At 43.0% G+C, this 515,000-nt stretch overlaps 12 protein-coding genes across 23 annotated transcripts in view; 6 read left to right on the forward strand and 6 right to left on the reverse strand.

Moving 5' to 3' along the window:
* Positions 1-6,140, forward strand: part of LOC138208295 (golgin subfamily A member 7-like) — a 23,737-nt gene extending 17,597 nt beyond the window's left edge. Inside the window, exon 6 of one of the 4 annotated variants that reach the window (XM_069166082.1) lies at positions 6,038-6,140. The gene's annotated coding sequence lies outside the window, so the exon portion shown is untranslated. Of the gene's footprint in view, positions 1-2,412; positions 2,934-3,000; positions 3,444-3,823; positions 4,730-6,037 lie in introns of those variants that run through there. The other 3 variants (XM_069166079.1, XM_069166080.1, XM_069166081.1) reach the window with 3 other exon arrangements.
* loxl2b (lysyl oxidase-like 2b) lies at positions 4,825-43,622 on the reverse strand. The gene is made up of 14 exons (XM_069166074.1): positions 43,562-43,622; positions 41,566-41,928; positions 41,127-41,302; positions 30,395-30,606; positions 26,964-27,180; positions 22,585-22,768; positions 19,577-19,728; positions 19,231-19,398; positions 17,388-17,553; positions 16,856-17,096; positions 15,453-15,568; positions 14,057-14,193; positions 13,854-13,965; positions 4,825-6,448 (listed from the first exon to the last, which is right to left on the reverse strand). The coding sequence occupies exons 2-14, from the start codon at positions 41,915-41,917 to the stop codon at positions 6,378-6,380; spliced, it is 2,304 nt and encodes a 767-aa protein (XP_069022175.1). The 5' UTR covers positions 41,918-41,928; positions 43,562-43,622; the 3' UTR covers positions 4,825-6,377.
* A 3,864-nt stretch (positions 43,623-47,486) lies between these two features.
* Positions 47,487-51,856, reverse strand: cyb561a3a (cytochrome b561 family, member A3a). 3 transcript variants are annotated; one of them, XM_069166122.1, is made up of 7 exons: positions 51,740-51,856; positions 50,706-50,844; positions 49,889-50,093; positions 48,346-48,554; positions 48,061-48,215; positions 47,794-47,950; positions 47,487-47,699 (listed from the first exon to the last, which is right to left on the reverse strand). In XM_069166122.1, exons 1-7 carry the CDS (start codon positions 51,742-51,744, stop codon positions 47,673-47,675), a joined length of 897 nt encoding a protein of 298 aa, XP_069022223.1. In that variant the 5' UTR covers positions 51,745-51,856; the 3' UTR covers positions 47,487-47,672. The 3 variants fall into 3 exon arrangements, with proteins under 3 accessions (XP_069022223.1, XP_069022224.1, XP_069022225.1); XM_069166123.1 differs by having other exon boundaries at positions 51,468-51,856; XM_069166124.1 differs by lacking the exons at positions 50,706-50,844; positions 51,740-51,856 and adding an exon at positions 50,581-50,667.
* Positions 51,857-58,486: 6,630 nt separating this feature from the next.
* Positions 58,487-68,291, reverse strand: hdr (hematopoietic death receptor). Its single transcript, XM_069166252.1, has 10 exons — positions 68,207-68,291; positions 65,774-65,927; positions 65,495-65,623; positions 65,241-65,352; positions 64,929-65,020; positions 64,533-64,628; positions 62,071-62,111; positions 61,745-61,891; positions 60,994-61,030; positions 58,487-60,232 (listed from the first exon to the last, which is right to left on the reverse strand). The coding sequence occupies exons 1-10, from the start codon at positions 68,228-68,230 to the stop codon at positions 59,943-59,945; spliced, it is 1,122 nt and encodes a 373-aa protein (XP_069022353.1). The 5' UTR covers positions 68,231-68,291; the 3' UTR covers positions 58,487-59,942.
* Positions 68,292-73,555: 5,264 nt separating this feature from the next.
* On the reverse strand, positions 73,556-374,898 carry unc5db (unc-5 netrin receptor Db). 4 transcript variants are annotated; one of them, XM_069166069.1, is made up of 18 exons: positions 374,866-374,898; positions 244,088-244,324; positions 167,903-168,118; positions 141,659-141,802; positions 139,693-139,796; positions 128,880-129,060; positions 127,746-127,913; positions 115,664-115,828; positions 114,191-114,223; positions 112,119-112,304; positions 108,008-108,370; positions 103,925-104,009; positions 95,075-95,246; positions 87,230-87,457; positions 83,289-83,438; positions 82,437-82,601; positions 80,862-81,040; positions 73,556-78,283 (listed from the first exon to the last, which is right to left on the reverse strand). In XM_069166069.1, exons 2-18 carry the CDS (start codon positions 244,170-244,172, stop codon positions 78,022-78,024), a joined length of 2,886 nt encoding a protein of 961 aa, XP_069022170.1. In that variant the 5' UTR covers positions 244,173-244,324; positions 374,866-374,898; the 3' UTR covers positions 73,556-78,021. The 4 variants fall into 4 exon arrangements, with proteins under 4 accessions (XP_069022170.1, XP_069022174.1, XP_069022172.1 ...); XM_069166073.1 differs by lacking the exon at positions 374,866-374,898 and adding an exon at positions 264,846-264,927; XM_069166071.1 differs by lacking the exons at positions 114,191-114,223; positions 374,866-374,898 and having other exon boundaries at positions 244,088-244,618.
* A 12,631-nt stretch (positions 374,899-387,529) lies between these two features.
* On the forward strand, positions 387,530-399,575 carry htra4 (HtrA serine peptidase 4). Its single transcript, XM_069166094.1, has 9 exons — positions 387,530-387,597; positions 393,833-393,932; positions 394,042-394,246; positions 395,656-395,850; positions 395,951-395,983; positions 396,558-396,672; positions 396,756-396,813; positions 397,548-397,643; positions 398,063-399,575. Exons 2-9 carry the CDS (start codon positions 393,853-393,855, stop codon positions 398,241-398,243), a joined length of 963 nt encoding a protein of 320 aa, XP_069022195.1. The 5' UTR covers positions 387,530-387,597; positions 393,833-393,852; the 3' UTR covers positions 398,244-399,575.
* A 157-nt stretch (positions 399,576-399,732) lies between these two features.
* tm2d2 (TM2 domain containing 2) lies at positions 399,733-408,441 on the reverse strand. Of its 2 annotated transcripts, none has more exons than XM_069166095.1 (4): positions 408,064-408,441; positions 406,230-406,317; positions 405,995-406,110; positions 399,733-402,911 (listed from the first exon to the last, which is right to left on the reverse strand). In XM_069166095.1, the coding sequence occupies exons 1-4, from the start codon at positions 408,312-408,314 to the stop codon at positions 402,698-402,700; spliced, it is 669 nt and encodes a 222-aa protein (XP_069022196.1). In that variant the 5' UTR covers positions 408,315-408,441; the 3' UTR covers positions 399,733-402,697. The 2 variants fall into 2 exon arrangements, with proteins under 2 accessions (XP_069022196.1, XP_069022198.1); XM_069166097.1 differs by having other exon boundaries at positions 402,689-402,964.
* Positions 408,442-409,490: 1,049 nt separating this feature from the next.
* Positions 409,491-415,579, reverse strand: tbx3b (T-box transcription factor 3b). Its single transcript, XM_069166030.1, has 7 exons — positions 415,058-415,579; positions 414,699-414,966; positions 414,329-414,475; positions 414,152-414,228; positions 412,496-412,605; positions 411,955-412,370; positions 409,491-409,772 (listed from the first exon to the last, which is right to left on the reverse strand). Exons 1-7 carry the CDS (start codon positions 415,393-415,395, stop codon positions 409,491-409,493), a joined length of 1,638 nt encoding a protein of 545 aa, XP_069022131.1. The 5' UTR covers positions 415,396-415,579.
* An 11,290-nt stretch (positions 415,580-426,869) lies between these two features.
* lman2lb (lectin, mannose-binding 2-like b) lies at positions 426,870-434,929 on the forward strand. Of its 2 annotated transcripts, XM_069166142.1 has the most exons (9): positions 426,870-427,082; positions 428,102-428,220; positions 428,391-428,508; positions 429,832-429,914; positions 430,126-430,146; positions 430,419-430,580; positions 430,745-430,859; positions 431,315-431,437; positions 432,133-434,929. In XM_069166142.1, the coding sequence occupies exons 1-9, from the start codon at positions 426,878-426,880 to the stop codon at positions 432,276-432,278; spliced, it is 1,092 nt and encodes a 363-aa protein (XP_069022243.1). In that variant the 5' UTR covers positions 426,870-426,877; the 3' UTR covers positions 432,279-434,929. The 2 variants fall into 2 exon arrangements, with proteins under 2 accessions (XP_069022243.1, XP_069022244.1); XM_069166143.1 differs by lacking the exon at positions 430,126-430,146.
* Positions 434,930-435,402: 473 nt separating this feature from the next.
* On the forward strand, positions 435,403-441,553 carry LOC138208325 (leukocyte surface antigen CD53-like). Of its 2 annotated transcripts, none has more exons than XM_069166145.1 (8): positions 435,403-435,588; positions 436,123-436,190; positions 438,260-438,448; positions 438,587-438,661; positions 439,314-439,424; positions 440,046-440,153; positions 440,405-440,488; positions 440,761-441,553. In XM_069166145.1, exons 2-8 carry the CDS (start codon positions 436,128-436,130, stop codon positions 440,827-440,829), a joined length of 699 nt encoding a protein of 232 aa, XP_069022246.1. In that variant the 5' UTR covers positions 435,403-435,588; positions 436,123-436,127; the 3' UTR covers positions 440,830-441,553. The 2 variants fall into 2 exon arrangements, with proteins under 2 accessions (XP_069022246.1, XP_069022245.1); XM_069166144.1 differs by having other exon boundaries at positions 435,404-435,588; positions 440,051-440,153.
* A 529-nt stretch (positions 441,554-442,082) lies between these two features.
* On the forward strand, positions 442,083-449,222 carry LOC138208267 (tropomyosin-2-like). The gene is made up of 13 exons (XM_069166031.1): positions 442,083-442,095; positions 442,364-442,440; positions 442,761-442,922; positions 443,445-443,549; positions 443,630-443,752; positions 444,355-444,507; positions 444,630-444,687; positions 445,266-445,354; positions 445,856-445,989; positions 446,622-446,781; positions 447,746-447,871; positions 448,116-448,185; positions 448,988-449,222. Exons 1-13 carry the CDS (start codon positions 442,083-442,085, stop codon positions 449,128-449,130), a joined length of 1,413 nt encoding a protein of 470 aa, XP_069022132.1. The 3' UTR covers positions 449,131-449,222.
* A 4,607-nt stretch (positions 449,223-453,829) lies between these two features.
* On the forward strand, positions 453,830-512,600 carry LOC138208353 (NMDA receptor synaptonuclear signaling and neuronal migration factor-like). The gene is made up of 15 exons (XM_069166185.1): positions 453,830-453,881; positions 469,675-469,794; positions 481,768-481,829; positions 483,311-484,090; positions 484,361-484,433; positions 493,150-493,202; positions 494,155-494,244; positions 494,856-494,983; positions 495,072-495,155; positions 496,629-496,662; positions 496,940-497,010; positions 498,047-498,126; positions 498,866-498,968; positions 504,555-504,630; positions 505,907-512,600. Exons 2-15 carry the CDS (start codon positions 469,724-469,726, stop codon positions 506,002-506,004), a joined length of 1,803 nt encoding a protein of 600 aa, XP_069022286.1. The 5' UTR covers positions 453,830-453,881; positions 469,675-469,723; the 3' UTR covers positions 506,005-512,600.
* Positions 512,601-515,000: the final 2,400 nt, after the last annotated feature.

Below are 515,000 nucleotides of genomic sequence, written 5' to 3' on the forward strand. Positions count from 1 at the left end.
AATTGCTCTCAGTGTTTTTTGGTTACGTTCAAGTGGAATAAAATAATAAATAAAAAGAAAGAGACTGATTTGATGCCAGAACAGTGTTTTTTTTCTCATTTTTAATCTGGTGCCAGCGAAGCTGTTTCTCAGAAACTCTTAATTCCTGCAGAATGAAAAAAAGGCTTCTTTTTACCTCATTTGCTTTGCAGAGACGAAGGAATGTGTTGGACGCTACGTCCAGTTTGTCTTCCACTCTTTCAACAACGACTTGTTTAGCCTGAAACAGTTTATTTTTTTGGTATTATTATAAATCATCTTTCTTGTGTAATACTGAAAGCACCGACCCGGAGAAGGAATTAGCTGCAGATAAATGACTTGGAGTTGATCCAACTTCTTTTTTTGTTTTTGTTTTTTGCCTCGCTCGTCGGAGTAACGTCTCGCGTCCGTCGTGGCGTCTCGTGCGAATAATCCCGGGAACGTTTGTCCGTTAATAAACGCCCGACGTCCGAGGGACGCGTGTGAAGTTTGAGTTTTGTCCATCGTGGTTCGCTTTGTTCTTGATTGTGATGGACGAGAAGGACGTCTTGACTCCTCCGAGACAAATTATTGACGTTTGTAATGTTTTCCACATTCTTGGTCTTTTCCTCATCGAGCAGCTGCCCTCTCCCTTTTTTTTATTTTTTTACTTTTTGGTGTTCAACAAAGCCGCTCTTCTTCCTGCGGTCGGGAGGATTTGCTGTCGTGTTTTCGAATGCTGAAGTCCAAAAGGAGACTTTTGGACTTCAGCCGTCTTTTGTCTCGCTGCATTCAGTCTCTGCGACAAAAAAAAGAAAAAAACGCGTCCTTACCGTAGCCAAAAGACACATGCCGAGAATCAAGAACAACGCCGCCTCCACTTCCTCCATTGTTTCGCGGTTCTTCTTCTTCTTCGTTTACGTCGCATTTGGATTTACGTCCTTTTTGGCGACACCGCTACGGCGAGGACGCTTTACGCAATAGAAGAAAAACTAAAATCCACAGAAGCGTCCGATTGCCGAGTCGAACCGAGCCGTTTGCCGCCGGCGGGGGAGCGTCTTTAGGTTTACGCACCAAGTTACGACTTCTTCGGGTTGAAGATCACGTGACACCGTCGCAATTCGGTTAAAGTGACGCACGGAAAACGACTCGCTCCAGGAAAAACGTCGTAGTTTGGTTCAAAAACGTCGTAGTTTGGTTCAAAAACATCAGTTTGGTTCAAAAACGTCGTAGTTTGGTTCAAAAACGTCAGTTTGGTTCAAAAACGTCATAGTTTGGTTCAAAAACGTAGTTTGGTTCAAAAACGTCAGTTTGGTTCAAAAACGTCGTAGTTTGGTTCAAAAACGTCATAGTTTGGTTCAAAAACGTCGTAGTTTGGTTCAAAAACGTCGTAGTTTGGTTCAAAAACGTCATAGTTTGGTTCAAAAACGTCAGTTTGGTTCAAAAACGTCGTAGTTTGGTTCAAAAACGTCAGTTTGGTTCAAAAACGTCGTAGTTTGGTTCAAAAACGTCGTAGTTTGGTTCAAAAACGTCAGTTTGGTTCAAAAACGTCGTAGTTTGGTGCGCGTGAGTACGTCAGGCCGAGTTGGTCCGTGTTACTCGCGTTAAGTACGTTATGTTTTGCGTAATTTAATTGAAACCCGCCCGACTTGACCGCCGGTTCATCCGGGTGAAATGGTCTTTTTGTTTGCTCCATCGAACCGAACCTTCTCGTTCTCCGTACCTCGTACCTCCTCCGTCGTCGCCGGTCGGTTCAGCAGGTTTCCGCACCCCCACGTTCACCCTGCGTCCGTCTCACAACGAATCTCCTGACTGCTCTTTCAGCAGCACGTCGCGGGTCATCATCGGTGGATCGACTCGCTCGGCTCCAAAGCCTCAAGTTGCTGGTTTTTTTTATTTTATTTTTTTTAAAGAATCTTACTGGCAGCGCCATTACAATTACTACATTCCTCCCGACCTTGGCGTTGCTGCGTCTTCTTTCACGAGGCTTTTACTCTCACATTTGGTGTGTGTGTTCCACCTCGTTACTGTCCTCGTTTTGTTTTTTTATTTGACTCAAAAAATTCCCCATAAAACCGCCTCTGAAACCCGGGTCTGCCAGGATCTTGACCTCTTGACAGTCAGCTGTTAAAGTTTCACATGTGGTTTTGTCTGATATAAAATCAAAGTCTCCGCCGGTGTGTGAACGCAGCCAAAACTACGGAACGGACATATTTCACATTTCCCTGCCAGGTTTTTTTGTTACCCGCGTCATTGTTCTTTTATTTGCCGCAGCGTTGTATTTATTTTTTTATCGAAAAAGATGCGAAGTGTGCGATAAATCATCCTGAAAGTGATTTATATCGGAGGAAATATATTGTATTTTACTGTTTACTCGTAGATTCGCTGCGATAAAACAAGTTTTTTTTTTTTTAGGTGTTTACAGCCACAGAAAGATTGAAGGAGGTGGAGGCCGGTTAAACTTTATGTTACTTCAAAACACACGTGTTTAGTTCAACTAAAACAACAACACAACTCATATCTTGATTAAAAAAATAAAAATAAAATAAAAAAGTAAGGCGAGAGAAGTTTATTTGTACAGCACATTACAACAACAACGAGGCAATTTAAAGTGCTTCATGCCAAACCAATAAAAGTGGGAACACATCAAGCAACAGAAAAAGACATTTAAAAAAAAAAAAAAAAGCGATTAAAACATTCAAATAAAAGAAACAAAAGCAAGCTAAGATAGAATAAGATAAAAGTCAGAGTGCAGTGTGAGACGTGAAAATACAGAAATATAATATATCTAATAATATTTATTCATTTGTTCAGTTGCTGCTCATCTCATCCAAAACTGTCTTTAGTAAATGTGGCATTCACTCACGGCTGGCTGCAGCAAAAAAAAGCTTGACATGACAACTGTAATTCTTCGGCTTTATGGTTTATTGTATGTACTCCGGCAGAAAAAAACAAAAAAGCATAGTTGGACTTTTTTTTTTTTTTTTTTCCTCTGCTGCAAAGGTGTAATGAGTTATTCCGGCCACAAGAGGACAGTGTTGCACCACTGACCAGGCTCTGAGCGCTTCAGAGGCCACGGCTGCAGTGTTACTGAGGACTTCAGAGGTCACGTCCTTCCTTTGTTTTCTTATTCTGAGACTTTTGGGAATCTATAAGTGCAGTTTTTTATCTTTTAGAATTTTAAGTCCTATAAAGTAAAGACAGTAATGTGTGTTTTTTTTTCTCGGACTCTTTAAATTGACCCGTTTTGATCTGCGGTTTCTGGCCCTCCTAACCTACCCGACTGTTTGCTGTGTCTCTATGCTGTTCTTTTCTGTCTCTGCTCTCCCTTCACCCTGATTGGTCGAGGCAGATGACCGTCCACCTTTCAGTCTGGTTCTGACGACGTTTTTTTATTGTTTTTTTTCCTGTTAAAAGGATGTTTTTCCTTCCGGCTGTCTCTCGTGTGAATTATTGAATTGTTGGGTTCTTCTCTAAAATTAGGGCTTAGAATATTAAACAAAATAAAAAATGGGACACCTCGTTGCGTCAACCGTACCCACAATTCTAATGAGTTAATCATTAAGTTTCTTCAGAATTTGATTGTTAAATTTATAGAAATATACATTACGATGGCAAAATGGTGTTTCTCATTGAATTTAGTTAACAAGCAAACAAGACTTCATTCAATCTGTTTGAACCAGAAATAGCTTCATTATCACAAAGCTGAACTTTCAGATTTGAAAAATATTCTTGAAAAAAACAAAAAAATCGATTCATTTTTTTTTTTTTAATGGACATTTGTAAAATGCTTTATTGAGAAGCGTTCTTTTGCCCGTCCGTTTAGAGTCTGCGTCCGAAAACACTCGGTTCGGAGGGCCGGTTGGAGGCGCTGCCTGGTCGCTCCACCTCGACCCCCTAAAAGAAACCAAGTGAAATCACAGCAGCAGCGTGGAGTTCAGAGCGAGTCCGGCGTTTCCTGGACCTCGGATGTTGAACCTACAACCTGCTGCAGCACCTTCTTTCAGTTCGGAAGTCGAAGCCCACCTAACGCTCCCGTTACCTCTCCGGTCACGCGGGACTCGACCTTCCACATCTGGTCCAGTGGTCCTTTCAGCCCCAGCTAACTTCTCAGTCTTCCTCCCGATGTTCCGGTCTTGCGCTTCTTCCTCAACCCGACCGCGGTCCGAGGTGGGTTCGTCAGCAGCCGCTCGCCAAGTCTGGATCTCGTCGTCCCACCTGGACCGTAAGCCGTCTGCCGGTCTCCGCTTCATTTGTGGGCGAGTCTTTTTTTTTTACGAAGCTGCGTGACCTCAATGTTAAGAAGCAAAGAGGGAAACTTTTTGCCAATTTTTTACCAAAAAATCAAAAGCTGAAATCGAATGTTTCTTTTTTAAATGACATTACGGCACCGACGGGGCTAAAAGTCACATCTGTTCCAGGGTGAACGCTGCCAGAAGATGGCTGTCTGATCAACATATGTGTGTGTAGATCTAAAATATCAGCAGCTTAAAAAAAAACAAGAAGAAAATGAAATGAATAGAAGTGAACAGCAAAGATTTAGTTGCTCCGTAACTCAGACCTTTATTGTAGTTAAACACACAAAAAGCACATGGTTTCTTACGCTCAGTTCAAGTATACTGTTAGTATACATAATGTAGCTGTTCCAACATGTCCTGCACCCTCAGAAAACAGAGGGTCAGTTTGATAGCACCATTACACAAAGTACAATAAAAAAAAACAAAAAAAAAAACAGGATTCACACTCATTATTGTACAAAAGTACGTTGTTGTTTTTTTTTAAACTGTAAAAAAACCTCAATTTAAAACGCAGGAATCGGCTTTTGAGAAGAAAAAAAAAAAAAAACGAGATATCCGCGACGGGAAGAAAATCTTGTGTGATGAGAGGATGGAAATCACTTCTGGTTTGTTTTTTTTCTGGTTGAAGGAAACACCGAGCGTTGAGAGGAAAAAAAACCAAAAAAAAAAACCAACAATAGGCTGAAACCTTCCTTTATCGGACAGCAAGTTTACTGTGGAGACGTCTTCGTCCTCCTCGGCTGACGAAGACTCACTTCACTAAAGTAGAAAGTTAAACGTTTTAAAGAGCAGCTTAAAAGTGTTTTTCTAAAAGTACCGCTAATATATATATATTTTTTTTACGATTTAAATAGAATAAAAAGGTAGTCGGAGAAACATCAGTAAAGGTCGACGTGTGGTACCCGGCGGTCGAATTGCACAGTGTGCTACAGCTCATGAGCTAATTACCTATTTACCCTAATAACCGGCTAAGTAGCAACGATAGCTTCCTCCATTTAGTTATTGGAGTTATTATGTAAATCAAAAAGTCAGAGGTTCTGATTAAAAATGAAATTAAAAAAAAGTATAAATTCAAATTAAGAAAAAAAAAATTGTGCATTATGTTTAAAAAGGGACTTAAAACCGTGTTTAACATTGTCTGTTTAATATTCGGTCGGGTCCGATCCGAAGTGTGCTCTGTTACACCTGAAAACCAAAAACTACTTCTCGGTTAGGTTAGGTAGTTACTTTATTAATCCCCAAGGTGCCAAGTTTAACCACCAGAGGGCAGCAAAAACTAACTTTTCACAGGTGTTTTAAAAGCTCTTTAAAGATGGTAGATGCAATGAATATAAAGGCAGAGATAAAAAAAAAACAAAAAAAAAAAACAAAGAAGAAACATGAGGTCCAACATTTAGCTTCCCAAGGAAATATTGCTACATAACATAAACAGTAAAGTTAAAAACATTTATTTCTAGTATTAAATGAGACTGATTCCAACACACTTCGAGTACCAACTTCCCCCTTAAAGGACTCGTAGTGCAACTCTTCTTTGAAATGTGATCGGTCCGTTCGATTTGCAACGCAGGTCAGAGAATAAAAATTCTAAATATTAAAAAAGAAAAAAAAAAAAAAAAAAAAAGGTCTTTGGACAATTTAAGTGCCGTTAATGTGGTTCGTCTGTCTGGACTTCAGTCTGGAAGAAAGGGCACTTTAAGAGAACTGTTAAAAATGTGGAATAAACCGGTTCGTACGTCCACCAGACACTCGACGACGTCTCTCAAGTCTTCGGGCGACCCGGCGCAGACGTCCGAACTCTCCGGGGAGAACACCACCACCCCCGCCATCACCGCCATCACCACCCCCCCACCGCCAAATATGTGTAAAATACCTGCCGCTAACCTGCAGGTTTATTTAATCTCTCATTTAAAAAAACAAACAAAAAAAAACAACAACAAAGAAGGTTAAAGAAAGCTGCTGCCTTCATGGACGAAGGGGGAACGTTAGAAGTGAGATGGTTTTGACCGCAGGGCGCGAGCTAGGCAGGAGGAATCCACCACAGGTAGGAGGGGGGGGGGGGGGTCGACTCCTCTGCTTCATCTTTTACCTGTGGGTCACCTGGTTGTTGAGGAGGCCCGGAAACGTCTGTTCCGTTTCAGTGCTTAACGAACCACCTGGGGAGCAAAGCAGCAGACACCCACGGTTACCGCCGACGACGACATTTTGACCTTCTGTCATGTGATGGTTTCACTTTACAACGCATGAGAAATGTAGGAGATGTGAAGGGAGGGAGGGAGGGAGGGGGGGGGTTAAATATCTATTAATATCTACAACAAACCCCCCCCCCCCTTGATTCCCAAAAACGACATCTGCAGTCAGTCAGTAACGGGGGATTACTGCGTGTCGTACAGGAGGCCACGTCAACGGTGGAAAGGAATAAATGCTTATCTGGAAGTTATTGATAAACAGTTCAATTAGTTTTCTTAAAGTAACACAAACAGTCGACATAGTTAGCTGAAAGTATGACTTATATCATATTTTAGACGACACGCTATAGTGTGACTTTTTTATGATATTTTGAACGACACGCTATAGTGTGACTTTTTTATGATATTTTGGACGACACGCTATAGTGTGACTTTTTTATGATATTTTGGACGACACGCTATAGTGTGACTTTTTTATGATATTTTGGACGACACGCTATAGTGTGACTTTTTTATGATATTTTAGACGACACGCTATAGTGTGACTTTTTTATGATATTTTAGACGACACGCTATAGTGTGACTTTTTTATGATATTTTAGACGACACGCTATAGTGTGACTTTTTTATGATATTTTAGACGACACGCTATAGTGTGACTTTTTTATGATATTTTGGACGACACGCTATAGTGTGACTTTTTTATGATATTTTGGACGACACGCTATAGTGTGACTTTTTTATGATATTTTAGACGACACGCTATAGTGTGACTTTTTTATGATATTTTGGACGACACGCTATAGTGTGACTTTTTTATGATATTTTGGACGACACGCTATAGTGTGACTTTTTTATGATATTTTGGACGACACGCTATAGTGTGACTTTTTTATGATATTTTGGACGACACGCTATAGTGTGACTTTTTATGATGTTTTAGACGACACGCTATAGTGTGACTTTTTTATGATATTTTGGACGACACGCTATAGTGTGACTTTTTTATGATATTTTGGACGACACGCTATAGTGTGACTTTTTTATGATATTTTGGACGACACGCTATAGTGTGACTTTTTTATGATATTTTGGACGACACGCTATAGTGTGACTTTTTTATGATATTTTGGACGACACGCTATAGTGTGACTTTTTTATGATATTTTAGACGACACGCTATAGTGTGACTTTTTTATGATATTTTAGACGACACGCTATAGTGTGACTTTTTTATGATATTTTAGACGACACGCTATAGTGTGACTTTTTTATGATATTTTAGACGACACGCTATAGTGTGACTTTTTTATGATATTTTAGACGACACGCTATAGTGTGACTTTTTTATGATATTTTGGACGACACGCTATAGTGTGACTTTTTTATGATATTTTAGACGACACGCTATAGTGTGACTTTTTTATGATATTTTAGACGACACGCTATAGTGTGACTTTTTTATGATATTTTAGACGACACGCTATAGTGTGACTTTTTTATGATATTTTAGACGACACGCTATAGTGTGACTTTTTTATGATATTTTAGACGACACGCTATAGTGTGACTTTTTTATGATATTTTAGACGACACGCTATAGTGTGACTTTTTTATGATATTTTGGACGACACGCTATAGTGTGACTTTTTTATGATATTTTAGACGACACGCTATAGTGTGACTTTTTTATGATATTTTAGACGACACGCTATAGTGTGACTTTTTTATGATATTTTGAACGACACGCTATAGTGTGACTTTTTTATGATATTTTAGACGACACGCTATAGTGTGACTTTTTTATGATATTTTGAACGACACGCTATAGTGTGACTTTTTTATGATATTTTGAACGACACGCTATAGTGTGACTTTTTTATGATATTTTAGACGACATGCTATAGTGTGACTTTTTTATGATATTTTAGACGACACGCTATAGTGTGACTTTTTTATGACATTTTAGACGACACGCTATAGTGTGACTTTTTTATGATATTTTGGACGACACGCTATAGTGTGACTTTTTTATGATATTTTGGACGACACGCTATAGTGTGACTTTTTTATGATATTTTGGACGACACGCTATAGTGTGACTTTTTTATGATATTTTAGACGACACGCTATAGTGTGACTTTTTTATGATATTTTAGACGACACGCTATAGTGTGACTTTTTTATGATATTTTAGACGACACGCTATAGTGTGACTTTTTTATGATATTTTGGACGACACGCTATAGTGTGACTTTTTTATGATATTTTGGACAACACGCTATAGTGTGACTTTTTTATGATATTTTAGACGACACGCTATAGTGTGACTTTTTTATGATATTTTAGACGACACGCTATAGTGTGACTTTTTTATGATATTTTAGACGACACGCTATAGTGTGACTTTTTTATGATATTTTAGACGACACGCTATAGTGTGACTTTTTTATGATATTTTAGACGACACGCTATAGTGTGACTTTTTTATGATATTTTAGACGACACGCTATAGTGTGACTTTTTTATGATATTTTGGACGACACGCTATAGTGTGACTTTTTTATGATATTTTAGACGACACGCTATAGTGTGACTTTTTTATGATATTTTGGACGACACGCTATAGTGTGACTTTTTTATGATATTTTAGACGACACGCTATAGTGTGACTTTTTTATGATATTTTAGACGACACGCTATAGTGTGACTTTTTTATGATATTTTGAACGACACGCTATAGTGTGACTTTTTTATGATATTTTGAACGACACGCTATAGTGTGACTTTTTTATGACATTTTAGACGACACGCTATAGTGTGACTTTTTTATGACATTTTAGACGACACGCTATAGTATGACTTTTTTATGACATTTTGGACGACACGCTATAGTGTGACTTTTTTATGATATTTTAGACGACACGCTATAGTGTGACTTTTTTATGACATTTTGGACGACACGCTATAGTGTGACTTTTTTATGATATTTTAGACGACACGCTATAGTGTGACTTTTTTATGATATTTTAGACGACACGCTATAGTGTGACTTTTTTATGATATTTTGGACGACACGCTATAGTGTGACTTTTTTATGATATTTTAGACGACACGCTATAGTGTGACTTTTTTATGATATTTTGGACGACACGCTATAGTGTGACTTTTTTATGATATTTTAGACGACACGCTATAGTGTGACTTTTTTATGATATTTTAGACGACACGCTATAGTGTGACTTTTTTATGATATTTTAGACGACACGCTATAGTGTGACTTTTTTATGATATTTTAGACGACACGCTATAGTGTGACTTTTTTATGATATTTTGGACGACACGCTATAGTGTGACTTTTTTATGATATTTTAGACGACACGCTATAGTGTGACTTTTTTATGATATTTTGGACGACACGCTATAGTGTGACTTTTTTATGATATTTTAGACGACACGCTATAGTGTGACTTTTTTATGATATTTTGAACGACACGCTATAGTGTGACTTTTTTATGATATTTTGAACGACACGCTATAGTGTGACTTTTTTTATGATATTTTGAACGACACGCTATAGTGTGACTTTTTTATGATATTTTGAACGACACGCTATAGTGTGACTTTTTTATGATATTTTAGACGACACGCTATAGTGTGACTTTTTTATGATATTTTAGACGACACGCTATAGTGTGACTTTTTTATGATATTTTGGACGACACGCTATAGTGTGACTTTTTTATGATATTTTAGACGACACGCTATAGTGTGACTTTTTTATGATATTTTGGACGACACGCTATAGTGTGACTTTTTTATGATATTTTAGACGACACGCTATAGTGTGACTTTTTTATGATATTTTGAACGACACGCTATAGTGTGACTTTTTTATGATATTTTAGACGACACGCTATAGTGTGACTTTTTTATGATATTTTGAACGACACGCTATAGTGTGACTTTTTTATGATATTTTGAACGACACGCTATAGTGTGACTTTTTTATGATATTTTAGACGACACGCTATAGTGTGACTTTTTTATGATATTTTAGACGACACGCTATAGTGTGACTTTTTTATGATATTTTAGACAACACGCTATAGTGTGACTTTTTTATGATATTTTGAACGACACGCTATAGTGTGACTTTTTTATGATATTTTAGACGACACGCTATAGTGTGACTTTTTTATGATATTTTGGACGACACGCTATAGTGTGACTTTTTTATGATATTTTGGACGACACGCTATAGTGTGACTTTTTTATGATATTTTAGACGACACGCTATAGTGTGACTTTTTTATGATATTTTAGACGACACGCTATAGTGTGACTTTTTAATGATATTTTAGACGACACGCTATAGTGTGACTTTTTTATGATATTTTAGACGACACGCTATAGTGTGACTTTTTTATGATATTTTAGACGACACGCTATAGTGTGACTTTTTTATGACATTTTAGACGACACGCTATAGTGTGACTTTTTTATGATATTTTGGACGACACGCTATAGTGTGACTTTTTTATGATATTTTAGACGACACGCTATAGTGTGACTTTTTTATGATATTTTGGACGACACGCTATAGTGTGACTTTTTTATGATATTTTGGACGACACGCTATAGTGTGACTTTTTTATGATATTTTGGACGACACGCTATAGTGTGACTTTTTTATGATATTTTAGACGATACGCTATAGTGTGACTTTTTTTATGATATTTTGGACGACACGCTATAGTGTGACTTTTTTATGATATTTTGGACGACACGCTATAGTGTGACTTTTTTTATGATATTTTGGACGACACGCTATAGTGTGACTTTTTTATGATATTTTGGACGACACGCTATAGTGTGACTTTTTTTATGATATTTTGGACGACACGCTATAGTGTGACTTTTTTATGATATTTTGGACGACACGCTATAGTATGACTTTTTTATGATATTTTGGACGACACGCTATAGTGTGACTTTTTTATGATATTTTGGACGACACGCTATAGTGTGACTTTTTTATGATATTTTGGACGACACGCTATAGTGTGACTTTTTTATGATATTTTAGACGACACGCTATAGTGTGACTTTTTTATGATATTTTGGACGACACGCTATAGTGTGACTTTTTTATGATATTTTAGACGACACGCTATAGTGTGACTTTTTTATGATATTTTGGACGACACGCTATAGTGTGACTTTTTTATGATATTTTAGACGACACGCTATAGTGTGACTTTTTTATGATATTTTGAACGACACGCTATAGTGTGACTTTTTTATGATATTTTGGACGACACGCTATAGTGTGACTTTTTTATGATATTTTAGACGACACGCTATAGTGTGACTTTTTTATGATATTTTGGACAACACGCTATAGTGTGACTTTTTTATGATATTTTGGACGACACGCTATAGTGTGACTTTTTTATGATATTTTGGACGACACGCTATAGTGTGACTTTTTTATGATATTTTAGACGACACGCTATAGTGTGACTTTTTTATGATATTTTGGACGACACGCTATAGTGTGACTTTTTTATAATATTTTAGACGACACGCTATAGTGTGACTTTTTTATGATATTTTGAACGACACGCTATAGTGTGACTTTTTTATGATATTTTAGACGACACGCTATAGTGTGACTTTTTTATGATATTTTAGACGACACGCTATAGTGTGACTTTTTTATGATATTTTAGACGACACGCTATAGTGTGACTTTTTTATGATATTTTGAACGACACGCTATAGTGTGACTTTTTTATGATATTTTAGACGACACGCTATAGTGTGACTTTTTTATGATATTTTAGACGACACGCTATAGTGTGACTTTTTTATGATATTTTAGACGACACGCTATAGTGTGACTTTTTTATGATATTTTGAACGACACGCTATAGTGTGACTTTTTTATGATATTTTAGACGACACGCTATAGTGTGACTTTTTTATGATATTTTGGACGACACGCTATAGTGTGACTTTTTTATGATATTTTAGACGACACGCTATAGTATGACTTTTTTTATGATATTTTGGACGACACGCTATAGTGTGACTTTTTTATGATATTTTAGACGACACGCTATAGTGTGACTTTTTTATGATATTTTGGACGACACGCTATAGTGTGACTTTTTTATGATATTTTGGACGACACGCTGTAGTGTGACGTTTTTATGATATTTTGGACGACACGCTATAGTGTGACTTTTTTTATGATATTTTGGACGACACGCTATAGTGTGACTTTTTTATGATATTTTGGACAACACGCTATAGTGTGACTTTTTTATGATATTTTGGACGACACGCTATAGTGTGACTTTTTTATGATATTTTGGACGACACGCTATAGTGTGACTTTTTTATGATATTTTAGACGACACGCTATAGTATGACTTTTTTTATGATATTTTGGACGACACGCTATAGTGTGACTTTTTTATGATATTTTAGACGACACGCTATAGTGTGACTTTTTTATGATATTTTGGACGACACGCTATAGTGTGACTTTTTTATGATATTTTAGACGACACGCTATAGTGTGACTTTTTTATGATATTTTGGACGACACGCTATAGTGTGACTTTTTTATGATATTTTGGACGACACGCTGTAGTGTGACGTTTTTATGATATTTTGGACGACACGCTATAGTGTGACTTTTTTTATGATATTTTGGACGACACGCTATAGTGTGACTTTTTTATGATATTTTGGACAACACGCTATAGTGTGACTTTTTTATGATATTTTGGACGACACGCTATAGTGTGACTTTTTTATGATATTTTGGACGACACGCTATAGTGTGACTTTTTTATGATATTTTGGACAACACGCTATAGTGTGACTTTTTTATGATATTTTGGACGACACGCTATAGTGTGACTTTTTTATGATATTTTGGACGACACGCTATAGTCTACCGTATTTGAAGGTAAAACAGAAAGTGAGCAGACGTCAAGACTCCGTAATCATTACTTATTACGCATAATCTTTGCCCGCAGAACTTTTGGTAAGTATAAAAGCAGAAGCAGATAAGGAGGTCTGAAAGTTATTTTTCTACTCAACATAAATTCTCATAATCTGGGGTTTTGTTCAGAACCTGTTTTATCACCACTTGTATTCCTTTTCAGTGATTTCAGCACGTTGTTCAACATCAGCTTCAAAATTGAACGTGCGATGTTTAAAAAAAAACAAAAAAAACAAATTGAAGTTAAATTTAAAGACACTGCCGATGAAATGAAATGTCTTTCACGGCCTTAAAAGTGTGACTGCTCTTCAGATTAAAGAGCAGGAGAGGTTACAGGTGTTGGGTCTTTACCGTTGTGGCAGCTGTACATCCACACGCGGTGGCCGTCGTATCGACATCTGCATTTCATGATGTTGTTGGAGTAGTCCGACTCGGGCACTTCGTACTTTGGATTAATTACGATCTGCAGGAAGGAGGAGAGGAGGAGTGAGATGACGGCCGCAGGAGTGAAGACGAAGAGGCGAGTCAGCGACGGGACGGGAGAGAAGCGTCACCTGGAAGATGTAATCGCCGGGTTTGATGTCGGTGATGTCGATCCACTGGCAGTCGATGTCGTGCCTGTAGGTATCCCAGCAGCCCACGGTGATGCCCTGCTCGCCGAAGTTGGCACATTCGTACCTCTTTTCGACACCTGCAACAACAGATAAAAAGGTTTATGAACTCTCCGAGAGCCTTCGATTAAATAATAAAACTGCATGATTTTATTTCGGCCACTTGGGGGCAGCAGAACGAGCCGCAAAAAAACCCCACTGATGTTGTCACCCTGCTTATACAGATGTTTGGAGTGTCGGCTCGCTTTTGCACCCTCAGCGGTGGAAAGTACATTTACTCAAGGACTGTACTCAAGTACAATTTTGAGGTATTTTAATTATGTAATTCCAGTTTTTGCAACTTTATCATTCCCCTCTCAACACATTTCACAGGGGGGGGGGGAATACTGTACGCTTTACTCCACTACATTTATCTGGCAGCTATAGTGACCTTTTCAGATGAAGATTTTGTCAAAATAGATTATTGCATTATTAAAGATTAAACCAGCGCTTCTCACGAGAAGCAGAGTTTGAGTTGTTAACGGCTCCACCGAACAGGCTTTCCCCCCTCTACTCTTCTCACATGGTTTCATTCCAATATAAGTTCAAATGATTCAGATATCTCAACAACAACAAAAAAATCAAAGATTAAAGAAAAAGTAAACACAAAGCTGGAAACAGATTTGTGGATCAGAACTCGGTTCAAATGGGTTCAAACCACATGCTGCTGCCACACGGATGATTCAGTATTCATAATCTAATGATGTCAGATTTAATAATATATCAGTCAGAGGGACCCAACCAGAACTTTTACTTTAACTCTTTAACTACATTTTGCTGCTAATACCTACGTTTCCTCACTAATGTACTTCTTTTTATTCAGGAATTCTACTTGAGTATTAATACTTTGTTGTATTTGTACTTTTACAGCATTAAAGGATCTGAATACTTCTTCCACCTGGGTGCACCCCGCAGACACAGAACAACTAACTACGTTCGTTGTTTGGTGCTGAGGAGGTGGCGATGACGAGAGCCGTGAGAGTCAACCAAAACAGCGATGTTTTGGCCCGTAAAACCAAAACAACGGGCTGAAAGACACTAAAAAAGCTCCTTAAATCTGAGGGGAGTTGGTTGGAGTGTTGGTTATTAATTCACGGTAAATTTCTTTACAAAAGTCATTCGACCTACAGTTTTACTAAAAAATGTTGTTTGGTGCTGTTTTAGAAGCTGATTGATTACTGACCGCGTCAAAAAAAAGAAAAAAAAGAAAAGAAAATCTTTGTGCCACATTTCTGAAAAGATTTATTTTTCTTTTTCCACATCTTGAAAATGAAGAAAGAATCTCATCTGTGTTTCTTACCTTCGTCGCACTCCGAGTCCTCGAGGCAGAAGCTTGCTTTGTGTCCTTCTGCTACTTTGGTTCCGTTGAGGCTGAACAGGTCGTAGAGCGTGAACACCTCCATGCTGTGATAATGCCTTCACACGCACACAAAAACACGTTTTTGGAAACTTTTCTCAGGCTGGAAAATAAAGTAACTCCAGTCTCAACGGGCACCAAAGTTCTCCAGATTCAAACAAATTTAGGGAACGCCCTCCAGCCGGTTTCGGTGCTTCTGCCCGTTCTTAACGTACTTGGAAAGCCGGTCGCCGACGGACAGCTTTTCCTCCGGGAACCACAAAAATGTGGGAATTGTTTTTGGCGCTGTGTCACCGTCAATTACAAGGCAGCAGAACATATGGAGGTCTAATTTTAGGGGCCGTCTTCTTCAATTATGAGGTGTAATTAAGTAATAACATCTTTCATGGTGATGGTAAAACTCATTCGTTTGAAACTGTATACGTATTTATGAAAAGAACCATACAAAAGGACTTAATGCTTGTGAGTTATGATTTACGTTTCGAGAATATAAAAATGTTTCAACAGTTTATTGTTTGTGTTTACTTGTGTCCTTCTCAATTTTATTTCCTCTATTTATGCTGACAATGTTACAGTTTGTGGTTACCTTAATTATCTTGAAATATTCCGAATTTTAAGAATTTAATTTCAGTATTTTATATCCCCCATCGCCATATTTTGTTGAATTTCTTTTCCATGAGTTACATAAAAAGATCAATACCAGTCCGGTGTTCGTGTGCTCAGTACCGGTTAGCAGCAGCTTAGCATAAACAAATACTCCTGGCTGTCATGACAACAGACTGGATATAAAAGTGTTCGAAGCGTCCAAGTCTGAAAATTGAGGCCGATGCGGAAGTCGCTTAAGCTGCAATACCACCGAGTGCCACTAGAGGCCGGCTCCAAAGACTCCCATTCAACTTCTCTCGTAAAAAAAAAGTCAATAAAATGTATTCCTGAGTAATTTCGGTGTTGGTAGCTAAAGTCGCTCCTTCTTATTAGTTTTCTGGAGGTCCATCTGAAAATAATCCCGAAATTAAATCGAAAATAAGCCTAAAAAAGACACGTTTTTGGCGGCGTATACGTTTGATTGACAGGCCTGTGGTGCAGTCAGTTTACGGCTATCGGTGGGCGGGACGTGGTATCGTCTGGTTTCCAATCAGATCGAATCAGATCCACCGCTAGCTCCTCCCCCTCAGCTCGTCCAAATACGGTCGCTTCTGGCTCCGAACTAGCAAAGACGGCATCGGCCAAAACCCGAACTCGAAGCTTCGTAACGGGCGTTCGACAAACCGACGGGTTGAGGTCGCCGCCGGTAAACGAGAGGCCATCGTACGACTGAAGTCGGGTGTAAACCCGGAGACACCGACCTGTGACAGTCGTGCCACACCCAGGAGTGGCGGTCGGCTTTGGGCCGGAAGTCGGACTGGCCGTTGTTGTGGATCTGGGAGGAGAAGCGCAGCAGGCGGCGGTACGAGTTGGCGGGCACCTGGCTGGAGGCGGAGGAGAGGCAGTTCTCCTCGTACGCGCACTGCAGCATGAACATGGGCCGGTCCTCCATGTAGGTGGTCTGCTCCACCACCTGAGGGTTCAACACCAGGTCAGGAGCCGCTGCGGGACGGTAAGCAAGAGAACAAAAAAATTAAAAATAAAAGCCACAGAGGAGCAGACGGAGACAAAAACATATTTAGAAACGCAGAAATGCCCCAAAAAAATATAATGAGCGGTTTCTGTTTTCAAACCGAGGGAAGGATACGGAGTCGCAGTTACGCGAAACATTTCTTCTGCCTGCAGAAGGCTTTTTAAAGTCGTTGAATTTTTAAATAAAAAAAAAAAAAAAAATGTCTTAGATGAGTTCAGGATTTTAAACTTTTACTGACGCAACACAGATCGGCGTCTTACTCTCGGAGCAGGAGACTCCGGCGGCGTTGCGTCCGCCTCCTTTGGGGCAGCTCAGGTGGGTTCCGTGGTGAAGGCAGTGGGACAGGGACATCTCGGTCCCGGAGCAGCGAACGCCGCTCATCGCCACGGCGTCCGCGCTCACCTCGCCCGGCCAGTACCACGTCTCCTGCGGGAGGAAGAAGAAGAAGAACATCATCATCATCATCATCATTAACGTCTGAGACACGACAAATTTAAAAAATACCAAATTTACGTATTATTTCACCAGCTGTGTTAAGCTGCGTCGACACTTTGGAGGATCACAAGCGTCATAAAAAAAAAAGAAGAAAAAAATGTAGTTTCATAGGTCTATTAATCCATAAACTGACTAAATCCAAATTTATTTGATGAATTGATATTTAAATTGGAAGTAAGAAGAGGAATTATCTAAAAACTAAAAAGGTAATTAAATGTTAATCCATGAGATACTAAATTTATCTTATTATTATTATTATGCATATAAAACACAAAATCAAGACGTGAATATCACGATATTTTTACCCCAAATCCTTTGTTGTAGAAATGACTATTGGTGCTTTTCACAAATTATTTACACAATGAGATTTTGAATGAATGTCATATCACAATATCCAAAATCTAAGATATCTCATCTCGTGATGTAATCGCATTGTCGATATATTTTAAATCTTTAACTTGAATTATAAAAAAAAAAAGGCCACCTAAATTTTTTTTATATCAGGTAACATATATATAGAATATTTTCACTGCTTTCACTAGATGTTAAGACACTGAAGCCTCAGGTGGTAAGTTGTCATGTTAAAGCACCAAAGTCCCATAATAACACATCATTTTCTACAGCGGTAGATTAGCAGCTTTCACGTTCTGTGAGGTAAAATTACTGTTTTTGTCAATGGAGTCTGGTGGCTTTGAAAAAAAAGCAAAGTTCGGTTCCCCGTTTAAAAAGAGCTGCCTAATGACATGGTGGTGAAAATATTGTAAATATAGCATACACTCTGTCAACTGCAGGTAATAACACAGGCTGGAAAAAGCTCACACAACTTCAAAGAACACAGACTATCCCTTTAAATGAATTAGATAAATAAACATGGGCTCTGCAAATTATAATCCCATATCTCTAGTAATGATGTACCGCAGCTGGCAGATGAAGATAAAAAAAGGTCCAACATTAGACAGGAACAAAGTGCGGTTCATGCCCAGGGCTCTTCTCTTTTCTTAACATCTTACATGTGTCGGCAGTTTGCAGCTGTCTGTCGCTCTTAGCAACGGCATAAACAGAGAAACACAGGATGGAGGGATGTACAGAAGCACTTGGATGCCAAAATTTAAAGGAAATATTTTTTTTATCAAAATTAGTTGTTTTTTTTAATTGTATTGAATGTTTTTGTAAGTGGATGATGAATTAGAAATGGAGAAATTAAAGTTTGAGATGCATAATTATTTTCCAAAATTTGAATTAAAATGAAAACTTTTAAATTAAGCAGTTCTGTCAATGGGATCAATAACTTAAAACACCAAACTAAACAAGAACTTTGCGTCTTTTTTTTCTTCTTAACAAATGATGTTTCCTGGATGTCTGCAGGGAACAACCTGGATGGAGATCATTATTTCGAAATTGTGGCCTCGTAAACTAAAAATTTGGAAATGGGAACTGCCGGGAGGAACCTGCACCGTCTGAGTGGAAGAACACAACATGAAATAAAATTAAATTAAAAAAAAAAGACTTTGTTTTGTTCGAAAACATTTTTTTTTTTTTAAAGGTTGAAACTGTTCTGTCGGGACAGCTCGGCTGATGTCCTCCACCGCTGGCTGCCGTGACTCGTACCTGGAACGCGTTGCTGGCGAAGCCCAGGCCCAGCTGTCTGCACACCACCATGGCCTCCATGGTCCCCCAGCCCTCGCTGCACACCGTGCCCCACACCAGGGAGCCGTTCCTCTCCACCAGCACCTCCACGCGGCCCTCGTAGGGGTTACGACCTCCATTCAGACGCAGCTACGGGCGTGAAAAACACAGCAGGGGGTAAATACGCGCCGTTACGTGTTCGATGTGACGCGTTTTAGGCGCAAGAAGCTGTTGAATGCAAAAGTAAAAGCAGAAATTAAAAAAAAAACTATTTAGTACTAATTAAATATTGAACAGGACGTAGGAAATATAAAACGGGAAGACCGACCCTCTCCTGGAAGCCCATCGCGGGGACGTTACATCTGACGGCAGCATCCTCCTCGTGGCTGCAGCCCACGGACTCCTTGTTGAAGAAACACTCCGTGATGGACTTCTCGAACCCCGAGCACTCCACCTCGTTCATGTGCACCGGACCCATACCTGCGGAGGACGTGAAAAGGTAAAGGGAATCAGATACACGGTTTTCATTTCATTTAAAAATAATAACATCATTGTACAACCCGCTGAACATCCCACTCATATGTAACTGCACAAGTCTTAGAAATCCCCCCCCGCCCCAAAAAAAGCACATGGAGATGCATTCAAAACTTTAAAAAAAAAAAGCAACTTTAACTGATCCAAACAACAACAACAACAACAACAAAAAGACACTGGACCGACCTGGATAAGACGACCCAAAAAATGTCTAAAGTCAAACTACAACACTATTAAGTGTTCAAAAAGCGAAGGGATCTGAACGCTTTCTGGAGCAACGGTAAGCAGATTTAGTGTTTTGGACTCGCTGTGCCTCACAGCTCTTAATGCTAAGCTAGGCTAACGAGCCGCTAGTTCCTACAGTATTTACAGTACAGAGCGACATCAATTTTCTCACCTCTCTAAAACAAGAAGTCATTCCCCAAAATGTCACATATGTACGGCGTTCCTTTCAAATCAGGAAATAAACACGAGGCGTATTTTGTACTCGGTGGAATTGAATGGGAAATAAGAGGCTAGTTGAAACAGCCAAATGAGCGAGGAAAGAAAAGTTTACACTTACAACAAGTGGTCAGTTAATCGTGTACAGTTATTCCACAACTGTACAACCACAACAATTGCTGAGCCCTTTTAAGCACCAACTTAAAGAGCACTTAACTTTTGGCATGTCTGTTATTGCAATAAGACCCCATTCATCTGTTATGATACTTTTGAGCACATCTCTCTCTCTCTGTTATTTTTCATGATTATTTCCACTTGTTTGTTTTTTTTTACGAAAAAACCAGTGATGAGAAATCATGATGGAAAAAGGAATTTGGGAAAAAGGAACATTTTCCAAGTCTAACATGACAGGAATGTGCAGCACGTCCCTGTTTATGAAAAAAACCACTCCTTCCTCTACCTTTTATGGGTTTTTTTTCCAGTTATTGCACCATGGAGAAACATTTGCTGTATATCCTGATAACAGGTGAGCAAGGGCTTTAAAACACAGAGCAACACAGGAGATAACCTGCTAAGTGTGTAATTTAGAAGTGGGTCATTTCTTTCAGTTAGGGGGGGGTGCCAACTTCAAAACCTGCCGCACGGGCTGTAAAAAGAACAACTCCATTGCAGCCGGTGACATAACCGAGCTTGGGGAAACCTGTGGAAACCATAAAGTGAGACTGCTCAGACTGAAGGCTTACTTTGGAAAATAACTAGTCAATAAACGGATGGTGTCTTTTTCTGAGCCCACAATGGGAGCTCAAGCTTCACCTTGTAAACTTCCAAATAAGATATATCATATGCCTGTTCCAAAAAGTTGACACCTAACGTGGCAAACAAGGATAAATCAGGCTTATTGAAGTTTGGGTATTAATCAGTTACGACTACACCGCACGGACCACGGTATCCGCTGAGGTAAAGACCAATGGGATCAAGGAAAGACTAGCCTAGTTACCAGACTGAAATTCGCTGCATTGGTGGGATCGTTTCCAGTACATCCGTCCTGATGGGCGTAGGACTCTGGTTAATTATGAAACTATTGGTGGCAGCTTTTAAACCAATCAACATTGACCACCATATGACGTATGTTGTGCGCCGAAACTCACCAAGCTGTAAAGAACAGAAACTCTACCACAATGTCGCCATGTTAGAAAATGTCCACTGCACAATTTAAAAAAAAACATATTCTAGGCATTGTTCTTGCTGCAGCTCCAATTCCTCAATATTTGCTGGCATTGCTCCAACTGTTTACATCGCCTCATCCAGCTCTGCCCCCGACGCCATCGTCGGAGTACAATTCGAATCAAATGGTTGACGTCAACGTTATTGCGCATCGCGACGCCCACTGGTCGCTGATTGGTCCGCCGTTCAGAGTGCCTGAGGGTTTACAGACTATAATCACAGCAAAGTCTGAAGCTGTGAACAATAGGTGGGCGGAGCCAGACTAAGGAACCACCGGCGGTCCACTAGAAGGAGTAACTGCTCAAATTTAGTCATATAATAGAAACCCATATGGAATAATCACCTGAATCTGCACTGTTTTAGCCTCTTTCAGTTCATTGTTTTGTTTTTCTTGCCTGCGACTTCATGTTTTCGGTAGTACTTTTGTTAATGCTGTCATTAACCCAAACACCAGACAAAGTTAGCACCCAGCTCGCCGACATAAAGCAGCAAAAAAAAAAAAAAAAAGCCAGAAACGCCAAAAGCGCTAAAAGGCGAATTAGTATTAGAACCACATTTGTCAGTGGGTGAATTAAAAAAAAAATAAAGGTGTTGCTAAACCGTTTGCAATAACAACTGTGTGATGTTGTAATGTCAGTATTGTTGTAAAATGTTTGCCGCACTGCCTCCTAGTGGCGGAGAAAAACGCAGCTTTTACGTTACAAATTGGCAATCGCTTTTACCATCATGATAGTCTCGTCCCAAAAGGGTGAAATGAGGAGGAAAGACCAGAATTACGGTCTGAAATATTTTCACAGTCGCAGTCTTCCATTTACAAAAGACACATGTTCAGTTGTTCCAGCAGTAAAGACTATCATTCTGAGGTCAGCGGCGTGGAACAGTTTCAGCTCTACTTTTTAATTAATTCAGGCAGTTTTTGCCTGAACTCTTTCTCCCTCTCTGTGCATACTGCTCATATTTCATGTTCTTTATGCTTTTCTCGTTGGTTGCGTGACACAGCTAAGGACAGAGGATCACTCTTTTGTGCATTAGTTTCACGTTCCCACTCGGAAACCCCCCAGTTCTGTGAAAGCATAAAGGAGCAGCTGGAAAAAAAGAGTCAGCTGATAAAAAAAGAAAATATCAAAAGCGGTGTACCTTGTCCCAGGCGGCCTCCGGACAGGGCCTCCTTCGCCGTGCCGAAGCCCAGCTCTCGACACACCACCGTGGCAGACAGCAGGTTCCAGTTGTCGTCGCATATGGTGCCCCACTCGCCGTTTTTCAACACCTCCACTCGGCCCTCGCCTACGATGGCCCCGCCGCGGAGACGGACCAACGGTTGCTAGAGAGGACAAACGGAGACACTGTAAAAGCGAAGTCGCCGTAAAACCAGAAAAGTCCAAACTCTCGAAGGACAAAACCCGGCCGCAAATTTTGGTTATTCCGTTTTTATCAAAAATAGCCGACTCAGCTGAAAGTTTGGAACTTTTCCTTTCTCTGTGATGAAAAAAAAAGCTAAAGGCAGCAGACTGGGTGGTTTCATGTTTATGGAAGTATGCAATTAATGCGGCTCTCCCTTTAACTGTTTGGATAAACTGGAAGTGTTTCATTTTACAAGTAAACACATTGGCAGCACAGTTTAATCTGATTTACTGCTATTCGTATTCCCAAAGGCGAGCCCAGACGTCTCGATATGTGGGCTCTGGAATACGTCTTAACACTCTCCTCAGACTGGCACCGACATTAAAATCCTAAAATATCCGTCATTCAAAGATGTGAGTGACGCCTAGTCCTGCAAAACAATGGACGGAAAAGAACGGTACACGTGTTTCAGACGGACACAGCTCGGCAAAATCGTGACCACTCACAGATGAGGTGGACATTGTTGATTGTTAGGTCTGGGGTAAGATGGTATTAGACGGTAAGTAAACACTCAGTTCTTCGTCCCAATGTGTTGGACCTGGGACAAACAGGTAGACGTACAGACCTTAGGCACCCTGAATCCTGACCGACTGGGACCTATCGACTGTGGTTCGAAGAGGGACAAGCAATGACCATGATGGTAACGGACTCCCAAGCCTCATCGATACACAAAGGCAACAAAGGCTACCCGATCAGGTTCGAGCGGACACAAGGACCACCGTGACACGAGTCCCATTTTAATGACGGTGAAGGATTGAAGGTGTCCCAACGAGCGGTGCTTCGAGTTCATTGGCCACGAACCACTCGGAGCGATAACGTTAAGTCTCGTCCACCTTCAAAAGCGCCTAGAATGGACTTTAAAGCAATGGAAGATGGTTCCATTTTCTTTTACATCACACGTGTGGTGGGGTACCAAAAGTAATGGGACCAGGATTAATTGTGGGAAGAAGACAAGCTGGCGGAGGCAGGGAAGGGATACCGTGGGTCCAGGCAGGCCTACATAAACATCGTCGCAGACCACGAACGGCCCTTGATGGCAGCGACTTTCCTCAGCAGGATAATCCGCCCTGCCACAATGCGCACATTGTTCAGCAACGGTTGGAGGACCGTGACAAATAGTTCAAGGTGTTGCCCCATCCTCCAGATTCCCCCAGATTTCAATCCGATCGAGCATCTCCAGCATGCGTTCGTCCAACAAGTTTGATCCACCTCGCAACTTACAGGACTTCAGGGATCTGCTGCGAAACATCTTGGCTTTTATTTTGATTAGTGAAACACAGAAATGAAGAAGTGGAAATAATAATATCAAGAATCTACAAGATAAATGTAACGGAATAAGGTTTTATTCAATGTGAAAGCCTTTAACACTATAAAGGTCATTTTATTTAACACGAGGTGTGAGCTTTTCTTAAAACATCTGGTTTTCGGATCGAGTTGCTTCGAAGTCAGATCTGCTGAGTGTGACGGAAGCTTTGGGACGTGACATCAGGCATGGCACTCCCAGCCCGGCACTCAGATGTGGAACATGACAGAGAGCACGTAAACCTCTCAGAAAAACCTCTCATCAGGACACGAATGAAGTCACACAGACGGAAATATGCGTCAGCTATAAGTAGCGCTGTAAGTATTGGTATTTGAAAGGCGCTGTGGTTGTTTGCAGACGGAGTTTGATGACCCCTGAAAACAACCTTCTGATGAGCGGGCAGCCAAATCTTATTAAAGACATAAAAACTTTCTGTGACGAAATCGAAAAGCTTCCGGTCCAAAACTGTTTCGGTCAAAGTCTATTTGAGCCTCGTGGCGTAATTCATACGTAATTATTTTTGCACACTTGCGCTACACGGCTTAAAGTGTGGAGCGTCACACCCTCACGAGACTGCTGAAAAATCCAAAAATCCCGGACACCGAATGTGCTGCTTTAACGGCCTCCACTCGTCTGGTGTTCAGGTTTTCCACCAGATGTCGAACATGCCGGCGCTGCAGGAATTCACTCCCACTCAAACACACGAGCGTGACCGCATCGACGTTGAGACAACACAGGCTTAAACGACTCCTGTCGGCGGTCGAGTTCATCGGAATGGTTGTTCAAGAAGAGGTCGAGGTCGAGGCACATCCCCAAGTGTGTTGGACGGACACACTTGTTTATTGTTCTTCCCCGATCTCTCAATAAGGTCTCTTTGTCCAAACCACGACCAAAACGACCAAACCTCTTTAAGAGATGAACCCCTTTTCCATTAATCTGACAGCAGTTTAACATATCAGTCTCTCGTCTGGATGAGGAAGATCGGACTGTTAGGCGCACACGAGATTACAATCTATCAACGCGTCATTTTGTTTTCGTAAAGTTTACCTACAAATCCTAAATGCTGAGGGACTAATAAACTACGACGTCATCCCAGACATCATCTGGAAACTGCAGGTTTGACTGCAAATAGTTATTGTCAAATAAAACTATTATTATTATTCTTTTAACAAGATAACCAGGCAGAAAAGCATCTCACATGTTATATGTAACTTCCTGTGCTGTCCTGTCTTGTCTATAGAAAAGCAAAAACCGTAAATGTGAAGATCTTCTATCCAGCTCATTTCCTAACCGTCACACTCGCCTTCAGGTGAGAGTTGTTCCCTTCCAAGAAATATCTCTAATCCACTAAAACAAATTCCACAGCTTGTTTAGAATAAAAACTATATACATATAAACTACTGTTATCTTATGTATGTCCAGTCTACAGTTGGTCGGGTAACCACGTAGTCTAAATCCCTGAAAGTATAGATGTTTTGTTCCTTTTCTTTAAAGAAAGTAAATTCTACAGTTGTTTGTGGCTCGTACTTTCCGTGTCCGAATAAAGCGGTAAGGTAAAGTCACTACAGTCTTGAAAGCCAGCAACGATACATACTGTATATTCCACGTTTGAAAGAGTTAACGCACCCAAAATCATCTCTGACAACAGCACAGGACTGAAAATGAATTAGGCGTCCACATACTTTTGGCCGCGGAGCGTATTTGCTCACGTGAAAATCCAAATCCCCAAATAACTGAGGCCCATTTGAAATCGTTACAAATGTAACGCTGAAGTGGAGTTTTGACCTCTATAGGGATGAGATAACGTGGCAGGAAAACAGAAAGGCAAAGATGATTACAAGCTGGCGAACACGGAGTTTTAAAAATCGGAATAATTCACGAGGAGGGAAACACGATCGTTTGATCTCGAGGAGTTTGTTTTTTTTGCTGAATAACTGTGACTGAAAAATGCAATTTTTGTTTGTTTACCAGAAAACTCTGCGGGGCATCTTTAAGCCGGTGAATGAATATGAGAATCCCTTTAGAGCTGCACTGCACCGCTTCGGGACCAAAAAAAAAATAAAAAAAAAATGGCATCGAGGCAAACATGTAAGCAAGAAAGAGAGAGAGAGAGAGAGAGAGAGAGAGAGAGAGATCACATTTTCCATCCTGGATTCTCAGATCTGAGCGAAGAATGAATCACCGCCTCCAGGAAAACAGTAATCAGCTTCTGTGAATGACATTTACAATTCATGCGGTCGGTCGGAGCTGAACGCAGCTGTTTGTGCCGTATCTTTATTTTCCCTCAATTTCCAAGTGAATAAAAATGAGCAGCTTTTCAGGGGAAGAAAAAACGAGTGTGCAGAATGTGTGAAAGCTGCCCCGACAGATTCTGGACGCTCCGCTCAGGGAACATCCGAGAATAATAATCATAATAATAATAATAATAATAATAATAATAATAATAATAATAATTTAAAACAAAGTTAGCTACTTTCCTTTTCCCTGCCCCAAGAATTTTACGACATCATGTCAACTTTTGAAACCCTCGAAATGATGGGAAGTCATTTTGACGACGATCTTTCTAAAGCAGCTGCAGTTCCACCGAGCGACACCGGAGCATCCGACGTCACCGTTGGCTCGACGTCCGAGCAAAACGTTTTTGTGCGCCCGCCGCCCCCTCCACGTCAGAGCCGGTGAACTGAAATGAACCCGTGCAGCTATTTCCTATATCGGCCTTGTTTACAACGTCCGTGCACTTATTGCGACGGCGCTCATTATACAAAGACTACGTGTTGGTTGTTTTTTTTTTGTTTGTTGTTTGTTTTTTTACCTCTTGTCGGAAGGCCTTCCTAAATCCCGTCATGGGCGTCGGGGCGAAGGCTCTGCCCGGCACGCAGCTCACCACCACGGGCAACCCTCCGGCGCAGGTCCCGTTGGACTTCAGCGTCGCGGCCCCGCCCAGTTTGCAGCTGGACAAATGGGCTTCGTTGCCGGTGCAGTTGACGGAGAAGTCCCAGTACGTGGGCTTTCTCCTGCGAGCAAACATCCTGGCAGAGCGGAGGGGAAGGAAAAGAGATTAGAGGTGATTTATTCTGAGCTGGATACATCAAAAACGTTACAACGGGGTGTTCGACTTCGCTGGTTCAAACTGTGAGAGGTTTAGTGGCGTCTGGTGTTGAGGTTGTGAGATTGATTGACCCTCCCCTTCCCCGGCGCGTAAGAGTATCGACGCTATCTGCGGCGCCGTGGAAAACACAACAATCCATAGTCCTGTAACGTATGTACCCGACACGCTGAACCTTTAAAGCTGCACGAATCAGTATTTGACCACGAGGTGTCGCTAGAACCCCCTTTTTTTTTTTTTTTTTTAGCATCTTTCAGCTCACTGTTTTGGTTTTGTCGACTGAAACAAGTGGTGGGTCCCGGCTGGCGTATTTCTGTTTTGTTTTAACAGAACGTGTTGTTTGTTTCATGAATAATTAGATCAGAAAAAAAAAGTCATTCGAGGACGTCGTGCAGCTCGGAGGCAGCTTCAGAGCTACCGTTTGCACACGAGCGGGTAATCTCCACAAAGCCACTTATAACAGCGTAAAAACCGCACAAGGGCGATGAGACGAGCGTATCGCGTGATGAACGCGAAACGGAGGAAGGTTAGCCAACAGCTGGAGAGTTCACCGCTTTCCACATGAACTCGAACAAACGGGGGTAACGACGCTCTTTCAGGCCCGCCGGGGTGCTAATCTCCTCCTCGACTCCCATTTAATGAGCCTCATTTGAGGAACACCACGTCCCGTCCTCGTGTCCCCACGCCGAGAGGCACTGCGCGAAGCAAAGTTGGAAATGGAAGCGGTGGTCGAATGGAGCGGTGAGGCTGTGAAAGCTGACTTCTCCCAAATTTGGAGCCCAAATTATTGATTATTGATGGTTATAAACTTTTTTTTTTTATTTTGTATAATGTCTTCAGAATTATAAAGGAACTTTTTTTTTAAAGTCTCATAAAAAACAACAACTCCTTTAAGTTTATGGAGCTGGAATCAGAGAAAACAAAGGCAGGTAGCTTAAAAAGGAGTTGCTCATGTTAGCTGGCAGTCAGGTTAACTTCTGGGCTGCTACATGAAGCCACCGGGTGCTAAGCTGGCAGCTTAACGGTCATTAAATCCCTCTGAACTGCAGTTTGGCTGCGTTTTAAATGGCAATTTTGTTTTATTTTCAGTTTCTACACAATTTAAAAACAGAAGGTAAGAAGTGTGCGAGCGTAGTTGACGCCGAGTAACATCTAAAGTTCATCAAAAGGTCCTCGGTCTTCAGTGAAAAGTTCTTTAAAAGCTTTCAAAACTACAAATCAGAATTCCATCATTTTATTAGTTATTTTCATCGGTTTTACCGTTTAAACTTGAATAACGTTCCGGGTTAAAACACCCGAAGCTGCACAGGAGCCCCGAGAGCACAGACAAACTCAAGATTACGAAACTGTGGCTGCTCCTGGCTCCAAGTCGCTGCTGTTTAAAAAAAAAAAGAAAAAGAAAAAGAAAAGCACACTGCACGGTTTCATGGAGCTGCAGCAGGCTGACACGTAGCTGGAAAGTTACGGAACCAACGTGCGCCGCTGTGGTTACCTAAAGCACAAAAAAAAAAAAAAAAAAAAAAACCTTCCAGCACGGGCCAGACAGTCAATTTCAAGGTTAACTCGAGTGCTGGAAGTTTTACGGGACGCCGCCATTAACCTGCGGCCCGGAGCTTCCTCGTGGAACCAGAGATTTGCACCCGTCGGCAGCTGCTCGCACGTTACGGCAGCTTCCTGGAATGCAGATTAAATGTCGGATGTGCGGGAGTCGGGTACGAGCGTTAACGTAAGAGGACCTGTGATGTCGAGCGTGTTGTGCACACGTTAAAGGATTCAGGCTTCTTCCGGTTGCAGCTGAACCTTTTATCATTCGGATGATAGTTGCAACAAATTAGCTTGAACGTGTTATTATTATTACTATTTTCTGTCGTCCACAGATCGTTTCAAATGGTTAAACTTCCTAAACTCGAGGCCTGAAAGTCAAGAGCTGCGGCTTCGGCCTCCGGACGCCTCGTTTGCAACGCTGCCGTTGGCACATGCTCACAAACTGGCCTCGGTCGCTAAGGTTGCCCGTTTGGGTTGTTGCGTCGTCCGTTCGCACGTTTCGGATTATTTTCCCGCTCAAATGTGTACGAATGCATTTCAGAAGTTGAGATTTTGAGTAAAGAACGACTAAAAGAGACGAAATCCGACTGACGTTGTTTGTTTCGTCGCCTCTGCGTCCAGTCTGCCTCGTCCGATTGGCTTCTGAAAGCTGGCCAATCAGACCGGAGAGGGCTGATGAAGGGGGAGGAGCCTTAAAGAGACAGGAGCTTAAAAAAAAAAAAAAAAAAGGCCCGTTTCTGTCAGAGGTTCAGTTTACTGTAAATTCAACCAGGAGGATTTTGAGTCATTTTTACGTCAATAAAATTTGATAACTATATTTTTTGTGAGAGTAGCAGCATTCTGTAAAAGTTCTGTGTTCTGCTGTCAGAACATTGTGTGGTGAAAAAAAACAATACATGCTATAGTAACATAATCAGGGTTTGGTCCCCGGAGAGCTGACTAAGACGTGTCAAGTTTTTGAAGCGTCAAGCTCGAGGTTGGAAAAAAAAACTAATAAGGAGCGACTTTAGCTAATAAAACCTAAATAACTCGTGAAAAAAAAAAAATGTATGGACTTAGAATTTCATGAGAGATGTTGAATGGGAGTCTATGGAGCCGGAGGCTTTTCGGAGCCGACCCCTAGCGGCACTCGGTGGTATTGCAGCTGAAGGCGCTTCCGCATCGGCCTGATTTTTCCGACCGCGAAAGCGACGTCCACTTCCGGACAGTCTATCTCTGTAACATGTAATTTATCAGTTGACGTGCCTCTTGCGCACATACATTTTATTCATTTAGGTCGGGTGCAGCTGACCGGTGGACTTCACGTCTTCGACCAGAACTTTCACGCGCTTGCGGTGACGTGCGAGCGCTCGTCAAGGTCCTCATGTTTTAGCATCCGCGTGAGGGCACCGGGCGAGGATGCTCAACGTGTAATTACCAATTTGTGGTAAAGAAACACGTCAGAGTTTACCATCTGCCAACTCCCCCCCCCCCCCCCCCGCTCACGCCGATTTTTGTTATTATCCAGGAAAAAAACAACAACACCCACCGAGTCACCGCGCTGCTCTAACATCCCCTACAACACCGGCAGTTTCCTGCATCAGCGTGCTCACTTGTAGACTCTGGCGTTGTACTTCCTCTCCCCGGGGAAGCCGAACATGCCGCAGATGACTCGGCCGTTGAACTGGCTCCACTCCGAGTTACAGATCTGCTTCCACTTGCCGCCGTCCTTCACCTCCACGTAGCCCTCCGTCACGGGGATCCGCTTGCGGTACGAGGACAGGATGGCTCGGATGCGCACGTCCTCCACTTGGATGTCGAGGTTCTGCGGAACGAGAAAAAAAAAACGTTGAGGAACGACGTCGCCGAGGAATAAGCCGGCTTTGACGGAGGAAGTAAAAAAACAACAACAACAACAACAACAACAACAACATACAAGGCATTCTGCTCGTTTCTCTCTTTTTATTTATTTATGTTCCTTTTGCGTGACTTATTTACAAGCACGTAGCTGGATGCTAAATCACCCCTCGTCGCAGATTTTGTTGCTTTTTGAGGTGAAAGGAGAAAATGCAGAAAAAGAAAAAAAAAAACTGCAGCGAAGAGACGTTTAAAAAAAAAAAGAGCATTTCTTCAAATGTTAATGTCACTTTTTATTTTATTAACTTAAAGCTATAGTGCAGGACTTTTTCATATAAATTCATTGAAGCCAAACGATTTCACAGTCTACAGAGTTGTTTTTTTTTTTTTACTTCTGGCGAGACATTCCCACCCAGTCTGGATGAATGTATACTCTATACTCTATCCTCTGCAGTTCTCTTTTACAGTTCTCATTAAAAAAAAAAAAATGTCTTAATAACATATCAGACAAGTGGAACTCACAAGCTGGAAGCACTATAATATCCGTCTTTGCCTGTGTCATTTAGCTCCATTTCCTCAGCCGGTTGCTCGGTTGCTGTGTCGCCACAAAGCTCGAAAGAGTCGGTGAGTTTTTTTCAGCTCTTGGGATCCCTCATTACATCACCTCACTGTGTCGACCTCATGAGCCAATTAAAGCCCAACAAGTACTTTAAGTAAACTTTTGCAAATGCCCTCCCCTCCATTACTGTTTATTTTCTTTCTCTCTGTTTTCTTATTTTGATGAAATAAAAGCAACTTTTGAGGTCAATTTCACTGTTAAAAAAAAAAAAATGCATGTAATTTGAGCTGTTCTGGTCCATTTATGTGTAATTGAGATTATCTGCCGAGATGTAAACACGCTGCTTCTGTCAAGAGGCCGCGCTTCCTGTGTTACGTAACGTGTAATCGAACACCGTCAAACACACCCCCCGCACCCCCACCCACCCAGCTCTGACTGCGCTTCTTGTAAATCTTGTCCAGATTGCTGGAATTTTTTTTTTTTAACAGTGAATTACCTTATTAATGCTAAACGCCACCACCAGCTGCTTTGCAACGGTTTCTGGCTTTAAGAGGCAAAGTTATCAGACGGTTTCCAGAGTAAAACGTGCAACAAGTTTTCAAGCTGCCCGCTGAAAAAAAAAAAAAAAAAAGCAACAAACACAGCGTTGTGAGGGCGCATGCTGCAAGAGGCAATTAAGAAACTGCCATTTCTTTCCAGACGCCTCAGTTCTGCATCGTCATCGACCGCAGACAGTCCCACGCTATTTAGATAGAACAACAATAGTGGTTTCTTTTATGAGCCTCGTTTCCTGTTCCTCGACTTCCCCTCTGAGTGATAATGATATCAAAACCCTAGATATATCTTTAGTAGGTTTGCCTTAAGTAAAAACAACACTCACTTAGTATGTAAAACACAACTGCTGCCTTTTACTGTTGTAATCACCATTATATCGCTTATAAAGCGATGCACCCGGGGTTATTTTAATAACCACTGACTGTCATTAAAGCGGCACTTGTCACTTTCTTTACGTTGACTGTCCATCATATTGTGAATGAGGGTGACTCGTAGCATTTTTCAGCTCACGGTTTTCATTTTACAGCCCCCAGTTTTTACTGATGTGTTCACTGTCATGGCTGTTATTACGATGTTTTCTGCAGCAGGCAGCTGTTTCCAGCTAAATAAAAAACAAAACCTCTGATTACTGTACACTACCTGCCCAGCACCAAACCCCCGACGCACAAAGTTAGCAATTAGCTTGTAAACATAGTGTATCGGGTTGCGAAGGAGCTAGACGTATTCATTGGTTGAGACCAAGCGGCGACCAACATTGACGTCGCCCGTTGGTTTGTGAACGTCCGTTATGAAGCCTCGAGTTCGTAATTTGGTCGTCGCCATTTTGGTAGTTCGGAGCGGTTCGGAGCTGGAAGTGACCGTATTTGGACGAGCTGGGGGAGGAGCAAGCGGTGGATGATCACTGATCTGATTGGAAACCCGATGAAAGTACGTCCCGCCCACCGATAGCTGTAACCTGACTGCACCACAGGCCTGTCAATCAAACAGACACGCCCCCCCAAAAACAGGTCTTCTTGAGGTTTATTTTCTAATGAATGAGGGATTATTTTCAGATGGACCTCCAGAAAACTAATAAGAAGGAGTGACTTTAGCTAACAACACCAAAATAACTCTAAAATAATTTCATGAGACCACTGCAATACCACTGCGGCCCACTAGGGGCTGGCTCCAAAATAACCCATCTGGCTCCATAGACTCCCATTCAAAAAAGCTTCAACTTGAAATACATTAAATATAAAGTTAATAAATGTCTTCTACAAGTCATTATGGCGTCATTAGCTAAACTCACTCCTTCTGATCAGTGGTGTGGTGGTCCTTCTAAAAAAAATAATTCCAGCATTAATTAGATATTAGGCCTCAAAAACAAGCTTTTTGGGGGTTGTATGATTTGATTGACATGCTCGGTGTGGCCTCGAGTTACCGGTCACATCCATCCCTCGCTTCTTTCCCGCTCGTCCAAATACGTTCACTTCTGGCTTCAAAAAAAAAATCCCCCCAAAGATGTGCGACAGCTGAATCGCCAGACTTTTGAGGCTTTAAAACATCCACTTCCGAGAGATGCTTGGGTGATTTTGCCGTCTGGCTTCTTATTGGTTACGCTGATCAATTCGGCAGCGGACCAGAACAATTGTTTTGTCAGTGTGAGCCTTGGAGAGTCCTCTGAGCATTTAAGGCAAAACTGAGCCGGTGGCCTCTCACCTCACGGCCGTCGAAAATCAAACCGGGGCTTTTCCTCTCAGACTTCTTCAGGGATTAAATAAACATCTTCCTCTCGCATAAACCAAAACCAACATTCTTTGTGCTTACGTGACAGAGCCGAGCGAGGCGGGGGGGGAGGGGGGGAGGGGGGGGAGGGGGGGGAGCTCAGTCTGGCTCGCTTCGCTCAACAGATGGGAAAAACCGAGACACCAAATAATGAGAAGGATGGGCTGCCCTCAATTGGCTTTTTTTTTTGCCTCCACGGGGAAGGACAGATGCCACCGGAGTGAAAACTACAAATCACCAGTCTCCTGTATCCTTGTGCTATTTTTTTCTACCACATTAATCACTCTGGGCAGAGAGGCTGGCGGGGTCTTGTGATGGCAGAAGAGGACATAAAACTGCATAAAAGGCTGAAATCATGGAACAAGATAATGACTGGAAATGCGGTGACCTTGTGTGGATCTACTGGATGTACAGTACATGACTGGATCGCAGACATGAAAGAAAAAAAGAAATCAACAATTTACGGACAAAATGTTTGCGAATTAACGTGAGCAAGTAAATGCAGCCCGACTAAACATGTGAACCAAACAAGAAACTTGAGGCCTCTGAAAAACCTTCAAAACCCTCGGCTATTTTGGATTTTGCTTTGAGGTCAGCATGACGGATCCGACTTGCTCCCGGTTTGGCTCACATGCGGCTGCTCCCTGCCTTTAATTTCTCCTGATTAATTTCCTGTTTAGCTTTCAGACGGTTCCTCACGTGGATGTTTTCAGGCACCCAAAAAAAAAAAAAAAAAAAAAAAACCTCGTCGGGCTGCGGAAAAGAAGAGATTTTGAAACATGTGTGTCTTGTTTCAGCTCACTCTGGGGAACGGGGGCTGAAGTCTTTGCTTCTCCAAGTGCGGTACAAGATGGAAAAGCCATTAAGTGGGATGACTTGTACAGAAAAAAGGTGGAAGGGGCCTCGATTTGTTGCAACACAGGTCTGATTCAGGCCGCTCTGAGCATGTACTGTGCTTCTTTTTTTCCTTTTAGGTCCTTTTACTGCTACAAAGATTAAGAATGCCAAAAATGCTGCTGCACACTGTTCGTCCATGTGTAGGAAGGAAACCCTTCGTCACTCTATTACTTTACGTCTGCAGCTGTCATTTAACATCAGTTTAAAAATGAAAAAACAACAAGGCCTCTGAATCTTTACTGATGTTAAAGCTGCTTTAATTGACTCTTTTCAAGAAGAACACGCTTAAATTGAACGTGTTAAAGTTGTTGTTTGTGTAATCACTCTCCTTTTAGCTCCATTTTGGGGCTCCACCGTCTTCAGAGAGAAATATCTCTCTCTTTAGTTACACTTTTTTACTCTCTTTACCAGCTTTGTCTGCTTTCTGGTGCCGGACAACTTAACACACAGTGAGAGATATATTTTTTTTTGCTTGGTTAGAAATGATACCGATGAGTTACTGAACTGAAACAGAAACTTTGCAGGTTTTTTCAAAACAAAATAAAACGCTGGGGAAAGACGAAACCACAGCTTCATGTCTGAAGCAGAAGATATTACACAGATGGAACGAATTGTGACGAGCGCTCGCAGATGAAACGGGTAACGCTGATGACGTGGAATATACGGCAGGAAACGGAGTTTCGCGCAGAACTTTTTGACGGGTGTCGTCGTCGGTAACGTAGCATCTAATCTTACAAATTTAACGTCTTCTTTCTTCCACTCCTGTTGTTATTGAACGGCTGTTGGCAAACAGCTTTCAGGTGCGTTACCGCCACCTTCTGGCCTCGGTAACACATTACCTCCAGACCGAGTGCAGAACGTACCCCGGTGAAGGAAAGACTACATTTGCCAACAGGAATAAAAGTGCACAGAGCTTCAGGAACATGTGGTTCCAATCGGGGGCGGCGGCGGGGGGGGGGGGGGGGGTCTTTCAACAACTCCAGCCGGCCGAAATCACCTCACGTCCACCGCAACATACCGAGGCGCTGGGTTCATATACAGTGTGGGATTTAGTTGCACGTTTCCTTCTGAGTATTTTAGCGCAGCCTACAGTCTTTTTTTTTTTCAGGCACGTCTTTTTACAAGTCGCTATCCGGATTTCAAGAAGCGAACTCGCGCCTAATTAACAGCCGGCTTTCGTTTGAGAATCGATATCCCACCAGCTGCTAGGTAAACGGAGGATTATATGTTGTTGTATTTTTGCAGTAAGTGTTTGCAGAATGCGGAGAATGTGGTGTCGCAGTGTGCAGTTCCTCCTTTAAAAGCCATCATGAGAACCCCCTTTTGTTTGGCAAACTGGAAACAGATGTTTCGCAAAGTCGTGACAACTGGGCAAAACCGGAGCGGTAAATTACGAAGACAATGATTGAATGGAAATTGAATCGCTTTTATACGGCGTTGAAAAGGCTGAAGTGACATTAAAACGTGCGGAGTGTAGAGACGCCCTTGGGATGGATTGCAGGGTACTGGGATCATCTTGTGTTTTCAATAGTTCTCAGCATTGTTGTATGTTGACAGCAAAGTAAATTAGAAACGTCGGAGCGGACGGAGAGATAAATCGACACTGCTGTTGTTTTCCTCACTTCCCTCTCTGCATCGTAAGTACAAGTACGTCAGGTTAGATAAGCCGTCGACATGCTGAAGGCTTTCTGTCCAGCGAACGCGAAGCTGTGCGCGCACACAGCTGGTGCTGAGGTAGGAAAACACGCTTTGAGCGAAATGCTAACATCCGTCCGGACCGTGGACTGTAAATAAAAGTTGCCGTAGCTTCTTGGTTTGAAAATTGAGGCCGATGCTTCAGCTGCGATACCACCGAGTGCCACTAGAGGTCGGCTCCAAAAAGCCTCCGGCTCCACAGACTCCCATTCAACTTCTCTCATCAAATACGAAGTCAATCAAATGTCTCCACGAGTTATCTCGGTGTTGTTAGCTAAAGTCGCTCCTTCTTATTAGTTTTCTGGAGGTCCATCTGAAAATAATCCCGAAATTAATAAGTAAAAAAGCTTCAAAAAGAAGTGTTTTTGGGGGGCGTGTCTGTGATTGACAGGCCCGCGGTGCAGTCGGGTTACTGCTGTCGGTGGGCGGGACGTGGTATCGTCGGGTTTCCAGTCAGATCCAGAGTCAGATCCAGAGTCAGATATTTTTCTGTCATGTTGCGAGGGAGTAAAAAAAAAAAAAGGAAAGAAGAAGAACAGCTGCGGAGAAAACTGGCAGAAATTAAATCGCTGCGTGCTGCCTCAACAACAGCATATTAAAATGTGATCAAATCTGTTGCGCACATGACTAGAAAAACATCAGCACAGTCAGAATAATCAAAGACGTTACATCTTTTCGACATCGATGAACGTCTGTCAGGCTCGACAGATCGGATTCTTAATGTCTTAACTCGACAAAACGATGCGGAAAACCACGTTTGTTTAACACAAAATCACTTCTTTTTTTTTTTGTGTGTGTGTGAAAGTAAAGTTTCTGCTCCCAAGTCAGATCCTCCGTTCACAACGGATGTCAGACGGAGCGCTTTAATTTGTAAAGTCTCCGGCGGCCAAACATCCGCTGTGGGAACGCGATGCCTCGGCGGAGGGGCGAGAACTAGTTCTTTTCTTTCTTTTTTTTTTTAAACGTAGCTGCAGAAACATCCAACGGCCGTGTGAGCGAACATAACGAAAACGGTTCCAATCACTTTGGGAGGCTGCGACATGAAAAGGGCAGCCGTGTTTTAATCCACAAAAACACGCCGAAGGGGCCGACGGGGTAATTTATATGGAGCCGAGTACCGCGACGTGGTTGGAGGTTTACAGGCGAGGAAAGTGGAAGATTTGACCTTCGGGGCCTCGGAGGGGAAAAAAAAAAAGAAAAAAAAAAAGAAAAAGAAAAGGAAAAAAGAACATTGACTAAAGAGGAAAAATGGGAGCGACAAACTCGGTTTGGGGCGACTTCACGGCTACTTGTAATCTCCTTACGAGAGGGAGAGAGAGAGGGGAGACGGGTAGAGCTGCGGCAGAAGAAGAAAAGAAACTGAGATAAAACAAAATAAAAAAAAAATGCAAATAGAGAAAGGAGCTTTTGGTTCTATTAATCCCCAGCGGTCCAGATTTTCATCGCTACCTGTCCTGGCGTGAAGCCCGAAGAAAGATTTGTGGGAACAAGAGAGCAGACGAACAGAAGAGGAAGGAAGCAGGACGGCCGCGTCGGCGCTTCGTCACCACGATCTTCCTCCTTCACCTGGAGTCTTCGCTGTGAAGCGCTCCGGTGCTGGATTTCGCCCAAAGTTCACTGACGTACAGCTTTATAAACCGAACACATAAATCTACAACAACATAATTCGAAATACGAACTCAAATTTGTTTTCCGCTGACAGAAAATGAAGCTAAAGATGTTTCATTTTCAACTATAGTCACAAATAAATATGCCATCAATCACTTATAAAGAGTTTTGAGACTGAATTATAAAAATAGCCTGGGCGAGAACCAAAACAAGGAGCCGAAAGGCGCTAAAACGCTCTTTAGAGTAGATAACGTAGCCGGTGATAAATAATCTGTGGGTTCGTCACTATGAGGAATTATTATAACACAAGATATTTAAACTATTTTTCGCATAAAAAAAAATAAAAAAAAATGCTGCTTTAACATCTTTATTCCAAAACAGGGTGAATGCTACGTTAGCCTGTAAGGCAAAACACAGGGCAAAAAAAACAAAAAAAAAAAGCAACGTCTATCGGTGTAACAAGGAAAGGCAAAATAAACACGCATATTAACATGTTCACCGCCTTCATTGCACTATTGAGGAATCTTGTGAATTCTAAACACGGTGAACAATGTCAATGTCACAGGGTGATGTCATCAAAGCCTTCAAAACCAACATGACCACCTATTTCCTCTCACTTTTTCAAAAGCTTTTGTTGACTTGTAATTGAGCACGCTCGCGCCAAGAATGTCTCCGCATCCGTTTCCCCCGGCGAAGAATATTCCTCTTTCACAGGCCGCACCTCGGATGTTTTCGTCCCTTTCGACTCGGGTGAAAAAGGTCGATAGAAACCTGAACGCGTCCCTGTTCGTCTAATTTGGATAAACGAGGCGGCGGCCAAACGTCGCAAGTTCATGAATCCCGGGAAATTCTTTAACGTTGAAAAGCGTTTTTTTTTGTTTTTTTTTAAAATGCAGTCAGGTGATCAAAGATTCAGACCTCAGGAAAAAAAAAAAAACACGTCTGGAGCCGTTTCTGCATTTTTAACCGTAAGAGGGAGCCGACTTCCTCAAAGCCAGACGGGACGGGGAAGCTATAAATAAACCCCTGGAGAGAAATATTCGGGAAGACGCGAAACCGAATCGGTGGAATCCGCACAAAAAACAAAAAACAAAAAAACAACAACAGCCGACCACAAAAGAACAAATTCATGGAATGACTTGTTTATGTCCAGCCTGAGTCTATAAAACGAAACCTGCCGAGGCTTTAAAATGTAACACCTCTTTGTTTTTTAATTATCCCCAAACCACAAAAAAAAAAAAGAAAAACCTCCAGCGACATGTCGTCATGGCGATGCCGTTACACTCAGGAGCATGCCTTGCCAGGGTAGAGCCACCACATGATAAGGTCTTGGGGCTGGAGGAGGCAGGTGGGGGGGGGGGGGGGGGACCACATGACTTCTTTTTTAGTGAATGGAAAAGCTGAGTCTAATTTTTTTGTTTTTCTGTTGCTACCCCCAGCCTTGACTCCAGACGTCTAGACCGCTCCAGCCGTGCAGCACAAATAATTTGTAAATTTACGTAAACTCAGATGCTGCTGTTGATTAAACTACGTAACCGGGGAAAGTTCCTCAGGACAGTTTTTCCTTTCCCTGCTCGATGCCATAGACGTGTATATAAAACGGGACGTGGCTTCTGATTCGGAAGAAACGCTAATGCCGATGCGGAAGCTGCAATACCACCGAGTGCCACTAGAGGCTGCCTCCAAAAAGCCTCCTGCTCCATAGACTCCCATTCAACTTCTGTCATGAAATAATAAGTCAATAACATTTCTCCACGAGTAACCTCTGTGTTCTTAGCTAAAGCCGCTCCTTCTTATTAGTTTTCTGGCCGTCCATCTGAAAATAATCCCGTCATTATTGAGGGGGGGGGTGGGGGGCGTGTCTGTTTGATTGACAGGCCTGTGGTGCAGTCAGGTTCAACCCTACAACAACCAATTTCTTTAGAGCTTCTCTTAGCTAACAGCTGAACATCTGCAACCACAACCAACACTACAATTACAACAGTAAAATCTTTGGCCGAAAACATGAATGCATTAAATTATAAGTTTTTGATTCATAACCCTATTATTTTTTTACATGTTGTCGTGAATAGTATGAATAATCAGCAAGTCATAACAACCTCTTGAATCCTGCCAGTTTCTTTAAAAAAAAAAAAAAAAGAAAAAGAAAATCCGTCGCTGAGCATTATGGAAAAAAAAAACCTGGCATATTAGTTTTCTGAAATCTGTGAAGGAGCCGAGGAGTGGGTCAGAAAACAGAGTCGGGGGGCGGGGGGGGGGGGGGGGGTTAGCTGTTAGCTCTGCCGTTTAGCTCATAACATTGGAATGCGGCTTCATGAGGCAGGAAAGATAACATTCTGCTTGTGGTGGCAAATTAGCTGCCAGCTCATTGGCCGGGGAGCCAGAGAGCGGCGCTCGGCAGAGGGGTGGGGTGGGAGGGGGGGGGTTCGTTAAAAGAGGTTTTGGAAACTAGACGGCTCTGGACAGGGCAAACACCTAATAATTACCAGTTTGACTTCACTTTCACCGACACGCTTGGACTGCAGGCATTTAGAGAGGACTGTCACCAACTGTTACCAACACCGGGACGGCTTGTTGACGTTTTACCGTACCGAGCTGTTTCCAGTCGACGCTGTTTCCCATTCCTATTGGAGCAGCCTTCAACCAATCGGCATTGACCACCGCCGCGACTATATTTTGGAGAAAATGCTTGACTTGCACGTAACTACCCCCACTGGCTGCTCACCGGTCCGCCCAGCAGACGTTAATGCGAGCAGGGTTTCCAGACGATATTAAGAATAGTCTGGCGAAACCGCGGAGGGCCTAAAAAAATGTTTTGTTTTTTTTAAATAGTTGCATCATGGGAAATGTACAATCCAGCATTTTTCTTCGGAGCTTAACTAGCCGCAAAAAAACAGGAAAATATAAACTTCAGTTTAACAGTTTGGCCATTTCTTTTTTTTTTTTTAAAAAGACAAACACTCTTCTCCAAGTCCTGCAGCTTAAAGTGGACATATAATGCTTTTTTTTTTAATGTGATTTTCTGCTATCTGTTTAATGTTATAAGTCTACGGAAAACATGGCCCAAAGTACCAAAACTTGAGAGGAATGTAAAACAAGTCAAAAGCCTGAAGTTCAGCCTCAGCATGACCCCGTTTCCTCTTCGAACTGACGTCAGATATTTTGGGTTCGTGCCCAAAAATAGCCGACTTCAGCCTTTTGTAAAGGCTCTTAGACTGTGTGTGACAAAAACCTCTTCCATTAACAGGCCTTTTGAGACTTAAAGTGGTGTCACCGTGACACCGAACAAGGTGCCGGCTAACGAAAACATCTGGCGGCGCCGACACTGAACAGAAACGGCATTTCAAAACAAAAAAAGTTTTGTTTTTTTTTGTCCTTTTTTTGAGGTGCGCTGCGTTTTTTTTTTTTACCTCCACGTGGTTGGGCAGCGTGTTGATGAATTTAAATCCCGGGATCCTCTTGTCGCTGCACACCACGCCGACGTCTTCGCTGTGTTTGCAGTCGGAGACGCCGATCCCGTTGGACGGACACAGCGCCAGCGTCTTCTCTTTGCCGGTGCAGTGGAGGTTGTCGAACCAGATGGGTCCTGGTGAGGCAAAAAAAAAAAGAAAAAAAGAGAGAGATTTAACAAAAGCATCAGTAAAAAATAAAATAAAAATGGAAGCCAATATTTCTTTTGTTGAGGCCATCCTCCCCTCCATCGCCCCCCCCACCTCAAAACCTCCGGAATATTTACCTCGAACCGTTTTCCGATCCCTACGGTGCCGCGTAAATGGAAAGGTCGCGTACTGGCGGTTGACATCGATAACGTTCTGCGATAAAACGACGGATGTAAAAATATGGAGGTACCTTGCCCTTTCCCGTATTTGGAGGACGGCGACCACGACATGGCCTCCAGGTAGCCCAGCTCCCGGCACACCACCTGGGCGGCGTGGATGGTGAAGTCGTCGTCGCACACCGTGCCCCACTCGCCGTTGTAGAAGACCTCCACGCGGCCCTCGTTGTGTTTCCTCTTGTCGCCCGCCAGGCGGAGCTGAATCCTGGGCGTGTCGGGCGCCAGCTGAGGGGCGGTGTACTGTTCCTGTTCCGGGTCGGGGTAGCCCGGCGGGTAGCCCAGGTGCTCGTACTGGCCGCGGGCCAGCTTCAGCAGCAGCACCAGCAGCGCGGCGGCGCAGCAGGGTCGGTTCCGGGCGGCCGGCATTTCGGTCGCAGCTGACGAGAAAAGATTGAAAAAGAGATCGTTAAAATTCCTCGGTTCATGTCGTTGTTTACTTCGGAGGAATCGAGCTGAAGGAAGAGCGAAGGGTGTTAAAGGGCCGTTTCACTGCTTCTTACACATTCAGGTCATTTTACGGTCTGAGAACTGCTGACGACGTCCACCGGGTAACCGCATTTTGTCGAAAGCGGCAGGAAGCATCTGACAAAAAGAGCTGATGAACTGCATCATGGGAAACGTAGGATTCAGTATTTTTAGAGCTTGACCCATTCTCAGGAAGCCAGGATATCTCGACTTTAGCTGCTTTTAATTGTGATTTGTGATTCCTCCAACTTTATAAAAGTGCAATTCTTATGTGTCGCGTATGTTTTTAAACAGGCTGCCATCAAATGTTGATTTATTTGCGATATTAAAGTTGCAGCAATATATAGTTTTATGTTCACATTAGATCGGCCGTTGTGACGAACCTGAAGAAAATAATCACCCGACTCTGCAGTTCCCTCCAGCCACTATGGAGCCTTTTAGCTTCTTTCAGCTCACTGTTTTGGTTTTTTAGGCCCACATATTTACTATTTTGGTTGGCCAGTGCCAAAAAAAACCAGCAAAGTTAGCAACCAGCAGGTGAAGCCTTTATCTTTTAAGTCAGCTATCTCCTTCAAGATCGGCGGAGACCAAAAACAGAGCTAAAAGACAAGCGATTGGATTTAAAATAAAAGCTAAAGTTGCTTTCCGCCTGTCAGCGGTGTGAAAAAGAAATTGCTTGATAACTCGTTTCCTCAACTTCGTAAGGTCAAGAATATGCTAACATTTTGTTGAAAGCTTTTTTCCACTGCCCCAAATAGGCCAAAACAATACTGAAAACTTTCTGAACCCCACAAACTGTCAGCAGGTTTAAAAGTCTTGTTTTTAAAAAGCAAAAAAGAAAGCCAAAATAACACCACTTATGAAAGCCAGAAAAAAAGAAAAAAAAACGATAGACCTATAGACGAAAGAGAAGTTTACAGAGGTTATAAAAAGGTAGACAGATCAATATGTGCATCACATGGAGCCTCTACTTTGATTTTTTTTTTTTTTTTTATATCGGTCACATTTGGAAAAATGCTGTCCATCTTTTTTCATTCAAAATCAACTTACATTTTTTCTTCTTTTTTTTTTTTTAAGATTTATGACATCATAACTGTGTTCAACTGCACAAAATGACCTTTTTGAGTTCTCGATACTTCCAGTCATGATTGGTGACGCTCAGGAACTGCTTTAATAAAAAAAAGGGTTCACGTAATAATCAGCATTTTCGCTTGTTTGTTTCTGTTTCTGCTTGATTTCTGTGACATCTCATGTCACGACTTATTTTTGCTGTCAATCAAAGGCACGGCTCCCAAACACGCGCTACGGTGGATTTACTCGACTTTTCTAGACAAACTTGCAGGATGTTCTCGCGTCAATAAAACAGACATAACTGTCCATGAAGCACAATATTTTTTAACCTCGTCAAAAATCAATTTCACAGTTATTTCCTGTTACTTGATCTTTGGGTAAAAAGCTGGAGCCAGAGCTGAACCAGACACCTGCTGGGTGACGTAATACCAAACTCCACATTGATATATGAGCAGGCTGCAGCTCCTTACATACCTTCCAAGACGACGAATAACTCGACAACTCCGAGGAAAAAGACGGACTCATCAACAGCTGTGTCTCCCCGCAAACTAAATCAAATGTTTAAAAAGCTACAAAACCGCTTTCGGTGTACAAAACAAAAACAAAAACATCTGGCGGGACGATCCATCAACTGCAGGCTTTTTCTTACTTCCCCCCACCACCCGGTTGTAACGTGGCAGCAGTTACACAAGCTTAAAACCAACAGGCGCGTTACAGAATGAGCAGATGGAATGAAGTCCGCTTCCACAGTCGGTCCAAACAGACGGGGTAAAAAAAAAAAACACAAGAACAATAAACACGGGTCGGCACGCCAACCGAGACGGCGCAAGTTTAACTGAGGGCGACACATATGAAACAAAAAGCAGCATCGTTCGCCCACTTCTTCATCATCCCCCCCCCCCCCCCCTTTGGTCGGATGAGGACTGGACGGGAAAAAGAAAACCAACGTCTAATCAGAGCGATAGATTCCAGGATTTTCTGGCTTCGTTTTTTTTTTGTTGCTTTCAAGTACAAAACAGAATGCGGAGAACTTCGGCGAAGCAGAAACCCTGAAATCCCCAAAACCTCGGCTGACTTTTAGCCTCAGAAACACTTTCTGGACTGAAGAAATCTCACTCCTATGAAGATATTTTTCAAAATAACTCTCCTCCTCTTTTCAAACTTTTAATCTCAGTACAATCAAGCTGCTAGGATGTTTTTTTTTTTACCCTATATATATATATATATAAATGTCACATACATACTGCTTTCTCCTTCCTGTCAGACTCATGAGTCCCACCTGCTGCTGCAGGGATCCATGCATCGGCTCAAAAGGTCAAAATGTCACTTCATAAGGTATGTGAACGGTTTCTCTAAAGAACTACTTCCCTGCAAGCAGACACACAGAAAAAGAAGCGTTCCTCCGCTCCACAATATATACATGGACTTTTAAGTAATACGCAAAAACACAAAGGACCTAAACGCACGTGACCACTTTCTTGAATTTAAAGCCTTTAAAAAAATATTGCACAAAAAAAAAAAAAAAAAAAAAAAAAAGCAGTTTGGATGCAACTTAATTATGAATTGAGGTTAATTTTCAGGTAAATTAAGTCACTTTTTTAGTCAGTAAAATGTGAGAAAACACCCCAAAAAAACCACAAGTGCCTAAAGTCCTTTAAATTCACTCAAACACTCTACTCTACTCTATTTTATTCTATTCTATTTTATGCTTTTCTATTCTATTAAGAACAAATCCAGCAAATTTTCACACAAGAAAATGAAACCTGAAAATGTTAATTGACTCATTATTTAAACTGTATGTGCTAAAGTATCACACATAGTTGCACAGCATAGACATGATTAAATGAAAAAAATTAAAAAATTAAAAAACAACCACAATCATATGTTATCACTTCAGGGCTTGACAAACTTCCTAAATCTAAAACAAAAAGTTTTAGAAAAAAAACAATTCGTTTTTTGGTTTTTTTTTTTTTAGGTAACGTGAAACCGTGAAGTAACCACTGAATGCATCCAACTACACCGGTGTAAACACCCTGCGGTAGCATTACAGTCCGAAACAACAACGTCTATAACTTCGTTTGAATTCTTTAAGGTGACTTCCAGACTTACTTTGTTCCCTCCTGAAGCTGCAGAAACAGCACACAGCAGTCCGCAGCGAACGGACCCGAGTATGAAGTCAGCTGCTGCTTTTTCTTCTTTCTTCTTCTGCTCTCTAAAAGTTTCCCTCCCTCTCGTGAAAATGTAAAAAAAAAAAAAAAAAAAGCCCGTCCCGGAGGACCGGTCCGAAGCGGCGGCGGCACCGCCCCACTCGACGCCCACCTTTCGCGATGACCTCAGCGGGGATTGTGATGCGATGCGTGACCCCCCGGACGCTGTAAACTGCGCGTGCCACCCTGAACGGGGCAGAGAGCTGATTAGTCGTCGTTGGAATGCTGCGTTCAAAGACTGTCGGACTTTTTTTTTTTATTATTTTTAAATACCCCAAAACATTCAAGACTTTCAATACCGTATAACGGACACAAAATCCTAACGTGAGTCAAGTAATGTCAAGGGAACAGAATTACAACATTGTAGAGACGAACCGAACCAACGATGTCCACATGTTTGACAGTTGGAAGGAAAAAAACTCTCTTTTAACAGGAGGAAACCTGAGAGGTAGCCGGTCATTTGTCACATCTGTAGACTGGATATAAAAGTGTTTGTAGCCTCCGGCTCTGAAAAACGAGGACAAATGCCGAAGTGCCTTAAGCTGCATTACCACCGACTGCCACTAGAGGTCGGCTCCAAAAAGCTTCGTCTCCGTAGACTCCCATTCAGCTTCTCTCGTAAACTACGAAGTCAATAAAAATTTATTTCAGTGTTGTCAGCTAAAGTCGCTCCTCCTTATTAGTTTTCTGGCGGTCCATTTGAAAAATAATCCCGTCATTAATTTGAAAATAAGCCTCAAAAAGACCTGTTTTTGGGGGCGTGTCGATTTGATTGACAGGCCTGTGGTGCGGTCAGGTTACGGCTATCAGTGGGCGGGACGTAGTATCGTCAGGTTTTCCGATCAGATAAAGTCAGATCCCCCCCCCATCTCTCCCAAATATGGTCATTTCCTGTTCGGGACTAGCAAAATTCCGCCGGGCAAATTCCGAACTCGAGGCTTCATAACGGCCGTTCACGAAAAAAAAAATGGGCGACGTCGCTGCCGGTTGCCGCTCGGTTCCAACTGGTTTGGATCAGGGGAGAGCAGAGACAGAAAAGAACAGCATAGAGAGACAACAAACAATAGACATTGGGTAAATTGTGGCGCCAGTAACCCGAGATCAGATACCTGCAAAAAAAAACAACATAAAAGCTGCAGGAGAGGAGGCACGACGATAATGAGCTGCGATGGTTGCACAATGCATGTCAAATCAAATGTTAAGGTAAAAGTGCGACGAGAGTTGCTCTTCGAATCTTCTGAGACTCATCAGCTGAATCTTGATATATAGTGCTTGTTAAAATATGACCTATTACCTTCCAATATTTACCTCATTCGACGCTCTTTGGTATCAAATTGTTTCATAAAGTATAATTTAACCTCGATTACGAGAGCGCAGATTTTATGAACTCCACTCTGCTGCCACCTTGTGTCAAAAAGGACGTACTGTTGGCTGACTTTTAACCAAGTATAATAAAGTCAGTTAATGTTCAGCTTAATTGAAAAAAATAAAATAAAAACGTGTTTAAAGTCTTAGATGTTTTTCCGCCACCTTCTTTTCCACGAGTATATTTTCACCTCCAACATAAACCAGACTGTTAATTAGTGGCGCAGCTTTTGGAGGCGTTTTTGGTTTTTTTTTGCGAACAGGAGGAAGTCGAGTGTGAAACGTCCTGAAGTCTTAGCGACTCGTGACTATTTGAGAAACCAGACGAAGGACGGGGAAGTCTTTGTTCGGCCTGACGCAGCAGCTTTGATAAGAGGTTTCGTTTGTGGCGTTTCACCGCTTCCCCTCTCGGGCCGTATTGCAGCATCGCTGTGGAGACTTTCGCTTTCACCGCCGCCGGACCTTTTGTGAGGACATTTTTTTTTTATAGCGATCGGCGTCGCGCGAACTCGCTTCATCTTCCCTTTTCTTTCATTTGTGGGTTGAAACCTCGGCTGTCCGAATTTTACTGCGGGGGACGGGGGGGACGGGGGGGGACGGGGGGACGTCCGACATGAAACGCCTTTCGCCGATTGTTGCATCAAGAACACCGTTGTTTAGTTTGATTTGATGTTATTCTATTTTTATTTGTATATAATGAAATGTTTAATGACGTACGGGACAAACAGATATTTTAAAGCCCACCGAATAGTTTTACAACCTCGAACACACTGACCCACTTAATGGCTTTGCAGCAGTGCATCATGGGACGGTTCACGTACAAGGTAAGAGAGGAAATGTCACAGCTTTGATGGATAATATTCTTTTATTCTTTGCTGCGAAAAAAGGAATCTTAAATACGATTTCAAAATAAATACGTACATTCACGTCGGTCGCTTCCTAAATTCAGAACAGAAATTCGTATGATCTTTGACGGTTGAACTGACTTTTCAGCGGCGAGTCGTTTCGAAGTTTCATTCGTTTTCTTCTTGAAGCAATGGCTGTGAGAAAAAAACATTAAATAGAAAAAGGATTGTTATTTATAATGCTTCATTAAATTATATCCGCTAATCGCTGTTCATTACTTATTTTCACCGTGTAAGTGGCGTCCTCAGGCCGGGACTCCGGTCTCTGCCATTCACGGTTGAACAAAATCACGAAGACGACCAAGCCGAAGGCCACGATCAAAACTCCTAAAGAATTTCCTAACAAGGCCTCGGGCGGGAGGGCAGCGTAGGGATTGTCTCCTTGCCTGTCGAAAACAAAAACGTTTTTGTTTAGACGAAGACGAATATTTAACATTCGATTCATTTTTGGGATTGAAAATAATTTGTATCTTTAAGAACGAGAATTGACGCTCACAGAACGAAGAAGAGTTTCTCGTTGATGCCGGAGATGCAGGCGGCGATGCTGAGCGACAGTATGAAGGCTCCCATCCACGCGTGGACGGGTTTCAGGGTTTTACGAAGCCAAACGGGGGAGCAGGGCAGGAGGAAGGTGGCCAAACCCACCGCCCACTGCACGACGGACAGAAACACGGGACGGACGAGACACACACACACACACAAAAATCAAAATCAAAATCACACCCGACCCCGTTGCGCGGTAAACAAAAACGCTCTTTCCGGCGTTTTAAAAGTGGCGTACCTGCAGGGCGAAGAGAGCCGTGGCGGCGATTCCGATCCAGCTGTGCAGGGAGTAGAGGTTGGGGATTCGCTTGGCGTTGTGGAAGTCGAAGACGGCGCAGAGTCCCACGACGGACAGGATCAGGGAGAGGAGCATGACGGCGGCGTGGAGCAGCTTCCAGGGGAGTTTGTTCTGACTCCAGGTCAGAGGGAGGCGGTACAACACGGCTCCTGGAGGACAGAGGCAGCAACAAAAACAAGACACCACGGTCAATTCATTTCATAAGTGAAGAACAAAGCGTTACGGGACGTCCCGGCACCTTTTGCACATATCTATGGAACTTTTTTTTTAGCGTTTTGGTATAAATTCTCCCTTTTTTTATGTCCCGTGCTTGTTTATTGTTGCGGCTTTTATTGCTATTTATTTGCTCGTGATCGGCGAAGCCTTCAAAATAAAAAGGTACAGGGTTCAAATAAAAGTCATGTGAACCCGATTTAAAAGTGACATCGAGGAGAGCGAAGAGGAAGTAGCCGAAAGTAAAACTCCTTTCTTCTATTCGGTTTTATTGAAGCCCGCGAGGCTTCTTGACCCGAGTTGCTGTTTTATTTGTTTTTATATCGTTTCGAAGGAGGCGTGTCGGGACAACGCGATAAGACTCCGGGCGTGTTGTTAATCCGACCTGGAGAACGCAGGTCACATGGGGCAACCGAGTCTCCGCCCCCTTTTGCGTTGGAAATTAAGTTAAGATGAAGTTTAAGAGGGTTGGGCTCTGCGCTGCGGTGGAAAAATGAACTGTGGTATCAATATCTTATAACAGCAACGTCTTTCTTTTATTTAACGTATGCGTCGTACCTTGTTTGTAGGTTTTTCTGACCGACTCTGACAATAAAATTGAACTGAGCTGTTAATTTACGATATTATATTCCAATATCCCTCCGCGTCACTTCTTTCTCTCCACATATTTCAATTATTTTTACCCACTCTTAATCTCCCCCGTCTCCGTCGAACCCACAGTCGCCGTGATATACCCGAACCGCACCTGAAGAGTTGAGGAATGAAGCTCATTCATGCATTAAAGACCAAATATAGCCCTTTTTTTTTTTTCTTCACACCTCAGGTTTCACACATTAATATGCAAATGTAGGCAGCAAAAATGTTCCAAAGCAGCAGCTTTAATCGCGACTGAGATCAGCTCAAAGGGGTAAATTATCAGCGGTGTGAAGTTCATACTATTTAGGAAATGAACGCGCGTGAACAAGAGAAGTAAACAGTGGCCATGGTTATAATATCACATCCAGAGTACGATGTAACTTAGAGGAAAGACATTATAGTTTCTGGCTGAAAGGCATCTTCTGTCATTCGATGGAAAACAGCGACTGCAGCCGTTCCATCAAATTATACGGCGAGTCTCCACAAAACCTGCAATGTATAATTACCTCCATGTAGATATATATAGATACATGTCTATCTATATATACATGTTTGACTGTCTGAGGGAGGAACAGAAGTGAGAAGCAGAAATGAAACTGACCCAGATGTGAAAAGATGCGAGAAAGTCGCTCACCGTTGCCGTACAGCACCACCAGGCCCGTCACCATCAGGACCGGGTGCCAGTTGAACTGGAGGGGCGAGCCGTTCCACGCGAAACCGCCCCGCCACCGGCTGTTCCACACGCACACGCACGCCACGCAGGCCACGCCCACAACCAGGCACAGCAGGTAGCACGCGTAGAAGACGACGACGGACCGCATCCTGGAGAGGGCTGAGGGCTGAATCAACAAACAAGTTCACTCGAAAAAATGGCCCAGAAACAATTGGGTCAAAATTTAAACAGATAACTCCTGAGAAATCAGATCTGAACACCTTTTCTCCACACAATTTGTAAGAATCAGCACCTAATTCATGTTATTTGAATTAAATGAATACTAGAAACAATAAAAATATTTTTTTTTTAAAAACATGTTCAAATTCATCAAAAATGTAATTAAACAATTACTATTTGTCATAAAAAAAACATCAGAAAAATACAATAGAAATGGTTGAATATATGCACAAAAAAAAGTCATATCTGGTCATCATCAGAACTAAAGACAATAAAAATATAAAAACGTGAAAATTCATCCAAATTTAATTCGACAGACATGATTTGTCGTCGGAAAAAAACCCGCCCGAAAAATACAACAGAAATGGTTGAATATATGCACACACAAAAAAAAAAAGTCATATTTGATCTTCATCATCAGAAATGTGCCTCACCTCGTCCACAGCTGCCGTGACACTGACAACACTTCCTACTGAACTTCGCGCCGCATCACACAGCGGTTATGACTCTCCGTCCCGTGATTTATTTTTATTTTGGTTAATATTTGACTGACACTCACAGAATTGCGTGCGACTTTCTGCGGTTCAGGCGAGATCTCACTTCCACGTGCAGCTGCGTCGCCGAGGCGAGTGAGGGGGAAGCGGTCGGAGGCGGAGGACCAGCTGGGAGACGGAGGGCCGCCCTGCTGCATCTGCTGCCTGCAGAGGAAATGATAAGAGGCCGTGGGACACATTTAGGTCATTCAAATCACCTGGACGGCAAAAAAACAAAAACAAAAACAAAATATATACGATTTTAGTGAATTTTAAAAAAAATAATCTCAGGCGTGATAAAAGTTAACGTCACAAAAAAAAAAAAAAAAAAAGACAAAATTTCAACATTAAAACTAGGATAGCTTGTGAGGAATATTTTTGCTCATTATGTTTAACAAATTGGATCTGAACACTTTTTATCCACACAATCTAAGTCGCAAAGCAGAGAATCAGCACCTAATTAATGTTATTTAAATCAAATGAATACTAGAAACAATAAAAATATAAAAACAAGGACAAAAAAAGGACATTACTGTACACAAAATATACAAAAAATATAAGATTTATTATTATAAAAGTGAAATTTTCTACTTTTTTTTTTTCCAAGTGTGATAAAGTTAATGTCACAAAAAAAAAAGACAGAATTTCAATATTAAAACTAGGATAACAAATCAGATGTGAACACCAAGGCAGAGAATTAGCACCTAATTAAGACAAAACGTCATTGGAAAAAAAACAACAACAACTATTTTCTGCAGGCTGCACGTTCACCCAGCTAATTACGTCACCTTGTCCAACTTCTTTAGCCAAATTAATTCCTCTTCTTACACCGCAATCGTGTTTTCACGTACACCGAATCAAACGGCGTCATTAAAAGAATATTTAAATGTCTTAAATATAACGCGACACGCGCGCGCCTCTTCTCTTTGAGCGAGGCGACTTTAAATTTGCTTGTTTTTCAAATGAAGTCTTGCAGAAAGACGTTACGCGTCGGCGCGAGCGCACGGGTTGAAAGCCCGGAAATACGACGGGTTCAAAACAAAAGCGTCTAGTTGTGTACCTCATTGACGAACACGCCACATATAATAATAAAAAATAAAAAAAACACGTCCACGACGAAAGCTCCGTTTACAAGTAAAACGACTTTCACTTCATGTTTACCTAACCGACTGCCCTGTTGCCACCGCACGGACTTGTGGGAAATGAGGTTTTATTTGTCGACGCCTTGTTCGGCAGCACAATCCTCTGTAATCACTGTTTATACAATCTCAATCAATAATTCCAGTTTAATAGAATACTTTAAAGAGTATAATTTTAATGCTGCACCCTCCAGTTATTCTGAGAAATCATGGAGATATAAATAAAATGAAAAAAAACCCAAAAAAAACATCGATTCACCTTGAGAATACGGTTGTTGCGCAATAAGACCCATTAGTGGGAAATAAAAAAAATAAAATAAATGTAACTTACAAACACATCAATAATAACATAGATGAAAATTAAAAAGAAAACAGTTAAACTATAAACTATACAGCCACTAAACCAAACCTGCGGTTGTATAAACATTTGATTGATGTTTGCTGTGAGCTCAGAGAACATGATGTGTGAGAATTGAAGAAGAGGAGTTCTCTTGAGGACGAAGAGGCCTGCAGCTGACCTGTAGAGATCTGCTGTCTTTCAGCTCCACCTGGAGGCAGCATTAGTCGGTGTGTTATCTGCAGTGCAGCAGTCTGTTCCCTGCATTTCATGAAGCTTTTTGCGCACGGCTGCAAACTTGTAAATTTGTTGATTTTGGCCATAAAAAAAAGTTTTTTTGTGTGTGTGTTTTTTTTTTAGAAGTAGTAATCATGTCAGCTTCAGAGAGACAAATAAAGAGAGTCATCAGGCATGAGTTGATTCACCAATGTGTAATCAAAAAAAAAAGAAAGTGAAAGAAAGTTAAAGAAAAAAAAAAAAGAAAAGTCAAACGACATTTCTGAATTGCTCATTTTGCCGAGTTCGAACTCGTGATGCAGCAGATGGCGTTCGCTTCAGGACGATAACGATGATGCTGTACTTTCCAATAAAAGCCAACCTGCCTCAAATTTGAGAGCAATTTACTGTGAAGCGGTGTGCAAAAAAAAAAATAAATAAATAAACAGTTTGGTTTCACCCTCACACACGAACAGATTTTAACGGTTCTACCTCAGGCAGCAGTCTGAGGTAGAAGGTGAATCGATGTATCTCAAACCCCCCCACCACCACCACCTCCCCCCTCCCTCCGGTCAACGTTTTTTTTTAGCCGACTTGATTAAATTATGGTAAGAAATTCCCTCCTCTTCTCATCGGGGTCCTTCAGTCACGTCGAGTTCATCTTCGTAACTTAGATGATAGCCGGCGTCTGACGAGAATGTTGAGCTTCTTTTTTTTTTTTTTTGCATTTCCTGCGTTACATAACGCTTGCTAAATTGTTAGCCTCGGTGGCTTCTAGACGCCGTCCGCGTTGACGTTGCCTAGCAACAGTGTTTTTTAACGACACGACCGCTCGAACGCGGTGCACACGGCTTTCCAATGTCGTAACTACGAGCTCACGAGTTCAATTTGAACGCAGCAATAGATTAATAAAGTCCAAGTCGGGGCTTTATCAGGATTCGACTTTTAAGTGTCGTAAGTAAGTTACATAGAACATTTCACATATGTCAAGTAACTTGTATGATGTAGCTACATAACGGTACTTATGCAAAACAATTTTTTTTTAAAAACCAAACCATGACCTTTTTCTTAACCAAGTAGTTTTTTTTCCCGAAGCTAACTATGCAGTTTTTTGTTGACTATAACAACGGCACCTTTAGCGTAGACGAGGCAAAAACGTGACACCGACACCCTCTAGTGGACTGACGGGCGCATTACACACTTTGACGTACTACCGCGTCGAAATGTTTAATGTTTATTGGCGTGGATTAATTTACAAAGATATGTTTTTATTTTCCGTCTCTCGTGTTTTTTTTTTTTTTTTAATTCTCTTCACGTCCGATAAGTTGACTCACACACACCCACATTTCAATTTGTAATTTAAAAAACTATTCATATATTTAAATTGGTGGCTGTTTATGTCCACGAGTGTCGCGGTCCGACCCAGCCGACCTACGCAGCAGCAGTTCAGGTCAGAGAAGCTCGCCGGTCCTTCATCAGAAATACGAACCCCCGCTGGGAACTCCCACCAAAGATGACATTCTTGGGGGTTATTATGCAGCAGGAATAAGCGGGAGTGAACGATTCTGTCCCGAAGCGAAAACTGTGGAGTGTAGACAAAAAAAAAAAAAAAAACTGTGATGTCATACTGATCTTCAGTGGGAGCCGCTCTTGTTGGCAGTGAATAGACGGCTGAATCAGAAGCTACTCCCTCCCTCTTCGTTCCGAGAAAAGTCATCCCCAATTTCTGTCACAGTGACCTTTCTACCTTTTTTACAATTTATTCTCTGCGGAGGTTTTAAATCAGCGTAACAAATTCAGATTAAGGAAACGCGGGCAAATCACGTATATTTGACACTTTCTCCTATAAATTCATATTTTAGAGCTCCATTTCACCGCTATTGTCCTTTAAGTTCTATCGAGGATCCCCGGAGGCCCAACAAAAGATTTTTTTTTTTTAAATTTTTTTATTCCCTTCTCATCAACTGATTAACACAGCTCTTGGCATGAAGACTGGCAAGCTGTTTTATCTCCTTCTAGCTCGGCCTGAATGGAGTGATCATCGTAGCTTTCATCAAAATCAGTCCCCTATTCACGGAGAACTTGCACAGGAGAAGTACTCTGGGAAACAGCACTTACGCTGGTGGGTGGCTGGTTGGAGGGGGGTTATTGTGCGGGATAATTTTGGAGCAAATGTAATTTATTCTTGCGTGCACAATGCTTATGAAAATGGGATTTCAAAATTGAGCGCTTGCTAATGGAGCTCTGGCGTGTGACGGGTTTTTGTGGGGAACGACTCGCTTCTCTTTCAAAGGGGGGGGGAACCGATGGTAATATCGCCACTGGATGTCGATGTGATCCCAAAAGGCCTTTTGGTTCGCGATCACACACACACACACACACACACTGGAGCCTTTGGGTCTCTGCCGTCAGCTCCGTGAAGTCCCTGGCAGCTGTGGAGAGCCAATGGAGCCGTTATCATAGAATGGGAATAAAATCTGTGGAGTGGCAGCTGGGCTTCTTGGGGTCTTACCAATAATCACAGGAAACCGCAGTCAAATTGCTCAAATCGGGACGGGAGGAAAACATGATAAAGGAGTCAAAAATTGCTGGGAACAAGAGCCTTGATAAAAAAAAAAACCCCTGATTTTAAAGCTGAATTAATGAGGTTTTTGACCACTTGGGGGCACCGCAACAAGCTCTAAACACCACCAGCATACCGTATTGTAACCATAGACTGTATATCGACGTGGACGTAGTTTGAAATATAAGGCCGATGCGGACGTTCCTTAAGCTGCAATACCACCGGGTGCCACTAGAGGTCGGCTCCAAAAAGCCCGCGGCTCCGTAGACTCCCATTCAACTTGTCTCATGAAACACAAAGCCAATAAATGTTTTCCACGAGTTATTACGGTGCTGTTAGCTAAAGTCGCTCCTTCTTCTTAGTTTTCTGGCCGTCCATCTCAAAATAATCCCTCATTAATTTCATAGTAAATTCAAAAAGATGAGTTTTTGTGGCCGTGTCTGTTTGATTGACAGGCCTGTGGTGCGGTCAGGTTACAGCTATCGGTGGGCGGGACGTAGCATCGTCAGGTTTCCAACCAGATTGAGTCAGATCCCCAGCTCGTCCAAATATGGTCACTTCCTGCTCCAAAACCAATCTGAACGAGCAAAGATGGCGCCGGCCAAAGTCCGAACTCGAGACTTCATAACGGCCGTTCACAAACCGACGAGTGACGTCGCTGTTGGTTGCCACTTGGCCGTTTGAGGTGCCAAATTTGTGTTTATTTTCAGACTCAAAAACAACACTTTGAAATTTGTTTTGAGAAGCCGCTAAAAGCTTTCGCTGGTCGCCCCCGATATACACCATTCACACACCGTTTAATGCGACTGCCCGTTTCCCCGAATCTCTATACGTTATATAGACATAAACTACGGTGCATAAGCTGTAAAAGTTGTGCTTTTGAGGTAGGACGTGGCTATTTCCTGGAGACCGTACGTACCGGTGCGAACTCGACTCGTATCAAATCATCAAAAATACACAGTGAAGTCACAGGAAGTCCTCGGCTGTTAAGATTTTTTTGGGCCGGCACGGTTACGGTCAAGTTAATGATTAAAAATGGTTCTCGTCCCGGACCCGAGCGAAGGCGAGAGGCGGTTACACTCGAGCAGACGAGCTTTGATCCTCGTCGCAACCGGTTTTCTGACATCATGAATCACATTAACGGCGGCTTTTGGGGGGGGGGGGGGGGGGGGGGGGAATTTCATGTCTCAGATTTAGGATGTGTGTGTGTGTGTGTGTGTGTGTGTGTGTGTGTGTGTGCGTGTACTGAATCTACGTTTCAAAAAAGCTGCGTTATCTGTACGAAATGTTTTTGAAGATATTTCTTTCATGCGGTTCGCTGGTTGGATTTCTTTACTTTTGATACCACACCCACTCACTGTGACTAGAAATAATAAGAGGAATGTGTTTTCCTTTTGCTGCGGTAATGGACTCCCACTTAGTAAGAAGTCATGCTGGCAAATAGTTTCCAAACGACACCCCCCCCCCCCCCCCCCCCCCCCCGCCACCTGTTTAAAAAAAAAAAAAAAAAACGGGACGATAAATCAACAGCATTTTACTTTTAATGCGCATTCATATTAGACTCGAAAAAATACAGCTGCAGCAAAACAGACTCGATTTTTCAAAGTCAAGCACAGTTTGTGTTTCCTGTAACAAAGTGTAACGCGGCGGCCGAGCTCTCGGATTCCCCTAATAGACACGGGCCTTTCGAAATCACCTTTTCCCCCCGAGTGGTAATTTGGCCGCTGAGCGAGACGGCCGCGACAGAATGCTTAATAAAATGTTCCCAGCGAGCGTTAGTTTGACGCACGAGAGTCAGAAAAAGGCGATTTGTCACGGCCGAGGCGTCATTTAGCCCCGAATGCTCCGTGACACCTCTATTAGGCGCAGAAACACCGTAGGGCTTCGCATCCGCAACCGACGGGACGCGATGGAAAAGCCCATCGACGCTCATGACGGTAACGTCGGGAAAAAGACACTTGTCGCGAGGGTAAATGAACGGCCGCGTCCGGCGAATGAAGAATGAAGCAGAAAATGAGGCGGCGAACCGCTGACATGATTGGCAAGTGATGGAGGAAGGGTGTGGGGGGTGTGGGGGGGAGAGTCGGGGGGCACCTCGCGACGGCCGGATTAATGCCTGCATGCGAGATTTATGTACGGCAATTTAGCTTCGCCTTTAGATGTGAAAAATGTACGTCGAGTGAAATGTCGAGCACCCCAAAGCTTTTCTGAAAAGGAAGCGTTCCACCCAATACTTGTCTTTCGGACGTTTACAGGAAGTGCCGATCGTCCCGTATAAGGCCAAGCAAGTCCGATTTAGTAGATCTTATATAGCAGGCTTATTTTCTTCAGAGATTCAACTCTGAAATGAGTGATCACCGAACCAGGCAGAGAATAATGGCTTTAAATCCACATTTCTCAGCAGCCATTGAATGGACACTCGTGCCCCTTTCAGATTAAACTGTACTAACTTTGGTCATTCTTAAATTTCTTTCCCTTTAAGCCATCGTGCCGCTTTCATGTTGGTTTGTTTTGGAGTTATTGTAATTGGGACGCCTCAACTCGTAAATACTGTTTAAATTCACAACCGACTTGTTGTTAGGACTTGGAAACTCTTGACTTTTCTAAATGCTCCAAAATATTTGAGGAGAGGAAGATTAAAGGTAAAAAAAAAAAAAAACCTTCACTGTAGAGAATAAATAATTGAGTACAGCTGCAATGATTACTGAATTTATCAATTCATTACACAAAAAGAAGAACGTTGCCTCTTAAAATTAGAACATTTTCTGACTTTTAAGTAAACCGAACACATTTAGACAGATGTTTCGAAAAAATGAAACTTTTGAAACATTTTTTAAGGAAAAAAAAAAAAAAAAAAATCACCTGATCTTGAACTTCACAACATTTGATAATAATGTTAACAGACTTTCATCTTGACAGATCTTTTGTCTTAGCAGGAGAACCGAAGTTAGAATTGACAACATCAATCGTCGGCTATAATCCATTTAATTTCACCAGCTTTGTGGCCCACGTACGCCAACTGCTTCTCGCTGGGACACTTTAATAAAATAAAACCTTAAAGTTAAAGGGGCTGGTGATACCGGTAGAACAAGCCATACATCCTGCCACAATTAAGGTCTCGGGCCTCATTGAAAGTTATGAACATCACCGATGCTATAAATAAACAATGATATTCAATCTGCCGACCGACGAGAACTTCAGGTTTTTTTTTTAAGCGTTACCAGTTAATCCTCAATCGCTCGTATTATTGTCGATATCATGATGACGCAGCAGTGGAGAATGTGTTGTTCACCTCCAGAGTCATCTTGCGTCATTGGAAGAGCATTTCAGAGTCCACGACCGAGGGAGCGGTCCGGGAATTTTATTCGTCACAGCACAGGAAGCGCCACGCTCACTTTTTATTTTTTCACTCCCGCTTTGCCCAAACCCAACTAAACACTCCAAAGGATACTTAAAAAAACAAAACAAATTAAAAACACACATTTTTTTCAGTGAAAACTGAAGAAAAACACAAGACGGGGAGACGCGTTTCTTTTTTTTTTTAAATTTTATTAAAGTTCATACACAGTTCAACAATCATAAGTCGAAAGCGTTTACTCATACGGCCTTTTGCAGTTGGGTCGGGAAGAAAAACTTCAAGGAAATGAAACGAGGACGCTGACAGACAGACAAACAGGAGGAACTGAGAAAAAGAACTGGAAGCAACAGACAAAAACTTAAAAAAGTAGGCGCTAATGTAAAGTGAAGCGCTCTACGACTCCGTAGTGTGAAGTCCGTACGGATCAACACAAATGATAAGGAGTGGGTGGGGGGAGGAGGAGAGGGAATCCCCTTCACCTCCTCTGAAGCGTTGAACCACACCAGCCCTTTTAAGGCGAGGCACGTATAGTGCAACAAGACAAGAGCGTTTTTGTGGTTTTGTAAACCTCTACAGTGTCGCTGCTGTGATCAGGATTACGACTGAATTGTAACAATAAGCCATAAAAACACAATGAAACACTGGAGGTAACAAAAAAAAACACGTCCCTTTTGACCAAAACAAGCCGTGATCAGGAGAACACTGAATTAACAAGTATATAATACAGTCAGGTAGACATCATTAACTAGAAAATCATGAACTACCAGCCACTTTAATAAGTTAATATACTCATAGTTACCCCATTGATGCCTCCAAGACATTATGTTGAATGCTTCACGTTGTTCAGTAATCAGTGCCACCATTAAGATGAATTCCTCAAAACAGATTATAATTTAAATAAATAAATCTTAAAAAAGGAACGTAATCATCATTAAGGTCAAAATGAACATCAATGTTGACTGTAAAACAACCCGTCTTGAGTTTTGGGGTTGAGTGAGCAGCAGTTTCTTTGTACACGAGCTGAAGACGAAATGAAATATTTCATGTAGCTTTCAGTCCGACACCAAAACGACAAGAAGTCGAGGTGTCGTTTTCGGAGTGCGAGCGAGGATACGAATTTTAAAGACGAGCCGCGTTTCGTACGGTGAGCACGACCCCGAAAGACCGAGCGGCCGGTCCATTAAAAAATACTCCACATTCAAGTGAACTATTTTTTATTCTTTGCTCATTCGTTGGCTTTCTGACTCCAACCGGCGCCAAATGACGTCGCGTAGGAGGCCCACGCCATACTCGATACCCGTGAGGCGGCAGTGACCGATGCCTCCGGTTTACGAGAACGTTTTGGCTCCTTATGGTAGAAAAATATTTACTACCAAAAGACCACCATGGACGGTAGTGTTGGGAGGTGCAAAGACAAAACTCAACACCACCACTCCACGTCTCTCAGGCTTTCTCCGGTACGAGGTTTTTATCTTTGAAAAGGCCCCCGAACCGAGAGTCTATTCACTCCCAATCACGGTTGGGAAACGGGTGCAATGTTACTGCAACCAAGTTTTGGATAGTGCAGAAGATTTAAGCAACAAAAAAATATTTTCGGTTGTTTTTTTCCTTTGGGGGGAGAGGAGGGGTTTCGAATCGATCCACCCCTCGTTAAGACTCGCGGCGGTAATGACCTTTGCCGATAGCCTTTTCCATGATCACCTCGGCGGTTCGTCTTTGGTTCAACTCGAGCAGAGCTGACAGCAGGTCGTTCAAGCTGGCGTCGCGGCCCTCTTGCTCCATCCAAATATTCAGCAGATCGTGGATCTTGTCCTCGTAGGAAGAGTGCTCTTCGCCTTTGATCACGTTGTCGTTGAGCCCGAGTAAACGGAAGAACCTCTTGTAGAAGGACGCGTCGAGCTCTTCGAAGAGCCAAAAGCATTGACGGAGAGAATCAAAGCCTGCGAACGAAGACAAAGACCCAAACTCATTTACTTGTTTTTTTATGAACAATCACAACCCGAGGCTTGTGCTTCGGCGTAACACAATTATGATCGGACCCTGGTTCGAATAGGTTCCTTGGGCTCTATCCTTTCCCCCCCACACACATACCATAATCAGGTAATCACCGCGCGCAAGGTCATTGGGAAAAACTAAGTTAGCATTTCCCAGCATGCCTTCTTCCTTAGAAACCAAAAGGGTCTAAATAACGGGAACAAACATTTGTTTTCAATAAAACATGCCGTTTTGGAACATTTCAATAAAGACAAATTAAGATACATGAAATAGGCTTTGACTCAAAACTATTAAGTAAGGAGGAGGTTTATATACTCGTCACAATCTACGGACTGAAGGTCGCACACTTCAAAGACTAAAATGGTTTCTATGTTTTGGTTGCGCAATTAATAATTTCCCCTTTGGACTTGAGTCATAAAGACACACCCCCCCCTCCTCAAACAAGCTAAGAGACTCTGACACATTCTCTCCGCCGTACAAATCGATCAACAGAGAATAACAAATGCGCCCAGATTGACGGCCGAAAGAGGCGACGCTCTAAACACGACTTGACAAACAGGTGACTCAGTTGATTTGAGTCAATCACAAACGGGACAGTTTAGACGGCTGCAACGTTTCCTGCAATGTACTAAAAAACAATTTTACGAATCGTCACGAATCTTTTAGTCGGAACTGGATTTATAGAGATGGAATAAAAATACTTTACCATTCACGGGTTCAAGCTTGGGGAATTGCTCTTCTTCCTAAATGAGAAAGGAGAGAGAAAACACCCTATTAATATCTAAAGAAATGTGTTGGAAATCACAAAGTGACAGATCCAGACTCGTCTCTTAATCAGTTACTGGGAAGGAGTGAGCTGAATAGAAAAAAAATAGTTTCGTTTGCCTAAAGGGATTTCTCAAATAGCAGCGATGAGTCTTCCCGAAGGTGAGCGAGGAAATAAAAAAAAATAAAAAAAGCAAGCAAGCAGGAGCTGTAATAAGCAGCTGATGTTAATCGTTTACAGGTGCGGCGAGGAAAATGTGACTCATCGACTTCTCGTCTCCGACAATGTAAACAAGTCTGGACCAAAAAACAACAGCAGAAGAAATGACCGAAGAACAAACGTTCTTGAAAGCTAAATACAAAACCAGTGCCGGTGGATTCCAGAAGCACGACTACAGTGGGAGGTTTTTGCTTTAAAAACAGGATGAAAAGACATAAAAAGATAAATCCTCAGCGAGGTCACCGGGGATTGGTCCCTAAACGGAGATTAAATGTGCGACTTCGAACACTGGAAATCTTCAATCTATCGGGGAAAGAACTTGCCGAGCCAAAAAAAAAAAAAAAAAAAAAAAAAAAAGGTGAGAAAGCAAGAAAGAGTTAGGGGTTTACTACTTTTGCCTCAAAAGCAGGTGGGAAGAAAAGCAGCGCGGGCGGAAGCCGGGGAAAAGGAGACGAGCCGTTTTTACTCTCACCCTCCTGGTGGTCGGCCGGGCGGCGGCGGCGGCGAGGGGGGCGCTTGCGGGGCAGGCGGGGGGCAGCAGGCCGGTTAGACTGTGCTGGCTGTTACTGGCTGAGCTGCTGAGGCTCTCGTCCTCCATGGGACGGGCGTCGATGTAACACTGGCGGGCAACGAAAGGGGGAAACGTGTTCAAAACAGTCGCTTCAAAAACGTCCGTTCCTTCTCGGTCGGCCATCGAGGTCGAGAAGTTTGCGTCCGTCTTCATCCTACAGCTCGGATTCTTAGTCGTTCAATTTTACGGTAATACAAAAAAAACCAAAAAAAAAACAAGCGACTCACCGGTCCCGCTTTCGTCCCGTCGGGTGGATTCCTCCGACCGTCTGCAGAAAAGACGTGAAGAGAGGATTATGCAACTTTAAGGAATCCCCCCCCCCCCCCCAAAAAAAAACACGGCACACTAGTTTAGCACCCCGGACTCTTCCATTAGAGAGCCGTGCATTTGAAATACGTGCACAATGTGGTTTGGTTTTGTTTTGCTGAAATGATCAAAGCCCTCCCTGAAAAGAGACGTCAACAAATGCTGGCTTTTCAACGGAGCGCTGATAACAACCTGGGTGATCCCTCTCCTCTTTAGCCCGAATCAACACGGAAAGGTATTTTTTAAATTGTAGTTGCCAACTGCGGCGCACTTTCACGTTTGGCCAGAACAATGAACAACATACGTCTCCGAAGGCCGTTGTTTCCTCAGTGAGCCGACCTGGTGATTCACTTTTCATCAAATACACCTGAAATCTGCTTGCGGTGAGATCAGCAGCTCGAGCCGTCGTAGTCATTCCGGTTAGGCAGGTTTCTGCTACGTACGAGGACCCGGTGAACCGGAGCCTCGTGTACCAGGGAAGAAGAATGAGTCATCGTCGCTCACCACTTTTAATTGAGAACCTTTCGGTGCCGAGCTTGTTTTCGTTAAACACTGCCAGATGAATTAAAGTAGTACCGTCCCGCTGCTCTAATCACAGTCCGTCTCTGGCTATCAAATTTCAATAACTTTATGGGCACTGGTGGTGTTGCTTCAATACATCTGGTATCAAAAAATGCCTCATTATTTGGTGTCAAATTACAGCACCCAGGTAACATCAACACTGGAACATTTCCTTTTACATTTTTTGTTTGTTTTGCTATGTCCACGTGGGAGAAAATCTTATCAAGATCAGTGAACCAGATCAGCATTTCCCCATACATGAACTCTACTTGAGCCGCCCACCAAAGTAAATAAACTCACAACGTTTCATCTTTGGTAAATATGAAAGTAGAATGTCTTATTTCATTCTTTCTTAACAAATTCTTTGGCTTCTCTGTGCACAGTTGGCTAGCTAGCTTCTACCGATAGCATGTGAGGCGTTTAGGGACAGTTTGTTAATTGTAATGTTTTGTAATTTGCACTGTAATGTGAAATGTAATTTTCTTTTTGTCAAACTAGTTTTAATAAAATTGGCATTGAAAAAGGGTATAGGTGCTGAATATTTGTCAACGATACTCAGCCCTATTAAAGTCAGTCATGGATAATGAAGGACATATTTGATTAAAGGTTTGTGATTGGTTGACCTAATGCTGCATCTTCCTGTATCTGTTTCAAATTAAAAGCCCTCGTTTCAAATTAAAAGCCCTCTCACGTTTAAGACACACACGAGGTTTTGACCGATTCTTGTCCGAAACCAAACTTTTAACTATTAGGATCTGAAATAGTTGGTTGATTTGGTCAGTTGACACGAAATAAATCAGCAACTAAAGTATTAGTCCGGCAATACAAAAAAATTCTCTAGTTCAAATTCTCAATTGTAATTCGAGATATTAGAGAGAGCATAACATTTGCTTCTTTACTTTATCTCATAGACAGAACACTTAAGGAGGTAAACAAATATTACAAATTCGTGTTTTTTTTTTTTAAAAGCTAAATAACTTAGGAAGGAAATAATAAACAGCTAATGAAAACAGCCTGTAGTTGCAGCTGTAACATTAAAGTAGAAATTGTGGTACTCTAAAAAAAAAAAAACACCATTAAGTCCTGCTAAAACAGGGCAACAGCTCGAGGCTGTTACAGGGCTGGCATTACACCAATACAGCTACCAGAAATGTTAAGTATTGAAACACACCTCATGACTCAAGCGCGTCTGCAGGTGTAGCAACAGCTTTCCTATCTTATTCAATGCTTTTTTTCTTTTTCCTTCAGTTTAAAAAAAATGAACAACAAAAGGCTTGGCTTGCATATTTAAAGTTATGACAAGAAGTGTCTTTGTGTTTCCAACACCACGTATTAATAGATGCAGCAGTAACCAAAGACAACTTGCCAAGAATGTCATTAAATTTAAAGCCTCATAATGACACTTCATTTCCTGCTGTGAAAGAAGTTGAGCTTATTCAGCCTTCAGCGAGACGAGCGATTCCACGGCGCTCCAGCGAGAGGTTGTCAGCGACGAAAATGTGTTGTGTCACATCATATTGCTAGAATTTCCCCTTTTACATTGTTTTTTTTATCCTTTTGTCAGGTTCTTAATTTCCTGACGGCACCTGTTGATGTTGTTGCCGTTCCACTCGAGTGTTTGTTGGTGGTGTCAGAAAAAAAAAAAAAAACATAAAAATTACGGTTTTAAAATGTTTTCAGAGATATTTAACCACGGAACGACCAGCGCTTTTTATTCATACTCATTTCACAAAAAATCCTGGTAAATGAAGATTTTAACCGTGTCTTAGCGCTTAAAAAGATGTTTTTGCGGTTTATATTTTTTTTTTGTATTTGCACCTACCTGTCCTTCGTCTCTTCTTCAACCAGAAACACATGATGAACGCGATGATGGACACAACGATCATGACAACGATCACGATCAGCGCGACGCTCCAACCTGGAGGAACAAACGCATGACTGACCGTCAGCAGCAGCACAGGATTTGTAAGAGACTGGGTTTTTTAAAAAAAATTTTTTTTATATAGTGCACTTTTTTATTGTATTAATGTATTGTCTGTCTATCAAATGTGATACTTGGTTTCTGCCTGTCTGTAAAATGTTATACTTTTCTTTTTAGATGTTGCAGCTTCATATATTTGTGAAGTTATACATAATGCTGAAAAGGTGCAGTATAAATATATATATAATTTTTTTTTTTTCCCCGGTGAGGTCACCGGGCCTCCACAGAGTACGGTACCTGGGTCAGAGTCAGATTTGGGCTTGGTCTTCTTGCACTCCGTGTTGGCAGTAGACGTGCAGTTCCTCACTATCTCTTCATCGCTTCCACACCTATCGGGAGGAGGCAGGCAGAAAAAAAAAAAAAAAAAAAAAAAGATTAATCGAAGGCGCGGAGAAAATGAAAACGAGCGAGGCCGTCGCGGGGAAGTGAGAAATGAGCGTCATAAAATTAAAGAAAAAAAGTTTTATTCTCCCATCGCTCACGCTGCATGAATGAAGCATCAGGTGTGTTCTTCCGTTCGTTTTTCTTTTTTTGCACACTCACACTCACCTCGAGCACTTCTTGCAGACTTCGCACGCCTGGTCGGGATCGCAAAATCTGCCCGTTTTGCAGCGACACTCGGTGTCCTGAGAGTGAGAGCACGGCCTTACAGTTTCCTGATCTGAGCGAGCAACACGGAGACAAAAAAAAACAAAACAAAGACCTTGTTAAAGTCGGACTTTACGCTCGGAGCACTCTGTAAATGATGAATATAGATCCCCCCCCCCCCGATCGATATCGCAAAAGCCGTCGAGCGGAATTACCCGAGCGACACTGCGTGCACTTGAAGCATTGCCTCAGCCCGTTGGCGTGCTCGGTGAACGTCCCGTAGTCGCATTCCTCACACGTCCCCCTTTCTCCAGCTCTGGTGCAGGGCGACTTCACATACGCACCTAAAAAAAAACAAACAAAGAAAACCACCAGAACGTCTTTACACGTCCGCTTAATTGAGGTCTCTCCGTTGAGCCCGTCGCTCCGGCCGAACGGTTTTTGGCTTCACGCCGGGCTCGTGACGGATTCTCCGGTTTTCGAGCGCGTCTTACCGGCCGGGCAGTTCAGACAGCAGATGTTGCTGTGAGGGTACTCCAGGTGATCTCTGCAGGGGACGTCCCGCCGCGTCCTGACGCCTCCCGAGGCGAGGCCGGGCAGCGGCTTCGCCCAGGCGGGGACGAGGAGGCAGATCGGTAGAAGAGAAACCTTTTGGAGGAAAGACGGCAGCGGTCAAAACGTGGCAGGATCGGTTTTAATAACGCAAGTTTTCGTAGAGCCGAAGTGATTCATCGTTTTAGCGGATTGACAAAAAAAAATAAAACAACAACTCAATTATCAACCATTTAATTAAGATTTTAAAACGACAACAAAAAAAAATACCAGCTTTCTTTGAACTCTTTAGGACTGTTAGTCATTAAAAAGAAGATATTTACTAGTAAATATGCTAACTTCTGCTCTGGTGACTTCAAATGGACTATTTTTCTTTATCTTATAGACATCAATGAAATATCCGGAAGTTAAAACGCCAACGAATTCATCGAGAAAAATCCTGGCAGCCCCATTGATAATGAAAATGATCATTAATTGCATTGCGTGAGGCATGTTTTGAGGCATCAGTTTCAGCTTCTAAAATGTGAATTTACAAAAATTAGAAAAACAATATCACCGATATGAAAAATACCATCGGTCTCCGCCGTCTAAAAGTTAATATTTTACATTTTATTAAAGCAGGTATGTAGTGTTCCTTCCTCTTGTACGTCAACCAGTTAAATTTCCATATTTGACAGCCGGTTCCCTTTGATGGCGGCAGAACGTGCTTTGTAAACACTTCAGTTGTGCTCACAGGAAATAACTTGTTTACACAGGAATGCTGTACATAAAACATACAGGAAAAAACAACAACATTTTCCTGTAAAATAAAAAATAAAAAAGAAGCCTCCTTGATTTAGATGATGCAACACAACACATGACGTCTCGTCACCAGTTAAAAAACACCTTCGATCAGCCCACTAACTAAAAAAGGTTGGAGCTGAGAAAAAAAAAAGAAAGGGGGGGGGGTGGATTCCTTAAAGTGAGTTTAAAGTCCATCTTCAAAGGGAACACAGAAGCAACTTAAAAAAATATATATTATCAGTGAAGAAGCACGGTCGATGTGCCGATGCCATCTTAAATTCGACGGGTTTTTAAAATGGATAGGAAAAAAAAAAAAAAAAAAGGTCAGCCTCGATCTCCTGCACTTGTCACCTGATCCACAAACAGCATTATATCCAAATAAGGCTCACGTGTGAGGGCATCTCCAAACAAGCATGAACACACACTAAACACACCAACCACACTCCTACTTTAGTGTGTCTGCCCCCATTAGAGGAATTTTAATCCTCCCCCCCTCCCCCTCCTCCACTGTTAAATAGCCCATTAAAAGCACAGTGGTAATAGTCTGTTAAGTTTGATCAAATCACAGAAACCTCCACTTAAAAAAAACAAAACGTTTTAAACACTTGCTTAAAGACCAAAAAAAAAAACGTATGCAGGTTAAGTTTAATTTCAACATTGACATTTTTTCTGAATCTTTAGAAGACAGTCTTAAAGTCGGCCTACAAACAGTCCACAAAACACCATGATGTTATTTATGAGGCAGCTTAAACTGTCACCCGGCTAAAAGTGCACGTCAGATGTTAAGGCTTTGACATTTGAATGAAGTAAAGCCGCTTGGCCCAACGACCGCCACGCCGAATTGAAGACAGATTACCAGAACGTATGAAACGGGTTTTGGTCCCGGAAATTTAAGATTAGGCACGTGTGAAAATATTAAAGAATCCGGTTAAATCGGCACATTTACAAATGGAGATTGGCGCGACGAAAACCAGGAAAGACGCGTGAGCGAGGAAAACAACACCGACGGCGTGAAGAGTTTCATTCAGTGTTTCATTCAAAGTCAGAAACCGTCAAGGAGCTCCGCTGCTTAAGAGGCGAAGAGGTTAATTAAATCAAACGAGTCGGGTTTCTTGTGACTTTTAGGAAGCCGACGATGAATTTCACACCTGCGCTCAGACGCAGCTGAAGGGACTTTTACACGTTATTGCGACATTTCTGCCTTAAAACCAGCAACCCGGAAAGTCTCAGATACACTTTCATTCACCAAAGAATAAACTTTACTTTGACATACTGTGGAAATAATCACCTTAAACGACTTTTTTTTTTTTTGGAGGGACGCCACTGCCTAACACAAACGGCAACCGGAGAGTTGAACTACTTAAAATAAATAAATACAGAAACTCGGATGTGGTTTTGATTCGCCACTTCTCACGTTCAGATAACACAATCTCCGTAAAAAAATAAATAAATATATATATATATTTATTATATACAAGCACTGTCCTGGAACCGCAGCAAACTTTTTTTCTGCCCATTTCTTTTCTTTTTTTTTGTGATATGCCTATTGAAAAAATAAATAAATATATATATACAAATAATTAAAAACTTACCAAAAGTCTCTCGAAGTTTTTCATTCTTTTTCAAATCCCCTCCCCAAAAAATTCAACGACGTAAATCGACTCTTTCCAAAGTGAGTTTGCGGCGGAGATGACCCTGACAGGCGTCACCACCCCGACGACTTCGTGACGTAAAAAAGGGGGCGGTTGGTGGGCGGGGCATGTGGCTGTCCCGAAGAAGCCAAATCGATTGGGCAACCATTAAAACACCAGATATATTCGGTGGAAAACGGAAACGCTCACACCGCTGACGCTATTGTTTTTGAGTTGTTGAGTTATTGTCACGAAAACAAGGCGTTGTCTGATAGATTATATTAGTGCGTGTGCTTTGTTACCTTATATAGTTGCAATTGAACACAGCCCATTGTAAATACAAATAAATACGAATAAGAAGTATTTAAATAAAGAAGTAACACAAAAGTTGTTTTTTTTGGTCTAGTCTTTGCTTTTTGTTGTGAAATATTTCATAATCGGGCTATAAACTGCCATTTAATTCAAATAATCAGAAATTACAGGGGCACAACTTTACACTACTTTTCCTGTAAGAAGCCAAACTCTGAGGAATGTTGGGAAACACTGATTTAACTTAAAGTAATTTTAATTTATGAGCATTAAAATGAGCTTTTATGAGCTAAAATGTAGCTCATAAATGTAGTAAATTGGACAATATTTTCTTCTGAATTGCACTGAATTGAGGTAGAAAGTAACATACAACAGGGGGTTAGTATTGAGCGCAACCCCCTTAAAAATATTTGTGAACAGTACTTAAAATTATGAATGATAATAATAAACTTTATTTGTACAGCATGAAAACGCAAGATCATAAAAGTAAGTCTTGAGCTGTTTCTTAAAACTGTCACCTTCTGTTACTGCCTGCGAGCATCTGTTTTGAAAATGATATTTAATTGGTATAAAAATAGTTCCATCTGGTGTAAATCTCAAATAAACGCACTAAGTTAATTATGACTTCAGACCGACTCGAAGAAGGAAACACGACTGAAGCCTCCTCGGGGCGACAGCTCATCACGCTGATGACAATTGTCTCCACAACTACAGAGATACACAACAAAACTTTGATAAAAAACATTAAAAACTGCGATTAAAATATTAAAAACTGCGATTAAAACATTAATCGAGCTAAAAAAAATAGGATAAAAGTAGTAGTAGCTTCGCTGTGGACCCTTAGTGTTGTTTCAACTACGCAAATAATGCTCATTTGTAGCTTACGTAAGGCGGTTAAGAAAATAAACGCGGATGAAGACGAGCCAGAAAGGTCGTGGGTCAGAAATTTGGACTTTAGGTTTATGTAAGCTGTTTTGCTCGATGGCTGTCGGACACGATGTGACGCAGTCGATTGACGACGTCTAAAAATTTCCCCGTGTGGGACGTTAGAAATCCAAATGATGAGATGTAAATATGACGCTAAAAATAAGTCCCCCCCAGTGCATGCTGGGATATTGGCCTCAGCCCAGTGCTACCTTGTCCAGGATTTCTAATGGTGCATTTAGCTCTCAATTAAAAAAAAAAAAAAAAAAAAACAGTAGCGCCGACTCTCCTTTAACAAATAGATGCCTATGGAAATTTTCATATGTCTTATTTAGACTTTAGACTTTATTAATCCCACAGTGGGCAAATTCGGTCGTCACGGCAGCAAGAAAAAAACAAAAAGTGCACACAATATGAAAAAATTCACAAATACGTTATAAGATATAAGAAATAAGAAAGATACAAAAAATATTATTTTAGAATAAATACACACGTAGACTATATACACAAAAAAATAAAAATAAATAAAAAAATAAAAAGTAAATAAATTTGACTATTAATCCCACAGAGGGGAACTTTAGTCGTCACAGAATTATAGAAACATAGTTAGGACAAAAAAAAAAAAACTTCCAAAAATTCACAAATACATTATGAGATATAAGAAATAAGAACGATACAAACATTATTATTTTAGAATAAATACACACAGACTATATACACAAAAATAAATAAATAATAATAAAAAAAAAAGTAAATAAATTTGACTATTAATCCCACAGAGGGGAACTTTAGTCGTCACAGAATTATAGAAACACAGTTAGGAAAAAAACAAAAAAACTTCCAAAAATTCACAAATACATAAGATATAAGAAATAAGAAAGATACAAAAATGATCATTTTAGAATAAATACACACACAGACTATACACAAAAAAAAAAGTTAAAAAAAAATTGATTATTAATCCCACACAGGGGAACTTTAGTCGTCACAGAATTATAGAAACACAGTTAGGAAAAAAAAAAAAAACAACTTCCAAAAATTCACAAATACATTGTAAGATATAAGAAATAAGAAAGATACAAAATTTATTATTTTAGAATAAATACACACACAGACTATATACACAATTTTTTTTTTTTAAATAAATTAAAAAAAAAAAAAAAGTAAAAAAATTAGACTATTAATCCCACAGAGGGGAACTTTAGTCGTCACAGAATTATAGAAACACAGTTAGGAAAAAAAAAAACCAACTTCCAAAAATTTACAAATACGTATACAATAAAATAAGATAGATAAAAAAAGATTTGTTTTGAAAAAGTATGACCAATAAATGATGTGGGGAGGGGGGGGCGGGGGTTCATTGTACAAAAAAAAAAAAAGCCTCTCATCACAAACCGCTTAGAGTCAGCCACCGTCACCGTGTTTAGCAAACCATCGCATGCCAGTTTTAACATTATCTCATGAGCAGTTGTCTGCAGCGAGCAGATATTGTCCTCCCCACCCTCCCTCCCTCCCCCCGACAGGAAGCAGAAACCGACATGTGGATTTTTTCTTTTTTTGTGTGTCGACATGGGCTGGAGAACACTGAAATTACAACAAAAAAAAAGACGGTTTGGCGCCGTTCTACACGACCCAAAGAACCGAGCGGTAGCCGGTCGACTGATGGTTTTTTTTTTCTGCGGGCCCGCTGGGCAACGAGACACAAACTCGGAACATTTTACATTTGGAGCACAACCATTTTTGGGGGTTTTTGGTTGGGTTTTGTTTGCCCAATCATTCAGAGTCTGTTGCCCTCTCTGCCTTTCTGCACCGTTTACCACCGCACGCTCCTGCAACTTGTGTTTTTGATGATAAGGCCGAGGGAGGAGGCTAAAAAACAACAACCTCTGGGACACTTCTTCTTCTTCTTTTTTTTTTCTTCTCCAAAGATTTTTCCATTCATCGCTCGGACGAGATCAATTCTAATGATATGGAAAATATAGTATTTACTTTTCATCTGTTGCGGTGGTCTACTGAGAGGAAGGTTGCATCAAACATAACGAAAAGACGTCGAGAAGCACGTGTGAAACTGAAAACAGAAGGTATTTAGAGGAACAGGAAAACGGGTTGAATACAAATGTCACAGTTTCATAGACGGTCACAGCAATAAAAACAAATGGAATAAATGCTCATCTAAAACAAAAAAGTACCGAGTGAACTCTAAAAGCACTAAGATTCATTGAGCGAGTGAGTCATCAAATGCAGTGATAACTTTATGCATATCCCTGCATATTTTTCTTATTTTCAGATGGACCGCCAGAAAACGAATAAAAAAAAAAAGGAGCGACTTTAGTTAACGACATCGAGATAACTCGTGGAGAAATTTCAGTTGATTTCGTATTTCATGAGAAGTTGAATGGGAGTCTACGGAGTCGGAGGCTTTACCTCTAGTGGCACTCGTAGGTATTGCAGCTTAAAGCACTTCCGCATTTGGCCTCATTTTGCAGACCCGGAAACTACGTCCACTTTTATAAACACAGTCTAATGGTTCCCACTCTAGGGCACCAAGGTGGTGGGAATAGTCTTTTAAATCTCTTCTTAAAACAAGACTTTTATCGGAGAATCTTTGCTGATTTCAGTTGATTTTAGTGATCAACTCATTTCTTTTATTCCCTGTTTTAATTTGTTTTTATGGCTGTTTTATACGGTCATTGTGTTGATAAGACTTGTTAGAATTCACTCGTTTTGTTTGATGGCTTATTTTATGCGAAGCACTTTGTAACTGAAGTTTAGAAAAGTGCCACACAAATAAAGCTTATTATTATTATTATGATTATTATTATTATCATTAATAGCATACAGCAGTCGCACCATCGGCCGTATCTCCATTGATTGCATGGATTGTGCTAAAGCAAGCTGAATCCCACGGCTGGGACATCAGGCCGAGCAGGTCTTATTATTGACGTACATGCCGATAACGTGGCTGACCGCGTTGCTAATGTCGGCGGTTGGAGCTGGATCGTACGATATTTTCGATGCCAAACAGCACACGAGCGGGAAAAAGAACAATTGATGACCCACGAGAGTTGTTGTGTCGATCTCGCTGCGTCTTGATTGATTTTTTTTAAATTTTTTTTTTAAAGGGTTTTAACGTGTAAGGTTGCAACATACAAACATGAGGGTTGAATAAATTTCACTCTTGTTTTTTTTTTAATCCACCCACACACACACACACACACACACGCACACACACACACACGCACACACACACACGCACACACACACACACGCACACACACACACACACACACACACAAACGCTTAAACTAAGACACACCCCGCAGTGCGGAAATGAAGCCGTCGCGCATGACTGAAACATTACTCACACAGTCAGGTTGATTAGAGAGAGAGAGCGCACAGAGCTTAGAGAATACAACCATGTTTGCAGTGTGACGAAACAGCAGGTCGATGTTTACAGGAAAAAAAATAAAATAAAATAAACAACGCAACCCTACGAAGCGTTTTCTTTTCGTTTCTTTTGAGTCACAAAACAAACGCAGCATGTAATCTTTCTGTACGCGCTTTAGTGCGAGTTCGTAGTGGTGATATTCTTGTTAAGAGAGATAAATGCCCCACTACCTGCCGAAAAGAGATTGACGGTGACCTTTGACCTTACTTGTCAAGTGATGTATGACCCCTAAAGCCCCGCCCCTTTTACGACCCCAGGAAGGTAAGGAAGTGAGCAATTTATGACCCTTAACATATACACAGCGATGAGTTCTTTTATTTTTCCGCTGACATTTTCACTTTTTGAACGAATTATCAAAAATGATAACATTATTTACGACACCGTGATTCTGAAAAAAAAAATGATGCAAATACTTTGAACATAGCCTCTCTTTTCACGCCTGCATCCACGCGTTACACAATCCTCTAGAGAGGAAGTTATTGTTGTAACTCCCTAATCCCCGCTGTGCTGGGCTTGTTTTTCCCTTTAGGAGAGTGACGAGATTAGACATAAAAATTCTACATTTAAATAAATAATCAACGTGAGTTGAGTTTCGATGGATGATGCAAAAAAAAATAACTTGCGACAAGTTGATCTTTCAACTGTACATTTATTTCCAAAAGGCTGCATATACATTTGCAAATTCTACTGTACAGAAAAACATCCAAAATGTCCATAATTATAGATACAATATACCACAAAGCTGCCCTGGCATTACCAAACATAGATGTTCAGCACTAGAAAAGCTCTGCAGCCTATTCAATATTATAATCTTAAATACTTTTTCAACTAATACCTTTAAATGTATGTCAGTATGATTAATTGCTCTTTTTTTTTTCATCCCCATCTGTACTTTACAACATTCACCATTTACAGTAGTTAAACAAGGCACAAGAATAGTGATATGAAGCCGAAGGCCATGCGTGAAGCAAAATAAATAAATTTAAAAAATTTAAAAAAAGAGAGCATGGGACCGACCAACTCGAGTGACGGAAAATGACGGTGAACTTTTTTTTTTATCTCGCGAAACAGGGTTAAATCTTACACCAAAGCATTATACATAGATGTTCGTGTATGCGTGTGTCTGAGCTCACTTTTAAAAGAACTGATTTTCAACACGTTAATGAGATTACAGAAGACGTGGCCGAAACACATCCAGGACGAAGGTTGAAACGTGGAGCGGGATGACGTGTACCGCGCAGACAGGATGCTCCGGATGCAAACATAAGCCACCGCAAAGCGTTACAAAAGCACACGTTTCCATTTTTTTTTTTTTTTTTTTTTTTTTGGACACTCTTTGCTTGCAGGGAATGAAAAGAAAAAAAAAAAAAAAAAAGAAAAAAAAAAATCCAGTTAGTCACAATTAAGGAAACAGTCACATTGGGAATAAAAATAAAAGATTACCTTTCTCATTCTTCACTTACCAGCTTCAATTACAGAAAAGATGAATGTAATTTGATCGGAAAGGCATAGAGATGATGCAGGAAACTAAAAATAAAAAAATAAAAGAAAAGGGATAAAACCATTCACATATACAGTGTCGGATCAGAAATATTCAGTGATGTATTCAAAGTCGTTATATAATCCCTGATGACGGGACATATCCAAAATACCTTTAGCTTTTTCTATCATAAAAATAGCCAACAGAATTGAAATTAGAGTAGAAACGTTCAAGAATTGGATTTGCAGACGAAGAAATGAGAATTGAGTTTATTTACCTTACAGTGAGGATTTTTTTAAACATCTTTTTTTAAGGTTAATTACGTAAGTTGATTATGCAAATGGTCCATCGGTTGAAGGTACAAATTTGAAAGAAAAAGAAATCGTCTTGTTGGATTTTTTTAAATTTTTTTTTATAGTACCCGATAGTGTGCCGAAAATCCCAGAGGTTCCTTTTAGTTCACTGCTTTTGAATTTTCAATAAAGCATCCACATCAGCGCAGATACTGGAGGAGAATTAGGATTCATGGGCCCCAAAGATGCGGAAAAAGCAAAAGATTGGCTCAACTTGGCGCTACAACGAAACAGGTAGCGTGTGCAAGCGGTCGCAATCACAAAATTTTAGCTGACGATTAATTGTCACGCAAATAAGCATAATTGACTGCCATTTTTTTTTTTTGTTGCTACAAATCCGACATGTCACCTCCTAGTTCATTTTCCACTCGTGCCATCAAACCACGGCAGATTAAAGGGGGCGCAACGAGATGACGTCAATCAAAAAAAAAAAGCGCCAGTCAAACCTCAAAGTGGAAAAAGACGTGGAAATGTGATATTTCTGTTAGTTTCATCCAGCTGTTTTTTATTTTTTTTAGACAGATGACTGGAAATATATCTAGTGATTGTGCAAAAACGCTTGCAATCAGCTCAAATAATTGGTATCAGGTGATGATGTCATAATTGAAACCAGGGACGGCGTGTTGTTTTCATGTGTTTGCAGTCATCGTCAAATAATAACTCATTAAAATGACATAATCATATCATAAACCTGTTTTTATGCACATTTTTAATTTGCGCCAAAAACAAAAAAACAAAAACAGGTGGACTTGCTGAGAATTATTGTTTTTAAATGGCAAAAAAAAAGAAGAAGTAAGAATTGCAAAAATTCCCCTTTAAGCTCTGCAAGAAAGTTTAAAAGCATATCTATAAAAGCAAAACGCAATATAGAACGTAGCTAAAACTTGTGGTGTTTTTATGGTACATCACTGTAATACTGAAAAAAAAAAATCCCACGTTGAAAAGTGCTCTACTTATCCTAAAGTAATACCGACAGACTTACATGTACGCCGAGCCCCGTTTGTGACCTCGGCGCTCCACGCGTCGGCTTGTCGTAGCCTGCTCGCAAGCTAAGGTAATTAAAAACCCGATAAATACAAATCCAGCAGCCGGTCCCGTCAGTTGTACCCGGAACGAGAAAACCCACGTTTAAATCCGACATATCCAACCGACAGTGTCTTCTAACGCTGCTGCTCTTCTTCTTTTATTCTCATAAATACGCGCCTTAAATGACAATTTCTTTCCATTTTTTTTTTGTTTGTTGCTGAGACTAAACCAACTTTTAAATCCGATAAATCTGCCAGCTGTGTTATTTTAGAGCAGGTGCATTTATGTTTTTATTTCAGGCAAACATTTTGTTGTTTTTGGTGCACGAGTCCACAGAAATAGCTTTTCCCTCTTAAGTCGGCACGACGCAACGCCACCGAACGAAGGAAACACCTGAAACTTCCAACGAAGCGGCAAAACCGATCGGCGGTCGGTCCATGTTAAAAACGAGACGCGACCCTTTCCGGCTGTCGGTGAAACACTTGGAACTTCTCGGCTTCGGCTTCGCACGCTCTCGTCTGTTCGACTGTAAATCGGCGAGTGTGATTCTCCCTTTTCCACGAGGACGTTTCACTCGCCGAGGTTTGGAGGCAGAAATCTCGGCGGCCCGTATCTCAAAACCTTGAAAGGAAGAAAAAAAAAAGAAAGAAAAGAAAAAAGAAAACTATTTCATGGTTAAATACCACAAAGAGTACGTGAGGGGGAGAAATATGCGGTTTCTTTTTTTTTTGCATAATTTCGGTTCCGTTCGCGCGGTGTGCACTTCAAGGCCGCTACGAGACCAACTGTTATTTTAAGATATATGAACCTGGGAGTTTTTTTTTTTTTTTTTTAATATATTTTGATGTTAAAATGATTAATTAAAGTGTGAATTAAGTGGAATGAACGCCGCTTCGGTCGGGTAGAATAACAACACCGGGTTGCATTAAGATTAAAAGCTTTTTCCTTTATCTTAATTAGCTCCTATGCTCTGCGACTAACCAGCTCTTCGTCGACCTGCCGAGGACACCTTTTAGAAAAATCCCCCCTCGGTGCGATTTTCCAAACGCCGTCGGTGCACGTGGAGTCTGCAGCCGCGAAATGTCGACAGTGTGAGTCCGCATGTGTGTGTGTTGAGGGTCGGGGGGGGGAGGAGGAGGAGGAGGATGTGGAGGGGGGGGGGGGCAGCCGGGTGTGTCGGAGTCAGATATGAGGTCTGCGTGACGGGTGTTAAACGGTGAGGAATTGGGACGACAGGACGCTCCGATTACGCTCCCCGCCGCGCCAGGAAACGATGACTTGCAGCTTCCTGCCTCCTCGATCGGCTCGGCGCAGGAAACCGGAGCGAAAGCCGTGACGCCGCGGTTTTGAAATCTCACTCTGCCACGTTAACGCCACGACCACGGCTTTCTTTTTGTTTTGTTTTTGCAAACGTGTGCGCCTTCAAAGTTACACTAGAGCTGATTTTTTTTTTTTTTTTGGCAAATATGTTTGTGTATCACGTCAACAACCGTCCTATCGATGTGTTCTTTTTTTTTTTGTTGTAGAGATGAAAATGGGTACATTTTGTGATACCTGGCTTTGAAAGTTCACAGTCACAAACATTTAAGCAATCGGCAGCTTCCTCCACCCCTTTTTGAAAATATAATATTGGACATCCAAAAAAAAAAAAAAAAAAAGTAAGCTGGTAAGTCCGCATTCGTTCGTGGAGACAGAGCGGGGGAGGATATCGGGTCAAATACGGGTGACTCTCAAAATGACGCCACAGTTAGATCACCTCATTTGCATATAAGAGCCTCTATGCAAAATGTGTCCAGCTACCGAGTGGACTGCTGGGAAAGAAAAGCAAAAGATTTCGGAAAATAGCAGACGGGAAAGAGAGAGAGAGAAAAAAAAGGAAAGGGTACGAACGAGTGAAGAATAAATGAACGTAAGAAGTGAGTGGAAAGGCAGAAAAAGAGATTTACAGTCCATCGTCAGACAGATTCCTAAAAGAGAGGTGGGGCGGATCCAGAGCGGGGCGCCGGCTCACCTCGACCCGGTTTGTGATCAGGTCGTCACCGTTTGGACCGCCGGCGCCTCCTGCTCACCGACGACCCCCCCCGCCAGACCTTTCCGAGCGCGCCGCCGCGGTGCGTCTGTCCATCGCCGGCCGCGTGACGCGGACGTACGCCTCAAGTCTGTCAGGTGGTTTTTTTTTTTGTCGTGTGTGTGTGCGCGGGGTTTTTTTTTATTTTCGTCTTTCCACCCTCCTCTCTCAGCCGGTGTATTCGGGAGCCGAGTCCTCCGCCTTCGGACGGGCCGGCTCGCCCGTCCCGCGCAGGCCGCTCGCTTCTATGTGATTGAAGTCCGACTCCGGCTCGTCCTGGTCCTTGGGGGAGCTTCTGGAGTGGATCTTGCCAATCTCCTCCAGGGCGCTGGCTAGGGAGTCGAGGTCGGCGGTGTCCTGGTGCCGAGCCTCCCACAGGCTCAGTATGACCGCCGAGGGACTCCGCTGCTTCGCAAAGTAGCCCAGGTTTCTGCGGAGGAAGAGCACAAACCGCAAATTACCAGCGATGCAACACCGCATTTCAACTACCTGTCAAAAAAACAAAACACATCGGGAGCTTCTCTGAAATGATCTGCCGACTAACGTGAGCGCGTGTTGTTGAGGGGGGAATAAATGACCCCGAAAGCAGCTCTCTGGATACACGTGTTGTTGGTTTTTTGCCACTGTAGAAAACGTTTTTCTTTTTTTTTTTTGGTGCATCAGCCAGAAAACAGACCTTCGTCGTCAGGTTATTTGATCCAGTACCCACACGGTATATACATCTACGCTGTGATTATCCACACCGCGTCCTGCGAGAGGTTTCGTGCTGCAGTTTGACAGCGACTCACTTCGCCGGGATCTAAAACTGACAGAAACGACTACTTTGCCACCTGACAGCGAATCAGTCTGTCAACGAATTACGTTCAAACGGCGGATTTCATTTTACACGAGATTTGATCCGTCGTTTTTTTTTAAACATTTTAACGATCAGATGGAAAAAAAAAACAACAACTCTACAACGGGAGTCTCCGACAAGTCGCTGGCAGAATGTGGACTTACTTCGCGTGGGCCGGCCAGGTGTATTTTGGTGATCCATTTCTGTATTTCTTTTATCGATTTAGTTTTTAATCTTTCCAAAGGAATTGACACAATCGAATAAAAGAAGGACACGATCGCCCCCCCCCCCCCCCTCCATCTCCCCCTCCCCCTCCCCACAAACTCCTCCCCTTCGGGAAACACAGAGATCAGAGGACGTAAACACAGCGAGAGACTCTCACGCCGAGCCGGAAAGAAAACGGCTGCTCGTGTATTATAAGTAAACAACATTAATGCGATATTTACGGCCGGACTGCAACAGAAAAGAGCGTTCGGTCGGCTGAATGCTGCGACTTTCCCAAATTGAAAAGAAAGGAAAGATCGAATGCGTAACGCTCGGCGTGTTAAGCGGACAAAAGGGAAGTTACTTTTTTTTTTTTAAATGGTATTCGGACAGACAGAAAAATGTACACGAGTGAGTAGATAAACGTTGTTTTTGTTGTCTTTGACAGATGTGACTAACTTCATCAACTGAAATCATAAAGAAATGCAGGCAGAAAAAAAGAAACATGCACATGCTGTTGAATCGAAGCTAGAAAATGCGTGTTGAGTATCAATTTGTTGTCGTTGACATAAAATAAGCTGACTCAGCTGGTTTGGGTGGAGCTCAGCTATGCGAGTAATATTGTTAATAAACACGAGTAGCTCTCGGACACTTTCATTTTGTCAAAGTAGCTCTGAGAGGAAAAAAAACCCAGATATAATATAGATAAATATAAAATAATCAGGTGTTGCGATCACACGTGTGATGTATGCCTCATTAAATGATGCATTACAGCGAATCAAAAATGTATTACCAACATGGTCCACAGCACTCCAACGTTTCAGCTAGAAAATCAAAAACCACAGAGCCCATATGGGTTCAGAAAATCCACTTATTATTTTCGTGACTGTAAATTAATTGAACTAAACGGAGCCTCACGGCGCAGCAAGCACAACCATCTGCTTTTTAACATCGAGCAAGGAAAAAAAATAAAAAAATAAAATAAAAGTATAACCTTACAGGACTATTAAAAAAAAAAATACAATCAGGAATAAATTAGCATCGCAATTGAGGAGTAATTACAGGCAATATGGAGTTTTTGGTTTTGGATTTCATTCTCAGGTTACTGCCGGAGTGAAGGAAGAGGAGCTTGTTGCCATGCCAATATACAGTTGCCCTGCGTTTCCACGGATCACTTCGGGGTGAGTCCAGCGGGGGGCAGTGTTTCACTGCTGCTGCCTCGCCAGAGAAATAACAGAGAGCAGCATCATGAAAGGCCGCAGCCATTTGGTCACATCAGGCTCGGTTCAAAGCCGCCACCGACTTGGAGAGCGAAAGCTTATCTGGATAATTTGGAATCCCAGCGGACTCTTAGATACCGGCGTCTCATGAATCAGGCACTTAACGGGAGATTACACCCGCCACAAACCGAGCAGACGCAACAACTGGGCCGAGTTCAAAAAAACATAAATTACAAAACAAATACCTGTGTAGAGTCTCATCGTAAATGCATATTTGCATTCGATGGGAGGAACAATCGGGTGATAAGAAAGCGATCGCAGCTTCACCAGAAGGGCAGAATCAACATTTCCGTATCACGCCGGTTGATCTCTTTTTCTATTTTTTGTTTTAAAAAAAAAAAAAAAGAAAAAAAAAAGGAAATTGGATAATGAGGTGAGAACGAACCCCGCAGCGGGCGCATGATGTTTTCACAGCGTCCGACAGACAACGCGCAGTCGCCTACGTGTCGCCAAGGTTACACGATTAGTCGGAAAGACGAAAAGCTTCTTCTTTTTTTTTTTTTTTAAGAGTCCAGCCACATTTTAGGAGGTCGTCGACCGTTGCAGGGAGCGTCGTCGTTCTCGTCGGCCAGTGTTCGAGGCCGAAAACACACACACACACACACACACACACACACACACACACACACACACACACACACACACACACACACATCACATCTCAGAGAGGATGCACATCACACACTCACCGATCTAAGTGGAGTTTCTGGGCTAAGAGCTGCCAGTCCTTGCCCTTGGCGTTGGCAGTGTCGAAGGTGGCGCAGATCCTCTGGCGGATGGACAGGGGGATTTTGAAGGCCTTGGGGCCCGTCTGGGACGTGACGGTGCAGTCTGTCTGCATAAAAAATGGAACCGACTCCTTTTCGGTCTGGGAAGGAAAAAAAACAAACAAAAAAAAGAACAGAAACGGGAACAGTCAGATCGAGAGGGTGGGGTTGGTCTACAATCAATTAATGACTTGATTATGACCCTCCGCCCTCCACTGTTTTAACTGTTTTATCTCGACGTGCCCAACTCCTCACGTCCAACTTGTAAGAAAAAATAAAAATAACAATCGAGCTCAATTTGGACGGAAGCTCGATTAACGGTCTCACGCTTGAGGGAATAAGCAGCTATGAAAGCGCTTCGCTGGTGTACGAGATATCGATCCAATCCGGTGACCAACAACGTAAAAATAAAAAAAAAATCATGGTTTCAGAAGCGGTCACGTCCGTTTGCTGTAAACGTGCCGATGATTTGATTTTTTTTTTTACACACGGCAACCCGTGAACTCATTTTTTTTATTTCCGTCAGACGAAGCCCGACTAATCATCGAGGAGGGACTTTAATCAAACGGTAAAAAAAAGTAGTTGTAAATACTATTTCACCCGTGTCTGACGGTGAGTTTAAATAGCGTCGCAGTGGCCTTGACGTGGGGACGAGCGTGTTCACGACCGGGTGTGGATAAAAACAGCAGTCGGGGTTAAAAATCAACGAGCGACACTCTCTTCCTCCTCGACGACGAATGTCAAGGTGCTCTCGGAGGGCGAATTTGTGCAAAAACTCCTCGCTGCTCCGGTGGAGCTGCTCAGCGGCTGACAGAAGACCGTTGTCTCAACCGGGAGCCGCTCTCGGGTGGCGTCGGTGCGGGCTATTTGCTGGAAACACGTGTCTCCCCGGACGAATTAAGTAAAAGAAATAAAAAACAAAAAGACATAGCCGCGGCGAACGGCTGGACGTCATGTCGTCGATGTTCAGCACCAATCTGTGAAAAAGGACAAAAAAAACAAAAAAAACAGAAAAAAGGAGCGTCCTCCTTGCTCGAGTGAAGAGGGGCTCGGCTCGGCGCCGCGGAAGGTCGCGGGTTCGATCCGGGAAACAGATTTGGACTTGCTGGTGCAGCGACGAGATGGGATACTGTGAGTAATACTACGTAGTATAACAGTACTACAGTACGCTACTAGCAGCAGGCTGAGTAAAGGTTAAAAAGAAACCAACACACATACGCGTGGGCGAACAGCTGCACGTCATAGGCACCAACCACGTTTAGCACCAATCTGCGAAAAAAAAAAGCACCAAAAAAAAAAAAAAGACAGAAAAGAGGAGCGTCCTCCTCGCTCTATTAATAACGCAGCGCGAGCTCAGGAGAGCTGGCCCCTGCTGTCAGTGGACACACTCCTGGAAGGTTACATAAAGGGTGAGTAGGGGTGGCGGGGGGGAGGGAGGGGGGGAGTGAGACGACACCACCACCACCACCACCCTCCCGCAGCTGCCGGCAGCCTCACCTCGGCCACGGCCGTGTAGACCTGCAGAATCTGCTCGTGACCTTTGACCTGGCGCACGCTGATCTTGCAGGAGAGCTGGGCGGTGGCGGGGCTGTATCTCTCCAGAGAGAAGGCACAGTGCAGAGGCTGCTGGTTGCTGCACCACACTTGGGGGAAGGAGAATTCCTGAAGGAAGGCAGAAGGTAAAAAGATAAAAGAAGAGGCACATCAGAGACAGCTATGTGAACACACGCTTGAAAAAAAAAACAACAACAAAACAAAAAACAAACGTGCACTTCGACGTAGGGACGGGGAAACACGAGTTTTTAAATATCCGTTATAATCTACGAAATCGATTCGTTTCCATAGTTTCATATATTTATGGGGTGGAAAATAACTGGCGAAAAGAGTCCCGGTGAGGTTTACGAATACAAATCCCGTTACCGGCGAAGCTCGCGGTCTAACTGTACTGTAACACAGCGAAGGGAGGAGGAGAAGGGACAAGAAAAGGGACAAGAAAAGGATCGGAGACGGAAACAACGGGGCGCCTTAAAGATCCTCTTTGACATACGGCCGTGTTGCACCGGAGGTTAGAAGAGTAAAAGTGCAGTGAAGTACAAGTCGGAGCCAATCAGAGGATGTCACGCTTAATTAACAGAAAAACAAGCGCAAACACATCCCGGCTCTCTTCACACCGTTCGATTGATCCGCTTTGGCGCCGAGGAACAACCAAAAAAAACCAGGATCTTGCAAATTAGCACCTACAAAAACAAACACATATATATATATATATAGAGAGAGAGAGAGAGAGAGAGGCTGTAGTATCCGCTGTGTGTTGTCGTTTGTGGCATTGTCGGTCGTCGCCGCGGTTACCTGACATGTGGTAAAGGGTTTAATGCTCCACAGGAACTGGGGGACGTCCTGGATGGACACCTGCAGGCTGAAGGTGTTCGCTCGGAAAGGCAACGTCTTTGGCTCCTCGAGGAGCCGACCGCCTCGGGTCCTCTCCGCGGCCACCACTCCCTGAAGAAGAAAGAAAGAAAGAAAGAAAGAAAGAAAGAAAGAAAGAAAGAAAGGGGAAGCAAACAGAAAAGGGGGATGAGGAAGAAAGAGGTAAAAAGAAATAAAAACAAATAAAAAGGAGAGATGAGGTTATTGCGAGAGGAAAAAACCCAACAACGGTCTCTTTCTCTTTTTGAAGGCCGGTAATGTTTTTATTTTTTTTTTTAATTTTGGTGCACGGTGAGCGACCGGACAACGCTTTACGTTGCAGCATATGCGGCTGCAGCTCGGACGTGTGACGACATCGTTCGAAACTGATCCGAAGCCGTACGAGACCGCCAGGATGGAAAGCCGTTCCCCGTGGATTCGCCGACGGTCAACCCGACACGCCGCGATTTTTGAGGCGTCTTGAGATCACGTTGTGGCGCCAAAAAAAAAAAAGAGACGTTAAAGTCGGAACATCCAAAATTCCTTTTTTCAAGCAAGAATCCAACCAGGAGACTTCAAATGGAAGTTATTTAGTTCGCGTACGTGAGACTTGATTTCCTTTACGCTGAGATTTTGCCAAAGAAAAGATCGTTTTCAGTCCAATCTGTTGCGTTTAATTGAGACATTAATGGACTCTGATTCAGGTTTTTTTTTTTTTTTTAATGGCTCATCAAGGTTTTTAAGTGTTAAAACTATTATACTGACCCCCCCCCCCCCAAAAAAAAACCCCAAACAAACAGACATAAATAATGAAATCTGAGGTATAAAATGAAGGAATTTAATCTCCACTTTTATTTCTGTGATGTCTTTTTTCAGTTTTTTTTTTCCTTTCGTACAGTTTTGTGAAATGATGCGATGAAACGAGCAACCTTCAAAATGAGATCATTTTCTCTCGCTGGTACCTTTTTTTTTTTTTTTTTTTGGGTAAGACAGTGTGGGCAGTACTTGCAATTCTCTTTTGTAAAAACCGACCACTTGAATATGACACGTGCGGTTCACTCATTTCAGGCAATTCTGAACGCCACTCGTCGGCAGCTTGTTTGACACGTTTTAAAGAGAAATTACATTTCCGAACAAACCGGCGACCAAAAATGAGACAAATCCTGGAGTCACGAATGACTGTGATGATAAAAAAAAAAAATAATAAAACAGCACTGTATTCACCATTGAAATGAAAAAAAAATAAAACCGCATTATTTCCAGTTGATGATGATGTCATTCGGGAGCGATCCTTTGCCGAAGGTTGAGGTGCCGGCAGAATATTAATGCGGGTGGTATTTGCAGGTATGAGCTCGTATCCACCGTCTCTCCGGCACCGCGCGGAAAGCTGCGACCTTGGAAATGGACTTACTAGTGGAGGGGAATTATTTCTGCCGGAGCAAATAACACGCCACCTTTTTTTGTCTCCGGTGTCGCAGGTGACACGGGAAAATAAAGACTTGGAAGTGAGTGTTTATATTTGGAAAATGAGGCGTTTCTGTAGCAGAAAAATCCAACCCGAAGCCTCTCTTACTCCCAGCTGAGGAACAAATATCTTCCCTCGCACCAGTGTTTGTGTTGCACCAGGCGTCCTGTTGATCCAGAATCCGGTCTGTGATTGACTTTGTGCCGGAGCTCGGAAAGACACACACACACACACACACACACACACACACACACACACACACACACACACACACACACACACACACACACACACACAGCGGCGGTGGTGCTAACAGACAAAGAGCCCGAGGGACGCGCTAAACCCCCCCCACCCACCCCCCCCAAAAAAAACTCCGGCATCTGCTCGGCAGGCTGGGAATTCGTAAAGCAAATCCAGAATGCGTTTTAAAGCCAGCTGCCGCTGACGGCTGCGTCATGACAGGGAAAGGCGGTCGGGAGTCAGTCACGGCGGCGGCGGCGGCGCTCCGTTGATGGCAGTATTGGGAAATACTATCCATATTTATGGAGAACATAGTTATTCTGGCAACTCATTGGATTTTCATTGGACCTATTTTCTGCTGAAAAAAACACGACCTAAAAAAAAAAATCTCTTGCCGTCGGTAGATTATCCAAATGGATACAGCATTAAATAAATAATAATTGCTGCAATTGAATTTTTGAAAATGTGATTTTAAATGCCGGAGGAGCCACCAATAAAAAAAAATAAAATCCATTCCCCATTCCATTTCAGAGCCAGATATCTCAAAAACTCAATCAAATAAAAGAAAACTAAGTTTGGTCTCGGTCCGATAACGCCGACTCGCGTAAGCTCTACCGAAACGTTCGATCGGTTCAATTCAACCCGAGTCCGACCTCTCGTTCGGCCTCTGGCCCGGCAGCATCGAGGCGCTGAGGGGAGAGTCCGTCCGACGGCAGGAATTCATCGGATACGAGTCGGCCGAACGGGAAGGCGTCAGCGTTCATAACTACGTGCGGATTTGTTGATTTTTATTGATTCGAAAGTGAAACCCAGAAAAACTGAAAACTAGTTGGAACGTATAAATAGCAGGAGATTTGTGCGACTCAAACAGCTGGCTGTGGAGATTACGCTTCACTGAGCGCAGCAGAGGAAGAAAAAAAAAAAGAGACTTGAAGCGTAAAAAATACACGAGGTCGTCGTGTGACACGTGGATGAGCCTCTCTGAATCTGTGAGGATCGACGCGTTTGAGGGAACGTGTCCAGTGACGGACATAAAAAAAATAAAAAATAATAAGTTTTCTCGACATTTCAACGAACTGATCTTTTAAATCTGGACGAGCATTCGACCACACGCGGAGAGTGCCATGGGCTGTAAACATTCGCTCGAGCCTCTTTTCCACTGCGCTACAAATTGCGGTTAGTACCTGGTGCTATTTTTTTTGGCGTTGGTATATTAACGGCGCCGTATTTAAGGGGTTGTTATCCGCAGCGGAGAACGAAGATACCTGGTATCAAAAACCAATTGAGTCAATTTTATGTCAAGCGGCAGCAGAAAACGCATCATTTTTATTTTGCTCTGTTTTTGTTCTCCACCAGCTGTTGAAGAAATGATCGGCCTCAAGCTGCTAAATGCTCTACTATCTTCACTTTCTAGTCGCTAACTTCATCTCCCTTTAGGTTCTTGGTAAGTAACATTCAGTGCGGTTATCAGGCCTTTTTTTTTTATTTTTTGTTGTTGTTTAAAACAGCTTCATGCCTCCTGAGAATGACCAAAAACAGTAAAGTTGAAAACTATTCAAAACACCCCAAAAAAACAAGCTAAAAGGAGTTAAAACGCTGCGAGGAGCCAAAGGAAAAATGGTCCGATGCATTTGGGTGATCAGTGAGCATACCTTTTCAAATTACACGAGATCCATAACTTTTAAGTAAAAGTATTGATCGGCGTCGCTTTAAGTCCGTGTGAATCATGTCAAAGGGACAATATGAATAATTAGTTCACACGTTCTTCTGCTGCAAAATGTGAAGAATAGCTCTTCGCTGTACATGTAAAACAAAACAAAAAACGAGAAGAAAAAAAAATCAAGAAAAATGAGTCAGAATTCTTGGCCACTGAAACGAGTCTATACGGAGCGAAGGTTCCACCTCAGCGGCCGTTTCTTATTACACCGACCGACCCGGCATTAAATTACCTTTGCTCGGGGAATTAGCAGCTTATAACCTCAGACTCGGCACAAGGAAGCCGAAGCCTAGTCGAGCCTATTATTACCGACCGCGTGCTCGTTATGAAGAAACGAAACGTCGTAAAACTTTAAAAAAAAAAACAAAAAAAACAATCACGGCTCAACTCGACCTTCGCTGGATATAAACAAAAGAGGGACCAAAACATGGAGCCGAGCACCTCGACCGCCCCGCCGCTCACCTGAAAGGCGTGCGGCGTGTCGTCCACGCAGTAGACCCGCAGGCTGTAGCTGGCGGAGCCGGCCTCCATGCTCCCGAACACGGCCAGCTTCAGCCTCTTGACGGCAGCCTGCGTCAGGGGCTCGCCCACCAGGGCGTACGAGCCCGGCTGGTCCAGCAGCAGGTGGCAGCTGGTCGAGTCCATCAGGCAGTAACAGGAAGTGGACTCCTCCTCCACGGACATCATTTCCTGGAACAAAACAACAGAGGCCGGACGTGAGGCGAGCGTCTCTCTCTTCAACTTTCGTCTAGACTGCACAGAACGCAATGTTTTTTTTTAATTTTTTTATTTATTCGCTTTTTCGTTAGGTTTCTCACGAAGGTCATCGATTACTGAAAGAGTTTTCATGAATGATTGTGAAGCGCTTATGATTGCACATTGTTGAGGAGTTTTTTTTTTTTTTTTTTAGACTCGGGTACATTCTTTTATTATGTGTTATGGAGGAGAAACTTGCGGAACAAAAGCATTAGACAGTCAAATTACAAAGAAAGATTGGTTCAACCTTCGAAAGCTCTCCGATGTCAATCATCTGACTAATGCTAAGGTTTACTGCTTAGAGGAAAATGAGGGGGAAAAAAAAAAAACTGATGTAAAATGAGTTCAACAGTAAAAACGGCTTCAGGTGTCCCATCGTGAATGTTGTGGGGGGAAAAAGCCCATTGACCGGGAAGTAGAGGTTCATGGCTTTTCACACGTCGTCTCCCAGACGCGTGTTTTCCGAGATCACAACACAGAGAACATCTGTTTAAACATATCGTTATGCCTAACCGCTGGATTCATTTTAGCTGAAATCAATTTTAAATTTGAGTGGTTTTTTTTGGATTAACCCTTTCCACGCCGGAAGTCCCCATCAGGCCACAACTGATGTTAAAACTTATTTTTCATCAAACATTTCCCGAAGGATTGGCCTGCATTTCTGTTGCGTCACATTTTGGTTGAGAAAGTTCAATAACATCAGTGTTTACTGAGTCATAGACAGAAGACTATTTACTCTCCAGCATAAGCAGGTTGACTACTGCCCATTTTCTGAGGAAAACTCATTACTGTGCGGTATGTTCTTGTGTATGACGCTGATGGTTTATGTTTTTCTATTCTCCCGACTCTCTTATATTCAGCGCAATTCACAGCTCTTCCCCGTGTCTGTAAAATCACCGCAACTCTTCGGGATGCCTTTATTAATCATTTCAAGTCCGTCGCGGAAATCAGAAATAAATCAGACTTTATGTCGCGCGCTTGTTTCGAGACGTTTTCGGGCGGCGGAGGAACCCTTCAGCCGAGATAACGCCGGGCTGCTCAAGTCCACGGAAGAGCTAAATATTCATGCCGAGAGCCGCAGACATATCATGACCAGAAAAAAAATGGGGCAAATGTATACAGTGGAATGGATTATGGATCGTGGTCCACTGCTGCTGAATAATGATGGGAGCGACGTAACACAGGTTTTGAATCACAGATGAAGAAAAAAAAAAAAAAAAGAAAAGAAAAGAAAAGAAAAGCCACCCAGGTTGTTAGCGGTCTCCGGAGAAATGTAGAGAAAACCATTTCCGACATGAGTGATGGCGTTAGTACACAGCAGAACACAAAATACTCATTATAAACAATACGGACTGTTTTATTTATGGTGTTTATGGCGGAAACAGCAGCTGGAAAGCACTTTATCATTTACAGCTGGAATGAGGGAATCCTTTTCTTTCCTTTGGTGCCCTTTCCTATCTTTTCTTTTCCTTTCCTTTCCTTGGATTTCCTTTCTTTGCCTTCATTTTCCTTTCCTCGAATGATGTTTCCTTTCCTGTCCTTGGATTTCCTTTTGTTTCCTTCCCTTAACTTTCCGTTCCTTTACCTTCCCTTACTTTAACCGTACCTTTCCTTTCCAATGACATACAGCACAATTTATGACCAGCAAACATTTGTAACGATCTACTTCCACGCCAGAAGGTGAGCTTCACCTGCATGAGAAGAACGAAGGAGGCGACGGGACGCCGTATTCACCTTCTGATATCTTGCGATTTTCCGAAGCGTCTCACAACATTGTCACGCAGTGTCCCGCGATCCCTAAACTTAGCGAGCAGTCAGGATCCATGAAATCCACGTGATTGTACGATTTAATGAGGAGCTGTGAGAGCAAACAGCGTGCTAAAACACAGCCCCGCGGAGCAGGAATTATTCCCCCCACAAATAATCACCAGTTAACCGGCAATATGCCAATTAAAAGTCACCTTATCGCGCTTTACAAGGCAGCAAAAATCTCCACATGCTGCTTTCATCAGCCGCATAACCGCATGCTTTTGTCATTTTGTAACATGCACCCGCAATTGTGTCGCAACAACGTGGAAAGTACTACCCCCATCAAACGTGCTGCTTGCTTTAGTGTTTTGCTTATTTTTTTTGTGTGTGTGGAAATTACCATTTAGAAAAAAAAACCTGTTTGACATTTTGTGAAACACATCCGATTACAACTTCGCATGAAAGTATACTACATCGGCTATTGGCGGTTCTCGTTGGCACCGTGTCCGTGAATGCGCGCCGGGTTACTGAATACGAACGCAAGCAGAAAGTTGCCGGGCGAGCGCTGCACTTCAAAGACGTCTCCTTCTTTTTCAGCGATTAGTTTTTGTCATTCGTGAATCGACGGTCACAACGGACATCGGGAGCAACAGAATCCTTTATGCACCTCCGCCTTAAACTCTCCTGCATCTCACAGGACGACAACCAACGAAAAGGAGTTCCTGATTCGGCCAGCGATGAAGATTCAGGGTACTCGGAGAGACCTGCTGACACACTCATGTTCTTTCTGGACTTTTCGCGGGGTTTGACGCCGTCCTCGTCCTTTCGACGCGCAACAACCAGAGCGAGCGCTATTGCACTATTCGGGTTCGGTGAATTCGCGAATCATCAACCCATGCTCCCCTGCATCCTCATAAGCGCAGCTTAACACAGCGCAACACGGCTTTGAATAATACGGCGCTGTGGCCGTGAAGTGCCGAGGAGTCTTCTGTGAGTCATGCGCATTTTAATGACAGCTGAAAATGAGGGTATTTTAATGGCACCGTGCATTCGCAGGTGTTACGCATCTCCCAGCCATTCTCTTCCTCTCTCTCTCTCTCTCTCCTTAGGTTAGACCCTCAGCCGGTAAGTCATTATTTCCAAGCGCCGAGCTCTAAGGATCTCGGCGCCCTTTTAATATTGGAGCGAAACCTCAAAGCGACGTGAAATCTCGTATTCATTCATATTCCCCGCCGCACTCTTTTCCCCTCTCTCGCTCGGAAACACTTAGAAAGATCCGGAGAAATTGGCCTCTTACGCTGAAAAGAAATCTTTTTCTCTTTTTTTTTTGTCACACAATAGCAAACGCAGAATGCTTATAAAAAAGAAAAAAAAAAAAGGGGCAAGGTTAGGTAAACACGAGCCTGAGCGCGGAGGCGGGAGAGTCGAGGAAAAAGAAAAACCGAAGGAGAGCAGCGGCACTTCTGCAAGCAAACAAGAACGGTAGTAAAAGAGTCCCTTCAAGAGCGACATAAATCTCCTCGAGTGACCCAAAGCGAGTCGGCGCGGTTCCTCATCTGCGGCGGCATCAGGTGGCTTTCCGAAGAGCGAGAGGCTCATAAAGACGGACGCGGAAGAAGACGGAACAAATGGGGTAAGAGAGGTCAACCCGGGATCGGTTTCTGTAATCTTTGGTTTCCGTTTATGTGTAATTTCCGTCTGCGTGTTGACCTCAGAGAAAAGGCCCTTTTCAGGCTGATTCGGGTGACCGGTTTCAGATCGCGCCGGCCTGTCGGGGAAAAAAAAAGAAAGAACAACAACCGCTTCCTGGAATATTGAGGAACCGTTACACTCCGAGTGAACTCTGCATTTACCGTCGTGGGCTGTAGACGGATGTGAGAAGGGTCTAATGTGACGTTTTGTGGATATTAGATAGGTACGTCTGGATTCAGTATCCCGACAACATCAAAAAGCTGACGGCGCGCTCGGAGCTTTTTTCGGACCGGATGGTGATCGATGAGGCCGGCACGGCGACATCCAGAGACGGGGAAATACGGAGGAAGTTGAGACTTTTCTCCAAACTTCTACTTTAAACTAACTGGATTAAATGATAAAGCCGTGACGTAAGGGAAGATAGTGTTGCTGTGTGGTCGGTTGCACCAACAATAATATGAAAAAAAGGCTCGTCTCCGATTCGTTTTCTTGCTACGCCCTAAAAAAAAAAGATCCTGACGGTTCGGATTTATGGCGTCAAGCTCTACGAAGAGAAGACAACGGGACGCTGTGGGTTGTAACGTCGCTCGGTCGTGGACATGTAATTACGATACATGCCGTATTTGGGTCATTTGTAAACTAAATGAACTGCGGCGGTGTTTTAATAGTTTGGTTTCGTAGAGCTATTTCGCAAAGAGGCAACCAACAGCGACGTCGCCCGTCGGTTTGTTGAACGGCCGTTAATGAAGCCTCGAGTTCGGATTTTGGCCGGCGCCATCTTCGCTGGTTCGGAGCAGGAAGTGACCGTACTTGGACGAGCTGGGGTGGGCACACGATCTGATTGGAAACCCGACGATACCGCGTCCCGCCCACCGATAGCTGTGACCTGACTGCAGCACAGGCCTGTCGATCAAACAGACACGCCCCCAAAAACAGCTCTTCTTGAAGAAGATTTTCGAATGAATGACGGGATTATTTTTAGATGGACCGCCAGAAAACGAATAAGAAGGAGCGACTTTAGCTAACAACACCGAGATAACTTGTAGAAAGAAATTCATTGAGTACGAATTTAATGAGAGAATTTGAATGGGAGTGTATGGAGCCGCAGGCCTTTTTGGAGCCTCTAGTGGCCCTCGGTGGTATCGCAGCTTAAGCCCACTTTTGCATCGGCCTAATTTTTCAGACCCGGCAGCCGGACTTTTAACTGAAGCTTTATACCTTGACTACAAACAAACCTGTAAACTTTCTAAACACCCTCTCGAGAGAAACTACCGTGAGATTGTGCGGATGACGGTTCATTGTGTTGCATCTTTGCTTTGAGGTGTGCGTGCGGAGGCTGCCGCAACAGCTCTTGAATATTCTTTATGGCAGCTTAGAAAAACATTATTCAGGACAAAAGCAGACAATGCGGAGAGCAGGCAAATCCGGCCTTAAATAACAAGCTCTTTTAAGCGCTGACAACCACAACAGCCGGGGGGCAAACCTGCGCTATTCATTATTCTGACCCATGCTCAGCTTGCCAAAACTTTACGTCAGCTTTACATTTACATTCCCGCCTGACTGAATATTCTCTTCATTACCCCCCCCCCCCCCGCCCACCCTCCGCCTCCCCCACACGTCTTGTTATCATTTCGCCGGTTGCTCGCTCAAAAAAAAAAAACACAAGCAAATAATGCAAAGTGACGACAGCGATCGGGGGCTTGTGATGCCTTTTGGGTTTGAGATTAAGCTCTTGGGACTTCATCCAGACCGGTAAAAAAAAAAAAAAACAACAAAAAAAAAACACACAAAACAATCTTCTTCGCTGGAGGGGAAGAAGAAGAAGAAAGAAAGAAAAAAAATAAATAAAATAAAAGGCTGACACTGCTGGAATGAAAAACACACACACAAAGAGCTTGGGAAAATACAATGCGTCCACTTACAGAGCATCGGAGCGGAGATAACAAGAAACGCAAAAATATCGGGTGAGTGTTTGCACCGCTCGGCTGTGAGTCGATGTGTGTGTTCAGTGTGTGTGTGTGTGTGTGTGTGTGTGTGTGTGTGTGTGTGTGTTGTGCGGAGGCAAAACGGAGAGTCGTGGTCAGCAGAGAAACAATCTCCGTGATTCTCCTCCTGATTGCTTCGCGTCTAAATTCACCGCGCCGTGTCGTTTCCTGATCTACTAATCAATACTTGCCTTGTCTAACTGCCCCCTGTTGTAACCCCACCACCACCACCACCACCACCGACAACACCTCCCCGCTAGTCAACCCCCCCCCCCCCCGCTCCCCCCACCAACTGACTGACAGCAGCCATGCATCTTCCCGGCCATTACGCGCCGTAATTGTTTCTTTATTTTCCTTCCCGCCGGCGTTACCCGTGTTACCCCTCCGGACCGACTGGAGAGCGCGAGGTCGGATCGATCGAGCTCGGCCGAAGCAAAAACAAGCCCTCGGCAGTCTTTCAAGGTTTCGCACGTAACTCACCGGTCACGTTTCACGCCGACTGCCTTCTTCGACGCGCCGAGCGAACGTCACGTGAAGGTCGGCGAACGGAAAAGGGAGACAGCCGAGGCAACAACCAGGCGGGCGATCGAATGTCCGAGGAGCGCGACGTCGACATCCATTTAAAAAAAAAAAAAGTGCCTCTGCTCTGCTCTGATGGACGGCGGAGTACCGACGACCTCGAGGTCAACAACCAGGTAAAACACCAACCGGTCACGACGCTGAACGGCAGCGAGAGTTGAGGTCACCGCTGGATTCACCGCCGGGCAGGAAATAAGCTGCGCGAGCGGTCTCCGCTAGCATGCCGGTGGGTTTACGCGTTAAGAGGCCAGATCATCACGCAATTTTGTAAATTAAAAAAACAAAACAACAATAACAACTAAAAACAACCCTATCAAGAAACAGGATCCACAAGATTACCAGCACCGGCGAGCAAAGTGGCGACGGCACCGAAAAAAGGAACCGCGGATGGGCGTTGATCAAAGGTCGCCGCGGTGACCGAACTTTTGCAGCAATCGCGCCGCGAACGGCGACTTTGGCGTTTGAAAGGTCGCCTGCGCGCACGTAAACCGCGAAACAACAACAGACGGAGCGACATATTACCAATCTTGTAAAAGCTTTGATGACGCGGAGTAACTTTAGCGTTTCATTTTTTTTTTTTTTCATTTTCCAGTCGTGTTTCTGGAATTAAAAACATTTATTTGGAACCGTGTGTCCGTTCGGATCAACGAAAGCACGCCAAAAGTATTCCCTCTCTTTTAGCTCTGGTTTTGGTCTCCACCAGAAACTTTCCTTTGGAGTGGTTTTTTTTTGTTTTTTTTTGGAGCTCCTGTCAAAATGTCCCGCCCGTTTCCGCTCGCAATTCAAGTCCGAATCCAGTTATCGCAAACCAACGTTAGCATCACGACGTCTCCCTATCTGGCACTGCGGATGCAAAAATGTTATTTCAAAAAAATATTCAAACGATGAACAACACATTTTTTCCACCATCGTAATGTGAGGTGTAGATTTAGTAACTGTTGTTAAACAACGTTTTACTTGTTGTTGTTTTTTGTGTTATCTTTAGAAAAAAAAAAAGGTTTCTGAAACCATAAAACTCCTCCAACACTCGACCAGAAATAAAGGAACTTGTCCGTTAGTGTGTTTTACGCTCCAGAGACGCTCTCACAAAAATTGTGGCAGCTCATCTGGAGTGAAACGAGGCGGTCAGCGGGTGAAAACTGGTTTCATTTCCGTACGACTGTAATTCGCGTAAATATAATTAATTAGCCACCGGTATTAATTTCAGACGTCAACATTTCAACGCCAGATGGCGACATCGCGACAGGAGAGCGCAGCAGTTTTTTGGACGTTTTGATTTCTACGCTTGTCTTCTTCAAGTGTTGCACCTGCAGATCAATACGATTTACGGTCAAGGGTTGAGGTTTTTTTTATTTTATTTTTTCATTTTACCGCAAACGTAAAGAGTGCTGCCTTTTTCCACCCGCCTTCAAACCTGCTGACATTTACCAACGAAAAGAAAAAAGAAGAGAGCCACCGAGGGAAAAAGAAACAACAGCCGAACGGCTGAGCACGAACCGAGAAGCGTGACGGGCCGCGACCCGACAGGTGTTTGCGTTGGCCTCACCTCCCATTTGCTGTCCGGTGTTTTCCTCTTCAGCTGGATGTTCCAGTTCTCGGAGTCCACCTCGGCGCAGTGGGCGATGGTGATGGCCACCGGGCTGAAGAGGTCGAGGCCGGGAGGACCGTAGGTCACCTCCGGGCCCAGGAGGATCTCACAACCTTCCAGTGTTTGGACACTAAAAGAAAACACACACGGGTAGTAAATGCAACACGGCGTCAAAAAAAAAAAAGAAGTCCTGCAGAGAACCGATAGCGCCGGCGTTTTACACGTGGAGGCGTCAGCAGAATGACTCCGTTAGATGTCCTGTAATTGTGCCTTTTGATGGTCGCTTCCACTTAGGCCGCATCGTAAATACACATTTACTGCGGTGAGCTCGCCCGCACAGCTGTTTTCCTACTTTTTAAGCATGTGTGCAATTAAATGCTTTGCTGCAAGGCAGGAAAAAAACAACAACACTTAAATAACTTCTTTTATTTGTGAATCTCGCCGGCGTTAGATTAGCTCACACTCTCAAACACACACACACACACACACACACACACAAAAAGGTGAGACGGCTCCAACACATTGCACCTGGTGTTGAAAGCGACGTCGAGACTCCAGGCTTCGATCTTCACACGGCTTTCCATATTTAAACATTTTCTATTTATTGTCTCGGAGCCGTTACGCGCGCTTAACATTTCTCTTTGAGACCGGTGGCTTCGTGGAAAAAAAACAAAAAACAACAAACTAATGAGAGGAGCTTCACGGAAAGAGGTGGGCCGCGAAAGTTAACATGCCCCCGGGGCTTGCAGCGGTTTGAGAGTGGCGTGGAGTCTTTGGGCTCATCGGAGTCGGGAAGTTATCGCTACAGCTGCGCCGCGCCGGCGGAATTAGTTCCAGCGCAGGTGAAAAAGTCACCGGCGAGTCGAAGTGTGCTCATTAAAAGCGGCTTACAACAAACGGGTCTCGCCGGTGGATTGCGGCGGCGGCGGCGGGGGTTTTTGGAGGCAGGAAAAAACAAAAGGGCTGGCGGGATCACGACGGAGAGAGAGAGAGAGCAAGGCCTCAAACAAAGCTGTCTAAGCTCCAATCAGCCATCGCAGGTCAGAGATATGAGACGGTTGATGTGTTGAGATTTCCTCCCTTCGGATGAGCTTTAATGTTCAGAGCTCTACAACACGACTTCAAACCGGCGGGCCGACGGTGGAGCGGAACACAGTGTTAAAGAAATATATATCATTTCATGTTTGTAAGTCTGACCGTCATTTTTCCCGCCCGTCGGGTTTGCGTCGTGGTGAGGATTATAAGCGGGCCCAACCTCATTCATTTCAATGAGACCAGCGTAGCGAAGTCCCAAAGCAGCGGACTTCTGTTTATCCAGCAAAAAAAAAGAAAAAAAAAAAAAGAAGCTGAACCTGGCTGAACTGAATGCAAAGCAGCGTCACCTGGAAAAGCCCCCGGGCCGGCCAATCGAAGTGCTCTCAGAATACTTGCAGCGTGATTGGTGAATTTACATTTTATTTTCCCCCTGTATTTAATAGCGGTAGCGGTGATGAAGAAAAGAAGGAAGGAAGACTCCAGACTTGACGTTGGGAACTCACAGTAGACAGTGATGGATATTGAGACGTATCTGCTTTGTTTTGCTCCCACAGTCACTTTTTTTTTAAATTTTTTTTATTGCCCACAAGGGTCATGTATGTGTCTTTCAGTTTGTTGGTCTGCGAAGCCCCCAAACAGCAGAATTGACATGAGGGTTAAAAGTTGGTCAATGCAGTTTGGACTATATCCTATGTATCCTATAGGACGTGATTTTATTCCCGATGTACTTGATTTAGCACCCTTCTACCGGAAATGATGGCCAACATTTTTTTGCCTGATTAAACCACGATAACAAAAGGAATCACTGCCTAGACTGTGATTAGAGGACATTTTTGTGAAAGAAGCACCATCTAATATGATCATGATGTTCCCAAGATCATGATCGTAATCATTTCCTTTTTCGGTTGCAAATCAACCCTTGATGTCAAATGCGAACATTGATTTCGACAAATTTGAAGCTGTCGGATGTCAGGTTCGCCTCAACGACAAAAATGTTTCCAAAAAAGTTGGGATGCTGTGGAAACTGTAAATCTAAAGAGAACTCTATGATTTGCAAATAAAATGAAATAAATAAAATTTTAAATCAAAGACATTTTTTTTAATTAAAGAATATGTATTCTCATTTTGAATAGGATGCCGGCAACACTTTTCAAAAAAAGTTGGGATGGGGGCGTGTTTACACCCTGTAAATGTCTGGGAACTCAGGAAACCGGTAGCTGCTGGAGTTTTGAAAGTAAAATGTGATCCCATTTTTGCCTGATGCTGGATTTGAGCTACGCGACAGTTCAACTTCAACAGCGTCCGTGTACTGCAAACATTTTCTGTCTACGTTTAATCAACTTGAGAGACATGTGGAGCTCTTTACATAAATTTAGATACCGAAAACATAAAAAAAAAAAACTAAATTAATTATTACTAATTTAATACTCAATTCAAAACTGGACATAAAATAATGGATAACTTTAATGTGCCAACAATTTTCTTTTCATGTTTTCAGTCTAAAAGACCGGTAAACCAAAAGGTTGGTAATAGTCCCCGATTTCTAAGAAGACTGTTACGCACAAACGTTTGAGTGGATGTTTACAATGAACAGGTCGGGTCATCATTTTATTTATAGCCCCCCCCCCCCCCACAGAAATTTGGCAAACTCGGAGGATCACTTGCATCCCTGGCCGTCTTGGGATTTCACCAGTGAAGTGGGGAATGGGTGTTTAAAAAGAGAAAAATTAAGATGCAAGACATTTATAAGTCCTTTCACATTGCAATGAATATGACTCCCCCCCCCCCCCCCCCCCCCCCCCCCCAAATTGTCAACAGCTAATAAAACCACCTAAAACCCCAAACACTCGACATCTTCTCATTTTCCTTCACGTTGTCAAAGTCATTTCATCCTCTGGAAGCCACAGATTGCTCATTACTTTTCTGTAATAAAAAAAAAACAAAAAAGAGCAGAAAGTTGACTCATGTTGCTGAGCAGCTGGCAGGATGCAGCACGCCACCAACACCACGGCGGTGAAGGGGGCTGTTACCCACTGAGAGCGAGCCGGCTCGTTCTACAAATGCCTGCTCTCGCTGTGCTGCTTCTGGATAAAAGCCGTCCTTTTTAAACGGCGTATGATTGAACTGATTGTTTCTTTTTCTTGTTTTCCTCGCAACGTAATGATTCATGCAGACTTAATTGTCTTAACAGCCTCCAAAATGATACTCCAAAACTTTATTTATTTTCTTTTTGACGGCCCGCCTCCACCCTCCTGGAAACTGTTTTTTTTTTCATAAAAAGATATGTTATGTAAGTTCTTTAGCTGAATTAAAAGGCTGCTTCTTTCTCTTGGAACACCTTCTCCTCTAAATTCCCTTTTTATTTTTTTTTTATTTATATAGCGCCATTTCACAACACGAGTTATTTCAAGTCACCTAACAAAGTTTTTACAACAGAACTTTTCAACCTAGACAGTTTTTCGTTTTTTCCCTGTAAATAACAAAACACCCTGTGTTCTAATTTTATTCATATTTTACTGTGTAGAGTTAAAAAGAGGGATCACTTTGAAAAACTGTCAATGACTGAAGAATGTCGCTGCTATATCACGTAGCAGTTCTAAATGAAGAATACAAAAATAAATAAAACAGAACTTTGCAACGTTATACAGAAGAATTAAAAATGTTTTTTTTTTTTTTTCGGAAGATAGGAGGGAAAAAAAAAGTCCCTTTAAGAGGCAATAAGCTCCGACAGAGAGAAAGGAAAAACTCCGACAGAACCAGGCTCATCAACCGTCGGTGAGGCCAGCAATCGCCGACTAGACACATCCACTCCAAACCCAATTACTGCCTCAACATGTGACCTGGGCGCCTATTTTCTCTGGTTTCTCTTTGCACAACCACCTCACCCTCTTCCCCTCATGTCTCCGAGCGCAATCCGCTTTTTTCTTTATTTTCTTTATTTTTTCTTTTCCGTTGTTGTGTCAACAGCTCCCGGGCTCTTGACCGGACCCTCGGAGAGGGCTCTCCGTCGCCTTCGGCCGACGGCGGCCGAGCCACTGATCACACATTTGAAATGCAAAGCGTAGGCAAAAGGGAAGCAGATTACTTCGCTCCTCGAGTAGCCTCGAAGCTCTCGGCGTGCCCCCCGGAGTCCGGCGAGCGAAACCTCAAAGAAGCGCCCCGAGGCCAGCCGTTCCCTTCCACTTGTCATCAGGATGAAGGGCTCTAATACGGCGAGCTTCTCCAGCTTCTAGATGAGGTGCGTTATTTTTAAGGTGAGCAATGAGGAGCGAGTCATTTCCTAAGTAACGGCTGAATTGGCTTCACCTCCCACCCGTTTCTCCCACGGTGTCCGTTTGTCCATTTTCGAAGTCGACGCAAAAAGCGCCCGACCGCCGGGCGCCGCGGACGCATTCGTCAAAACGCGACATCGGGAGGCGAAGCGTCGCGTGCGGTTTCGTTTCTATTTCACTTCATCGTCCTTTTTACGAGTCTTTACCGCGACGCGTCCGTCACGGCTGATCGAAGCGTCGTCGGAGTGAATACTTGATCTGGGGATAAAAAGGAGCTCGGCAAAGCGCGAACAACAACTTTTTAATCACTAATCGATTTATAACACCGTTCTAACGACCGTTCAACGACCGCTTCACCTCCGGGACCTTTGGCGCCGCTTTTATAGACACCTCAAAAATAACCTCAGCGAAGGCGCCGAATAAACGCTGGGAAAGCACTGGTGCGATACTGACGAAGGCACGTTTTTGCCGAGTTGACGCATTCCTGTGTGTTTTTTTTTCCCCCCGATCCTTCAAACATATCCGACATCGGACGTGACATAAAATGTCGGAGAGTTCATGTTACCGGAGGGCGCAGGCTGACGTCGAACAACCAATTGTGTATTTATTACTACTACTTGTAAAATATTACCGTTAACATTTATTTTTTTTCCATTGACAGGAAGAAGAATGTCTTGTAGATGTTTTTGGAGGCTTTTTCCATCCTCACTGGAAATATTCTCACATATTGCTGCATGCACGATGGTCTCTGCTCCTCATCGGGCTCGTAGTTGTTGGTATTGAGCCTTTAGAGGAACCTGAACGCCTCACCGGCAATTATTCATCGTCCGGCGTCTGTTCGTCTTGTTTTGATAAAAAAAAAACTAGAAAACATAGTGTGTGTGTAGCTTCGCTGAGTCATGGAGCTGTTTCAGCAGAAAATGGAATAAGTGATGATCAAACCGAAAGTCAATGCCCAGTTTAATCCTTTTAAAACACACTTTCTTAGCTTTTTTTTTTTAGCAGTACAGGTCAAGTCTGACTTAACAATCAACATAAGACCTTTTGGTGACTTTTTTTTTTATGACGCCATCAACAGAATAGGAGACGCGAAATATCAAGATATACATTTACAAAATGTTGACATTCGCCTAAATATAAATTAATCTATTTATTTTACCAGATTAAAAAAAAAAAAAAAAAAAAGCTAACATAAAGGAGGGGCATTTTTGGTTTCGCCTCAAAACAAATGAGAAACTTGTAACTGAAATATAAAACAAAATATATTTCTTACTTTACTTATGGGGGAAGTTAGAAATAAAGCCACGTTTGTGACTGTTTGGAATAAATCATAAAACAAATTACATTTGCTACTGAGCCAGTTCAACTCAGGCATTACGGGCTATTACATTTCATCTATTCACATAAGTACTGCTGTAATGAGCGGGCGACCTAGAACAGCGTTACACCCCATCAGCCCCTCTGAGCACAACCGGCGGGATTCAATGTCGTCGTCTCCGTCGACATTGAATCCCGCCTGCCTTCGGAGGAGTCGGACATTTTTCTGACCGAGATGGATCTCGGACTTTAAAGTTACCTCTGAAGTGAAATGTCACCTTGGCGCCGGAGTTGTGAGCTCGGGACTGAGAACCGCGAGCGATGACGTCCAACGAGACGGAGCTTGCGCCGCGAGATCTACGGACCGTGAGAGCCGACGGCTTAAAGCCCAAACCGGAGGCGCCGGGCATCCGAGCGGGGAAACCACGTCGCAGCCAATGCACTGGTGCACCTCGACTGACAGCCACGTATGATAGATTATCAGTTTCAGCCCTCCAACTCTATAAAAACGGATTCCTACAAGGCACCTTGTGATTTCTGAGAGGTTTCCTCTTCTTATTTATGAAATAAAAAAAAAAAAAACGTAACCGGGAGCGTCTGAGCAGCAGTAAACAACATACAATGCCAGGTCCCAAAACGCTCAACTGGGTCCTCCTTCACAGAACCCAACAACAAATGGAAACGAGTTTCTTCATTAAAAGTTATTTTCCTTCGAGGACAAAGCTGTTTGTGCCTCAATAGGTTGAAGGGATTTATCTTACAACACAAAGCGCTCTTAAAAAAAAAAAAACTCGAGGCGAAAGGGAATACGTCTGACCCAAGCAAAACCGCGCCTTCAAAAGATTTAGATGAGCCTTTGAAAAAGCTTCAAGAACACATCTTTAGAAAAAAAAAGAAAAAAAAAAGAAGAAGCTTTTAATGGGATTCGTCGAGGGTGTGGAGAAGTAGATTGGACAGGGATCGGGGCCCGGACGCAGCAACGGGAGGGGGGGGGGGGATACGGCTCTCTGCGTGTCCTCTGGCCCGCCAGGAACGTGAGACAAGTGATTGACAGCTGGCGAGATGACAAGCACAACAGACCACGGGGAGAAATATGGCCGTCGACAGTAAACAGCTCTCGGTTCACACAGAGCGAGGAAAAAAAAAAAAAAAAGAGCTTGAAAAGCACCGTTGTGGCCGAAACCCCCCTCCGAACACTGAGATTTCAGAGACTTGAAATCTTTTTTTTAAGTGTTTCAAAAATAAACAGGTGGAAAAAAAAACACAGACACTTTATTGCTGGCGGGTAGAAATAAAACAAAAAAATAATTAAAAAAAAGGAGACGAAGACCGCTGTAGACCGTGTTGTAAAGATTTCCGAAAGCGTGGTGGATTACACGCTGTACGCTTACCACTGTAGACCTGCATATTCTGTCGTAACCTCCGTCCATAAACGAAGAAAAGACGCTTTCTACTTTTTAAGGTCAGTAAAATACAATTTTTTTTAAATTGAGCGACTGTTTTTTTTTGTTTTTTGTTTTATCGAACCCTTAACGTCGGGCGTAACTCAGCTCTCCCCGTCGCTGTTTGCATCGTATTATTTCAGCGATCCAACACCCTTGTCCTTTTTTGTTTTTTTCCCCTTGCTAATGTGCGCCATTTTTCGTCGGATGGGTGGTGGTGAGGGGAGGTAGGGGAGGAGGAGGGAGGGAGGAGGGAGGGGAGGAGGGAGGGGAGGAGGGGTCCTCTTTTCCTTTCTTTTTTGTGACTTTGTTCAAGTGGAGCCGGTGTGAATAAACAGTGACACTTCAGAGGAAACGAAACACCAAAAAACTGGAAACCCTCGCGGCTCTAGGCGGGGGGGGGGGGCGTCCAAACGTCCTCTCTCTCTCTCAAACCACCCCCCCCACCTCCCTCAACGGGAGAGAGAGAGAGGCTAAGTCCATCCTAAAGGGTCATTACCGAAAGCAGTGATGGGAATACGTAATGCGGGGGCCGCGCCGCCCGAGATGAAAGGCCCCCTCGGGAGGCGTCCTCGCCCGTTCGTCAGCGCCGCCGCGCTCCATTCATCACCGCGCTCATCAGCGTTTAAACAAGCTTCCCGGGTCGGGACTCTCTCTCTCTCTCCCAGAGCGCCGCGTTGTTGACACCGAGTGGAGTACATAACTACATATTGACTCTCCGAGTGGCGGGGGGACGGGAGGGAGGGGACGGAGGGGGGGGAACAGAAAAAGAGATTGGAGGTTTGACTTTGCTTCCGACGAGTCAAGTTAGCTGAAATGAAGGACTCGATTGCGGAGACGCGAGCCCGCCCCGCCGGGGACGTCGCGGCTTGAACTCCAGCTTCTCCGCCAGCAGCTGGGACATCGAAAAGCCCAGACAACCACCTGTGTGTGTGTGTGTGTGTGTGTGTGTGTGTGTGTGTGTGTGTGTGTGTGTGTGTGTGCCACATCGTGACACCTAGAGGACTCCTATAGGGGGGCCGGGGGACGGTTTAGGCCGCCGCGCTCTCCGGGCACCATTTCCTGCTGTTTGAGTGACGTTTGTTATTCATCCGTTTTTTTTTTTTCATTAATTTAAGGTCAGTGTCCGACAGAGTCATTTTAAAATAGGTGATGCATGCGCGGCGGATGTTTTGTGTAAAATCTGTGCCGGTTCGACCACCTTGAAGCGACGACTCACTTTGCGTGAACCGTGCGAAAGAAAAACCCCACGAACGAAGGAAGAAGCGGACGCGTCCCGCTCTTCCCGTCACAGCGTCGAAACACAAGATACGATAAATCCTCGAATTGATCTCTTTGAGCCCGAAAATCTTTTTATGTCGCGCTTGGAAGACAGAATGAGAAAAACAAAAATAATTTTTAATAAAATAAATAAATAAAAAAAAGGCTCATTAAGCTCAACTCAAACAACAGGAAGTAAGGAAACATATTTTCTTTGACATCAGCGGGCTCGAATCTAATTCTGCGCTAATTAAGCCGCCGATGACGGAGCGCATCGAACTTGTAACTTCGTAATCCGCTTTTCGGCGAGCGTTTGAGAAGCGAAGGTCTTAAAAGGCGGCGGCTGTAATTAAAGTAGCGGAAGACGGCAAATAATTAGCCGACGGTGAGACCGGGGGGGGAGGGGGGGTGGGGGGGGGGGGGCTGACGGACGGATAGACAGACAGGCTCGAAAAGGATATTTGTGTAAACTCTGGCCTCACCTTGCCTCTCCCTGATTGATCACCATGTACATCTCCCAGGACATATTTTCATCCACGGCTCCGTGAGGCAGCAGCAGGCTGACCCCTGGAAACAACAACAAAACAACAAAACAACAAAAACAACACACACACACAAATGTGTCAGCAGCAGCAGCAACTGACAGCGGAGAGCAAAATGAGGGCTTGCGGCGCGTCGAACACGCTGAGGTTACGCCGATATTTATGAGGTGCTCGAGAGAATAAACCGACTCGCCGACTCCGAACACGCTAAATGAAACACGCCGGCGTGAATTTTCAGCAGCGATAAAACAAGCCCGTGTTTTTAAAAGGACGTGCGAAAGACTTACCGTGCATCGGGAGGAAATAAATATGGAGCTGTTGGTTTTGCTGTAGCAACGGCGATATAAAACAATCTCTTGATGGAAATGATGTTTTTCAAGAAAACTAAATTTGATTTATTGGGTACACCGTCGGGGAGGTTGTTGAAGAGGCGACCCATTGCGGCATCACTCTGGTTTGTGAACTGGCGTTTTGGCCGTCATCATCTTTTTGTTTGGAAATCAGAAGGGACCGTATTTTGAAGGGAATCTGGAATCTGACTGCACCCCGGTCATGTCAATCAAACCAGGCACGCCGCCAACAAAACATCGCTGTCTTTGAGGCGTAATATCTAGCTAATGCTGGAATTATTTTCAGAAGGACGACCAGACCACTGATCAGAAGAAGGGAGTTTTGCTCGTGACTCCATAATGACTTGTGGAAAACATTCATTGACTTCGTATTTCATGAGAGAAGATGACACTTTTTGAATTGGAGTCTATCGTAGATCATGTTTTTTTTTTTTTTTTTAAGGAGCCAGCCCCTAGTGGCCTCTGGTGGCGTCGCACTTTGATAAACTCCTGCAACAGCTTTGCTTTTCAGACTTTTATGGAGACTGCGTCTACTTTTTAAATTTGATTTACAGTCTATGGTTTTACTACTTCCAGGAAAATATCGAGCGTAAAACAAACCAAACATATTTATGTTGCTGTTCAGCGGATCAGCCTAAAAATACATAAACAGCGAGAGAAAATAAACACAGATGATTTGGAAGAACTTTACTCTTTACTCTGATCTTCAAACCAGCGCCGTTCACTAAACTTCTGATTATACAACACGTTTGAAGAAGCAAAATGGAGATTACTTTTTTTTTTTCCTCGGCGTGTCAACAGATCAGCACCGCCCCTCCGCTGTCGCCTGACGCCATTCATCCGCCGCTGTGTGAACGGCAAAAGCTCTCGCATTGAAGTGCGGGGAGCATATAAAGGCCCCGTTCTCCAAATAAAAGGTTCAGAGGAGCAGAGAAGCCGATGACGGATAGAGACGGAGGGTTTTGGCAGCTCTTTGGATCGGAATATTTTGGAGTAACTCGGCCGTGTCTGAAATGTGCATTCGAAGCAGTCTGGGGTTTTCTTCTTTTTTTTTATGAAATAAACATTCAGTGTAACATGTTAGTGAGATTTGCTCTGCTGCTACTCACAAAGGGAAAACGCGACGTGAAGAGATCGAGTTAAACACGACCGCATCGTGTACTGTGAGAAGAAGTTGTGGTTACACGCTACAAAATGTGTATTTGTGTTTGTTGAGGCAACAGTGACGCTGAGTGCATTTCAACCTCTGATTTTTTTTGGGGGGGAGGAGGATTATTCAGACGGACGGCCAGAAAACGAACAAGAAGGAGCGACTTTAGCTGAAAACACCGAGGTAACTCGCAGGGAAATGTTATTGACTGAGGATTTTGAGACTATTTGAATGGGAGTCTATGGAGGTTTTTTGGGGCCAACCTCTAGTGGCACTCGGTGGTATTGCAGCTTAAGGAACTAGTGCTAATGGCCTCATTTTTCAGCTGCGTCCACTTTTATATACAGTCTACGGTTGGTACAGTATTTACACTTTGTCACATACATGCTGTCAGATTAGTTGTACAGATTGTAATGTGCAGTTTTAATTAGTTGCTGCATTTTTTGTTTTTTTTTGTTTAAATGTCACATGTTGTCCAGGTCTCTTCTTCATGTGTTTATTTTTAATTCACGGAGAGTCTACGTAGTCAAAATGTTCAAAGTGATTTTTGTGGATTATTCCCAGTAATTGGGACATTGTTGCTGAAGAGAGATGCTGCAGTGGATTAATTTTTTTAATTTTAATTTTTTTTAATATTCTAATAAAATTCTAATGAAATCGTTCACCACAAACAGCTCAGCTCCGCTGCGTTGGGATGTGGCAGGACTCCACGCTCATTAACAGGCCGGACTTAAAAGTCTGCACAGATGAAAGGAACCGGTGCTATTTTGGAGCCGAGGTGACCGGAGAGCTCCGGTAATCTGCGGTTGAAGTGCTGCTCGCGGCCGCTGTTCAGGCTAATGACCCGGACGGGCGGCGTGAGTGGCTCCACTCGACTACAACGACTCCTCCACTCAGACTCTCGGCCTGAGAGGCGACCGCGGGAGGCTGATTTCACTTCACCTCTCCGCGGCCGGCCGAGCGGAGGCCGCCGCCGCCGCCGCGGTAACGAGAGGAACCGGCAGAAGAGGTTTCCGTTGAGTGCTCGCGGCTTCGTCCTCGGACTGTTGACCCCAACGACGGCCGCGGGTCGCTCCTCCAAAACCCCGTTTGTGTCGGCGGGGACGGGATGACGCCGTGACCCCTGTGTTTTATCCTGAGAGAGAGAGCCTTGTGAGGATGTGGAGGAATAACGAGCATCTACCCTCCTTGGCAACGGCGCCGATGGAGCTTAGCAACGCCTTGCAATGCACAGGCCGCAAGGACCGTGTTCGTACTCTGAGAGTTCTGACATAAAAAGAACACAAACTTTAACAAGCCGAGGTCCGCTTATTAAGAGTTTGTTTTCTTTCTACTTTCTCAGATTTGACCTGTTTTTCATTTGAGCGTAGTTTTGGTTTGAAGACTTCGCGGTAAAAATGCATGCTGCAAAAACCTTCAACAGAATTTGGAGCGATTGTTTGTAAAGGTGCAGGTTGGTTGTTTATGACGAGCACGTGGGTCGACTAGAAGAACCTCAATTTCTTGAAATATTTTCTTTTCAGAATTAAAGAGTTTTTCTGCTTCTTCTGCTGAAAGAAGCTGATTCAGCTGGTTTGGGACGAGCTCAGCTATGTGAAGAAATGCTGCTAAACACGAGTACACTTTCATCACACTTACGATTGGTCAACATATTAAAACACTGTTTTTGGTGAGCCAATAATAATTTTCCCACTTTGGTAGAAAACAAAAATTAGAGACGTTTTTCTGACCGCTGATTTCGAACGCCAATTTTTTTTTACGACAGATCTTTTGACGAGTTACAAGGCTTTCTGGGAAAATGCGGCATTGGGAAATTTTACTACCTTCAATTTGAAGCTCATATCTTGGTCATTGTTGCGGCTAACCATTCATGCTGTATCTTGTTTTTTTTCAGGACAGTCTGGGCTATTCAGATCTGTCATAATTTAATTTGATAATACTTACAGATGTTATATATTATCCTTTATATCTAGCAAATAAAATTCGGTCCCATGAAATTGTTATATTTTTAGCTGTATCCCTACACAACATATTGCCAGTAGAGATGTCATTTTATAGTTGAGTAGACGGGATTGTCTAGAATCTGTCAATATCCGAGTCATGTTTGTAGGACACTGTATGACTCAGCAATTTGAAAAAATATGTGCTTAGTGCCTGATGGAAAATAAATGTCACGAATGACTCCGGGTGGCCTGGGTGGCACTTCGGGAATTATTTAATGAAGAGTAACGGGTGTGGTCGATGGACACGGCGCTTTATGCAGCATGTGTAACAACGAATAAAAAAAACTAATAACGATTAAAAATGTTACCCAACTTCAACGTAGACGATCTCGGCAACGCTTCGTCACGCAGACGAGGCGCTGACATTTTCTGAAAGCTGCAGCGCAGTTTCATAGGATATCTCACGCATCTCCCTGCGATAAATACCGGCTGCACAATTCAACCGAGACAAAGGAGTGTTTTTTTCTTCCGGCTAACAAACCGAAGTCTGTTACTTTTATCCGCTTCCTGTTCAGCTCACCTGTGTTGGGCACCACCAGCCGCCCTCCCGGGTGGCCGAACACGCCGGTGGTCCTCAGCTGCTCCTGCCGGGCGCTGAAGGGCCCGTTGAGCGTGAGCAGGCCCTTCTTGCGTCTGTCCACGGTGCTGCAGTAGTCGCGGCTCAGGTCCCGCGGGAAGGTCTCGGCGACGGTTTTGGCGCGGAACTCCGCCCGCTCGGCCACGCCCAGCGAAACCATGAAGGAGCTCTGAACTTTGACCTTGATGTCCGGCAGCGGGTCGAAGAGCTCTTTGTCGGCGCCGTCCTGGAAGCAGAGCGGAGTGCTGTACGTCCGTCCCACCGTCAGGTCGGGCTGCATGGAGGAGTTGAGGAGCAGGGGGTTGCCTACGGAGACGAGAGAGACGGCACGGTCGTCTTAAAGCAACGCGCTCGCGTGGGACTCCTATTATACAGGGACCTTGTTTAATTAATGAATCAAAGCCCAACCTCTGTGTTTCCTGAACAGCACCCACACGGGATAATTAAATTCACTGGCGTCCCAGATTCAGCAAAAACAAGGTCAAGATTGTGTTATTTATTTTCATAGAAGTCGAAATTTAAAATGTTTAAAAGCTGAAAAAAAAGTGACGAAAAATTCTTTCATTTTTCATGGCAGGAAGGAGGTGAGAAAAAGCAGAAGGAGAATGTGCCACTCCGTCGGCACGGATTAAATATTATCAGAGGCTTTCTGTCTACAGTAGATTAAGCTCGACAGAGTTGTCGTTCTACGAAACGCCGACGTAGCGGATTTGAGATTAAAATCAGATCTAATCTGCAGAGTTCATACGAAAATCCCTGGCTGTCCCCAGGTGACACAAACCCAGGGTCCAATCGTTTGTAGTTTTTGAAGGGGGAGGGGGTGAGGGGGGGGGGGGGAACGACACATCTCTCTCGCCATCTTTCTCCTGAAATTTTTCTCCAGCTGACCAGCGCCAAATTAAAACAACTTGTCCGGGCAGGCGACCGTCGCGTCGGAGGTAAAGGGGAGCGCAACCTGGCCAGAAGGTCCGGGGCCGAGAGCCACGGTCGGAGCGTTAAGATTTAATTACTGAACGCACACACGCAGCTTGATCTCCATAATCCATCTGCTGGAGTCAGCTCCTCTGGACGCCCGGTCGCCCTCCTGAAGGACGGGGTGGGGGTGTGGGGGGGGAGTTGGTGCCAGGAAGGGGTCTAAGGTAGGTGACTGCTGCTCTGTAAATGAGAGGAGTCCTTTTAGCGCCCAGCAGTGGACCCCCCAGCAGCCTGCAGAGGGGTTGGGAGGGGGGGGGGGGGGGCCTTCATCTGTGGGCTGTTAGATGCGACGACGCTGCCAAACGGAGCGGGAATGCGCAAATCGATCTGGCAGACGCCCCCCCCCCCCCCCCACACACACACTTCCCCTCTCCGCCCCCGCCCTCCCCACCTCTGACGAGCCGTGCCAAGATGCAGGCGAAGTCACTGAGTCCTTGCTGCCCAGCTGTTGCCTGGCGTGGGGTGCGGAGCGGGAGGCTAATGTTGTTTTATTTTTAGAGGAAATCATTAATAACCAGGGGCGTGATTGGTGATGAGCGGGTTTTTTTTTTCTTCTTCCGAGCGTCTTGGTTTTTGACTCGATCTTTGAAAAAAAATTTGACTTCTTCGTCTCGGCCTTCACATCAAAATGTGGAATTTAAACAACGATTTATTCAGCTGGTTTTGTCGATGTGCCGCCGCTCGTATGCAGCGAACCACACTGAGTGGCGCTTCATCGTCATCACGGATTAACCTGTTGAATTTCTTTGGTTAATCAAACCGATAATCAAGTTAAATAATGCTGTGTTGTGCTCCAAGTGGCGCACTTGTACCGAGAGAACTGCCTCTCCATGTTGTCGTGACGCATTTAACATAATGTACATTTTCACAGCAATAATTCAATCAGAAGAGCAGGAGAACATACGGAATGAAAAACGTTTGTCCTTCCCTTTAATGATTATGCTTTTATTGTGAAAAAGATATTATCGTGTCAGTACACGATAATATCTTCAAGAGGTAGTTGTCTTTACAAGGCGAGAGAGGTTCCGATTTGACAGGCGAATCGTTTTCAAGAAAATTGAAGATATCACATCTTCAATTTAAAAAAAAAAAAATTGTTTTTTTGGACGATGGATTGGAAGAGGAATTTTAGTGTCGCTACAGTTTTGCAGATTGAAACTCTTATTCTTTTTGTGATTGTAAAAAAATCACAATCACAGGCTCCCAGGTTTCATCTTCAAATGTCTCGCTTTGTCTGGAAAAAAAAACAAAAACAAAATATAGTCCATTAACGGTGATACGAAGCGGTGAGCGCGCTCGGTTTACTGCATCGATACGTTCCCGGGCATTCGACCCGTAACAGATGTACTCTATCCCGCCGTGGCCACCGCGCCCCGATGATTGCACCTGCATTATAAATGATACAAAGTGCCAGCATCTATGAGCAGGAGGAACACTTCCTGGTTAATCGCCACTAAAAATGATGTTCCATAAAAAATGGATGGAAAGATGAATTTTTTATTTCCTCCGACAGGGACGACGGCAAAAAAAAAAAAAAAAAAAAAACCCTGCTGATACACTCCGGCTCTGCAGCCCGGCGGACATCGCGCCCACCTCCGCCCCCCCACCTCCATCCCATCCCCACTACTCCCGCAGCTGACATTCGATCACTGCTAAAAAAAAAAAAAAATAAAAAAAAATCTCACCCCCTCTGGTCGAGTGGAGAATGATCTGATTATCGCCTGAGTGTGCATCTTTAAGAACGGCGTGGCCCGAAAATGGAATCGGCGGCGGCGAGATGAGAGAAGTTAATGAAATGTACCTCAGGTTGAATACCTTGAGGGATCGGTTTGGAATTGGGCCTCTGATTAAAAATCACTCAGAAGGAGAAGTAATGCGCGGAGACAGGGGTCAGGTCCAGAGACTCGCTCTGCAGAGAGACACCGTCCGCAAAGAACTTCTTCAGAGTATTTAAATTGTTCCGTTTTTTTTTTCTTCTTCTTCTTCTCCTCCTCTCCCTGATCGCGATTATCGACGCGATGTTCCACGATAAGGATTTGATTGAGTCGCGCCCGCGACGACGTTAAAGCGCGATTATCGCAATCTCCGTTTCCACGGCAACGCGTCGGGGGTTTCGACTCGGAACGGGGAGACGATCAGTCGCGTCAGCGGGCTCTTTATGTAATAATGTGCCAATGTGTACCACGCCAGGACGTAGGCCGGCCCTTAGCGACGACCCTAGCAACGGAGAGGATTTCCAGTCCGTTTTTGTTGCTTCCGAGGGATTGGTTTCTCAAACTGAAGAAATACAGGACGTAGAAACACTAAACTGTTCAGCTAGCTGAGTCTCGTTGTGCGTTACGCAGCGAAGTGGGTCCAATTGAACCGACCTATAACAAGTACAAGCAACATCACATTACGTATTATGTGTGAAATTCAATTTCAATTATGTATTTGCCATCGAGAAGGCGGAGTGATATTTACCAGCGGGTCGGAGCTACTCGCATAAAAAAAACAAAAAACAAAAAAAACGTACTGACGTTCAATTAAACACGCTGGGAGAGCCGCTGTTTTTTTTTTTTTTTTTTTTGTCCCGCCGAGAGGAGGTCGTTTAACTTCCTGTTGTGTTTATGAAAAGGACGGTAAAAACGTTAACAATTATACAGGTAAAACGCCTCGACGACTTCCTCATTAAACAAACTAGGGGGGGAAAAAACAACAAATGGAAGAAGGAGTGATGGTGGCCGGCGGAGGGCACAGCAGGAAGGGCTGCGAGGAGCGCTGGCCTATTTAAATAAGGATTGATGATCTGCTGAATGTACGCTCCCCTCTCCTCCCCCCCCCTCCCCCCCTCCTCCTCATCCGTTTGTACAGTTTTTCCTCACATCTATCAGAGGTTGATTCTCTCAAGCTTCACAATAAAAGGTCTGTCAACGTAGAAGGACAGGTTCCTTTCACGGATGCCGGGAGGTGTAAGATGGAGGAAGCGGGTCGCGAGGCGGCCGGCCGCGTGGCGTTCCAACTCCACGCCAAACAAACGCTGTCAATCACGGGCGGCGGCGTCTCTCTCTCTCTCTCTCTCTCTCTCTCTCGGTCTCACCTTGTCTGGTGGTCTTGAAGTTGAAGGACTGGAAACCCCCCGTGAGGGCCGAGGAGTCGATGACGTCCACCCCGTACTCGCTGTGGTTCTTCCTGTACAGCATGACGGCCACCACCAGGATCGCCACGGCGATGACGCCGGCCCCGAGGCCCGAGTACAGCGCCACGTCGTTGGAGCTGTCCATGCCTGAAACGAGAGACGCAAAAAAGAAATAATATTGTTTGTATAAAGTCCGATATCCCGCGGCACGAATTTGATTTCGTTCGTAGTGTGATTATCACTGAATTCTGAAAATGAACGTAACTCCTGGTGAATATCGAAAGACAACGTCAGCGATTTTTACCCAACAAAATGTGTTTACGGGTGTCGGAGAGCACTACTGAATATTTCAAAACAACGCGTATAATCTTGTTGTGGCTCCGGAGGAAGCTGCGATGCCATAAAACGACTAAGTTTCAGCTGGCGCCGTAGCTACATTCGCTGCCAGCAGAACACACCTGAATCTCCAGCTGAATTGTGGGTAACGTAGTCGCTGGAATTCGAGCGAGACAAGAAAAGTTGTGGATCCGCTGCCTTTTAAATTTTGAAAACCCATCCGACGCCAAGCGCTGTTTGGAGTAATCGAAACTCTACGCTTCCTGATGTCCTTTCACAATAAAAGCATCGTTGTTTTTTTTGTTTTTTTTTAAAGGAAGGATGAAAGTATTAAAAGCTTAAAAACCATTGGTTGCTCTGCAGAAATGTACATCAACGTACATTTATCATGAAGACAACACGGAGAGGCATTATCTCGAAATAAAGTCCCGCCTCGCAGCCACTGTTTGAGAATTCAGAGCAATATAAATGTATTCTTCTGATATCCCTCCAGTACCACGGATCGAGGACTTTTTTAGTTCATATTTCTGTGATGAAGGCAGCTTTTTGCCCAAAACAGCGGAATAAGCGTCTTTTTAAAAAAAATTTTTTGTAAGTGTTGCACATAAAAGAGCATTGTCTTTGTTGTATTAATAAAGACCCACAGACAGCAGCGAGGGAGGAGGAGATGAAGAAAGAAAAGCGAGCGGAGACGTTATTATGTCGACATTCAAGGGCAAAAAAAACCCACAAAAAAAACACAGGCAAGAGATTTCACGAGGTGTTACACCGGGCTTCCAGCGATGGAAAATGAAAAACAAGAAGGGTGGGGATGGAGCATCGCCCCGCCCCCCCCGGTCCATCTTTTACCCTCTCGCCAAATGAGCGCATCCGGGCCGTTACTGTAAAACGGTTATCGGGGGGGCGATTAGCCTAAACTGCCTTCGGACCCACCGGACTACATCCAATAAGCGATGATAGATATGTCGCCGGCGAAGGCCATCAGAGGTGCGTAGCCGCGCTGCCACCAAAAAGATCGCCCGCCACGCGGCGCCCCCCCCCCCCCCCCCCCGCCACGCTCAATCAGTCGGGGCGGCTTTTGCTTTCCAGACAAGCAGCAGGGACGACTAATGAAAGCACTAAAGCTTATACAGTAGCACCTGACAATCACTTAGCCCCCTCGACGACTCCGGCGAGTGATTGAAAGGCGTCCCGCGGGAACCCGGCGAGGACGGACGGACGCTTATAAATAAATTGGGTCCGAAATTTAGCTCGTTTGCAACGATTACGAACCACATTAATCCTCCGCCGACGTAGCACATGTTCGCTTGTCACAACCGATATATCACCTGGCTCCGAGGAGCAGCTGTGATGTCATATTAAAAAAAGAAAGACAAAAAAAAATAAATAATAATGACATGAACGTGTAATGAGCGTTCTGCTGTGTTAAAAACAGGATGTTGCGCAAGATCAAAGGTGAATTTAAATGGCGGGAATTTCATGACGTTTCTATTCCTGGAGTGTTTTTTTGTTGTTGTTGTTGCATCTCTATTGTGCCCCCCCCCCCCCACCAAAAGAATTCAGGGCACATTAGTGGCAGGTGTGCATGCGGTGGCGGTGGCGGTGGAGGTGGTGGTGGAGGTGGAGGTGGGGGAGGGGCAAGGAGGGGTGTGGGGGGGGGGGGGGCGATGAAAAGAAATCCGCAGAGGAAGACTCACTTTGAGGTTTAACGTCATGTAGCAGCTTTCGATCTGCAAAGACAGAAAGATAGAAGGAGACAAAGAGGAGAGAAAGTGGTGATTAAAGTCCGAGCGGAGGCCTCTTGTGAAGCTGGCTAACAAAGTGCCGAGTCTCGGATCTGAGCAACCCTGAGAAGAAAGGTGGTGGCGGTGGCGGTGGTGGTGGTGGTGGGGAGGGAGGTGGGGGGGGTGGGGAGGGGGTAGGGTGGGGTGGGGGGGCTCTTATCGCTCACAAGACGATACGTCTGATAAATAGCCATCGTCACCGTCCCTTTCTACCGACCACAGTTTAAAGGCGACGAGGCGCTTAAAGGCGCCTTTGATCGAGCTAATGATCTCCAAGCACTCGTCGACAATACAAGTTGGATGTATTTTAGGAGGGATGGAGTAACGTACTTAGTTTTACTTTAACGAACTATCTCCTAATGTTTAATATAAAAAAACCCAAAAAAACAAGAGGACCTTTATAATCTAAAGGTTGAACCGTTTTTAACTGTGACTCTGAGTTACACCAGTCTACTGGTTCTACTTGAAAAAAAAAAAAAAATCGTATAAAATCGAAGGCTTTTGTGGAGAGCTTATTTCAAGTTTGCTTGAAAGCTCATTCAGAGATTTTTGCCGATAAGTGCGCGAACCCACAAATGATACATTTTGCTTAAAAGAAATGAATTTGTTTTATTAAAAAGTCTTCCCTCTTTTTCCACGATGCGTTCTGTGGCTGAGGATGAATGGAACGGACACAAACACAAAATAAAAAGCATGCAGGGAGCAGATGGCGGCCGGGACTTTTCCATTTGTAGTTTGCGTAACGCCCGGTTATCATTAACCGTGCCACACTCGCCCGGATCGTGGATGTTTCGACGTTCGCCGGCCGCGACCGACGTCCGTCGAACCCTCGCGGCTCATTTTCGGTTTCGAGGTCAACGACGACTGCCGCCGTGCCGCTTTGTGGAATTCGATAAATTCTCGCTCCGTCGTACCTGCGCTGCCGCCGGGCGAGTGAAACGTCGGACGTCTTTGCGTGTGCATGACCCCCGAAACAGCGCGATGACATTTCATTCTGAGGAAACATCAAGCGTCACTCAAGAGTGAACGTCTGCACCCCCCCCTCCCACCCGCCCCGACAGACTCGGCACCGACACGCAATATGTCAAGTGAGCAGTAGCGAACGAGAGAAGGAGCGCTGACATTGTCATGCTCTGGGAATCCGTGTCAATCCACAGTGATCCCCCCCCCCCCACCATCCCGCCACCCCCCCCCCCCCCCTCCCCCACTAACACATAACCCTCCTGTTCAAACATGCTGCCACGTTACAGCGAGCGCGTATATGTGGTGATGGTGATGACGGAGGGAGGCGGGTGAGGGGGGACGATGAGAGCGATGATAGGCGATAACCCCGGTGGTGAGAAAACAACAAAACTAAAAAAAAAAAAAGGAAGCCCTCCCACTCACTCTGGGTGCACAGTCCATCTGTGCAGTTCTCGGTGGCCTCGCCGTTCCCTTCGCACGTCTTGCCTCGGTGGCGCGGCGCCGGCGAGTTGCATTCGCGGCTCCGCTGCTTGTCGCACTGGCTGCCGCACACCGTCCACTCGCTCCACTCGTCCCAGCCGCCGTCGACTGTCAACGGGAGAGGACGGAGAGCGAGGTGAACGTTTACGAGGCCGGTTTATTCGCAGAGCGCGTTTCAACAACGAGGCAATTCAAAGTGCTTCGCGTACATTTTTTTTTTTTTTTTAAATTAAAAAAAACAAACATTAAAAGCGTCAAAACTTGAGGCAAAAGCAAAAGGACATTTAAAAAAAAAAAAGAATTAAGAACAAGTGATTAAAACATTGGAAACGGTCATTAAAACATTAAGCAAGCTAAAAAAAAAAAAAAGTCGATAAATGTTAAAGCGCAGTTTAACACATCCTCAAATCAAACCAGAGACATGAAAATTAGATTACAGCTCGATTAAGATTCAGATTACAGTGATTAAAAGAAATAGTTCACATTTGTTACATTCTTTTTTTTAATGACAACTATTTTCAGAAGCTAGTTGTAGCTACTTTTAGTTTGCGATGCTGCTTAGCGTTTACTGACACTCATTTATTTGGTATACTTTGTTTATTCGTCGTGATTAGACTTCGACGCTGCATTATTTATGTGATATAAAACTCCATTATGAGTACGAACCATTGTTTTTGTTTTTATTTTTTTGTTAATAAAGGTAAATGTGCCACATCGGAACGGTTTGGAGCAGGAAGTGACCATATTTGGGTGAGCGGTGGATCTCACTCGATCTGATTGGAAACCAGACGATACTACGTCCCGCCCACCGTCAGCTGTAACCTGCCTGCACAGGCCTGTCAATCAAACAGACACGCCCCCCCCAAAAACAGGTCTTTTTGATGCTTATTTTCTAAATAATGACGGGATTATTTTCAGACGGACCTCCAGGAAACGAATAAGAAAAAGTGACTTCAGTAAACTGAACTGAGATAAATCGTGGAGAAATTTTATTGACTGAGAACTTTACGAGACTAGTCGAATGGGAGTCTATGAAGGCTTTACCGAGTCGACCTCGAGTGGCGCCCGGTGGTATCGCAGCTTAAAGCGCTTCCGCATCGTCCTCGTTTTTCAAAGCTGCGTCCACTTTTACATACAGTCGTATGTTTCAGACACAACTTGACTTCCATAAAGTTAGTCTCTCTTCTCTGGAAAGAAAACAAATAAGTCCAATTCCCCAAAAATGTCAAACTGCCTCTTAAACATAAACTTTTTTTTTTTTTTTTTTTTTTACATCTGTGCAATATTTACCCAACATTTTTTTTTTTAACTGATTCTGTGTAGGGCACGCTCACATATTTAGTATGACACACGATACGCCGGGCGGTGTGTCGGTACAGCTTGAGAGACATTTTCTCCCCATTAACCCTCGGGCCTGTTTATATAATGGGATTTGATGCGAGGCTATGAAAACCAAGACAGCCTGGTGCATGCTAATAGCCGGGATTCTTCCGCCGTGTGCTGTCATCTGATCAAGGAAGAGCTCATCATGCTTAGCTTAACAAATATTGGGAGACCATATGGCGCCGGAAGATTTTCTGGCAGCAGTCGCCCATGATGCAGCGCAGTGGGTGGCGGAGAAGGTAATTTTTCCTTTGTGATGTTCCACGGTCCCTACCTACACTCCGCATTTGTTTTGCGGTTTCTTCTCACCTACTTGAAATGCAAATAAGGTAGGTGTGTGTGTGTGTGTGTGTGTGTGTGTGTGTGTGTGTGTGTGTGTGTGTGTGTTGCGTAGACAACGCCGAGTGCTTCTAACTTTGACCGCAGCCTGAGTGTTTGCATATTGTTTTTCCTGACTGTTCCCCTCTGACTTGTTGCTCTGATTCTGTTGAATAAGCTCATCTGTCTGCCGGTAAACAATAAATACATCGTGACAAGCTGGAACGGCTGCAAAACTCCGCATCGCTTTGGCTTTTTAATCTCAAACTTTTATTTCGTTTCGTTTCCTTTTTTTTTTTTTTTTTTTTTTCTGCCGCCGCAGCACTCGGCCGTGTCTCATTTCTTAAATTGGCTGCTTACCAGATTCTCATTAAATTGTTTTGGTGACATTTCTGAAGCCAAGCAGACTTCCACTTTATGATTTTGTGCCCTTTTCTTTTCTCGGCTCGGCCAATTTTTTTTTTCCGGTTGAACACAAAACACAACAGAGATTTCCTTTTCTCTAAAAAAAAAAAAACAACAACAACCTTGTGTGTGTGTGTGTGTGTGTGTGTGTGTGGTGGTGGGGGGGGGGATTAAAGCATCCTCCGGGCTCAGTCTGCTTGACCTCACTCTCATTCTGGTGCACCGGATTGAACGTATGATGACCAGTCGATGAGTCAGTTGTTTCTGTATGGCATAGCTCCAAATTAAAAAATAAAAAAAATAAAGCAGAGAAATGATTTCTTTTTTAAATCTTGTAATTGGTCCCTTTAATATGTTCTCTTCCCTCTTACAACACACAGCAGAGATAAATTAATATTAGCCAACACAACGCCCCCAGTCAAAATTCTCCCTCTGCCTTTTCCATGGCCCGTCTAATGGGAAAGCTTTATTGGACGTTTAAAAGAAAAAAAGAAAAATACTGATTTAAGGTGAAGACCTTAATATTAAACTCAGTTTATGTGCTCAAATGAAGAAAACCCCATTTGTACTGTAATTGCCTCTGTTGCTAATAGAAACACTGAAAATATTGTTCTTGTAATAATAATAATTTATGAAACGACAGCACATTTTTTTTGTAACGTCGAAATAATTGAAACAAACTGCTGAGCTGCAGAATCCAAACGTAGAAGCTGAGAAATGAAGAAAAACGCGATGAAACAATGTTGGAAATGGCTCAAGAAATGCAGAACAGTTTAAAAAAAAAAAAGTCTGTAACGTGAACACGACTTTGTGTCCGTGTCGGTTAAACGTGTTTAGAAGAAAAATTGTCAGATCAAAGCGGCTCTAATCAGTAAACCGCTTCCAGCTGTTTGAAGAGACACACGGGCGGTCACCGTGGAAACGACCCCCCGCCTCGGAGAAATGACCGCGTTTTAAGAATCCGCTAAAAGGAGATCAAAACGGCGGATGTGTGTGTGTGTGTGTGTTTTATTTTTTTATTTTATTTTTTTTATTTTTTTATTAAAGTCTAAGAGATAGGGACAGGAGAGGAAGTTTAGAAACGAGGAGGCGTCTGCTTCACTGCTCACATTTTTTAAGATTTGCAGTTAATTGGGAGTTGGGCAGAGTTTCTACCACAATGGTTCAAAGACCCGTTACCTAGCAACAGCGCATCTGGTTTCTCACATCCCAAACAAGTCCTCACTACGCCAAAAAAACAAAACAAAACAAAACAAAAACAAAAAACCTCCGGTCTTCGGGAGCAGCGGACGTCTTCGTCCCAAGTTAGAGACGCCAAACTTTTCAGATGTCGTACGGTTGAAGAAGAACAAAGTACGCTACGTGCTGCATCGACAGATGTGGAGGCGGGAGATTTTGGAGCAGCGCTAATGGTCTTGAGGTCAGTTTACTGTTACGCTTTTTAAGTTTGTTCCTCAAACAGCAATAAACTGTAATACTAAAGAGTATATTGTACTGTATATGTTCTTTTGTTCGTAAGCTATAGTACATACAGTATATTGTACCTGTGTATAGTAATGCCAAACATTGTATTTGTATGTGTAGTAATATATACTGTATAGTTACTGTAACCCCAAATATAAAAGCTCTTCTATGATGGAGCAAATGTTTGGTGATAAAGGAAAAGAAATATCCTAATAGCATTAATTCTTATTTTTCTTTACAGTCACCATCTTCAGCTTCCTTTTTAAATCATTTCTGTGAAGATGAACATTTCTTGACTGAAGGTCAATGAGACAGTGTCAACAGTGAGGAATATGTCCTCGAGGTTTGAGTGCGGTTTATGAATGCCGCCGTGACCCCGGTTTAAAGGACGGCGTCGGCTACATCGCTGGATTCAACCAGGTAGTCAGAAGTTAATTCTCTTCCATTCTGCTCATGAAGATCTTTGTTTTCCTCGTCTGAATTGGGAGAGAGGACCCACATTACTTTTTTCTTTTTCTTTTTCTTCTTCCTCTTCGTGCTTGCGTTCTGTTTTCTTGCCGAGCCCAAGCTGCGTGTAGGTTTGTTACTGCGGGGAAACATTTGACCTGCATGCAGCTGTGAGGACGAAGGTATCCACGCAATGCAGTTAATGAGGCTTCTTTCAGAATAGCTTCAGCTGAACTTTGAGAACGCGCGGCGGCCTTTGACCCCCGGATCTCTAACGGGGATTTCGCTCTGGAAAGATACGGCTTGACTGCCAGGAATTGTCGCAGCGATCAATAATGTGACTGCCGTATGTTACTGAAGTCTTCCTACAGTATTACCACATTCACAGCCTGAGAAATTAAGAGTGGTATAATTTGTTGACGTAAGGCCGCTTTGTTCTATGAGTAAGTTTGCATCTTATTTATTTTGGTCCACCCCCCCCTCCACGCCCCTAATTTCTTCCGTAAAAACAAATTATGATGTGTTTTATTAATCTGCTGACTGAACATTTGAATTTATAGGCATGTTTCGGAAATAGACTGCGGTACGGGACATCTGGTCGGGAATGTTTACTGACATTTAAGATCCAGGAAGTTCCGGCTGGGACTTTATTTATGCCTCGTCAGATATTAATTTGAGCCTCCGGGATTGTTTCTGAAGCCATTGCGTTGCCTCATATACGTGCTTTGTTAGAAGTTTGAAGATTCGAATTGAAATGTTAATACAGAAAGTTATCCAAATAAGAAATTAATAAGAAATTAGGGGAAAAGATACCAAAAAAAAAATCGTCACAATGAGCCATTTTAAATGGCCCGAGTGAGTTGACGAGTCTCGCCGTCGTCCAACGGATCCCTGAAGTCATTAAGACTCCAAAAGGCCCACATGTGTCCGCGAGTCAGAAAAACACAATCTGCTCGCCGACTGATTCTGCAGGAAATACTATTTTTTATTACTCTGAAACACAACTGTCGACTCATTAAAAGCAAGCGAGCGCTTCCATCTGCTCTCCCAAAACCGCCCGGAGAACCACCGCCACCTCGAAGTACGAACCGTCTCACAACACGACCTCGGCCGCAAAAAAACAAAAACACGCAACGGACCGCCGGGAAGCAGAAAACCCGGAGCTGCGTCCGTGAGCGGGAAGCCACTTTTTGCGACGCTGCAAGTAATACATATCTCCGCAAGTAATACAAAAGCCAAGTGAAACCCCTCCAAAAGTTGGCGAGCAATATTTTGCTGATATCACAAAAATCCCTCATTACATCCGTGTGCATTTGATCTCCTTTAAAATTTCAAATCGCAAGTCTGAAATGTCCTTTTACAGGCTTAAATCAGCTGATGCGTCGTGTCGTGCGAAGCGAGGAAGCGAGTGTCAGCTGTGAAATTGTAGCTTGTAAAGAGGTCACGAAAACGCTAACTGTGAAGCTCCTGAATGCAACAGGACTTTGCCATTTGGGTGTTCTTGACGTTTTTTTTTTTTTTTAAATATCACTGGTGTTTTAGCTGCGGTGTGCAGGGGTAACAGTAAAACAGTGGAGTGATTAGGCTGCCGACCTCTGGTGGCACTCGGTGGTATCGCAGCTTAAGACACTTCCGCGTCGGGCCTCCTTTTTTTTTTTTCAGAGCCAGAAGCTACGTTGAGTTTTACAAACGGTCTATGACGCGGTCATTGTTTTGTTCAAGTTCAAGTGTCATTTCTGAGCATCAAAATTCACCCGCACACATTTGACCTTTGACCTCCCTCACATTTCTGAGTGGCTATTGCTGTCAGAAGATCATTTTGATTCAGGTTGTTGTTTATTCGTCTGTAATTTTTAATGCCTCTGCTTTTGTGACATTATAAAAAAAAAAAAAAAAAAAAAAAGAAGCCGTGAACGAGATACAGATATTATGAATAACCAATTACCGAACTACTCGCTGCAGTTTCTGTCTCTCAGGGTTGTGCGTGCCGCATCATGAAATGTCAGGACTTTCTACTAATTACCAACCGGAGCAGGAGGACAAAACAGCAGCTCGGTCCGGACGCCGGGTCAGAGCACAATTCATTCTCAAAAAAGGTGTACACTGAATATTTTACTGAGGGTCAGTTCAGATCAAAGATTCACGTTGAGATGATTTGAAAATTGCAACTACCAGCAGTTCTCCAGTTTGTAACATCCTGAAACCCGCCAGACGGTGTAACATCTCCACGGCAACGACTGTCTGTATTTTCGGTTTGAACGGGTTTATTTGGGGTTTTTTTCACGTAGCGTATTAAAACATGAATGAGGATTGTAATAGTGAGTTATTTGCAACGGTTGCATTTTTAATGCCCGACGAAACAGCGAAACTTAAGAGTGTCGAGAATGTGTAGTCGCCCGCGGGCGCTTCAACAGGATACCCAGGAGACTTGCAAATTTATCCCGTGAAACTCGAGACGAGAGATTTCCTTTTTCATTTTGTTTTTCTTCCATTTTTTTTAACATCTTTTTCCAGAGCTGTTCCATCATTTAGAGGAGCTGGTGTCTCCTCTAACAATCGAGAAAACAAACATGAACTATTGTTCCTGACAGTCTAAAACTGTCCACTGTCCGGTTTGAGTCCAGATGCGACGGATTAGGTCACACAGCTGCAACTTTTCACTGCAACGCTCTAAAACACTGTCGCAATAAATAAATCATGATATAAAATATATGACATATAAATCATTTTAGCCGTTAATCTGTCTGCTTTATTTATTTATTTATTTTTTTTTATCTCTATCGTCTTGCGCGCATCGGTCTCAAACTGTTTTTTAAAATGTTCTTAATCGTGTTTTTAATGTTCTCAAATTACATTTTTTCCGGTATACAACTGTCTGTCTTGTTATTGGCCTGTCAATCATCCTGTAAAGCACTTTGAACTGCGCCAGAATGTACGAAAAGTGCTTTATAAATAAAGTTTGATTTATTGATTGAGTAATTACGTGGTCTGAACTGGGGGTTTTAGAAAATCCAAGTTGAAAGAGGAAGCAAATCTGTCTGCAGCGGAAGAGCGATCGAAGCTGCACGGAAAAACATCATCTGTGACGTTCTTAAGCCCGGACCGACTCCGCCTCGCCGCTCCAGTTAAATACACGACGGCGAAGAGGCAGTCGGCACCGAAACACCGTCCAGGACGTGGAAATCACACAGACGCCCAAGAATCTGTGATAGGTTTGGTGTCGTTTTATTTACATTTCATTGGATTTGAATCGTTAAATGCACTTAGTTTTGCTGTCATTTAATTTGCAAAAAAAAAAAAAATGTGGCACAAACCTGGAATCAATAATCAATAATCAATCTGATTACATTTTGTTTTGGTGCCGAAAGGTCAAAGGTCATGGCGAATTCACAAGACACTTTCCTGGCCAAAACTCAAGACCTCATCGGCTAACCGGGACAAAATTTGACACAAATGTCCGACAGGATAAAATGTGGAAGTGGTGCAATTTTATATCCAAAAGGTTAAAGGTCAACTTCGCAGCGACATAATGATGTTCCGCAAAAACACGTTTTATTTTCTGTGCTGTTGAAAGACAACAACAAAGAACAAGAATAATAAAGCCAAACAAAGTCAAGTCCACTTTCATTAATATATTACTAAAATACAAGTTTTTTTGATTCCTTCACTACTATTAAAGTCTTGACTACATATATTTTGAGTGTGAACAGATATGGATGGAAGCTGCAGCTTGACTGGTTGGTGGAGGGACACAACCACGGGGCGGTAATTCTAGTTAATCCTACTTTACTAAAGGAACTCCAGGATTTCAGAGTTCAAAGCTAAACAAAGAAATCTAAAATGAAATTGATGACTGTTATTAAGTCTTTTTTTTTTTACGGAGTTAAATATCGTTAAGCATTGAGAAAACTAGAACCCAGTATGACTTATGGATGATATACAGGTTTATCTCTTTACATTTTTGTTTAAAAGTACAAAAAAAAATGTTTTTGTCAAAATGTTGCTTCATTAAGCGCTTCATCACAGCATCAAACGTGTATTTAAGTGTTTATATTTTTAAGATTGAAATTCAAAAAGGGCATAATCATGTTCGCACAAGGTGATACGTTACCTGACTTTGTGTCTGACAGTAGAAATAAAAAAATGTAGATTTCTCGAGGACTCCAAATCGGAGTTTATTATTTCCTTTCATTATTTCCTTCCTTTTCTGAAGCCGTAATAAACTGCTCTTTTTTTTTTTCTCTCTCGTGTTCTTTAATTTCTTTCTGTCTTTCCTAGAAACCAGATTAAAAAGGAAACAAAAGAAAGTGCGACGGTTGGATATTTGGATGGAGAACAGAAGACTCTCGAGTCCTTTGGATGGGAACTTCTTCTCCTCGTGACAACTTACTACGACACTTTTATTATTATTTACAGTATGAATCGTAGACTGTAAGTAAAAGTGGATGTAGCTTCCGGGTCTAAAAAACGAGTACTGCGTGAAAGTGCCTTAAGTTGCGATACCACCAAGTGCCACTAGATTGAAGGTCAATGATTTTTTTTTTTCACTAGTTTTTTTGGTACTGTGAGCTAAAGTCGCTCCTACTTATTAGTGTTCTAATAATATCCCGTCATCAATTAGAAAATAAGCTTCAAAAAGCCGAGTGCCGCGGAAGGCTAACTGGCCTATCTTAGCAGCGTAGCAGCGAGTAGCTGCAGCTTCGACGGTGCAATCAACGGGTTGTTTTTTTTATTCAGCAAAATTTAAATCTTATTTTTACATCTATTTCAGTGAAGGTTTAATTAAAGTTACTCAGAAGTTCCAATGAAATGAATTGAAAAGCTGTTTAGGTATTCTAAACTTCATTCGTCTATTTGAAATTTAGATTTATGTAAAGTCAACATCAGTGATTTATACACAGCCTTAAAGAGCATAAAGTTTCTTTAAACAAATATGTATAACTCAGTTTGGCTCAGAGCTTTAAACTTCAAATAATTTTCTTTTGTAAACTTCGCTGCATCTTTATTTGCTGCTCTCTCGCTTTGTGCACATTGCGGATCACAACATATATTGACTCGGTTTTAATCGCTTCTCTCGGCGGCGGCAGCTTCATTTCTGCTCCTCTCGCTTCTCCATCCTCTTGTTAAGCGTCTCGGCCGCAGCCGCAGCCTCTGACCTCCTCCGTCCTCCGTGCTCCGCCCGGCGTTTCGCACCATCATTAAGGCGATGCTCTGGGCTGCCTCGTCAAAAAAACTGAGCCGACCTGTCAGTCGAGACGCTCAGACAGGTTTTCGTCGCGGCCTACGCTTCCTCGTCTGCATCTCCTTCCTCCCACGGAGACGCGGATCACCCCCGATAGATAACGGGGCAACAGCCGCCATCTCTCCCCCTCCCGCACACGGCTTCAGCCGAGCCCCACGCGAGGCCTTCGGGGCGGCGGCGGCGGCACAGGTCTGCTTATCTCTGCCTGAGTGGGAGATTCTTATTCCACTTAATTATTTCTTCAACCGAACACCGTGCCGCAAAAAAAAACAACAACCCGCCCTCCTCCCCAAGCTCTTGAGGGGCCGCATTTAAGGCTCACAGCTTTAATTGGCAGCGAGAGGCAGGTGGTGGGAAAACTTCGATACGCACACACACATCAGTCAGTGTCTAGAAATCCCAATTTTTGTTTGGCACCATAACTCAGAAAGTGACTTCTGAAAGCAAGAACTTAAAAAGCAAAACAACAAAAAAAAAGCTGAGTCACTGCTCTTGATCATCTACTTCATCAGTGAAGTTTTTTGTTTCTGCTCTAAAATCCAGGGTGTCATTTTATGTGCCACCATTGTCAGAAAAATAAAATTAAAAAGCATGTCAATTTGAACTGGATACTGTATGTACATAAATATAGAGCAAAAGCTAGATATGCAGAGGAGAATATCAATTAATGGAATGAAAGAACCAGATTTCAACATAATGCTTATTAAAAACGGAATTATTTACGTGATGTTATGGAGCATAGTTTGTAGACTTCAGTTTTGATGGAGAGATCGGAGCATTTTTCTTTAAATATGTGAGAAACGCAGCTGTGTTTGTGAAACAGAAGCTTCACAGTATTTCGATAAATCCTCAACAATAATAAAGTGTATTAAAAAAAAAAAAATCAATTTAACAGGTTTTCATTGTGATTTAGCACTTCGCTACATTTTCCCTTCAATGACTGTTAAATATTTGTATTTAACAGTTCATTTAAATTAAATGGTACTTTATATATACTGTAGGTCAGATTTCTAACCACAAATTGGGGCCAAAATGTTCCGACGCGATCTTGTCGGTAGTCGAAGGTACTTCGGACAGTTTTCTTGTAAATAATTCATGTTCATGTTTCTCTTCACGCCTGAAGGACATGCAAAAAAACGTATTTTGCATTGTTTCCGTCCATGTTTGCTACCCTGGCGATTTTCTTCTCTGCTGTTTGTTGGCACGTTGCTGCTTTTTGTTTTTACTGTTTCTGACTATTGGTCAATGGAATAATGTGAATCTGGCTGCAGGAAAGTGTATCGCGTGAACGCCCTGGAAGACGATATCAACACCAGCATCTCAAAAACACTTCAGTTCTCCTGGTGAAGTCTTCAACGGGTTACCTTTAAGTTACTGAGTCTACCCGATGCTTAAGTAGTAAAGTCGGGGTAGCTGTTTATTAGTTCTTGTCGTACTAATTCTTAGCGGTGGATAGTGGAAAATGTATTAAAGAAGCAGTGTGTGGGATTTAGTGGCATCTGTTGGTGAGGTTGCAGATTGCAAGTATTTGGTTTGTCACTTCTGGGCTCCAGCAGAAAAATGGCAGCCTCATTTCAAAGTAACTAAAACACAATGAGTCTCATTTCCAGGTGATTATATGCTAATAAAAGCATAATTATAAATATTACATTTTATTTCTGGAAGTGGATCTCACTACATCCATGTTTATGGGGGAAATAGGCCAAAAAAATTCACCCCATTTCCATGAAAGAATTTTAAGTTGCAAGATGTCGAAGTCTTTTTCCAGTTTTGTTTTTTTTGGATGTATTTCAAGTTCCCTCGCTGGCGCCCGATGTGGAAACCATGTTTCTAATTGTATGGATTTGAAGGTGCGGTTAATCCATTTGGCTGATCTGTTTATGCTGTGTCATTAGTTTGAGAAGACCACCTTTACCAATAAGCACCGTTTTGAAGAGGATTTGTTTGTTCAAATATGTTGCAAAAGTCAACAATTTCCATGACATGTACTTATTATTTATTTTTTTTGATTCACATATGTGTTGATAAAAAAAACCCCTCCATTTCCGGCTCTGTGCTGTCTGCATTGTCAATTTCTAAGTCTCCTTTTGGATTCTTCTTCATTGTTTCTGCTTCTACCTTTTCCTGGTTAACTCCAGCGATCCGACCGGTTTTGACAGTGCGGCCGCCGTTGATGCGCGACTCACCCTTTCGCCTCGGCGAGAACGAACATCAGCCTTCCCGTCGGAAAACAACAAAGTCCCTTCCTGTTTGCCCCCCCCACCCCCTCCCGCCCCCCTCACCCCAAATCACACAGTACACAAGAGTCACATCCCGCCGCCTCCTCCAGTCACTCTGTTTTTACATCATGAATCCTTTCTTCTTTCTTTTTAGTCTCTTGCAATCTGCATTATTTGCTGTCTGTAATGAGGCAGAAATTTAAGGTCATTCATTCGAGATATCAAGACGGATAAATGTCGAACTGTTCGGTGACGCGCTGTGATTGTGCGAAAGAAGGCCCGCCGATAAATATGTTGACTAAAAAACAAAAGTCAGAGAAAAATCCTGCCAGAAGTGTAAATAATTGATAGCTTGTCATCCGCTCATAGCATTAGAATCGAGACGATTGTTTTGTTTTTTTTCCGTCCGCCTGTCAAGATCAAGCGCCTTCCGCCACGTCCTAATAACTTTTGAAACCTCGAGAAAAGCAACTTTTGAGCGTACAGCTCTGTAAAAAGTTGCGCGTGAACTCTTGTGTGAGAAAAGAACTCAAGAAGTGGAACTGACTTGGGCAGAGCGCGTTGCAGGTGATCTTCTGGACGGACATGCCCTCGCAGAACGCCCCGCCGTTCAGGGGCGCCGGGTTCGTGCAGGTTCTGGACCGCTTCTGGACACCCCGCCCACACGGCACGTTGCAGGGAGACCACTCGGTCCACAGGGACCAGCCGCCGTTCACTGGAGAGAAGTTAGAGGAGAAGAAGAGGAGGCAGAGTGAGTGCACAAACATGTATTTTTCTTTTTTTTTTTTTGTTGTTGCTGTTGTTGCGAGAAGCCTGGCATAGTTAAATACTCTAACAAGAACCGGGGTTATTAATGATTATTCAGACTCTGAGGCGCCGCAAGGCAACAATGCAGAACGGCAAGCAGCAGATTGAGCACGGGCGCGTTCATTGTGGCGGATGCGCGGCTCCCTCTTTTCTAATTGCCAGTTCAATGTTCCTCTTCGCTCCTGGATTAAGATAAAGCCGTGTAACCGGGGCGAAAGCAAAGAAAACAGCCATTAAATGGAAATGCCGTTTCCTAAAAAAAAAAAAATAAATAAAATAAAATAAAAAAAAAAGGCGCCGCGGACTCGTACCGGTCGACAGGTTTCAGATTCGACCACTTAGCGCAGCGACTGAAGCACTTTACTCGATGATGTCTCTCTCTTTCGTCCGTGTTTGTGTGGAAGCTGAATGTTCGGCGGCGGCTCTTCCACGTTTTCTGGACGGCCTCCGGCGAATAAATACTTAATAAGCAACACTCCTTTTCAATGAGATTAAGACGCAGTGGCTTATTTTCCTTTCATAAAGTACACATTGATTTTAAATGAGAGGCAGTAAATTGAGTCTTTGAATAATACATTCATCGGGAATCAAAAAAAAAAAAAAAAAATGGGAAAAAAAAAAAAGGAAACATCGCTCTTCAGTTGGAAACACCGAGATGGGTCTCTTAATCACTGGTGTCGAGCGGGGAGGGGGAGGGAGGGAGGGGGGGGGGGGCGGGAAGCCAAACAAATCGATCTGAAGTGGCACGCAAACATCGTGTCAGAGCTCTGTAACGTGTCGTCAAAGGCAAATGAGAGAGCAGCTGCTGGGCGGGGGAGGCGGGGGAGGTGCGTGCGGGGTGGGGAGGCGGGTGGGTGTGGGGAGGGTGGGGTACCGAAGACGATGACGGTGGCTGTGGCGCTGCGGCGCTTCGCCACGATGTTGCTGGCCAGGCAGGTGTAGTTCCCCGAGTCGGACAGCCGCGCCTCGTTGATGATGAGGTTGTGGTCGGCTCGGGTGTCGATGTTGTCGTCGGTCAGCGAGCTCACCAGCTCCTCGTTTTTCAGCCACTCCACCTGCGTGAGGGAGGAAAAGCAAGGTGAATGCAACGGGACGTACCATCCACGGTTAGGACTTCAGACTTCTATTTTTTTATGATCAGATACTTGGAAGGAGTCGCAACTTCGGTCTGTTGGAACAAACACCAGCAGCTTCACTTTTACATCTTGATTGTTTGGGCAGATAAATAAAGATATCAAGGCCCAGTAGGAGGGAGGAGGGCGGAGGTGGAGGGGGGGGGTAGCCCGGTGTTTACCAGACCCAATTTCACTGTGTGAATATTTGGGTGTGGACCACAGATTGTTGGCTAAAGTCACTCCTTCTTATTAGTTTTCTGGCGGCCCGTCAGAAAATAATCGGGTCATTATTTAGAAAACAAGCTTTAAAAAGTTGTGTTTTCGGGGGCGTGTCTGTTTGATTGACAGGCCCTGTGGTGCAGTCAGATTACGGCCAGCGGTGGGCGGGACGTAGCGCCGCCGGGTTTCCAATCAGATCGAGTCAGATCCACGTGGGGTAAACATAAGGTGCAGAAGTCATGAGACGTAAGAGAAGAAGAGTTGGTTCCCAACACACCGAACCCTTCGACAATCTCAAGATGCAGATCTCTCTCGTGGAATCACTGCCTTTCACAACGGTCCAGCAACACTTAGAACCGGTCCTCATCTGCACCTTACGAGTCCCTCCATGCTGATTAGCCGAGACCGGGAGGCGCCGCCGCTGCCGCCGCCGAAGCATTTTGATAGTCCAAAGAAGCACCACAGCCAATTACCAACAACAGGGAGGAAAACTAATTATGAATTACAAACTTAGTGACGCTTTACTGCTTCTACCCTGGTAAGAGAGCTGCATCGCTGCGCTTTGCAAATTACATTCACGGCGTAGCAGAGTGGGCTGATGGATTTATAGGAAGCGTGCGAGGCGCGATTTATAATAAACAACAACTCTGCCTGGATGCAAATAGGAAGCGCCTGCGGGCGTGAAAACCGCTGGGTAAATAGAAATGACACGCCGACCAGAAGAACGATGGATGGCGGGTGTATATTGACACAAAATAAAAACGATAACGAAGCATCATTGCGCAGTAATCATTTCTCACGTTGGATTATTGCTTTTCCACACCTATTTGAGCCGATTGTACGGCTGCCAGCGGGGAGTCGGGGGACTCCTGGTTTTTTTTTCTTCGTGCGGTGCGGGCGAGCGGAGACTCTACTCCCCCCCACCCCCCTCCGCCTCCGCCTCCCCCCGCCCGCCCCCCCTTCACCCCCATCGGGGGGGACGGAATCTAATTTCTCACGATTGAAGTCGTCCGTCACTGAATGGGCGACGAGCACCGCGGCGTCTGCCTCACCGCCCCGGGCGACTTCTTACGTATTTATTTTACATTTTTATCCTGGGAAATGTGAGACTTGAAAGAGGCAATTAACGGGCGGCACGAGCCCGGACCCCCATCGCAGTGTTGTGCTGTGGGTGGGAGAGGGGGTGGGGGAGGTGGGCGGGTGAGGGAGGGGGGACGGGGGAGGGTGCACGCCACACATTAGCTTGTGTCTGTCTGTCGCTAACAGCCCCTGGGTAATGATGAAAAGATTCACCAGGCAGAAGAGAAAAGAGAGAGAGAGAGAGAGAGAGAGAGAGAGAGAGAGGGGTGTTGGTGTGTGTGTGTGGGGGGGGGGGGAGAGAGAGAGAGATGAAGGGACAAATACAAATTAGCCCGGCAAGTGTGTGGCAGCGGATGTGAGAAATGAATTGCCTAATTGGCACATTTGTTTCAATTAGGACGCGGTCATCAGTGTCAAGCCTTTGACGGAGGGGTTTCCAGGCGTGAGGCAGGAGGGGGGCGGCGGTGGGGGGAGGTGGAGGGAGGTGTGGGGCGCCTGCATCGGGGTGGGGGGGGGTTTCCTCCCTGTGATTTCATTACCCGGATTCCCCCCCCACCTCCCCCCTCCCCGAAGGTCACCCTCCTCCTCCTCCAGCTTCCTGCATGGAGGCCAGGTCATCTCATCTCCATAAATACACACACACACACACACACACACACACACACACACACACACACACACACACACACACACACAGCTCATCCGGATGACATTTGCTGATGATTAGATGCTGAGAAATGTGGCGGTTGAGGGGGCAATTAGAGGACAGAGGAGCTGTGTAAACGGTGACACCGGAGCCATCATGGAGACTTATGAGGGAGCGCTGATCAAGACCTTCGCTGGCTGATGCCTTTTCTATTTCTTCCCCCCCCCCCCCCACACACACACACCCCCAAGCTCCCGGTGGTCTAATGGTCATTCGATGTCAAGGTGACACGGGAATAAAAAATAAAAAAAAAAACACGAGGAAAAAAAAAGAAGAAGCTCCGTCTGCTGAGTCGTTGCTTCGGTATCAACATTTATGCACCATCTCTTTTTTTTTGTTTTTTTGGAGCAACTCGGCTTCCGGCGTCTTCGCCGAGTATCTCATTGACGCAATTACGCGGATTAAGCGTCTCCGTCAGGCGTCGCCCTCCGGGGAGCGAGGGTAGACGCCGGTGGCGGAGGGGGAGGTGGGGGGAGGGTGTGTGTGTGTGTGTGTGTGTGTGGGGGGGGGGGGGGGGTGCATATCAGAAGCGGCCGCCGGTGGACGACGGAGTTAAATCCACTCGACGGACGACTTCCCCACAACCAATCAGCGAGCACACCCGGAGGGACTTTGAGCTCGTGCGTTTTCGGGGTGGGGGGTGGGGGGTGGGGGAGCGCGAGCCGGAGGCGGGAGGAAGTTAAATGCTAACTTTTAAAAACAATTTTTTTTTTTTTTTTCCCGAGTAGCGTCGCGTTGTCTTTGTGCAGCTCAACAGAGAACAGCTTGTATCACAGCGCGGAAGCATTTAGCTGATTCCCCCTTTGTGCCGTAGCACCGGCCCGTCTACCTGAGCTACCGGAGATCAAGGGGATTCATCTCGGATTAAAGGCTTTCATTCGGGGGAACTCGAAATTGGCTTCCAGTTTGGCTGTTCATTTCACACTTTCTCTTGGAGTAACCTCTCAAAAGGAAACTCATTATACAGAGTTCTCATGGGCTCCTTTCTCCTCACAGTTAAAAAAGATCTGCTCTGCATTCACACCCGCTGATATCTGTGAACTAAAAGTAGGGGATTGTTTTGGGGTTTTTTTTGAAGGGGGGGGGGCACTGAAACGAAATTACAAATAAACCGCTTCGACGTTCTTGTGTATTTTTTTTTTTCTTTCGGCAAAACACTCGGGAACCTGCACGTTGCGACTTCCTCTCACACGGCGCCGTACCGAACTTTGAATTCGGTACTTCGCTGTTGAATAACCGCCGAGTGGATGTCTGAAGATGTCTGAAGATGTCTGAGCCTGACAAAGAAAATATTTTTGCACAGATTGGGAGACAACAAGACGATTGATTTAACGGCGTTTCAACTTCGGCCCGGACAGTTTGTACAATTGTGACGTAGATGTTACACTTTTCAACTACGTTCAATAAAGCTTCGTGGCATTTTTTTGGATGGAAATGTTCGACCCTGCGGCGTCGAGGATTTTACATTCTGTCTTCTCGCGAAAGTTGTAGAACTAAAACGGAAACAAAGGTTTTGGGGTTCGTTTTGTTTTTCTGGTGCATGCTGGGACTTCGGGTTTTCACACTGAAAGGATCTAGTGGGTCGAGTAAACATTACGGTTTTGGTCACATGTTACGTTGTTCTACAAAGAGGCTCGACTTCAACGGAAAGGTTCTAGTATTACATATTTTAAATGAACCACTTGGGATAGTTTCATCTGGCATTTTAACGTACTTAAAAAGCTGCGCCGGAAGAAGTTGCGATACGAAAACAAAATGAAATAACTAACATAAAAGCTGTCGTGGTTAAAATATTAGCGAACAATTTCCTTTTTACGCAGACGAGCAGCAGCATTAGCGTTTATGTGGAGTCATGTTTCTGGACATCTGAGCTACAGAGCTCGTACCGTATCGGAGTTCAAGTGGTTCAGACGTTAAAGACGCCGTTACTAGGCAACGCCAACGTGGACAGCGTCTAGAACCCACCGAGGCTAACACTTTAGCGAGCTAACAGGCAGGTAACATAATGCAGGAAATGCAAAGACACGGAGGGAAAAGACGGGAAGCTCCCGTTTCAGGTGAATTTAGCGTCGAGAGGAGCCAGTTTGTAAATCCAGAAAAAAACAACAACAACGTGCCCAAAGAGGCTAAAAAAAACGCTCCACAAAGCTGAAGAGTTGAGGTGATAATTCTCGGTTTTGTGATCACTTTCACTTCACATGAATCATTCGATCTTGCTGCTATAAGAAATATCGATTATGATATTTTAGGTGATGTATTAATACGAAATGCTTCATTTCTTTAACGTCGGGTCCAGTCAGACATCAGCACCGGTGCTTCATAGTTATTTTCCCGTCGGTATTGGGTTTCCCGCAACTGACCTTTTTATATTCTGCCTTTTTATGTCCTTCAGTGTGTTTTTGGAGGCTGTCACTTCGAGACTGTGGAAATGCCACCGTGCGCTTCACAAATGTCACTTCTACAGTAGACGCGCTCTCACTGCCGCTTCACCCGTCGCGGCACGTTGGTGCAGAAGGGATTTGGGAGAGCTCGCGACATCGTTGATACTGCAGACGGACCTCAGAAACACTTCATTCTCACAGCACCAACCTGTCAGTCAGCACCGAGACATCTTGTTATATTTGTTATCACGCCGGCTGCAGGATTTCCCACGGTGACCTCCGCCATCACGTCAAAAGGTCTTGTGTACCTTTTTTTTTTTTTTTCTCAAAGACACCGGGATGTGTTTCATGATTAATTACTGTGATACACTGTACACTGCAAACTAATTTACTAAAGGCCTGCAGTGTTGACATTAAAGGTTGAAAAATCATTAAAGTGGAAAAAAAAAGGAAACTATAATGTTAATGACTTCCATTTCTGCTCTGCTCAGGGAATATTTTTAATTGCGCAAATATGAAGCACTATTATCCGTGACATAACACTGCGTGAAAAGGTCTGGTTATCATTTATCTCTGGTTCTTTAACTCTAGAGGCTCAAAGGTAAATTACTTTGCAATTGCTGATGTTGCACTTAAAGAGCGAGAGGTTAAAATGTCAAATTCGACAGCAAGGCTTTAGTCCGTGTGTTTCGTTTCAGAAGGGTTTTTCAATCCAGAAAAAAAAAAAAAAAGTATAATTGGTCTTCATGCCTTCTAGAGGTAATGGTCCTAATTGACCTTGACTTTTAAAAAAATACAATAAGGCATTCACAGACTTTAAGAATTGCATTTTGGACAGAAAATGACAGTTTCCGCCACCGGGGGTGGAGGGGGAGGGGGGGGGGGGGGGCTAGCGGTGGATCCGACTCAATCTGATCGGAAACTCGACGATGCTACGTCCCGCCCACCGATAGCCGTAGCCTGACTGCACCACAGGCCTGTCAATCAAACAGACACGCCCCCAAGCACACTGCTTTTTGAAGCTCATTTTCGAATTAATAGCGGGATTATGACGGGACACATCTCCACCAGTCGAAAGTATCAGCAGGCATCGTGCGGCCCGACAGTCAAAACTCGGGCCCAGAAAAGCCCCGAAAGCTCCCCGCTGCTACTCACAAATCTCAGCTCAGTATTTATGTGGGAACTTTGCTCTCATCTGGCAGCTGGACAGTGAAGAGTAAATCTAACTAAGACTGCAGGAGGGCAGAGGCAGAATTGTAGAGAGTGAAGGAGCTCACGTCTCTCCCCACTGAAAAGCCCACCTCTGTACTGTAGAGCGTTTGCTGTCCGGGCCCGTCAGATGTCGAACTCCCTGCCAGGAAATCTCAGGCAACATTTTTTTTTTTAAGTCAGCGTCTTCCTTTAAATCTCTTCTTGAAAGCACACTTTTTTTTTTCTTCTTTTTTTTTTCCTGTCTTGGACACCAACATTCTTTTTCAAGATTCGATGCCTTTGGAATAAAAACGGGACGACCCCACCGCATCATGCTGAAAAAGTTTCCCAAAATTTGGTCTAACGTGAGTCTTTGCAGCGGCAGGTTGAAAATAAAACGGGGTGGTCAAAATATTGGGAACACTTTTCAGTACGGTGCAGTTTGGATTACGTCGCGTTGTATTTTGTTCCTAATAAAGTCATCCTTGAGCGTATAGAATAACTCTTCAAGCGCTCGCGTGACAGCTAAAGAAACGTTGAATGAATAACGGGACCAAATAATTGAAAGGTTGTATATTTAATGAGTCATTTCCCCATCGTTCAAATAAAAAAAAATGCTCACAGATGATCCTGCTCAGAGTCAGACTCTCTTAAACAAACTGAAATAACTAACGAGGATACATTATTCACTCCCATCTCCTCGTGGCCCGGCTCATTTGTGTTGTCAAAGGGACTCCAGGCGGGAGATTGCGATTCAGTCCGCGCCGCTCGGAACTCGACTATCTTTATCCCGATTTGCGGCTGGGATGACATCGCTCCCGCACACGTTAATTACACGTCCGTTCATGTTAAATATCACCGCGGCCACGTGCTGACGAAGAGCACCGGGGAGAGAAGACGTGTGCGCGGTGGCAGTTTGAAGTTCTATATTCGCCCGCACGAAGCGAGTCCTGTAGTTCGGATCGCGCTGCGAGAAACATCTGTCCTCCATCGCAGCGGGAGCCGCCGGTTTCCACCGGGGGAGGATTTAAAAAACATGAATGCAATCAGGTGAAAACGACGACAACAAATGCTGTTATATCTGCACATCTTTAAAAACAGTTATGGGACTGAAACTTCACTCTGAGCAAATCTAATATAAAATGTTTGAAATGCATATTGCAGTTTAAACAGTGACTAAACACCAAATCCACTCGCCTCAGTTCTTTAATTACACATACAGTCCCTTTATTACATTATCAACTGATCTTGGTCGTGAATTATTTTCTCCCGATAATTCATTCTGTCACTGGGCGCCAACCAACCGCGACGTCACCCGTTGGTTTGTGAACTGCCGCTCTGAAGCTTCGGCTTCGGTATTTCTTTGGTCGTCGCCACCTCGCTGTTTCGGAGCCAGAAGTGACCATATTTGGACAAGCTGGGGGAGGAGCGACAGTGGATCTGACACAACGTCCCGCGCACCTACGGTGGAAACCTGACTGCACCACAGGCCTGTCAATCAAACAGAAGTGCCCCTAAAAATACAGCTTTTTTTTTTTTTTTTTAAATCAATGATCTCGACTAGTTCTGCTGAAGCATGTGCGGGGTTAAACTAACGATTCAAATAGCTCTTCAGCAAAGTCTTGCTCCTTTGATATCTCGTCAAAAAACAAAGATTCGAAAAAGAAAAAGTCCTTGAAATGGAGTTTTATTACTTCAAACTTGTCATGTTTTGCTTTGTTGTAAAATGAGTGAAAATAATCTTTTTTTCCAGAAGGTGGAAACACAATTACCGCGCACCTTATATTAGCAACAGTTACCGTGTTGTCTAATTACTGTGTAATTACTGTTAATCGGATCTAATGGAACCACACCTACACAGTTCTGATGAGTTGTCAAGAGTTAAACTCCTGAAAACTTGGAACAACAGATTTTTTTTTCTTTTGACTATAATGTTGCTTATTTAGTCACGAATATTTAATGTTATTTAGTAAATACAAAAACAAAAAAAGGGGTTTTAACACCTGATTGTTTTCTGTAGTGTTAGCTGGTGTGTTCTCAGCTTCACTAAATTTATAGTTGATCAGAAAACAGCCTGATCTCACAAAAAAGACATGAAATAACCACGATTTCTTAACACCACATTACCACGGCAACTATGCTAATGTAAAGTCATTTAGGATCCTTTTGTCGTGGTAGCAACAAAAACACGGGACGGAGAAGTGACGCAGTTCAGATGACGTCTATATAGTGGAACTTTTTCCTTATTAGGAGGTGATGAGTTGGGTGGATGGGTAAATAGACTTGGATTTTATTAATCCCACAGTGGGGAAATTCAGTAGAAAAGTATACTCGGCTGCAGGAGACCGCAGTTCGCTTCTTGTTTAAGAACAAGTGTTATGTCGCGTTCAGACCAAACGCAAAGCGACTTTTTTTCCTTGCATTCCCGTGCAAGTACGGACACGCGAGTAAAACATTTTCAACTCGCCCGGAGCAAACTCGTGTCCTTTCGCGTTGGCTTGCGACAATTTGCAGAAATTCGCGGATTTGCATGAAATCTCTCCGCGGGAATAATTCGCTTTGCGTTTGGTTTTAAACTCTCTATAACACTTCCAACTGTAGTCAGAGAATTTCTTTTAAAAGCAGTTTACTGTACAAGTGTTGCGTAACTTTAAGACAGTCGTTACTTGACCACACCACACATTTCAAGTTAACCAAAACCATGAACTAGACCTCAACTACAGCGTTGTCACACCACAAAACATAAGCATATTCTTCACTGTGATTGTAGTGGATTGGGAAAGCATGAAATTACCTCACAGAAATATATAAAAAAACAACAACTCAACACTGCATTACAAGTGTGATGGTACTGAATTAAATAGTATGTGCCTCCACCGCTATGTATAAACACAACCTCTCTGTGTCAAGATTGTGGACACCTACAGTATGTGAGTTCACATTGTCAGGAAAACATGATAATAATGCTGAAATGAAAGTGAAAGTTTAATGACCAATGTAAAGGATCAGGAGTGGACAGCCAAATTAAAATTCTCTCATACAAATGTTAATGTAGTACGTTTCCTGGTTACCTAAGTGAGAAACCAATGGAAATCAATGGACAAAATAACCAGAAGAGTGCAATCTTGATCTGTTTTGGCTTTTAGGGAGTTACTGCGAAAAAAGAAACCAAGAAACCACCTTTAATTTAGAGGCAGTGCAGTAAATTTCTCTATCTTTATATTGTCTCAACATGTCTACCTTCATATCCCCCATACCTAACAAACGCTAAAATCTATTGTTGCTCTTATCTTCCATTCTTTTTGACGAGATTTCGTTAGTTAAATCCAGCTGAATATTGACAGCCACGACACCAGCCTATGTTTACTTTAACCTACTGTAACCCAGCTGGTGCCAACATGACAGATTTTCTGTTTTCAAGAGGAGTCAAACCTGCAGAGGATCAGAAAAACCTCGGATCATATCAGAGCCATAAATAATCACATTCCTCATGATCGGTGTAATATACGATCCACACCGACTCTGGAGGCAAACATTTTTTTTTTTTTTTAAATGGAACACGGGTGTGAATATAAATAAACTTCAGACTGCTGAAAAAATATCCGGCGTATTTTAGAGAGCGGTTTCTTCGATGCGGCGGATCCACAGAGCTGGAGGTCCGCGTTGCAACCGGCAGACACAAAGACGAGATTTCCTTTTCATGTCGACACACAGCAGCAGCTGTTGATGGATCAAACTGCAGAATCCAGGAGGATGGAGAGAGAGAGATAGAGAGAGAGAGAAACACCACCCTCCTCCTCCTCTACACTTCACTCCCCTTTTAAATCAGCTTTCCAAAACTGTAATTGGACCATTCACTTTGTGGCCTGACCCATTTCAAGCCAGATGTTTCCCCACCGTGCCGGGCTAATGGTGCTATAGATTTGGGAAGAGTAGAGCGTCTGATGTTTATACAGTGTTTTTATTGATGCATTATACATTTGTTGATGGAGGAGTTGGATCCTTTTTATCCTACCTTGCTGTGGAACCAGTGGCGGCTGGCAAAACAAATTATTTTGGAAAAGCCGGACTTCAGCTAAACCAAACCAAAAATCCCAAAACAAACCTATATGCGAGCCAGTAGCACTACTCAAACACAACTTTTACCCTCCTCTTCTTCTAGCCTGCAAATTTCTCGAGGACTATCTGAGTTAAAGTCATTCATCTCAGTCACCAGCTTCTTTCCTATCGACAGCACGGCCAGTGTCTCTCAGTCTGTGTAAACGAGGAGGCGGAGCTATGTGTGTAGCTGCTTTGATGTGTACACAACAGCTGGTGTCTGTTAGAAGCACGGATATTGATGCATTTACTCGGATTATACTCATCAAAAGTACATTATCCGTACCGGATACTCATTTCAGCCGAGTACTCGTCTCATCTATAGACTGTATATAAAAGTGGACGTAGCCTCCGGAATCGCAAAATGAGGCCGTTGCGGAAGTGCCGTAAACTGCAATACCACCGAGTGCCACTAGGGGTTGGCTTCAAAAAGCCTCTGTAGACTCCCATTCAATTTCTCTCATCAAATTCTCGGTCTATAAAAATGTTCTGTATGTCATTCGCTATTGGTGGGCGGGACGTAGGATTGCCAGGCTTCCAATCAGATTGAGTCAGATCCTTGTCACTGTGGGTTGCCGCTTGGTTTATAGTGTTTTATCGATACATTATACATTTGTGGATGGAGGAGTTAATTAAAATGTATGTTATGAATCTTTTTCATCCTGCCTCGCTCTGGAACCAACATTTTCCTGCGTTTATCGCCGGTATCTAAAGCACAACCTCCATCCTTCTCTTAAAGGTCAGAGGAAGCCGAGCCGAAAAGGTAGAATTGACTGTTTTGAGTGGCAGAGTTACTCTCACAGAATAAATAAGGATCGCTGCTCTGATGCGGATCTGCACAGTAGGACTTATGAGCCTCTCCTCTTTCAGCGGAGAGGAGGAGCCGCGGAGCCTTACCTCCGCCGCGGGCACTCCCTCCGGTGGGCGGCAGTGCAGGACGATCATCCCGTTGATTGGCACCTCCTTCCCCTGGGGGTCCTGCTCAAAGTTTTTCCTCAGGTCTGTGTGGGGAGATAAGAGGCAGCTGTCAGGTATCAAGTGTCACGGTCAGCCTGGCCTCAATCCCCTTCAGCGGCCACTCGGCACACCACGACCTTCAAAAAAATAAAAACCCGCTACAGCCTGTGCAGGATAGAGAGGATCCGATGGTCCCTGTGCGGGGGTAAATCTGTTGACAAGGTGGTTTGGAGGATACACTGGATGGATGGAGTGAGCAAGGATTGCTCTGATCATCCCGGGGCATTCATGTGCATACAATAGTGACGGATCCCATTCGGCCCCATTTCCCCCAAACTGCCTTTGATAGCTTAGTGTGCTGCAGTTATCCACTGAAAAACGTTTAACATGGCAGCTTCTTCTTTTTCTTTGGAAGAATAGAAATGTGCCTTTGAAATTGTAACACCGGTTCTGAATGGGTTTCATGTACCCCGAGGATCAGGAGAGGTTTTCTCGCATTTAAGAGATCTAAATACAGGAAAAGGAGACCGTGGAAGCCTCGGTTCAGCCGGTGTGCAAAAAGGAGTGCAAATTTGCACATCTCTTCATCTGTGAAGTCGAATTTCTTTTTCTTTCCTCAAAGGACAAAACTTATTTTGCTTTCTTGATGTTTAACAGTATTTGACTTCTCTCTGCTCTCAGATAACTTCAAACACCCTCCGGCAGCAGTATCGGTCCTAGACCACGATGTGTCTGACTTTATTAGACGGCATTAGTTTGTGGGGGATTGATTATTTCATCGCTGATAACTCTGATTCAGTTTCTGTGAAGATAATATCAGCTTGTTGGGCACGAACCAAAGCAGGAATGTAAAATAAGGTCCTGTTGTCTTTTAGCTTCAGTTTTTTTCAGAGGACAGACACTGTAAATCATTTGTCGAATAGTACTTAAACCTCTAAGGGGAAATTCAAGGTTTTGTCGAGCGGCTGAAAGACAGTTTTATTTTTTTCTCTGTCTTTTGTCGGACCAACAGAGAGCTGAATATCAGCAGCAAGGTCAAGTTTTCTATGTTTTTAATTCATACACGTCATATATGACTGTCACTTAGTCCTGGTTTAATTTGTGTTTTTACTGCCGACAAGTACCACAAATAGGTGTTTGTTTCAGGGTTTTAAACACAATTTTCTGACCAGTATAAAGGAACTTAAATAAATGGGTAAACCAAGCTAGTCTGCTGCCTCCAACTGAGCTGAAAATGTACAACAACAAAAAAAAAGATCCTGACCCAGTTTAATTTGAAAATAAATCAATCTTATTAGACCTTTTTTAATTACAGTGTCCTTTATTATTTAAAGAAAAAAAACTAAGAATTGATGCACCAGAAATATTGTGTGTTTTCTTCTTTTTCTAAACAGGAAGCCCATGTGTCCCACCAAGAAACTCTAGCACCAATAATTTGTTAACATTTTTCTTGTTATGCTTCGTTAGTAGCAGCTAATGCAGCCTCGTGCCTCTTGCCTCAAGCACAGATGAAGACTGGTGAGCTCAATCTTTTCCTGCTCCACACCCCCGGATTCTCTTTTATTTTTCAGACTTGCAGTCTTCCGACCCTACCAACACCGACTCAACTATCATCATGTTTATCAAACTTCACACCGCTCCCTCCGGAAACATAAAAAGGCGTTATACCACTCCCCTCCCCTAACACACCGAAACACACTGATGTGTAAAACTGGAGGAGTTCTCCTTAAAATAAAAGTATGAAATCATATTTATGAACCAAACACAATGTCACCTTCAATATTTACTGCCAGTGTTTGGACTATTTTTGACTGTTTCACTCCTACATGCACCCTGAAAGTAGGTGAGCCTGAAATTCCCTCGCTTTGAGCTTTGTGACAGAGTAATGAACGGTGTCGGTACTCACAGGCGATGCGGGCAGTCGCCTTCCGACTCTTGGAGGTGCCCAGGTGACTCCAGGCCACACAGAGACACCAGTAGTCCTCAGGCCCGTGGAAATCCTCCACCTGCTGGCGGGACACGTTGATCATCACCTCGCGCACCTTCAGCCCTGCAGAAACAGAGACAGTAAGATAGTTAGAAACGAGCAATTCGCAACTTCGAATTAATTCGATCGAATTATTGAAAAAAATCAATTAATCAATTTCTTTCTCTGACTGCCAATTATTTCCAATTATATCCATGTCATTTCTTGTGAGTTGATACAAAACTCCTATCTGAAGTCAGCAAGTGAGAGAGAGAGAGTTTAGCCAGTCCATTGCATTAGCTTTGAACAAAATTAAGCTAAAACATACTAGCAGGGCACTTCTCAAAAATGTGTAATGTTTCCTGCAGGATACATGAAGGTCTAAACAAAATTTCATGGCATCAAATCCATTCATGTTACGTTATGGCATGAGTGGAAAAGTAACTATTTGGCATCATTGTGACCGCCATAAACGTCTGTTCGAAGTGTTGAGTCAGTTCATTTGGTCGATGACAAAAAAGTTGGCATGCTGGTGTCGCTTTAGAAAAAGTCAGAGGATCACCCGACTCACAAAGGTTCATGTTCTGGGTACTGTGTACATGTTCACAAAATTTTGTGGCAATCTGTGAGATAGTTGTAGACATATTCCAGTATAAAAGCCAAAAGTGGAAACCTTTTTTTGCCGCAAGAGGAAAAGTCAGCGGGTCACCAAAGTCCAGAAGGTTTATCCTCCGGGAACCATGAAATTCTGTAAAAAATGTCTACTCGATACACACAGTAGTTGTTTGTCTGTTCCATTCGACTGACTGACTCGAGCCATGTCGCCAACTAAAAATATAGCCTCCGATTTTGGGTTGACGGTACCAGTTGGGTTCAGGCGGATCAGGTCTTAAGAGATGCATTTACAGACCAGATTCAGGTCTGTGCTTTAAGACACGTGCTGAGCTACAGCTAAGGGAGAAAACTGAATTCGGAAAGCCCTTAATGCTAAATAGGGCTCCTTAAAGAATCCGTAATCAATACCTCGATGCGTCTAAAGGCTTGCGTCAGGGATCAATGGGTTTTACAGGATTAGTTATGCACAAGTTCTTAGGAAGGGCTGACACACTTCCTAAATCAGTGCCTTCTCCCCCTCTCTGCTTAGCTCTTAGAGCATCACCAAAGAAATTGGCAGAAACACAGACCCCCCCCCCCCGGGGGGGAACCCCTGCTGTATCTTCTGAGCGCTCAATGCCGCTAACAAGAGTAAAGCTAAATCAGCTGTAGCGGAATTAGCATTAATAATTTGGACTACACTTAACGGCATATGTAGTCTCCCCCGTGCAAGCGACACCAGGGCAATACGCCCGCATTATGCAACACAAAACGGCATGAGAACACAGCATCCTGCACAATGCTCTTATTACATTGGATATATTAAAGACGATAAAGAGGGGGGGGAGAAAAAGAAACGCTCTGTGTTCGAAAATCCTCTTAGGCAACGCGCTTGCGAGCGTTCTCGGTTGGAGACGCTCGTCACCCTGTCATATAGCTTCAGACGGGTATACAGCACCCGTATTTTAATCTGAGTCATCGGCTTAGGGCCTGTCACATGTGGGGTTTCTTTCTGAGCCCTCCGCAGCCTCCGGGCCTCCTCATTTACCCACAGCTGTATTCGGGACAAGAGATGTGCGCCATGTGCCGGGGGAAGGGAGGTGGTGGTGGGGGGGGAAGAGCAAAAAGCCACCTGTCGGTCTTCATGTCCATCCACTGTCTCTGATAAATAACGCTTTCATCTGACACGCTCTTACTTAAGTCAAACAGTCTCGCGGACTTCCCGAAATGAATACCAAATTAAAAACCAGAGTGGACAACGTCGGCGGAGCGACGGCGATAAATCCACCGCTGGCATTTACTGGGAAAAAATTATGAAATGGAGAACATTTGGTGGCGGGCGGTCCCACGCTGCGCGGCAGTTATAAATGACAACGACAACAAGGAAAAAAAATAAAGCGGGTTTCCTTCCTGTTCGCCGCAACCGAAACGCGCCCGACAAAGTTGTGAAACAAACGAGGCGGTTCGTCTCAATACGGCGCGCGGCGGTGTAGCTCAGCGGTGACCGGCGGTTGGTTTAAATCGTGATTGACAGGCACGGCGAGGGGTAAAAAAAAAAAAAAGAAAAAAAGAAAGGACTTTTTTTTAATTTTTTTTTTTTTTTAAGAAGAGTAATAAACAAAGCAGCAGCTTCACGGGTTGGCGCTTCCCATTCGCGGCCCCTGCAGAGAGTGAGACGCAAACATAATTCATAATTTCTCGAGCAGGGGCAGAGAGCTGGCAAGTGACAGCGTATGTGTGGGAAGAGAGACAGCAGAGGAAAATAATGACTAATGACTCTCCCGTGATGCCCCTGAAAATGTGTGAGCCGGGTGTGTTTTCGGAGAAAGAGCGAGAAGACAGACGGACTTTAGTGACTGATGGAGAGGAGGAAGAAGAAGAAGAAGAAGAAGAAGAAGAAGAAGAAGAAGAAGAAGGCGGGAAGTTTCCCCGACAAAGCGGCGCATTTTACCGGAGTCCCAAAAAAAAAAAAAAAAACGATCGTCGACAGGTGGTTCGCCGGAGACGAGTTGCCGCCGCTGTGTCATCTGTCAGCCCGATTTGTTTATAGGCAGAACAGTGTCGACAGGGCTCATTAGAGGAAGCCACTTGATCCGCTCTCCTCCCCAATCCCCTCCTTGCTCTTCACAGTTTCCTGAGTCACTTGATAAATCCATCCAAAAAAAAAAAAGCGTCTGAATCACTCGGGGAGAGAGAGAGAGAGAGAGATGGAGAGAGAGAGACTGGTTGGCTTCAGGTTTCGGAGCTCCGGGGGAAGAGGAGAGTGTCGCCGCCGTCGTCTGAGCTCATTCATTCGGACGTGGATGATGAAAACTTCATTAAAATGTTGCATCGAGGTATCATTTCTGCCTAAAAATGTTTTTTTTTTTTAATCTTCAACAGGGTTTCACTGCAGCAGATAACTTTTGCCCCTCTTCATCTTTCTCATACTTCATCTGGTTCTCTTCTGTTAACCATCCAATCAAGGTGAAATGGGAATGGGGTACTGTTCCCATCGATCAATATTAGACTTTTCAGGAAAATGGCAATATCTGCTCAATGTACTGGCGAAACCCAAAATGCTGGTCCGCTGGCTGTGAAGCAAAGAGCGAGAGGGCAGCTCAAGATTAGACTTTTCCACCTTCACTTGAAAGGCACTGGCTCCATTTAAAGCCTGATGGTGTGTCATTACTGTTATTCTAATATTATTTTACTGACGTCATCAACGAATGCTTCACTATCGATATGTACGCTTTTGCGCCGGCGAAAGTCATAGCCGGTTGTCCATCCCGTTCTCGAGAATGCGATATCTCAAGAACGCCTCAAGGGAATTGGATCAAACTTGGCAAAGACATCCACTTCGTACCGAGGATGAACCGATTCGAAGGTCAAGGTCACAGTGACCCCAATTCGACACATTTTCACGAACGCGATATCTCAGGAACCCCTGGAGGCAATTTCTTCAAATGAGGCACAGTCGTTCACTTGGCCTGAAGGATGAACTGAGTAGAGTTTGGCGGCCAAAGGTCAAAGTTCAAAGTCACGTCCAGCTCCCGTTCTTGTGAACACAATATATCGAGAACGCCTCGAGAGAATTTGCTCAAATTTGGCAAAAAACATTCAGATAGTACCAATAATGACCTGATCAAATTTTGCTGTTTAAAGGTCAAAGGTCAAAGTTACTGTCACCCCACATTAACCCATGCCCGTGAACGCAACTTTTCAGGAACGCCTTGAGGGAATTTTTCTTTAAACTTGTCACAAATGTTCACTTTGGCTGAGAAATGAACTGTTTCGATTTTGGAGGTCAATTGTGAGTTCAATACCTATATGGGTTTGAACAGATACTACAACTTGAGTGGTTAGTAGAGGCATCCAACCACTGGGCAGTAATTCTAGTTTTATCTATATAAAGATAGTATTGTTGACTTGAAACGAGCTGTCCGTGCTTCCTCTGATGTGAATGATGAAGTTGTTTGGTCTGCATATATACATTTCTGCAACGGCTAAATTATTACCTACCCGTATATATTTGCTACACGGCTAGACAAACAACAATCACTGATCCTTCACTGTTAAAGGAAAAGACAGGAGTGTCTTTTGTTTGCTGATTCCTTTTTTTTTTAGGTTTCATGTACAACAGCTGAAGGAGCTGAAGGGAGGGAGAATAACCCCTCTGACAATAGGGAGCAAACTGTTGCTTTGATTGTGAGAAAAATCTGTGTTTACTCAGAAGAAGCCATTATCGGGGCATCTGTCGGTGCCGGGGGCGACTGTCAAAGCACCTGTACTGCGGGGGACGCTTTCACCCCATTGTGATGTCAGTCAATAACTCGCACAGAAAACTAAATATTTGTTGGCGGTTGTGAAATCATTTCATTTAAATGCTCACTTGGCTGCCGCTGCAGGCAGGGTAGGTGTTGCTCTAAACTCATGGAAGGGTTTCTTCAAATGTAACACCGGTTGATTTGAATTCGTCTGAGCTAATGTGGCTGTCGACGACTAACTGTACGTGGTTGTTTCTCAATGCTCATCTTTTGAAAGCCAGTCTGTCATTATTCCTGCGGCTCCAAATACTGACATTTTGACACAGCCGTTGACAGAGAGACGCAGACAAGGTGCCTTGTGTTTTATGCGGCAGGTCGAAAAAGGTCATGACGTACGAAGAAGGGTTTTACCCGGGAGACTGCAGTCAGAAGTTCATGACAAAGCAAAATAGATGAGACGCGAACGTCCTTGATAAAACACGATTTGACGTGGAGGGAACGACCGCACGCCCCGAGTCCGCTTCGTTCGGACGAGAGAGAAAAAAAAGAAAGAATCAAAATTGAAATCAAAGTAGATAAGACCAGCAACTCATGTATATCAATAAATGTATCATAAAAGTATGTTTCTTAGGAATAATAATAAGTGAATACTGAATTTGATCAATTCCAGGCAACACTTGCCTCGCGGCGCTCCCGTATCATATCGTCACGTATGATCACGTGACGCATCGTATCACTCGGATGCCATTTTTATCGGTCTGTTCCAGATGAGATCTCATTTGTGAATCAACACGGTTGGTTTGCAGAGCTTCGACTCTTTGCATCCGGGGTGTGAAGATGCTGCAAACCTCCAGCCAACGGCGACAAAACTCTGACGGTGGCTGTGTTTTTTCGACTCCATGAAGCTTCCTGTCTGGTTGAAAATAAAGACCAAAAAAAATGGAAAACTACCTTCGTTCATCACCCAGAAAAATCACATTCTGCTCCTACATCGAATGTTGAATGAGTTCTTATCAGCCGGTTTCTTTGATAAACGTCAACTGGGTGTCATCTCCCTTTTTTGGATGCCTCTCAGAAGTTGTGCAGATGTTTATTACTGCTGCGTACAACAGAAATGAAGAAGCGCTGGTTGTAGTGGTCGACCGCGCTGCGCCCGCATGCTAATAAAGCCAACCTGACTGAAAACACAACAGCTTTACTCACACAGACCTCAACACGTGGCTGCAGGTTTACATGATGTGCTCCTAGAGCTGATTTCCTGAACTGCATTTCCTGAACGCAGCTCACCGAGCGTGACGTGTGGGCTCTTTATCAGCACGGCTCCGATGGGTGCTCCTTCGTTATGTTTTCTATAATTGATATGCGTTCATTTTCTACAATCAAATTCCAGTCCACTTATTTATTTACTGATTTTAAGCTGCGTCCACGTTGAAAAAGCGGAGTGTGTTTGGAAAGCAGCGGTCACGTTGGCGATCTGCAAGTCAGCAACAACAGCTGATTGTTAACATTACGTTTCATTTAGCTGACGCTTTTATCCAAAGCATTTCAACCGTGAGGGTACAAAACCCAGAACAACAAGAATCAAGAAAATACAATTTCTTCCAGAAAGCCAAACTACAAAGTGCTAAAAGTAAGTGCCATTTTAAGTGCTGCTAAAGTTCTCCTATTCAAGGTAAAGCGTTAACGCGTATCGAGCGCTGCTTATTACAACACCGACGTTTCGACATCGAGGTAACATCTTTTCTACAGCAGCTGTTGTGGGCCGGTTTCCCCCGTTTTATGCAAACATCACACGACCCCGGCTTCCTGTTTAATATTTAATGCATTTTTTTTTTTTTTTGGGAGCCATATTCCAGGCGAAAGGTTCTTTCCTAGCCTGGCTGTCTCACCTGTCGCTCACAATGCTCAGTTCTCTTCACCGTGAGTGCAGTCTGGAAACTCTGCTCGCATGGGAATTACATCATAATATTCGTATCTTAATATCTGTACTATACTGCCGTCATCATTTCAATGGGTGCGATTCATTGAGTTTTACATCTGAAGTGAATCAACTCTGAAATGCCCCTGGCCACTTACAGTTAAAGTAAACCAGGTACTCTAACAGTAATTATCAACCTTACTTTCCTCCACAGGCTGCAAAGTTGTCATGGTTACCACACGAGAGACTGATGGGGATGTAAACAACTGTCACCTGAGCTCAAGTCTGTTTTATCCATTAAAGTGGCTGCAAACAACCCAAAGCCTGGAAGTACGTACGAGTGCTCGCTGAAAATGAATAAATCAACACCGATATGCTCAATAATAATAATAATAGTAATAGTAATAATAAAAAAGTAAAAACGCAGATGGTGTCTTCGTATTTCACCTCTCAGTAGTGGAAATGTTGCATTTAATGTTGCATTTACAAACATGCTGGGGTTTGATTTCTCCCCTTCAGATGCTGCACAGCGAGGAACGTCTGTTTTAGATGATTCCAGCTTCTTCATTTTGTTTCTTTCGGCCGCGGTTTCTCTCCGTCGTTTCTAACGATCTGAGAACGCGGTGACATTGCGAAACACGAGCGATCACGCAGGTTGTAAACAAGCCAACAGTCTAGTCAGTTGATCACGAACCACTTTATTTATTTGGAGGTGAAATAGGAAGTCGGTGCGTTTAATTTGGTGATTTTATTTTTCCTACCAGAATGACAAAAATAAGACAAATTAAAGTAAAGATGGCCCGTGTTATTGCGCAATAATATGGCACTTATTCATAGAAATGAATTAAAACACAATTTATTCAAATTTTTACATTTGGAATTCAAAAATACGCAAGTAATAAGGAATAACTAATCAATTTTCTTTATATTTGAATGACTATTATAATATTACAAATTCATGTTCAGTCCCTAATACCAATCGAGCCAACTGACACGTTATATTATGTTTAAATTACAGCCTATAATGACCTAATGTAGGGCCGTTTTTCATGAGGTGCAAGAGTTTAAAATCACACTTAAGCACATACGATAAGATTTAGCCGTTAACAAATGACCCACGTACAAGAGGTTGCAGTGATGAGGTTTACTAGAAGTTTTTATTTGATGCTACAAACCAACAGGTCTGATATATGACTCTCAACCATCCCTTTTTTAATCTGAGATTTTGCTTGTGAATCTATTTTCGGGGGGGGGGGGGGGGGGGGGGGGGAGAAACATGCCCGTTAATGCACCATCTTCATTTTCACATCCCGTACTTCATCAAGGGAAAATATCTCGCTACTGAAAGGCCGATCCGACAAAGGCTAATAATAGCCGATAATCATCCTGTTTTATCTGCCTTGCCCGGGTGCTCGCCTGCACTTGTGTGCCACCCACTTGCTGTTAAGAGCCACGGCAAGAATTCTTCAAGTGAAGCAGAGGACACCACACTTTCAAGATCTCGGAACAGCGTTAGCACATTAGCGTCACCCTCCATCAGGGTCTCATTACGTGCGCTCCAGCTCGCCAAACTTACAGAGACCCGGTTGCCACACCGGGGGGCTTCGAGTGCTGACAGAAGAATCCTGCAGGTAACGGCTCCGAAAAAAAACCTCTCCCTGCTGTTCGGTAACCGGAGCACTTAAAGTGCTGCGGCTTTGTTCAAAATGAATCCACTGTTTCATTCTGCCCACATTCATGTTGCATAAAAACCCAGGCGCACGGCAGCCGTGCAAAGCAGATACACGCATGTGCACGAAGCCGTTAGAGTTGATTTTGTTTTTTTTGGGGCGGGGGGGGGGGGGGGGGATGATATGATACCTCACCATTATTTATTCCTCCCAGAAAAAGTGGAACTTTTATCTCCCATCACCATTAGGGGCCGCCGTGCCCACATCTTTGCTCCGTAACCAGAGACGGTCCCGACCCACAACCGTGTCACCCCTTTGAAATGATATCTCCCCCCCCCCCATTTCAAGCCTTTGCGAAAATGTGAAATCAAGGCCGACGAAAAGCCAAAACATACAGCTAACAAACGACACATCTCGCAGCGAGACGGCGACAACAAAAGCGACACTCCGCCGCGATGAAAAACCGGCGGTGATTACGACGGCGGCTCGCAAAACAAAGAACAAGATTGTTTTGTGCTTCTCCGTCTGGGGTTGAGGGGAGCTAAATGCAGATTGATACATCAAATCAGCCCACTCGAGTGAGAAGTCATCACAAACTGTAAGTATTTTCTCTGTAGATGGTAAGTGTGTTGCAGGGAGTCGAGTGGAGGTGGTTTATGTTTCCAACTTCACATTCCCTTTTTATTTTTTTCTGTTTTCTGCTTCAGGTAGCATCTCCAAAAAAAACACCTTGTTTTTACTGCAACATATTGAGCACATAAATTCCAATCATTAGGACTCCACTTCTTTAGGTTGTGTTTTAGAGATGAATTTGTCTAAATTACACCTAATTTAGCTTCATTTTCTCTGCAAGCGAAAGTAATTGTGTTACTATATTGCGGTTGGGCAATGCCGACTGAACAACGAGGGGGGGAAAAAGTGAACCTATATGTGTATCAGGCACTGAGGTTATTACTTTGAGCCGTTGGGTCCACGTTTCACTGAAGTCAAGTGTGTTCTCGGTGTGCATCGATTCTGCTTGTGTTTCTCGTGAACAGACTCTGGTTCGGCATGATACGTTAGATCAGAGCACTTTGCAAATGTGTGTGGAGTGTCGGGCATGAGCATCTCCATTTCTGAGGCCATCGCGAAAGAGGCTGCTTTTACCTGTCAATCAAACAGACACGCCCCCCAAAAAACAAGGCTTTTTGACGCTTATTTTCCAACTAATGACGGAAGCCACTTTAGCGGAAAAAAAAAAGCAACAACACTCGTGGTGAAATTTGATTGACTTGGAATTTCACGAAAAAGGTTGAAGTGGAGTCTACGGAGCCGGAGGCTCTTTTGGAGCCAACCTCTGGTGGCACTCGGTGGTATTGCAGTTTAAGGCACCTCCGCATCGGCCTCATTTTTAGAACCCGGAAGCTACGTCTACTTTTATATACAGTCTGTGGTTGAAACGCACCCAGGACGCATTCAGATCTGATCTGTGTGGAAACGCTAAACAGGGACGCATTGTGAGAGCGCCTACTCAGCTGAGTATCAATACAAATAAATGTCCCTTTGTTCCTATCTGACCTGGTGCTCCACATGTTACCGTCACATTACAGCAGGTTTGTTAGTTTTAGAGTTTTTTGTTTTCCTCCATTTAGTCTTTCTCCTGTAGGTCCGTTACAAAAGCAGCTGATTAGTGAATTAATGACCCCTGTTTCACCAAAGCCTCCTCTGAGTTTAACTTTCTTTTCTTTTAGTTTATATCGTATAATTTCCAACACTTTATTGATCCACAGCAGCAGAGACGCGCTGGAACGACTAAATTCATTTAACCGGAGCCGATCCGGATCGTCACGTTTCAGGCCGTGAATTGGGGTTCACAAACTTGAGTGTTCAGACATTTACGAACGTGAAATACGTCATACATTTCTTACAAGATGGTGCATTAGAATGAGGGTCAGTGAGCAGAGACTTCTGTGTTGTTAAATGCCTGTTCCTTTTTACTCCTTCCCTTACGTATCTATTTGTGTTCTTGTGCGTATTTACTCGTGTATTTCCGTGTAGAACGTGCACATTTGCATACAGAGCGGGGAAGTGAGATCCGATCGCGAGACGTCACGTTTGGAGCGACATGAAACGCCAGGTGGGAACAACACGGCTTAAAGCCGGCCACTTTTGTTTTCCGAACTCGCCAGGAGGCATGCCGATCCAACACGGAAACAGCCCCAAAGAGCGTTTTACTCTTAAGTAATAAATGTGTTCCCTAAATATCCCGGGGTCTCGCTCATGAGGAAGATGTAAAATGTCACATAAACTGGTGTCAGCAGTAACGGAGCCGAGACTCTGCTGGGTTGTCGTGATGGAGAGGGACCTGAACCTGCAGGTGAAGGTCTCCGTTTACTGATCGACCCAACCCTCACCTGCGGTCATGAGCGCAAGACCGAGGTCAGGGGTGGAAATTGATTCCTCTGCCGGGAGGAGGCTGGGCTCGTCCTTCGAGACACAGGAAGGTGCTCAAACATCCGTAAGGAGTCGAAGACCGCACCTTCTCGTTGAAAGGAGCACCGTTCAAGAGCTGAAGTTGCAACAAACCAATAACTAACCAAACAATAAAGAACATATGGGAAAGAAACTGCAAAAAAAAAAAAAAAAAAAAAAAAAAAAAAGGCAATTCAAAGGTCAGTCTGGAAGAAGAGTCTACTGAGTTTAGAGGGAAAGAGATCCAAAGGTTGACTTCAAAAGCTTGGTCACCTTCAATGAGGAAAAGTCAGCAGGCCTCAGTCGAAGTTTTGAGATGGACAAAGGCTGGTAAAGGTTTATTGATATCTCTCAAGCAAAAACCCTGGCAGTCAAACCGGGACCTTAAATTGGAACCAGAATTATCGGGAAGCGATTGATCAGCTTGAGACCACTTGGAAGATCTAGTGAGAAGAATTGCAGCAGACGGTGTCCAGCTCGCCGCCAGAAGAATACCACGGGAAGTCCAGTCTTTAGAAAGGAGATAATTCTTTGTTTTACACCTGTGGAAGAATGACATATAGTCATGTAGTATTTGAGAATATTTTTTTTTCCATCCAGGAAGAAGCTATGCAGCAGAAGGTGTCCAACTTAACGATAAAACCAGGGGCATGCTGGGAACATAGTTTTACACGTGAAAACCAGGATCCCGCAAGAAGTTTTGGAGAACGAGTTTCAGGAGAGTGTTTGATCGAACTCGCTCAGCTGAGCTGAAAAAACCTTTGAGGAGCTCTGGCAGCCTGATAGTTAACGGCAACATCCCTGGTTTGATTGCAGCCGAGGACCTTGTATGTTTCTACCTCTGTTTCCGTCACCAACTTCCTGCCTGTGTTTACACCGTCAGCTACCATAAAGGAAATAGAGTTACCAAAGAAGAAAAACAGCCGAGCTCTCCCGGTCCTGAATTTGATCTCGCCCGAATCACGCCGCCCCCGAGGTCGTTCTGCATCCTCACTTTTTACGAGCAAAAGTGTCGCCGAGCAACCTCCTTTCTCCAGGTTCAAAATTGGATATAAAAACACTAGCGCATGCATCGATACTCCTGTGACGGCTCCGGTATTAAAAGCCAAATCCGCTGACTCACCAGCAGCGACGAAAAAGGCTCCTTTCTCTATCGTAAAAAAAAACACAAAAAAAACTTTACAACCCGGTCCTCAGCTCCGGCAGCAAACATGCGGTGAGCCTAAATAAAATCATCTCCATGAAAAGAAAAAAAGAGAAGTTATAACCCCTCCCCCCCGTCCTTTTCCCACCCCTCGGGAGTCTATAGGGTATATGTGTGTGCGAGGTGCATTGTCCGGGCCACATTCGGTTAACAACCGCCATTAACTGGCTCACAAAGCAACCCCGGGGCAACGATAACATCAATCCCGGCTTTAGAGGCCATTACGTTTTTTTTTTCCAACCGGAGATATATATATATATATATATACGCGCCTCGCCGGCGGAAAAGCGAGGTGAGGCCCGTGAGTAGTTCAAGAGGTGGTGAGGTGTCGCCCCCCTCCCCTCCACACCGTTTGTCATGTCCGACCACCTTCGTCCGCCCGGTAACCCCCATCCTGACCGCACGAAGACACGCACACCGACAACAAGAACGAGCACCACCACCCCCCCGGGGGGGGGGGGGGGATAAGGGGGGGGGGCCTGCTTGGCAGGTGAGGCGGTTTATCTGCTTTACTCAGGCCTTCGCGTTTCACACACACACACACACACACACACAAATATCGACACGCGTGTACTCACGCCGGCAAATACGCTCCATGCACCTTCAAAACTACACAAAGGCAACGCGATGAAACACACACACACCAGAAACACGTGCGGAAATATGTACCAACACACTGACACAACTTCGGTATCATCGCACGCAACATATACCCACCCCGACACAAAAAAAACTTCGCCTCATTGTGTGCATATGCAGCACCAATACAGGCGGTGCAAATAACAAATTACACAAACACACACAGATGGCCGAACTGCTGTGCGCACATAATTTCACATTAACTCCCACACAAACACACACCGCACACGACAATATGTACACAGATTAATGTTCCCCCCACCCATATACCACATACCGTCCCCTCACACACACACACACACACACTCTCACACACACACACACACACACACTCTCACACACACACACACACACACACGCACACACGTGATGGAGCTTCTGCAGAATCTGAAGACGAGAGCTTTGTCTGCTCACTGCTCACCAGAGATAACATTCACACTTCTACAGATGCTGAAAAAGAAAGGCCGGTGGGCCCCCCCCTCCCCCACCCCCTCGCCCAAACTCATCTGCTCCCCGGGTAACTATCGAACACCGGCGTCCTATACGGAAACATGTTTGCGTGCAACTCCGAGCGCTTAATAGTTAAGATTGCTCCAAGGGAGGCTTAACCGCCTCAATTAAAATCACATAAAGGAGAACGTGCGAGTTCCTAACAGCATAAACACGTCTCCTGTTTTAGAACAAACAAGGATAAAGAGTTTCTCTCTGTGACGGAGGCAGGTGGATGCTGATTTTCCACTCCGCACTCCCAGGTTGGAGGCAGTAATCACGATGAGAGAAGTGCCAGGAGAAGGCGGCGCGGATGAGTGACGGCTCCCAACCCCCCCCACCCCTCTCCAACCACCACCACCACCACCACCGTCGTTGCGGACATATGGGTGGGAGGGGACCGGTTTACACCCAGCACCCCGGGAGACCCTGCAAAGCGAGCTTTCCCAGCGGCACCCCCTCCTCCCCCGCACCCCCCGCTGAGCGTCTTCCCGGAATTCGGTGAGGTTTTCATGGCAACCGTGAGAGAGAGGAAATGCTGAGGCTTTGCCGCACAACGGGAAATAGGACGGAGTTTACCTCAGGGGATGTTAGCCGAGAGAAAGAGAAAAGACAACAACCCACCTACACTCAGGTTCACTAATCTCCCCGAGGCTGACGTGGATCCCAATCATGTGAAATTCTTTGGTTTGCGTTGCGGTGGGTGGCATCGAGCTGACGTGTCGGGAGGACGGGATGTTTGAAGGGTGTAAATATTTTGTATGTTCATCAGACAGCAGAGGAGCAAATCAGAGCTTTTCGCGGCTGTTTTACGTGTTTTGTTAAAGCTGCAACAACAGCTGCGCTGGAGCATTTTGGTGCCTTTTAGCTCCTTGTTTTTTTTTTTTTTACAGCCTTTACTATTATTGCTGAGTCTCATATTCAGTTGCAGCAGGTTTGAGTAAAATATCTCTGCTGTTCAAGCTTGTAAAAGAGTTTTTCTTCTTCACTGGGTTTCTCTAGACAAAGATAGGGTCCACTGGTTGAAGGGCTCCAAAATAGGTCTCGATACCACCTTCCCACCTCGTGCATTTATAGTCCCGAGTCATAGCTGGATTTATCTATCTTTATTTGTTTTTATTGAAATGTTTTTAAAAATGAAAATGAATATTAATTCGACCCGTTACCTACACCTATTAAATTGTTTGCTTTAGTCTACAAAGGAAGGAAGAAGGCATGCTGGGAAATGGTGAGTTGATTGTCTCAATGACCTTACTCCCTTTTATTTGTGTTATGTCATGTGTTTGGGCCATTTGGGGTGAGCAGAGGGGCCCAAGAAGAAAATTTGCACCGGGGTCAAACTAATTTGTTATGCTGCTGCGCGCCTCCTTATATGGAAATGCAGAACATTCGATTGGGATATTTGAGATTTAAAGATATCAACGGCGACCAAGGACAAAGGAGCTCAAAGGTGGAGCGGCAAGATGACGATCCAAACGTGTTACTCTGCTTCTCCTCAATTGAGAATATCAATCATTATTTTTGTTTAAGACTTCCAGGATTTCTATGGCAAAGCAGCGAGAAAAACAGAGTAATCCAACACAGAACAGAAAAGGGGAGTAGATATTGGACGAACGTTCATAATTTAGTCAGGAAACACGGCTCCAGATGAGCGCTAACGTTGCTCCGTGTCTGATGGAGGTGTAAACAAGCACAATTAGAACAACTTTTGAAGGTGGTAACACGCAAGTGTTTCGTTTACACTCGCTCCACTTCACATGAACGCTACGCACACGAGTAGCTGGTGTGTATGCCGCTGGCTGCGTCTGTAGCTTTTTTTTGTAGTGAATAAACATGAACAGTTTACATGAGTAATACTGAGATCCTACGGGAGGTGAAAAACAATTTCGACAGAAGAAATATCTCGCTGTGAACATGACGTGAACTCAAGAAATAATTTTCCTCTTTTTGAAATTAAAAAAATCTTTATCGATGTCAAAGAATTGATAGCCTGTGAAAAATTTCAAAAATAGCTTTAAAGTTAGCATCAAGGCTAACAGCAGGTAAAACAACAACAACAACTGTGTCTGTTCAAACAACGACAACAACAAAAAAAAGATCAGATTATCCTGGAAACTTATTCAGTCCTTTTTACTTTCTTATTTAATATTGGTGTTTGGTGCCAGGAGTCAACAAACAAAAATGATGACAGGATTTCATTTCAAATATGAAAAGATTTTTGGGTCGACATGACTGACTGTAGATATGAAAAAAAAGATTACATTGGAAATCAAGCTTCTTTTTTCTTTGAAGAATTCAAATCCACGTTCATCCCCAACCTTAAAAACAACAGTTAATATCAAGCATTCTCCAAACTTTGAAAACTTTGAGTGAACTCTGTGTATTTTCCTCCTTCGGAGTTTTTATTCTTGTGATCATCATGTGAAACTTAAAAACTCCCCAAAGAAAGCCCGACTAATGAAATTCTTCTTATGGCGGGGGGGAAAGGCAGAATCCATTACAGGCTTTACAGCCTGACACCCCAAACACCGTTGAGTCAAACCCTAATCCCATATTGGTCTAAGCCTTGGTAATATTCTTTTCATACAGCTCCCTTCATGTTTCTCTCGCTCTCATGTCTCAGATATATATCACAGAGTTATTAATAGAGGAGGAGGCATGAAAGATGGCTGTAAAAAGAAAAAACTAGACCAGCTGTACCGACCCAACCGAGCTCCGGCAGACGGATTCACTCGACTAATTATGTGTCCAAACAGTCTTCTGATGAAGTGACTGGTATCATACGCATCATAAATACACTGAATATCATTTTAATGAAAGCAGATGTCTGTTTGTTTTGTTTTTAACGGCAAAGCAAATCATTCAGAAGCCGCTAAAAGGATACAAAATTCCCCGACACGCCGAAGGAAAATCAGCCAGGAAAGATCATTTTTGCCATCTTTGGTGCAGATTGAAGACATAAAATGGGGCAATATATATAAATATATATATAAAAATTATATATATATATATAAACATATAAATATTGGCCAAATCCACACAGTATATATATATATATATATAAATATATAAATATTGGCCAAATCCACACAGTAGAGACTTGCAGCTGAAACCTGTTCAGGACTCCGGCTGGATTAACATGCTGAGGGAGGCCCAATGGGTATAAATTTGTCACATATTGACTCTCACTATAAATGGCAGCTTCATTATTATACCCGATTAACAGAAAAACAGAAACGTTTTTCTTAGTTGTTTTTTTTACGTATACTTGATGAATTACGCATCTAATTCCAGATAATATGTCTTCAGGGCTTTGGTGAACACGAGACTTTTCACCCCTAACATCCCCACGAGGAAGATTCTTGGTGTTTTGAGTGTAACGTCTCAACAGCTACTGGATATCATACAAATATGATAAACTAAGATGGTGAACTGTAAAACGCTGCTGCCGCTTAACAACACTGTAGTTGTTGACGTGTTTTGTCTCCTGACATTCACATTTAGCTTTGAGTGCTACTTAGACCTTCATTGTGGCACTTCCACTGTAAAATATCTTGACTTGGTACATTAGAGCTTGTCATACTTTTACAATCTCGTGTTACGATGTTGTTAAGATCATGATTTGTGCATAATACTAAATAGCAGCTGAAATATAATTGAAAAAAAACCTCCCCAAACTCAGATATTATTATCAGTATTGGGGTCAAAATTCCTCTATTGGTTTGACGATAATTGGTTTTGAGTAAACACTGTTGTTTTGGGCGCCTGTTTCTGGGGTTTCTGGGGTTTCTGGGGCAGTTGGCTGCTTTTTGTGATTTATAATCCAGGGTTTATTTGTGACAGTGTGGGGATATACTTTACAGATATTTTATAATATTTAGACCCCACTCTGCTGTACAGGACACTGACACTGAGCAGCTCCAAGCATTTGTCATTATTTATTGGACAATGCTTTACCATCACATATTTCTGTAAGATACTCATGAGTCTTTTAGCATAAAGCCGTTTTGTGGAAATGTTTTAATCTAATTTCATCAGTGCCGGTCAGCTTTTGTAATTCAGCACATCTTAGTTCGCATGAAAATAGGTGGATGAAAGGGGAGTCATTTACTTGAGACTTCATCGGGATGTCCTTATAATTGCGTCGAGCTGCACCGAGTATCGCTGTGCGAAAGCTCCTGACAATATAGGAAATAATGATCATTATTATTTCTGCCCTCTGATTATCTAATCGAAGCAATCTCTCCGCATTGTTAAGCTGCTGTAATATATATATAGCTGACCTGGTGAGAACTTTATCAATGAGGAAGAGTCCAACAAAATCTTCTGTGTTTCATCCAACTCTGGTGTCTGCAGAGAAGTGTTGAAATTCAATTTACAATGCCAGGACTGTTGAAACCCTTCCCTTCTCTCACACATATATATTTATATTATATATATATATTATACGTCTGTGCTCCTGTTCAGTGCATTTCAGTGGTAGTTTTGTGATATTGTGTCTCCGGTGTCCCCACTTCCCTCCCTTGTCCACTTCTACATTTCCCAGCATGCCCTCATAATGGCTTGCGAGCTTGTTTACTTCAATCTCAGAAGGGTGTTTTTGTGTGAGCAAATAAATACAGTATATTGTTGTTCATGAGCCGAAGCCGTCTGCGGACACACCGGGGAGCGTCTGCAGCCTTCCCCATACCCCCCCCACCCCCTCCCACCCCTGCTCGAAATGCCAATTGCCTCGTGGCTTCATTGCATTCTGGCCCAGCGAGGCTAATGGAGAGAGAGAGAGGGGGGCATCTCTCCTCCTTCCTCCTTCTTTCTCTGTGATGGATTTCTCCCCAGTATGACTGTTGAATGCTGGTCCAAAGGAGATGAGGGAAAACCCGAAGTTCACAATCCCGCACAAGCATGAAAACACAAGATGGGCACGTCCTCTAATTTGTTCTGATAACAATCAGGCTTCAAAGCGACGTACCAATGAACTTGCTAAAATGTAATCTGCAAACGGCTGCTGACATCGTTTTTTTTGTTGTTGTTGTTGGTTGTTGTTTTTTTTATATATGGGACTGGAATAATCCATAAAAGAAAAATGCAATCAATATCCATGCACACACGCGCTGCGAGATTGCCTGTTACGCAGATACACACAGTCCTCCCACTTTAGCAGGGGTGGGAGGGGCGGGGGAGGGCTCAAGGGCATTGTCAGCTTTATCAGCGCCCAGTGATTCATCAGGCTAGTTGGTAAATAAGAGATGCTATCACGTGCTCCTGGTGGCATTGAGGGAGCCCCGTGTCCCAATCAATAACATTCCAATTCTTCACTGATCTCCCCCTCTGATTAGCCGGACTAATCCAATACACAATGTTGCTGTCTATTACCGAGCCAGGACAAAGCCTTCCCGTTACGACCGCCCTTATCTGTGTGTTGTTGTGTTGTTGTTTCTTCATGTTTACTGCTGACAGAAGCCGGGCCTACGCCGGGGCGGCTACGGCGAGGACGTCCTCAGCCTCTTCTAATTGCTGATCCGCTCGGGGCCGGCGAGGAAGATGGCGAGGAGATATCAGTCGGCCCCTCGGCGGCACGGCGGCCGGTCGAGTGCGGGTGATTGTGGCGAGAGGTAACCAATCGGCGGGCGGAGACCCCGAGCAAAGTCGAGGGAAAAATGGCAATGGAAATGTGGAGATATAGCGAAGTGGCACGGATAATGAAGGAGGGGTTAAGGGGAGAAAAGGAAGTCAGGACGGGCTTGTCAGTCAGCGGAGGACGGCGACACAGCAGGCAGTTAACTGATGCGGGAATGTTGATGAACAAGGCGGGCCTAATTTTAGTTAATGAATATGAAATGCGCATCAATTTTACCTTTCAAAATGATCTGCGCTGAGCATAACTGATGGCAGAAGGAAATGAACGGCATTAACGAGGCGGCGTTTCAGCATCTAGGGAGTAATGTTACACAAATTAAAACAAAGACCTCTGAATTACCGCCCGCAGTCCAGGTATGAGAGATAATTACGAGTTTTTTTGTTGTTGTTTTTTTAAGGCACTATTTCTGAAGCCCCACCTAATTTAGTTAATAGGATCCAAAACTTGAGACTTTGGTGCCCCCCGGTGGTTGTATAAAAAAAATGCTCGCGATACTACCGCTGAAGAGAAAGCGTCACATACTGCAGAATTATCGCCAGGATGGTCTCTTGAAACAGAAATTTATCCTATCAGAATTATTTAAAAGATGCTACGGTCACATAAAAAATACATGGATGCTTTGAATTATTAATACGTTTCCTAAAGGGTCCCTTGAAACCAGCTCAGTGAGCCCTAAATCCACCATATTAGCTTTATTAGTGGAGGAATAACTATTAATGTCTTTTAAGTGATGTCTAATGGGGATGCATTAAATTTACACGTGATAATGGTTCCTATGAGCTCTGATTATGGTGCCCCCTGGTGGTTGCATCAAAAAGGACACTTCAGCAGAATGTAACAGCACATAAACTGCACTAATTTTAATATAAACATTTTAACATTCACAAGATATGAAAACTACATAAAAAACCTACCTGAGTAAATTTATATTTATTTATCTCTTAACTTCCGATTTAAAAAACAACAACTAAACGCGTACTCTGTGAAGGATCTAAACATTTTGATTCATCCAGTATAAATAAATCTACAGAAAATTATTCTTCTGAAGTCATCGAACTGACCTCTTGGGATCTAGATCTCACCATATACCGGCACCTTCACAAGCTATAAAGCTAACTACTAAAGGGCGTCGGGGCTTTGGGTAATTCCAGTTTATCAAACTGGAATCTGGGACTGAGATAATTCCTCAGATTGATTAGCAGAAAATTAATCTTTAATTATTTTGATAATTGATTGATCACTTGCCTTAATTTTTTTTATGTCAGACGTCAAACATTCTTTGGTTCCAGCTCCCTAAGATTTATCATATCGTGAACATCTCCGAATTAAAATTGGAAATACAGTACATGGCAGACTGACTGACATTGATATACAGTGGTATATAGTACAATATAACTTTCTAACTTTCCTTGCTGTAGGGATGTACATGCGTGCTCATGTAAACCGTGACATCACCGCTGGGGGAGTGGCTGGTTGTGGTCAGGGCAAGTGGCAAAACACCGTGATGTCACCCACTGGTGTTTTGAATGGCTGTTTTGCAGCCTCAAGTCTGACATTTCAACTGATGCCATCTTGTTTGTTTTTCAGCCAGAAGTGACCATATTTGGACAAGTAAGGGAGGAAGGAGAGGTTAGATCTCACTGATAACATTATGCCCCGCCCACCTATACCAGAAACCTTACTGCACCACGGGCATGTCAATCAAGCCAGCCACGCCCTGAAATTTAGCTCTCTTTCACGCCTAATATCGAATTAATGCTGAAATTATTTTGAGAAGAACTATCAGAAAACTAATCACAAGGAGGGAATTTAGAAAAATGACACCAAATTGACTCGTGGAAAAAAAGTATTTACTTTGTATTTCATGGGAGAAGTTGATGTTATTTTGAATGGGAGTCCATGGAGCCAGAGATTTTTTTTTTTTTTTACCTAGCCCCTATTGGCCCTCAGTGGTATTACACTTTATGGCACTTGTGCATTGGCATCACTTTTAAGACCCGGAAAAAATAGTTTTTTTCTCACTCATCAAGTCCACAACTATTCTATTGGCGCAACAAATATGAGATTACATAACTCCGGATGCCAAGAACTCTAATTATTCTGTATTTTTAGTATCGGTCACGCAGCTTTATGTGACTCACTTTGACTGACAAAATGTAATCAGCTTCCTATTACATGCTTTTAAAGCTACAATATGTTTCTTCTTCATAGTGTTAGTTCCACCCTTCCTGCCCCCCCCTCCACCCTCACCCCCACCCCCACACACCTTGCCTCTGATGGTGAGCTTCAACACTTGCCCCTCATCTCGGCGAAATGTCTAACTTAAAACAGCCATCTAGCCGGAGGTTAGAATAACAGCCTGTCGTTGCCGTGGCTACACAGCATGCGTCCACTCTCTTCGTTCTCAGTTTTCTCCCGGTAGCCATGCCTGTGGTCCTTGGGAAAAAAAAAAATTAAATAAAAGCAAAGTCACTCCCTCATGCTAGCCTCTGACTCACCGTGCAGTGTCACAAAACTGATTTTTCTTCAATTTTGTTTCCATCGGGAATAAAGCACGGTAACGACGCTTCTATTCATACCTCCAACCCTAATTGGATATTTGTTATTGCATTCAAACATGTATTCTCTGATTAAGCGTGTCTGTGCTCCGCATTGTCACTCCATTACGGTTAATTGTTTTCGCCAATAATCCGATAATAATGACGGTTAAAGCTCCCTCATCCAGGCGACAGGGATTTTTCATGGCAGGAAAAGCACAGGTGTAACTAACGACATTAACAATGGCTCAGTTCCATTAAATGTTTTGCGCTGTGTGTGCCCATCGCAGCACGCACAATACGGCTCCGTGGAACCGGCAAATCTAAAAAAAAAAAGGAAATGCAGTCCCTGTTAATTATTATTAATAAGATATGCGCCTTCCCAGCGGGTAAAAATGTCCACCGTGACCCTAAACTCGTCATTATTTTACATTTTTCTCGTGTGTTTTAGTGCGATATGGAGGCCGTTTCCAAGAGTGACTCGTCCACCCCCCCCCCCCCTCCTTTGTTGAAAAGGAATGACTCAAAGCCCAGTTAAATTACTGTGTTTGCACAAAAGACAGCCACAAGGGATGCTGTATGCTGTGATACAGTATAGCATCTCGACAGAAAAAGATCAGGGGTGGGGTTGAACACTGGAGGGAAACTGCCACGCAGTGGAGGAGGCGTTTTAGCCATTAATCACACGATGTCTCCTGTAGCATGGAAACAGGAATATTAATAGCTCTGTCCTCATGTAAACAACTTGGAGTAATGCTTTAGCGGTCTTGTTATCATTGCATATAATCATATTATCATGTGCATGTTTGCTGTTGTCCCGGACCATAAGAGCCACAGATATTGATTTGTCAAACTGCCGTTAGGTACGGCCACGGTAGGTAGTGTGTTAAATTATCTTCGTTAATGTTCTGCTGAAATATAATTGAGTAAACAACAAAACAGTTGTCTCTAAAATGCTCAAATAAAAAAAAAATTTATATTGATAAAGGAATCGCTGTTATTCACTTGAAGTTTTCACAGTGATGGTTTTTCGCGCACGTTACCCAATTTACCAAACATTTGATGTCAGACGTCCATTTCTGCCCACAAACTACCAGAAATCTGGAGTTGGAGTTCCACCTGTTTTCGCGACGCACCGGTTGTTTTCTATTAGTTATCTGTGCGAGCAGGGTCAGCAGTGAAAACCGGGTAGACACGTAAAGGTGGGGTAACACCGAGGTACAAACTGCCGAGCTGTAACATTTTGCGTCCTTTTAGACCCAACGTTATTACAAATCTCTGCGAGAATGCTTCTTAAGGTGAGACGACGCTACCCTGGGTGTGTTTATCTTTGACGTAGAGAAGAGTCATAAAGCTTAATGTCAGTTATACGGAAATAGCCTACGGTAGAAAAGTTGGAGTTTAAAGTTGAAAAGTTTAAAGGTGCTCACATTAGCCAGTAGCCAAACCGAGCCAGTGGAGAAGAAGAACAACGTTTTTTTTTTTTTTTATGTAGCACTCCTGTGTGTGTTGATCTGAACAATTCGTATTTTACCGCTTATGAATTCAGTTGCGAGAGAAAAAAAAAAAAAAAAAAATCCAATGCATTATTTATTACGAAAGATTCCGAAGTCTCACTTTAATTCTGGTAGCAGACATTTTTTCCGATTTAACTCTGACCTTTTGTTAACACAGCGGCTACATGCTGTAGCCTTGAGGCAGAGTGAGCTTTTGATGCAGTGTCTCGCTCTTATCTGTCAAATCCAGTGATTAGCTGCTTCCCCTCCTGCTGGATGTTGATGCGGAATATGAAGTGAGCTGTTCGAATACCACCCAGTGAACTTTCCCTTGTGTTTTTGTTTTTAACCCACAGAACGGCAAACAATTGAAGTTCCAAATTTCATTTCGCCATTATCAAGCTCACAACAATTTCACAGCACAGCAATCACACTATAATGAACTTCCAGAAGCAATTAAAGCCTCTTTCCTGTGGAGGGACCTTCATGAATACGAGAAAGACAGCTTTTCCAGCAGCCTCTAATCACAGAGCATTCCAGCCGAGGTATCACATTGGCTTTGTTGTTTGCCAGAAATCCCTTCTGGAGGCCTCAGCCAGGTCCTCTAATCAACATGCTTCCACCTGACAAAAACTAATGGGACTTAATTGGTATGGCACGCCACTGCTTCCCCCTCACACTTCAAATAACAAAACTCCACCTGAAGCTCACTTCAGACGTAAGCCGAACATTCATTGGGACTAGACCTTGTTTAAACAGTACTCGCACACATTATTTTAAAGTTTCCAGCTGGTCTAGCCTGAGGGCCCCCACGTATCTCCTGAGTGATTAGCCCGGGTCGGGGTCCAAAAATCCAGAATTACTTAACGCCGCCTCGATTTAATTTCTGATCATGAACACAGAAGTAAACACGGCGCAACTTGAAGCATAAATCAAGGGGAAAAAAGAACAAACAAAAAAAAAGAACTGCAACATGGAAGTGCAATTTAGGGTTATTTAGAACTGATGCAGGTTTATTGAGGCTTCTGAGAAAACCCTTTAATTCTCCCAGCATAACATTTAATATGCTTAATGGGAGAAACAACAGGCCAATAAAGCAGGTGCTCTCCCGAGACGGGTAGAGAGAGGGAAAGTAATGCTCAAGGGGTTCTCCAGTGATTTCGAATTTGCATTTCCATAAAGTCGGAGGGAGGCGAGGCGGGGGGGGGGGGGGGGGGGGGGGGGGACTCACAAAAGATATTTTAAAACCAAAGCAGCACAGGCTGAAAATATCCAAACTTTTAGGCGTCTGGTATGCACCAGGCGCCCAAAATACTGTATCCTATATTTGCCAAAATGCAGCAAATAAAAATCTCGGTATCTGGCGTAATCTATCGAACGCAGTTTTAACAAAATCCAACAAAAGACGGATTCTTACGTAATTCAACGATCTCGCGAATCCAGCTGCCTCGCAACATTAAACTAGAGGAGCCCACACGGGTGCAAATCAGTGGTACCATGATGTTTTGATGGCTGTTTACTTGCCCAACTAGGACCAATATTTGTTTTTGCAATTTAATGGGTCTGTATTGTTAAGTCTTCCTATTTCCCTCCCAGACATTTAATGAAACTCTCCGCCCACGCTGTGTATGGCAGGGTGACCCGTAACATCGACTCACTGCTCTCCAAGGAAGCAGTTTTATGAATACGAAAAATGTTATTTGATGAGTGAATAATCAAATGTGCAGCTAACATGGAGTTTTACCACCAGTGAAATTGTGCCGAAGCGGTGGAGTGTACGCAGTGCTGTGCATGCCACCATCCAGCGCCGCAAAGAGCTTGAAATAAGCGCACACTGCACCCTATTGTTTGACCCCGCGATGGTTACTTGAAGCCGCTCTGCCTTTGTCGGCTTTCAGGCTTAAACCGTCCGAGGCCATGCTGATACTCGTCCATACAGTCGATCTAAGAAGCTGCGGTCGGGATCCGATGCCGTCTCCGCGCGCGGAGTAAAATGCCACATTCATACGTGATGTAACACCTGCTCCGGATGCACAGAGAGAACAAAAACCTCCCCATCACACGGAATAAAAAAAAGAGTCAGCGGCCTCGTTATGATTTCCAAGGTGTTATTAAACGTTACACGCTTGCTGAAAAAGTCGTTGCATTTTTCGCCGTTCAATGAGAACCTCTTTTCTCACCTTCTTGGTGAAAGTCAGCATTAAGTGAAGAACAACGAAATGAATGAAAAAAATGAAAATGAAAAACCTGCGACCTCACTGGTTTCAAGTAAAGGATCTAACTGTTGAAAGGACCGCAGCTCGCTAATACTCTTCCTTCATCGCTTAACATCTTTTAAGGTCACCGACTCGGAGTAAAATGGTAAAATTCATGACAAATCACCTTTGCTGTGTTGCAACCCGCTATCGCAGCAAAACGTGAAATAGACACGCCGGCATCAAAACGTGAAATAGACACGCCGGCATCAAAATGTGAAATAGACACGCCGGCATCAAAATGTGAAATAGTCACGCCTTGGCCTGTCTAGGCGTGACAGTTTTACCTTTTCCTGTAGTGGAGGAAAATGAAACCGACTGCATGCATAAAGCCACGTGACTTATGGGAAAATTCAACTTTTTGGTAAAACACATGGTTGGGGTTTGTGACAAACAACATGGATGGGGTTGTTTTGGGGAAAAAAATGTCCTTTGTCACATGATCCTTCGTTACGTTACTTTTCAGAAAAAAAACCCTCCCTTATTCAGTCAGTAGAAGCTCCACAGATTGCTAACACGAACAACCTTCGGCTCTAAGAATCAGAGGGGAAAATTTTGAAACACAAAAAAAAAACCTCTCCCCGTCCCGAATCACCGGGCCGGAGTGAGACTCGAAAAAAAACCTCCAACTGCAACTCAGTAAAATCTGATGCGAGAGGAATGCAGCACGACGACGTTTGAGTCACGGCGGTACGAGGAGACCTCTTCATTGAATGCACCGTGCTCAGCAACCTTAAAAAAACATGGCTGCTGTTTGTGTTTTAATAACAGCTACGGCCCCGGTGCTCGTACTGGCTTTGCAGATGCTTTATGAGGGAGAAAAGCCATTTGTTACACCTCAAGGACACACACAGTGTTGTTTACCAAAAAAAATAAAATAAACAACAACAATTCACAGAGCACCTAATTTCTTGTAGAAGAAAATGCCCGAACTGAATGCGCTCATTTCTAACCCTAACCCTTTCCATTTTCAAATGTAACACAGGTAAATTCACGGCAATGACAAAACACAAGCGGCAACCGACGGTGACGTCACCCGTTGGTTTGTGAACCTGGAGTTGGGATTATTGGCCGGCGCCATCTTTGCTCGTTCCGAGCCAGAAGTGACCATATTTGAACGAACTGGGAAGGATCTGACTCGATCTGACGGGAACCCCGGCGACACCACGTCCCGCTCACCGATTACCTGACTGCACCACAGGCACGTCAATCAAACAGACACGCCCCCTAAACACACGGTGTTTTGAAGCTCATTTTCTAATGAATGAGGGATTATTTTCAGATGGACGGCCAGAAAACGAATAAGAAGGAGCGACTTTAGCTGACAACACCGAGATAACTCGTGGAGAAATGATATTAACTGAGAACTTTGTGACTCAAGTTGAATGGGAGTCTACGGAGCTGGAGGCTATTTGGAGCCGACCTCTGGTGGCACCCGGTGGTATTGCAGCTTAAGGAGCTTCCGCCTCACGTTCCACTTTTATATATACAGGCTGTGGAGAAAAAAAAAAAAAAAAAAACTGAGGTTACAAAACAAAAGTTTTTACCAGTGTTGAGGTCTTTGTACTCCTGGGAGAAGTGCTCGTTCTGGTGAACCCATTCCCCGTTGCATTTGAAGAAGATCTGTAAGGCGGGCGCAGCTCGACAGCGCAGCTTGATCGGGTTGCTCTTGACGATGTAGGCGTCCTCCGGCTCCTGGATGAAGTGCGGCAGGGTGCCCTGCGCCGAGGGCAAGGCGTCCGGTTGAGCGTCACCCGTGGCAACTGCAAATAAATAAATAATAATAAAAAAAGAAGACATTTCAGTTACCTCACCATGCTTCCGTGTTTCTTCTCGAAGAACAACAGGTAGTGTGGCGGAAACAAAGAAAAAGTCGTTTCCAGTTGGATACGCAGTTTAGCAGGAGGGGGTGGGGGGGAGGGGCACATTCAGGTGCATTTAGTGTAACGCCGACTCGCTCGCAAATTTAAAAAGGATTGCTCGGTGGACAGCGATTTGAATTCCCACCAATTCATCAAAAGCTGACATATTGCAGAAAGGCAAAGTGTACACAGAGAAGCATTCATCCCCCCGTTTCGAGCAAAAACTCTTCTCCTCAGAGCAATTTGCAGATGAATGAAATCGGAGCGGAACAAGTGGAGAGGAATTAGGAGAGGAATGATTATCCAAATAGTGGCTGTGGAAGTCTGAATGCATCAGCCATTGTGACGGCGCCAACATGCCACCGTCTTTAATGACAATTCACGGCAGGTTAACCCGCTTTTTTTTTTTTTTTTTTTTCCCTTCTCGCTTTTCAGTTTCGGCCCAGTTCACGTCTATTGTTCGCGGTGGCAGCTCATCGATCGCCGGCGCAGTTTTTGGAAACGCGGATGTGAGAAGATTGCGAGAGCGTGGCTTTGTATATATATTTATATATTTTATATATATATATATATATATATGTGTGTTTTTTTTTTTTTTTTTACGTTTGGTCTCGGCCCCACCTGCCGTCCCGTGCTCGCCACCTCTGGGTTACGGCGCAGAGACGCCCCTGCGGGCGCCGGGGGGACAATGAGGAACAGGATGTTTGTGCTCTTGCCGTACATACGCCGGGGATCCTTCTCAGAATTACACCTCGGCGTCATCAAGGCGTCTCCAGCTAAGCCATTCAGCGTCGTAAAAAACCCATGAAAGCTACCGCGCCCCACCGTCAAATCCAATTCGGTCCCCCACCTCTCTCAATCAATGTTGTCCTTGTTAAATGGGTAAATGAATGGCTGCAGGTGCAAATACGGGGGAAGCGGAGGGTGGGTGGATGTCTCTATCACACTGCCGCCACCTTTCACTATTCATACCACCATTACACCCCGTTTTCTTTGTGTGATGGGGGGAAAAAAACAACAACACGGCACTAACACCTGACACGGCTGCGACCGTACAGATCTTTTCTGGTGCAAAAAAATAAATAAAAGAAATCTCCACTAGGTAGCGCGTTGAGCTCCAATAAATAATATGTTGATGTAAAAGCATTCGCAGCACTCAAGAGATTTTTGTTTTTTTTTGTGTGAAAAGTAGCGATACGACCGAATACATCGTTGGAAACACTAACAGATCAGGTGTGATTTGTTTTGTTGTCGGCCCACGCGTCGCCGTGCTGTTCTATTAGTAAGTGCAGCGAAAGGTTTCGATCAGTAGCACCTCCTTTAGGCAGCTTCCTTTGGGGGCCACAAATGGTATTTTCAAATCTCACGCTGTGCGTACGTCGAGCTCCCTGAACACGGATAACTTTTTTTACATGTGAACAAATCTTAAAACGTACAATCAGCAACATGTGAACAACAACAACAACAACAACAAAATAATAATAGTAACAAAAATAAAACAAAATGAAAGGTAATCCGTTTTGGCCTCATTTATGCGAAAAAAGTAAGGTGACTTAAGTTTACGCATCAAAAACCATGTACTTTGGAAAAAAATTCAGGTTTTGGCTAAAATTCATAATTTTACACAAATAAACGTCACATGTGTCGTGCGAGTCCCTTAACTGACGTTAACTTAAATATGTTACGTTCTGTCGGTCATTTTCTTACAGAAACACGTGTCGACTTTTGTTTTCTCACGAACTCTAACACCGTCCTATCAATTGAACATCCACATTGACCTCCTTCTTAACTCTGATCACACCGCGTGTACTTTTCACGCAATGCAAAACGTGAGCCCGACACGCCGTCCTCCGGTGGACCGCCTCTGGTCCGTCAGGCGGGACGCAGTAAGTTAGATGTCAAAGCTTAAACATTAATGTCACGCGGAGAGATTTTGCTGTAAAATCAGGAAAATGACGAATCGGAAAAAAAACCCACCAAATATCCAGGTCTGACTTTATAATGAGAAGCATTAAAGAATTAACACCGGCAATTGTTCTATAATCACTGCATGACAGGTTGCACACTCCTCCAGATCTATTTTCAGACGGTGAATAGATTATTTCCTGTTGTGATTTGCTGGTGGATGAACTGGACGACGAGTTCGGGGACTGTATACAGTATGAAATCAATTCATTATCGTTTCTATCTGTGTTGAGGAACTCGGTTTGGTGCGCACGTCTGATGTAAAATTGGCTCCCGTCAGATGTTTAATTCCTTCCCGAAACCTGCTTCCGACCTCGTAGGATTTAACACACTCACAACCGTTTGAATACCCCCTGTCACTTCAAAAGCAAACGGCAAAAAGAAAAAGAAAGTGCTGCGAAGAAGTCAACGTTGCGATGATTCCTTCATGTTCGGAGATCACAGGCAGAATCGCTTGAGGTTTCTGCTCTCGGGGGGGGGGACGGGGGGGACGGGGACGGCAGTCTCTCTTTTGTCCGCAGATATATGACCACGAGGAGGCGAGTTATTAAGACGAGTGAAGTTGTTTTCATCTCTTTGCTGAATAAATTATACATCCTCTGCATCAAATAAAAGATTCAACTTATTTTTACCGGGAAACCCTTTATTTGATTTTTTTTTTTTTTTTTGAAGACATCTTCCACGGAATGATCATTTAAGGCAAACCGTTGAAGAGTTTCGAAGAGACAAAGGTCTCGTCGGTTTCAACACCTTTTCTGTGAGAGAATCGCTTTCAAAAGAACATGCTGGGCCGCCGCCTGCAACGCTGAGTCGAGTCTCCACTTTAACTTCGGAGGTGTTTTTTGTTTTTTCTTCCGAAAGAGCAAAGTTTCTCTCGCCGAGCGTCCGTTAATGAGAAAACCCGCCGCCGCTCTCACGCTCGTCGATCATCATCCGTTTAACCGCCGGCGTTGAGAACAGACTCTTTCACCAACTGCGCCAGTATTTAAACGTTACCACATGAGTAAATAAATAAATAAGTGGAGGGCTTTACAAATGGTGCAGGATAAATAATGGCTGCTATTAACGCTAATGCAATTTCAACAAAACAACGAGCATTAAATCCAGTTTTAAATAAGCCTGCGAACGGAGAGGCAGATCGTTTAGGAGGCTGATTACCGCTCCAGACAACAAAACAATATCTTTTACAACTTTTTTTCTAATATCATTTTTCTGTGCGACATAACCGTCAGCGGATTAAGATGTTGTGCACCATCATAACGTGAAAAATCAAATATGCATGGTGGTCAAGCCTCGACATATTTCATTGTGGTGCTTTTTCATCTAATTAGTGCTGTGTAGCTGGCGGAGAGATTAAAGGATAAATCTGAATAATACATGGCAAAACATAATAAATGCACATGCTTCCATACAGAGCAGTAGCTGAGCACATCGCCCATGGAAAATTAGGAGTGGTGATATTCAAAAAGCTCTGATCTCTTTCACTTTCTTTCAGCTGTATTCGCTGGATATATTATGTCATCAGCGACATTAACCAGGCGTAAGAGCTACAAGTAAAAATAGATTTTCCAGCTGAATAGTTTTGCATTGAGAAAAAAATAACCTGGAACACAGCTTTGCTTTAATGGTTTCCTCTATTATTTAAGCAGCATGTTCCGGAGTATTCTGCGTTCTCCCCGTCCTGATCTGTTGTGGCAGGAAACTTTTGAATTGGCGCTTAAGAGGAAAATACCTTTCATTATGATTGTTCAGCCCGTTCTTTTCTCTGATGAATGTTGGATGTTTTGGTCTCTGAAATGTCAGAAAGTACTAAAAGACGCTCGTCACAGCCTGTAAATGTCTTTTGTCTGAGCATTAGTCAAAACCAAAGTACACTGGCGAAGGTAAAAACGAGAAACTGTTGAACTTTTCGACTGAAGAGTGGCTGGAATGATCCTGACAGTTGGCTGGATGATGACGACTTCACTGAATCTTGTCGGACATTAACTTCAAACTGCTTTTTAACACTTTAGACACTGACTCCCAACGCTAGAGCAAATCCTCCAACCTGAATGACCATATATATCCTCTTTATTAACCTATATAAGCATTTCCAGAATCGTAAAGTAGCAACAGGAAGGTGTACACATTTTTCACCTCTGTTTAGTGAGGTTAGGGTACCACAAAATAATGGGTTAAAATAAAGCACCATAATTGCAATGATAATTATATGCTTCAGGTTATCGAACGTCACAGAAATTTTGACTTTGCGTTTGAAAATAAAACTTTTCTCCAAAGAGAAAGTCCAAAGTTTTGTGGACCCGTCCATCCACCCCGACCTCCTCTCTCAGTGAACTTGGTGGCTTTGTAATTACAGTGTTACTTCTACCACTAATTTGGAAGGGCGGGGTCGCCCCACCAACGGGACCTCCCGTACCCCCTTAAAAGAAACTAAATACGAACGTACTCATAGAACTGCAGTTACGTCCAGTAACTCCAATTTATTTACTTAATTCCTGCGCACCCGTTTCATTTCGGCTCAGCGTGAGAGTCGCTCACGCATTTTTCCGTCACTAAAAATTGCGCTAATTTGTCAGTTTCTTTGCTCCGCTACAGAGCAACAGGTGAACGTTACTCGAGTTGATGAACGACACTCGTTATGTGACTGCAAAAACAAGCACAACAAAAGAAACTAAAAATTAAGCCATCGACGCACAAACCTCGACCTCCAACTCCTGAAAACCAGACCAGAATATCCTCCACCAACACCAAAACACTTCTGAAAGGAAGAAGATTCCTCGAGAAGAACTCCAGAGATTGGAAGAATCAGGAGACAACTTTAAGTTAGTTTCCCCTTAAAAAAATGTTCAACCCTTTGTAAACGATGTCCCTATATGTTACCCTGTGTAACACTTTGTATAATAATCACCTACTATTAATGACTTCGAAAACCCTTGACACATTTCCAAATCTTGACAATGCGATCCTAATTTTAAGCTTAAAAAAAAAGGATTTCAATTCATGTTAATCTCTGCCATTATTCATCAGAACGTAGAACCATAGGGGATTTATTAAAAACAGGCACCACCAGTATCAGCTCTGATGAACATTTTTAATTCATTAGAAATCGTTCTCTCTTTTTGTCGTGAGCCAGTTAATTACCGATAACGAATGTCAGAATCAGAAGCATGAATGCCAGTGCTGACAACGGACCCAGGAAACAACCTTTTTATTGCTTTTGCAAATTTTATGGAAGCCTGCTCATAAAACTGAAATTGTTCAACCAAAGAGAAAAAAGCTGCTCCGAGTCCATTTAAAATGCTAACACATGTAATGGGTAGGGCACGTAAACCCCCCCTCCATCCGGCACCTTCCTCGCCACTGAACATCTCCACTCTAATCAGCTAATTGCTGCTCTGATGAATAAAAACAGTCCGACGCTGCCGAGCCGAGCCGAGCTTCTCCTTTCACTTTTTTTTTTTTTTTCTACACTGCACAACAACTAATGATGCGCCGTGTCCTTTTCTCTTAATGCTTGAACATTCAGCACATTCAAAAAGGTAGCAGATAATTGGAACAAGGTGACAATCCACGCTCCATAAACCTGGAGCTGTAGTGTTTGCCGGCTCCGCCCGTGATGGATGCGCATAAATATCCGCCATAATGAAGGAAATGACCGCGGCGCCGATAAGTCACTTATTTCCTCATTACGCTGGTTAATTTTAACACGGCCTCTAAAATGCTCCCTCACCCTTATTTGCCGCCTAGTCACGGCTTTCCACCTGCGGGGACTCGGCGCAGTGGACCTGCAGCTGATAAATGCCCTGGGTATCAATCTGCATACAGGGGGGAGGGAGGTGGGAGGAGGAAGGGAGGGGGGGAGGGGGTTGGACAAAAACAGAGTCAAATCAACGATCTCTTAGAGACATGCCAGGGCATCGAGTGTTACAGTTTGGATATGCAAGGAAGGTTTGAGACAGTACAGATTTGAATGGTTGATCAGGCACGAAACAAGCTTTGGATTTTTAGAAGAGTGACTTGCTAAACCATTTCTGTGCAAACAGGGTCTCGTCGTGGCCCCCTGGAGGCAGCGATGTTCATCGCATACAACACCAAAAAGTGTTTTGACAGTGTTTGTGAAGTTGGCGCTCAGGTTGGTGGATTCTCAACGACATCCTGCCTTTGAAGACAAAGTGCTCACCATAAACTGGATGTAAGAAAATGGACAAAGCCAATGCAGAAGTGCCTTAAAGTGCAATGCCACTGATGGGCCACTAGGGGCTGGCGCCAACAAACGCGCTTTAAAAAAAAAGGTGTCAACTTTTCTCATGAAATGTCAATAAATGTTTCCACAAGTCATCATGGTGTCATTTATCCAAAGTCACTCCTTCTGATCAGTTTTCTGGTGGCACATCTGAAAATGATTTCATAATTAAGCAGATATTAGGCCTCAAAAAGGGCTATATTGGGGTTGCCAGTATATGTGGGCGGGGCATACTTTTCCTCAGATTCTTATTCAGATACACCGCCCACTGCGCAAATATGGTCACTTCCAGTACCAAAACAAAAACCGGGATGGCGACGGCCATGATGCCGATGAGTGACGGTGGGTTACTGCCTGTCGCAGACGAGAAGACCAGTCGTCCTGCTTACACTGCAAGGGTAGGAATCTTTGGGAGTCTTCCAGCGTGATTCATTTCGATTCTAAATGATGGCGTCGTAATTTGATTAAAAATCCATTCACGAAAAAAAAAAGAAAAAAAAAAAAAGCGATATTTTTTAGGCTTTTACTTTCACTGCCAGACGATTTACTAATGTCTTTAGTCCACTAAATTACATTATGAAACATAACTGGTCCTCATCAACAACACTGCCTGTATTATTATTTTAATTATTTATTATTTTGCAGTTGAAAATGCACAAAGAGGCCTTTTTATACAACTTATTTTGTTTCACCCGCCAACACTCAGGCTAAATGTTTTGCGAGGTTCTGCACTGCCAAATATTTTGTTAAGCTTGTTTGCTAAACGCCCCTGATCTACTAATGTTCCTCTCTGGGGTGATTGGGGATATACAAATGTAACAGATCACTTTAATCTGCACCTGATTTCTAATTTATTCGATTCAAAATGCACAAACATGCTTTCCTTCTTTGAACATTTACTACAAGGTGATTGTATATTTTCCCGTATCTGTGATTTTGTGTTCGCTCCACAGCCCCCCCCCAAAAAAAGTCCTTTTAAAACCGCGCACGCACAAACTCTTCCTCCCATCCGTGAGATCACCGGGGACTTCTCATGGATTTTTTTTTTTTTAATTTTTTTTTGGTCAGGAGCTGAGAGATAGGTGTGTGTGTGTGTGTGTGTGTGTGTGTGTGTGTGTGTGTGTGTGTGTGTGTGTGTGTGTGTGTGTGTGTGAGTATTGGTTCTACATGGTGAGCACCCTCTCAGCTTTGCAGCAGGAGTCCTCATTTGAAAGGCAGGGAGTCAGGAGATGTCAGACTAATCCTTGACACTCCAGGAGAGAGAGCAGCTGCACAGAAATACAGCAAAAGAGCTCTGAACACGGCGGCACGGAGAGGCCGCCGAGTGAACTCCTGAACGTAGGTGCCGGAGACACTGAAAGGACAGTGGCAATCACACACACACACACACACACACACACACACACACACACACACACACAGTATCATTTGTGAAACACTTGGATAAATTCAATGACATTTACTCTCGCACTAACCTCGACGTGAACCCGTAAGATAAATCTGATTCAAAGCTCGAAGGACCAGTAATGTTGCATGCTGAGCTGAGTGTGTGTGTGTGTGTGTGTGTGTGTGTGTGTGTGCTCTACTTTTTTTTTTTCCTCAAGCGCTTCTGGATTTTGGCAGCTGCCGGTTTTGATTTATTCCAGCGCGCTAGGAGAGTCAACAACACTTGGTTGGAGAAAGCTGCCGTAATCCATCAAAAAATAACATTCGTTTACATACTTAAAAATGTTTCCGTCAAAGCGATCACATTTTAGCTCCAAAACAGTTGTGGGCGGGAAGACGCCACTAATTTGCTGCGTTCGAGTCGCAGACCGTATATAAGAGCGGACGTAGCTTCGGGGTCGATGCGGAAGTGACTTAAACTGCAATACCACCGACTGCCACTAGAGGTTGGCTAAAAAAAGAAAAACAACCTCCAGCTCCATTGACTCCCAATTCAACCTCCCTCACTAAAAATTTCTCCACGAGTTATCGAGGTGTTGTTAGCTCAAGTCGCGCCTTCTTATTAGTCTCGTCATTAATTAAAAAATAAGCCTCAAAAAGCTGTGTTTTTGAAGGGGTGTGTCTGTTTGATTGACAGGCCTGCGGGGCAGTCAGGTTACAGCTAGCGGTGGGCGGGACGTAATGTACTCGGGTTTCCAATCAGATCGAGTCAGATAAAACATCAGTATTTGACGCCGTGACAACGAGAACGTGTCGATCGTTTCCACCGCCCACCCCCTCCCCACCCCCTCGAGCATCGCATCGACTCCAAAATTACCATCGACGCGTATTCACGGTGAAACAGCAATAAAACAGGACCCTCATTGGTTGATATTGAATGTCGTTGTTGCCAACTGGTGCCCAACAAGTTTGCAATCAATCCGCTCGGGCCTCCGGCCATGTGTACGCCTTCAGCGACCTAAAGAATGACTTTTCTTTAGTGTTTAGTTGAGCGCTATACAACAACATACACAGTCACATATATAGACAAGAAATACCTTCTTTTTTTTTTCTACGGCGCTATCAAACACATTGGAGCACGTTGGATTCAAAGCATGAATGTTCTTTTCTTTTTTTTTAAGCTCAAGTGAAACGACATGAAAGGAGAAAGTTGCTCAGCCCAGGTGGCTGCGAGGATAATCGCAAAACCTCCTTTTTTTTTTTTTTTTGCTTAATTATAATTACAAAAGTAGGAATCGTAGGTCGTTGACCTAAATTCAATCTCAATCACGGCCATAAAGACAAATGCTAATCCTATTACGGCTCCTTAATAACGCTGCGGATCGTCGGCGTGTCCTCTGCCGTGTTTTACTCAACGGTTCATTATTATCTATTATTAAAATTACAAAAAGTCATTGTCCAAGATCATCATTAGCTGCACACACACACACACACACACACACACACACACACACAGGTACCCATACAGGAGGGTGGCACCACAAGGTCATATGTCCACGCTGCTTCTGCTCAGTTGTTGAGAAGAAAATAACTCTTTGAGCGGCAAAACCATTTTCTATAAATTTTTTCTCACGTGTGCTAGGTGGTCTGCCAAAACAAAAGAGCCCCCCCCCACTCCCCCTCCCCCCCACACACTCCCCCTCGCGGGTGATGACTCAATGGCAAGCGGCCGGGCCCACATTGTTTACAGATCCACATTTTGTAGCATGACATCGTGGAGCAACATTCCCCCTCAACCCGTCCTCCGTGAAGCCTCTTACACGAGGGCCCGTAATCAATTTGAAAAGGTTGAACCGGTATGAAAAGCAATTACACGGCACATGTGTCCACTGACAGGCAGCAAGCGGAGGCTGCAGTTTGAGAGGTGCCCCCCCCCCCCTCCCACACCCCGGTGATTACAGCGCATAGATCTGGAGCTGTGTCAGTTATAGGTTGTTTCTGTTAGATCACCCACCCCCACCCCCTCCACCCCGTCAACCTCCACCCCCTGTTACACTAGAGACCCAAACAGCCTTACAGGCCTGATTGACTGAGACAGAGCTCTGACAGTTATTGACAGGCCGCTGCACTTCCCAGAAAGGGCAACAGAGAGAGAGAGAGAGAGAGAGAGAGAGAGTCAGATCCCATTTTATAATTTGAAACTCCTTCTTATGGATTGAAATCAGCTGTTTATTAAACATGGAATATCACAATATCCTCCAGTGACAATGACGCTACAGAAGAAATATAATAAAACTTGTTTTTTTTTTTTCCCCCTTTCGCTATCTATCTCATCATTTTTTTCAAAATTAATAAATGCTTGGTTTTGCTGCTCTGTGTTACCCGATACTTCGCATTACGTCTGCAAAGTTGAAGAAAACAAAATCCTCAGAAAAAGTCCTCCGCTGTTTATACAGTGATACATGTAATATTTACCACAGCTCGTTGAGAATAAATTAACGTCAGAGCCTGACAGCTTCACAATTATTATTGTGTGATGGGAAATATTCTGCTCGTGAAAGAAAGTCCAAAAGCCTAAATCTTGACTGCACGTACCTGAACACAAAGTCAGAGGTAAAAAAAATTAAAATCGGAAAACAAATCTGGCAAAAGTTGGAACTTAGAACCTTTCTGCCAAAATGACTCTAAAACATACGAAAATGTGGCTTCAAAAATGAGAAAATCTCCCAAGAACAGCATCACAAGTCGTTTCAACGAATACGCAAACATCTGTTCACATTCCAGGGGGGGGGGGGAAGCCCCCTGGTGGCCAAAGGTGGATGTCGAGTGACGTCGTAATAGAACTACAAAGTCTAAAGAGGGAGGAGGTTACGGTGGATGAAATGTTTATTTCCGGTTTTCCCGACAAAACTGGTGTCTTTCAACCATGACCAGAATCAAACCGCAACCACGTGTTCATCGTTCTATGCTGACGACATCATCCTCACCTTAAAAAAAGTCGTAATTTAACCATATAGGTACAAGATCAGACGAGTCTCATTCTTCTGTCTCAAAAATAAGACGATAGTATCTCTTGAATTAAGTTAAGCTGTTTTTTTTGTAAATTGTGACACAATTTGCAAAGTTCTATGTGGTTTTGTTGTTGAAAAATTATTTAAAAAAACGTAAGTCAAGGGGAAAAACTTTGTTTGCAAAAAAACTCTAAGACTTGTGTTAACTTCCTTGCAATTGATTACTGTGTTTTCAAGATTGTCATTTAGGGACTTGTTAATATTAGAGTTTTTTTTGTGTTTTTTTTTCCATCAGCGGGATAAATTATCCTATACATAGTACTTTATCACACCATGTAGCACCACTACGATACGGACTTACAAATGAAATGAGAGAAGATTTGACCCATACTCCAGATTCCTATTGGACAGAGAAAACTCAAGGTTTATGAGACTCATGATCGACTCTCGAATATTTTCCTGGTGAGAAAAGCAAAAGAGCGGCTCAGGCTTTCAAAAGATGGAGATGTCTGAGAACAGATTTACTCACGCTGACTGTGCAACATTTTTTACAATGCGAGTAAGTTAACATGTGCAGTTTCCCCGGAAGCTAGTTTAGTCCATCATTGACGATCCCATTAACGGTCGACCAACACCGGCTGTAAATGTCAACATGAAGCCAAGCGACACCGTTAACAAACAGCCTTATCAGAAAAAAGAGAGGGAGCCAGCGGGTCGGGGGTGGACGCGGCCGTGGAGTTTACCACGCCTGATGCAAGTGCATGTGTGAAGTTTGGAGCATCACCTTGACCTAAAACATCAGCTTCCTGTTTCATGGCGAAAAAACATCTATCAATCATTCAGAATAGCCGACTTCCTGTTTAGTTGAGGTCGCGGTGCCGAGAGACTTTTTGGTGTATCTAAGTGTGGTGCACATGTCCACCGAATTGTTTTGCATGTAGCTGAAACTAGCAGTGGGGGCTGCAGTTTAGGGGAGGGGGCGCTAGCGAGCCACACGCGAAACCACAAAAATACCTACGTTTTCGTCACGTCCGACACGCGTTGCAAGTTTCATGAGTTTTCGGGTGTGTTAAAGCCGCCAAATAGGCAAATTTATCTTAAATAACCAGAATAATAATAACTGCTCGGTGCTCGGGCCCAGATAACGCGCGACTCATACAGAATAGACGGGATTGAACATGCAACCAAAGCATCTTAAGCTCCTTTCAGAGAGTCTACACCCGTCACAGAGTCTCCACTTACAGTGTTCCCCCCCCCCCCGTCAGATCTTATCTGAGCTCAGCATATTTTCCTTGTCCACACGTTGATGTATGAAAGCCTGTGAAATCCCGGACGATCGCCGGGCAGACGAGGAGAGAGCGAGAGCGCCGCATTAACATGCATTCAGGTGTTGTCTTCGGTCGGTGAGCCGTTTCAATCACACCGCCGAGCTCAGGCTTCGTCGCTCCGCGTACAGCTGCTGAAAATTCTGTCGGCATCAGCAGCTCAGTTAGGTGTTGATTAACACACAAACAAGGAGAAAAAAAAAAACCGACTGTGAATGTGAATGTGAAATCACCAAAGTGTTCAGTATTGACTGAATAAAAATGACATCACGTGAAAGTTTTTGGATGATTAGATTGTGTAAAATATATCAACTTTTTATGAAATATCTCAACGTGTGAAATAATTGGACCCAGTATTTTTCTGTCCGTTGTTAATCAAAGAATGATGTTTTTTTTTTTTCAAAAGCAATTTTTTTTTCATATTGTCATTAATAATAAAATATGTGAAATAAAAAAGTGCCACAATAAAATAAACTTGTAAAATAAAGTGTCATCATGAAATAAAAAAAGTTCCATGATGACATCATTAGACAATTTTGAAGTTATAAAATAAAAAATATTATTGCAAAACTTAGAAAGTTTAATTATGAAACATTGATAAACAGGGCCACTATTAAAAGAAGTTATGATGTAAAAAGGGACATCGTTAAATAAAAAGTAACATTGTGATGTAAGAAAGTGACATCTTTAAATAAAAGGCACATTTTCAAACAAAAAATCATACAACGTGGGGATTTCTGAAGAAAACCACTAAATGTTATAATAATTACATTTATTCAAAGTTGTTTTCGTTTATACATTTTAGACAACTTATTCAGAAAATGATTGAATTCAGTTGACTAATTGATCAAATATCGAACATGCTGGGGTTCCCTGGAAAAAAAAAAGTGCTCTGCCAAGGAATCGCTGATGCACATCACTGATTTCCAAAAGAACCCCACTGAAGGTAATCACCGCGGTAAATACAACGATTTAGTCAGTCATGTTTCTTCATGCCCCCCCCCCAAAAAAATAATAAAAACAATTTGCATTAAAGTACAGAGAAACGGCTTATTAGCATTACGAGCACTCGGAAACGGATAGCGGCGGTTCGACCGGTGCGCCGAGGGCTCATCAGCATCATATTTGGGTCTCATGCATAAACATGGGGCGTCTCCAGTCCTAATCCTCACAGTACCGCCGAATCAATCGGCCCCCCCTTTTTTTTTTTTTATTAAACTTTGAGCCACTGTAGAAATGTTGTCGCCGTAAATACTGATGACAGCGATTTCCATTTTGCTACAAAAAAACCAACAAAAAAAATCGATCATCGCCGCGAATCGCGCCGCAGCTGAGCTAACCTTGCCTTTATGTATCGCAGGATCATCAGATTAGAAATTAATCCCGCGGCATGCAGGAAAATAAGACGGGACCGGGATGGACGTGCTCGGCAGGTTGTTTCGATTCCAACAACGAGCATTCAAAAGAAGAACTTGCTTTGTTATGTAATCTTGTAACAACAAATTAAACTCCACTTTACGCTCTAATGTTCCTCTGATGTGCCAAGATGTTTGAGGAGCGCGGTTTGTAGCCAAATTAATTTCTGGCTCCTAGTAATTTGTTTTAGAGAGATGATAATGAAAGACTCGAAAAGTCAATTTTTTTTTTTTTTTAATGCTTCGTCTGCGAAGGCGAAGGGAACGGTGCGGTCAGAGCGTTATTAGAGCGGTGACAGGTTGTTTGTGTTGTGCTGGCGAGCTGTGCTCGAAATGAAACGGGGAGTTCTGAAGTTCGAGCTCTGAGTCTCTGCTTCGATTCGATGGCTGTCGCATCCGCAGCAGAGAAACCGAACTGTTTTGCTTCGAATGCATTGAAGTCTACGAGCACGAGCACGAGCAGAGACTTTCGCGTCTTCCGTGGACCGACTCCTACATGCCTGTACGCTGCAGCCAGTTTCACTTCTGGCTCGTCTTTGGGACTTTTCGTCTTCGGCGTGGTCCCTCAAAAAGACATTCAAACGCATGCTAAACTGGATGAAGCTCGAGTGACGAACCTGTCGATGTAATTCCTGCGAACGTCCAATGTTTTCTGCTGCTTATTAAAATGTGAAACAGGAACTGTATACCAAAAGTAGCCAACTGTATTTTTATTTTTTATCAGATCATTTCAGATAAAATCATATTCTTTTCTTAAATATTCTACTATGATGAGTAGAAAATGATTACATTCACTTTCTTAGTGAAATTAAGGTGAAAAGATTGCCACCTGGTGATTAGTTTATCTGATCATAGCATTGCTTTGCTTATTTTATCTTTGCGCAGTTTACACAAACATGACAGGAGGGCTTCACATCTGACTGTCAGAAATAAAAGAACATTTCAAAACTAGAAACTGTTGGATTTTCAGTTTAGAAGAAGGGCTTTGTTCATGAAGTGCAACTTAATTTTTAGCATGCACTGAAGGCTGCTTCCGTGGGTGGTAAAAAAAAAAAAAAAATCAATCAAGCTAATCGGAGCTTTGTACCGAGGGAGGGATTAACAATGGGGACATCATCTTCGAGTGCCAGAACAAGAGATGGCAGCAGAACGATGGCACAAACATGGTAGACAAGACTGTGAGATTCAGTTGTTGTAAATAGCAACTCTGAAATTGGCACGTTTCTTTAAAGGACTTTAAAGGAAAATGTTAAAATGTCTGTTTGCAGGCCTCAGGAAAAAAAATACGACTGCATATGTGAAAAGAAGTCGTATAAAGGCTCTGGGGAGGGATGAAGTTACAGACACCAGACCCGAGTCGCCTCCAGGCAACATTAGCAACCACTGGCATGAGCCACCCAAATCTCTGTCAAAAATGTGGATAAATTAGTTGTAATGGTTCAAAAAGCCACATTTTTGGGGGCTTGTCTGTTTGATTGACAGGCCTGTGGTACAGTCAGGTCACAGCTATCCGTGGGCGGGACGTAGTATCCAATCAGATCCACCACTCGCCCCCAACTTGTCCAAATATGGTCACTTCCTGCTCCAAACCGCTCCGAACTAAGAAGATGGCGGCGGCCAAAATCCAAAACTCGAGGCTTCATAACGGACGTTCACAAACCAGCGGGTGACGTCACTGCCAGTTGCCGCTCGGTCTGTTGCAAAGATTTAGATTTTTTTTTTTAGAGTTCGACCATGTAGTAAAAGTGCAATGCTAAATTTGTATTCCTTCATTTAATCTACTTGCCCCTAGCAACCACCACCACAACCACTGGAAATAGTGCTGGCGACTCAAACGTATATATACCTATATAAACTTGACAAGGACATGAACACAAAATTCCGTTGAATCATGGGACTAAAAAAGACCAGTGTGCGCCCCAGTTAGGAGACATTATATCATAAATCAAGTGTGCACTACGTTGACTCAAGAAAAAAGTTTATTGGCAATGAGTTTTGTCCAGATAGAGAGTGGAACGTCCATTTATAGCACGTGACATTTAAATGATGTGAAATGCCAACGGAGACATTATCTGCCTTAAACCGAGACAGTCGCGCCTCGTTTTGAAAATGCGAAAAGGTCCGCGGCCCTTTTCAGAAAAAAAAAAAGGAGAACGCCCCGGACGGCTTTGATCACCGTTTCAGCCGTGGCCAAATGCCTTAAAGCGTTTTTACCTGCGCCGTCTCTCTCTGGCACATTTCAATTGAAAAGGCCAGAAACTAATTACCAACTGTGACTGCGCTGACAAAGCTCCAATTCCAACTCATTTCCCCCTGTCAAACAGAGGGTGAGGGCGGATGCTGGAACTTGTCAAACTCAAGTCTCACTCTGCATAAGCTCCCCCACCCCCTTCACCTCCCCCCACTCCCTCCCCCTTTAAAGTCTAATTGTCCAGCTTGCAGCTGTCTCCCGATGTGAGGGAAAAGTGCACTAGCGGGCTCAGCGGTCGTGAGGTAAATTGAATCTCTCAAAAAGTCGAGAGCCATACGGTTGGGGCTGATTTATTTACAAGCCGGGCTGACGGGGGGGAGGGGGGGGGGGCGAAGGAGGGGCACAGTGGGATTCAGGGGAGATGGCCTCTAAACCCGAGCTGAGGCGGCTCTGATAAATCTTATTTAACACCCTGCCTTATACTGCGCAGGGGAAAAAAAAAGAAAAAACTCAGGGTGCATCGAACCGCCGTTCTTCTCGGACCATCACAGATAGGTTCCACACGGTGATGCGTCCCGCTTCGGCTCAGCTGAAGTTTTTTATGTCTAAACCCCCGAATTATCACAAATGTCTCCAATGCGCATTTAATGTCTTTAGATTGTACATATGCACAGGTAAAGCAACCAAAGGCTTGATTTTTTTTTTTGTTACCACGCCGCGCACAGTTCCCGCGCAACAGGAGCAGTCTCGAGACATTTTGTTAAAACCCTTGTAAAATCACCAAACAAACTTGCAAAAACCCTCGAATGTATCGAATTGATAAAGGGTTTGGTATTTTTGGAAAACTTTTAATTTCAACTTATCATTTTCCAAGTGAAAGATGATGCTTTTCCTGCTTCCAAAAGGTAAATAGTCTCACTTGAATTCACTGTGGAAACAAACCCTAAAGAGATCATGTTGACGATGACTGAAGGAGATTGTTCAGCAGCACATATACTGGGTGTCTCATTCAGGAAACAATGTGCCGCTGCACTCAGCAATGTCCCATCTGGAGGTAAATCAGAGGGGAAAAAAAAAAAAGGAAACGTCGCCACGAAACATAAAGAACCCGAGATGAAAAGGAAAAATCTTCATTTGCACCGGAAGCCGACATGCCAATCTCACTGCAACGAAACATTTCTTCTTTTTCAGCTGTCAGCTCCGTCCCATTGATTTATGAATATATCATTTTGTAATTGATTGGGGCTGGTTTTGCTGGAGGGCCCTTGTTAATATTTCACTTGACCCCTCGCCAAATTGGAGTTTATCATCTCTGACAGATGACTTCGCCGTGTGAAGGAATGCGGGATGTATAAAATGAAAGCTGTTGCCCCGGCCTCTCCGTGTTATTAAATGGGCGTGGGGAAGCGGGCACCTGGGTCCTTCGCCAGGTCTTTTTTTTTTTCGTATCGGCTACCGCGCCCTCGTATTTGTCTTCCACGCTTCTTCATCATCATCATCATCATCGAGAGGTTCACGCACATCTTTTTTTTAGTGTGGAGTATTATTACGAGGAGATTGGCAGGAGGGTTTTGCATTAATCTGATTTCATCTGCTTTTTAAAAAAATGTATTTACGTGAACAGCAAATACTTAAGGGCGTGATGTAATAAGCGTGGATATACCGTGTTAATGACATGTTACCGTGCGACGCGGAGCAGCGATTCTGGCGTCGGGTGCATCGGCCGCGTTCTTCCACATATCCATTAGAATGCGGATAATTCAATCTTCATTACCGCCCATTATGAGCGGCATCACATTATAATTTGGTAAAATGAGATGGTATCATGAGGAGGAAAAGAGCTGATAGGCCCTGTGGTAAAATCCCCACTCCCCCACTCTCCCCCACTCCCCCCCCCTGCACCTCCAAACCCCAGCAGGGATGGGATGGTTACAAGGGGGTAGATATTATCTCCTCTGACACCCATTGTGTAGCCGACTCCCTCTGCGGAGGCGGCCGGGCCCTGGGAGCATTGTTGGAATTGATTTAGTGAATGGTGGGGCCCAATCTTTGGACACTTTCCTTGCTATTGACCGCCGCTTCGAATCAGAATTTCGAACAGAAACTCAGTCGGGGATTTAATTAAAACTCAAAAGAGGGGAATGACTGACATTGCGGACAGGGGTAGTTGCGAGAAATCAATTGTGCAATGCAAATGAGTTTCAAATCCCCCCGTTTGCCTTCTGCTTCCACTATTTATTTATCTTCTTCTTCCCTCCTCCACAGCTCCGTGATGCATTCTTAACTGGGGGCAAGCGCTATCTGTATTCAGCAGTAACGGAGATAAGCAAATGTTTTTAAGCTCATTACTTAAATGTGTGCCATTTACAATTGGATAGCCACCCTGGTTTTATGTCGATTAAAAAAGAAAAGAACAAAAAAAGCCTGTCAAAGATGCAACTATCCCCAATATGATGAGGAGATCTTTAAAAGGAGAAGTCCACCCCAAAACAACCCACCAATCAAATAAAAACAGTTACGTAGTGGGGTTTTTTTTGCAGGCAGATTGTTCTTAGTTTTTGATGTCTCATGTAAATGATAAAAGATATTTTCCAGCACAGTTTGACAGCAGAACATAATTCTGAAACTTCAATGGCTGACGTCGAAGTTTTGATCACGATCCCTCGGAATGAAAGCGGCGGTTTCGCGCCAGTGGTCGGACAAAAAAATTCAGACGGGGGAGAAATCTCAGATGTGTGTAGGAAAGAAAAGAACTAACTATTGCCGCTACTTTCTCCACACTGCAAAACACGAACTGGAATCCAAGCAGATCGAGGAAAATTAAGCACACAGGAAAAGGCAAATACTACTGTCGCCTGGCAACGCCGGCTCAATTTTTGTCGCTTTGCTCGTTGTAGTGTGGCGAGGCTGAACAGGCATATTGCTCGGGAGAGATGTGATTTGAACTCTGTCCAGAAAGAGAAGAGATGACCAACGGTTGCCCGTCTCAGCAGCTTCATATTGGACAAATGCAAATCTCTATGAGCTTTCACTGGGTTTCTTTAGCTCCAAAACTCCAAAAACGAGGTTTACAAGTGTCTCAGCGATGAGACGTCAGTATTTAAAGGTGCACCAAATTAATCTTATGAACCCTCGGCGATTTTCAGGGTAACTTCAATACCTTCACTTTTAAGCTCATATCTTGGTCAATGTTGGGGCTAGTCATTCATGCTATATCTTGTTTTTTTCAGAACAGTTTAGGCCATTCAAATCTTTAATCATTTATTTGATAATACTTTAGAATTTTTTTGTATTAGCCCTTGTATTAACAAAAAAAAAAAACGTGTAACACGAAAGGAGAACCCATAAAAACGCATTAATTATCAGGCATTTATGCAGTTACCCTGGGGATTTTAGTGTCGGAGCATTTTAGCCTCTTTCCACTCATTGTTTTGGTTGATATTTCCCATAGTGGATGGAGGAGACCAAAAACAGAACAAAAAAGTAGAGTACATATTAGAATTGCATGGGACAGAAACAACTTTCAAATTATGTTAATGTTATTCTTCATTTTACTTTGTTTATAGGCAGTTGTTAGCTACTGCTTATCAACTATATACAAGTTTTCAGCAGGTAAAAAAAAAAATGAATGCGGCTGTAATTACGATATATGTGCAAGGCAGTGAAATTAAAAAGTTTTCAGTTAAATTTAATCACCTGATTGGCAGATCAACCCGTTTTATAGGTGGTCTGACTGGCCAGCTGCTCAGCCCTGACCCTGACTTTGACTCTTGCTGCCTGTTTTTATGCGCAGCAGAAGGCGGCAGCAGCATGCAACAGACAGCAACAGTTGGCCTATCAAAGCTCCTGCTGCCGCTCTGTGGGGCGGATCTCGTTTACTTTTCTTTTTTTTTTTTTTTTCTCGAAAGAACACTGCTGTTTCGCTGTCATGTCTTTAAAGCGTAACACAACACAAAATCCACCTAGTAAATTACATGTGCAGTCGCTTTATTACGTTATCGATTGATTCCGGGTCCCAGTGAAGTAAAGTGTTATTATTTTTATTTCCCCCTCGCTGTTTAGAAGCTTGTAGTTTACAGTGCTCTATATCTCGTTACCGCTCGTTTACATCTTTGATTCGGTCCATCTTGACTGTCTCTGCTTGTGTGTCTGCTAAACCCTCATTAAGCTAACACTAATCGAAGATTTCAAACAGCTCTGAACACAGAACTGAACACAGTTTTGGGCCAATACTGAAGATGGAGAGTAACCAACTGGGATTCCGGATGAAACGTTATTGAATAAAATTAATTTTAAACAAATCATTTATGGTCTTTGATTTATGACCATAAATTATTTCCTATTTCCTTTTTTTTTTCTCCATCCTCCTGATTTACTAATCAAAACAATATTAGGATTTCTTTTTTTTTTTTTTTTGTACAAAAACAAAACAATACTACTTATTTCAGTCATTTTTAATATGTTTAAATGAGTCTGGCCCACCCACATACTGCTCACAGCTTCAGTTTTCACTGTACTTATATAGGTCTGGAATAAGTATTTGATTTAACGTTCACTAAGATACTCTAAAGTACAGACCAATCGGTGACCAGTGGGGGTCGCTTAGTGTGATGATGTTTAAGTAGTTCCAATAATAGCGACGGTGGGATAGTGTTCAGAAGACATCAATACCAATTGGTTCCTCCAAATGTTTTAAAATCAACCCGAGGTCTACGGACGTTAGGATGCAGCGGCAACACCAGGTTCAGTTTTACATCAATCAAGAGTTACAATCACTCCATTCATTCATGAAAATAAAAGAATTTAGGATTTTAAAATCGAATTGGCTGAAATAGCTGGTGGTGAGTTGCTCTTTAAATTAAGGTGACATGAAAACTTTAAATGTCAAAACAGGAAACACAAGAAGTAGAATAGTTACAATTTTAAACAGAAATAGAGCACTACAAAAATATGAAAAATGTTGTGTTCTATTCATTAATTCTTGATATATAACAGACCCATGAGCAATGAAATCTGAAGATATTTCTCACCATCGTCTGCCATAAGGATTATTTCATATATGCTGTGTGTGAATATTCATATTGCGATGATGAATAGTTGCTTTTCTTCTTTGTCTGCTGCAACTGAAAATGCAATAAAATATTTACATTGCAAAAAAAAGCAAGAAAATGAATGTTTCAATTTTTCTTAAGGCATCATTTGAATGCACGAGTAAATTTGTAGTCGCGCTTTTAGATAAGCTCTTTCATTACGAGTCTGACGGGCTCGCTTCGTTCTCAGACTTTTAACCCGGGGTTGTTACAGTGAGATCTCATCGTCACAGATCACAACGAGTGACACGCCGTTGCTCTTGCAGCTGTATCGCTGGCCCAATGCTCGTAAAACGCTCATTATCGTAAATATGTGTGTTTTTCTTTTCTTTTTTTTTCCATTGCGACCAAACAGACTCCTACAGAATAATGTCCAGCAAGAAAAAGGGCTGGCCTCGACCCTCGTCACCTTCCCAGCAGCTAATGGTGCGTAATCATTGATAATTGGCAGCCAGCAGCATTTACAAAAGGGCCGGTGATCAATGCTAATTAGGAATTGGGGGGCGGAAGGGGGGGGGATGTGTGTGTGTGTGTGTGTGTCGTCACGTGTGTGTGTGTGTGTGTCGTCACGTGCCGGTGAATGCTCCTGACCTTGCCCGTTCTTCTGAGCGCCAGGCTGAGTTCAAGCCCTCCCAACGCGCCGTTTCAAAGGAAAAGGAGAATCCCGCTCTGCTTTAACGCCGCAGAGTGGAGAGAGAGAGAGAAAAAAAAAAAAAAAAAGCTGACGCGAGAGAAAGCGGAAGGCAGTCTGAGCGCCCTGATCTCTCCAGCGGATCTGTCGATGTCTCCGCTCTCCGACGGAGGAGTGCAAAGTCAGCGCAGAATTGAATGACAGACACAGAAAGAGTGTCTGGGAGTGCATCTCAAACGAAACAGGCAAGCTTCTTCTTTTTTTTTTTTATATATATATTATATTATTATTATCATTATAATGCCCAAACTGTCAAAGGGACAAGGTGAGAAGTGTTCACTCACACTGACCTCACAATTAGAGCAGTGTAAGAGAAACAGTATCTCAAAAAACTGCCAATGGAGCCAAAAACGACATAAAAGAGGAGTGTTTAACGTCTTCTCTTCATGGATATATCAACACAAATGCCCACTAGCAACCCTGTTATGAGACAATATCCTGTCTTTGAACATATTTATTACGTGGTGTTTTATTCCCATATACAAAATCGCATGGTTGTCGAAGTTGTTTGACGTCTCCTTCGCATCCTACCAGTCAATTTACTAAGCATTTAATTATCTTAACTGCTCCGAGATGAGCTCACTTCGGTTCATTCGGACACTATCAGGTTATCACATCTTTGGTATGTGCTGAATTTATCTACAATACATTCACAAATTTTGTTTGTCTTCCAGACAATATCGGTTCCCGGCAACCTAAAATCCTGATTATATTTACAACCCTGTTTCCCAAAAAGTTGGGACGCTGTGTAAAGTGGAAATAAAAACAGAATGATTTGCAAATCATGTAAACCCATATTTAACGGACACCATATCAATTGTTGAAGAATACATTTTTGTGTTTTATAAAAAATACATGCTCGTTTTGGATTCGATGCCAGCGACATATCTCAAAAACGTAGGCGCAACAAAAGACTGGAAAAGTTGTGCAATGCAAAAAAAAAAAAAAAAAAAAAACAGCTTGTGGGAAATCTCATTAATTAGGTTAATTGGCAACAGATCAGAAACATTATTGGGTATAAAAAAAGAGCATTTCAGAGAGGCAGAGTCTCAGCGGTGAAGATGGGGAGAGGTTCAACACTGTGAAAGACTGCGTGGGGCAAATAGTAGAAATCACTGCATGGGCTCAGGAACACTTCTGAAAACCATTGGTCTGTGAACACATTTTGTCGCTGCATCCACAAATGCTGGTTAAAACTCTACCATGCAAAGAAAAAAACGGATATAAACAAAGATCCAGACACACCAGCGCCTTCTCTGGGCCCGAGCTCACCGTCCTGTAGGTCTGATGAATGAAAACATCTACATCCTGCATAGCGTCCCAACTTTTTTGGGGAGGAAATGGGATTGTATTACAAGCTCAACTACACATGCTAAAGGAGACATTTCTTCTTATTTTCTTTATAGCTAACTCCAACCACAATCTTCATCTAAACTTCATATAAACTTGTATAGGAGTGTGACATTAACCGAAGCTGGGGGGTGGGGGTGAGGGGGGGACACTCAACAAGCGTAAAACCTGACGCCAGTTGCAACAGATGTTCAATTTCTAAACTTAGCCAAGTTGTAGTGTTAAGTGCTTCCTATGTCACAATTCATGTAGTCTCATATAGGCCACAGCTGTCTCCGCCGAGCTGTGCCAGCATTAACAGAAAAGTTTGGCTTCACCCATATATCGTTCTGCTATAAGGGAAAAAAAAACAAAAAAACAAAACACGCTCTGGCTTGTTTGCATTTCCTTAAACTAATCACAATCGTCTTGGGCAGCGCTTAAGCTCGGGATGCAACCACGGTAAAATTTGCAAAATAGCATCGCGGAGGGAAACCTGCGTGTCGGGAGGCGAACCCTGAAATTGAAAATGGCTAAATCCCAGCAAAAGACCGAGAGGACCCAAAGCACACCTCCCTTATTAAACGATACAAATCTTAATCTGACCGCTCGGAGGTTCTAATGGTAACACACAGATAGCAGAACGGAAAGGAGGACAAACACCGAGATAGTCGGCCAATGTCGGGTTTTATACCGACATTGCTGCAACTGGTGAGTCAGACTACGTGTGCAGCTTATCCACAGGGCATAGTTGGTTTTAAATATTAAATAGTAGCGACGGGCGGATGTAACAAATGTGTCGCCGATAACCGGCAGAATAATATTTCCTGCTACAAGATTTAAAAAAAACCCCCGCAGAAGACAGATCCGTTAGGAGCTCTCAGCCTTTTGTAAATGAAACCATAAATAATATATTTTGGCCTCTTCGCGACATTTGGGGGGGCGTGTCCGTTTGATTGACATGTCGCTGGTTCAGTCAGGTTTACGGAATGGGTAGAGGCGGGCCTAATGTCCCGCAGGGTTGACAACAAGATCCACCCGCTTCATCTCATCCACCTATGGTCACTTCTGGCTCCACAAAAAACCAAGATAGAGACGGCGACGTAGCTCTGCAATTTTCCATGATATCCAAGAACGAAAGAAAAACTTTTACTTTCGATAAACTCGAAGCCAAAGGTGTTCGAGTTCAGCTAAATTTTTCTATTTAACTGCAACAGGAGGTCTTTGATCTGAAAAGGATATTTGCATCAGTAAAACTTCAAACATCTGTGGCCTGTTAATGTGGAAATGTAATATCGCAGTAAACAGCGTTCTGCATCGCCGCAGTGTTTCCGTGCAGGTCTGAGCTCACCGAGATCCGTCCACCATAAAAAAACAGCAAACTTCCCTGTGCAAAAAAAAAAAAAAAAAAAAAAATCCATCTTGAACTTGTCATCTCTGACCTTCAACCGGCGGGTCCGCTCCCCCACTTAACGGCGTGAAGAGTGGCAGCAATGCAGTGATGAACAATGTGTGCCTGAAACTGTCTTTTAAAGGGCCGTTTAAAGAGTGAGGCTCTCTGTAGCGTGGCAGACAAAGATGTTCTCGAGACGGGGCTTTAAAAGGCCTTAATAAAAAAAAAATATAGGCTCGCCTCAGGTTGGCGTGGACAGCCTCGCCAAAAGGTTTTTACTTCTTTTCACTGACACTTAACAAGAGGCAGGAGAGGAACCCCACTTATTCAACATTACCTCTCCACCGGCGGCCCTATTATCTCCCGTAGACAAGCTGCTGAAAGGCTCCCGGAGATGGAGGCAGTATGAGCGAGGGAGGGGGGGGGGGGGGAGAGTGGACGGCGGGTTCGGCTGATGCTGTCAGACCAGAAATGCGATAGACGGTATATGTATTCAGAGAAAAGTCCAGATTTATTTCATTATTTACTTTTTAGGGGGAACCGTTATCAACAATTTAGGGGATTCTGCGAGTGTCCAAAAAAAACAAAAAAACAAGCCGGAGTAATCGAGAAAACAAGAAAGTCTACACCGGCGTTGTAGGCACAGCGAAGCCTCGTCTCGGGTCCCGCGCAGCTCGTTTGAAGTCGCTACTGATGTGCTGTTATTTATGCAGAGCAGGAAGACCTCGGAGACCACAAGCGGAGCCGCTTTGTGTGACCCACATTCGGCAGACTTGAAAAGACGCCGCTCCTTTGCCGAGTTTAACGGAGAGGGCGGAAGTACACGGAGGGGCGACGGCTGCTCGGTCCCGTGCAGTACAAGACTGCAAAACACACAAAGAGCACCTTCATGTTGCACGAAGGACAAAAGAACGAGCGCTGCAGCTTTTTCCAAACGCGTCGATCTTGCTTTTATTAAAAGGGTCGGCGGGAAAAATCTGCGTGGTTGTTTCTTGGCTTCGGTGACGCGCTCGGTGCTAAAGAGGTTCTTTGCTTCGGTGTTTAGCAGAATGCAGCCCGCTGGAATATAAATTACAGAGGCAGTTTTGTGCTAGTTAACCTTTACATCACCCAAAAATGATGGATCGATCCATTTCGGTTGAGATTTACTTCCTCGACCTTTATTGTGCCTGCTTGAATTAGAAATACAGACTTTTTTGGGGGGTGGAAATTGTAAAACAGATGGAATTTGATGTTTTACAAACTCTGTCGGATTTTCTTGTGTTTCAAATACATGGAATAGAAATGGGCATAGAACAGGCCGGGTGGGGGTGGAGGTGGAGGTGGGGTAGGGGGGCTCTAGCACTGTGGTGGCAATCCATCCGACAAGAGTTGTTACCAGGGCAGGCAGCCACAGTACTTTTATTGTTTTATTTTCAATACCCATTCTTAAAAATCAAATCGAGACAACAGCACATTTTATTTTTGGGCTGCGTTCACTCAAACGTTATGACGCACAATAGAATAATTCATCACGAGTTTTACGGCGGCGTTGTGTCGTAACGTTTGCGCACAACAATATGAATCAGCGTTGCTCGCTCACTAACTTGCGCAGTAGACGATGTGCTGTAATTGGACCCGGTGCAATGCAGGGGTTTTTTTTGGTTTGTTTTTTTTGGGCTCCTTCCCTCCAATTTCCCAGCATGCCCTCCGTCACTTTTAAATGATTCATATTTTTATTGAGAGTTTTCAGAAAGTGATAACAATCAGAAGGAACATCCAACACGCAGCAAAAAGAGAAAAAACGACAGCTACGACTATATAAAAAAATGTGTTGCCACGTAAGCTGCCGTGCGTGGATAGAGACCGTAAACGCAGTCGGATAAGACGCCACGAGAATACGACAAAACACGTTAATGTACAAAGACGCTGACTACAACAAATGAACCTTTGTAACGTTGAAGAATAAAGCGACCGAGTCGAACGGGTGTTGAAATGACATCCTGCCCGGCGCCACCGGTTGCTACAACTTAGCTAAAAAAAAATAAAATAACAAAATTAAAAAAAAGACCCCAAAAGTCCACAAGTCAGTCGAGAGTTCTTTGGATGTTGAATTGATCCATAAAAAAAAAAAAAAAAAAAAAGCCCAAAGATTTGTTGTAAAAAGTGCTTTGCTGCGAGCAGGGAGAAAAAAAACAGGTGAAAACGAACCCGGCGCGCAACGTATTTTATTGAGCTTAACATCAAGCAAACGCAGACTCAAAGTCAAAACGCCGGGATGTTTCTCTCTGCCGGCCTCTTTCATAGGAACTTTGTTCTCTCCGAGGACGACTCGGGACGATCCGTCTCCGCGAGGACGACGGGTATTGATGTGAAACGGCGTTTAGCTGCTGTTTTTTTTTTTTTTTTTTTTCCAATTGTGCGTGTGGAACATAAAATGTTTAATCTGGGTGAAGCACAGCGCCGCCGAGATCATTTTACATCGGGGGACTGTTACAGAAGAGCTGGCAGGAAATGTTGCACAGTCGGCCCTTTTAAACTTTAATCAAAAAAAAAAAAAAAAATCTATTTTTGGGTCTCAAAACAAGCAGAGAGCCGCGTAATGATTGTGAATATAGATTATTCTACTTGCACTTGCCGATTATTATTAATATGAAAAATAAGCTGAACTGGATATAATTGCGATCACCATTTGCTGTAAGGAATAAAGAGAAGCAAAAACTTTTTTTCATTGTTTTGTTTGAATGCAAAGTTGAAGATAATTATTTGTTCCGAAGGTGGTGGTGGTGGTGGTGGTGGTGGAGGGGAGGGGGGGCTCAGAGAGTCACCGAAAACAACTGTTGTGTTCAGTACTGTGTTGACAGTGTAAACCAGACTTGATTTTTTTTGTGATTTTTTCCCCCCCCTCCCTGTACATTTGAACGCTTGGCTGGCAGTCAGAAGGGAATTAATTACACACTCGCAGATTCGCAGTTCTGACTGCGAACACAATGAGTTCAACACAAACAAACACTGGTCAGCATTCGTTCTGCCGGATGAATAAAACAACACCACTCATTATCTACGCCTCTCATCTCTCCTTTGTCTCAGCTGCTCCACTTTGCCCAGAATTTGCTGACAGCCTTTATTGCGCCGTTCAATATCAGAGACAGGGAAGAAAAAAAAACACCCAAAAAAAACAAATCTGATTCCCCCCCGCCCCCCAACGATCCTCCCGCCACAAGACGCTTCAACTATCATTTAACTCCCCCGCTCGCTAATGAATAAATACATAATGCATCATTGTAATGCGAGGCGTTTTCTCTCCGAGAGGGCCCCAGATTGAAATAAATCGGTTCCGATTAAACCCATAAAATCCTTCTTTGTAACGTTTTTTTTTTTTTTTTTTTTTCGCGGCTATAAACTCAAACGCTTGTTGATGGTCGAACATAAAAAAAAAAAAAAAGCTTCCGCGTGATCGTGTGCACAAACAGAAAAATAGAAATGATTGAGGTCTTGCATTAATGCAGTGCTCTTATAGCTGAAAGCATCATTATACAAAAGGCTGAATGAATATAATTGGACGCCTTTTAATTTCACTCGGTTTGAGTCGCCACGTTCTTTGTATTCGGCTGAGTCGACAATAACCGCGTCACTTCCAGCTTTGTTCAATAAATCAATATTTTTTTTGTCGTACGTGCGATAAACAAATATTTGACCGTGTTTGAAATAAAAGAGGTGGATCGTAGCAAGACAATCCGCAAAGAATTGAACCCCCCCATGCAGCAGACTTACAGAGTGCGCGACCAACATCTTTTTGTCGAAACCAAAATACCACGGGGATACAAAACAAATTGCAGGTACAGGCCCAAAGACCTCCAATGGAGGCTAATTTGTTGCTCTATTTCATCCGGTGAAAGTTGTTTGCAAACACGTTTGATGAACGAGTTTTATGAGGCGATTGTCTGGTAGTTTTCCCCTTCACCTTCCCTCGCGGTCGCCCGAGGTGCATGCGATTCTCAACGGGCCGGCAGAACTCGCTTTAAGCTGGGGGGGGGCGTTATCGCCGGCGACGACTTTCACCTGAGGTCATTTCTATTTTCATTTCTAGGCGATTTCTATTTGTGTTGCGAAATTGCACATCGACGGAGTCGCAACACCTGTTTCTGTAAATACCCCCCTCCCCCCCCGCTCCCCCAGCGGCATCACAACGAATCGAGTGTCTGCCGTCGGACTCCCGAAGCTTTCGGCTCGTGCAGCTGCGAGAGGAGTCTCACGCTGCGTTCAGACATACGGACACAAAGAGGCCGGCTGTCTCCCCCGTCTCTCCCCCGTCTCTCCCCCGCTGACTCCCGGAGCGTTTTCGGGCGAGCTCGGTCCTCGTCGCGTCATTTACATATTTCAAACGGGCAGCTTTGTGATGTTATTACACCGCGCAAGGGGAGACTAATGATATTTATTTGCGAGATATTTACTTTCCAAGCGATGCCAAACTGCGAGGAACACGGATTGGCATCGCGGCGCCTTTTCGTTAGCATTTCGAGCATCTTTTTCTTTTTTTTTTACTTAAATTGCAGGAGGAGAAGGTCAAAGGTTAGTTAACGGGCAACCGGTAAATCTCTAACTGCCGACTCTTCCTGCCCTTTTTGGACTTTATTTGAATGTCTGAACTTATTTCCTCTTCCCTCAGATCCAGTGGGAGGAGCTCCAACTTCTGCCCTCTTGACTTACAAATTCAAGACGGAAAATTCCCGACTCATTAACGATATAAAAAAAAAAAAAAGGAAAATTCACATTTTGTTTCATGAATATGCAGCGAGGGACACACACACACACACACACACACACACACACACACACTGTGCTTTATGCATCCAGCAGGTGAAACAAAAAAACAAAAAAAGTAAACTGTGACAAGTAATGCTATTAGCACGGTATCCTCTCGCCGCGCCCCGGCAGGAAACTGTGGAAGGGGCAGAATCGGAGATGGTTGTGTGTGTTTTTTTTATTTTTTTTATTTCTTCCAGCAGAGCCAAAGCCTGTGATCTTTGAGCTGAAGGAGCTTTTGCTCTCTCCAGACAAGCTTCCTGCACACGCAGCACTACCGGGGGAACTCAAGCCTGATTGGAGCGGACAGGGCCGGGGTCCACCAGGAGTGTTCAGGATTCGGCACATTGCGACGGCGTCCCGGCAGGGACATCGGTCCGCCGGGCCCCGGTTGGCGAGCAGCATCCGGCGCGCACCTGATGACAAGGGAGGTTCAGCCAGATAAGGCTTGTGTCGACGCTGCCCCACGTGACAGCCCCCCCCCAGCCATAATCGTACCTCCTTCTTCGAAAAGTGCAATCGCTCCTCCGAGTGATGGGCGGAAGGTACAGTCCAGGTGAACGAGATAGCTCGCGGAAAGAAAAAAAAAAAGGACTCGTTGTCAGAAGCGATGCTTGACACCCCGGGCTTTGAGGCCTAATGGCATTAAGGGTTGTGAGCAGACAGCTGGTTAGAGATAGAGAGGCAACGCGAAGCCCTAGAGTGCATTATTAAGTGTAATGAATGTCAGCGTGCCGAGCTCATCCGACACATCAGGTGCCAATTATGGAGGTGAGTCCCTGATTCGGTTCTAAACTCCAATGCACCGAGGAGGAAGCTCCATTTTGGCCTAACTGACATCTGCCTCATTAACTCGGGAGAAACGGGGGGGGGAGGGAGAAAAAAAAAAAAAGCGAGCGACCATCCTCGCCTCCGGGCCTCCACGGGCCCTCGTCGGGGCAATCGGGACACACATCCTTCCTCGCCGCCGCGCTCGCTCCTTACCTATTATTGATGAGTGCGGCGAGGTGAACGGAATATGAATGGGAGACATCCAGAGTGACATTCGGAGGTGATTAGATACTCTCTTGCGGCCCCCGTAGCTGGAGTCTTTTTGGCAGGGCAGTTCATTCATTAGTCAACACTGAGCCCCCCCCCTCTCAAATCTTCACGCATAAGGAGGTAAATAAAGCATTCATGGATATCATTGCCTCGGGCATGCCGGAGCGCAAACACTATTGATTTTTCTGGAGTGCTCTAAAATAATGGTCACAGATGTGTCAAGACATTCATCAAAGCGTCTCTATGAGGCAAATCCTCCACGCGGGGAGAAAAAGAAAAAAGAAAAGCCAATACGCTGCTCCGTTCTTCTCGGAGTAATCGGAAATCTGTGCCGGTGTTTGGCGGTGACAGTTTAGCTTGCTGGCTAAAATATACTCTCACACACACACACACACACACAGCAGCCTCACGAGCCACCGGTATTTACCCTTCCACTAAAACAAACACAATTGAAGCTTCTTAAACTGGTTTAACTCCGGGTTTATTTCCGCGGACAACACCGGATCAGGATTCGACGCAAGTCCCGTCAGCGACGGGGAAAACGCCGCACGACCGCGGGAATATTGTAAAGCCGCGGATTTCCTCCCGAGTCCCGTCGCCGACCGACCCCGACGGGCCTCGAGGTGCACGTCGACTCTTTCAGTAACACGTAATGTACTCAACCGCCGCCGAGCAGGTTCCTCCCCGGGCGCCCGCCCGGCTGTCTCGCAATGTATTCTTTGGGTCCGCTCGGGCGGCGGCGATTATTAGTGCGACGTGTCGCGGCGAAAACACAACAACACGAGGACGCGGCGACCCGCGGCGGGGGGGGGGGGGGGTTTACCTGCAACAAGTCTGAGGAATATCGCCCACAGCGATCAAAGCAGTATCACTTCGTGCTCGTTTGAGTGACAGAATAACGACGGGGTAAAAAAAACAAAAAATCCGCCGTTCCCTGTAAAAAGGTTAATTCCGGCAGTTTCGATCAGATTACTCTTTTGTGCGGCGCTCCGGAGCTGTCGGGATGAAACGAGAATTTGTTTTTTTTCCTACATATCAACTAGAGCCATCTGACAATGCCACAAGACTGACTCAAATTGTAAAAAAAAACACACAAAAAAAAAGTAAAAAGACGGCTTTTTAAAGCCGAGCAAATGAGTGAAGCGAAAGAGTCGCAAGAAATAGTCCGGGAGGCTCTTCACTCACCTGATGGACGAATCGGTTCACGGCGGCAAAGAAAGAACGAGAAAAAAAAAAAAACACATCAGTAACATGTCAGTGGCAACTCAAGACTGACTAATTACTCCACATTTATAAAATCTCAGGTGCTAAAAACGACGCGTTCAGGAGTGGACGGCGGTTATTGTAGGAAGGCGTCGGAACGAGCGACCCCTTCGCTGCTCCGCCTCGCCCTGTCCGTCGTTACGTTTGCAGCACGCCATCTTTGGAAACAGCGCAGCCCCAATCAGGAGGCTTCACCTGAGCCAGGAGTCTCTCCCAATCTGTCAGACCGCCGCGCACTGCAACACCGTCGTATCACTTTTTTTCCAAAGAATTGGCCGGTCGAGGCCGGCGGCCGCCGCCCTTATAAAAGCCCTGGTGTTCCCATCATCATCACGGCCCCACTCCAAAACACTCTGACGGGCCAGCGCTCCGCCGTAAATACTGCATGTCAGACAAACTCTCGAGTCCTCTCAAGTACGAGCGAACCGAGCGGAGCGGAGAGGAGGTGGTAGAAGTGTACCGACAAGTTGAGAGTCGGTGAGAAGATACTCGGCACGGGTTTGTGGAAATATGTTTTTGCAGGGGGAGCGTCATCATATCAAAACTACTACCTGTCGACGGTTTTTTTTGTTTTGTTTTGTTCTTTACTCCCCGTTAAAATTCTAATAAAAGACTGCTCGAGCCGGCGGCTGTTTCATTCGTAGATATTTATTGCGGCATTGAGGACGGACCCCAGTCTGGATGTGGGGTCACGACCAGGCGGCGGGAGCTCGCTCCCCCGAGGGCCCGATGGGACGGTCCTGGCCGGTCCTGCCCGGTGACACATTGATGTATGAGCTCCAGTTTTTTTTTTTTTTTTTTTTGCTCCCTCTCCCCCTCATGCACAGAGAAGCAGGTGTGCTGATCAGTGCCACTTGATCTGTCAGTCGGATGGATAAAAATAGCCTTGGAGATTGAGCCGGGAGCAGGACTCGCCTAACTCTTTAGTGGAAACTCAATTGACTTTGAAAGGCTCTCCGGTACGTTCTCGACCACGGGTAAATGAGCCAAAGACTTTCTGAAGGTCGAACGTGTTGAACGAGGCTCTTCACTTATCCGTCGAGGAGGATGGGCAAGGCTCGTCTTACCGTCAGGCGTCTTTACGCCGGAGAGGAAGGACTAACTTCCGTTGACGTGAGATCGACAAACAAATGCGGACAAAATACGTTCGGTTATTTTCGGGTAAGGAAGTTCCAGCCTGGAATAATAAAACTGCTTTTGCTTCATCGCAAGTAAAACTGTCAATATGATGAAAAATAAATCGAAAAACAAACTTCCGCTTGTCCGCTTCGTTTGATGCAATGCATCCTGGGAGTCGGGGCTACCATCCAGATTAATGCGAGACTTCATGGCTTCCTCCTGGTTTTCTGCCTCCCCCGGTCATTTACTGTCAGATTTACTTGGCTGTCCTCTCCGCTGTAGGGCTCTGGAAACCCAAAAATTGCATAACTTCGCAGGATTTTTTTTTTTCTTAGCTTCCTGATCAAGAGAGATGGAGGGCAGAGAAGACTACGAGATGGGAGCAAAGCTGCGGCGTCAGCAGCTTTCATTGTGGGGAAGGCTGAGGAGGCTCCGCTTAGTTGTTTGAACAGCGGGCGGTTATTACACCACATGGACGCTCCGAGTAATTAAATGTCTTTCTTCAAAAAAAAAAAAAGAAGGACTTTAAATCTGCACTGAAAGGTTTAAAGTGCTGTTTTTCTCAAACCTTTTCTTTCTGCCAAAAGTAAGCACCAGTTGTTTATTTTAGACACTCGTCTCACAGTTACAGCGGCGACGGCGAAGGCGCCCATGTCAACGTGCTTGTGTCGGCGAGGCGGCTTGATTAAGTCCTCCATTAAGCCCTCAAGTGAATTAGTTGTATTGTAGCCACGTTCCCTCCGACTGGGTTCGCTTTTTAATGAGCAATTCTCCATTTCATTTCCACTTGACACGCTCCTATCTAACTTTGTCAAAGGTGCAAAATGAGGTGCTAAGAAGAAGCTTGTCTAATTAGCTAGCCACTCGTTGTGGTCCCGACGGCGACTGCCGTTTCAAATACTGAAGCTATTATTGCGATCGCTCTCACTATTAACATAAAAGGAAGGCGGCGGGCCGTTTTAACGTGGCTTCCTGAGTAAACACAGGGAGGCGCGGGCTCAGCTGGTGGTCAGGTTAAGGCTGATAAAACTGGAAGATATCTGGCTGTCTCATGTTCAAACAATAAAAGAAGAGCAGCGGTCATCCACAGTCACCAGTCTACCAAGACTTCCCACTAAATCGGGCATTAAGTGTCTCAAACTTAAAGTGCCGACTCACTAAATCCCACGAGTGTTTAATTCATAACTTGAAAGGCCACGATGATCCCAGATCAGCTCCGCAGCTTCAGAGAGAAGACAAATATTCTCACATTCCATCTAAGAAGGAGATTAGCAGCATTAGAAATAGACCTGAAAAAATAGTGCAGAGGAGACACTTGTCTTGCTTCCTGTTTGAGAAGAATACGCTGGAGAAAAGACTGTCACGGGTGTCAAGAGTGAAAAGTCTGGCGTTTGCACGGATTATAAAAATAAATAAAACACCCAGTTACCTCAGGCGAGAGGTCGCGAAAGAAGGATTAATTATGTGCATATGTAAAAGAGTCAAGACATAAATCAAAGAAACGGGAGCTGTGTGAATTGGCTGACGGAAGCGCGTTTCCGCCCCCACCAGCCTTTTAAAAGCATTTCTAATTTAACATGATGTCTTCATAGCTGTAACGTGCTGTTACAAGGACAGAAGTAAAAAAAAAATAATAAATAAATAAATTAAAAAAACGCTGCGCATCCTTGTATCAGATTTATAACTCGTTCCATCAGGACGAACAAACATGAAAAAGAAAAGAGAGAAAAAAAAAAACGCTGGCGTGAGTTGGAACCGTTTTTCACAGAAGTAGGAATTAAAGTGCGAGTAAATAATTCCACAGCGGAGCCTTCGAATACCAACAAAGGGAGCCAAAAAAGCTACACTACAACGAGGGCGAGCGAGAGCCCTCCCCTCTCGTTCGACAATGCTCGACAAGTGGGAACGGGGATGGCACCGAAATTGGGAGCACTTAATCTTCGGAGTGCTCTGAATGAAGTCGGGGGGCTTTTTGTGTCATCGGCTTTCTTGGCAAGAAGTTTCGTAAATCATGTCCAATAGCTCCCCGTGTCTCGGAAAAAAAATAAAATACTCGTCTGCTGCCTGTTCAAGACTGTGTGAAATGAAGTCAACGTGTTGCACCCCCACACGACTGGGCACCCCGTTTTTTAAGGATGGATGGAAAGTGGGGAGGAGGGGGGAAGTGTTTGACTGGGTGGGAGGGGTCGGGGGTACACGCTTCGTCTAAATTACTGTCAGGGGATTCCAGGCCCGGAGGACTGGGAGGAAAAAAGAAATACGAATCCGAAGGACGCCCTGCTTGTAATCGCTGCAGGAAATAAATACGCCAAGCATGGCCGTTTAATTGCTGCCTCCGCCTCGGCCCTGTCTCTCCGCCGTCGTCTTCGGGGAGCCGAGCTGCCGCAGAGCTGGACGGCCATCAGAGTAATAAAGAGAAGAGAGGAAAAAAAAACAAGAACAAAAAAAACAAGAGAAGAGAGGGAGGACGTTGGTCACGGGGACTCAACTCGTTCAAATTTTAACCTGGCTGGTTTGGGGGGGGCACACAAATTTCAGTCCGTCGCTTTAAGTGATTCATAGCCGTGATTTTTGCCTTTATGTGTCACCAAGGGCATCTCCCGTCGGCTCAGGGTTTCGGCGGATAGAGATCTAGGGGAGCACGACGGCTTTGATAAAAAAAAAAAAAAAAAAGACCGATGCGGCAGCCGAGACCGACCCATCAGCGGAGAGGTGGTGGTGGTGGGGGGGGGGGGGGGAGGTGAATGAAACGATAACAGATGAGATATTGATTCAGTGTTGATTACAGCCACACAGATGAATGTCAAAATATTGTCGGCGTCTCGTTCTTCATTATATTATCACCGCGGGGGGACAAAAGGGACGGACAGAGGCGGATTAATTCCACTGGGACAAATCCCAAGCAAACGTCTTTTTTTCGCGTCAAGGTGAGCTAAAAGTGACTTTACTGTACACGACGACAGACTCGATGTCAGATTCACTTAACTGGAGCATGTTCGCGCTACGGCGCGGCCCCCCGGTGGCGGGGACGGATACGAGTTTTGGGCCGAAACATTTTTAGGGGCTTGTCTCCTACGGGACACCATCCCTTGAAAAAAAAAAAAAAAAAAAAAAATGTAGATGCACTCTGCAGATGTCATGCATCACCAAATCTCGCAGTGCTCATAAATATCTGCAGATACTCTGTTCCTGTAACAGCCACAGTGATGTATAATATATATTCTCTCCTTCTGGTAAAGTTACATTTAGCTATTTCACCGCTGCAGTATTTCTTTCTGTTTATCAAAGCAGAGGCCTTCGGATTGAGAACGATGAGAGACACGCAACAACAATACGGGCTTAACACAGGAGCGCAAAAAACAGGTCATTTATAGACGACGGCAGCACTTCGGACCAATCGGTGGGAAGAAACCATCGAATGAGGTCTGAAAAGATAACGAATCAGAAACGAGGGAAACAATGAAAATAATTTACTTTTTTTTTTTTTTTTTAACATCTAAAAATCCATTAAATGCCAAAGTAATTTGGTCGGTGGGTGATGGGGATCATTCAACTGTTCGTATGTCGATACCTTGACTTCGACACTATTCACTGAACACTGAAACCTTAAAGCCTTTCTATGAACATGTTGACTTGTTCCCTGGTGACATATTTTTGCTATTTTATCGTAATGAGCCGAGCCTGTCGGTATCCACAACCGAAAGGCAACCAGTTGGAAAAATGTTCACAAGTCTTGAAACTTCCATACTATAATCACAAAAACTCATTATCTTCCCTGTAATATTGAGGATGAAGCGATTCCGGGCCTCATTAGTTATTCATTGCCTCCGATGTCCGAAACATGTGGTCGGTGACCGCCGGTGATCCTTGCATAACTGCCGCCGCCGCCGCGCGCATCGCCCAGACCACCGAATAAAAAAATCCATTTAAGGCTGAAGTCCAGGAGCTCGCTGGGTTTCTCGCCCAGCGGGCTCCTGCATCCTTTTAGCCCATCAGCCGCTATTCAAGGTAGCCAGGGCCTCCCTGCCTCCAGCTTTTTACGTGCTGGAAATCACAAGGATCACAGACCGGAAATCACTTCAATCTGTATGATAATTTGAGACTCTCATGTGGGATTTGGTTTATTGGTGCAAGTTAGAAAGTGTCAGATTGCTTGGTGATTTAATCTACGTGATACAGTCAAAGTAATGTACATATGGCGCAGCAACCGTCTGCGAGAAGCACTATACGAGACTAAATAATACTTTGATGAAAAATATGAAAAAAAAATCTGGTCGCTGCCTTGGGACTCTGAATGCTTAGAAACCAGGGTAGTTTTCAGGGAGCCTCGAGGTTCTGGGGTATAAAGCATGGGCTATATTTCAGATGAGTAGGGATACCGTTTCAGACGGTCCAAAGAAAAGACATAAAGCCCGTTGTGGGCTTCATCCGACTGGCAAGAAAAACCTACTCAAAAGGATCCAAATTTTTGAAACGGCTCGAAGCTTGAAAAAAAAAAAGGACCACGAGTAAAAACAATTAGATAAAACAAAAAGCGCCAAGATGTGAGGGTTTTGCACGTACCAACACCTCTGCACAAAATCTTTCCGAAGCCGAAAGCACCTAAGCGCGGGAGGATTTTTAGCAAACAAGAAAAGCCCATTTAGACGATCACAGAGCAGCTCCTTTCTCTCCAAGGAGCTTTTGGAAAGTCTGCTCGTGGTGAGCAGGTTGCATGTTGGCTGGGAATGAAACTTTAATTATATCTTAATGGCTCCTTCACGTTCCTCGGTCTGATCGGCGATCGGAGGCTCCCTTTCCCTTTCAGGAAGCCACAGGAAGAGAGGTTAATAGGGGTGCATGTTTGACTGTCAAGTACATCGGGCGTGTGTTGCAGTGGGGTAGAAAATCTAAATACCCGCTCTGAAAAAATACTTTTTTTAAGGAAAGACCTTTAAGACCTATGAGGACCTTTCTGGTCCCCATAAACCAAAAGAACGGGTTTGGTTTACGTGGACCATACCCGGGTAACTGTAGAGTCCACCAAGCTAAATTCAACATTACTACAGCGAAGTCCTTCGGGACAAAAAAAAAACGTAAGCTGACTGGTGGCAAAGAAGACAAAAACAAATAATTTTTCTTTCATGTCCACAAATATAAAAACTAGCAGTTGTGGACTAAAGTTTGTCTCGGTTTATGAGGACCTTTCCGGTCCCCACAAACCTAAAACCAGGTTTGGTTTATGAGGACCAAACCCTGATAACTATAGAGTCTACTTTAGAGTTAAATTTGGGACTTTCCACTTACAACACCATTCAATATCTATCTATTAATGTAACACCTCCCTGCACCACAATGCACTGCCACAACGATCCCTCTTTTTACTTTAGAGGTGTAACACCTCCCATCAGCCAACAATCACCAAAACAAAATGCTTCACTAATGTTACTGTCTAGAGGAAGAAATAAATATTCTTTATTACATTCAAAAGCTCTTTTTTGAAGAAGAAGAAGAAGAAGAAATTGAATTCAATGCTTTGGTAAGATTTTGCAAGACCTGAACATCCCCTTCAAACTGCTTTAGGAAGGAAGGAAGGAAGGAAGGAAGGAAGGAAGGAAGGATAGATAGATAGATAGATAGATAGATAGATAGATAGATAGATAGATAGATAGATAGATAGATAGATAGATAGATATAATTACACACTATAGATGTTGTATATGCAGCATCACAGTGACAGAGTTTTTTTTATTCATGACTTTCATTACGTGCTGCTCTGGAAACCATTTCTTACTCCGTGTGCAGCACTTGCACTTTATGGATGATTGTGTTGCGCTTTCCGTCAGCGCTGCCTTCACTTTTCAGGCTCCCACATTCCCCGTTTTCCCCCTCGGCGACTCCCTGAGCTTTATCACGTCTGACTCCAGCTGCACAAAGAACAAAACAACGTCCGACGGTAATGAAGGTCAGACGATTACAAGTCGGTCCCTTCAATAAGCACAGACAATGATCTGAAACGTACACGCGATCGATCGGGATTGCCTCGTGACGCTCAGATCTTGGCGGGACTCCGGGGTTCGTTGCGACCGAGTTATCAGTTAGCTTTCATCACGGAGAATGTGGTTATTAGTTAGGGGTGCCTCGTGGGCGGGCGCTTTGCGTTTGGTTAAAAAAAGAAAACAAAAGTAAATCATAAATAAGTCTCAAGGAGATCCAAATAGCTGCGAGCAAAGTAGTTTACAACATCGATGGCACTGTGGGGGGGGTGGGGGGGGGGCACAGGAAAATGAAGTAAAAAGAGTGTTGTTGTTTTTTTTTTTTACATAAACCATTTTTCTTCCCGGAAAGGTAAGATACACGAGGATTTTCCCGAAACGCCACGCGGCTTCATCGAAGGCCTTTAAATCTCCGAGGAAATCACCGCTCGCCAAGTGCGATTATACAGTCCGTTTTCAGATTTTTTTTTCTTCTTTTTGTCGAGCAATTTGCACTACAGGGTTGAGTGTTTTTTTTTTTATTTATTTTTTCCTTATCCTAGCAGCTTTAGCTTTTGACACCTGTTGTCACGCTGGTGTTACCATCTGGCACCCAATAAGATCTGAAGAGTTATTCCTTCGAGGACGGCGACAAAAGTACTGAGGGGCATATTGCTTGCAGCTGGCTCGGTCTTTATAATGAGCGCTGTCAGGGATTTGCAGCGCTGAACTTTTGCGCCCTGATCTGTGGCGAGTCACCGTCGAGTTCATATCAATAATTCATCGCGCTGCTCGGCTCTCCCCCTTTTTTTTCTTATTTTTTTTATGTTATGAAACAAAATCTTGTTAGGAAAGTCCTCCCGAACACCGTCTCCATCTCGGTTCCCCGGCTTCTCTTTCTACGTGAAAGCATTTGTTTGGCAGCGGGGGAAAGCGGTGCCCCCCCGGCCTCCCTCTCCCCCTACAATGGCTCCTCCCTCCCCCGAAGCACTGGCATAGATCAGTTCATCAAAAGCAGATAGAGTGCGCCCCCCCCCCCCACCCCGCCGCCCTCCCCCCTTCCTGTTTTGCTCTTTATCCTCGCAGCGTGGCTCCTAGCGCAGCCCTCTCCTCCGGTTTACTGTGAAACAACCTGGAGCTGTCAAGAGGCTTCAGCGGAGACCCGGGGAGGAGAAGGGCGGGGAAGTGGAACGCCACGGTGGATGGGGGCCGCTCTGATAAGATCCAGGGAGACCCCCCCATCCCCCTCCTCCGTATCCCCCCCCCCCCCCCCCCCCCCCCCCCCCCCGACCCCTCAACCGGCAGCGAGCGACGGTAACCTTTCCCGTCAATGACAGTTGCTAAAAGCAGCGGGGGGATTCGGAGGCATTATGTTTGACTTCTTTCAAATTAGCACCTTTTTTTTTGTTTTTTTCTTTTGTTTTTTCAAATGTTGTCGTCGTCGTCTTCTCCCGGCTCATCAAGGTGGCTGCAATCAGTCAATTCACCGTGAATAATTACACACCCGGGGATATCGAGCACACGATGAACAGTCGGTAAACACTTTTACATAATGCTCAGGGATTCATAAAAAAAATAAAAAATAAAACATGAACAAATGAAACGCACCACTTGACTTCCCCCGGTTTTTTTTTTTTTTTGTTCGTTTTTTTGTGTTATAGACATCAAACATCTCGAGGCCTTGATCAAGCCGCTCCGGTTTAAACTCCACCGGAGTAAAACAGGTCTAACCGTTCCCCTTATATTAGCGCGCTAATGAGGTCCCAGTGTGATACTTTTTAATGAAACCATCCAGGAGGCCAATTGTCCATAACTAATTATCATATGCTAATTGGCACACCAAAGTGCAGGAGGAGGACTGATTTCGTTGGTCTGCGCCTCTCATTTCCTCTTTCTCTTTGTGTTTGGTGTTAGCATTCGTGGCCAACAGACGACGCCACTCCAAATGTTTCCTTTAACGCCATCTCCGCTGCAGCGGTTAGAAACGGCAGAGATCCAGTGGTTTGGAGCAGGAAGTGACCGTATTTGGGAGAGGGAGGGGGATTGGAAACCAAAACTATACTACGTCCCGCCCACCGATAGCTGTACCTGACTGTACCACAGGCCTGTCAATCAAACAGCCCCCCCCCCCCCAAGAAAAAATAAGTATTTTTGAAGCTAATTTTATAATTAATGACGGGATTACTTTCAGGTGGGCCGCCAAAACAAAAGGGAAGTTGCTCCGTGGAACGACTGCAGTCATGTGTTGAAAACTTGTGGCACTTTATCAAAACAACAAAAAAAATCTTACGAAATCAAATACTGGACGGATATATGTGACGGATTCGTGATGAATTGTGATTCCTCCGTTATGTGTTAGTTTGTTTTTGTGTATTATGTCCTTGTTTCTTTTTTTGGGGGAGAAAACTAGGATATCGATCGTGGACACCGAGGATTGTGAAGGAACTCTTTTCTTTGTTATCGGTCTTCTACTTTCTCCCTCTTTTGAACACGATTTCTCGCCTTTTTGTTTTTCTGTTGCATTCTCACATGAATCGTGTTTCTTTTTAATGGACTCTCCTTATTCAAACCTGTTTAAACCATCTTCCTATTTTATTTTCAACAAAATGATTGAGTGATTGATTGACAATAACCTTGGCTCACAGAAAACAATACCTTTGCCTGTTTCTGAAGTCAAACTGGTGGCGCTGTGATTATCATTTCAATCACGTCGTCTCGCTCTCGTCTTGATAAGCCAGGTGTGACAAATTCTTCTTGCAATATTGCACATTATCCTCATTTGCCACCCCCGACGCCGCCGAGTATGAAATAAGGTGAAGAAGAAATCTCCCATAGATCCCACTGATCTGAGAAAAGAATGAAGCCCCCTTCTATGAAAGGCACCGTATCGAATTGCGCTCCAGTCACAGAAAAACATCGGGTTGGCACCTGGCGATGGACCATATTGGTTCGGTTCTGGTTCAGTGTGCCAGAAAATGGGACAGGGACCCCAAACAAATACAAATAACTGCTATTGCTTTTTCCGAGCGTGCGGCTGACCAGCTCTGCAAACTGAATACATAGCAACAAGTTCTGGTTGAGTGCGTAACACAAAAAAAAAAAGGTGATGATCCAGGCTGGAAACAAAGGGGGAGGGGGCGGGGGGAGGGAGGGAGGGGGGGTGTTGAGCTGCTATCTGTTGAGAAATACGATATCAAATGGAAATAATCAAAGTGGAATTTGCATCGCGTCAAAAGGGGGGAAAGTTTGACGTCGGCGCGAAAACAATTGGGCGGAATCGCGCGGCAAGCGTTCTTGCAAGACGGTTCCTCTTGTTTGAAAATCGACCGTCCACAACCTCGTCTCGTGTCTGAGCACAACACACATGTCGTCCGGACTCTATTTCGCTAATTTCAGGCGGTCATTAGGGCTTGTGACAATTAGCTACGGGCGATGAAGCCGGGAGGTAGGACGAGCGGTATCGCGCCCGGATCCCCATTAGCTCATTTGCGTAAGGATCATTAGACAAGAGCGCGGACGAGAAGCCACGACCGGTTGTTTTGCTGCGCGTTTGTGGGGGGAGGACCGGAGGGGGAGAGGGGGGTGGCGGGGGGGGGGGGGGGTCTGATAGGCTTTCCACACTCCGTGATCGGGGGTATTTCAATGTTAATGATTATGGTTGGCACGGCAATTCTTGCGAAAAGCCATCAAGACGAGCGGAGCGATGCTCGTTGGATTCTTAGTCATCTCCAGTGAGCGATTCCCCGCCGTTTAGTGTTGGACAATGGGGTTGTTGGTTGGGTTTTTTTTTGTTGAAAGGTTCCTTTCTACGTTGTGGAACAATGTGAAGTGACGGGATAATGTCAGAAACCCACACTTAATGTGACCACATCTGATTTTGAAGCTTTTACGCGGGGAAGCAGGGGAGGGATTCTTGATGTGTCTTTATGGAGGTTGACAGCTCATTAAATCAGTGGAGTCAACACGCAGTACATCACAGCTCAATTACATTACCGTGTGAGTTATCGTATATATATATATATATATATATATATATATATACTGCAGCAAAACGCCAAAAAATAGAACGCGGGGAGTGCGTCTGATATTTGGGAAAACTAATGACCCGTCCTGCCTCCAATGAGCACGCTCATTTAAAAAAGCCTGAGAAAAATAGTCCGTGTACTTCGTTCCCTACAGCAACACGGGGACTCGTTACTGGCGCTTGATGGATGGCAGCTTTTCATCGGCAATCTATCACGTCGTGTCAATACATCCCCGGGAAGAAAATATGTTTATGTTCAAGGGTGCGATGTGTAATGGAGTCGTTCGATTAAGGGGGGGGGGACAGCTATTTGTCTGTTGGGGGGGCCCGTAATGAATTCGCCATCTCTTGAACCGGTATAGTACTGGACCCATGCAGAACTACTGATGGGGACAATTTCAAACAGGTTTCCTGAAAAACCGGAGGCTGAAAATCATCCATCGCCACCTTGGGCCGCTTCAAATGCAGACATCCAAAAAAAAAAAAAAAAAAAAAAAGCTACCTTATGGATTGATCTTGGTGATCATATAATGGATTTCACCAGTGCCAGACTGACGGCTGTAATGGGTTTGTGTGCCGGGCTGCCAATCGGAAGACTGTCAGTTGCGCCGGCTCTCCGTGGAGCGCTCCATACGTTTTTGCCGGAGGAGCAATGCCTAGCTCTTGGTGGAGGGTGGGGGGGCGTATAGTAAATTGACTTCAGAAGCACTCAAGGAAACAAGAGAAAGAAACATCAACAACCGCTGTAGGCTGAAAAATATTACATCTCGACACCTTTTCGTAACGTATGTCTACCTCGCGCAGATTTCTGTTATGTAGATTTTCCTCAACCGGCACTCTTTCGAAAACTCTCTGAAAATGACCGTACATGATAATTCAGCCCCAAATTTGATACAGAATGTTCACTGAGTCAACAGCAGATAACTGCAGGCTGTTTTGCATTATAATGAATTAGTTACATGTGAATCGAATTAAGCCAATGGAGCACATGACAGCATTATGTGAACGGCGTTCTTCCATTGGAACAATTTCCTTTCGCAGCCCTGATGACTGATTTTCCAGTTAAGTGAGCGTCTGGTGCATTTGTCCCGTTCATTGACGGTAACCCGTCGTTTGCGGCACTTAATCTCGGCGAGGACGGAGTGCAAGCTTTCAATTAACTCGTCAAATAAGCCAAAATGACACATCCGTCAATGTGTTTGGCTCTGGCAACGCTGTTTTTTTGTTTTTTTGTTTGGAAGGGGGGCGGTGTTCCTCTTCTCTCTTAATGAATTCAAACAGCAAATTATGTTTCAAACTGGCACGGTGGAGCACTTCATGCATTAATGTGAGAAAAAAAAAAAAAAAAAAAAAAAAAGACTTTCTAGTCATGGCACGATATCATGATGATGCTTTTGTGCGTCTTATTTGAGGCGAACCGATTCAAGAAACTGATCCCGAGCGCGGCTTCGCACCGCAGAGGTAATTACACGAGATATTTTCCCCTCGGTGACTAATTACATCAATAGTGTACCTGGAGGAGACGCCACTTTTAAATTCCCGTTGGGGGCTGATTACTCGTCTCGGTTCGAAAGCTGGACCGGGCGAACCGAGCATCGCCCTCCCGTTCGATGCCGGCTTCGCATCCAACCTCCCGTCAACCAATCAGGTTGACCTCGACTTGGCAGCTCCAAGGTGCATCTCTCACCTTGGAGATGGGTAACAACCGCGCACACACACACACACACACACACACACACACACACACACACACACACACACACACACGAAATCTGCGGATGTCCACAGACGAGCCTTATCAACAGCCCGGCGTCAACGTGTCAAGGCCAGCCAGCCAACAGTCACATTGGCTGGGGGGGAGAATGGAAGGGAGGGAGACGGGGGTGGTGGAGGGGGAGGGGTGGATGAGCAATAAGGTCTCGGCCCAGGGAATATAATAAGAGGATGAGCTAAATAAATAAGGGGAAGTGCCGGGATATTAATATCGCCAGGAGTCAGTGGGTATAGTGCTGGCTCGCTGACATACAGGCACCGCGCAGCCTCAATTAGATCCACTCGTCTGCGTTGCCTCGGCTCGTATGCGGGCGCCGAGCAATCAAGGGGGGCACCTGCCGAGAAGAACCGGGAGGCTAACAAAGTTTCACCTGACGCCTCAGACTTTATTCGGGGGGAAAAAAAAACAACTGCTTGAGTCAACAATCTGCTGGAGGATGAATCCAAGTTGTCTCATATTAATACGAACACGCAGCAAAATCAAACCTCCGTTTAGTTTTTATGTGCTCTTTTCTTCTTTTTTTTTCATGTTTTTAAGACCGAGCTTTTGAACTGCTGTTTGCGCTGGGATTCTTTTTCCATTTTATTTATTTATTTTTTGACTTTTGGCCGCCTGCCCGGCCTCAACATCTGGGATTTTAACCAAATGAGAACATGTAGCTGACGCGATCCCAAATGACTAAGCTTTAAAATCTGCAGCCCAAAAAAAAAAAAAAAGCGATGTTTCATGTCAACACGTCTACGGATGAATGACTAAATGGAGCGGATATAACAAAACAAAACAAAACAAAAAAAGCAGCACACACTCCGGTCGGTTATTATCGGAATCAACACGGGGAAGGCGATGGGCGATGTCAGGAGACCAAATCTCATAACCCGGAGGTTTTTAAAGGCGGGAGAGTTTCCGTGCACACAAAAGGGGAAGTTAGCCGTTCACAAACCCAGTCGGAAGTAACAGTGACACAACTTAGGAAGCCTGTTCAGGTATTTTTTTTTTTGTAAAAACCCACAGCTGAAACGTGCATCTAAACTTTCACTTCTTCAAATCATACAAATCTCAACACACGGATACGCGAGACTTTCCAGTCTGTGAGGATATCCTCATCTCGCCGTACACGTCCGCAGGTTCGCACAATAATTACAGACAAACCTCATCCTGAAAAAGTTTGTAAGTTTTGGACTCATCTACATTTTAGGCAGATTATCTTAGTTTAGCAAATTCAACCAAAAACTGCATTTTTTTTTTTCATTACTTTTTGTTCGCAGATTGAAACAAACAGGAAACTTTGTTGTAATTAGTGTCCTTAACATGTCCTGATGGAAGGCACTTAAAAAATATATATATAGCAGTTTTTGTCTTGGCACCCAGTCCTTCTGCTGAGATAGGCTAAGATGAGCTATTTACTTTTCTTTTTTTTTTTTTTAAACTAGCCAGGCTAGTAGTTTTGCTTTGCTTCCGATCTTCCTGCTAAACTAAGCTAAGCTAAAAGCCTCTTTGCTACATCTCCATACTTAAGGGATGCAAATGGCTCTGAATCTGCTTACAATGAAAGTTGGAGGAATAAAAATAGAGAATTCAACAGGGAGGTGGTCCTTGCCAACAGTAATTACGTATACCCATATTTAAGCAGGTAACACGGGCCAGTGCCAGGGCCCCCCCGACACCCCCCCCCAGCCCTGGGGGCCTCCTCAAAGCCCCAAGTTTAGTGTGTGGCACTAAATTTGTGGTAATGGTATTACTTGTAATTTCATGAGGGAATATGGTAAAAAGAAATTTAAAAAAATTATATTAACTGACGTAAAAAAAAAAAAGGCTTTTTCTCTGAGTTTCGGGGAGGGGGGGGGGGTGAAGCCGCTTTCCCATCGGCGACCGGTGTCGCATTGATGAATCAATCCGGCGACATCATGTCGGATGTGGATGACCAGCTGGCGTCCGACGCCGTCAGGGCCACGCCGGTAACTTACCAGTTAGGCGAAGCGGCACCGTAGCTACGTACGTTCAGCGTCGGCGGGAATCCGACTGTTAAACATTGTAAGCTGATGACGCGACGACGCCGTTGAAAGGTTCGCGACGCAGAGCGGTCCTTCGAAAGAGAAAACAGACGAGGGCCCGTAACGCCAAACTCTGTCCAGGCCTCGCCGGCCGACGGACGAGTTTTCAGCGGGCAGCTGTTGAAGAAGGGACGTGACAGTAATAATCTCCCAGAGCAGGACCTTCCCGAGCCTTTTGACACCTCCCTCAACCTCATTATCCCCTCACTGATTTTCTCCGGTGGTGGTCCACCGGGGGTCCGCATCCGCCTCGCTAAATTGGGAGGCTTGGGATATCTTCGGAGCCGATTCGGCTTTGATGTTTCAAAAAAAAAAAAAAAAAAAGAAAAGCGCTGAAGAGGAAGTGACATCCCAGCGGAGAACGTTATGCTAATCTAGAAAATGTTAATTAGGCCCAAAGGGTTAATTTTCTTCTGCTTTATCAAGTCCATACTTTAATCTGTCTCTCAGCTCAAAACGCTCACACTGGCGAAAGCTTGGAAGTAATAAGTGTCGCAAATTTTCAAAACACGACTCTTCCTTTCCTTTCTGCTAAAAGTTTTCTTAATCCTTCCGTCTTTGAAAATGTAATTGGTACCATCTCACAGCTAAGGAGCTCTCTGACGGAGCCGCGAAATAACTTAATCTTCTTTCATTTATCGCGGAAGTTCGACGGCGGATCTTTTCTGTCGACTTGCACAGCAGGTTGTTTACGGCTACAAATCGCTGGATTAAAACAGACGGGACAAGTTATTATCCTCATAAACAAGAGACGGAAAGCAACAGAAAAATCTGATATCCGATATGGAAACATCATCCAGACACCAACAACTTAATTACATTTCATTCATTGACATCTCCGCCGAGACGCCGGCCAACAATAACCTAAATGGAGGGATAATTACTTTGATACCGACGGTGCCCGCTTTCTTATCGTACGTTTTTTTGTTTTTTTTTTTCTTCTCTCCGTACGTGAGGAAATAAGGGAGGAAACGCCGAGCACAATGTGGACGGAGAAAACAACCAGGCGTTGTACCGGCGCCGCACGTGGAAACGCTTCGTTTAATACGGAGGGGGGGGGGCGGTCGAGGGGGGCGAATTGGACGAGCGTCCTGAGACGAAAAGGTACCGTCCCCTACAGGCCCCGTTCACTGACCTGCGCATTCACAAAACCAAGCCGGCGCCTCCCTTCCCCCCGCCATTTCATCAGCGTTAATTTCCCTCCTTCAGCCTCCGGGGACACGGAGGGACGCGTTCGCATTTTATTTATTTGGGTATTTTTATTTATTTTTTTTTTTTTCATGAGATGCAGAGAAAGAATGAACGGCTCGCAGTCCTCGCGCTGAGTGATGAACGGCGTCCCGGCGTGGCAGGTAACGGTTATGTATCGCCCTCCTTCCTGTATGTGACACATTGAAATGATAGGCGTTACGGCGCGGGGGGTGGGGGGGGGGTGGGGTGGGGGGGCGCTGATGGATTTCGCCGGTGCAGGCGGGAAAGCTTACGTGCGAAAAAGGTTGAATTGTAAAGGAGGAATTCATCTCGAGGTTGGTGCGGAAAGTAAAATTAAATGGGCGTGTGGAGCTTTCGCTGTTTTCAAGGTTATGTTCACATTAATTCACTTCCCGAGGTCTTGTTTTTTTTATTTTATTTTCGAAAGCTGTTAGATGGCGCCATCTACAAAAGCAGAATTAAAGGGCAGAATGATTATTTGGAGCGGCGAGTTTGTTTTTCTGGATTTTGATTCGTTAGTCACGGTGACTTCCACAACGCGTGCCCCGTAAGGATATGCACCTTTTAGCACATAGCAGTACTTACAGTCGGCCTTTTTTTTTTTTTTTTTTTTTTTTTTTTTTTTAATTTAAAAGATGGCGCCATGTTGGTGGCAGCTCTTATATACAATATATCCCGGGAAATTTACAATTAATAATGTTTTTCTTAACATTTCACCGTATAGGTTGAAATGGGTTTCATTTATTTGGGTAAAATAGCTTCTTTGTGTGTGTATATGTTCACAACGTGGGCTTTTTTTTTTTAACCATTTTTCAAAAAAAAAAAAAAATACTTTCTCTTTTATCCGATTCTTTTTTTTTTATTGTATCTGTAATTTGTTCTTTCTGCGTACTTATCTGTCCTGCCTTTACTCTTTAGCTGTTGTGACAACTAAAGTTTCCCACTGCAAGATTAATAAAAGTCTTCTTTTATCTTATCTAATCTTAGAGCACGCCTACATGAACACAACCAGGAACATGGATTTTTAGCATTTCATGTTCGGAGGACTCTGGGGAAGGGGGAGTGTAGGGGGGGGGGTACAACTAAGTACATCGGAATTCAATGGACAGATTTGTGCGGCAATAAAAGAAAAGGTCAAATGCGTTATAATACCAAATTAATTCACACAGCCAATGAAAAAACAAAGCTCCCACTTTTTTTTTTTTTTTTATTGGATCGAAGCGATTCACCTCGGCGCTACGGCGCACGCAGAGACGGTTATTTATTACGGTCTATTAAAAGAGCTGATGTGAAAAGCAACAAAAGGAAAAGATGAAACCGAAAGCGCCGAGCGGTTGAGGTGCCCCCTTTTTTTTTTTTTTTTTTGGTTTCTTGTCTGCCGCGCGCCCGTCATCGCTCCACCGCCCGAAAACACCGGCGGACCCGACCCACCTCTCCTCGACCCCCGCTTCGAAAATCCACACGTCCGGTGCACTTTCATCTATTAAAGATAACGACGGCGGGAACCAAACAGAACCCCTTTTATTCCCCCCCCCCCCCCACTCCCTCCATCACCCGCCGCCTAAGGCTATAATATGGTTAAGTAGACATAACTTGCACCGTTCTCCTTCCTGTCGATTGCCGAAAGAGGAATGGGAGTTCCACTCAGCGGAGAAGGTGGCGTCGCAAAAATAGGTGGTGGTGGGAGGGGGAGGGGGGGTCCCGCAATCAAGCTGTAATTCTTCGGGGGGGGTGTAGAAGTTGAAGAAATGTATTCGCGCTCGATTGCGGCGGATGGGGGAGGGGGGCTCTCTGCAGTTTTGCAGCCTTAATTGCTCGACTCGGCCACTTCCCTTTTCCCTCAGACCCGAGAAGAACATCCATTTAGACATCATCTTCAGCGAGGATACGACGCTCCGCCTTTTCCAGATCTGCAGGCGGTGGAAATTTGAAAACCCAGAGATGCTGCATTAAAAAAAAAAACACAACGCCCGCCAACCCCGGCCTCAGGGATTGGACCTTAGCCTTTTGTGCTTTTGGAGGTACACAGATCCCTATCGCCCCCCTTTAATTGATTTTTTTTTTTTCCCCCCTGATTCTTGCAGAGCCAGAGAACGGTGTGTACCGCACAAAGCGGCCGATAATAGAGTTAATTAGGAGCAACTGTTCCTGGATTAGCGATAAAAAGTTAAAAGAACCATTTAGGCAAAACGCATAAGCCAATAACGCAGAGTCCAATCCATCAAAGCAACATGAGAGGAGGGTTCTTTTTTCCTCTCGTAGTGTTTATCTTAACAATTAAACTCCTTCAATTGTCTTAAGAAGGGGAATATCTCAGAACAGCTATATCACAGAAAGTTGTCTGCCCACAGTGCATGTTAATTACATGTTGAGCAATTCCAGTGAAAAAGAGATTACTTTCTCCACCTCCGAAAATGCTTTGACATCATTGACTTAATTAATACCAGAATCACCCGACTCTACGGGTTTTTTGGGGGGTATTTTTTTTTGTTTTTGTTCACAAAGCACTTAATCGCAGATTAGAGTTTCAGGTATCTAAATATTTCTCAGAGGCAGAGCTGCTCTGGAGGCACAATTAATCTCTTTGTTTTAGCCAGAGCTCAACAGGAGCAGAGAAAAGAAGCACTTTTTTTTTTTTTTTTTTTAAAGAGTCGGTTAGAAAACAGGCAAAGTTGATATTGTGGTCACGTAGTAGGTATAAAAGAATAAGTCTGAGGACCACAACAGTGGCAGGATATTAGGACGTAGAAGACCTGGAGCTAGCTACGTCCCTGTACCCGAAGGGTCTCCGACCCACAGTTCAGAACCGGGTCCCCTTCTTCTTGTAGATCGCGGAAGGTTCGAACCATTTGCAGTGTTTCCTAGATGGGCGGGCCAGACAAGTATATTTGGGAATCCTTTAAAGCTCTCGGGACACTTTCATTTTGTTAAAGTAGCTCTCAGGAGGGGGGGGGGGGGGGGGGAGACTCCTTGCTGTACCAGGACCAGTTCTGTATCTGTCACTAACGCACAGTCTGTTCGACGAAGAGCCGCCAATCGTATCAGTGTCAAGGTTTGATCAGCAGGAAGTATAAACATCATTTCTTTTTCAAAACCTGACTCTGGGCCTGGTGACGGGGAACTTTGTTGGAGTTCAAATGTCTTCTTATCTACAGAGATCAAAAGTAAATCATTTTAGCCTTTTTTGTTCCGGTGGAAATTCCAACAATTACCCTGAAGGACTTAAAAGGCTTAACAATGACACAAAAGGGTTTATAGAGAAGGAGCCCTGAAGTCCTGATGTGACCTTCGAGTAAAAGCCACCGTTTCACTATCTTCTGTTTCTCAATGTAAACTCTGAAGGGGTTTTCCATTCATGAGTGCTTCTGAAGAAGTAAAAGAAAGTCTTTGAGTTTTCCATCCGCATGTCAAGGCAACCTTTCAAGGAATTAGAAAATGAAGTTCATTACGTTAAATAAAAAGTCCATTCGCATAAGAAATAACACCTACACGCGTTGACATTGCGTACCATCGCTTGCTGTTTTCATATGTAAAATCACAGTACTGTCCTGGAGCTGTGTATTTTTCCACTTCAACGTCCTGCCGTTGGCCATGTGGGAAATTGTGTTCATTAAAAGTCAATCAAAACAAATAATAAGCACAAAAAAAAAATCTGACACTGTCAATCACCGTCCAAGAACCACACAACATACCACCGAGAAATGTTACGCTACAGAGCATTTGATTATCATTTTCCATTTTATATATGTATTTAAAATGATGCAGTACATCATTTAATTTTTTTTTTTTTGGGGGGGGGGAACAATGTAATATATCTGGTTGTACAGCCTGGCTAAAAGAAAGGTAATGCATTTGCTTTTGACTCTGGAGACTCCAGCCACAGCTAGCACAGGCATTTTATTAATATTTAATGAGGGGCACAACCTTATCCGTAACCGTGAGAACTCTAATGGCCAGACTTGGTTTGTCCACTTAGCAACAACAGTAAGAGGCTCAATAATAGCTACTCTTCCCCACCTCTTGTCTCGTCCGTTGGGGTTTACCAGACTTGGCCACAAAACCTATTTTCGGCATCAACAAAGATTTCACTCCACCAGAAAGAGTGACATCTCTTTCACTGAATTAAATTGAAATAGTTCTCCTTATAACTCCCTTCGATGCCCTCTGAAGTTTCACGCTACTGACGCAATTTTAACCAGGGGACGAGGCAGGAACTTTGAATATTCAAATAGTCATTATAATCTACAAAAATCGATTAGCACATGCGACTATCGTACTTCCTTGTATTCCCCCGTTTTTTTTTTTTTGTTTTTTTTTTTTACCGGCGCCTGGTTGTAATGCGTTAAACCCGTCAGAAGGTGGCGGTAAAACGGCGAAAAGTCGGCATTAAATAACATCTGGAGAAGAAAAAAACACAGCACGCTAAGCTGCCCCGGTATTAAATGTCCCGGTCGGCAACATTGGGAAACGTGCAACGTCAAACCACAGCCGTGTCGCGGAACTCCTTCAAAACATAAATAAACGACGACCGTGCAGGTGAAGCTAGCGTTACGAGCCTTTCGCCGCTAAGCACGCGTCATCAGAGGGGAGGGGTTGGGGGGGGGGGGGGATACTCGATTAAAGATCAAAAAGTTACAAGCGAATTTCGAATAGTAGTTTTGCTTGAAACGCCCACCCCTAAATATCACTATCAGTCTGACAAACCCGTTACAGGAAGCTCTCAAACGGTCAAAGCGCGTCGTTGATGCCGACAGCTGTGAAAGGCAGCGGGCTTCATTCCGTTCAGACGCCCGTTATAACCGGGGGTTCCCTGAACTGGCACGCGTGCAAACCGATGACAACGGCGGTGAACTAAATTTGCACCGCTGAGAAAATTACAGCCTCATTTTTCTTCACTTGTCAGGGCTGCAAAGTCTGCAGAGAGCAACGAGCGACCGCAGCTCACTTTTAACTCGCCACAAAATACCATTAGAAAAAAACATCGCTCTCATCATTCAGATCCCACAGCGTGGCCGGAGCCGTGACAGGAGTTACACCGGGGAGTGACTGGCGAGCGGCCGCCGAGATTACGAGTCGATTTGGACGCAGCAGCTGGCACGGCTTTCTCTTTCATCTTTTTTTTTTTTTTTAATCCGTCGTATTAAGACGGAACTCAAACGGCAAAAAAAAAAAACGTCCCGAAATGTCTGTTTCCAAAACATTTTGTCGAGTCGTCCGCGGCCGGCGGGCGACAAATGTGCCGAGACGCGGAGAAACGCGGTCGTAAATCTGCGTCATTTATCGCGGCTCTGAGGGATGGTGGGAGAGGGGTATTTCAAATCATTTAAATCTGAGGTCAAGAGGTTGCGCTTACAGCTCCCCGGCGCTGCCTCCGGCCGTCTCGCCGGTAAAAGGAAACGGGAGCGATAATAAAGCAGCCAATGCACAGGAGGAGTATTAGACTAATGAAAAGCCCTTTCCTTTCCCTTCGCCTTGGCTGCCGGCCCGTCTTGTGTACTTTGCCTTCCGCGTCTACCGTTTGGCAGCGCGGGAGCTGTGAAACGGAACTCCGTTGGCGAAACATTAAAGCGGGCTCCCCTTCTTTGATTGCGCGTCATGCACTTTAGCACCACGCACAAAACGGCGGCAGCGGCAGCAGCAAACACCGACGACTCAAAGGGAAGTGCGAAGTGTAATATTCTGCGTGCGTATAGAATCAGTCAGTCGTAAGGATGCTCGTTTTCGCCGGACAGAAGGACGGGAGTCTTTAGTGGGTGTGCCGGTAAGCCTCTCGGCGGCGATATAAAGGGCAGCGGGTCCTGGAGCATCATGACATTGAGGCTGACAGGAAAGGTGGTAAAGTAGTAGTAGGAGTAGTTGTAGGCCCGCCGGTTTGGAAATATGAGCACAAAAAAAAAAAAGCTGAAATCCCCCCCCCCCCGCTGATCAGGAGCCAGAGCGGACAAACTGACCCCTAAACTGTTGCTACACCCGGGGGAAGGTACGATAACCCGCAGGCTGGTTCTCACAGCGAGAGGCACCGTCAACCCAATCTGTCCCAAGTAGACTACTGTGCTACATTAAGACTCGAAGACGGGGAAGTTTACAGAAAGAGAGAATTTAAAAGACCCGAGTGAGCGAAGACTTGATGTCTTCAGGTTGTTTTAATGTTCAGGGACTTAATGGTCGACTCCTGGTTTGAACGTTTTGCATCCTTCGAATCACTAATGCCCCTTTTGGACTAAAATAGTTCCCAAGAAACGAATGAGACCAGGAACTAAAATTAGAATCCGATCCACAAACGAACTCCTTTTCCTGTTTGCGTTGTTCACTGTACGCTAACGGAGCGAAAGGAAAGACAGCTCGGTTTACTTAGCTTGGTGCAAATTGCACAAAATTGCAAAGTACCTCGTATCGTGTTACTTCCGGGGAGCAAAGGCCAGTGGTTCCTGGACCTTGAGTACCTTTTAGTACCTTTAACACTGCCAGGAACTACTAAAGTTCTCAGGTTCTTTATGAAGATTTCCGCATTCCTAGATAGGATTCTGAAAAAGTGCCTTTTCCGTAACTGAACTCGTCATATATCGAGCAATATGACAAACGAAAACTAATGAAAGGTGAAATTGTGACACTTATTCGTTTACATCAGTTTCTGGTTTTTTTCAAGCAAAAATATCAAATCTGCTCTGGTTCTAGCTTCTGTGATGTAAATATTTGCCACTTTTTCTTGTTTTCAGAGACCGTCGTAGTTGTCTTTGGGGGTTTTGGACCGTTGCTTCCAGCAAACGAAGCTGTTTCAATCTATCAACTTATAGACTTGAAAAATACGTTTTTGAGCTTTTTTTTATGCTACAAGACGTATCACGGGGCTACAAGCAGTCGACGCCATGGACGAGGATTAACAGTCTGGAAATGCCATGACGTTCTAAAAAAATCTTTAAAACAGATTCAGAACCTGAATCCCATCCGTTTGAAGAGTGGGGGCGGGAACTATTTTGCTTATTTGTCGATTCTCACACACTGAAAAAAGGAAAAGGTGTGGAATTGCTTTCGAAGCATCTTTAAGGCATGAGGGGATTTTCTTTTTTTTCGTCTTTGGGAAAACTTTTAAGTATATAATTTAGATGAACAGAGATGAGTTTTTTTTTTTTTTTAGGTTTAATTAATGCCAAGGAGAGGAACTTTAGGGAACGTATAATAGCCACAACACAGGGCACTAAAATCCATCATGCCTTTGAAAATCCCTTACTTGAGAAAAATCTCTCAAGAGAAGCAAAACGGTGCCAAAATAATTAATTAAAAAAAATAAAACCTAAAAAAAAAAACTGGTACTGGCATGGCCTCCACATTTGAAGCATCTGCAGCGGCTGTGAGATAAGTGACTGCAGCCTGTAATCGGACCATCCAAGAAAAGTCATGTCACACTGATGTACAATGCAGCTGTCCAATCTTACAGCTGCAACTTCAGAAAAAACAACAACAACAAAAACACCAGGCTTGCAGTCCATAAGATAATACTAGTTTCATGTCAAGGGGGTGTGGAGAAGGAGGGGGGGGAGGGGGGGGCATTGGCATGGTAATGCATCATGTCTTGCGCACCAGATCTCAGCGGTGCAGCCTTGCAACTGCTGCTGTTTTATTAGGAATTATCAGCAGTCGATTAATAAATGTCGCGGCGGCTGAGTCCCACAGGATGAGGGGCAGGGAAGCACGCCCTGATAATGGAGGGGTATCCATCATGTCTGCCAGTCAGGACGCCGCCACGGCGACGGCCACCCGAGAGAGAGAGAGAGAGAGAGAGAGAGAGCGAGAGGCGACGGTGGCTAATAAAGGACACCGGCGCGAACACCTGGAAATGATCGGATGATAAATGTCGGAGAGGCTGTGATGGCTTTGCTCATTACGGTGCACAAACATTTAATTAATCATCAGTGTTTGGGGCCTCAAATCTAAAAAATGAATTTCAGGAAGATTAACACCAACATTTTTCTTTTCTTTTTTTTTAATCAAAAGCTAATCCAAACCCTAACTCTACCCGAAGAATACAGAAATGATAGAAAGCACAGTTTAAAAAAAAAAGTTGAGAAAACTTGGTTTACAACAGTTGTTTGTAATTTGTTATTAAACAGTCCATTTTTTTATTATTATTATTTTTGCGTTTTCTTTAATAAAGACTTTTTATAAAAGTTGAGAAAACTTGAAAAAAAACAAAAAAAATACTATAACCAGCTGCGAAGCTTTTTGGAGTGCAGTCAACTCTCAGTGTTATGTTGACTTGGGTTGAGAAGTTTAGCCAAAGTGCTATCTTAAGTTTTTACAATTTAAAATTACTATTATGGTCAACTCGTGCTTAAGTTAAGAAGACTTAATAAATGTAATATACTAGAAACTTTGTGTACTGATTGATTCAACAAAATACATGACCAGAAGTGCAAATTCTTTGTTGGGAGAACCTGTCCTTTTCACTTGAAATGTTTTTTTTACCTCAACTTCAACCCGTTAGTTGACTAAACTCCAAAAAGCTTTGCAGCTGGTGGCTGCATTTTTATTTTTTTTACGTTTCCTCAACTTTTATAAAAGGTCTATAATAAAGAAGACAGCAGAATTTAAAAAAAGAAAAAAGAAATGTGTAATAACAAAACAACTGTTGTAAACCAACGTGAACTTCCCTGTACTCTCTGGCCACTCTAAAGCGGTGGTCCGTCTGTACATTTAGGCTCTTCATGCCCATCCGTTTATTTCAGTCTATTTCAGGGAGTGAATAACAACGAGCTAATAGATGACAAGTGTCCATCCCACCGGCGGATCCGATAACAGGAAAAAGGGGGTAATTTACAGTAATAGCTGCAACATCTATCGTCCACAGGCATACATTTAGATATTTAATACCAGAATCGAAATTTAGAAGCATAAAAATGCTTTTCCCCGTAAATGAATTCAGCCTAAATCATCCAGAGAACTCTCAGCGGACGACGGTAAAAGCGAGCTGTTTTTTTTCCTGACACGTCATGAATAAAAAAAAAAAGGCCTGTGGGCTCTTAACGGCCGGTGGCCTACTGCAAAAACAGAAAGCTCAGCGCTCGTTTTCCCCCATTGCTCCAGTAATAGGCCAGTGGAAATAAATGTAATCACTGCACTTTGTTCTCCCCAGTGATATCATTTCTTCTTATTACTTTTCACCCCCTCCTCCTCCGCATCCTCAGACCACCATCAGAATCTCATTTTATTGTATTTACATTCGCTCTGGCTTTAAAAAAAAAAAAAAAAAAACCGCCGATGCTAAAAAGCAATTACTTCTTCAAGTCGCCCGTCTTGCCAAAGAGTGCCACACAAGATGTCCTTGCCAAAAAAAAAAAAACGGGGGCAGGGATTCCTAAGCCCGTCTCTCCGGCTGACATTTAAAGCTCCCGTCTTCCTCCTGTAAACACGGTTCACTACATTTAGAAGCAGAGAACTGATTACGACAAACACGGCAAAAAGAGTCCTTTGACCACGGGACAATCCCTTCGAAGTAACATTTATCAGCGATAAATACCAGAGCCGCTCTGAGCCAAACAACAGACGGATATGCCATTTATCAAATTAGACCATCGTGTGAGATCTCCTCCACCGGCTGTCTGGACATGGGAGCCTTCATCAGCCTCGCGAAATATAACTCAAAGTCAAAACCGTAAACAGCGATGAAAGCGGAGACCTGCAGCGGACACTACATTAAACGGGCACTCATCATGTTCGCTTTTGCTCATCAAGGGGAAACAGTTCAGTCTGTGAAAAAAGAAAGACGCTTGTACAGTGGTGCGTTCAGGAGCAATTGGGAATTTCGGAGTGTAACGTTCCCAAATGGGAACTTTTCTCATTTCCAGCTGCTTGAACACGAAGTAATGAAAGTGCTGATGATGTCATAGTGATGTCATCAGCATTAGATTGAGCATAGAGGTTTTTGTCTTCGACAGAAACGCCTACATTTCAAACAAGACGTGGGGATGCACCTCCACCAGGGAGAGCGCGTCCGGTAGAAGATGTCATTCCTTTGCATTGCATTATGGGAAATGTAGGATTCAGTGTTTTATTAAGCTTGAACTCAACGGTAAGACAATTCTGAGCCTTCGTTCGGTCCAAAAAAAATGTATTTATAGCGTAGACTGTGTATAAAAATAGAGGTCGTCTCCAGGCGAAAAGTGCCTGAAAGTGTAATACCACTGAAGGCCACCAGGGGCTGGCTCCAAACAACCTCTGGCTTCAGTAGACTTCCATTCAAACAACATCAACTTCTCTCACAAAATACAAAGACATTAAATGTTTTCCACCAATCATTGTGGTGTCATTGGCTAAATTCACTCCTTCTGATCAGTTTTCTGATTGTTCTTGGTTCAATAAGTCTATCATGAATTAGAAATTAGGGCTCAAAGAGGTTTATTGGGGGGGGGCGTGCCTGGTTGGATAGACATGCCGAGGGTGCAGTCATGTTTCCAGTACAAGGTTAGAGGCAGTAGTGTCCTTAGCTTCTTAGTCAGATCTCTTCCAACGTGGTCACTTCTGGCTTAAAATAAAACAAGATGGCAACGATCCAAATTCTTCAAAACAACAGCCCGCAATTACGTAAGTGACACTTCGGTGGGTCGTGACTCGATTTATAGCATAAAACCAAAGAAAGCTCATTTTCATGGACTGTTTTACAGTTGTTGTTTTTTTCATCTACACAAATTGCTTCGGCAGACTTCTCTTGTTTGCAAAGTGACCTCTGAAAAACAAAAGCTAATCACCTGGTTTACATTTGATAGTAAAGACAATGTTCATGTAATTCCTTCGTCAACTTAATAGCTTTTTGTACTCTTTAAACTCAGCTTCACTGCCTTTACTAGTGAATGAAATGGACTCAGTTATTACCGGTAATCATTGTGTAAAATCGAAGGTGATCAGGAGCCTCTTTTCTATAGAGCCATTTCATTGCGTAATGCGTTACATGCGTATCTTGGAAAGATCTTTCTGAAGTCTTAAAAAGTAATCTGGATAAAGTCACAATGGCGTCATCATTTACAGGCTTAGGAATCGTCTGAATCACTTGTGTGCCCTCCTTAATGTTTCCACACGACACCAAGTTACTGCTCGGCCTCCAATCTATTTTACAAGAGCGGCAGAACCGAACATAATTAAAAGAGCCAGAAGTTTACGTTGTTGTTGTTTTGTTTTTTTCTCCTCCGAGGACGGACTTTGTGTCCTGCTGTTTTCTACACTCGACTAATTTCATCATTTTCATTAAGCCACATCTCATTTAGCCCGACCCCGCGCGCCAAAAATCATAAAAACATGATGATGTAACACTTTGTAACAGCTAACGGGTGATGCAACCGACGGCGCCTTGAAGGACGCAGCGGTGTAATTGAAAAAAAACCAAAACAAAAAAAAAAACGTGATTTCCCTTAATGCAATGCGTGGCTGTCCACACCATTAAATGTAAACTCTTAAGCAATCACCCCCCCCCCTCCCCCTCCCCTCCCATTGATTGGTGTTGCCTCGCAAATGGAGATTCAATTACGCCCGTTCTTCCAAGTGAGCGCCGCGCAAACGACGTAGAACTATCAATAGCGGAGCCGCTCGGGGGACGGAGGCAGCGGAGGGTAAGCGAGATAGCCGGACCTCCTTCGCTGTGCACTCTTTTGTTAAATTACGCGAGGTTAGAGCAGCGTACTGAAGGCAACTAAAGCAATTAGTTTTTCCACCAGTTGGTCAATTGTCTGGAGTCTGCAGGCGTTTGTGCGATTCACTGATGTTTTTCGGACCAGATGGCAACAAACGAGAATCACGTCCGACTTCGAGCAGTCGAGACGGTTTATGGAGTCTTTTCTCATTTCTTTTTTTTTATAAAAAACAAAACTGCCATTCGTGGCTTTTGGTGTCAACATTTCTCTCATCTTTAAGGTTTGGGGTTGGAAACGCAAAATACATTCCCCCGGAGTGCGGCCACGGGCGATTGTTGAGGTGCTAAAAAAAAAAAAAAAAAAAACAACAACGCGGAAGTTTTCGATAAAGAGCCAATTTCTTTTGTCATCACTAGAAAAGAGACTCTTTGAATCAATGCTGGCTTTTAGAGTAAGTGCAGCAGTGTACTCTGTCGCACTTGATGTTACTTAAGCAGCAGCAGCAGCAGCTCATGAGGGATTAGAAAAAGAACTGACATGGATTTAAGGTTTTATACTTTATATTTTATGTAATCCATTATGGCTTTTTCTCTTTTTTTTAATTCTCGACCTTAATGCGATGCGTGGCTGAGTACTTGTCATATTATTTTTTTTTTCCACTTGTGCCTTTTTACAACTGCGTTTCGAACTGAAGGACGAGTCTTCCCTCCTCCCCCCCCGTGGCGGGACCGAACGTGGAATATTTTGAACGCAGCCGAACTGCAACAAAAACATCGAATGATTTTTGTACTTTTTTTTTTTTCTTTTTTTTTTTCCTGAACCTGTTTTTGTCTGCAGTTACCGTTCTGATTTCCCATACAGGCCCTGAGGGCTACTCATTACTCAAAGACTTAAAGTAGTGATGGACTGCTTCAATTTATTCCACACAGACTGCATACAGCGCAGCCATCTATTGAGTTACCCTACCGTCGCCGTGGTAGCGGGCTCTTTTTCTAAAGCAAATCAGTAGTGACATTTTATGACCGGGGTTTATTTCCTGACATGTCTCCCCCCCCCCCCCCCTCACACACACACACACACACACACACACCCTCCACCCCCCCCACCCCCCCCGCCACCTGTTCAGCTTCTTTTGAACTACAGAAAAAGCTTTCCGGCATTCGAAACCCAGACTTAATATCCCACTGTTTGTTCAAACTAAATGGCTCTATTTGTTTGATGGATTTGTCAGCGCCAATCATTGATTTTTGCATTAATTAGTCTTCATTTAAAATTCATAGTGCTGCAAAACATCACGGATGCGGTTAATAAATAAGTGCGTCTGCCTACTAATCATGTTTGGAAAAGCGCTCCGTTCCCGAAGTCCTGCTCCGTCTCGGCGTTCGCACTAATGGCGAAGAGTGAATCCTCGAACCTGCCGGCGGGTGACGTTAAAAGCTTTCCAGTGTTGGGAGGTGATTTATGTTACTTTGCAGAAGATTCTTTTGGGCTCGTGGAGCGGATATGGATTTCACATGCCCTCAGCATGGAAGGGGTTTGACGAGAAGAGACGACTCTTATCTCAGTGTGAGTCCTTCTGCTGAGAGCATGACATTAAATTGTCATTCCCAAAGACCAAGGAAAGTTGCTTATAGCAGGCGTGCGATTACTCCTACGTCAGTGGACGGGTATTTACCGCGGCGCCGAAGAGACGGATCTGAACGATGCTTTATGTCGAGTGTTGTACATTTTAAGATTTGATCTGATCTCGTGAATAAAGGAGAGGTTCAGTGTTTTAGACAATTAGAGCTGCAGTCATCTTCGTAGATTTATTTCACTCCGGTTGTCATTTAGAATTTCTCTTCTGGCGTAAACACCATTTTCAGTTTCCCAGTATGCTTTGAGTGTTGTTAAAAAAATTTTTTAAAAAAGTATGATAGCTCTTCAAGAGGACACAGACATTAAAACCATATATTTAAAAACACGTTACAGTATTTTAAGTTCATCATTGCAAAGTAAACTTGAGAAAGACTCGTCACAATTGGAAATTGAATGTACTGATCTGCGTGTAAATGTGTTCTGATTTCAAACAGTTCAAAGGGGTGAACTTTTAAGATTTCAACTCGTTTCTGTTTTAAAGGGTCTAAATGAAGATATATTTACTGCTTCATATCAACCCAGTGTCACGGCAAAGCGTGAAATAGACACGCTGGTCCACTACGGCGAAATGTGACACAGCCGCACTTTGGGCCGCCGAGGCGTGAAAGTTACACATTTTGAAAGCGTGAAACCTACACGCACGTAAATGTCACGTGACATGTGATCATTTGACCAAGGTCCAGCAACAGAGGCACTTTTCTACCTATTGCTCTCACGTTTTGTTTTAGTGGACCGGCGTCTATTTCACACTTTGCCACCACGGCAAAGTTTAAAATCCCATTCAAAAGTATTTTATTAAATGTTAACGTTAAATAATGTTGTCGCAGTCCGAATGGAGCTGCAGTTACAACTAGAAGTTCTTTGCAAACGGAAGAGTCCCTGACCTTCTTCATTTATGGATGTAATGATACATATACAGCTAAACCTCCTTTATAATGTCCCGGGTACTCCACACAATGAGATCATATCTAAATAAAAGATCCTTATTCAAGCGTAACACTGAATTTCATGTCAAAAGTGACGGTCAGGGGGAATCTCTTCATTCGCCATCAAGACCGAAGCACAGCTCCCTTCTGATCTTTTAATTAGAGAAAGAATGTCTTCAGACAGCGTTTCCTCCGGACGTCATTTTTATGTCACAAACCGTAGGAAGCCGGTCCACTGAATCATTCCGGCACCGGCGGCCGACGCGAGACGTTCCCAAACAAGCAGCGGCTTCAGGGCGAGCGATTCAGTTGCACGCCACGTTGTTTCGTAACAGCTATTAATTCTAACTCACCCTAACGCAGCTTCAAAAAAATAAATAAATAAATACAACTGCAACAAAAGAAAACTTCTTTTTTTCTTTTTTTGTTTTGTTCCCAGGATGCTGTGTGGGCACAAGCAAATCAGCAAAGAAGCAAAACGCGGCCCAAAAGGTTGAGATGAATACATGTTCGGTTTACATGGGAGGGTTGAGTAATCCGCGGCGGCGCTGACCCCGGAGAACTCTCCAGATTGTATCAAAAGCCAAAATGAGTTTCAAAAGAGGAAAAATTGCGAGCATGAAAAGGAAGGAAGTAGGAGGATGCCCGAGGCGCATGAGGGAACCAGCGGCCGGGCCGAGACAACGCAAGAGCAGGAGTACGGTTTTTCATATTCAAAGATTCTTTACCGGGGGTCGCAAGTCGGCTGTCGGGTCCTCTTAAAGTCAACGTGAAATAGCCTACAGGTTCACCCCCCCCTCTCCCCCCTCCCCCATTCAAACTCATTAAAACACAGTGAAAACTGCCTTCATATGGTAAAACTCCAAAAGTAATGCATTAGTCACCGATGAATAAGGCAGACAAAAAAAAAAAAAAAAAAAAAATCTGTTGTGAAGAGCCAGCAAAAAGGTTGGAGGGAGGAAAACATGCCAGGTGTTTCATCACCTTCCAGCTCGGGGAAACTCAGAGGAGATAGCAGCAGCTGTCTGCTATCATCAAAACACGGCTACCTCATTTTCCTGCCCAAGAAGTCTATCTTGAAATGTGCCGAAACCCATCAGCGCGCACGGCAAACTAACGCCTGATGTCTCCCGCCACGGTGACAGCCTCTTTTTAAAATGTATTTTCCATATTACACCCCCCCCCCCCCCAACCCTCCAACCCCCCCACCATCCACCACCGTCCCGGCGACCGTCAGGAGGCTGCTTTCCGATCGCTCGTCAATCCCGCTCGACGCTTGCGATGAGCGATGTTATACGAGACGCGTGGCTCACGTGGCCAAGTGAGCGAAACAGACTTGTCGAGAGCAGATAGACCATAAAGCGGGGAGGGCCCGGTCAAGGAGGTGCCCTTCGAGGGACGAAAGTGAAGCTGGGGAGCTTTCGAAAATATAAAAAAAATGCATGTGTGGCTTTTTTTTTTTTTTTTTTTTTTTTTTAAAGCATCAATATACCGCCATATAATTTTATTTAAATGCTTTTGTGGAGCAATAAAGCAGAAAGCAATGAGACCACGCGAGGGGGGAAGGGGTATTGACGGCCGCCATCTCACAGCGGTGCCCCTTTCTTCACAAATAAGACGGTGATTCTCCAAAATATGGCTGCTTAGCACTTTATTTTTACTACATTTTTTCCCCACTAAATTTAAATTCCTTTTTTCTTTTTTTTTTTTTTTTACAACTTTACTTTCATTACCACACGTATGGCAGTGAAATTAAGGAGCGTGAAATTTGGGAATTTTTTTTGATTAATCTAAAGCTTTAATAATGCCTATCTAACAAGGTCCAAAAAAAAATGATGTGGCGTGAAGTAACTTAGTACACAGCCTACTGTAGTTAAGTACACTTTTGAGGTACTTGTACTTTACTTGAATATTTCCATTTGATGAAGATTTTGCGAACTTTGTGCCCTCTGATGTCTTACAAAGATCAGATCACGCTACCGACGAAAGTGGGACTGTGCGTGACGATCCGAAGTAACCAATCAGAGAGGAGCCTCAGGTCACGTGATGCACAAAAGCTGAACTCACACTCAGTCCTCTATTCACATAGGAACCAAATACATGTTTTTAATAAGGGCTGATACATCTAACAGGCAGGTGTCAAATCAATTTTAATAAATAAATTAGTGTGCGTTATATTTTATATGAATTTGAATCAATATATATAAGAAATACATAAGTATCCCTTCCACTCTGAATAGTCTAACAGGTCGGTGCCCCACAACGCTTCGCACCTAAACCCGCCGCTGCTGCACCAATCTGGGTTATTCATAGGTCATGATGCTCATCAACATCATCGCTGTGGGCTCATCAACTAACCACACATTTTTAAATCAAATCTAAATTAAGCTATTAAAGCTCCACCAACACCGATTAAACAGGCGGCGGAGAACCTTTCAATTTTCAGGTTTGTTCACCAAAATATTTGGAGCAATCAAGCCCACGTGTCCAATCAACCAAAAGTTCAGGTCACTCCGTGACGACGGTGTTTCTCGGAGTCGGTCGAGTCGTTATTTTGCAGATCAGATTGGAGTTTTCCCGAAAAGCTGCTCGATGACATATTAAGAGCTGCAGACGAGTGTTTTGTAGGTGAATATAACGAGTGAATAAGTGATGTTTGAGGCTTTTTCTTCGCTCCGCACCTGTAAGGCACAAACTGTTCTGGAATATGAAAAAACATTTTTTTTTGCACAGATGGATTCCCCCCTCCCCTTTTTTTTTGTGTGTTCATTGCAAAGTATTTACAAATGTGTGAAGATGCAGCATCTATAAGAAAATGTTTGAATAATCACTTACAGGCACACGGTGAGTTATTGTTAAAGGTGCGCCGAGAGGAAATATTCTCACCTTAAATGATCCTTATTAGTTTCTCTGCGTACAGATCTGGTAACTCAGCTTATCTTCTTATTGTTCTGGGCATCACACTGCGGTTAAAGAGTGTGCGAGGCCGAACGCAGCTACAGACAAGGTGACACAGAGCGGCCCCGTCTTCTGTTGGACAGGTGCATGCTGGGAGAGCTACTCACCGGGCTTATATAATATTTAACCGTTTGACTCCTTCCCCTGTTCTTACGGTTTATAAATGGCTCCTGTAGATTAGTGTGCACCTCTTTTTTTCTGTTCTAGGGTTTTCTTAAAATGTTACAAATTTTACCAACAATTTTGTATGTGATTACTGATCTTTTTTTTTAATTTCTTCCTATTTTTGGAGGTGGTCAAAAACACAGAAAACGTGATCTTCAGATGCACACGGTTTTAAGATGCGTTACCTCGTAGGACTTCCAGACTTCTTTCAAATTACTGACACGATTTTTCATTTTTTTAAGCTTGGAGTTTGTATACGCTGTTATTTTTACAACAGATTGACAGGTGCCGCAACTGCGACCTTGAGGTTGAGTTTCGCTTCTTTCTTTTTTTTTTTTATTTGGAAAAAAAATATTTTGGGGATTTTGTGATTCACTTCAGAAGATAAAGAGTATTTCGCCCACCCCCCGCCCATGCTGTTTATTCTTGCTGTTTGTTTTGTTGTGTCATCCATATGTGACTAAGCTGCTGGAGCTCCAAATTCTATAATAAAAAAAAAAAAGGGGGCAAGAAATTGTGAAGGATGTCAATGACTATTTCCCAGAGCCCAAGGTGATGTCTTATTTAGATAGTCAAGCGTGCAATTAATGCTATAAAACATCAAATCTTGGCATTTAAAAAGATGGATTGAGAACTTATGATAATCATAATTATATTCAATTAAAAAAGGGATTGTTTGACGAATCAAGTTCAGCACTATAGGACATCTGTTCTCTAAAAATAACAATACTTTATGGTTATTCAGATTTTTCTACGACAAAAAAAACAAAAAACACGACAGGTCAGTCAGACAGTAAACACAGAAACTCTGAATATATCAGCTCGTGCAATGCAGTCGACCGGCGGCTTTAACATGACGACATTTAAAAAGGAAATGAAATCTGTTTAACTGTTTTCACGAAGCTGCGTCCATCCCGTTGAAGGTCATTACCGGACAAAAGCGTCCACGCACCAATCATCTGTTAAAATAAAAACCTACTTTTTAAACTCGGCCCTTTCCGCAGCAGCCGTCAAACCGCCGCTCAGGAACAGCAGGGTCCCGATGACTAACCGGCAGCGAGGCCGCCAGGACCTCCGGGCGGGCAACGGGACACGGCGAGCTGGGACCGGCCCGCCTCGGCAGTCCATTCATCACGACTTGTCCTTCAGCGGCCGCCTCGGTCCCCGGTAGGCACCGCTTGCCGCACCATGGATCAACAGAGGACATGTTTGAACAGCTGACCCAAGGCCACGAAAGTAGGTAGAGCAGCAGCAGAGAACCGGCGGAGGGGAGGGTGGAGGAGGGTGGGGGGGTTGGGGAGGTGTCGGCCCATCGAAGGGCCATACATCAGGCGTCCGAGGGAAAAATACCTGTGATCTATGTATCGGAGAGGTTTTTTTCAATAACTACCGGCGTTTTCCCCGGAGCCAGCTCACGTTGCCGGGGTTACCAACCTGGCTTCCTTTCTCAGTCAACCCAAAAACTCGTCCTTCATTCTTTGTCTTCGTCTCAACCGCGCTGCGTCCAACGTAACGAATCGATAACAAGACGCTAACGTCGATGTAGTATGTACTGTAGGTGAAAATAAAGACCTACATACCGGGAAAAAGACGAGGCCGTTGGGAAGATCAACATTTCCCTCAGACGTAGGCGGTTATCTGAGTTACGAAGACAAACTCTACGTGTCGAAAACGACGACGTATTAGCTTAACGCCCTTAAAATGGACCTTTAATGTCCACAATCTTCTCCGTAAACTTCGGCAAACCCGTCACAGCTTGTGAACTTCGAGGCTATTAGAAGATTTCTGGGTCCGACGTCGCCGGCGGACCGCCGGGCTCGTTCCTGTATTCATTCATGATTCATGCAAAATCCCATGTCGGTCCGTCGAGTCAATATTTTGATGTTACAGAGGAAATGTAAGTCATTCAAACTCTGGGGAACATGAACGTGTATACAATTTCATAGCAATCCACTCGGTAGTATTTGAAACACTTCAGTCAGGACCAAATTATTAATACATAAAAATATTATTGTTGTTTTTCCTGTCTTTGCATATTTATGCTTTTCTTGTTTTGTATATTTATTTTGCACACGGTGCGGCTGGGAGAAACAGTGTTTTCAATCCATCCGTCTGTCACACCGTGGATTGACGTTAAAGAATTGGAAGTTAAAAGCCCCCACCCGAACTGGTCACCTGGACCGACGCCGTCATCCACGTGACCGTGCCAGCGCTGGCAAATAAAAGCAAAAACGACGCGGTTGTGGCAATGCAATATACAGAATAATGACACTCCTTCACCTCGGCTCCGGCGGGGTAGACTATATGAGGGATTCACTTCAAAAGCTCCAGTCATTCAAAAGGCCATTTACTCCAGATCGGCTGACACAGATTCCGGCCGTGACCCATACATCAAACGGGACACGTTTTTCGATAACAATATTGAATTCTCTCCCGACCTGATAAGAGGCGAGCCTTCGCTTCTCACTTGACTCCGATTCTATAGAAGCTCACTGCCCGATGCTATCAGAAATAAGGCCCGGCGACGTAATATAAATACAAATGTACACAGCACTGTGTGTGTTTATGTGTGTGTGTGTGTGTGTGTGTGTGTGTGTGTGTGTGTGTGTGTGTGTGAAGGCCTTATGGCTGCTGGGAGGTTTTTTTTTTTACTAAATAGGACGCTATCGTAAAAGCAGCCTTGTAAAAAGCTCATCTGGTGCACACCATCTGTAAAGACGGATACGGTGACGGTTCACGGAGCCCCGCACAACCTGACGCCTCTAAATTTGGAGTATTTTACGGCGTCAAACGTGGCGCCAGCAAACCGACTCCGCAGCAAAAGGCCAGATGAATAAAAAAAAAAAAAGACAACAACACGCCAGACATTAGCGCTGCTGTTTCATAAAGATGGTGTTATCCTTGGAGTAATTGCATCCACTGCGCGAGCGTGATTAATTGTATTTTTTTTTTTTTTTGCAGCAATGAATATGTGTTTATTTAGAACGGGGCGTAGGAATCTTCAAATCGTACGGAACACAGGTGACGTTCATTTAAAAGCTATAAATATGCAAGGGAAGCCTTGTTTATCGCTTTATTACTTATTGTCTGTGTGGTAAGGAGATTTCTTTACATATCTCTTATCCATTATTTACGTCGCATTAATATTACATGGATATTTCCTCTTGAATTATGACTTGGTCATTGCTGCTGTTAATTTGTGTAAAAAAGAAGAAGAAAAAAAAACCAAAATATGCGGCCTTGAAACCTTAATGCAGAAATATTACACCTTGTCTGTGGCTCTTTTCTTTTGTTTTCTTTTAAAGCCAGTTTACCCTTCTGAAGTGTATTTTTTCGTCATAATTACACAGTAGAGCGAATTCTCCTCCTACCGCATTTTAAATCCCGAGAGTTTTTCCCATCCTCGGGGGAAGTTCCTTTGCGAGTGCTAAAAAAAAAATAACAACAACAACAAAAAAAGAAAGAAAGAAAAATATGCCGTGTCCACATGTATTACTCACAGCTCAGACCGAAGATTGCCATATTTAAGGAAAAAAAAAAACAGAAAGAAGAGGAAGAGAAACCTGCTCGGCCACCGTCGAGGACTCGGGGAATGAAGACGTGTGGCGCCGAGAGCGCGACTGATTGAATCAGCTGACTCAGATGGATGAAGGGTATCTGCAGCTTTGTTATATGATTTAGCGGCGTGACTGAGCGAGGCCCTTCTCGCCCCGCCCTGATTGCCGTCCCCCCTTCAGATTAAGCCGGACGGACGGCGACTGGTCTTCGTCCCGGGACGGATTGAGCCGTCGTGACTCAAGCAATTTAAAAAAAATAAATAAAAAAAAATAATTGAGGACTAACGACGAGCATTTCACAACACCTACCGTCCCATTATCAACTTCTAAAGCTGCTATGGGTAACGCGTGAAGCAAAGAGTTGCATATTTGTGAAGATATGTTAGCATTTTTTTTTGGGCTACAATGACGAGTCCAACACTCGCTCTCCTTTTTAGCTCTATTTTGGATTCCATCAAGTCCAAGTCAGGTGTTTCCAGACCCCAAAATTCACTTGCGTGAGTATGTCGGTCTGGCTTATTCACTCCGTAGGGAATCGTTTCCAGTCGTTGCATCCTACTGCGCGTAGACCTCGGGTTAACATGAATCGGCAAATAAATTCATGAAACCTTCGGCAAAATGAATAAATAAATACAATTGGATGCGGCGGTACGAAGCAAGAAAACACACAAAACATATGCTCGCTTTCCGAGGAATAATATCTCGGTGATTGCGTACACGGGCCGAGAATAAAGTCATTTTACCAAAAGATTTCTGAATTTGTTCGAGACATATTAACAAAAGAATCGGTACGGGCTGAGATGTCCTGATGTGTACTTCTGCATTATGAATAGCGCCCCAAAACAACACCAGATCCTACAATTCCCATAATGCAGCTGAAAGACATCTTTCCAACATTGCTGCCCACCAAACAAAAAATTTTAAATCTCTAACCCGAACCAAGGTAAACTGCGTAAAATTGTTGGAGTATCCCTTTAATTAAATAGTAATTTCAGATTGAAAAAAGTAATTCTGACCAAAAAATATTAAAAAATGCCTGAAATTGGTCAGCTGCCTGTAATTGTTTGTTGGTGGTAATTCAACTATCGGAGCATCTTTAACCAATCGGCATTCACCACCATCTGCACCGAAAATCCATCACAGCTGCAACTACATTTAGAAAAAAAATAAAAACACTTCCCGACAATGTCTTAGCATTTAGTCACCGACGCTGGTCGCTGATTGGTCGGCCCTTTAGAGTAGCTGAGCAAACTCCAGACTTACAATCACAGCGCAAAAAAACTGAAGGTCTGACGGAGCCAGGCCAGAAATATCCGCCTTTTTCAGACGCTCGCTATTTCATTATGTTTCACCAGCTAGCTGCTAATTTCTTCTGTCGTTTTTGGCCTTAAGTTGTTTTCATTACAGCTTTACGAACAGCTGCCTTCTGCTACAAGTGCAATGATTTCATGAGTGGTAAACAAAAAGCAGCAAAAAGTTACGGGCTGTAAAACCAAAACAATGAGCTAAAAGAAGTTAAAACGCTTCAGAGGGAACGTGTGTGTGTATTTATTCATCGGTCTTACTGTTTCGAAAAAAAATATTTGTATCTATCTTATTTATTGTATACGTATTTGTAATTTTTCCTTATTGTGTGCACCTTTTTTCCGTAACTGTGTTTCTATGCTGCGGTGACGGCTAAATTTCCCCACTGTGGGATTATTAAAGTCTTGTCTATCTATCTATCTATCTATCTATCAGAATCAGGTGGTAATGGCGACTCCTTCCTCGTTATGTAAAGTCATTTGATCCAATACAGACACCAAAAATACTGATTGGTGCAACTTCAATGTTTTTCCACGTGAATCAGTTAATACGCCACAAAAGTGACTCAGCTGTGTTTGCCCTCTTTCTTTTTGATGATTCTTCCCTGCTCGGGTGGGCGGGGGGGGGGGGGGGATGGAAGGTAGATGTCGTTCCCAGGTGACCCCGCCCCCACACGGACCGAATGCATTGGAACCCGCCTGAACCGACAGATTGATGCGGTGCACGCGGTAGCTTGCAGAGAGCCGAACGTCTCGAGTGCCTTTTTTCAGCCACGGAGCGGACAGAAGAGATCCCGTCGAGCTCCCGTCGAGATCCCGTCGAGCTGCGGGGCTGATTGCCGACTACATTAAGCCTCTTAGGCAGAATGCTGATGAATCCACTCGTTGAGATGTGAAGGTAATAGTCTTGACATAGCAAAGGCATAACTCACCGGGCCGTACCTGCAAAGTCCCCGAACGACAGCAATCCCACAAGTCGGAGCCGGTCCCAATATGAAAGAGGACTTTGCTTTTATTACCATCATCATTACTGTATATCATTTCTGAATGTACAGCCATTTGGTTTCATTTAAATGTAAATCTGGGCACTGAACTGCACACGCTGTCACCCACGGCAGCCTGACTATGATGATTCATTCTGGGATTCGGGCAGGGAAAATATATGAGCCCCCTTTACTTTCTCTGAGGGAAAATAACAGATTTGACCTTTGTCTGTTTTCACGAAAGTCCTGTGCACAGCAAAATAAAAGAACCTTGAGGTTTTCTTTTTTTTTTTGTATGTATTTTTTTTCCCCCCCGAGAAAACAAAAGTAGCTACAGGTTTGTGCATCCTTTATACTCTGCTGTATCTCTTCTTCGGTTTTTTAAGCCCCTTTTTCTTTCTTTTTTTTTTTTAATGCCCAACCTGAAGAACAGGGACGTTACAATCCGCAGTACGAGGTCAAGGTCGAAGCGAAGCCCGGGGAGGCCGTGGTGTCAAACGGGGGCCGCGGCCGACAGACGACGAAGAGACGCGGCACGACGTGCGCGCGTGGCGAAGGTTAGTCCGGCCGTGTACTTCAACACAATCGCGTTATCCGCGTATACAGTGGAGGGGGAAGATGATGTTTTGTTGCTCCTGCCCCACCGGGAGCCGCGGGCCGGCCTCGCTCATAGAACTGAGGTTACGTAACTTTTTTTTTTTTTTTCCCCAGTTTTTCCGTTTGAATTCCAGTTTCATTTTCAGCTCAGCGTGAGAGTCGCCCGCGCGTTTCACTGAAAGTCGTGCTAACTTGTCTGTTTCTCTTGTTTACTGCACCGGAACTAGAAGTTGGACCGCCCCTGCTGTCTTGATAGCATTAGCCATTAGCATCCCTACTACTTATAGTAAATACAGGAAGGGTGCGTTTAAAGCACGCTTATTATCCTTGGGTCTGGTTTTCAGCAGTTTCGAGGTCGAGGTAACTTTATACTTTTATTGCATTAGCATAAAACTTACAGCAGAGTGTGTTGAATGACTGACAAATGAATTGGGTGACTTGAATAATACTAAATCAAATATCAGATAATCCCCGTTCGCTCATTTACTTTTCTTATTCTACACGCAACCCTCCTCTCTCTCTCTCTCGCTCGCTCGCTCGCTCGCTCTTTTGCTGGATCACACCGCACATAAATTAATCATCAAGTCCCAAATAAATGCACCTGCATGTCAAGTGAAATAAACAAGAGCCTCATCAGGAGCCAGGTTATGAGGGGACATTACATATCAGTGCACTCAGACATCTATTTTGCATTTCAAGCAGAGCTCGGGTACGGAGATAAACGCACGACAAACAGCCGATTCCACGATCTGTAAGGAAGCCGCGGCTCAGGAAGCTCCGTCTCCCGAATACCCCCCCCCAACGTGTTTCTCCAGCATCGTGTAAAACGCAGCTGAAAAAAACAACAACAACAACAACAAGCCTTTTAAAGTCCCCCCCCCCCCCCTCCCCCACGGGGCCACGCCGTCCGTGGGCTCGCGGCCGTGTTGCACGTGGAGGATGCCTTTCTCGTTCGTGACCCCGTCTTTCGCGTGAGTCTCGTTCCCCAGCCGACATCGAGCCATTGATCCTTAAGAGCTTAAAATCTTGCTGAGTGCGAGCTGCCGCTGTCAAGAGACCGTCCTCACCCCCCCTCTCCCCCTCCCCCCCCCCCCTCCGCCGGACCGCTGCCGTTCGGTTCGTAGAGTCAAACCTTGCGTGGGGGTGAAAATGTCCGTGCGACACCTGTCGTTACATTCATGGCCTCTGAGACTGACGTGACGGAGCTGCGTTCGAAGGGGCTGCAGACGGCACGGGACGTCACATCGATCGCTGCCGGCATCGAGGGGGGAGCGTTCAAGGTTGACGAATCAGCAACTATTTTTATACCATTTAAATACCAAGACTGTAAAAATATCCTCTGATTTCAGTTTCTATGGAGATTTTTCTTTTCAGTTTTTCGAATCTTAAATTGAATATCTTTGTCGCTGTTATTGACGGTCGGATAAATGAGCTATTTTCCTCCATTTTCTGACATTGACGGAGACTCCGCCAACCTCGCTGTGGAAAAAGTCGAATATTTCCAGAGTGAGCTCTTCTCAACAAACTGGATTTGCCATAAAACAAATAGGAGCAGAGCAAAGTGGTTTTACTTTCGATTCCATACGAGCCCAATGAAAAAACTGCCGTCGTGACGAGGTCATGTTGGATTTTACTGCTGTGAGATGTTTAACGTTGTGCTAATTCTAATAACTAAACATTTGGGTACTTTAATCTGGGGTAGTACTTTGGGTAAAACTATATCAGATCAACATGTATTTATATCGGGGCTGTCGGTGAGAGCCATATACAGAAGTAAATGTACTTTGTTAAGTTCCACCGCTGATTATTTCAAATATAAAATGATATTTTCTCAGTTTAGTTTTATTTAACTTCCATGACCCGTTGCCAAGTAGCTAATGTTAGCATCCAGGCTGGCTAAAAATACACAGGTTCACCCAAATAATGTTTCTACCTGCCTATTAAATGATAAAATTACATAAAATTAAAATTTCTGGTGACGTAAGTGAAAGCGTGTATTCACCCACGTCTATAGCGAGTTTCTCTTAAGAAAGCGACACAGCAATACCAACAAGCCTCAATATCACACTGACAAGCAGATACTGTACCAGGAAATTGATATTGGAAATAATTGATCTTTGTGGCCCACTTTTAAGGATAAACATCGAACACTTCCACAACTCTTGTCGTGCGGTAATCTCCCAGTTATCAGACTCGGCTGCAGCCTCCTGTACGAACACAGGAAGCGACAAACAAAAATAATTCAATCTGTCTTCTAAACAGCAGCGAACAAACACGCCGTTCAAGGAACTGCGACACAGTCTGGAGGTCTTCTTCAGTCGGCTCTCTGACGATGACTCCTTTGGTTGAGCATGGAACAAAAACCTCACTGATGTAGAGCACCCTGCAGGGCATTCTGGGTATTGAAGTCCCTCGACTTCAAACACTGCCGTTTGGTATCGCTTGTTGCTACTGGACAAATAGCACAAAAACATTGAAACTATGTATGTTTGTGAAGGGCAAAGTGGCACGTGGGCTTGTGTTATTATTATTAGTTTTCAACCAAGAATCGAAAATCACTGGTTCTCAGACTAGGGTTCAGGACCCACAGAGGGGTCACAGGAGAAAACTAAGGGGTCATGACATGAATCAAAAACATAGTGTTTTCTTTTCTATACAAACTTTCTCAACGTTTCTTCTGAAGAATGTAGCCCAGATAACCCGCTGATGACGTCATCGTCAGACAACGCTGATGATGTCATCAGGGTTATCTCAGCTAGCCCGTGCTGAGCTCGCGTTAATAATCGGAGGTGTGGGGTAGCAAAGATGTGGCCCACTATTGGGAAGGAGGAGCCTAATGAGAGATAACATCAAGTTGCATGATGGGAAATGTGTAGGATCCAGTGTTTATGGAGCTCACTGGGCCACAGGAGGACGAAGCAGCCGTAGATTTTGCCGTTTTGCTGCTTCCAGTCTGACCGGTCCTGTTTCAGCTTTGTGTGTGTGTGTGTGTGTGTGTGTGTGTGTGTGTGTGTGTGTGTGTGTGTGTGTGTGTGTGTGTGTGAGGGACGGGGAGGGGGGGAGGGCAGTAACAAACATCTGGAGTGCCCCTTTAAACTCCTCACAGCTCATAAATATATGCGATCAAATGATGGAGGTTTTGCAAGAAGGCATTTTGCTGAAGTAGCCTGCACAGTTTCGCACAACACGACAGGTCACGATTTCCTCACGACACACCAACAAAAGGTAATAATGAAAACAGACACCTCGCAGCAGGTCCTGCCGACAAGGCGAAGAAGCCGAAGAGCGTTCCTCGGCACAACGTAACATCCATGCACACCCCGTGTTCAGCAGAGTCGTGATGCTGTAACCTTAATCTATCGCTGCCCTCAGTTCTGCTCCACAGGCTGCCATATACTGCCACTTAAAGATGCTCCGTGGTGGTGGTGGGGGGGGGGGGCAGTGATATTACATAGTATTCAAATACACACTCACCTGTAATGTACACGCACAAGAATCTGGGATAATCTGTTCTGTGATGCAGCCATTTGAAAGCGTCTACAATACGGAGTTGGAAGATAATTTATTTTTAAAGCCGACACGAGGAGTTGTGTGCTTGATTCACATGGGGGGGGGGGGGGGGGGGGCGGGTTCCAATGCAGCTGCTTGAAAATCATTAAAACCTCAGCTAAGTCTGCAATGAATAAATATTGAACAGAGCTAAAATCTCTGGTGTCACTTCTTCAATCAGTCTGGGTTTCAGATTTCGAAAAAAAAAAAAGACATCAAACGGGTTTCCAACCTGCAACCCCCCCCCCCTCCTTTCCCTCCCCAATCACATTCAAGTCTGTCTCCATCAACCAAATATGTGTAAAGCGTGGTTTTTTTGTGTGTAAACTATGCCAGGACATGGCTTTTTTTTTTTTAAATAAATAAATAAACAAATAAAATCCTTGCTCAAAAGTGAGAGGCACCTCGCTGAAATCTATCCCTCCTTGCCCTTTCAAAAACCGTTTGAGGTGAGTCGGTGGCAAAATGCTTTTCTTATTTTGGGCTTGAATTTCAACAACCAAAAAAAAAAAAATGCCCCAGTGTCCTACACCAGCCGCCTTCCATATATCTATATATCTATATATATTCATATATCCATATATCCACCTCCCTGAAACTGCATCCAAATATTAGGAAGCAGATCGTTTTATTAAAATTTTTTTTTTAAAAAAAGCATAAAAGAAGAATCAGCGCTGAGAACTCTTAAGAGAAATATGCAATGACATGCCTGTTGCACAGGCGTGCCTGTATTTAAAAAAAAAAAAAAAAAAAAAAAAAAAAAAATCTTCCACTCCGGAATGCAGCGCGGTCATGATGATGGGTTCATTAAGAGACTTAAAAAAAACTGAGTGAAAACGGAGAGAATTGACATCGATTTGAGGCTGGTATGAAAAAAGATAAACAGTGGTTTGGGGGGGAAACTTGACGGTGAGAGCTGTAGCTTGATGAATCAATACCAGGAGCTCCGCTGCGCATTGGAAGGAGGAGGAGAGGCTCAAATATATAGTGGCAAGTCCGAGATTGAATTTAAAACTAAAAACTGAGAAATTGTTCTGCGGTGCATCAGCAAACCTTTAAGAAATAACCCCCCCCCCCCCAAAAAAAAAAAAAAAAAAATGTGCACAATCCCGACAAGTGGTGCGTAACCACGGGGATGGCACAAGCCGGTGTGTGTTTCTGTGTCTGTGTGAGGGGTGGGGGGGGGAAGAGGGGGGGTGGAAAGAAAGCGTTCACAAACGCAGTGACCCCCCCCCCCCCCTCCCCTCCCCTCCACCCCCCCTCCCCCTAAAGTAGCCATGCATGCATTTATGCGCGCGGACAACAGCTCTTACCTTTAGAAATCACGGACGCGGTGCCATAAACGAGGAGCAGGAGGCCCGCCGCGAGGAGGTAACGTCCGTTTGTCAGCGCGCCCATACCGACGCGTAGCTCTCCGCACGGATCCGCTATATAGAGGCGCCGGCGCTCCGGAGCTCCGGCGGTGCCTCCTCTCCGCCTCCCCCGAGCTGGACGAGCCCCGGCTGCGCAAGTTCCTCCTCCCGTAAGCCAGAGAAGGGGACAGTTTGACGCTGTGGTAGGAGCAGAAGAAGGAGAAGGAGAAGAAGACGTGAACGGCTTTCGGGCTGGACTGTTGTTCGGAAGGGAAGAAGCATCTTCACTTCACTTTTGCTGTGCGTGTGTGCGCAGCAGGGGAGACGTGCGCTCCGAGTTTACCCCCCTTTCCAGGCGGCGGCATCATCATCATCATCATCATCATCATCCCGGAGCCTGCCTCGTGCTTTAACCAATGGCAGAGTGAGAAAGGGCGGGGAGGAGGAGGAGAGACCGAGTAGTAGGGCTTCATGTGGACCTACTCACTCCAACATTTGTCTTTACTGTAATGCAGCAGTCACAAGTCCAGGGGCGGTGATACAGTTGGGGTTATTGGGGAGGCGCGCGAGGAGGGTTGGGGGGGTTAAAGGAGCAAGATGTTAATTATTCACTAAACCATCAAAGCTGCATCTCATATAAGCCAAAGTAAAGCGGTGACTGATAAATGTATGGATTTGTGAAAATGTTTCATGGCATTCTTCTATTCTGCCATACAGAAATAATTAAAAGCATGAAACTGAGCCAGCATTATTTTGAAGCACAGAATGAGCTTAAAATTCTGTCACTGTTACAAAATAAAAAAAAATGTAAACCATGACCATGTGAATAATCTTTGAAAAACAAATTACATGATGGAAGTGGCCTTGCTGCAACGACAGATAACGAGCTGGTGCGAAGCAGACGACTATAGCCCCCAGGCCCCGAAGCTCTCAGCGAGTCCGAAAAACTCAAGGTTCAAAAAGTGCGGCAATTTGATTCGTTGCAAAAATTAGTTTTCAAAAAGAGCTCGGACCCACCGAGGCGCGCCGACATGACTCCTGAATGTGGCATCGTTGTGTCTGTGCGCTGAGAAGTTAGAAGCAGATTGTTCAAAGGACGTCGAGTGCAGAGAAAAGTCCAACTCAGTATCACGGCAAAGCGTGAAATAGACACGCCCTGTCTGCGCCAGCAAAACGTGAGATAGCCACGCTTTGGTCCCACTAGGCGTGAAAGTTTAAAGTTTTGTAAGCGGGAAACTTACACGCACTTAAAGGTCATGTGACATGGGATCATGTGACATAAGGTCACACAATAGAGTTTTTAAGACGAGACCTACAATGCGGGAGGATATGGTTTGACTCCAGGAGGTGAGGAAGTTTTGCTTGACTTTTTCTTTTCTTTTCTTTTCTAAAACCTCAACCACACGTTTTTGTAAAAAGTTTCAGTTTCAAATCACGTGGCTCAAAGCATGTCGTAGAATTAATTTTCTTACACTACAGGAAAACGTGTAACTTTCACGCCTTTCACGCACCAAGCGTAGCTATTTCACGTTTTGCTATAGTGGACAGACGTATCCATTTCCCGTTTTGTCATGATACCGGGTTGCAAAGGCAACGGTTAAAAACATATCTGTCATTTGACACTTAATGTCCATCTATTCAACGATGACACATTCTGAAAGTGAATAAAGTGTAATATGTAATGTGCTAAATGCAGCTTCTCTCTCCATCGCTGCAAATTCCCAGAGAAAAAATAACATGCAGTGTAAATGTTTTGTCCAGCATTTAGAGCAAGTCGGCTCGCTTTAACAATAACTGCAAACCGACACTTTCGGGAGCCACCCCTTCAACTTCCTGTTCATAATCTTTGCTTTCCAGTAAAAAAAAAAAAATTCAGCAACTCTGCTGCTGATGTCGTGAATATCACCGCCAAAGCCTCCCTTCCATCAAGCAAAAGCTCAGGGTGTTTCGTCAGGAAGTTCTTGACCTGATTCTGGTGTTGCACATATTTCTGCATTCAATTATGCTTTCGCTCTCGGTTGACATAGGCGCGATTGCTCCGTAATCAGTGTGGCCGGCAGAAAGCTGCATGGCTTTAAAATTTCAATTTATGGATATGAAGAAAATTACACACTGGGGCAAGCAATCTTTCGCCACATCTGAATATTCAAATTGGAATCTTAATTCACCTAGCCTAATTATTGCAGCTTCGACTGAAGTAGTTACGAACTGACTTAAGTTTTAACTAATACCAACCACCAAAACTTCACAATTTCCCACTTACTCAAGTCCCTAACTACTTCGTCTTTCTGTGGTGTGAAAATGTCTGTGACAATTGTTCCTATTGTCTTAGATACAAAGTACATCCTTGAGTTTATAGTGTGCCAAAACAAATAAAAAGAAAGAAATCAGAATGAAAGCGTAGAGCATGAAACCTTGGATTCATCGCTGAGCTGAATATGATGAGGTGAACTAAATACAACTGTTCTCTACCAACGGGAGGTTTATTGTGCTTTTCATCGTTGGGCCACATATGTCTTAAGAAAAACTGGACACTGGATAAAAGAAGCGGGAGCCCCACACCAAAAACATTTTCCAAACTTCCTCTATGAAATACCGGTATTATCCGCATGCATTCACAATTTTGGGCCCGTATACTATGTTCATTAGTGTCCTTATAGCATTGGGTTGAAAGAGAGAATCTCGAGATGTCTTGCTGGTCTAAAATAATCGTACAGCTTTTCCAGCCTTCCGAATGTTATTGGTCCAAATGGATCAAATTCTGATCAAATAAAGAATCATTTCTGAGGGTCAGTGTGAAGTTGTAGTTACACAGTTTGGCCACGATGCCGCATTTGCTTCCAAGAGGCAGCCAACTGTGACGTCGGCCGTTGGTTTCTTCTGAAGTTTTAAGTTCAGCATTTCAGGTCATCGCCATCTTGTTATTTTGGAGCCAGAGGTGACCATATTTGGACGAGCTGAGGAGGAGTAGCACAGGGCTGTCAATCAAACAGACGCAGCCCCAAATATACCACTATTTAAAGACTAATATTTAAATAATGATGGGATTATTAGCAGATGGACTGCTGCAAAACCAAGAAGAAGAAGTGATTTACAGAATGGCACCATAATAACTGGTGGAAAAAAAATGATTGACTTTGTATGTTAATGAGAGAAGTTAAATGGGAGTCTATGGAGCCAGAAGCTTTTTGGAGGCAGTCCCTGGTGGCCCTAAGTGGTATTACAGTTGAAGGCTCTTCCGCATTGGCCTCACCTTTTAGACCCAGAGGTTCAATCTACTTTCATATACAGTCAATGGTTATTTCTCACCCTCAAATCAATTCTCATTTGATAGTAGAGCCAAAACTATTTTGATTATTAATACTGCATTAAATTACGAGAACTGTAACATCCACATGGTTTATTAACTAATGAAATGCTGACTATTCACCACAGAAATGCAAGTTAAGCCAGAGTCCAGCGTCATAACTTCTACAGCCATCATTACAGGGCTTCTGATTTAAACACACAAAAACAGTCATCTGTAAACCATAAAACAAGCTAATTGTTTCTTTAAAAAAACAACAACTCAGATTTAGCACCAACTTTAGCTTCGATTGGCTCATCAAATCTTCTAGATTCAATCATCATTTCTGCTGATAAAATCCACACGTACATTTTACAAATTAAAGGCTGACCTTTTGTTCACAAGTTGTAAATCTGCCACCACCTTGCCCGTTCAGAAACTCCCTCAGTATTAAATGTAGAATCGCTGAGGTGCTCGGCAGAAGGGGATCGCACTTTTTTGACAAATCAGACTTTATTAAGTAACATCGGCGGGCACGAAAGGAAACTTCATGTTAACAACCTTCTGCCTCCTGCTGACCACTTTCATAACATCCTGTTCTGGACCGGGCTCTTGTGACGGGAGGCTACAATGGATGTGAAAGGTGCACTTAAGGACAACCCCCTTGAAATGATTCACCTCTTGTAGCTTTTTATTTAAAATGATCGGGAGAGCAATCGGCGTAAGTATGTCCAGCCGTGCGAACAAAACAAAAGTGGGCAGCCCTTTTGTTTTCATGGATGGTGAGAGCTGAAAGAGCAGTACACAACTAGTTCAACTATACTTGACTGGAGAGCAGCAGTGGGATTACAGTGCATAATGGTTTTCGTTCCATTGCTGTAAGGCCACTAGAAATTGATGGGGATGTACAACTAATTTGCATCTACTAAAACCTTTTTTGTAGAAATCAAAAAATGTTTATTGAGCATGACGAAAAATGTCCCTGTCAAATATTGTCGTATTTTCCCGGAGGATTGCGTCGGGAAACATAATGGTCAAAGACAATATTGTCCTGTTTAAGCAAATCACTTCGAGGAAAGTTACATTTTGAGAAAAACTGCCATTTTTGTAAATGCCAAGAATAAGAATGGACTTTTTCCATGTGTATAATTTTGAAACAGTCTAAATGGTCTCGCGAATTAGATAATGTGGCAAAAATAAAGTTAATCATAATCCCAGGCTAACTCTGAAATAAAACAAAAAGGGGACCCAAGACTCATAATTGAACCCAACTCCTAGATGTTACATTTCTATACGACTAAATTGCAACAGCAAATAAGTTTGACATCGCTGCTACTGGATTACAGTTTCTATTAATGTGATGAGCATCAAATGAACATACTTGACATGTTGAACATACTTTGATACTGAATGCCAGCAATAATATCCAATTATGCAGTACATTGGTGATTATGTTTAGGCAGAAAAAAGCTCTTCCTTTAAGGTTAGGGAAACCTTGTAGTCTGCTTTAATTTAGAAAAAAATCCACAGAGACTTGAGAAGTTTCTTTACATTTCATGAAAACAACAATATTGAGTGTTTTGTTGCCTAAACCACGAAGGGAGTCTGTACGCAAACCCTGGTCAACGCTCTGAGAGTCACGCGTTTTGTGCACCCACCATCCACCCCAACCTCCTCCTATTAACGCCGATGCAGTTCATAAATGTGACACGTCATTCGTCCAGTTTTCATTCCTAAGAGACTGGGTTGCATAATTAGTGGTTTGCCGACAATGTTGTGGGGGCCAAGCTTTCAGCGAGCGCAGTAATCTGCCAGAAACATGCGGCAGTGAGGACCTCATCAGTCACATTCACCACATTAGGTTGCCAGAGCCGCTCGGCTCCGCTGCAGGTCTGCACCGCACTCAGATATCGTGCTATTGGAAGTTTTCCTGCATTTGTGACAGTCTTCCCTGTATTTTCCCTAAAACATGTCCTTGTAACAGCTGAATTCTACCTGATTGATATCTGCTGGGGTGCACGGTCAACCATGTTTTTTCACTTTAAGAAAGTTTTATTTTTGTCCAGAATTCACTGTTCAGTTCAGTCCTGCTTAATACAGTCAAAAACAGATTGCTTTGTGTCACAGATGGATATCGCCATCTATTTGAAGTTTTTTAAAATCATACATCAAAGCCATTATCAAAGTCTATCTTTGTGAAATTACCTCCTCATTCCAGCAGGAGCTCCTGCTGTGCTCTCAGCGACGTGCGGTGATGATGAAACAGTGCACTGACACACCTTGCAGTACACATCTGCAACACGGCAAGCAAAGTGAAAAGTTCAACCACAGAGAAGTAAAACTAAAATTTTCCTTTAAAAGTGAAACACAAGCAGCTACTTGTTGTTGGCTGAAAAACTGCAGTTCCTCAAGTGGCCACTGGAGACCGGCTCCAAAAGCAAGTCAATCCTTATAGACCCCCAAACAAGTTCACAGCCTGGTACAAAAATAACAAAACCGTTTTGATCTCCATGGCTACTTCCTACATCCCTGTTCACAACATCTCGAGGCTTAAAGTTATGCATAATTAAAGTTAGGGCTGTTTTGATTGACAGGTGTATGCCGTGACAGTTGGTGAGTTGTCTGCAGGTTTCAACCAGGCTTCATTTGGCCCACCTCAGCTCCACTAACGCTTAATCGGGAGTAAGGCTAAGTCAGGCACTGCCAAGACGGCGACAGCAAGAGCCGCCCGGAGCTGAGCTTCAAAACCACTTTTCAGGAAACCAATTGGTAATGTCATGGAGGCTCCGCCCATTTTTGTATTTACACACTACTGATGTGTTCAAATGGATGCCGTAAGCTCACGGTTACAGCATTGGGAGTCGTGAGCACCGTATGCGTGCCATTTAAGTGGTTAAAAAAAAAAAACGGTGCTATGCAACCGCAACATGGACGGCGTCTCGAAGCCACAGACGCTAACAATTTAGCAAGCTAACAGCAGGGGTGTGTGTGTGTGTGTGGGGGGGGGGGTTAACGTAATACTGGAAATGCAGAGTCACAGAAGAAAAGGTGACGTGACACAGCTGTGCTTCACCTCTACAAGTATTCTCACATTTCATTTATCTTATATCATAGAGTGAGGTGATATTTTGTAAATCCAACCAATTATTTTTAGCATGATTACTGGCCTGTTTAAGAGCAATTATAAAAACGCCTGTGTTGCTGTGCCTTTAAAACTCAGCACGGCGTACAAGCAAGGGAATGCTAGCCTTCTTCACCAGGTTTGAGTTAAGGGTTACTTGATAATATGTCGGCCCATCGAGATTTAAAGCAATTAATAGGATTTATACTCTCTCCAGAAAAAGCTTTGCCTCTTGTTCAGATGTTCTACGGAACGGGACATTCATTCACAGAAAAAAAAAAGTTCATAACATACTTACAGCTCTTTTGCTAACATTGATCGTTGATCTTAACTGTGTCGCCTGCAGAGGCTGAGCATCGCAGGACTAGAAAACAATAAAAAAAACATTAGGCCACAATAAAATATAATTATACAAGCAATATCAGGATTCCCACCTGGTGAACTGCTGCTGGCATTATTAAAAACATTCACGTAATCTGCAATATGAAACGGAGACAATATGGCCAAAATTTAATTTAGCTGATAATTGATACACTGTTGGTAAAGTGCTAAGATGATTCCCCGGGTGTACGTGGAGGTAATGGTCTGTTTGTGGAGCCGGCTGTGGAGGAGGAGGACATGTGGCACCACACTACGGAAACAAATCCAGGAAGAGGCTCAAATATCCCACCTTCAGCGGTCTGAGATTCCCTAAAGCTTATCGCCGAGCGGTCTGCTCAAACTCACACGGAGCCGTCAATGTGATGTGTGCAAAAAAAAAAAACACACCGGAGATGAGTCGTGTTCAAACGGGTCACAACACCGCTGTGGAAATGACATCTTATTGCACTTGGATTGATGTTGCCGCGGCAACAATGTAACAAAGAAGATACTTAGATCCAAAGTAGGCGCTGGGTGAAAAACACAATCTAAATCTGCATTTTAGAAAAAGATCTGTTTGGATCTTTTGTATTCAAAAGGCCTGATGACGCCATTAAAGACAAAATTGTTGGTGTGGATGGGCTTCACACGTAAGAGACTGCCATCACCGGTACTTCGAAATGCCACGAATTTGGCACCATTTAATCCCCGCCAGAATAAATTACACCTCTCATAAAGGCGTCCAGTCTTTAAAAGGATAATATTCTGTATTTTTTACCGTTAAAAAAAAAAATCATATGAAAAGACCAAAACCGGCAATGAATGCGTTCTTCGAACAAGCATTAAGTGTCCGCCTATCAGAAGCACGCCACGTCTTATCCCTCTGTGCCACAGACTTCCATTGTTGTCCAAAAAAAAAAAGGTATGATTATTTGTAGCTTTTCGTAGCAGGAAACAAACAAAACCCCGGGTGATACTGTACCATGGTTAAGATCCATCATAGCACAATAGGCTACCGGGGCCTTGGAAGTGGTACATCTAAATGGAAAGCAGCCATCATTAATGTTATTACTACACTGGTGCGTTGTCCTGCTATGACATTTAAAAAACATACGTCACGAGAAAGGTCTTGTCCAATTAAAGCGCATAAACGTGGCACACTTTGCACCGGGTGACATTATTCCATCATTACGATGAAAATCCTTGAGGGTGTTTATTTTTGGGTCAGTGCCACACAGACCGTCTTTTTGCTCTTAATATTGCTGAGGAAGCTACCAAAGTTGTTGTTTTTTCAGGTTTCAGCCTGCGCTCACTAGAGGAAAATAAGTAACACGAACGCCACAACTTAAAGCGAGCAAGCAAAACCTGCAGGCTGCTTAAAAGGTAGCTTATTACAAGTATGTTTTTTACATTGAGAAACCTTCGATAACAGGTGGAGTGGCTACTCAATTAGAAGATGGGTGGGTGCAGGTGTAAAATCATCTCAAGTGGGGATATAAAATTAGAGCAATCATGGTGGCATATCTGCTATTTCCTTTTTCGAGAAAATTAAGTGTGGCGTTGTCGTGGTTACCCAACTCTGCTAATTAGTGGAAACAACCCGAAGAGTCTAGAGTGAGTCATTTGAAGCCTGTAATTATTCACGGTAGTGCTAACAATGATGGTGTTAGCATGTTGATCATTAGCAAGTAGTTATAGGCTATTGTTACCTTAGATTGGTATGTTAGCATGCTAACCTTTGCTAATCAAACACAGAGTACAACACTGAGGCTAATGGGAATATTTTGTTTGCAAGTGTTTGGTCTTAAAGAAGATACTGGTTGAAATGAATTGTTCACCTGAAAAATGGAACCTGAAAGAAAGCCAGGGCATCATTAGTCAGTAAGACTTTCTATTTTTTAAAGTTAGTAGCGTTGCTAAATGTAGGATTGCTTCCTTTCGACACTAGGCTGTGATTATTTCCGAATGAAGTGTGCATTAATCCGCTACTGAAAATAGCCCCCGACAAAACGCATTATCTAGACCTTGTGATCTCGTGGTTACGAGGGGGTAAGTCGTGTGCACCGATTGAATGGCGTTCAATTACACGGTTAAGTTGTAAGCCAACGGCCAATGAGGATGGCGTCTAGAAGTCGCAAAAGTTAGCAAGCTAACAAGCGGGTAACTTGATGCAGGAGATGCAAAGGGACCGTTACGAAGAAAAAAAGTCTACGTGGCTAAAATGACAACATCCGACGCAAAATAGACTTCCGTGGCCATTTAGGTAAACAAACACGTTCAGAACTGGTGAACTAGAAGCTTATAGAAAATTTGGAGTGCTGACATCACAAATACCACAAGAGGGCGGCGTTCATATACCACCCCGTTTGAACGCAGCTTATGACTAGCACTTGCTAAAAACTTATTATATTTTGAAAGGTGGGCGTGTACACCTTTTTGTTTTTATTTTTCTACGTCCAAATCATGTCGGGGCTGTGCGCTACAGACAATGTTGATTTTGTTTGTGCATTTGCTGACAAGAAGAAAAAATGATCCCTTACACTACGGACTAAAATGTTGGTACACATAATTAAGTTGATGGTAAAACTGCTATTTTAGTGTGCAGATTACAGTTTGATAGACCTAAAAATGCTGCCTGTATTTATAATAATAATAATAATGTGGCAAAAATAAGAATTTAATCACATAAGGATGTTAGATTTGATTTTTAAACATAAAGGCATTTTTAATTAGTGTAGACAATGTTTGAAAGTTATCTCCGTGATGTATATCCAAAGGAACTTTAAGTATATTCAGAAATATGACAAGGATTTATAAGGCAATTTCTTCCCCCTCTCTGCTGCTCATACATAGTTTCACAACACACTGCGTTGAACTTCCAGACAGAAAGTGCTGCATATGGAGCTTCTCTGTTTTAATGTGGCCCTGAAAGCATGACTCACCCTCTACTCTGCTTCATTCAACATTAGTCCGTCACTTCATCACTGCTTTAATTATTATGATATGACACAATGTATCCCAGACACTCAACAGAAACAGCTGCATAAACAAACTTACACGCAGAAAGGGTCAAATAAAGCCATAGCTATAGTGCAGTGGGCTTCACTGCGGTTGGTGTTTTTTTAGCTGCTGCCTCCACCTCCAGCTCTCCTTCCTGTATCGATTGAAAAGGGGGAAAAAAAAGTTACCTTTAAAAAGTACATATCTCTTGTTTCCCCTTTCTACTAACATTTCCCAAGTTAATGGTCATGTACCAGTACACGGCACAATACAAGAAAGGTCATGTCCAAAAATATCACCCATCGAAATTCATCACATGGTGGACGGCACGGATGGAGTGATTCGGATTTCCTCCGGGGAGGGTTTCCATGTACACACAAAAGCTTTAAGCTTCGTCTTAAAGAGATTCCACAGTTTTTAGAGTTTCATCATCCCGTCCTCCCTGCTTTCCCAGACCTGCCTCCCCTCATCTGATCCCAGCTGATCCCTCTGCCATCATTAGACTGAGACTGAGCACTGTGTGGAGAAAATACGGGAGTGATTGTAGCCTACACTGTAGGTAAACCAAAGTTAACATGTGCGTCGTACTGTATATTCTCTTTAGATGTGTCCGAGTAGCATATTTAAGTAAAATATGTCATCGTCTTATTATCCTTTTAATTTGTTCTCAAATTCATTTTTATTTTTCTGGTACAGAAAACAACTATCTTTATACAACTTTATACAACTATCTGTCTTATTATTGGCCCGTCAATCATCTGTAAAGCACTTCGAACTGCACCAAAATGTATGAAAAGTGCTATGTAAATAAAGTTTGATTGATTGATCGCCAATGTAAGGGAGTTGTTTTTCCTCCTAGCTTACATGGGAATTGTTGGGTTCTATTGTATAATGTTGTAAAGTTCTGGAAAGATGCAAAGATTTCCCTGTGGCCCTATTTAAAAACTATTAAATATTCAAATTTGTCCTGATTTTATTAAATTTGGGAAGATAACACTAAGTATTAAATGCCTAAATAACAGTTTCTGAAGATTTTCAGTGAAAGCGATGGCACCTCGAAGGGTTTCTGGGTTTTTAGCACCCCTTTATAAATCGTCATTTTTTACATGTTTCGTGAGATCAAAATGTAGATGTCCTCATCCACAAAATCTAACTGGATCATGAATAAAATCATTTTTTAACTCAAAGTAGAGGAGATCAGTCAATTAGTCATGAATGATATTATAAATGCCGTTAAATGTGTGTATTGTTTGTGTCTGTTGCTTATTTGTATGTATTATACAGTAACAAAACACATCCATAAAAAGGCATTACACACTAGCTTAAGCTATAAACGCTGTCATATGTGGCATTGGATGGATCTATATACGTCGCTATACAAATAAATGTACAGAATGATCAGTACAGGCTATATGCAGGAGAATTGACGTACATATGACATGCATGTCGTAAACAATAGTGTACAGTATGTACAGAATAAAAGGAAACCTTCTGAAAGAGGTTGCTGTTTACTTCGGTATTATATCACCAAACAATGTGTGTATTCTTGAGGTTTAACAAACTATACCTTCTTAGTAAAAAAAAAAGAAAAAAAATGCCTTTGTTGCAGCATTGTTATGGTAAAAACAGATGGTATGAGGAGCTCATGTACCATGCAAGCAAAACATGGGACCATCTGTAAAAGTGACGATTGTTTTTGCTGGTGTTTTGTTAGATCTTATTCTGGCCCGGTGATGAGGACGAGTAGACTTACTGCTTTTCAAAACTCTCAAGCGTCTCCGATCCAAAGAGCCCAAGGTTATTCATTTTGCCTTTCACATTTGTGGAGCTGCTACTGACTGAGTTTTCTGTGGTGATGATTTTTTTTTTTTTTTTTTTTTTGAAGAGCGAAAAAGAGTGGGTTGAAAATGAATCCGATTCAAAATGTTCACACAACACCTGTTTTTTGATGGAGAGTTTTTGAAAAGATGGTTTCATTTCCTGTTTAAGAATTTTCAATGATCGGCTCACAGGTTAAAGCGGAGTGGCCATCGAGAGGTTCCTCGTTGAGCTGTTTTACCAAGTGGGCCAATGGTGAAGTGAAAAATAAAAGAGCGAGCCGGCATCTCCCGAACACCAGTCTTCCTCTCAGTATATCTGCAATGACATCTCTGCGGGAGTCTCTTTTAAACACCGATTGAACACTGACCTGGAGAGAAGAGGACCTTTATAGACTAAATTTACATTGATAATAAAGGTATGAAGATAGGGGATGAAATGTTAAGAGAAAATTAGCCTGCAAAAACAGACGCATCCAAAAGCCTAATGGCAACCCGCTGAGGGGTTCAGCAGTGCATCAGCAGCATCTTCAGCGAGACCAAATCGAGGTCTGTTTTTTTTTTTTTTAGGGGAAAAGATGAGTTACAGTGGTTCAGTTTCCTGCTCTGCTTTCAAAAGAAATTCTAAGTTGCTAATTATTTAAACAAAGTGCTGACATTCTGTCTTTGTGATTAGCCTGGAAATGGAAAGATGCAAGGGTGTCAGTTCGAGACTGAGGTCATAAAAAGGTGCTTCACAAAATATGAACTGTCCCATTGTAAATCACAATGTACAAAACTGCACAATTAGATGAAAGCTATTATCAGCATGTAACACCGTACACCGGTGTTTCTATTTCATGTATCACCCCACAAATTATGACAACTGTCTGCTAACCATGTATTTGTTTGTGTGCTACTTTTTGGTGGTGGTACTGGATGGCAGTCTTTTTCCAAATTGCAAATACTGTGTATATGTCAGCCCCAGCTGTGCATAATATGTTATTTTATGAGCACGATACTGTTGCATTGCTTCTGATTTTCTTCCTGCACGACAGACTATGAAATTACGGTTTCTGAGAGCATTAATGCCGGAGACAGGATTGTTCCACTGTGGTCCAAATATATAGAACATTCTCAAATAAAGAGTGGAAGCAAAACTAAATCAAACCATCAAACCACAATGGACTGTTGAAAGATATCACTAATAAACCGAGCCACTGAAGCTGCAAATTGTGCTTAAAGTAATGTAGAGAACCACATTGTTGAGCCGCCACCAAGACTATTTACTGTGTTTGGGCCAGTGGCCAGCGCACATCAACAAGCCTCCAGGGTCTGAGGAGAGCAGCTTTACCAAAACCCTATCTTTTATATTCATTAAGACTCCTACCGAGGCGCACAGCACAGCCTGGGAAGGAAGGAAGTGAGCTGTAACAGAGATGGAGCAGAGAGACTTTCCAAAAAACAACAACAACAACAAAACACTCCAACATTTTAATTACAAGACTAAAATCTACTGTATAGATTATAAGTACACCTGCTGCGGTATCATAACCCATTTACCACAAATCTCTGATGCTTTCCAACACCGAACCATTGTGAAAAACCAAGCTGCAGGGCTTGAAAAATTACAATGTGTTCTCTGTTTACCAACCGTATTTTCGTTCACTTCTGGATGCAACAACAACAACAGAAATCAATTAGCAGACACTTGCAACTCGCTGGAGTTCCTGAATGTAATCCTCAGCATTTAACTCCATTACTCTACCTTTTCAAACAGCAAACAGAGACGGCTGGTAAATAAAAAAAAATTAAATAAATAAATTGCATGATGTAAAACCAAGCGGTAAACAACAGTGACGCCACCCAGTGGTTTGTGAACCGCCGTTGTAAAACCTTGAGTTAAAATTTCAGCCATCTTCATCGTGTTATTTTGGAATACACAGGCTTGTCAATCAAACACAGCTTTTTGAGCCCTAATTTCTGATTGATGACGGGATTATTTTCAGATGGACCGAGAGAAAACGAATAAGAAGGAGCGACCTTTGCTATCAACACCGTAATAACTCGTGGAAAAAATGAATTGACTTTGTATTTCATGAGGGAAGTTGAATGGGAGTCTATGGAGCCGGAGCCTTTTTGGAGCCAGCACCCAGTGGCACTTGGTGGTATTGCAGTTGAAGGCGTTTCCGCATCGGCATCATTTTTCAGATCCGGAAGCTACAAACACTTTTATACAGTCTTTGATTTTAAAGTTTTACTTCTCCTGGAAAACTTTAAATAACATCTCTGTCAATTGCATAACGGAACCTTGAGTAGTTGTATTGTAAAGAACGTGTTTGTACATTGAATTTACGAGCTTGAAAAAGTGGATTCAGAGTCAAATCTTAAAAGCAAGTACGCGCCTCAAAATCTCCTGTAAAATAAAGAGAGTATTATGCCTCAGAAGTCTGGTCTTCATTTAAAATAGTAGCTTTGTCCGATTGTCGATACGCAGTATGGGCGGTTAGAATTTGCACTTGGAAATTATGAATTGAAGTGAATCATCTGTTTTATTGTTCAAAAATAAAACGGTTTTTATTTAAATTTCCTTTGCTTCATAATACAGATACAAAAAAAGAAAAAGTAAATCAGTTCTATTTTGGCTTTGAATTACAGTTGGATTAAAATCATAATCATCGCTTTGTGCCAGAGGCCTCTGCTGGAACACCTCATGTAAATCTTCCCTATATGAGGTTTAATACATAACATAATGCATGAAAGAAAACGCGCAATGGAACACCACGAGTCTGTTGATTCTCCCGGTTTTGCCACACACACACACACACACACACACACACACACACACACACACACACACACACACGAGGAAGACAATTCTATTACCTTGCATGCAGGGACCTTTCAATTTATTTCTGGAAGGTGCTCTCTCCATTTGCAGAATAGTGCTACTCTTGGCATGTAGCGCTTGAAGTGTGCTCGTCCAAGCACAGGATGAATGACACTACTTACTGTATTCTTATTACCGCTCGCTGCCTTTTCTGCGGAGGTGGGTGGGGGGGGTATGGAGTGATGCCATTTATCATGCCAGACACGAGGCTGGTTTTTTATCAAATACATTTTCTCCTACAGGGAGTTCACAGCGGCGTTTTTTTTATTTATTTTTTTTGATGCATTTTTCCAAATTTATTGGACATCTTTATTTATATATTTTTCTTTTAAGGTGAGCAAGCTTTAGCCTCTGGATGCTCCCGGCTACAGGAGCCACTGTCCTCGTCACTTTGGGTGTCACGAAGTATTGAGTGGTTGTAATGTGGAACATCCTCTGGGGGATAAAACTTAATTTCTTCAAGGGAACATATGTCAAAAATCCATAAACAAACCGGCAGTGAGAGCGTTTGATAGCTGGACTGCCTGAAGGCTTTTGTCTCGTGGAAGATTACTGTAGGTAGCCCCAGGAGATTCAGAAACAGATGAGGTGACTCCCGCATGCATGCAGATGTGACGCGTGCTATGCTTATGGACTTTCAATGAGAGGTAGGCCGTGCAAATCCCGGGCTTATGGGAGCCACGGTACCTAACGGGGAAGTGTGTTGCTTCACTGCGAGGCTGTCGAACAATCAGGTTGTTCTTTCGAATTTACGGCATCACTTTTAAAAAGGAAGATTTGCTCTGAAAACAGGCTAAAAATCAATTATTACCCAGGGATCATGATTGAATCTGTAAAACCATTAGTTGGTAAATATATTGTTAACTACTTTCAGTTTTTTACCAAATCCATCTACTTGGCTGTGACACTTTGTACAAACATTCATGGTAAACAAAGACTGAACTTTGCAGATCCTCTTTTTTTTTTTTTTTTTGCCTGGCATGAATTTGCCAGACCCATTCGTGCCTTCTATGGGAGGAGCTGTAAAAGCTTCGGTGATTCCTTAAAGCAGCAGTATAGATCCTATTTTTACATTAACAACGGTGCACAAAACTTCTTGTTAAACTACCAGATGTTACTGCGTCAGATTACTGCAACACAAACAGCAGAAACATACAAAGACTATAAAAGCTCTCTCCAGTCATTAGAGCGAGGCACCGAGCAGACGGTCCCATCCACAGATCAAAAATCAATGGCCAGCTTTGTCAGCAGACTAAGTAAGTTTGATGATAGACGTGCAGCCCTCACATCTCAAAGATGATAACTTAAGACACGCTTCTCGTCTTCATTGTCGAAGGTGAGGGTTTTGGAAGTTTGATGGCATTTGTTGAGCCCGATTTTACAGAGCGAATTAATTTCTCTTTCTCTCTATCTCTCTGTCCGGTGGGGGGAGAAGGTCTTCGAATAATAGTCTTTGAATAAAGGTCGACCAGTTCCCAGCAAATAGTGAATCGTATTTTTGCTCGAAATGCCCACGCGATCATGAGCTATTTTGTAGTCTTAAATATTGAATGTAAAACCTGTTTTCGTGTTTGTTTGTTTAAAAAAATAAAGACTAAATTGCAACAAATTGACTTCGGTTTCCATCCCGACCTGCTCCTCCTCCGACACGTAGAGCCAAGATCAACAATATACACAACGATCAAAGGGGCCGACTCCGAGAAAAATGATGTTGAGCTCCGCTGAGAGTTGTCGAACCCATCCAAGGACTGACGGCTGAAGACTCACAGATTCCTGTCTGCTCGGCCTTACCGGCTTTCTAAAGCAATTCGGCCTTGTTCACGCTCTCTGCGGCCTTTGAACTACAGGTGCTCATCCTCGAGGTCTGCTGGATGCGCCGGCACATTATTCTTCCTTAAAGATACGACAACACACTGTGGGTTGGACAGAAAAAATGAGAAGAAGGGGGAGTGTCATTTATCACGATCAGGGCTGCTGCTTTGACTCGCGCCATGTGGAGGTATAGGGATTATACGGGGGACATTTTTCAGTGGGGGGGGGGGGGTGTGGGGGGACAGTGTTGCTATGTGGTATCGAGAGGGGCAGTGGAGGATGTGTTTTGACTGCTGAGACGGAGTTTCGCCAGGTTTAGGTTGAGGATATTGACGCCGTGCAACAGGGAGCCACAGAAATGTTTAAGGGGCAAGTCAGAGGTTTTTATTGCCCCTGCAATGAAAAGTCAATAAAAATGTGACTTTACTCTTTGTGTCAACTCAAAGCCACTGTAATTTAAAGGGGCTGTGAGTCGTATCGATTCGCTTCTCGGTCCTAATGGTCCCAAAGACACCGTTACATGTTGATAAAAGTGACAGAATAGTTGCCGTAATGCATTTTTTAAATAAAAAAATAAAAAAGACGCTTCACTAAACATTGCTGCACCACAGACTTTTTATGGTGACTTATATTTTAACTCAAGTAAACACTATTGAATGTGTGAAAATGTACGCCGGCCGGCAGACCTGGTCCCCCCCCCCTCCCCCTCAAACACACACACACACACACACACTTATTTTCAATCGCATACTGGTTCATGCATATCCTTAAAATTCATATTCAAACATCAGTCCATTACTTTAAGACACGAAGGTCAGTCGGTCCACAAAACTTCAAGAACTTCTTCACGTTCAGTCACAAAAAACATCAAACAGTCATGAAACCACCTCTCGAGGACTACTCCTGGAAAGGAAGACCAAGGTTGTGGGCCAATACTTCAAATAAAGCAGTCTGTCCTTTCTAAAGCACTTTTCCTGGACCTCGATGGAAAACATTGTGAGGTCATGTGAAGGAGAATTCTTGAGGACCTACTGTCGGTCCTTAAGTGCAGTCGGTGATTAGAGAATCCAACTCCACTTATGTGAGGTCGTAATTATGGGACAGAAAATGCTACTGACGTAGGTCTGCCGTGTTGAAATGTCACAAAGATAGAATGCCAAAAAAAAACCCTATTCTTAGATACTTCATCCCTTATATTGTGTTGTTTCATGCAAATGATACAAATGTGGAAAACCCAGTTATAAAATACTTCGTTACCAACGTTCATCACCAAAATGAGTGTCACAGTCATGAACCCCAATTATTACGACTAGATGACAACAACTGATAAATCCATGCAAGACAAGTATAAACGAGTTCGGCCTACAAATTGCTTCCTGTACATATGATCATTAAGTTTCCAGCATGTTGAAAAACTTCATCGAGCTAAACACACTTCATGTCTCCATTTCTTGAAAGACTCTTGAAGGATTTACTGCTGGAAGTTCAAAACTTAAGCATATTAGAAAGATAAGGCATTAGATGGAAGAAGGTTAATATGCAAAGAGTAACTTATACTATGATCTGCTTACCTTGTTGCTCATGTCGAATGTGTGATTTCATGGGTGGCCGAATGATGCATTGCTTTCTGCCGCAAGGAATTGTGGGACGGCATTATCACCTTTCCTTTGATAAAAGATGAGGAAGGATCTTTGGTCAGCATTTAGAGAATAAAACCAATGCTCATCACAGTTAGCACTTTGACACTTCCGGGTCATTTCACTCAGTTAGTAGCAGAATGGTCTACGCAACCGCAGACCGATGGTTCTCTCTGCTGCGGAGAAGAGAAGTTCAATAGAGGTAGCAGCCTCAGAAATCATCAATTAACAGCCTCAGATTAGAGCCCACATCAATGCTTCCCAGAGTTCAAGCAGCAGACACATCTCAGCATGAAACTGGGTTTATCAAGCCTTCATGGTCCAAATGCTACACGACTGCTGAGAGAGGCCAATGAGACGAAGAGAAACGCATTGGAAGTTGTTTGATTACATGTTTGGTGGCTTTTGATGATTTGAGGAGTGCTTTGCTGATGCACTGTTCGGAAACACGTATTCAACATGGCACAACACGCTACCCCAACCTTCTGCAGAGATATCTGGTTTGTGCTTAGCGGGACGGAACGATGAACAAAACACACCTCAAGGCTTAGTAACAGCTCTATGAACGAAAAAGCAGAGTGATGGAGTGCTGCATCGGGGGAGTTGACGTCCACAGTCACCAGATCTTAACCCCAGCGAGATGGTTAGCGATGAGTTCGACTGCAGAGTGAAGGAAAAAGGCAGCCAACAAGACTGCCAGCAAAAGCTCCAGTTGATGACCTCATAAAGCTCGTCGAGAGACCGGCCAAGAGACCAAAGCAAAAAAAAAAGATGATACATAACTATAACCATGTATTGTTTTATAGTTTTGAGGTCTTTAATTTTGTATAAAAAATAGCAATAATAAATCTTATCTATTTCTCAGCTAGAGTACAATTTGTTCACGTCAACGGTGAATCTTCCATACGCAAAAGTTTTTGTCACGGAGTTCCACAGGGTTTTGCACTAGGACCAATACTTTTTACGTCATACATGCTTCACTTTGGCAATATGGAATTGGAGGCACTGCGTAATGTTCCGTCGCTACACAGATGATGCTCTGCTTTATATAACTATGAAGCCAGGAGAAACCAATCTGGTAATTAACTTTAGCATATCTTAAAGACATAAAGGCCCAGATGACCTGTGAGTTTCTACCTCTTAAGTTATGGTATTTGAACCTAAAAACATCAGAACCTAACGGTCTAATGTTATAGTGACTCTGGTTGGCTTACTTCAGCTTCAAAGGAACCCCGGAGCTATTTTGTTGCGTCTAGCTTGCGATTCGGCGCAGCCAATAAGAACTTGAATTTAAATAAAATGAATGAAAAGCCATTGAATGAGTTGTTGTGCCCGTATTGTAGCCAATAGATAACAAAGATTAGACAGACAGGCACAACTCATGAGCTACATATCAAATTTCACCAGGACTTTAATCCTCCATGACAACGGGCCGAAAGAAAAAGTGGGCGACGCGTCTCGGTAACTGATACGAACGATGTCTCGCTGTCAGCTAGAACTCACACAACCAATTTGTTTGTCTGATGTTGAAAGCCAAAATGGACTGAAGCTGACAGGCTTTCACTGGATTAACAATGACAGCAGCCGCTTTAACTCCCCTTCCACGAGTCGGCGTAAACAATTAGGCGGTACTGGAGAACTGAACCCTCAATTGTTCTGTCGGAGACCCCCCGCGGAAGGATGTCTTCGCTTGTTTCTTCGTGCTTACCGTTTATTCGAAAGGAAAACTCGGCGTATTACGAGGTAAAGTCTGTCCCTGGTCTGACCGCCGAGGAGGAAACAGCAGGTCCTGCCCGTCCCGAGAACAGATGCACTGATAGACGTACGCACATGGAAGAGTTGGATGTTCAGCATCAAAGACTGCTCACTCACACCAGATAGCAGTCTTACCTTTGACTCTCCTTCTTATGATAATTACGCTAAGCCGTGCCACCAGCTCTTTTCTTTAATCTCCCTCTTGCTTTAAAGACAAGCCAAGTATTTTCTTTCTTTTTGTCGCAGGTGCGCAGGATCCCATCATAGAGCGCTCTTTATCGAGGCAATGAAATATTCTCACTTGGAATAAAAAAAAAAAAAAAAAAAAAGGTGATAATAGTGCACTACCCCCCCCCCCCCCCTCCCTATCGCAGGATATAGAGCTGGAAGTGAGTCGACTAATTAAAGAGGACAAAATATGTGAAACATCACTTCTCAAATAAGAATCACTTCAAACTACATTTCAGCATTTCAAAGTACATCCCCAAAAAAGGGTTCGCAGTCAAATCAACACCTCTCAAAAATTTATAAGCGTCAAAAAGGGAGAATATATTTCAGGTTTGCTGCATCAGCAGTGGTGGAATGTGGTTAAGTACATTTCCTCAAGTACTGTACTATATTTTGGTTTATACCACTTACTGCATTTATATTTCTCGATGCTAATTAGTTACTTTAGTTGTAAACAAATCAAGATCTGTACATACAAAACAAATGCAGAGAAGGAGGACCCGCTTCCCAAGTAGATATTAAGGTCTCATTCTAAGGTAATAAAAACAGCGATTCTTCATTTCAGGTGATTATACACTAATTCAAACATAATTCTGAGTATTATATTTCATTTCTGCCAATGGATCCACCCCTAAATCTTACAAACTAAACATTTAATGACTTTACCTTTATAAAAAACAAATCTACAAGTACCTCAAAATAGTACTTAAATGTATACTTTAAGTAATGTTATGGGGTGGAGTACAACAGGACCCAAATGCAGGCTCACAGACTAGGGTATCACTTCAAAAATACAGTCTTTATTCCAACAAACAAACAAAAGGTGGCACCTACAGCATCCACTTGCTTCCAAGTCGGGAGGGCAACTCAACCGACTGATCCAGGGAGACGCAGCCGGCAGGACAGCGGACAGAACCGCTGGAAAAACAGAGTCTATATTTTCTGAGTCAAGAGGGCAACTCGACCGACTGGTGACTCCGACAGGTAGCTCTGCAGCTGGAACAGGAGTAGGAGGAACGGGAACGGGACGGATGGGTGACTGGCAGTCCTCGCGGTGATCCACAGGCACTCGCAGTGTCCAGCCGTCTCTAGTTGTATCTAGTAGTAGTAATGCACCGACAACCAGAAGAGTGCAGGGGCAGGGTACATATAGTCCGGGGAGGTGATCATGGAAATGCCGCACACCTGGAGGTGGTGATCTGGTGTGAGTGGCTGCAGCTGCTGGGACCGGTGAGGGCGTGGCCATGGGAGTGAGGGGCGTGGCCATGGGAGGTGAGGAGCGGAGGATACAGAACACAAGCAGACAGGGGAATGAGGGGACACAGGAAGAGAGGTGATCGGGCTTAAAACAGGAAAACAGGAATCCTGACAAGTAAAGGTGGTGAATTTTGTTCCACAAATGGTGATTACTAAAAAATGTCCTTTAAGAGGGTAAAAAAAGGTTTGATAAGGAAAATTCGAGGGATCGTAACTTCAATTGCCAAATCTTTCGAATCTGATTGATTAATTGATAAATCCGGTACGACATGATGTCATACAAACGTAAGGACGCCATTATTACGGCTTGCTAAAACCGCAGCATGTCTCCGAGTGTCCTAATCCAACCTTAGATACAGTATTATACTCCAACAGGAGCAGCTGGAGAACACAGTTCCTCAACAACGGTCTCTCCTCATCTCTGTTACACTCTACGAGCTGCAGAAAAATACATCGAGGAGATAAATTGTCTTCGGCGCTTTTTTTCTTTTTGTGAAGAGATAAGAAAGCTTGAATTTGTCTGAAAAAAATTAGGTATGCCTAGAAATGAGGGGCAGACACGGCCTGCCTGATGGTGTACCTTTAATATTTCTCTTACGGTGGCAGATACCCATTATCATAGCCGCATGAAAAATAAGAGGAGGTAGAGGTGGGAATGACTAATGGAAGACGGGAGGGGAGGCTGAAAAAACAAACTATAAAATATTCATGAAGCCTCCTCGTGGTCGCTCGCCGAGTACAAACAGGGAAGACAGACCAAAACTCCAATTCACTTTTAATTACCGCGCTTCATAAGCAACTTACTATTAATGCCCCCCCCCCCCCACACACACACACACCACCTCCCACTCCCCCCCACCCCGTCCTACGCAAAAGGCTCTGGGTAGAAAACTCTTGCAAATGTTGCTCGGCAGCGCTCAGAGCTTGGAGAAATCTTGAAAGAAATGGAGACATCATAGCACTTAATGAGCTTCATGTGCAGTTTGGCCAGAGCGATTTACCATTTTTGGCATTATTTACAGCCGGGAGTCGTGCTGATGCACGGCCTTCGTGAGGACAATCAAATCGGTATCAGAATGCAGAAAAGAGTTGTGACAGCAAAATCGGGGAATGGTCTCTGCTATTGAGCAGTTGAGCGTACACAGTATTCGTCTCCGGGGAGGCTTCGGGCATTAAGGAACAATGGGATGTGGGTTTATCTCACCACAGATCAATGGCACGCGTGACAGTGCCGAGCATTTGTCAAACTGCGGGCGATATCAAGTCGTAGGGCGTAGAGACTGTTTTTTTTTTTAACTTCACCCAGTGCTGCATCTTGGCTCAAATCTCTGTGACGAGCTAAAAAAATAATGTTTGAATAATCTCTCGTTCTTCCTTATTTCCACCTTTTTTTTTACAAGCTCATGGTTGTATTGTGTTATTCCCATCAGAAGGTGGCGGTAATGTGCCTAAAAGCTTTTTGCCAGCAGCCATTAAGCAACATGAGGAGAAGAAGAACACATTGCTACCAGGCTCCGGAGGTTTGCAGGTAAAACTGGGTGGCGCTGTGAGATTAAAATTTCACAGTGGAAATAGCAGAAACACGCGACTACAGCCATCAGAAGGTTCTGAGTGGAACTCCTTCAAACATGATAAATAATCGAATAGTTGCTTACGAATTTTGAATTGTAAGTAGTATCAGTACTAGGACCATACATAGCAGTTATTAAAAGATTGCTGAACGTGGCACCTTCAAAAGAGTGTTAGAGGCCGCCTGGTACCACTTTTACTCAAATTCTTAAGACAGATTCAGTGCCATCAACATTTAGTGATTCATTGTTATACGGCTGTTATTCGGTCTCCAATTTACAGTTTTGATTTTATACATTTTTGCTGAAGGTTTTCAAATCGCACCCTGGCCTGGTGATCTAGACACAGCGGTAGATCTGACATCTGACACGATCTGATTGGGAACCCGAGGACAGTACGTCCCGCCCACCGATTCGCAGAAATCTCACTTCACCACAGGCCTGTCAATCAAACAGACACGCCCCCAAACATGCTGCTTTTTGAGGCCTTAACATGACCGACTTTAGGCGAAGGCCGATTACAACTTTGACAGTTCGTCGGTCCATCGCAGAATTAGAATCACAGATTTAACCTACCATGCGTGTCTTTGCGTAAACTCAGGGCGAACATGCAAACTCCTCGGCTGAGGTTCGAACCCTGAACCTTCCTAATGTGAGGCAACAGTGCGTCTTTATTTTCATCATCTAATTTTTCTTTGTCGACAAAAATGTAAAATGTCCCTTGTTGGGTCTGCCTCCTCCATATGCCTCCAACGAGTTTATTTTGTCGTGGTTTTTCGATGACGTACTTAATGCTGCATACAGAGGGGTTCTTGCCTGAGGGAACGATAATTAATCGCTTGGGGGCATTTTAAGTGGAAATAGCGTCACAAATACACGTCCATCGACTTCCACTGTACTTGAGTGGAGGCAAAAGTGTCAAAGATGACATCCCACGACCTTAAAACCAGATTAGACACTGTCAGTTAATTCAAGTTATTCTGGTTCCTGGCTTTCAGCATTTTTTTTCAGTCCATTTCTTACAATATTACAAATACTGACGTTCGGTACTGCTGACTGTTTTCTGAAGCATACCCCACGATTTTGGTTTATTGAATGCATTTTTCATGCAGAAACTAATTTCCATTTGCTTCTCTGCAGTATGAAAATCAACTTACAGAGACTTACAGTGAGTAATCCATCACAGGGAACAGGGAGCAAGGTTTGGTTTGGGGTTTTGTCAAAGTTACCTTCCCATTGCATGGTAATACAATACCGACTATTCAAATCTGTCCATACTTACAACAGCAACAATGCTGCAATTTTGACTGCAATAAAAGCAGACATTGTGTTCACCGTGATGGATTTCTTAACTCATGCGAGTTTCAAATCTCAAGTTTGGCCGTGGGATTTCCATAGTGTCGTGAAATGAATGGAAAAAACAATTGCTGCTGAGGTAGGAGAAAGACATTCGCCATTTAAAAAAAAAAAAAAAAGGTTTTCGTTGAAAACAAGTAAGCGCCGACAATCAGACGAGGGCTTATTGATGAGAGCAAACCACTCAATCATCTTGAAATCGTTTTTCAAAGAAGATTGCAGCATCTACAAAGAAACAAAAATTAGCTGAAGATAGTTTGACTGCAGGAAAACAGACATTAATGATGGTAAAAACAGGAAAACAGCACATGGAGCTTTTTTTTTTACACATAAAAACACTATGAATCTGAACGATATGCTGTATTGACTTATACAACATGCTATAATTCTACAAAGATTCTGTTTTAAAGGATACGATACCGACTGGAATTTTTTTTGGATTTTGTGTTGGTGTACTTGTCGCTTTGATTCCTCCAAATGATGGGGTTTCTGTTTCAGCTTTTATGAGCAGCCTCAGGCCACTTCTGTGCACACATACTTTCTAATTAGAACTAACAAAGGTATGTGGTGGAAATCAATTCTATTTAACTTCAGACCAGGATTCTAGAATCAAGGAGAAACTAACGCGAGCATTAAAGATGCCCCTAAAAGAATCCCCCTTTTTTTTTTTAAAACAGTTTTAAATATTCAGACCCGATTTATGGTTTTACTGAAGGCCTGCTGGGAAAATGTGCTGCTTTTCTTTAGCATTTACTCAGACAGACTGTGTGCGGTTTGTTGCTGGTTTAGTTCTTGAATAGGCTTTGTTTTCCTTTTGTCTCGACAGCCTGTAGACCCGCAACTTCACTCCAATCTATTAAAGGTCTTGGAATTGATTTGGACCTGATAAAGTTGGTCTTCACGCCGGTGTGAATAGCCCAGGGGAGCTCAAAGATGTGACATGTTGTACAAACAAGTTGTGGACAGGATATTGGTCAAACCTGCGTTTTGTGTTCTTTTGGCCACTAGGGGGCAGCATAGAACGCTATAAACATACAGTTGTAAGCGAAAGTTTGGGCCCCGTGTTTTGTTGATATACGACATTAAAAGAGGGTCTTTCCAAAGGCTTCAGCTCACGATTCTTGAAGTAGTTCAGGTGGAAGTTTTGAAGTCCACTTTGGATCATTGTCCTGATTTCAAAGCAAGCTTCTTTATGTGTTCCCTTCCTTGAGTGACTGATGTACATTTTCATCCAGAGTTGGCTGATATTTACTGGAATCAATTCTTCCCTCTATCCGTGAAGTGTTTCCTGTGCCACTGGCTGCTATGCAACCCCCAAAGAACAACATTTCCATCCCATAATTAACAGATGACAAGATAACTTTGGTGCTTGTGGCCAAAGAGCTCCTTTTGAACATCATCTGTCCACAACACCTGTTTCCAAAACCACTCTGGCTTATCTGTTGACTTTTGTGATGAGCTAGCATGCAGTGTGTGTTTCTGATTACTCTGCCATGTAGACACTATTTGAGCTGCACACCACCATTCCTGTGTCAGTTAAACCTTCCTGAAGGTCCTACCAAAGTCATATGACCCATCAAACGTTTCTTGCTCTTTCAGATTTGGACTTCCACAGTTCACCTTAACTGACATTTCTTTGTCCTTTAAAACACTGAAAATGTAGGTTTGCAGGCCTTGTATATAGACTGTATATAAAAATGGACAAAGACTCCTCTGGAAAATGAAGCCAATGCCCAATAATACCCTTACGGCGCAATACCACTGAGGGCCACTAGGAGCTGGCTTTGAAAAACTTCTGTCTCAAATTGACATTAGGCCTAGAAGAGAGGTGTGGTTGGGGAATGTGCCTGGTTTGATTGACAGGCCTCGGGTGCAGCTGGGGTTCCAGCATAGGTGGGCGGGGCATAGTATCCTCCATTTTCAGTCAGATCCACCACTCGCTCCTCTCCAGGTCGTCCAAATATGGTTACTTCTGGTTCCAGAAAAACCAAGACATTTACGCAAAATTTTTGATATGACTTATTGGACCTAAAATAATCCATTAAGGCCTAAAAATTCAGAATTTTCAGAGCCTTAAGTAGTAGGCCAGACTTTTGCAAAGGCCACAATTACTGAAAGATACTAAACCACTTTGTAGAGTGAGGGGAGTCAATTTAGGATAAAACTTCACAAGCGCTCCCTTTCACATTGCACCTAATCATTACCTCCAGTATAAATAGAACTACAACAATTTCTGCATATTTTAAAAGCCTATCATCTCTGTTAAAGGTTAAAATTCCCAAAACAAATCCCCAGTTAACGGCATCAATACTTTGGTTCATTCAGTTTCATAGTTCCCTCTGGATTATTGTAATCAGTGCGGATTAAATCCCATTCAACAGAAAAGAAGTGATTCCCGATTGAACGAGATCATCTCTGGATTACCACATTTTCACACTTCAAATGCACCTCACGGCTCCTGCAGTGAAAAAAAAAATATTGTCGAGATGATGCGGTTTACATCGAGTTTTTTTTGTATTTTATTTTTTGAACAGGTGTCGAGTGTGAAAAGGCCTGATGAAAAGCTCTCTAGTGACTAAGTGCCTCCAGAACTGCTCAGCGAACCCTCCTGTCTGGTGTTTTTTTCGTATGCTCAAACACAGTTGAGTCACAGTTCGGTGTTGTAGCTCATATTTGCTTTTAATTTATTTTTTAAACCGCCCGGGTAGAAAACGTGTTCCATGTTTATTTGAACACCTGTCTTTAGACAGTTTACGATCACAGCTATCAGTGGTAAATGCTCAGTAGGTTATATCGAGCTTAGATCAAGAATTCATTTGGTTACGAAAAGACGCGCGGTGAAACTCTGGGACGATGACAACCAATCAGCTCGTCTCTGCGGGCCAAGACGTCTCTGCGGGTAGACAGTAGAAGAAAAATGGCGCATCAGTTTCCTTCAAAAAAGGAGCCCAAACGCCATCGCTGCCTTTTATCTGTTGCATTTGGCAAACACGGGAGTGTTTTTCCTCCTAAGGGAGATCTTCATGAGGTAAATGGGAAGCGTGAGTTCCATTACCAAAACACGACTGCGCAGTATGAGCAGTTGTTTACCTCAAGTTTTTTTTGTCACTTATTACGGCTCAGAATTAAAGTTTCCACCTGGTAGCTGAGCCAAGGAATTCGGCGGCAGAACGTTTTAATTGCTTTTCTGATTCTTTAACAGACGTTTACACAACCACGCACCATCAAATTTTGAGCAGCAATTAAGATCTACGTGTACAGCCCCTGCATTACTTCAGCACAATTAGTGTATTTATATCGCATAGTTTGCAAAGTGCTCCTCTTCTAAGTTTCCCGTGTTGTATGAATTCAGAGTTCCATTTTCTTTTCTTTTTTGGCTAGGTCTATGTGGATACTGATACCGTGAAAGTGTCCAAACATGTAGAAACTCAGCCTGTATTCAAGTACCAACTGTCCAACCCCAGTATCACGGCAAAGCGTGAAATAGACACGCCCGGCCACGACAGCAAAACGTGAGATAGCTACACTTGGCGACGTTTAGGCGTGATTGACTTATTTTGCTGCAGTCAAACCAGCGTGTTTGCTAATGGTTTCGTTATCCTGTAAGTCACACGGTTAAAACGGTGCAGAAGGTTTTCATTTTCCTAGAAATCGCTTCAGGCAAAAGCGTGTAACTGTCACGCTTAGACATCACCAAGCGTAGCTATGCCAACACTTTGCTGTGGTGGACGGGCGAGTCTGTTTGCCGTGATACCGGGTTGCCCGTTTGGACTTCCATAAGTAAGTGATGTCACAAACCCACGCTCATGTCATATGTTTGCCCTCAGCACACTCTCCAACTTTTAATGTGGAAGAGAACTCTTGACTGGCCATTCCATCACAGAGCCAGCAAACAACAAGAGGAGATTTAAAACGACTACGAGATGCGTTTTTGATGCTTAAAAACTATACAAATATTTTCTTATGAATAGCAAGACTGCAAATAAAGCATCAGAAACATGTAGAACAAAGAACCTCCTCAAATATTGAAGTGTTTGTCTCCCACCAACAAGAATCGAGTTTTTACTTGACCAAACTTTACTAAAACTCATTCACAGATCTCAAACCAGAAAGTGTTTGTGTCCTTCATGACGGCAATGACGGCCAACCTTATTTTGTTTTTCAAGGTATTAAGATCTGTGGAAACATCCACACCAACAAAAACAGATGCTACTAGCAATAAAACCCCCAATTAAGATGCATTTCCTTCCCAGACACACAATAATGTGCTTCCAATGTTCTGTTCCCATCATGAGTGTGCTCATTTCCAGCTGAAATAGTAGCATAACAGTAGGCGCATAACCCCCGCCAAGGTAATGGCCGTTCTGAAAAACCTGACTTTTTTTTTTTACCGGGACTAAAAGAGCACAGCTTGATTTGCCAAGGTCAAAAATGGCCGCCAATCTTTGAGATTCTTTTCAATGTTCATTTGGCATTTAACCAAAGAGAAACCAGACCAGAAACGTCTTGCATTCAACTTCGAGGAACGTCGATGACTCATGTTTCGAAAAAACGCTGCAGCGGTGGCTCTTATTATTATTTTTAAAAAAGTTTTTTTTTTTAAGGCGTCTTTATTGCGTCGTCAGCCCTTTTTTTTTTCTCTTGTTCTGCTATTTACTGTTAAGGAAGAATTAACTGTAGTGGAGAGACAGCGGTGATGACGGGGATTAGCTGAATTTACGCTCCCAGATGTTTGTCTGGAAGTGAGTAATCACCGACGAAGCGTGCACTCCGAGATGCCGATCCTGAGGGGAGGTAAAGCCAAAGACGGGGGAGGAGCTCGGCATTTCTGGAAAAGAAAAACTAAAAAAGCAGGGGAGTCTTTGATGGGATTACAGTCAAGAGACAAACACCGGGAGGAAAAAAAAAAAACAAGCAGGGAGGCTTTATCTTTGCATTTTCTCGGAGACCACAGAGCTCGCTTTGTACACCTGGTAATTTGTTGATATAAAAACCCACATCTTTTGGCAAGTAATTATAGCCCTTCCATCACTTTCCTGCAGACCGCTCCACATCTCTGTTAGCTTAAAAGCTCTTTTGGGAATCCTCGTCAGAATGTATTTAAATTCTATTAACCCAAATCACGTATCGGGGCTTCAACAAAATTGTTGGGTTTTTTTCGAGAAGAAAAAAAAAGAAAAAAGGAACTAACTAAATAATTACACACACCTAAATGCCAAATCCTATCCGGCCTTGCCAAGTGAAGCCCTGCTCGCTCTGATCCAAACCTCCCCCCCCCCCCCCCCCCCACCAACGCTCGTAGCTTTTGCTCTCCGGAGCCCCCCCCCACCCCCCCCCCACCCCCCCCCCCCCCCCCCAAAAAAAAAGATGGAGGGGGGCGGGGGGGGAGGGCAAAGAAAAAAACCGTCAGGGATGATAGAGTTCCCGCTGTGCCGTCGATGTTCTATTCTGCTGGGGCCCCCAGCTGTCTCCTCTCGGTTGATCTGAGCCCCCCCCCCCCCAGCTGGGGCGACCACCAGGCTGCTGTTATCAAAAGCCGTCTGATGTCTCGCGCGGTCGGGACTATAGAGAGGGCCTATACATGTCCTTTTGTGAATATGTCCCTTCAGTCGTCATTTAAATGAGACGTGTGCGCCGCATGCTAATCTTTTCCGCATTCATCCGGGCCGGCGTGGCAGATAACGCTTTAAAAGCCGCTTCGCTGACACAAAATCATGTATTGAGTGCTTTTAAGCGATGCCGGGGAGAGACTAATGAAACGGCGCGGCGGGCCTATTAAAGCGTGGGCCCGTAGCTTCCTGAACCTGCGGGGAAATGTGACGGGGGATTTGGGGGAATGCTGGGGTGAGAACTTCGTACGGGCCATCAGCCGGTCTGTGGAGGTGACAGCCACGGGCATTTTAACACGTGGCGATTCCCCAAAGGACAAATATTGCTGATTTCCGGCCACGTCAGTCTTTGTATGTCACCCGAAAAAAACAAACACGTTTTTGAGTCGTATTAAGAACATGACGAACACGAGCGACAACAAACGACGACGTCGCCGGTCGGTTTGTGACCGGCCGTTATGAAGACTCGATATTGGTCGGCGCCCTCTTGCCAGTTTTGGATGATTTGTTTGGACGAGCTGGAGGAGGAGGAGCAAGAGGTGGATCTGACTCTACGATTCTACGTCCCGCCCCCACCGATAGGCGTAACCTGATTGCACCACAGGCCTGTCAATCAAACAGACACGCCCCGCCCTCAAAAACCCAGCTTTTTGAAGCTTATTTTCTGGTTAATGACGGGATTATTTTCAGATGTACCTCCAGAAAACTAAGATTAACTAACAACCCCGAAATAACCGGTGAAAAATGTTTATGGACTTCGAATTGAATGAGACGAGTTGAATGGGAGTCTATGGAGCCGGAGGTGTTTTTGGAGCCGACCTCTAGTGGCACTCGCTGGTATTGCAGCTACCGGAAGCTATGTCCACTTTTATTATCCAAGCTATGCCTGAACATCCTCCACATTTATGAGACTTATACTGACATGGATCATATTATGTTTTGTATGGAGCACATGTACCCCGGCTATTCATACGTCGTCCTCCCACAGCAGGTTCGTGAGATGACAGCTATAGTGAGACCTCAGCAGTGACCCCCTGCTGAGTCTGCCTGTAGTTGTCTCTCACTCACAGAGTGCAGTGAGCAGTGGGAGGGTTCGAACAGTGAGACCTGTGTGTGTGTGTGTGTGTGTGTGTGTGTGTGTGTGTGTGTGTGTGTGTGTGTGTGTGTGTGTTGTACAGCCTGAGATAGACTTTTTTAAGGAACACGGGGCATCTGAAATTAATTACAGCACATTTTCTTCTTCGCCTGCGGCACCCCTCCCCGCTGGTGCGCGTGTCTAAAATGCAGCAACAATCAATTATTGACATGTTGACATATACGCAGAATTCGAATGTTCTGGCTGGTTTATGGAGCTGATATTTAATTCATATTTTATTGACTTTTTTTTTTTTTTTTTTCAATTTAAATGGTTTATTTGTATGAAACTTGATTCTTGTTCTCTGTTATTTGTTCTTTTCTATGACATTGTGAATATTATTTGAATCTATAAGAATGTAGTACTTTTGATCGTATGTTTTAAACTTTAATCTAACCAGTGCAAAGTAACCACGGAGGACAGTAGGGTGAGAGGCCAGACATTCGCACATGAAAGTTGTAAAAATAGCAGAATAAAGACGAAATTAAAAAACAAAACCATTTTACAAAACACTGTTTTGTAACTTTTATGACATGTTTTTGTGTTTTATGAAATGTTTTGGTGTTCTGTGAAATGTTTTTAAATGTCGTTGCGTTTTGTGAAATTTGTTCGTGTTTTATGAAATGTTTTTGCATTTTGTGAAATGTTTTTGCATTTTGTAAAATGTTTTTGCGCTTTCTGAAATTTTGTTGCGTTTTGACCCTCACGGCCACCGTACGAAACTTTACTTAATTCTATTCATACCACTGCAAAACAATCCGGATCAACTCTGTTTTTTGATTATTATTTTTGATTGAACACATGCTGAACATACACTATGATAACTGTGTTGTTATATGACAAAGATTCTGCAGACATAATTTTGGCCTGACTTACAGTAACTTGAACAGCTCTAAAGAGGATGTATTTCCCCGTGGCTATGACTACATCCTGGCACTTCCCACTCATGCGCACAGAGCTTCTCCCACAGGAGAAGCGTCCGTCTGGCTCCAACACCACAGCAGCCCCTTTTGTAGACAAGGTTTACTTTTTAAAGTGGCAGTGGGTTGAAGTTGTCCTTCATTGGCTGCCAGAATTAAAGCAACAATCAGCAGCTGGTCGCGCTCGGTCGGTCGGTGTCCTCCCGGCGTACGCCCACAAAAACCCATTCGAGGCAAAGGTCACGCAGACTTTTGTTCCTGCCTACTTTCAGACTTCTCTATTGCATATCTCTTGTGTTGGGTCTGTTATGCTGACAGTAGTCTTGTGAATGGTTCTCATCCTCAGGTCTCTCTTTTGGAAATGAGATCTTAATCTAAATGAGACCGGCTGATTAGATGAGGATTAAACAAAATCAAATATGTGAGGAAATATGAGGGGAAAAAAGCATTTAAAAATAAGCTACTCTTTATACTGTGGATGTTTTAAGGAGAGGTCGAGCCTGTATGTCTCGGCTCTCTCTGCTCTCCCCTCACTCCAACCGGTTGAAGCAGATGTCCGCCCGCCTCTGAGCTTAGTTATGTCGGAGGTTTCTTCCTGTTAAAAGGGAGTTTTTCCTTCCCTCTGTCGGATATGTCGTTTTAAGGACTTTACTGTGTTAAATATCTTAAAATAACCTGTATTGTGATGTGGGTGCTATATAAGTAAAATTTAAATCAATTACATTTTGCCATTTTAAATAAAGGCATTTATAATTTTTCACCAACCTGAAAATGGACTGAAACCATTCATTCATATGAAATTTGCTGGGTACATATGCTAAAAAAAACAACTCATTGGGCTTCTTCATGGTTCCCCATTAGATTAGGCAACAGAGAAAGTGCACAAGAACATGATATATATAGATAGAAGTAAAAGAACAAGTCTGTTCTCGACTTTCCAAAAGTTACTGGCCTGATAATAACAACAGTCAGAAAAATGTATGCACTGTTATATCAGTACGGGGAAAATGGGAAAACAAACTGTCCATTGCGTGATTAGTTTGTTGTTTATAGCAAATGTTTAAGGACCACAGCAGATATCAACATCAGCGTTCATTTGCAGCCGAGCCGCCTCTTCTTCTGCTGCTGCTCACATCAACGTTAGCTCGAGAGACGCCCTCCTCTGAAGCCCGAGATCCGCGGAAACGAGGCAAGCCAACAAAACCACTTAAAGTATCATCAATTAAGGTGCATTAAAGGATAAAATCCATGACGCAGCCTTGAGGCCTCGAGCTCCGCTTTCACACTCTATACCGTTTGCTCGAAAGGCGAGAAGGCCTTCGCGCCGCTAATCGAGACTGGCACTACGTCGAGACATTTCCTCCATGTGGGAAACGGATACAGTAGAAACGAGACACATTATTGGCCCCCCGCGCCTCCTCGAGCAGGGCGTCCGAGAAGACATTAGTCCAAAGTTAGGTTGAAAGGCTCTGTATGTAAACCAGCGGCCAGGTGCGTAAAACCGCAGGACGGTCGTTACGCCGAGGCTCGTTTTCCCTCCTCTGAACGGCTGGTCGACCGACACCGCCGCTACCCCCGGACGCGCGAGGCGGTTTTCGGCCGCACGCCGGGCTCAATCGAATGAGCTGCAAACACGCACAAAAGGAGAATATCACAATGCTCTGAATAGTAAACCCAATTCCCCGACTGTAAATTGACAGAGAGTAATCCCACCAATTCCGCAGAAAGATTAATGCAACAGTTCTGTGGCATACTAAGTCTGCGCTGTTATTTACTGAACCGCGAGAGCCCGCGAATTACTGCCCGACTTATGAGAGGGAAATCAGGTTACTTTCGGCATGAGGAATATATTCAATCACTGACCTTTCGAGCTAAAAAAAAAAAAAAAGGGAGAGAAAGGGGGGAGCTACACTATCCTCCCATTCAAATGAACCTGTAATGGAGAGCCATGCATAAATGATGGATGAGATCTGCACTGAATCTCGCTGCTACAGAGGCTGTTGTTCATGGGATTTCTGATTTTTTTTTTTTTTGCTATCGCAAGAAGGCAGTGCATCATCCTTTCACTGGTACCGATGCGCCGAGAAAAAAGGAAGAAGAACGGCATTCAAACGGTAACGACCGGTCGTATCTATCACCCACTGAGGAACAATGCACGGGTCAACAATGTGACGTGATTAAAGATTCTCTCACGGCATCAACTAAACGTCGAAAAACGTATCTTTGTTCGTCGCAATTATGCATTTTCAAGTGTTTTACAGGAAAACTTAAATTAAACTTCATTCAATACGCATGGAACTGAATTTTCAGATAGGCCCCGCCTCTAGCTCCGCCCACAACGCTCACCTGCAGCTCAAGCTCACCTGCCCGCCTTCGATTCTGCTCATGAGCTTCGAGCTTTTCTGTTTTGTTAACTACCGTATACGCCACACGAGGATACTGTCAGTGCGAGAAGGCTCGACTGCCACTGTTCATCAGTGTCGAGGACACTTCGGCGTGTCGACGGGAGGAGGTTGAACCCCCCAACCCTTCGATTAGCAAATAATCTACCATCTGACATGCCGATGTAATCGAAAAGCGATACTAAAGAAAGCAAAAGCTACGAAAATAAAACCCGAAATTATAGCAAATTATAGTTTTCCTTTAACAGCTTCTGGAACCTTTGCTTCACACAAAACTTTGACTAAACTACTAAAACTAAAGAGCTTCTACAATGACCTGAGGAATGGAGGATCACAGTCACAGCTGGGTCAAACCTCTTACTGTCCGGTATTTAAGAAAGAATAAAGGTCACCCATCTAAAAAAAAAAAACTGCATATCTTCCGGGAAAAAAAAAGCTACAAAAAGCAAAGTTCCTATTCGGACTGTAATGAATGAGTTTGAGAACCGTAGCGTCGGGTATTTAACACGGTAAACAGCGCGATACAAAACCCCCGTTTCTGCTGCGGCACACGAGCCGCCAGCCCCGGCAAGAGGAACGAGACGGCGAGTCAGCGAGAACACCCGGTGTGCCCCGCGGACAATAGTTTGGCAGCGGACCAAGGTGCTAATTAAGTGGTCCCGTACAACGTTAAATACAGAAGCCCTCTGCAAAGGTGAGGAGCTGGCCAATAACTCCCGAGAACAAGGTCAATGTGCTCAACACGATCTCTCTTCATTCCACCCTGCTGGACACGCCGGATAATCTCATGCATCTTTAATTCTGTTGTACTTCGCTCAGACTGAGGGAAATAGATTGGATGTAGGAACACCGGAGCAGCGAGGGAGGTAGAGGGAGCGCACACACACACACACGCACACGCACACGCACACACACACACACACACGCGCACGCACACGCACACACACACACACACGCACGCACACACACACACACACACACACACACACACCGCAGAGCAATAAACATACAGAAAACACTCTACGTGTTATAGATAGACAGACAGACAGACAGACAGACAGACAGACAGACAGATAGATAGATAGATAGATAGATAGATAGATACTTTATTAATCCTACAAGGAGAATTTTTTTTAATGTCGTCAGCCGTATCATCGCACAGCCAACCGCTAATTACTTCTGTAAACAATCACACAATCGAGTAAACACAACTGCACTTCACTGCAGCTCTGAGACCCCCCCCCCTTTTTTTTTCTTCTTTCATTTTTTAATACAAGACTCATTCTCGTTTAAGTGCAGATTTGATTTTTTTTTTTTTTTTCTCTTCATCTTTCATAACACAGAAGCACTCAATATATTTCTGTACTCCGATGCTTCATCAAAAACTCAACACATTGAGAGGTTTTATTTGTGAAGACGAGCTGCATTTCGCTCCTTTTTTTTTTTTTTTTTTTTACCTCACGAGTACCTGGTAATGGCTGTGTGATTTAGTCCCTTCAGGATTTCGCGGAGTGATTGTTGCAATCAAAGGTGCTTGATTTTTGCAGCAGATTTTCTCAGAAATTGCGACGTAATTTGCAGAGTTTTAAGTGAGGTTTTATTTTTGGCGTAAATTTGCGGGAATTCAAAAAATTAATTGCAGGTTGAGAAAGAGATATGCGATTTTTTTTTTTTTTAAAGCAAAAATCATGCTGTGCATTACAGAAATATTATCCTTCTAATCTTTATGCATGTATCTTTTATTTATTTATTGAAAAACCACAGGAGTAAGAGTTTAAAAAAAACTAAATCATAAAAGTGACGTAACTTTACAGAACAGACAGTCTGTGACTGTAATATAGAGTACGACTACTTCAGCTGTCAAAATAAAGGCTTTAGATGATGTTTAATTCATGAGTACTAACACTGAAATATCTGATCTTACAAATTTTGTGCCGAGATTCACGACTTCCTGGCGATGAATCCTACCAACTTTCCCTCCAGCACCACCGACTGGTTAACATTTGGATTTGGTCAAATTCTGCATCTCGGTGACTATTGGATGGATTGCCAACAAACGTGTATAAAATGCCCATTCGTCATGATGAGGACTAATTCAAATGACGCAGCGCTACCAGAAGCTCAATATTGTCACTTATTCGATGACATATCTCTGCATCTAGTCGATTTTAACAAGACAGATCAAGTGCTTTGTTCCAACCACAGACTATATAAAAGTGGACGTAGCTTTAAAGGTCTAAAAAACGAGGGCGATGCAGAAGTGGCTTAAGCTGCAATACCACCGAGTGCCACTAGAGGTCGGCTCCAAAAAGCCTGCTGCTCCATAGACTCCCATTCAACTTCTCTCATCAAATTCTCAGTCAATAAAATTTCTCCACGAGTTACTTCAGTGTTGTTAGCTAAAGTTACTTCTTCTTATTAGTGTTCTGGCGTTCCATCTGAAAATAATCCCGTCATTAATTTTTCAATAAGCTTCAAAGAGCTGTGTTTATGGGGGCGTGGTCTGTTTGATTGACAGGCCTGCGGTGCAGTCATGTTACAGCTATCGGTGGGCGGGACGTAGTATTGTCTAATGACTCTCGGCTGTACTTTCTGTTCTGTGATAATTAGCAGATATTAAGCATGCTAACACACGTAGTCAAGACGGGGAACGTGGTAAATATTGTATATATTATAATATATTGTCAATGTTAGCGGGCTGATGTTAGCAGCTGGACCCGGAGACTTGTTTACATCGTTTCCTTTTTTTTTTCCCAGCATACCTTCTGACAACTCCCTCCGAATAAAACCGAATTTATCAGTGTTAATTAAAACTGGTTTGTGCGACCATCTTCACATAGCAATGGAACATTACCATCAGATAAAACCATTTTTGTACAGATGGTTGTACTAATTGGTGGGACAGGTTCTGCTCCCTGAATCTAAAAAAAGTCAATCTCAGGGAAGATTGCAATCACCCCCCCCCCCCCCTCCCCGGGGTCGACGGATAAGAAAACCGAAGCACACATCACTGACATATGAAATATGCATAATTTCAAGAGATAAGCCCAGGGAAAGATATCATTTGCGGGTTTTGGTGAGGAAGAAAGAAACAGAGAGGAGTAAGCTGCAAGAGAAGAACTCCAAGAAATATACTGTATGTGATTGGTGTTTGGTTTTTGATCAGCTGATGTAGGGCATGCAAGGAACATGTTCTGCATGAGGGGACCCAATGCATAAACAATGGGGCATGTCTTTGGACTAAAAAGGCCATGTCCATTATTTAAAAAAGCAACATTTCCTGTGGGTGTTTGGCATTTCGCTTCACTGAGGCTCCTGACATGGGAGAAATTAGTACTCCAGCCTATTTCTGCAACGTTTTGTTCTTCCTGTACGATTGTAAAACGATCGGTAAAAAAAAAAAAAAAAAAAAAATTCTCTATTCCGAGTCGAAGAGAGAGTTACAACCAGATTTTATGTTTATTGATGTCCTGCATCGCTAAAGCATTTCCCCTCCATCAAACTCCACTACCGGTAATACATTTGGACGTGGCATTACGCTTTTCTACGACTGGCCGGCCAACCACCGGAAAACTGGCGGTCGCATGGCCACAAGGCTGCAGTTTTACCCGTGCTGAAATGTTTTAGTGCAGCCATCTTCTAACATATGCCATTTGTTGGGGGTGGGAGGGCTTTCATTCAAAGTGCCTGGTAGTACCATGAGCGTGCATATATTTTCAGCATATGCGGACCCAGTGGGAATCCACCCTTAACCCCGGCTTTGTTAAAGCAGCGCTCTCCCCCTCAGAGCTACACAGTGTTTTACACCGACACAGTTCAAAAGTGTATCTAAAAGCACCGTCAGGAGTCTGTGCTATTTTGCAAAAGGTTTGTGAACGCGTATCGTTTAAGGCGACCCGTCGCCAGTCAGAAAGGTATTCTCTCCTATTTACGCTCCAGCTTTCGACACGAGATGTGACTGAACTGCAGAGCCGTAAACAGTTTTTCAGAAGAAGACGTCAGTGGGAAAACAATATTAACAATGTTTCCTCAACCTCAACATCAGATGAATGGTCAGAAGAAATGATCATTAAAACGTGTGTTACAATTACGAAGAAAAGCTGAACTTGCTTATTTTCTCAAGCTGCTTTCTCTCAACGTTCGAGGACGTGATTCCAAACTTCTTAAATGTTTCAAACGGCATTATTTTGTTGTGGTTTTTTTTGCCCGCTAGTTGCAGAGGAACAAGGCGTAAATGCAACACTGACATATTAACACTTTGCAAAGTTCATAAGGCTAAAACATTCGCCAAAGTCATGTTGGTGTGTTCGCCTGATGAATGTCCAACTTTTTACTGTTCTTTTAGCTCCGTTTTGTTCTCCACCAGCACCAAAATATTTGATTGCTCGGTGAAACAAAAGGCACATTTTCTTTTTTTATTCCTGACTGTTTTTGAGTGCTTTTTTTTTTCTTTTTTTTTTACGGCAGTAGTTGCGAGATAAATGCTCACTTTGACATAAAATGTTTTGTTTGGGGGGGGTTTCTTTAATTGGTTGCTAATTGCGGTAAGCTATAACCACATATTATCTCGGTACAGCCGAAGTGCCTTCCGACAGAGATGACCGTCCTCTCCCGAGTTCACGCGAGGTGAATCCGCCCCTTTCAAATCCTCCACGAAGTCGCCGCACGGCCATTACTTGAGCTTCGAGCGTCGTCCGATATCCGTCAACAAGAGCGAGAAAAGTGTTTGATTTACCTTTTCTGCGGTGGATTCTGTGCACAACTGCCGTGGCCCCCGCCATCAGCTCTCACTTACTTTGAACATACCTCAGTGATGCCATGAAATAGCTCTCCCCGGAGCTCATTTTATTAACTTGACAAATCTTCCGGCGTTCCACCGCATCATCACCCTTGATAATCTCCCAGCGTGAGAGATCGGGGCCAGGAATGATATTTCCATGCGAGGCACCGCGGTAGAAGGACTCTAATGGTATTAAATGATTCGTAACTCGGTTATCAATAGTAATGTCCCTCAGGAGGGGAGTTCATTGCCTCGGCTCTTTTGGCAGATGCTGCTGGAGGGTTGATGCTTGTGCGGCATGCGGTTTGCATATAGTCACAGAAGAAGAGTCAAAATAAAGATCTTGTTTAGTTTTTCTATTTATTCAAATATCCCAGGGTCCTTCCCTCCCAGGGCCGGCTCAACATGTCAGGGGGCTGGGGGCAAACGTGTTGTGTTGCCCCCCACATGAAACCATCTGGCCTGGAGCTCCAGAAATCAAACGCTGTTTTCTTGAATACCACCACGTTTGCTGCATGCCAGCTAGTTTGTGATAATTCAATTAAAGGTGGCGTTTCATTGTTATGTTTACAATTACAGCCGTCATAATATGCATAAGCTAAAATGAGAATATATTAGCAGTCTGGTTTTTTTTCTGGCACATTGCTTTGATTCTCTGCAAAAAGAAAAAAACAAAACGGACTTGATCACTGTGATGACCTGAATTGGTTTCTCCAGTCGTGAACATATTCTTTACTTGAAATGAGAATAGATTTTTTTTGTTTGCGTACGTTTGTGTTGAAAAATGAATAAAATGTTGGAAAGTAAAGCTGCTTGTTCGATTGTCACAGAACTGAAGGTGTAAAATTTTTTTTAATGAGTGAGATCGATGGATCTGACAGATCTGATCGGAAACCCAACGATACACCGTCCCGCCCACCGATAGCCGAAACCTGACTGGCCTGTCAATCAAACAGACACGCCCCCCCAAAAAACAGTCTTTTTGAAGCTTATTTATTCATTATTGCTGGAATTATTTTCAGATGGACCGCTGGTAAACTAATAAGAAAGAACAACTTTAGATAGCAAAACCGAGATAACTAATTTAATGAGACTAGTTGAATGGGAGTCTATGGAGCCGGAGGCTTTTTGGAGTCGACCTCTAGTGGCACTCGGTGGTATTGCAGCTGAAGACACTTCTGCATCAGCCACATTTTTAAGATCCGGAAGCTACGAACACTTTTATATACAGTATGTGGGTTCAACCCCCCCCCCCCCCTCTCCCCACACAGCAGCCAATAGGAGAGCTTCCTCTGGCCGAGCGTTCCTGCTGCCGTTCCGAAACGATCAGGGAACAGCCGAAGGTAATCATGTGGTCCATTTGTCTGTTTTCCCCTCAAACGGTCAACACATTACGTCGTACGAGCGAGCGCCACACACGGCGAGCTTCCTCCCCCTTTGCATTGAATATGTATGAATAACAAATGCAAACTCTCAGTATGAGCGCGCGAGAACAAGACAACGTTTTGATTGAAGGCAGGATCCACATCACCGGCAATGTGACACATTGGATGACGTGTTGGAAATAAGTGCATCCCTAGGAGCATATTGATGGGAAATATTTCTTCCTATCTGGAGAAAAGAAGAAGAAGGAGAAGAAAAAAAAAAAAAAAAAGGTTATCATTTTTATGCTGCTGCTATATTACATCCACAGTCTGGAGCGATGGGGGGGTGGGGCCTCATTGTGACAGTTTTGTCAGTTCACAAAAAGGAAAATCGTCAGAAAAGTAAATCATTCAGTCCGAAAACGATTCTTACTTGAATGCACTATCCCCCTTTTTTTAAATAACTTTACCATATCAGAAAATAAGACAGTCGCAATTGTCCAGGAATACTTTCCTTTAGGGTACATTTCTCTTTTACTTACAAAAGATCCCTTTTGTTGATAGCGAGGATTGAAGTGGGGGAAAAAACAGCAAACACCCGCAGGACCGGGATTTAATTTCCAACTTTGTTTAAGAAGAAGAAGAAGAAAGAAAAAAAACATGTTATGAATGTGCTGAGGTAATGCAATTTCAGCCAGCATATTTCAGTAGTATATAAAAAAAAAAAATCTAATTTCCAAGAGGTAGTTTTGTGCTCCTTTTATTGTGTACCGATCAATAAAAAGGTGCCGGTGCGGCTCCGGTGGCGCGGCGGCTCTTTACCGGAACAGGACGGGAGCTATTCACAAATATTAGGTATGAGTAAGCGGTTATGTCATGAATATAGAGCAGGCCTTGAGGCGGCGTGGTTGGGGAGGAGGTCGAGGGGCCTTGAAAAAGCAGTTTAGCATCTACAAAACATCATTTTTTTTTTTTGCCTCCCCCGAGAAGGTGACCCTCTGACGCGCGGCGAGGCCGATATATGACGCAGATTATCATCTTTATATGCTCAGTGTTCATGATTTGGAAAATAAGCCTCCCCTCTGTGTGTGTGTGTGTGTGTGTGCGGGGGGGGGGGGGGTTCGTTTTATGGACAATTCGTACACATCTTTTTTTGTAACACCGGGAGCAAATGATAGCATTATCCTGCCTCCTAACTGAGGTAATATCCGAGCGGTCGCTTAAAGCATTTAACAGCCGACAGCTGAGCCTTAGAAAAAAGAAAAAAAAAAAAAATGTATATACATTTTTGTTGTTGTTTTTTGCACACTAAAATAATATACGTAACGCTCCCTTATGAATAATGCAAAAAACAGCTCAAACGCACTTACGTTCCACTTTCGCTTAATTCAATTCCGGCTTGCGGAGTTAACTTTGCATTGTTTGTCTTTATCACCGTCTTTCCAAAAGGGGGTAAAAAAAACAAAAAAAACACAATAATAACGTTTTTTGGGGGGTAAAACAACATCAAAACAGCATAAAGCAGATTCTACGCTCTAATTTCCATAATCCATTTGACACTTTCCGTTTGTTTTTGTTCTCCCCTCTCTCCTCCCCCCCCCCTCCCTCCCCTTCTCCCTCCCACCACCTGCAAAGCTGATGAACCCGTAAAACACATCTCCCCGGTCTGACTGAGCTCGCACTAAATCAAGTAGTTGTTAACTGAATCACTCGCTTTTTTTTTTTTTTTTTTTTTTCTTGTGTAGCGCTGGCGGAGGTGACGGGGAAGTACCGGGGGGGGGGGGGGGGGGGTGAGCGGCGGCGTCTCCGTTCCCCGGAGAGCCCCGCGCCGATGATATGCTAATGCCTCTCTTCACATGTCTGTCAACCGCTGCAAGAGTGTACCTTTCGCCGGGAAACTAATCTGAGTTTTATTGGCCTGCCAGAAGGAATTTATATATTACTATTAGATTACCGGAGCTGGCAGCTGTACAGTACGTAGAACTAATGTACTCTGTCACAGATTGTGTGCATAATGAACTCGGGGGGGGGGGGAGTAGCCGAGGCAAGTCCAGGAAGGCATGCAGTCGTAATAACACCGTGCAAAAAAAAAAGGCCCGGTTTCTGGTCAACGAGCAGGAGAAAGCAGCGTCTGTCCCCCGACGGCTCGTCCTTTTAAAAACAATATGCCCGTTCAGCAGTTCAGTGGGCAGTAAGTGGAATCTCCTGCCACGCGTTCAGATAAAATAGATCTGATCGGGAGCAAATTGAATGTGGAAGAGTTTATGTGGAGATACAAGCGCGGGTTGGGGGAGGACCGGGGAGGGAAGTGGGGGGGGGGGGGGGGGGGGGGGCGGTTGTGGTGTCATTTAATCACTAAAATCTCCCTAAAATTGAAAAAAAAAAATAAAAGCAATAACTATCTGACCGTCCAGCTGCTGTGACGAAGATGAAAGGTGTTCTCCAGATCTGAAATTTCTAGAGCTGCCGGCTGCTTAAAGATATCACCACGTTGTTGTAAGTTTCTGATTCTAATTTAATACTTGAAAAAAAAAATGTGGGGGGGGGAGGGGGGCATCGTATTTCAGTAGTTTCAATGTTAAAACGTTTTTTTTTTTCTTAAATAAGTAACGTGCGACATTGCAGAGGAATATAAAACCATAATAATGAGTTTTAAAATGAATGTAATTATGAATTTTTTTTTTCTCCATTTGAACGGAAAATGGCGACCGGCTAAAATGACAACAACCCGATCTGTGTCGAGCGTACGGACTAAAATCCTTCGCCGCGCTCACAAAATTACAACGTAACAAAAAAAAACCGCATCAAATGCTTACGGCGTAACAAAAACGCGAACCGCGGTTCGTACCGTCGGGATCGAAAGAAACGTCCGTCAGCCTCGCGGCCTCTGTGTCGCTTTACGGCGGCTTACGCGCCGACTCACCGTCCTGAAGAGGAAGGCTCAGCCGAGAACGCCGTTCGGGAAGTTGTTGATAACGTCTTTGAAGAAGGAAAGTTTGAGTTTGTTTTTTTGGGGGTTTTTTTTCTCCCTGCGACTAAACAACAACTTTGCTGACTAAGACTTTTTTCTGGGTGACTACTTGTGAGGTCTTGGAAGATGCTGTCAAGCAGATTTATACGTACGCGAATCGTTCGGTTTGGCTGTTTGTTTTCTTTTATAGAAAGCAAGACGTGCATTTTTGTCGTACGGTTTAGATACGCGTATATAAATACTCGAAAGATACAAAGGTGACCTTTGATTTCCTTTCACCAGCTTCTGAGACGAAGCTTTTTACTCCTTCGGAAAGTCACTTCCACTTTGAACAACGCCTCGCCCAAGTTTTCACCCCTCAGGCGGCCGGGTCTTATTAGACGGCCGCCCCCTGAAGCCATAAACAATATAAACACACTTTCATAAGCGCACAACAAGGGGCAACAAATGAAAAAGCCCAGATTGCATATCCTTCTGTGAGGGCATCGGAGGGGGGGGGGCATTATCAGAGATAGAGCGGCGGGCCGACTGCCCCGAGACGGTAGTCAGCACGTTGTACCGGCGACCGTTCAATGAATCACGCATTGTGCAGCCGCATAGGTGATAAATACACCAGCATGAGGTCCAACATACAAGATAGGACTCATTGTTGGTCGGCGGCCCCGGCCTGTATTTCATAGCCCGGGCAGCCCCGATGATGGATGACCCCGGCACTCGGTCATATTTCTTCCACAATCTCGGTTTCGGACGTGACCGTTGAAGAAAGTGCGGAGAGCGGGCCCCGCTGTGGAGGTAAAAATAAAATAATAATTATTAAAAACTCAATAAATAAACGGCGGGGATCCCCGCGCGCGTCGGAAGAAACCAACCGGGATTAGCTGGGAGAGGAATCGGATTAAAATAAACATGAGGAAAAACAGCAACTCCTTGAATGGCGCTGCCCTTTGTAAAGCGCACAGACATTTGCATCGTACTCTGGCTAATATAGAGAAGATGATCAATAATAATAATAAGAAGAAGAAGAAGAAGAAGAAGAAGAAGAAATAATGAAGGATCCGGCCGGCGTCACAGAAGCTCTTTCTTTCTCCAGCCGAGACTCGGCAACCGGACCCTTTTTAAAAAAGGAAATGGTTATCTGTTCCCCTGCTGCATCCCCCCCCCAAAAAAAACAACCTAAAATGACATAAATAAAAAGCTCCTGAAGGGCTCTGCTGTGAAGAAAAAAAACAAATGGAATAAAAGGAATGGTTGAAATTCAAGAAGTGAGAATTTGAAGGATGTCGCAGCTTTTGTTTCCTACAAATTAGACGATGCACACTTCAACTTTAGCAGCCTCTAAATATTTGACTCATTATACGACCACCGCTTAATGCGCGCATTTACACCGCACATCGTTACCTTATTTTAGGGGGTTAAACTTTGCAGCTGAGTGACGCCTCCGTCTCCTCGGCGACGGGTTAGTTAAACCACAATAATCCTCACGCATTGAAAATAAATTGTAATTTCCGGTTTCCGAGTCTTTTTTTTTTCTTTCTGTTCCTCTGATGTGGGAATCGCATTCAGAGTCGGACGACACCAGTTTGTCGCGAAAGGACGCTCACGGAAATTTCAACAAAACCAGTTCGACCTCGAACAATTTCCTGCGGGAAGGCGCACCGACATCGAATGACATCATCACACGAAGCATCTGCGGAAAAATGAAGCTTCTGTCATCGTTCTCTGAATTATTGCGTTCGCAAGAAGTACGCGCGACCGTAATTAAAACCAGTTCGCGTGACGAATGTACGACTTGAAGTTTGGTCGCTTAAAAGTGTTAAAGACTCTCCGCGGTTTGTAGGAAATCACCGCTCCCCTCATTAATATGCAAAATGATGCAGCAAGCTGTCGGCTGCGAACTTCTTCTGCTTAACTTTCTAAAATGTAACAAATTGTGCGCGGAGACATTTTACTTCCCTCAAGTTTGCGAACAAACTGTCGTTCACGGCGTTGCAGTCGGACAAATGAGGGAGCGCCCGAAAGAAAACAGCACAAAGTTGGAAATAACAACAACAACAACAACAACAACAACAACCACACGACGGAAAAAAAAAACAACGACATTTACCCGCGGCAGAAGCGCGGAAATCAAGGAATCGCGACAGGATCGGGAAGTGAAATGAAACGGGCCGATGAAGCGCTTTTATGACGCGGTGGGATGTGAAACCGCGCAAAGGACGGCGTCTCTAATTCCTACAGCGGATTCATCATTTTAAAGCTGTTATTTACTCTAACGGAGAACGTCGCTGCAGTTTTTCCCCGAACTCCCGGGTGTTGATGTTGACAATGAAACCGAGTGTCTCTCGTATCCATTAAACTCAAGGTTGTTCGCTTGACGTCTGACAGCTGTTACGAGATTGAATACGAAGAAGTTTTTTTTTTTTTTCCGGGGTAGGAGTCTACAAAAAAAAACAACAACAAAAAACAAACCTTGAGGCTTGAAGGAGTTAACCCGAAGCATTGTGTTAAACAAAAGTGTACACACCGTCCAGAATAAGCGATATTATTCAATAATGTTTTTCGTATTCTGGAGACTATTATTATAAAATAAATACCCCCCCCACACATCCCCCCCCTCTCCCACATGCAGCTGCTACGGCTTTTTAAAGAAGCAATTAAAAGCAGACATTTCCTCACTGGGGCCGCTGTCCTCGTATGTTGCCGTAGATAAGCCGCTCAAAACCGCGAGCCTATTTTTCTACTTCTCAAGACGCCGGGTGGAGGGGGGGCGGGGCGGCGGGGGGTGACAGCGACACCATCTTTCTGTGAAGCTTGCTTATCGACTGTGGCCACCAAGTCACAGGGGAAAAAAACTAAAAACAAGGTGAACAAAATGATTTGAATTTGCTAATCTGGTTGCTTTGACCTGTTGCCAGTTCGTTTGGTTTTTTTATTTTTATTTTTTTGCCTTTGGTTTTGCTAAATTCCCTGGTGAAAGGGGAAGTGATGCATTTTTTTCTTTTTTTTTTGGTCATAAACAGAAGAGCTGAGTAATGACTCAACACAGAATTTTTGCCAGTCATGGGTCAGTATCTTTTCTGCACTCTTGACAATTTGATAAGTGTCTAAATACAGTGTTAATGACCCATGACATTAATAATGCAGATTACGACACACTGTAATACACATTGCTTGTTGTGTTCGGATTTAAGGTTATGTTTTCGACCAGTCTGCGCAGGGAGACAAACTGAAACTTTACACACATTTTATTTTTTTCAGATAAGGATAACAATATCCGCGTTATTCAATATTCATGTTTTCTTTTTTAGCTGCCTTTAAAGAACGCCATTTCCTATAAGCCTTTGGCAGTCACATGGGGTGTGGTTTATCTTATGAGTAAAAAGCAAAAACATACCGTACATAAAAGTGGACGTAGCTTCCAGGTATGACAATGCGCAAGTGCCATCAACGTGCAATACCTCCGACGACCGCTAGGGGGCTGGCTCCACCAAAAAACCTCATCTGACTTGAGGAACAAAAGTAAAATAGCAAAAAAATGTCATTTAAAATGCAATATTCCACTTTCAATGAGGAATGTATAATGAGCAATAGCTTATCATTTCCAGTAACTTGCCCGACACTTCCCATGTGACTGTGTTGTCATGGGCAACGACATACATTTTTTTTATTTTGCATTTTCAACGGTGGTACGTGAAGGATATAAAACAGTTTCTAACAATTCCCTCTAAGTTAAAGAGAGTTACAGTACGTAGGGTTAATTGCTCGGTTACGTCCGCTGCCAGCGTTTGAAACGACACATTTCTTTACGTGCAGAATGTTTTTTCAATGAGGTCCATCCCGAGGAATTTAGGAAAGTAGCTAACTGAGGCTGATGCACTTAAAAAGCAGAAAGATCGAGACGAACAGAAGAACTTGTGTTTTTTTTTTTTGTATCACCTTATGACGCTTATTCAGTTCCCTGATACGCATCCGTTATCTTTACTGTCACATAGAGGTGACTTAAAATGTTGACTTTGGCGCGAACCAGACAACTTCTCTTGAGTTTTTTTCCAAATATATATATAAAAAAAAAAAGAAAAAGCGCCATGCCGCAGTGTCCTGTAGAGGCCATTTTCCATGGGTGAGCCCAGCTGGTGGAAGGCAGTTGAGAAATGGCTCTTGGACCTGCCCATCTATCACAATCTGCCCCCCTTTTTTTTTTTTTTTTTTTGTTCCACGGAGAATCCATCACCTGAGATTTGGCCCGGAGTCACTCCCCTCATCTCCAGGTAATTTTCAGCCGGGGAGAGGGAAAACTGAGCCGGGTCAGGACGTGAGGTTTCACTCAGAAAAGTGACCTCAAAAAGGTAAAAAAAAAAAAAAAAAAAAAAAAAGCGAGCGGGGCGAACCGGATGGACGGATTTAAACCTCCTCTGATGCCTTTTGGGTTTTTTTTACCTTTTTATTTCGATGACAGTGAACTTTGATGTGGTTTTTTTTGTTTTTTTTTTTATATCGCGCTGGCCGTAAAGGCGTGTTGTTCGAGTGTAAACATAATGCTCCAGGCTGGTAAAGGAGTTTTTTTTTTTTTTTTTTTCTCATCCCAGAAATATTAAACCTTAATATTGATCTGTCCCTCTGTGACTCTTGCTCTCTCTCTCTCTCTCTCTCTCTCCTGCCATCTTCAGCTGGGGTTTAAAACATAAACCCCTCCGACCTCACTATCGGCTCCATCTGGACAGATCAGAGATTGCCAATCTTGTTCAAAGAGTGCCCCCCCCCTCCGGGCACTGTGGCGAGACAGCGGAGACCCTATACACATAAGTCGTCCGTGTCACTAGGTGCACGGCAAACATTTCAAACCCCGACGTGTTTTTTTTTTTTCCCCCCGTGGTTTTTCCCATCTGTACTTTCAAACCTCTGAAGCAAATTGAAAAAGAGACAAATGGCCCCCCCTCCTTCCCCTGGACCTTACGGTGGAGGTAACATTTGTCAACAGACGCAATCTGATTTAAGTATCTCGGGTGCCATTCAGATCGAGCTGCGACGCTTAAATGGGTTCGGTACGCTTGAAACCAATCAAGAACATTGCGTCGTTTCGACCCCGGCAACATGTCGTCAGGAACCTCCTCCGCTGGCCGAACCCACTCGGCCTCTCAGATTTTTCTAAAAGATAAATATATATATGTATATATATATATATACATATATATATTTGATATGTCATTGTAGTGTCATGCCGGGCTGTGGCGGAGGATAAGTTCATGTAATAAAGCCACTCAACACCTCTTTTCATTCTAGAATAGCGTTCATGCAGCTTCTGCCGTAACCGGTCCACGACACGTTTTTATGTCTCCGTGTACCCGCGCTCAAAACCGGACTACCTTTTTGTTTTTTAGCAGTTCGGCTTGTAAAATTCCGACATTGAATGTTCTTATTCCGCAAAAGACCAAAGCGGCGGTCGAAAAGGCCGACGTCAGAGTTAAAAAAAAAAAAAAAAAAAGAATAAACCAACCATCTGCAGTGAAGCGAGCAGGTTTTAAGCACCAACTGGAGCCGATTTGAAGAGGAGACGAACGGCTCAGAGCTCAGAGAGCGAACATATGTCGAAATGTTCGGCATCAAATGAATAATCTGTCAGAAAAAAAAAAGACCGCAGTTCTTCGCACAAATACTTGAAGTGCTTGAAGTCATAAAGCTCTTTTATATTTTTTTTTTTTACCAATGCACAGCTTTGTTTAGCCCCGGCTCTGCCTGACTTGTTGCTCACGGCTTCAGATTTAGCTCGGATTGTACGTTCCTTCCAGAAAATCACAGTCTTGCAATCGCAAAAAATGAACGCAAGTTCTCCGCTATATATGCGGCAGTTTACAATTTTTCTGCAAAAAAAGAAGTCCTCCGTTAGAAGTTCTGTTGAAGGTACTTCGGCGCAAAGTAAACCTTTCTAAACACAACTCGTGTCACTTCAATGACCTTTTTGTAATTTTGGGCCAAGTTAAACAAAATTTAAGAAGAGATTTTACAACTAAAATATTTCTGTGATGAACACAATGGTGTTACCGTAGTAAACGACTCGTTATTAGGTCGGGATTTTAAAATAAAAGAACACTTTCATTCTCAAAAGTGCAATTTTTGGTAATTATTGCAACAATAAAATCACTTAAAACCCCCAAAATTACACCACAATTTTTTTGGCAGAGCAAAATCCCGAATTTTTGGATCGCAACCATGTTAAAAATGTTCTCTGAAATCCTGGAGGGAAGGATTATAATCTGGAAAACCTGTTCACATGAAGGTTCACTCAGCAGTCAGTGGCTCAACGCGATGATGTTGTGGTAGAGTTTTGCTGCACAACGGTGATCAATCCCGATTGGCTGCTCAAATAGTTTCGATAATAACCTGTTAGGATGCAACGACTGGAAACAGTCCTCAACGGGATGTGCCTGTTAAATACCAGGCGAAATTGCAATGTCAGCAAAAGTTTTGGCAAGTCGGTATCTCCTTTATGCATGACACAAGTCGTCATTTTTCACAATAATTGTTTACACACTGCTAAGTTGACTGTGCTTTAAAACACCTCGGAAAAGTTTGGAAAAGTTTTGAACAGAATGTATTTTTTCCGCCGGGCGGTGGGAGGTTGATGTGAGAAGCACACTGAGCCTTGTGGATATTAGAACGGAGGGAGGTTGGTGGTTTGGGGTTATCGGGCGGTGAAGCTCCCATCGTGTTACATTAAATTAGGCTCTGAACACTTACCGAGCAGCACTCGGGGGAAACCGCTGTGCTCCACATCAGCTCTTAACTCATTTACACTGAACTACAATGACGGGAGTGATGAGGCGGGGCTCAGTCGATCGCGTAGAAGGTCAATGAGCGCCTCAACTTTTCACAATCACCGGCCGCCCGACAGCCAATCAGATTGCCGTGCTTCCTTGATTTCTCCCCCACCAGCGCGGTTTTGTTACGCAACCCGACAGTTTTGCCTGTAAGTGCAAAATCAATGAGAAGTTGATTACGGCCTTTCAAAACTTCCCAGTGCGCTCCAGCTTTCATTTGAAAGGCAACAGGAACGAGTGTGTCCAAACTAAAAACGATGCTCGGAGGAGGCCTGCCTGCATCGTCGGGGCTGATGGTGGAGCTTGAAAGCAAAACCCATTGATTTTTCACTGTTTATTTTCCATTACAGTTATCTAATTAGCACTCGTACCGTTATGAAAGATGTGTGTTATTCCTTTTTCTGTACCGTCGAAACTTCGTGGACCACTAAACAGATGGAATTGAAGCCTTCCAGCGATCTACACCTTCAATCTGTCAAAAACAGAGCGACCCATCAACCGAGCCGCTCGCGGTAGGAGCATAAAGTTTACTCGGCTCGCAACAGCAGCCCACTGCGAGAAACATCCAACCTCGGTCCTCTGGCTCAACTCCAGCGACGTCCACATTTTGCTTCGGGCCAGAGATCAATGCAGAGAAAATAAATATTAACCAAAAAAAAAAGCACAAAGTTGGGTCGCGAAACAAAAACGAATGGCTTCTCTTTGGACTTTTTCCTTTTGTGTTTTCACACCATCTGTAAACCTAAAGGGGCACAAGTGTGATTTTTTACATTCCCACCCCGCAAGCGCAAATGAACCTGCAGGGACCCATGCATTACTTAATGCCCCTCCCCTCCCCCCCTTAAAATAACCAGCAGCAAGCAATGATGTTGCACCGGCAGGGCGCACACATACAGGCAACAGCTACCGGTGATTGTAAATGATGGATAACGTTGGCCAAACATTCAACCTGCCGCCAACTTTTTCCGTGCCAAGAAAAGAAAAAAGAGAAGGGAGTCGAGGCGGCTGTTGGTCAGCATCAGCCAACGCTGCACACAGGAAAAGAAAAACACGAGTTTTTCCTGCGGCTCATTCGTCATGGTGCATTAAATGCGAGAACGCGACAGTTTTAACCATTAGGAGAGGAGAATATATCACGTATTCGCCAGAAACACTGAATTTTCGGAATAATTCCCCGCCCCCCTCAAACAATTTAGGTTATTTGGGGGGGGAATGATTCACAGCCGCGTTCATTAGGAGCTTGTTTACCGCGTTAAGGCTTACGGACGGATGCTTGGCGGCCTTTGGAAATTTACTAACGCGTCATAACTGCCGATGATAATATATCGGAACTGCCCCAAAAAAAATACCGTCAAGCACCAAGCGAGCGCACGCTGTCAGACGGAAGTCAAACAGTCCGACGACGTGTCGGGACGCACAAATCACACGAGGGCCTTCAGATGCTCCCAGTCTGAGGAAGAAATCACCAGTAAGCATCACCGCTCAACGTCTGCATCATCGTCGTCTTCGAGGATCCCACTTTGGGGGAGCGGGGGGGGGGGGGGGGGGGGGGGGGGGGGGTTACATTCGGCATTTATTAGATGCATTTTCTATCCTCGCCTGAGGGGAAATACAATGGAACAAACAATTGAAAACCCCAGGCCGTACTGGATACATATCAAAACAGAACATGATAAATAAGCCTGTCAAAGCTGCACTGTAATCTTTGAGGCTCAAAAGATACAGTCTCCTTTGACAGGTCCTCATTGAGACGTATTGAATTACATGTCAACGCTTTACAAAGCAGGATTCAGGATGGAGTGACGTGTCTGGAGGTTGTTTTTTTTGTTTTTTTTTGTCCTGAAGGGGTGACGTCCATGATGACCCCGGTATTTTTATTTTTAAGTCCCAACAAAAGCTTCTTTTTTTTTTTTTTCTTCAGATTAACGTCATAATGCTGTTGTTGTTTCACCGTTAAAGGGAATAAACAGCAATGCGACGATGACGGAGCCTGTGTTTATTAGCTCTTTTTTTTGTTCACAGTAACATGATCATCAGGAGCATCAGGCTTTTACTGCAGAGCTGCATTATTTTTTTTCTTTCGCGTTGGAGGGTTTTAATAACAACAGCTGCGGATGAATTAGGAATCTGTTTTTGTTCCATTCGTGAATCGGATCATTTTCAAAAGCACAATAAGAGTCTACTGACATGATTGATTGTTTTCCAGTTATTAGTCGGACCCCATGTATTGCCATTGAATGGGCAGATCGCACTAACAAACATTTATACTTTGATTACATATTTTATTACGTTGAAAACTTGTATAATTGGAATGTTTACACACGTGACCGACCACATCACCGTCGTGCCAATTAATGACGTTAAAGCGCCCCCTAGTTGTGTCATATTGCTTCAGGAATTGTCATATAGTCCATTGGTTGTTGGTCTGATGCCAAATTCTGCAGCCTCAGTAGAAATTGGAGATTCTTGAGACCAGTGAAACATTTTTCCGGTTGTTTTTTATTTTTCCCCGAACGGAGCCAAAGCCAGATTTCTGTTCTCGACTCGCATGAATAAAGCAGGTCTGCAGGTGTTTCTAATAAACTGCTCGGTGATAGGAAATAAAAGATCTTTTTTGGAAAAACTGTAGGGTACACTGTGCAAGTTTGAGCTCCAAAAGACATTTTTTTTATTCAATATCCAAACCATCAGGTTTAAAGGGTTAAACTCTTTCATCGAAGAGAGCAAACAATCAGATCTTTCATTGTTAGTCGAAGACTGACGTCGGGGATCATTTGAGGATTTCAATCACTCCCAAGTACTGTGAAAAACACAACGCTTCCGTGCCTCATCGCTGTTTATCATCTGCGGAGATAAACACTCGGCTAAACACCAAAGCAACACAATGATTTTCATGTGGCATAGCAGAGATCATAAAAGTTGGCCGTTGCTAATGACTCAATAAACGATCAGCTGTAAAAGTCGGTGTTTGGCGACTCATGTAATTGGCCACAGGGACCATCATCGCAATTAGTTAGCGGTTGACGTCGTCATTGTCAAGGAGGGGTGGGGGGGGGGGGAACTGGCACTCTGCGGGCCGGAGCCGAACACGCCGAGCAACATCATCAGAGGGCGTCATTTGAATGTCGAGAGACTTTATTAATTCATAGATGCAGGGAGCAAACGAGATAACGAGAAGGGGGAGGGAGGGTGGCTAACGCGAGCTAACAAGTCCAAACGGAGGAGACGAAAGGAATGACCTTCAAAGGACGGAGATACAACACAACAGCAAAAAAAAAAAAAAAAAAAGAAGTGCCGTGGAAACTTCTTTTCCAGATAAGAAAAGACTCCTCCAACAGATAACAGAGCGGGTGGCGAGTAAAAGCTACGATATTTAGACAGAATGGCTTTCATGGATTTGCGGCTACGGCAGGGCTTTTGTAATCCAAAACAGCTGCCAATATTAAGAAAGTGCCGGCCATCCGGCGTTTGAACTACAGGGGGAGATAATATCGCAAGAGGGGGGAGAGTCAAATGAGGCCAAAAGATAAAAAAATATTTGTCAGATGTTTGGGAGTCAGAAAAAGAAGTCCAGCTTGCTCGGCTGAATCAATCATTTTCAGAGGATTAGCGAAGTCCTACCTGGCAGGTTCCAAACAAACAAACAAACATAAAAAATGAAAAGAAATTCAAAGCCCGAGTGGGTTTTACAAAATGTCTCGTGTCACGCCAGTTTGGTCCGTTCCTCTCTTCTACGCGGACGCTAAAGCTCTCTAGCCTGTCACTCCGGACGCCTCCCCCCCCCCCCCCCCCCCCCCCCTCCTCCGCTCGGGTTTTTTTTTCTGGTGACAGCAGATTACGAGGAGGAAAGCGGCGGCGATGAGCGATACGACTGGCGTTGACCTCTGCCGCTCGCGCGCAAGATTGCCTTCGCAAAGTGTCACATTCGCAACGGGCCGGACGCGACGGGGGGCGGGGGAGTCGGGCGACCGTTCATCAGGAAGCGACGCTCCCTTCTTCGTCCGCCTATTCTTTATTTTGTGTGTGTTTTTTTTTCCCGCGGCTCGGCGCGTCGGTCGCCCCGCCGTTCGGCGTCCGGCGTGTGCCTCAGGTGGCGTACGAGCTCACGTACAAATGAACAATCAAAAACAGATCAGAGCGGCTGATGTTCCTCTGCCGGGGCCTTTTCTGTCTCTGAATGTCAGCCTGGTAATTCCTCTGCATATATCAAGCGATCGGAGCTGTGTCAGTGTCTATCATAGCCGCGGTGGCTTCTTTATTTATTTACGTCAGCGATACATCATCTGTGGCATATGGAGCGCTTCATCATAGAGAGGGCTAGCTGTTGTTAGGATCTGAAGGTGGGATGAATAGGACGTACGACGAGATTGTCATATTAGAAAGAGAATATGTGTGTGTGTGTGTGTGTTCTCCTTCAGATATCAGAAAAAAAAATCCTCGTGAAAAAAAAAATTGCTTTTCCTGCACCGACAGCAACTCGGAGACATCGAACCACCGAGCTCAAGTGCGCTACGTCCGGGGTGCACCGGAGGGCGACCCGGAGGGCGACCCGGGTGACGCCGACGCTTCGTGCCGAGGTTAAGGTTCCCGAGTGGTGGGCCGGGGCCGAGTTTCACCGGACGGGAACTCTGCACCGGCCCGATGTCGAGCCCGTCAGCCCTCGGGGCAAGCTGCCAGAGGGTGCTAGGGGACACGGGGTCACGCAGACTTGGAGGTAGGCCCAGCCTGTGGAGGATGCGGGGCTTTTGGCGCGACGCCCGTCACGCCAAGGTCAACCCGCCGGTTCCCCGTCGGCTGCAGCGTCCACAAGGGAGAGGTTTGCCAGCCATGGACAGGTGGCGACGAGAGACCCGAGAGGCGGAGGCAGGCTCTACGCAAGTGTGTTGGCACGACGACCAACCGCCACCTCCGCCACGTACCGTCCAAAAACTGAGGAGGCGAGAGACCTTTGGCCATCGGGAAGACAAAGGAGTTGTTCGCCCAGCGAAGGTGGACAACTGTTGGGTTGCATGAGCACATGAACGGCACGCATCTACCGTTGCTTACCTGGTGGGAGGGGGCTTAGGATAGAGAGGGCAGCGGGGGTAACTGCAGGAGGGCGGTTGTAATTTTTCAAATATGAACCCCTTTATTTTTTAGAAAACGACCTAAACCAGCTTCAGTTTGGCAAATTTCAGACTCTCCATAAATAAATATCGTGTTGTTTACATGTAACCACACATAGTTCCTGACATATAGTCAAGTGCATCTGATGTGTGACCTGTAGTTTTTATGACTGTAATTTTGTAATTACCAAGAGAATTTTGAGAAAAGCACGTCAACTCGCTCACAGCTTCCGACTTGGATATTCTAAACAAACACGAGCGACCGTAAGACGACTCCGAACTGTAAAAGTCTACAGCTGGAAAAGTTGGTTCACCAAAATTGAAAAGGATCGCGTTGTTTCCACCCACCCGGGCCTCTGTTCACACAAAGACATCACTCATCATCTGACGGATACAGCTATCCATTGATTCACATTTTTGCTCTACCCAGAAAAAAAATAAAAAAATCCCCCTCATCCCCCCCCCCCCCTCAACCCCCAGCAAGGTCACCGAGTTGGAGTGGGAACATCGCACGTCTGGTTTGCGATGAGACATTAAAAAGAAAACTGGTGTGTCAGGAGAAATTGCATTGAAGCCTTTTAGAGGGAAACGGCATTGAAATTTATAAGCGTGAAAATGAGGAGGGGAGGCAGTACGGTGCGTGGTGGGAGGGGTTGGGGAAGGAGGGCGGGCGGGGGAGGGGAGGGGAGGGGAGGGGAGGTGTAAATGCCAGCAATAATGCCGCATAGATAAAGGTAACAAGTGCATCTCCAAGATGATGTTCTTAGATTGTTATACGTTTTGTAAGCAGAACGTGTTGATATTCAAGTCATTTTACACTGAAAGTAAAAAGGCAGCGAGACTTAAAAGAGAATCGCCACTCAGAACGCTTCGTTCTCGTGCATGAATGCATGAATGGGAAAGTGCGGCTGTTGTCGGAGGAGATATAACAGGAGGGAGGCATCAGCGATATTTCTGGCATCTCTCAACGTAATTGGGGAGCAAATTCTAAAGTATATAAATACAGTATTTATTGCTGCAGGAGTTGAAGCTCTATCTTTTATGATTACTTGGTCATGGTCACACTTCTTACGACTGCAGTCCTGGTTGGATTGTTCGGTCCAGGTTTGTCCTCAGCGGGTAGCGACGACACGTGCGTTTTAATTATGGTATTCGCGGCGTATTTAACAGAGAAATCGATGGAATCATTTCAAATCAGTGTCGGGGCGAAATAACATTTTTGCTTCAACTTCGGTTACGTGAGTTTGTGCCATTTCCCAACAGCAAGCCGACTTAACCGGGAGAGGGAATTGTACGAGTCCAACGTGGAGGAGGCTTATATTTGCAGACGGTTCGGAGAGTCGAGGGCATTAAAACGTAAACTGGGCTGAACTTTCTGCCCTGCCTGAAACTGAGCTGACAATCGAGCGAACGTGAGCTCAGCGAACAACATCTCTCTTCAAAAACTCTTTATTGAATTAAACGATGTTACAGTTCTGTCAACCAAATTTTGCCAAAGAGCCCAGGACGGAGAAAATAGAGAAGAATTTCCACCGAGTCATTGTGACTGAACATCTTCACTGGCTTGCTAGCCTTTCAGCATTAGCTTCGCCAGCTACATCCCCTCTGCAGCAGTGGCTATTAGCACTTAAAATCAAACTGACATTTATAACGATGCATAAAAATAAACGTCTCACGTGGCTCACCTCAAATGGTGCATTAGAAATTTTTAAACCTCACCACAACTTGAGAGTTAAAAAAAAAAAAAAGCATCAGAAAAGAGTATTGTTGAGTTTTTTTGGATATGAAGGTTAATTCAAGTATCTACGCTGTTGCAGTTGCTGTGTCTTCATGCAAACTGTCTTTTTCTTCAAATGTTTTTCTATTTAAGCATGTTTAAATGGTTGCAATATGTTTCCAATTATGGCCAGGTAGGCATGGTGGATGGGTCTAATAACGAGGATCCCCAACGCATGTTAACACCTGTGGCTCTGGAGGAAAGCTATTTGGAAGCACAAATAGTTTCCACATGAAACCAATAAGTATATCTGAAAGTGATTCAAGCCCTCAGCGTATTGAAAAGTTTCTACAAATCCTAAACTACACCACCTGTCAAATAACTTTAAGCTCTCAATGTTTTGTCGCTGAAGTGAGTCAAACTATGTTAAAAAAAAATGTTGGTTTTTTTTTTGCTCAAACTCTGTTCATCTTTATTTTATTTTTTTACTGATAACCCGTCCAAACCACAAGTCCTTCAACTGTCAGTCTGCTGGTATTGCCTGTACAACAAAATGTTTCCCGCATTAAGGTCTGGTACAATACAAGCATGCACTGTTCCATCATGACGGTTGAAAATTGACAAAGAGCGCAAGGCTGTTCGTGGAAAACAAAAAAAAAAACTACCAGCCATAAATAGGATATAACGGAAGTTTAATATAATGAAATTTTAAGTATTTCGCAACGGAGTGTTTTTTGATTCACTTTCCCACAGTCTGACTCGTGTACTTGAACTTCCTCCCTTAAACAGTGATTCTCTGACTTCCCCAGAGACTCGCCTGCAATTGTTGCATCCAGCTGGGTTTTATTTGTAGGTGGAGGACACGATAACAACAGCGGTTGTGTCGGAAACAGCGAGGGAGCTGAAGTAAAATGAGTAAAACAAGACTTCCTACTTGCTTCCTTTTCTCTGTGGGTTGTGGGCTTCACTGCATTCTAGTACATTGTGAAGAAAGAAGGTGTATCTCATCTCGGATGGATTTTTCTCTGCATGGCTGTTGAGTATTTCGATGTAAAATTGAAATTCTGAAGAGAGGACTTTGCTCTGTGATTACGAGGATTGTTTATCATTCTGTTTTAAATAGATGCTGCATTTTTTTTTGCTATTAAACTCCATTAGTCGAGTGAAATATACTCGCTGACATAGAAAAAAATTAAATAACGCAATTGTTTTCTTAGAGACTTTGGCAAATATATGGCAAACCTAAAACAAAACAAAAAGTATTTCGACCATTAACTGAATTTTTTTTTTGCAGAAGGCCTTTGGCAGTAATTACACCTTTGAGTCTCTCCAAGCTTCTCACAACTGGATTTGGGCAGTTTATTCGATTCCTCCTGCAGATCCTCGTCCACTATCAAAATGGTGGGAAAGGCTTTCTGAATTTATATTTTCAGGTCTCCCCACAAATTGTTTAGAGAGTTAAAGTCTGGCTTTCAGGCTTTCCTTGTGTGTTCTGGGTCCATGTTCTCACCAGTCCCCTCATTCCTTTTTGTCACCTCTATATCATAATGCCACCACCATGCGTCATTGTAGGAATATTCGCCAGGTGATGAGCAGTGCTCAGGTACCGACATAGGTGCTTGGAGTTCTGCCTAAAGAGAAGTTCTTTTCCCTCATTCTCTCAAAGTCCTTTAAATATTGTTTGACCAACTCCAAGCAGGCTGTCAAATGCCTTTAACTCAGAGTGGTCTCCATCGAGAGGTTCTTCCATCAAGGCCCGATAGATGGAGTGCTGCTGAGATAGTCGTCCTTCTGGTTCTTCTCTCAGCAGAGAACTTCGGAGGCTTTGTAAGCGTGACTGTCGGGTTCTCGGTCCCTTTCCTGACTAAAGTCCTTCTTGCTCTCATGGCCAACTCTAAGCTTTCCTGTGGTTGCCTTCCTCTTCCTTTTCAAAACTATCAAAGGCCATTTTGCTCCAATGGGCGCTACCACTGTCTCGTCACAGTTTTATTACAAAGGGTTTTCAGAGCATTCCTTTGAAGTCATGGCTTGGTTTTTGTTCCTGGCAGTGGTCATTTTGGAACCTTATATACACTAATATATAAGTGTGAGCTTTTCTAAACAATACATAGTATTGGACATAGTTAAATTCCACAGATGGACTCCAATCAAGTTCCCAAGGACAATCAAACCAAACAGGACGGAGCTAACCACAATTGGTAATGCCTCAACAAAGGGTCTGAATACTTTTGTAAAAGACAGATTTCTGTTTTTTTATTGGCAAAAATTGAAAAACAATTTTAATTGAGTCATTACAATTTTCTGAGTATATTACTGGGCAAATGCAAGTTTTATTACACCTACAAGACAATAAAGTGTGCAAAAAGTGAAGGGGTCTAAAAGCTGTTTGTTTCTAGTAGAAATTGCAGTGCTACTCCCTTAAACTCTAGGCCACACTGACATTCTTGGAAACAAAAATAAAACCATTAACTGGTGTTGGAAAAAGTGGCTAAATTTACTGCTATCTTGAATTCATACATTTTGGATGTCAAGGACAGAGACAGTGGCCAAAAGAAGATGTCACCTTTTTTTGTGGGTTTGTAGCGAGTCCTTTCAGCATAGTCAAGCCGGCGTACTCCATCTGGCTGAGCGTAGCCGTCTATTTTTTTTTCTCTCAATGACACAATGGGACTGATTAAAAAGACAAAATTGATAGCCACTGGCAGAGCGCTAATTCTCTGCACTCTAACAGTGAGAAGAATTTCTGCTACCAGACTTGACCTTCTTTGATGTAATTGTGCGCGCACGCACACACACACACACATTACCCACGGCAAGACAATCTCTGGTGGGCCTACAGGTAAGTCCATTTATTTGGCCAAATAGATCCTGAAAAACCCTTCATGGTACACTTACGTAATAGCCTGGCCTCAGAAAATGATCTTTATATAATAATGCCGCCCGACTTCACACCGAAAAATAGTGTAATTTGGATTCTGTGCTCATGAGCAATGATTGTTCCCTGATTAAACAGAAATCACCGGTTCAGTTGCAGCAGAGCGGCCGAGCCGAGTGGCACCGGGCTGGGGGACATTTGTTTAAGCTGTTAATAATGCATCAAAACAAGTTTAACTGCAGCAAACAGCAGTGACAAAACTCAGTTAAATCTGACTAACTGGGTTGTCAAACCCAATTACCTCCACTGGTACAACACAATTTTCAAGTGGATAAAAAACAAAAAAAACAACAACACACACACACACCAAAAAGCCTCAGTTCTTTAGAGAAGACTGAAAGCTGTTCATCAGTATTTTGCAAAGAAATGCAACACAAAGCATGGCCCACATTTCAAGGTCCTGAGGAAATTGAGTGGAATTGATGTTATCCTGCACTTTCTCGCCCGCGTAGCCTTGAAAGCATTGTGTATGAAACACAGCGCTCTGCTCTTATTGTGAATGTGCCAAGTTTTCAACATAAAAGACACAAAATATGAAGACAGGAAACACCCCAGCCACCTATAGATTGGACAAATAGCCAATGTGGAGTCTGAAGGGGGAAATATTTCCTGCAGCTTTCCTCTCTGAATGTCTAATGCCCGAACCCGATGAATGCAACATGAGCATGGCCGCAGAGTCCGGGAAAGAATAATGGCAGGCACATTTACAAGTTTCATGTTGTTAGGCTTGAGATAAACTATTTCACTTTATGTAGTGCTTTGGTCATTAATCTTGGTGGGTTGCACAGACAGTGCCTTCCCCTTCCATTTTATTTATCATAGCTTCACACAGAAGCCTGTTTCCCTCCCACCAGGCAGTAACCTTAAGCACAGCAGTGCTCCACTTCCCTGCCTTCAGCACCACTGCCTGTTTTAGGGTCACACCTATTCTCATTGTAACTATGTGGATATACTGTCAGAGAGGAGATATAATGGGACCAATGATAGATCTCTCACGGTTAAACTTCCGGAGGGCGATGCACAGTGACGTGGCCAGCGGGGTGGTTATAGGTGGCTGGAGAACCTCTAGAATCTGATCGGCTACTCCTGACAACGAGAGTCAGGAGGTAGTTGGTTTATAAGTACCAGGCATAATGAGTACAGATGCAGTATATCTTTGTAAACACAGGGAGAAAACAATCAGAAAAAAGATGCAAAACAACCTCACAGAGAAACAAAACAACCTCGTAGAGAAACAAAACAACCTCAGAAAAACAAAACAACCTCGTAGAGAAACAAAACAACCTCAGAGAAACAAAACAACCTCGTACAGAAACAAAACAACCTCAGAGAAACAAAACAACCTCGTACAGAAACAAAACAACCTCGTAGAGAAACTAAACAACCTCAAAGAGAAACAAAACAACCTCGTAGAGAAACTAAACAACCTCAAAGACATGCAAAGCAATTACTCAGAGATGCAACACAACCTGACGGAGATGCAAAAGACCACAGAGATCCAAAACAACCCAAGAGGGTTGTCCATTTCTGTCTTTGGTCAACAACCCATTCTGCCATAATCTATCCAGGGTTGTGGGCTATTTGGAGATAAAAAAAAATATATATATATATATATATATATCTGATATTTATAGATACAGTTTCAAATTAAAATATTTGAAGTTTTTATATTTTACATCATTGATTACACAGAATCCATACTGCAACTATAAAGTATGATGTATACAAGTTTCTAAGCCTGTTCCTTGCAGTATACACACACTTTCTCACACAGTCTCCAAGACTAAGTTGCATTTCCACGTGCGGCTGTTGGTAATGCGATTCTGTGGCGGCTTCAGCTTTGCAGGGAAAATAAGTTGCAGCCCCGCATAATCAGATTTCTCCTCCATAACCCCGGCACAGATCCGCGAACGCTGATAACCCCAATGAGCTCTGATGCATGGGTCTGTCTCATAATATGGGACGCATGAGTTTATCTCTTTGCTGTTAATGTAGGTTGCAATACTTAACAACAGCCTCGACTTACTCTCCCCGCGGGCCTGCAGGAGGAATCCAAATCGGGATATTGACTTTGGGGTATTATAAAGGACTACATTAAGTCAAGGCAGGGGTGTGACATTGCAAAATAAACTAGCTGATGACACTGAGCTTATTCAGAGCCACTGCGGATCAATTGAGCAGCTCAGACACAGACGAGATCCATCATACGCATTTATAATCCGTCCGACAGTACCAGACATGATCCTCAGCTTTCTGTCTGTTCTCACACGCACCCACGATACGTCTCCTAATACGAGTGAAGCGAGCCCTGTGTTGTTTGAATAGTCAGTTTATGGCGCTGTTTACTGTCACTCAGCGGCCTCGCAATCACTTAACAGTGATGCTGCTGACAAGTTGTTGCTTTCGGGATGTGCTGTTAGAAAATAGAGGCAGAGTGACAGAGCAGATTTTTAATCCCTGAAGATCTGAACCTTCATCCCAGTTAATGCCGGGTGATAATTCGCTATTACTGTTAATCAAGCATTGATGAATCACATCATCATGATGCAATCATTTTATATTGTCCATAAAACCTCTGCAGTCCAAATTAACGACTGAGAAAGCTTTAATATAACGTTTTTCATTCTTTTGAGATTTGAGAAATAGGGGAGGTTTTTTTTCCGAGGGGGATGAAATAGTGACCGAAATGCAGCCCATTAAGATAAGACTACACGTTAACCATCAGTCACATCCAAGTCATTTCCAAGTTGCTGCCCGACTGGTTTTTATCACCGCAACGTCGTCTGACAAAAATCATGGCACACATAATTCTTAGAGGCGACGGCTGTGCCGTAATTTCAGTTACATTTACATTAAAATGATCCTCTAGAGAGGAAGTTAGAGGCGACAGACAGCGAACAGCCTGCGTCAGAGTAACAAACAACTGTGTAGAAAAGAAGCTGCATTGTGCCTTTATGTTGTATTTCAAATGTACAACGCTTATTGAATTGTGTGTGAAGATTTTCAAAATATAGTTTGAGTGCAATTACAGGAGTTTTCTTTGTGAAACAAAAAAACAGGAGGGCGACAGGAGATGGCTTTAAAGATACGGGAAAACTTGGGACTTAAGGCCGATGTTTCAAATAAAATACTGTTTAAAGGACCGGGAAAATAATTGTACCAATTGTTTTCAGAGTATAAACATATAAACAGGAGAAGTTAAGGGTGAAAATAATAACAAGCAGAATTTGCACTTGTAGAATCATTGTTGTATCATATCAATTGAAGATGGGAGCAAAATCCAAATTTATGTATATTTATGTAAGAGATGATTACTTCAACTTCAGAGTCAGGTTTATTTCTTGAACCCAACCTTTAAAAAGAAAACAAACACTGATGAATGCATCTTGTCTTGAAGAAAATGCAATTCTTTGCCCAGCTGATCGGCCAGAGAGTGGAAATACGGCGGTGGATAAGGTTGAGGTGAGGGTAAAAACAACATCTGGTTGGCCCTTTTATTACGAGCCAGCGGGCTATATCTATCCTGGAGGAGGCTCAGCAGCTGGTCCAAAGAGAGGGTGTCCCGCCATCTTGACAGTCAACGTTCACCCAAGTGTGGGAAGAGGATCTCTGGCTGATTGACGAAATCTTTTCCCAAGGTCAGCGAGTGTGTGTTGCCGAGGGGGCCAATGAGTAATCACCCCTTCTCCTGTTTTTCATTCTGACCGGCCGGCGGTGGGCGGTGGTAATCTCCATGCTAGCGTTGAGTGTAACCATTACAGACACTTTCTGCTGTTGAAAATCACCTTGGGAACAGTCAACATGTGAAAAAAAATCATACCGATGGACAGAAATGTGTGGGAGGCAGCCAAGTCCCCACCCCTTAGGTTTGCATGGCACGACAGCTCAACATCAACTCTTAACAAGTACAAAACTTCCAATTTATATTTGCAGCAGGGGCAAAAAAAAAAAATCCAGACGAAAACAGCTTCAGAGGCAGTTTCCTGCTCAGTTCCACAAAATCGTGTAGAGATAGGGAGACTTGCAAATGAAAGGGAAAGTTCAGTGTTTTTTTTTTCAAAACTATTTTATGTCTCCAAGTCTGAATAAAAATACCAAACATAGGCTACATCATTTGTCTCTCATGTGGCACGATTTCATTTCAACGGAGGCAAATCAAAATGTCTCTAAATGCTTTTGTTGCTTTGTCGTAGCAGTTGTTGCTGTTTCTTACCGTGTGGAGCGCCGATGTTCTTCGGTCGTCTCTTCTCGTCGGCACGTTGTCCACCGTTGGAGATCAGAGCAATCAGAGCAATTGGTGTAATTACAAAGCTGGGATCATTATCCTCCAGGGATATGGATTTTCTAAGTCTGTCCTCAACAAGTTGCTCACTGAGGAGCTGTAACGGCCGGAGTCACTCTCGGTCATCTTGCTGCATTTCAGCCTCCGCTCCGGTTCCTGCAGAATACCAAGGAACCTTTTTGTGGAGACCACGCTGTACAACGGAAAATAATGTTCTTCATCTCTAAAACATTTTTTCTTTAGTTTCTGTCTGTGTTTATGTTAACCAAATTGCATCGATTGGGGCTAAAGTTCCAGGTTCAGGTAATGACTCCACCTTTAGTATTGTTCGGGGTTTCAAGTTGTGAAGCTGTTACTGATTGAATTTGGATGCATTTGAGGACTATAAATTCAAACTTGTTAAAGGAGATTCCTCGGAGAAACAACCAAACACGGAGTGCACAGAGAGACGGCCTTGAAAATACGGTAAAAACCCGTGACTTTCTGCAAAAGTTTCAAATACAAAATACCTTTTAAACATTTCAGATTTTTTTTTCTCATGCATGCATACACGCTGAATATACAGCAATCTACGGGCAGCTACTTTTGATTTATCGACAAGCTGCCTCAAAATTGAAATCCTGGATCTTTTTTCTCTCCAAGTGGCAGAAAAATAGATGTTTGACTCTGCTGAGGTTGAATCACGCTATGAATAAAATGATAAGAAACATTTTTGGTGGTACAAATCAATCATTTTCTTTAGTTGCCGAACAAAACTGCTACCAGTCCTGTAAGTAGATCATCTAAACTACTTTTTGTCCCCCATTTAAACTTACAGAGAAGCCTTTAAAAATAATTTATAGGAAATAAATGTTTATCTCAGGAGATTTAGGCCAACAACACAGTGTTTTGCAAAGTGTCATTTTCTGAATCTCAATAATGACCACCGTTTGGTTACAATTGCGACCAAAAGGTTGAAATTGAGGGGAATTTCCCTTTAACAGCGTTGTATTTTCTTTGTTGGCAAGGGGCACTGCCGATGACACATCAATGTCCAAAGGGCCTTCTGGGAAATGCGATGCAATAACAAACGGAGCCGGGCACTTAATCAACATCTGAGCAGATCGTGAACGCCTTTAACTGGCAAACATGACCGGCTGTAAGTCCCCAACGAGCACCGTGGAAACGCTCTGCCAATCAATAACTCACTGACACCTCTCCCTGTATCCAGGTGAACTTTTCCATACACCATTTGCTTTCCCACTCAAATGAGACAATCAATTTCACCTGCCTGCATGTTTTATAAGTCTAATAAAAAATCTTGCCGCTGTCAACCAGGAGCGGAATATTTAAGAGTTCAATTCGCGCTGCTGCCGGAGTACGAAGGGGGGGCCGGGCAACGGCTGAAAGCCAGGAGGGACCACTCGGTGGAAAAGGTCAGGTATCAGCTACTTCGACCACGCCAAATGTCAGCAAGACAATCTGATCATTGGTGACCCCCGGGGCGAGGGGGAGGACAAAAATCAAAAGAGGCAATATTCAGGATCTGTAAAAAAAAAAAAAAAAAAAAAAGACCCGGTGTAAAATGTCAGACAAATGTATGCCGGGATTGAAGTGAGGTGGCAGACAGAGACCGGCGTCAGTATTCAGAAACAGTCTGCGATATATCGACTGTAACACCCGAGTAATAAAAACAACCGGCAGCGATGAGATATTTGTTCAACAGATGAAAAATAAATGATTTACGTTCTTTTTTTGGGATGATTTTACTTTTTCTTTTTTTTATATATATATATAATTTCAGAATTTGACTGTGAAGAAATGAACAAGTGGAATATTTAGCAAACAATTAAAATTCAAGAAAACTAATGCTAACTGTTCATCTCAATGTCACACAGTGCACGATGACAGAATGTGAGATATTCTCGCCATTTTTTTTTCATTTTTATTTTTTCATTTTCAGAAACCAATTAAAAGCCGAGCTGAGGAGAATCAGAGACGAATAAATCATTTGAGAGAAAAAAAATCCCATTAGAAGAGACACAGAGGACTCAGCTGTGTTTTTAAAAGCCAAACAGGTGAAAGAAAATAAAAAAAATTAATAGGCTTTATAGGTAAGAAATAAATAGACTTTTTTGGGGGGGGGGGGGGGGGGGGGGGATTGCTCTGATGGGAAATGAGTTTTGATAAAAAAAATTAAAAAAAAAATTAAAAAAAAAGCAGTCGGTTGTCTTGGCAGTGGGGTGAACAGAGAGCAGAGTACACCCGTATCATCGAGTACAGAGGCTCCGCTGAAACAATCAGCTAAGAAGCAAAAAGCACTAAAACAACCCAGCCTTGCCACAAATGCGGCTTCCCTTGCTCGAGGTCGGACGGTCCAATCACACAACATGAATAACCTCGGTGCAAAAAAAAAAAAGGCAATTACCCTGCAGCCTCAACAAAGGGGGCCGAGGCACTGACACCGCCGGGGCCAAGAGTGGCAGCACCGGACCGCCGCTGTCTGCCGCCGCCGTACGATTTAATACTCTGTGCATCGCTGTTTAATCACACAGAAACAAGAGAGGGTTTTGTCTGGAAGTCCTAATGTTTCAAGTAATAATCTGTGACATTTAAAAAATAAATAAAGAGATGTCTGTTTTTATTGCTCCCTCTCGCCAAACGATTCCACACATGTCCAGTTCATGAAAGCTTTTTATATTTGGATCTGTAATCACCTGCTGTCAGAGAGGAGCTTTTATTTATTTATTTTTTTTCTCTCCAGGGGGAAATGGTGTTGTAGCACAAAGGAGGATGAGGCGTGTGCGTGTCCAGAACAGACGTGGCCGAGCAGCTAAAAAGACCATCGTGTACTCAAACACGCTTCAGATTCGGTTACAGATGAGGAAGGAGTGCCGTGGAACACAAACAACGGTCATGCTTTTGCAAGCTGTGCGAGGCCTTGCTGTCGGCACGGCGCTGCAAAAAAAAAAACACTCCGGGGACGGTTAACATGCTGAATGTTGGAGAGGAAATATTTCCAGGTCTGACTTTCTGAATTTCACCTGTTGGCAAGCTCACACAGACAAATGGACGTTATCACAACCATTTGTTTTTCATTATGCTTTTTTTTTTTAACTTTATAAAGTCAAATTATTACAAAATATGAGAATGATGAAAACATTCACGACATGCATTTTGTAGTTATTTCAGGTATTCATCATCTGGAAACCATGAATGTCTCTATAACATTTTGAGTCACTGTTGTGAATGATAGTAAATTGCACGACATGAGGGAAACAGCCATTAGCATCTTTATCTTTTAGGGCAAAGACAACCAAACTGTGGCTCCACCTGGTGGCTGGTAAAAGCCTTGCGGAAAAAGCGTCACAATTGCACTTAAACTGGCCCAAGTCCTCGTCTTTACATTTAATTATATTAAAGACAATATACACACATCACATTACATCGATGTAGAAATGAGTTGCTAATCATCTAAATATGTTAGAAATAAAATGTACTGGTGCTTAGCTATGTAGGGTCACGTCTGACATGGCTAACGTTATTCTAACGTTACGGATTCAGAATTGATGATTTCATTAAGGCGAAATGGAGGGAATTTATAAAACGGCTACAAGGTTAATAAAAAAAAAGAAAAAAAAAGTTAAGAGGCAAGCTATTTCTAAATACCTCCTGCTGATTTTGGAGGCTTCATAGGCTTTCTGAGGCTACTCAATTATTAAATCTGTGAATTTTAGATTTATCTAAAAAAAACAAACTGCAGTGAGAGGTGGTACTTGGGACATTTGGTTTGGTACAAAGTGGTATATAGTCTGAAAAGTTTGGAAACCACTACAGGGGTCAGCAGTTATATTTCAGCAGTGGGGCACAGTTTTTACTATATTTAATTTGTGTGTTTTTAGTATTCATTTTTACCAGAATTACAGCAGCACGTCAATATTTCTTTGGCTGTTTCTAGTTTTGGGCTTATTAGAAGTCTTGTATTTACATTTTATTTACAACACATCTGTGAAACAAGCATGTGGACGTTTTTTTAATATTAGCAAGAATATGAAACTTCAGTTTGTGTCAGGGGGGCCAAATACTGGCCGGAGGGCTAGACGTGGCCCACGGGCTGCTATTTATGTACCGTTAACTCTCGGGGAAATTGAGCATCTGTAGCACATTTCACAGCAATCCAGTGCTTGTTGAGATTTTTCACACTGAGCTACAAATGTCAGCTTCATGGGTGGCAAAAGACTAAATGTCAGATATTACCAGAGTCATTAGGATTCATCTTCTGTGGATCACGAACGTTCGAACCAAATACATCCAAAATTTGTTCGGATACTTCACTCTAGTCCAAAACGGTGGACCGACAAAAAGACAGCAAAACCATCGATTGCCTGGAGGTAACTAATATGGAAATAGAATTGAAAAATACTGAAGAAAACAACAGCATTGTCATGGATCCAAGGAAACCTAAATCAAAGAAACATTTGTGCCTGAGCATCCTTCCACTTCCTCCCACTAAAACCAACCTAAACGCAAAAGCACGAAGCTGAATGTGTAAATGTAATCTCAGGACACTTAAATATGAGAGTGTGACCCTTCGGTGAGCTTTCGTTGGCTACGGCAAGTACAGAAGGAAAGTCAATTTAGAGCCTCTTCAGTTAAAACGATTGTAAATCTTACACTTAATTAAAAGGCCCTCAATTTACTGCTCTTATCTTAGGTAATCATGTTAACCAATAGGGGTGCTAAAAACTCATTAAGGGTATGGATTTTAATTAGCAACCGTGCAGATGCAACATAAAATATCCCTCCTCGAACAGGAATCCTTTAGTAGTGGGAATATCCAGGGCTGGGTATTTGTTCGGAAAGACAATTTCTTTTCTTTTTCTTTGCTACTCAGTGTTTTCCTTTTGGTCATTATCATAAACCTTAAATACACCGTAGTACGTCTAATCCATGAAGCCTGCTGTGGTTTTCTATGTACATGTAAGGCTGCGGTCGGGGTAAAATAAACTGCCACATGGAATTAGCTTCTTCGAACACGAATGCAAATTTAGGACTGATACATGCTTTTCATAACGCTAGTAGTCTTAATGTGAAATACTCTCAAAAGTCACATGTAAATTGGCGTCTGCTGTTAATGCATATTATCCTGGAATCCCAATAGCGGACTGTCACAGCAGGTACGCTCTTTAATCTATTAGCGCTATTAAAGCCGGTGTTGGACAAATTACCTGAATTTTGTAAATAATTACAGATAACTAATCACTCACGATTATGTTGTTATGCTATGCTGTTAAAAGTTTAAGTTATTAATGAGCTTACTGGTTAGATTAGTGTCATGTTTAAAATGTAGACTCATGTTTAATCATCTGGTGAATAACTAAAAACGTTGACGACTTTGACCTGGAAGAGTTCACACTGTTCACTTGTAAAGTCAAGTCAGTTTATTTATATAGCGCATTTAAATACACTGACCAAAGTGCTGCACAACACTGAACAAAACGAAACAAAAATTCGAAACACTTTAACGAGTTAGTCCATTAAAAATGAATTGTGAAATGAGACAAAATTTTACTAAATTATGAATAAAGTTAAGCCAAAACCACACATGAGGATTTACATGGCCAGTAGTAAATACTGGGGGAAAAAAAAATGAAAAAAAATTGGGCGGCAGCCAACAGTGACATCACCCATTGGTTTGTGAACGGCCATTAGGAAGCCTCAAATTCAGTTATTTGCCGTCGCCATCTTGTTTATTTCGGAGCCAGAAGTGACCATATTTGGATCAGCTGGGGGGAGGAGCTAAACGGTGGATCTGACTGATCGGATCGGAAACCTGACGACACTACGTCCCGCCCGACTGCACCACAGGCCTGTCAATCGAACAAACACAGCTTTTCGAGGTTTATTTTCTAATTAGTGACGGGATCATTTTCAGATTGACGGCCAGAAAACTGATAAGAAGGAGCGACTTTAGCGAACAACACCGAAATAGCTCGTGGAGAAATTCGATTGACTTCAAATTTCATGAGAGACGTTGAACGGGAGTCTATGGAGGCGGAGACTTTTTGGAGCCGACCTCTGGTGGCTCTCAGTTTAAGGCACTTCCATAGTGGCCTCATTTTTCAGAGCTGGAAGCTACGTCTACTTTTATATACAGCGTATCTAATGACCTCAGCAAGTTATGGCCGGGATGAAACGGGTCAGATGGGAACGCTGCTCCATTTCAGCTTTAATTTTGTTATTATTTGTCTTTAATGGCTTAAAAGTTTAAAGTCTAACTGTTGTTTCCATTCTGTTTGACATTCTGCAGCACTAAATGTTTTTTATATATATGTATATATGTGTATATATATGTATGTATATATATATATAGATATATATATATATAAAATCTGACTTTAAATGAATGTGATAGGAATGTGACAGGAAACTGATGTAAGAAGGCCGGCTTCTCTGCAGCTTTCCGAACCAAATGCAACCGTGATATTAGTATCTGGCCAATTCCAAAATAGAAAGATTGAGTCAAGATTACTGGACCTTGTAGTGTGTCAGACATGCTTGTTGGAAACTGGTTTGTTATTAAGACAGAAAGAGAGACAGAGATTTTTTTGAATAGTAATCCTTTTTTTATTTTATTTTTAATAGTCCTTTTTAATGAATTTTTTATTTTTCACCCACCCACTGTCAAGTACAATGGCGATTTCCTTCCTCAGCCCATTTTGCAAAACTATGTAAGCACTCCTTTTTCTTATGATTTCACTTAGACTCTCACGTGTAACTGGGCTTTGTGTGACTATCAGTACTTAATCTGGAGGAAGGCGAACCAACCGTCAGCAGTGGCGTGCAAACGTGTTTTAAGTCTCCCTGAGGTGGAAATTAAAGGTGATATCAAAAGGTCAGGGAGAAATCAGGATCCGAAGGAAAACCGGCGCCGGATGATGAAAGTGTTGCCGGAAGAGTGAAGTGCTTGTGATCGTCCTCTCCCGAGTCTCCCGGTTTTTCCCCTCAGAGCAGGAAACGGCAGTCTATCCATTACTTTGCTCTGAGTGCCTGTATAGAATCACACGCAGCAGTAATCGATTGTTCGAGGAAGGAACGAAGGAAGGAAGGATGGAAGGAAGGAAGGGAGGAAGGAAGGGAGGAAGGGAGGGAGGGAGGGAGGGAGGAAAGAAGGGAAGGAAAGAAGGGAGGGAGGGAGGGAGGAAGGAAGGAAGAAAGGAAGGAAGCGGCACCGACGTCGGCCAGAAGGAGGATGAAGGAGAAGGAGGAAACATTTGTGCTGAAGGCTCGGTGCGAGTGCACGGAAGCATGGAAAGTAAACCGTCAAGGTCTAGACATTTTAGAGATTAAATCCTACAGGATAAGATGAAACTACTGGAGAAGAAAAAAAAAAATCATCCACGCTCAGAAATGAAACAATGTTCGGGCTGGGCTCATTTCCATATTTTTCTATTTTTAATTCTTTGATCATTTCAGGAATAATCATGCGCCCCTCAGAGATTTCCAGCCACCGAGGCCTTCCCCCGGCTCATGTCATTCTCCGCTGTTCACACAAACAGCTCATAAGGTTCAGAGCCTCATTCACAGAGGACCGGCGTTACACGAGGATCTCTTAAACAAACATGACCCACGCTTTTCGTTATTGAAGGTGTCGAAAACGAAACTCACTGAAATCTTCCGATGTCCTGGTGGAAATCCGGAGGTGGAAGGCCAGTTAACGGCAGCATGGTATCTCCATTATTCTGCACTACATTTAGGAAAGAGATGTTGTATGTTTTACATTTATTTAATTGAATACAGTTATCTTTTAGTTTCTTCGATGAAAACATTATCCTAAGTAATATTGTAAGCTATTAATCTAAGAATTAGCTCCAAAACAACCAAATACAACATCATTTCTTAAAAGATCCAAAAAATGACACCATTTATCACAGACCAAATCTGTAAAAATGGAAATTAGTATTGAGCTTTTTAAAATTTTGTGCACCGAACACTTCCATCGGGTAAAAAAAAACTAAACAATCGAATCGAAAAATGTTTTGATATTTCACCAAAATAACAATTAAAAATTTCGGCAAAAATAAATTGTTTGAACGATCCAGATATTGTAAAAAAAACCAACAATCTGCGCTCCGAAGTGCAACTGGACGGCCTTGAATGGCTCGACTGAGACCAACAGTCCAGAGACAAAAATGTTGATGTATTTTTTGACCAAACTCCCGGCCGGACATCAGAGATGTGGACAGAAAGAAGTTTGTTGAGGTTGTAAAACTGCGAATAGTTCGATATGTATTGCATGTGAAGTCCCTATCATATTGGCAAAAATTGTGGCTGCTTGCAGAAATCTTGTATTTGTAGAGTCCATCTAAAATTTTTGTGAAATCAATTTGTTGTAAGTAAAAATGTGAGCAAAAAAACAAACAAAACCAAACTGGGTTCAGAGGGTTGAAGTACAAAAGGTAAAAGTACCTGTAAATGACACTTTGCTGTTGTATGAGGTCGGTATTAGTATGATGTTTGGGATAGTTTTTATTATTCTCCAAAAAATAAAAGTTCCACACGGCAGGTTCGGTTTCATCGAGTAAAAAGCTTGAATGAACCGCCATCACGACCAGGCCTCAAATAAAGAAAAAAAAAAAAAACACCTCCAGCTTCAGAGATTCGCCGTTTAACCGACAGCTGACGTTCCGGGACGCAACAAGTGCAAAGACACGGCGGCCAGAAGTTCTTTTGAGAACCAAAAAGAGAAGAAAAAAAAAAATAATCAAATGAAAACATAAGTGAATGCAGAGGATTACGGCTTTAACTGAACAGGACTCTGTGTGATGCTTTGTTTCGGCGAGCTTTGTTCCAGCTGACTGCAGCTGTTTTGGTTTGGAGCGTTTCATTTGCTTTGCTGCTCATTTTGCCACCAATCCATGAAGCCACAGGACTTCAAAAAAAAAAGAGAAAAATCAAACCTCATGCACCTCACATTTTTGAATCAGCTCTAGATGGAGCAAACTGTGAAGTAAACAACACAAATAAATGGCAGCTTCATTATTATTGTCCAGCTCACTGCCTATTTTGTTCAGCGGAGCCTCGCTGTTTTATAATCTGCTTCGGAAGTTTTTTGCAGCTTTCGCAAGAAAGATTATATTTGGAATCAGATGTCGTTAATCTTCGGTGAGTCTGTAGGTGCGGCCGGACGACAACGGTAAGTCCAAGCGGCAACCAGCAAGTGACGTCAACCGTCGGTTTGCGAACGGCCGTTATGAAGCCTCGAGTTCGGATTTTCGGCCGGCGCCATCTTTGGTAGTTCGGAAGCTGTTTGGAAGCCGGTCGTGACTACGTCTGGGCGATCCCATTGGGAACCTGACGATACTACGTCCCGCCTACCGATAGCCGTAACCTGACTGCACCACAGGGCCTGTCAATCAAACAAACACGCCCCCAAAAACAAGTTTTTTTTCTTTAGCCTTATTTTCTAATTAATGACGGGATTATTTTTTAGATGGAAGGCCAAAAATCAAATGAGAATGAGCAACTCTAGCTAACAACACCGAGATAACTCGTGGAGAAATCGTTTTTGACTGAGAATTTCATGTGAGAAGTTGAATGGGAGTCTATGGAGCCGGAGGCTTTTTGGAAACAACCTGTAGTGGCACTCAGTGGTATTGCAGTTTAAGGCACTTCCGCATTTGCAGAGCCAGAAGCTACGTCCACTTTTTATGTGGGGGTAAAGTCTAAACCCTGCAGGATGTGAACACGGGTGTTTTTTTAGGTTTTTTTTTTTACTTATTCATTTACTGTAGTTCCACTGTACTCCCTCCGGCTCTCGAATTTGTACACGCAGCCGAGTCGTGCTGAAGAGAAAAAGACATCCGAGATGTTGAGCTTCAAACATGGCTCCGGTTATCACTTTCTTTCATTGTGTGCAACCGCCGTCTCCTCCGCCGTGGAAGATTCATGGCTTCATTACAACACCGCAGTTTCTCCACATCGTACCAGTCACTGCTTATGACTGACTCCAGCTCGCGGTCGTGAGATCCACTGTGGTAAAGGGACTAACGAAAAAGTATAGTTTTAATACAGCTGTGCTGCTTGGGCTTATTAAAAATGCTAACTATATATTGAATAGCAGTGTGTGATACATAATATATAGGTCATGAAGTTATTTAACTTGCAGAAAAAGATTTGTCCTACTAACCAGTAAAGAATAATTTCAAGAGATATTCCATAGAGCTCCATTATTATCGAAAAACTTAAAAAATGTATGACCATAAAAACACAAGCTGTGGTTTATTTAGACTCATTTGCACGTACAACGTCCCGCTGCCACTAAAGAACCAGATGTAGATCAATTCGCAGCTGGGAAAAATATATATATATATTTTTTTTTATTTTTTTAAAGAGAAAATTTAATATTTTTTTACATGTTAAGATTTGTTATGATCAGAGGAAGACAATACCACAGATGTATGAGGAAAGAAGGAAAATATTGGGACACAAAGAAAATATAGAATTACACAGACGTTATCTTATAAATATCAACATAGAATGAAATGAAGGCAGTGTTACACAATATACACTACAGTGTAATTAGACTTCATACATTTCCCAGTGCAATTTAAAATTTGTATATTTCATTTTCTCTGAGTTTTCATAAATAGAAACCCCCCAAACAAAATGTTTTTTAAATAAGTATTCCAACATTTTGCACCTTTTTATGCTTTGCTTTTCCACTAATTGAAGAAATGTGTGATTATGTTTTAATTAGAGACGCTTGCTCAGCAGATTTTTTTTTTTTTGTCACTTTTGGGAAAGTTGAGGTTCATTTTCCGGCTGCTTCTGATGAACCAACTGCCTTTTGACTGACTTGGTTATTATTTATTAGACAGACATGAGAGTGATACGGATCTTCTTATCTAACCGGGTCGTGTTTATCGTGTGAACGCCTCTCTATTGTGGTCACAACCTCGGACTTATTGTGTATTTGCTGGCATTTACAGAAATGGTGGAGGGCTATGGAAGTTCATTTTCTGGTTGGATGGTAAGTTATTATGTACAAATTTTTGTGAGTTAGTTCACAAATTATCCCGTTTCGTAACCACAAGCACACAAATTAGATTTGAAGTCAACGTCCCAGTCGAATATATTTCTAAAAAATGTTTAACTATTCTGTTAATAATTTACAATAACTATATTGTAAGAAAAAAAAAAGAACGGGTGTGAAGTCGAGAGCCATAGCAAGATTAGGAACACGTTATGTTTTTTCTTTTCATTGATACAGATGAAGAAAATGTTTTATTTACAGATATAATATATTTTGTTTTTGTTTTTACACTTAGTTTTTTTTTGTGCAGATTTACAAACGAGAAATTCAGATTTCGAGGTGCCGGTAAGCAGATTTTATTCTTGGACAGAGACGGTAAAACTTTCCCCACTCTTTATATTAGACTGTGGTAATCGCTTGCGAGCTAAGCTAATTAACTGCAGTCAAGTCTCAGTAGCAGATATCCGAGTTGCTTTCAAAAGCCCTCTCACCTCTGCATTTTTTACAATATTACAAAAAAAAAACCACAAGGACCTTTTCTCCAGCAGATGTTTTTGAGGGGAAATGATGGTTTCATTTACGGTGGAAAAACGTGTTTACTTTGCCTTTGTGACATCTGCTCGTTTTGTACTCTGTTTACAGCTCCTCCCTCGACGCTGCCAGAGTCGTTCTGGCTTGTACAGACCACCATCATCATCATCATCACCGTGTCGCCCGTTTCGCTGGAGGCACCTTGGGGACCAAGGTCGTTAGGGAACGTCGCGCTCCGGCCCGCCCGCACGGGCAAATCGCTAATCACGAGGTGGCAGACCATCGAACACAGATTGCCGTGTCAGATAGGATTAAAGATAGCATCGCTTTGATTGATATGTTTGCGTGCCAGCTGCTGATGGATGCTGGAGCGACAGGAAGGGTTGTGGTGACCTCTTCTACGAGAGGCAAAACAATCAGATTGGCGAAAGATGCATCGGATTTAAATGTGGTGATAAAAGTTTTGCTTCATGAAAAATGGAAATGGCCACGGTCACATTTCACTTTGTTTTACTTTACAACGCTTTGATGAAAACCTCCTCAGACAGCCTGCATCCATTAGTAACCACTGTGACAGCCGTGATGTCTCTACTGTTTCATGTGGTTTAAAAAAAAAAAAGAAAAAAAAAAATAGCCTGCTGTCCAGGTTTTAAAAAAAAAAAAGTATTTTATTGGCGGACACAAAGTGAGTGGATTGGTCTGATTTGTGGGAGCAAACTAAATCATATTTGGGACAACCCGGCGCAATAAAAGTTGAAGATTAAAATATGAATGGACTTGCCTGAGGACGTGGGAGGGCACGAAGGATCAATCACCGTCTGCTCCGAAGAGAGGAAACACGGAGTTTACGCTGCATTCAAGCCAGCTACCGCTACAAGAGGTGTTTTATGTTTTACGGTCAAATTAAATCACGGTATGAAAATAAATACACACGCCCGACGAAATTTCTTTGCAGGTGCTGAGCAACAACACCGACTACTCAAACGCTATTTTCACAAGGAATTGGGAACGCTTTCCGACTTTGTTTGACAAGTGTGTGTGCACCATCGTGTGCAGCCGAAGGGTCTCGGTTGGTAAAAGATGCAACAACCAACTGATGTCCACTGCTACGTTGCACGCGACTCTCCCGAGGCGGCGATGAGAACGTCAACGCTGAGTCGGCTAAAAACAAGTACAGAAAGTTCTTGTCGTCAAAACAATGAAGATGTGTTTTTAATAACCGAGGATTTTACAGTGCCGCGATTCGAACGAAGCACAGAAAGCCTGTTACGGACGGCGGGACGCTAAGAGGCAAACGACTGCGGAAATTTTGTGAGCTATTTAACGACAGTCACAACATTTCTGGAAGGAATGATGAACATTTAAATAACTATGAGTGAACCTGAAGACCTAAAGGGATTAGGACAAGATAAAAAAAATCTGGACAAAAATAATATCAAAACATTGGTCCAGAAAGGTAAGGAGCCATACTATTACATGGTTAAATTAATAGAAACAACTACGCAATAGTGTATAGCGACACTTAAATAAAGGTAAGAAAATAGAAGAAAATCTTGTTTTTATCCGACTTGGATTAACTCATTAAAACTTAAACACAAGGATTCTGAAAATACATTTAATATGCTATTTGATTGGGTTGTTGCTGGTTGGGTTTGGGTAGATATAACTTATGTAAGAGAAGAATAGACACCATTAGCCTACAAATATGAATGCTCATTATAATCCTAGCCTTTAATAATGGTTTCTTATCGTTTTATGACCGGAGGTGTGCCGACCTCCTGCTTCTGTGGCCTTTTCCCGACTGTTTTGTTGCCACCTCCTGATTTATTTCAGATCTATCGAGTCCATGAACTTGTTACCGCTTCCTCTCCACGAACTGTTAACAAGGGCGAACACGACTGACAGGAGACACACGGTTACTGACAGGAAGGATGCTGCTTATTAGAGCAACAGGTGGAGCAGCCGAAGCAGCCTCCGAAGACGAGACAGGCGGCAGGATACCGATCGGTGGGCGAAAATACTTTTTTTTTAATCACAGTTTGTAAAAAGGCAACATTAGAACTGCTCTGGCCTCAGTAACTACCAATGCTTTCTTAGGGATGCAGTTACATCAAGAATAGCGACAAAATGTAAATGCGGGTTCGTCGCGATCTAAAATGTACATCTTGAAATCAGTATTGGAGCTCTTTAGAAGAGATTTGTTGGATCCAATTGGGGAGGGAGTTTTTTTTTCTTTTCATTTGAGTAGATCATTTTAGGTTGATTCATTTTGTTGATAATTTTGCTGTTTGCCCACCTTTGTAATACTTTGAAGGCTTAATCGTTTTTGCTGGTGGTTCTTGGGAGCTGGGACGAGGGGAGTCTCATTTTTATGCGCCACCTACAGTACAGTATTGAAATTGAAATTATCAAGTCTAAGACAAAATAAGAAAAACCTAAATGAACACTTTAGTATTATCTGCACGGTTACCGAGTCAAGTTTGACATTCCAATTCGGTTGTCCCATGCGTGGGCCCTCCTTTATATTACCTATGTCAGAATGTTGCCCACCGCTGCTTTAACCCAACACGCTGAGGATCTGCCTGAACTGAAGCACTTCAGTGAGAAATAATTGTTCATCATTCCTCCTGAATGTTGAGCAGCTCTAATCTCCAGCGACCAGAAATACTTGTTTGAGGTTTTGGCATCCAAATGAGGCTCCATAGGTTAAAAAAAAAAAAAAAAGATTCAAGGGTTCGTGTAGCTTTTCAAGACTTATAGGGGCCGTTAAATAAATACACGAAAGATTGTGATTGTGTCATAAAATGTAAAAAAAAAAAAAACTTGTGTCTTTACTTGTGACCTAAAGATCAGATTATATTTAATGACCAACCAAACCATAACAACAGGTGATTCCACAGGGTTTACACTCTCGTATATCAATGTCACCTCTGACATTAGATTATACCGTATGTTACATTCTCTATTTTGATTCCAGAGGTAGAAACAGGAGTGGAACAGATTGTACCGAGTCCTTTCCCCATGGTGAACACTGATGGATACTGACAACTGCTCCGTTGTCTTTGCGCTCGTTAGCTGTGAATATTTATGATGTGCAACATGGAAAATTCATGGTCCTTTCACTGCCGTCCTTGACCCGCTCGCGGGTCTTCGACGCCGTTCCTCAAAATCACACTGACAGGGCCACCTCGTCTCCTGCTGTATTTCATGAAGCACGGCAGAATACAGTAAAAGCCATTTCAGAATTATTCCCATTGATAGAGTCATAAAGAACTCCATATTTTATAGGTTGCACAAGCCTCTCACAAAAAGAAAAGAAGATTTTTCCGCACAGTTCAGGGATGAGATAGTCGAGCTCCCTTTTCTTCACGTCTCTTTCAAAAGGCAGATTTTCAGAGAGGCTCAACACCGCAATAACATGCCAGTTCAAATAAAACATGAGTGCAGCGGTGTACTGTGTGACCACTGTTGCTGAATAATGAAAAGCGCAGAAGCCAACCAAACATCCTTCCCCTCTCTCTCTCTCTCTTTCTCATCTCCTGCCATCTCATCTCATCTCACGGCGGCGTTTCATCCAATGTTTTTTTTTTTGCTCGAGAGCGAACTTAAAAGGTGGCCGCCAGCTCCTCGGGTCTCCGCGGTTTACACGAAGAGTTTGTGACAAGTTAACTCCGGTACTAGTCGACCCCGCCGAACAGAATGAAACAAGAGCAAGCTGTTCAAGCCCATCAAGTTTTAGAGGCAACATTACCTGGGAACAGACATGCAGGAAAACAGCTGCCGCGGCAGTTCTCGGCGGGGCCCGCCGACTGGTTCAACACTCTCTCGCCGAGTCCCCATGTGGCTCCCCGTGACACGTCATGCAAATCCAAATGGATGCCCCCACGCCTTTATAGGGGGAGAAAATTAATTTGAATTTTCTGCATTTTGAGCAGCCTGTGCAACAACACCACATGGCACCATATGGTAGACGCGTTGAGCCAAAGGAGCGGTTGGGAAAATGTTAACACAGTCATATTGGAGCGGACAAGTTTTATTAAAGCGTACAAACTGCTGGAAGACTGAAGTCATTTTGAGGGGAAGGCCGGGTTCTTACACGCAGGGAAACCGGAAACAATTTAAATGCAATAAAAAGTGCATTGGAAAAGATCGCTCCCTTAAAAAAACACCCAAAAAAAACACTGCATCTGCATCTTTGTCCTCCAAAGCTCCAGATAAAACAGCACGCAGCCTATTCATTTCATATTACAAAGAAATCGAAGGTGACAAGCTTTTCCAATTGCCCGGCCTTTCACAACTGATTATACATTTCTGTGCGGAGTTTAAAATTTTTTGAAAAATACAGATCAATTTGCATATGATGTAGCCCCTTCAACCTTTTCCTCTCGAACACTTGTGCGAGAAGCTGACTGATGCACCCGGATTCAATGGAAAATTGATAATGGCTCCGCGGCGTATCATCAGGAACTGTAAAATTAAGGAAGAGTGATGTGTACGAAAAGCAATCTGTTTGATGAGCGCTTCCAAATCAATTTCAAGCAACAAGGGTCAAAGCAGCCTCCCTTGATTTGACAATGGTACTGCAAGCTTACCGCTCCCCAGCTAAATGACGGTGGGTAGAAACATGCAATTACCCGGCATAAAACACTCCTGACTCCCTCCTAATTATAAACCCTTCTGAATAATCACAGCCCGGTGCAATTAATGGAGCAACTCTTCAGCAGAACACCGGAGAGAGAGAGCTGCAAGCTCGCACTGGCAACACATTTTAATTTCGCAGATTTCATTAGGCCAATCCATTTTGGAAATTAGACTTATGAATTGCGGCTGACCTTCGGATGCCGCGGAGGAAGGCTCCCGACTACGACATTTTTTTGTCTGCGTCTTCTACATCTGTTTTAATGAAGTCTATAAACCCTCTATAACCTCCATGAACACTCTCGAGCGCGTCAAGATTTTGCAAATATCACGTGAATCAATTTGGCCGCGTGAAAATAAATCAAACTTTTTTGATGATACCGCTTCTTTCCCCGTACGACAAAGAGTTTTTCCAACTAATCCAATCTAGAAACGACAGCTCACTTCTGCATTGTTCCCGAAAATGCATACATCTCACTTTGTGAAAAGTAACGTATTTGCGGAGCTAGCCAACAGATGAGTTTCACGCAAATCACAGGGGCGTACGCACGATTGTGACTTCCTGGTTTGGCCACCCGCAGTCATCAGAATAAGGTAAACAAATATATTGTGATGTGGAAGCTTTAAAACCTTAATGCAAGGTACATTTATATGCATTTTTAGCAAAGGATTTTTTTTTTTTTTTTTGGTAGCTCACACGGAGCTCCCCATTTTAGAAATACCTCATAAGCCAAAACAATGTGGGCACCCCTGACCCAGACCAACACTGTATGCTGTAACGCAAAACCAGAGGCTTTTTGAATTGGCTGTTAAAGATTAATTGAAAGGCTTAGTGAGGTCCAAAAGTCACAGTGAAGTTTGAGGATTTAGCAACCGTCAAAAGCACAAGAAGTCATGAAATATTCGTTTAAGGTCATCAATAAAAAAAAAAATGTTGTATCAAATTGGTCCTTGACCGCGTTAACTTGTTTCTACAAAAGGTCAGATTTCCTTGAGTTACATCGTTCCACTAAAGCAGAGTTTGACACTCGGGTGGATTTACTGTTCTGTCAGAAGAAGGCTGTCTATTTGTGGTCTCGGAGGACGAGGAGCATCTCGAAAAACTCCTCTCAGGAGGGGAAACAAGGACAAATACTTACTGGGCCGAGATATACCAGCATGATGGAAAAAAAAAAAAAAGAAAGTTCTATTTACTGATGAATCCCAGCGAGAGATCTCTGTCAGTAATAAGGGTGGAAGTAAAGGAGACGAACAGGAGAAGCTACTGCAGTGGATCAAACCCTCAGAGAAACATGGTGGTGGGAATATTCAAGGATGGAGTCGGACGCCTGCACCGAATCGACTTCACTCCGACTGAAGAGAAGCATCACTCCATCATTCAGAGACCTTCTCAAAGCAGGATAATGATCCCAGGCACACCTCACAGCTTTGATTTCCGCCACAGTCACCTGACCTAAACCCCACTGAACATGCATGATGTACATCGTCAGATCCTGTTGGTATAGCACAAGTTATCAGGTCTTAACAAACTGGTTGAGTCCACGCGGCTGGCGTTAAAGCAAAAGGAGGCAAACGAATACTACAAAAAAATATTTAGAAATTCATGGACATTTTTCTGAAATTCAACTATTCTCCTCAAATGCAACGTAGAAATGTCTTCACTGGAAGTCTCACACTTCTGGATTCTGTCATGGAAAAACTGGCTGTTGTGGTTGTACAAAATTTTAATATTATTATTAATAAGTTGATCGGCATAACATGGAGAGGTTTCTACAACCAATTTAAAGTTAATGACAGAAAAACCTGTTCTAATATAGAGTACAGTCACCAAAACATCCTATTCCATCGGTCGGTTGTTCACTTTCAATGGTCTCATCATTTCCTCACCATGTACAGAAGATTATGGAGGTTATTCTAATTTACAACCTGGGCCTCTGACCTTTGACCTCTTCATGTTACATACTCGGACCCATTTTGACTAGCCCAGATTGAGTCACATCACCCATGATCCCCCAAAAATACCCTTTGACACAGACGGAAAGGAACTCATCACTAACAGATCGATTAAGGCAAAAGATTATAAACAGATGATTAGCGTACGAATAAAGAAAAAACCACAGACTGTATAAAAAAAAAGTGTTCGTAGCTTCAGGGTTGGAAAAATGAGGCCGAAGTGCCTTAAGCTGCAATACCACCGAGTGCCACTGGAGGTCGGCTCCAAAAATCTCCAAAGACTCCCATTTAACTTCTCATAGAATTCTCAGTCGATAAAATTTCTCCACGAGTTATCACGGTGTTATTAGCTAAAGTCAAACCTTCTTATTAGTTTTCTGGCGATTTGGAAATAACGACGTCATCAATTGTACAATAAGCCTCAAAAAGCTGTGTTTGATTGACAGGCCTGTGGTGCAGTCAGGTTACAGCTATCGGCGGGCGGGACGGAGTATCGTCGGGTTTCCAGTCAGATTGACCGTTCGCCGCCTGGATAAAATATAAGCTTATAAGCTTACATTCTGCACCTGTTGACTCTGAACCAAAAAAAAAGACCTCTTTGTCTCTTTCCAGGAGATTCAAACCTTCTCAAATCTGCACTCCACTTGGGAGTCAGCCAACCTCAATAAAAGCAAATAAAAGGACCGGTTTCATAAAGTCAAAACTCCAACCATCAGTTCACGTCTTCTCTCAATCAGGTAAAACCCGAACGTGCGGCGCATCCTCCTTCCTGTACGTGGGGAACTGAATCCATCACGCTCTGCAACAAAAAGGATAACGATAACTCAAAATGTCACTTTAGCCGTCTGTGTCCTCACCTCCCCTGTTAGCTATACACATACCGTCATTTATCTCTCTAATTAATGCTTTTACACAGTGCGCCGTCCCGTACAGGAAATCGCTGTGATATTTTCACGGGGGGAAAACGTGCACGCATTCATCTTAAAGGAGCCCTGGAAGGTTTTTGAAATGACCACACAGTTAAGTTTCAGACGTATCTCGCAGATCAATTTCCCGCTCAAAAGTAAATCAAAACTATTATTTGAAGATAATGCAAAATCGATCCCCAAACTTGAAAATTCTTGCTGACCGTAGTTTTGAGTATAAATGATGAATGAATGCATCAATACTTGTCTGGCACCTCTTGATATCTTTCCTCACACCGGAGGTCTTTTATAAATTTTACAGGGACTGTCTCACCGTCGGGTCCGAGTGGCAATAAAAAAAAAAAAGAACACTTCAGTGACAGTATTGGATCACAGTTGGGCAAGATTGTAAGGCAACGGATTCTCATTTGGGACTCTGCTGCCCCCCTCCTACCCCGCTCCCCCGAGCCACGATGGAGGGGACTGATAAAGAACCGGACTCCAGACGGCTCAATGCAAAATGTATTAACGTACGATGTCATTCCCTCATATTGCGCCCGGTATGTCCTGCAAGAGGAGAGCGAAATCGGGTTACAGCTGATGTCTTATTGCAACCGTATATTCACACCTTCTGCGCTCACGGTGGGAGAAACAATACCGTGGCCTTTGACCCCTGGGAATAGGGTGGGGGGGGGGGGGGGGGGGAACGGGAACGGCCGCAGAAAGAGGAGTCGACTTTATTCCGGAGAATCGCCACCGTTGAGAACACAAAGCCGACGTACGCCGAACCGAACGACATCCAGGAGAGAAAGGCGCATCCTGACGCCGTTGTATGAACGGTGACACGGCCGTGACCCGTCGTCCCGAAGAGAACCGCTGCCAACGCCACCGACGTCGCACTAAACACAGAGATTTTCCGAAAGTCTCCGCGGATTCTCTGAAACAAATAAACAGCAGTTGTATGTCATCGTTCAGAGCTTCTCACCAAATTTGATGAGATCTAAAAACAAAAAGAAAACGCGTTGAATTCATTCTTTTTTTTTTTTCTATATTTCAAATCCTGCATCTTTCACTGAACCAGATTTGAGGATGTCTTAAACGGCACTGTAACTTTGATCCTTTTTGTGTTAGCTTGCATAACGTTTGAATTTTTCTTAAATATCCTTTTCTTTTCCCTGATGTTTTGATGCTTTTAACGGCTTTATGGGAAGCACTTTGAATTGCCTCGTTATTGAACTGTGCTCTACGAATAAACTTGCCTTGTGTAATACACAAGAGTCCAGAGCCATGTTAGCGCTGCGGCTCTTCCAAGCTGAACTTGGGCACGGTTTCAATTTGATCTCAGCCAGCTCAACGCTCATCACAACACAACAAAACAAATGTTGTCTAGAATCTGACGCTATGTGTGGCGCAACGAGCCAATGAGACCAAATTAAATTCAAGGCAATATTAGCATTCATTTCAATTAAAAATCCACCAACTCCTGAGATAAATATCTGACTTTTTTGAACTGCTTAACGAACCACTATCTTCACCAGCTAGCTTCAGGCATTGTTGCTGGGTAGGTACAGTTGATTTAATAGAGCAGGTTTATGGGGTAAAAAAAAAAGTCAGATTAAAGTAAATTTTGTACGGTTGCGGGCAGTAAAACCATAACAGTTACGAGAGATGCTAAAAAGTTCCATAAAGCTGAGGGGAAAAGTAAAGTTGGGTAATATTCAGTGGGCTTCTCTTAACAGGGAGCTCATTTTACATTTCACATGTTCGTTTGAGGAATAGTTAATATGAAAATATTTCTTAGCATAACTTTAAAATAAATGTAATTCCCCCCAAAAATTCTTTAAATATATCACTGTTAATAATAGGCACCGTTACAAAGAGGATCGAATGTTTCCGTGTTTAAATATGTTAAAAAAAAAAAACAATTTCCATGGGATGTAAATATTTTCCCACATGACAGTCAAATTTTTCTCAGCTAACAAATCCCATGAAAAGACAAAACCAACATCCAACGTATCCTATTACGAGTATTGTGCGTGTATCAAAGCCTGATTAATTCCTGTTCCTCTGTGCCATAGAGCTCCATTGTTGTCCAAAGTGATCCACCCTGTTGCACTGGCAGACATGTTCCCTCATTAGCATGGGCACACACACACACACACACACACACACACACACACACACACACACACACACACAGCGTAGTTTATTTAGAAGCAGTTCCACATGCCTTCTGCTGGTATCACTCGCTGGAGCACCGAGCGCAGATTAATCCACAGCTGAAATGAACTCGCCAGATTTATTGCAAAAAAAAAAAAAAAATTTAAATCATGTATTCGTAACCATGTTTTGACCTGAATATGTTCAGATTGAACCGAGCAGCTCGGCCTGTTTGTGAATGGTCGGCACTTAAATGGCACTATTTTCCAGCCATCCGGAGCAACTTGGGGTTCCCGGTGTCTTTTGGACCCCGTGGACACAGGAAGACCTGGGAATTTAACCGCCAACTTTACAATCACTGGGGCGAGCCACAGCCGCCCGCTGGAATAACATCGGTCACGTTCTGGTCCCCTAGAAACGTATTATTATTCACTATTTCCTCGTGTTCACTGAATGATACTGGAAAAAAAAAAAAAAAGAAAATCCGCTGTTACTGTGAGATTCTCCCAAAAACAAATGAAAATCATCGATAAATCTTTACTAATTTACATCTTTAGTAGGGAACGGAGCTGAGTGCCCGCACTAAGTATTGTGTGAATTGGTTCCACCAAAACATCTCTTTTTCCAGCTGAAGAGTTGACATTAGAGCGCTTCTTTGTTACAGGTACAAGGTGCTTTGGAGCACCAGCTGGATTCATTGTACAGAAAATGATTTAACAGCCCCTCATGGTGAGTTGTAGCTCAGACTAAATGCGTTGTATAATATCCTCCTCTCCATCTTTCTCCGTGTCGTGCTCTCTCCGGCTGACGACTCGACTCGCCGAGGCCCTTTGGGACGGCGCTCGCGTTTAAAGACTTGCACTTTAGTTGACTGCGTTTCGGATGGCTGAACACCAGCTCGCCCTCGCCGAGGTTCACACACTAGGAATTGCCCCCCCCAAAAAAGAAAGAAAAAAAATATATAGGCTCTGTGCTCGGGCCGAGGGGCTTACAGGCAGCTTAGGGGGGGAGCGCGGGTCACTCGCAACTAAGAGCTGTGACTGCGTGCAACAAGTCGAGATGAGGCCCTCTGTGGGTTTTTTTAGTTGTTTTTCTTTTCCGGGGAAGCGACTGTGGGAAATGAAGAGAAAAGTAGGCGAAGGAAATGTTAACTGAGGTAAGACCGAGGCGAAGCACGCGGAAACGTCGGGGCCGAATTCATCAAACATCTCCAAATAGGCACCGAGGCTACTACCGGGACTAAACACACTCCTGCCTCAACGTTTAAGATTTCCACACGGCCACAAAGTAGAAATCGTGAGGTATTGTTTGTTCACGGCGACAACTGGAGGTGTTCTGGGGTAACTTGGGTTATCAGGTTTTGCACTTGAGCTCGGGGGGATATTACAGATATTCCGAAGTTAATGACATTTTTGTCAAGGTTTCAACTTCGACATTGCTGAGATGATATTATTTGGAAGGATTTTGAATTATTTTGAAACGAATGCAAATTAAGAGTTGGCCTCGGGACTTCTGAACATTGTCTAACACCAAGTGCTTCCGGCTGACTGTAGTTTCATGCTAAAAATGACACTTAAAATGACGGCGAAACCCGCTGCAGCCGTCAGGACGCGTAAATCCCAGCCGAGGTAGAAGTGATTTCCAGGAGTTAAATTAAATACTTTTGCTTACATTTTTTTTTTTTTAAAACGTGAGGAAATGAGAATTTGTCAGAAGGACACGGCCGATTTCCAACCGGCTCGATTAATACACAACCCCGAGCAGAATGAAGGCACGTGGGCGGATATTTCTCCTCCCCGGAGCGGAGGGAAACCCGCTCTGAAGAAATATTCCCCCTCGGTTAGATCCAAACACCCCCCGCCCTCCCCCCCAAAAAAAGAACATCCGCTTACCGTTCACGAAGTACGTTACGAGCCCCCCCCCCCCCCCCGAATGAAGACAAAACACGACGTGTAACGCGTCAAGCTCCTGTGATCCCTTCGCCGTGCCGGAGGGAAAACCTGACAGAGGATCAGAGGGTAACTTTGTAAAAGGCGGGTTTTGATGTTGCATATCGTACACATCCGCATGCAACAGCAGCCGCGGGGCATTTACTGTGAAACACGGGGAAGAGGGGGGGCGGGGGGGTCTTTGTGTTTTTGTTTTCTCGGTGTTCGTGGATACTGAAAATGCTGCTCTTCAGAGGCGTGAAAAGTATTTTCATGAGAAAAAAACAATTTTTCACTTCCCCAAAAAAAACCCAAAAAGGTTTGGAGTATAAAGGAAAGTTTGACGTTCAATAATTCAGGTGTTTCAGGTTTCACTGTTGTTTCCAAAGTAGTGCACAACTTTCATTCAGAGCTTCAGATTCATGAGATCGCCCGAAGGTGCGCCGAGCAATTCTCATCTAACAATCCTACATTTTAAATAAACTCTCATCAATGCAAATGCACTTGAAAAATAATACCACTTGTAATATTTCATTTTAATCAGGCAGTGCTACATTTGAATTATACTTGCTTCGTTTTCTCCACGACGATTATAATCATTCTCCTCTTAATTGATTCAACATGCTCTCAAATGATTCAAAATATTTGCATCAGTTAAGAAATATCGGAAGTACTCCTTTCATCAGCTGCAGTGTACCGTGATGAATCCCTGCAGCAACCGGTGTCCCGCCCACTGATAGCTGTAACAGGCCTGTCAATCAAACAGACATCTTCCCCCCAAAAACAGGTCTTCTTGAATCTTCTTTTCTAATGAATGAGGGATTATTTTCAGATGGACCTCCAGAAAACTAATAAGAAGGAGTGACTTTAGCTAACAACACCGAGATAACTGATGGACACATTTTATTCACTTTGGATTTGATGAGAGAAGTTGAATGGGAGTCTATGGAGCCGGAGGCTTTTTGGAGCCGACCTCTAGTGGCACTCGCTGGTATCGCAGTTTAAGGCACTTCTGCATCGGCCTACAAACGTTTTTATATTCAGTCTGTGGTCTAAATACAGCGACGAGCTTTGGGGACAACCTCACCGCTCTTTCGCGAAAACTACGGAAGGTGATAAATCTGTTGCCCAAATATTTCAGACATATGATGAAAATAAAATACAGCTCAGACATGTAGGTCTGGTAGTTTTCCTCTCACAAACTTGTGAGAATTTACAGTCGAAAAACTCATTTTTAAAAAGGAAAACCGCTTCAGAACAGATTCTCGCTTTGCTGTTCGACTGAATGCTTATTTGCGACCTGGACCACGCACCCCGCCGCATGAATCCTAGCGCCTCAAGTCAAGTTTTATAAATATTTTACGTGAGGTTAAATCTGAAGACTTTGCGAACTTTCATCCTTTTTTTTGTTTTCCTCCAGGCCATTTCTGACCGGCTCCAGTAAATCCATCACCCCGCCTGACAAGCTCTTGATTTGGCTCCCCGTGAAATCTTTTCCAACCAGGTCAGTTTGCCAGTTGAAGCAGAGGGAGGATCACCTCGCCGGGGTTTTTACATCGCTGGAATCAGAAGAGCTTCATTACTGAGACAACTCTGAGCAGGTTTATTATAAACATGTAAAAGATGCCAAATTGCATCAACTTTTACCCGTTCGAGAGCAAATAATAAAAACTGAAAGATGCAAACGGAGCAGTAATTAGATGATTATTTATCTTTGGGGTTGTTCAGTCAGGGTTAAATTCAGGTATAATTACATCCCACGACAACAGAGTGCAGGAGAGGACACGGGTCATCTCTGTCCTTGACACATTATCCTCTCAGACTGTGTGGCCCTTCCTATCTAATGAATTAATTATGACACAGACGTCTCGCTCTCTCTTCAAGGCTCCGCTCTCAACACGACACAGCTCTCTGCTCTGCTGCGTTTCCTCCTCCAAAGAGTCTCTTGTTTCAGGACTGTGGGGTTTTTGTTTTTTCCTCCATCGCAGCGGCGGTTTGGTCTATTTGGGCCGAAGCCGCTGTAAAAAAAACAAAAAAACAACAAAAAAACAAACAGTGAATTTGTCAAAACCGGCGCCGCTTACATCCGCTGCGACAAAGCACCTCGACCGCGCCGAACACTTCTCGCCAGGGTAGGACATCTCGATCGGACGAATGCCATCGGACACCGCGGCAACTACTTATTGTTCCGGCCGCCACCTCTCGCAAATTGTTGCTTTTATGTGTGTGAATAGAGAACGTGGAGCGCAAAAAAAAAAACAAAAAAAAAGTTCGCGCAAACCTAACAGCAAATGTGTCGGAAGTTTCTGTAAAGCCGAGAACGCACCTGCAGGTCAGCTCCAAACCTTTGAGGACCGGGACAATGACTCAGACCATCACCATTGAGATTTATGGTGTTATTTCTTCACTCCACAAAGATTGTTCGAATCCTCTCAGAGAGCTCTTAATGTAGCCTTGAAACATGTTTTTAGTTGGGGGTCTTAGCTTAGGAGTGAAACTTCTCAGAGCAACTTTGAGCAAAGGGAAGGACAGAAATCCTTATCGTGGTGAAGAGGTGTAGGTCGACCCCATCCGTAGGTGCGACGTGATTGGTTGATAATAATTAAAAAAAAAAAAAAAAAATACACTCGGTAAAAATGCAAATACGAGGCTCTGAAAGCGCTGATTTTGTTGTGATCTCTCAAGCGGTTGAAGGTTGCGAGAGACGCGAATCATTTTTCGAGTTGCCAAATATCTACCGTGATGCATTCACTTTCATTTCTGGTATTACCGACGTTATTGTGCCGAGTGGGCAGAATTGAGCGTCTGTAATGAGATGGACCTCCGCAATTTTCACCTCCTCTGCTTGAGGAATTCTTAACCTTCTTCGAAGTCCTTCCTCCCTGCTCCCAGATTTCCTCCTTGGGAGTTCAGTTGAGGGTTAAAGATCATTTGTGAATGACTTTTATCTTTACAAAGATCTACTCTTAACTTTAAGGGGAAATTCCAACAAATGTTCTTAAAACTTTCATCACTAGGGGTAACTTTTAGTAGTAGGAATCTTTATGACAATGATGTTTTTGTCTTATCACTGGATTTTTTTTTAAGTCACATGCTTCATGAAAGTGATGATTTATTCACCATTTGTTTCCATTACACTTTGCTATATTTAGATTTTCACCAACTTTTCCAGCTCAACCAAGCAGGACAATTTTTTTTTAATTTTTTTTTTTTTTATCATTTCTAACCTTTATTTTGATATTGAGTGTTGCAGCTCTATTTTTTTTTCTTTTAGGCCAGAAACACTGACAGTGAGTCGGTTCATTCACTGACACATGATGCCATCTATAGCGATGGATGAGCTCTCGGTGCGTTCCTCAAAATCTGCTCCCAGCGATGTTTGAGAAAAGGTCTTAACAGGATCCTCTTCAGTCAGGAGGTGGCCTTTAGGAAGATTCTCAGTGCTAAGGTAGGATCCTTTGTGAATACAGCCCCGAGGCTTTACATATGAATAAATCAGAGCAGATACATGCAAGGAAACATGTGTTCATTATCCTGCTATTTAACACGGGATTCATATGGGAGCCGCGTATTCATGTACAGACTCCACGGAGGAAGCAAACATTTAGCTCGGTAGCTATTGTGAAGAATAATTCGGATATTTCCAGAGCATTTTCTGCACGGTATGCACGCAGCTGAAATAAATCAAATGAAATGCATAAAAACCTACACAAACACAACACGTCAAAAGCAACCCGGCAAAGATCAAACAGTGCAATCCAGCTCAGTCAAAAAAAAAGAAAAGAGATGTATACATCCAGAGAAATAAGCCTGCCACATGGCGAGCCATAATGCCTGCTTTTGTTCCAATCTCCCCTGGCTTGCAAAAGGGGAACACGAAATGTCAGGCCAAATATTCCTCAAACAACAAAATAATTACAGCAGCACCGGGAACAGCAGGGTGCCAGGCTTGGTCCACACCCCCCGCCCCCCCGGAACGAAACAAGAACATAGAGATCAGTGGCTCCTCCTGATGAGGTGGCGGCGCTCAAACAACGACAACAAACGCTACAGGAATATGTTAACGGAGCTGCTGCTCATCGAACCCTGACTCGCTGCTTTTATGCAAGAGTCAGTGGGATTTACTTTTTTTTTTTTTTTAAGCCGTTTCACCTTTAAATGCAGGACTATATTACTTCATACTAATTTATTCCACTCAATAAAGCGCTCAACTCCCGAGGATGTGGTGACAAAATGAAGAGAGAGCTTGGTTTTACTAATGTTCTCTAAGAAGTGCGAAGGGTGGACCCAGACTCAACCTGAATAGACCTTCGGATAATTAGACCCAATCAAAACGGTTGACCGGAATAGACTCTCCTAAATTAGCATAAACAAACAACCCAAATAGCTTTTTACCTTCCTGTACTCCTTTTCCTTTGACTTGTTGCTCACATCGACATGTGTCTCCTTACTTTAAACTTTACATTCACCCTCTCGTCTTATAACACAGGTTTTTTTTTCTGCGGCGATTGTGACGTCCCACCCGATAAGAGATGATGTTGCAACAGGCCAAATATTCGATTCGAAATCGTGTAGTTACGAGCGAATTTCGAAGAGCAGCTTTGCTTGAAATGCCCATCCCTAGTAAAAAAAAAAAAAAACGGCAACATGGACGCCGTCTAGAAGCCGCAGAGGCTAACAGTTTAGCACGCAAACAGGCAGGTAACGTAATGCAGGAAAATACAAAAGGCACTGAGGGATAAAAAGATGAGGCCGTTGGGAAGATCAACATTCTCCTCAGATGTGGACTATTATCCAAGTTATTTTAAGACAAACTCTACATGACTAAAATTACAACATATTAGCTTAACATCCAACGAAAAATGAACTTCCACGACCTCTGACGTTTCCGCACACGTCAGCAAACGCATCACAACTCCTGAACGCGAGGATTATTGAAAATTTCGAGTTACAACATCGTGAATACCACAAGAGGGCGCCGTTGATATGGACAATAATGATAAGCAAGTGATTACTGTGCTGACTGGGTTTTGGTAGGCAGCTGTGTGCAAAATAACACGTGATATTAATGAAATACACCAATCTGGTCATGAAACTATTCATGAATTTCCCCAAAAAACTCAATACAATTGTTTGTGAAAATGTATAAATGACAAAAATATCCTTTAATAATATGTTTAAAAAAAATGTTACAAGCAATATACATGTATTAAAGTACGTTATATAATCACCGAGTCGAAAACAACTTGAGGTATACACCCGGGTGTGACAGGACCGAAATGAAATCTGGATTTTAACACATCTTCTGAGCTCACAACTTCACACGCTGCATATAAATAAGTTAAATATGAGGGTCAGCCATCAACGCGCAGCTACAATCATCCCCAGCACCCAGTAACCCTCCGATAAGGCAAACGGAGGGTGATTTTGATCTCCTTTTCGTCTTATCTGTTCTGGCGTTGCAGTTTTGGCATTCTGTTTGAAGTGTGTCAGAGCGAGTCTCGGAGCAAAGTAATTGACGCCACCGATACCCTCACACGGCCCCGGAAGAAGGCTTTCATTGGCCGAGGACCGTCATCACCGAAGGGTGCCGACGCGACGGCTTTCCCGAAAGAAAAGCGTAGCGGCGTTCGGGGAATCGGGGCCGCTATCGCGAGCTCCTCGGGCCACTCCGGCGCGATGATAATTAAAACATTTAATCAAGCAGGCCCTTTTGGAGATGCGAGATTCAACGATCCAGATAGAGAGTTATTCCAGATAGAGCCTGAAGAGACGTAAGTGGCAGTGTGAGTACAGTAGCCAGAGTTCCATTGCGAGTTCGCAGTAGCCGTTGATGCGAAAGCATTTTTACGACCACGTTTGTGGCGGAAATGCTGCTGCTTATGTTTTCTATTTATGCACGCATGCAATTTTGTCAAGTAGATAACTGAAGTGAATGGCTTTCCTTTGTCACATGAATTTTGTATGTCACAGCTGTGTCAAATGACAACCGTTCACGCCACTGCCGGATGCGTAAATGAGCAACTGTTTGGCACCGAGTTGCCACAGCAACTGAAAAAGGTGACATCTTACACAAAAAACAAAAAATCATCTAAGAGCTTTTTATGAGAAGCTGTAAGAGCTTTTTTTTTTCTTTCTTTCTTTCTTGAAATAGAGATGCATTTAGATGTGCCAAAATGAAAATTAATTAACGAGGTAATCGTGGATGTAGTGCAAAGCTGAGCTGCAGGCCTCAAAATACAACACGAGTAAGAGTGCTTGGTGCTAAATAGTCAAATTAAGTTGGTATTTATTCACCAAAAAAAGAGGAGGAAGCACACCAAAAGTTTAGAGTCGCAAAAAGCGAGCACTGCTAAAATATGCTTCCTGGTCTTTTGCTTGTGCAATATGTATTTTAAGGCATTACTTTTCAAGGCAAAGCACAAGGGAGAAAGAAATGGAAATAATAAAAAGGTGGAAAATATCCACTGCGCCCGTTTTATATCAGCAGATGGATCACTGCGGCTGAGACAACTGTGGCTGAAATGTAATGTCTGGGAAATGGTAGGGGTAAAAAAAAAAAAAAAAAATACAAAATTTATCCCGGCGTGAGAGGAGAGAGACGACGGACAGGGAGAACGAGCCGGAGACGCAAATCAAGAAGGACATTACAACGTTACTTTTACCTGAGCTCTCTCATTTCACATGACTTTACTTTTGTTTACTACAGTCGCCTCCTGCTTGCTTTTCTTTACTTATAATGGCTCAGAGCAGCTCCACTCTAGTGTGATGTAAAGTGAAGCTGCCAGTAGTGCTTATCACACAAGCTGTTTTGCTTTTTATCCGTTAACAAGCCGTAATTTCACTCAGCGATTGTCAAGTCAAAGACTACTTCAAATGCCGTAGACTTGCAGTGGGATGAATACGAGCAATCGGGTTCCAAAAAGTATTTTGTTGAACAAAGAGAGTGTTTGGAGCTGCTTTTTATTAGTATTTCTTTTAGATAGAGACACACCTCAAACCTGTCCAAGCATTAGACCCTCTTGTGTTTCACTTTAGGAAAATGACCTCAGCAGTAGTACACCAATGAGGCAAAACATTGACCACTCAGACCACACAGATTTAAGTAGTTAACAGTTATCTTGTAAATAACTGGGCATGTCAACATCTGGGATATATTAGACAGAGAGTGAATGGTTGGCTTCTTGTTGTCAACGCTTTAAACAGGTTGGTGGAAGCGAACTATGGCAAGACAACCGGGTCAGGACTTTTTAAGAGGGGTCCAAGGAAGGACAAACCGTGAGCATTTTGTGGAATCTGGTAGAACAAGTCTGATCCACCACGGTCCTACCTCAAAACCTACAGGACCTTAAAAGATCTGCCGCCAACGTCTTGGTGTAAAAGCTACCACGGGGCATCTTCAGAGGTCTCGCAGAGTCCGAACCTCAGCGGTTCAGTGATGCATCAGCAGCGCTTGAAGGATGAAAACGGCCCATTAGATAGGAAGTAGTAGCCTGATACTGTAGAAAATGGATAAATTCCACAGATACACCGTTTTGCACCCTTGACAGCACTTTGCTGCAGTCGATAAGTACGGCCATGCAAACAGCTCTTCGAGGCCACAATTCTAATTATAAAGAATATTTTAAGAAGAAAAAAAGTTGAGGTCCAGTGTTACCTTTTGATACTTTGCCATCCTCGTAAAGTGAATATATAAACTGGCAAGGCTGTTGTCTTTGCTAACCTCTTTTAAAAATGTATTGTGTTATAACAATATACGTCTTCCCAGAGTACCTACCACCAGATGGTGCAAGCAGAAAGGGTAAGAAGTTCAGCTACTTCATGATATCACTATCAAAGTTATTGGGGTACGTGAACAGCAGAACCGAATTTCATCAAATAGAATTCCTCCTCCAGGGACCAAGAAAGTCTAAATAATGAAGATCCATCCAATAGTATGAAGCGTTTCACTCGGGTCCAACCAAAGAGGTGGACTGACCAAGTGACGAGCAAAGCCATTGTCAAGCTTGGATAGACTTTAGGACTCGAGTTTGGACTTATGGTTGACCGCTATCAGACTGGATCTTTTCGGGACTTGACTCCATGAAGGTTTAAAGACTTCGAATCAAAACCACACAAAGATTGTAGCTTTCTCCCCTGTTATGTATCAAACCCGGTAATCTATATATTTGCCATCTGCAGGCAGGCCCTACATTTTCTCAATTAGACTTAATTAGGCACCAGAATTTACATTGTTCTGCATGACTGCCATCAGAATAAAACATGGAGTATGTTAATTATGTTCATCTGAATTTCATGTGACACTACAGTGTTGTTCTATGAATATATATGATCCACCATTCTGGCAGCGATACGAGTCAAAGCTAACCAAGACATTCAGGAGTTATCAATTTTAAAGGCCCGTATGTCCTTTCGACTTGATGGAAAGTATAATTTTGGAGATTACCCTGGTTGGGTTGCCTCTCGGCTTCGTAAATACCACACATGAAAAAACAAATAAATAAACGTGCGGCTTCAAATTTCACGTGAGCCTCCTGTTTGGCTGCCGCGTACCGTAACGGTTCTACTAGACTGCATAATAGTGAGCTAAAGATTTAATTTCTTCTAAAGGTCAGATATCACAATAGTCCTGAGAAAAAAAAAACAAAAAAAAAACAACGGGATACAATACTGTTTGCTGGAAGTCATTATGTAAATAAATTCAGTGTTTCAGCAGAGGGTCCTCCACTCTCAGACTGGCATTTGAAGAGCACTTGTACTGTTGTTTATGGCTGCAGGACACCGGCGGCACTGTTGCCTGACTGTGAGCTCAGCTAGACTTTGGGAGCTCCAGTTAAAAGCTTACCTCATTTCAATTACTTGCAAACACAACACATAATGGAGAGAGATGTGCGGCGGGATGGCCGGATTGTAAAAAATAAATAAAATAAAATAAAATAAAAAGGCTCCGACAGCGAATCCCTCGTCAGGTAGCGCGTCAGAACGTGACAGGTGCAAAACATCCACAACACCTGCTAACACGTGTAGAAATCAGCACCTGCCCGTCACGTTGCCTCGACATCACGTTGAGGGACTTGACAGGTGAGAAAGGGATGCGATTATTGTTGCGTCTGTCCTGACGGCGCGTCTCTGCGCTCGCTCACGGATCCGAGGCGTTCTGTCTCTGCGCTCGCTGCATCCGAGAGATCTGTTAGAGCCGTCGGCAAACGCAGCCAGTCCACGAAGACGAAATCTGAGATGCAATCAAACATCGAGAAAACTAAGAATGTTACAGTTTGTGCAGTTCAATTTATCCAGTTAAGCACTCAACTTCCCTGTTATTCCTTTTAACTATTTGTCAGGGTCGCTATACACTTGACGTTAGGGCGACCTGATGCCAAAACAAATCAAATATGGGACAATGTAGGACACGTACAAAGTCTGAGAGGCAGTAACTTAGAACATCCGATTGTGTATAAAAATGTTTGTAGCTTCCGGGTCTGAAAAATGAGGCTGATGCGGAAGTGCCTTCAGCTGCAATACCACCGGGAAAAAAAAAATACACCAGTTATCTCGGTGTCGTTCGCTAAAGTCACTTCTTCTTATTCGTTTTCTGGCGGTCCGTCTGAAAATAATCCTGTCAGTAATGAGAAAATAAGGTGTGTTTTTGGGGGGGGCGTGTCTGTTTGATTGACAGGCCTGTGGTGCAGTCGGGTTACAGCTATCGCTGGGCGGGACGTTGTATCGTCAGGTTTCCAATCAGATCCACCGCTCTAGCTCCTCCCCCCCCCAGCTCGTCCAAATATGGTCACTTCCTGCTCCAAATCGCTCCGAACTAGCAACGATGACGCCGACCAAAAAGTTCGAACGCGATGCTTCATAACGGCCGTCCTTCCAGGATTTCTTTCTTCTGAACCTCGTTCCTTAAGTATCTTTAAAGTTGAGCTCATCTTTCTTTTTCTTTTTTTCACTTAACCACTTTTTTTTGTTTTTTTTAAATGTCCCAGCTATGTTGTCAAATGCTATAAAGTGTCTTTCTTATTAACACACTGTGATGGTTAAGCTTTTATTTTGGAAGAACATTCACGTATCTTCCCGTCATATAGATTTACGTTATTAAATATTTACTTACAGCTTGATTTACCGGCCGTGACTTTGTCGGCGAGACATAAACCAAGCTGAACTCGGACACGGTTATATACGGGCTGGAACGCCCACAGCTATAAATCGGATCAGGGTGCAGGCGGCGGGGCCGCCTGGCGAACACGAGCAGTACCGATAATCATGAAGACATCAGTTCTACCGAATATGTAATGTGTACGTTTGCAGGCCAAAAAAAAAAAGCGCGACCTTGTATGACACTAATCCGTAACATATTTTGCGCCGCACGCAGCAGCGTCCTTATTACAGGTCAACCAGACCCTCCTCCTCTCCAGCTCTGCCCCTCTTTTTTTTTATTTGGTTTTATTTTTTTTCTCCGTTCGTTCTTCACTTCACTTCCTCTTCTCTGCGGTTTATTGCCCTTTCAGCGCACCGTGATTAGGAGGTGAGGTATTAGCGGTCATCTCAGCGCTATAGATAAAACGATTTTAATTAAGATGTTTGTGTACAGTTTCGATTAAGCAGATCTGGTTAATTAAAGTCCGGGTTATTTTAAGCAGCTAATTAAATCTTATTTCAACAGAGGCGGATATATTTGAAGGGGGCCCGATAACAACAGTCAATAACTTTATTTACTAAGTTTATTGTTCGCTTCGCCGTCGTGACATTTGAAGGTTCAAACGGTAATCCCGACGCAAACAAGACGACGGCCCCTCTGCAGACGAGGTTTCAAAAACATTACACTCCGATCATGTATGTGCGGCTAAATGTGACTTCATTCATGTGTAGCAACACGGTTCGTGGAGCGTGGTAGCATCCATATGAAAGCAGCTGATAATTCCCTGATGAATAATGCATTTAAAAAGTGTGCAACAACATATTGCGACTACTAAATATACAAAACACAGCGGACTAAAATAGACACTCCTTCTCCCCTGAAATGATGAGGCCTCTCGCAGAGCGAGGGAAGGTGAGGTTATAATATACGAGGTGAGAAGTGTTTTATTATTTGCCAGCAGGAAATGTAGTGCTCTCGATTTTAGTGCTGCACAAAATTATTCATGGCGGCATCACAAGATTTGTCTCCGAATCAAGGTCATTATTGAGTTTCAGAAATGAGAGTCGACACGCTGAAATGCATGTCATCATATATTCAGGTTGTTTTTTTTGTTTTTTTTACATACTTCATTAACAATTATCTTTAAGTTTATCTCCTATTTTCTAGAGGGAATTTAACTTATAGTCATAGAGATGACAAAAGAAATGCTATATTACCTCATGTTTGATTGATGATCAGCTCTGGTCAATTGTAAGATCATTTTAACTGTCAAAATAATTCTCCTACTGTAAATCTGAGATTCGAAACTGAAAGTCTTCTCCTAAATTTTGAGAATTTAACTCATCAATATGAAACAAGGCCTCCAAAATCTTTCTCTTTGGAGAACGCGCTGCTCTTTTTACTTTTTAACCTACAAAAACTTTGAACAGATTGTTCTTATTTTGTTCACAGCACAGAAGACGACTTTTGTTCTCCGACTTAAACTCTTCGCAGCTCCTTCCTCCCTCCAGGCGGTTCAAATATAGCTTCAAAATGGCACCGAGCCAGGAGAGAAGCCCCCTCAGTCGAAATGTGTTTTAAGTGCATTTAAAGTGCATTAGCGCACACAAGAGTGTCTCAACGAAAAAATTTACAAAACCAGGCTTCAGGCGTGAACAGTTTTCTGTATTTCTCTATTAATTCGCAGAAGCAAATATGTTTTGAAAGCAGCATTAGTTGACCGAATTATTTTCCTTAGATCGACAGAAGGAGGTGTTTCCAAAAAAAAAAAAAAAAAAAAAAGTTTTATTAAAATATCTGCAAAAATCTGCACTGAATGTGTCTGTAAAACACTCACGGACAACATATTTTAACTTCCAGTACAGCTGGAGTGTTTTTCCAAGTCATGTTGAGTGAAACCAAACTTCTGCAAACTTTTCTTAACCTTTACTGAAGTGCTTCAGCAGTCGAACCACACACAGCACGTCGGACACAGTCTCCGGTCTCAGACCTGTGCTTTGTACGCCCACCATCCACCCCACTCCAAATATGTCGTTAGTAAAAAAAAGAAAAAGAAATCATCCGCTCTCAACTCTTTTTACTTCTCATTTGTTACATTTTTTGTTTGTTTTGCAGCTCAAAGGCGCCTTTTTGTTCGGCAGATGGTGGATTTTTGCACCTGGTCGTGAAATAGATGAAGACACTTCCGAACTGCGAACACACCGAAGCGTATTATGTAAGACCCCCAAAAACAAAACAAAAAAGAGAAAGTAGAAATTAGAAGTCATAGAAAAATACTGAAGACATCGGGATTATGAAATAACAAGACACCAAATGATTTAGTAAACAAAAATATGGAAACAAAGTTAAAAAAAAAAAAAAAAAAAAAAAATTTTAAATTGTAGATTGTTCAAAGCAGCCATCTTTCTCTGACGACAGCTTTGTACTCTCAGTTTTCTACGGCAGCCCGCGAGGTCTTCACTTGGAGTTTTTCCGACAGCGTTGGAGGAGTTCTCCTGCTGAGCGCTGGTTGGCTGCTTTCCCTTCACTCTTCACCCACCAAACCATCTTAGTTGGGTTGTTTTGTTTTATTTGTTGTGGACCGACGGCAACCTCATCAGAACACAACTGATGGTCTCCGATGCATTAAGAATTAAAAGGCAAGAAATTCCTCCCAGGTAACTTTTTTTTGACGAGGTCCGTCGTTTCAGGTGACGACCTCGTAGAGATTTGTTTTAACTATTTGCCTGCAGTGTTTAAAATCAGTCGTCAAGGGGAACAGTGACAACGTTGGGAGACCTAAAACATATTTTTCGGTTATCTCAAGCACGTTGTGTTTGTCTTTGCTTGTGATATATAAAAATTAGATCACATTTAATCACATAATTAATACAACAAACTGAGGAATTCCAAAAGGTTAGCGTAGTTTAGTTAGACAACCAGCTAACAAAGCTAACATGGGCTAATGTCGTTAAAAAACTGCTTATCTCAAATTAACAAACAGCTAATGACGCTAACATTCAGCTTAAAAACAGCAAATATTGCTAAAAAAAAAAAAAAAAAAAAAGCCCAGCGAAACTCAAGTTAACAAACAGCTAACGACGCTAACAACCCTCGGACACCTCAGAAGGTTCCCAGTGGAACTCGGTGTTGACAGTCTGACTCTGGGGGACAAATTCAAGGTTGCACGACTCCCGCCGGCGTCCAAGAAAAAAACCCACCGGGTGTCTCCTGACCCGACGCGCCTTCTTCTTCGGTCTCGGGACAGCGAAGCTCCGCCCCCCCTCTTGAAACACCGAACCTCGCGGGCGCAGCGGCCTCTGAACTTGTTTTCTGTTCGTCCCCTTTTGTAAACATCCAAACTGAAGTAAAGTCTGACTGCGACACCGGTCCCTGCAGCACAAAACACAAACAGATAAACAATATGTGCCATCCGAGAGAGAGCCGTCCTCCCCGCGGGACATTCATCACCGCTCCACAATGAGGTACTCCAGACGTCCCGCTCGTGTGCTGTGCATCTAATGTCTGCACATAAAGCCGACATTAATCAGCGCAACTTTGTTTTGTTTTTTTTCCAAATCAATGTACGCCGCGCCTCCTCCCCCCCCCCCCCCCTTCGCTAATGATCCTGCGGTGAGTTACCGAGACATTAATTAAAGTCAGGTCCGAAGCCTAAAAGACTGCGGCAAACCCACCGCGGGGCCAAAACGAGCCAGGTTTTATGCCGCCATTCAGCCGAGAGATTAACGCCGTCGTAAAAAAAAAAAAGGTAAGCAAGCGGGCAAAACAGCAAAACATCAGGCTGTCACGAATAAAAGCAGAGCCGAGAAAAAGAGCCGTGAATTCAGCAGCGGCAGCTCAGATCCATAAAACATCCCCCTGTTGAGACATACTGGCACGGGGCTTTATCAAATCTTCATTTTTCTGTCCTAGAGCTTCCAACACACTAATTTGTGCCAAATGGGAAGAAGAGAAGCATTAAAGCAAATGGTCCTCTCCGGAGGAGTAGCCAGGGCCTATCCTCCAAAGCCAAGACTCTTTTTTTTTTTGTGGTTTTTTTGGTTTTTGGTTTTTGAACGGCTTATTGAAAGATGCATGCTGCGCACATTAGGAAAAAAAAAAAGCCCCGGCTTTTACCGTCGGCTGCCCACGACTAAAAACGAAAGCACCGGTGCCGACATTTTCATTGAGGAAAGAAAAAAAAACAAAAAACAAAACAACAACAACAACAAAAAACGGGGAAAAAAAGCAAAGTTTCCTCCGGCGGACGGAGGCGGATGGAGGCTGACGCGACGTGACGGAGGGCACCTGAGAGCGGCGGCGGCTCCGCCGGTAACTCGACAGCGTGTTTTGCTTGCAGTCTAACCTCAGCATACGAAGCGGCGGGAGAAAAATAGATCTGTTTTAGCACATGACAGCTTCCATCAATCAGATGTGAGCCCTGGAAAGCAGGGCGGTGGGCGGGTTGGGGGTTGGGGGTGGGGTGGGGGGGGGGGAGGCGACACCAGCAGGATCAAACAGACCCCCCCCCCCCCCTCCCCACCACCGCCCCACCGCTCCCGTCGCCTCCGCAACTCAGCCGACGCTCGACTCCGGTCTCCGGGGGGTGACGTCGTTTCACCGTAACACACACACACACACACACACACACACTTTAACACTTTCTACGACCACCCGTTAAGATTTATTTCTGAAAATTCCCCAAAGTCAGAGCGCTGTGTGTTCACGGTCGCGTCTTAGCTGATATTTATACACAGTACGCGTTGATGCGTAATACGTGGCACATAAATGGTTCCGTTCAGTGCCAGTACTGGTGTCGCTGACGTAGAAACCCTTTGACATGATGATCTGGGGTCTGTTGAATGTAACCCCCCCCCCCCCCCACCCCCACACACTGGCATAACGCTCGCTGCCAGAAGTAGCGTCGGTGGCGAGTAGATCCTCAAGTGGTTTCACGAAACACTTCCAAACACCAAGCAGAACGAAGGGCAAGTGAAACTCCGTCGCAGGTTCCGCCTCCTTTTAGTCGCTTTTTTTTTGTGTGTCAGAACCGAGGTGCGAAAAAACAAAAACAAAAAGTGAATGAGATTTATCGTTTAGTATAAAAGTATGATATACAGTATATTTGCATTTATAGTCTTGTTTTGATTGAATTTCTCCAGTGGACTCAACCCCCCCTCCGCCCCGACATATATATATATAAGTGAATTTTAAAGCGAACACGCACTTCAACGGGCGAGCACCCTTTCTGCGGATGGGACATCTACTTTAACGGTAGTGACAGCACTTTGTTTTTTGGAATAAACAGAAAAGAAAAAAGAAAGAAGCTGGATTCAGTTCGGATGGCTGAACAAGCAGAAATTCAGTTTTCATCTCGAGAGACGCAGACAAGAAGAAACAACAGTAACAGGCTGGATGAAGCCAGCATGCTAAACAGGAAGTGAATCGCTTCCAAAACAAAAAGAGGGAATATTGCATGAGCTTTCTATTATGACTGTATATTGGGTTAAAGGTTATGTTAAAATACCACTGACTACACCCTGCAATACAAGAACAGTGCTGCTCCTGTCGATCAAACAGACGCCAAAAACACAGCTTTTCGAAGCGTATTTTATAATTGATGACGGGATTATTTTCAAATGGACCGCTAGAAAACGAATAAGAAGGGGCGACTTTGGCCAACGACACCGAGATAACTCATGGGGAAAATGTTTTGACTTCGATTTTCACGAGAGAAGTTGAATTGGAGTCTATGGAACCGGTGGCTTTTTGGAGCCGACCTCCAGTGGCGATCGGTGGTATTGCAGTAAAAACGACAGTCCTTGGATAGAAATGAGACAATTGTGGTCTTTTTGGAATTTCATTGTCGGTCTTTTTTTTTTTTTCTGTGATCATTTTGTGTCTCTTTGCGGGTTGTTTTTTGTTTTTTTTACATCTTCATGGTCTTTTATTTTGAGATTTTGTGTTGTATTTGTTTCTGTGGTCTTCTGCAAACATCTCAGCTGGAAAAACTCATCGTCATTGGCTAGAAATGAGATACTCAGCAAATTTGCTTGTATTTCTTCTTAGTTGTATTTTGTAGGATTTTTTTTGGGGGGGGGGGGTTCATGTCTCATTGTGCTGTGCAGGTACAGAGCGTTCTACAAACATAACAGTTGTGAGTGGTATGGGACTTCGTAAAAGGTCACCTGTAAAAATCCTGAGCGAGTCAAAAATGACAGGATGTGCGCACAAGGAGAAATTATTATTACGAAAGATTTCTGCCTGCAAACCCATAAAATCCACTCCTGCTTCTGTCTCGCAATTTTCGAGCTTCATATTGAATGCGCTTTGTTTCTTTTTTTTTTTTTTTTCCCCCCTTTCCATTTCTAAATATGTTCCACAGCCGTCACACTGGCTAAAGCTCAAATCTTCTTTGCGTGACTTTCTCCTGCAAATTTGCACCTCTTAATTAACCCTGCAGTGATGAGCTTCTTCTTTCTTTCTTTTTTTTTTTTTTAGGACTGTAATTAAAGCACGACAGCACGGCTTTACAGGAAAATAAAAAAAATTTAAAAAATAAAGTGACACCCTGAAGGTTGCGCAATGGCATTTTCATCAAACCTAATGATTTTTCAGGCTTTTTTTTTCCCAAGATGTTTCAGCTGCACTTTGAGACGCTTAGACGCACAAGGCTGCTTATTTGCTGGAGGAAGTGTTAGCTTGTTGGGGCACTCTGTTAGGCCAAAAAAAAAAAAAAGCAGCAGTGGAAGACGGATTGAGTCACTGCTGCTCATCGGGGTATTCAGAGAGTGAGATAATTATTGTTTACAAAAGCATGTTTTCATTTACATATGCGTGTGGTACACCCAACGCCTCCTCACAGACTGTTTGTAAAACTCCATGTAGCTTTCAGGGTCTGAAAAATGAGCTTGAAGCGCCTTAAGCTGCAATACCACCGAGCGCCACTAGAGGGCGGACGTAGTACCGTCAGGTTTCCAATCAGATCGAGTCAGATCCAAATATGGTCACTTCCTGCTCCAAACCGCCAGCAATGATGGCGCCGCTTCTTATGTGTACCTTGCATCACTGTCGCAACAATTACAGTCGGGAAGGAGAGTCGTACGGTGTGAAGTGATCGGGGGGAATGGGAGCAGAATTACATCGACTCGATTCTTGTTCGGTGTGGAAACAGCAAATGATTTTTTTTTTTTCTGGCACTCGCCAAGAAACTCTCCTTCCATCTCCGTTACTGTGGAGGTTTCATCCTCAGCACAGGGTCCAACTATCAGCCAACACCATCAGCCCCGGTCTGGAGAACCGCTGACTGATGGCCGAGTGTGTGTGTGTGTGTGTGTGTGTGTGTTTGCGTGCCAGCCATCGATTCCCCCCCCCCCTCCACACGCCCTCCCCCTCCCCCTCCACCCCCAAAATGCAACACTGCCCACCTGCTGCACACTCCCAAGTGCACCTCGCAAGAATGCCAATTCCCCCCCCCCCCCCCAAAAAAAAAAAAAAAAACTACTTTTGGTCTTTTCTGATGAATGCACAAGTCTGTAACCCGGCTGCCACTAATTGGATCAGAATCAGTGGAGGTGCCTGGAGCCCCCGGTATTTACACCGCAACACAACTGTCAGTTACCAGGAGGAACAGAGGTGCACGCTATTTTTTGGACGGGTGGGGGGAGAGGGGAAGGGGGAGGGTGGGTTACTCCCGCTTTTAACTCGACATGTTTCTCTTCCCAGGGTGAGCTACTTTTTTATTTTTTTTTTTATTTTTAAAGTAGATTACCAGACCTCCCCACCCCTCCCACCGAGCGAGTCCCTCGGGTGGGGTTGGGGGGGGGGGGGGGGGGTTTACACAGAACGTCTTTTCCTTTTATCTGTCAGCCAACGTGTTATGTTTTTTCATTGCGGGTGACATTTGAAAAAGCTATCTCCCTCAAAAGTTCCCAAGTTCAGCTATCAAGTGCCGCCCTCACTGGGACAGATTAGGTGACAATTTGTTTAAAATGTCATCCTCTCTTCCAATAAGACTCGTACACACGGGTGGGGGCGGAGGAGGGGGTGGGGGGCTTAAGGGATTTACAGGTGGAAGAAGAAAAAAAAAACTGAACCGAAGGACGGACGTGATGCGACGGCGGCGCGTGACGGTCAAACGACGGTGACGGGGGGAGCGTGGAAGGCGTTCGAAACGCGGTGAAATGTAATCTGGTAGTAAAAAGGTTCCAAACGTGAACCGGGTTTCAGCGTTCATTTCAGAAGGACAGATCTTTCTTACAAAAACGAAGCATTCAGGTAAGTCAAAAGTACAAATGCGACTGTGAAAATACTCCACAAGTTATAGTCCGGCTTTTTTTTTTTTTTTTTTTTTGCACTGTTGTTTAATTTAATTTTGTTCTATTTTATTTGTATATACTGTATTTTTAAATTTGTTATATTTTTACCACCTATTTGTATTCTATCAATACAAATTTGTATTTCTACTGCAGCGGGAAAAAAAAAAAAAAAAAAATGTCCCATGCTGGATCAATAAAGTGCCTGTCCATCTGTCTTTCAAAATAAAAGTCAAATACGTAATTATCACCAAAATATACTGAAAGTAAAGTAAAAGCACACACTATTAAATATGATGCTTTTAGATTCATATCAATGTGCATTTTGCTGCCGTAGTTATTTAAAGTTGTGCTGAATTTAACGACTTCACGTCCTGTTGGTCAGTTCGATTCACAGTTCATCATATTCTATGAGATCATCGTACATTTGTGTTGTTTCTGTTCTGTAAGAACCACGAATCTCTGAAAAGTCAACAAGCTCAGAAAAACATTATCCGGCGATTTCAAGTGAAGTTTACAATCATTTATTTCACTTAAAAAATGTTAAAAAGGAGGAAATTTGATCTCAGCCCATAAAAAGAACATCAAATTCTTCAGTTTATCAGACAAATGTACATGTATATATATATTAATACATGATTTTCACTGGACAGAAAGTTCTAAATATTTACTTCTGAGATATCGTGAGGTAAAAGTGTAAAAGTGGCAGAAAATGTAAATTACTACAGTCAGCATTTTCCTGCCAAAATCTTTAAGCACTTTTGGCGAGGAGAACTTTCACCACCGTACATAACTATTCTCACAGAAGGGTTTGAACTTCATAATAACATCAGTGATTCACGCCTGTGGAGTTCACTTAACCTCAGTTGGAGCAGGACGACTGTAGACCTCGCATAGAATTTCATCTCAGTTAGAAAAATAACCTCATTACGACTGAAACAAAGACGCCATTTATTTTCTCCCAGTCAATTACATTTCCGGCCTAACGTCTGTTATTTTAAAAAGTGGTATTGTGCGGTTAAAGACCAGGCCTGCGTTTGAACATAGATTATCGTTGCGTTTAATGAACTCTGCTCTGTGCCGTGTTTATTCGTTCTGTCTGGCATCTGTGCAATCAAATATATGCAGCCTCCACAAATACAACCACATCCCGGGGAATTATTATGACATCAATTATCTTTACGAGTTTTTACACTTTAACCCCCCCTCCCCCTCCAAGTACAAATAAACTGGTTTAAATTTACATTATAACCACAAGCTCTAAGATTTGGAGTCCCAAAGTGTTCAATAATAAATTCATAAAGGCATTAAGAAATGAATCATACTTTGAATAAGTCGTACAAAATATATACATTTATTAAAAGTCCACCTTATTATTCCTATTTTCAGTTTAATGTCATTGGAATTTATATTAATATATGGAATTAATATTGAACACGTCAGGTTCATTGTGACAAACCGACTAAGTCTGATGGCATTTCTCAGACGAGATAAGATCTTTATTCACTACAGTTGTAAAAATATTATTTAAAAGGCAAAATTTCCCCAATAAGTGACAACTTTTTTTGAATTAAGAACCTCGGGATATTCTTTTTGCCGAATTTGAGGAAATCCGGCTTATTTCTGCTGTGCCAGTGAACATCCCGGAGAGGACCTCATGGTGTCACAGTAAGTTCTGCCTTTTTTTTCCCCCCCGTTCAGTGTTGTTGAAGTGTGATGACAGTGCAAGAGAGGAAGTCATGCAGGCAGCAACACTGCTTGCTCTTCACCCGGGCTTCAGATATGCCTGGCAGAGCTCGAGTGCAGGTTTAAGGTCCTGCAGGAACCAAAAAATAAAATAAATCTCTCCAACGAGAACGTATAGCTCGGAGCAAAGCCGGGCTTTATCCCGCTGCAGATTTGTTCCGTCACAGTAAAAGCTTTGACGCTCAGATCCACAGCGGCTCAGTTTGACTCGCAGCGAAAATGACTTTGTTTTTGGAAAAGAAACTCGGCGGCAACGCTGTCGCCTTAGAAACTTTCAATTTAACTGCAATTTGGTGCTGGGAGAGTTTTTCAGACCTCAAGGGAACAATTGATGGAGACATTGTCTCCAGCAGGAGTCTGGTTTTTTTTTTTACATTTAAAGCACAAGCGGTTAGAACAATAACACACACAGAGAAAAAGGGTTTTGTGCTGCAGAGAAAATTAGTTTGTTGTCGGGGGCGACACGCGTGAACCTGATCCTTTAACAACAAACCAGCACGCTTACAAAGAAGGCTGAATTGGTTTACTTTTTTCCTGAACCAGAAAAAAAAAGAAGCATCTTTTCTGGTGCTTTCATTTAATTTCGTTCAATATAAATTACGCGACATAATATAAGCCAACACTACAGCACGACTTTTGGAAATACTAAACACTTTCCGTTTTTATTCGAACTTTTCACGTGGCAGTCGAACAAATACGTCAACAGCTTCCTCGTAAATAAATTCATTTTTGCACATCGTATCAAAAAGTTTTAGACCAAATTTTGCGCAATAACAATATTGAAGATATTAAAATAAGACGTATGGAATTCTGCAGTAAACAAGAAAGTGTTTAGCAACTGCTGCGCTGCGACCACCTGCTTAGTCTTTTATACAATGATGTTATTGTTCTATTGCAACATTTGATTGGCATGTGTCAAACGTGGGTTTCCTTCGCATAAGATAGATTATTAATTTCTCCTATTTGGTTTCAGATTCATTATTTTTTTTTCCTCATGAACGATGGAAAAGTGATTCACAGACTGTACCAGTCAAACCTCTTTGGTTTGAACTTTTTTTTCTACAATGTAGAACAAAACTCAAAGACATGAAGAACTATGAAATAACATGGAGGGAACCAAACTATGTTTCGTGTTTTAGATTCCTCAAAGTGGCCACTGGGTACCTTTTCTGCACGACTGGCAAAATGCCGGTGAAAAGTTAAAATTTCTTGTCTTCTTAAAGCGTCCGAGACCAAACAGCAAACAGATTTATTGAACTACTGAAGTAATCCATATCACAACAAGAACTGTTCAACTAACGTGAAAGAGAAACAAGTCATTCATTATTTAAAGACACGAAGGTCAGTCATATGTATTTTTGGTTTGTTAAACACTTTATATTTCTTACTTCATATTTTTGATGTTTTTCAGTTTTGTTCCAGAACATATTAGAAATAAAGAAAAGAAGCAGAGGGTGCGTCCAAACTTATTGTCCCTGTTAATACACTTCGTAGCTCACGATAACTCTGCAAACCAAAGTGTGGAGAGAAAAGAAGTGATTTTACTTCTGCTAGCAGCCTAATGTATTCAAGAAGGTTAATCCACACCAAACCCTGATCGCGGTGTGTTTTTAATATTGCTTTCTATTGTTCTATTATTATCTTGTTGCTTCTGTATGCTGCTGTAGCGAAAAAATGTTCCCCTCGGGGATTAATAAAGTAACTACCTAACCTAACCTAACCTAATCTTAACATGTCGGAAAGCAAACATCGTGGAAAGAAAGCTGCTTTCTCCAAAAAAAAACTAAAACAACAAAAAAAAAAAAACCCAGAAATGTCCTGTATGACAGCAGCAGTGTAGTTATAATGAGCAGCATTGTTTGCACGGCGTGGGCAGGCAGAGACACCTGTCAGACCCCGTTGTTCCTCCGCATGCGTCTCCATTGTTCTCGGCTAAGAGGTGAACTGTATTCTTGTTTTACGGGGGTGGAGGGGGCAGAGAAAACAGGGCCTGCATTTATGAGCCCCCGGGTTTAAGTGAATAAGCTCACTATTTCTGCCCTTCAATAAAAAATGCGCCGCCGGCATCCGATCTCACCACCCGGCTCGCTTCACCTCACGGATCCCCGATCTGACGTTTAATTTATTTCTTTATTTTTTTTGTTTGGGTCTGACCTGAGCGGCGCGGCGGCGAGGCGCACGGCAAATTCTAAAAAAAACGGTGCTGTTTCGCATTTAGCCGCTACACCTCGGCCCTGTGAGCGCAGCGACAAGATGTTCGAACGGTTTCGTGTTTCGTTCTGAGGGGAATACTTCTCTCTGCAGCAAACTACAATCCAATCATCGGGAAGATGGCAAAAAGAAAAAGAAAAGAAACAAAAACAGCTTCATCTCAGAGCCCATCTCTCCCGGCTCGAGCCATCCAGTCCACTCCTATAAACACACTAATATCTCACAGATATGCATCATCACACCAGTGCCTCTGTAAAATGTGTTAAAGGATATTCCCTTCTGGTTAGCTTAAATGACTCTTTAGGATAATTGCTGCCATTTCTAACACTTTTAATGTATGCGTTTAGTCAAGTAGCACGCTTTCCATTGAGTAATGTCACATGAGAAGGGCTCGTGATCCTCTAGGCGGTAATCAGAAACAGCGCTGGGGCCCTCGGAGGTACGAGACGGCGCTCTTCCAGTCACTAGATGTTACCTCCATCTATATCAAAGTGGATGTAGCTGATGGGTCTGAAAAATTAGGTGGAAGTGTCTTAAGCTGCAATACCACCGAGTGCCACTGGAGGCTGGCTGCAAAAAGCCTCCGGCTCCATAGACTCCCATTCAACTTCTCTCATGAAATACGAAGTCAATAAATTCTTTCCATGAGTTATCTCGGTGTTGTTAGCTGAAGTCGCTCCTTCTTATTAGTTTTCTGGAGGTCCATCTGAAAATAATCCCTCATTCATTAGAAAAAAGATTAAAAAAAGACGTGTTATTTGGGGGCGTGTCTGTTTGATTGACAGGCCTGTGGTGTAGTGAGGTTACGGCTATCGGTGGGCGGGACGTAGTATCGTCGGGTTTCTAATCATATCAAGTCAGATCCGCTGCTAGCTCCTCCTCCCCCCAGCTCATCCAAATATGGTCACTTCCTGCTCCGAACCGCTTCGAACTAGCAAAGATGGCGACGGTCAAAATACAAACTAGTTTCATAATGGCCGTTAACAATTCGTTGGGTGACGTCACTGCTGGTTGCCGTTTCCTGGCTTTTTCCGACATACTACACTAATATTAATAATTAATTACTACGTAATAATTAATAATCCCCTGAAGATAAAACGGCATCACACCCACCCGTTACATGGAAAAAGTCTTATGCTTCAGGAGCTCGTGATATCTGTAAATCCCTTTTCTCGTGCAGACGGACACTTTATAAGCACATAATCTTTGTAAAGGTTTAATTGCTCATAGATGTGCGCTGTCAGCAATGCTGGTAATAAGGACCTTAATGTGCAACATAATTATGTACGTGGGGGATACTGTAGAGCAGGTTCATAATGCCTGCAACCGTGGACATTATGCGCAAGCACGTTCGCTTGTTTTGCACATGTTGTTAGATGCAGCTCGGGGCACGTTAATTTTAAATCGGAGATTCTGAGGCCTTGAATTTGTTCGACTGACGAGAATTAATAACGCTGACCACGAACACACTCCAGACTTGCTGAATTCAAGTTGTTGAAATGAAACCGCTATAAATTACAAGATAATTACTTTCACCGTGCTCGAGTAGCTGTTTCACCACCATCCACAGTTTATACTTATTTTATTCATGTACTTTATTTCCACCTGTGAGCATTTCCCTACGTTTCCTTTGGACACTGAATTATGGGGATTTATTCTGCATACTGACTGTTTAATTATAGTTTAATTTTGTCACTTTCCCTTTACATAGAGGACTTAATAGCTGCTTAGAATACATTTCAAGTACTTTGGATCCCACTGTATACAGTGTGTATTGTGCTTATATGGCGATTTCATTGAAGTTATTATGCACAATAAACCATGGAAGGAAAAATAAAGCACAATTTACAGTTATAGAATGCAACCAGATACATTTATTCAAGATCTAAAAGTTTCTTCAGTGTTTCCACTGTATCATTGTCTTCACTAGCTTCTCTGAAGTTTGTTTTCTTTCGTAAAAAAAATCCTGTAATGAGGCTACGTTCACCGTTTACATGAGAAGAGTCCATATGAACGGCGCCCTCTTGTGGCATTCACGACGCCGTAACTCGAAATTTTTCTCTAAGCCTTAAGTTCACGAGTTGTGACGTTGTTTGCTGACGTTCACAGAAATGGAAGAGGCCATGGAAGTTCATTTTTCGTTGGATGTTAAGTTAATATATTGTAATTTTAGTCACGTAGTTTTGTCTTCAGAACTTAGATAACGGCCTAAGTCTGAGGATAATGTTGATCTTCCCGACCGCCTCATCTTATCCCTCTGTGCCTTTGACTTTCCTGCAGTACGTTAGCTTAGTCCCCTGTTAGCTCGTTAAATTATTAGCCTCTGTGGCTTCTAGACGCCGTCCTGTTGCGAGCAAGTGTTGTTTTTTTTTACGACTAAACCATTTAAAACGCCGAGCACACGACTTCCCATGTTGTAACCACAAGCTCACAAGTTCCATTTGAACGCAGCAAAAGTCCAAACACATTCTACAGTAGCAAGTAGCTAAATTAGCTTCTCCTCAACGAGCACCATTAAAGTATTGCGCAATCAGTAAGCCGTCATTAATACTTGAATAATATCCAATTACACCAACAGGAGCCATTCTGACATATAGCAGTACTTTTAAGTGTTTTTTTCCCCCAATTAATATAACATCCTATTTGTTATACAAGTGCATTTAAACATCTTGATACAGTTATTATCTATAAAAAAATAAATAAATCTACAGGTAATTTAAGTGAATACAGTGGCTCTTTTAAACCTGTATTATTCACACGCTGCTCTTAAAACGTACCCAATGAAACGTATTGATCTGGCATTGATGAAGTCTCATCTCAGACCCCGCAGAGCGATTTGTCTCCAGAGAAAGAGACATTTTAGTCAAAAGCAAAAAGCTTTAATTAACGTCTGTGGAAAAGCAGCCCCTGCATTTCAAAGTGTCTACTTGCAGCAAGCAGGGGGAAGTCTCACCTGTCTACCTCAGAAACACATCAAGAGCAAAATGAAAGTGTAAGCACATCAAAAGTGCTACAACACAAGAGTACGCTTCCTTTTGATGGGACACGGCAAGGCTCAAAGAAGAGGCACTCCAAGAGCATAAGGAATTTCCTTTTTTCTCCATCGACTCCTCTCTCGTGTTTACGTCCTCCTCATGTTTGATCCATGACACAAGTAGTAGAATATTTATTTTCGCCACCTAACATCACTTCATCGACCCCCGGTGGCACGACTCTTCCACACCTTCCCGGCGATACCACAAACCCTTCGAGAAAGAAAGATCGGGAAAAATCACATTATTTTACAATCTGTGTCGAACACACACCTTTCCCTTTCCTCATGCATTTACTTTTTTTTTTTATTTTGCACCCTTTTGAGAAAAAAAGAATCCTTGAAATTCCTTATTTTGGATTAATGAAATTTGAAAGGTGTAACCCATCTAACTACTATTTCTTACTGTACTTATAGAGAGTTAGAAAAAAGAAGAAGAAGCGCGACAGATTGCGCCGGATACGATCAAGTTCAAGGCGTATTTCCATGATGAAGCAGTACGTCCCAATTGTATGCATACTACATGCAAGAGTACATACTTTGTAGGGGTAGCTGCAGTACGTGAAAGTAAAAAGAAATGGCATGTAACTCGGAACGCAGGGAATATTGTCAACGCTTTCATTTTTAGGTTGTTCTGCTGCCCCCAAGTGGCACAAAATTGATTCTCGCACCTTTAATAAATGAATTTATCATTTACAGTACATGCAAATAAGATTGTAAATATGACCTCGATACAGTAATTATAAAGCATAAATGTAGTGAAGACGTGAATGTGCCAATGGACCTGCAGAATTTGCGTAAATACTGCAAACATTTACTGCAGAAAGTAATTATACATCTGACGTGATTATCAGATCAATAAAACATCACCTCTTAATCAGGACACTAATGATTTATCATTTTCCCTGCTTTTCAATCTTATTAAATTAGACAAGCGTGCTATTTCTGGAAAGTGGCATAAACAGAACCAAAAGAAAATTTCCTGAGATCATATCAACATTAATTATATCAAGACGATGTAGAAAAAGAAAAGAAAAGAAAACGAAAACGAAAACATGCAAATTTGTCATCTTTAAACAGCAGCTCCCTTGTTATCTTGTCAGCGGATGTGCCATTACCATTAACTTGCAAGCAGGGAAATATGAAAGGAGCAAACAATGAACATGACAAAATGTGAAAATTCCCCGGCCTCTCTCAAGGTCTCATTTCCCTGGCAGCTGCCGGGGGAGCGGGGAGGGAAAGATAGATCCTCTATCAGCCGCCTTCGGGAGGAGGGGTTGCGCAATCCCCCCCCCCCCCCCCCCCCCAACAATTTATCTACATTCAGTCGGCCCAAGTTCTGTGCGAGCTTTATCCCTTCAGAATATATCCAAGAGACCAGAGAAAGAAAAGGAAATGTATAAAAGCTCCAACTGTGAAGTCAATTTAATCTCAAGTATCGAGACCATTAACAGCAAACCGAGAGTGAATTACGCCCAGAATGAATTACCCCCCCCCCCCCCCCCCAACTCTTGATTGTGAGGAGTCTACGCTGTGTGCGGGTCACCTGTCATGCAGACGTATTCATGTGCTCCATCACGGCGCCAATGATCCACGTAGTCGAGTCGCGGCCGAGTAATCTCCAATTCTAATAATATCCTGATTTTTGGGACGGTATCCTTGCAAAACGCCGAATGGAGCTCAATCATTTTACAAATCGCCAGACTGGAGGTGATGCATTTTCCCTCATGGAGAGACTGATGGACTTAATTTCACGTGCGGGTTGTCGCCCCGCGGTGTTTGGAGCGCGACGCAAGGGGGCTTCTCAGTCGTCTCGGCACTGCACACGGTGTACAGTACATACGCGTGAAACACTCATCAAGTGTGTGTGTGTGTGGGGGGAGGGGGGGGGATTTTTTTTTTTTTTTTTCCCTCAAAGATGCACCGCTTAAAGCGATAATCCCCCCCCCCCCCACCCAAAACAAATCCGTGTTGTCTTTGATAGTGGTGACATCTCTGCTGCTGAGCTCTCGCAGCTGTCGTAGCTCTGCTCTGCCAGATCACCTGTCAAACACGGTAGTATTTATTCCTTTCCAGGTTTTCTCGGATCCCGTAGCGGGTGCTGTAAATATGTCGGTCCAGTCACGGAGGATGTCAGCTCTAGTTTGTGCTTCGAACAAGAAAAGTGGAAAGCTCAACTTCTGTGTCTGTTTGAGTCTGTTTGCTACTTCAGGTGAGAAAGTGGTAATATTAAGGAACATGGGACTGTTTTATGAAAGAGGAAGAAGTTTCCAGGTCGCACAAGTGAGCCCCGATGTGGAAGCGTCTTAAGCTGCAATACCAACGAGGACCGCTAGGGGTGGGCTCCAAAAAGGCTATGATTTCATAATAGACTCTATAGAAAAGTGGAAGTGGCGCACGGGTCTGAAAAATGAGGCCGATGTGGAAGTGCCTTAAGCTGCAATACCACCGAGTGCAACTAGAGGTTTGTTTGATTGGCAGGCCTGTGGTGCTGTCAGGTTACGGCTACCGGTGGGTGGGACGTCGTGCCGTCGGGTTTCCGATCAGATCGAGTCAGATCCTCAGCTCGTCCAAATGTGGTCACTTCCTGCTCCGAACGGCTCCGAATTACCAAGAAAAACAAACTCAAAGGCTTTATATACGATATTTATATATGACATCAAATATCAGCTTGTTTTACTGATCGAGATGTGTTCGGGCACTTCTTTTAAAACCTACATCCATTCAACTAATCCAAATCAATTTAATGCTCCTCACACGTTCTGAGAGCAGTTGACATAAAGATCCCCGAGTTTTGCTTCGTAGCCATTTAAACTGCACCATGCTACATAAAAAACAAAAAACCATTGCATTGATTCTGCCAGTAGTAATGGTGTCTCAGTCACATCACTTTCAAAACACACAAAACAGTCACCTCCACCAGACTTGTTAAATACAGGCACCACTGTGAAAGCCAGTCGTGCCTCTCATCTCGACAGAAACCCCCCTCCCCCCCGCTGTGATTCCGCATCAATCACCGACCAACACATTTCCTTCATCTGCCGGCTTTTGAAAGCTAAGAACCATCCGCCGGGCGGCTTTCAGACATTTTCTACAGACGTCAAAAGGGAAAATACAGTACAGCAAAACATATTACGTACGTTGCTCCAGCATCGCAGCGAGTGCACCTACTTATTCATCAAAGTAAGCAATTCTCCTTCATTTGGAGAAGGGTAGAAAAAAAAAAAAGTGACTTTTGTCATCAAATGATGTGTAAGTGATGCGCAAATTTGCCATCAATAAGGCCCAAAAACTGGTATAAATAAAAACCAGATTGGAGATGAGACGGTTCATGTGACCTCATAACATTCGAGTCCATTCGGGTGTAATCATGACAAAAAAAAACTAAAACTCAATCTCACCGACTTTCAAAAGCCCCACTTGATCCTCCGGGGATCGCTTTCCTACCATCACAGCCGACTTGTAAAATCAACAGCCTTTTGAATGAATCATCGTATTGCATGTTCTTATTTATGTACTTCGGGTCCAGCCTCTGTCAAACGCTGAATGGCTTTAAAAATTTGTGTGTGTGTGGGGAGGGGGGGGGGGGGAGAGAGAGAGAGCAATTCAGCCACCTGCATCGAGCAAAGTTCACACGGCAATCATCAAGATTTCCAGCAAACCACTGCAATAGAAAAAAAAAAAAAAAAAAGGTGCTGAATTGGTTTACTTCGATGAAATTATACTCTGAGTGCCACTAATGGAACCATAACTTCCCAAAATGGTGTTCCTACAGTAAAAGGCGTAGTTACAGGCATTGAAAAGGCCCTCAATCCCTCTTACATAGGAGCAGAACGTCCCCAAAAAAACAAAAGAAAAAGTTTTGTGTGTCTCTTTCACTACAAAAGAGACACACAAAATGACTAGGTTTTGTGTATGCTGGAGATTGTTTTCCTCCTCTGTGTGTGTGTCACTTAAATCTCTGTGTTCATTTCTTGTCTCTGAGGTTTTGCTACATTTCTGTACGGGTTTCTGTTCCTGGTTCACAACAACAACAAGACCAGAATAACTGCCGGGCGGTTGCGTGACGTACGATTATCGCACGCACGAGAACGGGACGGGCGGACGAGAGGCACGCGAGGTCGCGGCGACCTTGAACTTTGACCTTCGGCTACCAAGCCCTAATCAGTTCATCCTTGGTATCGAGGGAATGTTTTTTGCCGGTATTCTTGAGATATCGTGTTCACGAGGAAGTGGCGGGCGGACAGCGTGGTTCTGTCACGATAAGTCTCGACAGGATTCATCAGAATTCAATATCGTTGGAGCAAAAATAAATGTTGAAGCAGGAGCAGCAGTTTAGAAGTTTGGTTCATATGAAAAAAAACGTCGTTAAAATAGACATCAGACAGCTTTTCATTTCTATTTTTTTGCAATATTTTGTGCCTCATCTGTTCAATCACTCTCAATTCTGTGCAGTCAGTGTTTTAATTGCACATATGTGGGCCCCATTTTGGCAGCTGCACTTCCAATATGTTACTCCGGCTATAATGATTCAAAGTGTCTGGATTGGCCTTGATATGGAGTCGGCAGATCAGCTCAGACATCCCTACTCTCACTTTAATTTCCTGCTGCAGATCATTACAACTTTCACCGTCATTTGTTTGTTTGACACGAAAGCATTAAAGCGCGAAGTGTTTAAGTGCCGTGTCAGAAGCCGATTTATGATCCAGGTCTGTTTAAGGACAAAAATACTTTAAGACAAGAATGATTAGAGAGAGAGAAAAAAAAACTAAAACTAAAATCTCTTCCTCTTATTCTTATTTAACTACAAGGGCTGAAGGCAACAACAAAAAAAAGATCCTTAAATTTGTGTAACAACAGTAGGGGTGGGCGGTACGGCCCTGAAAAAGGATCACGATAGACATGGGAATTTTCCTAAAGATACTGAAAAATAATTTGATTATTCATTTCGATAACATGCAATTTCTTTTTATGTCTGCATAAACGTCATTGCGTGCTGTCGTTACGTCAACAGGTCGGAGTACAGCCTTTATCACGATATGAACCTTTTCTATCGTATGAAAAATTAAGAAGGGTGCAGATTGTTTAAAAAACACCACGTAAAACGTATAAAGAGTCGATGACGACACCGCTACGACGAGAACGGCATACTTTTTTTTTTTTTTAAAACGTACGACTGACGCGTTCGAAACCTTTCGGAGAAAAACTACAGACTCTCTGCATGTTAGAGAAAAATGGGTTTTGGGAAAAGGAGGTTTGAGGCGAAGGACAATGACATGTGAGTAAAAATCCAGCGGGACAAAACAGCGCTTGAAAAGGGAAAAAGACAGACGATTTTTTTTTTAAACTAGCTCGGGATTAAAAAAATGAACGGAGCTTAAACGCACCGCAGTGAAAGAGACAGAAACTAGCTTCAAGATGGCAGAAAAGATGATTCTCAGTATTAGTGAAGGATACCGATCACTGCGTCGGATGTAAGATTTGGACTATTTCATTTTTATGCACTTCATTTCCCCCCCCCCCCCCCTTTTCCTCTAACCTTGAACACTTCATTAAAATATTCTGGTTGTACAACTTTGGTTCATTTGCATACATTACTGAAGATATTCTGAAGCAAAAGACTGTAAATCCTGATTATAAACGATATGTTTTAGTACTGTGGTTTTTTTTATTTTATTTTTATGTTCGTCATTACAGTGACGGTGGAGAAATGACAAGAAGAGATGCAGAAGGTCGCCGGCTGGAAAACCATGTTGAGGTTCATCGTCGGTACTTTAACTCCCTCCAGAACAAATCTGACTATGTTTATCATGTTTATGTGATTCAAAGCTTTTATTTAAAGCGCGTACATTTTTTTTTTTTTTTAAATCAAGAGTGACTTCTTTGATCAAAGTCCTGACGTTTTCCCAAAAGTGTCCTGAACTGCTTGAAACTTGTCCTTTTTTTTTTTTTTTTTACCTGTTCCCTATTTAACCAAAACCAACCAGCTCAAATATTAAACAAACCACAAACAGGACAGAGGACGCAAACCGCAGTCCGTACTTCTATAAATCAACCCAACAAAACCTCACCGTGACTTCTCTGCAAGAACATTTTTGACTTTTACTTTTTTCATTCTCGACAAATGGAAAAAAAAAAAAAAAAAAGTCCTTATGACGAAGGAAAACCTCCAAGTAGTTCTACAGCAGGTGACTTTCGGTGGGCAGAATTGACGCCAAATCTTAGGGTGACTTAAACAGCACGTGGAAGCGTACATTCAAAATGCTCCTCAAACAAAGCCAAGAAAGCCTCAGGTGACAAAGAGAGAGGCCTTCACGGCTGAATTCGTCACCCGACGGTCGCGTGGTGAATGCGCAAGATGAGCAGCAAGGCAAACTAAACAGAACGCATTAAAACGCGAGCAGAAATGAGTCTGATCTTACTTTACTCCACAGGAAATGCTTTCTTGACAGCTCTCCCATTCGTGAGCAAAGGGGGGCGCGTTCGTTTCAGGGTCGCTTGCGAGGTGAGTCCCGTCCTAACGAGCACGTTTCAGCTGTGCATCAGTGATGAGTTAGTGGATTAACGGAGGGGAAGAATATCTGACACTTTCAGGTTACCTGCTGGGGAAAAATAAAAAAATAAATTTAAAAAAAAACACCTCAGAAGGATTTTAGAGGGAAAAAAAATTGCACGAGAAAAAGTCGTACAGTTTCCATCCTGGATGTCTTTAAGATTTTGAAAAGTTCACAAACACCAAGACGGCTTCCAAAGCATGCGAACAAATTATATTTTTGCACCCTCACCCCCCCTCCCCCTCCCCACCACCACCACCACCACCACCACCTCCCTGGGACTGATTTTTTATTACTGCATCAACAGCTCCACTGAGTCTCCTCGAATCTGCCTCTCAGTGGGTCATAAAGTGTGAAATCTGTGTTCACGCGTTTTTGACAAATCATCTGACAGCCAGACTGCTAAAAAAAAAAAAAAAAAAAAAAAAAAAAAAAAGGAACCGGCGCTCTTTGCGTCAGACGGTGGTTTGCTTTTTTTTTTTTTTTTTTTTTTTTTTTTTTTTACTCGCCAGAACAGCCAACGAATTGTTTATGTATTTAAATCTGTGGGCATCACATGCTAATCAGCATGCTTAGGACCGATCAGTTTGATTTATATTGCGTACGGCTGCTGGGCCCCGGTGTCTCTGTACGGGTAACTGAATTAGCTCGAGTTGAGTGTCAGTGACTTGAAAAAAAAAAAATCACTCGCTTCAGTTGACGCTGAGCTTTGGGAGCTGTTAGCAGAGTCAGCTTTCTCCTGACAGACACCCTTCAAGGCGAACCACTCCCTGATGAACTCGGCTTTTTTGGGGGGGATGGAGGTGGTGGTGGTGGGGGGGGGGTTACGAATGAACTCTCACGTCATGAGAAGATGTTTTAAGTCAGGACTTTGGATCGGAACATAAAGGTAAGTTGAATTCTTCGCACGTGGTCTAATCCAGCGTTCGAGTTTTAACTCGTGGGCTCGTGGTGACGACGTGGGAAGTCGTAATGCTTGGCGTTCAAGTCCTTAAAAAAAACAAACACGGAAGGCGTCTTTGGGGCTAACGTGGGGGCTATTCAATGAGGGAAAAGTTGAGGCCGTTGGGAAAAATCAACATTTCCCTCTGACGCAGGCTACGATCAAAGTTACGAAGACAAACTCTACGTGACTAAAATTACAACATATTAGCTTAACATCCAAAAATGAGCTTCAATGACCTGCTGTAAACGTCAGCAAACAACGTCACAACTGGTGAACCCGAGGCTTATTCGAATTCCGACGTCACGAATACCACAAGAGGGCGCCGTTCATATGGACTCACGGTAAATACGGCCACGTTCGAACGCAACGTATAATTTCGAACCGGTTGATTCGCGAGCGATTGCAGCTGGAGCCCGATTACAAAACTACGAACGGGTGAGGTGGGCGGGGCGTGGACAGAAAAGACACAGTGGGTACCTCTAGTGGACGAAAGGTGTACCGCGGGGTCAGAAAACAAACAGAAGAACCAAAACCACAACACATTTTGTGCTACGATAAATTTTGGGACACACTTTTGCGCTAAATAACTTCATCTAAGACTTAACTAATCAAAGTCCAGAGTTCAAAGCACACAAGTAGCTGCATGAGAGTTAATGGGATCAGTTTGGCTTCATACCAGCATGTTATTCTGGAGCTCCACATTTCCGTTATATTTATAACTTGTGTTGATGCATTCCTGGAGTTTAAGAAAAAAAAAAGGAGAAGGCTGCACCTACAAAAATGTCCCACATAACTTGTACTGACAAGGAAGAGTCCTCCCCCCCCCCCCCGCCCAGCTGGTACATTTAGTGTGAATGCAGCATCACATAAACGTAACACAAAAGGCCGGCGATGTTGCCGAGAGACAAGTCAGCTAATGTAGTTTCTGTCTGATCTAGTGCAGCTTTCCTCGCTAGGTAGGAAGGAACAGGGGAGAGATAACACTGTCATGGCAGATTTTTGTATTTTAAATCATCTTCGCAGCGGCGTGCACTCCAGTGCAAAGTCAGTGAGCAGAAACCTCGGGGTGATTTTTAACAGTGACTTGACTTTTGAAGAGCGAGCGAAGAGGCAGGAGTGGAGTTCGGCTTTTCTGCAACGGAGAAGCAAATAAAATAAAAAATCGCTCTTATCTGATTCCTATTTTTTTTTTATATATTTAGCCTCAGTCAGCCACTTTTACATGTCGGGCCTCCTTCAACAGCAGCGGCTTATTTCAACTGGAGCGTGATGAAGAAGTCACATATCTGCAATTAACATCTCTGCACTGCTTAGCAGATGCTGTTGTTTGGGGGTTTTTTTTGCGTTTTTAACTGACCAGACTGAGAAGGAAATTTCCACTCCGTCAACCTTCTTTTTGGCTCTTTTGTTTTCCGTTTCTTGTGAGCTTTGTGATCTACTGGGATCACGACCTGCCCTATTTACCTCTACTTCCAACCGCGTGTCCTTGAACTAATAGAAAAATTAGCAAAATGTTCCAACATGTTTCATCTTTTTTTTTTTCCCCTTTGATATCTGCTTGTAGCAATACAAGATCAGCTCGTCTCAACTACATATCTTAATTAGATATTTTTATGGTTACGGCCAGGCGTTCAAAGTTCTTAATTAAAAGTCAGCAAAATGCTCACTGGCCCACCGTATCTGCTTTTTTTTCCCGCACCCAGTCCTTTGCATTGTAGGCTCAAGTTCCAGCACTTTATGCCCAATTTCTTGCCCTTTTCATCCCCAAAGTCCTACAATTTGCACACTCCAATCACTTCATGTCCTGCGACCCTTTTCCCTAACTGCCCATCTTACTCTGGGTTTGAAAATCTCCATTCTCTGCCCTTCGTAAACCCTTAAGTTCTGTGCGGTGTTGGTCCAAAGTGTTGCACTTTGTACACCAAATGTCAAGGCGCTTTGTAAGCTTAAAGTCCCTTGTACACTCACAGTACTCATTAGATACAACAAGCTGTACTTTGTATGTCAAAAAATACAAAATAAAATGCAGTTTGTACGCCTATCGACCTTCCTCGGATTTCTGTACAATATATAACCGGAGATCATTCTTTACTGTAAAAATGTTGCCGTGTACATATATATATGTATGACTGTATATAGATTCCAGAAAGAAATAAGATGTGCTTCCCAACTTCTTTGGTAACTGACGTATATAAAAATGTCATTTCTAAAAGAAAGAGCTGTTTCTTCAGTTCGTGATGTTTCTTACAAATGAACCAGAGAGAGGCCACGAACTCCCTTCCACTCAGAAGTAGACACACGAACATACATATACACATATAAATAACTACCGATCTAGTAGTCGGGAGGATGGGGTGTATAATCAACTGCCTGGGGTCTATTTAGCCAAGGTGTGCTGACAAACTGAAGATTTGAAGACTTGTCGCATCCCTTTGAGTGCTGAGCTTTTGACCACGAGGGACTAAACTATCTTGAACCCGATGATTACTGCCGAAGTTTCGTGCGGCTGAAAATGTTTCTCCGCAGCTGGTGGAAAATATCTCAACGTGACATCATGCCATCTTTTTTAGCCAGTTATATCTGAGAAGAAAGAAGAAAAATTCAGCAGCAAACAATAATACAGAACCAGGAAATACAAGGTACATAGTCAGTGGAGATTTTCTTTGAAAGCACATGTTGTCTCTGGCCCCAAGCTGCACTGCAGATATTTGTTTCTCTGTAAAATAAGAAAAACTCGACGCAATATTTTTACACGTAATATGCATCTATGTAGACGGGCTGACGTGTACACTCAACTCAAACATGCAGAAGATGAAAAAAAAAACTAAAAGCAGTGAAATTTAAGCTGTTGGTCCACGCCGAGTGATTAAAACAGTTTCTGCATCTTCTCTTCCAACTGATGCAAACAGGAATTTGAGACTGAATTCAGATCAGGGTTCGAGTATAAACCTTTTGTTGTACCAACGAACCGTTGCTGCGTTCCAGTGGGGTCGTATTTACCGTGTACACAATAAGAGTCCGTACCAACGTCGCCCCCTCGTGGTATTCACGATGTCGGGAACGCGAAATTTTCTATAAGCCTCGAATCCACGAGTTGTGTCGTGTCTGCTAACGTTTACGAAAATGGCAGAGGCCCTCGGAAGTTCATCCGTCGTTGGGCATTAAGATAATATATTGTAATTTAAGTCATGCAGAGTTTGTCTGTATAACGTACATAATAGCCCACGTCTGAGGAAAAGGTTTGGTCTTTCCCGACGGCCTCGTCTTTCCCCTTTGCATTTCCTGCATTACGCTCGCCGCATGCTAAGTTGTTGGCCTGTTGGGGGTTTCTAGACGCCGTCCATGTTGCTTTTTTTTTTTTTTTTTAAGACTTCACCGTATGAACGCCAGACGCACGGCGCACACGACTTCCCGCGTTGCAACCGAAACAACGACGCCGTGTTTAGTAGCTCCCTCCACCCCACAGCTACTCCTGAAACCTCAACAGAACCCTGTTTATATTGAAATACGTCTCTCAGCAGTCTTTTAATTGTTTCTTTGAGACAAAAAAAGAAAAGGCATCTGTGGTACGCACTCATGTGTGAAATTCCATCATTTCAGAACAAAGTTTTGAATTTATTTCCCCACCATATTTATGCTTGAATATTTTACACACACCACGCTCTGCAGAGGTTTTATACCGGAGACTTTTTAAGTCTTAATTAATTCATATTTCCACCGAGGAGGGGAAAAGACTGAATTAAGAAGGAAGGCGGAACAACTCATTTTGGAACGCGGCAGCTGGTGCCAACGATCCCATCACTGCTGTTCCCACACTGCCTTTAAAACTGCTTAAGCTACTCCGGCATTACTCCCACAATAATAAGACAAAATATAATTGGAACGCTGTCATCATCACCGTCATCATCAAATATATAAGCTATTGCGGCGCTCGCAACATCCAGATCAGCTCGTGGGCTCTTTGACAGATCAATGGGAAATGCGAGTCTGAAATTCAAGTACAGCTTTTACCATCGCCCCCGAGCGCTCCGTGATAAAAGACAGCCAGGCCAGACAGTGATGGATATAGATTTCGAAAGGGGCTTTTTTATCTCAGCCATTTTGTGTCTCAACACACACGTGACAAGACAAGTGGAGGATGTTTCAATTGAAGCCAGATGCGTCTGATCGGGGAAAATGTTGCTCACGGAGGAAATCGTCAAGTAGTTTGGCGCTCCAAGTGAGAGAAGTGTGCGCTTCCTGCCGAGCAATATTAACCCTGCGTTAATCCCAGAAGACCCGTGAAGCCCCCATTTAGATGTGTAGTACTGCAGAAAGAACCGTGTGCGAATGGTGGAAATTCCAGATTCAATAAAAACGAAAGAGGGACCACGCGGTCCGTCTGGCGTCATCACGGCCGAGCATTTAGCGAACTGTAACCGTGTAAATAAAGACAATGTGTTCACAAAAAAATAAATAAAGCCTTACAGGCGTCACAGCCCACTGGAAATGTCAAAGTTGGAGTGTGGCCTCTTCAGATGCTTCATTATATTCCCCTTTCATGGAGGTGCTCTCACTACAGAATGAAAAAACACAAGGCTATTGGACCAAAAAAGGGCCCCAAACACACTTCTCAGTCCACTCACTGTTAAATTGCCTGTTTTCATTGTCAGTTTCACTTTTTCTTTTTGGAGTGCCACATTTCTGGTTGCTTTTGGAAGGAAACGCAGCCATCCAGAGAGAAAGCGGGAGACCACGAGCGACTGTTCTTGTGTCTTAAATGAATATTTTAAAGCTGAACTTTTTTTCTTTTTTTTTTTTTAATGTATTGGAAATACAACAAACAAGCCTAAAATACCGCATCTGACATTTATCACCTTACAAAGATGTTATCTGGCAAAAATTTCTTCGCAAAAAAACAATGGCTAATTTGCATTACTTTCAAGAGGCTTTTGTCCAAAACACACTTCAAATAAATGTATTCAAAACCTTTGTAAGTGCCCGATATCATTTAAACAAGTTACCAGAAGCGTGTTCAGAGAAAGGATATTCTTACAGGAGACATTTTCTGCGTTTCAATGGGTTCGTATTCACCGTGTACACGAGGAGAATACATATCTTGCGGTATTCGCGATGTCGGAACTCAAAATTTTCGATGAGCCTCGAGTTCACGGGTTGTGACGTTTTTGCTGACGTTTGCGTAAATGGCAATTGAGGTCACGGAAGTACTTTTTTTTGTTGGATGTTAAGCTAATATATTCTAATTTTAGTCTTGTAGAGTTTGTCTTCATAACTTAGAAAACTGCCTACGTCATCTTTTCCCTCGGTGCTTTTTCAATTACTGCATTACATAACCCTTCATTAGCTTGCTAAATTGTTAGCCTGCGGGACTTCTAAATGCCGTCCCAGTTGCCTAGTAAAATTTTGTACGACTTACGCGACTTTCTGGAGATGGTGTCTCAAACTGAAAAAATACAGCACGTAGAAACTCTAAACTGCTCAGCTAGCTCAGTCTCGTCGTAACTAAGATATCCGCTGAAAAAAATATATCAATGTCATGTATTTTTAAGATTTTAGCACCGTGTTAAAATATTACAGGTCAGGCTAGCCGACGCTGGGAGTGCGCGACCATCTGTGGTGTTATGGTACGGGTGCTCGGAGTGACAAAAATGGGTCAAACGAATGGATTCAATTCTAATTACATATATTCTCATTGAGAAGGCGGAGTGATATTTACTAGTGATGAGCAGAGTGTGTTGTCATGGTGATTTGAGCACGTTCCAAACGTACAGTTGACCAATCGGATCGCTGGGTCGGAACCACCTGTTGTATAAATCTGGCACCGGCACATCCAACGAACACGGACCAACATTGTCGTCCATTTCCAAGTCTGATATTTACTCTGCTTTTAGTTTGGTTTTGATATCTACCAACCACAGGAGGTCATTTTAAATCCCCCTTTGTTGATTTGAACCATTTTAAAGATTCCTGGAATGTCAACCATTTTGTTTCTTTCTTCATCCTTCAAAGCGTCGCTGTTCACTCTGCCAAACGCGAATTCAATGCCGTCAATGATGCGTTCGGTCGCCAGTCCGAGCTGCCACCTGCAGAATTATTAGCGCTGTACAAGGTTAACAGCTCAGCAGCCTGTTCTGTGGCTTCTACGCTCTATTCGTGTGCTTTTTATGGAGAAGGCGGCGTACTGGGTTGACAGCGGCGCTCTCGGTCACCAAGTTGAGCTCGGCCGCTAAAAACTACCGATTCGGTCGGTGACGGTTCAGTACAGCCGGTTCACGTTGAACACTCGAGGTCAGGGACTCGTTCAGTCACGTCATGAATGAACCAGACGACTACGTTCTGACAACTGACTCATTATTCAAAGAAGTGAAGTACAGAACTTTTGTCACGGGTTCTTTTTGTCCAGCTTGAAACTGAGCGTGGTTAAAAGAGTCAGGCAAGGAATACCGAAAATAAACCAAAACCTACCTCGAACCCACACCACCCCCGCTACCCCATCCACCCAAAAAAAAAAAAAACACTACCCAACTTCAACCCTGCGCTGAACTGTTTGGGGTTTGGATCTCTGAATTTGTTTGCGTACTTTTCAAAACTATTGCAGAGAAACTCGTGGCGTCGTCTGTACCGAGTAGAACTCCGGGTTCAACAGCGAAACCTTCCTCTCGTTTTTTTTTTTTTTTTTTTTATATTTCTTTCATTCCACAGTGAATTTTCTCTGAGCTTTTGGTGACACCCACGCAGCGACTCAAAAAAGCTGGGCTGACACTTTGACAGGCACGCTCCAACCCTTTGTGGCATTGTGAGCGTTCACATCCAGGGCAGTTACACGGGTGTTCCCATCGGAATACAAAAAAGCAAAACAACCCCCCCACCCCCCACCCTCCCACCACCACCACCACCACCACCACCACATGGCAGTTTGACAAATCACCTATCGATACCCGACCGTATAATCTGCACCGATACGGGAGTGTGAGGGGATCAGGACGAGTTTAAACACGGGGGCTTTGTTTTTTTGCGGACGGGGCGGGTTGGGGGGGTAAGTGTTTGTCGTCCCGGTCTTTTGCCTCGAGCAGCGGCGACGGATTGACCCCAAAAAGAACAGGTTGGGTCGCGTGTCCGTCCGGTTCGTCAGCGCCAGCAGAGTAATGCATCCTGGAGAGTTTGCTGCTGCTGCTGATTCATCGAAGATTCACCCGGCGCTGCTTATTGATCTGTAAAAACCAGGCTCGTGCCCAAGAATATCATTCCCTCCCCGTCAGGCGACAGTCAGACGACACCGGGCTCGGCGGCGTCCGCCGGGAGAGTCGACTTTGACGAGTGGATCTTTTAACTATATGCTGGATTTTGAAGTCGGATGCAATTTCAGCTTACGGGTCGACAAAAAGATAAAGAGGAAGCACACGCACAAGAACATCCTGGGTTTACAATTTCCATCCTCATCCTTTCAAAGGTTTACCACCACGATCCAGCCATTTGCACATTTTCGTATTTTTCCCCACGTGGTCATTTACGTCGTGATAAAAAGATCCACCGTAGCCGCTTTCCTTTGCGCGTTTGAGTTCAATTATATACCCACGATATCTCACGATAACTTGGACTTGTTTTTCTTAGCTTTATTGTTACCGTCTCCTCAAAACCGAGGAGCAGGTAGACGTTTGAAAGAAAAAGAAATTATCTGCCTGACATTTTGCACAGCGATGGTTATCAGTTAATTACGAGGACGACTGGCGCGGGCCGGCGTCGGCTTCCCGGAGCCGGCGAGACACAAAACCGAGATGAAAGTTCGCTCCCCGCGTCTTCCCCTTTAATTTCAAGAAAAAAAAACAAAAACAGCATCCGAGGCGCTTGTCACGGGGAGTTTCTGGGCTGCTCCATCTCATTTCGGAGACGTCCCGACATACAGTTTTGTAAAACACCCGTCCGTTCACCGTTTCCGACGACTCCTCATTTTCCCCGAATCTCTGCGACGAAGGCGGAGAGTGCAAAGTCAGCGAGACCGACAGAGTCGCCACACCAACGGGAGGCACGCTGGGTTGATCATAAACCACAACCGTCCCGTGATGTGTGGAAACGGGGGGTACAAAAAAAAAGTGCACAACAATAACAAAACCAGTTTTAGGGACGACGTATCAAGCAAAAATACTATTCGACAAACAAAAGTTGGAACCCGCAAAGCTCGTTCTTCTTCTCCCGATGTTTTTTTTTTGAATGGCAGACACTTTTTGGGGTCCATTACCGCCACCTTGTGACGGGATCGAACCATTACAGCCAGGCTACAGTAAAAACAGGGGAAGTTTCTGGAAAATATAAATCGATTTTTTTTTTTGTTTTGTGTGTATATTTTAATGAATATTCAGAATTCGTGGCCACCTTTGCCTACTTTGGATTTAATTTGCATGCCGTCTGCTAACAATTCCAGAGCTTAACGAAGGATTAATGTTTTCCTGCCGAGGACAGTCCGTATGAGGACAGTGTCTCTGTCAAAATCTTAAAAACTAATATTTGGACTGATGATGTGCTTAAAAGGTCCATAATCCTATTTCAACTTTTTTTTCTTTTTTTTATCACTTTCGTCCTTGTCCACGACTTCTACTACATTTTCCATAACTTATTGAATACCACCTGTTTATATTTTTTGACCAACTCAAGGTGCTGTACGCAGCAGACGGTAAAGCTTTGTTAGCTCTGAAGCTGAACAAAGGCACGTTACCGTTCTTGCGACGCTTGATCTTTTTTTGATGCCGCCGACGACACGCGGTTCAACCGCGACTACAACTTGTTGTTTATCCTCACACGTCGTAATAGAAGTCTTTAAAAAAGAAAAGAAAAGAAAGTAGGGCAAGTCGATCCGAGGGCACGCATCCAGCGGCACACGGCGCAACACCAGTTTTTTTTCTTTTGTTCGTTCGTTCGCGGGCTGTGATCGTTCTCGGCATCTTGCATTATTCAGTCGCACGAACAGCCCCCCACCCCTCTCACCCCACCCCACCCCTCGATATCCTTTGAACAAGCCGGCATTTTGTTTACATCAGGCTCAAGTAAATGTTTGAAGTGCCTTATAAGCGCCATCAAACCCAAGTTGCCCTAATCCGTTATTCGGGTCTGTGTTTGGGCTGTAGTCGGTTGAGGTCTTAATAATAGAGAGATCTCCCCCCCCTCACCCCCCCGCCCCTCCATCTTTGATGAGAGCAACAGCATAATGGAGTGAGACTGTGTTTAAAGTCTGTATGCCGGAGCTGCTCATAATAAATCCTCCTCACAATACACCAATAAAATAGAATACATTTATATGCAAATGGAGAAGCCAGTGATACCACGTTTGCCAGGAGGTATTAGGGGAATAAGTACGTCTTAATGAAATACCTTCTGCTCGCCGGCCACGGTATTATATAAAGCTGCTCACTATTCAGCACAAAGAGGGTCAACTTTGGTTTTAATGTTGCTTGCTCACCTTTGACAAATTTGTTTAAAGGAGTAGAGAAAGTCTGCTGAGGTTTTTTTTTTTGGTGGTGTCGGGGGTGAGGGAGGGGGGACGGGGGGAGGAGCCAGCGGAGGAAAGTTTAAGCTGAAGAAACAACAACTGAGTCACACGATATTCTTACTTAATATTATTCAATAAACTTCTTCTTTTAGCCTGTTTTACTTAATATTGTAACTCTATTTCATAATATGCAATAAAACTCTTGATCTTGAACATATCCCGTATTCCTCTGAAAATCAGAACCATATAAAACGACGTTTTTATAAGAGACCTGCTTTGAGATTCTCCAGCTGCCACAAGTGATTCATCTTTCTTTTTTTTTCTTTTTCTTTTTTTTAGGGGGGGGCTCCATCTCTTTTCTTTTTCTTTTTTTTTATGATGCGTGTCAGTAAAAAAAAAAAAAAAAAAACGACTGGCGGGTCACCAGACCCGAAGGAAGCTGGCGATCGCCTGGAGCCGCGCCGCACTTGACGGTTGGACTCAGGCGAGAGGAAGGAAAGGCTCCTGATAGATAAGTAGGCCGAACTGTACGAGAAAGACACATCAACCAAACGTGCTGACAAGCTGCCAGATCCAACACATTTTTTACTTATCGGGCTAATTAACCTATCCGGCGCGAGGCTGCGGCTCTATATCGCCGGCCATCTGCCGAGGCGCTGTCTGCGCCATTACCGTCTCCTCCGCCCACGTCTCGGCAGACGTGCCGCCCATCAATCACAATCTGTTGCTCTCTCGCTCTCACGATTAAGGCCTCCTGCACCGTCACGGGGCGAATTATTAATGAGGTGAACGCGCGCAAATAAAAAAAAATAAAAAATTTAAAAAAGGATGTACGGCCGGACAAAAGAGACGGCATCTGCTGCTATATTTAGTGCCGCGGGGGGAAAACGATGGGAAATATGCCTCCTTGCTTGAGAATCAGTCATGTCACCGCGCAGCTGGTAAATAATACTAAATTCTTTTTTTGCAGAGGTTTTAAATATAACGTTATTGCTCTCTCTTTGATTTTTTTTTTTTTTCTACACGATAAACATATTAATCACAACTAGTTCTCATTATTTGGCATTTTGGTCACAATTTACCGCCCCGGAAATGATAAAATTATACTCACCCAGCGAACTAGTGAGCTCCGGGAATACGGCGCCATCACTGAAAATAACGGCCTATCGGGGGGAAAAGATAAATTCAAAAAAAAGAACACGCGAGGACATCCATAACTCAAATACAGTTCCTGGAACACTTTGAGATAAAGTTCACCTGAGTTACTTTTTTTTTTTGTAACTAGGACAAGCGTTGGAAATCAGACGCTCTCAGAGTGTAATTAACTCGAAGGACGGAGAAATAGAGTAGGCCATTCATGACCAACAATGGCCTGAGACATACATAGATAGATAGATAGATAGATAGATAGATAGATAGATAGATAGATAGATAGATAGATACAGTGGGTACGGAAAGTATTCAGATCCCTTTAAATTTTTCACTCTTTGTTTCATTGCAGCCATTTGCTAAAATCAAAAAAGTTCATTTTATTTCTCATTAATGTACACTCAGCACCCCATCTTGACAGAAAAAAACAAATGTAGAAATTTGTGCAAATTTATTAAAAAAAGAAAAACTGAAATATCACATGGTCATAAGTATTCAGACCCTTTGCTGTGACACTCATATTTAACTCACATGCTGTCCATTTCTTCTGATCCTCCTTGAGATGGTTCTACTCCTTCATTGGAGTCCAGCTGTGTTTAATTAAACTGATTGGACTTGATTAGGAAAGGCACACACCTGTCTATATAAGACCTTACAGCTCACAGTGCATGTCAGAGCAAATGAGAATCATGAGGTCGAAGGAACTGTCCAAGGAGCTCAGAGACAGAATTGTGACAAGGCACAGATCTGGCCAAGGTTACAAAATCATTTCTGCAGCACTCAAGGTTCCTAAGAGCACAGTGGCCTCCATAATCCTTAAATGGAAGAAGTTTGGGACGACCAGAACTCTTCCTAGACCTGGCCGTCCAGCCAAACTGAGCAATCGTGGGAGAAGAGCCTTGGTGAGAGAGGTAAAGAAGAACCCAAAGATCACTGTGGCTGAGCTCCAGAGATGCAGTAGGGAGATGGGAGAAAGTTCCACAAAGTCAACTATCACTGCAGCCCTCCACCAGTCGGGGCTTTATGGCAGAGTGGCCCGACGGAAGCCTCTCCTCAGTGCAAGACATATGAAAGCCCGCATAGAGTTTGCCAAAAAACACATGAAGGACTCCCAGACTATGAGAAATAAGATTCTCTGGTCTGATGAGACCAAGATTGAACTTTTTGGCGTTAATTCTAAGCGGTATGTGTGGAGAAAACCAGGCACTGCTCATCACCTGCCCAATACAATCCCAACAGTGAAACATGGTGGTGGCAGCATCATGCTATGGGGGTGTTTTTCAGCTGCAGGGACAGGACGACTGGTTGCAATTGAAGGAAAGATGAATGCGGCCAAGTACAGAGATATCCTGTAAAGGGATCTGAATACTTTCCGTACCCACTGTAGATAGATAATAAATAGATAGATAGACTTTATTGATCCTGCAAGGTGACATTTTTTCATTACAGCAGCATGGAAGATACGACAAAACAATACAAATTACAGAATAAAAATAGAGGAAGTAAAAGTACAAAATATGGCAATAAGGCAATTTCTGCTCCCTCAACACTAAAGTGTTTCGCCATGCTGCCCTTCAAAGATGGAGAACAGTAACTATGGAAACAGTGAAGAAGAGAGAAAAAAAAAAAAAGGGTTGTTGGCTGCTTGGCTAACGTGTAAGAGCTACTAAACCGTAGAACGGTCATTTAATAAGACTTCGTGATGATTATTCCTCTAAAAGGAGAAAAAATAATCGCTGGATAAAATCAGTCGACTGTTTACCACGTTTGGACAATCAAAAACGCATCTAAGCTCGGCTTGTTAGCGGTTTAGGATGTTCTCCATTGTCATTAAATGCTATTCAATTTTTGAGGTGCAATTCAGTCTGTAAAAATGTTTTTAATTTTTGGAAGGGGACAAAAAAGAATTGTTCACCTACTAAAAGCTGGTTGGAAAATGTCAGTAAATCAGCTTCAGCTTAAACTAAAGCCAGCTTTGACTGCACATTTTAACGGTTTGGTTGTTTTGTTATCGCCACAAATTATAGCTCACTTTTTTTTTTTTTTAATTCACCCTTTCTGATATTGGTATCAAAATCTCAGAGGTAAAAGAGACATCAAAGCTACATTCCCGTTCGTATTTCAATTATGATCGAAAGTTGTGTATTTGGGTTCGTAGAGCAGCATCGGTCTTCTGGGTAAGAAAGTAGATGAGAAAACCATCGAGGACAGGCTTCCATTTCATATAGATGCACAAAAAATAACGCTAAATCATTTTAAGAAATCTTCTGAAGAGTAATTCAATTATAAGTTTGTACAATCAGTAAAAAAAACAAAAAAAAACGCCTAAAAACTGAGTTAATATCAAACCAGAAACACATTAAAACGGTAACTAACGAGGTGATAATGAGTTTAACGTATTCGTGAAACAAGCACTTTTCGGTGTATTGGATCATTTACAGTACAGAAAACCAAACCCCCGCAGAACACCTTCACCTCATCTTGGCTTCAGGTGAGTGAGAACGCGACTACCTGACACCAAAATGGCGTATGTTACCTGCACCTGTTCCCTTTTGCACACATGCAGCTGTTTAAGGTGTCTGGCGCGAGGAACTAACGTTCGACTAATTACAATTAAAACGCACATAAAAAAAAAAGACTAAAGAACACAACTGTAACTGGGGAGGTGGAGGTGGGGGGCGGGGGGGGAGAGAAGTGAGATCTGAACCTTCGGGAAGCACCGTGTCATTTTGTTTTCTTTTTTTTTTTTTCTTCTTCTTCTCACAAATCAGTTGAAGGTTGTGAAGCATGCAAACACCCGAGGATTGTCTCCGAAAAGCTTCGGCATCGCACCCCGCTGAGCTCGGCGTGTGGCGTTTCTCTCCTTTTTCACCTTACCAAAAAACACATGCTGGGAAAAAGCTGGAGGCGGACACTCAAACACATATTTGTCTCCCCGAGCATCTGATTCGGCGTTTTTTTTTTTTTTTTTTTTTTTGCGAACCGAAGCCGGCCCGACAACCTCGTATTTGCCTATTTTTTTTTGTATTTTTTTTTGTGCTGATAAACAGCGTGTCAACTCGCTGGGATCGCCCCTCTCTCTGCACCACCGCCGCTTTTTTTCATGTATTACAGTCATGCTGAGGTCAGGCCGCACCGTCCTTATGATGTCCCCTATATAAACAAACTGTCAAACACCTCCCCTCTTTGTGTATCTGCACTTTGCATGTGGCAAGGGGAAGGTAACCAGCGGGCTCCGCCAACAGAGACCAGTAAAAAAAAAAAAAAAAAAAAAAAAGGTATGAACTATGAAATATTCATGACTGTATATCCAGACCAAAGCCTTTCAGCAGAGCCTCTCACAGCCTGTTATGCTCTGGTGGGAAACGATGACACTCACCATAGTAACTAGACAGCCCTGTAAACCAGACTGGTGCTTTGGTTTTTTAAATGAGCCTGATGATATTAATCTCCAAACCTCTGCATAATATGTCAGGTTTAAAAATGTCTAAGAAGAAAAAAAAAAAAAAAAAAAAAAAAAAAAAAATCATTAAAAGAGATAATGTAATGCAGTAAATATTATTTTATGTGTGCATTTTAATGTGTCATACTGTGCCACAGCATGTTTAAAGGACAGTTGTTCCGTTTTTGGGGTCTTTGACAACTGAAATTGCAATTAAATGGAAATTAACAAACTCAATCACAGCGCAGGAAACCGTTTTGTCCAGCAGAGGGCAGCATACCGCTGCCAGCCGTGGACGGAGCTTAACGCCAATTGTAACCACGGAGTTGATATAAAAATGGAGGTCGTCTCCGGGTTTGAAATGTCAAACATATGGGAAAGTGCAATACCACAGAGGGGCCACTAGGTGATGGCACTAAAAAACAACAACCTTGGACTCAAACAGTACCCTCTATTTCAAATCCGTCAACTTTTCTCACGAAATACAAAGTCAGTAAATGTTTTCCACAAGTCATTACGGTGTCATTCGCTAAATTTATTGCTTCTTATTAGTTTTCTGGCGGTCCATCTGAAAATAATTCCAACATTAATGAGATATTAGGTCTCAAAGAGAGGTGTGTTTGGGTGTAGGTGGGCGGGGCATGTAGTCCTCTTTACTTGTAACCCAGGTTAAAAGCTAACGACAAAATAATGTAATAATCAGCTCCTCAACCTCCCACAAATATGCGGGTCACATGACTTCCTCCTCTCTTCAAGCCTTGCTTGATTGGCATGTCAAATGCAGACATTTTTTTTAGTCCAACTGAAAAACTGTATTTTGAAAACCTGTCGGAAAGAAATGAGCACTTGAACAAATATCAACGTGATTAGAAGGTTTGTAATATGACAAAAAAAGATTATTTTCATGTTGACTTTTGTTTTCTTACTTTAGCTAACATGGAGGAGGCGGGGTTTATGTCCTGTAGGCTACTGCAACCAACCACCAGGGGGATTCTTTTTTTTTTTTTTATATATATATGTATATTTTGGTTTCGACAACTGAATTGAAAGCAGCATGGGAAATTCATATCAAACTGCAAACAAGTCAGTCAGTAAAAAAAATTTAAAAAAAGCTGAGTTACCCTCCCCTCCCTCCCTCACTCCCTCCCACACCCTTTTCATTATGACACACTAACTGCATGCATAAAAACGAAATAAAACAATGTTTTTGACATTTCAAATCTTCCCTAAATGGGCGTAGATGGATTCATTCAGAGGACAGAGGTGCCTTCTTTTTTTTTTTGCAGTTTGATTCGAGCGCTTCCTGAGATTTTTCTGGGGGTTGATTCAAGTCCACAGATGCACTCGATGACAGATGGTAGCTCGTAGACAGATTGTGGTGCGAGTGACCTCTCAACGAGAGTCAAGGTAAAAGCAAATAATACTCCAAAAAAATGATGGAAAACAGCTACTCCTTCTTTTTGCAGACGTTTCTCTGTGCTGCTACACTTTTGCTCTTGAATAAATTACCCTATTTACATACACTCAAAAGGACAAGGAGACTTTGACCTTTGACCTTGGGCATAATTTCTTTTTACCCGTGTCATTTTGCAAAAATACAGTGTTGGAAGAGACGAATGCATTCTACCAACATCGTACTTGAGCCAGAAAAACAGCAGCAAAACAAATGGCATTCAAAAAATGGCAACAAGTGTGGGTGAGATTTATGTAGCTGTGAAGTCAACTTAAAGCTGATTCAATTATTCTATATCATACGTAAATAATAGGACAATGACAACGGAGTCACTGGTCTCACTGAGTGTTATTCGCTGACTCAGCAGTTCTTCTTAGATCAATGGAGCGATTTAGCACCTTTCAGCTTATTATTTTAGTTTCGCTAAAACAGACAAAGTAAACAACCAGCCAGTGCATGCAGTCGTTGCATCGTAATGGGCCCAGACATTGAGTTAATTTAAAAAACTATTGGAGCAGCCTTTAGCCAATGAGCATTGACGACCATATATAGAATGTCATTGCACTTGGCCACACCCACTGGGTGCTGATTGTTTGCGAACGGGGGTTCCCAGACTATGATAACAGCAAAGACTGAAGCTCAGATTTGGTGATTATATGTCATTGTTGCATTCACGGCTCCTCGTATTTTTCTAATATGGCCCTGAAAAACTGTGTGGTACACAGTCTTAACAGAAATAGTACTTAAATTAGTACAATTGGTTGTGATTTCTGTTTTCTGCGTCTCCTTTTTGTATTTGGTTTTAAAGGTTTGAGGCTGGGCGACACATTTTGTGCCCGTAAAAAACCCTATTTCAGAAGATATGTCACTATTTTCACAGTAACATCGGGCATCAAAATATCGATCCGTCTGGTCGCCAAAGTTTCGGTGTTCAAAGGGGCCGGACTCTTAAAAACTGAGTTTCAGGGGGTTCGTTTGGCGTAAAAGCATAAATAACAACTAATTCGGCTCCACTTTGATGGGCTTCCCTCCACAGCTGCGTGACATTCACCATGTCCACACTGAGGCAACACACTTGGTGTCCTTTCCCAGCTGCCGCCGCTGCCTTGCTCCCGGGGGGTAATTGCACCGCCAAATCATCACCGTGCTCTCTCTTCTCAAATGGCCGGCCGAACTCCCAACAGTTCAGAGCCCCCTTTCACATAAAACAAAGTGAAATCCAATGAGAAGCAGGACAACAAAGATGAATCTTCCCTCAGACTTGTCTGATCAAAATGATTTTGGATATAAATCACCCTCCCCACCGCCACACTGTTTTTCTTGTAAAAATTTCCAAAGGCGAGCTTGCGAGTTACAAGACCAGTATTTCTTCGGCGGCCTCTCGGCCGGGCTGAGCGGTAATGAAAGAACTCGTACACCTCGGTTGCCTCCGGTGGGAAAAAGATATTTCACGTGCATGATTTGCTTCTGGAGTTTTATAGAAAGAGAGCCCAAAAAGAGAAACTGAAACTTCTGTGGGAGTTTGTTGTAGTTTCGTTTCGAAGTTACTTTGACATTTCACACAAAACGTACTAAAAGAAGCGTTGCGACAGAGCTCTGCTCAACGGTACGTGGTTTTGGTTTTTACCTCCTCGTGTCCAGAAAAAACAACATGGTGATAGAGTTCCATCTTTCAGGAGTTAAAGGTCACGAGCTCGATGGTAAAGAATAGAAGAGTTCACGGGTGGATTGTTTCTTACAGCAGAAATAAGAGATAAAAAGTTTCAACAAGTCGAAAAAGAGTTTTGATCGCATTCAGGATGTGGGAGTTTTTAGTTGTTTTTTTTTTACTTCTTTGGTAGTTATCTTTTTTATTATTATTTATTTTTTTTGCTTGTTTTTGATTGCTAGTGTGTTTTAATTCAAGCGGCAACCAGCAGTGACGTCGCCCGTCGGTTTGTTGAACGGCCGTCACGAAGCCTCGAGTTCGGATTTTAGCCGGCGCCATCTTGCCGGTTCGGAGCGGTTTGGAGCAGGAAGTGACCATATTTGGGCGATTTGGGGGATCTGACACGATCTGATTGGAAATCTGACGATGCTACGTCCCGCCCACCGATAGCCGTAACCTGACTTCACCACAGGCCTGTCAATCAAACAGACACGCCCCCAAAAACAGGTGTTTGTGTTGCTTTTTTTCGGGAATATGTTCAGACGGAAAACTAATAAGAAGGAGCGACTTTAGCTAACAACACTGAAATAACTGGTGGAAAAAATGTATTGACTACGAATTTCACGAGAGCAGCTGAATGGGAGTCTATGGAGGCTTTTTTTTTTTGCAGCCGACCTCTAGTGGCACTCGGTGGTATTGCAGCTTAAAGCGCTTTCCGCATCGGCCTCATTTTTCAGACCCGGAAGCTACGAAGTCTTTTATATCCAGTCTGTGGTGTTACCATGGATATGCTGAAGCAGATTTGCCTTTTCATATCTCCATAATATGGGCAACGTTGCCCTTAATTTTACACTATGTGCCGTTTGAAATTTGAACGTATCACCGTAACAGAAAATATAATTACGTATTCTGTATGTTTACATATGTGCACGAGGTTTGATCTAAAAAAAAATGGTCTTTAACATAATATTTGTGCTCATAACAGGAAGAATTATGTCATTAATAGCACACTGTATATGTAAATGTGCTCTAATGGGCCAAACTGTGTTAAATACACTGCATAAAATATGTGATTTTAATATGTTCACACCATCCCGGGGGTGTAGCTGTTATTAAATGACTTTTTGGTTCTGTTTTTGCTCGTACTCTCGATACCGAGGTTGCGGGAAACAGATGAAACATCGCTTTTCTTCTTCGTCTGTCGACCTCCGTAAAAAAAAAACACGACAAAAACAACAGCGGCGAATGAGTTTCACCGCCCAAAAGTCGCCCCCCCCCCCGGTTACTGCAGGAATTTTCCATCACATTAGAAAAGCTAATTCTCACCTCAATTTCAAACTAGTCCCCCTCAAATCCTCTTAATAGATTACGCACCATCAATCAGCGCACACAAAAGCGAGCGAGGGAGTAAAACTCAATACCCATGACTAAGCTTATTTACCCCCGGTGGTGATCTGACAGCTACCACCGGGTGTGTGGGGGGGAGGGGGGAGAGGGTGGGGAGGTTGGAGGGTGTATGTTGAGATGCACTTTGCCACCACATTACATATCATCCACAACGGCAGACAAGGCTAACGAAACAGGATACGGAGAGCACCCCTCCCCCCCCCCCCCACCCCTCACACAGCCCCCGGCTCTGACAATTGCCATATGGGACCTTTAAAAAAAGAAAAAAGAGCCGCATCTCTTCAGAAGAGTCCAGAGGGGGCTGTCATTTCACTTTCAGTTTCGTTTTCAGTGTCACAAGAGGCAAACCCGCAGCCAATTAGTCCGGCGGGGTCATCAGCGGATGAGGAGATGGGGTGGGGAGGGGGGGCTGTGGTCAGCGGGCCGGTCCTCAGATGGCTGACCTTGGGAGCAGCAGATTTTTTTTTTTTCCCTGCATGCATCTGGGGTCTCTCTACAGAGGCAGTGGAGCTTAAAAAAAAAAAAAAAAAAGGCATCCTCTCCTCCTGCCCCAAATTGGATAGAAGGAACGTTAGATGCACGCCCAAATATGGATCACTTCTGCCCCCTACTGGCCGGGAGGGGACGACTCCAGAAGAACTACCAGCAGTCCAAGGTGATGATCAAAAGGTTGCAGTGGTGGTTACATAAAAAAAAAAAGAAAAGAAAAAAGGCAGGACTCTGGAGAACCACTGAAAAACATGGGATGTGGACTGTTTTTTTTGTTTTTTTTTCCCATCACGCGAGGACAAACCGACTTCCTCCTTTTCCAAAGTCACGGAAAGAATCTGCCGAAGTTGGAAGACGAATAATAAAAAAAGAATTAAAAGAAAAACCGCTTTTTGAAACCGTTCTTGACTTTCAAAAGTAGGCCACTCCCGATCAGGAAATTGCACAAAGGACGCGGCGCAGCCTCTTTAATTCACACCCAACTGTAATGAGCTTATGAATTATGAGTTTTCCGGGGGAAATAATGGATTTGTAGCAGCCCGGAATGACAGCCCCGCTATAAATGAAAAAAGACGACTGCGGTTACAGTCGGCCATTATGGAAATGTCAGGTCATTTCTTTTTCTTTTTCTTTTTTTTTTTTTTGCTTTCTGATGTAAAGGCCTTCTTAACTGCGTAGCGTTAAATGTAATCCATTTACCGTGCGGACATACTGTAATTACAATCATAACAAAATAATCAGGAAATTGAATTTCCGCCGCAGTCGGCCATTATTGCGTCTCACTTTGGGGCAATTATCCAGTCAGCTCGGAGATGGGGGGGGAGGTGGAGGTGGAGGGGAGGGGCGGGGGGGGGGGGGGGTGACATACGCGACGCTTTGAAAAGGTTCACGTCAGCTGTCACGAGTCTCCGCCGCAGAAGGCGAACGTAGGAAAGAGAGAAAAAAAAAAGAAAGCATTATGCATTCATATTATGTGTCACAAAACAGACGTGCGGGCTCATGAGTGATTGTTTGGTGTTGTGTTTCCATTAGATTTCATGTTTCCTCTCTCAGACCGGAGGTGACGGGCTGAAAGTGTCTCCCGTCGCTGCAGATGCCGTTCGTCGGTTCATCTGCTCTCCGTTTTAATGGAACCTGGAAGGCGGTCGGCGGCGGCGTGTAATTGAACTCCAGCCAGCTGGTGGGGGGGGGAGGGAGGTGGGGGAGGGAGGGAGGGAGGAGGAGGAGGGGTATATTTTGTAATGCCGGTATCATTACCTTTTACCCAAACTGTCACCAATATCGCCAGGAGCTCATTAAAACCATATGGTTTTAATGAATTAAAACCATATGTTTTAATGAGCCCGTCCAATTCACGATCACGTGCCCCCCCCCTTCCCCTCCTCCCCCCCGGAGGCCGATCTGAAAGCAACGATACAAACTGGTGTGATGGACGACCTGACGCTTTTTTTTTTTTAAGCCTCAACCACTGATAGTTTTACGACCACATTAGCATGTGGATGTAATAATCTTATATGTCAGACTTCAAATCTAATTGGATGTTGTTTTAAGACATAAAATGGATCCTCTGGTGCTTTTCCAGACAGATCATCTTAATTTATCAGTTGACTTTTCCTGATAAGCGTTGTCTTTATTTTATATATATATATATATATTCTGTAAAACATCTACTTCAAGTCTCTTGAAGACTTGTGTTGAAGAAGTATTGTCTGGAGCCGGCTCATTCAAGATCGGTTTTTTTTGTCGAGTAAATCACTTTTTCTTGCTTTTCGACCCATCGACACCTTTAAAGGTCCGACTCGGGTAACGGACCCTTTTTTTTGGTCGTTATTCTCCACCGATCGCTAGACGTGATCGTTTTTTGTGCGATAAAAAACAACTCCGAGTCTCATTTCAGTCTTTTTTTGTTTTGTTTTTGTTGAGCCACGTTTCATCGGCCAATGAACTTAATCACAGACTTTCCTTGTATTTATTTGGTATCGATCGACACGCCGCATTTTAATCAGTTCACGACAAAGAGTTTCCGGCGTAATCGATCGGTCACTGTATATAATTAACATGCAATCAATCAAACCGCATCCTATCCATCATATCAGGAGGGTAAACATGGGCCTCGTATATCAGTCGAACTGCGGGGCTGTCAAACATGAAATAGGACCGTGAGAACTCGCGGATCCATTTTGGAGTTACAGATCATTTTAAAAACTCTGCGGCCAACCTTTTGTTTCTGAATCCGTGTTTTTTTTTTTTTTTTTTCCCCCCCAGTTTGCGTCCATCTGCACGGATAACGATCAAAGGGGCGCTGTGGATCTTTTTTTTTTTTTTTATCCTTACAAGATGGACGCGGAGGAGTCGGAGCGAGTTAGCGTTGAACGACTTTGGAGAAATAGCATCAAATGAGCTCCGTCTGCAGATCAAACAAAGAAAAAAAGGCGCTGCCGAGCGACGGGTGGGATTCGCGCGAGATACGTAACGAGAGCGGACAGTTAATTACGGCGTCTGGAAAAACCCGAAACAAAGATCGGGAGGCGAGTCGATGAGAAGCAAACTTACGTCTTTTAAAGAAAAGTACCACAAAAAAAAAACAACAAAAAAGAGTGAAAAAGTTTTTTTTTTTTTTTTTTTTTTTGTATTAAAAGATGTAAAAGTATTTGGGAATGGATGTTTTGAACATCTTGTTTTTATGTAAAATATGAAAAGCATTGAGAAAGTAACAACAACAAAAAAAAGAGGTGATGGAAAAAATCTATTAAAAAAAAACAACATTAAAATGGTGTCGGACATTATTATAGATGAGTCTTTACCAATTATAAAGATATGCCTCGGTGCTTTTAAAGCATGACGTGGAGTTAGATGCTAATTAGATAAAAAAAAAAAAAAAAAAAAAAAAAAAAAAAAAAAAAACTTTATGCTCGTGTAAATTAAGATATAATTTTTTTTTTCCAAAAAAAGTAATTCTGCAGTTCTTTATTTCCTCTGAATATGTCGTAATTTATCTTTTTTTTTTCAGGATTTCTTTGGTTGCTTTTTTTTTTTGCCAAATTACGTTACTGCATACTTTTTTTTAGCACCTTTCAGCTCAGTGTTTTGTTTTTTTCCTGTCTTTGTTGATTTCGAGTCGTGTTTCCAACCACTTGGCGAATTTACAGCATGTATTTAATTGCTTGCCTTCAGCTCTGCTTTGAGGAAAAATATGTCTTTTTAACTGAGACTGAACCAAAACAACGAGCTGAAAGATGCTACAACGCTCAGGTATTAATTTACAGCGGTTTGATACAACTTTTAATCGTGTCACGCAGTAACCAGTCGTTTTGATTCATGAAACATCGACCAATGCAGCTTTAAAGCACGTCGACACTGAATAATCGTTTCATGTTTGTTGTTAGAAAATCCCAGCATGCAGCTGCTCTGTGGAAACTGTAATATATGATATGATACGACGTGATGATAGATAAAGTAATTGAATTCATGAAGAATGAAATAAAACAACATATCTGCTGGTTCTTCGATTAGATCTGTTTTATGCCTCAGCAGTCTATTAAATGCCACCGCTTTAATTAGCAGACTAAGAAATGAAAACCTGTATCTCCATTCATCATCACATGATGGGTTAAAAAACCAGAAAACCGACGAATACCATCCAAACTGCTGCAGCTGCATTCCTCAGCGGTTACATAAAGCCGTGGAGGAGAACCCAGGAGCAGCGTGCTGCGACTGGAACACGATTGCTGGTATTTAGCCGATCCTGTGGGGGCACGAGCGTTCACACCGACGGACTCCACGCGAGGAGGAGCAGAACCTGCTGTCACGATGAAGCTGCTCGCTTACTTCGCCCTCCTCACCTCTGCAGCTCACGCGGGCCTCCTGGGGAAAAGACAAACGTGCCCGCGCGTCTGCGACGCCGCTCGGTGCCCGGCGCCGCAGCCCGGCGCCTGCTACTACGGCCGGGCGAAGGACGCGTGCGGCTGCTGCGCGGTGTGCGCGGCCGGGGAGGGCGAGGAGTGCGGCAGAGGGCTCTCCTCCTCCTCCTCCTCCTCCTCCTCCTCCTCCTGCGGGGACGGCCTGCGGTGCTCCTCCGCCCCCGGGGAGGCCGGCGGGCTCCGCAGCGCGTGCGCGTGCGCCTCCTCCGGGCCCGTGTGCGGCAGCGACGGCAGGACGTACCCGAGCATCTGCCGCCTGGGAGCCGAGAACAGGAGGGCCGAGCTCGAGGGGACCCGGTCGGTCACTCTGATCCAGAGGGGTCGGTGTGACTCTGGTGAGTAGCGGGACTTTCTTTCTTTCTTATTTAAGTTAACGTCAACATTAAAACATTAATAAATAGGCTTATTTGATGAGCAAACTAGTTCATTTTAATATTAATACAATGAATCCTACTTTTGATAGTATTGCAAAAAATAGCAATGCTTATAATAACAAAGTTATCATAGTAAAAACTTTCAAGTTTCAATTGTGAAGAAAAAGGGGGAAATAAAGTAGTGTGACCATCGTCCAACCGGGCTGCCTGCCAAAGTCTGAACAATTTGTTCGGTATTATGCCAACAAATCAAATGAAGATCAGCAACACACCAATTTGTAATCCTATTTGTGATGAAATGATCTGCTTCATATTTTTCTCCCAAAGAAGAATGATTTAGTACCACAAGAGGTAAAAGATTTGTGACGTGGCGCCTTATTTTAAAGACAAAACAATGAAAAAACTCTAAATAAAAAAACATTTTACAAACAATTAAGTGTTTCAGGTAAATGTATGGAAGTTAATATTTGTAAAAAAGATATAAAAAGCCAGTAAACAATACGATCTCTCATTTTGCTTGGTTTTTACCTGACCTAAAAACAGTTAATTAAAAATAGACAGTCGTTAAGGTGACACAACGGTTCTGCTACAGATCGGTTCTTTGGTTCCAGAAAAGAACCGGCTCTCTAACCAGGACTTTTCTGCTGGAAATAGTGATGTAAATAGATTTTCTTAACACTGCAAACTGGGGTGTGAAATTAGAAAAAGACATGGACGGTTAACAGGGATGTCGGGTCTAATTAAAGGTGCTGTTGAGGTGCATTCTGGGAAGTGTAGGATTCTGTGAGTCTGTGAATTTGCACCGCGCTTGAGACTAAAACTCCGAATATCTCCACCTCCGCCGCTCCACTTTTGTCTGGCAGCGTTTATGGAAGTGCAGCATTATATCTTTTTTTTTTTATCTCAGCCGTTCTGTCTCTGCTCCTAAAAAAATAACCTCATAAACAAATGAACAAAATAAGGGTTCAATTCGGATGATATATTTCCATTTCCTCCGTGTTTGGCCGCTCATCATCACCTCCGCTCTCAAATTTGAAAAGCTAATAAGTCGCTCTCCAAAACCCGCGTGAGGCTGAAAGTGTTTTTTTTGGAAACGGTGTCATCCTGGAATACATTGATAAAGTGCTTCTCCTGTTTTTCTGCATAATCACACTGAGGAAAAAGCAACAAGATGAAAAAAAAAAAATAGAAATGCGGCCTCAAATTCTCCACTGATGGTTTTTAATTCTCCCGAGGGGATCCGAGCTCAACGCCGTTGCTCCGATATAACCTCTTCATTTTCCCGTCCTGTCCTATCCATTTTCATAATGTGCAGTTTCTTATCGTCGCCATCCGCGGAGGTGAGCGAATACATCATACATCAGACCTCCGTCTGATCTCCTGTACAAGCAGGTTTATGCGAAAGCTGTTGCGAGCTCATATCGTAGAGGAGGCCATAAAATAAACAGATGGGAAAAAAAATCCCAGCTGTGGGGCTTAAGAGTTGCCCTATATTGTCCAAATATTGGGGTCATGTATGACGGGATGCCAAGATGTGACCGGAACGGTATAAATCACGACGCAGGGTTGCCATAGAGACCTCATCCCCGGCTAATTAGATTTACCCTGTTGGTCCACAGGAAGCTTTTTTTTTTCTCTCCTCGTATCGAGTGGAGAACGTGTTACGTATGGACTCGGTTATAAAGTTGTGCAACCGACAGCGACGTCACCCCGTCGCTTTGGAGCAGGAAGTGACCATATTTGGGCGAGCTGGGCGGAGGGGGCGAGCTGTAGACCTGTAAACCTAGCTATATTAAACCCCGCCCACCGATAGCCATAAACCTAACCTAACTGACAGGTCTGTCAATCAAACAGACACGCCCCTCCAAATACACGGCTTTTTTAGGCTTATTTTATAATTAACGACGGGATTATTTTCAGAAAACTAATAAGGAGGAGCGACTTTTGCTAACAACACCGAGATAACTAGTGGAGACATTTTATCGACTTAGAATTGGATGAGAGAAGTTGAATGGGAGTCTATGGAGCCGGAGGCTTTTTGGAGCCGACCTCTAGTGGCACTCGGTGGTATCGCAGCTTTAAGACACTTCTGGATCGGAACCATTTTTCAGAGCCGGAAACTACGAACATTTTTATATCCAGTCTGTGGTCGCGCCCGAATTTCCCCCAAAAGGTAAACATGGCAGAGAGGGTTGATGTATGTTGGCCTCATCATCGAGTTTAATCAAGACTGAAATCAGTGTTTTTTCCGAAAGCGGCGGGGTTTCATGTTGTCTTTAGATGTTAAGCCTTTTTCAAATGTGCATTCAAAATGCCCCCCAAGTCTTATCATCGAGCCAAATGTTTGGATATACGAGTATAAAAAAAATCATATAAAATTAGGTATTATTTCCCAGACTAGACTGTATATCCTTTAGGACGAACAGCCGTCACTGTAGAGCTGGCACACAGCTGTAGACAAATTATACAATATAATGGGTTTTTGTTTTCGCTTGGTCGGTGGCTGCTGTTCTTTTCAGACTGCAACCATATTGCAAAAGTGAGTTCACCTAATAAAAAATACATATATTTTCTCCTTTATATCTTTTGATCAGACACAACCTCTATGGTGGGTTGTTCCTACCTGCTGATACGACACGTAGAAGCATAATTGCAGCCAGAGATCTGCCACAGATAAACTGTTCAAAACCACAGTTGAAAAATAAAGTAATTACCCTTCTCTGATGTGGCAAAGCTGTGGTCAAAATAAAAGTTCACGGTAATTTTATGAAAAATTCCTCTTGACAAAACATCTTGAATGTCAGTCAGTAAACAACTCCGCAACTGCAAGACTGAACTCTTCAAACCTCAGGCTCTGTGGTTAAGAGAATTTTTGAAATGCAATAAATCCCCTCGTCAGCAGGTCAGAGTAAAATTGCTGCAAAAATATAATTTTGTTGTTGTTAACAGATCAAAACTGTAAAAGTCAGCGCTTTTATTTCGATGAGGGACTCCGATGTTATTGGACCTGTTCCAGAAATTCTTAACAGCCAAATTTGATGCTTCAGAAACAAAGTATAACAAATATAACATTTGAATCGCAAAAGTTTGACACTTGACAACTAAAACAAATGGCGACAGGGTGTGTTTTTTATATTTTTTAGAACAGATACCTGTACACGAGCTTCTAGGGTGGAAAGGGTTAAGTCTAGAGGACCTATGTTTCCATGGTTACACTAATAAACAGACCGTTGAGGTTACGAAAAAGTCGCGGTTGAAACAAACGGCGGCTCGGCCCCCGGTGCAGGCCAGCGTTTTACCGACCCGTCGATGGAGCCCGACCTCCTCCCTCACCGGCTCCACAACAAACAGCCGCACCTTTACTTTCCATTCCAACTATTTTTCAACAAGACGGCGTCGTCGTTCGAACCCGCGCAGACATTTGTGGGGCTGCTGCCTCAATTGCCGGTGAAGTGTCCAAAAGTTGGAGGTATCTCAAATTGGGTGAACTCGTCCCTTTGAGGGTGTCGAAAAATACAAATTTAAAATCCGTCATCCTAAAACTGCAGATAAGGTTAAATGAGGACGGCGCCGATAGCGGCGGGTGTGTGTCGAGAGGCCTGTCGGTACATTTCATCACCTTCCACCGCTGCTCGGTAACCGCGACGATGAGGACACAGACAAGACAGAAATGTTTGCATATCTACAGCGACTCCGTCTGCTTCATGCAAGATGTGTGTGTGTGTGTGTGTGTGTGTGTGTGTGTGTGTGTGTGTGAGAGAGAAAGAGCATCCGCCATAACAGTAAGCAGAAACTGCTTGTTTGAAGCTCAATAATAACCACTTTGTATTCCAATTAATGGGGATATTGTCATTAGATATAGAGAGTCGTATCTTATTTTTTTAATTTTCTTAAAGGCCTCATTAACAAATTGTTAAACGTGTGCATTCAGTATTTAGTCATAACGAAAGCAGGGAGAAACGATACTGGCGATGTTATTCGTATATTTCAAAGAACTCTCAATTTAATCATTTTACTGTAATACGATCAACTAATTTAACTAGACAGACACTGAAATGCCAATTCATGTATCATAACGACAAGTTTAGAATAAATACAACAAAAAGAGACTGCTAAAAAGAGGGAACGTTACAGGGTTGAGGACAACTCATTTTTCAGTAAAACATCCGAACTAAAACCGTTGATCTGCGACTGGAAATGTTGAACGCAGCGTGCGATCCGCATCGGCAGATCGACGCTCGTTTGAAGACTTTGGAGAAGCGACAGCAGATCAGACGACGCGTCGCCGCGTTTATCCGCCGATACGACGCGCGGTCGCGGTAAATTGGCACGGCCGCACGATGTAATTGAGAGGACAGCGAAAGGTATGGTTTCATCCTGCCAACGTGGAGCGTGGATTTGTTTTGTAGAGCAGACAGAATAGGCATGCAAAAAAAAAAAAAAAAAAAATAGTTGGCGTTCTGCCAAAGTAGCTCCTGGCAAGAAAACCAAACAACAACAACAAAAAAAAAAAAAAGCCAGTCATTTGCATTTAAGGCTGTTTCTGCAGAGACAAGTTGGTTTGTGCTTCTTTGTAAACGTGAGAGAATACCAGTGGCTTCGGGACAAGGGGGGGGGACGGGAAGGGGGGGGGGGACGGGCGCCTCGAACTCGTTTGATATCGGTACGTGCCAGTAAAAAAAAAAAAAAAAACGGAGGAAGAGGTTTGTTTGCGTTTACGGTTAGCCCCGTGATCCCGGGGAAATTAAGAGCGGAGCGACGACTTGCCGCTACTCGCCCCGACAAGCGAGAGTCACTCACGACTCGTGCGAAAATCCGATAAGAAATCAAATCTTTAGCGTTATTTGTGCTTTGCTATTCGTCTCGGCCATCTTCACGTCACGCCCGATGCGCGTTAAGACGCGCGAATAAAGTCCGAAGCCGGCTGTAACGTCAAAAGACGGGCGGGGTGAATTCAAACTAACTCGCGCGGGGGAAACGAAGCAGAGACCGAGGACGATCTGAGAGAAGGTGGCTGGTATTAATGGCCGCGGAGCTGATTAGGAGATCGGAAACAGATGCGCGGGCGGCTCTGGTCGTTTCCAGCTGAAGGGTGGATGAGAGGGGAGGTCAACTTCAGGGCAGGGAAGTTAAACACCTTTTTTTTTTTTTCTCACAGCAGATATTTTGGCTTGTCAAAGCAGGAAAAAAGAGCACAGGTGTAACGGTTGACGACAGCCGGCTCCAGGTTCCTCCCGTCGTTTTCCGGGCCGGCTCAATGTTTCTCGATGGAACGGAGCCAATCGTTAAAACAACATTTTACCTCATCTGTGTTTTTCCTCTACAAGTCTGCTGGTAAAAAAAAAAAAGAAAAGAAAAGGTCTTTGAAATGACTGGCTAACTGACAGCAGCAATAAAATATGTCGGAGTACTCCGCTGATCTACTTACCTGTAAGACCACACGTTAATCTAACTTGTCAAAACCTAGCACCTGCGTTACCCACAATGCAGCTTGACCACAAAACAGATATGAGTGTGTCATGCCATCAATGCTTGGGCTACAAATTTGCGTGTCCTGCAACTCAACGTATCCCTGATTTTGTTTTTCCCCTGCAAATATAACGGTTGTCAGATGCTGCTTCCACATTTGCTTCAGTTCTGATTACACAAAAGCCTCTTTTCCGCCGATGGTACCGGCTCGGCTTGACCAGTTCCTGCCTGCTACTATTTTTTTTTAGGATCGCCTCCGACTAAGCTCTGCGGGTACCAAAAGGTGACGTGAAGACGCAACAGAAGAACACCTTCCACGCTGGGACAGACAGCTGGTGTCCCGTCCCGTCGCCACTAGAAGCAGCTCGCTTCACCGGTAGATCGATTGTTTCTTCCGTTCGACCCGAGGGCGAATTATCCGCGGTGGGAAAACCGAATCCAGAAAGTTACCCGATTACCAAAAACGAGTAGAGTCGAGTAGAGCAGAGCCGGGTACCGTCGACGGAAACGTAGCTGAAGACGTCAGGAAGGTCCCGGTACGCTGCGTCGAAATCCCAAAAGAGTAATTTTGCAACCTTGGTACGAGCTAATGTAGCCCGGATTCTTTTAGCCCGTGCGCGAATCGTAGGAACTAGAAACCAGACTGAAAGACGGCCCTTCGATGAACGTTCAAGTTCAACGGCGTGAGGCGACTCAACCTTTCGTTTCTTGTCTGGTGTCCTGAAAGGACTTCAGCATCCAGGAAGTATGCGCTACAAGTTCAACTTCATCGCAGATGTGGTGGATAAGATTATCCCGGCTGTGGTGCATCTGGAGCTTTTCCAAAGGTAAAAAAAAAACAAAAACAAAAAAACAAGTGACATCTTCATCCATTCGTGTGTTCTTCAGAAGCAAAAGACGTTTCTTCATTTCCTTCACTTTTTTTTTTCCCCCCAGAATGCCGTTTTCCGGCGAGGAGGTCTCGGTGTCGAGCGGCTCGGGGTTCGTGGTCTCGGAGGACGGCTGGATCGTCACCAACGCTCACGTCATCACCAACAAGCAGCGGATCAAAGTCGAGCTGGGAAGCGGCGCGCATTACGACGCCGCCGTCAAGGACGTGGATCAGAAGATGGACATCGCGCTCATCAAAATCGAGCCGGAGGTGAGTAGCCCCCCCCTTCCCCCCCCCCTCCCTCCACCACCCGAGGAAGTCGTGTGTTGTTGTTTTGTCCCTCCGGCCCGGCAGCTCGTCGTCGTCGTCGGAGGCCGAACATGAAAGTGCGGTTAATCCCCCGGCGCCACAAAGCGGGTTCGTATATTCCGCGGAGGGAGTCATCAAGGAGGGCTTTCGCCCCAACACAAATTAGACCGTGCCCCTTAACATGCTTTAATTTGTCGTCTGAATTCCTCCGGGGGCGGTGTTTGGTCACGTCTCATCAAATTTAAAGCCCCAGATATTTGCTTCTCGAGTATTTTGCGAGTGCTTTTCTGAATAAAACATGTCGCCCCTCAGAAGCGCCCCCCCCCCTCCGACAACCGGCTGCTTTGCATGGCGGAGGAGGGCTCTGCTCCCGACCACTTCAGTCAAACTCCACTCAGCGTGAAGCTCGTGATTAACATTTTTGTAATTTTTTTTTTTAGCGCTGATCTGAATACGAGAACACCTCGAGATAACAAGGAGTAAAAACCCGAGGCGGCGCTAGATTTGACTGCTTTAAAAGTGAAGCCACTTATCCTAAAAACAACCAGCGAGCAGCGGCAACTGTACGATCCCACACCTCCCAACGTGATGCATTCCTAATGCCCCCCCACCCCCCCTCCCAAAAGGCAAATTTGTGGCGACACGAGGCCCCACGCCTCGGGACACGCGGCAGTACCCGTCCACCAGATTTATGGGCTCGGCTTGGAACAAGAGGAGGCAGGCTGAGACGAGCCAGAAGCTTTCGTTTAGTTTGGCTCACACTTCACCAATCCCGCGTTAAAATCACAAAGATTAGAGCTTATAATAAAAATAAGAGATTTCCAGTGTCGGGCTCTGAACGCAAACTGGGCTCGACGAGGAGCAGCAAAGAGAAAAGGGATTCGTGGTTCTGCTGCGGATGATGTTGACCAAAACCACTTCAAAACACTTTGTGGAAATTGAGCCAACACGTTAGTTGCGCGTAAATGTCACGTGACCAAGGTCCCAGTCACTGACTCTGTTCCTCAAAACCTAGTTAGGCTTTTCTGGACTGGAATTTCTTTGCTGCTTGTCTGCTTGCCAACGTATTCACTGACATTATCTAGAAATAAGATAAGGAACGATAAAAACTGGGCTTTTCTTGACCAAAAGTTTTCCAACAGGAATTCTGTGAGCACTCCGAAGGGAGCAGAGATTCCTTCTTCTAAAACAACTCCCAGCTCTGAAGTGACAATCAAGCCTCATTTAGCTGGTCTGCGTTCAGCCTCAACGACCTCCCGTGCGGACCGGTAGTCACCGTAGCCGGCACGGTGACCTGAAAGCTAATGAACGCGCTCCTTTCTTCCGCTAATTGGATTGACTCGTCCTCCTTCCTCTTTTTCCGGCCGCAGGGTCCCCTGCGGGCGCTGCGCCTCGGCCAGTCCTCGGACCTGCGACCCGGCGAGTTCGTGGTGGCGGTGGGAAGCCCCTTCGCCCTGCAGAACACCGTCACCACCGGCATCATCAGCACCGTCCATCGCAACGGCCTGGAGCTGGGCTTCAGGGACTCCGACATGGACTACATCCAGACCGACGCCATCATAAACGTGAGCGAGAGCACCTGACCGGCGCCACAAACCCACCGCGACCCGTCTTGCACGATAGAAAACAATAAGAACATTTATTTTAATTTTTTTTTATTCACAGTACGGCAACTCCGGCGGACCGCTCGTCAACTTGGTGAGAGAATTCACACCGCTGTCACGTGTAAAGGAATAAACCATTTGCATATTTGTTAAGCTTTCAGCTCTGTGGGCGATCGTTCCTGTTTTATTTATGACGGAGAGGACTAAGGTCATGATTTTGTTTTATTTAACACCCAATGTCTCCAATCAGTTCTCTCAGGTTTAAGATTGAAAGAAAAAAACGTCAGGACTATGCCCGGTTTTCTTTCTGGAAGCCTTTGCATTGTTACCGTGGAATAAAACCGTACAGATGCTACATTCATTAATCAAGGCTGCTGCCTCCAGCCTGCTTTACCTAAAACAAAGAAGTACTTTTCTAAAAGGAGAATAGTTGGTACACCGACGCTGCGTTTTATAAATCGTCCTTCGCAGTGAGAACACAGATAAATAACTACAATAACCAAGACTGATGGCTTGTGTTCAGCGTAAGAAGAACACTTAATAGACTTCGAGCTCACGTTATGTGCACTGGAAGAGAAGGCAGAAATACTCCCGCCTTGTTTCTCAAATGCTGTGAAATCAATCCAGAAGCACACTTCACAGCTCGCCGTTCGCTCCGTGTCGAACAGGACGGAGAGCTCATTGGCATAAATACCCTGAAAGTGGCAGCGGGGATCTCTTTCGCCATCCCCGTCAACCGAATACGGAAGTTTCTTGCCGATTCCTACGACAGACAAGTGAACGGTGAGCGCGAATCTCATGTCGACGCTTTTTTACGATCTCATTCGGTAAGTTAGCAAGTCGTTCATTTATTCATGTGCCTCCAGGAAACACAGCGCGAAAGAAGAAGTTCATAGGTATTCGGATGCTGCAGCTCACGCCGTCGTAAGTAAACACAAACTAAGTTCCAAATAACCGAATTCACTTCGGGGAGATGTCGTCCACTTTTTAATGAGGCTCGAGAGTCTGTAACAAAGCTAGTGGCTCTGTACTCATGGAAGGAGGACTGGATATCAGACTCAAAGAAGGCCCACTAATGGAAATTGTTTAACTTTTACTAATATAAAACTACCAGGGGTTAAAAAGTCATAACAGGAAGAGTAAAAATTGACTTAATTGGCAATTGGAGGTTTCCCGTCTACAGTTTTACAGCTTTTATAATGATGGTCTGAGAAAAAAAGCTTTTTTGGACCACTAGGGACTTTTTCACTGCAATAACCGTGAGTGACCACTGGGGGACAGTGTCATGGACTGTATATAAAAAAGAAAAGGAGTGAACAGTGGAGCCAATGCAGAAGTGCCTTAAAGTGCAATACCAGGGAGGGCCACCAGGGGCTGGCTCCAAAAATAGGCTCCCGTTCGAAAAGCATCAACTTCTCTCGTGAAATAGAAAGTAAGGACATTTATTCTGATTCAATATGGTATTATTCGCAATAATTCCAGCATTATTTCATTATTTGGCCTCAAAGAAGAGCATTCACAAAGCATTTATGCCGGGTTTGCCACATGGGGACTGCTCACTATTTCTATTAGTAGATTCATCTTTTTGGAGCGAAATGTATACGGGATGATTTAAAATTTCAAGTCACCCTTTCCTTTCCTTTTTCCGAACGTACCAGTCTGATCCAAGAATTCAAGGAACGCGAGGCACAGTTTCCCGACGTGACCACGGGGGTTTACATCTACGAAGTAATACCTGGAACGGCCGCGTCCAGGTAAGAGTCCGGCCGCGGCTGATCCTACTGTGTGGTGTGTAACAGACGACGAAAAACGTAACAGAGCCGCATCTAGATTTTGTGTTTTTGTAATGTGTTACTCCCGTCAGAAGGTGGCGGTAATGCGCCTAAAAGCTGCCTGCCAGCTGCCATTAAATAACACAGGAAGAAGAAGAACACGCGGCTTTCATTGATCGGGTAACAAATTTCGAATAATAATTTTCTTTGAAATGCCCATCCCTGATTTACACTTTAGTAATACATGCGCGTGTAATATCTTTATTTTGTAATAACAGCGCATTACGGCGCCATTTTTCGTCATGAATTGGAGTGGCTCAAAAAAAAATCTAGCGACTTAATGACCCATGAAAAATGTTGAAATGTTGATGATGAAAATGTTTTTTTTTTACCCTCCGCAGCGCCGGTATGATCAATCGCGACGTCATCGTCGGGGTTAACGGGCGGCCCGTCCGCACCTCGCAGGAAGTGAGCGACGCCGTCCAGAGCGGCGCCGCGCTCTCCGTGGTGGTGAGGCGACGGGACGGAGACGTCACGCTGACGGTCGTTCCCGAAGAGGTGGAAATCGGCGACTACCAGTAGCTCGGATGCAAGTTTTGAATTTGTTTTTATTTTTATTTTTTTCAAAGAATATTGTAAAGAAACAGATGCTGTGAGATTAAACAGGTGGCGGCGCTTCTTGTCCAGAACTGCATCCAAAGAGCACCAGATGGTGAAATATGCCATTACTTTGTTTTTTATTTTATATTTTAGAGGTTAAAAGGTTAAAGAACAACACTCGTGCCCCGACTTGGTAAACGACGACCCCCTTTTCTGTTCTATGAACCCACACTGTCCTATTTCCAGCGTCCTCGTGCCTAAAAAAAATGATTGTATGCTTTTTCTTGTACTTTAAGGCTTCCGTAGTTCATCTAGTCATAATTATAACAATTTTGATTGGCCGCCGTACAACTATTTTTCATAGACCCCGCCCCCCTCCCTCCACACACACAGTAACAGATCACAAATGACAGGAAATCAATGGGCAAACAAATTTCCCAGCATGCCTTCTTCCTTCATAGCTCTACAGATTAAAGCGACCAATTCAAACAAATCAAAGTGATAGGTAGAAATATTAGGTCCGAGGTCAACTGTAGCGTCGCGCAAAATTTTTGCGAATTTTTTTTTTTTGAAAGATGCCGATCGCTACGGATCCTAAAGATTTATCGAATTGCGTAAAAACTCTCGTTGCTGTATTTGTTGTTGTTTTTTTTTTAAACGCACACAAACAGCGGAATATCCGCCGTCGGCGGGTAATTACACGCCGGCAATGCCAAGAAAATGTCCCACCGATCTTCAAAAGGTCAACGTCTTAAACACGGCACGTCGCCAGTTCCTCCGATCGAAAGAACAAAAGCTGACATTTTAGCGTCAAGATGCAAATCTTCACACACCTGACGAGACCCGTCCTGTTCCAGATGATAACTGTAAACAAGCCCCAACTGGTGATAAATAACCGTTTATAGCCGGCTGCCAGCGTTTAACTACTTGTACATCCGATTTTTTTTTTTTTTTTATGGAAAGCAGTAAGAAGGAAATAAAAGGTCGTAACGAACGACGTAAAAGTGCCGTTCAAAGGTTCCGTTTCGTCCCAATCCTCACAAACACTTCTGGTTTTAGGATTTAAAGAAATCCATCTGAGAGGTTTTGGCCTGAATACATTAAAATGGAGGACTTCCCTGCAGCAGCTCCTGTTGTTCCCGTTGCTTCTGGATAATCCACCGGCATCGGCCTCATCAACAAACCTTAGATTTGCCTTCTCTACAGTGTGTATGTGCAAATTTTTATTTTGGTTTTGTTTTTTTTGTGTACATAAATGGAATAAAAGCCTGATATATATATATTTACAGATGGGTGAAAACAAAGAATAAATCATTTTTCAAAGTTTGAGACTACTGTTGTTTTAGTTGAGAACTTTTTTGTTTTGTTTTTAATGGTTCAAAACTAAAAGTAGTCCATCTTTTTCTGCGATGTGCAGCCAGGATCCATAAAATCTAATCCAAGAGAAAGAAGAGAAAAACACAGTACCGGGTACTTTATTTATTTTTTATTGGGTCTTAATGGCGCGTGATTGGCGACAAACACAACGCGAGACGCTTCAGATTCCTTCTCGCCACCAGAACCGGAGAAAATCTGTCTTTCTGGGAGCTGGCGAGGGAACCTGGTTTTGATTTCAGAAGAAACGCGCCAGATGAGCTCGTTAAATAGAAGAACTATCAAATGGACCTTCGTCAAGAGGAAGTATATTTCCCTCAACACGTGAAACGGAAAAAACAAAACAAAAAAGCAAATAAATAAACATCAGAGTTGGATTTAAGTTTGAAGAACATAAAAACCAACTCTGGAGAAGCTTCGTTCAGGTGGAACATCACTTACAGTATTTTACAAGAGACTCCGGAACGGGAATGTTTTCTAAAAGGCAACGAACACATTACGCGTTTATACTACAATGCAGAGTCACATCTGGATTCAAGAGTCACATCTGGATTCAAGAAACGAGATTAAAGGAAAGACGAGGCAGGAAAAACAACGTCTTAACGCCACTTAGACCGTGGGAGATTTTTTTTTTTGGGGGGGGGGGGGGGGGACGAGGCGCCGGCTGAATGCAAAAGGAGGCCGACGCTTTTTACAGCTTCTTTATTTTTTTCTTCCTCAAACTGAAGGAACTGCTCATCTGAAGCATTTTTCCTCGCGTCAACACTGAAAACCACTAAATCGTACGCGTCCGTTCATTCCCGCTCGCTGGGGGGCTCCGAAGGTATTTAAAAGTACAGTTAAAACACATTAAAAGGTAAAAAAAAAAAAATCAATAATAAATTGGGAGAACCTCCAGCAGCAGATTGTTAAAACGGCAGAATATTTCTTTACATCGCCGCTCGGTGTTTTAACAGTTTTGTTTTTTTTGTTTTTTTAAACTGTTTTTAACTGTTTTTAACTGTTTTTTAACTGTTTTTAAAACTGTTTTTAACTGTTTTTAAAACTGTTTTTAACTTTTTAAAACTGTTTTTAAAACTGTCTTTAACTGTTTTTAAAACTGTTTTTAAAACTGTCTTTAACTGTTTTTAAAACTGTTTTTAACTGTTTTTTAACTGTTTTTAAAACTGTTTTTAAAACTGTTTTTAACTGTTTTAATGCAGATCCCGACCAGATTAAAATGCGGCGTTACGGAAACATCTCGTAGAGTCCGAATTTCTCGGTTGACGGTTTTCCCCACGGACTGCGCTACCAAGTGGAACGTTAAAACCATTTAAAAAAAATTAATAATAATTAAAACAAATTTAAAAAAAAAAAAAAAGAACATGACGCGTCATTAAATACGTTCGGAGCACAAAAACGAACGCACGCTTTCCTTTTCTTTGGAAAATGTGGGGTGCGGATAAAACTTTGAGGCCGGCGAGACTTTCGGCGTTAAAAGATTTTGGTGGGTTTGGTGTGAACGGAGTAAATGAACGGAGAGCGTCGCGGTTCTGATCCGGTTCAAGATTCAGGTTTTCTTTTACAAGTGAACTACGAGCTGTGAAAGTTCAGTCGTTTGTGTTTGTATTGTCGCCTTTTGTTGCGTTTGTGTTCGTCAGTCAGAAAAGCTGAAAGGAAAGAAGGACTCGTTCCACAGAAGTTCAGTCTGATACGAGCAATTCCTTTAAAACAAATAATGTTGTATTACTTTTATCATGTTTGGCGTTTAAAAATGTCAGAGAAGGACCGTTATTATTGCCTGAAGCCCACGTTCTCACAATCTAATTACTTTGGACTTTTAAAAACCCAAACATGAAGTAAAAAAATTTAAAAAAAATAAAATTAAAAAAAAAATGGGAAACTATAAAAAATAAAAAAAAATTCACAGGGAAGAATTTGGGAGATAAATTTTAGGCTTTAAAAAATGAGTCGTTCCATCTTCGGCGTGCTGGTTGGTTTTGTGGCCTCGGGTGATAATCAAACTGCCGCGTAAGTGTGAGGGGGGGGGGGGGGGAACCAAACAATAAGTTCCTACCCCCGGGGGCCCTTCAGGAGGTTTAATGTGGCCGCGACACGTCACTGAGCCGCACATTTTTCCAATGATTTCTCCGACGTCGTAAAGACACGAAAAAGTAACTCGGCATTAACAGTACAAACTGCGGCTGAACTTTTTCTGTCCCCGAAAATAAAAACGTGACGAGTAAAGAAAAGAAAAGAAAAACAACCTTTCTCGTAACGTTTTATTTATTTATTTTATACATTTATTTTATTTATTGTTAGTGGCGACGTCTCTGATTTCACTCACCATTCGATAACGAATTCGGAGGATGAAGAAAAACGAAAGGTCGCCGGCCTTTCTGTTGCTACGGTTACCAAACAATTCCCCCCCCCACGCGATGCAATGTCACCTTTTCAATCACTTAACTCCCTCAAAAAAAAATAATTAAAAAAAATATATTTTATTACAGTTTTATGATGCCACTATAGAAATATTCTGCTTTTATATTATTCTGGTATTTTTGTTTTTTTTTTACCTTTTTTTTTTTTTTTGGTGGGGGGGGGGGAGTGACCTTTGATTACTGTAATTGAGTTAATTGTGGCGCTGAATTATTATTCATTTTTTTCCCGTTTTGGATTGAATGACATTCGGGACGCAGGAAAACGTCCCAATGGAAACGGTCCGATCAAGGAGTCACCCGTCGGCCCGTGAGACTTCCGTTTCCTACCGCTTGGTTTCTTTTGTAATGTGGAAAGAAGTGTGAACGTGAAAAACAAGAGCGTTAATAAAAGGCAACAAAGAGCTTCTTCTTTTTTCTTTTTTTTTGTGGTTCGAACCAAATGAAACCGAACTGAGAGTGAAACCGTCACTAAATGAAATGGAATCACGTTATACCTCCTTTTCTCTGCAGCGCCTGGAGTCCTCAGGAGGTCCCGACCTCCAACGAGCCGGCCCGCAGACTCAGTCCTAACCCCCCCGCTGAAGGCCGGCAGAGTCCTCTACTCTGATGGAAGTGCCCCCCCCCTCCCCTCCCGTCCCGCCCTCAGTAGTAGGTGCACCAGTTGCTGTAGTCGCTGGGCATCAGGCCTCCGGTGATGAGCAGGATCAGGTCCACGAACCACCAGATCCCCAGACCCCCCAGCGTGAGCAGCTTCCCGACGGCGGTGCCGGTGTGGCCCAGGCAGAAGCGGTCGACCCCGAAGCAGCCCAGGAAGAAGGAGTAGAGCAGGGTGGTGATGAAGTAGTGTCCGGTGTATCTGCGAGGGACCACCGACAGGAGGGGGGAAAGCCCATTCTCACGTCAGACTCACTTTGTTTTTGTTTTGTTTGGGTTAAAAAAAAACAAAAAAATTTAAAACAATAAAGAATTTTTTTAAAACAAAAATACCATTAGTATACAAAAATAGAAAGAAAAAGTCATTTTAAAGTCCCATTAGACCTTTTTTTTTTTGTTTTTATAAAAATGACCACTGGAGTTTAAATTAAATTTCTTTTAAAAAGTTTTTTTTTAAAGGACAATTATACTTCTTTTTTTTTTAAGTACCATCAGAAAAAAAATTTAAATGTATAATTCCAATTATTTAAAAAAAAAAAAATTGTAACATTACAAAAAAAAAATCCACCAGAATTAAATGTGAAATACATGAAGAACATCCTGTTAAATCAGCCGAACCGCCGTCATTTGTTTAATTTCTGCGCTTGCAGTTGAAGGTTTGATAAAGTTACTGAATTAAAAAGTCCAATATTGAAACAGAAAATAATCATTTTAAACAGAAGTGCAAAACCACCCGCGGTTCTGATCTGCGAGGAGCGGACAGCATGAGGCAGCATTTAATTGCGAGTCTCTGATGTCCCTGCAGTTACTATAGAGATGAACCTGATGCATGCTGGGAAAACCCTGCTGGGTGAACACGGGAGTGATGTGAAAGCATGGTAGAAGGCGAAGGGGTCGTAACTGTGCGAACAGTGCCCTCTAGTGGTGAAGTCTGGGAACGCTGGCAGGTGGAGGTAAAGTCAAAACTGCTCACGCAGCACCTGTTGTTTTTTTTTTTTGTCTCATTTATACTGGATTTAATCTTCAACAGAACACATTTGTTTTGACATTTTACCTACTATTATGTGGTGCGAATAAAACTAAAGAAAATAAAGGAGAAATCTTGGGAGTATCACAAAAAAAAAGGATTAGCTTCATTTCAAATCATCCCGAAAAAAGTTCTTACATTTAATATAAAATGTTCAAATTAAGGTAAAACAAGAGAGATTTTATAGAGGAAAAGACTGTATGACCAAGGTAATTAAAAAAAGAAATGCATGTAAAATGAGTGAAACGGTCCATTGAGCGTCTCCTAAAGTTTTGTTTATAAATATTTTAAATAAATCAAAAATGACCATTTTATGTAGAAATTCGAGCGTTATGATGAAAAAATATCAATAATTTCAATTTCAATAATATCAGGGTTTTTTTCCCTGATATTAAGAGGAAAAATAACATCTGGAACTAAAATAATAATAAAACAAAGGACACCAAGTGATTTCTGTGAAGGATTTTTTTTGACTTGCATTTCAACTTTCAAGAGGAATTTCTTTTTAAATTATAAATACAGTAACTTAGTTGAAATTAGTATTCATTCTGCGTCTATGTCATTAGGATGAACCGAACATCACAAATTCATGTTCTTCTTTCTCTCCTGCATGAAAAGCAATTAATCAAGTTTGAAGACACAAAATAAAACCTTCATTTTCTGAAGAATTTTCTGGCTGTTATTCAAAGTAAAAAAAAATAAAAAAGTCACTAAACACTTTGTGGAGTCGGTAAAGCAGCGCCATTAACTTCATCACTCAGTGTCATTAAATTCATAAGTTATAATTACAACTGTGCAGTTTAGATTTTTTAAACACTGAACTCTCAAAATGAGGTTTTCGGTCACAGCTTCAACTCAATTTTAAATAACTGCTAAAAAATGCTTTGTTTATTTTCTCAATGAACAGATGAGTTATTTGGTGAATAAAATGTTAGAAAATTGTCATGTTTTTTTATGTTTTTTTTAGACCACAACAGTTATCTCCGTTATTTTTCTGAAAAGCAGAGTCTCGAAATAACTGCTGGTTAATTTCATGTTATCTGGCAATTAATCAGTGCTTTCAGCTTTGATTTTGATACGTAAAAATAAATAAAGATTATTTTTCAATCGCAACGAAGCGGACAGTCTGACGATATTATCGGCAGCAAGACGTCGACTTTACGCAACCGTAAGTCTGTTTATTTCTTTTTGTTTGACCGGCCCGTCTCAGGAACTAAAAGGTCACGCTGGTGCGAATCTCATCATCCGCCAGCAGAAAGAACGTTTATTGATTCTGTTGATCCTGCAGCCTCCCGTCTGCTGCCAACTTCAGTTTGAAACTTTTCCATTTGCTAATGAGCGGAAACTCATTGTGTGGATCTGGTGGATCTGACTGATCTGATTGGAAAACCTGACGATACTACATCCCGCCCACCGATAACTGTAACCTGACTGCACCGCAGGCCTGTCAATCAAACAGACGCGCCCCCAAAAACAGGTCTTCTTGATGCTTATGAGGGATTATTTTCAGATGGACCTCCAGAAAACGAATAAGAAGGAGCGACTTCAGCTAAACACAACGAAATAACTCGTGGAACAGATTATAGACTTTGTATTTGATGAGAGAAGTTGAATGGGAGTCTATGGAGGCTTTTTTGGAGCCGACTCGGTGGTATTGCGGCTTTAAGGCACTTCTACATCGGCCTCGTTTTTTCAGAAGCTACGTCCACTTCTATATAAAGTCTACAGTCTGGACTAGAAATGGAAAAAAGTAAATACCATAGGACGGATAGTAAAAGCTTTAATTTAATTCAACACAATAAAAATATATAGTAATACTGCATCCCCAACTTTCTGCTGAAATTGAAATATCTAAAACTTGCTGCTGACAGGTGTGTCAATATTAAACATAATATAAACTTCTTTCGAATATTATCATTACAATATTTTTAATTTTAAAAAAAACAAAAAAAACACTTACTGCCATAAAAATAATCATAAGTTAATTTTTTTTTTAAAGAGCATCATAGTGAAGCTTAGGTGCTGTGAAAATAAAAAATGCTAGAATGATATAATGTTCGGGAAAACCTTGACATCGGATTAAAGTATAATATTTCCCCTTCATTTGATTAATTGGACTCTATTCATCTACTTTAAGGACTTCTTCTGTGAAAATCTGATGAAAGCTCCCAAAAGGTTGAAGCACCGACTGTATACAGCTGTGTGTGTGTGTGTGTGTGTGTGTGTGTGTGTGTGTGTGTGTGTGTGGTATCTCTTACTTGATGCAGGGTACGTTCCCTCTGAGGAACTCTCTGGGTCCGGCACATTCGATATCATCGAGCGTGGTGCAGATGACCGGAGTGTGGTTCACCTCCTTTTGAGTCTGACCTCCCCACTAGACGAATATTATTTTTTTTTTTTTAAAAAACAGTACATGAGTTAGGCCTCTTTTTTTTTTTTTTTAAATGATTACACCTTTGTGATGTTCTTAAAAAAAAAAAAGCAACGCTTTACCCCAACGCAGCCGTGTCCCATCTCCTGAAAGGCGCTGTAGTTGCCTGCGTGATCCACGGGGTCCTGACAGTAGATGAACTCGTCCGGTCTGCCATCACAAAAAGGAATTCATTAAAAAAAAAAAAAAAAAAATAAGCGTCCAATGCTGTGTTTCCAAAAATGACATACTTCCTGCAGCTAACAAATAGTTGCTCTTCCATATTAGGACTCTAGTGGTAGTGTAAGGAATTTTTACGGGGTAGTGCTGTTTTCAATCCGCACTGACTGGAAATGACCTCAGCTATGTGAACGCGTCACCCCGCCAAAATAAAGCAGCTTTAATTATGTTGTAATTGTGACGTCCAGCTTTTCTCCATCCAAATTAAATATGTGATGCAGACGACTCGGCCTTTTAACGCGAATGAAAAATGACCCCGACGAATGAATACAAAGTTGGAAAGCAGCTCGTGTTTTAACTCTGAACACTGAGAAAAAACAGGAACCGTGGATTTCTTTTAAACACACAAAAAAACGAAGCTCTTTTGTTGTAAACATTCATGACTGAAATGATTAATTTCAATACTTAGGTTTTAATCTGGACTCCAATCTCCCACATAAAAAAAACAAATGGACGTGCTGTGTATTGAAATATAAAACAAATTGACATTGAGAAACAGTTGAAGTCTCTTTGACATATTTAAGTGCAATGTTTGTTTTTTCTGATCCTCATTATTTGCATATCATGGATATATTGAAATGAAATGTTTTGACATGTACTCTGTTTAGTTCATCTCTGTGCGAATCAATAGGTTGTTGGTTCATTTGTAGTAGACAGCACCTTGTTTTGCTCAGTTTTGGACATGTGCCCTATTTTAATCACAGTTTGTAATGTTTTAATCACAGTTTGTAATGTTTTAATCAGTTTGTAATGTTTTAATCAGAGTTTGCAATGTTTTAATCACAGTTTGTAATGTTTTAATTACAGTTTGTAATGTTTTAATTACAGTTTATAATGTTTTAATCAGTTTGTAATGTTTTAATCAGAGTTTGCAATGTTTTAATCAGTTTGTAATGTTTTAATCAGAGTTTGTAATGTTTTAATCAGAGTTTATAATGTTTTAATCAGTTTGTAATGTTTTAATCAGAGTTTGTAATGTTTTAATCAGAGTTTATAATGTTTTAATCAGAGTTTGTAATGTTTTAGTCACAGTTTGTAATGTTTTAATCACAGTTTGTAATGTTTTAATCACAGTTTGTAATGTTTTAATCACAGTTTGTAATGTTTTAATCAGTTTGTAATGTTTTAATCACAGCTTATAATGTTTTAATCACAGCTTATAATGTTTTAATCAGTTTGTAATGTTTTAATCAGAGTTTGTAATGTTTTAATCACAGTTTATAATGTTTTAATCAGTTTGTAATGTTTTAATCAGAGTTTGTAATGTTTTAATCACAGTTTATAATGTTTTAATCAGTTTATAATGTTTTAATCACAGTTTGTAATGTTTTAATCAGTTTGTAATGTTTTAATCAGAGTTTGTAATGTTTTAATCACAGTTTATAATGTTTTAATCACAGTTTATAATGTTTTAATCAGTTTGTAATGTTTTAATCACAGTTTGTAATGTTTTAATCACAGTTTATAATATTTTAATCCCTTGTTCTTAATTGTTTTTAAATGTCCTTTTTTTCTTTCAGCTCATGTTTTGATGCTTTAAACGGTTTTACGTGAATTCCTCTGAATCAACCAACGAAGTGAACAACAGCCGTTGACGGTAGTTAGCATTAGCCACCGCTAGCACGTGAGCTACGTTCCCGGTGAGTGTTTTTGGTGTTTTTGGTGTTTTTAACTCACAGGTAGCTGCAGAGGACGACCGGCGACGGCGGCCGGTACTCGTAGAGCTCCGTGTCGTTGGCGTCGTACTTCCCGGTCTCGGGCTGCTCGCTGAACGGCAGCGCGGTGGCTCCCGGTCCGGCCGACGAGGCTCCGGGAGGCTCCGCCGTCGTCGAGTTGTGCGAGTGGATTCCTCCCAGACACTGCAGCAGGACCACGGCCAGCAGCAGCAGCAGCTGGCCGCACAGCAGGATGTAGCTGACCCAAATCATGGCCGCCCTTCGGGAAAGAAAACGCTCAGCTCATCCCGGGAAAAACAACAACAACAACAACAAAAACAACAACAACGCGTTAACGGCGACGGTTTGTTTTGGGCTCTCGAGCGCTCGTCTCGTGAGTATGTCGTCATCAGAAGGCGCCTCGAGATGCCTACGTCAGAGTTGAGAAGTCTCCTGTAAATGTGTTTTCATTTGTTTGTGTGTTTATCGGAGGAACGGATCTTGATTTTTTTTTTTCTATTAGTTATTATAGATTTTAAAAAAAAAATAGTTATCCGACCATCATCATGTCTTAATTCCCTCGTTTTTTTTTTTTTTGTTTTTTTTTATTATTTTTATTTTTTTACCAGCGCCTGGTAGTAATGCGCAATTCCCGCCAGAAGGTGGCGGTAATGCTTTAAAAAAAAAAAAAAAAAAAAACTAGTAAGTAAGTTTGATGTTGGAGCATGCAGAGCAAACGACGAACCTCAGTCTCAAAGACTATAGGTGGGCGGGGCGTCGTGTCCTAACCAGATCGAGCCAGATCCACCGCTGGCTCCTCCCCCTCCAGCTCGTCCAAATATGGTCACTTCCTGCTCCAAAATAGCAAAAATGGCGACGGCTGAAATCCCGAACTCTTAATTTCAGAACCAGTAGTGAGCGTATGGTTTAAGATTTAAAATATGGATTTCTTTAACTTATTTTCATAAATATACTTGAGATTTGAAACAAACATTTTCAGTGGCTTTACAACCATTTACACAAAGAGACTTTAATTTATTAACCATGTTTTTTAATGATACATTTTTTCAATCTGAAGAAAAAAAATGTAAACAATCTCTTTCACGAGGGAAAAGTGCATAAAGATTTTTTTTTAGCGAGATCCCGTTGAGATATTTGTTTAATGTACTTCTTGTTGCGCCAAACTCCATTCAAAAATCTGTCAATTTAACGTAAAGAAACAATCGACCTGAATCTAGAAGAGACAGTAATCCATTTTATTTCAATAAAATCACAACATATTGTTTTATTCGTTGATGCGATAAGTTTCATGTTGAAATAAAACACTATTTTTGTCCCACAGTGGTTAAATCTTAAAGTCGTGTATAAGATGCACACGTCACAGGACGTGGCCGAGAGGTGTTTTTAAGTTGTAAGCGTCAAGCGGTCCACATGTGGCGTCGGACCCTCTCACGAGTCGCCGTCGTCTGCCCGCTCGGGACTCGTCGTCGTGGCGACGGCGGCGGCGGTCGCCTCCGGCTTTTGCTCCGCCGTACCCGGCGCGAGCGTCTCTGGGGCGAGGTATTTGAACGGGGATATCACCGGAGAGGAGGAGAAGTAATCCCGGCCGTGGATGCCCGGACAAGCTCTGAAATCCACCGGCGGGACGAGGTACCGGGCCGCCGCCGCCGCCGAGAAGCCGGAGTAGGGATAAAACAGAAAGCCTCCGAAGTGTGAAAGGCTCATCAGGTCCTGTCGACGGGAAGGAAAACACACGAGCAAAGCTTTAGCGGTCTTTTACCGGATGAATAAAAGGTCAACTCGGGGCTTCTGTGTCCCGACAGGTTGGAAATAGCCTCTAATGCTGAGGCGGCCACGTGTTAATGTATAAATATACCCGCAAATTGTTCTTACTGTCATTACCCAGAAGTGAGCCAGATCAAAAAAATAAGAAAAATGTGCACTACTTTCTGCTTCTGCCGCGACACATTTGTAAAGGGAAACTTTCTGTCCACATTTTTTTTTTACAGGTTCAGTATTTCATGGAAAATCTCACGCAATGTGGTGCTAACGAGGAGGGAAACTGAGTGTTAGGATTCAGTGTGAGTTGTACGTTGTTTGTTCAAGTTTACGTCACGTAATCAGTTTTATTCGATCGTCAAACCATTTAGAAACATGGAACTTGAGTTCGGCTAAAAAAAACAAAACAGGAAAGAGTATAATTCAATTAATACGTACCACGAGGAGATCTGTAATGTACGGCGGCTCAAAGTCAAGAAGAACGCACAATTTTCTTCATTTTTAAAAAAATATATATTTTTGCGACCTGCTGCCTGACTTACAATAAGCAGGTACTCGGCCTAATAAGTGTAGCTCGCTGAGGCTTTCTTAATTTCGCTGATAATTTGTACCAAACTGTTTTTGGACTTTCTTAAAACTATCCTCGTGATGTCCAGCTAAATTAAGCAAGTTAATTATTATTAATTATTGTTATTATTATTATTAAGCAAGTTTTCCAGCAAATCAGCTGGAAAATACAGAAACAAAATGTTCAAATATTACTTTCCTGCTCCAGCAACTTTATCTGAGGGTTATAGCTGCTTAAATTAAGATAATGAATAAAAATCTCTACGGAGGTTTTAAAATAGTTCAACAGGGAATTAAAACCCACCGGCCAGATTTAAATAGATGGGACATTGTTGAGCTTCATTTCCGTTGCTTCAAATTTCAGTTGCAGTTCAGACTTTTCAGAGCCGGATCAATAATATCGGTGTCGCTGACTCACTGTCGTTCCTCTCTAATTCAAAGTTTCTGATTGGTTTGAAAGTGAAATTGAACTTGGTCCGGTGCCCAGAACAGGTTTCTTTTCTGTAATCCTTCGTCCTGCATTAATAAAACTGGATATCAATAGATGCCTTTAAATGTTCTTCTAATGTCAGTGATAGGGGTCAAAATCCATCGACCTGAAGCTGATATGAAGCTAAAAGTCGAGCACGAGTCAGTACAAATCTCTTTTAAAGTCTTTTAAGTGTAGGATTTCCTCTCAGCAAATACAAGGAGGGATTTTTGTTGTTGTTACTAAAAACCAACTGAACTTTGGAACGTAGTTTTACAAAGAAAAAAAAAATCGTCCGATTGCAAATATTTGAGCTCAATCGTCGTCGTTGGAAAGTTTCCGCTCGTGTAAAATAACTGCTGGATGAAACTTACCAGAAATGTCTCATTTCCCTTCAATATTTCCACATCGTTTCACACTGTTTGACGTGAAGCTCTTTTAACGACGTCATCCCGAATTTGCGCCAGCAGCTGTTTTTTCTCGAGGTTACGTCGAACATTTGACCTACGACTTTTTGGCTCTTCTTTATAAGTTAGGCGTGTTATTGATCTACGATTAGGAATCAAATGAACGGACAAAGACAGTTAAAACTTTAATTAATTGTACGACTGTTAATCGGCAATTCAAATTTTATGATTGCAACTCACGGCCACTATGATCTCAAGCAAAAACTGTTTTACTGCTAATGTGGGCACACTTTTGTTTTCTTTTTTTTAATATTTTGTCTTTATTTCAGCCTCAGATTATTTTTTAAAGACAAAACTTCACCCCTGTAAAAAAAAACAACATCCATTAAGTTTAGGAGTTTGCTATTTTCTCTCCAAATAAATAAATATAAAAATAGTTTTTTTTTTACTTTATGACTTAATTTACTTTATAATACTCCATAAATTAGGCGTCAAGACTTCGACTTCTCTCCATGTTAAATGGTTTCAACCTGAAAATGCTGCTCACATAAATGTACGTCAAAATATACCATCATACCTGAGATTCTTAATTAACGTGAAATTACTGAAAAGACATTTTTCCACTCCTGTTTACAACAACTTCCGATGACTCGGCGTGTTTTAATAAGCGTCTCCCGGCTCGTTTGCGTACCTGCACCAGCGCGTGCTGCTGGAGGCTGATGGGAAACGGAGTCCCGGCCGGCGCCGCCAGGCCCAGTCCGCCCGGCGCCGCTCGGTCTACGTAGCCACAGCCGTACCAGGTGCTCGCCTGAGCCGAGTGGACCGGACGGCCGGAGACGGCGCTCGGGTCCCGTGGGCGCGCCTCCGGTTCCGGAGAATAAACGCGGCGTGGCCGTTCCTCGTCCGAGTCTTCTCGTGCCCGGCGGCGAACCGCTCCGTCTTTTGTCCCGACGACGTGATTTTGTCCGGCGTCCGTTTGTCCCTCAGCTGGAGTCTTTTCTGGGACGGAATTTGACTCGGTTTCTGTTTCCCGCGAGGTTTTACGATTCCTGCGTCGAGAATTCGCCTCAACGTTGTCGTCTTTGTCGCTGTCGCTGTCGTGGCCATCTTGCAACAAAAAAAAAAAAAAGACAAATGGTGTAAAGTTAGTTTTGGCCTGTTGTCTGAAAGACCTCCAGGTGTTGTGCTGACGGTGTGAATACTGAGCGTGTTGAAGTGGTATAATTTCACACCCGAAGACTTGGAATTGTCTGAATATTGTAGAGACGAGTCTTTTAAAGGTTCGTGCTTCCTGTCGGTCATCCGCATCTCTTTCGGCCTTTGTGAGAAATGTTGTAGTTTCCTGATGGAACAAAAGAAAAGCAAATAATTGATTGAAAATGATTTTGACCAAACAATCAGCAATGATGCTGCTGGTGACATAAAATTACTGCTTGAAACCATTTTTTGTATTATTATTTATGCTTCTGTAGGACATCAGTTACACTAAAACTCCAATAAATTACCAGAACTAAAAAAAAATTAAGTTGATGAACCTAAAAGTCAACTGTTGTCAGAACATACATATTTTGATTACATCCTACATGTGTTAAATTCAAGTTTTTATTGAGTGAAGGTAAATATTTTTAGTTACTAGGACTTAAAGTTTTCATTCACCTCCTCTGGGTTTAAGTTTACAGAACTTAAAAAAATAAATTCACAAACACTTTGTTTTTTTGTTATCTCAACACGTATTAGTCTTTTGAGTAATTTATTCAAATTTACACAAGTCAATTTGTAACTCATTTTGAGCGTTCGGGTGTACAGTGTAGTTTGAAGTCGAGCATTTGTGCCGCTTATAGACCATTTATTTAAAGTTGACAAAGTTTACCAGTGTAAAACTGGCCTGATTTAACTGGAACATTCATATTTTTAGACGTATAAACACAAAGTATTTTATGTGTAACGTTTATTAGATTCTTGCTGCATCAATTTGCTACTTTGACTTCATCCCGCCAAGAGGAATTATTTAAAAGAAATGAAGGCTAGAAATACAGAATAAAATTATTTTTATGCAACTTCTCGCTTATTATTTAGCTGTAATTACACAATGGCATTTTGTAGACTCAACCAGACATGGATTTAATACATTTCTGTGAAAACTGTATATATTTTGTGCTATAATTGGCCCATGGTTTCCACTGAGGACACGGAGGCCATGTTGTCTGTATTTCGGTTTATATGACACATGGTAGTTATTTTATAGGCGTTTAAATCATGTACATTTAGATTTGACTACTTTTAGGCGATAAATAAATGCTTCAGGCTTTCCACCAATAGAAGGGTGGAGATGGCTTTAAAACAGCATTTTATTGAGAAATTAGAACTGAACAAATAAAATACGACAAATAATTCAAACATTTTTAGGGACTTTTATTTTGGCGTCCGGGGCAAATTAAGACTGAACTACAATATTAAGTAGTAGTTATGTTGGGAAGTCCAAATAGTCTTTCCAGAAATTTTGGAAACAAATACTTAAATACTGCAACTAAATGTAATTTCGAGGTACCGTGCTTAACTTGAGTATTTCCATTTTTTTACTTTTGTACTTGTACATACTTCACTTCAATCTAAGAGGGTATTTTACTCCCTACAATTGCGTTGTTTTTGTTGTTGTTGTTTTTTGCAGATAGTTGTATAGCAGTATATCAACATTAGGCTAATTGAAACTTATAATGATTAAATATTAGTTAATGCTGATGTTGTATTACACAAGAAAGGTGTCATTCTGCCGCATAAGTACTTTTCTTTGGATACTTTTAAGTACATTTTGCAATATAATACCATACAGCATCTCAGTTTTTATTCTTCCTGTATAAATAAAATGAATAACTGAAATAATAACTCGCCTCTTCTCTCTTCTCCCGTTGCCCGTGTCTCGGAATCCCTTTGCGAAAGGGTTGTTGTCTATTTTCAGCTGTGTGATCTGTTGATGGCAACAAAAAGAGACAGATTTCCTCATGTCATGTGTTTATTATGATTATTAATTCTACATTAAGTGTTTTAGGAAAGACTCATCCTCTCACCGTATCATTTTGATAAGCTGTGACTGCGATGAATTCGGTCTCTGCGAAGACATAAGTCCTAAAAGTGCTGTAAGGAAGCTTCAGGATGTCATTCGCCTTCACGATATGAAATCTGGGTTGGTATTTGTGCATGGAGTTGAGAATTGTCTGCAAAAAAAAAAAATTAATAATAATATTACTAAAGTTAATTCCAGATTTGAAGACAAACTGTGGAAAAACTCTTATTTATCTTGTTTTATGATATTAATATAATAATTAAAAAAAAACAAAAAACACTTGAAAGAGATTTCAAAAATACATTGAATAGGCGACTTTTATCGATTAAAAGGCCAAAAACTGCGTTTGAAGAAGAAAAAAAATCTAAACTTACAAATCCATGTTTGTCTGATATGTTGTTGGTCAGTTTCAGTTTGTGGAAGTTGACCACTTTGGACATCCACTGCTCGCCCGTGGCCGGACTGTCCGGGTGGATGTACATGCGTTTGGGCATCTCCGGGTCCGCCTTCCCCGCCACCATCCAGCGCGAGTTATGAAATTTATACCTGCAGTCATCCGCCGCCACGATGTCCATGAGAAGAATGTATTTGGCTTTCCTGTCCATACCGGTGCACGTCGTCTTCAGCGGCGGAAACATGCGCCTGCAGGGGAGGAGAAGAAGAAGAGATAACGACGTGAAGCATGCGTTCATTAAAACACTCCAAAACTCTCCGTTAACGCGTAAACATGTACCTCCCAGATTTTGTGATGACCATTTCTGTGCTGCATTTGTGGAACTGTCTCCAAAGGTCGCCGGCTTCCAAATAAACTTTGGGATCGTCCATCTCGACGCTCTCCAGAATTTCGGGAGGCCGACAGAATATCGCAGCCTGCTCCGGCGGTGACGTGTGAATCATTGGCTCCGCACCGGCGTCCAAGCCGGATTCCGACGGTCCTCTGGTTGATGCGGCGAGAGCTGGGAACACGGAGGGTCCGGACAGAAGAGCTCCGTGTAGGGCCGCATCTCCGACTCTAGCTGGAAAAGTTTGAGGCACATCTCCGGGGACGCACAGCTTAGAGAAGCTGCGCATGGTCTCCAAAGGAACAAATGAACTTTTACGCACGACTCCGGACGGGTTACACTTTCACGCCGCGTCGATCCCCGCAAAACAAACGTACCTGCATCTCTTTTCTTTTTCTTTTTTTTTTTTTTTTACCACTAAAAAGCTTTAAAGATAACAGCTTTTGTATTAGTTTAGCTTTTTCTCCGGATGCTTTGTCCTGCCTTCAGTCCAGTGCGCTCTAATGTCTCCCCAGCCTGCATGTGTCCAAGCCGATTTGCTCCTTGAGTTTGTTGTTTGGACTCAGCTTGACACACAGCAGTGGGTGGGGTTTCCTTGGTATTGCGCTCTGTGTGGAGGGAAATTGCAGCCTCAACTTTCTTCCCTGACTGATGGAGCTGCTCGTGACAATTTGGCGTTAAAATACGTCTTTATTAATCTTAAAAAAAAAAATTATGGACAAAAAACAAATAAATCACTCACAGTGAGCACTTCCTTAAGCACAAAAGATGTATCACATATATTGTATGATACAGCTATTAGTTGTGTTGCCCCATTATAGAAGACCTCCCCACCCATAAACATTGTAATGAACATCATAGCAGCACCAGCAGCAATGAAATCTGAGTGGAAAGTAAACAGTCTGGAGCAGACACTGATTTCTTGTCTTCCCATATCGTTCCAGTCTCCTGTGGTGTGTTTAGCGCCCACTCATGTGGTCTCCCCTCCCATGCAGCGCTGCATGAGGACAGCATGCAGGGCTTCAAGCTCAGCCCCTGTGCCAGCGATTGTCCCGGCCGGATTAGACTCTGGGTTTTGGTTACAGGCTTTTTATTGCTCAATGGTCCATGACAGCGCAGGAACGTCGCAGGGAAAAGCTGTCCGTGAGTGAGGGCATCAAGTTCAGGATACATGTGTGTGTGTGTGTGTGTGTGTGTGTGTGTGTGTGTGTGTGCGCGCGCGGATGTGCCACCCCGGGGATGTGCAGCGCCCCATAGGGCCGGACAGAGTGTCAACATGAGGAGGTGGTACTCTAGATAAAGACACATGAAGACCATGAAGTGTGAAAATTGACTCTGTGATATCTTGATACAACAAGACAATCAAGACATGTTACTAAAACGATGCGTTTAAACCATCGAAGCACAGTAAAACACATTTCCGATTGATTTCTTATGTTAAGACACCTTTAAAGTGGACATGTTAAGGTGACTATTAACTTGAGTTTTGAAGGGTGATTGACATCCTTGCCGATACTACTTAAGTCTAGTTTTCGGCCACATTTCATGGCCTTCATTAGCTTCATCCAAAACATGCGTTGATAAAAAGCTCGAGGAGTGCAACTGAAAGCTTAAAGAGAAATGTGGATTTTGAATTAAGATGATGTCACTGAATACATTGCGTTACATACATTTTGCACATTGCAGAAGAATATTGTAGGACTCTTAAAAAGTCCTGGATTACGTTCTATTTGTTGCCACGTATTGTTTAAGGTTAGGGTTTAGGGCAGCTACTACACTGGTTACGGTCCGGTAAAGATAGTTACATTAAAAGGTTGCGTGGTAGACCAGGATTAAGGTTAGGATCGTGGTGGGTTAAGGTTTCACAGGTCAATTGGATTAAGTAAACCTAACCTCTAATCCTTTTAAAATTATACATATGATGTGGATGACAGCAGAATGCAACTCCTGAGACGGGATGTGACTGACCGGAGAGCGTTCGTGTTCATCTAACTGGAACTAAAGAAACGCTCATTACAAACACCGATTTACAGATACCGGCTCGGGTAGAGTGTTTTAACCAAACGGCCAAATTATTCTGGAGACCGATACTCACATCGGCTGAACCGCCAACATCAAAGTTGCTCAGTCTGCCGTCTCGCTGGCCAGTGCAGGTAAAAAAAAAAAAAAGAGTGTTTCCTGATAAGAAAGAGCAGGAATAATCAATTGAACATTTGTTTAGGGATCCATGTATCTTCCCAACCTGGGCGTCTGAAAACGTACTCATGCGAGTTCCCTTTCTGACTCTTGACTATGCAAACTTGGCAGGCATGCATTTTCCAACAGGAACATACTCACCACGTATACTCTAAGGAGCAGTGATCGACGTCGACCCTTGAGGAGGCGATACTGGCCCAGTTAAAGCTAATCGGAGGGTTTCCACGATCACGGTGGTAAACGAACGTCTGTGGGCTACCAGACGAACTGCACCAAAGAAAGAAAAGAAAACGCAGCCAGTATGAAGTTCAACCTTCGAATTGTTCATGAAGTAAAGTGAAGCTGGAGCTTCGTGGAACTGGTAAGCATGATTGTTTTGAGCGGAAGTGAAGCCCAAACAAATGGGGACCTTAGCTGGATTGTTGCAGCAATAAACTTTTTTTTTTCCAAAAATCTTGAAGTGGCTGACCACTTATTTATAACTTGTTACAACTTTCGAGTCGTGGCCTTTGATCAAACAATGTGCAACGTGGGCAACAGCAGTTTTTTCTAAAGAGGACACACCGGAGCTTGTATTACGCCGAGAACGTTGCTGTGAAATCAGGAAAATACCTCACAGCGGACCTTTTATGTTGCAGCTTCCCGACGGCTCTCTGATCAGATGCCTAAGTAAGCACGCGTCTTACTCTGAGGTCATTCAAGATATGCGGTGGGTGGCAGAGCTGTTGATGACCCAATCTTTTTCTGGCAGAGAAGCAGGGGAAAACCCTTGCCTGTCCGTCAGCCAGCTTCAAAGAGCCAGTCGGTAATCTGAAACAGGCCGGAGTGATGGCAAACAAGACGCCTGGCTGTTATTTGTGGGTTTGGCCCACAAGCTGCGTGTGAAACCTGTCACTGAGGATTAAACCCGCGGATATCCACTGGGTCACTGCCCAGTAACTCACTCTCCCCAGTAAAATCTCCACATCACTGGGTGGATCCTTTTGGGTGTCCGTAAGACCGGAGAAGCTCGACGAACTGGGAAAGGAAGTTTCATCACACCGTGCCACGAATAAAGGTTTCACGCACTGCAAAATGACGCAATCTTTTCCAAAAACCTGGCGTCTACATTACCCACAATGCACTTCAGCCGCTGACAGTTTGGTTGAAGATTTAGGTGTAATGTCGCCTTGATCCTTTAGCTTTGATCAAGCTACAGATTCGGTAAGGGCTACAGAAGTCTGGTGAGCACGGTATCTCAGAAATGCCAGAAGGGATTTTTTTTTTCGAATTCAGCACAAACATCCACTTGGCCCCAAGAATAAACTGATTGGATTTTGTGGGTCAAAGGTTGAGCTCACAGTAACCTCACATCGTCCCGTTCGTCGTGAAGAGGCACCTTTGAGGATTTTATAAAAATTTGGCACAAACGTTTACTTGGACTCGGCAATGAAATGATTAGGTTTTGGCAGTCAATGGTCACTGTGACCTCGTGACCTCACGGCCCCGCCATCCATCCATCCACCCATCCCATTCTCGTGAAAGAGTTTTCTGAAGAACACCTTCTGGGAATTTCGGCAGATTTCGGCACAAACGTTTACTTGGACTGATTTCGATGGTCAAAGGTCACCAAGTTCCCGTCCGTCACATTCTGTGACCATGAGGCCAGAACTCTGCAACAGAAAGGTGGACTTTAGTGGATGTTTCAGTCCATCAGGAAGTCAGAGTTATTGCATTAAGGTGGACTGGCTTTTGAGTCGGTGCATCCGGAGTAAGCTTAGCATCAAGCATTGTTTATTTCGCAATGTGTTTACCAAGAACAGTAAATGCGATCTAAAACATCTCAGATCGAGTACGCCCGGGATTTTTTTCTCTGCAGCATTTGTGTCTTCTAACTGGAAATTGCCTCCACAGGCCAGAGTCCCTGGAAAGCTTCCAAACTTCTCTGGCCGCACTGTCTCCCCTAACACCTCTCATGTTTGGACAGTTGAACGTTGATGAATGGCCTAATGGTAACAGGTTAGTGCGACTGAACATATTTGGGCTTTGGAGGTGGGAGGAATGTAGTTTAACAGCATAGCGGAGGTGCTAAAAGAGACGGGGGCCCGAGCTGATATCAAACGCACAGCGGCCGCGTCTCCAGGTGGGAAGAGGAGCCCATGAGAAAGTCAAGTGTAGCCCGACTCGCTTCACGTCATATTCGGTCAACAAACTCATGGCAGTTTCTCCTTAAGATACCCACACCTTACCCAGAACTACAGAAATAGTTACACGGTTTTACTACGATTGTACTTTGTCTGTAGAGTTTTGTGTACAGCTAGATTACCAAGCAGGCAAACTGGGCAACTGTTCAGGGGCCCAGAATTTCGGGATTTGAGTTCCTCTCAACTGGTCTAGCTTCGGACCCACATTTTTTCTTAGTCATGGAGTCGTGACCCAAATTTTTGAAAGTTTTAAGCCTCTTATTTTGTGAAAAAAAAGTGTGGTGTGTAAATAAGGCTAAAAATCCAATGAGATAAAAAGGCAGAAATACCTTGAATTACAGGCATATAGTTTTAATTAGGGTCATCAAGCTTGAAAAATCTAAATTGAATTGTATGAAATATAAAATAAAACGGCAGACTTATCTTTAATTAAATACAAAAAAGGGACTTTAATATAACGCTTCTCACAAATGTTTGGACGGGAGCTAACAACTGATGTTAGCACATTTGTTTTGGTCGTTACTGTGACGGCATTGTTGGCAGTCAAAACTGCTGCATGCACAATGTGTCACGGGAAACATGTTCTTCAAAATAAAAGCGTAGCATACAATTTTTTGGAGACTACAAAATAAAAAGTTTGTCTTTTTTTTTCCCTGAAACTTTTTTCTTTTTGTGCGCACAAATTTGCAACCCACTCAAAATGGTGCATTTTAGGTCGGTATCCACCAGTTGAAACCCACTGCTCTATATCACGGCGTTCATAATTGGATTAACTTTGATAAAAATCTATGCTATTTTGTTACTTGGAAATTTTGTCAGTAACAGCTCCACAACTGTAAGGCCAACGGATAAACCTGGGCTCCATGACCCAAAAACATTTTTTCGGCCCCTGGGTGTCTCCAGAGGGAGCTGAGTGAATAAGATTACTTCTGTAATGTGCTCCTCCTCTTCCTGAGTCTATACTATTATATTAATTCCAAAATATTCCGGAATCTGCAGCGGCAAGGTTAGTGGTTGGACTGTTGACGTTGGCACAAGGTTTTCACAAAGAAGAATACCTGACAAAATCATGAAATTTAGAACTAAATAATTACAGTTTCCAAAGAAACTGGGAGGTCAGCAATTACATTTAAATGTGAATCATTAATACTGTGCTGAGATGGTAGATTTCATTGAATAATATTGTGCCTTATGCAGGACGTCAGTGCACTGAATTTAACAGCTCTGGGATAATCTGGCCCTTTTTTTCATTTGATACGTTACATTTTGTCAGATATTTACCCCGTTCTGTTCTCTCTAAGATGCATTTTTTTCATAAAAGAAGGGAAAAAAACAAACGTCATTTTGTGCAGCACAAGTTATATTGCATAATTATTAGACACTCCCAGCAGCTCACAGTAAAAGAATGCAGAGCCCGAGCTGCAGCTATAAAGTATGTCTATTTGAGATGTGTCTGTAGGACATGCTTCACACCAGCCTGGTTCAGTCAGAAGTGCGTTTCGGAGTTAAACTGTGTACGCGGACGAGGGCGGCAGCAGATAACCTCTGGGCTGCAGGGAGGAGTGTGAGGGGGTTTGAAGCGGAGGATTCACAAGGTGATGCTGAGCATTCTTCACATTTCACAGCTCCTCAGATCCCCTCTTGAAGAAGTCAGACACAGTTAAGCCATTTTTTTCACAGTAGACCTGAAAATCAACAACAACAACACCAATCAGTGCTTTCAGGTTCATTTTGTCTTGAGTTTAAGGGTGACTAAATGTGTCCTTTTAAGATTAAAATATTGGAATAATGAATTATGTTTTTGTGTGGAATTACAAAGAAATCTAACAGCAATGGGAAGATATAAAAACATTTCCTTTCACCTGTGTGGAAAGTTAGGCAAAACACAAGATAAACTTCTCCAACAAAATTACATAAAACCATTGTGTACGGTGTAAGATTTTCTTGAATAAATTTCAACTAAAAGATTAAGCTCAAAGATGACCTGTGAGTAGGTGTTCCTGTCCTGTTCTACATGTGGTAGAAAGGTTTGATCACAATGTTAAAAAAAATGCATACAATATTTCAACTAAACTACTAAATATTTTATATTAAACCTGGTATAACTGATTTTTGAGCACAAACATCAAAGCTGCAGGTCGTAAAATCAAGCAATGAGCAGGAAGATGTTAAAAAAGTGATTCCGGAGATATCGCATTTACAAGAATGGGACAACCGTGATCTTGACCTTTGACCCGTAACATACAATCCGCTCATTCTTGGCATCAAGTGAACGTTTGTGCCAAATTTGAAGAAATTCCCTCGAGGAAATCTTGAGATATCGCATTCACAAAATTGGACAACTTGAGGTCACGGTGACCTTGACTTTTGACCTTTGACATCCAACTAGTAATCAGTTCATCCTCAGGTTCAAGTGAATGGTTGTGCCAAATTTGAAGAAATTCCATCAAGGCTTTCTTGAGATACAAACAACCCCAAATGTAAAGTAAATTAAAAAAAAAAAAAAATTCAGAAAGCAGGAATTTTGTATTTTCTGCAAATCATAATGTTTGATTTCAGCTATAAACCAGTTGAGTGCCAAAGATGTCGTTGATATTTAATTCCATCTATACAAGCGCCAGGCGGCTCTCGTCGTGTGATACGTCTGAGAAACCTTTGCAAACCCAGAATGATGCCACTGAAGCTTTTTTTCAGTGTTTTTTTTTTTTTTTTCTTCTTCTTCCGCTTCGTTCTGCTCGGACAGCAAACTTTACACAAAACAACGGTTTATCCCAAAACAAATGCAGCGACGCGGCCGTAAATCAGGCGTATAGGAAGGCGAGTGCACAAAGGGGATGAGAAAGAGGGGAGGAGGAGGAGGCAGGAGGCCCCTGGAAATCAATTTTGACACATTAGAACTATTAGCTTATTGAGAGGCCAGAGATGGATTGAAGGCTGGACGTTAAAGAGAGCTGTAACTGTAAAACGGCTTCTCCGCTGATGAGCTCTCTGGAACGGAGATTCTCCCTGACGAGCTCCACCCAAAACATTCCTCCGGCGTCACTTTACCGCCGCGAGGCAGAAAGACGAAACATAATCGCTTCCATTTGTCTGGACGGCCACGATAAGACGCTCTGCGGGAAATTCATAAGGAAATGTCTGTTATTTGAAAGACCTGATTGACGTATTGATTGCATATTATTATATGTTAAAACAAGTCCTTCTCCTTTTTGAAGGATAATGTGTGACATGTTTAGAAAAAAAACAACCCTGCAGGCTATATATTATATTTAAAATATATATAAATAATTGTTTGTTAATTATTTAAAAAGTTTTCAAGTGTCAATAGTTGATGTTTTTGTGTATAATTTTCAAGAGTTGATTTACTTTAAGAGCTGCTGTGATTTATCATCTGATTAGACTGTTTATCAGTCTGGTTATTTGACTAATAATTAATAGAAATCTCCAGACTAAAATTTCATGCAATACAGTTCCCAAAATGTCTCATTCACTTCCGAAAACATACCGGTGTAATGTCGAATTATTACTCATCGCCGTGGCTACTCCTCGTCTCCGCGGCGGCATTTTAGCGTCTTTTAGCATATTGTTTCGGTCGAGTCTCTCGTCACCCTATTTTCTGGCAGTTGGTCTGTCGCAGCTTTAAAGTACAACATAACAGTTGTATACAACCCATGAACAGGCTACAACGGGTTAAACCTTTAAAAAAAAACAAAAAAACATTTGTAAAGAGTTATCGTGAAAAAATTAGTTCACATTAATTTCCTAGTTTAGAAAAAAATAAATTGTCAGTTCAGACACATCGACGTCTTCTAGTTTCTAAACGTAATTCTTAAAATAAACAATAAAGACAAACGCCTTCAGTCTTCTTCGAAGTGTTTAGTCGACACCCTCCGTGACGAGTCATCCGCCTGTCTCTTCCTTAAAGCTTATTCGGAGTTATATGGAACACTAAACTGAACACTGGTGCACTTTCCAGGATAATTTACAGAAGTTGGCAGACGTGTCGCTAATTTTCTGGAGTAGCTTTTTGACTGCGAGAGGAAGTCAATCTTTTCTTGAGAAGAAGCTTTCGGTGCGTTTAACAGATTTGCTGCGAAACCCGGACGACTTCCTGCTCTCGAGTCCAAATCCTGAAAAATGGTGTTGTTTTCCTGCCATCGGACGTCCCGAAGAAGAGTTTAAAATAAACAACTATTTTTTTTTTCACAAGTAAATAAAACAGAATATGTATTTATTTTAGTGTGATAAATCAAAATATGACTGGTGACATATTGTCAGTGAATGCGTCTGGGTAAACACTTCCTGAAGGGAAAATAGTGAGGAAATGAGCATTTCAATTAAGAAGATGCGTTTTTTCCTTTTTGTCAGCACAAAGCGCCTGGAGGGGGAGGAGGGGGGGGGGGGGTGGGGGGGGTGGGGGAGGGGGGTGGCAGGGGAGGGGAGGGGTCGAGGAGGGGGGGGGGGGGGGTCGAGGAGCCCACTAAAGTGCGTCTGAAATGAGCACCGGCCATATTTCAACCCCCGGCTGACTGATGTGACGATATTCTCTCGGGGCCGTTGATTTGAATAGTGTGAATATTTATGTCCAGAGGTGTTTGCCTGTTTTTAATGTCGGCGCTCTTTAAGCGGACACTTACCGTCCGCCGTAAGTGGTCGTATATTAGCCGAGGCACGTCCTGCCAGAGGAAGCATTAAGGTCTCCTCATTATTTAATCATTCGGCACTTCGCACCGCAGGGGGCGTGGGGGGGGGGGGTGTCGCGATGTGTGCCACTTGTGCAAATGTAAACTCAAAAGAAACAGCACGCTAATAAGATGATGTCATCGTAACAAACAAGTTGCGGAGCCGGTTTTGGACAGCAGGAAGTGACCATATTTGGATCTGACTTGGGCACACGCCCCCAAAAAACATCTTTTTGAAGCTTATTTTCTAATTGATGAGGGATTTAAAAAAAAAAAAAAAAAAAAAGCTACGTTCACTTTTATATACAGTCAATGGATGTGACACGTCACAAACACGTCACTGCCCCCTGCTGGTGTGGAATAGTAATACCCCCGAAAATATAAACGAGTCTGTCAAACGAGGGATCCAAAAAAAACCACCCATATTGAGTTACTCAACAATATCGGTCCGAATTATTTTACGAAGTTCCCAACAAGGTCCAATCACCGTGACAACAGGTTTAACAACAGGTGTGAATTGCAAAGACCCGTTTATCGGATGTCCCGATCCAATAACGTATCCGGATACAGATCGCATATTAAAACTGTCGGGGAACTGATTCGGCTTATGATCAATTGATTCAACCGTCGTATGTTCACGTCGCTGCAATCGGTCCAAGTATCACGACAGACAACAGATATCGTTTTTTTTTTTTTTTTTTTTATACGTAGATGCCTTTCCCTTCCCCGGGGAAACATTCACTCCCCAATTGTTTACCCTGGAACAGGTGTGGACGGCTTTAATAAAGATGAGCGGCGAATCCGACTGTGACCAAACGGATATGAAAATATCTCTTGACCTTGCAAACGGGGATTACGGTGCAAGTCTGGCACAGCGGGGAGGCGACTGCTCGCGGCATGCCCCGCAATCCTCTCCGCTCAATAAACCAGGGATGAGGGGGGAAGGGGTGGGGGGCAGAATTTGCGGGCCCCCCCCCCGGCCCCGGGCCCCCCCTTTAGTTGCTGTACGCCTCGGTCTCCACTGTGGATTATGGGATACGCGAAATGTTGATGCGTGGGTCGTCGGGAGAGGTGCGAGACGCTGACGGTTCAGGTTTCAAGGTTCAGCTGGAGTTCTGCAAGCTTGTTCTCCACGTAAGTGAATAATATCTTCCCGGGGGGACATATACAGGAAAAACGAAGTGCCCCCTCACCCCCCATCCCCACCCCCGAGCCACCGCCGGGTCATAAACACCCTTTCGTGTTTGTGCTCTTATTTCCGCTTGGTGTTTTTTTTTTTTTTTGTCTGTCTCCGAGGAGCAATAGCATCACCCCCCTTGAAGTTGACTGCATTAGTGTAATTCCTCCCAGGGATCCCGACACAAACCTGGCACTCACCGTCACCGTGTCAATACTCGGCTCGGGTCCATTAATCGAGCCGAGCGCCGTTTCGTTTTTTTTTTTTTTTTTTACGCGACCGAGGCGGGCCGGGTGGACGAGCAGAGACTCGGCGAAGAGCTGAGTCCAATGTGATCCGGCTGTCGGTCGAGACGCCGGGAAATAACGGTGAATCCAGAGGTCAGTTGTTTCGGTCAGTCAAGAAGAACAAATGGAAGATTAAGAGTGAAGAGGACAAAATATTTTTTTTTTTTTGTGACATAAAAAGTTTTTAAAAAAATTGTCCAAATAATGACTTAGAAAGTTAAAAAAAAACACAAATAATGACTTAGAAAGTAAAAAAAAAACCCACATTTTTAAATAATGACTTCAATGTGATTATTTTTATATTAATTTTTTGGGGGGCAGAAATGGACCTCCGTACGTCTCCCTATCAAAGTACTCCTGGTACCTGGTGGTTGGGGCATGTAAACCAACTTCAATACAGGGATAACATTAAGCTACTTTAACCAGTATTTACATGTTAACAATGGAAATAATGAATACATGAACAGAGGATCCTACAGTTCCTGTTTTTTTTGTTTGTTTGTTTTTTTGGCTTCACACAAGTAGTGTGATTTATCCAGTAAACCAGCTGGAAAGCTTTACCGTGAACCGGTTTGGACTGAAGGCTTGAATTTTAATAAACATTGAACCCCCCCCGCCCCCCCCACCCTCCTGCACTGACTTTCCTTTAGGCCAACCAAGTTTGAATTAATCCAGTTTTTAAATCTCTGATTTGATTCCCTTTATGTTTTAGGTTTCAGCCCGGTGAAGTGAAACATTTGGAAATGAGGCCCTGCTGCCAGATGATGGCGCTGTTGTCAACCAAATAACTCAGGAACCCCCCCCCTCCCCCCGCCCCCCTTCAGGCAAAACCAGTGTCGATCATCATCACTCTGACGTCATCCTGGAAATTTAACACGGGCATTTTGAGTCTTTTTTTTCTTTATTTCAGTAAATGATCATATTTATTATCCTAATATCCTGAGAGTGGTCAATGTATGTAATGAATGGTTTTATTTGTGATTTTTAGGCTAATATTCCTCATGATATGTACTGTTTACTGTGTTTTATTTAAATAGGACATTGGAAATAAGTAAATGTGATTTAAGTGTAAGTAAATACATACAGTATAGACATGAAATATATAACATGTCAGAAAGGCTTTAATTTGAAAAGTAACAACCGGATGTTATATTTTTTTTTTTCTTTCTTTTCCCTTTTCCTTTTTCCGGTTGGCTGATTTTTACGCTCGTAACCACGTGACCGGTTTGAAGTGGGAGTGTTAAAGATGGTCGCCGCTGTCACCGACTCGAAACTGGCACGAGCGAGAAGTTTCTGTCTTTCTCGTCCGATCTTCGGCTCGAAAAGCCTCCGTGAATTAACATGTTTGTTCGTGACCGTTTGCGTCTTGACGAGCCGGTCGGCGGCGGAGGAAGCGGAGTTTGTGGAGGAGTTCTTGAAGCGGGAATATTCTCTGGCGAAGCCCTACCGTGGTGCGTTCACTGTCGACCGCCGGCCGTCGGCGATTACGCCACCGCAGATATATCGGCGCAAACACGAGTGGTTTATTATTATTATTATTATTATTATTATTTAAATAGTTTTAACATTTAATTCTTATCGTAAATGAGTGTTGCTCTCGATTTAGCCGAGCTCAATGACAGTTAATGCTCGAAGGATAATGATTAACTACGAGTGACTTTGTGCCCCCGAGGGCACGTGAGGTTAATAATAGCTGACGTCAGCCTACGAATAATTATTTACTCCTTAATTGTGCTAATAACGTCACTAAAGTAAATTAATCGGATAGTTGATTCATCGTTTGGAGTCATCTTTAAAAAAAAAAAAAAAAAAAAAAAATCACTGCAATTCTCTGATTCCAGCTCTTCAATATAAATATTTACTGCTTAATTTAGTGAATTTAATGAACGTAACAATTTGTGTTGTTTGTTGACCTTTTAGTTGGGAAAAAAAAAAGGATATTTTAAGGCTGCACCCTTCAGCTTTGGAAAATAGACCGGGTCGACAGTGTTTACAGTTTTCTGACATTTTTTTTAAAGACCGAACAACAAAACAAATTGACCACTAATTGTAAAAAAAAACCAACAACAAATTAACCGACTATGAAATTAGCCGTTTGTTTGCCGCCCTTTTTAATTGTGTTGGTTTCAGGCTCCGTTTACATCCGACATGCTAATTAGAAAAGTGAATTACAGTCATTTAAAAGTCGTCGTTCACTACGTAACACTAAACGCTTTCAATTTAGTCGCAGAAAAATGGCAACTGCCAATTTTACCACCATCGAGTTGTTGGAGGCCATTAAGGATAATGAGACCGCTCACTCCTGTATCCAACTTACCAGAGAAACCTAACGTTAACTAACAGGAACGTTTAAACACATTCGGTTGATGTGTATTTTGACTGTAGGTATAAAAAAAAACAACTAAAAGAATAAGTTTGGACAAAAGGAATCCGTCCTGTAAACGCTGTAACCGACTTTCCCGTCTTGCAGGTTTGGGTTTCTCCAGCTCGTCGCAGTGGGACCTGATGGGCACCGCCATGGTGACGCCCGACCACGTGAGGCTGACCCCGGACCTGCAGAGCAGACAAGGAGCCGTGTGGAGCCGCATCGTAAGAATCCAGCTGAACACGACCCCTAAAAAAAACAAATAATTAAAAAAACAAACAAAACATACCTCACCCTCTTGCGCGGCATTTTTCACGATTATAATACAGATTCTTGTATGTTTATGAAGATTAAACCTGTTGGCGTTTATTTTATTTTTTTGTGGCTTCTCTAGCCGTTCTTCTTGCGGGATTGGGAGCTGAAGGTGCACTTTAAAATCCAAGGCCAGGGGAAGAAGAACCTGAACGGGGACGGCCTGGCCATCTGGTTGACCAAAGATCGCATGCAGAACGGTAGGTAGATAAAAACGGTTAAAAAAAAACAAACAAAAAAAAAACGTCAACAAATAAAAGGCTGTTTTTTTTGTCCGACGCGGCCGCCGGAGTGAATCGATTTCTGACGGAAGCCGCTCGGCGACCCGAGTAAGAGCGAGGTCGTGAAGTTCGTAGAGAAAACAAAATAAAATAAAACACCCATTTGCAAATTCATGGTTATAAAAAAACAAACAAAAAAAACAGTAAAAAATTACAATAATAAACACAACGGATGAAAAAAAAACACCAAAAAAACCCTTTAACAACATTTACGCACAGAAATCGAGGAAACGCGACCGAACCGGGAAAGACTCAGATTCGGCGTTCCCAGGACCGTATTTACAAAGTCTCGCGTTTAAAGAGCTTTTCAAGATGAACATTTAAAGGAACGATCCGCAGCCTCTCGGTCGCCTTCCGACGATAAGATCTCATTCGATCTGTAACATCCTGTGCAAGCGTGAGACGGCAGCGTGCAGCAGCACGTCTGCAGCTTCACCTCTTCAAAACCACAGTTTCTCCGGTTGTTGTATTTCACAGCTGCAAGAAAACCGGTTCACTTCCTGTTCACGAACACCCACTCAGAGTGGATTCATTTTCCTGTTTGTCATTTTTGTTTTTTTTATCTTCCACCCATTTAAAAAAAACAAAACAACAACAACCCAATACTGCTTTTTATAAACTCTTTTTTCCGGCTTTAATCTAAGTCAAGTGTTTGATTGTTGTTTTTGTTCTTTTTTTTTTTAAGGAAAAAAAAAAGTGAATTCGAAGGTGTATCGATAAACTCGGAGACTGCTGCAATTGCGCGTGAACGATGCGCGGCACCGCGGCGTGAACGCAGCGTACAGAAGCTATAAACCTCACGAGGAAGCGTTGCCAATTTTGCCGCTCGATCGAAATCGGCCGTCGAGTTACAGCGCAAAAAAAATTGCGCTGTAACTCGACGCAATTCTGGATATCGGCAACGGAGAGCCTTAAGAAACGCTTCGGGAAGTCCGCGGCGATGAGCAACGGGGAGTTTTTTTTGAGTGACGTTCGTGTTTCACGAGGACCGTCGTCACCGAAGAGAGAGAAACAAAAAAAAAAAGTATATTTCTGACTTCCTTTAATCGCTCTTTTAACAACATTCAACTCTCACGATTTAATATCGCGTTTTCCACTTTGTAATTGAAAAAAAAATCCCGTCTGAACGGTTTCCACGACGACACCGTTTGAGAGAAAAAAAAAACACACCGGGCTCCTATAAGTGTGTGTGTGTGTGTGTGTGTGTGTGTGTGTGTGTGTGTGTGTGTGTGTGTTTCGCAGGTCCCGTGTTCGGCAACATGAACCAGTTCACCGGACTGGGAATATTCGTGGACACGTACCCCAACGCCGACAGGATCCACGACGTGAGTGACAGCTTCTGACGATTGTTTTTATTTTATTTATTTATAGTGACGGCAAGAATGATTTCTTTTGTGCTGTTCAGTGAAAGTCCAGCATTTAAATTATTATTATTATTAATTTTTATTTTAAAGAGCATCTTAATGTAACATGAATCATACTGCTGTGAAAAGTCCTGTCATGTTTCTCTCTCTGCGGTTCCTCTTGAACGTGCAGAAGACACAAGCTGGAGTTCAGGTAGCATCAGAAACTGATTTATTTTTAATTTATTTTTAATTTATTATCTTTTTATCCGACCGTCATCTGAACGTTTTCGCCGTGTCGTCCCTCATCGTGTCTTTTACATCCGTGGTGATTCACCGGTGCCGTTCTGGTTTCATTTTAAAGTGTAAGAACCGTGTGTGTGTGTGTGTTTGCGGTCGCGGTCCAGTGTGTGACTCAACCTCCTTCGTCTTTCACACACACACACACACACACACACACACACACACACACACACACACACACAGAGGACGTTCCCGTACATATCGGTGATGCTGGGGAACGGCACGCTGTCGTACGACCACGACTCCGACGGGCGGCCCACGGACATCGGAGGATGCACGGCGATGGCGCGCAACGCCGTCTACGACACGTTCCTTTTAGTTCGGTACACCAAAAACAGACTGACGGTACGTGAGTTGTCTTTTTAAATTATTTTTTAAAACCCACTACGATGGTGTTAGAAGTTGAATACTGTATCCAGACGACTTCTTCCTCTTCATCGGGGAGGAGGGCTCATTCTGACCTTTGACCCCTCCCCCCCTTTTTTTTTTTTTTTGGCTCCGCCCTCCAGATGTTGGTGGACGTCGACGGTAAACAGGAATGGAGAGACTGCGCCGACATCACGGGACTGCGGCTACCAATGGGCTACTTCTTCGGTGCCTCCTCGGCCACCGGAGACCTGACGGGTAGGAAGTCAGAAAAAAAAAACTTCAGTTGGAGCCGGTTATCTTTGGATACTTAAAAAAAAATAATCAAAAATCTAAATCAAGCAAAAAAAGATAAATCAGCCTTTAATACTAAATTACTTGAGACACTTTATTTTACCAGTATTTTTTTTTACTGAATGTGGAAATTAAGATCACAGTGCATTTTTTTTTTTTCTACCATTATTTTCAGGACTTACAGGCCTCAGATGAAAGAAAAAGTGGTTTACGACCTCCTTATCAGTGTGTTTTGAAACTTTTGATCGTGTCTTTGAATCTTTAAACTTCGATCGCCCCTTTTTAAAACTCGTCATCGATCGATCGATCATCCCGTTCATGAAATTGGGTGGAATGAAACTTGAATTTACATCTTCAGGGAAATCGTATTTCAAGCTCTTCGACCGAACACGGTTTTAACTAGCGACTCGTTGCTCCAGACAACCACGACATCATCTCCATGAAGGTGTACCAGCTGACGGTGCAGAGGAGTCGAGAGGAGGAGGAGGAGGAAGAGGAGGAGATCACCGTCCCCAGAGTCGACAACATGGACCAGTTCAAAGGTAAAAACGCAGCGCCGACGTCATTCCTCGAGACTCTTGGATGATAAATATCTACTTTTTTTTTTAACTGAAACCAGGAAAAGCTTTCAGCTCCCAGGATGTTTTAAAATAGATTTTACGATTTTACAGTTGACTTCTTAAAAGTCTGAGATCCTCCGGCAAAAAACAACTTGTCTGTTTTTCCGGAGACACGTCTTAAAACTTAATGCCGACAAAGCATTTTTCAGTCGGAGCCTCCCAGTTATGGAACGAGCTGCAGAGTCAGTGACATCTTTTAAATCTCTTCTTAAAATGTACTTTTATCGGAGGCGATTTCAGTTGATTTTTTAGTGATCGACTCTTTTTATTTCTTTCGTTCTCCTGTTTTGTTATTTTATGGCTGTTTTTATACGTCGTCATAATTCACTCGCTGGTTTAGTTTGAACGGCTTATTTTACGCGAAGCACTTTGAAACTTGAGTTTAGAAAACTGCTCTACAAATAACGTTTTTTATTATTATTATTGTTATTATTATTATTATTATTATTATTATTATTATTTAAACGTCACAGCTTCCTGCTACTTTTCTATAAAAAAAAATAAAAAATGGATCGAAGCAGTCGAGGCGACGTCATTTTAAATCCATTTGAATACCTCTAGTTTTTAATTTCACCGTGTCAATCACTAATCACGGCCCGGTTCTGTTGACTTTGCAGTTCGAGTGGAGGACGACGGCGGGATGAGCGGAGTCCAGCTCTTCTTCACCTTCGTGTTCTCCGTGCTCGGTCTGGCCGTGCTCGCCGTGGTCGCGCTGGTTCTCTACGGCCGCTGGAAGGAAAACAAACGCAAACGCTTCTACTGATCAAAAAGGGAGAAAGCGGCTTGTCGATCCACGTAGGGTTTTGGTTTTTTTTGTCCAGAATGTTGTGTTTCTTTATCGACATGCGATCACGACAATGCAGCAAAACAAACAAAACAAAACACAAACAAAAAAAGACTGCCGTAGCTTTCAGGCCCGGCGGGGTCCTGAAGCCCCGAAGCCGAGAGGACACAAAAAAAAAAAAAAACAGCCGGAGCGAAGAAATCACGAACACATGAGCCAGATGTACAATACTTCTTCTTTTTTTTAAGTGTTCTGAAAAAGATAAAGCTGCTCTAAAAAAAAAAAAAAAAGTAAAATGAAATCATCTCAACTTAAAGCACAGTGGGACCGTCCCGCCTGCACTGACCGAGACGCCGTCTCCACCGACAGGAAGTGAGCAAAAAAAAACAAAAAAAAACAAACAAACTGCAGAATGAATCCCAAAATTCAGATGCCGGGTGGCGTTTACTGACATCGCGTCACGTTTTTGGGGGAGAGCGGTATCCGTGGACCGGAGCCGGCTCAGAGTGGGCGGGGCTTAAACACTGGAGTGTTTCAAACAGGCGAGGGTGGTGAAGTGTGTGATGATCATTTCAAGCAACACATTAGCAGTTTGCTACCAGCAGTTTCTCCAGTTCTTAACTCGTGTCTGTGCGTTGTTCATTTTCCTAGTTGCATAACTTTTTGTTTTTCTTTTCCCCTTTTTCATGCATATCAGCCTCTCAGCCGTTCGGGCTGTTGCATATCAAATGAAGGGTGATTTGTGGTGACGAGCTAACTCATCCATCGTGTGCAAAATGCACTTGAAGTTAGCTGGTAGGTCGCCAGCAGAGTCGTGTGTGTTGGTTTTCAACTGCGGGCAGCTCCTTTAGCTCCGCCCTTTTATGGGCGGGGCTAAACATAAATTGTTTTGGGGGCTCTCCGATCGCATTTCCTGACTCGGAACTAAATTCACATATTCTGTTTTATTCAGATTTTTTTTTTTTTGCTGGACAAACATGCTGTAAACTTCAAATTGCACTTTAGTTTCAACCCCGAGAAGAACTTCTCACTCGGGGTGCCGCCTGGCTGCTGCTTCAAACACCTCGTCCTGTTTGGTCAGATTAAGCCCCGCCCACTCGGCGCCGTCGCCTCCCAACCTCTCGCTTCAATCTGACCCTTAGCGACTGTGAAGACCGTTGAACCTGTGGATCGTCGTGAGACTTCGTCGTCTTCTTCTTCTTGCTGCACTGAAACAGTTAAATTGGACCGAGCTCCCGCGTTTCTGAGAGGCGCCTCTTAAGTCGGGGCAAAAGCGCTTACGTCGTCGGCTTTCTGTTGGTAAATGTAGGGCGGGCCGGGAGTTGGCGCCGCTGCTCAAAGTGCCTCAGTAGGACCAACAAAGACGAGGTCCTCCGGTCCGTCCTGCAGGTTTGAGCTCCCCCTTTTTCTTTTCCGGTCGGAATCACAAATTATTTGGCTTCATTTACTCCCGATGAGGCGATTTTTTTTTTTTAAAAAAGGTTCATTCATTGTGTCGACAGGTGTGATTTTAGAAGTCGTTTTTATTTTTGTGTGGCACTGCATTTAATAAATAAATCCCCTTAATTAATAAATCCCCCCCCCCCCCCGGGGTCCTTTTTCACGGAGACGTTGACGGTCGCCTTCGGACGCCGACTCAGTTGACCGAGGACATTTGCCATCTTGTTTTCACGCAGCTTCGGTGGCGTTCGTCTTCGTGACTCGTATTCGGGCAGCTGGTATTCCCGGTTGAGTCGTAGGATGACGTCGACTTCGCCGGGAGGCGAAACAAGTCCCGGGATGTTTCGAGCACCACTTCTCTTTCAGTGGTTTTTTTTTTTTTTTCTTTCTTTTTTTTAACTACAGGTTTCTGTGTGACGAACCCTCATTCTCACATCAGGGATTTAAAAAAACAAAAAACAAACAGAAGCCACAACTACTAAAAAAAAAAAAAAAAAAAAAAAAAAAACTACTGTCAAGTTAGATGCGTTTTTCTGTGGACAAATATTTTATGAACATGGATTTAAATTTCACACTACAAATTCGAAAAAAAAAGAAAAGAAAAGAAATTGACTATTTTAAAAGCCATTTCCCAAATTTCTTTTAACTTTCGCTGAAATAAGACATTTTGTTACTGTGAAATAATTGTAGAGGTATCGGAGAGAATTTCTTTTTTTTTCCTGTATTGTGTGTTCTTGAATGCGTCATTGTGATCTTCATAGATTTCTGAACCATATCAAACGACTATAATTAAAACCACTTGTTTAGAGATACCTTACCGGGGAAACCTTTTTCTTCAAAGTTTTGTAGTCCAACATTGTCGTCCCTCTGAAAGGTTTCCCGTCATCTCTTAAATTGTCTGCGTAGGTGTTTGTTTTTACTCTTCGCTGTGTGTGAAGCCGTCATTGGGCCAATCAGCCCCGTAGCTCACGTATGTAAATAATAATGTTCAGCCGATTCTGCTTGAAATCAAAACCCTTGTCTGATGAAGAGCGAGTGAGGAGCGCGGAGTTTGTTCTTCGTGCTCCTGTGTCAGATTTGTTTTTGTTTTTATTTTCAGTAAAGGTTTCTATGGTGATTTTCCTCCTGTAGTAATGTATGTTTTATTTAAATTTTTCTCTGCAGTAAGTAAAAAGATGTGATGAACGGTGCATTTACGTTGTGTATTGTGCGAGCGATGAATCTGACTCTTATCTTCAAGGGCCCTGCCCCCCCCTCCCCCCCGCTGATGACTGTTACCTGACTGCACCACGGACCTGTCAATCAAACAGACACGCCCCCAAACAACCCGCATTGTGAGGCCTAATATGTATAATTAATGAGAGAATTATTTTGAGATGGACCGCCAGAAAACTAGAAGGGAGTTATCAACTTTGTATTTGATGAGAGAAGTTGAATGGGAGTCTATGGAGCCGGAGCCGACCTCTAGTGGCACTCGGCGGTATCGCAGTTTAAGGCACTTCTGCATTGGCTTCACTTTTCAGACTTGGAAACGACGTCCACTTTTATATAAAGTCAGTGGACGTAGCAAAACATCTAGTTTTCCACTCTACTTTCGGAGGAAACTAAAAAAAAATATATTTTTATTACCCGACTTCTCTCAGCAGCGCTCCACTTTTATTATTGCGGACGCTCCTCCTCTTCACTGTTGATCCTGTAGATGTTCGGTCGGTGGACGGAGGCCTCGGTTGGCCTTTTCTCCTCCCTCTCGTTTCCTCTTCCTCCTCGTATCCGTTTGTCGTCAGTTAACACCGGGAATGTCAGGAAGGACACCAAAACACCGCTCGCTGCATCTCCCTGCCGTACTAAGGTAAGGCTTGTTTGATATCTCGATTTATAACTGAACACTTTATAAAAAACATGAAGCGAAATTAGTAGGAAATCAGTCACAAGAAAAGTTTTTAGAATAGATTTGTATTTTTTTTAATTTTTGCAGCCTTAAATTGACTGTTTTGACATTGAGTGTATAATATAAAAAAAAATATAACAACTTGAATAATTAAACTGACATGACTGAAATGTATTTGACTTGTGAAAAAGGAAAACAGCTACTTGCTGTAAGCTGTTTTCACAAATCACATTCTTGGATGATTAGGTAACAAATAGTTAACCAGTAGATAAGAGCAGATAATAATGATTAACGGAGACTCGGGTTTCCACTGTGGCTCGAATGTTGTCACATCAAACAGAGGTGTCCTGTAAACACGCCGACACCAACAGGAGCACCAGCTTCACCCGTTTCTCCTTCACAAGTCTGTCACAAAGATGTCAAATCTATTATTCTGAATTTTTTTTTGAAAAAGATTTTGTTAAAACAAACTTTTCTTCTTTTTTTTTTTAACAGGAAAGATGAATCGCTCCCACGTAAACTGCCTGAAATCTATGCTGGTAATTCTCAACTGTCTCTGCTGGGTAGGTTGAAAATTATACATGCAAGTGTATCTGATTTCAAGCTGTTAAACCACAAATAAAATCACATGAATACAAAGCGGGGCTAATTAGCTTTTAGCGTGCCTATATCTTACTTTTGTCTCCATTATGATTTCAGCTGTCGCTTTAGTTTTTAGCGCGGTAGGAAAAATCTAATTCACTGAAACGTCCCATTGAGTTGCGAAATTTCAATACGCATTTGTTTTCTCGCTTTTATGACATTTTTCTGCACTATTCCCTTCAAATTCCATATTCTACATATTTTTAAAAAAATCATTTTTACGTTTAAATTGGGTCGATACTTTGATGGACAATTTTTTTTCTTTTTGTACTTGTCATTTATTGAAAACAAAATATACATTCATTTACATGTCTAAAGCTAAGGATTTGTCAGTCAGGCTCTTTTTGGGATCCATACCGTATTGATCAGTGTATTTAATTTGAAAACTGACAGTGGTTAAAAAAAAGTAGTCAAATTATTCATATAGGTACAATTTAAAGTACTACAATGTAAAAATACTCCATTATGAGTTAAAGTTTGCATACAAAAAAAAAAAAATCCTTCTTTGCATCAAAAGTAAAAGTATTAATTCTGGGAAAGCATCAGCTTGTGTGGTTTGTTGGACTTGATGCTTCAGTGTGTCTGCAGCCTTTCACTGTTGCAGCTGCTGGAAATGTAGTTTAAACTATTTTATACAGTCGCGGTTCTCAGCCGGAGGGTTCAGTTCCCTTCAGTGTGTCACAAGATGCATCTGAGGGGGTCATGGGAGGATGATTACGGGCAGAAAGATGGAAAACAACGTTAAGCGGTGATGCCTTGTTTTCATTGTTCTGATTTTTTTATTTTTTAAAGTGACGTAATGTATAATTTTACCTATTTGGGCCCCAAACTGTTATTTAAATGAAACCGTGTCCAACTACATATATACAGATGCAAATGTAACAGAAACAGACACCAACAATTGAAATGTTTTGCAGACCAATACTAAAATATCATCCTCTGGCCTCCATGCTCTGAGCCAATGGGAAGTTTAGCCCCGATAATCACCAATCAAATGATTTAAGTTCTGCTTTTACTTGTAAATATAAAAGAAGATGAGGTGACATGGTTCCTTAAAAACTGAAGAAACGCTTGTCGTTGTTTGAATCTGCAATCTGATTCAATCTGATCGATGGTTTCGATTCTAGAGGCACTTAATAGACTCGTGTTGGGCCACAAGAGGGCGCTACATCACCATTTTAAGTTCCCGTCCACCTCGTGTAATTCCCGGTTGTGTTGAATTAGAGAGCATAATGTTGCACAGAAAGTTTGATTCATTCAAGCCAAAAAAATGAAACTGAATCAGTGGTTTAATCTCTTCTAATGAGATTAATAAGAATACTACAGGTTTTCCTGTTTAACCATCTGAAGTAGTCAAAATGTTTGTTTCTCTCCATAAACATTATCTTTAGCTCAACTAATATCAATTAAATTAGTTAGAATGTTTTTCACTCCTCAGTGATTTTGATTTACCGAACAAATATTGTTCATTTTCATAAAAAAAAAAAAAAAAAAATATCCTTTTTAGCCTGTTTTCCTTTACTTTGTCAAAAACTAGATGTTCAGCACTTTTGCTTTATTTAGATTTATTTTATTTAGATAATTTTTTTTTTTTTTACCATGAATTTCGTCATGGGGGCGAGTTGATTACAGGGTTTTCCCCCCCGTTTCTGGATTGCTCAGGTGCTGACTTAAAAACTATTTCTTTTCACATAAACACTACTGAATATACAAGAACCTCGAAATTGTCTTTCAGTACTCGAGTACATGTGCTCAGTTACTCAGTGAAACTGGGTTGGTCGTTCATGTCACAAATTTGAAATTCCTCACGTGCCTTTTAGTCTTCATTTGAAGTTAGATAACGTTAAACGTGTGCGGAAATCATCAAAACAGATCTTCTACGGTCTTTAAGTTTCTCATGTTAATTTAACTTGAAATTTGAAGGGAAATTGTCACGAATCTAAACTCGCATATTCGGAGTAATAACACGAGGTGTTTTTCGCCCTTGGAGCTGTGCGGCGCCTTCGTGGTGGCCTTCGGGGAGTTCCAGATGATGCACTCCAAGTTCGCCCCTCTCGTCACCACCTTCTGGCCCATCTACCCCTCCAACACTCTGGTGGTCACCGGCACCCTCGTCACCTGCGTGTGTTACCTGGGAGTGCTCGGAGGGATGAGGGAGAACCGCTGCATGCTCATATCTGTGAGTCTGAACATTTTATTCTCAATGACTGTTATTCTATGAACACACACCGCAGTCCAATAAAAAAATTAAAAAAAAAAATAGCAAACTTAAAGTGCTGTTTAGGCAAATTTGAATCTAAAGTTGTGTTCCCTCCAGTTTTTTGTCCTGCTCTTCATCCTGATGCTGGTGGAGCTGGCCATGGCCTGTCTGTTCCTGGTCTACAGCAGAGAGGTAGGTGATTGGTTTTCTTTATTGACGAACGTATAAATGTCATGAAAAGGAATCGGCAGGTTGAGCGCTGGGAGGGATTGTTGAGTAAAACTAGGTTTACTACTTGCCGTTTGTAGGCCTCTGATCACCACTTGAGCTGTCAATGTACATGCATGTTTGTAGAGATTTTGACAAGGCATTCCTGAGATATCGCGCTCACTGGAAAATGGTTGTGAACCCATCGTGACCTTTTGACCACCAAAATCAAATCGGTTCATCCTCCAATTCAATTTGACCACCATAGTCGTATCAGTTCATCGTTGGTATCAAGTTGAAAAAAAAAATTCCCTCCGGTTCTTGAGCTATCGCGTTCGCGAGAACGGGTGACCTTGAACTTTGACCTTTGACCACCAAACCCATCAGGTTCATCCTTTGTGTCGAGTGAATATTTTTGCCAAGTTTGAAGAAATTCCCTCGAGGTGTTCTTGAGATATCGCGGATTGACGGAGAACCCCCCCCCCCCCAAAAAAAAAACCCTAACACCTCCAGACAAACAGACTGATTGACATCATTATTTCAGACTAAACTTCTCCAGATAAACGTCTGTGATGAGGTTCGTGATTTCATCACGACCTGCTTTGCACACACGGCTGCTCTTCTTTCTGTTGTGCAGATCGACACGTACTTTGAGAGAGACATGATGCGAAGCTTGGAGATCTACAGACAGTCGAGTCCAGAAAGCAACCAGACCCTCAAAAATGACTTTGACGCTGTGCAGCACCTGGTAAACGACAAACCGCTCTGCTTTTTCATGCCTTGTTTTTCAATTAATAATAGCTTAACTTTTAGAGGACACTTGTCACATAAAAAAAAAAAAAAAAAATCTAAGCTTTAATTATTTAATTTATTCATTTTCATAGAAATAAAGGACAAAGTGTGTGTGATGATTTTTTTTTTTTTTTTTTTGGGTGGTAAAAAAGAAAATATTTTTAATTGTTTTTAAATGGCCTTTGATGCACAAATAGATCACAAAGATGCAATAAAAGTTGGAAATACTGAAAGATATTTTTTAATTGATTACAAAACATGATCATCACTTATGAACTTTTCATTTCACATATTTTATATCTTATAAGTTGCAACTCATTTTTAGACCTCGATTTGTATAATACAGTCTTTAGTTTTGCTCAAAAAGCAGCTTGTTTCATATGTAAACAAATCTTAGATGTCCAACCAGCAGGGGGCGCTGCAGAAAGAGGTCGAAATTAAGTCCACTGTATTTCTGACTAATATTTTCATGTGTGTAGAACATGTTGTGCTGCTGATATGTTACATACGTTATGCTTTTCCCCAGCTCTCAAATACCATAAATGTTCATTCCTTTTGAAGTATGTTTCCTCTACAGTTTAGGTGCTGCGGAGTTCACGGTGCGGCGGACTGGAAGGGCAGCGTACCGATCTCTTGTTGTACGATAGACCCCTGCAACTCTGTCATCGCGCCCAACTGGGAAGAGGTTACTAGCACGAACTCCTGGGTTTTCAGAGAGCTCTTCGAAATAGGAAAAAAAAAAAATCTGTATCTCATTTGATTCAACTCGTGATTACAAATGGCATTTGGCAAATGGCGGGATGATAAGGCAACAGATTTTGTAGGATATTGCTTGGCGTACCTGTAAACAGGGCGTTTGTGTAGAAATGCATGTATTGCTTAGGTTCTGTATGAATAAAACATAACTTGTATAATTTTTTTTTTTTACCTTTTCAGGGTTGTGTGAACAAACTGAAGGAGTGGTTCGCCAGAAACTATCTCAGCACGGGGGCGGGAGTCGTCACCATGTTTATCATACAGGTACGTTCAGCATTCTCATTTTTCTTAAACATTTTAGTTAGAAATGTCCAAGCAGGAGTTGTCAATTAGCTATAAAAAAAAAAAAAAACACCAAACAGCTGACCGTTAGCATTTATTTGGCGGCTTTTAATAGTAGCTGACATTCTGTAAAACTCAGCTAACTTCGTATATTTGCTAACTAGTAGCTTAAAGCCAGCTTTTATATGTTGTGTCTTTGCATAAGATCATTTTGATGCTAGTTAATACTTTTCTTTTTGTTTTTTTGTTCGCAGTTTGTTTGTCTTTCTATCACCGTCCCGCTCTTTTGCCACTTCAGTCGTCATGGACTGGGTTACCATTGAGAAAAAAAAGTGGCCGATAAAACTGCAATTTACGGCGACTTTCCACACGTCAACAGGAGACCGTTCACTGCGTCACATTTTTCTTAACATGTTTCAAATGCCTAAAATCGTCCTGCCGATTTCAGCATCGCAAGAAGGAGCCATCAGTAACAAAACAAATGTATTTAAACCATAAGCACTTGAAAAAAATAAATATTTCTAAATGGAAAAGCATTTCTTCTGTTGTGCTAATGTTAGAAATATTTTTTTTTCTTGAAACATTAAAAAATAAATAGTTGTAACAGTTTGTGAGGACATTGGTTTCAGTGTGGTGTTCCACAGGGATCTATTGTTGGGCTGCTCTTGTTTCTTGTTTTACAAAAATTACTTCATTTTTAACTTCAGCAAATGCCTGAAAAATTAAATTCCTTGACATGATCATTTGAGAACTTTAGCTGGAGAAAACGTGTTGATTTTTTTGTCAGTAAGAAAAAGTTTCCTTATCTGTATTAGAAAAGCATTTTGGAGATGTCCTCCTTAGATTTGTTGGAGCATATTTAAAAAAAAGTTTTTCTAATTGTGTATTATAATTGTGCAACTTTTATATGTACGTATCTCTAAATATTAATAGCAACATTTTATTAATTTGTTTTCTTTTCATTGCCTTTCATTTGACTTGTTGACTCAAAATGTTGACGTGAATGTTGTAGTCACATGAAATAAAAACAAAACCCAATACAGGAAATGCCTGATATAAATTTTATTTTCAAAATAATGTTGAAAATTTGTGAAATATTGCAAAGATGATTTTTTTTTTTTTTTTTTTCTTAAGTGAAATGAAACGTGAAAAGTCTGCAATTTTTTTTAGCCAGTATAAAGCTTAGCGAGTTAGCCAGAGCCGCCATTTGGCTAGAGGTAGTTGCGATTTTCAGTCAGCAGAATTGATTGTTGGCATCCAGAAAAGTTAAAGCTTGCTCTTGTCTAAAATTCAAAAACCTGCTGTTTAAAGAAATTACTAAGAATTTTGCCGCAGTTGTCATAGTTACTGTTTGTTTTTTTTAAATTCGGGCATAGCAACAATAGCCAAGGAGGGCGTTGTTGGCAACCAGACAAACTGAAATCGAATGATTTGAAAACAAACCTACGAAACACTGAGCGCACGTGAACGAGGGCTACGTTAACTGAAGCAAGCTGAGTAGTACGATTGTGAGTTAACAGTAAAAATGAATTTTATCACCTCTAAGAAGGCGAGAGAAGGAAGAACTCGATGTCGAATGAAAACCTCAGGTGTGTAAAAAGTTTGTCAGCTGAGCTAGTTGGCATATAGCGTAGAGAACGTCCTGTTTGGTTGAGAGAACATAAAAGACTTCCGCTGTGAAATTACAGACAAGTGCGTCTCCTTTTTAAATATTTATATATAATTAACTTCGCTAGTTAACGAGCCCTGAAGCAATCTAGCTCGTTTGTAAAATGTACACACACAAAGGTTTTAATTTTTAAAGCTGCAAAAATAAATATCTGAAAAGGTTCAATAGAGCTTCATTTCTAATTTTAGAGAAGCAGACGGAGGCCAGAGCAACGAGCCAGGACTCGGACAGCTATGACGACGACCTCGCTGCACTGCCTCTTGAAGTAAGTTATCATTTATTTATTCATTTTGTGTATATAACTTGTGTGTACATTGTTGTTGTTTTGTTTGTTCTTTACATTTTGCCTAAAAAAAAAATGTATATTTTTATTCTTTTCTATTTTTTGTGCGTATTTATAGTTTTTTTTTTTTTGTATCTTATCTTATCGTCTGTTTTGACGACTGAATTTCCCCACTGCGATATTTATAAAATCTTATCTTATCTTATCTTATCTTATCTTATCACTTTTCTTCCAAATGAGGATGTTTATTTGCATTAAATGTATTTTTGGTGTTGTGTTTTTTTTCCTTTTCCCTCATTCAGAAAAAACTAGATATCGAGAAGCGGAGGAGGCAGGTTCAGATCAACGCACACAACCGGATGGAGGGCATTCTGGCGGAAAAGAAAGCGAGGCTGAAGGAGCTGCAGGAGTTGAGGAACGTGATGGAAGATCTGGCTGCGGACTGTGAAGACTCGCTGCAGCAGGTGACTCATCGAACCTCCTAAAATAAAAAATAAAAAAACTACTCAAAAGGTGCAGCTGGAAACTACACAGAACATCACGACACCTTTCACTTTATAGATACTCTTTTAAAATTCATCATTTATACAAAGTGTCATTTTAAACTCAATGAACTTTTGTTTATGATCGTAAGAACTACTTATGAACGACCGCGCCTTTAAAATGCATATTGCTTATTTTATATTTCAACTGTATTTGTTTGATTTTATGCATTTTATTTGTTCTTATGTATTTGATCTGTTTCTCATGCATCTCATTACTTTTCTATATTGTTAAATGTCCCTTTATATCTGTTTTTATGTGAAACACCATGTCATTTTCTTGCTGTGAAGCGCTTTGAGCTGCATTTCTTGTGAAAGGTGCTCTACAAATAGTTTATTATTATTATGAGTTAACGGACTTATCTTCCCGGAGGATGAGTCGTTTTAATCTTCTAATATATAATAACGGTCAAAATCGCTTTCGGCTTTACTCCCTGTTGCCAGCAAGTACGACAGCTCTCCAACAAACGAGACAAGATCAGGATGAAGATCACGGAGGCTCAGAACATCCGGAACGCCTACCAGCGCATTGTGGAGAACCTGCTGCTAGTAAACTGCATATAATACAACGTCAACCAAAAATAATCCTGCTTCTATATACGAGTAATCTGATGGTCTGTTTTTGTTAGGAGGTCCGCGGGATGGAGAAGGTCCTGGACCAGAAGGAGATAGCGGTCGTCCTCGGAGACGGGGAATTGGAGGAAGCGAAGAAAAGGCTGGAGAATGCGACGACGTCTGCCGGTGGCGCAGCGGTAAGTCTTCGCCCTCACAAACCACCCTGAACCTGACAAAGACGTGGAGAGACGAGTGCTCCGGTTGGTGCCGGAAAAAGCGGGAGGCATTTTTTTATTGCGCTTTATTTTCTAAGATTTCTTTCAGAACGTAATTTTGACTTTTTCGACCACATCTTTAAGAACAGCAGTTTGTGGTCCGGAGTTAGTGTTTTTATTGGGGTGTTTCAACTGATGGCATCTCTGCTGACACCTGCTGTCAACAATACCACATTACAGCACAGACCTCTTCCTGAGTTTTTTTTTGTCACTGTTGCAATCTAAAAAATTTGTTATTTTTGCGGCAGATTTTCAAAAAATTAATAATTGCGATGTAATTTGCAGAGTTTTAAGTGAGTTGTTTTTTGCGGTAAAATTGAAGAAATTAAAAAAAATTCTAGTGGACAATAAATCAATTTGATTTTAAACCTGAAAAACAATTATATGCAAATGAATTCCTGTCATAATAATCACGCTGCACATCACACAAATATTTTACTTTTAATCTTTTATTGATCTCAAAGTTACGAAAAAAAAAGCTCATAAAAGTGACGTGACTTTATCTTTTCCTTTGGTCTCATCAGGATAAGATGGTTCAGATGGAACACGAGGTTCTGGAGAGGAAAAGAGAAATGGAGGACGAGCTGTACAAACTGCTGGCGGAGAAAAAGGAGCTGAAGAAGCAAATGGAAAAATTCATCACCAGCCCGTCGGAGCAGCGCCGGCTGAACGAGCACGTACGAACGGAAAACCGATCAAATCTGGGGTTTGAGTGAAAACGAATGAGAAGAATCAATTTGTAAATTAGTATTTGATTGAGGTTTTTATTTTTATTTTTTTAAATTTTTTCCACATGCAGGAAACTAAATCATCAGCAGCGCACGTAGATCCTCCCACTGAAGTCATGCAGCGCCGCGGTAGGTGGAGGAACGACTATCAGATACGTATCGTCGCTTTTAGAGGTCCCGGAGATGAAAGACGGGATAAAATACAAAGTTGTGTAAAAAAAAAAAAAAAAAAATCACCAATATGTGCTTAGATTAGAAGATTAATCCATCATCTGACTCGATCTGATTGGAAACCTGACGATACTATGTCCCGCCCACCGATAGCTGTAACTCGACTGCACCGCAGGCCTGTCAATCAAACAGACACGCTTCTAAAAAAAACGCGACTTTTTCAGGCATATGTTCTAATGAATGAGGGATTATTTTCAGATGGACCTCCAGAAAACTAATAAGAAGGAGTGACTTTAGCTAACAACACCGAGATAACTGATGGACACATTTTATTCACTTTGGATTTGATGAGAGAAGTTGAATGGGAGTCTATGGAGCCGGAGGCTTTTTGGAGCCGACCTCTAGTGGCACTCGCTGGTATTGCAGTTTAAGGCGCTTCCGCATAATCTTTCCGACCTGGAAGCCGCGTCCACTTTTCATACTGTAAACATAAACAAGTTATGTGTGTAATAAAGTGTCCATATGTGCTTGTGCAGAGTGTCATTCTCTCGCTTCGGAGTCCGACCTGATGCTGATAGAGGAAATGGAGGCTCTACGGGAGGCTGTGGCCTTCTCTGAGGACCAGGTATCCCGACCAAAGTCCCATTCACACATATCATCTAATGAATCCATGAAAAAGAGTGTTTTCCAAAATGTGGAACCCAGAAGAGGGAAACATCATATTTCTTTGGGCTTTTCTTGAGTGCTTTGTAATGTAGACACATGCTGCCCAATTATTATTGTACATTTCTCTCATTTGCAGTCTGTTCTAGGTTTGTGTTTAATGTGCACACAATGTTTCATACCTGTAAAATTCCCCTTTGCAAGCTAAGATTATTATTATCATCATCATTACTATCATTACTATTGTTATCATTATTGTTATTATTGTTTTACTATTATTACTATTATCATTATTACTGTTATTATTATGCCTAGTTTTTTTTCTATTATTATCATTATTATTGTTATTATTATTGTTGTTATTATCATTATTACTATTATTATTATTGGACTATAAAACATTGCCAGAAAGCCCGCTGGCTGCTGTCCTAACGGGAGCTTGTCCCCCGTCACGTCGTCACAGCGAGCCACCAAGGAGCAGCTCCTCGAGGACAAAGTCGGCTACGAGGACGAGATCGAGGAGCAGACCAGACGCCTGAGCGACCTGGAGCTGCGCTACACGGAGCTGAAGTTCAGCGAGAACCCGGCAGCGTTGAGGTGCGTTCACTGGCACCAAAACAAAACGAAACAAAAAGCCTTGAACGAGTAGCGAAACTGAATAAGAACGGGGAAGTAGCATCTGCTGTCGTCCCGCTGGGTTCATTCCAGCGCTGCGAGCCGTCGGCCCGGATTACCGCGTCTGTCTTGTAGACCACATGGCAGATCGTAGTTTGATGTGTGGAAGGTTGTTTTTTTTTTATCTAATGAGGAGTTGATGGTTATTTGAACGCGTCGGGACGCCGGCGGCCCCCCAGACAGGCGGCTCGTGGCCGGATTGAAGGTTTATCAGTCTGACAGCGCGAGACGGACGCGTTAACAACATCCCTTCTCGTAGGCCGTGTGATGTCGGGGGGGGGGGAGGGAGAGGGGGGGTGACTGATGCCTCTGCTGATTTCCTCTGAAATGTTTTCACAAGCTGTCTTTTTTTTTTTTTTTTTTTTAATATCTGATCCCCACGTCGCGTTTATCGCTTCTGGAAACAGCTGGGACGAGAACGCTTTAAAAAAAAAAGAAAAGAAAAAAAAGCGCCCTCAAACGGGAGCATTAAAAATGTTATCACGTCTTCACGGGGTTGTTGTTTTTTTTTATAGTGTAGGATCCTGAACGCACCGCCGTCTGTTTGTTTGAAGGTTCAACAAGCTGAAGGATGAAACTTCAGCCCAGCTGAAGGAGGTGAAGGAGCGCTTGCTGCGACTGCAGGCCGAGGTAAAGCGGTCCCAGGACCAGTTGGACACGACCGAGTGGGGCGTCAACAACCTCTACTTCCTGTTGAGCGGCATACCCGTCGAGGTTTGGAACCAGAAACGGTCCTCTGGGAAACTTTCTCACTCTTTTGTTTTATTTCAGTTTTAAAAAGATAGATTCAAACTTTTCCAAGTTAAGAAGCCGTTCTGTGGCGTCTCAAACCCACGCTCCTTTCTAAATCTGTAGTTTGTAATAATAAACACATCTTAACATACTTTTACCACCGAGCGGTGACGTCAGCCGTTTGGTTTGTGAAACGGACGTTTTGAAGCCTCGAGTTTGGATTTAGGCTGTCGCCATCTTGGAGAAGGAAATGACCATATTTGGGCGAGCGGTGGATCCGACTCAATCTGATTGGAAACCCGACGATCCTACGTCCTGCCCCAGCGGCAGTTGTAACCTGACTGGACCACAGGCCTGTCAATCAAACAAAACGCCCCTAAAAAACTTTTTTCAGGCTTATTTTCCAATGAATGAGGGATTATTTTCAGATGGACCTCCAGAGAATTAATAAGAAAGCGACTTTTGCTAACAACACCGAGATAACTGGTGGAGACATTTTATTAACTGAGAACTTTGAGAGAAGTTGAATGGGAGTCTATGGAGCCGGAGACTTTTTGGAGCTGACCTCTAGTGGCACTCGGTGGTATTGCAGCTGAAGACACTTCCGCATCGGGCCTCATTATTCAGGCCCAGAGGCTACGAACACTTTTATGTTCAGTCCAGGTTTACCCAACATTTAGGTGTCAATCAAACGGCACCATTGGAAGACCATTTTACAATTAAACTTACCAAAAAGATGATGAGAAATATATATATATTGTTTTGTTTTGATCATTCTGGAGCTGTTTAATTGCCATCCACAGTTTTATTCAAGGAATTTACAACAGAAATCTCTTCCATGAATTTTCAATGATTATCTGAAAAAACCTCAAAGTTAATCTTCGTTTATATTTTGACTTTTATGTTTTCTGAATCGCTCGACTCTTTTTTTTTTCTTTTTTTCCAGGGACTGCCCGACATATCCGCTTCTAACAGCGTAGACAAACTGATGGACATCAGAGCCCGCCTTCAAAAACTACGGGAACAGAAGTTGACGCAGGCACCCGACGTTGGCGCCCTGGACCAAAACAAGGTGCTGACACCACTTTCTATGTGGTGATTTATTTAGTTTTTCCAGATTCTCATTTAGAAACAATCTTCCATCAGTTGTTTGTACTTGGTGTTTTTTTATTTTTTTTATTTTTTTAAAGGTGTCATGAATTTAAATTACCTGACGTGTCACTTCTCAGCTTTCTAGTCTTTGGAGAAAACAGAGTGAAGTTGTTTAATAGGTGTGATCATGAATCTCCCCGCAAACTCCTCTTCTTCTGTCTCAGGTGTACGACTTGCTGGAAGAACACAACACGGAGGACCCGAGGAACAACAGGAGACCGGCCTCCCCCTTAGGTGAGGACCAGCCTCCGGGACCGGATGCATTCGGCATCTTAAAACTGTTAAAGACAAAAACTCCCTGAAAAGAAATGGGAGGTGAAGTTCAGCTTTTGTTTGAAAATGGAGGAAATATAATTTAAAATTATTAATGGGAACATGGAAGTGAGAGCGTGCTGAAACAACTTTTCAACATGAGGTAAAAACCTAATATAGGACTTGCTCTTTTAATTTGAAATGAGGGCTTTTAATTTGAAACAAAGGTTTTTAATTTAAAACGAGAGCTTTTAATTTGAAACGTGGGCTTTTAATTTGAAACAAAGGTTTTTTAATTTGAAACGAGGGCTTTTAATTCTAAATGAGAGCTTTTCGTTTGACATGAGGGCTTTTCATTTAAAACAAGGGTTTTTAATTTGAGACGAGCGTTTTTAATTTGAAACGAAGCCTTTTGATATGAAATGAGGGTTTTTTATTTGAATCGGTTACAGGAAGTCAAAAGACCAAAAATGTGAAGATTCTCAGGCACGTTCTTGTAGATTTACGGACTTTTATTTACGTTTATTTCCTTCCTCTTCTGGTCTGTCGTGCTGAACGTCAATATCAGGGACCTCCCGTGTTATTAAAATTGAAAAAAGTTTAGTTTCTTATCTGAATTTGTTGTGGATCCGATGGGCCAGAAATATGCAGTTGGTAACTTAAATGAAAAAGCTCGGCCTTCGCAGGGTTGGTGCCTCCCAGGCCTCGAGCTCAAGGCCGTCTGTTGCTGGTGCCGACGTCTCCACTGAGAATCTACCTTTTCTTCCTTCACCCCATCTCACAGACTCTCCTGAGCCGAAGGAGGATGACGAGGAGGGTGAAAAGGAGGAGGGCTGCTCTCCAACCCGCGAGGAGATCAAACGCAACAGCTTTAAACTGATTGAATCGCAGCAGAGGAAGAAGCCGTCGAGGAAAGCGACAAATTAGGGACGCGCGCACACACACACACACACACACACACACACACACACACACACACACACACACACACACACACACACACACACACACACACACACTGTGGGTTGTGTGAAATAAACATGAGAGCAGCAGCAGCGAGGTTTCTCCTTTTTTGTTGACATGTGGTGTGGCACATTAGGCTGAGTAGTTCTGATAAAACTCAGAAACACTACAGCTCCTTTTCTGATCCAAACGAAAAATAATCAGATCCCCTGATTCTCCACGTGTGGGAAAGCAGTTTTACAGAATTAATTACAGATATTCCCTGAAATTCCCTGAACAGTGGGAATCAAAATCTGACCGAGAAAACATCTGATTTTGTGAAATGTTCTCCAGCTGACAAAAAAACAAAAACAAAACATGAATTAACTTCATTTTAAAACTTTTAAACTAATTCAAGGGAGCTTTTTTTTTTCTATGTTGAAGCGACTTTAATCAATCTAACCAGCCTGTTCAAAGTAGCACTTTGACACTTCAGTACTTCACACTGATACTCCACCACATTACAAAGTAAAATATTTTGCTTTTTTTTTTTACTCTTACTGAGAAGCGTCTTCTTAAAGTAGACCAGTTACTGAGTTTCTACTGTTGTAGTTTTACTTGAATACACCGCAAGCATTAAAAAAAAAAAAAAAAAAAAAAAAAAAAAAAAAAAAAAAAAACAGTCTGCAGTACACGTGTAGAGCCACAAGGTGGAAGCATTGCGCACCCCGTTCCAGGAGAACAGACTGCACATTCTTGAAAAAAATTCTTGAAGAATCACAGCAATTTTAAATGTTTAATATTTATTTTATTAATAGTTAATAATGCCATCATAACAATTGTACTAACAAAGGAATGTAGGAAATGATGCAGAAAGTCAGTCCTTGAAATTTGAAAGCTTTCATTAATTTACTTATTAAAAATGCTGTAAAATTTACAGTAGAGATGCAAAAATAATGCTATGAATAGCATTATTCACTGTTTTTTGTTCACTCCATAAAAAGTGCTACAAACAAACAAAATTCCACATTTATACTTACAACATTTTTATTTTCATTATTATTACATTGTAGAGCAAAACTGAACTCTTCAAAACTTATGAAATATTGTAAATTATATCAAAACAACGACAAAATAAAAGGTGTAAACGGCACATAATCTGTTTTTAATATCAGATTCTTCAAAGTTACTTTGATAACAGCTGTGATGTCATTTTCATTGCATCAGTTCAGAATGTATTTATTAATGATTCGCCGATATCAGTCGACGCAAACGCTAACACGAGAATAACGGGAGCGCTCAAACCTTTTTTCCCACTTCAAGCACTGCAGAGAAGAAGTCCAATTAATGGTCTCATATTAGCTTGTAGCTTTTTTTTCCGGCAGCTCTATGAAAGTGAACGTCTTCCACTGTCGGGCGGGCCCAAAAAATGCCAAAAAGAAAAAGCTCCCCTTATTGCATTTTAATTGCCTCGTCTAATTAGGGTCACGTTGGCAGTTTAAGGACACTAGAGGCATCTCTGTTCCTTCAGCTCACAGGCCAACAGTGAGATATGATCATACCACCCAGACCTCCGGGTCTCGTCCTAGTTGGCTGTACTTGGTCAGACTTCCATCGGGAGGCGACTGATCAGCATCCTAATCAGGAAAATACTCACTTCAGCCGCTTGTTACTGCGATCTTTTACAAAGAGTTCATGTCCGTCACCATCTCACTAGTTCGGAGCGGTTTTGGAGCAGGAAGTGACCATATTTGGACGAGCTGGGGGCGGGGCGAGCGGTGGATCTGAATGATCTGATTGGAAACCTGACGATACTGCGTCCCGCCCACCGATAGCTGTAACCTGACTGCACCGCAGGCCTGTCAATCAAACAGACACGCCCCCAAAAACGGGTCTTTTTGAATCTTCTTTTCTTGACATCACTTCCTCAGCTTGTAGTGATGCCTACCTGTCAACATGGTTGCATTTAGTCTCGTCTTCCGTGTTGAAAAAAAAAAATCACGTGGAAATGTTCCGCAAAACATCTTCAATTGCAATCAAATTGCACTCGAAAGAAAAAAAGGAATGTATTTAAATAAGATGAGACAAGTTGGACATCCCAGCTTATTATAAGAATCAAGTGAAAATCATTTGTTGAACTAGTATTCAATATATAAGTCATGTTTTTGGATAAATGTAATGGTTGATTTTTTTTTTTGCAGTTTAAGGAGAAAATCAAAAAAAAATATTTTACACTTTCACTGCAAACAGCCGTCCAGCACGTTTACTGTTTCACCCTTTCTGGTACAGATGAAGACGCATGAAAGCCGGATAATGCAGCCGTCCCTCTACACTCACCACCTCCCCTTCAGGAGAAACAATCAATTCAATCTGTGTTAGTGGCCTCCTTCTTTTTGCAAATGCTGTTTTTCATCTCCTCCTCCTCCTCCTCCTCGTCTTCGTCTCCTGCGGGTTTCTCTGGGCTTCTGTGTCATCCATTTTTAACGTAAAAACAAAGCGGGTCACGCAGGTAAAGTAGGTCAGCGCTCCGCCGAACGGCTCCCCGGACGCACGAGACACGAGGAGGCGGGGCCTGTTTTTCTCCGCAGGAAACTCGATCGATGCGCCGAGCGACCCGCTCCTCCCCTCCGACCCGCTCCTCCCCTCCGACACCGTCGGGGTCCGCCTTAATTGAATTGTCGCTTTAATAACATGGAATATATTTTGTTCCCCTCTCTGCTTGTTCTCTTTCACTCTATTGATAAAGATAGGAATTGTTTAAGGAAATAAATGATGCCAGCAGCGGTGACTCGAGTCAGAAGTTAGCTCAAGTTCAGTCAGTATCATCTGTGACTAATAATATGTAAATGAGAGGGTTCATTTCTTTCTCTTTTTTTTTTTTTGCATAAAACATTCACAGCAGCTTGTGGAAAGGTCATCAGTTGGGTAAAATCAACACTGTAAAAACTTGGAAGGGAAACTTTGAAATTTAAATTATTGAAAGCATTTAAAGTGAAGAATTCAAATTGTGCCAACAAACTAAAGCGTCACTCGTATTTCAACAAAACTGACTATCAATAATTAACTGAGGTTTTGCTGCTTTGATATTTTGAACTTTTTTTTTTTTTTTTTTACAGTGCATACTGGTCGAAACCAAAAATAATTACACGCATGCACCTGGCGCGGGATTTATTTTCTCATTTCGGGGCTGATAATTAAACCCTGCTGAAGGAGACGAAGCGCTGCGGTGACGCGCGTCCGTGACGTCAGACGTTCTGTCGGATCACAATGAAAATGAAGCCCGACTGCGTCTCCTTTATGGAGACGAGTGCTCCCCGGTGAGTGTTCGTAATGACCTGCTCTGAAACACGGGGGGCTGAATGGGGTCGCTCACACACACTCACCCTGTATTCTGTACAGCGTAGAAGGCCGACTTGCTGTCCTCGCTGTGCCAAAGGCTCGTCTGACATACCTGACCGATACCGGCACTGACATTCACAACGCACAACTCTTCTCGCGTGTCCTGAATGTTCAGAACTGATGTGCTTGGTAATACTTGGTGTTCGTTTTTCTTTCTCTGAGAGCTACTTTGACAAAATGAAAGTGTCCGAGAGCTGCACGTTTAAGATATATTCACATAGCTGAGCTCCACCCAAACCAGCTGAATAAGCTTAATTTAGGTGAACAATAACAAATTGATACTTCACAGATATTTTGGATCACAAACAGCTTAAATTCAACATGTGCCTTTTTGTTTTCTGTGATTTTTGTTTTGTTTTCAATTAAGACTGATTGTTATGTACAATTACAAAGATGTTCCCTAAATGTCTACTGAAATGCTTCGTGTGACCAAATTGGTTTGAAAAACAGTCAAATAAAGAGTTTTGTACTTTCAGGTTGCAGTTTCTGTCCTCTGAGCTCTGCGTATCAAATTCAGGGCGGAGCTTAAACCTTAAGCCACTCCTACCATTCCTTTTTACTTGAGGAAACTTTTTACTAACCAGGAGCTTCGGTATCCGTATGTGAAGCCGCAGGGCGGAAACATTCGGAGCTCAGGCGATAATATACTGCAAAGGCAGCAGTGCAGTATGAAGTTGTGTTATTGGTGCAGGTTCCAGCTGGACAGCGCTGATGGGAATGGATGCTAATTTGGCAGGATTTACATAGTAATAGGCCGGCTCACTCTCCAGAACCAGGGGCACTCTAGCCAGGTTATCACTTGATTGACAGCTGGATAGAAAGCAAGTCGCGAGCGTGGACGGGTTTTTTTTTTTCCCCGCATATTGAATTTTTTAGTGTTGCCGTCTCTTGTGTGGCCCCCGATGAGTTTTGTTTAGCAGCTGAACCAGATTAGACGATAATAAGCTTTTGAAATCTGACAATATTTGGATCAGTGCTCGAATTTAATGTCGGGGGAAAATAACAAGTTTTTTTTTTTTACAGGAATAAGCGCCTCTGCTAATTACAGCTAAACTATGGGTAATTCATATGCAGAGTGAATCAGCGTGGCTCGGCAGATTTGTATTCTGTTTGAAGTTGACCCAAATGCTGTCACCATTTGGAATTCTTCTTTGTTTTTGTTTTTTACAATCAGTGATGGCTTCATTTACCCGAAGTATGTTTCTCTGTTCCCAAATGCCTGAAGTGACAGTTTTCAGCAGCAGAGGAAGCAGACAGCGCGAACCTACAACTAAATGGAGGTGATGGAGAGCCGAGGTCGTGGCAGGCAGTCGACGAGCCGATGGACTACTTTAAAGGTACGCTCAGACAAATGTCTTAGGCACTAAAAAAGTAAAGAAGGGATGCCGCGAATCACCCTACGCTAGTCTGTCAGCAGCTGGATGAGTCTGTTGGAGAAAGTGCTCCTCTGTCCCTGCAGCAGGTGGTCGAGAGGGCCGTCAGGATTATTCAATATGGATAAGGGTTTATTCAGCGTCCAACCACCTTTCCCAGACTGGTCCAGTTTGCTGGATGATATTTTCCTGACCGTTTAAGATTTCTGCTTGTGGCCTAAATTCTATTTCACATACAGGTGCATGTGAAATAGAATTTAGGCCACAAGCAGAAATCTTCTTCACGTAAAACAAGTCAAATGTTTTCTGTATTTTCATTCCCTGAAAATCGCAGCTCTTCGTGAAACCCTCCTGTTGCTTCCTCTGTTCTTTTCCAACTCCGTCGAGGGGGGAAAAAAAAAAAAAGAGAACATCTGAACTAAATCGGACTTATCGGCATAAATAGCAGCTTCGCAGATCTGAGCGTGTCTATTTTAGCTCGGCGATGCTCGCGGAGTGAGTCGAGGAGTTTAAACGGGGATGTGGGGGGGAGGGTGGGGCTGTCGGCGTGCGTCACCCGCTCGTCAGACATCTAAAAACAGCAACCGGGAACACGTGAACGACCCTCAGGACCGCCGCAGACACCCAGTTTTCACACCTAGGTACTGCGAGGGGGCGGGAAAATAAATCTCGAGTCCTCCTGCATGCAGTCCAGCTAATTATGACGTAACACCTCCAAAAAACTCACCAGGTTCACGATTATCAGGATCAAGGACGAGAGCCGAGGAACGTTTGTGGAGAACGACTGCAGCCAGCTGTTGTGATGAATTCTGTTTTGATCCAGGAGGATCGATGATAGCAACTGTTGCGGGATGTTATACACATACCTCACTTAAAATTATTTTTATAAATATTGATTAAAAAGAGTGCAGATGGGCTCGGTTGTGTCTCTTAGGTCTCATTCAGATCAAGGCAATTAAAGTAGCTCAAAGATGTTAAAGTATTTTTTTTTTGTCCACTAAGCCCACGTTTTCAATAAATCCATGATTATTAACATTTTGACATTGAAGCTTCTTGTTTTCAGCAGAGGAAACTTTTTATATTTTCAATCTGTCCGGCACCGTAAAGAATGAAGAACAGGGGCGCATTTAGTTATTTCAGGGCCCGAGCAAAACTCCGGCGTTAGGCCTCCCTTAAACCTTATATTTACCTTTTTTCGAACTTAGAAAATCTGAATTGGACAGAAAAAGTTCTTCAGTCTATAAAAATATCAATGCCGTGCTTTAACAAACAAAAAAAGCACAAAACCTTTATTATACATTTTACTCAAGTCAAATTTATTTAATGAAAGTTTTTTAATCAAGTAACTCATTTTAACTCAAGTTGTCATCAGTAATAACAGTTTCTTCTATTTCCTATTGACCTATATCATAGTGTATAAAAGACAGATTTTTTTTTTAAATAAATTAATCAAACGACATTCATCTTGTTTTATTTTTATTTCATCCCAATCCCAAAAAAAATGAACTCATCAGTTTACATTCTGCATGTAACTGTTACTTTTACTGAACAGTTTATCTTCACTGTAACATCATTTATTTGTTCCTATATTTCTGTGTAATGTAATGTAATGTTGTAAAGCAACAAAAACAGCTGGTAAGTTTTCACCCATCTTTTATGCAAATTTTCAAATTGTGCTCAAAATAATTTTTAAAAAAAATGCTGGATTTTTTTTTGCACCTAACTTATTAATATATTTTTTGCTATATAATTAGCAAATGTACTTTGCATCTGAGCGTTTGTGGGCGTGTTGGTCTTAAAATGACTGTGTGGTCAGGTGCATAATTGGCGCTTTGTTATCTGTAGGAAGAAGAAAACAAATTGGTCTTAAGTCAACGATGCAGCGCTTTAAGGTTTTTATGAGGCAGGTGCAAAATGCTTAAACAAGTCTGCTGATTACACATACAGAGACATTATTACTGTGAACTTCAATCTTCATGCCAGCAGAAGTGTTTCCTCTGTGGAGAATCGTTCTTTCCCTTCTTCTTGGCAAACCCGCCGATGTGATGGCAACCTGCCAAAGTGCAAGCTCAGCCGTCTCTTAATGATCGCTTTATGTTGCTTACTGCCCAAAATAACACCTATGATCGACGAGGAGACCAAGAACGACCCCCTTTTGAACCACGTGCCTCACTTTGCACTCAGATTATCCGTCATTAAATGCACCGTGTGCTTAGATTGTAGCCCTTGAGAGTCTACAACCATGCTAACAGCTCCATTTATAAGACACTTTTATTTTTATTTTTTTTTACAGCAAAGATAACTGTTGAATGCATTTTGTTCTTTCTAAGGAGGAACAACAATTTTTCAGTCACCGGTTTTAACGTTTCATAAAACGTTATTCCCCAAAATCCACCGTATTATGAAGCTTCATCCGAGTCTTTGGAGGTTGTTTAAAGAAATGTAGGAGCCAGTTCAAAGGATTCACCATCAAGAGCATGAATTGCAAAAAAAACTCAATCACGGAGTTTTACTCCTGGCATGCGTTCCGCATTACGTAGTCACATTTGATACACAAATGCATTACTGCACTTAGATCCAAGGTTAGAAGTTCCCTTTTAAATCAGCGAAGGGTAAAAAACGCCTACATCGTGGCAAATGACATTATGGAAAGACATAATACTAATACTAAATAACCTGCTGTGGTAAATCATTTTCAGATGTGCACTTATTCTTTCAACACTGTTCAAGCATTACATCAATATATAAATCAGGGTGCAGGACAGGAAACTTAATAGTTCCTTGAGTTCTTCACCTTCCGTAAAGTTTTAATGAAAGTATCGTAAAACGGTGGATCCACGTTTATAATTGTTTTAATTATTATTATTAAAATTATAATTAAAAAAAAAAAAATCTGTTTCATATCCTCAAACTTTTTAGAAGTCAGGAAGCAAAGTGACTCCCAAGTTCGAGCGTGCTGGACTTTTTTATTTTATTTTTTTTTCTTTATCCTGTGTGATGATACTTACTCAACCCATTTGTGGGAAGGTAATTTGTGGGCCGTTCAGAAACAGCAGTGATACTATAAATTTTGGTCAGGCTTGGGGGTGACGGGGGGGGGGGGGAACTAATTTAAGGAGGTGAGGCAGAAAATAAAAATCTGGAGTGTTCTGGGAAATACTGGATGATTGGTCAGTGAACTTTTATCAGAAGGTGAGCACAGAGTCAGACAGCTCAAGGGCTTGAAATTCTTCTTCAGTCAGGTTCATATCTTTTGTCTCGTTCACTTCGGACTTTTACACCTTTTTTTTTTCGCAAAACATCAGAATTTCTGGAATGCTTGTGTTTAAAGCAAGTGGCAACTTGACTTTGTATTTCATGAGAAGTTGATGTTTTTATTTAATGGGAGTATATTGGAGCCAAGTTATTTTTGAAGCCAGCCCCTAGTGGCCATCAGTGGTAATGCATTTTAGCGCAATTTTGCATTGCAATAGCAGTTGGGGACACTTTTTATTTTTATCTATAACTGCTGAGAGTCCATAGACTGTACATAAAAGTGGATGTACCTTATTGTTCTGAAAAAACAAGGCCAACGCGGAAACACCTTAACTGCAAAACCACCGAGGGCCACTAGGGGTTCGCTTCAAAAAGGTTCTTGCTCCTATTCAACTTCTCTCATTAAATACAAACTTGGTACGTTTTTTTTCCACGAGTCAATTTTGGTGTCATTCACTAAAGTCATAGCTTCTTATTAGGTTTTCTGGTGGTCCCTCCAAAAATAATTCCATCATTAATTAGATATTAGGCTTCAAGCTTTGATATGTTTGGGGGGGGGGGGGGGGGGGGTCTGTTTGATTGACAGGCCTGTGGTGCAATCGGTTTGAGATAATCACAGTTAAAAAAAACAAAAAAAACACCAGACCATTACATTTAGTTGTCCCTGTTTATTTCATATTACTATCATATTATTATCCCTCCCTGTGTTTTCTGTTATTTATCACTGCCTCCATTTTACTAGAAACTCCGACAGCACTAATTCCCTCAATAACAACACCGCCATGTGTTTGGTGGAGTCGTGCCTCCCATGACCTCAAATCCCAGTTTTTACGACACTTTATTGTTGGCATGTTGCCTGCAGTAACTACTGAACATATTTACGTTCAGTAATTCTCTGTATTGGTGGTAGTGGACTCGGCCTTCCTTCAGCACCAAGGCAACAAAGCACATGGGATTAACGTGAAGAAAGAAATGCAGTGTATAATCTGTTGTAATTACACTGAAGAGCCTAAAAATTCGGACCACCCCTGCCCAATAAGCTGTTGGTCTCCGACCCACCGAAGCCCCCTTTGCTATTACCCCACTCCCCAAGACATTTATAGCAGATCCTAGAGTTGGGGCCAAGATACATAAATCTTTCATCTTAAAATACATCCACCAAAAAAATAAATAAAAACTGTTCTAAACTGGCATTTCTGGCATTTGTTCATCAGCCAGAACATTTATTATTTCTGGAAGGGAGTCTGAACATTGGAAAACAGCCACGGTGAAGCGGTTAGACGTTAAAGCTGCAGGTGACGAGCTGCGATGACCAGCTTCTGTGATATTTAAAAACTACTCGTGTCACGTGGGGCATGAAGTCAGATCACAAATATTCTATAGACAACTTGTTTTATTAAGATTATCTGGGTTTGTTTACGATGGTGTACTTAAAAGTTTGTGAACCCTTCTGATTTAAAAAAAAAAAGAAAAAAATTATATATATTTCTGCGTGAATATGACTTAAAACATCATCAGATATGATCACACAAGTCCCAAAAAGCAAAATGAAGAGAAGCCGACGGAACAAACGAGAGGAAAATATGTTATTTGGTCATTTATTTGTTCCACGACGGTGTATTTTCTGACTGGATAACTTCCCCACGAGTTAAGCGTTGTATGATACTGGCGATACGCCGAGTGATTGGATCTGATCTCTGAGCTTTAAACTCAAGATATAACTCTGAGAAGAACATCCATCCGTTCCCTTTGTGTTCTGGCAGCTACAGCGTAATATTTAGGTCAAGATGATCTAGTGTGTCTTTTTTTTTTTAGACGAGCAGGAGGAGTTTATACGCTTGCTAACTGGAGGCCTGCCTAATTCTGTTGGCAGGCATCAGTCAGAGGAAGAAATCGACGGAGATGACAGGAGCGCTGCAAGAGATGGCCATTAGAAGTCTGGAAAGTTCACCGTGAAATATTATGACTCAAAGACACGTCGGCAAGTTGTGAAAATAAATTCACTCGGAAGTTGTCGTACTTGACATGAAATTGAAGGCATTATTGGGAGAATTTCCATTATGAAACAAAATGCAAAAGAGACATGAAACTAAACTTTTTCATTATGAAAATAATGGATCAAATAACATGTCATTATTACGAACTACTAATTATATATTATTGATTTTACACCGTTTTTTGTAGGAGTATTTTTTTTCTTTGATAGTGGGATCTTCCAGATTCAACTCAAGAGGCAACCAACAGTGAGCCAGAAGTGACCATATTTGGACGAGTTGGGGGCGGAGTTGAGCGGTGGATCTGACTGATCTGATTGGAAAACCGCCGATGCTACGTCCCGCCCACCAATAAACGTAACCTGACTGCACCACAGGCCTGTCAATCAAACAGACACGCCCCCAAAACACAGCTTTTTGAAGCTTATTTTCACATTAATGAGGGATTATTTTCAGATGGACCTCCAGAAAACTAATAAGAAGGAGTGACTTTAGCTAACAACACCGAGATAACTGATGGACACATTTTATTCACTTTGGATTTGATGAGAGAAGTTGAATGGGAGTCTATGGAGCCGGAGGCTTTTTGGAGCCGACCTCTAGTGGCACTCGCTGGTATTGCAGCTTCAGGCACTTCTGCATCGGGCCACATTTTTCAGACCCGGAAGCTACGAACACTTTTTATATACAGTGTATAATACAAGCATGTTAAATTAGTTTCATACTGCATTAGATATTATGACTTTATAGGTGTAGAAGCTCACTTTAACAAAGATGAAAGTGTGGAAGGAAATAAGTCCTGGCGAGTTGTTGCTGTGTTAAGAAAAAACTCATTGTAAATACTTGCAACATCGCCGATGTACCAGCCGCAACCCCGACTCAGTCCGAGGCAACAGAGGGAGAGTGATAAGTGTGTGTGTGTGTGTGTGTGTGTGTGTGTGTGTGTGTGTGTGTGTGGAAAAAGACAATGGTAGAAAGAGACAGAAGGGAAATGGTGTGAAAGACATCCTGAGCATTAATGGAACGGTGGGATCTGATTGGAGGGTTGACATTGATGGGTCACTGACACACGGCTCATCCAATTACCCAAACTGCACTAAAGATGATCAGCGCCCACCGGTCGGGTAACGACCTGCATCTGTTTACCCCCGTCTCCCCGTCACGTCCTCCAATCCCATCGCTCGCCGCGACTCTTAGATGGCAACCAAACTATCGGAGCGTCTGGAGTGTCGGTGGGGGAGGAGGGGGGGCAGCAGAGGGGCCACAATCCATCACCCGGAGACCTGGAGGAGGAGGAATGGTTGGCGGGGGGGGGGGGAGGAGGAGGTGGGGTGTATTTAAATGGCTGCTCGTAACGTTCACCTCCGAGCGGCTGACTTATGGAGATTGGATTGGACGGCCGTGTCCTTGAGCAAGGTCAAGACGAACTGAAGACGAGAGCCCCGAATGTAAAATAAACACCTTGTATGTGAAGATCAAAGAGGAAGCGGCGCGGCGGTAAACACGGATCGTTTCTGCATGACGTGGAGACGTGTTTTATTTTATTTTTTATCTTCTTCCACCAGATAAACGGTGAGGGTACCGCTGGTGGGATCGGATGGGCAGCAAATGATTTGTGCCTGTTGAAGATCTGCTGCTTTGAACCGAAACCGTAGAACAAAGATAAACGCAACCTCGTCGGCAACCTCGTTTGTTGTCAGCTAAAGTCACTCCTTTATATTAGTTTTCTGGAGATCCATCTGAAAATAATCCCTCATTAATAAAAAAATAAGGCTTAAAAAAAAGATGTGTTTTTGGGGGCGTGTCTGTTTGATTGACAGGCCCGCGGTGCAGTCAGGTTACAGCTGTCGGTGGGCGTCGGGTTTCCAATCAGATGGAGTCAGATCCACCGCTCGCTCCTCCCCCGCCACCTCGTCCAAATATGGTCACTTCCTGGTCCGAAACCGCTCCGAACTCGACGCTTTATGAGGGTGCCCTTCACCAACCGACGGGTGACGTCACCGTTGTTTGTTTGCCACTTGAATGACAGACTGTAAATTGGACCTATGGAAGCCTTCTCCGATAACTATAAATTCCTGCAGGACAGATATATGTGAGAAATGCATCATATTGGCATTTCCATTATTTTCGGCAAAATTGTCAATTCGTGTTTTATCCTTGGATCGCATTGCGGTCGTCCAACGACTGCCACTTCGTGCCGACCACCCTTTATGAGTATTCTTTGAAAAGAAGTTAATAATTTACGACAAGGTGATCAGAACCAGATTAACGCCAAGTGGGCTCAAATTCCCTCCTCGTCTTCTCTGTTGAATTATTGAATCATTAGTATTAATCAGAGAGAGATGCATGAGATATCCTACGACACTGCATGCCTCCAGCCTTAAAAAAAAAAAACATGCCGGTACGATGAATTAAGTGAATAAATTTCCAAAGTCCCGATCGCTTCACAACGTACTGTACATCCGAATAAACAGCAGAAATCACCGTCTCTCGTGATGCCGCTCTTTTCTCTGTACGACAAAGCGTTTTTCAGCTAATTCCAGTTTTGAAATTCATTCATGACATTTATTTTCTGTCAGGCACTAATATTTTTGTCAAATTGCTGAGTCCCACAAACATGGGTTCAGGTATTTCCAGATTCGAGACAATTGTCGCTACACAACTATAAAAAGAAGACCTCTCTAATGCCGAGCGTTTCTGGTGAGATACATGTTAAAACATAACAATTCTAATGAGACGAAATTATTTATTTTCTTGATATAAAGGCCGATATAAAAAAAAATCTCTTCGTATTATCAAAATAAATGACGAAATAATTGGATAGCCTCGACTGTCCTGAAAGTCCAAGCTATAGCACGAATGGTTAACCCCAACAATGACCAAGACAAGAGCTTAAAATTGATGGTGGTGAAATGACCCTGAAAACACAACAGCTGGGTTTATTCTAAGAAATAAAACCGTTTTTTTTTCTTTGGTCCATTGCTCCGTCAAATGACTTCATGTTGTATTTTCGCTGGACGGGCAGCCTCTCCGGTGTTTTATGCCTTTACGTTCCGCTCTGATTTTCCCGTTCGCACGCCGAGCCGATGAATCCGGCAGCCACTTTCCATCACTGTCCTCTCTCCCGTCAGCGTTGTCATTTTACAGCCCCGTATACAAGCCGTGGTATATCACGGCTATAAACGTGTTTTTGTCACGGGGAGGGAGTTATTCATGACCACAACGCACAAAGCATGTTATTACTTGCCCCTCCCTGTTACAGAAACACACACACACACACACATTTCCATGTATTTTGTTATTTTTCCGGAGTTAATCTCCGTTGTTATGGCCATTATGGGATTTTCGAATGTCGATTTAGCAAAACCGGGAACTCCCTCCTCTCCTCATGTTATTCTGACTTCGAAGCCTTTTGTGATGGACGTCGCCTCTTTACTACCAAACCTGCAACCGGCCTCGTAGCCCCAATTATTTAACTGTCCGAGTCCTACAGTGTTACAGTACGTATTTACACTAGTTTGTTTACTGTAAGAAGTAAAACCAGGTAAATCAAAAATGTATACCTCCTTGTAAATTACCTGATTTAATTGTAGTAGTTTAATATTCAGTTCTATTTAGTTGTAACTAAATGTAATGTACTGACTCATTGGCACTTTTGTACTGTTACAACCAGATGGCTCATTTCGACATCTTGGTCTAAATCGTGTGATTGGAAAGCTGCACAACAATCGAATTTTGGGATAAACGATATAAGTTTCTTGAACTCGTTCCACCTCTCATCCCCAAAGGCTTAACGCTTATCATTTTCTAGACAAGGAAGAAAAGAAGAAAAAGTCGTTTTTGCAGAGTTTGGTCGTGGGTGGTCATGTATGACCTCGTTGGTTTGAGCAAAAATAACGTCGCCAAAAGTATGAAGTCACAAGTCGTACAACTTTAGCGAACAACACCGAGATAACTCATGGAGAAAATGTATTGACTTAGAATATCACGAGAGGAGGCTTTTTGGAGCCGACCTCTAGTGGCACTCGGTGGTATTGCAGCTTAAGGCATTTTCCGCATTGGCCTCATTTTACAGACCCGAAAGCCACGTCCACTTTTATATCCAGTCTGTGGGGTCCACACATACACCCTCGTAGACGTGGGTTAATGTCATAATCGTGGAGTCATGACGGCAGCAAAATCCCATTTCCGTAATTATCCACCTAGAGTGTACTAAAGTTAGCCGTCATTAGGTCGCACCAGACCATGTGAGGCTGTGGCAGGAAAAAGGCCCAGAGTGTCGAGCACTCAGCACAGATGGGTTTATAGCTTTGAATTTGAGTTGTAAAAGAAAGACCACCTTTTTTTCCTTTATAGTCACATCATCTCTCACTTAAACGCTGCGATGTCCAAATGCTCGACCCGAGGTCCTGCTGCTGCGAGATATGAAACCTGTCAAACTGATTAGCATCACCGCTTTCCAAAACCTGAGTAGTTTACGTCTCGGTGCCTGGCTTGAACCCGCTCAGAGTGCGATGTCTAATAGAGGCTCCTTATCGTCCTCTCTCAGAAACTAAATCATGACACCCTCGTTTTCTGCTCGTCTCCCTGACAGTAAAACCTCAGGACACCTCGACATTTTCAAAAGGTCTTTTAAAAAAAAATTGTTTTAATTCTTCTTCTTTTTTTTCACCTCCATTCAATAGAAGAGAAATTTTGCTGAAAATTTCAAGTAAAAACATGTTCAGAGTTGCGGGGTTATGGGCTCTTTGTGTCCGGCTGTGAAACGACATTTCCACCGTAAGCGGCAGGTCTTTATATATTCTACAGGTTGGTGGGGAGGAATATTCTCCAACCCTGAGTTGAAATGCAGCGGAGAGGACAGTTAGCCACAGAGCTGATACGAAAAAGGCTGTGGGGGAAAAAAAAATCTGGTGTATGTTTATTTGAAGAAAATGGTAAAACCCAGAGTTGTAGTCTTCGCTGTAAGTGTGTGGTCCGATTTAAAGTTCAACATTTAAACTGCAATCGTCTAATAGATGTCAAATATTCTATTTTTTTCAATAATCGTCAAAACATTTCGAACGTGATCGGATTTTTCTTACGATTTGTCGAGTACAGTTCCCTCCAAAACTGTAAAACAGGAAAGTGAACTTGAATGTTTTTGCTACTTCAGACATTTGAATTTAAGATTCACAGGAAAAAACAAAACAAAGTACAGACTGGATTTTTAGCTTTTATTTCACAATATTTATACTTTCTTTCATTTCACATTTTAATGTTGGGGCCCGTTTTTTTCAAATATGCAAAAGTTAGTGACTGATTAAAAAGTATAAGTTACTGCTCAGGTGTGTCCTGTTGAAAGGATTTCTTTTTTTTTCTCATATAATGAGGCGGTATGTGTCCGACTTATCCTTTAATTAAGATTGCAGCTGGAGCCAGAGGGGAACTGACTGACAGAAAAACTACTCATCTGTAAGAAGAGAAAGTTTACCAAAAAGAATCCCTGAGAACTGAAATGAACAACAGCGAGTGAAGTTCTGAACAAAACAAAAACTAGAAACCTCCGGAGGAAAAAGGCGACTGAAGACAGAAAGAGCCCCGTGACAAACACAATGTGCGACTAAATTAGATTTTTACCATTTATAATTCCTTTGACAAACATAAAATGTATGTTTATATAAGTAGAAATAAAATCCAAAAGCCACTCCGAAGTGAAATTCAAATCAAAAAGATGGAATTTCCTTTCCCTGTTAACATCCACTGCACTGAGTGGAGTTGATGTGATTGATTGGAAACTCTCACAGCTTCACATTTGCATGCTGACGTTAATCGTATCTACGTTACACCGTGAATAAATTACACGACGCATTTCACTTCGTGATTAACATTGAAGTCCGGAGTGATGTACCGCAGAGCGTCCGTGGAATTGATCAAAACAGGACGTCATCTTAATTATTTTCTAAACCGTTTAGATTAGTAAATTAATTGCTGCGGATAATTGGCGCTCGCAATTTCAGGACAAACAGACCGATAGCTCCGAAATAAAGCTAATCATTTCTGAGTTAAACAGTATATCGATTCTCCACTCCGTGATAATGAATTCGGCGCTCGACTAGCAGCCGTGTGGTTTCTCTCGAAGGCGTGAATTAAATCCGTAACAGCTGATCAGCAGCATCACGCTGCCATTTTTCAACCTTCCGCAGCCAAACAACGATCGCCACTCATTAGTGTCCTCATGAAAAAAAAAAAAAAAAATTCTGCAGCAGTTACGACACCCCCCAAAAACAACCGAGCAGATCCACACATTTTTGTTGATTGTTTTGCCTGAGCGGTGAAGATCTGTCACTGCGGCGGGCGTGGGAGCGACACACTGGACGAAATAACGACCATCAGAAAAACAAACAGATGGCAAATTTGAATATATTCATAGTCGATTTTGTTAACGCCTCAACTGATCGGGCTCACAGGAGGAGGGGCGAAGAGGGGGAAGGAAAGAGGGTGATGGATGGATGGATGGATGGATGGATGGATGGATGGATGGATGGATGGATGGACGGATGGATGGATGGATTATAGCGTTATAGCGTTATTTATAGACGTGCAGAACTCCCCTCTCTCCAGTTACCTTTCTTGGTTTTGGTTGTATCCGTATCTTGTTTGCAACCTGGCAGCAGCAACACCGGTGAATAAGACTTACCTCTTCAGCTGTGACTGGAAATCCAATAAGGAAAGTTCCAAATCTGGCGATTTATCTCTCAAATAAAACATGGCAGTTATATTTGTATGCCGCCAGCTTTCAAGGTGGTCCAAACCCTCGACACGAATAAAAGATATTTGTAGGACAGGAGTATTGATTGAATTTTGTATTTTTTCTCTCTTTTTTCCATTCGGAGTCGTGAATTTATACAAAGACGTGTCCGTGGCTGAAATGCGGAGAACATCTTCAGCATTAGAAGTAAGTAATCAACAAAATCTTCAAATAAATCCAAAAAAAACAACCCAAAAAACAGCGTGATGTGATTTCTTTCCCTGGTTTAGTTCAAATTCTTGCAGCTGTACTCTTTGCTGCTAAAAGACCGATATGGTCGTCCAATCAAAATCAGACATATGAAACTATGTCTGCATCTTTAAAATTCTTGTGTCTGAGGTTTTTTCCTTTTAAAGGCGGGTTTTTCCTTCCCCTCTGTTGGAGGTCAAACCTGTTACCGAAGCCTTATTTGTAACGGTAGCATCGAGATATGACTTGATCTGGGGCATTCAAGGTTTCTTAACTGCATTAAATGAGGTTTTTTTTTGTTTTTTTAAGGCTTTTAGGTAAATATCTGAAAATCAAAGGTGAGTGAGCTGAATCGACTGCCGTTGGGATATTAAGTCAAAGTGTGGCAGCCTATATGAAACACCGGGAGCGTGATGTAAATCTGTCGACTGAACTCTTCCCCTTTCATCTCTCCCCCCCCCCATCCCCCGCACGCCGATAACGAAGCGGGTACAAAGTCTCTGAAGTCGAATCCGGTGAGACGTCTTATTTCCGCGGCTGTGATGACAGATAGCGCGCTACCTTTTATCTGTTTCTATTCTTATCATACAGGCAGTAGAGCTTCCTTAAATTCAGTCCAAGTTTTCAAGAAGTTCTTTGGGAAACGCTTCACGGAGTGACTTGGATTGTTTTTAAGTTGAGTTTTTTTGTGACCCTGCCTCACCTTGATTTTCATGGAACAGTTTTATATATATAGTTTGTATATTTAAGCATTTTGAACACCAACAGATCAGACAAATGATGTTGGTTATCAAGTTGTGAGAGATTTTTGATGAGGACCAGATTGTCCTGGCCACGGCAACTGGAATCGGTGATATCTGAAAAATGTTTTCCTGCCACTGCCAGATGTCTTCTGAATTGTTGCTCATATTATTCCCAAGGTTCTATGTAAAGGACTTTATGGTGTGAAGTGCCATGTGACGACTCATTTAATGATCCGGCACCATATAATTTGAATTGAATTCATCCAATCAACACCACTGCCACCAGAGACCCGACCTCAGGGGGTTTCCTGAACTACGCACTGCTTCAGCCCCTTAAATTCTATGACATCACAATGTGGTCGAATCGCCAAGTCCAAGTCTGGACTTAAAGCTGCAAAACATTTCGGAGCCGGATACCAAAGGGCATCCTCAGAGGGGTTGGAAGTCGAAGCCTCGACCTTTCAACTTTACGACGCTCCTCCAGTATTCCTTTTGGATTTTGGGAACGTACTTCGTCAGGTCTCATCTTTCACTTTTATTGTCTTTGAAAACATCTTGTGCGATTGTCACAGCATCGATGAAATCGTTGTCCTGTTGGGATCGTTGTCCTGTTGGGATCGTTGTCCTGGTGGGATCGTTGTCATGTTGGGATCGTTATCCTGTTGGGATCGTTGTCCTGTTGGGATCGTTGTCCTGGTGGGATCATTGTCCTGTTGGGATCGTTGTCCTGGTGGGATCGTTGTCCTGGTGGGATCGTTGTCCTGGTGGGATCGTTGTCATGTTGGGATCGTTGTCCTGTTGGGAAATTCCTCTCCTGCCAAGCTTCTCCAGACTGAGTCATCTTTTCATTTCGTGCCCGCACTTCAAAATAATACAACTACAATAAGACGATCCCTCTTCGACCAGTGTGTATTCAGTTGTTTTTGTGCACTGTGTGTTCTTTTGCGTATATTTTTTGGAAGCCGTTTCCAGTCACTCAAGTTATCCTGATTTGACCGACCATGCAGGAAAATATAGTCACAGAGTGTATTTTTCACACTGCCCGTCTTGTCCAAGTCGGCTGTGCCCACACACTTAATTAGCAGTGACTTTGTGTTTTTTTTTTCCCTTCTTTATATTGAAGGCATTGATTCACAGTCTGAGCCCGGGTCTTGAGTCGACGGGCATTATGTGCAGTACAGGATGTAATCTGTACCGAGTTTATTTCACGAGCTTTCATAATCACAAAGAGGTAATGAGTTTCCTTTTCTTTTCTCTCTCTCTCTTTTTTTCTTTTTCTTTTTCTACACTGATTGAATATTGACGTGGACATAGATTTTGTTTCCCCGGAGAGCCCCCCCCAAAAAATGTCTGCACGCCTCTCAGGTCATTAGACACATTGATGGGACTGAAAATGAAAGTCAAATGAGCCGCTTTTGTTTACCGTGCTTTGCATGTGTTAATCTACAACCTGATCCCCGAGGCGGACTCTGATTGCTTTATTTGAATGAGCCAGACAGCTGGATGAAACTTAAGCTGTGGCTTAGTCCCAACGGGCCTCACCTGTTGCTGTAATGAGTAAAGAGTAAAAAGGATTCAGTGATTTTTACGGGTGAGAAGAGTGACTGGAATGAAAAACAACAAGTGGAATTGCCTGTAGTTTGATCAAATGTTTGTTTCTAAAGTGATCGTACTGATTTTGCAACGAATTACAGTTTAGTTGCGTGGCTGGTTTGCAACATAGACTGTATGTAAAAGTGTTCGTTGCTTCCAGGTTTGAAAAATGAGGCCGACGCGGAAGTGCCTTAAAGCTGCAATACCACCGAGTGCCACTAGGAACAAAAACAATGCAAACTACGAAGAGATAATTCTAGAATCTAAATGCATTCAGTGGGTACTGCAAACAAAGTTGTGCATAGATAGAATAACAAAATTAAGCTTCAAAGGTTTTTACTTTTCATGAAAATGCCTGCAATTTGTGTTTGTCAGGCTCACAGCACACATAATACGTGATAATAAAATCTGTAGGAGGAGTTTGTTAAAGTACAACACCTGCGAATTGCCAAAAAATGGCAACTAAATTCAAAATGGAGGACTTCCTGTTCACTTTTTTTTAAAGATCTCTGCAGGATACACCGAATTTCGTACATGTAGGTCATTTGGCCACGCCCATTCGCGTAACCACCCAAAAGTCGTGATTCTTTTCACCAGGACTGACGCCTGGGCCAAGTTTCGTGAAGTTTTGAAGCATGTTAAAGCCGCCAAAAAGGCATTTAATGTAGAATAATAATAATAATAATGATAATAATAATAATAATAATAATAACAACCCCTTCATAAACTGTAAGATGACTGGAGGACTCGGGTTTCCACACCTCTTCGCGTGTTTTGCCCTCCCCTCCCCTCCCCTCCCCTTCCCACGTGCCGCTTGCTTGCTGCCCACCCCGCACCTGCGGGCGGTCTCCGACTTCCCTTTTATGGTCTGGTCTTCCTTCCCGGAGGCTTCAGTGTGGTGATGAGAGCGGAGCGGAGCGCAGCGCTTCCACTCGCTCTCTCCTCTCTCCTCTCCAGTCTCTGCATCCTCCAGCTGCTGCTCCAACACCGAGCCTTGTGCAGCTTCTTCTGGAACATTCAGCTTCTTTTCTTTTCTTGTTTATTTATTTATTTATTTTTTTAACCCCAAAACACAATGAAACCAGATCCATGAGAGATCGTTGAAGTCGTGACTCGCTGGATGCTGGATGTGGTTTTATTTTTATTTTTTTCCTCGTGTGTTTCCCCCCCCACCCCACCCCCCCACCGATCAGACTGTGGAATGGTCCGCGTTTTGCGCTCCGGGGTCGTTTCCACTTCAGCATGGGAACTGCGGTGTCCAAAAGGAAGAATCTGAGGAGTGACGCGATTTCTTCCGTGGCCGCAAAAGTTCGGTGAGTGTTTGCGCCGGGGAAGGGGGCGGAAAGGGGGGTGGGGGGGGGTTATAATAGGTACGCTTTTAGATGTTTTGACTGATTAGGGCCACGCATGGGTGAATTTATGGAGATGGTTTAGTTTAATCGACAGTAAATTCACCCACGCGGAGCTAAAACTGCTTTTTTTTGCATGTTCAGTTGAACTCTCTATGAACTTTGACTTCTTCCTTTTTATTCCATTCTTTTACCCGTTTTTGTTTCAGTATGAATCTTATCTTTTCAGGGGTTATGAGCTTGAATCTTCCCTGAATATAACTGCTGCTTTTAGAAGTCACGTTTCAGTAACCTTTAATAAGCTTTATTTTGGGGATTAATATGTCCATCAGTGAGGCATGGCAGCTCCATATCGGAATGTCTAATAAGATTTTTTTTTTTGGCAATATTATGTTGTATTTCTGCTAATATCCTGCCCTCACTCAGTATTTGACTTCAGCTTGTAAAAGTTACTTTCATAAAACGACATTTCTTGGTATTTTATTTTGAAAAATTAGCGATAGCCTAGAGCCAAAACTAAAATTTGAATTGGGCTATTTTTAACCCACATATATCTCTTAAACAGTAACATGCACTGAATAATTAAGACCTTTGATGAGTTGTTTATTCAGATTTTTCTCTGTTTGTTCATTATAATTGGAACATATCTAAGTTTCAGACTGTTGGTTTGAGAAAACACATCCTTTTAAAAATATCATCCTGCAAGTCTGAGAAACTCAGTTTTAGACCAAACATTCTTAATTAATTTAAATAAACGAGAAAGTTATCGACAGTTTAAACAGACTGAAAATAATCAATAGCAAAAAAACACAACAACACTTGTAATTAAGAAAAAAACTGCCTTTTTATATTTCATTCTGACTTATTTGGGTTAATTTTGCCTTTTTCTGTTGTACGTGTCCGAGGATACGTTTGATCTGTACAGTAGATAATTATGTCATCAGGTCTCTACTGGTTAGTCCTTTTGATGCATGCTGTGTACTCATTATGCAGCTTTGGGCCTCTGTGACATCCGCAAACATCCAGCTGGACTCATGACTAACACTAATGACATTTAGCTGCGAGTGTGTGAGTCATGGCCTGAAAAGGTCTTCAGTGTCACGGGTGTCAGATCAGTGTGTTCTCGCTCTGAAGGCTGCGGGATGACTAACGAGAGAGAGAGAGAGAGAGAGAGAGAGGGAGGCTGCCGAAGTGTCTTAAGCTGCAATACCACCGAGGGCCACTAGAGGTCGGCTAAAAAAAAAAAAGCCTCCGGCTCCGTAGACTCACATTCAGCTTCTCTCTTGAAATTCTCAGCCAATAAAATTCCTCTGCGAGTTATCTCGGTGTTGTCAGCTGAAGTCGCTCCTTCTTATTAATTCGACGGTCCATCTGAAAATAATCCCGTTATTAATTTGAAAAAAAAAAAAAGCTTCGAAAAGCTGTGTTCTGGGGGCGTGTCTGTTTGATTGACAGGCCTGTGGTGCGGCTTTCAGTGGGCGGGACGTAGTATCGCCAGGTTTCCAATCAGATCCACCCCCCCCCCTCCCCCCCTCCCAAGCTCGTCAGGCCGGCCAAAATCCCAACTCGAGGCTTCGTGTCGTCCGTTCGCCGCCGGCTTGCCGCTTGGAAAGCAGCTGCGCTCTCCGTCACGTGTGCGTGACCTCTCCGTCCACTTCCACGGCGCAATTAGTCTCTGTTGATCTGTTTTACCGCCTCCCTCTCCGGCCTCGCTCGCGTTCTTCACACCTCACGTTTTGACTCTCCACGAATCAGGCCGGCGGGTCCTTCTTACCCCCTCCGTCAGCGATCGTCTTCGTCCTCGAGGGGAGTGTGGACAGCGAAAGCAAAGCGGAGGGATGATTCTAGAAGTACGCGTCTTTCATGGGACGTAATCTCGGCATGATGAGTGAAACTATGTCTCAGTGGTTTAAAAGCTGTGGTTTTTTTTTTTTTTTTTTTTTTTTTGGGGGGGGGGAATCGAAATGTTTGGCCAAGTAGAAGAGGAACATTTGTCCACCTTTATTTGGGAATGTCGCCTGGATTTACGCAACCTGTGCAAACATGAACTCACCAGGTGTCTAAACATACGTACGTTTTTATTCCTGGCTTCTTCTGTAATTGTGGCTTGTTAACGAACTTAAATCTTCACTCCTGAAAAAGCTGGGAAGCATTTTGCTCATTGGACTCTCTTAAGGTGAAAATATTGTGCAGCACAGATTGATTCAACACCTTTGAGCCCCTTTTGGACGACTGAAAATATACGCAGCTGCCGTTTTTGCTGTGTTTGCACTTTTTATTCCGATGTAAAGAACTGTTTTGTTTTTTTGCTGTGGTATTGGGTTCTTAAAATAGCCACAGACTCACGAGGCTTTCTGCTTGTAAACGCTGTACAGTTTGACAGATTCCCTGAACTGCTCATTTGAAATGAAGCAGCAGAGTTTTCAATTTGCTGGTATTTGGGCCGCTGAGTGTTAAATCATCCATGAACTTTCAAAAGCATAATTTCCATAAAAACCTAAAGGCTTTATTCAGTTACAATCTCTGTTTGCCCCGTAGACTCGTTCCCCTCCCTCCCCCACTGTGACCCAGTACAGAATAAAGCGGGTGCAGATGACGGATGGAAGGAGAACGAAGTTTGGCGTCAGTACAGTTGAATCGTCTCTTCTGCAGTCGGCTCTTTTATTTATTTATTTTAAAACCCTGAGAAAGCCGGGCTTGCGTCTCGTTTGATTGCCCCCCCCCATCTCGTCTCTTTGCACTGGATCAGACACCAGCCAGGTCGGCGAACACGAGTCTAGGTTTTGGTCAGAAATCAAAACCAGTCTGCCTGCTGTGCAGATTAAATTATTGCACGACGGCCGAATGTTGTCTTTAATCTGAAAACAAATTTCAGCATAGTCAGCTGTCGTCCAATACGCACGATGTTTGTTTTGGTTGCGTGCGCGGGCATCTTGTCGGCAGAGCTGACGTCATCAGCAGAAAAAGGGGAGGAAGCGGTGTGTCACTCCTTCTTCTTAGTTTCTGTTCTGTCTGAAAATGATTCCGTCCCGAATTAGAAAATAAGCTTCAAAAAGCCGTGTTTTTTGGGGGCGTGTCCGTTTGATTGACAGGCCTGTGGCGCAGTCAGGTTACGGCTATCGGTGGGCGATAGCTCGTCCAAATATGGTCACTTCCTGCTCCGAACCAGCGAGATGGCGCCGAACCGGAGGCTTCGCAACGTCCGTAAACAAACCGACGGCTGACGTCGCTGTCGGTTGGTTGGCCGTCGTGCTGCTGAGGTCGAAAAAGGTTGATGAAAGTCTTGCAGGGTCTTTCTGCTTTTTACTCTGCACTTAATTGTGTAATTCATTTCTCACTTTGTCGAGGAAGTTGGGGTGGAAATGAGTCTTTTTTTTTTAGGGGGGGGGGGATCTGGAGCACTTAGTGACGGGCCGCGCTGCCCCAAAAGAAAATGTGATTTCATGGCCTCTTTCCCACAAGACTGCGTGACCAGCGAGCGAACCTGTCCTCATCGCCGCGCAGATTATCTCCAGCCACGGTCCAACGGGGCCATTAGCTATAAAACATCTGGGACGCCGTCTCCAAAAACAAAACGTAAAGAATCGCAGGTGGAAAGCTGCACGGGAGGAAAAATACGGCACGAGGTTTTTAAACGGATTATATTTAGTATCCTTAATACTACTGTGGTGTCGTCGGCTCTTTGTTATTTAAAACGTCACAGATGGGAGGCCAAAGGTTTCCAGCTCGTAGTGGGCCGGTGTGCGCAGCAGGATTCGTTTAATAGATGCGAGGAATGATGTGTTTTTTTTTTCTTGCTTGGACTCCACGAACTGTCAAAAGAGCTGGTTCCCAAAACCTTCATTTCAGCTCGACTGATGGTTTGATTTCGGTTTGAGGTCATCTTCCTTTTGTCCATCCTCTTCCTGCGATGCACCGTTCCCACCGGCGGCCGACCGGCCTCGGAGCGGGACGCTTTTTAACGATTTTTTTTTTTTTGGGGTGAATTTTATGCCCTTTATTGGACAGCTGACAGCAGAGAGACAGCAGGAAATGAGGAGGAAGACAAAAGGGGATTCGTTTGCGACAATAATCATCAAGTCGGAAGTTACAGCTGGTGATGCAAGACCATCTGGTTTTGTGGTTTCGCTATCAGCCCGTCGAGTTTCGGTGGGAAGGTTCATTATCGTGACATTTATTGTGCTTGTTACAACCGGATGTACTCACGGAAGCTGCTTAAAACAAAACAACCTTTGTCTCGTACGTTTCTGGGTGAAGACAGTTGGCCTTCGTTGACGGGATAGTTCGCCTCCCAGGACGGTGACGCCGTAACGGAAGTCGGCGCCGCTGTGAATTGAGAGCCGATGTTCGATTATCACTTTACACGCTGCTGTTTGATGTCTTGCGTCTGGTGGAAATTCCCCAGAAAGGGAAAAGTCTTGGGAGTTCTTGGTGGATAAAACATGGAACCATGGAATCATATTCTTATTACCGTGCTCAGGGATTGCACAGAAAAATAATTGAAAGTATTTTTGTTGAACGTAACGCAGATCGGTAGAATCGTCCGATTTCAACGTTCCCGTATTCAGCTGTTGAATTTTAGATTTAGATTAAGTACACAAAGCGTCTCAAAATTACATTTTACAGCACACCGAAGACCTTTAAAGGCCTCTGGGGTCGCGACACCTGAGGCGTTTAGGTTTCTTTACAGGAATGAGTCCGTCGGTCGGACGAGTGACATCGAAAAACTCGCAGGCTTTTTTTCGAGGGCGAAGCTTCTGAGAAAGGTCACATGGTCAGATGACCTTTCTCCGGTTTACAAATGGTCGTTAAGTCGTCGTTAACCTTTGCTGACCTTCAGCAACCGCAAAACAACAAGCAATTACAACATCGATGAAACCTTTCCACCTCTACGCTGTCTCCTCGCGCTGCAGTAACGCTTCCTTAACTTATAGCAGAGGTCGGACAGAAATGCATTGTGAGCCGATGATGCAGGTTTCTTCGCTTTCTTTCGACGCCTAGATTTCCGTCACTAAACTTCGCGTGTGCCCGTGCTCTGTTTAGGGATTTTGTTTTTCGGGAGCGTCTTGAAAATCGAGTTGACGACGAGGTTCGGGGAGGAGGAGGAGGAGGGGATGGAAAGCCACAAAGCTCATAACCGCCTCGCTCTCCAGTGAAATATATTATCATTTAGTGCTTAAGGGCAATAAACCGCTTTAATAAAAGCCAATATCAGCCCCATATGTCAACAGACCAAACAGAAAGGTGTCGCCCCGTCTGAACCCGAGGCTCATCCCGTATCCGGCCTTCTCTTTCTTCAGACGAGACGCTCTACGTCGTCTATTTTTTTTTCTCCTCTCCGACGAGCATCGATGAACCCTCCCGCGGCCCCGTCGGGAGACGCGGGTAATTGCCTGACCCGTGGCTTTTGTTGTCGGCGGTGTGAAGCGAAGCAAGTCTCTTTTAATGAAGTCATCAGCCTTTTCTCACCAGCCTGCCTTCCCGATGTGTGTCGCGCAACAGAGCGAGATGGGATGAACGGTGATGCGACGAGATAACGAGGAACGTGGGACCGGAGCGGTGCTGCGACAAATCCGAAGCACAATCCGTGCTTCAGCCTCGTTTTGGGGCTTTTTCTTGGCTTTTCCTTTTAAAGTAATCAATTAATCAGCAACTCCCGAACAAATGAACGAAAGGAATCTTAATTATTGCGTCATGCGAACGAGCTACGTTTGTTTTTGGGTACAAAAGTGATACTAGAGGAGTCAAAACAAGTTTAATACAGTAGAAAATGAAAATAATAATGAAACCTGAAATAGTGAAATTTCGTGAATAAAAACCTTGAGGCTAAAAATTTGCAAAGACGGGAGTCAAAGTATAACTATTGGTGTGGAAAAAAAGTTAAACTGGCGTGAATGTAAGTTTTAGCCCCCCGAGGGAAGTTGGAAGTAAAAGTGGTGAAAGGAAAGGGAACGGTCAAAGTGACGTCGATAACAGTCGAAGCGTCAGGGGAAGAATAAAAGGTCTTTAATCACCGGCGGCACTTTTTTTCATACGATTAATTCACACGTCAATGTATTATTTCAAAACTGTTGTTTTTTTTTTGGCCATGAGCTCTTTCACACAACACGGAGGGTCATTTTTCAGCGCCTTCGCACCGGTAGAAATAAAATTCATCAACCGATCACAATCTACGAGGCAAAGTCAGGTCGCTTTGACGACAGGAGCTATAATGATGCCCTGCTAACGACCGGAGTAGGGTAGGTGAGCGGCAATACGGCCGGCAGTCCTGTCGTTGATCCGACTAATTATGGTCTGTATCGGATGGTAAACGGAGGGCGCAGCGGGGAGGGGCGGGGGGGGGATTGAACGAATCCCCTCCGTCGGCTGGAGCTTATTGCGGAGGCAGCGCTCGACTTCCAGCCCCGTGAGACGTACAGTTACAGACTAGGTGACGACAGTAGCTGCTGTATCGCGCAACGTATTGCTTTGATGATGCATTTTTTTTTTATATTGTTTTTATTTTGAATATATCAACTGCCTGAATGCAGCGGCAAAAAAAAAAAACAGTATAGAAAACGCACAATGGCAGTTTATTTTTCTTTGCACTATTTAAAAAGGCAGCTCCGCTGCTCGATGTTCGTCCCTGGAAATCCAAGTGCACGAACCTGCGTACTTCGCCAACCGCGGGCTAGATGAATTTTTCATATTAACAAGGGGTCAGATGAGTGCAGGCATTATGACAATAAAGGCTGGTTGTTGTGACAAACCCACAAAGAATAGCAGTTGCCCTCAGCGGTACAGGGTTTTATTGTATTCTAGTTCATCGCTTTGGTTTTAATGTCCCACATATCAACTGTTTGAGTTCGGTCTCACCGCTCCGTAGGGATCTCAGAATAAAACCACAGTTTTAAAAAAAATGTCGTAGTCAAACTCGACAATTCTCAAAACAAAATTTGATACCACGAATAAAATATAACAATTTTTTATTTAAAAAAAAAAAAAAAAATTTTTTAACATAGCCACAATGAGCTAAAAGGTGCACAACTTTCATATTTTGTCAGATGTCAGATGACTGACATTAAGAGAAGAACCTAGTTATGCTGTCGTTGTCTGTGGCGTCTACAGCTTCCACGGCATCTTCAGTACCTTTTATAAAAGACAAACAAACAGTTCACAAAGTTTGCAAACTAGCTGTTGAAACGCCGTGTTGCATTCAGCAGCTTAAAGAGACAGATATTTTTCTCCAGACTCTGGTGGAGACCAAAACAGAGCTCGAAGTAGGCTGAATATTGAACCAAGCTGGATGTATAACCAGCCACGTTTGCGACATCATCAAACTTTTTTTTTTTTTATGTCAGTGTTTACATCCGTGGCCACCGACCGATCCCTCTTTGAAATATGTCACGCTGGCTCGGTTGTGGCCCGGTAGCACCGCGTCAAAACGCCGCGACACTCAACAAAATGCAACGAATTGCGTGAAAATTAAACTCAGCAATGTTGTCTAAGTTGGTGTAACTTAGATTACACATCTTGTGTTTTTAAGGACATGGAAACCTCCCATATTCTGTAGAGAAACGTATGTGCGTCACCAGATTCTAAAGTAGTTTTAACTTTTGTCCTTTTACATGTGGAAGCATCGAAAGAGCTGGTGATACGAAGCGAGTTGTTTTTCCCTCCTTCACTGGTGTCCTGCATCTTGGAGATCCACAATTCTGAAGTTTTCTGAGCTATAAAAATGTCCTCCGTAAAAAAAAGAGCGTGGATCAGATGGCTGGATGTGAAGCAGCTCTTCTGTTGTACTTTACTTGTTGCGCTGCCGTCAGATCACTCGGCGAACCTTCCTGCTGCCTTGACAGCATCAAACACTCATTTAATCATCTTGAACTTTGTGGAGCTCGGGCGTCTCGCCAAAATCCCAATCTTTTTTCCTGTTACGACTCCCCAACGACTCCAACAGCAGGAGGACTTTTTCTTTTTTTCTCTCGTAGTGCCAGCCAGTCACTCATTTGACGGACTTCTAATAGTTGCTGGATTCGAAGGAGCAGAGGAGCGACAGACAAAGAGATAAAAAAGAAATAAAGAAATAAAGAAAAAGGGAGAAGAAAGAGAAGAGGAACGGAGGAACCAAAGCTGTGAATGAATTATAAAGAAGGAGAGAGATGTGGGGAAGAGAGCTCGGTGGGGAGGACCGGGAGAAGAGGAGCAGAAGGAGGTCAGCGTCTGAGGATCCGAGCGATGCCGACTGGTTGGAGAACAGAGTGAGCTGCTTTCAAGATGGCCGACGCGGGCCCCTTGACTTCCACACAAACACGTTTTCATTTCAAAACAAGACACGTTTTTTTTCTCGTCGGTAAATTGTATCGCCGAGCGATAGCTTGCGTTTGAGGCGTTTGGGGGACATCTGTAAATTGTAGCTACAAAAAACAACAACCTTGGTTACACTTTAATATTAAATGTAATATTTTAAACCCTATTTGTTTCATATTTTATGCGTTTTATCTGTTCTCACACATCTCATTTCTTTTCTGTATTTTAAATATGTTTTTATGTGAAACTGCATGTAGTTCTCTCGCTGTAAAGCACGTTGAGCTGCATTTCTTGTATGAAAGATGCTATACAAACAAAGCTTTGTGTTATTATTATTATTATTATTATTATTATTATTATTACATTAAAAAAACCTATCGTTCGGGCACCGGTATGGAAAGTACCCCATCCCTGTCATTGTACACGTTTTATTCGGTGGCTCGTACTGTAGTTACAAAAAGCCCCTGAAGAGCAGAGAACACACTCCACCACACAAAGACAAAAGCAAAACCCTCTCAGACTTGGCAGACTCCGGTCTCGTACGTTGTACAGCAGAAAGCTCTGTGGTGTTTGATGCAAATGTTCCCCCCAGGCGTCCATGTAAGCTCCCCCCGTTCCTCGTATATATATATGTATATATATATATACATATATATATACAGTACAGTCCTCCCGTTGCTTCAGATGTTGTAAGAAGGAAAGGGAGGGGAGGGGGGAGGTAGCCAGGCATATATGATCAGCTCCTGAGAGCATGATATCATCTCATTTCTGGACCAACCCCCCCCCCCCTCCCCTTCTACCTCCCACCCCCTTATTCAATACTCTCTTTTCCCTTACCTATTACACCTCCCTTCTTCTTCTTCATCCCACTTCCCACTCCTCCCTCCTCACCTTTCTATTTTGGTCTTATGAACGCATCTCCCTCTTGTCACCATGTTTCTTCTTCTTCTTCTTCTTTTTCTTCTTCTTCTTCTTCTTCTTCTTCTCCCCCCCTCCCCCCCCCTCTCCCTCGCCCCCATCCTCATGTCACATGGCTGAAAACATGCAGTGTGGGAAAAAAAAAAAACAACAACCAACAACTCCAAAGGCAACAGAGCAAAAGCGTCTCGCATCGGTCCACGGCAAGACGAGTCCGATGTATAATTCATGTTTTAAAAACTCTCCGACACGCCAGTGCTTTATGTTTTTTTGTGTTTCAGAGACCTCTGAGGTTAAAGAAATACATAACGAATGCATTTATTTATTTATTTATTAATCTGAGGGGAGTGCGAGGGAAAAGGCTCGTCAGATAACCGCTCTGGCCCGAGGGGAGTGTTGCGTCTTTGCCGCGGCCGCGAAGAAGCTGCCGAAGAGCCGGAGGGAAAGCGGAAGATGTTGCGTTGGCCTTTGTGTGTCACTACGCTGGCGTCCTTGTGAGGACTGAATGTCATCACACTGAGGTTGAAATGCAGCTTTCTATTTATTTCAGAATGGGTCTGAAAGTGTTGCTGAAAACAAAACCCTAATTTAACCTGAGACTTGGTTTATTGAGGCTTACTTACAATACTTCATATTAAAAATGGATAATTCAGTATAACCGCTGATGCATTTTTTTTACTTACATTTTTAACAGTGTAACTGCTTTATTGTCAAAATGAATGTTTCTGAGCGAGCTGCTAATAATTAGTAATAAGTTCTACATCTACGTGTCCGATGTGCATCCTTCTTTTTCTCGGCCTCGATTTTTAAAAGGGAGGAGGTGTTAGCGGATAGATCAGAGATTGCATTTTTCTTCCTCGTGCCCTCCCTCCTCCTCCTCCTCCTCCTCTTCCTCCCATGCTGCGAGCGGCGTCGCTGCACGTGCCGCCTCATATTTAATTACTTGGAGTGTCGTAGCAGGAAGGCCAATAGGCTTCAGCAACAACACGGCAATTACATTTCATAGCAACGCCCCCCCCCCCTCCTCCTCTAGCCCCTCCCCCTCCACCCTCCCCATGGGATTTTCAGCTCCGTGTGCATGTCGATGGCGTGTTGCCTCGCCTATTCATTTATTCTTTCTGCACGCCGTTTCCACGTGAACGCCACGAAGGGTTGTAGGAGTCTGTGTGTGGAGCCGCGTGGGCAGATGGCAGGAATGGCAGGTCGAACCGAGTGGGAGGAGAGTGATTATGGGATGTACTGCTTCGGTATAGGTGTGTTTGTGTGTGTGTGTGGCCTATATCCTTCACTAACATGTGTATTGTAAAGCATGGTTTAAAAAACAAAAAAACAAAACCCTGTTTCACACCATCGTACGACTGCTGGTGTTTCTTACCGTGTTGCCAGTTTTGCAGAACAATCAGGAGTCTGTCTCGGCTACTTTGTATCATTATATTATTATGATATTGTTATTCACAGAGAAATTAAAGTTGAAGTCATTGTCTGTGTTTGATCTGCGTTATGTGAAGGGAGACGGGGGGGGGGGGGGCGTGCCCACTTTGGCTGTTTCGTGAGGCCCAGTTGCGGCGACCCGCAAACATTCAGACCAGAACTCAAAGCAGTATTGCTTTTCTTGTAACCTCATTACCTAACTTGGATCTTTTTTTCCTATTAAAAATTAAATTTTAGTTTCAACTATTAATGATTGCCAAGACTAATCATAAACCCAAGGTCCTACAGACAGACAGCATGCTCAGTACAGTACAAAGGTTACCGTAGTGGTGATTGACCCAATTATGTGCTGGAGTAGGTGCTTCTAGGAAATAAAGAGATGCTTGAGATCCTCGTAGCTCCCAAATCTCACATACTGAACTATTGTTCACTAGTTAATCAAAAATATTCCAGGCTGTTCCTTTTCAGAGAGGCTACATTTTACTGCTGTCCCTTTTTTTTTTTTTTTATTATTGAATTTTTTTTACAGCACTGCAGGATACAGATATGGCCCTGTAGCAGTGCAGTGCCGGACATGGCACTTTGTGTCCACCGGTGCTGAAAACTAATGCACTCAGAGCTGTGCAAGGTGCTTCGGACAAAAAGAACCATTCATCTACAAATGTGGAAAAGACCTCGAAAAGCCTGACAGCAGCAGTGCCGGGAGATTCATCTGAAGAGAATTACAAGAGGGAACATTATGTTTCATAGACTACAGACAGCCTGCCACATAGATATCGCAACACACACCATGCCACGTCCTCGCTGTTCCTGCCAGCATGCATGCATTTACAACCTGGGTACACGACTGCCTTTATTTCCCGGCTTCCTGGCGGCTACACGCACAGTGACGGTCTCCTATGGGGCCGATCAGCTGTGCTGGGGAGGCGAGCTGTAGCTTCCAAGCTGTTTCCCAATCCTCCAGTCGCCGTATAGGAAGAGAGTTACGCTAGTGACAGACGGCCGTTATATACATTACATTTCATTTAGCTGACGCTTTTATCCAAAGCGACTTACAATGAATATATATAGTATGGATTCAGGACACCGACAATAAAAATCTCCCCTTTACAGACTGCTGCGGTGGCGTAATCTACTTGTAATGAGGCGGCCTCAGAGAGAAAGCTGCTCAGACGGGCAGCTCATGTGGGGAGAATCCTGTGAAACCTTGACTCTTTGTGAGTCACCGCTACGTGTTGGAAAGCAGCAGTTGTGCCGTAGGGCTCGTGGCTAACTGTTGCACTTCCTGTGTCTCCACAGAGCAGCCAGAGCATTCGGAGAATACCTGTCCAATACCAATCCGGAGAACCGCAACGGAGCAGGTGGGTGGCACACGCACAGTGTCTGACATAGCCATACACCAGCAAGGGCAGCCGCATTATACCGACAAATTTCTGTCCTGTCTTTCTCCAGCTCGATGCAGAAGTACATATTATATCCAAAATCAGTCTTGAAGTACGTTTGAAACATCTTTAAACAATGTTTAAATTGCGTGAACAGAACCTCCTCGGGACTTCAGTTTTAACCGGATCAGTCAGATGCAGAGCGATCCCGGACGAGCCCCCAATTTGATTGTCTCGTGGGCCGCAACAAAGGAGGGAGATGTACGCCAAAGTCTGCTACAATAAACCTGAAATTTACTAAAAAAAAAAAAAAAGTCTACAAATTTGAGCTACAAATGAGCTGCGGCAGTGAGAGTCAGTGGTGCATGAGGATGCATGAACACAGTGGAAAATGTGAGGCGCACGTTGTAGATGTGTACAACAAAAAAAAGAGAGGAACGTGATAAAATAACAAAGTCTTGGTGTATGAAGGGATTGACACACTTCAGCTTCTGGGCAGGCGGGATTAAATAACTGAAGGAACTCTGACCCGGTGTTCCCAATTAGCCTGCTTCCACCTCAACTACACCCAGCCAAAGACCTGCATGATACAAGCACATGCACAGTCAACAGGATTAAGGGGCTGTCACAGTTAGCAAAATGACTGAGCCACTACTGTTATGTTGTCTGGAAAAAATAGCAAGTATCTGCGTGTGTTTATCCGTGAAAATTGGCCAGCAAACCAACCAGTTGGAGAGAACCGTTGTGACTGATTGGCTAGCCAGCAGATAGAAGTTAGCTCTTCTTCCTGCAGTTGTCATTACTTTCCGAAGCTTACAAGGATGTACGATATGATGAGACGTGGGCTTCACACCCTTAAAACAAATAAATCTTTCCCAGAGTGGTAAACCTGCAGCGGACCTACAGAATATCAACAATACAAATCGAAAAAGTAAAAGGAGGTGAAGTAAACGGAACTTTCTGCGAAGATTTTTTTTTAACAGTATCACTCTGCAGAAAGCATGTCCCACACTTATTTATCCACAGCTCACAAATCTCAGCCATTCCCATGAGCTAACACTATTTACAAGCCTGCAGCATTGCAGCTGCTTACTCGGTGAGAAGGAGCATCCATCCTCCGCGACCCTGCAGGACGACTGGGGCTTTTGTTCCTGCCAAAGCCCTTCATGTACTGTAGCAGCTCATCCATTTCCAAATCTTTCATCACTCCATCACTCAGCCACCGCTCTTGTTTTTCTCCTCGTCCTCGTAAAAGCTTTACGGGCTTGTAAATGTTTACCACTCCGCCGCCAGAGCTACAAATCCCAAAGAGAGGCCGACGATCTCCCTGCCCGTTCGTCTGAATTTACATTTCAGACATTTATCCGATGTTCATTTACATAAGTTTTATAAATTACAGACAAAATTGATCTGTGACTTAGCTTTGCTTTCTCATAACGTCTCTCCCATTTCTCTCCCAGATCATCTATTGTCTGACACTTTCCCCGGCCAGGACTGTGACTCTCCAGACGTCAGCCGCTTGCATAACAACAATCTGCCACCACAGAGCCGCTGTTTGCCCGTGACTAAACCCAACCAGTCCGCCCAGTCCAATCCCAGCGCTCACACGCAGTCTCAGCCTCAGATCAACAGCCTCCAGGCTCAAGCACCGCTGGGCCCCTCTAAACGTCGACTCTCTGCCGAGCGCAGCTTCTCGACGGAGGACCCGCCGGGCGCCAGAGGCCCGGAGGGGAGCGTTGCTGTGAAGCCGGCGAGGGTGTACACGATCACCAGGGAGGGAGGGATGACCCTCGGGGGCCGCGGCAGCGAGGAGAGCCTGGAGCTGGAGGTGCTGAAGGGCTCCAGGGAGCAGCAGCCTCTGTCCCAGGCCGCCGCCGCCGCCGCCACCAACCACAACCCCTCCTGCACCAGCCAACCGTCCGCCGCGGCCGCCCGCGGTAGCCACCACCGTAGTAGCCATCACCGCAGCAACCATCACCATGCCCACCAGCATCACGTCGGCCCGTCGTCGTCGTCGGAGGCGCTGCAGAGCTCGGGCAGCGCCAGCAACATCCGGGACTGGGGGGTGAGGAGAGCGGGGTCCCGGGACGACGACACCCCGGACTGCGTGGCCTGCATTCGGGCTCCGTGTCAGAGCCAGCGCTCCCTGGACCTGGACACGTCGCCGCGGGATGGAGGGAAGCACCGCAAGAAACTGGAGAGGATGTACAGCGAGGACAGACCGGCGACTGATGACAGGGGTAAAGAAAGACGGACGAGGGAAGGGAAATATAAATATATAAATATATATGTATATATATGTGTATATGTGCTTCCCTATAAAATAACGGGTATGAAAACTAGATTTGAAGTAAATGAAGCGTTTCACCCGATGTCACCCTCAGATGTTTCACACCACAATTCCTCATCCGACATTCACCAGCCTCCTCCGCTGTTATCCGAGGCCTCCGTTTTTGAATGTGCTGCTTTTGCTGACACCACGCCTTCCTTTTTGTTTCCTGTGTTTGCAGAGGACAATCCTAATAGCTGGTTTCCCAAAGAGAATATGTTCAGCTTTCAGACCGCCACCACCACCATGCAGGCGTGAGTATGGCATGGAAATCCGCCTTTCCTCCCACTCTGTGCATCGCAGTGTCTTAGCTGCAACACCACCGTGTTGCCAGGACGCGGCCGAAGCCGTTTTCCTTCCAAGACTGACGAACGTAGCATCCGACCATCAAAGTCTTAACAAGCTTTCACACATTTTCTCACTTGTTGCTCTCAGAAGTGTTTGAAGCCACTTTTTATAAATAAGATTGGACATAATTTGTTACAATTATCCTCTCTGAGCTATGGAAGTCAGTCGCTGCCAATTTTCAAATGATTAGATATATTTTTTTTAAGAAACTGAGATCTAGTTTTTCATATGATTGAATGTATCTTAAATAACATATTTCAAAATGAACATAGACAAAATTATAATAGAATGAATACATTCAAATCTAACATTTTCTAATTATTTTATATTTTGATATTTGACTTGTTTAATTGCTGAAAATTAAAAATGCAAAACCCAATGACAAAGAATATTCAGTGTACTCCTGAGCATAACAAAAATCTAATTGCACCCTGGACTTGAATTTAATGCTATTTTTTAAGAAAATTAAACACGAAAATGCAAATGCTCGTCTGTCATAAAAGCTTCTCGAGCTTCTGTCTTTTTTATTTCTGTGATTGACAGCTAATTCCCGACGGACTGTTTTTTTTTATTTCTTAGGATTGAACGTGAATAAATTCCAATACATTCACACTTGATCTAAAGATGGACGATTTGACAGTTCCTCAGAAGTAAAGCCAAAATATATCTGTCGCCCCCTGGTGGCTAGTTCAAATGGAAGTCGTTAGCTCGTGGCTTCAACATGGGAAGGTGTGTACACACCGTATGGTTCGCGTTCAAGTGATTAAGTCGTAGAAATACCGTTGCTAGGCAACGTGGACGGCATCTAGAAGCCACAGAGGCTAACAATTTAGTAAGCTAACAGGTGGTTAACGGAAAGCAGGAAATACAAAGGTGCATAGAGAAAAGATGAGGCCGTTGGGAAGATCAACATTTTTCTCAGACGTCGGTTTTTATCTAAGTTACGAAGACAAAATTACGATATATTAGCTTAACATCCAACGAAAAATAAATTTCCATGTCCTTTGCCATTTCCGTAAACGTCAGCAAGCAACGTCACAACTCGTGAAAATTTCGAGTTCCGACGTCGTGGATACCACAAGGGGGCGCTCTTCTTAGCGTACACGCTAAATACGACCACATTTGAACGCAACAAGTGAGTCGAGGCTGCTCAAAAACCCTGGGCTTTTCCGAACTTAAACGAGACAAGAATCTTCGAATTTGAAGTGCTCGTCAGAAAGTAGAGACTCTGCTCACATGCGGACACCAACACATTCACGAGTGCCTTCCAGTCTTTGTGAACGGTTAAATATCACCTATCAGCCTGATCTTCTAATTATGACTGTGGAACAGACAAAGCTCAACCCACCACGATCTTTCCCCTTCTTCTCCTCCCACGCTCGCTCTTCTCTGTCCACACGTCTGTACTCCCTTTCTTTTTTTATCCCCCCCTCCCCCCCAATCCGTCTCCATCTGCTTACGTCCTTATTAGGGTCAGACTGATGTATGGGTCTATCGCCTGTTAACAATGACGGGTGTGTTTGCCGTTTGATTCGATTGAACTCGTTAATATGAACCGGTTCTCGTGTACCCTCACTTCTTTCAGTGTGCACGTCCTAATTACATCTCTGTCCTTTAATCACTGATGTTTTGAGTTTATAGTTCACACTCGATGAATCCTCTCCTGGAACTGGAATCAGCCCCTTGATTTGTGTGTTTGGAGTATTTGGCCGGCCTTGTTGCTAACTTCTTTTTCATTTGTTTTTTTTTCCTTCCCCTCTTCTTCCTCTGTGTGGCGGCTTTCCAAACCACGACTGTAGAATATCGTGAGTAACTCTTTCAAACGCCCCCGCTGTTCTTCCTCGTCACTCTTCCTTTTTTTTTTTTCTACGATATGTCAGTTAGGTAATGTGTCTTGAACCCTTTTCCTCATGTGATTTTTCTTGTGCTATTCAGTTTGCTGTGTCCTTAACCCCCATCCTCGACCTCGGCGTCTGCTGCACTGGCTGTTTTGAAGTTACAGTTTTCGGTCGATAGGCAGCAGAAGTGCGGGGAGTTGGAATGAAACAAAAGAAAAACAGCGAGCATTCAGAAGTCGCAGTGAAATAGGTCATGCCGAGTTTAAGTAGCGTGAACAGTGGCAGTTCCTTGCTTGAAAAGTCCTTTGCGATGCAAAAAAACCCCAAAAAACATTAATTTATGAAACCATTATATAAAGCATATAAGTCAACATAATGCATCGCTTCGCTCTTTTCATTTTGGTTAAATCTAAAAAAATTAACATTTACATATCAAGCTGATGAATGGGCAATGTAACGGTGTATTCATAGATGCATTAACGCTAAATTAAGCCTCATAAAAGAGAATTACAACAGACATGGGCAGAAATAAAATAGCATTGGGAGTGGCACTAAACAGGACGAGATCTTTGAAAAACAAAAGTTCAATCTGAGTAAGTGCAACTTTTAAAATTTGTGTTTTCTTAACAAGATGGAATAAGTGAAAGTTTTGTAAAACATTTAGCTCGCTAATATAAATCTCACCCGAAAATAAGCTGTCGTTAGCTAATGCCAATACTCTCGGCTCTTTTTGTGCTGGTGTCTTTCATTGAAAAATGGTTTCTTTAAAACAGAAGAAGCATCACTCTGCATCGTTCACATTCTTGCTGGTAGAAAGTGAACTGTATGGTTTTGTTTTAGAAAGACTTAAACAATCTTGTCATCGGCACGCCTCCTTTTCTCCGTTAGCAGGTTGCCGAGCTAGAAATGATCATTGCGGTATCACGGCAAAGGCGTGAAATAGACACGCTGGTCCGCTACAGCAAAACGTGAGATAACGAAGCTTTAGGCTGTCTGGCTGTGAAAGTTACAAGTTTTTTGAAAGCGTGAAACTTTGTCACGTGACGCAGGATCATGTAAGGCCGGAGGGATGGCTCGGTGGCACTAGTTGAGTTGTTTTTCTGTTTCCAAACCCCAACCACGTGTTTTTTACTAAACGTCTCGTTTTCCTGTAACCCACATGGCTCCAAGCATCCAGTAGGTTTAATTTTTGTCCACGATGAGGAAAACGTGTAACTTTCACGCCTAGACAGCGCAAAAAAAACAACAACAAAAAAAAACGTGGCTAGCTCACATTTTGCTTTAGTGGACCGGCGTGTCTATTTCACGCTTTGCCTTGATTTACCGGGTTGAAGCGACGCAATGTGCTCGTAATGTTTCAGCGGCAAGTTTGTTTTTTTGGTTTCCAGATTGTTCCTCTCAAAGGTAGGATGACGTTCTTTTGTAAAAAATTCACCAAAGGGCCCCAGATTTTAATCTACAAAAAAAAAACAGCGTAACTGCAATTTAATCCTTATCGAGGCTGTTATAACAGTGGATACTAACTTGTTGCTGTGATCATGTTAATTAGACAGCCTATTGGCCAAAGATTTTTACTGATCTACTTCGAAGTGTTGTTGTTTTTTTCCACCTAAAAACTTGGTTTAATTTGGCGGGTAAAATATACTGGATCGCTTTACAGCACAAAAAGAGAAGGGAGGCTCTCAGAGCTCCCGAGTTTCTGGTGACGGCAGATGGTGGAAGGAGTGACAGGCTGAAGGAAGGAGGAGTCACTCCAAACCATTTTTTTTTTTGTGTTGTTTTTTTTCCCATGGAGAGGGAACAGAAAGTGTCGAGCAAGCAGAGCTGCGAAGGCGCTCGGATAATAAGGCGGCAGCGGACGGACTCCCGCGACTTCAGCCCGACGTTGTGTCGTCCCCGGAGCTCATCAGCTGTCCCCGTCACTCAAAAACCACACCGCGGGTTTTTGACTGACATATGCTGTCACAGATGATTCTCGTGACGTCTGACATCCTGTCAGAGCCAATAATGTCCCTTTCTGGGGGGGAAAGGACACACCCACGTCGACCAGCTTGCACACCAACGGACGTCAAGACGGGCTAAAAAATAATAGTTTCATAAATCGTATTTAAATGAAATGATATCGGTTATTAGTACCGGGAATATGGTGGCTAATACTGGTGACTGTAGTTAACTCAGACTTGGTGGGCAGGATGTGTAGCTTCTTGGTTCCTCCCTCAATGTCTCTCCTTGTAGACCCCTATCTTGCATTGTGGTCCTAGTGTGTGTGTGTGTGTGTGTGTGCGAACATAAAAAAATACCCACAATGCCTTCTGCCTCTGGTGGATTAAGCGTCCCTGTGCTTCTAACCACTCTGCAAATCAAACCGAAACCCTCACTAACCCCTCATGGACTCTGAAACCCTCTCACCCCTCTCACCCCTCTCACCCTTTACTGTTGCCCCCCCCTACCCCTCCCCGACCGCACTTTAATGCCCGAACCCAACTCGACCCAAAAGGGCTTTTTTTTTTTTTTTTAGTCCCGTCAGTTTCTCTCATTACGGTCTCGCCTTGTTAAAAACAAACCATTTCTGAGTTAAATCAGATGAGTCCTATAAATATTTATTCACCCCCGTTGGGTCAGATTGGGTTCAGACAACAACAACAACAACAACCCAAAACAATTCTTTGGTGATAGGTCCAATCCAACCACTTAACGCTTTGACGTCCCGGCAGGGCTTTCCGAGGCATTGCTGAGAGAAAGAGACGGAAAAGAGAGCAGGAGGCAGCCACCATGATGGAGAGGTACCGTGTCCCGGCTGTCCTGTCCTGTCCTGTGTGGTGCTGAACCGTCCCTGTTATAGTCCCCCCTCCCCCATTATACAGCAAAGAACTCATCTTTGAGATATTAAAATCTCTTAAGATTTCTATGTATCACATTTTCTAATCCTGACTGGAGCCTTCATTTACATCAAGTGTGCTTTATAGACTCTGAAAACTACTTTGAACTGTTTTCACTTTATACTTTTATCCCTATTTTGCCTTTTTCTTAGTCCCTGGTGGGATATTGTAAATGGACCCTCCAACACAGATGTTTTTATCCAAATGTTGGCGGCAATCTTCCCCCCGAAATTTAGTCTCCACGTCTGCCTCCGTTGCACTTTTACTGATTTTATGAACACGCAGTTTAAAAAAAATAAATAAAATAAGTTTATTCTTCACGCACAAAGTTGAACATGTACATGAGAAACATGTGGGTGGAAGCGAAGCTAGCGGTTCGTAATTCTTCCGGTTGTTGGTATTTCAACTCTAAAGGTCACGTGACAAACATTCGTCGTCAAAAGTAACGCGAAAGTATAAAGGACGTTTGTTTCCGTGGGTTTCCGCAGGGTTTTTGTTTTCCCGACGCTTGTGACACTGACACGCGTCCCTCTAGTGGAAGGGCGGGTGTATTACACGCTTGGCCGTGATCGAATATTCACATTACGATCGTGTTGGGAAATTGGCATTAATTCACATTTTCCTTTCTTGAAGTTCAGTGAAAAATGTGCCGCCGGAGCTGCTCGGCTGCTAAAGCGACACACGGTGTAAGATTTTGTTAATCAAAAAAACAACTGAAATCAGAGCTTTTTAAGACTTTTCAACACCGGCAGACGTCTCCAGATGAACTCGGCTGTATTATTAGCTGTAAAAAGCCAGATGACTTTTTGCGAAGAAAAAAAAAAAAAAAAAAAAAACACGACTAAAAAGTGAAATCTGGTTATCGTACAGGAGGATATTCAGAGGACGATTTCCCTTTCCGTCACATCTCTTCAGTCTTTTACTTTTTTGAAGACACGTTTAGTCGGCACATTTTGTCCACGGGAAACAAACCACTCCTCGTTCCACAGCCGCTGTTATCGCAAATCTCTCCGCGGCGTCCCGCGGTGCGTGTCGTGAATCCTGGACGACGAAGGTGGCAGGTTTAATCAGCGTTCCTCACCGAACGCTGAAGTGTAAAAAAAAAAAAGTGGGGGCCTATCAATATGTCGTCACTCGAACCGAACAAATCGCTCGATGTTTGACGACAGACTTCACACCCACCGAGGCTGAGCCATGCCATACGTCGTTTTAGCCTGTGTGAGTGTGTGTGTGTGTGTGTGTGTGAGTGTGTGTGTGTGTGTGTGTGTGTGTGTGTGCGTGTGCGTGTGTGTGATTGTGTGTGTGTGTGTGTGTGTGCGTGAGTGTGTGTGTGTGTGTGTGTGTGTGTGTGTGTGTGTGTGTGTGTGTGTGTGTATGTGTATTCAAAGCTGTGTCCCATCCTTTTCAGAAATGCAATGCTTTTAATAGAAACTTACATCTCGGTTAGTTTCACAAATCGAATTATGCATGTTCGAATGCGCGAGACTATTTATTTATTTATTTATTTTTTTGGAAAGGTCACAGCACAGATGGATAGAGAGGGTTCGGGGGTGAGATCGTCACAGACACACACACACACACACACACACACACACACACACACACACATACAGTTACAGGATTTTGACTGGATCGTCTTGGTATTGATGCTAAAAGCTGTTGTCAGTCAGTGTTAAAGTAAAACACCGGCTGACTGATGGACCCCCTCTCCTCTGAGTCATCCCTCTATTTTTGGCTTTTCCTTCTTGACTCCTGCAATCAACACTTGACATCTCAACAGCGTTTTCTTTTCTTTTCTTTCTTTTTTTTTTTTTTAACCCCAGATTGCTTCAAACTGCTCCCCGGGAGAGAAATATCTTCAACACTTCAACAATACAGGACATTTTCACTTTGACACGTTGGTGAACGTTCCCCGGTTGTTTAGTCGTGGCTACGCTAGAATATCATGGAGATGTTTGGCTTTTTTTTTTTTTTAAATTTTTTTTGCAAAATAGGACCTTTTGGCTTGCGCTAACAGGCCACAGAGGTGGAGCTCATTAAAAATAATGAGCTGCGAGGGTCGTGGCCGTGGACACATCGGCTGGCACGAACCACTGTCACAGATCCAGATGCTTCGACTGAATAGAGCGCCGTCATTTAGCCGGTTTATTAATCAGCTTCAGCACAAATGGAGCAGAAGAAGTCTGCACACGGTTTCCTCTGGTTTTGTTTAGTTCTTTTCCATTAACCTGACAGGGACAGACTCCGTGGTTTATACCTGTATTTACCCGAGGTGACACCTCGTCAACAAACACGAACAGAGAGCACGAATCTGTCGAGTCAGCGCGCCACCCGAACTCACGCTCAGTCGTTATCTGCAACTAGTTAGCATCTTATTAACTTAATCACATCGCAGTTTACGGGACTGTTATAACACACGTTTAGTTAATGGAGCCGGACATTTTCTATCTTAGGTTTTAATTTACAGTAAACTTTCCAGTGCGTATTGTAAAAACAACATTTTTCACGATTTTGACAGTTTACACATCGAGATAAAATGGAGCAATTCATTTATTTTATTCCCCCAATATACAAAATATGAGACAAAAACTCCGCTGCAGTGTTACGAAGGAAAACTCGACTAAAATGCCGTCGACGCAAAATCGACGAAAAGATTCTTGACTACAATCAAAAGACTAAAACAAAATCAACATCGGATGCAACGATTGCAGGTGACGATCAATGAGGTTTATTGTCTCTGAGTGACAAAGTTCTTCAAGCCACAAAAGCCATCATGTAAATGTTGACACGGCTGATTAGCGCTGCTGATTGTCCTTCATGTGAATCGAGTATTCATTTAAGCACCTGTCAGTTTGAAAGCTGAGGCAGCGAGTACTTTTCTAGAAGCTTCACTTAAAGTCACTTTCACAACACAAGCCTTCGTGAATTCCTCCTTTCGCTCGATTTCTCTTTTTCTTCACTGGTATAAATCCTGAATCAAATATTGTTATTGATGAAAAAAAAATAAGTGAAATGATTTTGATCAGGACATGTATTTTATAGTCTTTTTACAAGTTTGAATTAGGCGTATTTTTTTGGAGACGTTTCTTCTCATGGCTTCACGGGTTATGAAAAAGTTAGATTTTTACATGTTTAAGTGAATTCAAAACACGTTTAGTGCACGACGCTGGCTTCTTGGGAGTTTGTTAGCAAAACGACTTCACTATCGGAGAGGTGCTTCTGTCTTCTTTGAATGCTAACGTGTGGTAATTATCAGTCACAACGACTCTCGCTGCTAGTTTACTAGTTCAACTGTACTTTTGCTTTTCATGTCCGCACAAAAAGCCAGTTTCTCAAATTCGCCTGAGTAGCTGGAAACGACCATTTGTTACCCGCTTCATTTTTTACAGTGCAAGTCAAATAAAAAAGCTGGGCTTTCTTTAACTTAACTAAACAGAAAAGTAGACGTGTAGAAATATATGATCGGATAATAAAACGTGAAAATTTAGCAAGAACATTTCCAGCTACACAGATGTTAGATGAGATGGTTTTTTTTTTGGTTTTTTTTTATTGTTCAGCAGACAAACATTTTTTTTCCCCCCTCCACACGGTTTCATGTATTTTAAGAGTTGTTTTTTCAGAAGAAAAGAGGTTTCATATTACAGCATGAAAAAGCTGCTTGCATTGGGTTTCCTATTGAGGACAGTAAACAGACACCTGACGAAGAAGGTTTTTGATACGAGTCATTCGTAACATGTTGGACAGGCTGACCAGAGGGCAAAAAAACTAAACAAAGACAGATTAGGAAGCAGAAATGATCTTTTGTGTGTTTTTATTTTTTCCCCGGTGTCTATAAGTTTGAAACATTCTCCGGTTCTCTTCCACATCCTTGATTGGTCTTTTTCTTTTCCCCCTGAAAACGGCAGGAATTTCCGCAAACACCTCCGGATGGTGGGCAGCCGCAGGATGAAGGTCCAGAGTGAGTCCTGTTCAGTTGATCTGTCTGCGTGTGTGTGTGTGTGTGTGTGTGTGTGTGTGTGTGTGTGTGTGTGTGTGTGTGTGTGTGTGTGGTGATGTCGGTTTGTTTCCATGCATTCATGCTGTACATCTGAATCTTATTCACGCTTTATGCACGGAGCAGCAGTATTGTGCACGTCTGCAGGAATATTGTGTTATAATATGTTTTTTTTTTTTTTGATAATCAAATCGTTGTTCCTTAAATCGTCGTCTATGGCCATCTGATCAATGAAGACTGGTGTGTGTGTGTGTGTGTGTGTGTGTGTGTGTGTGTGTGTGTGTGTGTGTGTGTGTGTGTGTGTGTGTCCATCGCTGTGAGTCCTTATTATCATTGTTTATGCTCTTTTTGTTCTTTAATCCCTGTACTATTTTTCGTGCTTTCGTTTGTTTGATACATCTCACGACTCATCTTTGTACTCACGAGCTCGTCAAACAAAATATGGCAAACTGTTGATCCAAAAATGGCAAACTGAGGATACATTCTTTGGGTGTTTATTTTTTTTTTAAATTTGACTTATTTTCTTCAAACATTTAACGTCTTAATTAAACAAATAAGCTCCACTCAGATGTACGCTGTGACCACGCCCACCGGCGACGTCACAACGTACTGACCCGCCCCGGGGAACACTTGGAGATTTGATCAGATTTGAATTAATCTGGAATCAATAATTTGATCAAATATAATTTGAATCTAAAACTATTTCCTACCGCTGTGATTGTTATCTAACGGGGCACTTGAGTTACTTGAGTATGCGAAGCTCTGGCTCACCCAACACGGAGCTTTGATTGCTGGGGTTGATTACCTTTTCTTTTTTTTTTTTTTTTTTTGAAGGGTGTGTATGTGTGTGCGTGAATGACTCTCTTTCCACCCCCCCCTCCTCCTCCCCCTCCACCCCCCAAATAAACTCCATCAGCCTTCGCCGACCGCCGAGCCAAGAGCTTCAGCCGCTCGTGGAGTGACCCCACCCCCGTCAAGCCCGAGTCACTGCATGACTCCAGAGACAGTGAGTCCATGTTCACGTAAACAGACACACACACACACACATAAACAAACACACACACACACACACGGGAGGTATGCACGCCTGCACGCCGACAACAAACACACCGCCGCTGCAGATGCGGACCTGAAAACAAACACGCTTTTAAAACCCGCGGGCCGACAGAAGCCCTCCGACGCACTCTGTCGTTTTCTGGAGTGTCGCTTGTGCGTCTTTAAGATTTGTGCGTTTGCCGTTACGTACCGTGTGTGTGTGTGTGTGTGTGTGTGTGTGTGTGTGTGTGTGTGTGTGTGTGTGTGTGTGTGTGTGTGTGCCGGTTTTTTTCCCCTCTCAGCCCGTCGTCATCCATCCAAGCGGCCGTCCCTCATCTTTCAGCCTGTCGTCCATCTGCTTGTCGCTTTTTGTGTCGTATCGGTCCGTGTATCTGCCTCTGTTGTTTCTCTCTCTGTCTCTCCCCCCCTCCCTCTCTCCCCCGTCCCTCCCCTCCGTGTGTTGGTAAAAATCAAATAACAGGTGCAGCGTTTTTAGATTATTTTTTTTTTGAAACCCGAGCACCCTTTCACTCTGGTCTCGTTTTGTGTGCGCCATCCTTTCATCTCCGCCGTGCGAGCCAGGTGGCGACCTTCAGACCTCCTCGGGGACGCTGGACGAGGGGCCGGACGAGGACGCCGACTGGGAGGACGAGAGGGACGCGGAGAGGGCGGCGTGCGACGGGGAGGACTTCATCCCGCCAAAAATCATGGTGAGCCAATCGACTTTTCAAAAACGGACTTTTTAACCCGTCGCGGTTTCTCCTGCATGTTTTTTTTTTTTCCTCTTTTCCTCCACAGCTGATATCCTCCAAGGTACCGAAGGCCGAGTACGTCCCCAACATCATCCGCAGGGACGACCCGTCCATCATCCCCATTCTTTATGTGAGTAGCAGGCGCTGACAAAAGTTGTTCTTTAAGTTGTTTGATTTGTTCCTAACACCGACCACCGGGTTTTACCAACGGTTTAGTTTTCCTTTAAGTAACGTGGTTGAACCCGTGCAGAATGTTTTCATTCTCCTAGAAGTGGCTACGGGCCCAAAACGTGGAATAGACACACGTGGCCACTACAGCGGCGGGCGTGGCCATCTCACGTTTTGCTGCAGTGGACAAAAAAAAAAAAATGAAGATGCAATATTTTCTTTGCCGTGAGTTGGCAAGTTAGTTTGAAAAAAATCCACGTTCGAACAAATCGGAAACGAATCGAGTCTATTTAGCCGGATATGAAACGCAAGAAATCAAGCTGAGACACCGTGTGCCGAAACTTTCAAACTTCGGTATCAAACATTTTCACCGCAGACTAGAAAACCGATTTTTCACTCAGTGAATTTCAGAAAAAGTCCAGTTTCACAACGAAGTCTCAGGAAAGATGTGGATTCGTTTTCCGTCAAGTACGCGGAGTTCATTTTCGGTCGAGTGCCGGAGACCGACGTCAACCGTCCACTCGATACGATGTCGCTCCTCAGCAGCCCGGACTCATCACAGCCGGGCTTTGAGGTGCTGTTAAGTGGCGCCATGTTGTTTAATCTCCTCAGATGGAAACATGAAGGCAATCTTTTTGAAAAGAGGAGGAAACACTGGAAGGTTGGAGCGCAGCTTTCTTTCAAGCCCTGCCAAAAAAAAGTACAGACGCCGCTTCGTCTCCGAATCCTTTGTTGGGATAAAACTAGTTCATATTTATGAAGCCAACAATAAAAAAAACACAAATAAAACATCAGTGTTCTCGTTTTTTTTTCGTGGTGACAAAATTTGGTGCATACATTTTGGTCACCCTCAGGAGTCATTTCTAATAACTGCTGATTTCTTGGCTTCCCCCTCTAGCGCCACCATCAGGTCAAGCTTTTTTATTTTGTCCGATACTCCAGTTTATGACCAAATACCTGCAAAACATGAACCGCATTTTTCATCAGCCTCCGTGTGTTTAGAGCTGATTATCGAATGTTAGCATGCTAAAAAAAAAAAAAGAGCATGAATTTATAATGTTAGATTAGATTATACTCCCAACAGCTAAACATCAGATTAGAGTTAGTTTTACTGAAATTCTTTTGTACAGGTACAATACACCAAAATGGCATCAAACCAGAAGTATAAAATAAGAGAAAGTGCCGTATGAAATGAAAAATACAGTAAATACAGGCCTCATCAACAACACAATATCCACCTGTGAAAATGTTAATTAATCAATACGAGGCCAACCAAAGAGCAATTTTATTTTTTTCTCTGAAGAAATATACACCCTGCTTTGCAATATATATATATTATTTATCTTGTTAATTTACAGCTGCTTAGTTCTGTGGTTTGTTCACTCTGATTCAAGTGCTTGAAATAATAATTGTGTTTTCATATTTCCATTTAAAGGACCACGAACACGCCACGTTTGATGACATCCTCGGTGAGTGCGACGATACTTCTTCTTATCTTCTTTTATTAATTTTTTTTGTCTTAAGCGCCGAAGTGAAAATTGCTCTCCTGATGTGAATGTGGAAAAAGATGAGGCTGGAATAAGTTTCAGCTTGCTGGAGATGACTCATTGTTTTTCTACTTGTCTTGTCCTCTCCCGAGGGACGGCCAATTTATGTGTCTCACCATTATAGCTGAGTGGGAAAAGTGACACCTCTCCTTCTTTCTCCTTCTTTCTCCCTCTCCCGGCGTCTTGTCTCTAAACCCAGAGGAGATCGAGAAGAAGCTGACGGCCTACAGGAAAGGCTGTAAAATCTGGAACATGCTCATTTTCTGCCAGGTCAGCGACGGCGGAGACATACTGGAGAAATGTTTTGACGTTATCTGGTCACGTTTTCATGAGTTGCTGCTTTTTTAACGAGTCAAACTGGAGGAAAAAAAAAACAAATCAGCTGATAAAGTTTTTTTTTTTAGTTTTTTTTTTAGTGACATTGAAAGTGTTATATTATATAAGCTTAAATATAAAAACCTAGAAGTGCCAGCTGGTGCTTGTTTTCCTCCACTAACCTCTCAAGTGTCGTGTACGTACAGTTCATGTCGACGCATGTTTGTGTCACATTTGTGCAGATTTTATAGTTCACAGTGGGAAACGGATTGTGTACTCAGACTGACCTTTGACCTTTGCGAAGGTCAAATAAATGTGAAATAAAAATAGCAAAAAGTCTTTACAAAATAAAAGCAGACCTCTGAAAAAGACCGTTTATGAAATAAAAAGTTTTAATTTGAAATAAACCAATCATGATGAAAACAACGCTGATGAAATAATGAGGTCATTTCTTAAATGATGTCGCAAATGATTGTTTCTTTTATATATTTAACACAATTTATTCATTTTTGATTTATTTCACATCTCTTTATTTGTTTAATATTGGAACTCTGTAGAGTAGGAAAACAACGACCATAAACGTGGGTAAAGTCACAAAGCATAAATCCTTTTCTAAAATGGCGTGTCAGTGAAATTAATTGTGAAGTTAACTGGCGCTCTGAATGTTTTTCTCTCATCCCTCCTTACTAGTTGACAGTATCGTGCTGCTGCATGCTGCTCCTGCTGAATAATGTAACGCGCCTCCTGCTGCCTCCATGAAACATGATAAATATCAAATATAATTGTTTGTGCATGGAATCGAAAATCGGTCACGTTTATTTTTAAAATGGCGGCCGTGACAGACGAGGGGTTTTTTTTTATCGAATAAGCGCATTTCTATAAATCTGATATATTGGCTACGGATTTCACACATTTTTCTTCGGATATTTTTAAATTCCGCGTCGTACAGTTTATAATAAACTCATCGTAAACGCTAACGTCTTTTCCGCAGGGAGGTCCGGGACATCTGTACCTGCTGAAGAACAAAGTGGCCACGTTTGCTAAGGTGGAGAAGGAGGAGGACATGATCCAGTGAGTCTTGACTACATTTTTAAAGAATAATCTGTCGTATATTCGTTTAAAGGTCGGGCACATCAGACACCGCAGGAGTTCCCTGTAAATGGAGAACAAGCAGCAGATTGTTCACTCTTAATTTTGGAGGTTATAATGAGAGCGCCGCTGACGGTGATAAATAATGGAGTGTTTTTTTAGTCATTAGTCACACAGTCAGTATATTTTAAATGCAGAAGTATTTCTAGGTGAAAAAAAAAAAACTGCGGACAGATTCCAGACCAGAAAATTATACAATTAGATGTGAAGATATTTTTTGACACAGTTTATTCCCACTGAGCACATAGATAGACGTTCTTCCCACCGATAGCTGCAACCTGACAGCACCGCAGGCCTGTCAATCAAACAGACACGCCCCCAAAAAAACAGGTCTTCTTGAATCTTCTTTTCTAATGAATGAGGGATTATTTTCAGATGGATCTCCAGAAAACGAATAAGAAAGAGCGACTTTAGCTAAAAACACCGAAATACCTCGTGAAAATATTACATTTACTTTCTATTTAATGAGAAGTTGAATGGGAGTCTATGGAGCCTTATTACGAGCACAGTTTTGTCCTTAACCTTCCTTCTATCTCACGTTTCTTATTTCCTCTTCTGCTTCTTCTTTTTTTAACCCGTTTCTTCACCTTTATTTATCTAATTTACCCCCCCCCCCCACCCTCCATCCCCACCCTTCCCCTCCGCCCCCACCCCCACCCAGGTTCTGGCGGCGGCTCAGCCGGCTGATGAGCAAGCTGAACCCGGAGCCGAACCTCATCCACATCATGGGCTGCTACGTGCTGGGCAGCGCTAACGGAGAGAAGGTAAAAATACAATAAAAAAAAAAAAAAGTCCCGTCTCCTGTAGCCCCGTGTGGCCTCGAGAACAAATAAAGACTCCCACGCTCCACCAGCACGGTGATATAAAAAAAAAAAAAGAAGTTTATTTCATAGATGTCTGCGTGCAATATGCAGCACGCTTAGTCATAATCACTAAATATATTGCGCGCCCGTGCTCGCAGCCAGATGCCGTCTGTAGCGCCGCGCCGATAAATCATTCGGGACAATCTGTTGGCTTTGTGTCTCGGTGTCTTGCGAGAGTCTAGCGAGGGTGAGAGCGCACATGCTTGGTTAAAATAACGAGAGCGTGAGCAGTTTTTGAGGATGTGAAAGATAAAAATAATGCACAGGAAAGTGGATTTTTTTTTTTTCTTCTTCTTTCTTCTAAATCTTAGAGGTGAAGGTACAAATGTATGACTTCACCAGCATCTTCTGCTTCCTGGCAGCAGCTCTCATCCTGCTGTCAGGCCTCCACACAGTCGAGGCGGGGGGGGGGGGGGGGGGGGGGGGACAATGAAGAACACACACACACACACACACACACACACACACACACACACACACACACACTCAAAGTGTTTAGGAATGATGGAAAAATAGACTCTTTGACACTTACTCAATTAAGCTACACACACATGCATCCTCTCGCTCACCATGCAATTACAGGCTCACACTTTAACACACACACACACACACACACACACACACACACACACACACACACACACACACACTCACTCACTCTCCCTCCCTCCGGTACACCGACCCCTTCCACCCCCACAGAGACCGACACACACTCGCTATATGCAGACAAACCTGCGTACAGCATATGCACATAACAAACATGCCCACACACGCTGATATATTCATCCTGTTCCCATCCAGCCCGTCTTCACACACTGTACTACCGATTCCTGTGATTGCCGACCACAGCGTGAGTCATCCCTTCGTGCTTTTTGGTAGTAAAAAAAAAAAAAAGAAATAATAGAAACTTACGTCGAGCTCCTTCGAGCACTCTTCGCGTGGACGTCTAAATCTGAAATTGAAAAATAATCCGAGGATGTAGAGGCTAGGTGAAGGAGGGGAAAGGACATTTCATGCATATTGCATGCTTTGCGTACGTGTTGACCTCGATGCTTCAGAAGCGCAGCGCTGGAATTCAGCGTGAAGCCGAGATGAAGTTGCAGAGAAAAAAAAAGCCAAGAAGCTGAGCAAATGATGAGCTACGGAAAAGTGCCACATTTGTTTTTGTAATTGCCAAAAATAAACATGGTCGAGAAGACTTGGCAGCCTCTGCAATATATATGGTACAAGTACATTTCGTACAAAAAAAGTCTTCAGAGTTTATGGTGGTTTAGAAATGAAAGAAACTGCAATCAGATGAATTTGACGATACATAAAAACTGCAACTAAAAAATGGGGGGGGGAAACAAGGGTCCTTTTTTTTTTTTACATGTGGTTATGTGTTTTTTTCATCATAGATTTATTTAATAAAGGGCACAAAACAACGTAAAAACCCAGTATAAGCGAAAAGCCTTTCAATTTGAAACGAAGGCTTTTAATTTGAAATGGTTGTAGGAAGTTGAGGCATTCAGCCAAACAGCCCTTTTCTTCTAATGTATGAAATTCATAAGAAACACCAGCCAGTTGGATGGTATTATCTCACTGAAGTCATAGAATAGTACATTCTGTATTTATAGATATAGAATAGGATAACTTCCCTTCTGTTTGCGGTTTGCAGTATTTTCTATTGTTGCCTTTATTCTCATGCAGGTGTGCATCGACCCGTATCAGCAAATCATTACGTTCACAACATTAATTTATTTTATAAAGGGCACAAGACGAGGTAAAAGCCTTGTACACAGCTGGACTGTGTGAACAAAATGTGAAAGTCCTTTTAATTTGAAACGAGGGCTTTTATTTTGAAATGGATGGAGGAAGTCAACCGACGGTGACTTCAGCCCATTTTTCATGCATGAAGTTCACTTTGAACTTTCCTTCTGCTTGCTTTGTGGTATTTTTTTTTATTATGTAATGAAAGAAAAACCAGACACAAACAAAATATTTTTATTTGATAAATCAATTCCTCTCGTGGCTGCTTGTTATTTAAACTCTGAAACACAGCATGATGTGAACGCAATTTCTGAAAAAAGCAGCGGGGTTGGTTGAATGAATAAAGGTTCATGACTCGTGAACTGGCCAGCCATTCATCTCCAGCGTGCTGTTATTTGTTTTATGGTAATCACCGCCAGGTGGGAGAGTTAATTGGAAAATGATATATTCACGTTTCAAAAATGCTGCTCGCAGCACATTTACGGCGGCGTTTTGTTTGCTTGTTTGTGCGTCAGAGACGTTCCTTCTGTGGAATAAAAAAGAGTACGCCGTGATGCAGTCACTGTGACATTTGGCATCTCCTCCTCGGTGGCTCGGCACAAGTCGCACGAGGAGGGCCGACGAGCGGGGGAAGGGCTTATTCGCTGCATTTAACAATTTTCCCCCTGCTGCCCGTGAGCGCTCCTGCAGGCTCAGCTGGAGAGTCGCTATTAATAGATTGACTGACTGAGCCACCTTCAGGAAGATGCTCCACTTCACCCATCAGTCCTTATAACTGTTACCAGCCATCTTATTGAAGAGTACGAAAGGTCGGTGCCTCAGCTGACTTTCCAAAAATCTTACTTTTCCTCAAACGAGTTTCTCCTTCGCCGTGCGCGCCTGCGAGATGCATGTGATTCTCAGCGGGCAGGCAGAACTCGGATTAACACTTGTCATGATACCTGCATATCAAGTCTGGACAAGACAAAGGGAACGCTTTATTTTAATGACTCACTCGACACAATCAGCTTTTGTCTCGTCTCTAATTTAACTCTCTAAGTTATAGGAAACGGTAATAATCAAGGTTGTTTGTTTCAACTGTCAACGGTCATAGTTTTTTTTGGGGCTATTTGGTGGAATTCTGCTAGAAAACAAAATACTAGAAAATAGTATTTCTACTCTTTCAAACATTGTCATATAAAGACAATACAAAAGTTAAAAAAAAAACAACCTCCAGTTGATTTCCATGTTTGTCTTTTTCAAAACTTGTATTCAGCCTTACTGAACTAAAAAAACAACACATATTTGTAGAACCTTTCCAATCTGGTTTCAGAGACACACACGCAAACAATGTTCCAATCCCGAGTAATTTTGGAGAATATTTCCAGTCATAATCAAGCGCTCTTGTGTAGCAGGAGGCCGGGTACAAACATCGACCCATTTTGTTTTTGCCCATCAAGCCTCGCCGTGGATCCCATTTATCTTGCTGTCACCTTCTGATTTGGCAAGTCTTTGGAGGCCATATGGTGCTACTAACTTTGGGCTGTCACTGATGCAGGTGTGCTCCTGGGAAGATCACACATGGGACCAGAAAGAGGAAATACAGAAAAAAAAAACAAATAAAAAGATTTCATTTAAGTCTCCATTCCCAACAAAAGAAGGTTTAATTCGCTCAGATTCACAACTCTAGTAAAAACCTTTTACCTGCTTACGGCTTTTAGCCGTTCTCTGCGCTGACCCCAATCTGAAGAAGTTGTGATCTATCGATGTCCTGCCACTAGGAAAAGCCTCCGGGAATTGTTAAGGCTAAGCACCAGAGCAGGTTGCATTAGCAGGTTGTGACCTTTTCTGACTGACTCCCGTTGTTATCGATAGACCATTTCGCATGCCGACCTGTACCTAAATAACGTTGCGTTGGATGTACGAAACTAAAATGTATCTGTCAAGTTAAGGACATAGATTATAGCACTTTTAAAAATATATATATGTAAAAACAAAACAAAAAAGTTAGTTGCTTTGTCTTTTGAATAGCCAAAGAAAGACACTAAACTAATTAAAGTCATAAAATAACTGCTCTGTCAAACTGGCCATAATAATCATAATCATAATAATAATAATACATTTTTATTTTGTTTTGTACCGCGAAGCTTAACAACCCTTTCCTCTTTCAACTGTATAACCACGGAGATGAAACCTGCAAAGGCCATTTAGCTGCTGGGCTCCATGTGTGATAGGACACCAGCTGGCACTGGACCGGACCCCAGGGAGTGAGAGGAGGCACAGGGAGGACGAGGTGCAACGAAATGGGAGGAGGAGGAGGAGGAGGAGGGGGAGGAGGAGGAGGAGGCTGTGTAAAAGTGTGGACAGAGAGTATCATCGAGTGTGACAGATTCACACGTGTCCTGTGAAACCACGCAACAGATAACAGAAAAAGTAGGAGCAGCAGCAGATGTGTTCATCTTGGTTTGCTCCCGACGCAAAGCTTAAGTGCTCGACTCGGGAGCACGGACGTGTCCCGTGTCCCGTTTTGAGGAGCTGCCGTTTATTAAATCCTTTCCGATGAGTTTTCAGAAGCTCCTTCAGTCTCCCGAACAACCTCAGAGAAGGATCGCGGGACCGCTTCGACCTTCGTAGAGCACAAACTCCGAAGGCCGCCGAATCAGGGCTCGCAGGAGTTAGGGCAGTTCCTCTCCGAGTATTTATCAGAGAGAGATGCACGGGATCTCAAATGAACCTGCACGGCTTCAGCTTTCCAACGACGTCATCAACTTGTCTGTGCGATAAAGCGTTGAAGAGAATTTTCATCCAAAATAAACGGTAGACTTTCGGACGATACCGCTCGTTTTTTTGTTTTTTTTTAGCTGAATCCGATTTATAAATCACAGCTGACTTCAACATAGCGCCGACATTACATCCCACTACGTATGAAAAAAAAATTATAACAATACATTTGTGGGCATTCATGACATTTATTTTCCATAAACACTAAACATATATTGTTTAAAATTGCATTCATACAGTTTCCCCACAAACATGGTTCAGATATTTCCAGATTCCAGACGAGCTCCTTTACGCAACTATGAGACGGTATCTCTGCTGACCATATTTTATGTTGACATGCAGCTAAAAATACAACAATTTTGTAAGATCGAATAATATTTTTCCTTCATATAAAGGCCGATATAAAAAAAAATATCTTAAAGTAGTAGAGACTGTCCTGAAAAAACCAAGATGTAGCACGAATGGTTAGCCCCGACGACGACTGAGATATGAGCTGAAAAGTGAAGGCAGTGAAATCACCATGAAAACACAGAAAATGAATCGAAGGTGGCAAATCAAAGTTCATTTCTTAAAAAACGCGTTCTCAGATAAACGACGTGGTTCGGATGATCAATTATCTCCATGAGCTACACCACCAAGCGCTGGGTCGGCATTTCTATTTCTTTGCCGCCCCCGACTGACCCTCCCCGCTCTGCTGTGATTTCTGCCCGTCGTACAGACAGAAAAACATAACCGTGAGGGCCTTTTCACTTCTGTGTTCCACGTCAGTGGCACGTTGACCTTTTCACATCCAGTCCGCGCGAGCCGAGTGAAAGCGGTCTGCGGGGGCTCTCGGCAACGCGGCCGCGTCCCACCGCCGCTTCGGTTTGTTTTCACCGCGTCTCGGAACGAAGTGTTCTCTCGCTCTCTTAACTCTTTTTCTCTTTGTCTCTTTCTCTCCCCTGGTTTTTTTTTTTTTTTTTTTGGTTTGTTTTCCAGCTTATTCAGACTCTGAAGAGGCTCATGAGACCTTCCTCGGTCGAATTCAAGTCCCCGCTCGAGCTGTCGGCGCAGGGTGAGAGACGCTAACGTTCGCCAAACAATTCCACCTACGGAGCCGCGTCTTCCCCGCATCGCATGCACACGCACACGCACACGCACACGCACACACACACACACACACACACGCGCACACGCACACACACACACACACACGCGCATTGAAAAAAGTAAAAGATCCCACCTATGAACACGTACTGTATTTATATTGATTCGGCGCCATCGGCCTCGGCGGTGCTCCTGAATGTTAATTGCGAGCATTAATCAACGCCAGCGAGCCGCCCGGCGATGAAGAAGAGCTCATCGGGGAGCAGACGTACAGGTGTGAACACCACGCATCCCCCTCATCAGTCACACACCCCCTCCCCCCTCCCCCGCCGACATCTATTGACGCCGCGCTAATTATTTCCCTATTAGAACGTGATCATCGCCCCCGTCCCGTCCCCCCTCCACCCCCCCAACCCTCTATTGACCCACCACGCTCTGCTGCATTGTCTTTTTTTTCTTGCTGAGAAGAAAGATGAAGGATGAAGGATGAAGGATGCATCACTTTTATGTCAAGAGAAGAATAAGAAAAAAAAAAAAAAGGAAATACAGCAGGTCAACATGTCGACAAGCAGCAGCTGAGGTGTTGCACAACTACCTACACGCCCTCCGCCATTTTAGTTTATTTCAATTCACCCCCCAACCCCCTCACGCCCCGAGGTCATCGATCAAATGCTGACAATTCATTTTGCGTGAAGGTTGTTGTGCTAAAAAAAAAGAAAAAGAAATATCACTCCTACAATTTTATAAAACCCCTTTTTAAGGAAATAACGCGGTAATATATGCGAAACGTATTCACGATCAATCTTCCGTCCCTGAAGGTTTATTAGCTCGATCGGAGCATTTGAAGCACCCAGCTTCCCGGCAGTCCCCGGGCCTCCCGCAGCTTTTTGACCCGTTAATGTGCAAACACCTGAATACAGCAGGAGAGGGACTTTTTTTTTTCAACTTTATTTTACCAGGAAGTCCAATATTCCAAAAAAAATAATAATAATCTCTTTTATGATGGAGACCTGGCCAAGAATCACAAACATTAAAATACAGCCCACTCAACATTAATATTCAAAATCCACAAGAAAACAGAAAGACAGCGACCCCTTAAGAACAACAAGCAGAAATGTGTAATTTTTTTTCCACATTCACAAACGTCCGTTATCGTCAGCAAATTCGATGACACGTCATTTTTTTTCCCGTCAATGATCTTGACGGTTATTAAGATACTTCTTTTTCTTTTTTTTTTTTTCCAGGGAAAGAGATGATCGAGATGTACTTCGACTTCCGCCTGTTCCGCCTGTGGAAAAGCCGTCAGCACTCCAAGATGCTGGACTACGACGACCTCCTGTGACGTCACCCGTTGCTCCGTTGGCTTGTCGGCCGGTGATCTTGATTCTGAGCCCTACCTGAGCCCCTGGGGGGGGGCGTTTGGTTTGAAAGGAGGGAGGTGTTGGTGGTGTTGGTGGTGTTGGTGGTGGTGGGGGCTCCTGACCTTCCTCCTAGAACCGGCTCTGTGGCGGAGCCGGAGCGGCGGCGGCAGAAAGAAAGCAGAAGTCGGGGTTTTTTTGCGTTTTTTTTTTTTAAAGCCCCTTCTGGATGCGGCGGGGTTTTTTGCGGCCCCCCCTGTAGATTCAGCCGGCGGCGTACCTTCTTTTTCCCTCCCGCGCCCCTTTTTCTAACTTTCTGCCTCTCTCACCGAGAAAAGAGAAAGAAAGGGACAAGAAAAAAAAAAAAGGAGGCGAGGCGAGCGGCTCCATCGTGCTAGCCTAAATAGCCTAAAAGACGCTAACTAGAGTTAGATTCCTCGAGTTCGGAGTCGACGCGACGACGGAGAAACCGAAAAGGAACTCGGCCTTCAGCCGACCTGTCCGCTCTTCAGAAGATGGAGGCTTTTTGAGGACGGAAGTACTTTTGTTCTTCAGGTGTTGGAAGTTATTGACGAGGGAAGTAGAGCTCATGTAAATAAAACGAGAGCTTAGAGGATCGACTTCCAGCATATCGAATTAGTCCGATTAAAAAAAAAAACTAGAGTCGTCTATTTAACGCAGCTTTTTTTTTCTTTTTCTGGAACTTCAAAATAAATGTATGAGTATTTTGTACAGACTGTTGTATTAACTCAGGTTAAAGCCCTTGTTTTTTTCTACGAAGAACTGTACTCGTCGTACGACATACTGTAGATCAGAAGGCCTTCGAGCTCCACGCAGAGTCCTTTCAGCGTTGCGACCATCAGGGAACGCCGTATCTTTTACTCGCGTGCGAGGGGGCGGAGCTTTTTTCTGCATTTTTTTTCGTCGTCCTTTCGAGTCCGACGTACCCGCCCACGTTTCGTAACGTCAGCGGCGCTGCGTTCGAACCCGCCGAGCCGACTCCGGCCGTCCTTCCGGCGGATCCGCTTGGTTCGCCGGCGTCGAGCGTTTTTTTTTTCTCCCCCCGTGTTTTTGTATCGCATGTGTGCGTCCGAAGTTTACTCGCGTAGCCGCCCCGCGACTTTATAAGAAGTAGACGAAAATACGCGCTGTATGTTTTAGTTTATTTCAAAAGATTTACGCTTTTGGAGATTTTTAAGATTTAACTTGAATCGCTTAAAGTAGCAGCGGAAGAAGTCGAGGCGACATTTTCCGTTTGAGTCACTTTCGTTTCGCCTCGTCACTAAATTGTCTTTTCTGTGTTAATATACTCTTAAAAGCAGTAGTGAATATCATATGACGGTGTCTCAAAATACTGTCTTTGCCATGCACTTTTCTGGCATTAATATCCATTTTAAAATGTTTTGCTGTTGCTAAAATGACGTGTTTTTTTTTACCATGAACAAAATTGAATTTAAAGGCGCAGTCCGGCTATTCAGACTTGCACTTTTCTAAAGTTAGAGAATTTAAGAGAAATGTTAAGATTGGAAATCAAAGCAGCCAAGGACGAGACGTCCCGATTTGTAAACAATATCCTACATTTCCCATAATGCAACTTGACTGCGCCTTTAAAAAAAAAATAAAAAATAAAAAATAAAAAAAAGTATAATTAGACCCTCTTTACCTGACAAATGCTTTTGTCTTTCAAACACGTTTTGTGTTTTTTTAAAAAAAAAAAAGCTTAGTAACCCTGATGACAACGTTAGACCCAATGACATCATCGGCGCATATTTTCTTCATCTTTAGAAAGCTTTCAGCCACGGCACACATCACACAACTGTCTGTGCAGGTTGAGTCATACACCCGTGACAAATTTACTGCGCTTTTCTACCCGAGAAAAGGGTCAGTTGTTGTTAACTGATGGAGTGCTCTTTAAATTTTAATCAGGCGGGTGTCTTCGGCAGTTTTACACCACTGCATCAGGCTTCCGTGACCCGTTTCACAAGCTTCACGCTTGTATTTATTAAAAAAGTAATTCTATTTTTTTAAAGCCAGTGTTCAGATACTCATTAATGATAAATAACAAACTGCTGCGTGGAGTTACTTTAAACTAAAAGTAGGAGTTTTGTGCTGTTTTCATAAAATATTGTTGGTTTTTTTTAGCAGCTCTTAGCTCGCTGTTTTTTTTTTTTTTTACAGACAGTAGAATTCAGACGCCAACGCTGTTCACCCTTAATGCATCCGCGAGGACGTACGGGCGCCGGACGGAGAGCTTTTGTCCGAACTGGCACCCGAAATGTCTCCCGCCGAGGATGTAAGACATTACATATTAGTGAGCCTAGCGGCTGTCTTTAAAAGAACTGTTTTATAGTGTGACTGCTTTCACCCGAGGGGCGATAATCCCTGCGACCGCAGGAGGCGTGTCAACGAGGATTGGACTGTTTTATTTTGGACTGAAGCCCTTTAAAAGTTGATGAAGGACAATTTTGGGGATTTTTTTTTTCTCAGCCACATCGATGCCGTTTCATCTGGTTCCACTCACGAGAGTGGGCTGATGTTTTTATTCTCTCCTGTATTTGAATTATTTATGTACAGAAGTGCACAGCATTCACAAAAGAAAAAAAAAAAAAGCATCATCTCGTCGCGATAACTTCCTGTCTGATCATTACGATATCCGGATGTTAGGAAAGGTCAAGGATCAGTCATCGCTGTTACCTCAGTTAATACGCGTTAACATTTCTTCTTGGTTTGAGACAGTGGGGGATATTAATCTCACTTTAAGTGTTTTGGAAAATGTTTAATTAAAAATTGTGTGAACAAATGTAAACTTTGGATTTTAAGAGACAGGAAGTATGATGACATGGATTCGGTGAGTTACACCAGCTCGTTCTCGTACTGTCACGGGGCGTTTTTGTCCCATTCGTTGGGGTCTCGTTGCGTTCGAGCCAAACGCAAATCGAATTCTCGACGTGCGTTCCTGGCGCGAACACGCTCGAGGTAAATATTTCCGCCTTGCTCGGCTCGAATTCACATCTTTGCGTGGACTCTGTATGTATAATAATAATAATAATAATCCGTTCGTAATCATCTTTTCTCGTCGGGTCTTGTCGTTGTGACATCCAGATCTCATTATTATGAGGTTGTTATTCATGATAACGAGTTGAATAAGCCGCTGAGATGATGCTTTTCTGTAATGAATGCAATCCTCTTCAGGTATTTCTTTATTGCTCTGTTTTGTGTTTCTGTACTTTAACTTACACGCTGCTGTCAGCTTATTGTTATGCCACAAAGTAGCGCGAATCACCAGATCACTGTCAAAGTAATCGGAACAATGTTTGTATGACCACCGTATCGGCGAGAGATCTTATTCTGGTTTGGGTCACATTTTCCAAAAACCTGTGCTAGTTTTATTTAATCTGTACTGTAAAATTCTCAAATAGTGTCCGAGTCCATAAACGACCTCAACGAGAGAACCAGGTTTTTGTAGGTAAAAAAAAAAAATGTTTTTACTCCAAACATTTACCATGTTTTATTAGCATAATTGATCATGTTTCTTTTTCATATTTGATCATATTTAACAGCTACCTTTTAATTTTTCACCTTTTCAGTTCGTTCTCAACACGAACTCTAAACTTCCTCTAGTTTTACCCGTTGTCATGATAATTAGGACGTATTTTACGTTTATTTACGGAAGTTTTCACTTTTAACTTTTTGATTGAGGTTAAGTTACTAAAAGTCAAAACTTCCTGCACAGATGTTTCATCACAAAAGCCTCCCAGAATCTCAAAACAACACAGACCCTCCTCTCGTTTTACGGCTTTTCATTTGAAACGCGTACAGGAAGCGCTAACGTTTAACTGGCACGTTGATTTTTTTGTTTTTGCACTGATTGGAGTTGGTGCTATAGAAATTTCCATTCTGCTGATTTTTCATTGAATCTCAACCAAGTAAATTCTATCCCTCCTATATTTTTCCACACATTTGGCCACAACCTACCGCCGATATTCAAGAGTCTGACATTATTTGGATTTTACAGTATTCTACTTTATACGTGTACAATCTAGCTCACTCACAGTATTTACACTGACCTCAAAGTTAATGTAACGTCCATCGACGCGTAGAGCTTTTTAAGTTTCCTTTTTGGTCGTGCGTTATTATCCCGACCGCTTCGTGCGAGATCGATTGCCGTCTTCTGTGCTCGCTGATCTCTTCGGACCTTAATCAGCGTTGCGCACTCGTGACTTTGATTCAAGCTGTATTTCACCTACTTTTCCACATCTTTCTTCTGTAGCAATATACTGTCGGGATATTTCTGTATGGTTATTTCAACTTGTACGAAGGGACATTAGTTCAAGGTCCTTGGATTTGAATGACTGTTGATTTCCAGCGCTGCGGCTGATGGTCGCTGCTCGGCTCCTTTCTATTCTGCTGCTCTGTAGCGTAGCACTGATCCATGCCCGTACAAACACAACTCTGCTTTCTCCTCCGCCGTGCGTTCAAGTAAAAGGCCGAACCGCAGAGCTCTTTAATTGCACGCCTGCTCAACGCTTGTAGCTGCGTCTCAAGTCGGTGTATTTAATCCTGCTTTGCGGTGTCGGGTTTAATTGCGAGCGAAGTTACACTAAGAGCTGGCGCGAGCTTGATGGGTTTCTAATGAGTTTTCTGATCACAAAGAAAAACAAGAGACCTCCCCGACTGTTCCGGAGATCCATTATCTTGCCTGTCAAGCCCGGCAAATTCCCCCTTGCGGCGGTGATCAGATAAAGACACTTTACCTTTCATGCTGGAACACAAAGCACCACTAGTTACCCGGAGGACGACCTCGGGGCGTGTAAAACAACTCGCAAGCTGTGCAATTAGCAGTTGTGTTGTAGCTGCTTGAAAAACTGATGATTTTGGACATTTCTCTACAGTGTTTTAATAAAGCTTACGGTCCAGTAATCTCTGGTATTCATCGGCAGATAGGTCTTCAGATCGGCATTCTCTTAGAAAGATGCTTGAAATTCAGAAAGCCTGTTGTTGATCAGGTAGTATCATAGAGAGAAAAAAATAACTGTCTCCTTTGACCGGCTGGGTTGGAAGCCATGTTGGCCTCGAGAAACAAGTCCAGAAATAGAGGACCACTTCAGGAAAACATGCATTTTACACCTGCAGTTTGGTTTGTAACACAATCCCCTCTGGTACATTTTTGATCTCAGGTTTCTCTCCAAAAGGCAGATTTTATTTTTTCTATTTGTGCTTACAAGATCGTCCACTTCATTTGTAGAGACTTCAGTTCTTCAAACACAACAATCACTTCTGCAAATGACAACAACGAAGCTTGAAAACAGCCCGTCACATAGCAGCGTGACGAAAACTCACCAAGCTGTAAACCTCAGAGAGGCTCGGACTCGATGTGAAAACAGTCAAATGCCATGATTTTAAAAGACTAAAATTCACGTTCTTTGTTGTTTTGGTCCTCACCAACTCACGAGGAAAATATATATCTAGTGACCCGGAATTGGATGCTCCACATTTCGGTAAATGTTCAAGTTTGTCTCTCCGGATGGGTCGTGTACAGCCAGAAAACCAAACCAATGAGCTAAAAGAGGCTTAAAAGAATAAGCATTTCTGAAGATATGCGCATTGGAGAAAGCAGACTTCCCCTCAGTATGTTTAAAGGAGCCGTGCAGTGACAGCCTGCGCAATTTCTTTTTCTTTTTTTTTTTGGTGCGGGCAACTTTGAGATTCACGACAACCCTCAGGAATGATAAATCAACTCCGGTCTCAGATGTCTGCGATGAGGTCCTGTACTCGTATGAAGCGCCGATTCATTCCGGTCAGGCTGACCGAGCGACTTTTTTCGTGCCGGTTCACCGAAGCAGCCATTTCCATTTCCTGAGAACATAATAATTGTACAAATCACGAAATGAATCTCTGCCTAACCTATCCTGTTATTTTCCAAAATTGAAACCGCACGTCCCGTTGAGAAACAGAAGATGAGTTCAAATTATTAATAAGCGTTGTTGTGCCCTCCCCCGCTGCTTCTCGCCGGTCTTTGGGAAGATTGCCGCGGACTCAGTCGGGGAGCGTGATTGACTTTGATGAGGGTGATGGATTGACGCCGCTCTTGATTGCCCTGACACCTCCGGTCGGGCTGCGATTGTATTTTGGGAAAGCGGGCGGAAAATAATGTATTTGTGTAACGTCTGTTTCGCTTTACATCAACGTCTAGGTCATCTGACGGAGCGTTGCATTTCGGAGTAGCTCTAGTCAAAAGCAGTAGAGACTGTAGGAGCGATAGGTTTTCGAACTCAGATTAATCATCCATGTGTCTTGATATAGAAAAATCTTGTTTATTATAAAAAGTATAATAGCAATTAACATTACTGTATATCTGGTGGTTTTTATACTAGTAATATATATATATACATATATATATATATAAATGGAATAATTAGGTGAGTACTAATTATAGATTGAACTACCAAGTTGGCAACTTATTGTATCCGAACTAATAGCAGAGAAATGTTGTTGCATTGCACAATGTTGGTAATAACCTGTGAGAAAAATGATTGTTTTTCAAGCCTTTTTTTTTCCCAGTAAACAGTAGTTGGACACAGCTTGTTTCAGCGTCTGGTCATTGACTGAGCGGTTGGTGCATGAAGCCACTCTTATAATCATCCCTCTTGTTTAATGTTCACTTTATGTGCAGAGTGCATGAAATGAAATGTTTTAAATTCTCTTGATGTAATTGAAATGTATTTACAGTTTTTAAGTTGCTAAAAGATCCAATCATCTCTAATGTGTAGTCGATGTGACGTCAACTCAAAAGCCTCGATTTAATCCGCTACCGTTTGCCCTGTTAAAGATAACTGCATTTACGCCCTAATAAAAACTCTGCACTTCCTGCATTTGTTGCCAATTAAAAGCCTTCTATTGTCTTAGTGGACACAAGCTTTTAATTTCTTAACGAGGCTTTTATTGTGAAACACCTGCAGGAACATGTTGTGACTGAAATTGAGCCAAAACACTTTGCGTCATCAAGAACAACCGTTTAAAAAAAAAACAATTATTGCTTTTATTGACTTTATGCAATTAAAGTGACGTAAATATACATTATTGAGTAATAGAAAATAAACTTGCTGCCGTAGGAACAGTGGTTACTCAACCTCAGAAACACAAGTTCTTGTGCTTCAGCTCTACAACCCTCCACATCACGTATGCAGCCACATTAGCATGTCGGTCAGGTAACGGTAAATGTTCAGCATTATTTTTCGCTTTTAAATTTAGCAATTTCTTCAGGAAATTCATTCGTAAACCAGACCCTAATCGAGGACCCTAATCGAGATTAGCATTGATTTGACAAACTTGATGGACTTGAAAGATAATGTTTTTTTTTAAGACTCACCAACAGACAGAAAATGGTATTCGGCAGACTTTTTTTTTGCAGTGCATAAAAAAAAATCTGTAAATGTGTCCTGGTGTGCAGATACGCATTGTCGCACCACGGTGTGTAACAAAATATGATTATTAGCTCAGCAGATGGAGGTGACATATGTGCGAGAGGCCGCAGATGTACATCGTGAGCTCGAGCGTTCCCAGATACAATCAGTTATTAAAAATCACAGATCGTTAACGTGTTAAAAGCTACGGAACAAAATTCTCAAAACAAACTGTGACTGTAGAAGCCGATTAGGGATTGAAGTGAATGGGTGGAAGTGAACCTGCACAAGTCCGGGAGCGCTGACAGTAACCAGCATGTGATGAATAATAGAAGAAGGGATGTGGAGAGAAACCAGGTCACACCGGGACAAGAACGGTCGTTCGAGCTCCACGCTTCAGAGACCGAAGAGAAACCGAAGGTCGAACTGAAGGCCGTCGTACGCGCGAGGTCGGTTTCATCTCCCTGCGTTCACTCCGTAAACCGTCCGCAGGCACGCTGACGAACATTGAAAGAAAGGTCTGATTTTTATCGAGCATGAAGCCCAACTTTAATGTGGATTTATCTCTGTAGGTGTTTTAGCATCCACCTGTGTTTCCTCAATTTTCACCTTAAAAAACGAAAACAAACGCGAGAGATAAAAATTAAAAATCTCCAAATGTGAGAAAAGCATTTTACGCTCGACTGTGGCGGAGTTGGCATATCGATGAGAGCGAAACGTGACAAAGTGCAATGCATTTAAAACGCTCTTCACTGGAGAGACGGAGAAATTCATCGGCAGAGGAAAAAGTGTAACCTTTTATAAAAGTGCTACATGAAATAAACAGAAATGTCATATTTCCTCTTCGCTCTTTGAGGTTTTGTGTGTCTTCTGCAGAGGTTTGACGACACCGGATGGGAACATTTCTGCCACCAGCTGTTAATCTTGATGAACCAACTCCAAATTCTCACAGAAAGTAGGTGGACGCAAACTTTGACATTGACACGTGATAAAGTGGCAAAAAAACAAAGAGAACTGAAAAATACGGCGCACAAGGGAGGCGTCGGTTGGTTGTCGACTTAATGCTCTTCTTTTAGTTTGTGCTAGTTTGGAGCAGGAAGTGACCATATTTGGGCGAGCTGGGGGGGCGGAGGGATCTGACTCAATCTGATTGGAAACCTGACGATACTACATCCCGCCCACCGATAGCTGTAACCTGACTGCACCACAGGCCTGTCAATCAAACAGACACGCCCCCAAAAACAGGTCTTCTTGAATCTTCTTTTCTAATGAATGAGGGATTATTTTCAGATGGACCTCCAGAAAACTAATAAGAAGGAGTGACTTTAGCTAACAACACCGAGATAACTCGTGGAAAAGGGTTATTGACTTTGTATTTTATGAGAGAAGTTAAATGGGAGTCTATGGCTTTTTGGAGCCGACCTCTAGTGGCATTCGATGGTATTGCAGCTTATTTTTTTAGACCTGGAAGCTATGAACACTTTTATATATAGTGAACAAAGGTGGCCCCCAAACTGGGCTGCTCTGCATTAAATAACACTTTTATATACAGTCTATGTATTACCAACATTTATTTA

The sequence above is a fragment of the Embiotoca jacksoni genome, unplaced genomic scaffold, assembly GCF_022577435.1.
Source record: "Embiotoca jacksoni isolate LCO1_2020_lvr unplaced genomic scaffold, fEmbJac1.0.p SCAF_37, whole genome shotgun sequence".
Taxonomy (NCBI): domain Eukaryota; kingdom Metazoa; phylum Chordata; class Actinopteri; family Embiotocidae; genus Embiotoca; species Embiotoca jacksoni.

Excerpts from the sequence above, each read along its gene's own strand:
- lman2lb (XM_069166142.1), top strand. The coding sequence starts at position 426,878 with ATGGTCGCCGCTGTCACCGACTCGAAACTGGCACGAGCGAGAAGTTTC. Across the intron at positions 429,915-430,125 it reads ACGCCGACAGGATCCACGAC|AAGACACAAGCTGGAGTTCA; the intron begins GTGAGTGACAGC and ends TTGAACGTGCAG. Across the intron at positions 430,147-430,418 it reads AGACACAAGCTGGAGTTCAG|AGGACGTTCCCGTACATATC; the intron begins GTAGCATCAGAA and ends ACACACACACAG.
- LOC138208267 (XM_069166031.1), top strand. Across the intron at positions 442,923-443,444 it reads GTGAAGACTCGCTGCAGCAG|CAAGTACGACAGCTCTCCAA; the intron begins GTGACTCATCGA and ends CCCTGTTGCCAG. Across the intron at positions 446,782-447,745 it reads TGAGCGGCATACCCGTCGAG|GGACTGCCCGACATATCCGC; the intron begins GTTTGGAACCAG and ends CTTTTTTTCCAG.
- unc5db (XM_069166069.1), bottom strand. The coding sequence starts at position 244,172 with ATGGGCGCGCTGACAAACGGACGTTACCTCCTCGCGGCGGGCCTCCTG. Across the intron at positions 129,061-139,692 it reads AGGGAGTGCCCGCGGCGGAG|GTGGAGTGGCTGAAAAACGA; the intron begins GTAAGGCTCCGC and ends TCCCTCACGCAG. Across the intron at positions 108,371-112,118 it reads CTTCAAGACCACCAGACAAG|GCAACCCCCTGCTCCTCAAC; the intron begins GTGAGACCGAGA and ends TCGTCTCCGTAG.
- LOC138208325 (XM_069166144.1), top strand. The coding sequence starts at position 436,128 with ATGAATCGCTCCCACGTAAACTGCCTGAAATCTATGCTGGTAATTCTC. Across the intron at positions 438,449-438,586 it reads ACCGCTGCATGCTCATATCT|TTTTTTGTCCTGCTCTTCAT; the intron begins GTGAGTCTGAAC and ends TGTTCCCTCCAG. Across the intron at positions 439,425-440,050 it reads TTGACGCTGTGCAGCACCTG|GTGCTGCGGAGTTCACGGTG; the intron begins GTAAACGACAAA and ends TCTACAGTTTAG.
- LOC138208353 (XM_069166185.1), top strand. The coding sequence starts at position 469,724 with ATGGGAACTGCGGTGTCCAAAAGGAAGAATCTGAGGAGTGACGCGATT. Across the intron at positions 481,830-483,310 it reads GGAGAACCGCAACGGAGCAG|ATCATCTATTGTCTGACACT; the intron begins GTGGGTGGCACA and ends TTTCTCTCCCAG. Across the intron at positions 493,203-494,154 it reads CCGCAGGATGAAGGTCCAGA|CCTTCGCCGACCGCCGAGCC; the intron begins GTGAGTCCTGTT and ends AAACTCCATCAG.
- loxl2b (XM_069166074.1), bottom strand. The coding sequence starts at position 41,917 with ATGCCGGCCGCCCGGAACCGACCCTGCTGCGCCGCCGCGCTGCTGGTG. Across the intron at positions 30,607-41,126 it reads CGCTGCCCAACCACGTGGAG|AACCTCGACATCCAAGTGGA; the intron begins GTAAAAAAAAAA and ends CTCGTTCCGCAG. Across the intron at positions 17,554-19,230 it reads TCGCCAGCAACGCGTTCCAG|GAGACGTGGTACTGGCCGGG; the intron begins GTACGAGTCACG and ends TTCCTCCCGCAG.
- hdr (XM_069166252.1), bottom strand. The coding sequence starts at position 68,230 with ATGAAAAACTTCGAGAGACTTTTG. Across the intron at positions 65,353-65,494 it reads GTGCACGCAGTGTCGCTCGG|ATCAGGAAACTGTAAGGCCG; the intron begins GTAATTCCGCTC and ends TTGCTCGCTCAG. Across the intron at positions 62,112-64,532 it reads GAAGAAGAGACGAAGGACAG|ACGGTCGGAGGAATCCACCC; the intron begins GTAGGTGCAAAT and ends TCTTTTCTGCAG.
- htra4 (XM_069166094.1), top strand. The coding sequence starts at position 393,853 with ATGCGCTACAAGTTCAACTTCATCGCAGATGTGGTGGATAAGATTATC. Across the intron at positions 394,247-395,655 it reads TCATCAAAATCGAGCCGGAG|GGTCCCCTGCGGGCGCTGCG; the intron begins GTGAGTAGCCCC and ends TTCCGGCCGCAG. Across the intron at positions 396,673-396,755 it reads CTACGACAGACAAGTGAACG|GAAACACAGCGCGAAAGAAG; the intron begins GTGAGCGCGAAT and ends ATGTGCCTCCAG.
- cyb561a3a (XM_069166122.1), bottom strand. Across the intron at positions 48,555-49,888 it reads GGTGGTGCTGTACGGCAACG|GAGCCGTGTTGTACCGCCTC; the intron begins GTGAGCGACTTT and ends TCTGTCCTCCAG. Across the intron at positions 47,700-47,793 it reads CTGAGGACGCCACTTACACG|CCATTGCTTCAAGAAGAAAA; the intron begins GTGAAAATAAGT and ends TTTTTCTCACAG.
- tm2d2 (XM_069166095.1), bottom strand. The coding sequence starts at position 408,314 with ATGATTTGGGTCAGCTACATCCTGCTGTGCGGCCAGCTGCTGCTGCTG. Across the intron at positions 406,318-408,063 it reads GTCGTCCTCTGCAGCTACCT|ACCGGACGAGTTCATCTACT; the intron begins GTGAGTTAAAAA and ends TTGTGATGGCAG. Across the intron at positions 402,912-405,994 it reads GGGAACGTACCCTGCATCAA|ATACACCGGACACTACTTCA; the intron begins GTAAGAGATACC and ends GGTCCCTCGCAG.
- tbx3b (XM_069166030.1), bottom strand. The coding sequence starts at position 415,395 with ATGCGCAGCTTCTCTAAGCTGTGCGTCCCCGGAGATGTGCCTCAAACT. Across the intron at positions 414,967-415,057 it reads GTCATCACAAAATCTGGGAG|GCGCATGTTTCCGCCGCTGA; the intron begins GTACATGTTTAC and ends CCTCCCCTGCAG. Across the intron at positions 409,773-411,954 it reads AGCAGCACGCGCTGGTGCAG|GACCTGATGAGCCTTTCACA; the intron begins GTACGCAAACGA and ends TCCCGTCGACAG.